This window comes from Podarcis liolepis, assembly GCF_965112155.1.
Source record: "Podarcis liolepis genome assembly, chromosome: 5".
Lineage (NCBI taxonomy): Eukaryota > Metazoa > Chordata > Lepidosauria > Squamata > Lacertidae > Podarcis > Podarcis liolepis.
Window position 1 is genome coordinate 79161041 of NC_139556.1, and position 477298 is coordinate 79638338.

At 43.2% G+C, this 477298-nt stretch overlaps 16 protein-coding genes across 31 annotated transcripts; 5 read left to right on the top strand and 11 right to left on the bottom strand.

Moving 5' to 3' along the window:
• Nucleotides 1-35695: 35695 nt before the first annotated feature.
• On the top strand, nt 35696-73878 carry TSC22D2 (TSC22 domain family member 2). Of its 2 annotated transcripts, XM_083504084.1 has the most exons (4): nt 35696-38725; nt 54167-54238; nt 69150-69201; nt 72215-73878. In XM_083504084.1, exons 1-4 carry the CDS (start codon nt 36771-36773, stop codon nt 72464-72466), a joined length of 2331 nt encoding a protein of 776 aa, XP_083360210.1. In that variant the 5' UTR covers nt 35696-36770; the 3' UTR covers nt 72467-73878. The 2 variants fall into 2 exon arrangements, with proteins under 2 accessions (XP_083360210.1, XP_083360211.1); XM_083504085.1 differs by lacking the exon at nt 54167-54238 and having other exon boundaries at nt 35734-38725.
• Nucleotides 73879-92355: 18477 nt separating this feature from the next.
• Nucleotides 92356-96155, bottom strand: SERP1 (stress associated endoplasmic reticulum protein 1). Its single transcript, XM_083505164.1, has 3 exons — nt 96021-96155; nt 95564-95639; nt 92356-93731 (listed from the first exon to the last, which is right to left on the bottom strand). Exons 1-3 carry the CDS (start codon nt 96102-96104, stop codon nt 93691-93693), a joined length of 201 nt encoding a protein of 66 aa, XP_083361290.1. The 5' UTR covers nt 96105-96155; the 3' UTR covers nt 92356-93690.
• Nucleotides 96156-96392: 237 nt separating this feature from the next.
• Nucleotides 96393-117501, top strand: EIF2A (eukaryotic translation initiation factor 2A). The gene is made up of 14 exons (XM_083505162.1): nt 96393-96625; nt 100340-100409; nt 100837-100911; nt 101973-102091; nt 103901-104000; nt 104473-104555; nt 106138-106211; nt 106352-106496; nt 107893-108009; nt 109229-109797; nt 114272-114382; nt 114590-114718; nt 115843-115908; nt 117114-117501. The coding sequence occupies exons 1-14, from the start codon at nt 96598-96600 to the stop codon at nt 117177-117179; spliced, it is 1752 nt and encodes a 583-aa protein (XP_083361288.1). The 5' UTR covers nt 96393-96597; the 3' UTR covers nt 117180-117501.
• Nucleotides 117502-125451: 7950 nt separating this feature from the next.
• Nucleotides 125452-136454, top strand: SELENOT (selenoprotein T). The gene is made up of 6 exons (XM_083505163.1): nt 125452-125834; nt 131804-131914; nt 132822-132948; nt 134109-134196; nt 134791-134943; nt 135538-136454. Exons 1-5 carry the CDS (start codon nt 125698-125700, stop codon nt 134913-134915), a joined length of 588 nt encoding a protein of 195 aa, XP_083361289.1. The 5' UTR covers nt 125452-125697; the 3' UTR covers nt 134916-134943; nt 135538-136454.
• A 6042-nt stretch (nt 136455-142496) lies between these two features.
• On the top strand, nt 142497-145934 carry LOC310707376 (glucose-dependent insulinotropic receptor-like). The gene has a single exon (XM_083504517.1). The coding sequence runs from the start codon at nt 143687-143689 to the stop codon at nt 144719-144721; it is 1035 nt and encodes a 344-aa protein (XP_083360643.1). The 5' UTR covers nt 142497-143686; the 3' UTR covers nt 144722-145934.
• A 13-nt stretch (nt 145935-145947) lies between these two features.
• ERICH6 (glutamate rich 6) lies at nt 145948-174791 on the bottom strand. The gene is made up of 18 exons (XM_083504170.1): nt 174628-174791; nt 172243-172297; nt 169318-169406; nt 167172-167226; nt 165740-165861; nt 164445-164514; nt 163658-163755; nt 163231-163263; nt 160589-160647; nt 160271-160387; nt 155401-155499; nt 155155-155312; nt 154432-154526; nt 153112-153275; nt 151843-151928; nt 149797-149955; nt 148105-148336; nt 145948-146214 (listed from the first exon to the last, which is right to left on the bottom strand). Exons 1-18 carry the CDS (start codon nt 174686-174688, stop codon nt 145954-145956), a joined length of 2013 nt encoding a protein of 670 aa, XP_083360296.1. The 5' UTR covers nt 174689-174791; the 3' UTR covers nt 145948-145953.
• Nucleotides 174792-180579: 5788 nt separating this feature from the next.
• Nucleotides 180580-204078, bottom strand: SIAH2 (siah E3 ubiquitin protein ligase 2). The gene is made up of 2 exons (XM_083504533.1): nt 202856-204078; nt 180580-182550 (listed from the first exon to the last, which is right to left on the bottom strand). The coding sequence occupies exons 1-2, from the start codon at nt 203279-203281 to the stop codon at nt 181993-181995; spliced, it is 984 nt and encodes a 327-aa protein (XP_083360659.1). The 5' UTR covers nt 203282-204078; the 3' UTR covers nt 180580-181992.
• A 13711-nt stretch (nt 204079-217789) lies between these two features.
• On the bottom strand, nt 217790-245686 carry MINDY4B (MINDY family member 4B). Its single transcript, XM_083504382.1, has 13 exons — nt 245423-245686; nt 244384-244411; nt 240616-240789; nt 238999-239118; nt 237102-237196; nt 234817-234982; nt 232095-232160; nt 229964-230034; nt 223543-223615; nt 221567-221740; nt 220965-221145; nt 218116-219434; nt 217790-218026 (listed from the first exon to the last, which is right to left on the bottom strand). The coding sequence occupies exons 1-12, from the start codon at nt 245533-245535 to the stop codon at nt 219292-219294; spliced, it is 1404 nt and encodes a 467-aa protein (XP_083360508.1). The 5' UTR covers nt 245536-245686; the 3' UTR covers nt 217790-218026; nt 218116-219291.
• A 9577-nt stretch (nt 245687-255263) lies between these two features.
• CLRN1 (clarin 1) lies at nt 255264-264899 on the bottom strand. The gene is made up of 3 exons (XM_083504602.1): nt 264515-264899; nt 258007-258183; nt 255264-256831 (listed from the first exon to the last, which is right to left on the bottom strand). The coding sequence occupies exons 1-3, from the start codon at nt 264765-264767 to the stop codon at nt 256566-256568; spliced, it is 696 nt and encodes a 231-aa protein (XP_083360728.1). The 5' UTR covers nt 264768-264899; the 3' UTR covers nt 255264-256565.
• Nucleotides 264900-274245: 9346 nt separating this feature from the next.
• Nucleotides 274246-441597, top strand: MED12L (mediator complex subunit 12L). Of its 4 annotated transcripts, none has more exons than XM_083503743.1 (44): nt 274246-276056; nt 287981-288085; nt 289781-289972; nt 290306-290465; nt 293390-293559; nt 294400-294510; nt 296363-296632; nt 298804-298953; nt 301109-301208; nt 301797-301933; nt 316525-316656; nt 317112-317238; nt 319242-319456; nt 321818-321922; nt 322662-322844; nt 380087-380234; nt 380685-380836; nt 382688-382831; nt 385243-385406; nt 387153-387284; nt 393309-393536; nt 394357-394498; nt 396826-396946; nt 399939-400034; nt 402319-402432; nt 404065-404267; nt 405586-405774; nt 406719-406793; nt 406922-407112; nt 407678-407839; nt 410152-410263; nt 412762-412851; nt 414222-414331; nt 414804-414939; nt 415999-416160; nt 418208-418576; nt 419456-419612; nt 420584-420813; nt 423721-423810; nt 424591-424811; nt 428983-429139; nt 430791-430862; nt 439498-439579; nt 440989-441597. In XM_083503743.1, exons 1-44 carry the CDS (start codon nt 275958-275960, stop codon nt 441039-441041), a joined length of 6558 nt encoding a protein of 2185 aa, XP_083359869.1. In that variant the 5' UTR covers nt 274246-275957; the 3' UTR covers nt 441042-441597. The 4 variants fall into 4 exon arrangements, with proteins under 4 accessions (XP_083359869.1, XP_083359870.1, XP_083359871.1 ...); XM_083503744.1 differs by having other exon boundaries at nt 380718-380836; XM_083503745.1 differs by lacking the exon at nt 321818-321922 and having other exon boundaries at nt 274247-276056.
• GPR171 (G protein-coupled receptor 171) lies at nt 322898-328743 on the bottom strand. The gene is made up of 2 exons (XM_083504536.1): nt 328284-328743; nt 322898-324924 (listed from the first exon to the last, which is right to left on the bottom strand). Exon 2 carries the CDS (start codon nt 324867-324869, stop codon nt 323904-323906), a length of 966 nt encoding a protein of 321 aa, XP_083360662.1. The 5' UTR covers nt 324870-324924; nt 328284-328743; the 3' UTR covers nt 322898-323903.
• On the bottom strand, nt 331983-359115 carry P2RY14 (purinergic receptor P2Y14). 4 transcript variants are annotated; one of them, XM_083504524.1, is made up of 3 exons: nt 358975-359115; nt 335768-335866; nt 331983-333801 (listed from the first exon to the last, which is right to left on the bottom strand). In XM_083504524.1, exon 3 carries the CDS (start codon nt 333779-333781, stop codon nt 332768-332770), a length of 1014 nt encoding a protein of 337 aa, XP_083360650.1. In that variant the 5' UTR covers nt 333782-333801; nt 335768-335866; nt 358975-359115; the 3' UTR covers nt 331983-332767. The 4 variants fall into 4 exon arrangements, with proteins under 4 accessions (XP_083360650.1, XP_083360651.1, XP_083360652.1 ...); XM_083504525.1 differs by lacking the exon at nt 358975-359115 and adding an exon at nt 357239-357356; XM_083504526.1 differs by lacking the exon at nt 358975-359115 and adding an exon at nt 338311-338928.
• GPR87 (G protein-coupled receptor 87) lies at nt 342584-359115 on the bottom strand. 4 transcript variants are annotated; one of them, XM_083504410.1, is made up of 3 exons: nt 358975-359115; nt 345487-345613; nt 342584-343721 (listed from the first exon to the last, which is right to left on the bottom strand). In XM_083504410.1, exons 2-3 carry the CDS (start codon nt 345590-345592, stop codon nt 342679-342681), a joined length of 1149 nt encoding a protein of 382 aa, XP_083360536.1. In that variant the 5' UTR covers nt 345593-345613; nt 358975-359115; the 3' UTR covers nt 342584-342678. The 4 variants fall into 4 exon arrangements, with proteins under 4 accessions (XP_083360536.1, XP_083360534.1, XP_083360537.1 ...); XM_083504408.1 differs by lacking the exon at nt 358975-359115 and adding an exon at nt 357239-357376; XM_083504411.1 differs by lacking the exon at nt 358975-359115 and adding an exon at nt 349260-349366.
• On the bottom strand, nt 364598-367280 carry P2RY13 (purinergic receptor P2Y13). Its single transcript, XM_083504529.1, has 2 exons — nt 367125-367280; nt 364598-365701 (listed from the first exon to the last, which is right to left on the bottom strand). Exon 2 carries the CDS (start codon nt 365684-365686, stop codon nt 364676-364678), a length of 1011 nt encoding a protein of 336 aa, XP_083360655.1. The 5' UTR covers nt 365687-365701; nt 367125-367280; the 3' UTR covers nt 364598-364675.
• Nucleotides 372409-395245, bottom strand: P2RY12 (purinergic receptor P2Y12). Of its 4 annotated transcripts, XM_083504486.1 has the most exons (4): nt 389692-389751; nt 386199-386298; nt 377710-378208; nt 372409-373704 (listed from the first exon to the last, which is right to left on the bottom strand). In XM_083504486.1, exons 3-4 carry the CDS (start codon nt 377833-377835, stop codon nt 372685-372687), a joined length of 1146 nt encoding a protein of 381 aa, XP_083360612.1. In that variant the 5' UTR covers nt 377836-378208; nt 386199-386298; nt 389692-389751; the 3' UTR covers nt 372409-372684. The 4 variants fall into 4 exon arrangements, with proteins under 4 accessions (XP_083360612.1, XP_083360614.1, XP_083360611.1 ...); XM_083504488.1 differs by lacking the exons at nt 386199-386298; nt 389692-389751 and adding an exon at nt 395230-395245; XM_083504485.1 differs by lacking the exon at nt 386199-386298 and having other exon boundaries at nt 389692-389752.
• A 10124-nt stretch (nt 441598-451721) lies between the features above and the next one.
• On the bottom strand, nt 451722-472167 carry IGSF10 (immunoglobulin superfamily member 10). 3 transcript variants are annotated; one of them, XM_083503738.1, is made up of 7 exons: nt 471607-472167; nt 469333-469571; nt 467353-467482; nt 466696-467086; nt 459588-463970; nt 457312-458212; nt 451722-454938 (listed from the first exon to the last, which is right to left on the bottom strand). In XM_083503738.1, the coding sequence occupies exons 1-7, from the start codon at nt 471679-471681 to the stop codon at nt 453030-453032; spliced, it is 8028 nt and encodes a 2675-aa protein (XP_083359864.1). In that variant the 5' UTR covers nt 471682-472167; the 3' UTR covers nt 451722-453029. The 3 variants fall into 3 exon arrangements, with proteins under 3 accessions (XP_083359864.1, XP_083359866.1, XP_083359865.1); XM_083503740.1 differs by having other exon boundaries at nt 467353-467525; XM_083503739.1 differs by lacking the exon at nt 471607-472167 and adding an exon at nt 471368-471589.
• Between the last annotated feature and the right edge of the window lie 5131 nt (nt 472168-477298).

The following is a 477298-nucleotide window of genomic DNA, read 5'->3' on the forward strand; positions in this document are numbered from 1 at the left end:
AAAATTGCATTACACATCTTTAAACTCCATGTCCCTGGTTGTTACTGAAGCTCTGCTCTTGCTGAATGGATGGGTGCGAAGGAGGACACGTTCTTTCAAGATTACTCAGAGCCAAGATGTCTGAGCTTGTAGAACAAGTTCCCTCTCAGTGATGGGAAAGTGGCAATATGTGGTGGAGCTTATGCTCTCCTTAGGAGAATTCACCGTCTGCCGCAAGCAGCGTATTATACAAATAAGTTCAGTGGGACTGGGTCGCATTCAAGGCCTCCTCCTTCTCCACCACCATGCCCAGATAATAAAGATTTTATGCCACGCTTTTCCACCGGCAAACCAACACTAATGAAACAGAAGCCGCTCTCCAAAAATGAACTAATCAAATTTGTGATTTGAGGACTCAGTAAATGATCAGACTGCTCCTCACATTTCATCCAATCTTACTGGAATAACTGAACATCCTGTGTTTGGGATGATTCTCATTTCCTTATTTTTTTAAAAAATTAATTGTTAGCAGCCATTGTTAACCTCTGCATTATGAGGCTAAGATATTTTAAACCCATGCTATTCTGAATGGCAGAAGTACAGTATATCCCACCTTTCTTTCAAGTAGTTCAAGGTGGCATACAAGGTAGCTTTCTTCCTCCTCATTTTATCCACACAACAACCCTGTGAGGTGGATTAGGCTGAGAGACAGTGACTGGCCCAAGGTCACCCAGTGAGTTTTCAGGGCTGAGCAAGGATTTGAACCCTGGTCTCCCAGGTATCAATTAATGCCGTCACCTATAATTTGAACTTATATAACACATACATGGCACATTCCACAGGGGTAGCTATATTAGTCTGTTACAACCATCTTTTGTCACTTTATCCTCTTGCACAATGGGTCTTGCTAGATAAGCCAAAAGGAACACCCATGGACTAACGTCTCAGCCACTGAATCACTGTGGCACCCTGAGTAATTGGTTTTGAAGTTGACTCAGTTTAACCCTCTGTAAAATCGGTATTATTTTTGACTATGATTATTTAAAAGTATATACAGTGCTTAGAGAAAAAGGTGCCAGAACTCACCACGAACGCCTTCCTTGTTCTCTTATAATGGCAATGGTGCCCATCTGGGAGGTGCCAGAATTGAGTTCCTGCCAGTTCCAGCTGAAAAAAAAAAGCCCTGGGTATATTCTTCCCCCCAAGAGAGCCCAGGTCGGCAAACACACAGAAAAGAAGACAATGAAATATTGTTAAAGCAATTCCAGTACAGATTCAGATTGGGAATGATCTCTAGCTAAAAGATTTGTTGAAGGAGGGAGGTCTTCAGTGGGCATCTAAAAGACAGTAGAGGTGGTGTCTGTCTAATACAGGGGTCAGCAACCTTTTTCAGCCATGGGCCGGTCCACCGTCCCTCAGACCATGTGGTGGGCTGGACTATATTGTGGGGCGGGGGGAAATGAACGAATTCCTATGCCCCACAAATAACCCAGAGATGCATTTTATATAAAAGGACACATTCTACTCATGTAAAAACATGCTGATTCCCGGACTGTCCGTGGGCCGGATTGAGAAGGTGATTGGGCTGCATCCGGCCCACGGGCCTTAGGTTGCCTACCCCTGGTCTAATATTTAAGGAAAGGGTAGGTGTCCTGTTTTCTAAATTCTGCAGCACTGACTTCCCGATAAGATGGTATCTGCAGGAAGCCCTCACCTGCAGAGCACAGTGATTGGCTGTGTTTACAATGGGTAAGATACTTGTGGCATCCGTCTGTCTCGGAAAACAATAAAGGAGTGTGTCAAAATGTCGGAGTGTTGCAGTGCCTGCTGTGGCTATAGAGACCGATACAGGAGAGACATGTTTTGCTGCAGGTGAGGCAGATTAAAGCACTGAGTTTTGTTACTGCAGATGCACCATGGAGTTTCTTCTCTCTGCGCTCCCCCCCCCCCCCCGTGGTCATTCCTCCTCTGGTCACTGCTGTGGATACACTACTTGACTGTCTGTCCTACAGGCATTGTGGTGGCCTGCAAGGATGGGCAAGCACTTTGGTGAGGCAGCTGTAGAAATGGCTTGCCTCTCCAAAAGGGTATGGTAGAATGTGATGCTAAGATATTGCAAAGAAAGTGATGGCTATGGGTCCAATTTATCCAATTTCCCCCAGGAAAGTTCAATCCAGATATTAAAACATTGATGGTGGTGGTTGGGGATGCGGGCTGCCATTAAGGTGCCAACATTGTCATGCAAGGTTACAGGGAACCAGGGAGAGGGCCCTCCCACCAAATATCAAGGAAATAAGCAACTATCTGACTTTTAGAAGACATCTGAAGGCAGCCCTGTTTAGGGAAGTTGTTAATGTTTGATGTTTTATCGTGTTTTCAGCTGCCCAGAGTGACTGGGGTCAGATGGGCGGGGTATAAGTAATAAATTAATAATAATTATTGTTATTACTAGTGGTAGTAGTACCCAAAACATGCATTCAGGAGGAGTACCAATCTCACAATAAACACCTATCTGGAAGCACCTTAAATTACAATGTAATGCACACACATGCTAGGTTGCCTCTTGATAAATTGATATCTATTCCATTGTTTGTTAAGGTTGCTGGGAATTGTAGCTCTGTGAGGGGTGGGGTAAACTATACTTCCCAGGATTCTTTTGAGGGTTAATGTGGTTTAAATGAATGGTATGTATGCAGCCAGTCAGCCATTCCTTTTCTTTTTTTAGAAGTATCAAAGAGCTTCTCTTTTTTTAAAAAAAAAAAAACGGCAAGAAAGATTCTAGACATACTATTGCTCTCTTACACACACTTATCATAATTCAAGTGGCAATTTCCAGTGCTAGAGGGCTAGCAACTCAGGAAGTCTATATCCCCCCCTTTCTTCATTTAACCTTCTTTTGGTATGATTATGTCATCTATAAATTATGCAATCTGAATTGGTGCTGAAGACAAGCCAAAAATTCCTGTAATACAGAGCTCACAGTGAAACTGCTTATGAGATAAATTAGTCATAATGTACATTTCAGATAACACGGCATATTCGCGAACGTATGAGTAACTGCCAATGCAAACATACTATTGTCTGATTATGAAGACCGTATACTTCCTCTGTAGACCTTTAAAAATAAAAATCTAATCCTAGCTAGTCCTCTATCAGAGTGATATAGATTGTCCTGTCCTTCTGCAAACATATAAAAAGTAAAATAAAAAGTAAAAACGCAGGGGCCTAGAGCACCATGGAGTCGGCTGCAAACTTCTTGTTTATTTTTAAGAGGCATTTTGTTTCTGACTATTTCTCTGTACCTATAGGGCTGGCCTTACCATGGAACAAGATGGGGTTTTCTTTTGCTACACAGAACTATAGCCCTTAATGATGGGGTTTCAAAATGCAAACATCAAGTTGTAAGCAGTTGTCAACTTTCAAGTAACAGATTTCAGAAGGGGCTCGTTCTCTGACCTCCACCCTCCAACCTGCTTGACCAATTGGATCCATGTAGAATTAAGCATTATTTTGTTATAAGTTTGGGGGGGAGCATCCTAGACCCTATACATTAATAAATGGTAGGATTTTGCTTATTTGAGACATGAATGGAAATATGAGCTGTAGAACTGTGCCAGACAAGGAATCCCTGGGCTGGCTTATGTAGGGCTGCCATATGCCCAGAATTTCCTGGACATAGCCAGGATTCGTCCTTCGAAAATGGTGACCAGGCGGAATTTCTGTAAAGTGGCAAAAATGTCTGGGGAAACCCGGGAATATGGCAGCCAGCCCATATCAGAATTGTGGGTATTTGGGTGATGTTCATTAAAAATAGGTAAAAAAGCTCATCAGCTTTTGTGTTCAAATTTTCACTTTTTGAAATATAGCCGTACCTTGGTTCTCAAACGCCTTGGTTCCCGAACAAATTGGCTCCTGAACGATCAAAACCCGGAAGTGAGTGTTCTGGTTTTCGAACGATTTTCAGAAGCCAAATGTCCAGTGTGGCGTCCACGGCATCCGATTGGCTACAGGAGCTTCCTGCAGTCAATCAGAAGCTGCACTTTGGTTTCCAAACGTTTTGGAAGTCAAATGGACTTCCGGAACGGATTCTGTTCGACTTCCAAGGTATGACTGTATGGCAACCCTACTGTAGCTTATGCAAACCAGCCTGGCCAGGCTAGTGATGAGCAAAGGTGTTAACATGACAAAAGGGGTTAATGACCTATCTAAGAGGAATCCTTGGGCCTGGGCAGAGGTTGCCAAGGTGATGGGGTTTGTGTGAGAGGTGACAGGGAAAGAGTGGTTTTTGAGCAATGTGTGCTGGGAAGAAGAAAAAAAAACCCATAGAGATCCATCTTGGGCAGGCTGGCTGAAGGCAGCCTGGAAGAGATGCCTTGGACAGCAGTGCTGCACTGCTGTGGGGAACAAGCTCCTTTGAGATGACCATGCTGTAAGATCTGGACTCTCTTGATCTAAATTCAGGTGTAAACGTGTGAATAAATCACATTTCTGAAAGCTAAGACAGCCTCTGCCACATCTTCAGTTCTCCAAAGGAGCAGAGACCCTGGTTGAGGGCCAAGACCCCTTGAATCCTATGTGGCAGGGACTGGGGTGGTCTGTAACAATATAGTCTGATCCCATATATATATTTACTTGAAAGTAAATTCCTGCAGGAGGCAGTGGAAGACAGGAGTGCCTGGCACGCTGTGGTCCATGGGGTCACGAAGAGTCGGACACGACTAAACGACTAAACAACAACGAAATAATTCCAATGAGTTTTAAAATGGATTTACACACAAGTAAATGTGCATATGACCAAAGTTTTTAACATCCATTTCAGTGGAAGCGTCAAGTATGTGCTTTTCAAGCCCAATTGAGTAAACAGCGGAATCTGAAATAGCAAAAGCTCCCTCTCCTTACCTGTTTTGTACCTCTGGAGCCAACACAGCAACAAGCGTCAGTACCAAACAGATCATTTAAAATATTCTGTGTATTTAGCTACGCATGAAGAAGTCATATGGCGTTCTTTCTGATTCAATGGCTGGCTGAATCACTAGGAAAATAACATTCTCTTATCTGCTCCTTGCGTGTACGCTGAGATTTGTATTTGCTTTTCCTGACTTAAGATACACGGCAGGAGGAGGGGTTACTTCCCTTCTACACCCTTTGTCGCCACACACAATAGAAAGCAAGCAGGATTTCTTGCAACTTGCAGTATTAAAGGGGGCAGTTAACTATAGTCCTGCTGTGTAGATGTATTGTTATGACTTACAAATACTGAGCAAACTGTGAGAGAAAATACACAAGGCCCTCCTATTATGGAGGAAGCAGTGGCGAAGACCAATTTGGCCTGTTATAAAAGGTGGCTGATATATAAACAGAAACACTATGTGGCTGGTTTCTAACACGGCTGTTTTAAGCAAGGTTGTGTGTGCTACGTAGTAACTCACATTTCTGAAAAGGCAAAATGGAAATTGTGGGTTCATGTGACCACTCAAGATACTGTACACACACACACACACACACACACACACACACACACACACACACACACACACACATCGCTCTTGCAACATTTCTAAGAGTTTCTCCTCTGCAACCTTAGAATTTTTCACAGTTCAGCTGCAATCCTATCTGCACTTCTAAACCCATTTAACTCAATGGGACTTCAAAGGAAAAAACACATAGGGTCATCCTGTTTATTACGTATAAAACCATGCTCATTACATTTCCCAACATGGAACTTCCAGAGCACCTGAACTACATACAGTGGAACCTCTACTTACAAACATAATTTGTTCTGGAAGTCCGCCCGCTGGTCGAAACGGGACGCTAGAAGAGGTGTTTTGTGTGCGTGCACATTCGGCGGTAGCAAGCTTCTGCACATGCACAAATGGCGGCAGCCGCTTCTGCGCACGCGCAGATGGCAGAAGCTGCTTCCGCACAAGTGCAAATGGCAGCAAACCCGGTTTGCCGCGGACGCAACTTGGAACATCTGCGAGATGAGGCGTATGTAAGTCAAGGTTCCACTGCATTGCATATTAATATAGGGGCACTTCCTATATGTTCCCCAAGAAAACAGCTACCATTGCTTTACGTTAACTGGTATGGTTTTATACCAGCGCATTGCAGGGAGCAAATAGAAGTTCATGGCGTCAAGCCCTCCAAAGAGATGGCTCATGAAACCAGAGGTCATCTCCTGCAACTCACACTCGCTTTCAGAGACTAGGCTTCCCACCCACCAGTTCTCTACAGATCGGCCTCCGCAACTGAAACTGCAGCATGTGCCAAAAGCTGAGTAAACATGCAGAAGGACTTGAGACTTGAAAGAAGCAAATCATTCCAAGTTATTCAAACAAGAGAGTCATATATTTCCCTACAACCTGATTCCATTCTCCCAGAGGCTCTGAATATAGGGGCAGCCAGACCATCAAATGGACAGTACTAATGAGTAATGAGAGGAGGTACAGATTATTAGGCAACAGATATGGAGAAGGGGCATGGAGCCGTGGCTGAGATGCTAGAGGACAGAGCTGCGTGATCCATGGGGCAGGAATGGGGGGATAGGATCCAGTTCGTGGGCTTTTCTCTTTTCCATGCCACGTGGGCTGTTTTGACAAGTGGGAAGGGCTTCCCAACAGCTTCTATTTACAAGAAAGGAGATTCTGACTAAACACCTGGAAGAACTTTCTGACAGACTTCCCCAGAAAGCAGTGGACTCCTCTCCCTTGGAGGTTTCTAAGCTGAGGTTGGGTGGCCGTCTGTCATGGATGCTTTACTTGAGATTCCTGCACTGGAGGAGGTTGGACTAGATGACCCTTGGCGTCCCTTCCAACTCTTCAGTTCTATTATTATTTGCCAATTCTTTACTTTCTTCCCTGCCAAGATGAATTTGCTGTCTGTTGCAACCAGTAGGGCTGCCCGGCTGCCCTATAGCCCTGATCTTTGGCCCCTGGATTAGGCCCTTTCTCTCTGTGCTGTCCCAGGGACTGCGCACCCCGCCCTAGATGTTCCCAGGCTTTTTCAATGGTGTTCCAAACATATATGATTTATATGTGGGGTGCCTTGGAATGTAATCCTCATGTAAATAGGGAGTTGCACGTATACAAAATATGTACAGATTCAACAGAATACAGTGGATGCTTGGGTTGCAAACATGATCCATGTGGGAAGTACGTTCACAATCTGCACGTTCGTAACCCGCAGTGGTGTGTCTGTACATGCACATGTTGCGTTTGGCACTTCTGCGCATGCACAAAGTGTGATTTAGCGCATTTGCACATGCGCGACCACCGAAACCCGAGGTACTTCCAGGTCCGTAACCCGAAAAAATGCAAACTGAAGCGTCTGTAACCTGAGGTATGACTGTAGTAGAAACCCAGAAAAGGGCATTCTCTGTGGAAGTCCCTAAATTGTGGGGTTTCCCAACTCAAAGAGGTGTGTCTGACACCTTCGTTATATTGTTTTTGTTGCCTGCTGAAGACACACCTCTTCACTGCTGTAATTGGCTTCAAACTGTTTTCAATCCTAGTGGTGTAGTGATAAAACCACTAGCACATTCGCAAAGTTAAGCAGGGTCTGGTATGGTTTCGAATTGGATGGGCAACCACATGTTAAGATACTTACATTACGGGGCTTGGACTGGATGAACCTTGGGGTCACTTCTGAGTCTATGAGAAAACAGTAACTGGTTCCCAAGAGGGAGAGCAGAAATATAGCTGGAGGGCATGGAATTGGCATTCCCTGTTGCCCCCGCTTGCCTTCTGCCACATATGGTGGCTACTTTTGTTCTGATACAAGCAGCTGGAAGTCATAATGGTACATGCCTTTCATGAGTTTGGCACCACATTCTGATTTCCTTCCTCCTCCGGCCCCTTCCCCTGCTTAACACTTCTGTGTCCTGCCTGCATTGCTGTCGCACTTACGACTTCCTTTTGAGGAGGTTTGAATGCATTTCCTCCTCTAGGTTTCAGTTTGTCTGAAGTTGATTTTACATGCTTATCAGTCAGAAAACGAGGTTAAAGATTGTATTAGGTGTATAATGGAAGAAGAAAAATTGCTTGAGGGGATGATTTAGTTGGGGCGGGGGGGGGGCAGCTGGCATGTAAAAGTGAAGCAGAACCTCCTCTCAGATTTCCCTACTTCCTACTTCATGAAGACATCGTCCAGCAGCTGCTGTTCATTAAAAGATACCTTCTTGTTGGCATTTTACAAAACAACAACATGGATAACGTGAAAATACAGAAAAATAGAGTTGGTTTATGTTGATGCAATCCAAGTGTTCTTGGCTATTTATGGCAGCGTAACTGCACTGTCTAGTTAAGTGTGGTGTATGGTGATGGATGGCAGGAAACTGGAAACCCATAAATGATGATACAGTAGAAGCTCAGAGATGCAAACTGACCTGTCAGTCATAGCCTCATTTCCTCAGAGGACCGAAAGCAAAGGAAGCCATGAGGAGTCATTCTTCAGCTGGTCTGTTCAGAGCTTGTCTCCTGGGGGTAGGAAATAAAGGACTGTGTTGGTAATACGGGCTCGGGAAACATGAGAGGGAAACCAAGAATTTCTGATCCACAAACAACAGTTGCCGTTGCTAAAACATTTGAGGCTGCAATGTTGGGCTGAAAACAAAATCAGTGCTGGATCCAATATTTGGGGACCCCAACCTGGAAGAGGAAGGACATCTAAATTCAGAATTCCAGTAGGAGGAACCTGACCTTCTTGGGTACTCTAGGCCAGGAATATTTGACCTTTGTAGACGCAGGACCCACTTTTAACCTTTTGTTTTTTGTTTTTGTTGCGACCTATCTTGGATCAGGCCACAACCCATTAGTGGGTCTCTTGAAGACCAGTGCTCTAGGCAAACTGGAAATGATAGCATGGTTACTGCACTGGGCTCTTTGCTGGTCTTGGGCCCTGGAAAATGCCCAGCCAAACCACCCTCTAGAAACAGTCCCAGTGGACCTGATGTCAACACATTCAGTGTTTGCTGCCACTTGGGTCCCCAGCTGCCAGTCACCCCTCTCACCACACACTTATGTGTAGGCTTACCCAGCAGTGGCCTGTCATGGGCTGGGAGCCTACAGAACCTAAATCAGCACATGCAAATTATTTGCAAATCTATGGGAAACATAACTATGCATGAGTGCAAGTTAATGCATGAAGGGGTTAAGACCACAGAGCTGTGTTCCTAGACTCAATTAGGTCACAACCCTCACCTCCAGTGCTATGTAGCACTTGCTTTCCTCATTCCGACCAGGTAGGACGTGTCTGAGCTTGCTCCAAGCTCAGACTGCATGTGTGAAACTACAGTCTGTATTTTGTACTCAATAGTATTGTACCTGTGCTCTCCTTAATAAACTGCAGCTCCCAGAACTATAATGTTGCAATCCGCTGAATGAAATGGGAATTGCTTCTGAGTAGACACCATACTTCCTTGGGAGTAAATAAGCCCTACTGAAGCCAGCAAGATTTGCTTCTAAGCCAACATGGATAAGATCAGGCTGCACATTGTGTCCTCAGCATGTGTTGGCAAACTTAAAAGAATAGGGATTGTTTTAAGGGGCCCAAAATGAAAGAGGATTTAGGGCAGTGAGGAAAGAATTACTAGTGCATGATGCCCCTAGCACAATATTTATAGAGGTCAGGGCAAATTATTCAGCCTCACAGTCTGAGGCAAGGGTCTCCGTTTCCACATCTTCCGCCACCTGGGAAGACTTGGAAACATTTCCAAAGAAAATTGGTGCTTTTAAGTTCCAGCTCCCAAGTCCTGTTTCTCCGGTAAAGAGTCTGGATAGCAATCACAGCACACTTGTCTAATCCCCCTTGCAGCCTCCGTTGTAACAGAATTTAATAACGACGGCAGGAAGCTGAGTGCTTCATGCTGGCTGGATTGTCTCGGGAGGCTTCCATGAGGGCTTAATTTGGAAATGGGTCATTGAGATACCACAAGTGGGATGTTGGCCAAAGGTTGCTGGTTGTTGTTGTTTTTTCAATACAATATTTTATTGGTTTTTCCCATTTTACATCATAATATAAATAAACCAAAGCCATCACCACATCCTCCACACCCCCCCATATATCCATCAATCAAACCTGATATTCTTTTGTCCCTCCCCCCGCTTCCCTCCGCCCCCACTCGATTTCCTCTACATTCTGAGATTACATTTATCTTTGCATTTTACAATCTTCTCAAATCTTCTATATATTCTTATTATCTTTCCTTACTAATTTACCTTCCCTCAGATACTTTACATTTTAATCTAGGCATATTAGCATATATTTTTTGAGCAGTATTTTACCATATATTCATCAAAACATTCCCACTCCTTTTTTATTTTTTGATTCAATTGGTTTCTTACAACAGCTGTTAGTTTTGCCAGAGTTAAGTATTCATTTAGTTTACAAAACCATTCCTCCCTTAAGGGTAGAGTTTGTGACTTCCACTTAGCAGCAATCACTACTCTAGCTGCTGTACTTGCATATAAGAAGATTATCGCCCCCCCGCCCGCCGGTAGTATCTCTTCCCCCATCAATCCAAGGAGATATAGCTCTGATTTTTTAATTACTGATATTTTCAACATCTTCTTTAATTCTTCATGTATTACTGTCCAAAATTTCTTAATTTCCTCACACCTCCACCACTTATGTATTGTTGTTCCTATTTCTTTGCCACATCTCCAACAAAGGTTGGATTTCAATTTATATATCCTTGCCATGGTTGCTGTTGTTTTAAACCTCCTGGTTTTCCGCTAGAAGGAGTAAATCTGGCTTAAATGGTAGAGAAACACGGGCTCTGGCATTTTGATGCCAAAAATGTCAGGTAGATGTAATTTTCCATTGAAGAGAGTTTCTTGCATTCAGGAACATTTTTTTAAAAAATGACATCATTCACCTGCAATATTATTATCATCATCATCATCATCATCATCATCATTATTTATCATCATCTTTGCCAGGCTGATGGTGAGGCTGAACTCCACGCAGCCAAGCACAAGTGAGTTGCACAAGCTGTTTTCCGAAGCGCTTCTTAAATTAATTTTAAAAAATAAAATAGGAAGTTTGGAGGTTTGAAACAGAAAAGAAGTAGCAGGAAAATGAGCAAAGGTGCTGAGAAATGAGTAATGGAAAGTACCATGGCTGGTGTTATAACTGCAAAGGACTTCCCACCGCCCTCGCTCTCAACTCTAGAAACTTGCCAGTGACACAAGCATGGGATACAGCTGCCGCTCTTAGCTTCTTGGGGTATCTGCCAGAGCTCTGATGCCATTTGTTCAGCTAAAGCATGGGGGGATTAGACAAGCCCATTTGCCGGTCTGGGACAGGGTGTTCGTTTTCCAGGTCAAATTCAGGCATCATGATGATATTGCAAGATCCGCCTCTGGGACACAGCAAAGGAAAGAATCCTACTGCCTGTGCATCTGCTGATGCAGCTGCCTTGCGTAGCTAGGCAGCCATGCATAGGCTGTCACATCTGAACGAGACCAACATTCTTGAGCCTTCAGTTTGCTCGTAGTTGCTACAACTTGATATTTCTGATCTGTAATCCACATGCTGCCCTGACCCCGTTGTTTCCACCCCTCCCATCATGTTATCGTTGGGTAGAAAGGAGACGAACATGTTATGTGTGGTCAAACAAGCTAAAATGGCTAGGTGTACTGTTTTGCTTGAACAACATTGTGCCAGACCATTCTGTTTCAACTTAGGAAGACATACTGTACAGTGGTACCTCGGGTTAAGTACTTAATTCGTTCTGGAGGTCTGTTCTTAACCTGAAACTGTTCTTAACCTGAAGCACCACTTTAGCTAATGGGGCCTCCTGCTGCTGCTGCGCCACCGGAGCACAATTTCTGTTCTCATCCTGAAGCAAAGTTCTTAACCTGAAGCACTATTTCTGGGTTAGCGGAGTCTGTAACCTGAAGCGTATGTAACCCGAGGTACCACTGTACAAGGAATTGCTGATGACGCTGCAATTCCTTCTTTTATTTGGGCACTTATGCCTCTGCAGTATAAAGTGGTATATCTGCACTATATCTGCACTACAAAGTGGTATAATAGTGGTTTATATGTAAACAGTCATGGCTTCCCCCAAAGAATCGTGGGAACTGTAGTTTGCTAAGGGCACACTGTTAAGAGTTGGTGGAGACCTCTATTCCCCTCACAGAGCTATAGTCACCTGAGTGGTTTAATAATCAATCCATCTTCCCAGCGAACTCTGAGGGTTGTAGCACTGTGAGGGGAATAGGGGTCTCCCAATGACTCTCAGCACCCTGAACAAACTACAGCTCCCAGGAGTCTCTGGGAGAAGCGGTGGCTGTTAAAACGGTATGATACTGCTTTAAATGTACAGTGTAGATGGAGCTTCAGCCAAGTGATGAATGAATTTAACAGCATATGTGGCAAGACTGGCTTACTGTATCCAGGAGATAAGATGATGACTTGCATCAGCTCGGGACCCTTCCTCAGATCATATATTTCACTGCTGCTGACTACTACACTATAGAAAATATACAAATTCCACACCCTGTCTTGGTGGCAACCTTTGGGGTGGAAGCAAAAGATCAAGAGCAAATTGGTCACCACCCCAAGGCCTCATATTCATGAGTGGTTACAGCTCCTATTGGTATAGTACTGGTGCATAGCTAACTTGCTAGAGAGTAAGCCTAACTCCCCAGTCATAGTATCAGCACTAGCTGCAACTGCTGTGATGCAGGCTGAACCTTTTTGTATCAGTCGTGTTGAAGAGATAATGCCACATGCATCATCAAATATTACTTGCGTTATACTGTCTCTGGTTTTAATGACCTGGCAGGCAACAGCTGGTGGAGAAGATATGCACCAATGTTATCTGAGTGTTGTAACACTTTGCCAATCACCCTGGAATGGACATGGAATCCAGGCTGATTCCATGCAGGTTTATTTAGATGCAGGTCCCACTTATAATATTAGGGAGCTGCCTTATACCTAGACCAGGCAACTGGTCCATTTAGCTCCGTGCAATTTATGTTCTGGCAGTGACTGTGTTTCAGACAGGAGTCTTCCTGGCCCTGTTTGGAGATGGCAGGGATTGAACCTGGGACCTTTTGCATACAGATCATGTGCTCTACCACTGAGCTATGGCCCTTCCTTAATTTTGGTTCTCTCCCAAATACCTGTCCATAACATTTCAGCCTGAAGTAAACAAAACTCCTATCTACAAACCATCCCTCTGCTTATCAACAGTGATGCTTATTTTGTGATTGCCCAGGAATCTCTTACATACTTTCCATCTGTGTTCCTGCTAAATCATGTTCTCTGTTTTGCCTTTTGGGAAATCCTTAAAAAAAAAATATGTTAAGGTAAACTTGCTTCCATTTCACAGTGTTAGTGAACTGACCGTGTCATGTTTTAACACATCTGTTTCCCAAAAAAAAGGGCAGGACAGGCTTTTGCAAGTGTTACCCCCTTGTTATTGGACTACAAGTCCCATCTGCCCCAGCAAGCATGACCAATGGTCTAGCATGATGGGAATTGTAGTTCAGAAAAATCTGGAGGTTACCATGTTCACTTCCCCAGGGCTATAGCAGAGCATATGATTGTCAGCTTTTCAGAATCTACTTACAGTTGTGCCTTTAAAGAGCTGATTGAGCTTGAGCAGGTGATAATGTCTATTTCACTATGCCTTGCAAAGTGTTTATTGGCTGCAGATCAAGCTGCTCCTGAAAGTAATAGTAGCAAGGCTTGGTTGAACAGCTGGCAGCCCTAGAGGAGGAGTCTTCTTCAGACATTTGTAATAAGTGCTATGAGGTTGGGGGTGGGGAGGCTGTATACTTGAACCACCTTTTAATTCTTGGATCCAGCATGGATTCAGTTCCTGGAATAGTCAGGCTAGCTTCCTGGTGAGGTAATGGTCCTCTATGTATGGGCGACTAAGGTAACAAAGGAAGTGGCTCTGTGCCAGACTGAAAATGGCCCCTCCCTCAACTCACTTGTAGTTAGAAAGACAAAGGCCAGAGTGGAGAGTTGAGTTACCGGTATGTGAGTGAGAAGGTAAAGCAAAAGCTGCAGTCTGGGAAGCCAGTGATAGAGAGCCTCGCCTGATGAATCCAAGGCTGTGGCAAGACCTTGTGAATGCCAAATGATCACTGGGTGGGGTTAAGAAGACAGGCAATGCAAGCTCAATTTACTTGCATTTCTGGGTCCTCTACCTAATCTTCCAGCATCCCTTGTAAAAGAAAGCAGAAGGAAATTGTTTCTGTCTTGATCTCCTTGCTGCGTCATCTTGTATCCCTGAGCTTCCTCGTCTCTGATTTTTCCTAACCTTGTTATTCGGAGTCTTCTCTGTGTTTGACTGCTCCTTCCTTATCCTGTATTCCCTAGCCAAGCCGGGCCAAAAATAATCCCCACATCCCCTGATTCATCTATTATGCTAACCATCTGAAAGCATGTGGGCAATCAGTTATATATCCCCACAGGTTTGCTAGATCCTGCCTAGATCTTTAAAAGTTCTGAGCAACAGTAGGGGCTGCAGCTGTAGCTGTAGCTTTTCCTGCTCTGTATCTTTAAAAAAGTGGTCTCTCACCCCAATTCCCCACATTGTCTATGGTGAGGACTGAGGACTGCAGTTTTGCTACAAAGAAGATAGGAAAGAGCACATGCGCTGGTGGAGACCTAGAACATATTCAGAGCAGAAGTGATGACATCATTGGCTGGAGCAGCAGAATAATTGACAGGCTCTCCTCTCTCGGGTGAGTGAACGAAGTAATAAAGAGCCTTTCAAGTTTGTTTGAGGCTGATTAGCATAGAGGAAGTCAGAAAAGAATTGAGCAGAAACTGGATACTTTTCTCATTTTCTTTGATAGGGTTTCCCTGCTTCGTTTTTTGATTGCCGTTTGAATGGTAGCACTTCTTTGCAAGATGGTCGGCGTTTCTAATTTAAAAGCCTCGGGTTGTGTTTCAGAAGGCTGGAGATCCTTTGTTAAAGCTCAGTGCGTTTTGCAAGTTTGAAACTATGCAGTCGGAAGCAAGCCCCACCACTGAATTCAATGGAGCTTACTCCCAGAAAAACTATGCATGGGATTGCAATCTTGCTAATCCTGATGAATTGCGTATTATCTTATGTACTGCATGTGTATGAAAAGGATCAACCCAATGGCCTGGATCTTTGGAATCTCCTTGCGGATGCAGCCATGGACTCTCTTTGTGGGCGTGGCTATGGGGGCTGTGATGCTAAGCTTTTGCACTTCAAAATTTATATAGGAAACAGGCCTTTGGTGCTGTGGTTCCTACCCTATGGAATTCAGCTCCCTAAATATTAGACAGGCGCCATCTCTGTTGTCTTTTTGGTGCCTGCTAAAGTCCTTCCTCTTCCAACCAGCCTTGTATGCTGAGATCTTTTCCAGTCTGCATCTGTATTGGAATTGTTTTAGGATAATTTAAAGACATTTTAAATTGTTCTATCCGTGTTTGCCACTCTGGTCTTCTTTGAGAAGGGTAGAATATTAATTTAATAAATAAATGAATAACATTCACCACTATCATCATCATCATCATCATCTGTTATTTATACCCCGCCCATCTGGCTGGGTTTTCCCAGCCACTCTGGGCGGCTCCCAACAGAATATTATTAATAAAAAAGTGATAAAACATCAAACATTTAAAACTTCCCTAAACAGGGATGCCTTCATATGTCTTCTAAAAGTCAGATAGTTTTTTATTTCCTTGACATCTGATGGGAAGGCGTTCCACAGAGTGGACACCACTACCGAGAAGGCACTGAAAACAGCCGTATCCTCTTCCACTGCCTTAGAACCTATGCCCAAGATTTCTGGGCACCCAGAACACAACAACACAGTCTACCCCCCCCCCCCAAAAAAACAACTTATTCCCTTAGAAGGTGCATGCCTGAGTACTGCATTCTGTGGTGTATATGGGCTTCAAGAAAAAAAGCACACTCCCAGTTTCCTCACAGACGAAATCCCATGGGTAAGGAATTTGTTTTGAAATCTAGAATACTCCTGAAAAAATTCTCTCTTCAATCTTACGAAAGTCTCCATTTCACCCAGAACCAAACTGAGACACTTCCAGTCGAGCATGAGAGTTTCCACTGCTTATCTCTGCATTCTTACAAGCGTTAAATTCTTCAGTGTGCTGCACCCTCGTTCAGATAATAGTAACCTTGACCAGATACCTCTCTCAAATCAGATGTCCCGGCTCAGTTTTCCTAACATTGTTAGGCTGCCATGGAAACATGAATACACACTTTCTCAAGTTTGCATCGCACTTCATTGGGATGAGCAGCACTTGCAGGCTGAAGGTTAAGTATTAATATTCCCTTTCTTAATGTCACACGGCTGAAAGTAAGCAGGTTCCATAGACCTCCTGAATAGATTGCCTCCTCCTAAACTTTCAGTTCTAATGGCATTCAGCCCCACATTTAGACTCCCAGTTGTGTGAAAGGATGGAGAGCTGAAGATGCAATGTAACATAAATTGAAAGGCAGCTGAGAAATCATCCCTTGGACCTGAGGTGGAAGCCACAGAAATTACTGGAATAGATGTTGACTATTCACTGAGCCAGGCTTCCTCAACCTCGGCCCTCCAGATGTTTTGAGACTACAATTCCCATCATCCCTGACCCCTGGTCCTGCTAGCTAAGGATCATGGGAGTTATAGGCTAAAAAAACATCTGGAGGGCCGGGGTTGAGGAAGCCTGGATTAGAGCAAGGATGTAGAAACTGTGGCTGCCCATATCTTGTTGGACTCCAACTCCTATAAGCCCTGGCTAGCACAGATAGTGGTCAGGGATGATGGAAGCTGTAGTCCAGCGGTTCTCAACCTGTGGGTCCCCAGATGTCGTTGGACTACAACTCCCATCGTCCCTGAGCTCTGGCCTTGCTAGCTGGGGGTGATGGGAGTTGTAGTCCAAGAACATCTGGGGACCCATAGGTTGAGAAAGGCTGCTGTAGTCTAACAAGACTGGCCATGTTTGCTGGGAGTTGTAATTCAACAACGTCTTGGAAGGCAAAAGGTTATCCAACCCCTGTTCTAATCTGTACTGAGCTATGATGCTTTCATTGAGATTCCTGCATTTCAGGGAGTTGGAGTAGATTGCTCTTGGGGTCTCTTCCAACTCTACAATTCTATGAAGCTCACTGGGTATCCTCGGGTCAATTGCTGCCTCTCAGCTAAAGCTACTCCACAGAGCTGCTGTCAGGATAAAATGAAGCAGGACTATCTGTAGGAAGGGGAAGATAAAAAATGGCTTTTTATAGACATAAAATACTCTATGGTTTCTACATTCAGGAGACTGCGGAAGCTAAGCTGAGCAACTTCTCTCCTCCATTCCAGACAAGCACAATTCTATATAATTTATTATTAAATGTTAATTTACATTTCAAAATATTCATTTAAACAACCTTAAATCAATGACTTCCCTTCTTCTCTTTCTGTGGTTCAATACCAAACATCCCTGCACATCTTACATGAACTAAACCATTCAGTAAACCATTGTTACATTCATCAAAACTTATTTACACTGTTGAATTTATATCAGTGCTGCCAGCGTTTTTAAGTGATCACAATTTTCGCCCATATACAGTATTCAGTAAACATTTCCAGTCTTCTTTAAACGTATATTCTTCTTGTTTTCTTAATCTATATATTAAATCTGCAAGTTGCGCATATCCCATCCAGACAAGCACAATTCTAAGCTGTTATGTCATTGGAATTAAATATGGTTTATCCTGCAGGCCTTCTACGTATGTTCACACTGAAGTAAGTCCCAAGGAGCTCAAGTGAGTTTGTTGTTGTTGTTGTTGTTTAGTTGTTTAGTCGTGCCCGACTCTTTGTGACCCCATGGACCAGAGCACGCCAGGCACTTCTGTCTTCCACTGCCTCCCGCAGTTTGGTCAAACTCATGTTTGTAGCTTTGAGAACACTGTCCAACCATCTTGTCCTCTGTTGTCCTCTTCTCCTTGTGCCTTCCATCTTTCCCAACATCAAGGTCTTTTCCAGGGAGTCTTCTCTTCTCATGAGGTGGCCAAAGTATTGGAGCCTCAGCTTCAGGACAGATCCTGTCCTTCCAGTGAGCACTCAGGGCTGATTTCCTTAAGAATGGATAGGTTTGATCTTCTTGCAGTCCATGGGACTCTCAAGAGTCTCCTCCAGCACCATAATTCAAAAGCATCAATTCTTCGGTGATCAGCCTTCTTTATGGTCTAGCTCTCACTTCCATACATACATACAGGAGAGTTTACTCCCACTTAAATGTGCGTAGGGTTGCAGCATTAATTAATTTGCTAACCATTGGTTTATTTTACTACATTTAATAATCCTTGACTGCTCTAACATCACTGGCTACAACAGTATGCAAATCATAGAATCATTGAGTTGTGGAGTTCTAAGGGCCCCCATTAGGGACGCGGGTGGCACTGTAGATTAAACCACAGAGCCTAGGACTTGCCGATCAGAAGGTCAGCAGTTCAAATCCCCGCAACAGGGTGAGCTCCCGTTACTCGGTGCCTTCTCCTGCCAACCTAGCCGTTCGAAAGCACGTCAAAGTGCAAGTAGATAAATAGGTACCGCTCCGGCGGGAAGGTAAATGGCATTTCCGTGCACTGCTCTGGTTCTCCAGAGGCGGCTTAGTCATGCTGGCCACATGACCCGGAAGCTGTATGCCGGCTCCCTCGGCCAATAAAGTGACATGAGCGCCGCAACCCCAGAGTCGTCCGTGACTGGACCTAACAGTCAGGAGTCCCTTTACCTTTACCTAAGGGACCCCGTTATGGCTAAGATTCCTATGCACATTTAACTGGAAGTAAGCCCCATTGGCGGTGCTAGAACGTACTTCAACATGCATAGGATTTGGTCTGCATCGTGTGACATTCCTGGGGGTTCCAACAACTCCTCTTAATCTGACATCGTCTCAGGTGGGCAGTAGGTAAGAGAAATTAAATGGGTATCTAAATGTTCCAGTTCTGCCCTTGGGGCTAAACCTAGAGGAAAAGATATCCCAATGAATTACTAACTGCCGCTGTCACCACTTACTGAATTAAGAAAGCAGTAGGATTCTAAAGTGATAAGGAAAGAAAGTTCTAAATGGGGTACCAGATGACCAGTTCCCAAACTCTGGTCTCCAAGTTTTCTAAAAGGTTTAGCATATACTATTCATTACCTTGGCTAATAAGACCATGGAATGAGCTATCCTTCTATAAGCATGTAGAATGTGGTTTTCTGTGTGCACCATGTATAGGAATATATACACTATACTCAAATGGAATTACACTTTCGTTGACTGTAGAAATTGTTGGTTGATTTTGTTTGACATAATTAACTCAATTTCCTCTCCAGTTAATGAACAAGGTGGTTTGTTTTTTTAAGTTTCACTGAAATCATAGCCATCAAAGTTGAAGTATATGTATGCTTAAGCAGATAGGAAAATACTGCACCCGCAGAAACACCCATAAACACAGAACAATAAATGTCATCGCATTTGTAAAATTTATTGTTCTGCAAAAATAAATAACTAATGGGATCGGATACGGGTGGCTGGCATTGGTATCCCGTGGTTTATATAGTGAGTTTCAGAGTTGGATGTGTGGAAAAAAAGGGAGATGAAGTTTCTTAAGAAGAGGGATTACTCCTGTATACGGCAAGAAAAATATACTTTAAGAAAAAGACAGGAAAGTGAAGGGAACATATTATTTGCTGAATAATGTACAGTAAGTGGGAACTGGACCGTATGCAAGCTAAACAGTGATGTGTATGAGATAGCAGCCATAGAACTGTCAGAGCTGTACGTAAACCTGTTATAAATATGCTCTCCCACACACACCTTTATTTATTTAAGCTCTCATTCTTTGCTCTCGAATGCATCCTTATCAACAAACAGGGAGGAAGGAAAGACACTGTGTGTGAACGAAAAAAAAGTGAAAGAGAAGTGTAGTAAAAGCCTACCTTTGAACCTGAAAGTCAGATACATTGAGAACAATGTGCAATGCAAGTCCACTGATGCTTCAGGGCCTCTTTTTCAATGAAGGCATCAGCTCCTGGGTGGCCCAGAAATATCACTGCTCTAAAACACGTGCTTGAGGAAAGAAAGCCTTCTATAATTTTTGTATCTTAGATATGTGTGGTGGGTCAAATGAGCGTCCAGATGGTCTCCTCAAGCCTGTCCATTCTGCATTTTTTGCATGGCCTGAAGGCAAACGAGACCATCATCTTGCTGAAGGTTAGCAGGTCTGGATGGGTGGCTGCCTGTGAGCCACGTTTATGTCTCCTTTGGTTCCATGATGGAAGACAGGCAGGGTATAAATGCAAGAAAATAAATAACATTAAAATGCTGGACCATCGATGTGATTTTCCAATGTTAGGCGCTAACATTGCAAGCGGTGCAAGGACCAAAGTTTTTTTTTACCATGGTAGAAGTTTCCACCTGGAAGCTGAACTGAAGAACTGGTATTGCATGACAGAACAGTAATGTGTTGATAATGAATGTGTAAGCTGAAGTAGATACTGGCATTTGCTATCAAATGAGAGCAACTGCTGTATATGAGATTATCCAGATTAAGGGCCTGAGCCAACCTGGAAATAATTAAAAATTGTAGGCCCAGTTCAAAGGTTGTGCTGACCCGCAAAGCTCTTGCACCTCTCCTCTCTTGTGCATGGGGTCTGGTTTCAGGCCTGGGTTTGGCACCGAAACAGCCTTGATTGGCCATGACTGATTACCGTTATCAGAAGAAGACAGGGGTGTGAATGTGTGTGTGACCCTCTTGGTTCTCCTTGACCTCTCATTGGCTTTTGACACTATTGACTATGGTGGTTCTTCAGAACAACTCAAGGAGATGGGCATGGGAGCTATTGTACTACAGTGGTTTCGTTCCTACCTGCAGGGTCACCACCAGAAAGAAATACCAGGACGGGGGTCAGCAAACTTTTTCAGCAGGGGGCCAGCCCACTGTCCCTCAGACTATTTTTTTTTGGGGGGGGAACGAATTCCTATGCCCCACAAATAACCCAGAGATGCATTTTAAATAAAAGGGCACATTCTACTCATGTAAAAATGTGGGAATGTTCTGGGGTGCAGGAGAGGCTATATTGACTAATTATATCCTTATCCAACTTGTGCTAACAAGTTCCCAAAATATCAGCAGAGTTTATAAACATTCCCCTTTAAGTTCACAACGGTAACATGTGTACAGGTTCGCTAGAACCTCTATAATAATTACTCTGGTAATTTCCCCTTTTGTTCCCTCTTAAAATACAAGACACGACACAGTCTTTATAAAAGTATAAAAGAGTTTACTCACGTTCTGTTCACAATATGATCCCAGAAGGCAGACAGCTTAAAAAGGTTACATACATTCAGAATCTATCTTGTAGCAAGATAGACCTTATCTCCTCTCTTGGCTGGGAGCCAAGAAAGCATCCTTAGATGTTTCCTCATCGAAGGAAAATAGCAGAGAGAGAGAGTGGCTGCCTGCCCTGTGCTTTTGTCATTACCTGCACAGGTGAGGCCACACCCACCTCTGGTCACATGCGGAGGAAGTCCGTCCCCAGGAAGTTTACCTGCTTGCTGGACAGACATCCCTCCCCATGTTCTAACATGTACACTCTAGGAATGTTGTCATTGACTGCTCCTGTGTTTACATCCTACAAAAAACACGCTGATTCCCGGACTGTCCACGAGCTGGATTTAGAAGGCGATTGGGCCGGCTCCAGTCCCCAGGCCTTAGTTTGCCTACCCATGTACAAGGAGGCAGTTGCTCAGCCCCATGGCTTTTGAATAGTCCCACTAGGGTCTATTCAGTGTCCTAGGCTGTTCAACATCTGTATGAAGCCATTGGGAGCTGTCTTCTGGGGATTTGGAGCTCAGTTGGTTAGAGTGTGGCACTGATAATGCCAAGGTAGCAGGTTTGATCCCCGTAAAGGATAGCTGCATATTCCTGCATTGAAGGGGGTTCGACTATGATGCTCAACATCCCTTCCAATTCTATGATTCTGTGATATGCTGATGACACAATTCAGGAGAGGCTGTGAAGATATTGGAACAGTATCTGGAAGCAGTGATGGATGGGGGCTAATAAACTAAGACTGCATCCTGGTCATATGGAAGTGCTGTGGGTGGGTGTTTTCTAGGTCTGGGAATTAGAGGGGTTATATTTCCACTGAACACGGGTTGGCGGGTGTGGCGCTGACGCGGGTGGCAGTGTCGGTTAAACCACAGAGCCTAGGACTTGCCGATCAGAAGGTCGGCGGTTCGAATCCCCGCGATGGGGTGAGCTCCCGCTGCTCGGTCCCTGCTCCTGCCAACCTAGCAGTTCGCAAGCACGTCAAAGTGCAAGTAGATAAATAGGTACCGCTCCGGCGGGAAGGTAAACGGCGTTTCCGTGCGCTGCTCTGGTTCGCCAGAAGTGGCTTAGTCATGCTGGCCACATGACCCGGAAGCTGTACGCTGGCTTCCTCAGCCAATAAAGTGAGATGAGTGCCACAACCCCAGAGTCTGGACCTAATGGTCAGGGGTCCCTTTACCTTTGCTTCCACTGAAGGATCAGGTTCATAGTCTGGGAATACTCCTGGATTCCAGTTTCTCACTGGAGTCTCTAGTGACACCTGTAGCTGGAGGGGCTTATGCCCATCTTAGGCTAGTTTGCCAGCTATGGCTATTCCTGGATCGGGGTAGCCTGACCACAGTTGTCCATGCTCTGGTGGTGACCTCCTGCCTAGACTACCGCAATGTGTTTAAGTCCATTGATTTCAATAGGCATCCTCTGAGCAGGACTAACTTTGGATAACTCGTTATAAAATTGACCCATGAAAAGAATAATGCTGATTAGGAAAAGCTAGTATTTACAAAGAGGATGGATGAAAGGAGCATTTTCTTTTTCTAAGAATCATGGATGATAAAAATCCTTTCATGAATCAGGGACAGCCTTCATAACGAGTATATTTTTTTGCCATAATACAGGTTCTTGCAAAGTCTAGCAGAAATAATTGGATTTTCTCAGCTCTTGCCAACACTAAAATAGTTACATGAGATGAAATTGCTGCTGGTTTGTATCTGAGATATCTGAAAATATTCCTAATGCTCTTTTAACTTGGGCTAAATTTAACTTGATCCGGGAGTCTATTTGATCAGAAGACTGGAATGCTGAATATGCTCTAAGCTAAAATAGGTATGAATCTCAAGGAATAAGAAGGGGGGGAAATCCCATAAACTTAATAGTGCTTCAGAACTCCGTTCTTCTCCTGCTTCCTTTGGAAAGAGGTTTGTCTTAACGGGTTTTTGCATCATGGCAAAGGCCTTTAACAACAACAACAACAGCAGCAGCAGCAGCAGCTTGCCTATTTTATCACATCTGAAAAGCCACAAGAAAGAGGACCATTCTCACCACATCATTCTCAAACATATCCTTCTCATATGCTATCATAAATGTTTGACTTAGCATGTGGTTAGGCCATTTTTTAGCATGAAAAAGGAATCTGGAGAGGGAGAATTGTCTCCCACTCCAGGCAGTTTTTCATAAAAGTACTAGAAAATGCTGATGGGCTGATAAAGGCTTGTTAAGCTTTATAATGGGTTCCTTTCCTTTCCACCTCCCTTTAATAGCTTTGTGGCATCTTGAAAACCCAGAGTTCAGTTCCAAAACCAATATGAATGCCCAGCTTCAGTGCTAAAACATGCAAAACGGTAATAATTAAGAGCGCTAATAATTAAGTGCCTCTGAGCATGCGTAGAAAGCTCTTCCCTCTCTCATTCGGGTTGCCAACTTTCTCCAGCAAGGCTCTTGTAATTTTAGGAGTTAGTTTTGACATTATTCAGCAAGTTCAAAAGGTGAGAGAACAGCAACAGGTCAAACCAATGTGGGAAGAACATTTTGAAAGCATAGGATATTTTCATATGCAAAGAGTTTCAATGACTCTAAGCCAAAAATATATAGGGATCTTGCATTGTTTTATTCTTTGTTTTAAATTTTCTGCTACCCTTCAGCCAAAGAAGGTTCCCAGAGCAGCTCACAAAAGAAGGTCTGTGCCCTCATACTTGATCAAAACATGTTTGTTTATCTCTTTGATTTCACTTGGAGATGATAACTAATCCAAATGACATATGACTGAATTTTTCTTCCCCCTCAGACTGGCTCTGCACGCGCTAGCAGCTCAAAACACAGTGAGGTCATCCCCCACCCGCTGTATTTCAAGTTGCCTTCTTGCATCGCTGTACACACCAGAGGTCAGGGATGTTGCCAACTTATGTGCATGGCTTGATATGTTTCCCCATGCTGAATTCCAGTACACTGAAGCTGTCATTGGCGCATGTGCTGTCATGTGTGGCTATGCAATGCCCTTTCCTTCGCTTCAGCTTAACCATGGCTTACGTTTTCTAGTTGGATGGGAGCTAGTTTGAGGGAAACTGCATCAAACAGGAGCATTTCTCAAGAGCCTACTGGATACGGAAGGGCTGCAGCTAGCATCCCACGTTGTTGTTGTTCTTGTTTAGTCATTTAGTCGCGTCCGACTCTTCGTGACCCCATGGACCAGAGCACGCCAGGCACTCCTGTCTTCCTGCCTTCCCACGTAAGGTAAAGGGACCCCTGACCATTAGGTCCAGTCGTGACCGACTCTGGGGTTGCGGCGCTCATCTCGCTTTATTGGCCGAGGGAGATGGCGTACAGCTTCTGGGTCATGTGGCCAGCATGACTAAGCCGCTTCTGGCGAACCAGAGCAGCACACGGAAATGCCGTTTACCTTCCCGCCGGAGCAGTACCTATTTATCTACTTGCACTTTGATGTGCTTTTGAACTGCTAGGTTGGCAGGAGCAGGGACTGAGCAACGGGAGCTCACCCCGTCGCGGGGATTCAAACCGCTGACCTTCTGATTGGCAAGTCCAAGGCTCAGTGGTTTAACCCACTGCGCCACCCACGTCCTGTCTTCCCATGTACATGGCAGCAAACACCAACATTGGGAGCATGCTGGAACTGCAGTAAGCTGTAGTGCAGCGGTCAGCAAACTTTTTCAGCAGGGTGCCAGTCCACTGTCCCTCAGACCTTGTGGGGGCCCAGACTATATTTTATTTGGGGGGGGTGTTCAAATTCCTATGCCCCACAATTAACCCAGAGATGCATTTTAAATAAAAGCACACATTCTACTCATGTAAAAACACGCTGATTCCTGGACTGTCCGCGGGCCGGATTTAGAAGACAATTGGGCCAAATGCGGCCCCCAGGCCTTAGTTTGCCTACCCATGCTGTAGTGTGTGCACACCTGTGACTTGCAGGCTGTCTTGGTGGTTTCCCTTAAGGAATTAACTCCTGTCCAAGTGCAAATTGCCTGCTTAACATGAACACCCCAGAAATCCAAACCAACTGGCCTCTTCCAATTTTTCTTAAGTGCCGAGAAGCCAACTGCACTAGCTGTTTATTAAGCATTCATCCTTATTGGTTTACAGCAAAGTTTTTAAACATTTTTTGGTTCCTGGCTCCCTTGACCCAGCTACATTATTTATGCAGCACCCCTGTGAGGCTCAGGAGCCCAGTTATGTCACCCCTTGCCTGCAGAGCTGGCAACCCCTCACCTTTTGCAGCTACAGCTGCCGCCCTTGTCTCTGAGCTGCTCCCCCCTGCCCCAACGAGAGGTGCCTCCACACACTGCCCCACAGGGGCCTGGGAAGACCCCCTTGCCAGCCCCCAGACGCACCATTTGCCTGGGGAGCTTGTAGCCAGGGCTGCTGCAACAAACAGCTGTGCAAGCCTCTGGAAGGCAGAGACGAGAGGGTATTACAGGAGGGAGGTAAGGAAAGAGAGATAGATGCCAGTGTTGTGCCCCTGATCATCATTCAAGGCACCCTAGCTGAAAGGAGAGATTAGATGGTGCTGGCTATTTAATGAGGATTTATTCTGATTTGATGAGGTTAGATGATGTATCAAAGCAAGTTTTATCCGACACTCACCCATGCAATTTTCCTTTCCTTATCACTGTAAAGGTAAAGGGACCCCTGACCATTAGGTCCAGTCGTGACCGACTCTGGGGTTGCGGCGCTCATCTCGCTTTATTGGCTGATGGAGCCGCCGTACAGCTTCAGGGTCATGTGGCCAGCATGAATAAGCCGCATCTGGCGAACCAGAGCAGCGCACGGAAACGCCTTTTACCTTCCTGCCAGAGTGGTACCTATTTATCTACTTGCACTTTGACGTGCTTTCGAACTGATAGGTTGGCAGGAGCAGGGACCGAGCAACGGGAGCTCACACCGTTGCGGATATTCGAACCACCGACCTTCTGATCGGTAAGTTCTAGGCTCTGTGGTTTAGCCCACAGCGCCACCCGCACCCCTCCTTATCACTGTAGCTTACCTCTATTGCAAACTCAGTTCCAGAGAGGGGCTATTGCCAGTGAAACCAGACCCAGCCTGGCAGAGGGAAGACAACCTTTCAAAAAGAGTTTGTTGTTTTTTTGGCCACTGTGACTTTCACTGGGTTAAAAAGGTAAAGGTAAAGGGACCCCTGACCATTAGGTCCAGTCGTGGCCGACTCTGGGGTTGCACTGCTTATCTCACTTTATTGGCCGAGGGAGCAGGTGTACAGCTTCTGGGTCATGTGGCCAGCATGACTAAGCCACTTCTGGCGAACCAGAACAGCACACGGAAATGCCGTTTACCTACCCGCCGCAGCGGTACCTATTTATCTACTTGCACTGGTGTGATTTCGAACTGCTAGGTTGGCAGGAGCAGGGACAGAGGAACGGGAGCTCACCCCGTTGTGGGGATTCGAACCGCCGACCTTCTGATCGGCAAGTTCTAGGCTCTGTGGTTTAACCCCCAGTGCCACCCGCGTCCCTTTCACAGGGTTACTAGGTCACAATACTGAGCTCGATCGAATTTGGAATAGGGGTAGGTTCCCCCCCCCCTGCTCCATCCCATACTCGCCAAGCCCCTTGCGTAGCCCCAGAATGCCTCTTTCCCCAGATTTACCTTGGCCTTGACTGAGCCAGGATAGAGGGCCTACCCTTGTGTATCTGTGGCTGAACCAGAGACCTGCTTATTCCAAACCCCTCCTCATCCCAGCGTATTTTGGGACTGGGAGGACTCCTATTGCATGACCGAACACTTGTCTGTTGATCGTTATTGTGTAAACTGAAGTAGATGGTAATATTTGCTTCCTAATGAAAGCAACTGTGAATGAGATCAGCCGGGCAAGGGGCTCAGCCAATTTAAGAAATGGTTTTTTAAAAAACAGTTGCCCCAGTTAAACAGCTGCTCTGACCTTTAAAGGTCTTGCACCTTTCTCAACACGTAAAATCACACCTCAAACAGACTAGTAAGGCTGCAGTTCCTACCCTGCTTTGCTTGGAAGTAAGCCTTGCTGAATTCAAGGGGACGTGCCGGGTAGCCATGGTTAGAATTCAACCATTAGAGATAAATCCCAAATGTTTGTTATGCCTTTTGTTTTATTTCTCAGCCTAGAGGGTGTTCTTCACCTTTCCAGGTCCATTATTTTTTGTATTTAAAATTCAGATTGAGAAACAGTTCTTCGTGTAATGTGCAGAACGGCATGGTAATCAGTCTTGCCCAAGCTTCCCATTTATGGAGACTAACAAGGAGAATTCTAAAAGTACAAAACATTGCCAGGGCTTTTCAGTCTTGTACATATATATATATATTCCCCTTCTAGAAGTAAAAATAGTTTGATTGTGATTGTTTGCTTTACCTTTTGAATAAACTGACTCTAAGGAAGGGCATTTGCTTAGAATACCAAACAATGACACGGAGCTGAGTTCATTTTGTTTAATCTCAACTTTACTGTGAATGTTTTAGCAGTTGGTTAGTTTGTTTGTTGCATTTATATGTCACCGTTTTCTCCAAGGAGCCCATGGCTCTCCCCTTCCCCATTTAATTCACACAACACTCTATGAATGACTGGCCCAAGGTCAGCCAGTGAGCTTTGTGGCAGAGTGAGAATTTGAACCCTGGTGAATTTGAACCCTGGTCACCCAGGTCCTAGTTGAACACACACTGGCTCATATTCATTGTCAAAGACAAAATCCAGGTTCATGATGAATTTGGCATATTGGTTCACCTATGTGGTTGGCATCGAATGAACAGATGAATGGGAAAGCTCAGTTAACCTTTGATAAATATGTTCCTGAAAACGATCTTTTCCTAACTAGTTAAGGAACCTTCTAGTTAAGGTTCTTTAACCGCCCTGACACCTCCAGGTATAGGGCAGTATATTATTATTATTATTATTATTATTATTATTATTATTAATAATAATAAATATGAATTTTCATAGAATTGTAGAGTTGCAAGGGACCCCAAGGGTCATCTAGTCCAACCCCCTGCAATGCAATTCTAATGTATGCAATTTCAATCTAAACATGACAAAAATAAGTTAATATTTATAATGAGTAGTAATTGTGGCAGTGGACAAACACAATACTTTTGAATCACATGCCAGTCAATGTTATCCCCGAATGAGCCAAGTTACCAGTCTAGTATGAATCAGGCAAACCATTTCCTGTTGTCTGTGGTACACAAAGGCACCTCAAAACTTCCTTTGACTTGCCTTACTCACAGCAGAATCCAAGGCTTGTTTACACTGAAGTAAGTCACACCAAGTCTGTGCACACTATACCTTTAAAGCACATTCAAAGCACATTTCCCCCCTCAAAGAATTCTGGGTACTGTAGTCTGTTAAGGGTTGCTGGGAATTATAACTATATGAGGGGTAAACTGAAGTGCCCACAATTCTTTGAGGCGGGGAAATGTGCTTTAAAGGTATATTGCACCCTACTTTTCACCACATATAGGTCTCAAAACGGCTTACAAAAATGAGAAACAAAGGTAAATGAGGCTTACTCCCAAATGAGTGGGTACCCTTAATTAAAATTGGATGGGCTACTGGCAGCCATCCAATGAATGCATAGCCTTTACGATGAAATGTTATGCCACCATTCATTGTGCACCACATATCTGGATTCATATGCTGAAAGTAATAATTATTTCACTAATAGTAGTAAATAAAGATTAGCATAACAGAAGAACTGATTGGCCCGAGAATAGGCTTGTTCCTACTTTTTGACAGGGCTACTGTACCTCTGACATCCGCGACAGAAACAAATTAATTGCCAGCTTTTTCTGATACTGAAGTGTGGGGCTGCTTTGTAGCATTTATGCCCGTCACACACGCTGCAGATTTGATACTGAGGCTATATACACATTACTCTAGCTCCAGTGTGCTCCCACAGCAGGTATTTGAAGCCAGGAACATGCGACACTACCCACAATCCAAATCTGTTCTATAGTTTCTTCAGAGAGATACTTCTGGTCTGATGCATTTTTTCTCAAACCAGCTTCCACCCAATCGAAAACATAAACTGCAGTTAAGCTGTGGTGTGTCCATTTAGGAAAGCTGTTGCACATGTGCAGATCACAGGGCATGTTCAGAGGATGGCTTCATTGGCATTTGGGAGGTGGTCACAGGCACAGGGAATAGTAGTAGTAGTAGTAATTAAAAATAATAATTTTTATTTGTACCCCGCCCTCCCTGTCCAGAGTCGAGCTCAGAGCAGCTAACATCATATAAATAACACAGTATACATAAAAACAGACATCAATTAATTAAAATACATCTTAAAATTAATTCAGACAAATTAAAATCACTGGTCATATAAGGACCTGTGAATAGGCTGAGAGGCCTCCTTCATGCTTGCTCCTTATACAAAGGAAAATAGGTTAGACTGCACCCTGGCCAAAGGCCAGGCGGAACAGCTCCGTCTTGCAGGCCTTGTGGAAAGATGCCACATCCTGCAGGGCCCTAGTCTCTTGTGGGAGAGCGTTCCACCAGGGCGGGGCCACAGCTGAAAAGGCCCTGGCTCTGGTCGAGGCCAAACAAGTAATGTGCTTCTGGTAAAGACATTCTCCCCCCACTCCGGTGTGTACAGCAATATGCAAATGCTACGTGAAACACAGCGGGGGGGCGGGGGGGCAATCTTGCTCAGGTTTTAAGTTGCTAATGTGATGTTGGGCTGCTTTGTAGCAAATCTGCTATATCAGAAACCATGTTTTTTTAAAAAAAAATCAATTAAAAGCTGTGCGCTCACAAGTAAATAAAAACCTGCATGCTTACCCACAACAAACTTCAGTTTCCTGGCTTGGAGTGAAACACGCATTTGTTAAAAATTCTTTTTGACTGCCCTTATGTGCAAAACTTACTTTTTTAAAAATAAAAAAATTAAAGATGCATGCTCAGATAAACAAATACCTGTGCGCATGCTGACAACAAACCACAGGTTTCTGGAACTTATGGTGAACAGGGAAGTACTAGTTGAGGGAAGGGAACAACACACAGTATTAGTACATCCCAGCAAGCACTGCCCACTATTGTGGATGGGATACATCGAGATGGATTACAGAGGTATAAAACTAAAAGTGTTCATGGGCATAGGTAACCACTTCAATAGTTAGTTTTAGAAAAGAGGTGTTAAACGTTAAATCTTAATGGCTCAAAATATGAGGCAGCATTTGGAGTTTCGTCAAAAGATCCTGCAATGGGTATACAAAGTTTGGCAAACTGGGACTGTGTTAAGGAATTCTTTAAAAAAGAGATAGGGAACTTGGGTCCTCCAGATGTTATCTGCGCTAGGTGGCCCAGGCAATGCTCAGGGATGCTGAGAGTTTGGGTTGCATCCAGTTATGTTTTGCTCAGAATAAACCCACGAAAATTAATTAGCCTAAGTTAGCCATAGCCATCCGTTTCAGTGGGTCTGCTCAATCTAGTGTTGGATACAATCTTTGGAATCCAATAATGTCCTGAGAGACACCCTTGTTTTAAGATCACTGGTCCATCATAGTTAGCCAAATGTGAGTTGTCTTACCTGGGATTTTCTGCTCACTAAACAGCAGTAGTAGTCCATGCCAAGAACAAAAAGGAATACATGCATGCTTGACACTGAATAACAGTACCGGCAGGCTTGTTTCCAGCATACCAGAGCATAATTCAACAATAGCTGTCTAACTTTTCAAAAATATTATCCCTGTCATGCTGCCAAGGCCATTGTATGGGTTATTTGTGAACCTTTCAGCCAACTTACCCAGGGGCTGTAACTACATAGATATTTGACTTTTCATAAACCTTTCCGTTTTGCTAATGAATCAGTGTGTCTTGTTCATTCTGGTTCTTCGCCTTCCCTACCACTCTCTGCCCACCCCCTCCATTCTTCCATCTCTTGTCAAGTTCCATTCCCCCTTCCTTGGGTCATGCCAGATTTCAGCCAAATAATCCATGTTGATGAACACTCATTAACTATAGCCTGCTTGAAAAGGGCCTCATTACAGGGCTGTTTCAAGTTACACCAAAATCCTTGTGCAAACAATGCTCTTGAATGGAGCATTTAGTGATTAACTCTTTCAAGCTAGGATTTGGAATGTCCTAATATTAAGTGTCAAATGACAATGCATTTTGCACAATGCCAATGTGGGGTGTTGGATCAGGATGTTTTGCATTGTGGACCAGTGAGTATAAAAGGATGGTGGGAATACTTTAGGCAGGATTTCGTGTCACAACTATTGTCCCTCCAGAAGTGATTGGTTCAGTATATAATTCCTGGAGCCTTAGTCTGAAATATTTATGATGGTACAGGAGCAGATTGATTTCTTCCAGTCTAAACACACATACTGTTTATTGGGATATGTGACTATTAACATGTTTGGTGTTGAGAAACAGCTTACAGTACCAAGGGAGGGCTTAACTGGGAATCAGGTCCCTGGTTCCAAAACAAAGAGACATACAATGGTTTGGCCCTGGATCAGTTTATTATCTGTACTCTGGACAAGACTAGTGTCCTGACCTGACCACAGAGTAGCAGAAATTTCCAGCCCAAGAGGTTTGGCTCCATTATAACCAGGAGCTAAGGTACTTTAATATTGCTAACTCACAACTCACACCTTTAACTTGTGCACATCCAGTTTTACATGCTTGGCAATCAGGAAGGAAGGAAGGAAGGAAGGGAACAGGTGTCTGGGGGGGGGGGGAGACTTTGGCAATCCCATCCACCACTGACCCCAATGTGTTTTGACTATGTACTGTATATGTGATTTTTTTTGCTTTATACACTAGCCCCAGAAAGTAACACCAGCGTAAGTTGAGAGTCGCCTGTACAGTTTTGTTTGCACAAAGGAATCTTGATAATTACTTATACATGCACGCAAAGAACAAAACCTTGGCTGCAGTTGCTTCCTGAATTATCATCCTGTGAGTTTGGATGTTGTAGAGCAGTTTGTGCCATTGAGATTCCCAGAGGACCATGTTTAATGAAATGCTTACTTTGCTTGTTGAACTGAGAGCTTTCTTTGATGGTTTCTTCCTGGGAGGAAACATCCTCAGAGATCCTAGTGGCCATTAAGGCCAATTGAGAAAGGTGATTCATAGCAGCAGTCTTCAGGACGTAGCTGTTTATCCATTCTGAGGTGGACTATGAGGTTCAGGTAAGAGGCCGAGGCCAACATGGTGAAGACAAGTAAACCAGCAGGTCCATCTATCCTGCCAACTTGCCACGTCTATGCCAGCCCCGGTTTTCCGATTCTTAGTGCCTTGAGATAAGCAATTTGGGATTTACTTACATTTTCTGAGCTACAAAGCAGAAAATGCAAATACAATGTTACCTTTTATTTTCATGAGCACCATGGGTAGGCAAACTAAGGCCCAGGGGCCGCATCCGGCCTAATCGCCTTCTAAATCCTGCCCGCAGAAAGTCCGGGAATCAGTGTGTTTTTACATGAGTAGAATGTGTCCTTTTATTTCAAATGCATCTCTGGGTTATTTGAGGGTCCTGCCTGGTGTTTTTACATGAGTAGAATGTGTGCTTTTATTTAAAATGCATCTCTGGGTTATTTGTGGGGCATAGGAATTCGTTCATTCCCCCTCCCCCCCCCCAAATATAGTCTGGCCCCCCACAAGGTCTGAGGGACAGTGGACCGGCCCCCTGCTGAAAAAGTTTGCTGACCCCTAAACATAGCTGTCAACTTTTACCTTTTCTAGCGAGGAATCCTATTCGGAATAAGGGAATTTCCCTTAAAAAAAGGGAAACGTTGACAGCTATGCCCCTGAAGCACTTTAGTTAAATATTGGTTTTCCTTTTCAATGTGGACAGTGGGAAGATTGAAATACTTAAAACCATGCAAACTAGTCAAACCAAGTATAAACAGAATGCACTTTGTTGATGCAAATATTGCTTGTGGATGCAAATATATATATTTTCATTTAATGAGGGATGTATACAGCATGTAACATTTTCTCTTGCAATGTGTTTTCTCCATGGGTCCCTGATATATGAATTTCTATTGCTGCCTAATAACCTCCAGTGACTATAAGACTTGTTCACACTTCCACTTGTTCCATGCTTAGAAAACATGGGTCCAAGGGGCTTTCCAATGGTGCTTTCTAGACACAGTTTCTAGCACTTTCCCCCTTGCCCTGCTCCTTTCCCAAGGAAATCTCCCTCTTTAAGTGTTAAATCGGAGCAGACGTCAATCCAGAGAAAACTGAATTGTTGTTTCTGTTAATTGAAATCAATAGATTTAAATATATGGATGGCCAGCCTTAGATATTACCCATGTTCCAGTGGTGGGCTAATATAAACCGCTTGACATTTCCCCTTGTAAACAAAAGTCATGTCTTGTATTAGACTTTGCAATCTTAATGTGCATTCTCATGAAACTCAAGAGACATAGAAGTTTGTATTCCTAACTCAGTCTGCAAGCTTTGTGAGCTACACAAAATAGTTGAGACTTACTTAGCTTGTTGGCTATAACACAGTCAACTGGGATTTGCCATACCCACTTGTTTTATGGACAAAATGCAATTGTGCTGATTCATTAGAGGGGGGAACTCAGAAGCCACAAAAGAGTAATATAATTTATTGCAAGGCTGGAAGAACCAGTTGTTGTCCAGATGTTTCTGCCAACAACTCCCATCATCCCTAACAATGGACCAATTCTGCTGGGGCTGCTGCTATCAGATTGAATCAAAAAAACATCTGAAGGGTTGAGGTTCCACACCTTGTGTTTATTAGGACCAACTGTAACACCACAAAGTAGTGAGGAAGCTTTTGAATTCATGGCTTTTATCTTTTCAAAGGACGAGTGGTCATTCCTTCTCTGTCCCAGTAGGCTAGCCAAGAAAAGAAAAGAAACTGCTTTGCATCTAAAGTGGTTTAACAGAATGTGCAGGACCAATCTTCCACATGTCCATGCAGGAGTATTTGTGTCCAGTGGGAGGCCTTACTCACTTAGGTGTGTTTAGGATTGCAGCTTTACCTGCCTGTCTAACTCTTCCCACATTCCAGCTTGTTGCCAACTTCAAAGGTTTCACTTTGCCATCATGCCTTGACGCCTCTTTTGCTCTCCATCTCCCTTTGCTGTTTTCACTGAGCGTTGTAGTACAAAGCATTACAGGAGCTGAAAAGCTTGCTGCTTACTCTTGTGATGTTTTAGTTGATCCTATAACTTTGACTGGTGCTGTTCATATACAAAATTAGTATATGAAAATTTTCTTGCACGTGTGAGCGAAGGCCGTTACCTTTGGGCAATTATTATTTTTTTTTTAGTGGCGCGAGGGTCCTGTGATGCTGAGGTGTTTCTCTCCCTGGGCTCCCCACGAGGCGGGTCCTTGTGCGGAGGAGTTACCCTGACAACACTTTTAATTGCTCTTTTGTGCTCACAGGCAGCATGGTTGAAGTGTTGTAAAAGACACACCCACACTCTCCATGCCTGTTTATGGGCAAGTGCCATTTAAAACCAGTTTCGTTAGACGGGCCTCAATCAGCTGGACCTTGTACAGCTTCAGCTAACCCAGTGTTATTAAAAAGTTGAATAAATTAAGGGCCACTCTGAGGGTGCTCGAACCTAGGTGTAAAAACAGCATCAAGCTCCTTCGGTAGGGGCATGGCATACTTTCAAGCAAAAACGCACAAGAGGATTTGGGATGCAAGTTGTTCATTTGGCCATCAAATCAGCTTTATTTTATGCGTGGCCAGCGCCAGTCCACCTGGACTACTCAGTTCTGAGGCGTGTTTTAGTGCACCGCTTTAATACTGTCGACAAGTTTTTGTAGGAAACGAAGCGACCTTAATCCGAATCTTGTGGCGACCGTGTGCAAAATGAACTAGTCGTGAATTCGGATTAAAGACGGCGAAACGCAACGGCGTGGCCTTTCTGTAGGGGCGGGGCAAAGGGAGGAGGGGCGAAGCCCTTCAGAAAACCCTTCAGGGACCAAAAGGTTTCTAGTAATAGGGCGCGTCGTGCCTCTCAGCGTAAAATATATATATATATAAATAATCCTGTTCCTGTCATTGGCACATTGACGTTCTCGTAACGCGAAAGGTACGGCAGCCGCCGTTGAGCCTCCCTTTCTCGGCCTCACACGGAGAAAGACTGAGCAAAGTACCACCTCAGCCTCCTCGCCAAAATGGAGCGAGTTGAGGCGGGGGGAGGATGTCACGCCGCCATTGCCTCCCCCACCCTCTCCTTCGACGGAAGGTACCAAGCCCGCAGTGAAGAAAGAAGAGGAGGGGGGCTGCTACGGGGCGAGTGGAACATTCCAAACGGTTGAAATGACGATCTCAGGGGGGAGGGGTTTTTTTCTTTTCCCCTCGGCGGTGACCCCGCCCCTTTCCTCTCCTTGGCCGCCTCGTCTCCTCCGCCCGCCCTCTTTCCGTGGCCAGGACAGAACCTCTTCATCCTGGGGGAGGGCGGGGGGAAGGATGGGAGGCGCGCCCGGGCGGCGGTGACGTCAGCGCGCCTGTGCGTAAGAGGCGGTCTCCCCGTGTCGGCTGCCGCAGTAGCAGCGGCTTAAGCTCCAGTTCCCAGGTTGCCTCGCGGCTCCATTTGAGCCCCATCTTGAGCGAGGGGAGTGAGCAGTTTGAATTTCAGCTCCTTCGGCACAGCGCTGGAGAGCGCAGCGCGCACGGACTTTAAAGAAGGGGGAGGGGGGAGAGAAAGAAGAGAGTGTGAGGCGGAGGGGAAAGGGCCCGGCCGGCTCCTCCGTCGTCGGCGCAGAGAGAGCCGAGGGAGCCGCGTCTAGGAGGCCCGCCCGCCTGAGGGGGCCGCTGTGAGCCGGGCTGGTTCCTCCCCCCTTTTCCTTCCCTCCTCCCGAGAAGATGCGTCTGGTGCTGATCTCCAGGTAGACAGCGGAGGCAGGGCGGCCTGCGCCTCACTTGCCGGCCGCCGCCGCCCCTCTTCCCCGAGACCCGACGGACGGACAGCGGACGGACTAGCGGCCTTGGGCCCGCCTCGGGGACCGCGGGTCTCGCCGGAAACCCCCGCGGAGAGCGCCACCCCGGCGCTGGAAGCCCACAGCCGGCTGTGTGAAGAGAGCCGCGGCTGCGAAAGGGGGACGGCGGGGCGCTGCTGAGGGAAGAAGGAGAAGAAGAGGAGGAGGAGGTGGTGGCGCCGCCCGCCCGCCGAGGGGCCCGCAGCCTTACTCGGGGGGAGGAAGAGGAGGAGCTCGGCCGCCGCCCCCCTTCCATTCTCCTCTGCCTCGCTCTCCCTTTCCCCCCATCGCCAACCCCAGGCCTGGTGGTGGCCGCCTGCTGAGCCGGGGCTGCGTCGCGAGGGCCGGAGGAATGTGCGATACCGCCGGCGACTGCGCTGTAGACAGAACGTGATCCTCCCCTCCGCTGCGCCAGGGCCGGCTCGGACTTCTGCCTTCTCCGCCGAGCCTTTTCATTTTTTGGCTCTCTGCTTTTCTCTTCTCCTCCGGCGAGGGCAGGTGGGCGGAACCCCCCATCCTCATTCTCCCCCCCGACGACGACTTATCCTCTTTTATTCTCCCGGGGGAAGCACCATGTCCAAGATGCCGGCCAAGAAGAAGAGCTGCTTCCAGATCACCAGCGTGACGACGGCCCAGGTGGCCAGCAGCATCACCGAGGACACCGAGAGCCTGGACGACCCGGATGAATCCCGCACCGAGGACGTTTCCTCCGAGATCTTCGACGTGTCCCGCGCCACCGACTACGGACCCGAAGACGTCTGCGAGCGCAGCTCCTCCGAGGAGACCCTCAACAACGTGGGCGACGCGGAGACCCCGGGGACAGTCTCTCCCAACCTGCTCCTGGATGGGCAAGTGGCTGCTGCCGCCGTCGCCGCCGCGGCCTCCGGAGGGATCCAGCCGCCGCCGCCTTCCCCTGCTGTGCCGACCGCCAACGGAGGAGCTGTTCCCAGGAGCTCCGCGGTGCTCCCAGCGGCTGCCGCCCCGGCCTCTTCAGCGGCAGCAGGAGGCAGCACTGCGCAGGCAGCTGCTGGCTCTGGAGCCATGCCTCTAACGGCTGCCGCCGCATGCAGTTCCCGCTTCAGGGTGATTAAGCTGGACCACGGTACAGGAGAGCCCTATAGACGGGGGCGATGGACGTGTATGGAATACTATGACCGGGACTCCGAGGGCGGGGCCGTTTTAGCCAGGACTGGGGATTGCATTAGACACAACAGTACTTTTGAACAAGCTGTTCAAGATAGGGATAGTGGCCTAGGTGCTACTGGTGGCTCTTTGATAGTTTCGGGGGTTGCAACTTCGGCACATGGCCCGGACTCCCTAGCTGACAGCTCTCTTGCTGCTGTGTCACAGCTACTCCAGCCAGAGAAAATAAACCAACCCTCTCCACAGCAACCCAATTTTGTCATTGGGCAGCAGCCCATAGGCGGGGCTGTGCCTCACAGTAATGCTCAGCCAATCTATTCAGGGGCTACAGCAGCGAGCCAGCAAATGATGGGGCCTCCGCTGCAGACCCAGGCACAGGTAAATGCACAGAACATGGGACAGGCTGGACCTAATGGGAAAGGCATGCCACCTTCGAATGTAGCGATAGCCCAGACAGGTTTGCCTATGCCACAACAGCAGGTACAGCAAGCTAATGTACCTGTGGCTCAGACTCAGCAATTTGCTTATTCTCAGTCGCAGATTCCACCAGTGCATCTGGTGCCAGCCCAAACTCCTGCCCAGCCGGAATACATTCAACATATGACAGTAATGCAGTCTCAAGGAGCTACTCAACAGGCCATCTCAGGTTCTGTCCCGAGCACTGGAGCGTCCAGTCTTCCAGCGGCACAAATAGCTGGTCCAAATCCCTCACCCATAGCACCAGTGATGGGAGTTTCTTCGCAAACTGGTGAAACTGTAGGACAGGTATCTGGGCTATTGCAGGGTGGCCTGACAACTCCAATTCAGACTGTCATTCCTCAGCCAGGAGGTGTGGTGCAGCAAGGCATTGGCCATGCGGGGGTTGTGCAACAGAAATCTATGACTCAGCAGCAAATGGGTGGAAGCAGTCAAGTGGCTGGTGCTCCTCACAGTATAGTTTCTGGAGTTCAGAATGTGCCTGCAGCTGTACCGGGTACTAGTGTGCCCAGTGTGTCTACAACTTCTGTTACTATGCCAAATGCCCCTGTTACTTTAGTCCAGTCCCAGCTGACCAGCCATACATCTGTCAGTAGGAGCTCCAGTGTTGTCCAGCAACATGTTGGCCTTCCGCTAATGCAAGGCACAACCAATGTACCTGCAAATCTGCCACAATCTAACATTGGACAATTTCCAAATCAACCTTTAGGCCAGATTGATGATACTAGAAGAAAATCTGAACCCCTACCTCAACCACAACTTTCTCTTGCTGAAAATAAACTTCTTGTGAAGCCACCTATTCCGGACACTTTAGCAAACCCTCTTAATTTACCTGCAACTACTCCTATGAACAGTCTTGCCAGCTCTGTCTTTGGCATATCTATTCCTGTTGATGGTGATGAAGACAGGTATTTATCTTCTATCTTTTTTTTATGCAGGTGTCTAGTTGCAGACACTCTTACAGCATTTATTTATCAAGTTTAAGTGTCTTAATCTCTTCCAAAGATGTGACATACGATGTGACAAAGGGGATTCACTACTAAACTACTTGTGTAGCAAAAATGTGTAAACCACCGTAAGGAAGAACTTAAGGAAATGAGACTATGAATATTAAGCTGAATACAAAAAGCAAATCACTGTTTCCGTAGTCTTGAAAAAACAGTTACAAGGACTTTCAAGCCCATCACAATTGATAACTTGAAGTAAGGTTACTCTCTTCCATTGTTTAAAGCACAAGTTGGATATATAGTTAGTCTTTATGCTATACACTTGTTTAACTTGAGCTATGTTAGCTGAATAAATCCAGACCTATTCTCTGTTAATGTTGAATACATATACATGACAGCAATGGAAACATAGTTATCAATGGGTGTGTGTAATTCAGTGGGCAGATTTGTAACATGTTTTCTTCAGCAGTTTCAGTGTAATGGCTGCAAGAGCTTACTAACAAAATGTGCTTCATAGGAAAAAGTAAGCAAGTTAACCATAGCATCACATTACTTGTTTTTAAATAGAACCCTTGCTTTATCATTGTTAGGTGTGTGGTTATTATAAAGGGACCAAGCTTTGAGAGATTGGTGAATAACAGTATTAACTTGGGATATTTGTTCAGAGACAAGTCCTATAAAATCAGTGAGGCTTGTTTTATGATGTGTATTTAGGATTGTAGCTTTAGCATGCTTAAACTGAAAAGAAGCGAGTTATAAAGCAACTTGTTTGGGTGTAAGTTGCAAGTTTGCATGTATAGAATTGCATCGTAAAGGGCTTCAGGATTTTCAAGGAAAGTTCTGCTGTTCCACAATTCTTGTTAACAACTGCTGCTGTGGACAGAAGGAAATACAGGGCTTTTCCTCTCTTTAGGGAAAGTTGTGTGGGTAACACACTTCATATGGGCTCTGTTTCTTTGGGTAAAGTACCAAATTTGGAAATGTAGCCCTTAAATATTCTATAAATAATTGGTAACTTTAAAAAAAAATCACTTCATTAAGAATCTTACTCTATGTGAAAATGTTTATTTGTACAAGCACAGTAGAAGAAAATAAGCAAAACAGTACTGTAGCACAATGAGAGGGGCTGAAGATGCAAACACTTTCCTTGGGAAATGACTGAATTTCCTTCGTAGAAGTGAGAGGACTGTCCTATTAACCTCTGGCCTAGCTCTGTAAGAGTTCCTCTTTGTAAATTTAGTAGCATAGGGATGGAAATCCTTAGTCATCTCTTGCCACAATCATCTTATACCTTTTTATCTGAGACTATGCCCCAATTCAGGGTTAATTCTGAGTAGATGTGTATAGGATTGCACTGTTGGTGCTAATTTAAAGTGTAGAGTAACTTTCCCTAAAATGTGCTTATTTCTTGAAGTCTTTCAAATAGCATATGAAATTGCCTTGTGCATCAGAGTATTCCATTACATTTGAGTTGTTAGCATCAAGTAGAAATTCTGTACTTGAGGAAATTGTAACTCAGTATAGGTATGATCTCTACTTGTCAACAAATCTACTTATGATTAAATACAGAAGAGAACAGGCACCTGCCGCTTTGCAGAAATTGATAGCATAGCATTAGCAATTGGGTATTACATCTAACTTGATTTTGCTATGGTTTACTGAAGTTGAAACCACCACTAATGGAGGTATATATCGTATTTTGTCTTATTAAATAAACATCCTCGCTTCAACTTCAAGATAAAGGAAATGGTAGGGGGGAAAGGGATAGCTTTGGTATTAAGCCTGATGCTAATATCGAGTTGTAGTGCGAGTGAAAAGGGACTTGTGCAATTCATCTTTCTCTTCTCCCCCTCCCCCTGAGAAACCTCTGGAGAGTTGCCTCTCTCAGACAGTGGATCTGTGTTGCATACTATGCAGTGTGAGGAGGAACTAGCCTGAAATTGTGCAGAGGGATCTGGGGAGTTGCTCTGGTGCACAGTTCTTCCTGATTTTAGGCAATACTCTCTGTTGCACCGCTGCCCCATACAACAGAGTTCCCTCTGAACAGGGATTTTGGAGAGTACAAGAGTTGCAGGGGCGAGGAAGGGAAGCGAGAGAGTGCTTGCATGGTCTGCCTTCCACTTGTGCAACCATTGAATGCAACCCACTGACATAATATTTTTTAAGTGGGTGTGCTAATTTGGTTGGATCTGATGTATTGATAAGAAATTTTAATGTATGTATAGTGCAATCCTAATCACATTTATTGAGAATATTTTTAGTCTTAGTATGCTTGCTTCAAATTGTAGGTTTTGTTCTTCAGTTGATGGTACTGATTAAAGGCTGTATGCAAGTTATGTTTATTATGGTATTGTGGAATAATGTGTGTAAATAATATTACTTGAACCAAAACTTTTTTGAGCTGACACACATACATGGATTATTTTGTCAATGACCAGTACAGTATAGCAGAATACCTTGGGCTACACCGAATGCAAATAAACTAGTTCTGTGGGACATTGTGTACAACTAGAAATGTCTGTGGGACACTTCAGCTGTCTTATGACAGGCCTCTTCCAAGAAACAACAGTATGCTTAAGAGGGTGTTCACATACTGTTCAAATATTCCCCCCTTTTATTTCTTCAGCAACAGAAGAGTGGCTTGCTGGGCCCCTTCGGCCAGCTTCTTGTGTGTTGATAATTGAGATAAAATATACAGGAGAAATGTTAGGCAGAAACATTTTGCAGAAAGTTATAAAAAGGGGGAGTTGGCTTGTGTTTGGATTTCAAATTACTTACTGTATGGGTACCAGAGATTAACTCTGGATTTGGCCTCCACGAGGATTCTATCAACATGGAATGTGCAAGAGAAACCCATTATCTCAATGTGAGGCCTCTTTTATTGATGTTCTTGTAGTCATATTAAATTACTTAGCTGTCAGTTCAGTTAACCTCTGTATGAGTCATAAAAGGTGTTACATTGAAGTAGCGCTTGTAATGACAATACAGAACATATCAGCAACTTAATATTGGTGAAGACAGTATCAAGTTTTCAAACTGTGCTGTTAATGCATGGTGGAGGCTCTTGCTTGTATTAATATTTTTTAAAATTGTCCAGGAGAACAGATTGTTTCCTTGCTCCAGCACCAGTTCAAGAACTGCTTCTAGGTACTTCTATATAGTAAGCTAATGTATATTGGGATGGATCAGGAATGTGGTGCAGCTAGGACCTTCAAAAAGTGAATAGTAGTCTTTAACTTGGGAATTGGTATGAAACAGCCCAAGGCCTTGGTCCTGCTGGGAATATTGCTAGATTATGTGACTTGGTAAGTGTTATTGGATGTTCTCTTTAAATTACTTATTTCTAGCACGTCTCCAATCAAAGTTTTCAAAAGCTACATTTGGAGATGCTGTAATTTGGTGCCTCTGTATTTTAGTTCTCCTTTTTATTCCAGAAATAATTCATAATTAGCTGGTGCCTGTGTAGTATATAAGTTGCTGGGACAGAGCAACTGGAGCTCACCACCATCGTGCTGATTCGAACTGCCAACTTTACAATTGGCAAGGCCAAGAGGCCCAGTGGTTTAGACCACAGTGCCACCTGCATCCCTATGACTCAGCCCTTGCCAGCCTAGCAGTTCGAAAGCACACCAGTGCAAGTATATAAATAGGTACCACTGCAGTGGGGAGGTAAACGGCGTTTCCGTGCGTTCTGGTTTCTGTCACGGTGTCCTGTTGCACCAGAAGCAATTAAGTCATGCTGGCCACATGACCTGGAAAGCTGTCCGTGGACAAACGCCGGCTCCCTCGGCTTGAAGTCGCCTTTGACTGGACTTAGCTGTCCAGGGGTCCTTTACTGTATCTAGTATAAAAGTAAGAGTTCCAAATTGCTAATATAGAAAATATTCTGGCAATATTGTACATCCAGAAAAGCAGACTGTTTTTTAAGCTGCAGGGCTGTCACAATATATAGAATCTGTTCTCCATGTGGACTCAGAAACTAATAAGCAATGAATGTGAACTGCTAGATGATGCCATATTAATAGAATATATACTGTAGTTACCATTTTGAGTTTATTTTAGTAAATACTTAATGCATTTCAGATGACAAAATCCTCAGATGTGTTTTAATAACTGGCATAAATTAAACTGGTAAAAATGAAACCTTAGATCTTTTAATCCTGTTAAATCCAAACATTCACTAGACTTCTAAAAACATAACTAGCTGATTACTATACTTTTGGCTCTTGAGAAATATGTTGCCACTCTTGAAAGAATACATCACTGGGAAAGCTTGTTTAAGCCTCCTACATGTTTGGCAGATACCCGGTGCAAATATTACCAGACTGGTTAGAAAAGGGATAGATAACTGACCAGTGTGAACTGTGCAGGCTGTAGTCCAGCACTCTAATGAATAGCTGCAATTGTGAAGTCTCCACAGCAGCCGCTGGATTGTTGAAAACCTGATTGTAAGGATTTCTTCATAGAGTATCTCTCTCTGTTCTATGAAAAAGCTTACTTGTATAGCGTGCTAATTGTTGCTGATAAAGTATTATAAATGGTAAAACTGAGCTCTTGAGGCCTCTTTCATAATAGAACAAAACCTTGCATTAGCATCAACATTGATAAGGGTCTCTTTATGCATTGCTCTTATATGCTTGAAGGGAGGGGGAATAAAAGGATTATGCAAATTGAAAACAGTAGGTACTGCTCATATCCTGCTGTTACTGAATTTCATCCTTTAAAGTTGTGTTCTTGAGCATGCTCAGAACAGCTACAGGCTTTCATAATTTCAGCCTCTAAAATAGCAGTTTGCCATGTTGAAGTGATTTGTGGATGTGGACCAGAAACAAATGCAAGTGGGAATCCTGCATAGGCCCGAAGCATTCCCACAGGATGCAGTGCTGCTTCATTCTTCTTTCACATCTAAAAGTATAGATGTAAAATAGAAACAAAGGTAATAAAATCTGTAGTGGATGACAAATTCTTAATTTTACTATGTAAATTCAGTTCTATAGCAGTTCATGACTGCTTCCTTTAAAATCACCTTCTGATCCGTGAGTGCAATTATTATGAATGCACACTGTGAGCAATGCAATCCTTTAAAAGTCTCACTATTAAAATGGGTGGTCTGAAATATTAGTATCAGAGGTTCTAGTTCTCAGTTCTGGGGCCTATGTGGAGGGAGTGATTGAAGGGAGTGCAATGGAATCAAATAGAAGGGTGCAGAATGCTTGCAAGCGTTGAAGTAATCTGGTATAAAATAAAAGTTTAAATTATGATATTCTTATCTTGTAATGCCAACTTTCTAGAAGCTTTTTCGCTTTTCTACTTTACAGACTTTAGTGGGCTAATTCTGCATTGAAATGAAACTTGCAAGCAGCAAAACAAGGGAAGTCTTGTAGTATTATGGTTCCTTTGCTAAAGCTGTGTCAGATTTCTTTTTGGCAGGGAGAAATATTATCTTCAGGTTATTAGAATAACATCATCTTGTGCAGCTCAGATGCACACATTGAGCCTTTTATTTTAAGAACATCTAATAACATTTAGTACCAGTGCCACAACTATGTAGCTATTTTCTCCCAGCCATCTATGTCCTAACATAAAGACATAACTAGTGTTTCAATATCTGACAATAGTTAAGACTGTTCTCAGTTTTTTTTGAACAAGGGAATATTGTAGTATATTTCAAATACTTTATTTGACTTGGCAGACCAATTTTTCTATCTATATTCATTTTAAAAATGGATCTTGGGTGTCAACATGCATACTTTAAATGAAGCAGGATCTTTTGAAGCAGCATTTTAAAAACTAGTTTCAGGGAAAGCTTTTCTGTTAACTGCTGAGAGCCTACTGCATGTTTGCTATGAAACCAGAGTACATTGTAAAAAAATAATCTGGGGCATATTTTACAGCTCCTAGTTGGTTTTTGTGAGGCGTGAGGCAGGCCTTGTTATGCCTTGTCGCTGCCCCACTTGAGTTGAGCGTGCCCTAGTAAGGAGGCAGCAGTCTGGCAGCTGCACATTGCAGTGGAAGGTTAGCAATATTGATGGGCCATTGTATTATAGCTATATTTCAAAGCTACTGCTGCTCTTGAAGCATTTTTGAAAAGCTTCCGAGCCAACTCCAGGGTCCCCCCAAAACAGTTTGAGTATCTCTGGCTTAGTGCTGACCAACATGAGAGCTGTTGTACTTGTGACTAGGAGTGTTATTCACACACTAAGGTGTTGTGTATGCCTTCCGGAGTGGAACATTTGGAAAACCAGTCTAGTTTATGAAAGGCAAGCTAGAACGCAAAAGTGTTTGCAGAAAATGCAGAGCCATATAAACAGCTGAAGGAGGAAATGAAACAGTAACAGCAGCAAAAAGAAATAGGCCTGCTTTCAGACCTTATTCTGTGTGATTAGTTTAGCAGCAAAAAAGGTCCCCAAGACATCCAGGTTTGCTGAATAAATGCTTTGTGGGTGGGTTTGAGCCTGTATGCCTTGGCAAGTAGGCAGTTTGTGTGGATTGCATTTATAACCATTCTGTTGTTGATGTGAAGAAAGCAAAATACTGGGGCATGCTTAACATGGGGCAGGTCCCATTAGATGCCATGGGATTTTGCTATACATGAGGTTAAAGATCTGTATAGCAGAATGGCTTCAACCCTTTACTAGAACCCTTCGCTCAAATTGCTGTTGTATGCTTTTCATGTGTCTCTTTGATTTATGCCAAAGAGCATCATCACCAAATAGATACAAGTGAGACTTGCAACAAAAGATTGCAATGATTCATTACTTCACAATAGGAGTCTGCAGTGTCTGTCTCCGGCAGGCCTTTAAGACATGTCCTAAGCTTGTGAGGATATTGTACTTAGGAGCAAGTCACAAGTAAAGACTAATTTCACATTTTCTAGGCCTCCTGTCCCCCTAGTACTATTAACAAACTAGTAATTGGTATTTTACTTTACCCTCTCTTGATCCTTTGACCTTTTCCTTAATAGATGGGTACCACTTATACATGTATGTTCTAGAATGTTAGTACAGCCAGTAGCCTGCTGTGTGTCCTGTCTCTTTGGGAGTTGGCAGCAATTCTACAATATTCTGTACTGGCCAATTCTTGGGGGGCACACTACATCTGTGGGGTTATAGGAAAGGCCTAAGGCCATGCCATGTGCTCGTATCAGTCATGTGTGAAATCAGTTTTAGTGGAGCCAGTAGTATTTTAAAATCTGTGTGACCGGTAGCTGATTTCAAGGTTTTGGCCTACATGTCTTTGTTTCCCTGATTTCAGATGAAGCGCTTCTTAAAGTTCCATCTGTAAGTGTGTTAAGTATCCACAAAGGAGAGGGCCTTCTTTGTGGTGACACCCTGGCTTTGGGATATAAGACCAACATTAATAGCTTTCCAGTGCCAGGTTAAGACTGTTTATTTCACCAGACTTGTAATATTTATTGCATTGTTTTAGTAGCTGGTTGAATGACTGTTATTTTATATTCCACTAGGTTTTAATTTTTATTGTCTTTAACATTGTATTAATACTTATATTTTGTGTACACCACCTTGAAATCTATGTGTAGTTGAAGTTATGGTTAGACTTTGTAAAAACCAAATAATTCTGCAAATTCAGGTTCCCCTAAGCATGCTGATACCCTCCCTATTATTTCTCTGTGGCCAATTCAGCGGGTGCTCACCACCTGAGTTTGCTATTAAAGGGAGCAATATGTGTTCTCTCCCACCCACCCCATTGGGAAGGGAAAAAAAGGTCAGACCTGAAAAGTCTCCTCCAGACTAACAAAACAGCTATTGCAGCAGACATGTAGAAAAAGGTGATTGTATTTCTGTTTGGTTTATATATTATTTTTACCTAAGCCACCCTGAGGGCTCATGTCAGGTAACTAGTTCCTTTTTGAAAGCCTCAAGACCAAATGTTTACTTTTGCCACCCTTCTGCAGGTTTAGCTCCTGCTACCACAATACAGCCCAAAGAAGGGAGATCCCGGCCCTGGTTTTCCCAAGTCTTATAGGTACAGAAATCTCATAACTTGAGGCAGCAACCAATTAGGATTTCCATGCCCTCCCCTCAGTTGGAGAGAAATAATTAGGACCTATTCAGGAGTTCTATTACCAAATTATTTATGACTTCAAAAGTCAAAACCAGGACCTTGGGTTCTGTGCCATAAGCACATTATAGCTTATTGAGGGACTCTTACATTATTAGGCCTTCTAAAGCAGTAGCTCACTGCCCTTCTTATTCTATGAAACACAGCTTAGACAACAACAGTATCAGGCAATGGAAAGTATTTTGGCATGGGAATTTAAAAAGTAAAATAGAACAAAAACTGGTGTGTTAGTGAGATTGATGAGAGAACACTTAATTTAGTGTAGTAATACCATCTCTACTTGAAGTGTTCTGCTGACTGCTTACGGAAGTGCAACAAGAAGGAATATGCATAGGTTTTTGTTCCTCTGATAAATATTGGGTGTGAAACCAAAAGCACAAATAGAATACAAATATGAACAGCCCTTTTCATTTTAAATTGAGAATGCACACTGAAACACCATTTTAAGTTTCTATGAAAAAGCAGTGAGATACAGGTTATCTGGATAGAAACTAAACTTAGTTTGTACTCATACTCGGTTTAGCCATTTCCCATGAATCCCGTGATTTTTCTGCTGGAAGGTTAAATGGTCTCTTCCTCTGCTATTTTGGTGAGTAGTTCCCCAGCATTTTCAGTAATCACTGTTAGTAGAATTATTTATGGGGTAAATCCCCCTCCCCAAATCAAGAGATGACAACTATGAACATCTGGCTTCTTGAGTTATGCTTTCATAAAAACAATAGAACAGTCAGCCAGCTGGAAAAGAGACTGCTTTTCCTGATTACAGACACTGGTTGCAGGAAATGAGACATGGACAGAGTACTCACTATCCACCCATAATTAGACTGTAGGATGCTTTGAGCATTTTTTGAAAGAATAAAGCCATACAATTCAGACTGTCAGTGGAAAAACAGATGGATATGAATGTCTTTGTTCAGATGTAACACTAAACTATGGTTTAGCACAGCATTGTGGAGTTTCTTGCCCAAAGGCTTAGTTTGGCTCGGTAGGAGCCCTAGCTTGGGTCTATGAAGCCTTTTCCCCCCAAACTATGCCATCAACTGTGGGGCTGTATGGGAACAATCAGGAATCTTAAAATTGTTCATTGCCAAGTGGGACATGTAGTCCGTGCCTATTGAACTAGGTGACAGTTGCAAGCCCTGCTGGGATCTTTCTTCACTCAGGAGCTCCCAGCCGGACCCAGTCCCTGCCAAAATGGTGCTTGAAGTTAGTGCAGATTGGGGCTTGAACCCCTTCCTGGGATCTTCCTTTACATCATGGCTTGAACTCAAGGTGCTTGATGGAAACGTGAGATTGATTAACTTGCATTTTTTCAGCTATGTGCATAGACATTCAATTAGTATTTATACATAATGAGTACCAACAGAATTTAAAGATAATACTGCTATTACAGTGTCAGAAAAAAACCATTAGAAAGGCATAATTGAAAATCTGGTTCTGTATTATAATGTTAACCAAGGGTTTTGTGTTGATGTTGATTGACTCTGATTTTCTGTAAGCTTTAATAGTCACCCAGGAGGTTTGGAACATAAGGCATCCAACTTTCAAGTATGTTATTTTATGGGAAATGCTATAATATTGCCCTCTTTCCCAAACCCAGATGGCCTGTATTTGGAAATATACATTATAGAGTATAGTGAGCTGTTCATATACAGTGGACCCTCTGGATACGGATTTAATTCATTCTGGGGGGTCCATGCGCATCCCAAAAAATCTGTAACCAGAGGCGCAGCTTCTGCACACACAGAGAGTGCAATAGAACGCTTCCGTGCATGCGCACAAAGCGCTTCTGCGCATGTGCGAGGGGTGAAACCCGGGAAAATACTTCTGGGTTTGCCGCTTTCACAATCCAAAGATTACATATCCAGAGAGGTACGTAACCCGAGGGTCCATTGTACTGCCTTTCTGCCAAGGCACCCCAAAATGTGTTTTACAAGTTAAAACTCTAGATCAAAATAAGGTATGATAAAAAGAGCAAAACAATAACCTTATTAGTAAAACTGTTAAAAAGTCATTTAAAAAAGTCAAATAATAAATAAAATCAGCAATAAGCTAAGCACAGTAAACATACTACATATCTGGGTAGGCATTGTATGCGAAAAAGATGGCAGCCAACAAGTCTCATGTGTTGTTAAAACCTCCACAGTAGCTAAGGTTTTCTCTCTCCCAAACTTAGCATAGTAAAAGCATACTTTTGTCCTGAACATAAGTTTCCAGGTATGTTGCTAACTCAGCTATCTAATGAAGGAGTCAAAGAATTGCTTTGTATTCTCTCCAACCAGCAGTTCAATATATCCACAGCTTACCCACATGTATGATCTAAAAAATAATTATATGTAGAACAGATAATATTTAAACAGTACCTGGAGTACTTTCCTTGAGTGCTTGGTGAACACATTAACCCCACTCCCACTGTTTCTAATCTCTTCTCAACTTGCTCTTCAGTTCATTATAGTTCATTAATAGAAAAATGTGAATGAACACCAGTGGTATTGCTTACTTTCAGAATTTGGATTCAAAGAAACTGTAGTCATATTTAAGGTAGAATGTCACATCAACCAGTAGTCTTATCAATATGATGCCTTAACTACCATCTCCACAAATGGCTATTTGCTTTATGCATGACACTTTGTAGTTCAGCATGGGCAGAACATATCACATAAGAAGGCAGCAGCCAGTGTTTTGCCTGGCACAGACTGATAATCCTTCTTTGAATACCATCTGCATCACAGGGGAAACTTTACATGTACAAGGGAGAGGTCTTTCCCCATTGTGGTACCCAAGCTATGTGATTCCCTTCCCAGGGAGGTGTATGCCTGTTTGCTATCTTTTAGACGCCAAGCAAAATCCTTTTATTTGCCCAGGCATTTTGAAATGTTGTTGAAACAACTAAATTAATTTAAAACTTTAAAAATCTTGACTATTATCCATTGCTTTCTTTGTATTGTTTTTCTTGTTTTTAATTTAAAACCCCTTTAAATCATAGGTACAAAGTGTTTATATTAAATGTGATCTATCCAGAGAGGTAGCGATAGATCGAAAGTGCTAGCCACTCAAGGCATTCAGAGGAAAATGAAAAGAGAAAAAGCACAGAGGTGGGGAGGAGACGTATAAAACAAGGAAATGGTGTGAAAAGAGGAGACTGAAGCAGGTAAGTTGGTCCAAAGATGGGGGAGGCAAGAAGAAAGGGAAAACAAAGCTGGCTTTAGTCCCAACCGGTTGAACATTGACAGTATTGTTTTCTTTTTTTAAAGGATTGTCAGTAGCAGGTAGCCAGCTGTTCAGGGGCATACTTGCACTGCTTTCTGGCTTGTATTCTGAATAAGTTTTTACTAAAACTGTATTAGGAACATGGTATGCCACACCTGTTTTCTAGAATACTTTAAAAAGTAAATATGCTAGTTGACCCAGGCCCTTCCTTTAGCCTAATTGCTAGTGTGATATACTTCAGCTGCCTCTTTCATATTTTAAAACTGCCAGCCTTGAAGCACTGAATACTGTATCTTGTTAAAAATGCAGGCCTCACAGTTTGAAAAGATCATATTAGGATCCAGGGTCAAAATATTATTAAAAATGTATAACTACTTGAGTGGGATACAATGGAGGAAATGGTTAAACCTTCAATGATAAATTGGGCCAGGGACGTGGGACGCAATATTGATTTTGCACTATGGGAGCAGCTGGGCAAAGTAAATATAAAGTTTACAGCATGCTAAACACTAAGAGAAACATTTATTAAGATGCTGCATAGGTGGTACTTGAAACCAAATAGAGTAGTAAAAATGTACTTGAAACCAAATAGAGTAGTAAAAATTTCAAAATCAACAAAGGGCAATTGCTGGAAATGTAAGACAGTAGAGGGATCCTTTTACCATATGAACTAAAAAAATGTTTTAAAAATCCTCTGAAAACTTAGAACCATTGACAAAAAAGAGAGAGAAACTTGTTCCTCTATGCAACAACAGCTGCACCATAATATGTTTTTGCATATTTTAATCAAAGTGATCCAAAATGCTTCCTGAGCTATATTCAAGGTTTGGGCATGCAGTGGCGTTTCCAACTTAAATATGGAGCAACCTGTGGTTTGGGTTTAAATTTTTTCCACTTCTAGAATTGCATCTGTCCAGAAAAAAAATTAATATCAAAATGAATGAACATTGTGCAACATAAAATTGGACAAATGACATAATACTAAGCAAATCTTAAAGTCATATTTTTTTCAAGTGACTATCCCTATGATTTTTTCACACAGCTTTTCAGTAGTGCCAAAGTTTTCAGTGCTTTTATATTTTGTCTTACTCCTAAATTAAGTTTAGATTCCAAAATGAGGTGTATGCTATTAAGGCTCCATTCCTTAAAATCTGTACAAGTTGTTTTTTAAAAGAAAAAGCAAGTAAACATTTGTTTGAATGTGATGTTTAAACTGCTTTATCAATCTTCTCCCTGAAAAATTTCTATTCAACTATTTCTGGAAAAACTCATTTATGCTGCACATAAAATTTGCATGGCATTCTTTGCCTTTTACAAGTGTAAGTCAAACACGTTGATCTTTGTGGCAGTAGAAAAAGTTCCCTTTCAGAATTTTCTGGAGCAACCAAACAATTGCATAAATCTGTGCCATATTGCAAACTGTTTTTGTAAGTTTATTTCGGCTCCAAAAGCAGTTTACTACATTTCTTGGAGAGCTCCTGTCCAAAAGTTTCATGTCAGGAGGGCTTTGGGCTTGTACAGCTGCTTGTACATTTCTCTGAGTTGCAGCCATTCTGAAATGCTCTTTAGAGAAAACCCTAATTTAGTTTCTGTGGTTAATATTTTGTTTTTGGATTACTTCATTAGGATAACAGCCCTTCACCTTTCATACATAATAAAAATAATCACATATGCGTAGCTGAAGAAAAATTGGCAGTTGTAGCTGGTGTCGAGAAAACAAAAGTTTTATTTTCTGCTTCTGCTGTTAGTTGGCAGGAATTTTGGAATGAATCTGAATGTGGATAGTGGACTAGCTGAATTATTAGTAACTCATGAAAACAATTGTCAATTTTGTAGACTAAGAATCAAAAGTTCAATGACTGATAATTAATGTTGAGTAATTATTGATATACATTTAGACATTTCTGCACACTAGTGTGCTAACTGAACATTGTACACTCTCTCTTATCCCAACTCTGCATACCATCCCTTCCGCACCCAAGCCTCATAAAATATTGGGGAAAGTGGTTAACAACTATTTTGTTACAAGCTAACTCTTCCTGAGAAAATGTCAGTCTTGTTACAGACGTGACACGAGAGAGTATTTTTGCTTTATTTCAGGAGCTATATGTTTGCTTTCTGTTTTGGATTTGCCTTGTAGCGTGATTACATTTAATCTTTAACCTTGTGTATGTGTGAATTTAGTACTTGACTCTCTCCCAAGCTATTGCTAAGTCGTTGCATTAGTGGAAGCAAGCACATCAAGCCCTGCTAGCATAAGCCCCCCAAGATCTGCTTTTTTGGGGGGGGCTGAAGAATCCCCCCCAAACAGCATTCAGGGGGAGGAGAGGGGAGGTTGTGCCACCTGGCAAGCTGATGTAACAGTCACCTTTGTATGATATTTAATCCCACTTCTAACGTTCAATTTTGAGATAACAACTGCATTTTTATATATACCATGATTTAGTCTCAATGGACTTGCATGCACCCTTCCCTCTCCTCTCTCAGTATGGCTGCAAGAAAAGGAGCTCAGTGCTATCATTTTAGTTTAATTACTGTACAGTGGTACCTTGGGATGCGAACGGGATCTGTTCCGGAGCCCCGTTCGCATCCCGAAGCGAACGTAACCCGTGTCTGTGCCGCGGAGCAACCCGAATTTACCTAACCCGAAGCGTATTCATCCCGAGGTATGTCTGTATACTGTGCCACCCAATGCCTAAACTGTGGTTGATATTAACTGTGGCTAGTGGAAACAAGCTAGCTTCATAAAATCTGGTGTGAAATTGACTCGCTTCCTCTAACCATAGTTACAGTGAGCATCTGTTTGTGTTGACACTGTAGTTAATTTTAAACAGAAGCAAGTGCTTTTGAACTTTCACAGTCACTTGTTCTCATAATGCTATTACAGTTGCCTCCCCACTTATGCAGGGGTTATGTTCCCGAGTACCACTTGTATAGGTGAAATCACATACAGTGGGGAACACAAAATAGAAAAGCCAGACTCTGCCACAAATCCGCAAAACTCCACCATATGTGCTCCCTCCAAACCTCCTTTCTCAAACTCCAACTCTCCACAGGCCTCAAAGGTTGGTGCAAAGGATCCTGAGATTGCTGGCCATTTCCCCACTTTTGTGGGCCATTTTTGCCCTTTTAATGCCTTTTTGCAGTTTAAATCAGTTTATTTAATTATTTCCTCGTGCTGCTCAAATATGCAGTCGCTCTTAAGTTGAACGTGTGTTAAGTGGAGAGACGTTTGTATATGACTTTGTCTGGAACAGCCCACTGAAAATTGGGATATGGCGAAAAGGTTGCCTTGTTGAATTCAGGTGTATCAAAAGTTATGAGTATTTTGTAGGCTTTATGTCAAGATTAGAGAGATTCTTTATGGAACACTGAAACTCAAATGAAGAATTTCTTGGCTTGACTCTTTTAGAAAGATGGTTACACAGTATACCTGACTTCTAGGATCTCCTTTCTCTTGCTATTTTGTGAAATGACTTGTGAAATGTGCAAGTGTGTCTTTGCCGTTTAAGACTATAAATATTCTTGGTCAAAAATATTTGACCAATGTGACAGACTTGTTTGTTTCCAAATGAGCAAATATGAATCCTTCAGTTTATGGTTTCGTATTTCACTGCTTGAATTTCCATTGTGTATGTCATCTTAACTTTATAAATTAAAAGTTGTAAAAAGACACGCTTATATAAGAAAGCATATTAGGAGGAAAGCCTGCTGTTTGTGAGCTTGAGTATGTTCTATGTGAAAGCTAGAAGGAAGTCACCATGTATGGAGGTTGTATCTTCTTAAACATTAGATGCTAGGTAAAAACAGGAAATGCTATCACTGTGTCCTGCTGTGAATGCCCACAGGCACCTAGCTAGCCACATTTGGAAATGGGCTTGCTGGCTGATCCAGCAAGGCAGTTCTTTTCCTATCTATGGAACTTATATTTTTACACACTTTCTGCTACATGTGTTAGTGAACTCTCTATTTTGTACTACTCTATACTCTACAAGCTGTTGCAGATCTTTGTGTGGGGAGCTCTACATGTTGAAACCTAAAAACTTAATATTTTCCTTCAAGCAAATTGTTATCTGTTCTCAATCTTGTTTCATTTCCTGGCTTTCATAGGAATCCTTCAGCTACTTTCTACCAAGTGTTCCATTCGAACAAGTTACGGGAATCAAAGAACCTCTGGGATAGGTATGAATACTTAAGTATGGAAAAAAAGCATACATGCTGAAGTATGCATGAATGGCTTTGCACTGTGCAGGTTTCTCGTCATCAAGTAGTATGTTCACTTCAACATACCTATTCTGCCTACGTCCTTCACTTAGCTGCTGTGACTTGACTAGAGCAGCCATAGTATTCAAAAATGTCAGTCAAATGGTTATTCGCTTCTGGGCCATGTGGATTCTGGCCCTGTTCCATGCATCACGTTCTTTTTCTTCTGTAGTTGGCAGAATAGTCGTAGTAATTGATTTGTTTGTTATATTTGTATGCCACCCAGTAAAAAGAATGGCATACAATAATTAAGTATAAAAATTATTTAACTGCAAGATAAAACATAAAAGCAAAAGTAGCTTAAAACACAATTTGAAAATAAAACTTGCTGCAACCCCAAAGTTAAAATGCAGATTTAAAATTTGAAAGGACCAGTATGAATAGAAGACCAGGATGAATAGAAAAGTCTTTACCCAGCACCAAAAAGCCTAAGAAATGTTGTTGATCAGCAGCACCAACCTGGCTTTTGAAGACTATCAGTGGAAAGTATTTTTGGAAACTGGTCACTTAAATTGCAGAATGAAAACGCAGCATATGTGGGGAATACTTTGATAGAAAACCATTACAATTGTGCAGCTATAAATTGGAATATAGATAGGGAAAACCTTTGTAAGGATTTGGGCAAAGCTAGACATGTGGCGAGAAACTGCAACAAATTCCAACTTGGAGGACATCACTTGTAAAAGTTGCATTACTAATTCAACATCTGCAGTTTGGCATTCTCACAATATTAATATTATAGATAGAAAGCTTGGTGGCTTTTCTGGCTTACAGCAAGTTTTCTACTGCTATAGCTTTCTATAGTGTGTTCAGACATTTGTATTTGAACATGAAACGCCATCATTTGTTTGCATTTGCCTTACTGAAGCAAAGAAAACATAATGGCTTCTCTAAAGCTTGCTTTTTCACATGCCTGCTCACTTCAGAAGGAACGCATTCTAGTTTGAAGAATTACAGGATTTAAAATCACAATAGTAGTCTGAAATGCTGTCATCTTCTGAATTAAGAATAGAAGATCTCTTAACATTTAAGGGTTTAAGTGCTATATCTAAACATGCCACTTAAAGAGGGGATTCAGGAACAGCAAGAGTTCATTTCTGTATATCTTTTCTATAACATATCTAGAGTTATGGAGTTTGGTTCAGTGGGGCGGGGGAGTTTGGACAGGGGAACCCACAATGTGTAGTGTGCTGTTGTTGGGGAATTGAAATGAAGATTAGTGAAAATAGCCTTTTCCAGCAGGAGCCTCTGCTGAAATTCCACAAATAGAAAAAGCCTCTCTGTTTGTAAAAGAGCAGCTTTGAATTCAGCCTGTAGACTTCTGGTTAAGTTTACCATCTTAACTAGAAAATGTTTAGTATTTCAGTAGTATTAGAGCTTCAAATATATGAATATTTTATGAAAGGTAATGTTAAGGAATATTTTTAAAACACCCTGCATTTAATTCAATGTAGCCATGATCCCAACATTTCCAACGTTTAGGTGTGAGTGATGCTGCTTATTTATCCAAAATGGCACCACCCATGCCCACCCAAGAGAGAGAGAGTGAGATCAGCAGGCCCAGGAAAACACAAGGTTTGCAGAAGTACAGAAAAAATCTGGTGAGGGGAAAAAATAAAGTGAGAGAATCCTCAAAACAGACTAGTAAGGACTGACCCCTCCTTAGTAGCCATAGGGTGCTGATGGGACAAGGAATGTAATGGAATATCCTGCAGGAGGGAATGACTGGCCTAACTGGAACAGTAAATCTGTGACACTTTTGCAATATTATTTTCAATACCTTTAGATACCTGTTGACCAACATTTATAAGGAACTCTAGAGAGGGCTTTGCCTTGGAAGCAGAGTTTAGGTATTTTCATAACAAAGCTATCTGTAGATTCAAGTACACTTTTATGAGTTTATGCACATTATTGGCAATCAAGAGCATGTTCTACAGTTATAAAGAAAAATAGGTTGCATCCTATGTTCATTTATAGCCATTCAGTAACTTTTGCAGTGTAGGTAGATTCCAGCCTTGTATCTTTTGCACCAAGATGTTATCATGTATGAAAGTTGCCCCATTGGCCAAATCTGTTCTTAGAGCAGTATTGAGCGGAGCTCAGGAACGTGAAAACAGGATGATGTGTTTTGATTGTTCACTTTTACTGCCTTGCATGACTTGGAAAGCAATAACTGAATGCATGGCAGAACTGAGTGGTGTATAAGCCTCCTAATACTGAAGTTGAATGACTGCAACCTGCCAAGGTTCTCAGTTGATCTTATATTTTGTTTCAGTCATCCAATTTGATCTCTTCTGGAATAAATGGATAACTTTTCTACATAAGTTTAAATGTTAAGAGTGACCTATATATTTGGGATATATTCAAACAAGTTTCTATTTCACAATAACAGCAGGGGACTATTCATATAACAGAAAGCTTCTTACCTTGTAACTTCAACTGAAAAGAGGTCACTAGCAGTAGTTCGTAAATTAAAACAGGCTACTGCTAGACAATGCACCCTGTTAAATCACTAATGAAGGCAAGTTGCCATCGGAGGCAGGACCTGGAACACAATATTCTACAATACAATTTGTTCCCGGTTTGAGGCAAGCTAATTCTTAATTCATCTCTGGTGGGCTAAATGGGAGTTGCCCTAAAAACTTGCATCTTGCCTTGAGGATCTGTTTGGTTACAAGGTTGTTTCACTCCAGATTGGCCCCCTGGACAATAAGAGATGCCTGCAGGAAAACAGTTTCATCTCATGCAAAAATTCCCTGAATTTTAGGGGGAAGGGTATGATGTTTGCTTTCCCACTCTTTAACAGTTCCTTCGCTGCTTGCCAGACGTTTTGTAGCTGAAACATTATCACTACTTTCCTGAAGCTGTGGTGGTGTGCAGGGGCTAGAGTTGTCCAATTCTTACAACTATTCTGACATTATAGCATGATAGTATTCTAGAATCTCCCAATTTCCACTATTTTTATGGATGTCGAAAGCCACACAGCATAGGGAACAGTAGAAACAGGCCATCTTTGGTTTGGTAGATTAGGTGGTAACTTTCACAATCTGGTCTCTGCCTAATCGCAGACCTCTATAATAGAACTTTTTCTTTTAGCCTTCCTTTTGAAAAGAGATTTACTGCGGTTGTATTGATGGTTTCCATGAGGGTGTCATTTGAAACTGCTGCTAGAGCTATTTTTCAGGTCTTACAGGTCAGTGGAGTAGTACTGAACTTCTTTAAACATGCAAAGTACATTTTCAGTAAAAATGATTGTGCTGCAGTGCAAAGCTTGACGTGTTTATACTTTTAGATGGTCGGAGTCACAAAGCAAACTGCCCTGCAGCTACACTTACTCAATGGATAAGGTCTATTCTCTTGTGTCTGGCAATTTTCTGGGGAGTGTTTTGAAACCCACAAAATTACAAATAGTTATTTGCAAGAGACTGAAACACCATGTAGCAGAATGAGCATTTTTGAAGAAACCTGTGTTTTCTTTAGACTTTTTATATTAATATTTGCAAGAATACCTTTGATAGCTACATAGTTCAAATCTTTTTAAAATTGAAGATGATGACTACCGAGGCGTCCTTTGGGAAGCCTCCATGTTTTCTCCGGCTCGCCACTTGAACGCTTGTTGCTAGGTGCACTAGTCTCAGGAGGCTTCCCCGTCTTAAATAACTCAAAATAGATCGGGGAGGGGCATAGAGTAGGTGATTTGAAAGCAGACTTCTTGAACAGTATTTTTTTCAAGTTGTATTAAAACCAAGTTTTTAATTTGGTTACTGGCACTAAAAATCCTGGAGGCTACTTGTGCAATGAGGCAGCAGCTTTGGGCCATTGACAGCCCTATATAGAGGCCAAAAATAAGTTTAACTAATTAAAAAATTGAAAATTAATCACCACATTGATATTAGTTAGATTTTATTAATAATTTGTCAGAATCTTTGCCAAACTGCTTTTACAAATGTAGTTTGGAAGACCAACTTAAAGCAGCTCTCTGAAGACAGCTTTCTGATTTTACCGTATTTTTCGCCCCATAAGACGCACCGGCCCATAAGACGCACCTAGATTTTTGGGGGGGAAATAAAGGAAAAAAATTTTATTTCCCCCCCAGGTGCGCTGCGCTACACCAGGAGCTTGGGGCGTGTGGAGCTCAGCGCGCCCCAAGCTTCTGCGTGCAGGCAAGGTCTCCGCTAGCGTGGGAGAGCCGGGCGCCTCTCCCAGGGCTAGCGGACTCCTGCGCTAATCCAGAAGCTTGGGGCAAGCTGAGGTCAGCGCGCCCCAAGCTTCTGCGTTCCGGCAAGCAGTCCGCTAGCCCTGGGAGAGCCGCGGGGCTCTCCCAGGGCTAGCGGATCGCTGCGCTATACCAGGAGCTTGGGGCGTGCTGAGCTCAGTGCGCCCCAAGCTTCTAGGTGCGCGCAAGCAGTCCGCTGCCGCCCCAAGCCTGGCGCACCCGGCAGGAGGTCCCACCGGGTGCGCCAGGCTTGGGGCGGCATCGGACTGCTTGCGCGCACCTAGAAGCTAGCAGTCCGCTGCCGCCCCAAGCCTGGCGCACCCGGTGGGACCTCCTGCCGGGTGCGCCAGGCTTGGGGCAGCAGCGGACTGCTAGCTTCTAGGTGCGCGCAAGCAGTCCGCTGCCGCCCCAAGCCTGGCGCACCTGGCAGGAGGTCCCACCGGGTGCGCCAGGCTTGGGGCGGCATCGGACTGCTTGCGCGCACCTAGAAGCTAGCAGTCCGCTGCCGCCCCAAGCCTGGCGCACCCGGTGGGACCTCCTGCGGGTGCGCCAGGCTTGGGGCGGCAGCGGACTGCTAGCTTCTAGGTGCGCGCAAGCAGTCCGCTGCCGCCCCAAGCCTCGCGCACCCCCTGCCGGGTGCGCCAGGCTTGGGGCGGCATCGGACTGCTTGCGCGCACCTAGAAGCTAGCAGTCCGCTGCCGCCCCAAGCCTGGCGCACCCGGTGGGACCTCCTGCCGGGTGCGCCAGGCTTGGGGCAGCAGCGGACTGCTAGCTTCTAGGTGCGCGCAAGCAGTCCGCTGCCGCCCCAAGCCTGGCGCACCTGGCAGGAGGTCCCACCGGGTGCGCCAGGCTTGGGGCGGCATCGGACTGCTTGCGCGCACCTAGAAGCTAGCAGTCCGCTGCCGCCCCAAGCCTGGCGCACCCGGTGGGACCTCCTGCGGGTGCGCCAGGCTTGGGGCGGCAGCGGACTGCTAGCTTCTAGGTGCGCGCAAGCAGTCCGCTGCCGCCCCAAGCCTCGCGCACCCCCTGCCGGGTGCGCGAGGCTTGGGGCGGCAGCGGACTGCTTGCGCGCACCTAGAAGCTAGAAGTCCGCTGCCGCCCCAAGCCTCGCGCACCCGGTGGGACCTCCTGCCGGGTGCGCGAGGCTTGCAGACACTCGCCCAAAGCAGGGGGAGCCCTCCCGAGGGCTCCCCGTGCTTCGGGCGACAGGCTGCCGCCCCAAGCCTCGCGCACCCGGTGGGACCTCCTGCCGAGGGCGCGAGGCTTGCAGGCATTCGCCCCATAAGACGCACCCCCGATTTCCTCTTCATTTTTGGAGAGGAAAAAGTGCGTCTTATGGGGCGAAAAATACGGTAGTTTGTCCCCATATTAAATAAGGACGTTGCTGCTGTTCTTAGTTCCTGCAGGAAATTTCAACTACAAAAAGAATGCGCAGCAAACGGTGCTACTGAAGCTTCTGGAATAGTCCGCAGTTACAAAAGGTACAGACTGAAGTCTTATAGGTACTGCGTGACTTAAAATTGTTTTTGGTTTAAGAAATCCCTACATCAATTACAAGCCTTGCATTTGAGATACCTACATGTAACTGAAATGCGTTTGGGCTCACTAGCATTGCTTTGTATGAAAAATTACACTCGCATTCAGCTATCGAATTTCAATCTATTTTGTTTCATGAATGGGTGCAACTCTTTTGTTAACACATTCTTAATTAGATCAAACATTGAGAAAAGAGTTGACTTAAATTGTCAGCACACTGCATACTTGCATGTTGAAAACTCAGTTTTGTGAGTTGCCTAAGATACCTGTCACTAAAGTAGCTTACTCTAGTGACTGTGGAGTGTCTTATTAGGCAATTAGTATGGAATTTAGTACACTTTTCCCAAAGTGATATTTTGTGATACTTAATGCATTTTTATGCCACCCCTTTAACAAAGTGATTTACATGCAGTAGGGAAAACATTACTATTATAAACTGCAGTTAAAGCATTTTCAGTGGTGAATGAGAATATGAACTGCCCATTCTTGTTTTCCACTTCTTGTGCTTTTTCATTGCTCTTGATTATTGCAGTATATTCAGAAACCTTTCAGAGTTATTCACAAAATTTAACTTTCAAGTTGGGGGCAGTAAACTGATATGAAGAATAAAATCTTAAATAGTGATTCATATCATCATTTATCTTCCCAGAAATTGGAGTGCATTGGTGTGGGCACTCAGGTCTAAGAGAAGTGTTTCTGGTAGCTGATCAAAGCGGAAGGTGGCTAATCTTTACTAGGCCAGCATAAAGCAAAGTCCTCATACTTCCTACAGATAACGTCACAAATGTTAAAACAAATGCGTGCATTTTGGTGCGTGTGTGCAGAGTAAGCTGACTAGGTATTGTAGGAGAACGGCAGCTGCTTGGGGTCAAGGAGGAGCACAACTGGAGCCCTCTTAATCTCCCCCAGAGCCTGGGGTGAAAGGCAAAGCTTGTTCTCGCTGTGTTTTCTGCATCCAGGTACAACTGGTTTGGGGCTCTTAACTTCTAGCAGCTGCTGCAGCAGAAGAAAACTGGTGGGCAGCAAATGGCTTCCTTCCCCCAGAGCTCATGTTTTCTGCACTGAAAAATACATTATGCACTTAGGCATAAGAAAAGCATTATTCCCCTGAATTTGCATAATTCTGACATTTTTGGTGTTTTGCGTAATGTATTCCACCTTTACCAGTCATGGTGGAGAAATAATCCTGCAGTCCTGCTCCCAGCGCTGTTTTTTTTAAGGCATTTCTTCTTATTTATTCAATTTAAAAAGAAAGATAATACAATAAATTGCTTAAAAATGAAACACACAAAAGATACAATTTTGGGCTTCTGCCTTCACAATCTCTGGGAACAATGAGCATTGTTTATTGGAGGGTAATAACATGTCCACCTTTTTGTTGATAAAAATCAGGATATTGTCCTCTGCATCTTACAATATTTTCACATGAAGCTGAAAAGTTACTAAGTATTCCAAATAGTAGCATATTTCACAGGGGGCATTTGAAAATCGTTTTCATAATTTATATATAAAATAAACTTTTGCGAGGTAGTTAAAAAATGAATCTTTTTGTTTTGTTTTGTTTTGTTTTGTTTTGTTTATCCCCCAGTATACCTTAATTTTCCAGCAATAGTTATAGACCAGATTTGACTGTAACCACAAATCCTTATCTAACTATTCTAAATATTTCAATTGTCTTAAAATAGCCATCCTCACAGCTAACAAAAAATATAATTTCAATTCTTTATCAGATTCTTTATCAAAATCATCTTCATCTGGCATATTCTATATCCCCAATAATGCCATTGAGGGAGTTGGTGTCATTTCTTATTTTGTTGTCAAATTAACTTCCCCAAAGCTGCCACTGAATGACACTCCCACCATAAGTGGAAATAGGCAGTGCTCTGGTTTGTAGGATTTCAGGAGACAGTAAACACACACACACTTTCAAGAATATATTCACTCGGTAAAGCTAAATACTTGCTTTGGAAAGCTGTGGGAGGAGAGAGCTGAATTCAGTTCCTGCTATCACTTTCTGCAGAATTATGACGCATGCAGCCCTCCTCATGACCTTCCTGTCACATCAACTCGTAACACATTAGAGCAGCATAGTAGTATAAAGGTGTAGTATAAATGATGATAAATAATATTTGAAAAAGAGGTTCATGGTGCTATAAAATTGGTACCAGTCCTGAGTATAATTTTTGAGCTTTACTATCTGATCCTATATCTTATGGAATGGTGGAGTAGGGTACAACTTCAGCATCACAAGTTTATAGTGGAGTACAAATCAAAGCTAAATAATTCACTTTTAACTTGTTATTTAGGTTCAGATTTTCCTCCCAAGAGCTGGATATGGTTTGAAATACATTTGTCCAATTCAGTATTGCTTTGTCTTCTACGAAAATGACTTCTTTATAGGGCACTCCATCCCGTTCCTCAACCAAACAATTTTTCTGTTCCCCCTGCCAGCAGGTAGCCATAATATGTGACCATTGAGCATTGGACTGTTTTGGATCCATTGCTTGAGATCCCCCCCCTTCGTATTTCCTCCCTTTTTTGTATTTCTGCAAATATTCGGGTTCCACTGAAGTTGCTGGTGCCTATATCTTGTACATAGATTGTTTTATGTCAGCTGGTCTATATGCTTGTTGACACTCTCAAAGAACAAAATTTAGTGAGGCGAGGCTTATCCTTGCAGAAGCCATGCTTGTGCTGCTTCAGCAAGGTTTGTTGTTCTTGTTTCTAATTGCATCATTGACTCTGCAAATTAACCATGCTGGCATCTTCTTCATCCCTGTGGTACGTTTCCTGATCTCCATTAGGGCTGGGCGATAACTGGGTTTCAATCGCGATATGTTGCCAGCTAAACATCATGATATATCAATATATCACGATATCTGAAATAACAAAGGAACTATGCAGAGGCAAACAGGAGAATGTCCTGGCAACTGCTACTACTTAGGGGTCTAAAATGGATAAATGACAATATTTTCAATCACCGCACACTCAGTTTCATCAGCAGGCAAGTCAAAATGCAGCCCATCAGGACTTTTGGTTTTGGGCTTGGCTACCCAATGGTGGTATTCAGGACAATCCAAAGTACAGTGATGAGTCACAGTGAGTACAAATAATCTGAGACTGCCAGCAGGCCTGCTAGTAGGCAGAAGTGGCAGCAGCCTGGCAGCAAGGGCACAATAATCAACAGCCTGCAGCAGAAGCATTGCCACGGCAGTGGGCGGCTATGGCAGAAGCGGCAACAGCCTACGAGGCCTTGTGGTGGCGGCAGGGGACAGTGGCAGAAGCAGAGGTGGCCTGCAAGGCCTCGCTGGAGCAGGCTGCCATAGCTTCTATCACCGCCTCCCACTACCGTAAGGGGCACTTGCAGGCCACAGCCACTTCTTGCCATCACGGCAAGGCCTTGCAAGTCCCATTGCTTGTGTCACCACAAGGCCTCACAGGCTGCCACTACTATTGCCATCTTCCGTCGCTAGTGCAAGGCCTCACAGGATGCCGCTACTGCTGCCATCACCTCCTGTCAGTGACGCGAGTCCCCGCAGGCCACCACTGCCTCTGCTACCAAATCCTGGCATCTCAGGCCAATGCTGTTACTGCTGCCACTTCCCATCGCCACTGTGAGGCCTCGCAGTCCACTGCCACTTTCTGTCAGTGCCGTGAGGCCTTACAGACTGCCACCGCTACTGCCTCCACCTGCCGTCATTGTGTGGTCTCGCAGGCCACTGCTGCTATTGCTGCTGCGAGTCCTCGCAGGCTGCTGTCGCCACTCCCTGTCATCACTCGCAGACCACCACTGTTCGTGCCACTGCTACTGCTGCCCCCTCCAGTTGCCACCACAAGGATGCGCAGGCCGCCACTGTGCTGCCACCACCAGGCTGTCGCCGCTACTGCCGACACGTCTCGTGGTGATGGCAAGCTGTTTCTGCCACTGCTGCTTCTGCCTCCTAGCAGGCCATTTTGACTTGCCTGCTGATGAAACGTGAGTGTGTGGCGATTGATAATATTGTCATTTATCCATTTTAGACCCCTAAGTGGTAGCAGTTGCGAGGATGTTGTCCTGTTTGCATATGTATAATTCCATTCTTATTTTAGTCATTGTTGTAGATTGCAATGTTTCAGTGGTGATATTGTGATGTTTAGTTGGTGATGTGAGGTTTAGCTGGTAAGTTATCGAGATGTTGAAACCCAGATATCGCTTAGCCCTTACACACATTGTGATTTGTGATATATTGCCAGCTCAAATATTATGAAACAGTTATCACGATGTGTACTTAAAACCGGTGTTGGACGATATATTGATATATCGCCCAGCCCTAATCTCCATATGTGCTCCAGTTGAGCTTCTAATGCTGTGTTTCTGAATAACTCCCAAGCAATTTGGAAAGATTCAATCTTAATGACTTTGCCTTCCTTTTATTTGGGGAAGTTTCCTTTTTTGAAATGTGACCATGTTGGATTTTGGGGACAATTAGCTGTTTACATGTGTATTTAATTTAATAGCAGTATGGTCACTTATTCCCAGCTGATTCAATAACACTTATATCTCATACCAGGTTCTGGGCACCACCTAAGTCAAGGGTCACCATCCTTTTGGTCAGTTCCTTGACCAACTGTTCTAAGGCACATTCATTTGGGATATCTAGATATACTTATTTATTTAGGTTGTTGTTGTTACTATTAATTATTATAAATTTATTACCTACTCTTCACCCTAAGGTCTCAGGTTGCTTTATACTTGTTTCTAAACTGGACTCTCCTTCCTTGGAGATTTCTAAGCAGAGGTTGGATGGCTACCTGTCATTGATGCTTTAAGCATGGGTTTGGACTAGATGACCCTTTCAAATCTACAATTCTATGTTCATAATGTTCATAAGTTTAAGTCTCTGAGTTTCATTTAAAAATAATAGAATAGAAATTTTATGCTTATGCCTTTTTTTTGTAACTGGAACATGTGTAGTCAGTTTGTCTGAGGATAGTTGAAGTCGGCCATTAGTACAATAATTCCTTTTTTGGGTGCTTCCTTGATTTCATTCTTCATTGCAATATCTTCATGAACATTTTGATCAGGGAGCTGTTAACATGCCCGCAGAATTATATTATTCTTGGTATCACCACCTATAGTAATTATGTGGAGGGTTCTGCCCTTTTGAGAGTTCTTTTTCTTGAACTCAGTGCCTTCTTCAACATGAAGAGCAACACCATCTCCATTAAGTCCCCTTCTGTCCTTCCTATAGGGTCCATATCCAGTGATAACAGGGTCCCACTGGTTATCCATTGCACCAGCTGTATTAACACTGTCCTCTAAGACCAGGCATTCCAGTTTGCCCACCTAGGCTCAGAGGCTTCCAGCACTAGTGTGTAAACACTTACAGTTTCCCTTGTCAAGGGTGTGTGGGACTCTGGAAAAATAAAACACATTTTCAGTATTAAAGCTCCCATTTCTTACAGTACCTATTAAGTGTGCCAACTATTTTTAAAACAAAAAAACCAACAAAAAACAAGAATGTAAGGGCCATAGAAGATCTGAGGAATGTTCTCTTGATACGCAAGGTGTGTGAAGACTATTTGAAAATGTAAACATGCAAAATATTAAAAGGCTGCTTTTTTAATAGGGTATGAAACCTCTCAAACATAAAAGCCAATTTCCTTTCTTTTCTGCTTTTGAAGGAGGTAAAACTTAGTTTTGCTTCCAAATTCAAATTAGCCCCCTAAATCAGCCTCCTAAATATAGAATTCCATATTTGAACATGGATATTTAAACAGTATGCTCTTCAGCAATATTTGAGTGTTTATATTACTGAAAAGTTTATTTTAGACATGTTCAGAATAATTGTAACAACTCAAAGGGAAGGACATAGTTATTGGTTCTTCAAGAATCACATCTTTTGTGATGAAAACATAGGACTTTTAAGTAAAACTATTCCATCCACTGAAATGGGTTATTTGTTTCCTATATGCGCTTTGCATATCTGTGAACACTGCTCCATGACAATACAAAATTGATTTTTGTTTTGTCTTTCAACATAAGTAAACATTGCACGCTAATTCTAAAATCATACAGGTGATCTTTTAAATTGGCTCATTTTTGAATATCCAAGGAAGACTACTTTCAGTGTTTCTCTCATTTATTCGTATAAACATTTAAATGTTTCAAGAAAACATTACATAGAAAAGGTGAAATTAATTTCTGCTGTACACTTATTTTTCACTTTTGAGGTAAGTTGGAACAAGGAAACCAGCTATTCATATACTGTAATTGTGTTTCACCTTGAAAGGTTGGCCAGGATCAAAGAACCACACAACTAGTTATTTGTGTTTCAGACTTGCATGTCTTGTACGCTGTTCTGTCCCAGTGCAGAAGGCAGACTACTTTTGAAATAGTTGGGAATGTTAAGAGCAGCTTTTTCAGATGGCACTCTTATTGGAAATGTGCATTTCTTTGGTTTGCTATCTAGTTAAGCTCTCAAATAGTACAAAATGGCTGGTATTGGTTCCTGCATTCACTGAAAACCATTTACTGCTAGCTGACGCTGGCATTTCTAGTTGGAATAACCACTTTTAATAGGCTTCGCTTAATCTTTAAGAATGGCCAAACTGGGGGAAAAAACTATTTTCAAATGATAGAGCTTGATTGGAGTGCTGTGACTGGAAGACAGATAGGTTTAGAATAGTTCTTATGTTGCTTCTTGTAAGGGCTAGTCCAAAGGGTAGAGGCTTTGAGCATAGTCAAACTTTTCTCAAACAGTATTCTAGCATAAGGGGTGAAACAGCCCCGCATGAATAGCAGGTGTGTCTCCATGTAGAAGTGCATTTTTTAGAATAGGCCATAGAACACACATAAACCTTTAAAACTTAAAGAGTCCTTGCTTCTTTTCTCAGAGTTGGACTCTAGTTACCCCTGTTTAATTACTTCCTTTTAAACATTTTATGAAGGTTGTTTAGTAAGACTTTGTGAGTAGCAACCTGTCTTGTCTTGTTGCTCTCCCCCCCCCCCTTTTATTTGAAATACATTAAGTGTACATTAATGAAATGGTCAAGAAACTGGCGTTAGAAGTTGTGTGGTACAATACAAATCAATATATTAAGTAGTCATTACTTAAATGGAGTAAATTTGCTCTTCTTGCAATACACAAAATGAGTATTTCTACATAACATATTAAATATGTCCTGAACTAAGCAGTATTGCACATTTGAGGTTGACCTCTGGTGCTGCAGCGGCATCATTTGAAAAGAGAAACAAGTTCTCAATGTTGGGGCAGGGTTCGTAATAACATATAATCCAATTATGAGCATTTAAATTTGTCTTCTGCTTGAATGCTGGATTATGAAAAAGGAATAATCACATGAAAACTTTTTCAGCAGGGAAAAGTAGGGTGGGTGTCAGAAATGACAAGTAGATAAAACTTGTTTGAGTTGTCTGCTGCTGAATACAAAATGCCACATTTTAAAATATGGCAAAATGTATTTCTCTCCATGGTAAACCTGAGCTTTAAAATTTAAAATCGGCAGTTATTGAATTGCAAATCTCCTTACTGAACTCTTAAGATAAAAATTTCTTAGTTAGCAAGTAGAAACACTTCTCCTCTTGCAAGGAAAGGCACCCAGTTTCACTGATCTCCCCATCCAATCTTCACTGGTCTTTCATGGCAGCTCTCTGCACCACATCCCATAATGCTCAAGAGGACCCTCCTGCCCCTAGGAGCAGCTGGGCGGGGGACTGCAGAGGTCAGGGGAAATCCGTGATACCTAGCAGTTCTTCCACTTGCCTAATGCATACATGTAGCCTACTTTATTTATGTAGCATTTAGAAAGTATAAATACTAATTTAAAATAGTAAGTTGCAAATTCTCTTCTAATTACAGAAAAGTGCTTTCATTTGTTTTGATTATTAAGATACAGGATGATATGCCTCTAATTTAACACTTGTAGACTTAGTCACAATGTTATAAGCCATTTTGTTTGGTCTTTGTCCAGAACAGTGGCATAGAATTATTTATTTTTTAAACTTAAAAAAATAAATAAATGTGAGCACAGGGTCTCTGACCAATTAAATTCATGTTGTGCTGTTGTTGGTATGACATCTCCTGCTTACAAAACTAGGCCACATTGGGCTTTTGAAGAAAGCTCCTCATCGGGCCAACACACTGAGCGTCTTGAAATGGATTCAAGAGTCCTCTATTCAAGATGATCTCTAATCTCTTGGGAACTACTTGTTTTTAAGTTTTATCACATGCTCCAGGGCAACAGTTGTGCCCCATTCGGTGTTATACTGAAAAAAGTTGAAATGCAAACATCCAGTAGCTTTTAAAAAAAAAAAAGCCCAACAAAATTGGTCTCATTATTCTGTGTGCCGCATGTTGGCAGTGTCCAAATTACAGTACATCCTGCTTATAGTATCGTTTGAATTGAGACATAAATGTTGGCTTTCCGTCATACTGGATAATATCTAGGTATATACTGGCTGTCACAGTAGACAAAACAAACTTGCATCCAAATGCCACTTCAACATACACAAAAGCACCAAAGCGGTTGACTTGGTTATAATTGTGAACTATTAAGTTACACAAAAAGGGTGCTCAGGGTACCAAACCATGACAACCAATAGGATAATGACATCACTATCTCATTGTACTCTCTTGAGAGGCCTGTTCACTGCTTAAACAAGGGCCACAGTTTGCGTAGATACACCTTGGGCCCATTCTGGCAAGAACTAGCCATGTCTAAGTCCCATTGAAAGCACTTAAATGCTTAACACCCATTGATTTTGATGGGACTTAAATATGTCTAACTTTCTCTGGAATTGAATCTTTATGATCTGAGGATATAATTCTTTTCCATCTTGTTCCTGAGTATATGGAGATCCGACTGACCATCCTTAAAGGTTTGTAATTATTGCTGAGATACATAAGAAGCAGTTTGAGCACTGAAAAGCATTATATATAAATGCTGCATTTTTGGTTGTTGTGGGAAACCATAATAAAATACACAAGGAGCAATTTGCCTTTCATTCAGTTTTGCTGAACAACATTCCAGAGGTCACTGGAGTTCATGTACATGTGTTTTGTCTTTTCTCTTAAACAGTGCATCTGGTGCGAGTGTTGTAGCCATTGACAACAAAATAGAACAGGCGATGGTAAGTAGAGAACTGAACTGTTTAATTCTTAAAGAGCGCTGGGTTTGTAGCCTGCTGTCGTCACTTTTGCATAACCTACATTGATGGATTGTAAGGCCACATCAGGAAGAGATGTTAAAGGTAGAAAATCATAAAGCAGACACAAGCAATTGTTTGTCTGTTGAGGACTCCATATAGGTGGAAAACAGCAGTTTACATGATAATACAGTATCATGTATAGCATGAACATGTTAGGCTTCAACCTGCTGCTTGCCGGCACTGTGCCCTTGTGCCATGCCATTTATGCAATTATGAACAAAGAAGCACCAATTGTAAAGTCATCTGGAAGTTCATGTAGTGCCATTCCAAATGTGTTCATGCACTTTCGGGGGGTGGGTGGGAGAATCCATGTGTAAACCAATATATTACTACAGTGAAGTTAATGTACGGTGGTACCTCGGGTTACATACGCTTCAGGTTACAGACTCCGCTAACCCAGAAATAATACCTCGGGTTAAGAACTTTGCTTCAGGATGAGAACAGAAATCGCACGGCGGTGGCAGCAGCAGGAGGCCCCGTTAGCTAAAGTGGTGCTTCAGGTTAAGAACAGTTTCAGGTTAAGAACAGTTTCAGGTTAAGAACAGACCTCCAGAACGAATTAAGTATGTAACCAGAGGTACCACTGTACATCATACCCAGGTCCAAAAGTTTTAGCTTACACCAAGACAATGCTAATTCTCTAGTAGGACTGCCATTACTTTAGCACGTCATTGTTTGGTATGATCAAAAGCATTGCTTTGCTATCCAAAATCTTGGATGTGTTGGCCATTGCTTCAGTACCAGGCCTGTGTAGACCTTGTCTCAGGCCCGGGAGTCTTGTTAGAATAAAGTTTTATGCTCAGATAAAAAGGCAGCTGGCTCCTAGCCGGGCTCCCCAATTGGATTAGCCCTCTGAGGCCCAGGGCAAGTGTACTTGGCTGCCACTCTCCCCTTCCGTGGGCCTGTTCAGTACTGCATCCAGACATTTTAAAAAATAGCACGTGTAAGGATTTTAGTTTACAAAAGGCTTGGGAGCTAGAGGAAGAGCTATTACATCTGCATGCTTTCCAGCCATCCAGTTTTGGAGGGAAAAAATGAAGGGAGAACAAATTCTACTGAAAAAAATAGTAGGGCAAACCATGGACAGAAAACAGTGTTTCTTTCTGCCCTGAGTCTAAGCGAATATTGGTCCGAATGCATTATTCTATTCAATGAAATGCCAAAGTCAGTAGTCTACTTTAATGTTCCAAACTAATGTGCTGTTTCCTGTTGTGTTGGCTCCCACCAGTTATGCGAAGATACTTTTGGGCTCCGGAAACAGCTTCATTTCCAAGTTGCTTGAAATTCTTTATTGAAAACATTTTATAACCTGCCTTCCCTCATAAATGTACATCAGATCACTATAGGAATGGTAAAACTGGTTTGTTTTTACTAGCTTAGTCATGATGAAAAAGTAAAAAAGCAGCTGCTGCAAAAAGCCCAGGAAATGGAGTGCCTTCCTCTAATATGTGAAAGGCAGAAAAATAGATGCTAAGTGGTCTGCTCTCAGGAGAGTGTTGCAAAGACTGAGCCCTGCCAGTGAAAAATGCCCTGTGATCAGTTGCCACCTACTTAATCTCTAAAGGCAGGAACAGGCTCTCTGAAGATAGAACTGAATGGTCAGGTTCATCCAGGGGAATGTGATCCTCCAGTCTTTCCATGGGTTTTCTGATAAGAAAAGTGTTGCCACTCAAAACGCGTCAGTTCAAGTTGGGCAAGGCTAGCAAGCCCCATATTTTTAATCAGTATTTATGGTCATGTGATGGAGAGCTGGTGGGGATCCCTGTGGTGCAAGTGGATTAGTTTCCAGAGTACCAGCTCTGTTAGCCCCAGTGTCACTGCTGCAAACAAGAGCAGACAAAGATTTTGTTTGTACGTAATCATAAAGAATGTACAGAATTCAAAGCTAAGCAATATGGCAAAATTGGGGGTTACTTCAGAAGCACACAAAATCAATCTAATCATACATACAATATAGGTTCTGTAAAAATAACTTGCCTGTGGTTGTGATCCTCAGATTTAAAAGAGCAGAACTTTTAAAAATTAGCCAAAATAGGAAGCTTGGGTCACAGCGTTTGTTTTCTTACATTTGCCCATGAGAAAAGAGACCATTTTCATCCAGTTTACAACAGTTTACTTGTCACAGACAAGTTCTGTCCCTGTTTAGCCAGGATGCTGACTTGATGGGCAATAGCAACTATGATTTACTTCATAGGGGTGTTGAAGCTTAAATATAATTATCTGAGCTCCTTGAGGTGTGAGATATTAATGTAGAGCCTAGGGCTTGCTGATCAGAAGGTCAGCGGTTCGAATCCCTGCGACGGGGTGAGCTCCCGTTGCTCAGTCCCAGCTCCAGTTCGAAAGCACGTCAAAGTGCAAGTAGATAAATAGGTACCACTCTGGTGGGAAGGTAAACAGCGTTTCCATGTGCTGCTCTGGTTGGCCAGAAGCGGCTTAGTCATGCTGCCCACATGACCCAGAAGCTGTCTGCATACAAATGCCTATAGAGCGAGATGAGCGCTCAACCCCCGAGTTGTCTGTGACTAGACCTAATGGTCAGGGGTACCTTTACCTTTTTAATGTTTATGGGTTTTCAGCCACCATTTTGGAGAGCTCTCTGAACTAGAGCATTGCTTATTATCTATTACTGTCAACAAAAATATTATGAAGCTTTTTGAGAGTAAGAAATCCCTGTATTTAGGTTACCTTCCTGAAAGCAACATATAGACATTGTAGCATTGGTGTTTTTTGAGTGCTTTGGAAGTTGGCCATAATACAGCAAGTGAATTCAATGCTGGGGAGTTAATCCTGTGTATTTTGATTTCTAGATATTTCTATTTAACCTGTGGTGCTAGGATCCAAATTTAACTGTTAATGAAGTTACACCCAAGAATTTGGTGCAAAGTAAAAGTCTGTTTATAGAAATTCAATCTAACGATTAATTTGCCGTTTGCAGGATCTGGTGAAAAGCCATTTGATGTACGCAGTCAGAGAAGAAGTGGAAGTACTGAAGGAACAAATAAAAGAATTAGTCGAAAGAAACTCTTTACTTGAACGGGAAAATGCACTGTTAAAATCTCTCTCAAACAACGATCAGTTATCCCAGCTCTCAACCCAACAGGCCAACCCCAGTAGCACTTCTCAACAGCAAACAGTGATAGTACAGCCAACGCAACCTCCGCAGCAGCCGAATGTCTCCTCAGCATAAAGCTTTCTTGCCTCATTAAGAAACTGAAAGCAATCTGTCCTTGTGTGCCACTGGTGTTCTTTCCACTTTATATGAAAGCGAGTAGCCATGCTTCAGTTGTGTGTTTTGGCCTTTTCAGTATTAGACAATCATTCTACAAGAGCTTTCCCTCACTGAGATGTCATGCAGCACAGTTGGTGTTCAATTATGCCATCAGTGCAAAAGGGAAATGATAGAAGGAGTTATAATGCAAAAGTCTGCATTTATTTGGTGCACATGAGTGGGGTCTTTAAGAGCTTTGGTGAGGCTCTTCAAGGTTTCCATTACTCATGGATTACTTTGAGCCTTGCTTTTTCACATAGCAACAAACTCATCTTTAGAGCCACTGTTCTTTCAATTATAAGTAACATTTGCCTACATTAGTTTCATTTATTTGTGTTTTTATTTATTACAGGGCTGCTATTCATAATGTACATGAACAATGTCACAGAACTTTTAATTTTTTTAAAAAAATAAATGTAAGTATCAGTAAAAATTGATATAGGCAGGATTGAGTTTAATAGATAAAATGTTTAGGCAATAATTGAACAAAAGAATCCTGGCATATTTCTAACACTAATGGCAATTTACCTTTTGGTATTTATTTTCAGTAGTTAAGACCCAGCTTGAATGTAAATTTTTGTATATTGTAAGTATGAAGACCATAGTGCGTCTGTACAGGTAGTCGCCAGTCATTGTGAGATAATTGATGGGCTATTTTGATGAAGAAAACTTTGCTCATTTCTGTTTCTACTTTCTAATAGAGAAATTGCCATGATTCCTCTGCTTTTTGACATTTCGTATGATTATTATTATTTTTTGGGTGGGAATAAAAAGCTGTGAAATTGTTCAACCTACTTTGTAACCAAAGAAGCAAAGCTGTGTAATTGAGTTTTTATTTTATAATGCACATTCTTTATGTATTTTTATTTAGTGTTCTCATTCACATTTTTCTTTGCTGTCTAGCATGATCTGCATGACCTATAATCTTTGAACCACTTTCGTACCTCATGTTTTATCCAGCACTCTTATTGTGATATGTAATAGTCTGTGAACAATGTCAAATAAAAAAAAAAAAGAACAGCTAGTGTTGGTGGAGCTGAGCTGGTGTGTTACGCACTAGTTTAAAAAATGAAGTGAGCCATCTTTTGTTCATTTAAAATGGTGTTTTGAATTTCGTATGCAGAAAACGTTTTGTTACATTGCAGATTTTAATGTATTTAATAAATGCAACATGCAGATTAAGTGCAGTGTATACTGAGTATTTAAATTAAAATGTACATTTCATAAATACAGTTTCAAGAGACCATTTGTGTATACTAACGTAGTATGTCAGAAGTTGATGTACAGTATATTTTAACACTTTCTGAAATTAAACTGCAGTTTTGTTGAAAGATTTGCCTCTGCATGTGTTCAGAATGTGACAAGGGTTTAGGTCAGTGATTAGAGTTAGCTTGAAAAGAGCAAATGAAGAACACCAAGGCTGCAATCCTAGACATGCTTATATGGGAGTAAATCCCTTGAATGTAGTGGATTTATTTCTGAATGAACACACATAGGATTGTGCTGCCTGTTTTCTTAGCCCTTTTGGCTGAGGACCAACTTTTCCTCAGCAAAGTAACTGGAATTAGTGTTTCTGTCTTTCATAGTTTATGATTTTATGCCTGGTTCACACAAGCTGAAACCTCATTTTAGAGAGAAAGTATGCTATGGATAACCATCACCCACACCTTTCCCCCAATGTGGTCCTAAATACTTCCCCTGCTAAGATGCAGGATATCAAAGTGAGTTTAGGAACATACAAAGCGTCACTTAAACCAAAGCCAATTACCACTGCACGATTCTGAAACATTATGGAGCGGGTGGTTTGAAGTTTAGTGTGAATCTAGTCATAAGCTAATTTTTTATTTTAAGGGATATAGAAGAGAGTCACATATACGGCCACATAGGCTTTTAAGGTAATTAGTGTAGAATGGGTGGAATCCAATGGATGTCTCCACTGACAGAAGGCAGCTGTCAACAGAATGGAAGGGGAGGCAATTTTTGGCAACCTCTCCCCAGAGCAGATTTTTATTTGGGGGGCGGGCAGCTGCAGGGGGCAGAAGGAATTTTCAAAAGTTGCCTCCCTGTCCCATTGCAGATGCCTTCTGTCAGTGGAATGATACTCGCTGGATTCCACCCAACTTCACACTCTTTTTAGTTTTCATGCAAGAACAAGGTTTCGTTCTGCAAAGTAAACCAAGACTGCTTTGCAACGTAACGTTGTCTTTCACTTTACTAGCTCTTGGGGGTATAAAATGGAATCTTTGTTATGCATTTTACACCACCATGCTGTTGCAAACGCTCCTGTTAAAAGTGTTTTGATGTGGATCATCACCAGCAAACGTCCCGATGCACTTCTGTGGTACAACATTGCCCTTGTTTATAATACCAAAGACCACCCAGGCACACTCTGGTTTTAGTAGGACACAGACGTCTCATAAAATAGCACCAATAAACTCCCTGTAGTCTGCTGCATTTCATAGGGAAAAGAATATGGCAATTATGTGTCTCTTGCAGTGTATTACTTAAATTGGCCTTGCAGAACTGGCAAGCGTTATTCCCAGTTGACCACAACACAAAGTGATGATGTTGCACCGTGTTGCCACCCAGTGATCTATGTGACCAAGCCCTGGAGAATGTACTATTTTTCCCCTCTTAAACGTTATTTCAGGCACCATTTCAGTAAACAGATATACTTAAAATGTATTGGTGAAAGAGGAAGTCTCTTGAAAAGCCCACACTTCATTCCTGTAAGCAACAGTGGTGATTATAATGTTTTAACAAGCCAACTAAGCCCACGGCCTAGAAAATATATCACTATGACTTTGCTTAATCCTTCAGTGGTCTAGTCCCCTAACAAGGGCCCATAGCTGTGGTAGTGTATAGAGTGGTATATATAGAGCCTTAGGATCTGAACTATAATGACTTCTGCCATTCTGGACAGCATCAAATGACCACACTGAAGCAACTTTATAATTTTATGTGTGAGTTACTTAGTTCTGGATAGGCAACAAGACACATGGCCAAGTCTGGCTTGCCAAAGGATTTTGTGTGTGTGTGTGTGTCAGAAATTACAATTCTTGTGAATTCAGGGACAAATTACAGGAAGCCTCAATGGCTTAACTATATTCGGTCTGTGTGCTATGTATTGCCAGCTGACATTCATATCAAAGCCATCATAGTAGCAATTGACAACCTTAACCTCTATGAATAATTATGGCAATCTGGAGTGTTTGATAGGGTTAAACCTGCTGGACAGCTTAGTGTATGAAGAATTGGTGTACCTATCCCTGGATGAGAATACTGTGGAGGGGAAGGACTTTAGGGGTAAGTATATGGGAAGGTTAAGCCATGTAGAGGAATAGGAGTTATTGGCAAGGCTCCTCTCCTCTCCTGCCTATTGCTAAGAGCACATTGAACAAAAAAGAACTGAAATCCTGGAAAATCAAACAGCAATACATAGTAGTATTTCTTCCTGGTGGAACTTTTGAAAGGTAACTCATCTTTATAGTGTTTAACTCATTATTATTTAGTGGATTTAAAAAAACCAGATCCTCAAAAGTTCATTTTAGATTAAAGATGACCTCCCAAGTTTCACAGAAAACTTCCTGCACATTAGAATTGTTAACATGTATTGTATGTTGCATAGCAGATTTTAACAGCAGGAAGAATGTGTGTGTGTGGACATAACCCATTTTAGGGACAATAATTTTTAGCCCATCTGTATAATGGAAGATTCAGAAAGGAAATGAGGATAGCAGAACAGCTTCTGTAGGTCAAAGGCATTGCTGAGATCACCCGGGAAAAGGAACACATTGAAAACAAGCAGGATGGCATGAAATGGCAGATGATAACATTTAAAATACTCCCGTCATTTTGTTTTCACAGTTGGGTGAAACTCTTTGACAGATCTGGCAAGTAGTTTAGCTTGTCATGCTGCAATATGACAATTAGCTGGAATTGCCAGTTTTCTCCTGCCAAAACCCAAGGGTTGCATCCAGCCAGGTTCTACTCGGAGTACGACTAATTTAGACCCATTCATTTCAATGGGTCTTCTCTGAGTAGAACTATCATTGGCTACAACTCAAAGTGGGCAACATCTGACTGATTTAGTGAGACTCCAAAGATGTTTAGGAAAATTGATCATAAAAATTGAAAATACACATTTTGATTGGTCTGTACCGTGCAGTTCCTCCTCAAATTCTTCAGGTTGCCACAAACATTTATTCCCTGGAGTTTCCATGGTGTTTAGGAATCTAGGAAGTTGCCTTGTACCAAATCAGAATTGGTCAGTCTTGGCTAGTTTTGTTGACACTGACCAACAGCATTTCTTCAGGGGCTTCGTATGGGATATTCCCAGCCTGAGGATTCCTAGGGTTGAACCTGGAATCTTTTGAAAACATTGCAGGTACTCTACAACTGAGCTACAGTCTTCCCCCAAACGTAGTCTTTCCATTGTTTTGCTCTATTTCTTCGGCAGCTCGTAAAGCCATTTATTATAGCAAGTGACTGAAGAATAGGGCTTGGTCCATCACAACGAGGAGTTCAAGCTGGGTTTGGATTGTGGAACATTCACATTTCACGGCCAACCGATTATGATGGCCAACTTAATCCCTCCAGATGTTGTGCATTTGAGTCCCACTTGTTCTCAGGCCAGCTGCTGCCTTTTCATCCAGCAGCAGATAGAAGATAGGTGTTTCCAATAAGTTTGAAGAACTTAGGCAGCTGGTGACATCAGCGGCTCAGACTACAGACACTGGGGCTTCTGAATCTGGAATTGTATCTTAAAACCCTCCCCTGTGCTCTTGGATCATCGGATGGGACTGTGGTCCAAGAGTGCTGCAACCATCTGAGATCCAGCTGGTGGCAACAAAGAGAAGCACATTTTCCGTTTTGGCACTCATTCTGGAATGCCTTCCTTTCTAGAGGCCTGCATGGTCCACGTTCTGTAAGCGTTTTTGAAAGCCTCTTTTTTGTGTGTGTGAGATGCTGCAGGGGTCCATTTTGTGGCTGAACGGCTGATGGAAATACAAACAATGAAGTTGTCACTGAGTTGCCGGGACTTTGTAGGAATTGCCTGTGTCCCCTCCCCCCTCCCCTTGCTCTTTTCCTGTCCTCATTTTTTTTTAAAAAAAAAAATGTTTGAGGGGTTTGTTTCTGCCATGCTACTGCAACTCCTTAAGATCAGGCTGAAATTGCTTCTGAGTTCTTGTCGTCAGCCCAGCGAAAGGGGAGGTGGGAGCCAGGAATAAGAGAAATAAAAAAATTGAAGATTTACATTGCAGGCCGGGAATGTTTGCAAAGTTTCTTTGCTTGGGTCTGTCGGTGAGAGTGGAGTTAGGGGACGGGGGGCCAAACACACCATTGTTTGTTTATATGTGCTGTTGCTAGTCTTTACAGGCTATATCAGCCAGCAGCTCCCTATCCTATCCTGCAAAGCCTCCTCTTTGTTTTCTGTGTGACAGCACCAGCTTAGTCAATCAACTGCTGCAGTCCGTGTTTGCATCACATGATAGCAGCTAACAAAGAAAACAAAACCTTTTGAACATGGGGGTGGAGGAGGGTTTTCAACGCTATGAATGCTTGCAGAGGAGCCATGCCAGCTGCTCCCTGCTTATTGGGTCTGCCTGCCAGTTGGGTCTTTTTTTAGCACTATTCAGCAATACCACATAGGTGCCTGCACATGCAAGAAAGGAGCCAAACCAAACCAAAAGGGAGGAGTGAGGGGGGGGGGAGAGAGAGAGAGCACTAGGATTAGGCAGATAGGCCCCATGCCAGGCAAATGCATGAAGAAACATATTAGGGGGTTCTGTTTCACTGCTATTTCCCTGCTTCTTCCTGAATTTTTGCCCCAATTCAAATTTTGATGATTCTTCGAAAGCTCAAAGGTGGGGGAGCCTAGGATCCTCCACTGGAATTGAATGGTCAAGCATTTAATAAAAGCAAAAGTGCTTTGAATCAACTGCAGAAACTTTTTAGACATGGGCGAAGGATAAATTAAACTTGCTTCTCAAGTTAATGTACCATGTAGGCCTTTAAAAGGCCCCTTCAGTATTGTGTTAGAATCTGAACGAATCTCACTGCTTACATATCACATGTATGTTGCCCCACCTTGAGCTCAGAGCATCAATTTAGTCTCCTATAAGGAGTAAGGTAGGGATGCGGGTGGAGCTGTGGTCTAAAGCACTGAGCCTAAGGCTTGCCGATTGGAAGGTCGCGGTTCGAATCCCCGCAAAAGGGTGAGCTCCCGTTGCTCGGTCCCAGCTCCTGCCCACCTAGCAGTTCAAAAGCACGTCAAAGTGCAAGTAGATAAATAGGTGGGAAGGTAAACAGTGTTTCCGTGCACTGCTCTGGTTTCATCAGAAAGCAGCTTAGTCATGCTGGCCACATGACCCGGAAGCTGTCTGCGGACAAACGTCGGCTCCCTCGGCCAATAAAGCGAGATGAGTGCCGCAACCCCAGAGTCGTCCACGACTGGACCTAACGGTCAGGGGTCCCTTTACGTTTAAGGAGTAAGGTGGGTGGAGAGTGACTTGCTTTTTCACGGTCAAGCAGGAATTTGAACTTGAGTTTCCCCCACATCCGCTGCTATAATACATCTAATTCACCCAGCTCACCAAAACAGTGGAAAAGTTCAGCAGCCTTGTAAAAAAATCAATGTGAAAATAGAAGAATAGTTTATTAAACATACTGATGAACGTTTGCAATTGTCAACAATGAAACCCGTTTTTCCACCAATGTCAACAGATGAAGCCCTAGCATAATAAAACTGATAAATCAACAGATGCCATGATCTGATACAAGATTGCCCCAGGGAGTGGAGAATGCTGCTGGAATAGTGTTTAGGCCCACGTAGTCCAGGGATGGGGAAACCAGTGATCAGAGATGTTCAGAGTCTTGACAAAATCTAGAACACAGCTCCCCTTTCCCAATTTAGTTCATCCTGTTTTTCAGTAACCCACCAGATGCTTCTGGGACGCCTACAAACAGGGCACAGAGTCAATAGTCCTCTCCTCCTGCTGCTTCCCAGCAACTGTGATTTAGCAGCATAAATGCCTTTGGACACAGCATTTCCATATAGCCACCATGGCTAATAGCCATTAATAGCCCCGCAACACCCCAGTTGTTAAGTACAGCAGCGATTTCCAGAACTTAGAGATCTGAGTCATATAGATGTTGTTGCTGTTTCCTATAGACCTTTCTTTTTTTTCCTTTTTTTAATGGTACAAAATGCACAAATCTAATTCCGGAGCCTTGCAGCATACCCAGTAATGGGTTCTTGTGAAACTTTTCCTTTCTGAGAATGATTAACTTGGGAATGCTGCCTTGTGCTGTATCTCCACCTGCTGGCCAGAAGGGTTTAAAACAAGCAGGTTTTTTTAACACGTCATTATGGCATCTATTACCTTCGCCTTGAATGGTGAGCAGGATAAAACTGTTGGGCTAGGATGAGAGTGTCGCAAAGTCAAATCCCCACTACGTCATGGATCTTACTGGCAGGGTTTAAAAAACCAAAATCTTCTTAATGTATAGAGGAGCTGCATGTTAAAAATGAGGTAAGGCAGTGTCCCAAGTTCCTTCAAAGGAAATGCAAAGTACAAGGGCAGTAGCTAACAAAGTACCGTATTTTTTGCACTATAACACTCACTTTTTTCCTCCTAGAAAGTAAGGGGAAATATCTGTGCGTGTTATGGAGCGAATGCCTGCGGGTGGCAGGGGGGATCTGCTGCAGTCGTGAGCAGAGGATCCATGGTTCCCTTTCCTTCCCTCCTCTGTGGTTACAAAGCATGGATCCACATGGATCCTCAGGATTTTTGCATTGGGCTACTCCAAACTCACTGTCAGATCACATGTCTGTGGCCACAGCATGAACCACAAAAATCATATATCCACTATTTCGTTTAGAATATTTTTTTTCTTGTTTTCCTCCTCTAAAAACTACGTGCGTGTTATGGTCTGGTGCGTGTTATAGAGCGAAAAATACGGTAAGTGCTTTAAAGGTACTTGCACAGTGGTACTCTCATCGCCTCCCATGTCCTCTCCAAATTTGCTCTGGAGAGTTGGGGGAAACCCCTGAACAGATTTAGGAGCTATGAGGACACAGCCCAAATTTCTTATGCTAACAGAACAACTTTGTGGGATATTACTTGATGGGATTAACCAAATGCTTGCCTTAGGCCTAGAACAACCTTTTAATGTGTAAGACAGGCAGGCCTCCCCCATTCTTTCCCCCTGTTGTCTCTGTTCAGAACACAAGTGAAAAGGTATGTCTGGTATGTCTCCTCACGAGTTTCTTGAACTGGATCCGCCTCATTAGAAAAAAGTAGCAAATGTTCTTTACTTCCATGCCATTCAAAAAAAAAAAACCAACCTCGAATGATCTTCATTTGATGCTGCCTTCCACGCCTGCGGGTTCTTGCATCAATTTTCTGAGAAACCGTATTTGCACTTCCTCTGTACTTCCCCACACTCTTAATTTAAATTTAGCTGCAACATGATCTAGTAATGCGCAGGTTCGTTGGGTTAAGATGATTCTTGAACGCTCCCTCTTGTGTAATCAGTCCTCCTCCTCCTCCTCTCTCAGTGCCAAGATCTTCAGTTACTTAGTCAGAGCTGCTGGTTGAGAGAAACCTGGTGAAATTCAGGCTCTAAAATGACCCATTGGGTCATGTTCTGTACTCACAGAACGAGCACCTGCAAATATCTACTTAGCTGGAGGGGTTGCGTCCCAGCCTCCCGTCTCCCAGTCTCAAATTCCCTCTCCTAGAATTTACCTCCCTGTGGCATCTTCCCTCTCCCTGCCTCAATTTCCCTCCCAAGACCACATGTTCCAGCTTCCTCAGCTTCCAAAAGGGTAACAATATCTCCTCCCTCCCTCCCCTGACAGAAAAAGACTCCCTTGGTGTCGGGGTGAAAGGGGAAAAAAAGGGAGGGGAGTTTCTCTCCTGCAAGTCATGGTGGTGCCTCCCACTTCAGAGATGACTCATTCAGGCTCTGGGCTATGTTTCTGGCTCAGTCTGCGTGCCTCTTGCACCTCCTAGTGGCTCAGACTGTCATGACGGTTTGCTAGCAGACCAGTATAAATATTATAGAGAGGCACTTTCTTGATTACTTAATACATAAATAAAACATTTCTCTATAACCAGACCTTTGGCTGATTAACATCCTAGGGCCTTTTAAATGTCTTTGCGGGAGCAGAGTTATTGGCTTGTTTTTGTTTTAGTCTGTATTTTGTGGTGTACATACACACACACAAACATATAATTTTATTAGTTTTTTTAACATATCATTTTCAACAGTAATTAAGCATACTTTTTATACTACTTATTATTCAAAATTTTGACTTCCATCAATCCTATCTGAAAATTTTCCAACCTAATCTCTCAGTATGCATTTCTAATAATAATAATAATAATAATAATAATAATAATAATAATAATTTGTTATTTATATCCCGCCCATCTGGCTGGGTTTCCCCAGCCACTCTGGGCAGCTTCCAACTGAATATTAAAAACAATACAGGATCAGACATTAAAAACTGCCCTAAAGAGGGCTGCCTTCAGTTGTCTTTTAAAAGTAAAATAGTTGTTTATTGCCTTGACATGTGCTGGGAGGGCGTTCCACAGGGCAGGCGCCACTACCGAGAAGGCCCTCTGCCTGGTTCCCTGTAACCTTACTTCTCACAATGAGGGAACCGCCAGAAGGCCCTCGGCGCTGGATCTCAGTGTCTTATCTTCCCTATTACATTTCAAACTCATAACCAATACCTCTATCTTTTTCTACTTTGTAACACTTCGTATATTTCTCCTTACAAAACCTCTTGTAGTCCTACTAGCGTAATTTGTTGATTACAGTTGCTCTTCAAATAATTCATATACTTCTTCCAATCTTCTGTAAATCTCTGGTCCCGCAGGTTTCGAATCCTTCCTGTCATTTAGTCCAATTCTGCAATTCTTGTATTTTGTGTTTTTATGTTGTGATCTTTGGAGGAAGGGCAGTATACCAATTGAAATAAATAAATAAACAAAATGAGTTTTAAGTCAATTAACCAACTGATCAACTGAACACCGCACTGCTAACCGGTACCTGTTTTTGAGGTGCTCTTTTTGGTGCTTTCAAAACCTGGAAGAAGAATGCAAACTAGCCCGATCTACTTACTATTGGACATAGGCACATGATGTGACCGAAGTGACAAGTGTTTCATCTCTGCCCAACCCAGTGAATTGTCAGTGCAGTGCAATAAGTCCATAGAGTTCCCTAGGGAGAGAGATTCAGGTCTTATTTAAGCTCAAATGCTACACACATCCCCCACCCCAAAGGGAACAGTGACGGACATGGGCACTATGGCACCCTGTGCCAGGCCAAAATTTGGTGCTCCTCTCCCAGCCTTCCCCAAGGCAGGTAGGGAGGCGCCGGGCTTTGGGAAGGAGGGGCAAGGGCTCTAGTGGAGTTGTAAAGCTCTCCTAAAGGTAAAGGGACCCCTGACCATTAGGTCCAGTCGTGACCGACTCTGGGGTTGCGGCGCTCATCTTGCTTTATTGGCCGAGGGAGCCGGCGTACAGCTTCTGGGTCATGTGGCCAGCATGACTAAGTCGCTTCTGGCGAACCAGAGTAGCGCACGGAAACGGCGTTTACCTTCCCGCCGGAGTGGTACCTATTTATCTACTTGCACTTTGACGTGCTTTCGAACTGCTAGGTTGGCAGGAGCAGGGACCGAGCAGCGGGAGCTCACCCCGTCGCGGGAATTTGAACCGCGACCTTCTGATCGGCAAGGCTCTGTGGTTTAACCCACAGCGCCACCCACATCCCACCTACCTCCTTCCAAAAGCCGGGAAAGCATTCACTAGGCTATGTGAAACAGGCAGGAGGACTCCAGAACCCCATCAGAGCCCAACACCTCACTTACTGGGTTTTGAGATGGCGCCCCCTTGTGTGAACCATCCCCACAGCCCCAAATCCACCCCAAGGGATACATTCCATGGGTGGGCTCTACGTTACACACGAGCAATGCAGCTGCAATTCTATGCCGTCAAACTTAAACACAAGCATTATTTTCATTGTCTGAAATTTTAGCTGTTCTAGCTAATGCTTTGCCAGAGCTTGACGGTAGCAATATTTATCTACCTGTTTCAACTCCCCAAGCACCAGAGACAAATCTGTAAGCATCAGTTGTGCAAAGAGCTGAAAATGTTGCAGCAGTTAAGATTTGTTCAGCCTTAGATATTTATTCTTCCGATTATGCTGCATGATGATTTGTGTCCCCATTATGTAGCTGATCTAGCCAGCAGGGGGCAGTGTTGGTCAACATAAATTTTGTTCAGAGTCTGCGTTACTGTGGATCCTACATAGAGTTTGAGATTTTGTTGTACAGCTCCCAGACTGCACCCTGGTGGATATTAAAAATGATTAAACACTAGTCCCTATCAGGATTTCAGTGTAATTTTAGGGGCTCGTATCAACCGAGTCACGAGTCTTTATCTGAGTCTAATAATTAGGTTCAAGTGGATGTGAGGGTGATCTGACTGTAACATCTGCCACCCCACTGATCACCAGGGTAGATTCAGCTGATCTGACTGGCTAGGCGGGTGCCACCCATCCCTCCCAAACCTGCACACTCAGTGGAAGAGGCCGATCATGCCAGATAGAAGGACTGTACCGTTCTTCAGTCAAGATAGCTGCACTCCCTATAGAACCTCCAAACTAGCTCAAGGTCCATTATTAGGTTCAAGTAGTGAATCAGAATCCACCATGATGGGAGTGCCCAAGCTGGTCCACAAGCTTCATTCAGGTGGTCCACCACATTTCTGTGGATTTCTCATTGATTTTTGATTGCATTTTGATTGCTTCTTTTATTTCTTATATTGTATTTTATTTTATTGCATTGCCATTTGAATTCTATGGAACCTTAACCAGTTGATTATATACGTGTCTACACATAAGTAAACCTCACCAAGTTCAATGGGACTTACTCTCAGGTAAATGCTTCAGGAAAAACATCTTATTCAAACCAAGCCTTGGTTCTTGCTTTGTTGTTTAGCAAATGTGTGTAATGCTTTTGAATTATGGTGCTGGAGGAGACTCTTGAGAGTCCCATGGACTGCAAGAAGATCAAACCTATCCATTCTTAAGGAAATCAGCCCTGAGTGCTCACTGGAAGGACAGATCCTGAAGCTGAGGCTCCAATACTTTGGCCACCTCATGAGAAGAGAAGACTCCCTGGAAAAGACCCTGATGTTGGGAAAGATGGAGGACACAAGGAGAAGGGGACGACAGAGGACGAGATGGTTGGACAGTGTTCTCGAAGCTACCAGCATGAGTTTGACCAAACTGCGGGAGGCATGCTCTGGTCCATGGGGTCACGAAACGTCGGACACGACTAAACAACAACAACAACAACGTGTGTGTGTGTGTGTGTGAGAGAGAGAGAGAATAACCTGTTTGAACGATTTCTCCTTGCGCTGGTAAGCATTTATAGGAGAGGTTAGAAAAGCAAACAACCAGGAACACACACACCCGTCTCCCTTTGTGGCAAAATTTAATTTAAATAATTTAAATAAACATGCACATGGGGAAAATAAAGTAAGAGAGGGATCGAATTAAGGGCATCAGATTCTCTTTGCCTGACTTGCCACTGTCTTCACTCCCAAAGTAAACAAGGGTAGAATACACCCATTTCTTCTCAGTTACTATTTCTTCTCACTCTGCCATCCTGCTGGTCTCGTTTCTTATCCTGATCCTCCTAGAGGGAAGAAACCACCCACATCTTCCTCCTCTCACTGCTAAAGACAAGCACTGCCTGAGGGTTTTTTTCAAGAAGCAGGAGCCGCTAGCAAGGAAAATTCTAGTGAGCAGGCTGGGGCTTCGAATGCGAACGGGAAGCATTTGGCTGTTATGTGCTGTGGCCATTTCCACTCACAAATTACCTAACACGCTATGACCAGAGTGGACACTGGATGCTGAATAATTGGATGGTGGGCAGCCCAAATATGAGAACTGGAAAGTGAACTACTGGGGTTGGGGAGGGCTTGTTCCATTGTCTTCAAGTGCCCACAACCTGCTTGTAGTCTCCCTCATCCCTGATGCCAGCAGGAGCGAAGTAGGGGTCTAAGGCACTCTGTCAAATGTCTCATAATACTAGAAATCAGGAGCATTCAGTGAAGATTCGGACAAAGAAAGTACTCCTTCACATTAGGGCTGGGGAATATATTGATATATCATCCAAAACCAGTTTGAAGTCCATATCATGTATCAGCTTCATAGTTTTGGACCCGGCAATATATTGCGAATCATGATGTGTGTGTGTGTGCATGCTATGCAAAAATCACAATGTGGGGAACACTGTGAAGCCAGGCAAAATCCATCCTTATTTTAGACATTGTGATATTATCAGTATATCGCAGCATTTAGCTGGTGATATATCACAGTGTTGGATTTCCCAGCCATACTACACACAGCATTGTTAAACTATGGAATCTGCATCACAAGAAGCAGTAATGGCCAAGAACCTTAATGACTATAAAAGAAAACTCAAGGCCTCCATGGAGAATAAGGCGCCTATTGGTTCCTAACCCTGCTGGCTCATGTCAAGGTAGTATGCTTCTGAATACCAGTTACTGGAAACCACATGAGAATCACGCTAATTCATTACAAAGCATTCAATGGCATTTTTGACTTTGAAACTTAACAGGTGCATACGTGCAAAGCTGTTTGCATCTTTTCAGGATAGATTGTACTTTGCTTCGCTGCTTATTGGTTTATCTAATTAGTTATGATTGAGGCTTTTAAATGGTATTAGGAATTTCCACCTGAAGGCAAGGTCATGTACTTGCCAGGCTACCTAATAAACGTAAAAATCAATATTGGGCATGAAATTTAACGGCTACCCTCAATAAATTTAGGATTTTAAAAATACTCGTTCTATATTGATGTGAAAAGAGTTTAATATTTCAACAGAAGTAAAAGGCAAAGATTTATATAGTGTGGGACATATTTCTGCCAATTCAGCACTGAACGACAATATAAAATGCTCTACCTATTTAATCAAAATATGTTTCTGATTTATTAACCATCAGGGTATATCTTGGTATTAACTGATGCAGTTAAGTTACTATCCCTTAATACTTGCATGTCATGCATTTGATACTGACAATGTTTGACCCTGTATGGAACAGAAATTTAACCGTGCCTTCTCAGTTGAGAAGGAACGCTGGAGAAGCTTGCTTAAAATATTTCATCTCACTTGGAAAGGGCAAGTTTCAACAAATATTACTTTAAATGTTTAGAGGGGGTGACATTGTCCAATCAAAATAGTTCTAGCTCAACTGGTTTGCTTATCAGGTTGGAGCCATTGCTGGCTAGCGTAACTGCATGTTTTTTCCTAAATAATATTTTGTTTGCTGGGGTGTGGGAGAATATGATTGAGTTTATTTTTTAAAAAATTGATTACTGGGATGTAGAAGAAAACCAGCAGAATATGATTTACACTTGAACCCTCTTCCTTCAAGGCGTTCAGAGTAGCTTAAATAGTCTCTTGTCCAAGGCTCATAAAACCTGTATCTGATCATATACAGTTGTACCTTGGTTTTTGAACGCCTTGCAACTCACGTTTTGGCTCCTGAATGCCGCAAACCCCGGAGTGTTTCAGTTTGCGAACTTTTTTGGAAGCCGAATGTCTGACATGGCTTCCGATGGAGTGCAGGAAGCCCCTGCAGCCAATCGGAAGCTGTCCCTTGGTTTTCGAATGCTTTCGGAAGTCGAACAGAGTTCTGGAACAGATTCAAGGTACGACTATACTTTGAAGACTATTCATTGACTGTGGGCAATCTCAATAACAAAATTCCCCCTATCATTCAACAGACATAGCAGAAAACTAAAATAGGACTTCATCTTAAGTGAACTTGCTTTACTGAGATCAGACATAAAACCAACAGACCCTTCGGTTTCTGGTTGTAATTTCTTCTCCTTCTGTGTTTGAATATGGTCCAAGATCACAATGCCAATACTCCTACAGACAGATGAGGCACTCACTTTTAGGATTTCACAAGCCTTAATGCTCACATTTGTTACATGCTGAAGGCATGCAATAAATCTTTTGGGACAAGGTGCTTATTACGCCCTAGCATATTACTGAGCACAATTCAAAGTATTCCTGTTAAGCCCTAAATGGCCCTATTGTTCAGCCCAAGTACCGAGGCCCAGCTCTGAGGGCCTTCTGGTGGTTCCCTCATTGCAAAATGTGACGTTACAGGGAACCAAGCAAAGGGCCTTCTCAGTAGTGGCGCCTGTCCTGTGGGACGTCCTCCCATCCGATGTCTAAGGGCTAAACAACTATCTGACCTTCTGTAGACATCTGAAGACAGCCCTGTATCAGGAAGTTTTTAATATCTGATGTTTCACTGTTTTTTATGAGCTGCTCAGAGTGGCTGGGGCAACCTAGCCAGATGGGTGGAGTACCAGTAATAAAAATTTCCAGAGACACAGTTGATGGAATCTTTTGAGGAACTGGAGATGGCGTTTATAAATGGTCCTGTTTCATAAGCATATAGTAAGGTTGGTAGTACAATAGCTTTGTAAACAAGCATTTTGGCTTCCCTGAGAATGTCCCAGTCCTCAAACACTCTGCACTTCAATCAGGAGAAAGCCACACTCGCAGAGCTGAGACGATGCTGGATTTCAGCATCAGTGTGGCACTTGTGGAAAGATAACTGCCCATACTGGAAGAAGCAAAGATCACCAGTGTCGAAGCAATGAGTCTTCAACATCAACTTTGTTGAACTGGTCATGTTGTGCGGATGTCTGATTATCGTCTTCCAAAGCAACTACCGTATTTTTCGCCCTATAGGACGCACCTAGTTTTCAGGGGGGGAAATCAAGGGAAAAAATATGAATTCCCCCACCTCCCGCAAAAGCCCACAGGAGACCCACGTGACTCCTGCGGGCTTTTTGACCAGGAGGGAGAAGGGACTGAAACGGCCAGTCAGTCCCTTCTCCCTCCTCGGGGAAAAGCCCCCAAGAGCGGCGTGCTCTTTAAAGGGTGTGCGGCTCCTGCGGGCTTTTCTAGGAGGTGGGGGAATTCCCCCACCTCCTAGAAAAGCACGCAGAAGCCGCAGAGCCCCTTTAAAGAGTGCACGGCTTTTGCCTGCTTTTGTGGGAGGTGGGGGAATTCCAAACTTAAAAATGGAAGGTGCAATGCTGGTGGTCAACAAAAGAGGTTTAAAGACTCTTTCAAGGCAAATCTGAAAAAAATGTAGTATAAACACCAACAACTGGGAAACACTGGCCTGCGAGCGCTCCAACTGGAGAACAGCCTTTACCAAAGGTGTCATGGGCTTTGAAGATGCTTGAACTCAGGACTAAAAGAAAAAATGTGCTAAGAGGAAGGCATGCTTGGCACCGTGATAAAACTCCCTCCCAGAAACCTATGTCCCCACTGTGGGAGGATGTGTGGATCCAGAATTGGTCTCCACAGTCACTTACGGACTCACTGCCAAAACCATGTTCATGGAAGACAATCTTACTCGGATACGAGTGATCTCCAAAGAAGACAACGACTAGTAATTAATAACTAGAGAAGACTAGTAATTATTTATTATTTTTATTATTATTATTACTATTCCATAGGCACATTGATACAATGGCACATTTCCATGTACTTATTGGCAAAACTATGTGACTTATTTTGCAGTTGCACCAGATCCAGTAGAACTTATTTCCAAGTAACTGCAGGGTAACATAGCATTCCTGTGACCTTAGCTACACCAGTATAATTTAGCCAGGATCCCATATGTACTTCCAACACCGGAGGAAGGGGAAGAGTTAGAACTATAAAAACCTGATGGACTAGATGGAATGGATAGAAAGGACTGACATAACCCGAGACCTGGAAGTAGAGACGTTGGCTGAAGATTGGAAGAAAGTTTTAAAAAAAATATTTTGGGAATTAGTGTAAAATTAATGAGTGTTAGGGAAAATGTTGGAATGAAACTATTTGGCTTTAGTAGAAATGATATAAGGAGTTATGTACAAATAAGTATTAAGTTTTAAGGCTTTTTATGGTATGATAAGGTTAAAATAAATTAAGGTAAATTTAATGACAGAATACAGTGAAAGATGGAAAGGATTTGCTGAGTTAATTAATAGGTTAGACTGTTATACAACAAAAATTGAGAAAGATGGAAAGAATTTGCTGAAATAATTAATTAAACTAGAATACAAAAAGGGAGGTGTGAGGAGGTCAATGAAACAAGTAAATGAAAGATAATGATATGGAATATTGGATGTGTGTTTTAATGTTATTGTTCTTTTTTGCTATATTGTTGTATTGTTTTTTATGTTTTTCTTTTTATATATTACGTCCTGTTAATTTTTTTGTTGTTTTCTTTTCTTCTTTTTTCTGTAATTTTTAAACTTCTAATAAATATCATTAAAAAAAAAAGAACTATAAAAACCATAGCTACAATGCTACCCATTCCCCCAGCGCCCAAGGCAACACCACTGGCACAAACCAATCACAGAGTAGCATGCCAACAATGCCTTGATAGCCATGCATAGACTGACCCATTCCACACACAGCAATAGGGAAACATCTCCAAGACCTCACCCCCGAGCCATACACAACAGGCAACCCACCAATCACTACTGAAAGAGCCCCTAGGGCAAGCAGCAATTCAGCAATAAGGAACGTCTGGAAATCCCTCTACAAATAGGTGTTCAAATTGACCTGTATCACACAACTATTGCTAATACAGTCGTACATTGGAAGTTGAACGGTATCTGTTCCAGAAGTCCGTTCGACTTCCAAAACGTTTGAAAACCAAAGCGCAGCTTCCGATTGGCTGCAGGAAGCTCCTGCAACCAATTGGAAGCCCCATCAGAAGTTTGGCTTCCAAAACAGTTTGCAAACCGGAACAGTCACTTCTGGGTTTGCGACGTTCAGGAGCCAAAACATTCAGGAACTAAGCTGCTCAACTTCCAAGGTATGACTGTAACCAGGCTTTTGACTGCACAACAGGGAGATGCCTCAAATAGGGACACATCTGAGGAGTGTCAGAGAGGTAGCAGCGCAGTCAGACGGACAGCTCACAGGACACATGCTCCTTTGATTATTGCCCCAAATTTTGTCATCTGTTCTCCCTCCCTCCCTCAACTAAATGCTTCGTTCATTGCAGCAGCAGCAACTCAGGAGAACCTGCCAGCTTAACAGAGGACAGTTACCCTAAGTTATGGTAGGTTAAGACCCCATCCTTCCCAGAATCATATCTCAAGGTAAGAGAAGGCAAGAAAGAACTTTGGTGGATAGAAGTGATCTCTCTCTGCTTATCCTCACTAACAAAGTGGACAGCATCATTTTAGCAGGTTCTGAAAGACACATGGCATAAGAGTTGTCACCATTCTTAGCTTAGGATTCCTGTGATCTTGAAAGTTTCACGGCAGCTCAGATGTCATTTACCCTATTGTGCCACACTGCATTCACAACTGCCGAGCAAGCAACTTGCAAAGATGCATGAGCCCACTAGAATATCAAGTTGGCAACGCCACAGAGGAACAGCTGGAATCATACTGGTTACTACTGCTGGTACACTTCTTTTGCTCACTGCACGGCAACAGGAATAAGAGGTATGTTGCTTGTTGCACCTGCCTGAAAGCTGCCCAGGAAGAGGCGAAAAGGCAGCAAAGATGACAGCAGTTGACAGGAAGGTCTTGGACCTAGATGTCCAGTATGCGTTTGTGAGAGTGCTGCCACCTAGCTGCTCCTCAGAGGAACACTCTTCTCCCAGCTAGGGAACTGCAATGTGTAGTGACTGACTGACCTCCACGTGGCCGGGCTGCAATTCTGCAGAGTGAAGGGTGTTATGATAGCTTAGTCAATAGTAAGGATGGTTTGAGAGGAGTGCCCTTCAATCACTAGAGAGCTTACCTGAATTTGATGGTTCACAGACCCCAATGCCCCTCCTTCTACACAGTGCCTTCTAACCATGTGATGGTGTCACCAGCTGCTGAGGAAGGATTAGCCAATACACCGCTGAACACTGTAAAGGACAGAGGGTGGAAAGTGGGAGAGAGACATGGGAGACATCTGTAGCAGCCATACTTTAAAGCTTAAGTCAAGCTCCCCCCATCTACTTACCTGCGGAGTGGTACAAAAGTTCTTGCTGGGTGTCCTGAGGGTCTTCACAAGTTTTATTCTTAAGCATTTCTCCACAGTTCTCAACATCAACATTCCCTTTGGTGTGCAGGGCTTAAGACCAGAGATAAGAGCTGCATGTGCTGGCATCTGAGAAATGGACTCCGTGTTAAGGATTTTCTACACTATTCTATGCATGCTGTGATTGGCATCACTGCAGTGATGTGAGCAGAGTGGCAGGAAGACTTTTCTGACTCTCCATAGGAATTTTTTTGATTTACACGATCTCCTTTGTTGGTTACAGATAGGTAGCCGTGTTGGTCTGCCATAGTCAAAATAAAAAAATTCCTTCCAGTAGCACATTAAAGACCAACTAAGTTGGTCTCCTTTGTTGGTGTAACTTAAATCGTCGGTACTCAAGGGTAGAATCTGAAGGACCTGTTCGATTCACACTAAGCCTGCTCTTCCCCCAGTGACACTCACCTTTGACAGCTGTGCCAACAATGTTGAGTCAACATCAGCAAAACCTTGATGCTGACATTATATCACTAGCATGGGCTATGCAGAAAATCCTAGAGGGCTCAAAAGTTGTCATAAATTGAGCATGGTGCTGTGCCCTTAATATAACCGTTTTCCCGTAAGAATCGCAGGGTTATTATTACCTAAATAAAGACTTAAGTTAAGGACTTAAAGAAATTAACGCACCTCAGATTTTAAAGTAATTTATTGGAAATAGTTCTTAGATTACAAACAAGCATTTCTCATTTACAGAATGTGCTGACAGCTAATGGTAAGAAATGTAGCCTTCCAGTCACCTGCCCATCAGCAATGCAACCCTGCAAAATTACAGAGTAATTTACCTAGTTAACTTTCCCCTCACGTAGCCCTTTAAGTAGTTTATTTGTGGTCCAATTACCTGTTTGTGAAGGCATTCCCTGGAAGAGTGCCCAGCCTTGTATTTACCTCACTATGTTCTGCAACAAGATGGATACTTCTGTTGTGTCTACTAGCCTGTGAAAATACAACCCACTTACTCTTACATTGTTTTGATTTCTATGAAATGAAAATGCTGTAGGATTCTTTTAAAAAAAGATTTAAGTCACAGCAATATAAAACTCTGGATTGGTTAACTTATTCAGCTGAACTGGGGAACTATTCAGGATGCAGGCATGTTAGTGCTCTTTGGGTGGGCTATCAAGAACATTATAGTATCGTGGAACAAGTCAGCATGTGATGTTTTACACTTAAGTTTCAGTTGCTCCCAAGAGGATTAACCACCCCAAAGAAAGGAATGATGACATGAGAAACATTGACACTCAAGTACAGCATAACAACAATTAAGCATTTTGTAAAACTTCTGGTGCTTTTTAAGACTGAAGAGGTTTGTTCATTTATGTATATGGTCAATTAAACCATTGGTTTTAACTACATTGTTTTATTAAAACAATATTCCAAGAAGCATAGGGTAAGATCTTCTATCAGAACAATTTGAGACTTATTAAGTTGCCACATGCTAAGGTCAAGCTAAGCTACCACATACAGATGTTCTTTTTAGATAAGCAAAAACCACAGCACACATCCATTGACCGAGTTGCTTGAGTGTGTTTTGAACTAGTCATACAATCACTGTTTGATAAGCTTAACTTCTCCATTTTAAATAAAACAACTTCCATTTATACAGAAGAAACATAAGAAAGATCGGTGTTTACATATAATGCAGTCACTAAGTATCTACACTGCTTACACTTTAATATACTAACATAAAGCATGGGTTTGATTCACAGAATAAGTAGGTCCACGATTGTAAGTTAACAATAACTCTTTATTGCTTTATACATGTGGTGCTTTTTCAAGGCACTGTGGCATGGACTAAAAAACTTGGAATGACTTGTGAAGGAACCTGGAATGACATATGGTCAACATGGAAAGTTCTTCAGAAGCAAGACGACAGCTAATTTAAATTCCAAGTTATCAAACATCAGGAATGAGAGTTCATAGTTCACAGGAGAAATATAACAATCTTGTTTAAGGATCAGCTCCTTCACATGCCCATTCTGATACTCTGAATAATCTGGAAGATAGCTGCAAAAGGAAACAGGTTTAGATGTTGCTATGTTAGAATATATCAAATGACGCACATTTTAAAGAGTTATGTACATTGGCATTGTATTATACACCAAGTAAAACAGATTTCAGAAAACCTTTGAACAAGTTCCACTTGATTTTACTAAGCTGTGTAAGACAGAACATTTTACTACTCCCAATTTTATATAAGTATCTTCCAAGAAAGCCACATTAGAAAGACCAAGTGAAGTGTGAAACTATACCATATGGCACAAAATTTTGCCTGTTTTCTCAGCTGAAATCAACCTATTTTAATTAGCAGTTTTGATTTCAGCAATATGACTTCCCACTCAGTCCTACACATAATAACTCAGAAGTGAACTGATCCATGTACAGTAGTACATACTCTCAGGTAAGTGTGGCTAGGAAGGCTGTTTTAAAAGAAAGCAATGGTTGACAATGTAAATCTTCCTGTTTTCAGCATAGTGTATAAAATTGCTATTGGCAGCACATTTGTAACCTATTAGTTTAGATCACTGCTTGCTACCTCAACAACTAAGTAGCCACAATAAGGGGTATAAGCATGACATTTAAAAACAGCTATGAACCCACAATAAAATACCAGTCTCCTCCATTTGTGAAGTAGGCAAAGTTCATGTGAATAAAGCCCCTCATTTAAGTAATAATAACTATTACTCTCCTTATCTTATTTGTAACCATCAACACAACTCCTAAGGATATAAAAAATGGAGCCGATAAGCTTATAGAAGTAGGTGAACCATCACATATTATTAACAGTGTTCCCTGACGGTGTTCAGGAAATCTGTTTTGCATACCCTTTCTTTCTTTTTGTGAAGCTCTGTCCTGAGCCACCTGGTGTACCGGAAAAATTACCTTACTTGCAATTTAGCTATTTAAATGGGTAAGTCTCAAATACCAACTTCCAAAAGGCCAGCTATATTAGTCTGCTGTGCAAACCTGAACACAGGTATATTAGACAGACAATACCACTGGGATTTGTGGGTCACTTCTGGGAAAACAAACTTAAAAGACAGCATTGAGAAACTAAAATTCTAAGGATGCCTTTATCTTTTGCAAGTCCTTATTGCTACAGATGTACATAAAGATCAGTGGGGGTTATTCAGAAAAAGTGGGCAAATATCACTAGCCCAATCAAGTTAGGCAACATGTGTGTATGTGTAGAGGGATTCCAATATATTGTCTAGTAATTTTAAGCAGGTTTTTTTAAAACACAAACCAGCATAGCTATGATGAAAAAGTACCAATGTGAGAACCTAAGAGCTAAATTGGTAACTCCCGGTAACTGAATAAGGTCCAATGGTAGAGTTGCCCATATGGCAGAGTTGCCCATATGGCACTCAACGCCAGCAGCAGCCATAGGGGTCCACCTTGCCCAGCAAATCCGCTACACCTCTCCAGATGTTTCGGAACACCTGCTCCCCATCTCACCACTTGCGAGAAGCAGTGCTGCCCCCCTTTTAGGCAAAAACACCTTCCACCACTCAAAAAGAAAAAGCCTCTTCTAAGAGAACAGTTTCCTTCTCCCTGATCACGTCTTGGCAAATATAACCAACAATTTGAGGACCACAAACTGCTGGACACCCGAGAAGCACAGGGGAACATCTGTGGGAAGCAAACAAGTGTCACCGCCATCCAAAAAAACTTCTTGAGAGGAAAGCAGCTTGTTTACCTTTGCTAACCCAAGACCTTTCAGGCGGGAAGGGGTTCCCCACCTGAAAACCAACCCCCACCCCACTAAAAAAAAATCCAATTCCCTTGATGGAGATGGTGGACAAGGGGCCCGATCCCGCCCAGCTGCCAGCGCTTACCCGATCCGCACACCACGAAGATGAACAAGGCCAGCAGCCAGGGCCCCACCGACGCCTTCTCTTCGGGGGCGTTTCTCTGTGGGAAGAGCCAGCGCGTCAGGACGGCTCGGGTGAGGAAGAAGAAGAGGAGGAAGAAGGAAGAGGAGGAGGAGGGGGGGTTCTTTCGGGGGCAGCCGTCCCTCAGCGGCCGGGGGAAGGGAGGCCACAACCCCCCCCCAGTCTCCCCCCATCCTCCTCTTCCTCCTCAGCCCCTCAGGAACCGGTTAAAGGCGAAGCCCCCCCCCCTCCCACACAGCCTCCCATCTTCCTCGCGCGTTTCCCCCTTCAGAGGCTGCTTCCCGCGCGAGGGGCAAACCGGCAGGGGGAGACGGGCCCCTGCCCTCCCCGGTCGCAGGAGGGCGCTGAGGGGAAAGGGGAGAAGAGGCTTCCGAGGCCTCCTCCGCGAAGGAGCCCCTACCGAGGTCTTGGCCACGTTCCCGCGCTGCGTGATGTTCTTGCTGTGCTTCTCGTTGGCCATCCGGATCCGCTGCTTCGCCACCATCTTGGCCGCCGCCGAAGCTGCTGCTGCCTGACAGACAGACGCCGCGACTGAGCTGTGGCCGCGCTGCTTGTGTGAGGAAGAGGATGAAGCGCGCGAGGGGAGGGCAGCGTGAAGGGAAGGGAGGGGGGAAGAGACTGAACCGCCTGACGCGCTCCCTCCGGCCGAGCCGCCGCGTAAGCAGCAAACTGCCCCTCGCGCAGGCCCCGCCCTCCGGAAGCGGGGAGGCGGAGCCGCCGCCGCCAACCCGGAAGCGACCGCCTCTCCCCTCAGGTTTTTCTCTTCTTCGTTTCGCCGTCTAACGCTAAAGGTGGCCGGCAGAAATGGGCGGTGGCCGCGTGACGTGGGAAACTCTCCGCCCCGCCCCTCTCTAGAGGTTGCTACACGTCACCCCGGAAAAAGGCGTCCGCTCTTGAGCTGGCGGAGGAGAGACGTGTACTGTCCTGAGCCGTGACCCCCGCGACCCGGAAGGAGAAAAGGTTGGGCCTGGCTCAAGATGGCGCCACCCACGCCGCTTCTGGCAGGTGGGTTGAGGCGGGCGAATCCATAAGTTGCCTGTTTTTTTAACAAATCTTTTTTATATTTTTCGATGTAGCGCCGCGTGCATTATGGCGGGTGCTCTGGGGCGCTGCGTGTTGTCCCCGTGTCCGTTTCAGCTGCATCCTCGTGCCGGAGTTGCGCGAGGGAAGTCCTGCGCGTCGCGCAGGGCGATCCTAAAGGTCTCCCGGGGAAGCGCCGTTCCTCAGTAGCGGAGCGCATTCATACTCAAGCGGGCGGCTGCTGCTCCTTGAGGAATAGGCAGGCGGGGCAAGACTTCGGGACGGAAGTCCAGGGCCCCCCTAAGCTAAGCAGAAAGAGCGCGCAAGACTCCCAAGGCGACAGCGCTAGCTTACTGCACTTTGAAGCAAGTTAAGCATGACACGTTGTCAGCTAAAGGAATTTGTGTGTCTCCCCCCCGCCCCCCTAAAATCGTTGTCCAGAGCCGTGAGAGTCCCTAACTTCATCACTGAAGACAGTAACTGAGCTTGATGGACTAATGGCATGGCTTGGTCTAAAGCAGATTCTTATTAATTTACCGTATTTTTCGCCCCATAGGACGCACCGGCCCATAGGACGCATCGAGTTTTTTGGGGGGGAAATAAAGGGGGAAAAAATTCCCCCCCCAGGCGCTTGTGGGGCCGGCAGCGGGGAGAAGCGCTCTTCTCCCCGCAGCCCGCCTTCAGATCAGGTCCGGGGACAGCGAGGAGACGCGCTGCACCTCCCAGCTGTCCCCGGAGCTTGCGGGGCAGGCAGCGGGGAGAAGCGCTCTTCTCCCCGCCGCCCACCTTCAGATCAGGTCCGGGGAGAGCGGGAAGTTGCGCTGCGCCTTCCCACTGTCCCCGGAGCTTGCGGGGCTGGCAGCAGGGTCTCCCCGCCGTCAGCCTCCAAACCACTGCGGGATGGCGGCGTTCCGCCTCCCTCTGTCCCCCGACCCTGTGGGGCTGGCGCTGGGGCTCTCCTGAAGCCTGGAGAGCGAGAGGGGTCGGTGCGCACCGACCCCTCTCACACTCCAGGCTTCAGTGAAAGCCTGCATTCGCCCCATAGGACATTTCCCCTTCATTTTTGGAGGGGAAAAAGTGCGTCCTATAGGGTGAAAAATACGGTACTTAGATGCAAAGACCTAAAAAGCTTATTGGGGCTTCTTCAAATGCAAGCGTGTATGAGTTCTATCGCCTTACTCGGAGGTAAAGGGCAAGGCACCCAGTGTGGCTTCCTCCTACTCAGTATTCCTAGGATCACACTCTTAGATGTTTTACCTGGGACTGAGGGCCACTGAGTTTAATAGGGCTTCTCTACCAACGAGTAAAGCTGCAGTCTTATCCATTTAGTCTGTGGAGCAAATCCTAAGCGATTTTTCTAATGAGGAAATATGCATAGGATCAGGCTTTACAGCAATGATATGGACAGTTGCACTTGCTTATGTGCATGCACACGCAAAATACACCCCCCATCTCCCTTTTGAATCTCATCTGTGGATGTCAGTTTCAGACTCTATTGCCTCTCCTAAGTTAGAAGGGCCATAGCTCAGTGATTGAGCAACTGCATTGCATGCAGAAAGTCCCATGTTCAGTCACTGGCATTTGCATGAAGGACTAGGAGAGACTCCTTCCTGAAACCCTAGAGCAGGGGTCTGCAACCCGCGGCTCCGGAGCCGCATGTGGCTCTTTTACACCTTTGCCACGGCTCCGGGGTGGATACTAGCGAGGGGAGGAGGCGCATTGTGCGCCCCGACACTCCCCACTGTGGCGGGCGCTGTACTGGCTGTGACGTCGCATGGGGGCGGTGCATGCGTTAGTCACGCACCGTCCGGACGTCACCTTCCCGCCCGCTGTCAGATCGCGGCTCCGGAGATATATTTGTTTTAAATGTCGCAGTGGTTTTGCGGCTCCCAGGTTTTTTTCCCTTCGGAAACGGGTCCAAGTGGCTCTTTTTGTCTTAAAGGTTGCAGACCCCTGCCCTAGAGAGCTGGCAGTTAAGTACAGTACTGAGTTAGATGGACCAATAGCTGACTCGGCAAAAGGTAGTTTCTTATGTTTCTATGTAGAAGTGGGTTCAACAATGCAGTAATTGCGCTATTGGGATTCAGTATTTGATGTAAAAATTCCCAGTAGATAACATTTTTAAGTCATTAATGTGACCTGATCTCAAAATTATTATATTTAAGCCTAGAGTATCTGAAAGCAACATAGGACAGAGTTCCTATACTTTTTATAATTTTAATGATTTTGGAGGGTAATGTATGTCATGCCATAAGCCTGCAAGAGGTGAGAAACTTTGTGCCTTCTTAAACTACAAAATTAAAGGTGCGGGAGCCCTATGTGTCATACTGTGGTTGCCAGGTTACAACTGAGACAGGTTTTGAAAGTTAGGCTGAAGGAGATAGTGCCATCTTTGCAATTTTTTTCTGTCCCAATTTTCTATTGAGTTCTTTATTTGCAGTTCCCCCTTCTTTTTTATAGCAAGCAGAACTCATAAGTTTTAAAGGAAAACGTAGGTGCTCTGGTGATAGGGTTCAGCTTGTATTATATAGGGTAGTACTCCTTTTGAAAAATCAGGCATGTAGTCTTGGGGTACTCCTGGACCCAGCTTTGTTCATGTCTAGACAGGCGGTGGCAGCTGTGGGGGGTGGGGGTGCTTTTTACCAAGCTTACATTGGTGTGGCAAGTGCACGCATTTCTAGGAAGCTCAGACCTGCTTTAGTTATGTATATAATGAGTAATTACAGCAAAGTCAATGGGCTAGTTTGCACATAACACTAAACTATGGTTCATTAAACCATAGCTTAGTGTTATATATGGACCCTGCTCATCAGCTTAACTATGCCTTGATTGCGGACAACAAATCATAATCTGAAGCCATGCTTCGCTGTTGGCTTACAAATCTTGGTTTGTTTTAACTATGGCTTGGAGATGTGTATTTGTTTGATGACCTACTCCGGTTGCTCACCCAAAGAACCAGTAGCAAATGAGACAAGAGCAGCATGAAACAATTTTTGGAGAAATTTTTATTTGTATGATCATTTGTGTGAGAACTTGTGGTTAACCTGCGGTTTGTTAAATAAAACATGGCTTGGTATTGTGTCAACCAGGCTTATGTGAGACCGCCTCTGAAAAATCTCTGGAAACTTCATCTGGTCCAGAATGCAACAGTAAGGTTATTGATAGGTGCCCATCCCAGTGAATGTGTGACTGCCATTTATTTATATTCAATCAACAATTCTAATTCTCAGTATAAACTTGGCCATTCCCCTGCAAAGATACAAGTATTCAAGCCTCAAACTTTGACTGTATTCAGACAGTCATTTTTCTGCTTAATAGGCCTAGATATGTGTGAAACACTTCCCTATGCTCACAGCGACTTCACTTATTCCTTTCTAGCATGAATAATCAAATCAGGAAGCCTCTTATTTCACCATCATTTCCCTTTTGTCCAAACTAGGAAACTGGCTACCAACTTCAGAAAAAGCACAGTTTGAAGTTGAGTTTATGACTGTTGCTTGTTCTGAAGCTGCCAAACTATAAAGCTGATTCAGATGAAGTGGGAAATTGTTATTTGAAGGCTTGAGGAGCAAAGGGGCACCTACTAATATTAATATTTCAGCTTATTAATGTGAGGTATGATCATTAAAATAGGCTTTTGTTATGTAAACATTGAGTGCTAATTCTATTAGTGTGAAATAAATGCTTTTTTTTTGCTAGTGCGAGGATCTGAAGGACTCTATATGGTGAATGGGCCTCCTCTTTTCACAGAGAATACAGCATTTCAAAGGTACTTCACTTTTCTCTATTGTTAAGTGCTATTTTTAATTGGAATTTTATTTATTTATTGAAAGCATTTCTAAAACATTGTAAGCAAAAGCATAACACAAAGACAATAAAACAGTGTCATAAAAACAAAGATACAACATAGAAAACAGTGAAACAGTATAAAAACAAAAAATCAGTAATAATAGGATCCAATGTTATGAGTCAGACAGCCTGCTCAAGGAGATCTCTTTACGAGGTGGTGGCAACTGATGCTTCACATAAATGATCAAAACTATATCTAATTGATTAAATTCAGATGTTAATAACAAGTAAGAATTGGTATACTTATATACTGCTAGGGATATTTATCGAACACAGTCTATTAATATTTTTCTATGCATTTTGTGTCATATACTTTAATTGTGATAGAAATGTATTTGTTTTTCCAGGGAGTCTGGGAAAAACAGCAAAGTTTTTGCTTTCAGCAAGGATGGTTCCCTTTTTGCTTGGTGCAATGGAGAACAGTCAGTATAACTCCTTCTTTTTTAAACATTTGTTAAGAAGTTTGGGGGCCTATATTAAATTGTGCAAAGTGTGTTAAAAAATTGCTTGAGGAAGGAAAATTGCTACAAATACATGTATTTGTAGGTATGTTCATTCAAAACCAAACTCAGTCAGTTCTCAATTGGACTTCCAAGAAGAGTGGACAGGATTAAAGCTTTACCAACACATACAATTCTGTCCAATTTATGCATTGCTTTCCAGATGGTAGGATTAGATTGGTAGAATTGACAGCCTAAAATGCTTGAATCATGGATGCAGTTGGGCAGGCTTAGCTTACTGAAATGCATTGACCTAAGCATGTGTAGGATTGTAGTTTCTGAAACTGAATATCCTCCCCTTTCCATTTTGAATTAGTACATTTCCAGAGATGTTAGTTCTGTTTTGTCGTTCTTGGAGTATTGTATTGCACATGTGTGCCATTCTCAGCAGTTTAGATATCACTTAACATATAGCAGATGGGACTGTTACTGTTTAACCTGAGGCCAGCTCCCCAATCTTACTTTGTGCCAATTGGGACGAAGTAGTGTGTGAATAGGCCAAAAATAGAAAGGTTCTCTTATCACAGTCATTTGCAATGTGACTCTTGCATGACTTCAGTCTCAAGGGCATGGTAGTGAAACGTGTGCACACGAGTCTTTGAAGGTTTGGAGTTTGGTGGTTACACACTGAGGAAACTTAAGCAGCAGGCAACCTGCAGCCCTCAGCCTAATATGTGATTGTCTGGGAGGGAACAAAATGGTGGAAAGAGGTGGCAGAGAGAGAAGGGTTTCCCTATCTACCTTTGGCCTTGGATCTGCCTGTTGCTGTCATACTATTGCTAAATTACCCACCAAAGGAATGCAACCTTGATAGGAAAAAAAATTATATTAGTGAAATATTGAACAGTATGGTAAGTGGAAATATAGTTCTATATTCTATTAAGTGGTTCAAAAGAAAGCAAATTTGGCACTGAACAAATAAAGCCTGCTATAAATTAACCACCCTAATCAAGCTTTGTTGAAGTTACCTCTTTTGCTTCCAGAGTAAACATCGTGAATGTCACCAGCCATGAGGTGCTGCGTTCTTTTGATCAGCCAAAGACAGTTTGCCTTGAATTCTCTCCAAAGAGCAATGTCCTGGTAACATGGCAGCCCTACACAAGTGAGTACTTCAGGTGTCTGCTCCAGCTTCCTTCAGTGTACACATGGCTGCAGTCGTGCATGTTGTAAACATTGGAAGGTTCATAAATACGGCAACCTTTTGTATGCTAGGATTGTAAGAATACAGAAGAAAAATCAAAAAGCTTCCTTCTGAAGTGTCATAGTAATAAGTTGTGTATGGTACCTTTGACTTTCCTTTTTCCAATTTCCCATTGCTATGCCCTTCAATATGGACTGCAAGCTCTTCAGGAGAGGGACTTGCATTTTCTTCCTTAGGATCCCCCCTCCCCACCACTTATTCTCTGTTGTTAGTGTCAGCCAGCCTTCCCCAATCTTGTGCCCATCAGAGGCTTTTGACTCCAGCTCCCATTAGTTGTAGCTAGCATAGCCAATGAGGGCTTATATATTTGTAAAATTTATTACCTGCTTTTCACCAGAGGCAGGTTGCAACAATTATAAAATAGATAAGAATCACTACTATAAAAAATGCAATTTTAAAATAGATAAAAATCACTTCATTTTTGAAGCACATAAAACCATTGTGCACGGTGATAAGAGCTGTAGCCTAGAGCAGCAGGTTAGGGAAGGCTACAGTAAGTTAATAATAATAATGGAAAGAATCATACTGATGGAAAGCACCAAAAAGTCATTATGTCTGATTCATCATCCAACACAGTTCAAGGCCTTCCAGACATGCCCCCAACTAAAACCAGTGCATACTCAATTAGATGTCATGCTATTTTCTTTCTCTAAAGGCAGGAGTGAGTGTGTGTCTGTGTCTGTATGTGTTTGGGGAGGGAGTTAGGGGTTTAGATCAGAGCCATAGCACAGGGAATGGATTAAAACACACCCTGCAGTTTTTTCTGCTTAAATTCTCCCCCTAAAACTGCTGTTAGCTGTGAGGTAGGGGAAGAGAGATATTGCTTGTCTACCCACCCCAGACAGTGGTTTCTAGTGACAGGGGTTCGGGTAGGCAGAGAGCAAGCATCTAAACCAGAGAATGGGTTAAAAAAAAATCATCCAGCACTGCAGCAGCCCTGATTCCATTTCCCCTGTGGCTGCTCTTAGGTAAAAGGAAATGGCATTGGCAGATCTGCAGTTGAATCTCCCATGTCGCATCTCGTTTGGCCCGCAAATGGAGAGTAAATGTATTACTGTCTGGCACAACTAGTTCCAGATGAACTCAAGCAAAGAATAGAGTGACTCTTGCCAAAAAAATGCATCTACAAAGGATTTTGACATCAGAGGGTAAATTTATCTGATAGGATAAGCCCGGGCTTTTGCTGACCCTCTAAGATTAGACCCTGTTTTATGTGATTGAATCTTCTGAATATCTGTTGTAATCCCTTTTTACATACTTTTATGTGTTTCTATATTGCTCTTTTACTGGTTTTAGGTTGTCTTTTTGTTTTAAAGTTTTAACTAGGTATTTTTTTAGACTTCACACTACTTTTGAACCATTTATGAACTATTAAGAGGTTTATAAAGGATTTTAAATAAACTTGCATATTGCATCTCTAAAGAGTGTCAGGGACTGAGAATTTTTATTTCGGAAAAAACCTGTTGTGTCTAGGTTTGTTTAAGAAGGAAAATATTTTTTCACACTTACAGATACGGGGTCCGTGAAAGCAAATGCTAAAGAAAACATCCTGTTTTCTTGTCCTTGTGTGCTAGCCTCTGGTATAGCATTCCCTATAAGGCATTAACAAAACGCATCAACAGAACCCATGGTCAGGATGTTGTAGATTAGGGAAGGAGATCTAGTGCTTATTTTGAAGGTCACCACTGCAATATATGTTGTTTGTTGTAGCTTCTAAAGATGGAGGAGCAGGAGTGCCCAACCTTCAACTTTTTGATGTGAATACTGGAAAGTTCTTAAAATCGTTCATCCAGAAAAAGATGCAGAACTGGTAAGTAGCATTCAGGATAATTTATTATTCACAAAAGCGACTTGAAAACTTTTGTACTTGAAGTTGCAGTATCTGGTTTTGTTCTGCAGTTCATAACATGGTATATTTCATTTCAAGCAACCCTGTAGATGGTGAGCAATATTTGACATCACAGAAGAAGACTTCTACTCATGCAGTAGGACTTCCCCCAACACAAATCTGCTCCAAAAGGACCCCTAAACTCCCAGAGCAGATTTTTGGGGCATGTAGGGGGTTGCAGAGTAAAGAGAGGAAGTATGCGCTTCACTGCACAAGGGACATCTGTTCTGTTGGTGAGGCGATATCAGCCTGTCTTAGCAGACCAGAATGAAAGCAGTGGGATAATTGAAAAATAGCACCAGTAACCATTTCAATACTTTTTTCCTAATTGAATAATTCTTAAACATTTTCAAACCACGTTTCTAAATCACTTGCCCCCCTCTCTAACCATTAGGTGCCCTTGCTGGTCAGATGATGAAAGCATATGCGCCAGGAGTGTTAACAATGAACTGCACTTCTTTGAAAACAACAACTTCAGTATGCAAGCCCTTTCTTGTTCTCTAGATAAGCTTTCCCTTTTAGTTTGCCTTTATTTCTCTTGTGTTTTGAGCGCCTGCATTTATCACAGTTGACCCATTCTGGGGAACCATAGCGTTTATTGAGGGCCTTGATACAGTTCTGACGCTCCCTTCTATAGTACAAAATCCACATTGGCCTAATACCTAAGGAATATTTGAATGGATGAAAATCAGAAATAGTTCTGAAAAATGTTTTTAGAAAGTGGTCCTTACAGAGGGGGCAGCAATGCCAGGTAGGTCTGTGAATTAATTGCTCCTGTGGTTCAGCCAGAGATGCATGGAAGATAATGAGAGACAAACTCTTAAGAGAGCAACCTTGTGTAAGTTCACTCGGAAGTAAGTCCCACTGTGGTCAATGGAACTTTCTCCAAGGCAAGTGTAAATGGTTGCTACTTGAATGTGGTGATGGAGGCAGATATGAGGTTGAGTAGCAACAACATCACACTGGCAGTGCAGACACACCCATTCACATTGAGGGCAAATGAGTCCTGGTAAGCCGCAGCCAAACCTGGGCTCCAGGTGGACAGTCTTGCACAGGTAACTTTTCTGAACCTGTTGCAGATGCTCTAACTAATCATGAGCAGTGCCTTACACTTGGAATTTGCCAAGGCATCAGCAGTTGGGACTCATGACCAATGCCTAGTTTAAGCATTAAGGGAGGAAGCTGCTTGCCCTTTGGGAAATGTAATGGTGTTTGGAGGCAGACTCTCAGATACATAAAAGAGATAGGAGCACTTGATTCAAAAGTGTGAAGACAGCCTGAAGCAAAGTAGCTAACTTACTCAAGAAAAGCCCAAGGACCAAGCTCTCTCATAGGGGAACCTTTTGCAGGGATGCGTACCAGAGATGGGCAAGGGCCAGAGGCAAAAAGTGTGTGATACTTTTGTACAGGCTGCATTCCAGCCATGCAAAAGTCAGAAGTTTCTACTCGCACCCACACATTGCTGCATCCTCCATACAGGCAAGCAGGAGATTATTACACATTTCATGGTATTTTACATCAATACAAGGATGGTACAGAGTAGGTCTGGTGAGGGGTATGGTGTTGGGGGATTTCTGAGAGCCTGGCAGAGGCCTGGAGGGCCATATGCAATTCTTAGGTCTAAGGTTCCTCACCTCTACTCAAGAACATAGCTAAGAGAAGAGGTTGGACCACACTTAAGCTGAGGAGCTGCTTTGAGCTGTGCCTGAATGCATGTATAAACTTACTTTTTGAACGCACCCCTTAAAATATAGACAGTTTAGCTGAAAAAGCTTTAAGAGTTGTAGAAAATGTGGTTTGTTGCTCCGATAGATAGATAGATAGATAGATAGATAGATAGATAGATAGATAGATGATAGATAGATGTGCATCATGCTGTGAGAATATATAGCTTTAGTGTAAACCAATTTTGAAGGGGTTATTCTACTACATAAAGAAGACCTTTACCATTTTGTGTGTGTTTGCTTTTTACTTGCCACTAGCATAGGCTCATCAGCAGCACAATCTAACAATTATTTAGGTAACTTTTATTAACCTGAGTAAAATTATGATTTTGCAGGTACAATTGCAAATAAACTTCATTTGCAAAAAGTCACCGATTTTGTGATATCGCCAGGGGATCAGCCAACTAAGGTGCCTCCTTTTGATTTTTATTTCTTCGACCATTTTAATTTCGTAGGAATCCTGAAAAGGTTTATGAATTATTCCGCTTCTGTCTTTTGTGCTGCTCTTAAGAATTGTATTACCAAGCTGATTAAATGTTATTGACACAGGTTGCTGTCTATGTTCCTGGAAGCAAAGGAGCTCCATCTTTCGTAAGGCTCTATCAGTACCCAAACTTTGGAGGCCCGCAATCTGCATTGGCCAACAAGAGTTTCTTTAAAGCTGATAAGGTGACGATGCTGTGGAATAGTAAAGGTATAAGAAATTTCAAATTTCCCCTGTCTTTATCTGTCAAGAAGTGAATGTATTGATTCTCTGTGTTCTTCTGTGTAGGTAACTAGTGCAAGTGTTTTGTAATTCTAAGTGCTAATTGCAGTTTTCTTCTATGACATTTAAACTATACTTGCAGCTACTCTTCCAGACCAGTCCCATCCCCTGTAACTCCCAGCATGCAGCAGTCATAGGCACCCTTCTTTGGGAGTACAATCAGACTTGCTTCTGAGTAACAGGCATTACTCAAAAGCCATTGAGACAGACTAAACTGACAAACAACATGAATTGTGCAAATCTTCCATTCATTCTAAATGGAGCTTCTATTCAGGTTCCAGATATATTGCCTGTCTTTAAAAACGTCACAAGGGATACTGTAATAGATGGATGCTTGTGATTCTTTGAGCGGTAATGCAGTCTTCGAAGCTTTGCCAAGAAAATACAACTTCATGGCACATTTTATAGTTCTCCAACAGTATCACATTAATGTGCAGAGTGCCTTTTGCACATGCAAAGGAATCTTTTGCTTTGTTTCTGTGAGTTAACTCCAGTCCTTGCACGCTAGGGTTGCTGGTATTCCAGTGAGTTGTATATAGTACAATTTTACCTTGGGTTACATACGCTTCAGGTTACATACACTTCAGGTTACAGACTCCGCTAACCCAGAAATAGTACCTCGGGTTAAGAACTATGCTTCAGGATGAGAACAGAAATCGTGCAGCGACGGCGCAGTGACAGCGGGAGGCCCCATTAGCTAAAGTGGTGCTTCAGATTAAGAACAGTTTCAGGTTAAGAACGGACCTCCGGAACGAATTAAGTACTTAACCCGAGGTACCACTGTATACTGGTCAGGAAGCAAACACGTTGGGTGGAGGTGGGTTGTGGCATTACTATAGCAAGCACAGTGGCCATAAACGGTCTTTGGGACGTTTATATAAACTCGGTGCGAATACAGCTCTGATGGCTGATCTGTGCACCGTGGCACATGAGCTCTCTTTCAAAAACAAATTAGGCAGATTTGTAAGTTGGATTTATCTTGCTAAATGATGATTCTTCAGCTATGGTGGAACAGTCCTTTGCTGCAGCAAGTAAAGCAGAAAATGGTACCAGGCTGCTGGTTTTCCCACAGTCTGTACAAATTGGTCAGTGAGAAGAAGGGGGTTCAACATGTAAGAACCTCAGAGCCCTGCTGGATCTGTCTCCCCAGCATCCTGTCTTCCACAGTGCCTGCAAGAAACTGTTGCTCTCTCTGTTGTTGTTCCACCGCCAGCAGCTGCTGCCCCTGCCATGCATTCCAGTTTCATTTTATTGAACCTTAAATTAATATCATTGGGTAGTTTGCTTTCTGAAACATTTAATTATTGTTTTTATGTCCAAATAGCTACTGCTGTGCTTGTAATTGCTAGTACAGAAGTTGATAAAACGGGAGCTTCATATTACGGGGAACAAAATCTGCATTACATCGCAACGAATGGGGAAAGTGCTGTCGTACAACTACGTAAGTGACTCTCCTAGTAATTGTATAATGAACTGAAAAATCGTCCTCCATATATGCTAAAAGATCTGTAATGTTCTTTGGAAATAAACTTCAGTCTCCTGTGTTTGCTCTAATGACCAACCTTGTACAGATTAAATTCCTTTGGACTGTTTTCGTTTTGACTTTTGCTATCTGAAGTTCTATTCATTCAGAAGAAGTGAGGAAGTGCGGATTATAGAGAGGAGATGGGGACAGGATGGAGCGCCTAATTCCGTTAAGGAGCCCCTGATTCTTGAATTGGGAAAAGAAAGTGGTTAAAACTAGGACTCCAAATCAGTTTTAAAGCCCCAACCCCCAATTGTTGAATTGCTTTTAATCTGTCGCACTTATTATAATTCAACGTATGTATAGATTACAAAGCTTAAACAGATCATCCATCTTGAGCACGTGATAGTTGGGGCGTGACAACTTAAGTAAGAAAGGGGTACCTGTTCATTTTAAGAAAGTAAAGCCCTCTTAACAGTGTCTGGACCAATTGCAATACTTTCAAATACCCCGATATCCAGAGTGTTTACTACTAATGAGACTACTCTTTAAATCTGTAAAACATGTAGACCGTTTTAACCAATTAAGGTTTTTAATTGCAATGAGTTAACTAAACAAAGGAAAATGTGCAGCCCTTGTGGAATAGCCTTTCAGGGCTAATCCTGCTGAAAGAAACTTGGGCAGTGTTCTGGCCACTGAATATGGAGGTGTTTCTCTCATCACGTGGCCAGGCTACTCGCTGGCTGCTGCTCCTCAGTAGTGGCAGGAGAGATGCGGTTATCCGGCTGTGGTTGAATAATGACAGTCTAATGTAGGCCTGAGTAACTTATATACTTCCAAGCCTACTGTAGCACAGCAGGCATACAGTGTGGTGTCTAGATGCTTGACAATCCACACACAAATACACACCTTCAGTGTGTGTGTGTGTGCACTCACACATGCAATCCGAAAGAGGCAGCAAAAAAAAGATTATTGAATCACTCTGCTAAGGAACAATAAGGCTGTTTTCAGCTTCACAGGTTACAAGTTGTGGTGGCCTGTTCTAGTATCTTGCAGTTTTAAGGAGGCTAACGTTATACCTATGCTTGTTAAGAGAAACTAACATGACTTGTAACTGTTCTTCAAAATCAATTCCTTCTTCAGGCACATGTAGATAACAGTTTTAAAAAAATTCAACTGTTTCCTTTTTCTCTAGCAAAAAATGGTCCTATTTATGATGCAACCTGGAGCCCCAATTCCACAGAGTTTTGTGTTGTCTATGGTTTTATGCCTGCCAAGGCTACAATCTTCAATCTGAAATGCGACCCCGTGTTTGACTTTGGAACCGGCCCACACAATGCTGCCTACTACAGCCCTCAAGGACACATCTTAGTCTTAGCTGGATTTGGGAATCTCAATGGGCAACTGGACGTTTGGGACGTTAAAAACTACAAACTCATTTCCAAACCACAGGCCTCGGATTCCACGTACTTTGCCTGGTGCCCTGATGGGGAACATATTGTAACAGCTACATGTTCTCCAAGGCTGCGGGTTGGGAATGGGTACAAGATCTGGCATTACACAGGCCCTGTCCTATACAAGTATGAAGTCCAGCAGAACGCAGAACTTTGGCAAGTTGCCTGGCAACCCTTTTTGGATGGCGTCTTTCCAGCGAAGGCGGTAACGTATGCTGTTCCGAGCAAAGCGCCGAACGACGAGCCCAAGGCTGCCCAAGCTTACAGGCCCCCAGCTCTGAGAAACAAACCTGTGACTAGCTCTAAACTTGTAAGTAACTGCTGCCTCTTTTGTAAAATGTCTTGCTGAAAAATGTCTTCCCAGCTCTGGGAAAGGGTAGGGGGCACGATATCCTTTGTTCTTCCGCTTCAACTGGTAATTAGCACTATTGAAGGCCATTTAACTAGGACTTTGCAAATGCCAAGATTGGATTCCCCTACCCACTTGCCCCACCCAACTATAATCATGTATTGTTTATAAAAGCCGCTGAGGTACACATAATATAGGAAAGGTATATGTAAGCACTGGTTTGCACAAGTGTTTTTCTGCTGTCAGATCAGTACATGGTTGTTTTTTTCAGTCTGTGGGAGTAAAGGCAGGGTAATCTTAAATACTCATTTCTTTTCAAACAGGCTGTGCAATAGAAGTACAGTAACTTCTTCCCCCAACTTTATTTTTAATATAAAGGCCTTCAGTCACCTAAAAAAGTGGCACATTAAAACGTTATAATTTTAACATATAGTTCATATTTCCAAAACAAATAAATATATTTCTGTGAAAATGCTCCTGTTTTTGAATAAATTTTGGCTCTTTTGGGCAAATCAGGCTGTAAACCTTCATAAAGTAAACCAACTACTATTGTAGGAGGCCTTGCTGGCACATCACCAGGATAGACACTTGGTATAGCTCAACAATGGCAGAGAAGTTTCAAACCATGCAGCCTTTTTATTTTTAAAAGAATGAATATGGTTGGGATTTAATCCCACAAATTCATTACCAGATGCTTTGAATTTGTTGGTACATTATCTGCAGCACTTCCTCTGAATTCTTCTTTACCAGTTCCTCATCCCTGTAATCATAGAATTGTAAGAGTTGGAAGGGACCTCAAAGGTCATCTAGTTGAATCCCCTGCAATATAGGAATCTCAGCTAAAGCATCCCTGACAGGTGGCCATCCATGCTGTGCTTAAAAACCTGCAATGAAGCAGAGTCCACAATCTCCCGAGGGAGTCCCTTCCATTGTTGATCAGCTCTTACCATCAGAAAGTTCTTCCTGATCTTTGGTCAGAATTTCTTTTCTTGTAACTTGAAGCCATTGGTTCGTGTCCTGCCCTCCGGAGCGGAAGAAAACAAGCTTGCTCCATCATTCGTCCTGCCTATTACTGCATCATGGGAGCCTATTCCATGATCAAGCAGTATCCCTGTTGTGTTGCAGGGAAAGAGGGGCTCACAGGGGATGCCATTTGCACAAGGAGATTCTGGTAATTGGCCTCCCTTTCCCATGAGGATTAAACAGTTATGACCATATCCCTGATGGGTTCTGACACTAATGGGGGTTTATTAAGCAAGCATCCCGTGGATTGCTCACATCTCAATAGTGGAGAAGGGGAAAGCACCTCCCAACAACATTTTAAAGACTTGAGATGACAGAGCGAAAGGAAAGTTAAAGAAAAGTGGCAGTAACTAAGCTTGATGGCAAATTAGGTTTTATCCTTTTATAGTAGTACGAAGAATTAATTCCTCAGGGCTTACTTCTGAACAGATTGTTAGCAGTCACTAAAAATATTATACAAGAGCAGTACTATTCACTACGGTGAAATATCATTTTCTTCCTAACATAATAACCTCTCAAAACTTGTTTGGGACATGCATGCAAATGGGTACCATGTATACAGCCTGCAGGGCTTTCCCACAGCTGCCAGCATGCAGAGTTCTGGCTTTGACTCCAGAGTCCTTCATTCATTTGTTGGATTCTTGCCTCTCTGGAAGATGTTTAAGGCACTGATAGCCTACCAGAATATGAGAACCCTAGGTTACGACGTCAAAGATACCATGGAGCTAGTATAAATGGGAAACTATAATGTCATGCAAGAACACAGACTCAAAGGCACGATACATTTCAAGCAGAATCTGATTTGCAGTAACTGAATCGCAGTAGCCATCTAAATAATAATATGGTGCGCTTTTCTTTTTTTTATCTGTTTGGGTACTGCCGATAGCTCTTATCTCTCTAGCCCAGCTGCATCCTCAGTTATAGGGCTGAAGCTCAGCTGTTAGAGCATGAGACTTTTAATCTCAGGGTCGTGGGTTCAAGCCCAATGTTGGGCTAAAGATTCCTGCATTTCAGAGGGTTGGAGTAGATTGCCCTTGTGGCCTCATCCAGCTCTGCAATTCTATGATTCTGTGATTTACGAATTTAACGCTTCCTGTGTCAGTTCACATACAGAGTCACTACTATGCCTTCATCTCAAATGTAAGGTCTTGTCGCTTTTCCTGCCCAGGCATTACGGGTTTTCCCCCCCTACATTTATTTGCGCAAAATGACCCTTGGGTATTTTTTCCCTTCCTTGCTTTTCATGTGAGGTGCCAATGCATTCCTTAACCGCAGTTGAGATAGGAGAGGAGAATTTGTTCCAGGAAGGTAGTCCCATAGTTCTTCATCTCCTAGCTATAAGGAATGGGAAACCTATATTAATCTGCTTTTGCCTTTTATGTAGAGAGTCATTAATCTCCTATTTTCCTTTTTCAGTATTCAAAAACAGGTTTGAGAACATAGCTCTTTACTTCCTCTTTCTTATTTTCTTTTTGAAAGAGCGTAACCTGAGTCTACCAGCACTGAAAGGAGTGTTGGTTTCTCCCACACTGCTGGTCATTGCAAGTGACTTATTTCTTACTAACTTCATAAGCACAGTTAATAAGAGGTTTGTTACGAAAGAAGGCTGATGTAATCCTAATTGCATGTGATAGAGGAACAAAACTGGTCATTGAGAAACATATTAAGCTTCTTTGAATTTTTTAAGGTGTGTAGTTGGTTAAAGTTGCTCATAGCACAGTCTAATACAGGCATGTCCAACAGGTAGATTGTGATCTACTGGTAGATCGTGGGGACTTCCTGGTAGATCCCGGTAGATCTCTGGCCCCTCAGTGATCCCCTTCTCCCCCTTCCCAACGACAATGGGTAGATCACTGCCAGTTTTTTTATACTGTGAGTAGACTGCAGTACATTGGGAGTTGGACGTCCCTGGTAATACATGTTCACTCAGAATTAAGTTCATTGGGGGTCTTCCCATAGTTACGTGGGTGTTACTTAGGGGACTGCAGGCTAGGAATCAAGTAACATTAGGGGATTTAACCTACATGATATATTAAAAAATTAAGCTGCACAATGAAGAGGGGGAAAGCTCTTGTCTTTATTATTTTATGAAGGTTTAAAGGTGTACCTGAAATACCCGTAGTGCAGTTTTTAATCCCTCACTTGGTTACCACAGGCAAGTCTGGAATTCCCTCTAGGTGAGCAAGCAGGCTTGTGAAGGAGAAACCGAGCCCTCTCTTTCGCTTTTGCCAGCCGCTTGGATTCTGTACTGGTTGTGGAAGTAACGAAGCCCTTTCCTCGAAGGGCAGTGTGGAAACAGCAGGCTGGTAAAGAAGAGATTTGGCATCCTCTTCCTCCTTCCTGCAATTACTGCACTTACTGACTGCAGATTTTTATACCAGCCTCGGTTTTTTTACTCATAAGATGGTTGTCTCTTGCAAGCCAAAGATGACTGGTAAAAATGTTTGGATGGTTAGTAATAAGGCTGCAGTAGTGGAAATGAAACAAGCATCCCCTGAAACACAAAAGCAAAAACGAAGAGAACTGTTCCTCCCCTCCCCTCCCAGCTGTCTTTATTGAAATGGATGCTTCAAATGTTTTCACTTCCCATGCACAGAAGCAACACTTGCGCAATAAATTCTGTGGAATCCTTGTGCATAATATAGATTGAGAATGACCAGCTGGTTGTCTATAGGCCACGGGTGGCCCATAAAAGGATTGATCTGTCCCTTGGCAAGCCGACCAACTTTTTAATCAAGATGGAATTTTTAAAAATTGGACATATAAGGAATAATTGCTTTCAAAATGTGTGTGTGTGTGAGAGAGAGAGGGGGGGGGACAGAGAGAGAGAGAGAGAGAGAGAGAGAGGAAACAGATAGAATGACAGACATTTCACACTTCAGTGTTGTCTCTCTCTGTTACATGTCATTCTCATCCACAAAAGTTGCTTTCTGTGACATAAGCTCACCTCCAGCCCCTTAACAGCTTTATAGTGGATAGAATTATCCTGGGAGTACCCAGGATACTTTGTGAACCCTGAAACAGATAATCATAATTGAGTAATGCACACGCACAGACACTGTAATAAGTGACAATCTACATGGGTTTCACACAATTTCTTAACATGGAATCGAGTCCTCTTGTGTAGGGCTGAGATGGAGAACATGAGACCCTCCAGATGTTGGGACTACAACTCCCATCATAATTGGTGACGTTGGCTATGGCTGATGGGAGTTGGAGTTTGACCACATCTGGTAGGGCCACAGGTTTCCCATCCCTAGTGTAGGGGTTGTGTAGTTGTGGCATTGCTATAAGACATGTGGCGTAAGTGAACATAAAAAACAACACCACAAGCCCCTCTTATCAGGCAGCAGATAATTATGTGTGGGTTTTCTTATGGTAATTTTGTCCCCCCCCCCTTGCTTTCTCTTAGCATGAGGATGAACCACCGCAGAACATGAGATCCAAAAATGGCGATAAACCTTTATCTAAAACAGCACTCAAAAATCAAAGGAAGCACGAGGCAAAGAAAGTTGCCAAACAGGTATAGCTGCTGCTTCAGTTCTCTTGAGCAAACTGTTGCATTCACATTTTCTAAACCTGCTTACCTATACCCTGAACAGAGCCAAAACGTGCTGAATTCCAACATTCTGGGGAGCTTAACATGTATACCATTCGTGTAAATGTGCCACGGGGTTGTATACAAAAGACATTGTTCCAGATGTTGATTTAATTTGTTGTTTTTTTACAGGAGGCCAGAGCTGAAGGGAGCCAGGAAGTTACTCCGGCCTCACCAGTACAGAATGCATCGCAGAATGCGACTCCCTCCATAACATCAGGAGATCCTGAGGTTGATAAGAAGATAAAGAACCTGAAGAAGGTGGGGAGCTTTTCTAATGAAGAAGCTTGTCTGTTCTGGCAAAAGGTCTTCTCTCCAACCCCAAACCCCAGTACCTGACAGCTGTCACTTCTCTCACCATCTAACTTTTTTATTATTATTATTATTATTATTATTATTATTATTATTATTATTATTATTATTTTAGTATAATGCAAAGGTGCACAATAAGGGTTATTAGGTACAGAGCCAATGTTCCCCAAGGCAGCCAAAGTCCTCCAGTCTCTTCCCTATTGTATCAGAAATAGCGTGGCAGCTGCTAGACAGGCTAGATGAGATGTCCTGTGAGTGCCAAAAGTAGGGAAAATGCAGCAGACACATATGCAAGTATTATTAGTATTTTTTTAAAAAAAGGATGGGAACCTGTAAAGTTGAGAGCAGTAGTGCAGAGGGGTGATCAGCTCTTCCTTGCTGTCCCCCCCCCCCAAAAAAATCAAAATGGTCTGCCAGCTCCTCTTCTTTCTGAAGCAGAAAAGTTATAGGATGGGAAGCATCTGGAAGAGCAATTTTAAGTGAGGATAGGCACAATGTTCTTATCTAGATATGCTCTCTGATCTTGCAATAAACCAGGCACAGGCAAACTCGGCCTTCCAGATGTTTTGGGACTGCAGCTCCCATCATCCCTGACCACTGGTCCTGTTAGCTAGGGATGCTGGGAGTTGTAGTCCCAAAACATCTGGAGGGCCGAGTTTGCCTATGCCTGCAATAAACTAATGTGGCACAAAATCCTTTACATTCAGCAGCCACCACTCCAGGGTGAAGAGCAGCAATCTATATGACGGCTATTGCTCTCAATAGAGTTCTTGAACCTACCATTATCTCCTTTAGGTAAGCAAGAAATCAATGTGTATTGTAATCACTCAGCTGCCCGCTTGCCAATCTGTGGTTTGGGCTGCACAGCTCAGGCTCTCTCTGTGCTGTTTACACTTTTCCGCAGGGAAAAATATATTTCAAAGGAGCATGGAGGCATCCATGACCTTGAAGACAATGCTTAGGGAACAGTAAAGGGCACTTCCTCTCTCTCCTCCCCCCCCCCCAAAAAAAATTCTTACAGCATAAATATTCAAATGTTGTCTTAAAACGTGTTCTTTTTTTCACCACCACAGAAAATAAAAGCAATTGAACAGCTGAAGGATCAGGCTGCTACAGGCAAACAGCTAGAGAAAAACCAGGTATGCCTATTCATAGATTATTCTGTTATTAGGGATGGCTTGTACAGCACGTTAAAAGTACTAAAATGTACAATCAGTACATTGTAAATGTAAAAAAGCACTATTCTGTTTTCTTCTGAAAACAATAAAAAGTTGCCAGAACCGAGATTCGATTTCTGTTTTTTCTTGCAATCGAAACAAAGGCTCTGAACTTATTTGAATGCGCTCCTGTTAAAGTTGCAATGGGGGACTAAAGACAGAAGTCATGACCTAGAACCTCTTGAATGCAGGGGACTCTCCTTCCCACACATGGCAGGCAGACGTCTTGAAATGAATAGTGTTTGTAAGCACATGAGATGAACCCTGCTAGATTGGACCAAAGCACCATCTATCCTATGTATGGGAACCCTCAGGCCCTCCAGATGTTGCTGGACTACAACTTGGGGCCACCACTGAAGGGGAGAAATCAAAGGGGGCCATCCCTTTGGGGGTGGAACGAAGGGGTGGGCCAGCCCCTTGTGCTATAATTACTGTTCTAACGGGGATGGGGTTTTAACTTGAGTGGGCGCTGTTTATTTTGTTGGGTGTGGTGGTTTAAAATTGTTTTTAAATATTCTATGTTAATTTGTATTTTGCATTTGTGGGCTTGGGTATTGGTTAGGGGCCTTTGTTGGGGAGTGCATTTTTTTTCTCTTAGCTTGTATACATTAGTATAGTTAATAGTTTAAATAATTTTCGTTACGTATTTTGTGCTTTTTGTGTTGTACCTTTAAGTTGTGATCTGCCCTGAGACCTAAGGGTTTAGGGCGGTATACAAATTTAATAAATAGCAACAACAATTCCCATCGCGCCAGCAAGCATGGTCAGGGGCCAGGGATGATGTCAGTTGTGGTTAGAGGGCCCAAGAGTCCTCACACCTGTTCTAGCCCAACAGCCTGTTTTTAATTAGTGGCCAGAGAGATGCTTCCAGGAAGCTCATTGGCAGGCCATGAAAGTAAGTTTTCTAACCCAGTTCCTGTGGAGTCCTAAAGCATCTAAACATGGACGTTCCGTTTGGCTGCTGCGACTGAGAGCCATTGATACCCACCAAGAATCTCCCATCTGGATTTAAGTTAAGAAATGGTTCTCAGAAATAGATAGCTTTTATCGAACATGACTGTTCTTTGTACTCAAGTTTAATTTTTCCTTTGCCTATGCTGATGGTGTCTTCTGTGTATATGTCCTAGCTGGAGAAAATTCAGAAAGAGGCTGCCCTCCTAAAGGAGCTGGAAGAGTTGGAGCTGGGTGTTTAGAAAGAAGACAAATGAAACTCACGGGTTCGTTCTGTAGAATCATTTAATAATAAAAGACTGGAAATGCTCATTTAAAAACACTATACACAGCTACATTTTTATTTCCTTGTCCCTAATATATGGATACATGTAAAATTTTTGAGCAGAAGTATTGTAAATCAAAATGAGGCAAATAACTTGCTGTGATTCCAAAATGGTATTACTGAACTAAATAAAGTACAGTGGGTCCCTCTATTTACTCTTTGGCCAGATACAATAGAAGTGACCCTTATGCAATAAGAAGACTGTAGAATATAATAAAAAGCATTTTCCATTTAATAAAGATTTTGGTGTTTTCTTTATAGGTCTTGCATGTTTCTAACCTGCTGTATTTCTGTTTCAGTGTGACTTTTTGTGGATTGAGACACATTTTCCTAGATACTGGGATTTCAATTTCTCTCTCATAGTACAAGAATGTCACAATTGAGAAAAGGGATTGAGTATAAAGGAGAAAGGACATGTCCCTCCTCTGAAATGGAGACAGGAGGGATTCATGAACTCCCTGATGAAAAGGGAGTAAGTTTTGCCTTCCTGGAAACCCCAGTTCCAAATCAATTAGAAGTAAATGTCTGAACTTATTAGTGTTTTCACGGTGTGCTAGAAGTGAAAGGAGGAATATTAGGTAACTGGTCAATATTCACAAGAGGATCCATCTGTTACACCCTTGTTGTTGTTGTTGTTGTTGTTGTTTAGTCGTGTCCAACTCTTCGTGACCCCATGGACCAGAGCACGCCAGGCACTCCTGTCTTCCACTGCCTCCCGCAGTTTGGTCAGACTCATGTTTGTAGCTTTGAGAACACTGTCCAACCATCTCGTCCTCTGTCGTCCCCTTCTCCTTGTGCCCTCAATCTTTCCCAACATCAGGGTCTTTTCCAGCGAGTCTTCTCTTCTCATGGGGTGGCCAAAGTATTGGAGCCTCAGCTTCACGATCTGTCCTTCCAGTGAGCACTCAGGGCTAATTTCCTTAAGAATGGATGCGTTTGATCTTCTTGCAGTCCATGGGACTCTCAAGAGTCTCCTCCAGCACCATAATTCAAAAGCATCAATTCTTCAGCGATCAGCCTTCTTTATGGTCCAGCTCTTTATGGTCCAGTTACACACTGACCTGGTGTCTAAATTAGGAAATGTCAGTGTAGATTAAATGGGGTGTGGGTGGGAATGATATGGAAAATAGCCTTTTCAGAATAGCTCCTTCCCTGCCCATATAACTATGCATTCCAGAGGGTTAGACTAGATAACCCTTGGAAGTGCCTTCCAACAGTACAATTCTATGATTCTGTGTTGTTATTAAATCAACCTATCCTCCCATTCTTCCACAATGGGAACAAGATGGCAGGCAACACCAGAAACACCAATAAAATCACAGTGAACTGTTAAAAAGTGGCTGGCTCCTTCTGCCTCAACTCCCTTTCTGTGTGGTCCATGATGCAATCATTTTAAATGCAGCTGAAAGAAACTTTCGAAGTAACCAAGTCGACCTAGAGCTAGAAAAAACCCTAGTGTACTTATGTCACATGGGATTTTCTTCCTAGGTCAGGACACGAGTGTCCAAATGAATGCCTGAGATGCCCTCTAGTGGAATAGCCACGCAATGTCTGCATTGTTTGAAAGCAATTGATGTCAAAACGTACAAAGCAGAAATGGTTGGCCTGTGACCCTCCAAATGTTGTTAGCCAGCATGGAATATGGCCAACGATTGTGTGAGCTGTAATCATCAACATCTGGAGGGGCCACAGGTTAGCCCTCCGTGTTTGAAAGTGTCCAAACTGGATTTGCACTTTCAATTTGCCAGAGTGGAGTGGAAGACATTCAATGACACATGCACTCATTTTTTCACTGTGAGGAAAAATGTTTCTTACTCTACCACTGCCCACTGCAATTCTGTTGCTCACTCCTGAAACTCTGGTTTTTTTGTGTTTGCTAACTATCCCTCACCTCAGGAGGGGCTTTCCCTATTTGCTGTCAGCCCACAGTGTCTCTGCCTTTCTAATGGGCCATCACCCATTTCTTTGTGGTCTTTTAATGGTCCATCTCTCAAGGCAATTGCTTCATCAGGAAGCCAGCCCATCTCAGTTTTTAAATTTTGTTTTTAACATGGCTTATATTTTAACATGCTAATTTCAATGTATGGCAACCCATAATTAGAACAGGAGTCTAGATATCCCACACAAAAAATATAACAGTATATTACGGTAGTTTCTAGGATGGCAGGGGGAAAAACCTATACCCACCATTATGTATTTAGTTATTTCATATAATTTATACACTGATTGTTTTTTGTTTGTTTTTTTAAAAAAGCCACATCAAAGCTGTTTACAAAAAGGTAAGACAGTAAAATCTAGAAAAAATCACATCCCTGCATACGAAAGTTAAAATACTAAAACACATTAAAATTACCTCAGCTTTCTTTCATTTTTTTTGAAACAATTTTTATTTGATTTAACAAGTATAAAGATATAACAATACAACCATGTTGTTGTTGTTGTTTAGTCATGTCCGACTCTTCGTGACCCCATGGACCAGAGCATGCCAGGCACTCCTGTCTTCCACTGCCTCCCACAGTTTGGTCAAACTCATGCTGGTAGCTTCGAGAACACCATCCAGCCATCTCGTCCTCTGTTGTCCCCTTCTCCTTGTGCCCTCCATCTTACCCAACATCAGGGTCTTTTCCAGGGAGTCTTCTCTTCTCATGAGGTGGCCAAAGTATTGGAGCCTCAGCTTCAGGATCTGTCCTTCCAGTGAGCACTCAGGGCTGATTTCCTTAAGAATGGATAGGTTTGATCTTGCAGTCCATGGGACTCTCAAGAGTCTCCTCCAGCACCATAATTCAAAAGCATCAATTCTTCGGCGATCAGCCTTCTTTATGGTCCAGCTCTCACTTCCATACATCACTACTGGGAAAACCATGGCTTTAACTATACGGACCTTTGTTGGCAAGGTGATGTCTCTGCTTTTTAAGATGCTGTATACAACCATACACATACACATTTAAAGATTCCTTTGAATCTCTGGACTTCCCACCTTCTCTTCCATGGGTCCTATTGTTAACCTTTTCTACTGCATATTTTTCAACAGTCCATATTTTATATCACTCCATTTTCTCCATAATATTTGCTACATTACAAGTGTTATTGCAATCATGCTAATTTCATCTGCTCACAGTGGTCTCCAAGATAAATTATATTTTTTCCCCATTCTTTGTTAAAGTTTTGGTCTTCTTGGTTCCTGAGCTTTCCGGCCATTATGCCATAGTCCAACAGTTTAATTTGCCATTCTTCTCTGTTAGGGACTTTATCTTCTTTCCATCTCTGGGCTAGTAGCATCTGTGTGGCTGTCGTCGCGTACATAAGTCTTCTGCTCCCTTGGAATATCAGCACTAAAATTACCTCAACTTTCCAAGCACCTGAGGTGGCTTGTCTAAACAGGAATGTTTTTAGCAGGCGCTTTGTGCAGCGAAGGGGCTTGCTTGATTTCACAGGCAAGGAGTTCTAAAGTACAGGTGCTGCCACACTAAACGATCACATTCTTACAAGTCCAGAACAGATATTACCTGTCGGCAATTGTGCCACAAAACACCACCACCACAAACTGGCTTATAAGTATAAAACCAAATTTACTAGAATAATAACTAGAATAGAGATAGACTTGCAACCATTCAAGCAACAAACATACTAAGGTGCCATGCACAAAACAAAGTGTTTATTGCACATGTAACTTGTTAAGATACAGTTGTACATTTTTCCACTCCATGTTTACAGTATCTCCAGGCTTTGTTTTGCACATATTAAATTGTGCTGGAGATAAGGTAGCTGCCACAGCATAGCTGCCAAGTGGCCAGAAGGCACGGTCCTGAAGGTCGGATTGGAACCACTGTAATAAAGTGCCCCCAATCCCCATTTCTCAGAGCTGGTCCAGGAGGACACCATGGTCAATGGTTTCAAATGCCAATGAGAGATCAAGCAGGCACAAGGTCATACTCCCCCGTCCTGCTCTCTTCAAGGATCAGCTGAGGCTGACTCCATCCATGGCCAGGCCTAAATCCATATCAGAATGGATCTAAATAAATTGTGTCCTCCAAGAATGCCTGCAGGGGCCCCACCAACGTCCTTTCCGCCACCTTCCCTAAAAGGGGTTGGTGATTTTTCTTGTAACTGGCCAGTTGCTGTTCAAATCCAAGTGATCCAGAGCCGATTTCTTTAAGAGAGGTCGCACCACTGTTTCTTTCAATGCAGCAAGGACCACCCCCTCACACAGTGAAGCATTAACCATAATCTGGACCCAACCAGTCAGTCCCCTTCAGATGCATTGCTGCCAGCAACTTGTCCACATCAACTGATTGCAGAGGGTGACATTCATCCCACAAAACATCCTCAATATCTTCAGTCCTGAATTGGTTGTGCTATCATCAGCATGAAAAGTTGAATAATCATAATAAAAAAATTCCTTCCAGTAGCACCTTAAAGACCAACTAAGTTAGTTCTTGGTATGAGCTTTCGTGTGCATGCACACTTCTTCAGATACAGTATCTGAAGAAGTGTGCATGCACACGAAAGCTCATACCAAGAACTAACTTAGTTGGTCTTTAAGGTGCTACTGGAAGGAATTTTTTTATTTTGACTATGGCAGACCAACACGGCTACCTATCTACTACTTGAATAATCATGCCATTTCTGATGGGTCAATGTCCTTCCCAGGAGAAGAGTTTTCCCCCCATTCAGTTTCTATTCTGGTTAGTTGCTATTTACTCCCAAGAGCTTAGGGGGTCTCCCCTATTCTAACATGGCCTGCTCTGAAGGGGGACATCTGTGTGCGAGGACTCATCTCTATGGCCTTTTACAGTGTGTCGAATTTCACACAAAACAGCCACAGGTGCCACACACTCCTAACTTCTCAGGCATCATTTTCATTGCTATTTCTTTTGGGCCATCCACACCTGGGGTGGGGTGGGGGAGCTTGACAGGAAGTATTCAGGTGGTATTTTTTTCCTGTCTCAACCCCTCCACTAAATATTTCACCACCAACCCTCCCTCAAAAAATGATAACCTTTCTGAAAGTTTTTCCTCAACCATGAGGACATAACATTTTCAGCTGTTGGTTGGGTGACTTCCATTGGCTTTAATTGAGTTTTGTGTTACTAAAGTGAATAATAGCTCGTTGTTGCTCTGAGGTACATAATCATTACTGCATAGTTTTGCTGATCTATAGCCAAGGGCAACCCTTCCCCTACAAGCTGTGCTATCATGGCGCATCAATATTGTTTGTGAGCTGTCCTTTTGGACTTTAGCAGCAATTCTGTTTGTGATTAGGCTGATTAAATGTCATTGACTTCTGTGAAAGGGAGGTTTTCAAACAGGTTGGATGGCCATCTGTTAGGGATTCCTTAGCTGAGATTCCTAGAATGAAACAGGTTGGACTATGAGACCCTTTGGATCCCTTCCAACTCTACAGTCCTATGATTCTAAGTAGATTAACTTTCCACATATTTGCAGACATTGTCTTTGATCTTCATAGTGCTCAGGATCTTTAAAACCACCACCATTACCACCATACATGAATGCCATTTCTGGAGAAAACATGCATATGTAGAATGTGGCCGCATCTGCAAATTACTGGAAAATTTAATCTTTCATTATTACAAAAGAGCATGGTGAAGAAGCTAAACCAAGTGAGAGTTGCCAATGGGTCTCAAACTGCTGTACCACAAAAATGTATCTTAGTGGTTTACAATAGTGCCTGAGTCTGAAGGCTTGAGATCAACTGACAGAGAGTTCCAAAATGCAGGTGCTGCCACACTAACTGTTGGGTTCATACAAAAGCAGAACAGGTTTTACGTGGAACCTGGAGTAGTAATAATAATAATAATAATTTATTATTTATACCCTGCCCATCTTACTGGGTCTCCCCAGCCACTCTGGGCGGCTTCCAACCAAATATCAAAAACAATACAGTGTCCGACATTAAAAACTTCCCTAAACAGGGTGTCTTCAGGTGTCTTTTAAAAGTAAAATAGTTGTTTATTGCCTTGACATCTGCTGGGAGGGCGTTCCACAGGGCGGGTGCCACTACCGAGAAGGCCCTCTGGTTCCCTGTAACCTCACTTCTTGCAGCGAGGGAACCACCAGAAGGCCCTCAGTGCTGGGTCTCAGTGTCCGGGCTGGATGATGGGGGTGGAGACGCTCCTTCAGGTATACAGGACTGAGGCCATTTAGGGCTTTAAAGGTCAGCACCAACACTTTGAATTGTGCTCGGAAACGTACTGGGAGCCAATGAAAATCTTTCAGGACCAGTGTTATATGGTGTCGGCGGCCACTCCCAGTCACCAGTCTAGCTACCGCATTCTGGATTAATTGCAGTTTTCGAGTCACCTTCAAAGGTAGCCCCACGTAGAGTGCATTGTAGTAGTCCAAGCGGGAGATAACCAGAGCATGCACCACTCTGGCAAGACAGTCTGCGGGCACGTAGGGTCTCAGCCTGCGTACCAGATGGAGCTGGTAAACAGCTGCCCTGGACACAGAATTAACCTGCGCCTCCATGGACAGCTGTGAGTCCAAAATGACTCCCAGGCTGCACACCTGGTCCTTCAGGGGCACAGTTACTCCATTCAGGATCAGGGAGTCCTCCACACGAGCCCACCCCCGGTCCCCCAAGAACAGTACTTCTGTCTTGTCAGGATTCAACCTCAATCCATTAGCCGCCATCCACCCTCCAACCACCTCCAGGTAGTGTCAAATTCCGCCAATTGAAGTGGTTGGGTATGCACATGTGGGGGGTAAGGTGATCTCGTAGGTAAACTGCTCCCAGGTTATTAAGGCCTTTGTATACTAATAGCAACCAGTGCTGATCTCTGGCAAGAGCTCAGACCTGTCAGGAATCACGCTGCAGCATTCTGAACTGACTTCAGATCAAACCAACAAACCGAATTTCAATACGCACAAATGTTAGGTTCCGCACTTGAAGGAAGAACCAGCTACACAAATATAAGATGGGGGACATCTGGCTTACCAATAGTCCACGTGAAAAGGATCTTGGGGCCTTAGTAGACCACAAGCTTTAACATGAGTCAGCAGTGTGTTGTTGTTGTTTAGTCGTTTAGTCGAGTCCGACTCTTTGTGACCCCATGGACCAAAGCACGCCAGGCACTCCTGTCTTCCACTGCCTCCAGCAGTTTGGTCAAACTCTTGCTGGTAGCTTTGAGAACACTGTCCAACCATCTCGTCCTCTGTCATCCCCTTCTCTTTGCGCCCTCCATCTTTCCCAACATCAGGGTCTTTTCCAGGGAGTCTTCTCTTCTCATGACAGAATAAAAAAAAAAGCCAATGCTGTTCCAGAAGTATAGTGTCCCAATCAGGGGAAGTAATATTCCTGCTCTGTTCTGCCTTGGTCAGACCATACCTGGAACACTGTGTCCAGTTCTGGGCAGCACAATTTAGAAAGGATATTGACAAGCTGGAACGTGTGCAGAGGTGGGTGAACAAGGTGTTCAAGAGACTGGAAACAACGTATTATGAGGACTGGTTGAAGAAGCTGAGTATGTTTAGCTTGCAAAAAAGGAGATTGAGAGGAGATAGGATAGCCATGTTCCAATATCTAAAGGGCTGTCACATGGAAGAGGGAGCAAGCTTGTTTACTCCTGCTCTGGAGGCTAGGACTCGAAGCAATGACTTCAAGTTACAAGAAAGGAGCTTCCGACTAAACACCAGGAAAAACGTTATGGTGGTAAGAGCTATTTGACAGTGGAATGGTCTCCCTCGGGAGATTGTGGACTCGGTTTTTAAGTAGAGGTTGGATGGCCATCTGTCATGGACGTTTTAGTGGAGATTCCCGCATTGCAGGGGGTTGGACTAGATGACCCGCAAGGTCCCTTGCCAACAACTCCAAACTTTTATGACCCAAAGCACCCTGAATAAAACTTGCTTCATTATTATCAGTGTTTTTTTCTGAGGGGACGCGTACCCCTAAACATTTTGTGAATCTAAGTTTGGCCTCATTGAGAGAAAGTATTTCAATATGAGTAGGAAAATAAGAGTACCCCTAAACATTTTTTTTAAAAAAACCCACTGATGATGATGATAATTTTATTAGAATGTAAGCCTGTAGGGAGAGACAGCTTTGTTTCAACTGCTTTTAATGCCGCACGTAAGCCACTCTGGGGATGGTTAGGTTCTCCCATTTTGGCAGAGCAAGAGAAGTCCCCCTGCTGTTCAGCCGGGCGCGAGTAGCCCGTATGTACAACACCCGTGAGGCAAACTCGTCGACTGGTGGAGGGTGGGGGTGGGCGCCATTCTTTCCGCGGCCGGGGATAGGTGGAAGCTGGCGCAGGCGCGCTGCGGGCGCCCTCTCTCACGTGACCCTCGCCCGCTAGCGGCAGAACGCGAGGCGGTGTGCGTGCGGAGGTGGGAGGGGGGGTAGAGGGAAACGGAGCGAGGAGCGTTTATAAAGCCGGCCGTGGTCGCGCGGAGGAGGAGAAGAAGAAGACGAGATGAGGCCGGCGCTGGCGTTGCTGTTCCTGCTGGCGGCGGGGCTGGGCGGCTCTGGCGCTCAGCCGGACGGGTTGCCGCCCGGGAAGAAGCTGCGCATGGCCTACGCGACGGGACCGCTGCTCAAGTTCCAGATCTGGTGAGCCCGGCGGCGGGGGGGGGGGAGGCCTCCTGCTGCTGCTCCATCTCCTCCTCAGACCTTCCTCCGTCGGGGGTGGGAGGGCGAAGCCCACGGCCGACCGCGCGCCGTCGCTCTGGCCTCCCTTCCCCGGCGAAGCCTCGCCCTGCGGAGGCCGGAAAGGGAAGGGAGGCGAAGGGCGAGCGAGGAGGGGGCGAAGGGAAAGGCTGACAACGCGGGGCGTCTGGGGTGGGGGGGGGGAGAGAGAATTAGGGGGCCCCTGGGGAGGTGTTGGGGGGCGAAGGGCGGCATGTCCGCCCATGAAGGTGCGGAGAAGCCCCTTAAGGCCTCGGGGAAAGTAGAGGACAGGCTACGTCGGAATTTAGATAAGAGTTGTTTTCCCAGGGCAGGAATCGTCTCTGCCTCTTATTACTATTTATTAAATTTATATACCGCCCTATACCCCCTATATCCGGAGGTCTCAGGGCGGTTCTTATCTATCTCCCCCCCCCCCCGCCCCCGATTTCAATCGCTTTAGCCTTTAGACCCACCTTTAACCTCAAATAAACATGCATCTGGGGATCCTATTTCTTCTTATCATCTCTCCCCTCCCCCCCCAACACACATCCACCCCCAAATATCTGTATGGCGCTAGTGCAGCTGTTTTGGCCCACCTCGGATCAGGCCATGGCCCACCAGTAGAAGACGACTGGCTTAGGGTACTGTGGCCCTTGCTGGAAGACATTAGGGTTGCTACGATAATGTTGGCTTTCTGATAGGCAGGAGGCATGAAGCTGAAATGAGAGGAGGGAGGGTTGGGCAATGCTGTCCTTTCGGTGCTGTGCTGAGCTCACCTTGAATATATATATTGTGAAATATAGGGCTTGAGGTGGATAGGTGTTCAATAGGATGGGGAAAGACAAGGAGGCCCTGAGCAATTAATAGATTGAGGCCACGTTGGCGTTGGCAATTAGGTTGGGATTTGAGGATGAGAAGTGGTTTGAGTAGCAGGGCGGATTGGTGGGACTATGTTGACTTGGGGGGGGAAGTTGGGGGTGCCTGGTGATAAAAAAGGTGTTTATGTAAGGGCTTTCAGAAACGGTGCGGTGGTGCAAGAAGGTGCGGTGGTGCAAGAAGTTGAGGGGGCCGTATAGGCACTTGGATGCTGCAGGTGAGGCAGAGTTTGAAATTAGCCAAGTGGCTTTTCTATCACTTGCAACCAAAGGAAGAGGCCTAGGCACCAGGATGGCACCTGACACCTCTACCATCTAGAAGTGCATGCCTTGGGATCATTGGATTTGGTCAGTTTTCATATATTAATACCCCATCCTGTAGAATTCTATCAGTTATATTTTATCTGTGCGATAGGAATAAATTTCTGGAACCAAAATGCTTTTTCTGTGCAGCCTGAGCAGGAGCAGTCGACCATTAAGAAAAAGAGGTTGGAATAGGACAATATACAGTGGTGCCTCGCAAGACGAAAATAATTCGTTCCGCGAGTCTTTTCGTCTTGCGAAGCACGGTCCGTCGCAACTGCGCTTCTTCAAGCGGCTTTAAAAAAAAAGCGCAAGACGTTTTCGTCTTGCAAAGCAAGCCCATTGGGAAATTCGTCTAGTGAAGCAACGCAAAACCGAAAAACCCTTTCGTCTAGCGAGTTTTTCGCCTTGCGAGGCATTCGTCTTGCGGGGCACCACTGTATGTGTGGACTGTCCCTGGATCAAGTTGCTTTTCTTCTTTAAGTTCTCAAAGCTCTTAACCCAACTCAAGGTTGTCATCTGAACTAGCTAGATGTTTAACTGAGAATCAATCATAGTCAGTCCATCATTGAAAAATAAGACTTTAGAGCCGTCTTGCCCCACAATGTTTTGGCGACTGTAACCCTGGTTTAAGGAGCTGTTTGGTGCCTAGCTTATATATCTGAGTTTCTAACGCTGGGAGGACATGGTTTGTCCACACTCCAGTATGTGTGAGGATTCTATACTGAGGGAAGCAGTTTATAACATGAAAGGAACCTTCATTCTTGTTTAGGACCTAAAGGTATACATAATGTGTTGACCTGTAAAAGGGGAGCTGCCAAATGGTACTTCTCTAAACCGTATTCTTTTCCTTTGGATACTCAGGTCTGTCATAAGGTTTGTGATCCATTAAGGGGAATAGTCTGTACTTTTGTATTTATATTGATGAAAGCCAAATACATGCAACACAAATGCTGTCATGTTTACCCAAAAGTCAGTCCCACCATGTTCATTGAACTGAAGTCCTAGATCTGTGTACATTGGGTCGATGCTTTGGGTTCCAATCCAGAGTAAGCTTATACTGTATAAAAGACTGTCCTAATGAAAATAAAAAAATTCCTTCCAGTGGCACCTTAAAGACCAACTAAGTTGCTGAGGCTCGTATCTGAGCAAACATGCTTAGAATTGCACAATGTTTTATATAAAGGAACTTCTAAACAGCAATTTGTAGTTAGTGATGGGTTTCAGTAAGGCTTTTTGTAGCTAAAGTTGTAAAACTTAGACAAGTCACAAACAACATTTTACAGTATTAACAAAGTTGCTAATAATATATTTATATGCAAACTGCTGTTTGGATATGAGACTTCAGTCTGAGTATGAATAATGGATTTGGAATTAGCAAAAATAGGAAAGTCAATTAAAGTGTGAGCCTAAAATGTTAGTACTTTCCTCTAAAAATAACTATTTAATGGAGTAATGGTTAGAATTCTGAATTTCAAGCAGTTTTTCAGCATTTGCCCATATCTAGCAATCCAGTTTTCTTTCTGTAACGTGTTCTTTCCTCAGGCTTTCTTTATCAGCTTCAGCATTGTTCATTCTTGTGTTGGAAACATTCTTCATTTTTAAAGTTTCACCATCTATTTATTGCAATTTTTTTCAGGCATTGTTACTCCTTGTGTTAGCAGTGTTACATCAGCATAGCAACGCACCACAGTTGGGACCAAAGGGAAAGAAAAGCAGAGTCATTTAAAAAACATTTCACATTAGTCTTCTGGGTTCCCAGTTCTATTACTGAATGTTTTGAGTAATATTTGTGAATTGTGTATATTCCTCAGTAGCTTTTTTTTAAATCAAGAAGCCCTGTTATAAATGTGAAAATCCCAGTTTTCCTTTTCTTTAAAATAACAAACAAACCTAAAACAAATCTCCCTTGTCTTTGAAGAGGACAACCATGAGGCTCTCAAAACTGTGGCTCTCAAAATAAAACTCAGAAGAGAATCAAACTGGGAGGCAAGTAAAGGAAACTCAAGGCTAGAATCATAAACATCATCTGGAAATTTTGTTCTTCTGGTGTACAGTATCCCTATGACCTGATCACCATTATGTATAAATTTCATGGAAGGAAATTGTGGATTATTTGTGCTAGTGTTTGAAACATTTTAGAGACTAGTTTGCTTCAAAACAGTTTTCTTAAAAACCTCCTCCTAACAACAAATGGACACGGCAAGGGGATGGAATCCACAATATACTAAACACTGCTCCAAAATCCCACAAACCCCCTTAACATAGGCAATAAACAATGAGAGGATGACATAGGCTATGAGGTTAACCCCACACAATGGACTAGAATGTGGTCTAAACTTCCCTTTAAATCAATGTTGGTTAAAAGGAAAAAACTCACCCTGAAACTCAGATTGTACCTAACACCACCAAAATGCTGGAGAAGCTGCACCTCCACGGGCACATACCTTCACATGTGATGGGAATGTCCCAAAATCCAACTCTTCTGGACATCAGTCATACAAGAAATGCTCAAAATAACTAAGCAAGTATTAGAAGTCACCCCAGAACTGGCCCTACTGAACATCTTCCAAGATAATAATGCCCACTAACATTATAAAGAGCTCATAACCCACCTACTCTCAGCAGCCAGAGGCCTCAGCCAGACACTGGAGAGACCATTCAGGAGTAAACATGGTCCAGTGCTATCAAATAATACGGGAAACAGCCTTACTATAAAAACTAACCAATCAGCTGAAACTGACACAGGGACAAATAGAAGAAGATGCCTTCACCTCAGTATGGTTCTCCTTTATCACATACATAGCTCAAAAAGACAACAGCAAGAGTCCACTGATAGCCTACAAATCAGTATGGCTAACCTGATCCAAAAATCCACATCCTCACACGCACGTAAACAAATCTCACTACAGCCAACCCAAAACAATCAACCACACCCTAGGCCACCCCCAACCTCTCTCATCACCAAGGAAATATAACAAGCGAATAGTAAGAGCCTATACAAGTGACGCTGACACAAAAGCCCACATATACACTCAAAAGAAGAATAGAAGCATCACCTCACAACCACTCTCTATCTCCACCCCTCTTTTCTTCTCAACCTAATATTGCATGCAACACTAATGTCTCACAACAAATGAAACTGAGATGCAGAAAGGACAACTTGAAAAAAGAGACAATGCAAATCTTTTTGTAAACTAAGAAATCTTTAATTTAAAAAACCAGTTTTCTTTAGAGGGCCATTACTAGTGATTTTTGTAGTGATTGCTTAATGTAATAGTTTTTACTAAGGCATAGCTGTACAGTGAGCTACACAAGAGAAGTCAATTACTAAAGTCCTTGGGCTCTTTATAAATGTATGATGTGGAACAGAAGAGATAATACCCAGAGCTGTAGTGGGAACACCAAAAACTTAGAGTTTTGATACAACAATCAAGTTTCCAGGTGGTATTGTGACATGAGGAGAAAGTGTGTTTTAATTTTCTGTCATTTTCTTCTTGGAGAGTTCTCGGCTGTATTCCATTTTCTTACTGTTTTTTGCGGATACGTTCAAGGAAAACAAACCGTTGACTCATTAAGTTTCAACATTGGAATTAATTATTACCTACAGACATGTTTTGGAAGCTCTCATACAGTTCGGATTTCGCCTTCTAGGTGGCTTGGTTAATATTTTCATATCATACTGAAGGCTCTTGCTGCCATCCAAGCTATTGCATGACTTTAGATAAAATATTTAGTTGATTCCCCAGAACCAGAGGTAGGGGAAATGGGACACACACACTGAGATCAGTGTTAGAAACTCAGATATATAATCTAATCTACAAATGGCACCTTAAACCTGGGTTGCACTTGCCACAATGGGATATCTAGGCACCTTTTATGGTATTATTTATTTATTTATTTATTTATTTCATTTCATTTCTGTACCACTTTATATTTTAAAGAACAAATCTCAAAGCAGTTTATAACACATTAAAATATCAAATAAAACAATCCAGAATAAAACAAATCCAAGCTTCAAGGAAAATATTTCACATCCTTCTTTAAGTGACATTTTGCCTTCCCTAGTCTACAACCTGGCACCTAGAGATCTCCACCTGGCTGCAATTGAACCCATGCTAGTCGCAAAATGCACTTGGCTAATTTCTAGCACTGACAGAGATGGACTTGAAGCAGGCTTTTATCCTTGGGATAAAATGTCCCAAAAGCTACCTGTGAAAGTGTTTATACATCAGTGTACGTAGCACCACACCAAACTATAGGTAAAACTAAACAGGCCTTATTCCTTAGGGAACTTACTGTTTAAAGTAGATCATGTTTAGAGCTTAATGTGTAAAAATGCAGTTGCCTGCATTTCAAAGTTGGTTATTTGACGGGTAATCCAAAATGCCACATAAAAGACTAGATTAAATATTAATTTACATGATACGTTTACATTTACAGAATTGTGTTCAAAGTAATTTGCAGTGCATTAAAATGTAGATTTTGAGGAAAGACTTTAAGGGGGGGGGGAGAGAGAGGTGTCACCACTGTTCAGAGGGGGAAAAGTCGGTGGGAGTTGTGATGGAGACGAAGAAACATTTGGGCAGATGAAGATGGTGAAGTTGAGGGAGTAGATTGTTTTTTGGGAAATCCGGAAGCATGCTAATTCCAATTGATTACCTACAAATAAATAATCTTTATGTTTATGCTTAACAACACACCAACTAATTATAATAAAATATTTCTGTTCAGTGTTTCCTGAGGATACAGACGGGTGTTTGAGGAGTACATGCAGGTTATTAGCCAGCGGTACCCAGACATCCGCATTGAAGGGGAAAATTATCTCCCTCAGCCTCTTTATAGGTAAGTTTATTATGAATTAAAATATGACAGAGACATGAGTTTAGACCTATTATTCCTCTTGTTTATCTAATTTGGTACCTATGGCACGAGTTCAGTTTCATGAGGCTAGCTAAACTAATCAACCCACACTTCCAAACTAGTAATGATAGATTGCTTTTGGTGTGGTTAGAATGTTTACACTAATGATGATGCAGAAGAGAGAGCATAAAGAAGTGGTGAGTTTTTTGCATTATGACAACCTGAAGAACTAAGATCTCAGCCCAGAATTGCATTCATTAATTGGAATACAGACGACTCCCCAGTTACAAGGGAGCTTATGCTCCTGGGTACTGCATGTGTATTTGAAATCACATATAGTGGGGAACACGCATCTGAAAAGCCTGTAAACGTCCTTTTAAGCCTCTGGAAACCCTTGAAAAACCAGCACCACTTACCAGACTGGCACAAATGGTGGCATTAGTGGCTCTTAGTCTTCCTCATCACTGGAGGATGATGTGGAAACAATGACAAGTTCGGTAGACTGGTACCCCAAGGTGCTTGGCTGTGGGTCAGATTCTTTTGCTGCTGGTGATGCTGCTCTCCCAATTTCAACTGTCCACAGGCCTCAAAGGGCAGTGCAAAGGCTCATGGGACTGCTGTTTCCCTGCTCTTTCCACACCTTTTTGCAGTTTAAATTGAATTATTTCTTTCCCAGCACCATGCACAAGTTGAACGCACGTGGGGAGTTACATGTAGTCTTGCATTTTAAATGCAACGTTTTCAAATACGTAATATTGATAAGATGAAATATCACTAAAGTTACTGGAAATAGTGACATGCAGCTGGGTATGGCATAATCTTTGTCGGTTTTGATAAGATAAGTTTAGGAATAGCCTTTGGCGACTAACATATCTCTTTCTTCTCCCAGACATATAGCATCTTTCCTGTCAGTCTTCAAACTAGTGTTAATAGGCTTCATTATTGTTGGCAAGGATCCTTTTGCTTTCTTTGGCATGCAAGCTCCAAGCGTCTGGCAGTGGGGCCAAGAAAATAAGGTAAAGAGACTACTTTTTCCTCTTACAACATCACTTGTGGAGATTGATTTCATGGTGTTCACACAACCAAATGCTCCCACAAACATGCACTTTGATAATAGCTTGAAGGGGAAATTGCTTCAGAACACACACAACCTCTCCCCGCCCCCTCCCCATTCGTACCTTGGTTGTTGAACGCCCTGGAACTCGTATGTTTTGGCTCCTGAACGCTGCAAACCTGGAATTGATTGTTCTGGTTTGCGAACGTTCTTTTGGAACCTGAACATCTGACGGAGCTTCTGCAGCTTCTGATTGGCTGCAGGAGCTTCCTGCAGCCACTCAGAAGCTTCGATTCAGTTTTGGAAGTTGAACAGACTTCTGGAATGAATTCCATTCGACTTCCAAGGTATGATTGTATGTCTTTAAGAGGGCTGGAAAAAATAATTTTCTACTGGTTATAATCAGCTTTTTGAGCTGCAAATAAGAATATGTCACCATTAGTTATGGTTTATTCTTTGGTGGCTGGTGCAGAAGACCTAGAAGAGCAGAAAACAGCAGCACTACTTTTCAGATGAGGCAAGGATTCTGGTCTAAGTAGTATCTTTAGTATTAGAAATTCTGAAAAATAACTAAACTTATGAAGTAACGGGTTAAATATATAACCACATGATCTTGGATAATCCATGTACAAGAAGCTGCAATCTTAATGTGAGCTGAAACATAAATCTTTCACTATGAGATCTTTTTATGCCCTGTTGCTGAAGATTGCATCATTTTATCCTTTGGGTATAGCGCCAAAAGCACATTTAACATTCTGGAGTAAAGGGAACGATGCCTCTAGGGTTTGAAACAGAATAGTAGTAAGACAACTTATGTAGAGCATATGTGTATTTGCTTACTTGCTTTATAAAAAGGGGTTTTATTTTAGAAATGATAACCGTCCTGATTTTATTCTAGCAATTGGTGTGTCATACTGGTTATCACTTGGTATTTATCTTACTTAAGTGTTATAAATGAACCCTCTGAATTCAAGACAGGGAAGGAAAATGAACAAATTTTGAGTCACAAAGAAAGGAGATTACTGTCACCAAATATTAGTATCAGCTGAATATAGAACTAAACTGATAAATATGTTGCATCATTTAAAGACTAGCATTTAGATTAATGTGTTTAATTTTTAGGTCTATGCTTGTATGATGGTTTTCTTCCTGAGCAGCATGACTGAGAACATTTGTATGTCAACAGGTGCATTTGAAATAACTTTAAATGGTGAGTTCTGAACAGCTTTTGTGTATTCTCGTTAGCTTAAGAGGGATTTTGTGCTAATTGTACCCATTGTTAAGTATTTATGAAGCTACTAGCTGCATTTGGTTCAGAAGACTGAAATAAAGGGTCTATTTGAGATGACCCTTTGTCAAAATTGTGACTAGTGTGAGTGATCCCTAAATTTTCACAAATAACTAAAGCTATAGTATTAACAGTTCTGAAGTAATGTGCCATTTAAAAGACCTCTCCAGTGTAAGTTGATTGAAGATTGACAGAGTAATCTGTTTGTCAAGAAAGAACTTTGCACACAAATTCTTCATGCAAGCCTTGTAAACAGAAGTATATATATTTTTAATCTAGTTTCTTCAGAAGCTTGGTAATACTTCATTGCATGTACATTGGCGAGAAACTGGTATTTGTGGGATGAAGACGGGAGTGAGAGTGAACCTATACTGTATTCAAAAGCTTGTATCAGTTGTTTTTCTCTGGGTATCCTGGCAAGCATAAAATAAGAGCAGCAACTTGCAGTTCCTACACTGTACAATAAGTAGTTTAATATGCTAATCATGTTCTTTACGTCCTACACTTCTTATTTAGATGTTCCAGTGTGGTCTAAGCTACAGTCTGGGCACCTGCCTTCCATGCAACAACTTGTTCAAATCCTTGATAATGAAATGAAACTCAACGTGCACATGGAGCAAATGCCACACCATAGATCATAGCCCCATCCATCAGTACTGAAAACCTCTTGTAAGTTTGTTTTGAAGATTACTCAGCTAGGTATTTGATTTGCAAGATAAAATGGTAATAAATAATCCTTGTATTTAATCACTCACCTGATAGCTTTTGGCTGGCAAGGGATTTTATGCAGGCAAGTAAGTGGGCTGGTGGATCAGGGACAGATAATTCCATCCCTGTTTTCCAGACTGTTGTTTTTCTGTGCTGGCTGTGGAGGAAGGAGCTTCTCTTCCTCTGGAAAAATAGACTATTGGCCTCTTTGCAGGCTAGCAAAAACATATTGCAACTAACTTTCATGCAGTTAATGTTTCATACACATATTCAACATAGGCTTAACATGGAACTTCTGGAACTTGGTGACTGTCAGTGTTAGCTCTTTCATTTGCTAGATATCTTCTACATTTGTTGTCTCATGTAGTAGTAGCCTGGTGGCATGTATATTAAATATCAATTCATTATTTCTGTTTGCCGAGCTTCTAGTGTGTTGTTGTTCTAATTGAATATAGTACGTTTTCCATGGCGACATTGGATATAGAATGGCTTTGGGTATAGTTATTTGATCTATTTTTGTAGCACAACCTGCTATGTTTTTGCTATGTTTTTCAGACATTAAGCGACACTTTCAAAAGACAACATGAACGAAATAAATGACGGCCTGTACTGAAGACAGAATACTTGTTGGTACAGACTGGATGCTCTCCTCGTTTTCATGTTGTTCCTGAATATCTTAATGCAAGACCCCTTTCAGTGCTGGTATATTTCAAAGTACTGCACATTCAAGGAGTGCAATAATACTATATAGTTGTTTTTTTAAAAGTTAATTCAACCACTCTAGAGCTAGACAATGCAGACATTAACCGATAACAATGTTTGGGTTGGATCCATAGTTAATTGCACTTAGTTCCAATTGAAATCAATGTAGTTTAAGTGCATCTAACTTAGGGCTACACCAGCTAAGTTCTACTTGAACTAGACCCACTGAAATTAACAGAACAGTTCATTATTTACTGGGTCTGCTCCAAGTATGACCAATGTTGGATACAACCCATAGCCTAGATCCAACACTTTTATTTTCATTTCTAAGAAGATGACAAAATGCTTTAATAACCTTATTTTTTTTTTCATTGGAAAAGTTGTCTGATCTACTGTGCGTGAAATTTATGTTCCATTTGTAGTTAAAATTGATCTCTTAGGAGTACTGGTTATCCTTTAAACTGGTCTGGATAAAAATTGGTGGCTGTCAAACATTGCAGATTTGGTTATGTAAGTTTTGTATATTTTCAGAGTATATTGCTGAGTGAATGGTGCATTGTATAATAAATTATAGAAACAAAACTATATGCAGAGCAAGTACCTAAGTGTCATGACTTCAAAGAAGACCAAGTGCTGTTTGAATTCCCTCAGCAATTTTGAAGTCTGTTTCTGGGCCACTCTAAATGATCAAATAGCTTGGCCTTTATTCTGTCCTAAATATGAGCTAAGCAAACTAATTTAAATAAAGAAATTTCATCTACTGTGTGAAAGACCTTGAATCATTTTATGAATTTGTCTGTTTGGCGACTGTGCTTGAAGAAGAAGAAGGAAAACACAAGACAATGTTTAATGTTTATGGAGGCTTTCTTGTTTGAAACTTTAACTTCTGCAATTCACAACACATCAAGTTACAGTTAGAGACTTAGGTTTGGAAAGTACCAAATACATTGCCTGTGATAGAATACTTTTAGCCTAGTAACAGCCGTTTCCCCTCCTCTGGCTTCTTAGATAGAAAGGAAATTAAACATTCTAATTACTGAGCTGGAAGAATGTATTGGAAGTCTATGAGAAACCACAACTATTTATATTTAAGTCGTGCAGAAAAGACTGTTTGGTTGGATCCAGTGCAGCTGTTCTATTTACAGAAGGGATAGTAAACCATCAGAGGATTCCACAAGCTCAAGCGTATTTTGCAAATTCCTTATACAGCAACCAATGGTGCTTTTCTGTGATTGCAAGGAGAATTGGGGGTGGGGGGAACCACCTACCTTTTGCCTCCATTTGTGAGAGTGTTCTGTGACCAAAACTGCACTCTCAGTTCTAACACAGTAACTTACTTGGAAGCAGCTGGAGGTGGCGGAAACATCCTTTTGTTTAGACCTGAATTGTGGGTAAAAAAATTAGAATGAGCAAAACAAAAATAGAATGTAATTTGTGACACACACACTGTGTTTCTATATCACATGTTTAATGATATATCTGTGAAGAATTAAACTGAAACAAGGTAACATTTTGAAGCCTTGAATTACATACAGGCATACATACACAAATGAACAGTGGTTTTTCCCCTCCATAGCCAGACTAGGGACCCCAGGTAAATGCGGAGGGGAGCTCAGTTTTTCTAACGTATTTTTTAAAAAATTGGTTTCTTGTGTCTGTTGTAGCCAAATTGTAGAAAAGTCATGGGTTTCATTTTAAAAAGAAAGAAATACCTAAAATGTTTTCTGCAAGTAGATTGCTAGCACTATATGCAAGTCTGAAGTTCATAAAATGTTGATGCTCACGAGAAAACATTTGATGTACAGTATCTTTTCCTCAGCATTTGGCAAGCATATGCAAATAAACAATCATTATTGTGACGCACTAACTGAAAGGTGGAACTTGGGCAACAATAATCAGAATGAGTAAGAAGTCTCCACATACAGGAAACCTGTGCAGGAGTAGTCAAATAAGTGATTTGTCTCCTGTAGCAGACATTGTACTTTTTAACAGGAACTGCAGTAAATTTATTCTGTAGTGTATTGCATTTTCATCTAAGTAAGTAGTTTTATGCCACTATGATGTTGGAAAAGCTGTATATTTTTAGGGAAGTTTAGGGTTATGTTTAGGGAAGTTTTTAATGTCTGAGATTTTAATGTATTTTTAATCTTTGTTGGAAGCCGCCCAGAGTTGCTGGGGAAACAAGTAAATTATTATTATTTTATTTATTTTATCACTGTTGGTCTAGTGAGTTAGCGAAGGAAAAGCTATTTAGTCAGTAGGCAGTAACTAAAACGCCTGCAATTTTCATCCATATGTAGCTAACTTTAATACGAGCTTTTAATGCTCGTTCACCTGTTTTGTTTCTAATTTGAGTATCTTGTGACGTGATTTTTCTTTGAAGTTTTCAGTATGTATCTGAGTGAAACAGATACTTAATGGATATGAGTTACATGTGCAATATTGGCTTTAACACAGCTTGAGTTGTAAATTACAGACCATCAAATGTTACTGACAAATCTGCTGATCAGCTCCTGAGCCTTTTGAATAACCAGTGAAATGCACCCCAACTCTCAGCATTCAGTATATTCCTCCCCTCACCCTGAATGTATCTTGTGAAGGAAGGATTTTCTTTTCCCATGAATAATGTACCTCCATGTGAACAAACAGTTTTAGTATCAAGCAAGCAGAGTGCACCTGTGTTTGTGGTTGCTCAGGTGTGTTGCTGGGTTGTTAATTTCCATAAACTGTAGCCGTACAGAACATCAACACTATTTTTGAACCTTCCTGCTTTGAGAGTGCATGGTTTTAAAACTAGCTTTATGGCATTGCAACAGGGCTGTGTAAAAAGCACAATGTGCAGCATCTCTTGCCACTTAGGAAGTTTGTGTATTGAAGCTTCTGGCCATGCAGTGAGCCCACTGTTGCCCCACTTGGAAATCTGGGGTAAAACAGAGATGAGTCAATGAAGTAGTTACTCTGAGAATGAACCAGAATTTTAATCAACTTGCAGTTTAACACTCATGTAGGGAAAGAGCCAGATTTAGGTTTGATGAGGCCCTAAGCTACTGAAGGTAATGGGGCCCTTTCTATGTTCAGCTGTCCTTTGTCAACAGCAAATTGTCGCTGTTTTTTGTGTTAAATATATGCTATATGGTAATTTATGGACCTAATGGGTATCTAAAGCCATTTGCACATAACAAAATAGGTAAATTATCAAAGTAATTGCTGAACTTACCTTATATTTTGGAAATATTGTTGTTGTTTAGTCGTGTCCGACTCTTCGTGACCTCATGGACCAGAGCACGACAGGCACTCCTGTCTTCCACTGCCTCCCGCAGTTTGGTCAAACTCATGCTGGTAGCTTCGAGAACACTATCCAACCATCTCGTTCTCTGTCGTCCCCTTCTCCTTGTGCCCTCCATCTTTCCCAACATCAGGGTCTTTTCCAGGGAGTCTTCTCTTCTCATGAGGTGGCCAAAGTATTGGAGCTTCAGGATCTGTCCTTCCAGTGAGCACTCAGGGCTAATTTCCTTGAGATTGGATAGGTTTGATCTTCTTGCAGTCCATCGGACTCTCAAGAGTCTCCTCCAGCACCATAATTCAAAAGCATCAATTCTTTGGCGATCAGCCTTCTTTATGGTCCAGCTCTCACTTCCATACATCACCATTTGGAAATGTACATCCAGGTTTTTTCCCCTTTAAATTTTTTTGGGGCCCCCAAGAGAGTCCTAAGCTATAGCTTATACGTAAATCTGGCACTGCGTAGGGGGTGTTCAAGAGAAGACTCCTAAAACCAGGGACGAGTTGCATTTGAGGCAGAGACTGACTGGTGGTTGTGGTCCTTTAGCCTCTCCTTCATACTTTTATTTTGCTACATGCAGCTGGGTTCCTCCCAGGCTGCCTCCTGTCCACATTCATGTCAAGCCTTCCACTCACAGGCATTAACCTGCTACAAAGTTAATAGCTGCTGGTTCCTACCCTTCTTAACAGGTTTGGTATGATGTCTTGGAGGAAATCAGCCCTGAGTGCTCACTAGAAGGACAGATCCTGAAGCTGAGGCTCCAGTACTTTGGCCACCTCATGAGAAGAGAAGACTCCCTGGAAAAGACCCTGATGTTGGGAAAGATTGAGGGCACAAGAAGAAGGGGACGACAGAGGACGAGATGGTTGGACAGTGTTCTCAAAGCTACAAACATGAGTCTGACCAAACTGCGGGAGGCAGTGGAGGACAGAAGTGCCTGGCGTGCTCTGGTCCATGGGGTCATGAAGAGTCGGACATGACTAAATGACTAAACAACAACATGATGTCTTGGAAGCAGTGTTTGTATTCAAGTAAACAAAAGGGAAACCTTCCTTTGTTATGGATACAAATCCTGTGATTGCCTCCGTTCTTCACATTCTAGCACCAGCATAATTTATGCTTGTTCCCGTAATTTATACTAGATCATTCCAAAGCCCTTTTACTTGTAGCATTCGTTTATTTTAATAACAGAGTTACTTTTAATTTCAGTTATTTAGGGCAGAGGGTAGGGTGGGGGACCTGTGCCAGAAGACCAAGTTGGGTCTGTGAGACTGTTTACCTGAAACAATGCCCACCTCTCCCACACCTGATGTCATGTGATGTCAGGCATGGGGCAAAGAGTCATGACTCCATAAAGATCTGGTTGCCCTTGGAGAATGCACTTGTGTGGCCAATCCCTGCAAAAGGTATGGTTGAAGTCACTGCCCATCAGCTCATAGGGCATGACTTCAAATCTGCTGATCAGCATTGGTTCAAAACACCACACAGAGTTCTTTGCAAGCCTGGTGACATCACTGTGACATCAGGCAATTTTCTGGTGGGTAACCTTGCCCACCAAATTCAGCCCACAAGGGGTAGGAGTTAAAAGAATAGCCTGATGGCCAAATCAGGTTCTATACTTCTGATCTGCAACATGGATGGCTAACGAGAGACCTTCCAAATATTGTCCATCGTCTCTGACCACTGGCCAAGCTGGCTGAGGACTAATTGGAATTGTAGTTCAATACTTGAAAGGCCACAGGTTAGCCACCCTGACTCACAGTATTTTTAAAACAACAAAATGAGAGTTTAAACAAGAAATAATGTTTTGTATACTGTCAGTCTACGTATATGTGTGGGTGTTTGACATCCTGTGGCCCTCCAGTTATTGCTGGACTACACGTCCCTGACAATTGGCTGTGCTAGCTGGCACTGATAAAGTTGAACTAAAAATAAGTCTGGAAGGCTGAAGACTTCCTACCCTTGCAATATGGGAAACATCACTTCTTTAATCCTTCATAACTGGTCTTCAGTAAGCCAAAAGTACGTGACTCTCACAAATCTTGAATGAGAACACCATAGGGTTTGGCCCTGGAAAAAGTAAAGTCCCACTGAAATCACACACAATTTTATTGAGCACCCAAAGTCATATACTTGTTTTTCCTCAATATTCTTTTGGGCTTCTAATCAAAGTGATTAAATAATACTTTGGTGCTCAAATTATAAAATTGATTGTTTCCCACTTCATAGGACCTTAAATTCTGTTGCCTTGCCTTTCCTGTTTTCAAGGTGCTGCAGTTTTGAAACCATACAAAAATACTTCAGGTAATGCCTTTGAAAAGAGATTATTTCTGTCTCTCTCCCCACCCCTGTTTTCTTTTTCATTTTTCCAGTCGAAACTTCTTGGAGGACACTATCAATAGGCAGTACATCATCAATTCCGCAGGATGGTCCTATGAGCTTTACCCTGTTGGGTCCCTATTTCTCATAGCTGTAACTAGCCAGTGTTTTACAGACCTAGGATTAGAAGCTTGCAGGCCCTAAAAGCTTGGCAGATGTTCTGTGTGAATTGCTTAGGAACAGCCACAAGGTACAATCTCTCCAAAGCAGTGTTTGCGGAGCTATTACTGAAACTCTTCTGGTGGCCATTAACAAGTAGTCGCTAGTGATGCCTATCTTGGAATGGTTGACAATAAAACTGGAAACTGCAGTAAATGTGAACTTAATGAAAATACTGTTTGGACAGAGGATAAATTGACAACATATTAGAGTCCTGAGTTGAACCAGTTCCTTGCAGTTGTCTAAATATAGCACAGTTGGGTATACCTTTGTCCGTACACTATAAAATCCTCTTTCCTCTCAAACCTTAACAGAGCACAGTTCTATTTGTTGCAACTATTTATGGACTGCTTATTCTTTCCAGCACCCAATTTTCCATAATTTATCTGTTCTTGTCCCTCTCTATTTGGGGCCCTGCTCTGGTTACTCTCAGAAATATAAGCAACAGATTTAGTTTCTATAACTGCCAGGAAGCTGGGTTTGGCTTTGGGGGGATGATGGAGATTTACTAATTTGTTCTGCCCCTTCTTGTACCACCCCTCCTCTTACTCTTCGTCCTCTACTGTCACTTTTATATTGCAATGTCATTGCAAAACATTGATTTCTGGAGGGTGGGAACCTGCGAATGTTCTGTGTAGAACAGATGCTGTTGAACTGTCAGTCAACCTTGACCATGCTGTCTGGGGCTGACGGGAGTTACAGACCAAAATGCCTCGAAGACACCACATTGTTTTTTACCCCTGTCCTAAATCACAACTCTCAAACGCATACCCTTGAACTTAGAAGGAAAATGCAAGATTTCTTGGCAACCTAAAACATGCAAGTGTTAGGAAGCTCCCTTACACAGAGTCAGAATACAGTGGTACCTCAGGTTACATACGCTTCAGGTTACAGACTCCGCTAACCCAGAAACTGCTTCAGGTTAAGAACTTTGCTTCAGGATGAGAACAGAAATTGTGCTCCGGCGGCACAGCAGCAACAGGAGGCCCCATTAGCTAAAGTGATGCTTCAGGTTAAGAACAGTTTCAGGTTAAGTACGGACCTCCGGAACGAATTAAGTACTTAACCTGAGGTACCACTGTATTAATCTAGCTAGTTCAGCATTTTTTCTACACTGACTGGCAACAGTTTTCAAGGAGAGGGCTATCTTAGCCTTACATGGAGTTGCCAGGGATTGAATTTAGAACTTGTTGCAGGCAGTGCAGGTGATATACCTCCAAGCCTTCCCTGCTCTGAAAGACAGCTAGAGGATGCGGAATAATTGATTTTTAAAAAGTGTTTAGTCAAATTAACAGTGTGATCCTATTCTTGTCTTATTAGAGATTTGAGTTCAATGGGACTTAATAATCCAAGTAAGGAAATACACCAAGACTGCATTCCTAAATAAAATGTAGGAAGTACTAAGCCCCCATTTTACTTTTGGATTAACAAAGCCAACCAGTATTGGAAAGCGTGGATTCTGGTGAGCTTTTACCAGTTCACATCCTAGCCTTGTATTTACATCCAATATCCACTAAACTGGAAACAATGACCTTTTTCTGGCCGTAGTAACTGAAGTACGTTTTCTACCCGAGATCAAATAATTTGACTCCCTTGACATTAATAGCATAAACACGCAGGAATATTTTCCTGCATGTATACAGAGCATGCTTTTTAAACTGCACGAGCTCCTTTTAGCTGCCTAATGGTGGTGGTGGGGGAGCTCACAATGTTTCTCCACTCTGTTTGTCAAACGCCTTCCTTATCTTTCTGCGTCAAAGACAGTTTCAGGAACTGATTGAACAAGGCTGCACTGCCCGCCCCAGGTGTTTTCCTCCTCCTCCTCAAGCCAACGAGTTCACTGTGCCCGAAGCCTTCATGCATCTTCAGACACACCTCTGCCAGGTGAAAAAGAAAAACCTATATTCACACAGGGAAAAGAACTCGGAAGCTACAGTGATGCTGGCAATCTCTCTCAATGGCAAACATTTCCCAGCGGTTTGAAAAGAACCATCTGACCAGAAGAGCCGAGCCAATGGAGTCTAGACACTGGATCATCACTTCTTGCTGCTGTTACTTCTACCAGTTTCTCAACGGTAGTATGTTTCCTCCTAGCCTGATGTCGCCTCTGGATTGATTGTAAGTTGCGTATGCAACACATATGTTAAACCCAGTAGTTCCCACTGCTGCTTCCCAAGGAAGATGCCGGATACCTTGTGTACAGTGCTACATGCCTTCTTAAGCGTCTTCATCCCATCATCCAACCTCTTGGTGATCATAGTCATCTGTCAGCTGAGAAAGAAGAAACCAAGCAGAAACTATGTCTTCATCCTTAACTTGGCATCTGCTGATCTGCTGGTTGGTGTGATGTGCATTGGGGAAGCTTTGGATGATGCGACAGATGCACTATTTGACCGAAATCTGTATATTTGTCTCTTGCGGATCTGCATGAGCATCACTCCTTGCATTGGGTCCATTCTCACCTTGCTTTTGGTTTCTCTGGACAGGTACTTGGCAGTGAAGCTGCCTCTTCATTACCCTACACTGATGAGCAAGAAACCTATAGTCTTCTCTCTTGTTGTCCTGTGGACGGTTTCCTTCTTGGTGGGACACATGCCACTTATTTTCTCACAACTTCAACAGAGTGAACTCTCGGGTAGCTGTGGGGTCCTGGCAGCAGCCAAGAGTGACTACCTGTACATAATCTGCTTTGGCATCTATATCCCTGCCTTGCTGACCTTGGTCTGTTTACATATCTCAGTGGGGAGGATTGCTTATCTTCATCAGAAGCAGATCCAGCGTGTCTGCTTGCACCCAGATACCCCTACTGCTCCTCTCCGCCATTTCAAAGCTCTGAGGACAGTCCTCATTGTGATTATCTGTTTTGTCCTCTTCTGGAGCCCTTATTATGTAGCTGCCATTGTGAAAGCTACTTGTACCTCCTGCATCCTGAGCTCACAGCTGAAGGATTTGTTATACATTTTAGGAGAAGCCAATTCTTTGATAAATCCTTTTATCTATTCGCTATACAGCAAGGATATAAGAACCCAGTTGGTCAAAATGTTGAAGTGTAAGGGAAAGGGACAAATAAAGCCCCACAGGTCTAACAGGTTGGCAGTGACCCATTTCAACATCATAAACCAAAGTGACTTACCCTGCGGAGGAAATTCATCTGGGGATCAACCGCCTAAATCTCCTCCCTTCAACAGTTTCAGAGGAGTACTCACCATTTCTTGATGCAAGGCGGAAGAGAGGAAACCCACCATAAAGCAGGTGGAAAGCTTATTGTGCGCTGATCATCAGTAAAAAAAGGTAATGCAGAAAAAGTCCAAATGCGCAACCAAGTTTTCTGAACTAAGGTTTGGGCTTCCTATTCTATCTATTCCACTACTGGGCAGTTAACCATAATTTGGTGACACAGAGATCAACAGTGAGCTAAGAAAACAGTGCTGCATATATTTCCCCTCTTAGTGTTCTTTTTAATAAGTGCCTTTTGGGAATAAATGTGCAAATAATTTTACCCTAACGCAGAATTTTGTACGTTGTGTTATGCAGTCTACCTTCCCTTTGTAAGATATATGTTCCTTTTTGCCTGGTTATCTGGTTCCACATGTGGCGAGATAAATGGGCTAGAAGGGAAAATGTGTTGGGTCTAGTTTAAGTACCTATTTCTTTCTATGCAGTTAATTTAATCCAAGCATCGATAAACAAACTTAAATAAAAACCCAAATCTATCTCCAGCCTTTATGTTCTTCTCCCACCCTTATTGCTGTATTACATTGTTATTTATTAAATTGTTAAACTTAACCGCCGCCGCCCCCCGCCCTGTTCTTGGGAGGACGTCCCATATAGCTGTTGCTTCCACTGAGTTGCCGCCTGTTTTCTAACAAGACGGAGAACAGAAATTAGTGGCCGTGCAGGGCTATTCAGGGAAACTTGACAGGCATGGCACATAAGCAATTGGTTTCTAGTATTGCTACACCCTTCAATTGCTTGTGAAAGGCCACAGTACAAAGTCATATATGATAGGAATCGACTCATGCTGCAGATCAGATGTGAGGAAGTTTTGGCTCCTTTGTGAGTTGTAAACCTCACAAAGATCCAAGCCATGCTGCCAGGACCATTACAGTTGCATCTGTCTGTCTCGGGAGACAATGGATGAGTCCACCTGTCTAAGCTCAATTCCTCAATTAGAGTCTGGACTCTATAACAGCACCATAACAGCACCAAAATCATAGTTGGGTGGTACTAAAATGCCAATCTAATTTAACTTTCTGCCTAAAGTAGGCTCAGTGTCCCCTTTTTTTGCTGTATAACATAAGAAGGTACTGCGTGTTATGTGACCAGCATAAATGGAACTGTTATTAAATGAATCCTGAGATCTGATTTCTGATACCTCTAGAATTGAACATAATGGTAAATACTCCTTTGAACAACGAAACAAGTGTCTTCATATAACATAATCATGATCAGGCTGGTGAATTTAATGTTTCCATGATTAAGGTGTCCAGAGCAGAACTTATTTCACATTCCTTACAAAGGTTCATTAACTTCAAAGCCTTAGTGAAAAGAAACGAAGGCAGCTGGAGCTTAGCCCACCAGTCGTTGTTAGGAAAATCTAAACACCCTTGCAGTTTAGCAAAGATGCGGAGAATCTTTATCCGGCAGGCAAACAGGAAGAGGTCATCTTCAGACACAAACTTTGGCCACGGGTGATGCTCAGCGAGCGGCTTTTAAGGAAGCAAAAAAGCAAGGAGTTAATGTAGTTCCCAAGTCACATGGCAGTTCTCGCTTGCAGAAAGTCAGAAAGGTCACACAGGGAAGGAAACCTAACTGAGTATTGTTTTAAATCAAGGGAAATTAAATCAGTATTACTGTGAGACTGACCAACGTTGCAGTCTTATTTCTCTCTGAGTCTGAAGAGAGGCAAGGACCAGATTCCCTCTTCTTACCTGGAATTTACTGATGGTCAGACCTTGTTGATGTTAAAGGTAAAGGGACCCCTGAAAAGTAGGTCCAGTCATGACCGACTCTGGGGTTGCGGCGCTCATCTCGCTTTATCGGCCGAGGGAGCTGGCATACAGCTTCCGGGTCATGTGGCCAGAGCAGCACACGGAAACGCCGCTTACCTTCCCGCTGGAGCGGTACCTATTTATCTACTTGCACTTTGACGTGCTTTCGAACTGCTAGGTTGGCAGGAACAGGGACTGAGCAACGGGAGCTCACCCCATCGTGGGGATTCAAACCGCCAACCTTCTGATTGGTAAGTCCTAGGCTCTGTGGTTTAACCCACAGTGCCACCCGCGTCCCTTGATGTTGGCAAGGCTAAAAAGAAGGTGGTTTGGAGAACTTCCCCATTCCCTGGCATGCCCTCAGACCAGGGGTTAACTATGCCAGCCCTGAAGTTGGCATTGTTGGTTCACTTTAATTTCCCTCTCATGCTTCCCAGTGGGAGGGGAAATAATGTAAAAAAAAAAAAAAAAAACAAGCCAAAAAAAATTGGAAAAGGAATGAGGAGTTCAAAGAGCACTAATTTCTACCCTCTTGAGAACATGGGATTAAGTGGATGAGCCACCTCCAGTTTTCCCTTCCCAAAGCCTTTCTTTAAAAAGTTGCTTTCAAAAAACCAAACACCAACCCTATTTTTATTCAACCTCATTAAAACTGCAGAAATAGCAAAAGGCATAAAACCAACTCAGGTCAGGTGAGTATTTCAGAAACCTCCCTCTTTGCATGCACATGGGCACCACATTTGCTGAAACCTCAAGAAGGGATTCTCTAACATTTGCTAATATGTCCAATATTATTCCTACTCATAGTAGACCCATTGAAATTAATGGGAATGGCTAACTTAGGTCCATTAATTTCAATGGATCTACTCTGAATAGAACTTAGATGGATCCATCCCAATGTCCTTTTATTCTCTTAAAACTGCTATTTCCTGCACTCCCTGTTAAAAGAAAAAAAAAAGCATGCCGTTCCTGCTCTCATTTTCAAATTTGCTGAAATTTAATGTATGGAACTATATTGCTAAGCAATGTGCGCTTGAGAGACGTTCAAGAACAGTTATGGGCGCCCTGATAATCTGCATGGATCAGATAACAAAAGCAATTTTTAAACTTCATGGCTCAAGAGTGTTCTACCTACTAGATTTTTAATTTAAAAGTTTTATATAATATTCTTCCTTGGCCTGTTCTCAGTCTGCTTTTTTCTTAACTTACCCTATAAGCCACATCATTTGAGTCTTGGCCTGAATTCTTGGTTATACAAATTCATCTCTGTAAATGCTTTCATAAATCTTTTTGAGGTTATAATTTGTTTCCCTCTTTTTGTTCACTAGATCAGGGGAACCCCAACTTCCATATGACTGACATTTTGGTTTATTTGGTCAAGTGATGCTGAACTACAGGCATTGTCTTATACAAACCAGATAAACTATGGGTCAGTCTTTGGCCGATTTAACTTCGTTTTTCAAGTAGCTCTGTAAGTTCGAAGCAAACTGCTCCATTCCCTTTTTCGAAAACGTTTTCTATATTTACCCCCCAAACAATCCCACCCTCTCTTGTTAAGAACATGTAAACTCATCCACTCTCCCCCATATTAACTCTGAAATAAAGTACCTTTACTTTTGCTCCTATGTTGATTTTTGCCTGTTTGCCCCTTGCAAGGAAAGAAATGGCTACTCTGTCTTGCTCAACTATCCTGACACCAACGTTCTGGTTCAAGGATAGAAAGACTGGCTTAAACGGTGCTCTCGAGACGCACTTCTGCAAATTGTTGGGCCAGATCCACGTTTTCACTTTGTTGCCAGCTTCGTCCGAATAATGTCCTCCTCGAATCGTAACATTTATCCTAGATGTGGAAAATAACAACTTGAGAGGACGGGAAGTTGGGGAAACCTGGCTGTACAGACCAAGCCCTTGTCTGAAAATATCTTCACATCCAGATACAGTGGTACCTCGGGTTAAGAACTTAATTCGTTCTGGAGGTCTGTTCTTAACCTGAAACTGTTCTTAACCTGAGGTACCACTTTAGCTAATGAGGCCTCCCGCTGCCGCTGCGCGATTTCTGTTCTCATCCTGAAGCAAAGTTCTTAACCTGAGGTACTATTTCTGGGTTAGCGGAGTCTGTAACCTGAAGCGTCTGTAACCTGAGGTACCACTGTACTGCCAAATCAAATAGGGGGGAAATGACGAAGGTACCAGGGCAAGCTCCAAGTTCGGATCAACAAAAACTGAATACTGGCTTGTCTCCACACCAGGGTCACTTGCCTCATCAAAGATCAGCCTGCCTGCTAACAGAGTTGCTGTGGCATAGGCATTCGTCAATGCGAAAACAAGGAACATGTCTTCTTTTTTAAAAAAAGGTTGAAGAAGAAGAAGAGTTTGGATTTGATATCCCGCTTTATCACTACCCGAAGGAGTCTCAAAGTGGCTAACATTCTCCTTTCCCTTCCTCCCCCACAACAAACACTCTGTGAGGTGAGTGGGGCTGAGAGACTTCAGAGAAGTGTGACTAGCCCAAGGTCACCCAGCAGCTGCATGTGGAGGAGCAGGGAAGCGAACCCGGTTCACCAGATTGCAAGTATACCGCTCTTAACCACTACACCACACTGTCACTGGTTGATTTTACTTACTGGAAAATTTAAAAGTATTTAATGAGCTGACCGATTGATTAAAACCCATACAATTTCTCACCTAGCACCTCTTTCATCAGGAGGCAGAACCACAAATTTGGCTTCTGGGGTTTTTAATACTCAGCAAGTTCAGAGGATGCCGTTTCTCCTAGCGCAGTGTTGTTGCGATGGGACAAATCTCATGTGCTGAACATCTTCCTGTCAGGCTGTTCTTGCAGCCAGCTTACTTCTCTGTCCCTGACTGGCATTCAGCCATGATCCCTTGCTCAGACGCTAACCTCTTCCTCTTGCTGCTAATTCTGCCAGCCTGCCTCTGCTGGAAGGTAGCCACGGCACAGCAGCTAAAACGCCATTCTGTCTTATAACTTCCCTTTCGCACAGCAGGGCTGAAACACGTGATTATTCTGGGAACAAACGTGAACCTTTCGAAATGGCTCTCAAATTCTTGTGGTTTTCTCGGTGGGAAATCCATTTTAAAAGTTCAGTTGGAATTTTTACGTTCACCAGTAACCTCCAGTATTCTTTATCTGCCATTTGGTTAACAAAGGACACTGCATGTTTTTGAATTAGAAAACGAGGTCCTGACCACCCTTCAAATTACAAGTACAAAACACTGGTATACATTTTACAACCTAAACGTAAAACAACAAGACCAAACTGATTGAACTGAACGTACCACACATTGCCATTTGAATGATAGCATGTCCCATTGCCACAGGAATCAAACACTGCTTGGATTTCTGCATTCTCAGGCTTGTCGTCTTGTACTATGGCAACGTAGCCTGTGCCCTCATTCCTTCGTACAATGATAATCGCCAGATTTCCAGAGGGATAGCTGTATGTAGATAAGGTTCCAATGGGCCCATTAACATGCTTAGGAACGTTGTTGCGTTAACAAGGTGTGTGCATGGCTTCAACTGATTAGTTCTTTGTGTGCGTGTGTGTTCTTGGATACCACTTCTGAACGATTCAGTCCTACTTTCTGCTATGCTTTTGTACCCATATCACAACAAACACTAGAAACACTATGTGTACTTCTGTAACCCAATAAAATATTCAATAAAAACAAGCAAACAAACCCAAACAAACACTGTTACTACCCCTTCCAGGGTTGTGTGATAGCAAAACAGAGTGGCTAAGATTGCAGCAAAAACCCACCACCTTCAACAGATAAAGTGAAATAGTAGCTCCTAGGAAAATCCTTCAACTGGTCCAAAATTTGGCTGCCAGGCTTGGAGTTGGAACATGCTACTTTTTATCTAGTTCCATCTTCACCTTTATCTAGTAGCATGGTCACCCATTTCCCCCCAGACTCAGTTATGAGCCATTAATAGCCTTTAAAGCCTTTGCAGTGCAACACTATACACACCTACTGAGAAGTTATATTCCACTGAATTCGGTGTGGCTTACTCCTAGTGCAGAGTTCTCCAACTTTTTTCTCTGGGCAACACTTTCAGAATAAAAATTAGCTCGCTGCTTTTCTAACTGATAAGAAATACATTGCATAACAAATAGAAACGACTCTTTGTGGCACCTGATTTATAACATAGAACACAACTTTATAATATGATCATGGGACGTCCAGAAAGTATAAAAGGATGCAGCTACATAAGAACATGGGTTGTTCCCCAAATATAATCATAAGCAAGCCTTTTACATTAAGTAGGTATACAAACTCAATGAGAAGTGTGAGCTTGCTTCTTAGGCCTAATCTGAGACAAACTCTCATCTCATCAACACAAAGTCTTTCTTTTTTCTGATCTTTCATATTAGTTGAAAATCCTTGTTGAAAATAGATTCTGGAGAACTGTAGAAGACTAACCAGTGCTCTTGAATATCTATCCATATTCTGGAAATAAAAACATTATTTTGATACTATCCTATACTGCACGGCACTGAAATATTTAAATGTTTCTTTGTTTGTCCTTGAATCTTCCTGCCACACCAGTGCCAGGGGCGCACCACACCCTTTAAGAACCACTGCCCTTGATGGCTTTAGGATTGCATAGTTAATAGCTTACTAATAACCTGTACTAGCTGCTCTTTTCCAAGTCCCAGCATGTTGACACTTGGGACCCCTCCAGACTGGTGATTTTCCGCAGGTGCATTCTGCAACGCGTCACTGATATAGTAATAGCGGTGGATTTATACTGGAACATCCACATATTCTGTTTTATTAGTTTTGTAATATTTCTCCAATGGTATTGCATTACTGCCATCAGCAGGGGCGTTACTCTTGCACTACAGCCCAAGTAAAGCAGGACAAAAACACCCCGTAACTTTTGTGGTATAAAAAGTTACAGGGTTTCAGGGGGAAGTTATGGGACATGCACTGATTGGAAACAAAACAGTATAGCAGCCCTGATATTTGCAAGAACAAAGATCACTTCCTTATAGCTTTGTAAAGCACTAATTCCTTGGTCCAACATTCACAATATTACTAAGGAGGATGGGAATCTGCTCCTCTTGTATAAGCATAGATAGAAATAGGAAAAAACCATCCTCTTTACCACAATATTGACTGTGACCATGACAGGGTGGTTAAAAGGTGAGGTAAAGTTACATGCATAGTTGAATTTGAGTTGAGTTCTTAACCTTTTCCCAATGAAATTGATGGGACTTAAAATGTGCTTAGCTTTGGCTGAATTATACCCTTAATACCGCAAAGATGCGCCTCAGATATCGCCACAAGTCAAAAAAACCAAAACCACAAAAAGGATACAATATTTGTGCACTGCCATCTGGAAACATGGTAAGAAACTTCACACCGTTTTTGTAGTATTGCTGGAAGAACTGGTTTTTCAGCAACTGCACATGAAGGGAAAACAAGACACGTACTTTAAAACAATATTTTGTTTTCAGGAGAATTAGTATACAAAAGGCAAGAAGAAGAAAAGGGTCGCTATGCAAAAAGGGTGGTGGGATTAGGTAACAAAAAGCTATGCTGCCCGACTGAATTGTCCCTTCCCAGTTTTCTCCTTCTATGATTTGAGGAGTTTCTAGTCACACCTGCTGCCTCCCAGCTCTGTGATCCTGTAGCCAAGTGACGGTTAATAGTTGACAGTTCTGGGAATGGGGGCACCAGAGTGCAAGATCTCAGTCAAGCGGTCGCAGGCCTGTCCTCCGCGGCAACCAATGTTGGATGTTACATAGGCAATCATTCAAGCCTGCATTCTGCCAGCAGCTAAAGTCCATTCCAAAACCAATCACTGCCCATACAAAAGGTGGAACCCTAGAGTTGGAAAGTGGCTTCAAACCCAGCCCTCTGCCAGTGCATAAAGTCTGCTGCTCCAGCATCCCTGATAGAACTACAAATCCCAGAATTCCATAGGAAGAGGGACTGGTGGTTAAATCACTTTGGGAATTGTCACTCTGGGAGGGAAACAGGGGTCTTCTAAGAACTCTCATCATCTTTAACAAATGACAGTCTCCAGGATGTGGGGGTGGGGAGCCATGACTGTTAAAGTGGTATTAAAGGTAAAGGTAAAGGGGACCCCTGACCATTAGGTCCAGTCAGGACCGACTCTGGGGTTGCGGAGCTCATCTTGCTTTATTGGCCGCAGGAGCTAGTGGACAGCTTCCAGGTCATGTGGCCAGCATGACTAAGCCGCTTCTGGTGAACCAGAGCAGTGCACGGAAACGCCGTTTACCTTCCCGCTGGACTAATTATCTACTTGCACTTTGACATGCTTTCGAACTGCTAGGTTGGCAGGAGCAGGGACCGAGCAACAGGAGCTCACCCCGTTGCAGGGATTCGAACCGCGACCTTCTGATCTGCAAGTCCTAGGCTCAGTGGTTTAACCCACAGTGCCACCCGCATCCCTAGCGCCACCCGCGTCCCTAAAAAAAGTGGTATTATGGTGCTTTAAATGTGTGGTGCAGCTGTTGCCATAGTCAAATGCAGAATGCTCTGTCCTATGAATGTTTTTATCCTGGAAGAAGAAGCAGGTCCATTAATGGGGTTCCAGCGCAGGAAAATCCAGGTGCTTACCTTTCCACCTGCAATAGTGAAATCACAGCTAGAGATGCTGTAGCTAGCGTCTTGGCTTGTGGGACTTCGGAATTTAATTCCCTGGAGAGGCATCTTTGTCCAGCCCGTTATAGAAGGTCTATATTGGGACAGGCAGTAGGAGATGGTGCTGAGTTGCCGAGTATCTAGGGAACATGAAGAAGCACAGAATGTTGTTCAATAAAGGTTATTCAATAAACTTGAACTAAGTAGAACAAAAACCAATTTCAATTTAGTTCAGATTTATTTTGTTTCATTTGGGTTTTTAATAGCTTGCTCTTCAATACAAATTATTAGCGCGGCTCCGAATATGAAATTAAAAACCACTATAATGGAGTTAAAAACGAATAAAGAAATTATAGCAAAACACAGCAGCAACACAAATTGGATTAGCAGCCAAGGTAAAAATTACAACATATGTTTATATTAAGAGTCTTAAATGAACCTGTTTACTAACCTGAAACAATAAAACAGAGAGTTAAAAAAAAATACAATGCACATCTCTTATCTAGGTGTGTTGGTGACCCGGAAACTACAACTAATCCAGAATGCGGCAGCTAGACTGGTGACTGGGAGTGGCCGCCGAGACCATATAACATTGGTCTTGAAAGACCTACACTGGCTCCCAGTACATTTCCAAGCACAATTCATAGTGTTGGTGCTGACCTTTAAAGCCCTAAACTGCCTCAGTCCAGTATACCTGAAGGAGCGTCTCCACCTCCATTGTTCTGCCTGGACACTGAGATCCAGCGCCGGGGGCCTTCTGGCGGTTCCCTCATTGCGAGAAGCCAAGTTACAGGGAACCAGGCAGAGGGCCTTCTTGGTAGTGGCACCCGCCCTGTGGAACGCCCTCCCACCAGGTGTGAAAGAGAAAAATAACTACCCAACTTTCAGAAGACATCTGAAGGCAGCCCTGTTCAGGGAAGTTTTTAATGTTTAATAGGTTATTGTATTTTAGTGTTTTGTTGGAAGCTTCCCAGAGTGGCTGGGGAAACCCAGCCAGATGGGCGTGGTATAAATAAATTATTATTATTATTATTACTATTATTATTATTATTATTATTATTATTAGGAACATGCTAGATCTGATCCAAGAGACCATTTAATCCAGGGATGGGTAACTCTGACCCTCCAGATGTTGTTGAACTACAAGTGCCATCATCTGGCTGGGGACAGGGCAAGATTCTAGTGTAAGAGTGAATATGTGCCAGTTTTCAATCTCTGCTATATAAGAGCCATTCTCACGGTTTCACCCACTAATGAGTACTGTCCATAATAACTTGCAGAAAAATTAGAACTCACAGTCAAAGACATGAGTTGGAGATACATCCTTTTCTCTCTCTGCTTTCTCTCTTGGGAGGTAGACAGCCTGTTGGGCCATTTGTTTCTCCTTCAACCTGCAAAATCAAAACGTATGTGGCATGAACCCCGAATTTCTTAAACGTTGAATTCCAGATGCTCTCGGAGGGCTGGCAAGGTGACTAGCTGATCTTTTAGCCACTGAAACAGAAAAGATGCTCCTCTGCTGAAGAACACCCTGGTCTTGCTCAGCGATGTATTTTTCTATAACAGAAAGTTTGGCTGCACATGTTTGTGCATAACAATTGGCTAAAGCCTATGAATCAGGGCCAGACCTCCTGAAACAGCAGGAAAGCTCAAAACTCAATATACAGTGGTACCTTTGTTCTTGAACTTAATCCATTCTGGGAGTCCGTTCGACTCCTGAAACCGTTCGAAAACCAAGGTGCAGCTTCTGATTGGCTGCTTCCTGCACTCAATCGGAAGCCGCGGGAGCCATGTCGGACATTCGGCTTCTGAAAAACGTCCGCAAACCGGAACACTTACTTCCGGGTTTGCAGTGTTCAGGAGCCGATTTGTTTGGGAGCCAAGCTATTCGAGAACTAAGGTACCACTGCAATAATTACCCTGCTCTTTCTTGCAAAACACTTCAGAAATGCTGCCTTGCCCCAAATGATACCAAAATTGTTCCTGAAAATAGCATGTACACCAACCGGCTGACAATACCTTTGGCGAGCTCTTTCTCTGGCTTTTTTCCTCTCTTCCGCAGTTCCTTCGACCTGCTTAGTGGTGATATCAATCAGCTGAACTCCTTCCTTCGCATAGCGCTTTTTCTCATTGACAATGAACTCGTGAAGATCTCTGCATTGCTGGCAACAGAAAAGCTGGAAGGCAAGATCCTACAGTTATCTCACGGCCACATCGCCCTTGACTTTGTAGCGATGCCATTAGGATGATTTCTCCATTACTTACGTTTCCATATTCTGCTATTTGTTCTAGACTTTCAAATGACGGATAATTTCTCAGTGGGCTGCCGCAGAACTCACAGATTTCTCCATAGTGTTTTTCCAACTGCAGAGAGGAAACAGAACATTTTGAAGACATTAGTGATGACAATCACCTTGAGGGAAAGTTCAATATTAGGCTTGTAATTTTTAAATCTTTTTTAGGACTGAAAAGTAGCTAGGCTGAAAAGGGATCTAGCCTATGTTAATAAAGAAAGCTGAAAAGTGCTCTAGCCCATGGTAAAGGCGGCTGAAATGTCTCCAAGCCTTTTCCGGTGTGTGTGTTTTTTTTTGGGGGGGGGGGAAGGATGTCACCCCAAATGTCACCATTTTAGATTTGCTTAATGGAGAAATGCTCCCATTCTTGTAATCTTATTTTGCAGCTATTTCATTCCTGTTGTCTGTTTTACTGCATCTGATCCATGGTCATTCCATGGACAAAAGGGCTCTTTCCATTCATGTAAGGCACCGAGATCCTGTGGAGGTAATTAATAATAATAATAATAATAATAATAATTGAGAGCCAGTGTGGTGTAGTGGTTAAGAGCGGTAGTCTCATAATCTGGGGAACCGGTTCGCGTCTCCGCTCCTCCACATGCAGCTGCTGGGTGACCTTGGGCCAGTCACACTTCTCTGAAGTCTCTCAGCCCCACTCACCTCACAGAGTTTTTGTTGTGGGGGAGGAAGGGAAAGGAGAATGTTAGCCGCTTTGAGACTCCTTAAAGGGAGTGAAAGGCGGGATATCAAATCCAAACTCTTCTTCTTATTCTTCTAATAATAATATATTATTTATACCCCACCCATTTGGCTGGGTTTCCCCAGCTACTCTGGGCAGCTCCCAACAGAATATTAAAAACACTATAAAACATCAAACATTAAAAACTTCCCCACTGGAGAAGGGATGGGGGAGCTGTTTTAGCCAATTTCTCTTTCCCTGTGCAGCCCCCTGTGTTACCTGGCAAGATGCTCCAAAGGGTTGAAGGTTATGTCCCCACCCCAAGCAGCATGAGGGGCAAGCGGGGGGGGGGGGGGACAATCAACAATCCTATCTTCTTCCTCCAGAGCAAGCAGAACTCTGCTGAGAGTAACTCTGGATCAGAGGTGCCATCTTGCACCCAATATTGGGGGGGGGGGGTGTTCCTGGTGCACAGCGTTCACATGTGATGTCATGGGCCCAGCATGTGTTGCACACGTGTGACATCATGCACGCAATGCACGTGCAACATTGCATCATCGGGAGCAGGCCAAGCGCAGAGCCCAGCCCTGTGCCAGCATATTTTGAGGGGGCTGAATTCACCCCACTCCTAGGAGTTGGTACACCCGCTCTAGATCCAGCTTACGGCATGCTATGTTTACATTTGCAACAGATTCTTTTGCAACTGTTTTTAGCCATTTTGCCAACTTTGAGGCGAGTGAGGTATGCTGGTGCTGGTCATTACAAACCTATGATTTTGTCATAGTCAAGCCTCAGGTGCACAAATCGCAGTGCATCTGGTAAAACACAAATCCTGCCCCTGTATCTTCTTAACACAAAAGTTAAAGCAAAATAAATACGTGTAGCTTATTCCAGAGTTCCAAGTCCCAGTAACTACAGTGCCTAGAATTTTTTGAGGGAAAGGATGAGCTTCAAAGGTGTTTTAAAGGTGCAAGCATGTACTGAAAATGGAATAACAGCAACAACAACGTGCAAGACTCTGCTCTCAGTCAGAATTAAGTATTTTTTTAGCCTCTCAGAGTGTAAATAAGTGAAACTGAAGCCCTGCAAGTCACCTGACCATTCACTTTCATCCAAAACTAAGTAGATGAGGAAAATGGAGGGGAGGGGAGGCTCCTGTGTTAAGGACTGCAAGGTTTTTTTTTATATTACCTGGGCATAAATTCTCCCCAAAGGCATGCTAAAAGGCCACAGCAAGCAATCTGAACAGGCTTATTTTAAGCCTCCTACTGTAAACGGCATAAGAAAACAAGCAGCTCCTTGGCTTTCCAAAGCTCCAGGGAAAGAATAAACAGCAGCAGAAATAATTCAATGCAGCGCTACAGCGAATGAGCAGCAGGGGGCAATGTTAAAGTTGTCGGGAATGCCATCCCTAATAAAATAGAGGCCACGCATCCAAATCGAAAATTAAAATTACTGCATTGCATTTGCTCATAACACGCAGTGACCAGCACTGAGGGCTGCATCTACTGAACAAAGGAACAGGGCTGCTCATTCGAAGGAAAGGCTGTAGGGCTAGACAAGGGTGGAAACTGGGGTGCAGTCCTCTCCTGTTTTGGTTGCTTGTCCCCAGAATCGTGAAAAGTTTCTGAAGTGGAAAAAAGCATTATGAAAAAGTTTATCTAAAATGATAGGGTTGATGGGCGTTGTAGTCCAGAAAATCTGGAGGGTGCCAGTTTGTCGAAGAAGGATATGACCTAGTTATCATACTAAGCAAATAATCCCTACTTCCCAGCTTTTTCTCAGATCTCTATCCCCATAATGCAGAGGTTCTCAGGCTGCTGTCTGCAAGTCTCATTCAGGTGCTGTGAAAAGACTGCAGAGCAGGTGGGAATATCTTCCCTTGGCCCTGCAGTATATTCATATATATTTTTTTGACAGTGGAGAGCAAGTCATTTTGACCACAGCCACCCTCAAGTTCAAATGCAGAAACAGGATGAACACTGAACATGCAAATTCTCAGGCTACAGCTGACAAACTCTGATGGCTTTAAAAGAATGCCCCTTCCTGTTATTCCCACAACGCTTCCTTTTAAGGCATTTAAATAAAATATTGCAAATACATATTTTGGCTACAACCCAGAGGCTACATTTTTTGCATTTAGCTGGCAGATATTATTTTAGTGAGCAGCTCGGCATGACCATTAATAACTCCTAAAAGTCCCATTACTTTGAAGGGAGAGTTGAAATCTGTGCTTAGCTCACTCTCATGGAAATCAGTGAGATTTATAAGTATTTAACTTTCACAGGAAATGCCTCCTAAATGCCCATAACATGCAACATCTCACTCTGCAAAATGCAAAAAGAGAGTTGAGATTCCGGTAGACAATATCAAGGTTGTGAGATTCATCTCCTGACTGAAGTCAGGCAGAACTTTGTGTGCCTAAATTAAGCAGAGCTGGAACTTGGCAAGTTCCATCAGTATCACTTCAAAATTTGGTACATACCAGCAACTGTGCCCTTTTAATAAGAACCCGTGGAACAAACTTTATGCAAACAAAATGCCAGAACCAGTCACTTCTGCATATAGGAATAACATAGCTGCTTCTTTCTTATAGATGATAATTATGACTAATTCATCTCTCCAACAAAGTAATGAAAACAAAGTAATGAAAACACTAAATGATTATAATTTCCCCACTCCTGGGGAAAATCTCAAACCCTTGGATTTCAGAATATTGCTTTTCTTAAATGAATTCTCAATCGATCACCTTAGAAGAGGTCATGCAAGGAGGTCATTCAACCCTGGTAGTTTTTGGCTTCTGCAATAATACTGACTATTATTCTCCCTACCAATCCCATATCCTGTAAAGTGGAAACAGCGATGTTTCTGCAATGGATTTTCATCAGAATTTACTACAGTGTTCAGGCAATTCATGTTGATGCTCTTTTAAAAATAAATTTAAAAATGACTAATGTAAAATTTGGCTAGCAAAATGTTGAATGGAGAGAGGGAAAGTAACATAAGGTTTAAAGAACGGGTGCCTTTTCCCAATCCAATAATCTAATTTCCGCTATCACTTCAACAGAGCTTGCTTCCTCAAGTCTCTGCACATTTCTAAAAAAAGACCCACGCACCTCTCCAACTTGCCTGCAGCTCTCATTTTTTACTGGAACAGGTGGTGTCAAACAGTAACACACCAAGACCACTGAACTATATCACATGTTGTTACTTTCCTGGTCTCCTCTCCCAAATCCAGACTTGTTAATCTTGATTAACATCAAGGATGGCTTGGAGAGTCTTGTTTCCCTTTCCCTTTCTCAAGGGATTACAGGCAACTGTAAATGATCCAATTTCTTTAAGGATCTTAGAGCCATCTGTTTCCTGGAAAGCGTGACAAACGCAATATAGACACAGGATGAGGCTTCCCTGCATATGTTTCTGGAGTACACCTGCCTCTAGACACCAAATAGTTTCAACTCTTCCACTTCTGAATGCTCCTTACCGTTTTATTTTGTCTTTATGCGGCGTTCTTCTTAGGCTACTTACCTAAGCAAATCAGTTCTACCCGGACACTGAGCTCCAGCTCCGAGGGCCTTCTGGCGGTTCCCTCACTGCGAGAAGCCAAGTTACAGGGAACCAGGCAGAGGGCCTTCTCAGTAGTGGCGCCCTCCCTGTGGAACGCCCTCCCACCAGATGTCAAAGAGAACAACAACTACCAGACTTTTAGAAGACATCTGAAGGTAGCCCTGTTTAGGGAAGCTTTTAATGTTTTAATGATGTATTACAGTATTTTAATATTTTTTTAGAAGCCGCCCAGAGTGGCTGGGGAAGCCCAGCCAGATGGGCGGGGTATAAATAATAAATTATTATTATTATTTAAAAATATGTGGTATAGCCCCTTCTGAGATGCAGGTGCTGGTGGCAGGGGTTTGGGGTCAGGTGTTGAAATATGCATACAGAAAGTTAGTACATCAGAGAGAAAAGTGTGTGTGTTTAGAGGAAATGGGACATTCAGTCACACAAACACATGCATTCTTAAGTGGTGACACTTCAAAAGCACTACACTGTAGGTTTGCACAAAAGTGTGCAATGCACCACACATTTCCCTGTGTGTTATTTTACACACACATCTCCCTGCTTATCCTACATGCACAAACCACAGAATGGATAGAGACACCACCTCAAAATGAATGTCTTCTCTTGATGATTCTGGCCTATAGGCTAGTATAGTTGGTGGACCAACGCTGGACAGGGTGCGTAGAGATTCCTGAAACAGCTTTAAGAAGTCTTCTTGAAACTTAAAAGAAAAAGAAAACAATACAATGTACAATACAAGAGATTAATTCAATTTCAAATCTAGAACCCCGTTGCCCAGAATGTTCCCAAAGATGAATGGCATCAGCCTTGATTTGGCTGAAAGGGAAAGGGATGGAGGTGGGGACACTGAGTTGGGAGGATGCTTTGACCAAAATCTGCAGAGACCACAAGTAACGAATACCTCCGTGTCGCACAAAATGTCTAAGCAGCTGAGGTCCTCGTACCAGACGGCGTAGATATCTAAACATACACAAGGAGAATGGGTTAGGAAATTGGTTCGTTCTTGTTTTTAAGGTCTGAATCAAAGGACACACCCACATCGCTTATTTAGGACTGGGGATGCAGAAGTAGCAATAGGCCAGCGACAGCCAATTGTAGCACTCAATTGTGATACCCTGAACATGTTTCAGACTACAGCTCCCATCATACCCAGCCAGTGTGGCCAATGATGAGGGATGATGGGAGTCGCAGTTCAAAGCAGTTCAAAGGACACCATGTTGGCTACTCCTGGCATGTGCAAATCCTTCCCAGTACACAAAGAGCAGGGTGCCGCAGATTGTGCCCATCCATATGCCCAGTGGACATGGGCTGATGGCAGGGCCAGCTGTGCAGCTCGAGATGTTCTGGAGTGGGGGGAATACGCCTTTCCCAGAGACACTGCACATGTTCCATTGTGTTTGTGCATGATGTCATTAGACCATCAATACCCAAACCATCTCTCTTGGAAGTGCCCTTAGAAGACTGGTCCTCCAGTTCCACATGTCGGTGAATGTACACTGGCAAGCAAAGCTAGTTCAGTCATTAGGCAAGGTGAGGATGCTGCTTCAGGCCCACGGGTGTCCTGCTTGCACCACTGCCTCTGCCAGCAGCACCGATTTTGGGCAAGAGCGTCTCCATTTTGGGTGAATTCTTGCCCGACATCATGCCAGATCTTGCAGAGCAAGGCATCACTTAAAATTGGCATGAGTTTAGAAATACCAACAGTTGAAGAATGGCAGGTGAAGATGTTGGACTTTTTGGAACTGGCTGACCTGACTGGAAGAATCCGCGATTAGAAAGAAGAGGAACATCAAGGAGAATGGATGAAATTTAAGGACTATTTAGCTAGATATTCGAATATCATATAAGTAGAATCACTTGTAAATACCAAATTGGCCTAGGATTAAGATATGTTGAATTCTATAACAGTATGGACTGAAAATATTATGAAAAGGAAGATAGAAATTTGAATAAGTAAATTTTATTGAAAAGTAGATATTGGAAAACTGATACAATGAGATTTATTGAAATTCAGTTAGGAGAGATTTGAGGAAGTCACTTAACAATGTAAATTAAATTGGGCCTTTAACAGTTAGGTGTTTATATGTTTGTTTGTTTCTATTTCTAATATTGTAATGTATTTTCTTTTTGTGTGTTTGTTTTAAATTTGGAAAATCAATTAAAAAAAATTGGGGAAAAAATAAATAAAATTGACAAGATTTTGCCCCAAATTGGTGCCAATGGTTGTGTCACTTCTCCCCCAGCGGTGGACGCGGCAAGGTTCATGATGGGACCAGGAGCAGGTAAGTGGTGGTGGTGGGAATGGCAACAGAGTCAGGCCAAAATGGCACGTCCTGTTTTGCCTCAAGCTGGCAAAGAACTGTCTTAAGACTGGTTATCAGCAGATATTCCCATGAGCTCAGTGGCTCTTACTTTCAAGGAGACATACTGTGCTATCAAGCCTGCTGTAGGCCTCTTTGCATGGCCGTTCAGGTGCCCTTTGAGCTCCCCCCCAAAAAGCCTTGCCTTAGTTACTTCCATGGATTTGCATGTGTTATCTAGATCGGCCTGCTGCCATGCCGTTATTGCTTTTGTCTGCTTACTGTGGGCTGCCCAAAGACAAGCCTGATTTTGTTTTTATGCAGAATGCCGCTGTGCCTTAGCAGTGCAGTGGGGGAGCTCACAGCCTCACAGCGTTGAAAATATAGTGGTCAGAATAGAATAAAAGCCACAACGTGGTGAGGGAGGCTCAAAGGAACGGCCAGCGCCTGTCCATGTGGTTCCATTGCTGAAGGAAGAGTGGAATAGTAAACTGTGAAAAATTGGGCAGAGGAGCCGCCTGCGGATTCTACCCAGCAAATAAGCAGCAATGGAACATTGCTAGAGGTTAAAAGAAGAAGAGCTTGCTAGTTTAAACCATTGGTTGGGGTTGCCATTTAAAATGGGAAACTTGGAAACAGATGCCTCAGAGCGCAGGCCAGAGTAGCTGCTGCAAGTATTTGGGTGCGGATATTCACAAGGGAAAACCAGAAATCCACAAAAAAAAAAAAAGCTATCGAAGAATATCTTGGAACAACAAGATGCTGAAGAAACAGGACAGGAAGTGCTGACATAAATCCAGCCTGAGGCTGGAGACAGACAGTGAGAGTAGCATCATTTCCTGTGATGCAAATTTTTCTTTCTTTCCTTTTTTGACCCGCCACCACTCTTTGGATCAGTTTTGCAAGCTTTCAAAGCAATAAAAAGCCTGCAAAACCTGTTTGCCATAGGCAACAGTAGGATTGCACACAAGTCTGCCTCCACCTTCAGTGTGTCACAATACACATTTCATTGATCATCACCTTGCAATGTAAAGTAGGTTGTTAACATTCCCATTTTACAGACCATGATTTAAGACTGAGGAATAGCAAGGTGCCCACATTCTCTCGAGTTTACGGCTGAGCTGGGGTTATACTGCCTAGATTTCACACCCAATCCCGTCCGTGGAGTCGCACAAGACTAAAAAAACAAAACAAGGCAGGGCTCAAAATGAAGGAGAAATTGATGTGCTGAGGACCAATTTACCATTCTCAGGTCGAAGCTTTTCTTCCTTTGGATCTGCAAAGAAAACCAAAAAAGCATAACATCTGGCCTAACTATAGAACAGCCTTTGCCAAACGCAACCTAACCTATAACACATTGCAGCAGAATAATCACATGTTTTGCAAGCAAAAGGCTCTGGTTTCAATCCCTAACACCTCTGATTTAAAGGAGATGAGGGGAAGACCCCTTTCTGAGACCCTGGAGAGGCACTGCCAGTCAGAGCGGACAACCTAGGTTTACACGGGCAAATAATCAGATCAGGCTTGGGGCGGTTTCTTATGTAGCTAAATGGTTAATTCTATGCATGGAGATTACAGTGGATATTTTTTCGCTGCTATTCTGTGTGTGTCTGGGTACGTGTGTGAGAGATAGATAGATAGACAGACAGCACAAGAAGCCTGTTACTTACGCCTTTTCTTGTAGCGGTCATAAAGCCAGCTCTTATCTGTCTGCATTGAGACTGATCTTCCCAAAAGTTTTCCGGATTGATCAGCATCCGACGCCTCCCTTTACAGTAGACACAACATAAGATGTGTAAGCAAGCTGAATAATTAATTTATGTCTCAAAGCAAACTCCAAGCTCCTTTGTTGTCTTTGAGGCTCAAGAGTTATCTTTGTCACTCGCAGCTTCTAAGCAGCGGAAAAGCAAAATGGCAGAAGGAACTGACCAGCGGCCAATGTAGGGAACTGTGATTTAGACCCATTATAAGAATCCCACTCATGATGCCACCTGTGCAAACATATTATTACCCTAATCTTTGAACTGACTACAAAATCCATCCATTTGTTGTTATGCTAGCCCTGGAAAAGAGAGCAAATGCATATAAGCAACCTTAAGGAAACAGTCACGAAAAAATGGGAAATAGCTCTACCCCCAAAGCAAAAGCACAACAAAAGGAATTTCAGCCTTGAGCATAATATTGTGAAGACAATTTGGCTTAAAATACAGAAGACTGCCCTGCCCTTCAGTCCTTGTTTCATGGCACCTCTGCAATTCACACCCTCTTATACCTAAATTTTAAACCAAACTTTAATTTAATGCTGAAGAATAAAAGAAGGAAGCGTGATTTTTTCTTGTCATCTTCACGATCATCTGGAAGAAAAGCACACTGCTCGGGGTTTGGGCTGTTGTTACTCAACAGCAACATGATCAAATTCAACAGAAACATGAAAAGGAACACACTTCAATTGCTCACCTCCTTAAGTGGTACCCAACAGAGCTCTCTCTTCTGATTCCTCCCAGTATTGCAGGGTGGCCCTTGGATCCTGCTGAGCACAAGCCGAACTAGGTATGCGTACAGTTGACCAAAACTCCATTGCATACGAGCTACAGACCATCAAGATTAATAATCTGTCCTTCATGAATGGGACATCTCAGTCTTGGGGCCACTCTGATGACCCCAAAACATCTACACCCCCAGATATCTCCCTCAGAGCCAGATCTCTGGTTCCTTTGCTGGACAGGGAGTGGGGCAGACACTTGAGGGTGACATTGATTTGGCAATGAATGCAGAGACAAGCAGAAGTCGCTTGTCAGGTGAGGCAGAGCCACCAAGGTGGGTCACTGTTGCTTACTGGAAGACGCAAGGTGGTGCAAACACATTGGCAGGAGTACATGAATTCATGAGGTGACCTTAGGCAACCCACTGTCTCTCAGCCTCAGTTCCTCAAATTGCAATAACGGGAAATAAGAATCATCTTACCTTGCAGGGCTGTTGCAATGATTACGACTAGATGATGCATATGAAGTGCTTGAAAGTGCTATGCAAATGTTCCTATTGTTATAATATATATATCTAATTTCCCTCTTCTTGTTCAAGCACTTAAACTGTAAGTGTGTTTGGCTCCACATTTCCTCTCTCTCGCTTAAGCTGTCCCCTCGTAAAAAAGTCCCGTCCCCCCCGGAAAACATTGCTGCAGCCTTGCAGTAAGAAGTTCCCAGGTTCAATCCAGGTTCAGAAGGTGTGCTGCCTAAAATACTGGAGAGCCAATCAGTGCAGACAATTCTGAACTAGGTAGACCAATAGCCTGTCTTGGTATAAGGCAACTTCCTATGTTCCACTTTAACGTGCAGAGGAAGGTTGGAGCACCGATTTGGAAAGGGCCATAGCTGAGTGTGAGAGAAGGTCCTAGGTTACTACTATTATTTATTAAATTTATATACCACCCTTCATCCAAAGATCACAGGGCGGTTTACAACATAAAAACACAAAACACGTAGCATAATAGCAGGAAACCAGACAAAAATGCCCACCTCAACAGACACATTTAAAAGGCCATAGATTGCTTAATCAGCCAAAGGCCTTGTTGAAGAGGAACATTTTTGCCTGGGGCCTTAAAAGATATGTAATGAAGGCACCAGGCGAGTCTCCCTGGGGAGAGCATTCCACAAATTTCAGCATCTCCAGGTGGAGCTGGGAAACACGCCGCCCCCCCCCCCCGGAGTTACAGTCCTTCTCTCTTGGCGCATGCGAAAGTTAAAACACAGTACCTTTGCTTGAGGATAAGGAGCCAGTGGTTTCTGGGGAGGAGAGCTCTGCTGATCTTTCAAAGGGGGCAATATCTAATCCTGGCTTTTGACTGCTGTCAGCCGTTCCCTCTGGGCTCTCTGACCTTGGCAGATGAAAAAAGGATGTATTAGTGCTTGAGGGAAAGGGCAAGCAATGGAATTAGAGGAAGCCCCACGCTTTTTATGTCAGCATCTGCGCAAACACAGACAATTACATCGTTGAGCCCCATAACAACACAGGCAAGCCCCGGAGCTTTCTATCCACAGCACAAATAGTACGTCGGTAATTACTACTGCCAGTTCCTGAGGAATTCTGATTCTGACCACAGCACAGCCTGCCAGAAATAAACATGTTTTCCATGCAGTTGCGATGCATGCCGCTGCTTCTAAGAGCAAACTCGAGCGGTGACAACAAGTGTCAACAGGACTGGAGCGAAACTTGGGCCACGGAGCTGGGGTCGGGGGGAAGGAGGAAAGATCAGCATACATGGGGCAGCCCCAAAGGCAGTGGAAGTGTAAAATATCTACATCTTTCAAACAAACACCTAAGGAGCACTAAAAAAATAATAATTTAAAATTAAAAAATGCTACATTTTTTAAAAAACCAGAAGCATTTTTACTTGGTATTATAGGTCAGGACATTAATAGACAAGATGTTAAATTGGTTTTATAAGCAACAACTGAGGCAAGAGTATTGTTAGCCCAGAAATGGAAACAAGAAGAAATTCCGACGAAAGAAGAATGGCAGACAAAATTAATAGACTATGCAGAATTGGACAAAATGACAGGAAGGATTTGAAATCTGGGGGACCAGAGATTTACAGAAGATTGGAAGAAGTATATGAATTATTTGAAGAGCAACTGTAATCAACAAATTACGCTAGTAGGACTATAAGAAGTTTTGCAAGGAGAAATATACGAAGTGTTACAAGGTAGAAAAAGATAGAGATATTGGTTATGAGTTTAAAATGTAATAGGGAAGATAAGAAATGCATACTGAGAGATTAGATTGGAAAATTTTCAGACAGGATTGATGGAAGTCAAAAATTTGAATAAAATGTAAAAGTATGTTTAATTACTGTCGAAAATGCTATGTTAAAAAAAACCTAATAAAATTATATTTAAAAAAATAAAAATAAAAAATGCTACATTTTTATTTCTAAAAGGTGAAGCAGGCTTTCCCATGAGACCCAGAAATCTAGCTGTGGTATCTTCTACAGTCTGGAAATCTGTAGTCCACCTTCCATGACACATCGCGGACTAGTTTGAACAAGATGCAATAAGTTAGAGGGAAAGCTCATAAATAATGTCGGAAGAGTGAGCAGAAATTTCATTCCACCACCCGCTTGTAATAAGGTACATCCCATTAATAACCATTTTGACTAATGCAAGGACTTGCTGTTGTTGTTGTTACCTAGCTGGAGAAGTGGATGATCCACTTTTATCTCTTCCTGGATGATCTTCAGGACCTGTTCATATAAACAGCATTATGATGGCACTTACATACTTAGAGAAACACAAAACATCTATCCTGAGCTTTTCTGGGAAACCAAATGGTATTTTTAATATAGGCATCTTTTAAATGAATCCACACTAAAAATACATCAGTTTGCCTTATGCTGAAAATAGTACCATAATATCAAGGGATTTACTGGGGAGGGGGGCACATCTCTTCTGTAATGAGAATTTAAGTCAACTGTTTTCTAGTGTGTGAAAAATTACACACTGATCTAAAAATTTCTCCCAGCCACTATTCCTATGCACTAAATAGCACAGCACAGCACAGGGTGTAAGGTAGAATTTATAGAGGGCTGGGCTTTTGCTGCAATACCAAATGAACGAGACTTTTTCTAGCGTTCCCTGTGTGTGTATTGTTCTATGACAGAAAGGGGAGGTGTAAGCTCTGTAGGCCTTTCTACAGTCAAGGCAATGATGTGTGCAGAACAGTCCCTACTGGGCAACCAGCTGAGGCAATTACTCCCTTCTTCCAAGCATCTGGGCTCATATCCACCTCCAAGGCTAAAACCAGTTTTGCCTGATCTGAGAGGCTGCTTCTGGTATGCAAAGAGTTGATCTGGATTTGAAGAGGCTGATCCGGAATTGCTGCCAGCCTGGAACTGTCTGAGCGCTTCCTTCTGCATCTGTCTCATCCCTGCTCAACCAGCATAGCAGGGATGCTGTGGCCCTTCAGGTGATGCTGGACAATAGGTGTTGTTGGACTACAAATTCCATCGTCCTGATCACCAGCCATGCTGGTTGGGGTTGATGGGAACCAGTGGCAGAGCTTCATGCTCCTGCACCGTGGGGTGGAGAGCAGGTGGGAGCAGGGCTGGCGCGTGTCCCAGGGGCATGGCGTGCATCCTGGGGGCGTGGCATGCTGCCTGTGGTGCCGTGGTGCCCAGCGCGGGCAGGAGGGCAGCTGCCATGGCACCCCACCGGGATTGTGCTGCCCCCACACTCCTCTTCCTCCGCCAGTGATGGGCACCTTGGCAGACTTTGGGGTATCAAATTTGGCACCGAAGCTAAAATTTGGCACCCCCACTCTGCGTCTCATGCCCGACGCTAAAATTTGGCACCCCCACTCTGCGTCTCATGCTCCAGTCTAAAGCATTGGTGTGGTACTTCCTGCAGCATGGCTCCCACAGTTACCTGCACTGGTAGTGACACCCTAAAACCCAATGGCATCAGTGGCCATTGTACGCTAGGCATATCACTTATTCACTCAACTGTTACTTGTTAAGGAGACGTCTAACTGCATTCAGCTGAATGTAGTTAGAAGCCACCATGTGATTTGGAACTGCATAATCAGGGATGATGTTGATGATGATTAAGCCACTGGTCACATTAATGTCCCGAAGAGACTCATGATACAACTACAAATATGAAAACAAATTAAAAACAAGTCCCATAACAGCCACACGAAGCTTGGGCAGCACATTAGTAACAAAACAACATCATCTTGGTCCATCAAAAGCTGGGCAGGGAGAGAAGCTAAGTCTTCATCTGGCACTGGAAAGATGTCAAAAACGGCGTTAGGCAGGCCTCACTGAGGACAGCATTCCACCGATGGAAAGCCATAACTGAAAAGGCCCTTGCCCTTGCCACCACCCTCTGAGCCTTCCTCAGAGCAGGGACCTGGAGAAGGGCCTCAGAAGAAGATTTAAGGGTCCTGGTGGGTTCACATTGGGAAGAGTTCCAGTCTTGGATTCCCAATCTTCAGGTAGTGTCTAGTCCCTTTCAGGTGAATGAGGTTAGACCTTCTCGCTCAACATGCAAGGGAATGACAGGCATGTGAGAACAACAAAGGTGGGTCTTGAGTGTGCACCTCTTGCCTTCTTTTAACCCCTGCATGCTTTGGAAAACACCTGGAGACAGCTCTAGTTGGATGAGCAATAGCACTAGGAAAGCAAGCGAACAGTAACTGGCTGGTGTGTATGTTTTGGCATTTGATAGCAACCCTGCAGCAAGTTTGTGAGCCGCAATGTACTGACTTCCTTCCCTCTGCCTACTCCAGATGTTATGCTTTCTTAAACCACTCCACAGCAGCAACAATACAATACCTGTGCCTATCTCTCTCCTCTCTTCGGTCTCCTCTGGCTCCATCTCACTGTTGTAAAACTCTGAAACTGTCACAACAATTTCAGATGCCCTATGTAAAAAATAAATGACACATTTAGCTCATGAAGAAAAGATTGCCTCTGCAACACTAAGGACCAATGCACACAGTAAAGTAATTTTATTTGAAATTGAGAGCCATTTAATATACTTTTTATACCAAAAGAAAAGTAACAACCTTCACAAGCTCTTCAGTGGCCCTCTGGGCTTCAAGTTGGACTCCAACTCTCCCCAGCCCCAGCCAGCATGACCAATGGCCAAGGATAATGGGAGCTGTAGTCCAGACTTCTGAGTAATAATGGACTTAAAAGTTAAATGGCAGCAAACCTTTTAGGCAATCAAGGTTGACCTCTTCGTGTGCTACAGTAGAACCTTGGTTCTCGAACGGCTTAGTTGATGAACAAATCAGCTCCCAAACGCCAAAAACCCAGAAGTGTTCCAGTTTTCAAACCTTTTTCAGAAGCCGAACGTCCGATGCAGCTGTCGGCTATTGTTTCTGGGGTGCCTGAGCCAATTGGAAGCCGTGCCTTGGTTTTCGAATGTTTTGGAAGTCGAATAGACTTCCGGAAGAGATTATGTTTGAGAACCAAGGTACCACTGTATTTATTTTTGTATTTATAAATGTTTCAAAAAGCATACAGCACAACTATGGATGCAATAAAGGTAAAGGACATCTGACAGTTAAATACTTTGTATCAAATACAATAAAGCCATTGTTTAAATTTTCAATACATAATTATCCTCCATTCAGGATCTGATATTGTTTGCTCACCCTTTGATACCATCAAAAGCATTTCTGGAAGGGAAAATACCTACAGCAATATTATTAAGGCTGAATGCCCTGTGAATTCATACAACAAATCAACTTTGCATGGTGCCTGATGCTTCCTGTCTGCAGGTTTCCCTTCCAGGGCGTTACTTGAAATGCACCACTATTATTTATTTATAAAACTCTGTCAAGAAATACAGGGAAGCATGGAAAGCCTCAACCTCTGTCTGTGACAACAGACAAGTTATGAAAGTTTCAGGCAGGCAGCCTGAGGATAATCTAATCCCACAATGCATCACAGCTACATGACTCCATCCTGCCATTGCATTTTGTCAGTGTGAAATTCCACAGGCAGCACTTAACAAGGGTTGCCTTCCTTATGGCGGAAAGATTGCTGAAGACTTACAACCTTTTTGAAATAATGGGCTTCTCTGCAGCAGAAAGCAGGCTGAAGCAATCTGCAGCTAGGCCTGGAAGGACCAGCACACATGTTAAATCATGGGTAGGCAAACTAAGGCCCGGGTTCCAGATCCGACACAATCACCTTCTCAATTCGGCCCGCGGATGGTCCAGGAATCAGCGTGTTTTTACATGAGTAGAATGTGTGCTTTTATTTATAATGCTTCTGTGGATTATTTGTGGGGCATAGTAATTTGTTCACACACCCCCACTATAGTCTGGCCCCCCACAAGGTCTGAGGGACAGTGGACTGGCCCCCTGCTGAAAAAGTTTGCTGACCCCTGTCTAACCAACATCAGGTCCTCTAACTTACTCAAATCAACTCTATTGTTAACACACCCACACAAACACCCACCCACCCACCCTTCTATCAGCTCCACCCCGAATTGTGTGTGCCTGTGTGTCACCTTTTCAAATACATGGCCATCACATTCTAAGCATTCCAGCAAGGCTCTCTGTACATCTCCCACAAAGGACACGCCCTTAGCTATTACCAAACAATTTGGCTGACAAAAGGCAATACCACTATGCAATTTGTAATTTAGCAAAGTGCCACTTTCCATGTTCCAGAATTCAGGAGAGAAGATAAAATGGCTCAAAAATAAGCGAGACCCTTGCATCGCTGCCTGAAATGTTTAGCTCCCCAATACATAACTGCCTTGTTGGAGATCTTTACGTTCATATAGCTAGACAACTCTGGGAAGACCCCCATAAGCAGGATACGGCATAAGCTTTCAGTCTGCTTCATCAGATGCATGAAGTGCTATGTTCCCTTCCACATGTGGGTATAGGAGGGAGTCATGATAAGTTTGCTAAGTCTTTCAGGTTCCACAAGGCTCTTCAGTATTTTCACTCCAAGAAACTGAAGGTAAAGGTAAAGGGACCCCTGACCATTAGGTCCAGTCGTGACCAACTCTGGGGTTGCGGCGCTCATCTTACTTTATTGGCTGAGGGAGCCGGCGTACAGCTTCTGGGTCATGTAGCCAGCATGACTAAGCCGCTTCTGGCAAACCAGAGCAGCGCACGGAAACGCCGTTTACCTTCCCGCTGGAGTGGTACCTATTTATCTATTTGCACTTTGACGTGCTTTCAAACTGCTAGGTTGGCAGGAGCAGGGACCAAGGAATGGGAGCTCACCCCGTCGCGGGGATTTGAACCGCTGACCTTCCAATCGGCAAGTCCTAGGCTCTGTGGTTTAACCCACCAGTGCCACCTGCGTCCCTTCATCCAAGAGACTACCGCTCTGGAATTTTTGACAACTGAGGAGTGCTATAGGTCAGGGATCAGCCACCTTTTTTTCAGCTGAGGACTGTGTTGCTTTGGGGGACAATCTGTCAGAGGCTGCCTATTGGCAGTGGGTGGAGCCACACAATCTTTCTCCCCACCCTCTGGGGTGTTGGGAGAGGGACAGTTCACTCTCACAAGAGGTAGTCTAAACTGATTGCTTGCAGAGGGGCACTAAAATTAGGCTTAGGGGGCCACAGTCACTCAATTCTAGCATAGAGAACTATTCTTTTTTGTTTCACTCTAGAATTTAGTGATGACCAGCGTGTTGCCACGCTTCATTTTTAGCCGCTTCAGCAAATTTTCTATTGACAGACCCTTTTCCCATGCGTTTGTATCAATCTTTTAACTTACTTACCTCCCTGATTGAACAGCTTCTGTGGGCAACTGTTCTCTTCCAATGTCGTTGCTGTCTGTTTAACATAAACATATATAGGTGAATTGTTGGTATGCAATATTATCCTAATGACAGTTTCCAGTACGTGGATGTTTAAGGTCAACAGTTTTGCAGAAAATGGACCCCATTCCAGGTCATGGCTTACCACTCCAATTGAATTCAGTAGTAATTAATTACAAATAAATCTGCAAAGGATCAGTTATCATTTTCGATTGGAATCAAATACATATCTACTCAGAAATAAGCACCACTTACTCCCATGCAAGGGTGTTTAGGTTTAAGGACTGCAGCTTTAATCATGACAGTCTGGTTGAATCTGGAAGTATTTCCTTTTATTGAACATTTCCATAGTAAATGAAAATGACATTAGTGGGAACAATATTTTAATAATGCATAGAAGCTATAAATATTAGATCTATCTCATTTCTGCAGGCCTCCACAACAGTTGCTGTATGTTCGTTGGGAAGGTAGAGGCACTATCTTAACAACTCTACCAATTTTTCAATAAGGTTTAGTAGTAGTGGTTGTTTCTTTTAAAAAATTATATCAACCTGCCGGTACATATGGGAACGGCTGTAGCATAGTGATACAGCTTCTGCTTTGCCCGCAGAAGGTCCTAGATTCAATCTCTGGCATCTCCAGGTGCAACTGGGAAAAACACCTGTCTGAAATCCTGCAGGATTGCTGTCAATCAACATAATGACTGGCAGCAAGTCAGGCAACCCTGAGCAATGGTCAGACTCAGTACAGTGGTACCTCTGGTTGCGAACGGGATCCGTTCCAGAGCCCCGTTCGCATCCTGAAGCAAATGTAACCCGCGTCTGCGTGCGCGCGGGTCGCAATTCGCCACTTCCGTGCATGCGCGTGACATCATTTTGAGCGTCTGCGCATGTGTGAGCGGCGAAATCTGGAAGTAACATGTTCTGTTACTTTCGGGTCACCACAGAGCATAACTTGAAAACGCTCAACCTGAAGCATATTTAACCTGAGGTATGACTGTATAATGCAGTTTCCAGTGTCCCTATTTTAAAATGACTTAAAGTAAACAACATTTCGATATTTTTTAAAAAATACAAGGATAATATGCTACTAACTCTTCTTCCCCTCCTATTATATAATTATTATTTATTTGATTTACAAACACGCCATAAAAACAGCTAAAAGCAGTTTTAAAAACAGTACAAGAAACAACTGTATTGTTTTAAAAGCTACGAGGCAGAGACCTTTTCTTCCTGCTGGAAAAGCTCGTCCGTTTTCCATGTAACATAGGATGCCAAAAACTGTAGCATCTTAAGGAAGGATTCTGACATGGTGAGGAACTGACTCTGTGAGTTTCCTTTCACATTCCCTCCTTCCGTATGTACTTTTACACTTGACGCCACCCGGTTCCCTAAGCCATATTATGAGTTGCATTCAAAACTTTTACTCAGAGCACACCCACTCAAATGAATGGGCCAAAAGTCAGCTATGGCCATTAATTTCAATGGTGCTGCTCTGAGAAAAAGTTCACTGACTACAACCCTGTGCCTCTGTGGATACTGGATACTGCACAAGGAAAGTAACACAAGGGACTTATAGGACACTGATGCAAACTGCCTTGAGTCTATTTGCTGGGAGAGGTCTATAAATAGAACCAATGTACAAACTTGTGGTGTTTATTTGTTTGTGTCTGTGCTTCACTCATGAAATTTGTCTCAGCTCCATCTTTGCAGAAGCTCCCTTGATCATAGCAGCCAACTCCTAGGGGCCAAGGGGTCTTTGCCCCTCCCAAATATTTGGGGCCGCCCCCCCTCAATGGATGCGCCATTCCAATTGTGCCTGTGCACCGCATCATGTGATACAGGACGGGGCTCACCTGCCTGCCCCCAATACAGTGCTAAAGTTGGCACTCCTGCCATTGACCCAGATGAAAGAAGGGGCATTGTTCCAACCTTTTCCACCTGTTAGGACTGAGGCACAAGAAGGCAGCATGAGGTTGGGGTGCTGCCTTGGTGGGAGACACAACCGTCGCTTTAAAACGTGGCAGGACTAGTGGCAAGTAGTTCCGCTGCCTACCGGCCCAAGAGAGGGTGCCCAGATTTGCATCTTTTGAAAAGAGGTCCGTTTGAGAGCTGCTACTTCAGCGTGGTCCAGGTCCTGCGCCCCGGACTCCACGGACGTCTCCTCTGCTCCACAGGGCATTCGGCTCCCGCACACCCTCCCCTCTTTAGCCCAAGCCTCTGCGGGGTGGGAGCATCGATCTTTCTATCATCCAACCCGCTCCCCCGCCCAATCCTTTTTATTTTTATTTTTTGCCCCCTCCCATGGCATCTACGCTCCAGAGCACTGCCTCTCTCGAGCAAGCACCTGGATCTTCTCGGGCTTCCTGGCCATCCTTCTCCGACTTCCCAGAAGCCCCGTCCATCATGCAAAGTGCAACCCAATCGCTTCCTTTGCAACCGCAACGGCGCAGGGGCCGCGGCCCCTTTAAGGCTCCAGGGAGAAGCGGCGTTCTTCGCCCTCTATGACGCGCAGTGTTTTGCGTTCCAGTTGCCAGGGGGACTCCGGCGGGACATCAAAGGGGCGGGATCTGCGTCTCATTCTCACGTCTGTGCCGAATATTCCCCCTCTTTTTGCAGCCTCATTTAAATTGTGTTTGTGTTTAGCTCGCCGTTCTCCACACCCGCATCTATTTCATTTCCATGTCTTGGGACAAACACTTTTCAGACACAAAAAAAACACTATTTGGCTTTTATTATTACACTGGTACCTTGGGTTACATACGCTTCAGGTTACATACGCTTCACGTTACAGACTCCGCTAACCCAGAAATAGTTTGCTTCAGGATGAGAACAGAAATCGTGATCCGGCGACATGGCGGCAGCAGGAGGCCCCATTAGCTAAAGTAGTGCTTCAGGTTAAGAACAGTTTCAGGTTAAGAACGGACCTCCGGAACGAATTAAGTACTTAACCCGAGGTACCACTGTATTACATTTGCATCTCACTTTTCCTCCAAGGAGCGCACATGGTTCTTCCCTTCCCCATTTGATCATCACAACAACCCTAACAGGTAGATTAAGACTAAACCACTGAGCCTCTTGGGCTTGCTGATCGGAAGGTCGGTGGTTCAAATCTGTGCAACGGGGTGAGCTCTTGTTGCTCTGTCCCAGCTTCTGCCTGCCTAACAGTTCAAAAGCACACCAGTGCAACTAGATAAATAGGTACCGCTGCAGCAGGAAGGTAAACGGCGTTTCCGTGCGCTTTGGCACTCCTCACGGTCCTCCGTGCATTAGTAGCGGTTTAGTCATGCTGGCCACATGACCCGGAAAACTGTCTGTGGACAAACGCTGGCTCCCTCGGCCTGAAAGCGAGATGAGCGCCGTAACGCCACAGTCACCTTGGATTGGAGTTAACCATCCAGGGGTCCTTTACCTTACCTGGATTAGCCCTGTGAACTTCCAGGCAGAGTGAGGATCTGACCTCAGGTCTTCCTGCTCCTAGGCCAACACCTCAGCCCCCCACCTCCCACACACACTGAGGGCAGGGGTTATAGTATTGTGATCAACCCCCGCCCAGAAACCAATGTCCCCACTGTGGAAGGACGTGTGGATCCAGAATTGGCCTCCACAGTCACTTACGGACTCATTGTTAAAACCGTGCTTATGGAAGACAATCTTACTCGGCTACAAGTGATCGCCAAAGAAGAAGAAGAAGATTGTGGTAAACACATCACGGAACGGTAGTGGGTGTTTTTCCATCTACTTCAATTCTGTTGGTTCCTCTTTTTTTTTTTTTACATAAGGATAGAGTAATCACTGCCGGCAGACTACATCTTTCATTGCACCACAGCAGCCTCAGGGGATGCAAGGACATATATATATCTCCGTTTTTTCCTTGTCTCTTCCCACACACCAAGTTAGAGCAGAAAGAATTCCGCCAAGGATCTATCTTTAGCAGTTAGTTCTCAAACTTTTCTTTCCCCACAGATCACTTGAAAATATCTGGAGCTCTCAATAGATTACTTAACTTTTTGTTCTGCAAATCAAAGTATGCCCATCACTCGCTTCTTAAAAGCCATTTTTTCCCCTTCAGTGCCACTGCCAGCATCCTTGTCAAATACAGTGACATAGGGAAATCACCCCCCTCACAAGCCTAGGCTTTTGAAAAGCTCCCCCCCCCAAAAAAAACTGGCACAATTTTAGGGAAAAAATACTTTCTTGTCCTGATTAAGCTTCAGTTTGTTCACCCTCGTCCAGTCCGTTACTGATGACAAACACCAGTTTAGAACAGAGACATTTTCCTTGGATTTGTGTGAAAGGAGAAATAGAGCTGGGTGTTATCTGCATGACACTGGCATACCCCAAAACTCTCGACAACCACTCCCACCTGTTTCATGTAAATGTTAAATAGCATGGGCCTTGGGGGACAGAATAGAACCCTAAGGTACCCGGCAGGCCAATGGCCAAGTCATTGCTCCCCTCCAGGAAGGAACAGAGCCACTGTCAAACAGGATCTCTTAAGTCCCATCCCAGCAAGGTGATTCAGAAGGATACCATGGCCGATTGTGTTGAAAGCCACTGAGAGGTCCTGCAGAACCAACAGGGGCGCACTCTCCCCCTGTCCAACTCCCAGATAAAGCCACAACTATATACCGGTAATTCATCAAAGCGGGGGAGGGGGAGGGAGACCATGTTACAGAACCTGCCAGACGCTTTAACAAGTCGTTTTCAAAATGTGCATGCATGTTAGCTACCAAAGCTGCAGAAACTTCACCATCTGAATGGAAAAATCAGTTTCTGTTCTATTCAGTGGACCAACATTTTCCTGCTAATTAGAAGCTGTTCGACTTGGAAACATTTCTAAAGTTTCCAAGCCGTTCTTTACTAAGCTGCAAAGTTTTTTGTTTTTGCTATACAAAGAAGAGAGTGTACTCATTGTAACAAGATTAAGCATGTGAATAAAGGGAGGAAGATTGAAGGCGAAACATATATTATTATTATTATTATTATTATTATTATTATTACAGAATGAATGGTGTCAATCTACTTCTCCTAGGTCCAAAGAACCACCGGATTCAGCACACACCTGAGGAGTCGCAATGGAATAAAATAGGTGGTTGCAATTAAAAATAAATAAATTCAGGTTAGCAACTTCCATTGAGAAGGCTTGGTTGAATGGATAAGATGCACATCCTCAGGTTTCTTTGGAGATGACGTGGAAAAGGCTATCGTGACCTAGAAAACGAGAGGCCTATTGCAAAGGTTTTTATATTCTCCTAGAAAATGCTGACCATGAACAGAGCAGTGATACCAACTTGAATAAAATATGGGGGGGGGGGTGCAGGTAAGCCCCACCCCTCATAATTGATCACAAGACACGGTGCATGCACACCATTTGAATGGTAATGAATGACCATTATTTGGGGGGGGGGGAGGGGCTGGAACTTGTTTTTCCTCCTGACTTGGCCATTTCGGCTGGGGCTGATGGGAATTGGAGTCCAACATCATCTGTAGCCCCAACCTTCGTTTAGCGAACAATTTGCTGCAACATCTCTCCCAACATTTTATTATATGTCAGCATAAAAATTATCAATATTTCTTATTCTTATATTCACAAAGTTGGCAAAACTTAATAGACTGCCTGGGGTAGGGGGCTAAGTTGGGGGACTCTTCGCAATTGCGTTTATGCACTTCTTAAAAAATATGAATATTTTATAAAGTATAGTGATTCTCAAGGAAGAGAGCTTTTCCTGCCTTTTAAAAGAAACATTTTGCATTCTCAATATTTATGTAATCATATCAATACATTCACTTGATTCTTTCTTTGTTGCCTCTGAACGGTGCTAGGATTGAGATATTGCATGCAAATCTTTAGCCTGATACAGCATTAGTCATTTCCAGAATTCAGCGTTAAAAAGTCAGCAATAACATATGTTCAGATTCAATTTGTATGTAAAGAATTTTTTTGGCAATGTGTTAGTTAATGATGGGCGACCCCCTTCCTCAGCCAGCCAGTCAGCTTTGTTCATAATACCATTTCCTGTTCTCGATACGATCTGCCAACTTCCCTGCTTGCTCAGACTGTCCTGGTCTGTGGACACTGCCTAGGAAGTTATTGGCGTTCTTTTCTCATGCCGTAGGATGTGCTCAGATATGTAAGTGAGGAACTCTACATGGGTATGTCGAGAAGGCGATATAATCCACAGACACCTCCATGTTCATCCTTCTGGACCCCTGAGCAGAGAGGAATACAAAAACACCATCCTAGGAAATGACAGCTGGAACCATTGCTGTGCTAGCAAGAGTCTGCTTTCAATATCCTGGTGAGATCACTTTCGGAATGTACAGTAGCTATTCTAGGGACACTTGTGTCATAATTTAAAGGTTCCCGTGTCAACAGAGTTCTAGGAATCAAGGTCTTGCAATGCCAGCGATCCAGCAACTCTCCTCTTGGGAAATCTCTTCCTCTCGGGCACAGAGAGTGGTATATTAAAATGCAGGCCCTAAAAGGTCTCTTTCCCCCACCCTCACACCCAGCATGGGCATCAACGCTGCCATTTAATCTTGGCTCTTTGAATGGCGTGAACATTCTGAACAGTTCACAAGTGCAAACCACCTCTCTTAAGTTTGTTAAGTATAGACATTCCGCTGCTGGGCAGAGCAGATGCTCAATGCGGCCACTTACCAAATGCTCTGCAGACGACCCAGACTTACATTTTAGTGCAAAATTAGGCTTTGGTTGATGGAGGCAATAGTCTCAAGTCACGGACTGAACTGGGTTGGTGAATGCTATTGCGATGAGGACAGGTTTAGAAATTGCATCGAGGCTGATGGTCAGAGCAGAGATGGACAAACATGTAGATCCCAAGAAGCAGAGGAAAGACATTGTAACACCATGACCGTAAAGCCCTTTTCATAACAGAGTACCTTCTCCCAAAGCTTTCTACTCCACCAATGATGCACCAAAACGGTTGCATACTAGTGATCTGAAGCATTTTTCGGAGACACCGTAGCTCAGAGGCAGAGCACACACTCCACATTCATATGAGCCTGGGTTCATCCCTGGCATCTCCAGTTTTCAAAGACGTATGAGTAGCAGAGTTGGGGGGGATCCTCCTTTCGGCCTTGGAGAGCTGCTATTCAGGAAAGTACACAATACTGATTTAAATTAGCCAGTATTCTGACTCTATGGCAGCACCGTATTTTCAGTAGACACACACTGATGGTCTGGAACTATGGCACTCAGTGCATCTAGTGACAACAGTTATTGTGGAAAGAAGAAAAGGTACAGGGCCCTGTTCTAGGTTATTAGAGGAAACTCAATTAGTGTTGGGGGAGGGGATGAAAACTCACAGGCACCCATGAGAGGTGGAACAGTGCGCTGCCCAACACACATGCACTGTTCTGAGCAACCATACAACTCTTTAAGTGTACAACACAGGCACAAGTTCAGTACTGGGTCTAGTGCAAGTTAGTTAATATGCATTCCCTGTAGTATGAAAGGTCAGAAATATACTGAAAATACGGTGCTGCCTTAGAGTCAGAATACTGGCTAATTTAAATCAGTATTGTGTACTTTCCCGGATAGCAGCTCTGCAAGGCTGAAAGGAGGATTTCCCTCAACTCTGCTACTCATATGTCTTTGAAAACTGGAGATACCAGGGATGAACCCAGGCTCATACGAATGTGGAGTGTGTACTCTGCCCCTAAGCTACGGTGTCTCCGGAAAATTTTTCAAATCACTTGGGAAGACAGGCAAACTAATGCCAGTGTACTGGAAGAAGCAAAGATCACCAGTGTTGAAGCAATGATTCTTCAACATCAACTTTGTTGGACTGGTCATGTTGTGTGCATACCTGATTATTGTCTTCCAAAGCAACTACTCTATTCCAAACTTAAAAATGGAAAGCATAATGCTGGTGGTCAACAAAACAGGTTTAAAGACTGTCTCAAGGCAAATCTAAAAAAATGTAGTATAAACACCGACAACTGGGAAACACTGGCCTGCGAGCACTCCAGTTGGAGAACAGCCTTTACCAAAGGTATCATGGGCTTTGAAGACGCTCGAACTCAGGACGAAAGGGAGAAGAAACCTGCTAAGAGGAAGGCACGCTTGGCAAACCCTTACTGTGATCAACTCCTGCCCGGAAACTTATGTCCCCACTCTGGAAGGACGTGTGGATCCAGAATCGGCCTCCACAGTCACTTACACACTCAGTGTTAAAACCGTGTTTATGGAAGACAATCTTACTTGGCTACGAGGGATCGCCGAAGAAGATATGACGGATGCGCAAATGCTTTTCCAGACAGCCCATGGACATTATTTTTGCAAAATATTTATTTAAAAAACTAGAGTAAATATGGCAACAACAGGAAACTTAGATAGCAAAGAACATAAACAAGACGAATCGGCACATCGCTTTTCCTTGTGTTATTTGAAAATAGCTTTTACAATGTTAATGTCAAGTACGCCAAACATCCTGGGTATATTTATAGGTGGGACCTATTTTTAAAACTGCTCAAAACACATCTTGTTTTTTGCCACCACGTTAAGTTAGCAGCTTCCACAGAATGTTGAGCCTCTTCAGCTCTTGCTGAACTGGATGGATGAAGAGGGTCAAACATTTTGCAGGTGTATGGAAACTCTTTCTTTTTTCTTTTTTGGAGGGCACGGGGAACAAACTGTTGGGAAGAAAAAGGACAAAACAGCAAGACCAACCAGATGGCAGCGGTACCCCCTGTTCAGTGTGTGAAACTGCAAAAGAACACGTCTGAGACATGTTGCCTAACCGCTAAGGCTTCAGCAACTTCCTGCATCGCTAAGAAGTGATACTGCCGTACTCCAATTTTTCTCTCTTTTGTTCTGTTACAAGGCCAATCACTGAGATCATCAAGAGAAGCAGATTTGTGCGGCTACACACACAAATGCAGCAGAACAAGCTGGTAACATTTCAGGTTGCAGGTGATAAACCACGTTTCTAAAAGGTCCCACACTCTGACATTAAAAAGTCCTGGCAAATGAGAACACTACTATAACAGGGAGATGCTGTGCTAGAACAGGACGTTATAAGGGTTGTTGTTGTTGTTTTTAACTGCCCCTCTTGCCGTCTGAAGGAGTACAATGCACTCGAACACCTAAGGAGTCCACCTCCCACATTCTGCATGTGCAAACTGCCTCTTTAAGTCCATTTCGCTGCTTCTCTTCTGATTCCAGGTTTTGCTTGTCAAGAAAAGGGATTCGCCTTCACCTTTTAAAACCTTAAATAATGCTATTTCTTTAAAAAACGAATCTCCTCCCTTCCTTTCAGATTAACAGGATAAAATCATCTTAACTGTCCTGTTAACTGTGCTTTAAAAAACTCTGTGGTACAGGCAGGTGGTGGCAGCAGTGAAGGAGAGAATGAGGATAGAAAACGGCCGGTTAAGAAAGAACCCTAAAGTCCCCTTCGGGCATCCCCCACTCACACGATTAACAATTACACAGGTCCCACATCATCGGGGAGCCTGCGCACGTGGAGTTGCCTCCCTGGCACGAACATGTGGATGGTGGTGCCGCGATGACCGGGGTACGTGTGTGCCAGGGAGCTGGGGCCCTGTTCTCCCCTCATGCAACTGTTAATAGGGTGTGAGGGAACACCTGAAGAGGGCTACAGTGGAACACCATAAAAATAAAAATAAAAACAGTCAGTGAAACGAAAGACAACAACATGGTCTCAATAATTACATAGAAATATCACGGACAACACGTAGAAATAGTCACATTGATCCCAAGGTTCCCATTGTCTGCAAAAAGGTGTGCTATGGCAGTGTCGAAAACAAGGCAGTCGCAGTTCATAATGGCCGCCGCCACCCCGTCGTGGATGGAGCGTGGGGTCGCCTCCCAAGTCAGCCTCCGCCGGTTGCCGTTCAGTTCGAGTCTGTACGCAAAGTTCTCCGCCTGTTTGCGGGTGCCGATGAGGAGGACGATGGCGAAGAACTGCTGGTGGCCCTCGTACTTCTCCTGCTTCTCCAGAACCAGCATGAAGTGGTGGCCGAAGCAGGACTGCATCATCACCCAGTCCACGGCCCCCGGCAAGTTAATGTCCGTGGCGAGGAAGACGATGTCCTCCCCTTGTAGGGTGGTGATGCTTTTGTGGGCGTGCATGAGGTGCGACATGACGGCTTCCAGCGAGCCCTGCCACTTGCACGAGGCGCCGGGGCACGGGCAGGAGTAAGGGCGGTATTCGCAAATGTCTTCATGCTCCGGTTTTTCTGTATGGTGGAGTGTCAGGGAGCAGCCTGTCGTGGCGTACTGGAAGGAGACAAAAAATAAAATAAAATAAAGGGTGGGCGGGTGGGAAGCACGGCTATAAAGCAGAATCGGCGGCTTGCTGCTTGATTTTGGTTTTCAGGGATGAAATCGAATGGACTGAAATACCCTGAAACTAGAGCTTGCCTTATAATACACAAACCAAACATTTACGTTTTTTGAACGTAATGGCTGGTCTAAACCATGGCTATCCTCCACCAAATGCCAAGATTACAGGGAACCAGACAGAGGGCCTTCTCGGTAGTGGCACCTGCCCTGTGGAATGCCCTCCCTTCAGATATGAAGGAAATAAGCAGCTATCTTATCTTTAAAAGACATCTGAAGGCAGCCCTGTTTAGGGAAGTTTTTAATATTTAATGCTGTATTGTTTTTAACACTCGATTGGGAGCCGCCCAGAGTGGCTGGGGAAACTCAGCCAGATGGGTGGGGTATAAATAAATTATTATTATTATTATTATTATTATTATTATTATTATTATTATTATTATTATTTCTGGATGCCATGTTGAAGACTTGTAACAAAGGTGAGGCTGTGAATTATTATTTCAACCGCATTGCTTTCTTCTGACCTTTTGAGTTTCCTCACCACCTGCCCTCTGATCCTTTTTCACTGGATGTGCTAGAGGTTCGACTTGTGGCCTTCTGTCTCCAATGTATGCGCTTTGAAACCAATCTGTGGCACCCTCCACAAGTCTAAAAGCGTGCAACAGAGGAAGGGAATGCCACACAAGGCTTGTTGGTTTGCGGGGCAGGAGCCTCGTGCCATGAATGACTTTAGGATTTTAATTCACAAGCGGAGACCGCTTGCTAACGAAGGTTGCAATATTGGTGGGTGTGTGATTACATGAAATTACAACCGTTTTTAATTCAAAGTAAGTGGCAGTTTAAAGACTCCATTTGTTTTTATGGCAAACATTTAACAGAGCAACAGGCTCGACCGATTTCTCAGGCGAAAGCAACTGCCAAAAATTTAGCTCCTCCAGCGACTCCCGTCGCAGCCATCAACTTCACACAAGCGCCGCAGAGCGCAATTAATTTTTAACAACTACTCTGAAATGTTTCACAAGGTCCAGCTCACAGCACCCAATAGTCAACTTTTCAAAAATAAAAACCACATTTGGCCTAAATTCAGATTTAAAAGCCTCACTTGCTGAATGGCATAATACATAAATCACTCTCAGATATAGATATATTAAGGAAACGTCAGTGATGGGGTCTGTTACTGAACTTGTTGGTCTGAGAGTTATTTGGAGACCCCCATTCACCTCCCAGAGCTATAATGCCCAGAGTGGTTTAACCATCAATCCCTCTTCCCATAAAACTCTGGGAATTGTAGAGGGATTAGAGGCCTCCTAACAACTCTCCACACCCTTAACAAACTACAGTTCCCAGGATTGGCCACCAACCCGCTTCCAGGCGCAATTTAAGACAACAACAACAACAACAATTTATTATTTGTACCCCGCCCATCTGGCTGGGCTTCCCCAGCCACTCTGGGCAGTTTCCAACAAAGATCAAATATACATTAAAATGTCACACATTAAAAACTTCCCTGAACAGGGCTGTCTTCTAAATGTCACGTAGTTGTTTATCTCTTTGACATCTGATGGAGGAGCCACTACCGAGAAGGCCCTCTGCCTGGTTCCCTGTAGCTTTGCTTCTCGCAGTGAGGGAACCGCCAGAAGGCCCTCGGCACTGGACCTCAGTGTCCGGGCAGAACGATGGAGGTGGAGCTGCTCCTTCAGGTATACTGGGCTGAGGTCGTTTAGGGCTTTAAAGGTCAACACCAACACTTTGATGCTCATGCTAGCGTTTAAAACCCTAAAAAACTTAGGCCCCAAATAAGTGGAAGGTTGCATCCTTCCCTACAGATCATCCAGAGTGTTGAGATCAGCAGGGGGTGGCCTTCTGGGTAGTTCCACCTTCCTCAGAAGCTCAGTGCATTGGGGGTGGCCCAGAAGAGAGCATTCTTTGTGGTAGCCGCCAAATTCCCTCTCCTCAGATGTAAGCCTGGCTTTTGGTAAGTGCTGAAGATGTACTTCTATACGCTGGTCTCTGACACTTGAGATGTGTGTTTTCAGGGCCCAGCCTATTCTTGTGACTCTAATCTGTGTTAACTTTTTAATTCTGAATTTGAAGGAAGTCAGTTTTCTTACCTAGGCATCTACCTGCAATATGGGGATAATAATGCTGACCTATCTTGCAGGGTTGTTGTAAAGATGACTCTGTGTGTGTTTGTGTGCAGTGGCTTGAGCACCTGAGATAAACTCATTATTGTTGTTGTTCTCATTTCTATACCATGTTTTATTATGTCCAGTTCTTTCTAACCTAGTAGTTCTCATTCCATCTCACATTCAGATGCACCATAATTGCACCCCAGCATTTCCCACTGAGCTTTGTCAGCTAAACAGCAATAGTAATTGTGCCATATATGAAAATCACATTAGCTTTGCTGATGTTACTAAGGATAATATTACAAAACTCAACACTAAAACCTACACCTATGTTAACAAAAAGGTGAAAGGCATTATTATTATTAATTTGCTTCTTGACAATTTCCTGAGATGTCCACTCCTTTGTGTACAACATGCTACATCTCAGTTTGGAACAAGGTGAGCAGATGGCATTTTTTGATCCTGCAAACTCTATGGCAAAGCACAGAAAGGACCGGCCAGTAGGTGAGAACATGCCACTCAGCTCTTGTGTAGTGTTTGCTCGCTGCACAGAAAATCCCCCAAACCCAACAGCTTTAAAGGCACACACAGACCCATAAGAAGTTGTGGTGAGTTTGTAAATGTATAAAAATATTACACAAGGTAAAAGGTAAAGGGACCCCTGACCATTAGGTCTTGTCGTGGCGGACTCTGGGGTTGCGGCGCTCATCTCAATTTATTGGCCGAGAGAGCTTCCGGGTCATGTGGCCAGCATGACTAAGCCGCTTCTGGTGAACCAGAGCAGCGCATGGAAACGCCGTTTACCTTCCCGACGGAGTGGTACCTATTTATCTACTTGCACTTTGACGTGCTTTCAAACGGCTAGGTTGGCAGGAGCAGGGACTGAGCAAACAGGAGCTCACCCCGTCATGGGGATTCGAACTGCTGACCTTCTGATCGGCAAGTCCTAGACTCTGTGGTTTAACCCACAGCGCCACCCGCATCGCATTACACAAGGTACAAAAGGTTAAAAGCACGGAAACAGAAGACTTGTGTGAACCATGAGACTTGGGGAATTCTTTTGGGGGAACTCCTATGGGGCCAAATTATCATTGCCAAGACAGACAACTTTTCAAGTTTCTAGACCTCGTGGTTGCAATGGAAAAAAATTATTTAGCATTTAGATGACAGATGAGAAACAGGCTTTCCCACCTCCAGACGCTTTCAACCCATTCTCTTTCTTACCCAGCTCTTTTATAGATTTCCCCTCCGCCCTCATTTCATTATTACTAAATGGTAAAGCGACAGGGGGAAATCCAAACGATGCAAATTAAGTGTTTTAAGAATATCCACTTGTGAATAATGTATTGTAGGCATAACGTTTCAATTTCCGTGGAATACAATTCTTTTGGCCCAAGACACACACACACACAGCCTAGATTACAAATCTTATCCTACCCCATTTATTAACAGTTTTAAGAGATTCTTTTACAGCCTGGTCAGTGAGCTTTGGAAGCACAAACTGTAAAGTCCCCCTGCAGAGAGAGGGAGGCACATGCTGCTACAGAGAACCTGGCGGGTATCACATACGATATATGTGCAAAAATGAAAGCACAGCAAACTGCAGCAGCCTGCCTGGCCCGCCAGATGGTACCACAGACAGGAACCTTCTGTATTGCAGCAATGTGCTATTGCTAATAATGCACAACTGAAACGACCTGCTTTGATGTCACACCCTTCATCAATTCATTATTGCAGCGGGTAATTGTGGTAGTGATTGTGACGTGACTCATCTGCATAGAAGACTTGATCTAGATAAAGATGTCTAGACAGCTCAGCCCAGGAGAAAAGACCTTTTAGGTTAGAGACCAAACAAACCAAGGGGCCCATTAAGAGTTTGTGGGCTGTGGTTTTCTTGGGAGAATCTGGCATCCGGGTGATGAGAGAATCGCAGCATCTCCATATAACTTGGGGGACGAGGGCGGGAGAAATATGAAGCAGAAATGAGCAGGTCCGTGTGCTTGGGACATGGACACGACTTACCTCTGAGGGCGCATTTACATTTCTGGGGGCGGGCAAAATTTTTGCGCATTCTTGCATCTGCCACAGCCAGACAGCAAAGCAAGCAGCATTTGAAATGATGCCAAGCCTCTTACACAGAGGTGGGAAGCATTCGAGCAGCAGAAGCCGAGAACCCAGCACATTAGTTCTACGGTACCCAGGGACATGTTCATTCTTGCCCCATTTATGCCTGGCTGCCTCTAAAATATGCATAACAGCCAATGTTTTATTGTGGAAGTCTCTCGTTTCTTTTGGGTACGTCCACAACACATCTCTAAAAAGCTGTGCGCTGGAAACTTTACTTTGAGCTGCCTTATAACATAACATATAGGGACGCGGGTGGCGCTGTGGGTTAAACCACAGAGCCTAGGACTTGCCAGTCAGAAGGTCGCCAGTTTGAATCCCCGCGACGGGGTGAGCTCCCGTTGCTTGGTCCCTGCTCCTGCCAACCTAGCAGTTTGAAAGCATGTCAAAGTGCAAGTAGATAAATAGGTACCGCTCCGACGGGAAGGTAAACAGTGTTTCCGTGCGCAGCTCTGGTTCGCCAGAAGCAGCTTAGTCATGCTGGCCACATGACCCGGAAGCTGTACGCCGGCTCCCTCGGCCAGTAAAGCGAGATGAGCGCCACAATCCCAGAGTTGGTCACGACTGGGCCTAATGGTCAGGGGTCCATTTACCTTTACTATAACATAACCTGTAAACATTACCAGTGGTTTTTTTTCTGGGCAGAGAAAAGAGTGGGAAGATTGTGATTATATCACCCACAACTGGCCTATTTGCACAAGCCACGCAGGAGCCCACATTTAGAGATACAGTGTTTTAGGGGCATAAGTGAGGCGCCTTAATCACAGTCAGTGTCATTGAGGACGCTGGGGCATAAACACACCCCACCCCCAGATACCGCTAACTATTCTGGGGTGCAGCTCTCGGATTGCAAGGCAAAATCGCTCGGAGGTGGGCAAATGACTTGACCTAGGGCCAGATCTCACTGGAAAATGCCAAGGGCGGGTAATAAGTACAAGACAGGACATTGCATTTCACATGAAGCCCCCCAAAGCTGAAGGTGGAAAGTTTTAGATCCTGTTAACATCTATGATCTATTTCACCAACTTGGCTCTTTTCAATTATTCCAAGTTTCCCTCCGAGATGCATCGTAAGCCGCGCCGCGCCACCCCCGGCAATCACCGTTAACTGCAGTCTCAGCAGCTGTATAGGTCAGTACATGCTGAGCTGGGCACATAGCTAATTGCGTGCTTATATTATTAGTTTTGCATTTGTGAAATACTGTTCCCTTACACTACAATTTTGCTATCGGTTCTAAAATGCAGAAGTTGTCTTCGACAGTTAACTCACTCAGGTCTGAGCACACGGCAGGACTGCATCCTGCAAGCAAAGATTTTCCATTTGGTTGCAGAATCCGGTTACCGTAAGCATTTTGACCAAAGAGAATTTCCAGGTTCTCATCACAGCTACAAAGGGCCAGATGCTTACTAAGTGTCAGCAAAAATGGCTGGTGAAATATCGGAAACCAGAGGAAAACTGAACTTCTGGAAGCAGAACTGTGCAAAGTGAGCACATGTATATACGCTTTTTGAGCAAGTCTAGTAAGGTTAAGGGACGCAGGTGGCGCTGTGGTCTAAACCAGTGTTCCCCAACCTTGGGCCTCCAGCTGTTTTTGGACTACAATTCCCATCATCCTTGACCACTGGTCTTGCTAGCGAGGGATGATGGGAGTTGTAGTCCAAAAACAGCTGGAGGCCCAAGGTTGGGGAACACTGGTCTAAACCACTGAGCCTAGGGCTTGCCGATCGGAAGGTCGGTGGTTTGAATCCCCACAATAGGGTGAGCTCCCATTGCTCGGTCCCAGCTCCTGCCAACGGCGTTTCCGTGCGCTGCTCTGGTTTCGCCAGAAGCAGCTTAGTCATGCTGGCCACATGACCCAGAAAAACTGTCTGCAGACAAACATCGGCTCCCTCAGCCGGTAAAGTGAGATAAGCGCCGCAACCCCAGAGTCGTTCATGACTGGACTTAACTGTCAGGGGTCCTTTACCTTTACCTAGTAAGGTTAACAGGGAGCTGCTTTAAAGAAGGACTGCAAACTGTAGTTTGTAGTTGGTCAGCACTAACCAAAGTTTGCATGAATTTGGAACTGAAGCCAAAGTATGTTTAGAACAGCCTTCCCCAACCTTGTGCCCTTCACAGAGCTGTCTTTGGTGGGGCTGAAAAGAGCTGCATTCCAATACATCTGGAAGGAACCAGGTTCAGGAACGCTGATTGAGAACACGTCCGGAAATGGATGAGGGAATCTGCATTTGTGAGAAATAATGGGGACGTGTGTAAGCCCCCAGTATATGCCTGATCCTCCAAATTGTGTTGGTAGCATTGGAATTTGCAATCAAGCAAAGGCACCATTTCCTTAAAAAGAAAAAAGAAACACTATTTTCGGAGCAGATACAACTAACATCGCATAAATGTTTAGATTTAAATTATTAAAAGGGTTTCTCTGAGCAATGCAATCTGATTTTAATTTTTAAGATGTTTCATTTTGGTTGGTGGGAAATTAAGCACGATCGCTGCTAGGCTTTTCTAAGTTTCTGCTTTTGCCAACTTACACCGTGTTACAATACTGTGGTTTTGTATTCTGCATTGCAGTTTAAAAGTCAGTTCTTCAAAAAAAGGAAAGGAGGAAAAAACACACACACCAAAGAAACAAGTCCCAGCCATTCATAATCTTCTAGTTAGTTCCCCCTCTCACTAAAGAAAACTTTCAGTTACAGCTAACAATAGATTGGAACAATCTGCACCTGGCGAACAATACCGATAATCAGCAGATCTGGACAAGCCCAAGCCGCTACGAGACCGAGTGGATGAAGAACAGAAAAGATCAAAGAGGAGGGGGAAGAGTATCAGGACTCAAGAGTCAGTGGCAAGTTCAGAATCAGAACTAAGGCGAAGGTCCTGCACAGCCATCAACAATCTAAGCAAAGATCCAATGGAGGAGTCATAAACTGGGGCCGCAAGTGCAATGGGTACCCTCCATATATTCTTGGACTCCCAACTCCCATCAGCCTTACCCAGCTTGGCCAATGGCCAGGAATTATGGGAGAGCACTAAACTGGCTACCCTAAGATACAGTATTCAAGCCACATGGTAAACTCCAGCCTCAGAGGAAGTGATAAGAAGTAGATGGGCAAATGCCAGATCAAAGGCAGCATCACGAATAAGCAGTGGCCAACAATAAAAAAGAGGACCAAAATCAATTGCAGCCAAAGCCAAAATGGAATAGCATAGGCACAGGAAGGCTGTGACCACTGTATCTTTTTCAAGCAGCTAAAAGTCCTGGCGGCTTCTGCAGAAGTCTAGATATATAGGCATATATGTATAAGGGGAGTAAGTATTCAGGTTGCACCTGGACAATGGGAGTGTCTGTAGTCCAATCTGAACACTCATTTACCATCAACAAGAGTCTTGGGTCTTGCAGAGCACTCTCTGCTCCTCCCTCCACCTTGCTGATAACGTCATCTATGACATGGGTGCTCCATGCAATTCTCTCGCATGAAGGCCAGGTGTAGATAGATGACAGCTGCGTTTGCTTGAACGGTGGAAATTCAGGTATTTCCACTATGATCTGCTACACTATATTCCAGTCTTGTTCCTAAGAGGGACCCACATTGTGTGGCAGATTAGGATAAAAGATCCAGTGCGCTTCAGAGTTGTGCAGGGACACAACTGTAAAGCCTAATAAATCATAGAATCATAGAATCATAGAGTTGGAAGAGACCACAAGGGCCATCGAGTCCAACCCCCTGCCAAGCAGGAAACACCATCAGAGCACTCCTGACATATGGTTGTCAAGCCTCTGCTTAAAGACCTCCAAAGTAGGAGACTCCACCACACTCCTTGGCAGCAAATTCCACTGTCGAACAGTCGAACTAATAAATAATATTTATTAGTGTAGAACTATAAATAATAAATACCTCTTTGGCTGATTGACATCAATGCCCTTTAAAAATGTGTTGTGAAAGGGGATTATTGGGTTGTTTTTATTATGTAGTTTCTGTTTTTTATACTGTGATTTTATGTAGTGAACTGCCCTGAGATCTATGGGTATAGGATGGTATGCAAATTTTAACAACAACAACTGTAGCTTTATAAAGACTCTGTCCACCGAACTATGAAGATCACCACCCAAGATCAGGTGAGCAAATCTGAACTAAAGTGGAAGTCTATATAGGCAAATATAATTTATATGGATTGTGGAAACAAAGAAAAAAGTTGGTGTGATTGCAATCCCATCTTTCCTGCGAGGTGTTTTTTGCTAGCGTAAATTCTTCCACATTTTGTCGTCACAACAACCCTCCCTGTAAGATATGTTAGGCAGAGAAATGGTGACTGGCTCAAGGTCACACAATGGGCTTCGTGGGATCTGAACCCGGGTCCTAGCCTGACACCCGACACTGCAAGGTGGCGATATCCCCCCTCCAAGCCAAGTACACAAAAGGAGTAACAACAAAGGTCCCCAACCCCAAATGAAGACGAAGAATGAGTCACTTTGGCTTCCGAGGAGCCGTTGCAGTCAGCACATGCTGGGATATATATATCGCCCAGGACCGGTATGAGGAGCAGACCGTGGTGTCAGCTTCACTCAGTGGTATATCGCTGGTGAACCCACCACCGCTCCCGGGTCCCTCTGTTAGCGGCGTCCACTCGAGGAGCGGTGGCAGTCTCACCAGCGACATATCCCTGAGTGAACCACCATCGCACTCTACCCTCATACGATGCAGAGGGAGAACAACCTGGGGGCCAATACAGTGGTACCTCGGGTTAAGTACTTAATTCGTTCTGGAGGTCTGTTCTTAACCTGAAGCACCACTTTAGCTAATGCGGCCTCCCGCTGCCGCCACACCGCCGGAGCACAATTTCTGTTCTCATCCTGAAGCAAAGTTCTTAACCCAAGGTAATATTTCTGGGTTAGCGGAGTCTGTAACCTGAAGCGTCTGTAACCTGAAGCGTATGTAACCCAAGGTACCACTGTACAGCTTGTTCCTCCTTCTGCATCTTTAAACTGCTTGACTGAGTACAGTACTACCTCTGGTTATGTACTTAATTCGTTCTGGAGGTCCGTTCTTAACCTGAAACTGTTCCTAACCTGAGGTACCACTTTAGCTTATGGGGTTTCCCACTGCTGCCGTGCGGCCGCCGCACACTTTCTGTTCTCATCTTGAAGCAAAGTTCTTAACCTGAGGTACTATTTCTGGGTTAGTGGAGTCTGTAACCTAAAGCATATGTAACCTGAAGCGTATGTAACCCGAGGTATCACTGTATGCAGCTGCCCTTACCTCAGTTGAGCAGTTAAAGGAGCCCCCCAGCCTGGCAGCGGCCTCCGTGAAACTGCTCAGCTGAGGGGAGTGTGGTTGGCGCTCCCACAGCCAGCAGCGATGCCCTGCCTGCTTGTCCGTGAGCAGGGGGAGTTCTGAGGCTGTCTCAGCTGGGGAGGGGAAGCCAAAGAAGCTGCGTTGTCCCACCCCGCAGGAGCCTGGGTGAAACGGCCTCAGTTCCTGAGGTGAGAGCTGGGGAAGTTTCACCAGGAGCCTCATGGGCAGAGGCCAATGCAGCGTGCTTTTTCAATGTCGTGGTACATCATCAAACTGTGATGTTTGGCTGGCAGCACACCGCAATGTTGAAAAGCTGATATTGCCCAGCCCTAGCTGGGACAATCAGTGCCGACTACTGGCGCTGTGGGTTAAACCACAGAGCCTAGGACTTGCCGATCAGAAGGTCGGTGGTTCGAATCCCTGCAATGGGGTGAGCTCCCATTGCTCGGTCCCTGCTCCTGCCAACCTAGCAGTTCAAAAGCACGTCAAAGTGGAAGTAGATAAATAGGTACCGCTCCAGCGGGAAGGTAAATGGCGTTTCCGTGCGCTGCTCTGGTTCGCCAGAAGCAGCTTAGTCATGCTGGCCACATGACCCGGAAGCTGTACGCCGGCTCTCTCGGCCAGTAAAGCGAGATGAGCGCACAATTCCAGACTCAGTCATGACTGGACCTAACGGTCAGGGTCCCCTTTACCTTTACCTTACTATTTCATTTGTATTCTCTGCTGCTCTTAAGCAACACCACCTGATTCATGCAAAAGCAGTGCAATTCCTTACCAACATGGTCTGCTGCAATCTGTGGTCTCGCTCCAAATCCTACCTAGCAAACTCCATTCTAAAGAACCCAAACCCCAGCCTTGTAATTAACAGCCCCAGGCTTGTTCCCAACTCATTCATTAAAATCAATCAAAGAACTAAAAATAGAACTGGTTCCCTTCCCTCCCCATCATATTTGTCATCAGCGATTCTAGAAAACAAACCTTGATCCTGCCTCTTATCCTACCTTTTAAGTCTTATTGGATCATTATAAAACAGGCGCAAGCATCTATTAATGCAGCCAGACAATGGCTAGTCAGAGGCAGGGAAGCAGCAAGCTTTTGATTCATTTTGATATTATTTTGAGAGGAACAAAAGGTGAACTAGCTTTGCATCACTGAGACCAACAAAGTAAAATAGTATGCTCGGAGAAAGGAAAGGGAAAAAATTTAAGGAAGCGAGGCTACTAGTGACTGGGATTAAAAGCACACACAGCATGTGCATTTCTGCTATTTAAAGAATTGGCCACCGTCAGGTCTCTCATGACCTCAGCTCCTAACAAGACAACAGCCAAATGCTAGTAAATGTCTACTTGCTATAAACCATGCAAATGTCCTCTCTAAATATCTAAAGCTGCCTAATACATTGTCCCCAGGCCAGTCACCTTTGAACCAGTTCTTAGGAGAAGCTGACATCTTTCCCCTTCCCTTCCTATTCTCCAAAGGCAGAATTTAGAGATTACAGAGCAATGTTAATAATGGCCAACTAACTGTCAGGAAGCTTAGTATGAGACACCATCACGCTCATGAAGAGCAATGATATACCCATTTTACAGACAATACCACTAAGTATCAGGCGTCAGTGGTTTGCCACAATATGAAGGCATTGCAGAGAGGATAATCAAAGCCTTCTGTTCCATACTCTCTGGCAACATGAAAGCTGTCACTCTAGGAAGGGAGAAAGGAGCCCACTTTTGCCCAAGTACAGTCATACCTCTTACATTAGGTTCATGTTGCGGATTTTTGGGTTGCAAATGCGACAAACCCGGAAGTGTATAATTCCGGGTTTTGCTGCGTGCGCAGAAGTGTTCTATGCGCTTTGTGCAGGAGCGCTCTATTGCGTCACGCACATGCGCAGAAGCGGCGCACTACTTACAGACTTTTCGTGGTACAAACGGCACCCCGGAACAGAACGCATCCGTAAGTAGAGGTACCACTGTAGCAGGAGTGGAAAAGCTGCGGAGTGGGACAAATTGAAAAGCATGGGAGAGAAAGCAAAGTGGCCAATTCCATCCCTAACTTAGCCAGAAGTCAAATAACACTGGCTATACCAATTTTGCACATTCCTCTAGGTCAGAGGAACCGGGCGGGTAACAATTCTGGCCAATCCAGTCGTTAACCCAGATCTTCGGTGAATGAATAATCTGGTAACTGCCCTCTTCTCAGCACTGTGCAAGCAACTCTGCAGAAACCCCTTAGACACTGGGGGGGAAAAATCCAGCAAAGGCACTGTTTGTGCGAAAAGAGGATTAATCAAGCACAGGGGTCAGCAACCTTTTTCAGCTGTAGGCCGGTCCACTGTCCCTCAGACCATGTGGTGGGCCGGACTATATTTTGAAAAGAAAAAATGAACGCATTCCTATGCCCCACAAATAACCCAGAGATGCATTTAAAATAAAAGGACACCTTCTACTCATGTTAAAACACGCTGACTGAGAAGGTGATTGGGCTGGATCCGGCCCCCGGGTCTTAGGTTGCCTACCCCTGGTTAAGCAGGTTAGTTTTGCACTTCCACGAAGTTACTTAGGCTGCCACCCTAACCCACTCTACCTGGGAGTAAGCCCCACTGAAGTCACCAGGGCTTACTTCTGAGTAACACTTGAACTGTTACTGGAAAACTTTTCTTTTTCATGCCCTCTATTCCTCCCTCTCACCCTAGCTATCACCCATGCCACCCATTCTTGGAACAAAACCAAGACACTACTGTACAGCCCATTAAAATCAATAGCAGCTTTGCCATCGATTTCAGTGGGAAATGGACTGCGCCCATTTGTTTACATGTTGGAGGGGTGGGGGAAAGAGAAATCCATTAAGCAATTTCCCCTTCCAGCTGCCAAACAAACCTGCGGTTGCTTGTTTTGGATTAGCAAAGCGTCCCCATCATCACAGATGATAATATTCCCCTATCATATGAGCAATGACAATCAAATTGCAAAGGCAACCCTTACAGTACAGTTCAAACACAATTAAGGTAGCATCCTGAAAATCAATTGATTGGTATCTTTAATTGTTTTAAAGTTTCTTCCCGCACCCTTTGTGGTGCTGTTGATTCTTGGGACGGCACTTCTATAGAGCTGGCCCAGGCAGAAGATGGGGTAAGAGAGGATGCTTATCTCGAACATGGGTGCCTCCCATAGCATGCTAAATGCTAATTACTATGCTAAATAGAGATGGGCCCATACCCTGTCCTTGTGCTCAGGTAGGCTGAAGGCAGACAATACACTCAGACAGCTGAAGGTGGCAACAATGAAGACACCACTATGAATGTTCTTGTTTATTTCCTCCCACTGCCATCTCTGGCCAAACAGGTTTTGCAAAAGATGCAAAAAACCAAAGCATTTGTTTATTATTATTTTTCGCAAACCTTCCAGCAGATGGCAGTGATCTCGGTAAGAGTGGAAGATGCAAGGAATGAGGCTTCTATCCTATGCCAGCTTTGACTCTCTCAAAAAGCCACTGTCGTGCTGAAAAAGTGGGGAGGAACCACAGCTGAGTGACATTGCACATGCTATACTGATAATTGTCCCAGGTTTGGTACCTATCACTGTCTGTTAAAAGGATCAGGAAGGATCCCCAACTGCTACCTTGGACAGCTACTGCCAGTCATGAGTAGACAATGCCAGCCAGCCCACAAGGACAAACAGCCAGACCTGGTATAAGCAGCTTCCTATGGATCTGAAACCGTATAGCTAGTTGCTCCATTTCTTAATGTTTCTGGTGCATATGGAGCACAGCTCAGTGAGAGAACGTGCCCTTTCCAGACAGCATCTCTATGTGGCATTGTCTTGGTAAAGGTAAAGGGACCCCTGAGCATTAGGTCCAGTCATGACCGACTCTGGGGTTGCGGTGCTCATCTCACTTTATTGGCCGAGGGAGCCGGCGTACAGCTTCCGGGTCATGTGGCCAGCATGACTAAGCCACTTCTGGCGAACCAGAGAAGCACACAGAAACACCGTTTACCTTCCCACCGGAGTAGTACCTATTTATCTACTTGCACTTTGACGTGCTTTCGAACTGCTAGGTTGGCAGGAGCTGGGACCGAGCAACGGGAGCTTACACTGTCGCAGGGATTCGAACCACCAACCTTCCGATCGGCAAGTCCTAGGCTCTGCGGTTTAACCCACAGTGCCACCCGCGTCCCTTGTAGCATTGTCTACCTGTGTCTAAAATCCTGCAGTGTAGACCAGTCATGGGGAATCTTGCGAAGTGCTGTGCCTTTGCACTCATGGGGATACCTAACATCACAGCCCTCCATTCAGGCAAAAGGAATTCTCAGAGTTCATGGGCACATTCCAGGCAGGCAAAGGAGGATGCAGAGCAGGGCTGGTGTGGCTCGGTATGTGTATGTGGCCTGTGAAGGGCCCCAAGGGCCAGATAGAGAACCCATAAAAGCCTGGAGGGCCGCATTGCCCCAAAGTCCTGAAACTGCCCATCTCCAGACTAGATGATTAAACACAATTTTGTCATCAGATGACAACCCACATTGCAATATTTCCCAGTCACCTATCGTTTCCATGGTAATTCTCCTAGAACAGGAAAAGCCTGCATTAAATGTACTTCTGTTGACCTTTAACAGCAACCGGCTAGAAAGGTCAGGCCACTGACTAGTCATGTGCTAAGATACTCTTTTTCTGTTTGAAGGTTGTTGACTTGCTAGACCTGGATGATGTTGACATGACTTTAGTGCCTTGATTTTTATTCTATTTTTTTCTTTCTTATTGGTGCCATGACGTCCACTGGGTGGCCTTGGGCAAATCACTTCCACTTAACCTGCTGTACAGTCTGACAATTTCCACACAGCCCCACATACAGCCACGACAGTAATCTAGACAGAAGGTGATGGGGGCATGGACAACTGAGACCAGGCTATCCCCATCTAGGAATGGCCATAGCTAGTGAATTCGCTGAAGTGGGATATAAGCACTTCCAGCCACAGAAGCCATTTGAGGCTGGAATCCAGGCTGGATTCCCAGACTATGAACTTGTTCCTTCAGAGGGAGTGGAACCCCTCCCAAAACAGGTTCTACACATAATTCCCAGACATGGGAACCACCTTCCCCCCAGCCACCCACAGTACTTACATCTTATCAGAATTCATCCTGAGTTTATTAGCTCCCACCCAGCCCTTCACTGCCTCCAGACACCGGTCCAACACCTTCAGAGTTTCTCCTGACTCAGATGGCACCATGCTCCAAATCCCAAGATCCCATGAATTTCAGATAGACCTTTTCTGAGACCCCCACAGCCACGTTGCTGAACAACAATCTCCTTGTGCTGCTTTCTGGAAGCAACCTTGCGGATAGCAGTGCAACCACTGAAACATAATACCTTCAACTACCACCTCCCTGGGTCGCTGCAGAAGAACTCCACGGTCAACCTTCTCAAAAGCCAATGAAAGCATAACCAACAAGGCTGTACTTCTCTCATCTCTTCCCAGATAGAGGTCGTCACTTGGGGCAACCAAGGCTGTTCTGGTGCGAAGCGAAGGACAAACCTATGAAATACCTTGCCAACTTCACTGTTGCTAAAGGCATCACACAAACACTTCTTCATTAAGTCAGGCATTTTAGAACATTTTTATTGTTTTACTCTCTGACTTCAAGCACGCTCTTGTCTGCTGGTTGCTTTGTATGCCTGTGCCATTGTTTTACTTATTTAGTGTTTAAAAACCATCCTGAAACCACCGATGGAAAGGCAGAGTGATCTGAACTAAAGGAAGCCGGAATAATGGATGATGGAGTAAATTAGGCTGGTGTAACTTACCCCTATTCCAATCTTTGATTTTGGGCTCCAAAATTTCAGGAGCACCCTGTGCGATGCTAAAATCTGACACAAACACCCCGCCTGCCTCTCACGCTCCGTTCTGCATAATTGTTGTGGTGCTTCCTGCAGTGTGGCACCGGTCATGCTACCCTAAAGCTGCCTCTGCTGCCAGTTGAGCTGGCCAGAGCCTGGCAGAGGGAAAACAAGCCTTTAAAACAGTTTGACTTGTGCCACCAGTGTTAACTTCTGATGGGTTGCTAGGTCATGTTTGGAACAGAAGTCTCCCCTGCCCCGTCAAGACGACCCCCCAAACCTCTAGAATGGCCCCTTTTCAGGACTTAACCCAGCCTCAGCTCAGACAGCTATGACTGAGCCCCAAGATAAGGTAGGATGGTAGTGCTTTGATTTTTATTCTATTTCCCCCCATTTTTGATGGCATATCTTCAGCCGAGCCAGGATGCGAGACTCAGTTCCAACTGAACCCAGGCTCAGCCTGAGACCTGCCTATTCCCAACTCTCCTCACCCCGGTGGACCATGGGCTTGGATTGCTCCCTTCAACAAAATATAGATAAAACAAAATATGTACTCTAGGATGTCTCACAATGCTGCATTTGTAGGGTGCGCAAATCAACTGTACAATGTATGAAGTGTCCCCAGGTTATGCCAATCGACCCTGTATGACACCTAACTTTCAGCGCAGCCCTATGCATTTTGACTCAGAAGTAAGTCCTGTTGTGTCCCATGGGGCTTACCCCTAGGTAAGTGGGCACAGGACTATAGCTCCAGGCTCTAACTCCCAGGTGTCCAGGTTCCACTATGTACTGCATACATTTCTACTGCTACAACGGATCCTCTTCTGGTGACCTTTGGTCTAAGTTTTGGAAATGAAAAAAGAAAAGAAGGATTCATGCACCTGCTGCCCTTACGAGCTGACCCCACTTTTGTGGTCAATCTTTCCGCTTGCCCCTTGAAACAACTGTGACATATGCACTCTCCTACCCAAACTAGGGCAATTCTAGTTTTGAGGCAGCATTTATATGTGTGCTTACCAGGCAGTAAACTTTTCTAAACAGAGCAGGTCTCACTTCCATGTAAACACATAGCATTGCTCTGCAAATTTCAAGAACACACCCATTTTACATGCTAACTATATTATGAACTATGCATTTAATGCTGCCAAAGCTGTAAAAGGTTTGGGTTAGAAAAGAAAATAAGTACTGCAAAGGTTTTCATTTCCATTCCCCTGCCCACAGAAAAAGAAGTTTTTCCCTTTCAAACTTTCTGGGAATTTTACATCCTATCTATGTAATATTTGGGAATCATTATGTATATAGCATGGCTTCATTGCAGGCAGATAGGTGGCTTATGATGATGTGGAGATTCTCCATGCAATATGTTGATTCTGAAGAAAGCACATTTCAAACCTGCAGGTTTTAGTGACTTCCACAGGGAAGCCTATCATGTTTTAATCGAATACTGGTCTTCAACTACAGTTTCGTGATTACCATTTGTTTCTCTGTGTAGAATCTAAATTCAAAACTCTGAACTGCAAGCACTTGTTCTGAGCAACTTGCGACCCGCTAAACCAAACGTAGCCTACAAGACGGTGGTCCAATAGGAACGCAATAAATCTCCGGATTTTGCCACTGACCTGTTACTGCTAAGCAGCAGAGTTGTTGGGACACTTGGCAGGTCACACCAGATGCCCGATGGGATATGTTTGGCTTGGTAGGTCACACACTAATGAGGAAGGCCCCAAATTCAGTGGCAGAGGACATGCTTAATGTGGGAAAAATCTGAGATTCAAGATCCCTGCCATTTCTGGATAGGGCGAGTGGAAGTCCCCTGTTGGAAACTGGAATGCCAAAGCCACAGAGTGCAGAAGAGCCTAACTCAAGAGGACACAACTTTATATGTACCAACCTCCGCATTGCTTTACCCCATCTCCCATCCTTGTTACACCTAGCTCAATACTGTCACCAGCCTCCCACAAGCTGTATCCCCCCACGATGCTTCCGATTACAACTCCCATCAGCCCCAGTCAGGATGACAAACATTCAGGGATGATGAAAGTCGTAGTACAACATCTGGAGTGTCCCAGGATGAGGAAGGCCGATGCAGTGAACTAAATGAACCAACAGTCTGACTTGGTATCAAGTTGGCATCCTGCAATGTTCAGGCCTGGAATGAAGATGCTGCCAGCTACTCCGTCAGAGCATTTGGCCCCTCTTTGTCCAGGACGGACTCCTCTTGACTGGCGGCAAGTCTCCAGGGTGGGTTTTATCCCGGCCCTGCTACCTGAAATCCCAGGACTGGACCTGGTGCCTTCTGTAAGCACACTCTATGACAGCGTACCTTAAATCTAAGAACTATGTGCTCTTTTGCAGCACCATTCCCAAAACTATAAGAAAGGAGCTGTCTTCCCTAAACGCCCCCTTCCCCTAAAAAAACAAACTCTGGTTGAATTATAGTCAAACCGACTCCCACAGGAGATGGTGGACTCTCCTTCCTTCCAGGCTTTTAAGCAGTGGTTGGATGGCCATCTGTCATGGATGCTTTAGTTCAGATTTCTGCATTGCAAGGGGTTGGACTGGATGACCCTTGGGGTCCCTTCCAACTCTCTATGATAGTATCAGTGGTTCAATGCAGCAACTCTCTATTTCCGCAAGTTTAATTTTTGCTTTTGCCACTGGAGCTCTTCCGATTGAGACTGTTAACGCGGGCGACATGGTCGCTTCCAGCCTTGCCTTTCATCAACACAACCTTAAGATCTGTGTCAATGTCATTTTAGAATGGTTTAGAGTGCATATTGATCAGCCTAAACCTGCGTCTTGGGAGCGAAACCGACACCGGTATATCTAGTTTAAGGGAGACAAGGGCCTAAAGATTGGCACTGATAGAAAGCTTGGGTGGAAACAGCTCTTCTCTCTGCCAGCTGCCACCTCGGTTTTTATCTTAGTTAGGGTGCTTCCAAACAGCCTCTCCCCCCTAAAAACTCACACTGATTGAGAAAAGGGGGTGGGAGCATTTAAAAGAAAAAGGTTGTAAATGGCATCACCACCAGAGATGGGATGTCGGTGCTGTTGCTTCTTTGTGCAACCCACGCTCATTTTTCTAAGTCCTTATGGACTAGCAATTAGCTATACTCATTCCAATCGTGAACTTGGGTGGTCAAGGGCCGATGGTTTAGGAGTGAAAGGGGGTCACCCCATAAGCCCTGAACAGGAGCATTCCTCTTGGAGGGTAGGGATATGTTGCAACCATTTTTACTAATAATAAGCACAAAGGATAGGCACCGTCCCAGTATAGGTTGCAGGTGCCCTTAAGCTCCAATCCTGTCCCCTTCCACAACAGCAAAAGACGTCATCAACAGAACCCCCAGCCTCTGACTGGATGCAGAGGAGCTCTGTGGCTTTGGACATGGGAAGTTCCTGAGCTCCCGGCTCAATATTTTAGGGGATGCAAACATGTTTCATCAGCAAAAGTATATCTTGGGGGGGGGGGGAATGTCTCTGCAGAGGTAACGTGCGAAGTTGGATTGTAAAGGAGAATCAGGTGTGTACAGCTTTCTGCACCCACCAATTTTCCTTTGCACACACTTCCATTCCCCAGCTGCCTGCAACCGAATCATGCAGGATAAAAAAAAAAAGTGGAAAACTTGTTGATGGGGAGAATCACCCCTCCCCACATCCCCCTGGCCTGCCCCTTCTCCCCTGCACGTATCCCTGCCAACTAACACACCAGAACCCAACTTGTCTCTCGCTCTGTCAAGTTCTGCCTTTCAGGTTGAGTCAGAAATGTGAAAGCAGGAGGAGGGAAAGGTACCACATTTCATGGGCCTTTGCACACATCTCTGCCATGTTTAGACCAATGCCCCAATTCCCTTAGCGCACAGCGCAGACTAACAGGGAGTGCATTAGCACCAATGTGTTTCAATTAACCGAGACACTTGGCAAGGCTCCCTACATGTTGTCAAGAATCTACTGACTGACTGAGCTATCCATCTCTGGCCTCCCCGTTTTAAAAAAAACCTCCTGTTTTACTAATCCAGCTACTGCTAAAGAGTTTCCAAATCATTTCCAAACTTTTATGCTCCCTTAGATCTCCACTCCTCAGTGGCCACTATTTTTGAATTATACATTAACTCTCAGGTGTAACATAGCATACGCTGTCAAGTGTAAGCAGGGATGAGGTATAACTATGACATGAGCCAATAATAATAATAATGAGAGATTTTAAAGTCTGTGTGTTCTTTCAAGTGCTCCAAGCTCTTCACATACAACTAAAGTAGGTTAATACTCCATATTGCAAGATATTAGGGAGCAAAACTGAGAAAGACTGGCTTGGGTACAGCCCTGGCACAGGTCAGGTGCAAAAGCCAGGAGCTCTCTGGCCCCAGTCTCTTGACAACAATGCACCAGAACAAATAACAACAGAGCAAAGATCTGCATTCTTGACAGGACCATGGACACAGTTTACTGTTGTGGATGTGAGCAAGACCCCGCACTTCTTCTGTAGCTTGAAGAGTAAAGGGGTTATATCTAAAGGCTGCTTGGAATAGTGGTTTGGAAGGTGGCGGAGGCAGAATTGCAGGCGCAGGTGCATCTTACATTAAAATGAAAACAGTCTCTGAGAATCAGCTCTCCAGAAGAAAAGGGCACTTCGTATTTGTTTCTCATGAGGAGTTAGTGGGAGGCGGGGGTGTGCTCACGGGGTTCGCCCCAATACTTCCCAGTAGGGTATGGAGAATTTCAGAGAGCTAGCTTTTAAAATAACACCTGGACCACCACAAGCTCAAGGGCAGGCGCTGAGCCCCGCTGCTTCCCTCGACCCAGCCCCCTCTCCCCGCCCACCTTTCCGGCGGCTGTGCCGGTTGCTGCCTGCGACCTGCCCTTCCTTACCTTGCAAGGGAAAAGGACGGCCGAGGCCACTTTTTCCATGGCCAGGTTCCTGATGCTGGGGGTCAAGGATCCCCGGCACGTGGGGCAGCAGCTCAGCTTCTGCCGGCATTGGTTGCACACCAGGTGCCCGGCCTGGCACTGCAGGATCGGGGGCAGCACATAGTCGAAGCAAACCGGGCACTCGAAAAGCGAGGTCAGCTCGTGGTGCTGAGGCGAGACCGGCCCGCCGCTGCCTTCGCCTCCTCCAGGGCTCGAGATCACAGCGGCCGCGGCGGAGACCGCGGAGGAACCGGCCCCGGCGGCGGAGATGGTGGCGACGGCGGCGTTGGCGGCAGCGGCAGGGGCAGCAGCCGGCGACGGGGTGTGCTGCTGCTGCTTGCCGCAGGGTTTGCTAGCGCTGGGTCCGGCGGAGGACGGGCGGCTCATCTCGGTCGGGACAAACCATCGAACGGCGGGCACCGAGCTGATTCGCTCACCGAAACCCCGCAGGCCCCCGCCAACGAGACTCCAAACAACAGCGCCCGGTTCCCTGGAGCCGCTGCTGCTGCTGCTCCTCGGAGAGCCCGGCCGGGCCTCGCCTCCGCGCCGCGGGAGAGCGCGAGCGTTCCAAAGTGTGTGCGAGCGTTCCAAAAGAGAAGCCCCGACGTTCCACCGGGCCAGCTCAGCGTTCTAAGCCGCTCCTCCGCCCCCGGCGGCCCTTCCGCTCCTCCCCCGGGCAAAGCGCGCGTGGTTCCTTCTCAAACCGCCCCCCCCCCACGCACGCCGTCCCTCCCCGGAACATTAATCTGACGCAAGAAAGAGAGGCAGGGGGTGGTGTAGAGTCGCAGCCTGCTCCCGAAGCCGATGCTGGCTCCTACTGAGCATGCCCTTGGTCTTTGCTGATGGCAAGGCGGAGACTTCGGGGGCAGGGGGTGGGGGTGGAGAGAGAGAGAGAGATAGATAGATAGAGAGAGAATGGGCGGGAGCGAGGAAGAAATCGGTGCCCTCTTTCTCTCCTTTACCCCGCCACAATCTGCTCCTGGAGATTCTCGCGGAGGCACCGCCCCCCCCTCTAAAATTAAAATAAAAAAAAACAGCGGCCGCTGAAGGCGAGAGAAAAAAGGGGGAGTGGAGATGGGCACGCGCGCACATGGAAGCTTCTTCACTCTATTGTTCAATGGCGCACCAGAGCCAGGATAGGCGCTCCGGCCCGCCATCTGCTGGGCATGGAACTCACTTCTTCGCCCGAGCCAATAATAGGTCCACAACAGAGCGCGCTGCTTCTCTTTGGAGGGAACCCATCGCTGTGTTGTACCTCCAAGAAGCTGGAGGAAGCAATGCTTTTGAATACCAGTTGCTGGGAAACCTCGCTGGATTAGGTGGGCCGCCGGCCTGACCAGCAGGGCAATTATTCTTGTCTTCTGAAGGAGGCTTTCCAAAGAAAATGTGATAAGGAGCGCACGGATCCGTGCAGGATCCCCACTGGACACAATGGGATTTACTTCCAAGATAATATGCGCATAGACCTGCACTGGACCTGCTGTTTCTACTGATCTTACCCAGCAGTTGACTTGGCTGTCTCTTCCACAGCACAGACATTAGTAGCAGTCTATAAAGTAAATATTTACCTATTTATTTATTAAATTTATATTCCGCCTGTCATCCGAAGATCAAGATACATAAACAAACCCCAATAACCCACCATACAATCACATTTAAAAGGCCATTGATTGTTTAATTAGCCCACAGCTTAATTAAAGGTATTCCACAAGCAGGGAGCCACCGCCCATAAATACTGAAGCACAACTCAGAATGTCCAGTTCATCAGTTCATTCTGGACATTTTAATCTACCTGTTCAAGCTGTTTTAAGATATAAGAATTTCCAATCCTGGGGGAAATGCAAACACTCCCCCCCCCCACTCCATCTTGTGCTGAATTTCCAGTGGCAGGGGAAAAATGTTTCTAATGTTTCAAGAATCAAGTCCAACAAATCTATAAGCAACTATATCGCTGTCAGTGGGCCAGATTCATTCTTGTTGGCACAATATTGTGCCAATGAAACATGCATGTTAACTAAAAATATATATACCAGATTTTCCTATGCAGAGTACAGGATATCACACACAAACACTCTTGCGTCCCAGTTTGGAGCAAGAGGAAGGAATCAGTTCTGCATTGGCAGAACTGGTAAACACAGCCAAGGCGGCAGGTTTTCAAACTGCTCTGTGGGGTGGGATTCAGTTTACATTCAGCCCCCAACTAAAATGGAGGGGAAAGCCTTTGTTTTAGCAGCAGGTCGTAAGGGGTTTGCATTGGACTTCCAGGTGACGATGGCGACAAGCATGGCTTCTTGTTCTTGAGTTCCATGGTCTGTTCTAGTTTTCATTAAAAACCCACACACAAAAAACCCACAACTTGAATAGTTTTTAAATTGCAAAGGCAGTTGGCTCAGCAGTTAACTTTAATTGCCCCATACAGGCAAGGAGCATACCTGTTTGTTTGTTTTATTTCTATATGGGCTTAAAAACCATATATTTTAATTGGAGGAGAGGAGCGGAAAGAGTGGCTGTTTTGGCTGGGCGTTTTTAACTGATATGCAACTGATAAGAAACGCTTAGAAGAACATCTCGATCAAAGGACACTCGGCATTTTTAATATGGTTATTACATGAGCACAGACCTGCAGTGCTTCCGTTACGACATCCAAAACTTTATTGCCAAATTTAGTCCAGAAATCTATGCAGTACTCCTGTGTCTCAGCAAAGGGAGGAAGAGGTGCTTCAAAGATACAGTGGTACTTTAGGTTAAGAATTTAATTCGTTCTGGAGGTCCGTTGTTAACCTGAAACTATTCTTAACCTGAGGTACCACTTTAGCTAATGGGGCCTCCCGCTGCCGCCGCAGAGCCAGCGCACGATTTCTGTTTTCATCCTGCAGCAAAGATCTTAACCCGAGGTATTATTTCTGGGTTAGTGGAGTCTGTAACCTGAAGCATCAGTAACCTGAAGCGCCTGTAACCTGAGGTACCACTGTATCTTACATTAAGATATCTTACATGGATAGCCTGGGTCTTTCACATTGTAAGTAGAATCATAGAATCATAGAGTTGGAAGAGACCACAAGGGCCATCGAGTCCAAGTATGCAAGTAAAGAAGGCTGATCGCCGAAGAATTGATGCTTTTGAATTATGTTGCTGGAGGAGACTCTTGAGAGTCCCATGGACTGCAAGAAGATCAAACCTCTCCATTCTGAAGGAAATCAGCCCTGAGTGCTCACTGGAAGGGCAGATCCTGAAGCTGAGGCTCCAACACTTTGGCCACCTCATGAGAAGAGAAGACTCCCTGGAAAAGACCCTGATGTTGGGAAAGATGGAGGGCACAAGGAGAAGGGGACAACAGAGGAAGAGAGGGTTGGATAGTGTTCTCGAAGCTACAAACATGAGTCTGACCATACTGCGGGAGGCAGTGGAAGACAGGAGTGCCTGGCGTGCTCTGGTCCATGGGGTGACGAAGAGTCGGAAACGACTAAACAACAACAACAACAAATGCAAGTAATGAGGCCGGAGAAGCCTTGTTCTAAGAGGTTTTGCTACATATTCCTCTAATGAAAGCTTAGCTAACTGGTATATTTGCTCCCAGGCAACCTCTGCTTCCTCCATATAATGAAACCTCAACTAGGTGTAATAACAATCTTGGTACAGTGGTGCCTCGCAAGACGAAAAGAATCCGTTCTGTGATTCTCTTCATCTAGCGGTTTTTTTGTCTTGCGAAGCAAGCCCATTGACGGATTAGCGCTATTAGCGGCTTTTAGCGGCTTATCTGCTAATCGGATCAGCTGATAAGCGGCTTAGCAGCTTAGAAAAAGGTGGGGAAAGGAAAAAAAACCAGCAGGAACTTGCAAGACATTGTCGTCTTGCGAAGCAAGCCCATAGGAAATTCGTTTTGCTAAGCACCTCCAAAACGGAAAACTCTTTCGTCTAGCGAGTTTTCCGTCTTGCGAGGCATTCGTCTTGCGGGGCACCACTGTATTTGGATCTAGGCTGTTCGGAGTTGGAATCCAACTCGTACTGGCGGGAGGGGGGGACGACACACAGATACCCCATTTCTGAGGTAGGGAGCAGCTGTATCATGTGCTTTGTGCTGCTGTTTTTTTTTTATAATTTGTGCTCCAACGTTTAATTTGTTGCTTTTGTGATTGTGATTTAAGCAACTCCCTTGTGAAGCAGAACAGCAGATCCGAATTTCTTGAATGAATAAATGTGGATTTCAACATCGAACTGTAAAATGACAATTTGCAGGAAGAGTGTGACAAATGGCAAAAGTTAAAACAGTGAATGTATTGATGCGAAAAGCGCATATATTCCATTGTCATTTTCCCCCCCGGAAGAGGAAAACTTCGATGGTATAAGGAAAATGTGTTATTTGTTCATGCACCTGTTTTCAGTTGGCTGTCTGTTTTGGCTATTCTCTTATTCATGAATCACCATGTAGCAAAAGCACCGGTAAGGATTGCCTGGGAGTAAGTCCCATTGAACTGAATAGGACTTATTTCTGAGCAGACATGCTCACATTTGGGGGGGAAGTGTGTTGTCGTTCAGTTATGACTAATGCTGTGTCTTATGCAAATCTAATATTTCAATATTAAATTTCAGAGGCTGGAAACACTGAACTATTTCCTCTGACTGATGTCGAAATCACTACAATCAGCATAACAGCAGAAATGCCAGTTAGTCATCAAGAAGTACTATAACCAGAAACTGCCTTCCAAGGTCATCACAATTAATTGGTTTTAGAGACAGGGAAACTGTACTCAGCTCTTCATCCAGCCAGGGGGAGTAAATTGAAAAGAGATAGTCATTAAATTTATGTATGTCAAAATAAATGAAGCTATAGCAAGAAACCTCCTTCACCCTTCTTCAGGTATTGCTACTCCACCTGCAGCACACTGGCCAATTTAGCAATGCTTCCTTGTCACATGTAACTGTATGACTCACCTGTGATTCTATCCAAGAGCCAGTTTTTTATATTATTCAGTGGGTATTTGATTGTGTTTTGCACCCCCTGCATGGAATTTGCCGGGAGTGCTCTTAGGTGAGTACAGTCACGACCTTACCCATCCTCGAAATTGAGTGCTGATCACAAATAAGCCAGCCTTTGCCTGCCTGTTGCCATCCAGATGTTTTGGGCTATAACTCCCTTCAGCCCTGGCCAGTTGGAAACATCTGGAGGGCACTAGGTTGGCGAAAGCTGGGCATGCATATCTGTGGTATGATAAGGTTAAAGCACATAAAGCGTTTAAAAACCATATTGTCAGAAAAGCACTGTTTAATGTCTGGATAAGATATAAGGACTTGCTAGAAAATAAAACCCCAAGATGGTTGTCACCAATGGAAGCAAAGGCTCAGAAAAAACTCAATATGGAGGCCAAATAGCCGAAGTATTGGGAAATTCTGGAACAAGAGGGAGACAGATTAAAACTGCAGAGTTTTGAAGAATTAAAAAACAGAGTGTGAGACTGGCTCCATTATTATCAAATAATGGAGGCATATAATTTGGACAAAAAACTTGGCTTCCAGGTGGAAAAATCAAAATTGGAAACAGAATTGTTAGACCCCAAAGTTAAGAATTTGTCAGGAATGTATAACTTGCTGTTGAAATGGAATACTCAGGATGAAACGGTGAAATCTGCTATGATTAAATGGGCACAAGATGTTGGACATAACATTATGATAGCTGACTGGGAGCAGTTATGGACCACAGGTATGAAGTTTACGGCATGCAATGCCTTAAAAGAGAATCTAATGAAAATGATTTACAGGTGGTACATAACACCAGTCAAGCTTGCAAAAATCTACCATTTGCCCGATAATAAATGCTGGAAATGTAATGAGACTGAAGGTACATTGTTTCACCTTTGGTGGACATGCCCAAGGATTAAGACTTTCTGGGAGATGATTTATAATGAAATGAAAAAGGTATTTAAATATACCTTCCTGAAGAAACCAGAGGCCTTTCTCCTGGGCATGGTCGGCCAATTGGTGCCAAAGAAGGATAGAATTTTCTTTATGTATGCTACAACAGCAGCAAGAATACTTATCGCAAAGCATTGGAAGACACAAGATCTACCCACCCGGGAAGAATGGCAGATGAAGCTGATGGACTACATGGAATTGGCGGAAATGACTGGCAGAATCCGAGACCAGGGAGAAGAGTCGGTGGAAGAAGATTGGAAAAAATTTAAAGTATATTTACAGAAATATTGCAAAATTAATGAATGTTAGAAGGATGCTGGAATGAAGTTATATGGCTTTAGCAGAAATGTTATAAAGAATTAAGTAAAAACAGATTGTTAATGGGCCAAAGTGGAAAATTTAAGGTTAGATTGTGTTAAGATAAATTATAGAACAAAAATTGAGAAAGATGGAAAGGATTTGCTGAAATAGCTAATTGAACTAGAATACAAAAAAGGGAGGTGTGGGGAGGTCGATGAAACAGGTAAATGAAAGATAAAGATATGGAAATATTGGATGTGTTTTTAAATGTTTTTGTTTTTCTTGTTGTTTTGCTGTATTGTTTTTTGTTTTTCTTTTTTTGATGTCTTGTAAGGTATTGCTTTGTTTTGTTTAACTTTTCATTGTTTCTTTCTTCTTTTTTCTGTAATCTTTAAACCTCTAATAAATATTATTTAAAAAATATATAATAGGTTGGCGAAAGCTGCAGTAAGGTAAGTGAGCGGATCGGCTCTTCCGTGCAAGAACAACCTGAAGTGATACGGATCTGAGGGTTGAATTATGCAAACATATTAGCCTAAATTAAGGGGTCAAGCTAGTTTGTTCACTTGGGTCCCATAAGGACTGATTTATTTATTATTTTATGCCATAAAATTCATACATAACTTGACTATAAAAACAAACAGGCAGTAAAATCAAGAAAATTACTTACATATGAAAGTTAAAAAAAACTGAAACAGATTTGAACGACCTCAACTTTATTATTCATTCATTCATTCATTCATTTATTAAATTTGTTTACCGCCCTGCATCCATTGATCTCAGGGCACTCCACAACTTTCTAAGCCTTCCCTTGCGATTGAGGGGGCCTGGGGCCACACGCCGTCAACTGAGATGGCTCCTCTAAATCCAGGACTATCCCTGGAAAACAGGGACTCTTAGAGGGTCTGCAGCTTCTACGTGATTTGGAGGAAAGATATGGGAAAGTATGCCTGTAAGGCTTCAAGGAATCCAATCCCGCCCACAGTGGCGGCCAAGAAGTAGATAACCAAGAAGAGTTCTTGCCAAGTCTTTTATTCAATATTCACAGAGAGAGACGTAGAAATGCTGTCTCTCTTAGATAATAGCGTTGCTCTGAGTAAAGTCCCACCTCTTCCGTCTCTCTTATTATACGTCATCCCTGCGTCAGCTGATCTGTGCTTTCTGCCTCTGAGCTTTCTGTTCTACTTTCAATGCACGCCTGGTCCTGGGAGAGGGGGCGGCGGTCAGGAATGCTTTCCAAGGACACTGAGTCTGTCAGTCGTCTCTCTTCTGGTGCTGCTTCTTCCTCCTGCTCCTCTCCCAATATTTCCCAGCTTCTCCCCTCTGCAGCCTCTGAGCTATGACCTTCTGCAAACCACTGTTCTAAATCTATACTGTCCTCTTCTCAGGAAGGTGCAGGAGGAGGGGGGACGGTCCCCACCATTCCTCCTCAATCCAGTCCCTGACAATGCCTGACTTGCATCTTTTTTTGGGGGGGGGGGTTGGTTGGTGTGACGTTAACATATGGAGGTGAAATAGTTAAACAAGTTACCCAATCAGAACCCAGGGGGGGGTGGAGTCAGAGGGACTATAAAACCAGCTCTGGGAGGGGCGAAGGGGGAATTTGTTGGGAGTTGGGTGGTTGGTTGGAGTGGAAGTGAATTGGGATAGAGTCTGTGGGTAGGTTGAGTTAGTGTAGCGAAATAAACTGAGTCAGGAACAGTTAGGAGCTAGGAAGACAAATAACTGAGAGGTGGTTTAGTGAGTGAGAGCAGCTAGCGGAAGTTATAGGTCTGGACAGGCACCCCATGATTGTAATTGACCGATACCGTTTATGAAACCACAAGCTTGTTAAACTGCAATAAATAAACAGAAGTTTATGTTCCAATTTAACCTGACTGGACTCAGTATTATACCAGGTAGGGCCTGGGTGGTGGCAGTGAGAAATAAAGTGGTGGCACAGGGATCAATAGACGGTGAAACGTCCGGGGACCCTGTGTGATTGCCACAGTTGGTAACCAATGCAATATTAGAAAAATAAGGGGAGGATGTTCAAGTTCTTACCATATTCAGGGTTTCTGCATGTCCCTTTTTGAAATGTTACACCTCCAGTGTTTAGGCAGTCTGGCTTGCAACCCATATACCTGCTAACCCTAGGAGCAAAAGTAATGAGCCCCAGTGAACTCAGCGGCAGCAGTTGTGTCTAGAATTGCACTGCCTTGTCATTCATGTTGCCTTTCCTTCTGCACCCAGGCAATGTGCCTTCAATCTGAGTTGCTAAAGGAAAGTTGCCATGCATAGGAAATAAGCTCCGGTGCTGTGAAAATGAAGTCTGAGGCTTAAGTATGGAGTCAGCTCCCGCATTTGAATTTCCTCCGATGAGTGAACATAGGCCTCTAGCTGAAAACAGGAGCTAGAGGGGAGCCTTAGCACCTTAACAGCTCAACAGACTGGCTGAGAATAGGAACCATTCCGTAAAATAAAAGGGCTCCTTGTGTAGTTAGTATGTCAGCTTTCAATCACGCCCAGGCGTTAAATCAGAAGGGGTTTTAAGAGGTTTTGTTGCTCAGGTGTGCTGTCTCTAATTGATAAAGATTAATGGGCTAATGTATCAGTCATCAGACAGGATTTGCACACTGCAAAACCGAGAGCAGCTTGAGAAGGAAATGGTGTTAAGAGTCAATAGTTTTAAAAGTCGGCTTACATTTATCGGTGTGCAATTCCCCGGGGACCCTTATTAAAGAAGAGCAATTTAGAGGTGGTGTTTGCATCTTAAATTAGATCTCATCCACACTGCGGATGTAACTGGGGCCGGGAAATCAGTGCCAGTGTGGTTTGGGGGATGGGGGAGGCAGCATAATTGTTTCTGACATGAAAGCAGATTTTATGGCGTCTTCCTTTATGGCTACAGCATTGCACTTGCGAAAGAAGCATGCCTTCATGTGCAGCTGCTAAGGCTACGTGGGGCATTTCCTAGAGCACCACCCCATTGTTTTGCCATTTTACATTGTGCAGTACACACTTAAGAACAAATGGGCTGTTCCTTTCCTTGAGCTCTACCATAGCCCCTTGGGACATGTAGAGAGGAAAAGGCATTTTTTAATCCGACTCCCTTGTGGCAGATTCTTAGTCTGGAACCAGAAAGAGTCTCTTCAAGGAAGGTTCTCTAGAATATCATGTTGCATTCAAAAGCATTATTTTTTTCCTCTTAAAAGGTTTCATTCTCCTGTCTCTGACGTGTTGTGCCCAAGGCGCCTTCTAGTCAGTAGAATAACGATGTAAAACAACGTGTGTTTTTTTAAATTGTTTTTTGAAAAATAATAATTTATTTCCATATGAGATGTGCAAGGCAGCTTTTCATAAACACTGCACAGCATTAAAAATAACGGAGGGCAGGTAAAATAAAGTACTTTTCACACAGAATATAAAGGGCAGGATTCGATCCCAACTTGGATGGCTTTAAAAGAAATGTGGACAGTTTTATGGAAGAGAGGTTGTTCTGCAGAAGAAGGCTAGAGAGTGGAACCATGAGTGTTTTTTTGTGTGTGGGAGGGCTGTGAGCTCAGTTCTGGTGCTGAAAATAAGTTTTCCCTTAATTCTGTGCCCAAGCCACATATGTTCTGTGCCAGGATTTTTGCACGTGGCTCTGGTGGGTGGGCCCTAGCATTCAAGGCATAGGTGTGCCCACCCCCAATCTAAAGCAGCAGTCTTCACCTTTTCAGACCCAGAGACCCACTTTTAGCCCAGGCATGCATTTGGGGAACCGCTTCTTAAAGTTTTGCCATTTCTATGTCTGCCAGGGTGGATAAGAGTTTCTTGGGTAAATTCAGTAGCCTCTGAGTATAGCCGGATCATGAGAAAAGGTAGCCTTTTTATTAGCTCCAGAAATGTCCAAAGCAGTCGTCATCTGACCAGATAATCTGTGAAACATTGTACTGTAGTGAAATCAATAAGGCAGGCCTGGTATAGGATTGCAGCCTTGTATGGTTACGTGATATGAATGCTTTCAGAACTTTAGCATTCATTATACTGTACTCACTAGCAAAGCTGTGCCATCCGGTTGTGCAGACAGCCTTTTGTCCATGCAAGTACATCATGCAGATTTAAATTAACCTAACGTGTACATTTGGTATGTATCAGCTACCTTGGCACATAGCGAAACTATTAATATTGCATATATTTATTCAGAGTTTTGTAGTGTAGAGAAGTATGTAGAAGAGGCTTTAGAGAGAAAGCAGGGATTCACTGCCTATTATTGCAGTAAATCCCTGCTCTCTCCCTCCCCAGCACATTATGCTGTCTTCCTCTCAGCTGGAGGATCTAGTGTGATGCCAACTCATTTTCTGCTGCAGCTTCTCCTGCCCCTTTGTGCCAATGTAAACATAGATGATGTCATAAGTGGCAGGATTTAGGAATGTGTTGATACCATCACCCAACCCCTCTGCAGATAGGAGAATTCTGGAAGCTCAGAGCGTGGGGAGGAATGCCATTTTCTTTTCCTAAAAATTATTGAAAAATTGTACATTCTGAACAGAGGTGACCAGTTGCACAGCGGAGGTGATCTGTCGGGAGCGCAGAAATCTCACGGCGATTACAATGGCCTGTAATTCTCATGGAGCATTTGCGTAACAAACAGAAAAGAAAACGGATTCTACATAACCAGGGTGGGGAACTTGCAGTTCGTGGGCCAAATCAGGCCTCTGCATTTGTCCTGTGAAGCCCTTTCCACAAAACGATATCACAGCAACATAAAATTGTCGAGTTGGAAGGGACCACGAGGATCGAATAGTCCAACCCACTGCAATGCAGGGATCTTTTGCCCAGTGTGGGGAGTGAACCCACGATCATGAGATTAAGAGGTAGAGACACAGCTGAATTATTGGACTGAAAAGCAGGGTTGAGGTCCCCACATGTCAGTTAGTGGGTGGGGAGTTCACTCCGGCTTGGTTCAGGTGCCTGAGTGCGTTCCCTGCAGGACAACTGCTTCAACTGGACATACAATCTGGTTCCTCATAGGAGATCCGCTAGCACACCTGAACCCTGCAGAAAGCAGGATTCAACTCCCTGAGTATCAGCCTATGCCCAGGGAGTTTATTCCTGCTTGGTCACTATCACCCCACCCCTACAGGCTACATTGGACAGGTGGGTGGGACCACTCACCTGTCCATCATCTGACATCATAATGCCATCAGGTGATAGACAGGTGGGTGGTCCTACTTACCTGTCAAAATTGGCCTATGGCACGGAAGGAGACACAAATCTGTCCTGCTAGGCCAAAAAGGTTCGGTTCCCTACCCCTGCTGTAGAAGATGAATCTGGGAAGGACTGTACCTCAGAGATAGCTCAGTGGGTAGAGCATGCAATTCTTAATCTCAAGGCCATGGGTTCGACTCCCTCGTTGGGTGAAATATTCCTGCATTGCAGGGGGTTGGACTAAATTATTATCGTGGTCCCTTCCAAGTCTACGTTAAAGGTAAAGGTAAAGGGACCCCTGACCATTAGGTCCAGTCGTGGCCGACTCTGGGGTTGCTGTGCTCATCTCGCTTTATTGGCTGAGGGAGCCGGTGTACAGCTTCCGGGTCATGTGGCCAGCATGACTAAGCCGCTTCTGGCGAACCAGAGCAGCGCACGGAAACACTGTTTACCTTCGCATTTACCTATTTATCTACTTGCACTTTGATGTGCTTTCAAACCGCTAGGTTAGCAGGAACAGGGACCGAGCAATGGGAGCTCATTCCGTCGCGGGGATTCGAACCGCCGACCTTCTGATCGGCAAGTCGTAGGCTCTGTGGTTTAACCCACAGTGCCACCTGCGTCCCTTCCAAGTCTATGTTACTGTGGTTTTATGATTCACTGGCAGAGCACTTGCTTTGCATGCAGAAGGTCTGAGATACAATCCATGGCGTTTCCAGGGAGAGCTGGGATGGACTCCTGCCTGAAACTTTGGGCAGCTGCTATGTCAGTGAAGACAAGATTGAGCTACATCGACCAAAGGTCTGGTTCAGTATAAGGTAGGAGGACTCTGTGTAGCTAATTGTATTATTGCATATACAGGATCCAGTGATGGAAAAGCGGCAACTTGCAAAATCTGCACCTGCTTCTGTTTATCTCTTCTTGCCACACCGTGGTCTTCGGGGAATACAGAGTGCCTTTCGACATGCCACCTGGGAATTCACATGTGGGCAATTACGCACAGCTGGCAAACTGTGACCTGAATGATCCGCAGAACATTTTAAAAGTGTGCACGAAAAGGAAAGGGAAGATGTTGCTGAAAGGTGTTCCGTTTGGCCACATAGTTAATGTGACACCCCCACCCAACACTTCACAATAAATAATAGTTTGGAGGATGCTGCAGCTTTGTAATATTCATTCTTTTGTCTATTAAAGTTTGCTCTGTTATCTTTAAAGGTAAAGGGTAAAGGGACCCCTGATCATTAGGTCCAATCGCGGATGACTCTGGGGTTGCGGCGCTCATCTCACTTTATTGGCCGAGGGAGCCGGTATACAGCTTCCCGGTCATGTGGCCAGCATGACTAAGCCGCTTCTGGCGAACCAGAGCAGTGCACGGAAACGCCATTTACCTTCCCATTTACCTATTTATCTACTTGCACTTTGATGTGCTTTCGAACTGCTAGGTTGGCAGGAACTGGGACCAAGCAACGGGAGCTCACCCCATCACGGGGATTCGAACCGCCGACCTTCTGATTAGCAAGCCCTAGGCTCTCTGGTTTAACCCACAGCGCCACCCGCGTCCTTCTGTTATCTTTACTACATCTAAATTACCATAACAATCCAATAGTCCGCAATCTTTATGATTTTTGGGGGGAGGGTGTATGTGTCATAGATGCTTCCTACGCAGAACATCCCACATTCAGGGTCTGACACCTCCGGCTAAAATTTTTGGGTAGGTGCTGACAAGAAAGCCCATTATCTGAGACCCTAGAGAACCTCTGCTGGTCAGAATGGACAATATTGGTTTAGATGGATAAATTGTTGTTGACATCTGTCTCGAGCGAATGTGCCTCCCGGGGTATAAGTTACAGTGGGTTACAGCAATGGTGCTGATAATAATGCCAAGGTTGCAGGTTCAAACCCCATAAAGGACAGCTGTATATTCCTGTATTGCAGCAGGTTGGACTCGATCCTCAGGGTCCCTTCCAACTCTACAGTTCTATGCTTCTAATATTCACCATCCAGACTGAGCTTTCCCTCTGATTTTCTTGAACACAGCATATGGCATTTTCCCATCTCTGCCGTATTAAGCAGTTGGTCCCTTACCTTTCCCGCCCCGACCTGGCCACAGTGATCCATGCGACGGTCACCTCCAGGCTTGATAATTGTAACTCGCTCTACACGGGGCTGCTCTTGAAGCCGACCCAGAAACTCCAGAGGGTGCAGAATGCTGTGGCGAGGCTCCTTATGGGGTCCTTGCCGTGGGATCACATTCATCCAGTGCTTTACCATCTGCAGTGGCTCCCGGTGGAGTACAGGGTCAGGTTTAAGGTGCTGGTTTTGACCTTTAAAGCTCTATGCGGCCTAGTACCCACGTACCTACAGGACCAACTCTCCTGGTATGCCCCGCGGAGGACCTTAAGGTCCACAAATGACAACATTTTGGAGGTCCCAAGTCACAAGGTGGTTAGGTTGGTCTCAACTAGGGCCAAGACCTTTTCAGTACTGGCCCCAACTTGGTGGAACGTTCTGTCACAAGAGACTAGGGCCCTGCGGGACTTGACATCTTTCCGCAGGGCCTGCAAGACAGAGCTGTTCCGCCTGGCCTTTGGTTTGGACTCTGTCTGACCATTATGTTTCCCTCTTCTTATGGTTTTGACTTTTAAAATGAGGCTGCATTTTAAATTGCATTTTACCTGTATTTTAAATTGTTTCTTTTTCTTTTTTCTTATTATGTTTTTACTGAAATTTTATTGGTGTTAGCCACCCCAAGCGGCTCATCTCAGCTATCTGCCAATCTCCCATTCCCACCACCCTTCTGAGTAATACCCCTCCCCATCTTCTCACTATATAGAAGGATCTGGCAACTTCTGTTTCAGTGTATCTGAAGAAGTGTGCATGCACACGAAAGCTCATACCAAGAACTAACTTAGTTGTTCTTTAAGGTGCTACTGGAAGGAATTTTATTATTATTATTATTATTAAACCATGCCATGCTCCCAGAAAAATGCCACACCAAAAACAGTTGGGAGTGGATCGCTTCCTGTATGGATTAAGCAGAATCAACAACACCTGAGCACCCTTGGTTTTTGTTTTTTTTTTGTTTTTTTTGCTAAATTTCTCCCGGATATTTATTGCGCGCATTAAAAAGACAAATCAGGCAGCAGGCCCCATATTACAAAGATCTCTCTCGTCCTCCTCGAGAAACGCGGATCGGACAGTTCTGAGCGCCACCTTGTGGGTGACTTGCCGCTGTGTAACACCGTACATTATGTAGTTTGCTTGAATCGTATTTGCCTTGCAAGCAACTCAATAGGGCGCACCTGCTCTCCGGTTGTGGCGGTGTAGATTTCATAGATGGAGGGAGGAGAGGAAGACAACTGGGTGGCAGGATTCTATATTGCATCTTTCCCTCTGTTTCGAGCAGACATATTCAACATTATTTTATCAATACAACTAAGCTGGAAAAAGAAGAAGCAGCAAACCGAAAGCTTGGCAATGATATAATTATGTGCTATAAAGAATGACCAGTTTTCAACAAATTAGGTTATCTACCGTTTCTTACACATCCGTAAGTCATCAAGTTTTACATACTTATTAATTAATCATGCTTTAGTTGCATACAACTTTGTCTAGAGTTAGGTTACATTTATTTCAGCTGCCGTGATCAAGCAAAGTACAAACGCCACCTCGGTCTTTTCAGTTAATTTTCTTAGGCACCCAGTAATGCCAAATTTTCCATTATTATTTCCTAATAGCAGATTACCAATACTTTATTTTTACATTCAGTTAGGTAGCCGTGTTGGTCTGACACAGTCGAAATATATTAAAAATTAAAAAAAAATTAAATATATTTCGACATTTATTTTTACAGTGCCCTTGTTATATATTGAGGTCAAAAGGGGGAAAACATATCTAGCGATTTTCAAAGCCACTACTGATTTTCTGCCCTAGTCTACAAAACATTTTAAGTTCTTTTTATGTCTTTAAAAGGTTTGCTATCCAGTTTCCTCCACGTGTGCAAATTGTTTTAAATACTGCTTAGACACACCCTTAATTTGTATTATGTTTCTCTTGCAAGTTTCTCACAAAGCCTTTTTCTTTTTTAAAAAAACATTTGTATCCAAGCTTTTAGCTACTTGGATTTTATTTGATGTAGGAAAAAGGACACCTCTATCTTTTTTGCCTAAATTATCCTATCCATTTTTCCTTCTGTGTCCAACCCACTGAATCACCTCCCTCTCCTCCAAAAGTTTTAAAAAAGTAATCTCCCCCCCTTTAAAAGCACATGTTGAACTACTAGACTCACATGATCTGTTAAACCTCATCACTCTATGTCGATTCACGTATTTGTCATGTTTAAAGTGCCCTTTCACCCATGCTCAGCCACAGTAATTGCCACTTAATTAAACTGAATTCCAAATGTATATGCTTCTTAGGAATGGACTGCAGACATTCTGACTCAAAGAACTCTGGGCTCGGACTTCTGTACACTACAGACTGTGCCTCCTGGCAGCAGAAAAATTCAACAAGTAATAATTTTCAACAAAAGGGAGAAATCATCATGAAGATATGAAACGGCGGGGTCATGACTTCATTCTGTCACTTCCAACATTCCTAATTGACTTTAGGTCCTCAGTCATTTCACACCAATTATATTTCCATGACAGGCAGCACCCTTCCATGAGGCCCGGTTGGTGGGAGAAGCAAAAGTTCACAGCAGTGTGTGTGTGTGTGTGTGTGTGTGTGTGTGTGTGTGTGTGTGTAAAACTGTCTTGCTATACTCCGATTTGATCTCAGTTCTGTGTTTAGCTTGCAGCGTTCTCTCTCTGTGTGTGCACATGTAGCACAGTTTGTCTTTTACTTATCCCATAAGCACACCTAATTTATTTACCGAATGCAGATTGGAAGTCCAAACTGGCAGGCCCATTAAGCTGTCCATTGGTAGCAGTTTCCTTTCTTTCTCCTCCAGGCCTGGGCTGCAGGATCCGTGCAAGAGATCCTGTGGACCAGCTCTGTGCCCGCACCTGCTAACTTCAGAAGAAGGGGACCACGCCGTTCCAATTGATAGCAGCACCCTCCCACTTTGTTCGGATGGCCATCTCCACAGAAGGGAATCGCTTTTCTGCATCGCCGTCCTCCTCACGGTGATTTTCCTCCCAGTGATGAGAATGAGTGTCTGAAAGAAAAAGAAGCTTGTGTGCGTGCTGTTTCATGTAAAATGGAAACTTCTGGCATTGGTGTTTCTCATGCCTCTCAACCTCTCCTGTGCTTCAGCTGCCTGCCTTTAGGTCAGTTGGCAGAGCACATGCACTGCATGCAAATTCTGCATGCAATTCCTGGAGTCCGTACACAGGGCTGGAAAAGACTCCTGCCTGAAACCCTGAGACCCACTGCCAGTCAGTGTAGACATTAAAAAAGGTAAAGGACCCCTGACAGTTAAGTCCAGTTGTGGATGACTCTGGGGTTGCGGTGCTCATCTCGTTTTACGGGCCGAGGGAGCCGATGTTTGTCCGCAGACAGTTTTTCCAGGTCATGTGGCTAGCATGACTAAGCCGCTTCTGGTGAAATCAGAGCAGTGCACAGAAACGCCGTTTACCTTCCAGCTGGAATGGTACCTGTTTATCTACTTGCACTTTGAGGTGCTTTCGAACTGCTAGGTTGGCAGGAGCAGGGACCGAGTAACGGGAGCTCACCCTGTCGCGGGGATTCGAACCGCCGACCTTTCGATCGGCAAGCCCTAGGCTCTGTGGTTTAGACCACAGCGTCACCTGCGTCCCAGTGTAGACATTACTGATATATTATATGACAGCGTCCTGTGGATCAGGCCCCATACGCTCCTGTATCTTTCTTTCTAGGACACAATGGGGTTAAAAACACAGCCTCAAAATAAGGGCAAATTGCCCAAAGATGGCTTTGGGGAGGGGGCTTTTGTGGGGGGAAAGATGCAGGAGGAAAGGGTTATACCCCACTTTCCCTGTTCCACAGACCCAATCTGGATCAGGGCCTGCAGCTTAAAAACACACACACAAACCCTACATACCAGGTCCTAGCTTGACTCTCTAACCACTACACCACACTGGGACTCAAAACATATCCTTATGTGTTATAGCCCTCCCTTCCTCCCAAAGGAGCCCAGGGTGGCAAACCACAAGTGATAAAACATCTTAAAAACATAGAGGCTTTCTTGACATTCAATGGTCACTGAGTGCTTAGTAAAAAAGAAGAAGAAGAACTGGGCTCTTAATGGATTATGTAGCTTAAAAAACGATTGGGGGTATTTTCTCCCTTACTGAGAATGCTTTCAGAATTTCCCCCAGGGACTGTACTTCTCCTCTCTCCTAATTGCTGGAGTCTCCTTTCAGATCTGCTCTCAGAGTTGCCCCCTCTCTCTTATTGTGCTGTTTACTGTTGCTTGTATGGGTGTTTTCATAAGGTCTGCTTATCTAAAGAACATTTTAGTTTAGAATGTAGCACAGGATGCAAATGTATGCCAGTTTAAAACTCAGAAGGTGCAGGCAAGGCCACAGAACTTTTTTTTTGTTAAATATAGATACAGATATAGATATATATTTGATCCATGCAAAGCACACCAAAATGGATTTAAGTATCACTTGTGGAAAAAAGGGCATTGATGGACATATAAAATTGAAGGGATGTCAGGAGTGTTCATTTGAAAAGTTCTCTTTCAGTAAAGGTAAGTGCCTACCTACTGTTAGATGCACTGTTGTCTTCTGCGAGGGCTGTCCATTATAAAAATACAAATCAAAGAGGTGTTCCATTTTCCAGTCGGACAAGAGCAGCCTGTTAGTGCTGAAAAGGACACTGTATGTTCCACTGATGTTGCACAACCAAACAGGCAATTTAGGAGTTTTCAGCATGCTGCCAACCTAGGGAGGGGAGGGCATAGTTCATTCACAGTCTCATGGTGCAGTAAGGCATTAAAAAGAAAACACAGAGCCCCCAAACAAAACCAACATCTTCATCTTTTTCAAAAAAACTTCCTCCCATGTAAGCATCAAATAAAAATAAGAGCATGATCCAGCTGATAACTGAAAACGACTGGCTGCTAGGAATTTGCAACACACAAAACCCCTACATACCAGGTCCTAGCTTGACTCTCTAACCACTACACCACACTGGGACTCAAACATATCCTTATGTGTTATATCCCTCCCTTCCTCCCAAAGGAGCCCGGGTAAAACATGCTCCTTCAAACACATTGCTAATGTTACGTGTAGTTTGGCCCTGTAGCTCAAATGCTTACCTGCACTGAAAAGACCTGTGCACTGATTTGCATGTTTACCTTACCTGTGGGAATCTGTAATGTTCCACCTCTTCCTTGCTCCAATGTAAATAGCCCACCTCGCTGCGGGACGAGACACCATGCAGCTGCTTTTGCACATTGCCTTCGGCCTCAAGTTTCTGGAACCCATTAAACACGTGTGGACAAGCTCTGCCTGTTAAGATGATGTTCAGAATGGCCTAAAGGAGAAAACGACCCAAATCATGCTTTCAGGTGGGGAATCAGAAGCTGACCTCAAAAGCGGCTTGTTCCTCAGCGTTCAGCAATCATAGAATTGCAGAGTTGGAAGGGACCATGAGGGTCATCTGGTCCAAGCTCATGCCATGCAGGAATCTTTTTGCCCAACATGGGATTTGAACTCACGACCCTAAGGTTAGGAATCTCATGCTCTACCAACTGAGCCATTCTGGGAAGGAGAGGCAGCGGGAGACACTCTTGGGATAGAATAGAATGGTAGAGCTGGAAGGGACCCCACTCCAATGGTCGTCTAGCCAAACTCCCTGCAATTCAGAAATCTCAGCTAAAGCATCCATGACAGGTGGCCATCCAACCTCTGCTTAAAAAGCTCCAAGGAAGGAGAGCCCACAAACTCCTGAGGGGGACGGTTCCACTGTGGAACAGCTCTTACTGTCAGAAAGTTCTTCCCGATGTTTAGTCAGAATGTTTTGCACTCCCTCCATTGAAGGTGTAAGCAGGTATACAATAAACCATATATCTTAAAGCAGGCATCCCCAACCGTCGGCCCTCCAGATGTTTTGGACTACAGTTCCCATCATCCCTGACCACTGGTCCTGTTAGCTAGGGATCATGGGAGTTGTAGGCCAAAACTTCTGGAGGGCTGCAGGTTGGGGATGCCTGTCTTAAAGACACTAGCTTCCATTGTGCTTTGATTTTCCCAACAGAAACAGAACCCTGGAACCCCCTGGAATATTGCTACTGATAGACAGAGGCAGAGCAAGGTGGGTGCGGTGGGTGCAGCGTGCCCCGGGTGTCATTCCTGAGGGGGGGTGACATCGCCACCTCCCCCGGATGCTCACCGTGGGCAATGCACCCCTGGGATGCTTGCCCCACCCCCTGGGACACTAGCCCTGCCTTCAGGTCACGCTGCTCCAGGTGCCAGAGCAGCTAGCTCCACCTCTGCTGCTAGTCAGAGACTGGGGGTGGCGCGCAGCCTTCACAACATTACTTAAAGAAAATAAAGTCCAATAGTGATGCCTCGTGCAAGGAGATGCAGCCCGTGGTGTTCCCACAGTGACAGTGGCAAGGTTAGCAGAGCCAGAATAATAGTGGCAAGAAATTGGAAGAATGAAATCTTACCAACGATTACAGAGTGGCAAATTCTTATGATAGAATACCTGCAACTAGCAAAGTTGGCTGGAAAAATTAGAGGAGTGTCAAACCAGAAGGTTTATATGGAATGGAAAATATTCAAAGAATATTTAAAAACGTATTGTACGAACAATAAGATACTTGCAGAAATAGAGTGATACTGTTAACCAAGAATTACATGAAATATAATAGTGCATTATACATAGATAGATAGATACAAAAAAATAATATGAATCTGTGCAAGGAATACAGATAATATAAGTAGTATAATGAGAATTATTGGAAGTTATACATTTTAATCTGTCATGTAAGTGTAGTATATTGTATTTGTTTATGTTTGTTTCTTTATCTTTCCTTATTTCATCGTTTCTATTCATTTGTATCATTTTCTGTTTTATATGTTATGTAACTTGTGTATATTTGTCTATGTGAAAATTAATAAAGATTTTCTAAAAAAAAAGCAAAAAGCAGAGCCCTGGGTTAGCAGCAGTGGCAATCTTGCAGGGCCGCTGCCACCCTGACTGCCCCACCACAGCCTCCCTCTGATCCCATCTCCATCCCAACAAGCACAACGGCACTGCTGGGAGAACACGGCAGTTTACACCCACCCACCCCCACGAGCCACAGCTGCCCCCCCCTCCGATACACCTACTTGTCTGCAGATGAAGCTTCCAAGCCTGCATTGCAACAGATGAGTTGTGGTACAGTCAAGGTCTTTTTGCAGCCTACCCAACCAAAGGACAAAGACAAAATTAGCGTTCCCTATTGTTGCTCGGTGCCGTGAGTCACTCTTCACTGTCAACCTGCTTGCCAGAGTTTTGCTAACAGAACACCAGACTCCGATTTCAGGTGGATCCCCCTCTCCCTTTGCAGCCCCAAAGTTTTATAGGTTCCCCTGAAAATCTGGAGAGGCTTTTTGAGGTGGGGGTGGCAGAGATACCCTGCATGAGTTTTCCACCCGTTTGGACAGCTTTGGATACAACCTTACAGTCTCAGGGATGGAAGAGCAGGGATCATAGAATGACAGAATTGTAGAGTTGGAAGGGGCTACAAGGGGTCATCTAGTCCAACCCCCTGTAATGCAGAAATCTTTCACCCAACATGGAGCACGAACCTCCAGAGATTAAGAGCCTCATGCTCTACCAACTGAACTATCCCAGGATGACTACAGGGATGCATTTGAATATGCTATACCCAGCTGTTGTGGGAGGGCAGGGAAGCAATGGATGATGTTCTCATAGTGTTCCCACAGCACAGGGTGGGTTCGACAATCAGTGTGGTGTAGTGGTTAGAGCAGGGGCCACAAATCTTTTTGGGGGCCCATAGGCCAATTTGGACTTTCAATTAAATGGTGTGGGCAGCACCAGCCTGTCTGTTTGCTAGTCTCCACCCTGCCTGACAGAAGAAAACAAGAAAGGAGGCACACAGGCACACTTTGCTTTTCCAAGAGTTGAGGTCAACATCATATCCAGTACTATTAAAGCAGATCCTCTTGAGTATGTATGATTTTATACGCGGTCCCCCCAAAAGCACTGCCAAATGAAAGCTTGCATGGGTATGCTGCACAGTAAGAATGACAGATCCAATGCTTGTGAGTCACACAGAAATATCAATTGTAGAATTGTAGAGTTGGAAGGGACTCAAAGACTCATTTAGTCCAACCCCCTGCAGTAGATTGAACATGCCTGGTCACAAAATGAACGAGCTTCTCTCAGTTCCATCAGTCTTCCATCCATTGTGTCCCAATCCTATTAACTTCTAATATCTCCTCCAGAAATAAGGCTTTGTGCAAATGTTCACTTTGTAGCTTTGAACCACCCCGTGCTTTCTCCTTAAGTTTTGAGCCTTATACCAACTTCGTTCTAAAACTTTATGCTCTGGTTGTTGTTGTTTAGTCGTTTAGTCATGTCCGACTCTTTGTGACCCCATGGACCAGGGCACGCCGGCCACTCCTGTCTTCCACTGCCTCCTGCAGCTTGGTCAAACTCATGTTGATAGCTTCGAGAACACTGTCCAACCATCTCGTCCTCTGTTGTCCCCTTCTCCTTGTGCCCTCCATCTTTCCTAACATCAGGGTCTTTTCCAGGGAGTCTTCTCTTCTCATGAGGTGGCCAAAGTATTGGAGCCTCAGCTTCAGGATCTGTCCTTCCAGTGAGCGCTCAGGGCTGATTTCCTTCAGAATGGATAGGCTTGATCTTCTTGCAGTCCATGGAACTCTCAAGAGTCTCTTCCAGCACCAGTATTCAAAAGCATCAATTCTTCGGCGATCAGCCTTCTTTATGGTCCAGCTCTCACTGCTTTTAAGATGCTGCTTTTAAGATGCTGATGATGTCTCTGCTTTTAAGATGCTGTCTAAGTTTGTCATTGCTTTTCTCCCAAGAAGCAGGCGTCTTTTAATTTCGTGACTGCTGTCACCATCTGTAGTGATCATAGAACCCAAGAAAGTAAAATCTCTCACTGCCTCCATTTCTTCCCCTTCTATTTGTCAGGAGGTGATGGGACCAGTGGCCATGACCTTAGTTTTTTTGATGTTGAGCTTCAGACCATATTTTGCGCTCTCTTCTTTCACCCTCATTAAAAGGTTCTTTAATTCCTCCTCACTTTCTGCCATCAAGGTTGTGTCATCAGCATATCTGAGGTTGTTGATATTTCTTCCGGCAATCTTAATTCCTGCTTGGGATTCATCCAATCCAGCATTGTAAGGGTCCAGCTGCCCTGCCGCTGGTGACAAAATATTTTTTTTTAAAGTAACACTACAAAGATGGCAACTACAATACAGCAGCGGTGAGAAAACCTCTTTAAATTTTTAAGTTGCTACCTACATAAGCTAAACAAGCTAATAATTAGTTGAACTGAAGACTGTAACTGCAGAATAATCCAGAGGGGGGAGCTTACACTCAGTCTATACTCAGACTTACAGCTGTCCAAAGTTTAGGCCTCCCTGGCCTTGGCTGTCAAGAGGAATTTATTCAGCATTCTTTGACACACCCCAGCCACCCAAGCAGCTTTAGCTTCAACTACTAATGCTGATAAGACATTTCAGTCCACTCAAACACAACAGTAATGTTGCAAGACAAACCCTATGCTTTATTAAGCTGGGTGCTCTGTAATTTCCAGTCACCCTCTCTTCTTCTTCTTCTTCTTCTTCTTCTTCTTCTTCTTCTTCTTCTTCTTCTGTGTTCACTCATAGCTGAGTAAGATTGTCTCCCATAAACACGGTTTTAACAGTGAGTCTGTGACTGTGGAGGCAATTCTGGGTCTACACATCCTTCCACAGTGGGGACATAGGTTTTTGGACGGGAGTTGATCATGGTGAGGGTTTGCCAAGCATTCCTTCCTCTTAGCATGTTTCTCCCTTTTTGTCCTGACTTTGCGTGTCTTCGAAGCCCATGACACCTTTGGTAAAGGCTGTTCTCCAACTGGAGCGCTTGCAGGCCAGTGTTTCCCAGTTGTTGGAGCTTATACTACATTTTTTTAGATTTGCCTTGAGAGAGTCTTTAAACCTCTTTTGTTGACCACCAGCATTACGCTTTCCATTTTTAAGTTTGGAATAGAGTAGTTGCTTTAGGTTGCTTTAGAAGACGATAATCAGGCATCTGAACAACATGACCAGTCCAACAAGGTTAATGTTGAAGAATCATTGTTTCAACACTGGTGATCTTTGCTTCTTCCAGTACACTGGCATTAGTTTGCCTGTCTTCCCAAGTGATGTGTAAAAATTTTTGGAGACACTGTTGATGAAATATTTTGAGGAGTTGGAGATGGCATTTATAAGTGGTTCCCATTTCACAGCAATCAGTCTCACCCTCTGTTATACCAGTCTGGTGCACTAACTGGTGGGAAGGATCCTCATGGGGCCAAGCAAACATTTTAGAGAAATTGAGGACTACTCACCCCCAGCAGCTAAACAGTCTGCACAAGTCCCCCTTCATAACCACTTTGCGGTGCAAGCTGAAGTACATGAAGATCCAATTAGCATTATTGGGGAGCCCAACAGCAATTGTAATGAGGCAAATTCAGAACCCCAGAAGGGTGAGACGAGCCCAGAGAACGTGGCTGAGCTGATTTTAATGACAGCTAAAACAACTGATTTTATTTGTCAAATGCTGAATTTACTACATTCCAAAATGGATATTTTGATCGGAAAGGTCATGAGGACACTCAGCAGGGAGATCCGACTCAAGAAGTCACAGGATTTCAAAGGTACCTATTCTATCTAACTACCCATGAGCTAAAAAGATAAACCAAAAAATGAGTCCCAAACCTTGAGAGAACTCAAGCCAGAAGTCTGGCAGTGAAATGAAAGAGCAGCTACATTTAGTACTGCAAGTGAACAAAGTCAGCCTTATAACATGCACCTATAAAGACAGATTCCTGCCTTGGTCCACATTTCAATCAGCTAAAAGACACACAAGGTCTTCATTAGGGGAGCAAGCCGGTTATATAGACCTGGTTAATGTGGAGTCCCTGATCTGCCCCAAACAAGCACAGAAAGTTTTACTATCTTTCAGGAGTCCCAGAATTACAACAATGTTCCAACATGCCAAGCCTATGTTGACTGCTAAGGGAGTTTTTCCAACACGAGTTTTTAAAAATTTGACTATATTGCCATTATTAGCTAGCCCTAAAGCAACCGGCCATCACATCAACAGGACACCAATAAGGAGAATTCAAAATAGCTTAACCCTCCTCAGAGGATTTGATCAGCTGACTGGAATCAGAAGGTTTAACCAAATACAACTGTGGCCAGGAGGAGAATCTGAAAGGCTCTTTTAAAGGCCACCCAATGGAAGAGGAACAAGGGATTACCGAAAGGCTTGAACATTTCGAATTTAGTCTTTTAAAGATTTCTGCAGAGTTCAAAATTCCAACAACATACCCAATTGATTTTCATTCCAAGGAGTCTTCACGAGAACCCATTATCCTCAGTGCCACCCCACATGAGGAACTATCCATCAAAATATGAAACAACACAAGCACAGTCCAGTCCCCTTTGGCAAGCAACATCTCTGATTCGGTGGGGGGCACATTACAATGAAGCAGGTATGGTCACAACATCAGCCTGGCTTTCGATGAGGAAGCCTGATGACTGGGAATTGGATTCGCCACGTAGGGCAATAGAATCACTGCTCGCTTGAGACCTCATTTTGCAGCATATGCTGCACTGATTCACCCAGAAACTTCTATGCCGAGTCACGGCAGGAGCTGAAGGACTTAGCAGCGAATGTAACAGCACATCTGCCTGCAGAGGAGATGCAGCAACTGCGTATAGTACAGTGGAACCTCAGTTTCCGAACGTCTTGGAAGTTGAATGTTTCGGTTTTCGAACGCCCCAAACCCAGAAATAACTGCTTCAGTTTTCAAACGCTTTTCGGAACCCGAACGTGCCACATGGCTTCCGTTTTGAGTTTTCTGTAAGTAAATGCTTCCAGAAATGCATGTTTCGGTTTTCGAACGTTTCAGAAGTCAAACGATCTTCTGGAATGGATTACGTTCGAAAACCAAGGTTCCACTTAATAGCGGGACACTTAATAGCTGCATGGATCAGGCAGTGGCAGAGCAAGCCAATTGGGCACCTGGGGTGGCGCACGCACCCTGCACCCAAGGGCAGGACCAACCACCTGTGGGGGCAGGGCCAGCTGCCTGTGGGGCGGGGCGAGCCAGGGCACGACGCTCCACAGGGCCTCCGAGGAGTCTGCCTGCCTCCTCCCACTCAGACACCCTACAGCTGAGGGGGATGTGGTGGGCAGACTGTTTGGGGCAGCGCGGAGCCTGTGGGCACCCAAGCCACCACGTCACTCCCAGGAGAAACGTGTGGCTCAGGCGCGCTGCAGGCCCCGCGGTGAGTGCTCCCCGCCATTTTGTCACCCCTCTCAGTGGTGACACCTGGGGCAGCTCGCCCCCACCACCCCCTTCCTCCACCCCTGGGATCAGGGACTTAGGAACTGTAGATCCTTAGCACAGGAAATCTTAGAAACTAGTGTCCAAGAAGCTGCTTTGCTGACATCGCCTGCACAGCGAGGGCAGTTGCCTGCTGGTATCTGCCCTAATGATAATAACTTTATAGAACAACTTAATGGGGAGATTATTAATAACCACATACAAAAAATAATAGTAGAAGAAAATAAGGCAATGAAAGGATTAATATCATCCCTGTATATTTCAACTATAGAGGCATATTTCCCTCCCCAGAATAATATAATGGTGGGAATCAAATTGGGATTTAGAAATTGAGGAAGAGGCATGGAATGGGCTGTGGATCAAAGCCCTGTATAAATTATTTCAGCAATGACAAGAGAAAGAGCCCTCGAGATCGCAAATTGTTGGTATTTAACACCTAGAAGTCTAACTTATATAAAACCCAACAGCTCCCCTATGTGTTGGAGAGGGTGTCCCACTATTGGGACAAACAGACATACGTGGTGGGAGCGTTCAAAAACAGAAAAAATTATAGGAAAATGTCTTTGCAGAGATATCTTTGATTACAAGGCAGACAGTTCCTATGTCCCCAGGACTGACATTGCTTAATTTGTACAGTCAGGACTCGCCAAGAATTAGAAATAAAGATCTTATAACCCAGTTATTTACTGCGGCGAGAACGACCATAGTCAGAACATGAAAAACATTGCAACTGTTGACCATGGATAAGTCATATGAAGCAGTCTGGCAGTCAGCTTTGTTAGAAGAGCTAACATGGAAATTGCAGGTAGCAAGAGACCAAAAGAAAAACGATAACTTCTACGCAGTACGGGGCAATTTTATTGAACACACAGTTAGTGAGGCACATGGGGGAGTAGTGTTTGGGGTAGGTAGCATAGTTTGGAATACGTGAAGTATACATTTGAACCTTTCAAATTGTTGCAGATATAATGTATCCCTTCTTTTTAATGAGGTTGGAGCACATGACTTGTTATTTTATGGTTTTTAAGATTATGAGAATGCTTGAAATATATGCTGTGGCAAATAAACTATTCTTAAATTTAAAAAAGATAAGAAGAAAGAAAGGATGACGCAGTGACTTATTGCTTAATTTAAATCTAGGTATTGATAAAGCAGGGGAACATTTTGGTTACCTTTCAAATGTCCTTGAGAAAAGCAAGCTGTACAGAAATAGAATCACTCCATGACTTCCTTCACAGTTCAGCTGATTAGAAGAGAAGGATGAATGTTACTCAGGTCAGCATCAGATTCAGGGCAGTGCAGGTAGTTTCCTCACACAGGGCACCAAGCCGAGGGTGTGCATAACAACAACAACAACAACAACAACAACAACAACACCCTATTTATACAGGTAGCTACTGAGAAGATCCATAAAAAACAACTGTACCCTAATGAATTATTATGGAAATAAGAACTGGGGGGGGGGGGGATTTTGTCTTTGCTCAAGCCCTATATTACCAAAGTCCACCACTGCTCAGGTTCATGTTGACACACATCTTCAGAGCCTCCCCTTGATTTCTGGTGTTCAGGCTGTGAGTTCAGGCTGTTGCTTATTTAGCCAGAATGGCACTACCCACCCACACAAGAAAGACATCAGCTGGGAAGGGGCCATAGCTCAGTGGGAGAGCACCTGTGTTGCATGCAGAAGGTCCTGGGTTCAAACCCCGGGATCTCCAGGCAGGTCTGGAGAAAAGACTCCTGCTTGGAACCCTGGAGGGCTGCTGCCAATCAGTGTGGACAATACTGAGTTAGAGAGCAATGGTCTGATGCAGGATAAGGCAGCTTTCTAGGTTTCTGTGTCTGGGGAACCCCCAAGGATTTTCAGTGCAGAAAATACGTACAGGCAAAGGGGGGGGACCCAAGTGCAGAACCCCAGTCCAGATAATATGTACAGGCAAAGGGGGGAAAAGCCCAAGCCCAGTAAGCACTGAGCATGCTCAATGGCCACGGAATGCTGACTGGCAATTGTGGGGAAGAGAACAGAAAACAGGGGAAATAGAAGGGAGGGACTGTTGTTATTTTCACCCCTCCCATTGACAGAATCTCCTGATCTGATGTTTTGAGAAAGGAGGGGGCGGAAACTGCTCTTCTGCTCCTGACTGATTGCCTGACTCTGTGTGTGGAGACAGTCTTATCTATGTAGTGACTAGATGGCTGAGTGGGAGACTCATGCAAGCCAGTAGTTCATTAGTTTGTAGCAGCTATTAGAAATAAAAGGAGTTATGCTTCACAGCTAGCTTCCACGTTGTTTGTACTCTGCATGGTGCTCACAATGCACAGTTGGGGTCCAGAGCACTGGGACCTGTTTTCCAGGATTGGAAGGTCTCTGAAAGTGCTCCAGTCGCCTAGCCCAGTTGGGGCAGAACCAGTTATCGAGCCCAGTCACTGCACATTGGTTGAAAGGCGTACTGACATCGACTGGCTTCCTAAACAGCAGCACTCCACAGTGTAACGGTTTGTTGCAGGTCCCACCTGCTGTACCTATCTGTGATGACTGAGATGAGGAAAAGAACATTGTGCTAAATGCACGAGGCAATTCAAAATGCAGTCGAGGTTTATTAGCCAAAAGCTGGATCAGAACAAAAGATAGATCCGTTTTACAACATTGTATAATAAGACAAGACTGCAGCCCCATTTACAGTCATCTGAGAGTACATCTACTGAAGAATGAGATTCAGAACAATTTTTGAATCTTTGGATCTAGAACTGTGAGGGGAGAGACTTCATCAGGCAAGGCCTTCTTCCACCTGCCTTGCCTCACCCTCCAGTCTCTGCTTCTCGATTTGTATTGTATTATTTTATGCACTGCGACTTGCCGTTGTTTTATTGATTACAGTTTGGAAATTATTTATTATAATTGTTAAGAGTGGATTTGTTTAATTTTTATATGCTGATATTTAATATTATTCTATGCTATTCTAATGGATTGTTGAATATTACTTTATTTTATACAAGTTGCTTATTTTAAAGTTATGTTTTATTACCACATTTTTGTATTGGATTAGATTGTTATAAGGTGTACATTCTTTGTTTCTTCAGCTTGTAAACCGCCTTGGGTGTTGTGAAAGAGAAAGACGGTATACAAATTAAAAGTGAAATGAAAAAAAGGAAATGAAATAATCCCCACTGAACACAGTGGTGCACTAAGGTATGAGCAAACAGGCATGTGTGCAGTTCCACCTGTAGGTACTGTTAAAAGCCACATAAAACTTGGCCACAAGTACACATTTGTAAAGACGCTGCATACCACCCCCCCAAACTTACACAGTGTATGTGATCGCAGAGGAACTGCTGAGCTGTTTCCTTCTCAAAAAAGTCAAACAGCTGAACCTGCAAAATGATCATTAAGAATTCCATCAACACAGGAATAAAATTTTGGAAAACTGGTCAGGTGGCGCAGTAATCACATCATTCATCTCTATTACACACGAGCACAGTTTAGCCTAAATTAAATTTTGTCCTGAACAGACTTTTCCATATACATGAGCTCTGCGAAGATGACTCTGACTGCTTCGCTTTCAGCCTAGGCTCTGTGCTCTCCAGCTCCCTTACTGCACAGAGATAATGAAGCATTAGAACATGGGTAGGCAAACTAAGGCCTGGGGGCTGGATCCGGCCCAATCGCCTTCTAAATCCGGCCTGCGGATGGTCTGGGAATCAGTGTGTTTTTACATGAGTAGAATGTGTCCTTTTATTTAAAATGCATCTCTGGGTTATTTGTGGAGCATAGGAATTCATTCATCCCCCCCAAAAAAATATAGTCTGGCCCCCTGTAAGGTCTGAGGGACAGTGGACCGGCCCCCTGCTGAAAATTTTTGCTGCCCCCTGCATTAGAACCGGGCAGTACCTGTGTGTATCTGCACCTGAGTTTTCTTGGACCTTCTAGTGCCATCCAGAGATAGAGCGGGGTGCAGGGATGGATGGATGGCGGAATAAGGGTCAAGGCAGCCATATTCAAAGCTGGCAAATATTAAACATACCAATGTGGCAGGAGACAAGGCAGTCCTCACTTCTCCTGCCAGTCCCCTCCCAGGTCCTGTCATCTCTTCTCCTCCCCTGACTGCCTTGGAGCTCCAAATAATTACAGCAAGTTGGGAAGGAGGGGTGGATGACAGAAGGAGAGCCCTGGTGTTCCAAATGGATGTTCTTCACATCTGGTAGCGAATTTGGTGCCAGTACGTCCTTTTGTCTCTGCTGAATCTCCCACTGTTCAGCTTCATTGGATGACTCCAGGGTCTGGTATCTTGAGAGAGGGAGCTTTCCCCCTTTTTACTTTCTCTATTCTTACTCATGCCCTAGCCATCACACTTCCTCAAAGAGTTGCTTCAGTCCCCTAATAATGTTGGCTTCCCCTAGTGGACGTTGGTCTAGTAAGGCAAATGGTGCACTGACCCTCCATCTTCAGCTTGCTCTTAGCCAGCCTGCATCTCTCTGCCTCCATACTAGTAGCCAGTCCAGACACTTCCTATCAGCTTTGTTATGTACTGAGTTGAATAGGATCCAAAATGCAGCAGTCTGATTGGTTCTAGAACAATAGGATTCAGAATGTAGCAGTCTGATTGGTCCACAGGAGCCACCCAATCCAGCTCCAGGTAGAAGTGAATCTGCAACCTGATTGGCCTACAGGAGAATTCCGGAATTAGCCAATCACGTGGGGCCCATTGTGTAAATAATGTATATAAAGCAGACATTCTGGGGGAACTTCCATTCCTCCTCACCACTATGAGCTGAATAAAGAGCATGAAATCCACTCTCGACTCCGAGTATATTTCAAGCTTCTTCCTCCTTAATCAACAGGGAGGAGGATGGGGACAAAACCAATAATCAGCTGTTTGCACCTGTCATCGGGTCTGCTTTTACCTGTTGCTGGGTGCCCTGCCCTCCGACCTACCAGTCCCAATGGGTACCAGCTGGTCTCCCCTTCCTCCACTCTTGCAGACCCACAATATTCTCTTTAGGATGCGGCAACCAGAACCGTACACAGGATTTTGATTGTGGTAGGTCCATAGATTTCTAGAAAGGCATGACAATGCTGGTAGTTGCATTAAAAAAAAAAATCCTTTCCTAATTTGCCTTTTCTACAGTTGCCACATTCTAGGTGTGCCATATTATAGGAGGGATTCGGGTGCATTCTGGGAAATTTAGATTTTCACAATAGAAGTGCTCTGTTGCCCAAGCACAATGAAAAAAAAATTCTTTTCGTGGTTAGGAAAGTAACAGGGAAATGCACTGAGAAGTTTGGAATGAATAAATAATAAACAGGAAGACATATGAAGACCCTGAAGCCAAGTCAGGGTGAAAGCAGGAGGAATTCTCATTGTTGTATAATCTCCCTGCAAACAAATACTAACAAATGCTCAGTAAAGACTGAGTAGAATTTCAGCTGCATAAGCTTTGTGTAAGCAAATCTGGGTGAATGCTCAATAAATAGGTCCTCTGGATGAGCCCAGAGCCAACATTTTCATTGAGCTATACATCAAAACCTGTTTTACCTTGTGCCTGCTTGGGAGATTTGAATATGAAAATCTTCGTCCCAGAGATTCCACACACAGACAAATGTGTTACAGGCCAGTTTGATCACATTACATGTGGCACCCATCCCAAATACTACTCTATTGATCTACTTTCACTGAAACATCTGGTCAGGCCCAAGATATTTAACTGCACACATAGGATAGCTCAATAAACTATGCTAAATTTAACTTATTTTCTCTGTTTTCGGAGTTCCTTGGTTCTCTTTATGGCGTCTAATAAAAGAAAGAATTATAGCACCTCGATTCACACAATGCTTTTGGTTTTTCTTGGCCAGCACATCTTAGCCAGTCTCTGGCTGCGAAGTGGATCTTTATGTGCTTGTTGTTTGTACCACAACATACAACAGTCCTCGTGTTTCTGGGGTTTTTCTGTTTCTTAGTTTTTAGAATCAAAACCAACAATTCCCCCTTGCAAATATTGTGTCTTTTAAAGCATAGCTTCTCTTACTTACTCTTTCAGTAAAGTGATCCGCTTTGTAGTCTATACTGGGAGTAAAATAAGTATCACTGGTGACAAGGCAGACAGTAGCTTTCTGACCTTCTCCTGCTACCCACAGAATATCAGCCAAGGCTGCTGCAAGAGCCTTTTCTTGTTCTTTTTGGCTTATTTCACATAAACTGCAAAGACAGATAGAAAAAGAGACTGTGTGAGAGAGAGACGCTAGCAATCCATAGTCCAGGAACAGGAAAACTGCCAGCCCCAAGACATTGTTGACAATGGTGCAGCTAGGGCTGGACCACAGGGCTAAACCCAGGCCATTGCAGTGCAGGATTCCACCCCAATGACCACCCAGCGAGTGCCAGGTGACAAATGCAGTAGCAAACAGTCCAAGGCATTTACACCTGGGCACAGCCATGCTACATAGCTGTCAACTTACAGATTTGAAAATAAGGGACCAGCAGCCTCGAAAATAAGGGATCAGCAGCCAAAATAAGGGATCAACAATTACTTTGATAAAATACATATTTTGTTGCGTGCAAATGGCTTTAGATACCTATTAGGTCCATAAATTACCATATAGCATATATTCAACACACACAAAAACCAGCAACAATTTGTTGTTGACAAAGGACAGCTGGACATAGAAAGGGCCCCATTACCTTCAGTAGCTTATTTAAGGGACATAATCAATAAGGGACAGCAGCGGGACATGGCGCTGGGATAAGGGACTGTCCTGCCAAATAAGGGATGCTTGACAGCTATGCCATGCTAGGGCCCACCAGGGCTGACACTCATCACTGTAGCATCCTTACTTTTTGTAGGTCAGCAGTGGGGCAGCCAGGCATTTACACAGCTATAGATTTACATGGGCAAACTCTGGCCCTCCAGATGTTTGGGACTGTAATTCCCATCATCCCTGACCACTGGTCCTGTTAGTTAGGGATGATGGGAATTGTAGTCCCAAACATCTGGAGGGCCAGAGTTTGCTGACGCCTGCTATAGATGCTCATTTTATTTATTTTTACTTTGAACGTATATTATCCTTTTCTACAAGACAAGGCTGCTTAATCCTAAGTAAATGTGCTTACCATCAGGGCAGCAAAAGCAGACCCCATTTGATTGAGCAAAATATACATCAGGAGGCTTAATTTGGTCAGAATCGAGTATTCACTTCCAGAGTTAACACTGAATACATTACATCTGGTAAATGATCCACCATATAACCACTAGAGGGATGTGAAAATTTGTGTCCTGGGCTTTTTCAACTCGTCTACCCGTGTACTATCTGAAATCCAATGGGTGCATTGGTTGCCAGGTGTGAAATATATTTGCATTATTTTCAGCTTTCCTTTCCCACTATTGGGAACGCAGAGGCATTCTGCGTCTCTCCATTCTCCAGTGCTTCTTTTGGATTTCTCATCCAACCCATGTCTCCCTCTTGGAGCTTCTGTTTCACATCTGCACACTGAGAAGAGAAGTATGCTCTCCAGTTTAATGCTAATTATTGGTGGAGCCTCCTGCAACGACTCACAGAGGTGCGGCACCATTGTTGTTTTACAGTGGTACCTCGGGTTACATACGCTTCAGGTTACAGACTCCGCTAACCCAGATATAGTGCTTCAGATTAAGAACTTTGCTTCAGGATGAGAACAGAAATTGTGCTCCGGTGGCACGGCAGCAGCAGGAGGCCCCATTAGCTAAAGTGGTGCTTCAGGTTAAGAACAGTTTCAGGTTAAGTACAGACCTCCGGAACAAATTAAGTACTTAACCTGAGGTACCACTGTGTTTTTATGTAGGGCTTCACAGCCGACGTAATACACGTGACCATCTAGAGCAGGCTTCCTCAACCTCGGCCCTCCAGATGTTTTTGGCCTACAACTCCCATGATCCCTAGCTAGCAGGACCAGTGGTCGCGGATGATGGTAACTGTAGTCTCAAAACATCTGGAGGGCCAAGGTTGAGGAAGCCTGATCTAGAGACCCCTTACCCTGTAAGGGTATAAGTCCATGGAATAAAAAATTCCCAGCTGCACCGCTGAGTACAGCTGCCATGATCCCTGAGCATTGACCATGTTGGCTGGGGCTGACAGGGGTTGGAATCCAACACCAGCTTGCGTTCCACAGTATCTCCCCGTTAAAGACTACAAAACAGCTCCTTGGCTTTCAAACGTTGGGAGGCACTGTGAATCTACCGCTAGATTCACTGGGCCACATATGGGAGGTGGTCTGGGAACCCACATTCTGGAGCCCCAAACCCCATGCAGCTTAAGCAAATATCTCTCCCGCCCATCGTTACCTTTGTAGGCGCATATTTTCTTCTTTATTTTGTACAAACAACAAGTATTTAATGATGTTCACTTGAACAGCCATCTGAACAGCTACTGCTCCTCCCTGAAAGAAAGCATTTACACAGCATAAGCGGGTGGTGCTGTGGGTTAAACCACAGAGCCTAGGACTTGCCGATCAGAAGGTTGGCAGTTCGAATCCCCGCGACGGGGTGAGCTCCCGTTGCTCGGTCCCTGCTCCTGCCCACCTAGCAGTTCGAAAGCAGGACAAAGTGCAAGTAGATAAATAGGTACCGCTCCAGCGGGAAGGAAAATGGCGTTTCCATGCACTGCTCTGGTTCGCCAGAAGCGGCTTAGTCATGCTGGCCACATGACCCGGAAGCTGTCTGCGGACAAATGCTGGCTCCCTCGGCCTATAGAGCAAGATGAGCGCCGCAACCCCAGAGTCGTCTGTGACTGGATCTAATGGTCAGGGATACCTTTACCTTTTAAGCTCTGTGTAAATTACGTCATACATTTACTCATGCCAATAGTGACACGTGTGATCAGGTGACCCTCCCGACGCCTGTATCACTGCTGTTTATCTGGACGGGACGGAGGCAGAGCAATGGCAAGATCAGGGCCAGGGGTCCTCAAACTTTTTCAGCAGAGGGCTGGTCCACTGTCCTTCAGACATTGTTGGGGGCCAGACTATATTTTTTTTGGGGGGGGAATAAACGAGGGACGATGAGCAGTGCATGAAAGGGTTCTTAAGAGGGCCTGCTTTAAATGGTGGCCACTTGAGAGGGGCGCCCAGCCAACCGTGGCTCCTGTGTTTTGCGAGCAGCAGGGGCTAGCAGCAACGGTGGAGGGATAATAATAATAATAATAATAATAATAATAATAATAATAATAAATTTATTTATACCCCGCCCTCCCCAGCCAAAACTGGGCTCAGGGTGGCTAACACCCGATATAAAAACAATTGATTGAAATACAACTTAAAAATCAAGATTAAAATACAATATTAAAATGCAGCCTGACAAAGGTGAGTGGCACACAAAAGGGCTCTGGGGAAGGGCTGGCACCAACAAAGCCCAGCCCCCTTCCTCCTCTAGGCAGGGTGGGGAGAAGTCAGGAGGAGGAAGGGAGGAGGAGGCGCTTCTGCCGTATGTGGGAGAGGGAGGGAGAGGGAAAGAACGTGCGCACTGGCAATCCATGTACTGACGACCCACGCGGCAACTCCCGGACCATTCGCGGGCTGGATTTATAAGGCAATTGGGCCTGATCCAGCCCGCGGACCTTAGTTTGCCGACCCATGGTCAGGGCCATGTGATGTACCGATGGGAGTGCCAGATCAGTCGTGGCAGTCCTATCCACACCACCCTAACCTTGCCAGCACCTTGGCTCAGCCCTGTCCAGGTAAGCAGCAACAACGCTGCTGTCGGAAGGGCAGCCCCACACACAGGCTGCTACTGATTGTTGTGGTATAATTCAAGTATGTTGTGTGATTTAAATGTGTCGGGCATCCCTCCCCCTTTCCTGCAATGCCTACAAGAGACCAAGGACTGGGCTTAATACAGCAGGGCAGCTGTATTAAGGCTAGGTTGGGGCCCTCTATGTTTTAGGCAATTGGAAGCTTCTGTACATATGGGGGGGGGTGCAAGTCATATGCTGCTGTGTAAACCAGCTCTGTGTAATTTCTGTTTGGTATAACTCCCTTGATAAGGAAAGGGGTTTACAATCCACTTACATTATCACCATCCTGCAAAGGAGGCAACGCCAATAGCCACTTTAGACAGGGGTCAACTGAAGCAGATAGATTGTGATTTTGCCCTTGAACATCCAGGGAGTACATGACTGGGCTGGGATTGGTCTGATCCATGCTGCACGATTACCAGTATAAAAATGGCTGCCAGGGATTATTACCTTATCTGTCTCCAGTGCGTAGGCCAAATCAGTATAAGGCTCGTGGAATCTGAAATATGCTCTTTTCCATTCATAGCTGAAGACTTGATATGTGCTTCCAAATAACATCCTCCGTAGTCCCTTGAAATGGTAAGAATTAAACAGCAACAAAAATATGGTCTTTATTAAAAGAAAGCTAATATCCCTGGTTTCCTCTGAACGAAACAGGCATTTACCACAATGATCAGGGAACTGGAGCACTTTCCAAATGATAAACAGTTAAGGCGGCTGTTCTTAAATGCCACCCCTTTCTCCATGGATGACATGAAAATCACTGTGGTTCTTGGCAGATCACTTGAAATTGTACTTGTACAAATCAGAGCACATACATAAACTCATATTCTGAAACCATCTTTACAGTTTCATTGTCAAAGCCAGTGGTGCAATATGAGAATCATAGCCTCCAGGCAGGGTCTTGTTAACTTTCTCGATAATCTGGCCCTCATCAAAATGTCCTCAGTCTCCATCATCAGTGGCGAGGAAAGAAATATGAATCAAGTGCATGGTAAGTAGTACAAATATACTTGCATGTCCTGCAAGCTTTTCACAAATTATCTCACTGCAGCTCATGAACCTCCAATACACAGTTGAAACATTGCTAATGTTAATGTATTTGGGACATTTCAGTTTACAGAAAGGACAACTATGGAGGGATATGAACTATAAACATACTATAATTTGAACCATAAGCATACTATTATTTTTTTATATGACTTTTCTTTCTTTTTTCTTTTATGGTATAATGTATTGGTGTTTATGTTTTTAAATGCAAGTCACTTGGTAACCAACAACTGCTAAGGGCAATAAATAAGTAAATAGAATAATAATGACACCCACACCCATTTTGCACAAAAGATGGCTGCATAAATGGTTCCCAATGTGCTTTGAGGAAAACATAATCAAGGGGAATGTTTAGTGCTTCTTAATAAAAATTTGCTTGGGACAGGTTTTCTACTACAGCTCACCTAAGCAGTTGTGAAGAAAGTGATGACTTCCGATAAAACCAGAACTCTAGGTCACCCGACTAATTTAACTGGCAGCAGTTTTGGGGCAGCTCAAAGAAAGTACTTCTTCACGTAAAACAAAATTAATTAATGGGATTTGCTGCCACAAGAGGCAGCGATGGCAAGCAGCTTGGATGGCTTTAAGAAAGAATTAGATAAATTTGTGGAAAGTTGTCTGTCAGGAAGTCTATTGATCAATGGCTATTCACAAATAGAGCCATTTTCAGAGGCAGCGTTTGACTGGCTCTCTGACACTGTTGTTTAGGGCTTGAATTTCTCCTCTGGATACAACACAGTGAGCCACCAGTAGAATTGGAACAAGGAAGTTAAATATCACATCATATCTGTATTGCTTAATACCTAGTGCAGGATCTGTTGTGTACATTCAGGGGCCAGTAGCAGCCTTGAAAACCATTCCAAACAGCCAATCCCCACTATATCCCTTTTAAATTATTTCTGACAGCAGCCAACTGCAGCCTTGATTCCAACAGTGCTCCTGGATAAGATTTCTGTGTCTCTTTAATTCTGGCGAGATTAAGTTTCATCTCATACTTAATTGACAAGGTCCGCTTACCACTGCCATTTCCAGTGAGATGGGCCGCCCTCCGAGGTTCGATGAGACGATGAGAGCTTTGGGAATCGAATAAAGAATATTGGATGGGAAACGACTTTGTTTTAGGGGGTTTGTCATTTGCGACGCTGCAGCTGCGTCCTCTTTGTCGTCCTCCAATTTGTGGTCTTGGCACTTCTAGATAAACAATATAAACAAACAGAAACCAAGCTATATGGCATATCCCTAAATACGTTCGTATCAGGCTCCACCTTTTCTGACTTTTTTCTTTTTGTAGCAAACGTTCTCTTAAAACGAAGGAACTGCACAAAACCCCATCCCATAACATGGTTTGTATCTGCAAGGAGACGAAAGGTTTCAATATTGTTTCAAACCAGCGTGTCAAGAATATAATTCTCTTTTCAGTGCACATAAATTAATACATCATTTAAAAACAGTGCAATGTGTTTAAAGGGAACAAGTGCCAGTAGGTTTGCAGAGACTACAGCTTACAAAGTTAGCCATTTGATACCTGTTGTGTTAGTAAGCATATTTTCTTATACGTGAATTCCACTGAAACCAGTGGAACTTACCTGGTACTTCCAGGTAAATGCAGGGAGGTGTCCTGGACTGAGATGTTGATGTTACTTCAGAGTCACCCTCAATGCAATTTTTTTTCCCAAAGCATTGCTTTTGTCGTCCATGGTGCATGACACAGCCCAAAACAATTCAAACTCCCAGCAAGAAAGGATTTTCTTTTGGCAAAAAAATCAAGCAAATATTTTTCGTACTTACTAGTTGACTCTTCTTAACTTCTTCCTGCAATATTTCTATGTAACTCAACTTGGAATCTACCCATCTTTTGACCTGCTGCAGTGCTGTTCTGTTTTCCATAGCTTCCAATAGACCGAAAGTAGTCACAGGCAAAATTACCTAGTGATAGTGACACTTGGAAAGGAGAACTGCCTTGGCTCAGTTTCCTGGATTACCAAAGAACAGGAGCTCTCCTTCTGGTTTAGAAATTAAATGGCTCTTGTCCAAATTACAGCACTAGGAAAGGTTTTGGAAATAAAGGCATGAACCCTGCCTTGGTAAAAGAAATATTGAAGTGAATAGTTGTTCTATTTTTATTCTCCCTTTCATTGTCCCACTAGGGTGGGACAAAACTGTCAGTGTCAGATTCTCTCAATTTCTCATTTTTCGGATTGCATTTTTTTAAATAAAAAAAGCTGGTTTAGTGCAAATTTCTTCTAACGTTTGTATGCAGTTTTGCTGTGCATATATATCTGCAAATCAATTTAACCGAATATAATGCATTTTTATGCATACTCTACATTAGTGTAAGCATTTGTGTACACATTACTTGGCTGGAGAACTGCATTGTAAAATTCAGAAAAGTGTGAATGTTGAAGGATTGCATTATACCGGTTCCCATGCAAAGTTCGCCTCTAAATGTGAACTTAGTGGAATTCCTCCCCCCCCCCCCAGTAGACGGGGGCTGTTTTTCATGCAAATAACTTACATGAATGAGTTTTTGAAATTTGTGGAGATGGTTGGAGAGTTATATGAAATGAGCTGCTTGTTCATTTTGGGTTTACTTAAAGGAACATCAATTTACGTTTTGCCTTTTTAATATATCTGTCAAGATCTACTCCAATTCCAGGAATATATGCTGAGAGTGGCATGCAAGGGACTGACACCCATATGTGATGGATATGTGAGATGATGGGATTCCTCTGGAAATACATTGTTTCATAGTAGTATGAATTCAATGGGACTTACATATATTGGATTGCACGGTTAATGAATGATTGCCATTTAATTGTTAACAACTGGGATTTGGGTAAAAATGTGTAAGGACAATATGGGGTGGCAACAGATGGCCTGGAAAGTTAAATGTGCTAATCGTTACAAATATTGGAAGAAAACTAGAAAAAATATACATTTCGTAGTTAATTTTAATTTGAGCCATAATAATAATAATAATAATAATAATAATAATAATAATAATAATAATTTATTATTTATACCCCGCCCATCTGGCTGGGCCTCCCCAGCCACTCTGGGCGGCTTCCATAAAAACCAAAAATACAGTAAAATATCACACGTTAAAAACTTCCCTGAACAGGGCTGCCTTAAGATGTCTTCTGAATGTCAGGTAGTTGTTTATCGCTTTGACTTCTGCTGGAAGGGCGTTCCACAGGGCGGGCGCCACTACTGAGAATGCCCTCTGCCTGGTTCCCTGTAGCTTTGCTTCTCGCAATGAGGGAACTGCCAGAAGGCCCTCGGTGCTGGACCTCAGCGTCCGGGCAGAATGATGGGGGTGGAGACGCTCCTTCGGGTATACTGGACCGAGGCCATTTAAATTCATGTGTGCCAGCCATAGGAGCCAACTCCTAGGGGCTGAGGTCCCTTTGCCCCCCATAAAATATTTGACGGGGCCACCCCTCCACCGCCAAGTGGATGGACATTGCCAGTCAAATTATGTGTGTGCACCGTGTCTTGTGGTCATGTGGAGCGGGGCTTACCTGCCCCCTCCCCCAAATACTTTATTAAGGTTGGCACCCCTGGTGCCAGCAGGGGAGCACTTTGCCCTAAATCTGCCTCTGGTGTCAGCCCATGGCAAAGACACGTGACCAAAGTGTCTGGGTGTGCGTGCGTGCAAAATGGCAAACCTAAATGGGAAAATCAAAGGACAAGGGAGGACTGCAAAGACTGCATAAAGGGCATGCAAAAGTTATATAGAAACAAATATATTGATGTTATGTTTTAATACAGGTTTGACATGTTTTTATCTCCACTGCTGGGGCAGTATGTCTCTGAATACCAGTTGCGGCAGAGTGCTGTTGCACTCATGTTTCGTTTGCAGGCTTCCTGTAGGCATTGGGTTAAAAGCACTGTGGGAACAGGATGCTGGAGTGAAGGAAACATTGGCCTGGTCCAGCAGGGCTCTTCTTGTGTTTGAAAATTGATAAATAAAAGCTTGATTTTGATAGATAGATAGATGATAGATAGATAGATAGATAGATAGATAGATAGATAGATGATAGATAGATAGATGATAGATAGATAGATAGATAGATAGATAGATAGATAGATAGATAGATAGAACGAACCTAGGAACTTAAGAAACTGCCTTATACTGAGACAACCTATCAGTCCACTTAGCTACATATTGCTAACACTGACTGGCAGTGGCTCTCCAGGATTTCAGACAGGGGTCCCATCTCCCCCAGACCTACCTAGAGATGCCAGGGATTGAATTTGGCACTTCCTGCATGCAGAGCAGCGCTTCTGCAGTATACTGTCGGTATTCTATGTCACAGGGAATCCAATCATGAACGTTTCTCTAAAATTCGTTTGGAAGTACAGTGGTACCTCGGGTTACAGATGCTTCAGGTTACATACGCTTCAGGTTATAGACTCCGCTAATCCAGAAATAGTGCTTCAGGTTAAGAACTTTGCTTCAGGATGAGAACAGAAATTGTGCTCCGGCGGCGCGGCGGCAGCAGGAGGCCCCATTAGCTAAAGTGGCGCTTCAGGTTAAGAACAATTTCAGGTTAAGTCGGACCTCCAGAACGAATTAAGTACTTAACCCGAGGTACCACTGTAGTTAAGCTGAGTTAAACCTGTGTAGGAAGACACTTCCAGAAATGTCTTCTCTACAGTTTGCTGGATTCGTTTTAGACGTGTCATCACCTGCATTTCTTTCATACAGCAGCAATCTTTTTAAAAGCAGTTGCTGCTGCTGGCAAGATCACAACACTGGGAAATAAGATGGGAGGAAGTTACCTGATGGGTGGCGTGGCTGATTTCCAATCTGGAAAAAAACAAACAAACAAGATTTGCTAAAAGTGCAAATCTAGCAAAGACTCTACCAACAAACCCTAGTGTGTGCCACCAACACTTCTGTCACACAAGCATATCCTAGGCATTCCATTTCTATGTATGTTTACTCAAAAGTAGGGATGGGGGAGAAATTAGACATGGTTCACATTTAAAGTCAAATCTATTAAATTAGAAGCAATATGAGAACTGCACCACAGTCATCCTCTGAAATTCTCACTTTTTTGAATTTTGCAATCTCTTACACATGTTTACAAAAATGCATACATTAAGGGAATTAGGGAGTGGGTGGCGTTGTGGTCTAAACCACTGAGCCTCTTGGGCTTGCTGATTGGAAGGTCAGCGGTTTGAATCCCCACAACGGGGTGTGCTCCCGTTGCTCTGTCCCCGCTTCTGCTAACCTAGCAGTTCAAAAGCACACCAGTGCAAGTAGATAAATAGGTGCTGCTGCGGCGGGAAGGTAAACGGCATTTTCGTGCACTCTGGACAAACGCCGGCTCCCTTGGCCTGAAAAACAAGATGAGCGCCACACCCCATAGTCGCCTTTGACTGGATTTAGCCGTCCAGGGGTCCTTTACCTTTACATTAGTGGAATTAATAGATGCATAAAAATGAATATTAGTGAAAGTAGCATACAAAAATGTAGCATGTTGGGGCAATCGCTTGCCAAAATGTGTACATTAGACAAAGCTTCAAGCAAATATATGTTTATCAGGAAAAATGTCTGATAACAGGCTGATCCATTTTCATGGGGAATTTTTTTTTAAAGGAAAAATCTAGAAATTGCTGCAGAAATGTGGAGAACTGAATTCAAAATAGGAAAAATGGGAAATCAAGGGAACGAAGATGGACAGAGCCTTCCATCCCTACTCAAAAGTAAGCCCCACCAAATTCCACGGAATGTGATTTCATAGGATTGCAACCTTAAAAATGACCTACCAAGAGGCACATGCAAGAATTAAGTAGGAATTAAAAAAAAACTTACCCATGACAACTAAAGATCTTTCTCCACTTGTCTAGATCAGATATTTTGCTGGATATCTCTTCTAGATCCATGTTTTCCAGGCTATGTAGATCACTGGATGCCTTCTTGTCCATCTGTTCATGGCACAGAACGATGCGATAGCTTTATAAACCAGCTCTCCAGCACATAAGAGCAGCTCATCCTTCTTCCACACAAGTGCTGATATGAACTGTCCTGATCTTGGGGTTTAAATGGCAGGAAGGAAGCTCCCTCCCTTTTCTATCTCCACTCTGCACTTAATTGTAAACTCAATACTGTCTCTTAGCAATTAAACTTTCATTAGAGTTGGACAAGGCCTCTGTGTTTTTCTGTCCATTGTATATACAGCATGAATGTTTAATTTAAGACACAGATTTATATAAAAACAGGCTGCAATTACATATCTATTTCAGGGAAATCAGAATTATTTAATAATTGAAGGCATGGGCCTTGATGCAGCGCCGGAAGACTGACAGGTTGCTTTCAAGTCACCGGACGGAATGGTGATGCGTTTTAAGGCTCATGCTTGATTCCGCTGAAGATGATAGCAGGATGCCTAGTGGAGCAGAATGAGAACGAGATCTTGTTCTTAAATGAAATGGCCAAAGGACAAATACTTTTCATGAAGATCTCCTTTCTGTAAACTCTCATATAACTTTGTAAAGGTAAGGCCGTGTTACGCTCCGTAAGCGAGACACTTACACTGAAGAAAGGCACTTGATCTTTGATGGACACCAGTTTATTGGCACCTAGTGCTGCTTGTTGATAGCAGTGGGCGACTATGTCTTCTACATGGTATACACACTAAACTGTGGTCAGCACAGCCGTTTCGGTTTCAGGAATTAGCTTATTCTTTCTCATTTATTCTTTAGCTTAGCTTTGGTGTGTTAAGACTGGCTCTGTCTGTGTGGATTGCTGAACACTGCAGGATTGCAGCTGCAGTTTCAGCACGCTTGGCATCGCAGTTCTCTTTATTGGGGATGGGTGGGAACATGCATGCTTGAATATGGCACATTTGAAAGGACAAATGGTCCCTCCAGGTGTCAGGAATGAGCCAGCTTCCAGTGAAGGTTTGCAGCCAACTGAAGAAAGCAGCCAGGAGCAGAGAGGGTTAACTGGCATGCAGGATGAACATTGGCTTGTGCCAACTGCCCTGTCCCTTGGAATGCTGGTTGATAAGGGAATGACTGAGAGTGGGTGGGAAACCAGACAAATCTCTTGGGGAGTTCAAACAGAGAAGGAAGGAGTCTGTCAGAACGGGAAGAGATTGGAGCTGATCCAATCCCTCCTAACAGTCGCTAAGGGGAGGGCTGTTAGACTGGAAACAAAGCAACAGATGCAAGGTGTGAAAGTTTAATATCTTCTGTAGAAACTGGAAGGAGTCTTCAGAAGGGTCATCTTGATTGATGATGCCGGAGGCTGTATTAGAGCCTTCTGGAGCTATCTGTTTGTTTTGACAATAAATAATCCTTTTTAATTAACTACGCTTACTGTGTGATCAAGCCAGGGACTGGACTCCTGACACCAGGCTTCCTTTTTACTGTACTTTGTGGTTAATGGGTTGGAAGAGTTATATGCAATCTTGCTTTTGCACCTGCAGAAGCTTGGGGGCAGATATACTGCTTCATTTCCAGGCAGTGCATATCCTGCAGCTTCCTATTGAAAGCCTATTGCTTTTCATACCACAAATGTATACCCTCCAACATCCTGCAGAGGAAAACCAGGATGCCCATTTTGGGGAGCTGTGCTCTCGCAAGAGTCATGTGATTCACATGAGAGCACAGCCCCTCCCAAATGGCTGCCTTTTGGTGCCACACTCTCATGAGAGCCAAAACAGAACATCCCGGGATCCCATCAAAAGCCAGGGTAGGTTCTGTAATTCCAGAATGTCCTGCTCAAAGTGGGACAGTTGAAGGGTATGCTAAAGTTCTGGGATGCTTTGTTTCACCTTGGATGCACTGTAGCACAGAAGTGTCCCTCCAGATGGAAATAATGCAGCAACACCAAGGAAGCATCGTGGAACAACTAACAAAGCAGTATGATGTGCAGACCGTCCAGGGTAAGCCCACCACTCATGCAGTATTACTGCACCAATGACATTTTGCAGAATATATCCACACCCAGAACCAACAGTGTGGAGGGCTCTGGAAAGTATATATAACCTGGTCTCCAAAATAAGGAGCAGCAAACTATCTCATTATTTATTTCTAAGATTTTCAGCAAACAGAGCTCTTTTGTGTGTGTATGTTTACACACATATATTAAAAAGGCACTAATATATACACACATAAGGTAAAGGTAAAGGGACCCCTGACTGTTAAGTCCAGTCGCAGACGACTCTGGGGTTGTGCGCTCATCTCGCTTTACTGGCCGAGGGAGCCAGGGTTTGTCCACAGACAGCTTCCAGGCCATGTGGCCAGCATGACTAAGCTGCTTCTGGCAAACCATAGCAGCAAACGGAAATGCCGTTTACCTTCCCGCCAGAGATGTACCTATTTATCTACTTGCACTTGACGTGCTTTTGAACTGCTAGGTTGGCAGGAGCTGGGACTGAACAACGGGAGCTCACCCCGTCACAGGGATTTGAACCACTGACCTTCTGATCAGCAAGCTCTAAGCTCTGTGGTTCATACCACAGCGCCACCCGCATCCCTATATACACACATGTATTATATTTAACACACACACACATATATTAAAAAGGAGATAAAAAGGCCTAGCTGATTTTCTAGGCTCTGATACTTTAATTATAATTTTGTAAATACGTTTCTCACTTGGCTCTTTATAAAAAGGGCATCCAAACAGATGATGCAACACAATCTCCATTTAGGGTGAGCATGAATGCATCACCATAAAAGAGGAAACACGTCACAAAAAAGTGAGAGCACTGGAAAGAACGGTTGCTTAACTTCTTCCACATCTTGCAAGTGTCCTATGGTTCTAGTGGACTTACTTGTGGTTTCAGAGCCTGGCTTCAGGAGAAGTTATTAATATGGCCTTAGAGACATCCTGCATACAGAGCCACTTCTTCACACAATGCATATTTAACCTATATAGAATTTGCTGCTGCAAGATGTAGCGACAGCCCCCAACTTGGATGGTTTTAAATGAGGTTTAGACAAATTCATGGGAGATGAGTGAGGAGACTGCTGTTGTGTCCAGGTCCTGGTTTTGGGCTTCCTCACAGGCTTCTGGTTGGCCACTGTGAGAACAAGATGGTGGACTAGATGGGCCATTGGCCTGACTGAACAGGCCTCTTCTTATATTCTTATGTCACCAGCAAAAGAGAACCAGGGAGGGAAAGCCTTCCTGCTGACTGATTCTCCCCTGAACTTGCTCCCATCCTTGCATTGGGCCTCATAAGCAGCACCAAGCAACTTCAAAACAAACTAAAGTGCTTTTATTTATTAATTGGCCTGTAATTGCCCTTGAAAGAATAGCTCACAGCATTCTCTGCAGGAACAGCACATTTAAGAACAGTTGCTGCAGTGAGCAATGACATAAACTGTTAACTGCTGCGGACTATAATGAGATTTCATGGGAACTGGAGTGATAAAAGAACACTTCTGGGACTTGGGAGTCGAGAGTCGAGCGTGACATGCAAAAGAGAGGGGTTTGGACTGTGAAAGAGAGCAGGCCGATATTTGAGCAAACTGTGAAAGGAGCCCAAAATAGCTTTCTTTGAATTAATTTTAAAGCGGGAATTTGTCATTCACCGAGGTTCTCTGGAAAGCTCTTTCATGAAATATGGAGCAGTTTCGTGTGACATAACTTCATTTTTTCCTTATAACTTTACATCGGTGAAGCAGAGGTGATCAGAGGTTATTATTTAGAGGTGAGTATTTAACATCCCAACTACATATAGAGTGACCAGATGCAAAGAAGGATAGGTCTCATTTTACTCATCTAGTTGGCCACTGTGAGAACAGGGTGCTGGACTAGATGGTCTGTGGGCCTGATCCACCAGGCTATTTTTTATGTTCTTGTGTTACATAATTATGAATGTCAGAATAAAGCTATCCTTTCTTCTTTTTCTCACCCTAGGTGAACATGGAACACTGAGCTGAATTTTATTTATATCTACAATAATTCAATTTAGAGATCTTAATTTGAACTGTGCATCTGAAAAGTTTGGCTACTTTCAGCTCTGTTTAGGAGCCAATATATCACAGAAGGCTGACGACTCATTAACTGTGACTTTAAAGATGAATGGGAACCCTTTACAAAGTATTTGAAGACGCAACAAAGCAAACTGGACTCCTTGGCTGGCTTTGAATAAACATTCACAAACTTTTTATTGATAATAATCAGCTAAATAGTTTGAGGATCTATACAACTGTGTAACATGCAGAAAACTGCATTTTTAGAGAAATCAAAGACTGGAACTGAGGGAAGTTGGGGGGTGGGGGTGGGTGGGTTTTGTGGGGGGAGGGAGGGGGAGGGAGGAAAAATGGGGAAAAAATAAGAATGATATGTTTCTGGATAATATGTTTTGTTTTAATTTTGAATAAAAAAAGTTGTTTTTTTTTTAAAAAAAGAACGGTGGACTCGTAATCTGGTGAACTCAGCCTCACTCACTTCACAGAGTGTTTGTTGTGGGGGAGGAAGGGAAAGAAGATTGTTAGCTGCTTGGGACTCCTTAAGGGGAGTGAAAGGCAGGATATCAAGTCCAAACTCCTCCTCCTCCTCCTCCTCCTCCTCTTCTTCTTCTTCTTCTTCTTCTTCTTCTTCTTCTTCTTCTTCTTCACCTGACAAATACTGCTCCTTTTACTTTCATTATGAAGAGACGTATTGGCTGTGTTCCCACATTTTGGTAAACTGTGGCCTGGATTCAGCCAGCCCGGTGCACTAGTAGAAGCCAGAGCAAGGGCTCCCTCTTGCACAGCAGGGCTCTCCCCCCTCTCCTCTCTCTGTGAGTCCCCTGCGCCTCCCCCAAATCTGCTCTGGAGGGTGAGCAGAATCCCTGGAACACAGTGGGAAGAGAGTGGGGGGGTCATTCTGTCTGGCAAGCAGAAATGCTTGTGCTGACAGAATGATCAGAAGCGTGCAACATTGAATTCCTCTGCATGGTTAATGGACTGATCTCAGGTCAGGCCTTCGCAGCTTTCTAGATGGCTTCAGCACTTTACTAATGCAACATCTCTCACACTTGGGGCAGAGCTACAGCCAGAAGAGCACAGTGGGAGCTTTCCATGGTCCTGATAAAGTATGCCATGAACCTGGACATATCTTGGCTATGTCAAGCTACTTTCTTCTGAACCTGACTTTACTTTAGCAAAAGAGACTGTTGCCTGATGTGACCATACCTAAATAACTTTGCTATCACTTCCCCTGCCAACTCTAAGCCCCAGAAGAACAATATATTCAGTCAGAAGTTAGTTATTGTTAGTGGAATAACCAGAGATTCTTTGTCAGATGTTCGTAATTGGGTATAAAATCACTGGATGTGGAAAAGAGTGCAGTGGTATGTGTTTAATAATTATGGAAGAGTTTCCCAAACTAAAATGTGGATTGAAGACAGATCTATATTGATTCACAAAGGGAATTCTGCTAGCAAAGTAGTGTTCTTGGTACCCACCCACCGTGTCTTCAGCACAGAGTTTAGAGCATAAATTATGTCTCTGTGTAAAACAGAAGTTTGGAAAGGTCTGTTCTTGGTGTGAACAGAAGGTCCTTGTAATTTTTACTTTGGTGGACTACAACTCCCATCACATCCCATGTCTTGAACCCAAGGCTTGGGGAATAAATTTTGTGTGTGTGTGTTTCTGTTGAGCAGAGACTGGGAAGGTTAATCTCCTTTGTGCTAGTACCCCCTCTGACTTCTGCCATTGTCTTATGTGACAGATATTTGATCTTGTACGTTGATGTCAATGTTATGTATTCCTATGAACATCTTAAATGCCTTTTCTTTTTTCTGAACAAACAAGAATGTCTTGTGGCACCTTAAAATGTAACAAATTGTCTAATGGCATACGTGTTGGTGAGAGGGGTGGCCCTGTAGACAGTGAGGTCAGAAGGAAATTAAATGCGTACATTACTGACTGGCAATTATATCATTAACACCAGCCGTTAGCAAAAACACTTCACCACAAGCGCAGGTTGCAAGGTCCTTTGTTCTTCCTTTCTAGGTGCTGCACTGTGGTTAATGCTTAATGTTCTGTGCTTAATGATATCACCAGGACCAGCTCCTAGGCCTCAGGTTTGGGCCTTAAAATCTCAGGGCCTGGGAGGCGCCTGACTGGCAACCCTAGTCAGAAGGAATGGTCAGTGAAGACCAGGCATAGTCTAAGCACCATGTAATCTTTGTGTAAGTAAACCAGGATGAACGCTGAATAAAAATATCATCTGGAGGGGCCCAGAAATCCTCTAAACAAAGAAATTAACTTCTTGGGGACAGCTAAGTTCCTCTGCTCCCTATTTCCTGTGAAGCCTGTTATGCTCCTTCAGGAGTGCAAGGTGGTGATTTTTTTATTTTATTTTTTGAGACTGGTACATAATATGCCCACTCTTTTGTTATGGTACATAGGCTTAAGTTTCTCAGACAGCCCAATGAACCAAAAACTCAGTACTGATGAACATAGACTCTTATTTAATCATCAAAACTGCAATGTATAATAGTAATAATAATAATAATAGTAATAATAATAATAATAATAATAATAATAATAATAATAATAATATCATCACAGGGGGAAGGTGTATTTTAAGCTATCAATAATAAATTCTGTGTCAGGCCCCATTTGCACTACACAGTGGTACCTCGGGTTACATACGCTTCGGGTGACATATGCTTTGGGTTACAGACTCCGCTAACCCAGAAATAGTGCTTCAGGTTAAGAACTTTGCTTCAGAATGAGAACAGAAATCGTGCTCCGGTGGCGCAGCAGCAGCAGGCCCCATTAGCTAAAGTGGTGCTTCAGGTTAAGAACAGTTTCAGGTTAAGTACGGACCTCCGGAACGAATTAAGTACTTAACCCGAGGTACTACTGTACATTTAAAGCAGTATCTTACCACTTTAAACAGTCATGGCTTCCCCCAAAGAATCCTGGGGAATGTAGTTAGAAGTGCTGAGAGTTGTTAGGAGACCCCAATTCCCTTCAGAGTGCTTTGATTCTCAGATTTCCCTGGTCTGAATGTACTGTATTATATTCCTCCACACCCTTTCTCATGAATTAGCTTGTCCTATGTCCCTCTGGAGCGGTTTCCATACAACAGCTATGCAAACTTCCTGTATTGCTAGACTTGCTCTCCTTTTTTATCCCTTTTGTTTTGCTCCTTTTTCTTACCATTTTATGTCATAGAAGGTCCTCAGAATCTCCTGTCTCCGAGCAATTTTCTGTCAGAAGTTGGATTTGTAGCTTCATGGCAGGCCAGAACCAAGGGTGCCTACTAGCTCAGTCTCTGCTAGAAAGTTAGCTAGAAAGTCATTCGTGGAATTAGTGCCTTCCCCTCGGTTTCTGTGGAAATGTCAACACTTTCCCTGTCGAGCTCACACCAAGCTATGCAGTAATAAGTAAACAATTGTTTCAAATAGGTACTATCAATTTACATTTATGTAGCATCTTCCGCCTGAACAAGTTTCAACGGGACTGCCGTTTCAAACTTCAGCTCAGATTTTTGTGGTGGAATAATCTTTTGCAGAATACAACCTGCATCTGCTGAAGCGGTCAAAGTTGGCTCCAGCTTTGAGTGCCCAAGAGTGCTTTATTCCTGCTTCACCTGGTGCATCAGCTACAGCCATGCCTTGACAGGGATAGCTTGGCCACTGTGGTGCAGGCCTCAGTAACTTTAAACTGGACTATAGGGAACTATAGTGTGCATTGCAATAGTCCAGCCTAAAGTTACAGAGGGAACTAAGAGATGTGGGTGGCGCTGTGGTCTAAACCACAGAGCCTAGGGCTTGCTGATCAGAAGGTCGGCGGTTCGAATCCCCACAATGGGGTGAGCTCCCGTTGCTCGGTCCCAGCTCCTGCCTACCTAGCAGTTCGAAAGCATGTCAAGTGCAAGTAGATAAATAGGTACCACTCTGGCAGGAAGGTAAACGGCATTTCTGTGCGCTGCTCTGGTTCGCAAGAAGCGGCTTAGTCATGCTGGCCACATAACCCGGAAGTTGTCTGCAGACAAACTCCGGCTCCCTCGGCCTATAGAGCGAGATGAGCACCGCAACTTCAGAGTCGTCTGCGACTGGACCTAACGGTCAGGGGTACCTTTGCCTTTACCTATAGGGAACTACCCCTGAACTTGGCTCATCCCACTCCACTGCCTGAGGCAAAACAATAAGGTACTGCCCTGTGTGCACACTGGCCACCCCCAATGAAGCCTCACTTACCAGGGTCATGGGGCTACGGCTTCCAGGTTTTGGCAAGATCTCACAGGAGCCCCATGAGATCTCACGGAGGTGTCCAGAGGCTCCGCAAAATCTCGTGGTGGTCTCGCAACATTTTGCAGGGCTCTCATAAGGTCTCGCCAGAACCCGGAATCTGCCATAATAACTTCTCCTCACTTCTCTGGTGGTACTGGCGGGGGAGGGGGAGAAATGATGACCACAGAGGCACCCCTTGCATTCTGCTGTTAGTGGGAAGGCAGTTCTCACAACTGCCTCACTGGGGCAAGACCAGCTGGGAAGAGTTGCTGTGATCAGTAGGCCTGAGCCGTTTGGTTTCTTTGAACTATCTGTTAACTTCACTGACACTTGGTGAGTTATTGCTGACTTGCTCTCGACTCCTGCCTTGACGTGTCCGAAGAAAAGGATGCTATGATATGGGAATATGTGGCTGTGCATATATTTTGCTACCTATACACATACTGGGAGCAATGCCAATTGCAGGTGAAATTAAAAAAAATAAGGTCTTTTATATATAATAAATGTACCAACCAAGCACATACATGTGGACCACATGTCTGGAGTAGCACAGGAAGACCACCTTGAAACCATTTTGACTCCCAAACTGACCAAACTGTTTTCTCTGCAAGGAGGGAGGGGGTGAGGGAACCTTCCCATTGTCTCAGGAATTGGGAAATCACCATTTCAAAGGAATGGCCAGACTACCAGGAAAGGCAATCAGATAAGGCATTATCAGATAACCTGACAGACAGGAAAAACAACATTCAAATTTCTGTTGTAGATCGCCTTTTCTGTGATGTAGGTATGATGTTTGTGGGGGGTTGTCTTGGGTTATGTATGATGTATGAAGGGGTGGCACACCTTGGTCCTGGGTCTTCCTCCTTTCCTGCGTGTGAGGGGAGCACCCTGTTGCAATAGCTTTAATAAAGATCAGGCTTACTAGCTGCTTTGCTTCTCAATATTCTCTGGTTGGCCTCTGTTATTTTCTCCTACCAATGGAGAACCTACAAAGGACTCTATAAGGGCTCTTGTGTCCCCCAAAAGGGAATAAGTGTAGATTTTGTTTATTACACAGGAAATAGAAGAAACAGAAGAGGCGAAGTATCTGGCTAGACACTGCGAGAAGAGAATGCTAGACTAGAAGTACCATTAGCTTGATCAAGCGGGCTATTCTTATGTTTACATTCCCATGATGTTATGGGCAGAATGTTTTGTTACTCAGAAATACCAAATGTAGCGATAAAGTACTGAATAAACCAGTCATTCTCACCCTTTTGCCTACTAAATGCTTTGACTACAACTCTTATCACTCTAATCATGACCCTGTTGGCTGGGGCTGTAGTTTAAAACAGCTGCAGAGCAGCAGGCTGCGGAAGGCTGGAGTAAGTTATAAGAAATTCCTGCACAGATTAGTTTTCTTCTTCTCTTTCTCTTCATGCCATGTCTCCCCTTGACAATCACTTGAAAGTGCTATGGAAGAACGAGGGGAAGAATGTATTTATTGTCTGAAGTACCACTTTGCACACCAGGAGGATCAGACCTCTATTTCTAAAACTGAAGCTTATAAAAGTGAAAAACAAAACAAAAGCATTACAAAACGAGAACAAAAACGCCACAATGTTAGATTAGATTTTAGGTGCTACGTTTGGAATCAGCTCTTCAAATACTTGATATTAAACACACTGAGCAGCATCTTTGGTAAAGTTTGCAAACCAGGAATTTGCATCTAAATCCACTCCATATAAGTAAAAAATATAGGCTGGCACCCAACCTTTCCACTCTGTGAATGGAAGGAGCTTCCATTCGTGGAACATGAGGTGAGCTCGTAGAAGGGGTCCTCCTGTGAATACAACTCTTTTTCTGTGACTAAAATTTAACTTGGTTGCTGCCAATACAGTTTCTTTTAAAGTTAGTGCCTTTTCATGAAGGAGCCCTTATTCCAATTTTCTAGGGGAGAAGTCAAGTTCTTATTCTTGTCCCGATACACAGATTTTTAAGAATAATACTTCTAGAACACCATCTTCTTTGCATGAGAGGAAAGCACATGCTGTCCTCTTCTACTGAAATGGCTGTCTAAGTTTTGAGTTTTTGCTTTTATCGCACTATTTCAGCAACATTACATTCCTCTAGGGTTCTAGATCTTGGAAGAAAACAATGGGATGGTTTGGACATAATGCCAAACAATGGTTTGCCATGATGTCCAAACAAATGCCATTGGGCAAACCATTGTTTGTGAGTGGCCGGCAAACTAGGATCTGATAACAGGGTCTGCAAGCCATGGTTTAGAGACAGCTTGCACATCTCAGTTTGTGCAAACCAGCTTGGCATTGCATCCGAACCAACAAATCATGGTTTGAGATGATGCTCAACCTTTGAGGTTGTTTGGGAAAGCACCCAGGGATTATCAGGAAAGGTGAGAGAAAAGGAATCCCACACGAGTTATCTCTGTATCTGGAACACACAACTTCATTAGGAATCTAAACTACAGTTATCACAAACCCTTGTTTGACATTACATCTAAACCAACTCAATACCTTCTTAGTGACAAGTTATCACCTACTGCAAGCCACATAACTTATTGATATTATTTAATTCCTTTTTTGTGCTGGTATATCTCTGTAAATGTCTCTGGCTCACAATATACAAATACATGTTTGTTTGTTTGTTTGTTTGTTTGTTTGTTTGTTTTTTAAAAAACAGCCTTTAAACCCATTTACATTTGGTGTCTTGGGGGAAAAGGTCATGATGAACCATTTTCATTAAACATGGTTCAAAACCTGTCTAGTACATTAGATCGACTGCTCCATTTGCTGTCTCTGAATCTTTCGACTTTGAAAAAGGAAACTCAAATCCAGCAAGGCGTATTAGCAAAATGTTCAGAATGTGTACCAATGAGCACACCAGAATGATCCAGAATGAATTTGCAAATTGCTCACTGTGAGTTTTAAAAATAAAGCTCCCTTCTTTATAATTAGCTATTTTCTCTGAGAGGTGGTGGATTTTCACTTCTGATGAAAAGAGTATCATGATGAGGCAGCCACAAGAAACTGAAAAAGAAGAAAATCCAAAATTAGCATTTTGACAGTTTTCTAACGGACCTTTGCACAACGGGGCAGTATTTCTGTTTTCTTTGCATTTCAGTAGTTACAAAGCAGCACCCCACTTTGTATATCTCTTCTGTGGGGTGCACCGTGGTTTACTCCAATAACTAACGTGGTAAAAAAGGGAAAGGTACCCCTGACCGTTAGGTCCAGACACAGACGACTCTGGGGTTGTGCGCTTATCTTGCTCTATAGGCCGAGGGAGTCGGCGTTTGTCCACAGACAGCTTCCGGGTCATGTGGCTAGCACGACTAAGCCACTTCTGGTGAACCAGAGCAGCACACGGAAATGCCGTTTACCTTTCCGCTGGAACGGTACCTATTTATTTACTTGCACTTGACTTGCTTTCGAACCGCTAGGTGGGCAGGAGCTGGGACTGAACAATGGGAGCTCACCCTGTCGCAGGGATTCGAACCACCGACCTTCTGATCGGCAAGGCCAAGGCTCTGTGGTTTAGACCACAGTGCTACCCACTAATACCTAATGTGGTAGGTAACCAGATTGCCTCAAATGGGAGTGCAATGAGAAGAAATCACATCAAAATGATGGGAGGAAATTTCCCTAGTTGGGTTTATATTTCAGTGTTAAGAGGTGAAAACAGGCAAAATGCAAGGCAGGGGCAGGGAACCTCCAGACTATGGGCCAATTTAAACCCAGCACGTGTCCCAATTTGACCCATGAGGACGTTCTACCAAACCACACCCACCTGCCCCACACCTGACATCACAGGTGATATCAAATGTGAGGCACATAGAGACATGGCTGAATCAGCTGCACAACTGGGTTTTTCATGGGCAATGCAACTGAGCAGAAGACCCCTGCAGAGAGTAGCTTTGCCAACCCTCTGCTGAACATATGCTGGCAAATCTCCTTGCACTATTGTTCCCAATCACCCAGCAGCCAGCTGGCGGTTAGGCACTTGGGAAGCACTGTGCAAGGGACTTTGACAGGTGCCAGTCATCTGGGGTTGTGATGCCAGATGATTGACAGATGGGTTGTCCCGCCCTTCAGTCAAAGCTGGCCCACAAGAGCCCACAAAATGTAAGGGATACTTTGCTTAACCACTCTTTCATCCCAGGCTCTGACAAACATAACCACGGCATTACATTTGGAACACTTACATGAGATGAAGCTCCACAGGTATAGCCCTAGCGGACCATGCAGTGTTTCGGGTTTGCCGAATGCGTTGTACATGAAGAACCCAGTCTCAATCAGAGCAAACACTAACAACGCCAAAGAGAAGAGGATAACACTCACATGGATACTCGCAGGGATAACTTTGAACAAATCTGGAAAAACTAAAAAAACAAACACACACACAAAAGAACAAAAGACAGAGAATGGAATTACTGCGGAAATCAGGCAAAGTTGTCATCTCTGAAAAACAGGACCCCGATGCCATGAAACATACTTATCATTGGGAGATGGAAGAAACTGATAAGGTGAGAAGAACTGTTCAAAAACACTTAACAAAGAAATAATAGCAAGACCCAATGTCTACATTTATGGCCCAATACATAAGAATTTTCTGAGAAGCAAAAGTATCAGAATGATCCTTGCAAGTTAGGTTTACGGTGATATTCTGGAAGGCAGGGTAGTTAAATAAGGGCTCATAAAACATCCAGTTTCAATATTGGGTCAAGACCAAGAAATTCTTGCCTGGGTTTAGGAATAGACTTGAGTCGGTGTGGTAACAGGCCGAGTGCAACAAGCAAGTTTGACTAAGGCTTGGATGGCCAAGGATTGGCCTTCCAGGGTCAGCTGACACACACCTGATCAAAATGAAGGAAATGTGCCCTTTCTAGGAAGCGAAAGGTGGTGAATGTTTCATAGGAATCATTGGTGTGGTGGTGGTTTATACTTCCCAGCTCCCAAAGCGTGTCTCTGTTTTGGCCCAGCCCCATTAAATATGGTAACCTATTCTATACATAAATGTTTAAAGTATTCAGAGTAGATTGCGAACTAGGCTTGCTACCACAGGGCGATTTTCAAATATTTCTACACAGTTTAGTGACAGCAGATACCGTATATCAGAATGAATCATTGAATGCAGAGTAAATGCTCCCACTCCATGGGGGTATGATTAAGCCAGTGCTAATACTCCTTTGAACTGCCTTGCTGTGGTTAGAACATGCTGAGAAAAAGCTCTGTAGGCACTTCAAATAAATTTTATCTACCATGTAAAATGTAAATTGCTAGCAAGTGGGTTTGTGGCAGGCAATGCAGTCGGCATATCAGAGCCATCCAACATTGCTTGATTCAATCCAATTCAATTCGTTGATTATTTGTAATATGACCATTGCTTCCTTCTTGCTCAGTGGTTGCAATTAGTCAATGGGAAATTGAAAGACTATGTACTGTACATTAATTACAAACATAAAAAAAAAATATTTCAAAAAGAGACTCTCAGGTTGTGTTGTTTTTTAATTCTTTGAGACAGGAGTTGGTTCTAGCAGACAGTAGAAAAGCACAGATAATTTCAACTTTTGGTTTTTGTTTTGTAGGTTTTCATATTTGTAAAATAAGAAATGTTGATGACGATGACAGCAAAGTTCATTAAAATACGGTAAGCTTGTAAAAAAACATGTCACTGGGCCAAGTTCAAAGTGTTAGTATAAAGGCTCAAATGGCTTAGACCCAGGTATTTGAAGGGGCATCTCAGGTATAATCCTATATAAGGTCAGCTGCAGTAGATTATGAGATCTGTTGTTTGTCAGTGGGACTTCTAAGCAATAACACCTCAGTGGTCATGGCACACTCTACCCTCTGAGGTTTGGCTGGGAACAACTTTGATTACTTTTTGGCCCCAGCTAAAAGCTTTCCTTTTCCACCAGGCCTAGACAAATTAAATTAAAACAAACAAATAAATAAAATTCTGAAAGAGCCATTATGTACCTGATAAATACTTGGCTATGTACTTTAGAGTTGGAGATAGTTGTAATTTAAAATATAGGATTATATCCAACCCTGCTGTTCCACTAGTGCAACAGACGTGAGTGATGGAACTTCGCCCTCCTCGCGCTCCCTGCTGCAGCCCCACATACACCTTCAAAAGTGAAGGACCCTCCGAAGCAGATTTTGGGGTTGCACAGGGAGAGGAGAGGATGGGGAAATGTTGCATGGGCACGACTCCCTTCATCCAGTACTGGATATGACCCTTAATGTATTGTTGTTTTTACTGTGCATTGTATTTTGCATTGTTGTGTCCTGCTGCAAGTTCATAGGCTCCCAGTACCTTTCCAGGCACAATTCAAAGTGTTGGTGCTGACCTTTAAAGCCCTGAATGGCCTTGGCCCAGTATACATGAAGGAGTGTCTCCACCCCTATCATTCTGCCTGGACACTGAGGTTCAATGCCGAGGGCCTTCTGGCGGTTCCCTCACTGCAAGAAGCGAAGTTATAGGGCCTATATGCAGAGGGCCTTCTCGGTAGTGGTGCCCGCCCTATGGAATGCCCTCCCACCAGATGTCAAATAAATAAACAACTATCTGACTTTTAGAATACAGCTGAAAGTAGCCCTTTTTAGGGAAGCTTTTAATATTTGATGAATTATTGTATTTTAATATTTTGCTGGAAGCTGCAGAGAGTGGCTGGGGAAACCCAGACAGATGGGTGGGATATAAATAATTTATTATTATTATTATTATTATTATTATTATTATTATTATTATTACTCATGTATGATGAGAGGTGGGATGTAAATCCTGCCGACAAACAACTTGAGAAAGGACACTATTCTCTTACATAGCTTGTTTCCTCTGTTCGTCACTAGTACGTGGTCGCAACGTGGCTTATTTCTGAGTAGACGTGCATAGGATTGCATGGTAAGGTTGCAGTCCTAAACACACCTACTAGGAAGTAAGCATCATAAAACACAATGGTGCTCACTTGTGAGTAGGCACATGCAAGGGCACATTGTGCAAAAACGTGAACTGTTTACACAGCTTGCAAATTTCATTTTTCCTTGATGCAAGATTGAGTTTGTTTCTTTCCAGCACAGATTTGGTTTTATATACAGTGGTACCTCGAGTTACAGACACTTCAGGTTACAGATGCTTCAGGTTACAGAGTCCACTAACCCAGAAATAGTACCTTGGGTTAAGAACTTTGCTTCAGGATGAGAACAGAAATCATGCGGTGCTGGCACGGCGGCAGTGGGAGGTCCCATTAGCTAAAGTGGTACCTCAGGTTAAGAACAGTTTCAGGTTAAGAACGAACCTCCAGAAAAAATTAAGTTCTTAACCCGAGGTACCACTGTGTATCAGAAGCAGCTTTTGTCATGCTTATTGCCATGCCACACACAACACTGGGTCGTGCAGGCTGTTTCCCTCAATAGCGACATTCAGAACTTTTTACATATCATTAAACTTTTATAGGTGACTACCAGATAAAATTAATGCAGCAGCAATGTTGCCCTGGAAGAGAAGACAGACCTTCATTATAAGCATTGAATCTGCATGCCAGTGGCCTTTAGAAAATGAACCGCTGACCCAGAAACAGACAAGAGCCAGAGTAAATGAAGCAGAAGGCTTTCCTGAGCCTGAATGGGTTTTACAGGCAGAGCAAATTCATTTTACAATTAAAAGAGATATAGCGGCCAACAGGGAGAGCATTTAATGGGCGCAAACGCAGGACTAAAACAAGGCAGATGATTTAATCCTTTCTTCTTAGCCTTGCCATGCTGTGCATCAATGCATTAAAATGCAAACACATCTACTGTAAATGGTAACATTTCCTAAGACATTTATAGCCATTTAGGGAGAGAGTTTCCTTGTGGATTGCAGCAAAGGCAGTGAACAACAGCCAATGTTCCCTAGTAATTACACAGCAGACTGAATCTTGTATTGGAAGCAGCTGCCTTTAAGCTACTGGACATTATATAACATTAATAAATTCCATCTAGGTGTATGTTCATCCAGTAAAAAAATAATAAAAAAGTTCATTCAAAGTAAATATGATTATTATTTCAGACTGACATTACTTTTCTCTGTCCCCGGATTAATCACAGAGCTCTGCTCTGGTGCCAAATAGATAATTGCAAACTCCTTTTTCCATCATAAAAGGCAGATGACACAAGTACTGTACAATCGATATGGGGCGAGTGGGCAGAATTGAGTCGTGCTTCTGACTCGCCACTGATTTCTGTGTGTTGATCAAGTCATCTTTATGTGTGGAACTTGAATGTATCTGCTCTCTGTGCAGGTAAACTGATCAATGTGTAGAGTGTTTGAGTGGACCAGTGGGAATGACCCCATACCCGCCCTCCTTTTTGCTTTGATTGTGGGTGGATATGTTATCTAAACAAGGCTGCAAACAATTGCCCGGGGAGGTCTATTCGCATTACTCTCGTGGTGTGCCAGGAAGTAGACTGATGCAACCCAGCTTCCTCATGGTTTTTCACCTGGCATTCATCACACATGTTCCCAGGTGAGAACATGCATGAAGTGGGGACATGCGGGACAGGGCAGGACAGTTACGGCATGCCAACTGCACCAGATCAACTTACCTCCCTTTGCAAAACCCTCACATGGAATGGATATTTCATAGCATTTGGGGGTGGGGGTGGGAATAAGAATATGTTCCAACAATATATTTTCAATGAAGAATAGCTTCCACAGTGTTCAAATGTTCAAGCTCTCGACTGCCATCTGTTTAGATCAGGGGTCAGCAAACCTACTGCGTCTCGGACCGGTGTCTCCAGTGCCAATCACGAGGTGGGCTGGAGGGCAGGGGAGCACGTGCCCATACGTGTGCGCACACGCTATTTCCGGCACACTTCTGGGTCGGAGGAGCACCGGAAATAGCTCGTGCGCATGTGCACGGGCCTCCTCCGACCAGGATGTGCACCGCAAATAATGCTTGTGCATGTGCAAATAATGCTTGCGCATGTGCAAATAATGCTTGCGCATGCGCACAAGCTATTTCCGGTGCTCCTCCGACCCGGAAGTGGGCAGCCACGCAGCGCTTGTAAGAGCGGGCAGTGAGAGCTGGTGGCGAGGATTGCTGCGGGCCGGATAAACGAGTCCCTTGGGCCTTATCTGGCCCGAAGGGCTTTAGTTTGGGGACCCCTGGTTTAGATTGTGGGTTGAGTTCCCCCCTCTGATTTAGGTGTTAGGGGAAATTCAGAAGCTTTTCTTTCGAAACTGCATTACCTGCACCTGGTAAACTGTCTTCTAACTTAACTGCGGTTAGTGGAATCGAGCCAATTTCAAGCTATGTTTTATGATGCCAACTTCTTACCATTAACTATTAAGATTAGGCACAATATAGGGTTCAGACGATGTGCCAACATATGATTAATTTGGAATGGAAGCGAAAGCTTCTGAGCAACTTGCAATCATGCCAGAGGAAGGAAGAGGGTACATGAGGAGTCCAAGCCTCCATACAGACTGTTCTCATAATACTATGTGCACTAACTCATGGGAATGGACTATGTCTTAAGCATTCTTCCAGCTCCACCATCTTAATAAACAAAGTTTGGTTAGTGCTTCCTAGATTCTTTAGCAAGTCATTCTGAGAATTCCTACAGGGTGACAGGAGCGGGAAGCAGTGATAAGCAGGATTTTCAGAGAGGTCTCAAGAACTGCTAAAGCCTACTATAGAATGCAATTAGATGAAGCAATTCTCAATAATATCCAAAATGAATTTGGTCTACTTCCTCTGCACAGTCAATCATTTTCATGTCTGCAGTTCAGGACGTACACCAGAAATGACTCACACAAGCCACAATGTTTCTCTGCAGATTACTTGCAAATTGTTTCTGGTAAGAAAATAAATGTTAGGTGGCATATTATGAACTCTTCTCCAGATAACCATTATTTCTTTTTAATGTGGTGCTATGCATAAATCAAGTGCATGACTGACCATTTTAACATTATTTACTCCTGGAAGGTAAACAGATGAACTGCAAAACTCTCATCCTATGCAACTCTGCAGTTGCCAATCCTGGATAATAATGATTTGTCGAGCAAGTGAGGCTGTATTCCTATGCACGCTTACTTAGAAGTAAGCTCATTGGATTTCGACTGGACTTGCTTCTGAGTACACCTGTATAAGATTGGACTCTGGCATTTAGATTTTTAGCTGCTGAATAAGTCCCAGTAGACTCAATTGACTTACTTTTGAGTAAACATGCAGAGGATTGGACTGTTGATTTCTCACAGTCTGCATATCCAGAACATAAACAAGTATTTACAATAGTTCTCGTTCCTTCCCGCTCATTTCATTAATATTAAAATGACAATATTAAAATGACAATAATTCAATAAGAATTAATAACGTAACAACAATAATTAAAAGAGACACCAAAGCACAGTATTGGAAAAGAGTTTGAAAAATTAAGGCTGTGATGCCATGCAAGCTTTCTTGAAAGGAAATCCTACAGAACTCTGTGGGCCTTACTCCCAAGAAGACATGCACAGGATCTGACTGCTCCTTCAACTAGCAAGCTATTATAACAGTAAATACATGTTGATAGAAGAAGCACATGATGTATATTACGATGACATAATTTCACATCTCCCACTAGCGCATCTTTTGCAAGAAACAGGAGAATGCTCATGTACGTATCTGTCGGACCACGATAGCATGGACTAAAGCATTAAATAATTCAGATGTCATTGTTACTTACATGAAAACCGAAAAGGTCTCCCTCCGAGCCCGCATTGTCTAACCCTCTCCCCATAGAAAAGTCCATACTGAATTTCACCAATAAACTTCTCTAATTCTTGGCCGGTAGCATTGACAAGCAGCGCTCCAGTTTTGCAGAGTATTCTTCCTCTGAGCCACAGCTGAGTTCCGATGGCTGCTGCAATACTGAGAGCACAAGCAAAACTTAGCACGCCAGCAACACAGAATAACACTTTCTTCTGTTGGGCTGGCATATATAATCCTGGATGGCATACAAACAACCTGGAAAATGCAGCCTCAAATAAAACCTTTAGCAAAGTGTGTTTTGCACCATCTCCTCTCTGTGTCACTTGAGAACAAAGGTTTAAGATAACAGATGGAACCCTCAGTGTAATTTGATGAATGCCTCCCCCCCCTTTTTTTCTAAACAGCCCTTTGTCTGATTGGGTGAGCTGAAAATTCCAGAAACAGACATGGCTCTCCAATTAAGTTACCAACTTTGCAAAGAAGTTGTGCAAGGTTTCATTTGGGAGATATCAGTACAGATATAGATTATCTATCTATCATCTATCTATCATCTATCTATCTATCATCTATCTATCATCTATCTACCTACCTACCTATCTATCTATTATCATCTATCAATATCTATCTATCATCTATCTATCTATCTATCTATCTATCTATCTATCTATCTATCTAATCTATCTATCATCTACAGTGGTACCTCAGGTTAAGTACTTAATTTGTTCCGGAGGTCTGTACTTAACCTGAAACTGTTCTTAACCTGAAGCACCACTTTAGCTAATGGGGCCTCCTGCTGCTGCCGCGCCGCCGGAGCACGATTTCTGTTCTCATCCTGAAGCACAGTGCTTAACCTGATGCACTATTTCTGGGTTAGCAGAGTCTGTAACCTGAAGCGTATGTAACCTGAAGTGTATGTAACCTGAAGCGTATGTAACCTGAAGCGTATGTAACCCGAGGTACCACTGTATTGTATGTTATTGTATATAACTCAGGAAATCTATAACTGAAAAAGCCCCCCCCCCAAAAAAACCCCTCAATCAGTGTGCACACTTCATCGTGGCTGAAATGTAGCTGGTGTATTTAGACAGGGCAGATGAGACAATCACTATACTGCTAAACAGCGTTTCCATGCGCTGCTCTGGTTTCGCCAGAAGCGGCTTAGTCATGCTGTCCACATGACCCGGAGAAACTGCCTGCGGACCAACGCCAGCTCCCTTGACCTCTAAAGCGAGATGAGTGCCGCAACCCCAGAGTCGTTCGCAACTGGACTTAACTGTCAGGGGTCCTTTACCTTTACTTGCCACAAAGCACTTACTGGTAAATCATTCTCATCGGTGTTTTGCTTCCAAATACTGTACTTTGGTTCTGTTGAAGTCCATGTAAATTCAGGTATTTGTGAATTTGACTGTTGTCGGGTTTTGGTTTGTTTTGGGTTTTTTAAAAGCACATGGCTTCATTAAATATGTTCAGATGTTGGCTGTGGTTAGAAAGTGGCTTTAAGCGGGCTGAAAATGGTGTCGTTCACAGTTTGTGTGTTTTCTAGATCCGGTCCATAGTTCTATCATTGTAAGTATCTTGTTACAACTGAGAATGGGGTATGCTGATTAGACTATTAGACTAAGACTGGGGAGAGCCAGGTTCAAATTTCCACCATAAGGAAGCCTCTCTCTTTGTCTCAGTCTAACCTGCCTTGCAGGGCTATTGTGAAGAACAAATGGGTTGGGGGCAGGAGAGAATTTTGTGTGCTGTCATGTGCTCCATGGAGGAAAGATGGGGTATAGGTCTGATTTTTTTTTAAGTGCTACAGGATCTTTGCAACAGGGGCACCCACCTGTTTAATGCATGCATGTTCCAAATCAAATTAATTTCCGAACAGCATATTTCTTAGTTACACGTTGCTACACGAAGGACATGAATGCTTAAGTGCACAATCAACTATGCTAGCACAATGTGACAAAGCATTATATTATTCCAGCATCTTAGCAAGCTTGTATCAGCCTCCCTGAAAGGCTACTGTTTCATATTGTAAGGATGAGAGGTGGTTGATGATGGCAGGGCCAAGGAATCTCAGCCTGCTACATATAAACCTGGCATCAATAAATTATAAATCATTATTTTAAATTTAATTGAAATTAAATTAGCCTTTTAATTAAATAGTGCAGATGCACCACTAACTCATTCTTGTAGCAGAACTATTTCTGCCAGTGGGCAAAGAATTATTCCTATTGTGTATTCTTCTCTTATGTTTTATGCTGAAAATAAAACCTTGCACCGTGGCTTGCACTTACAGGGTATAACCAAAAGGTGGCACACCACTGTGCCTTAAGAAGACATTGAAATGGATTTATGCCAAGCAAGGTATCACTACAGAACAATTTTCAGAATTCCAAGAGGACAAAACAGTTCTGAAGCTTAAAGTATACTACTTCCATACAAAAGGTGCAGATAAAGTCATAGGTGATGGTTGTGATTGGTGGTGTGGCTTCCCCCCAATAAATCCATAATCAACAATGACACTATTAATTTATGCATATGGAGATATGTGATAATACACATTGGTGTCCATGTGTAAAGGGACCCCTGACCATTAGGACCAGTCGTGACCGACTCTGGGGTTGCGGCGCTCATCTCGCTTTATTGGCCGAGGGAGCCAGCGTACTGCTTCCCGGTCATGTGGCCAGCATGACTAAGCTGCTTCTGGCAAACCAGAGCAGCGCACGGAAACACCGTTTACCTATCCGCTGGAGCGGTACCTACTTATCTACTTGCACTCTGATGTGCTTTCGAACTGCTAGGTTGGCAGGAGCAGGGACCAAGCAACGGGAACTCACCCCGTCGAAGGGATTCGAACCGCCGACCTTCTGATTGGCAAGCCCAAGAAGCTCTGTGGTTTAACCCACAGCGCCACCCGTGTCCCTAGGTGTCCATGTGTAGCGTATTTAATATCTGAGCACGGTATAACAGTGAACCAGAAAAGGACCAAATTTACACTATATGTGGACAAATATATCAGATTCATCTTCAGATATGGAGGCATGTGGCATTGCATACAGGTGCAGGTGTGAATGTCCTTGACAGGTGTGAAATGCATCATACCAAGGTATGGTGTGGGATCTCTATATAGCAGACTCTCAGAAGAGGTATAACCAGGGCAAAACAGGGAAAATGGGAATACCGCAGCATCTGAACTAGGAAAATGAAAGGATTTCCTTCATCAGACAGTGAAGAAGGACATGTTTGAAGAAATCAAGATTCCCATTGTTTCCTGCAGCCACGGGGTGGTTACCTGTCTGCTCATTATGCTTTTAATTACCATTGGAAGCATTCAACAGTCAGTGCCCAATGAGGCTTACATGATGCCTACATTAAGATACTTTTGGCACCAGTTAATACTTTTTAAAAAAATCTCCCAGACCTTGGTACAATTTGTTTCTGCTGTGTTTTAAATACTGTTATGCTGCTTGTCTCAATTTGTAGACAACAAACTGAACTGATTCATTTGTAATGTTTGAAATGCTACCGTTATCATCATCATCATTTTCTCTAATATTTCATTATTTTAATTGTTTGAATTCTGTATTAGCTGCCCAGAGGACTTTGACATGAAGAGCTATGAACTATGGCGCCACACTAAGAAGCAAGGGATGTTGTTGGTCGTCTAACATTCAGCTACATAGGATGGTCCAGAGTTCTAGTGTCATGAGAAAGAAGTTTTTCTTCCTATTCATTTTATTCACACCATGTAAACTGTTACTCGCTTCTATCATGTCTCGCTTGGTTTTTACCATGGAGGATAAATGGAACTAACAAAATAAGAGTTAGCTAAAGATAATGGGATTATTTAATTGCCTTAAACTGGGTTCTATTGAAACATCAACTGTCTGCAGCCCCTATTACAGAATTATTCCACCCAGCATCCATGTGACTGAAACTTTGTACAGGCACAGTAGGCAGCCCATTCAGGCCTTTAATGTGCTAATTAAAAAGCTAAATTAATATTTATGTAATCTGTCAGGTGCTGAGATTTCACGGCGCTCTAAATCCAAAAGCTACAATTTTATGAACAATAGTGGCTCTCCTAAATTAGGTTTCTGCATTGCAGCGTTGCTCAAGGTTTGACAGGAAACTCAAACACGTGACGTTACTTTTCTGTGTTATTCAGAAATAAAATCCATGGTCAAGGGCAGCCTTTAAGCTTATATAACAATTTTTACTCTGATGTATTGCCCTTCATTATGAAGGTTTTGGAAATCATTTTAAAAAGGAAATCACATAACCTGCAATCCATGTAGTGTATGGTCGAAAGGGGAACACAGCCTGAGTCTTCAAGGTTTATATATATAAAATAATATTGAGAACATAGGAAATCTCTGCTGGATCAGACCAAAGGGACACCTAGTCCAGTTCTCTTGATGGCCAAGCAGATGCCTATATCCACTGGTACCCAAATGCTGTGATTATTGTTCTGTGACCATCTGTATTTAAGGTTTTAGATCATGCACAACATTCGTTTTGCCACATTATCAGGCCTCATTGAAAGCAGATTAGATGCTTTCCACTGAACTATTTATGGTAGAGTTTATGAAATAAGTATGGCCAGAGAAAATTTCTAACAAGTGCCTGAGTCAAAAGTTGCCCTTTGCCCTAGCATTCCTCTATATCAGGCATGTCCAGCTTCCAAGAGACTGCTATCTACTCCTACTATAAAAAAAATCTGGCAGTGATCTACCAAAGTTGTGGAGCTTTTTTAAGGAGCCTTCTGGGAGTCAGGAGGCTGCTGGACATCCCTGTTCTATTTTAATGGGATGGCATTTAAAAATCACTTAGGGAAGCATGCAGTTTTCTGGTTCACCACATGGAAAACAAAACCTCACACGTCTCTTAGCTCGAGTCCTGGAAACTGGCATTCATGTAGGCCTTTCTGCTGCTTGATCAGAGCAAACTGATCACCAGTATATTAATAGATTACAAACAGTCTTTCTGCTATGCTTCTCCAGTCTAGCCTAATTTTTATTATTATTAAGTAACAGTTCTCTATTCATCTCAGTCTAACCCTATGATGAAAAGGGGATAGAGACTCGCTCTAGTGGCACATCAGCACAGATTTCTGAATGGAATAAAATGTTAGCCCCTTTTGTATGTTAGTACCTTGGCTGAGGGATGCAGGTGGCGCTATGGGTTAAACCACAGAGCCTAGGATTTGCCGATCAGAAGGTCGGCAGTTCGAATCCCTGTGTGGGGTGAGCTCCCGTTGCTCGGTCCCTGCTCCTGCCAACCTACCAGTTCGAAAGCACGTCAAAGTGCAAGTACAGTGGTACCTCGGGTTAAGTACTTAATTCGTTCCAGAGGTCCGTTCTTAACCTGAAAATGTTCTTAACCTGAAGCACCACTTTAGCTAATGGGGCCTCCTGCTGCTGCCGCACTACGGAGTAAGTAACCTGAAGCATCTGTAACCTGAAGCATATGTAACCCGAGGTATCACTGTAGATAAATAGGTACCGCTCTGGCGGGAAGGTAAACGGCATTTCCATGCGCTGCTCTGGTTCACCAGAAGTGGCTTAGTCATGCTGGCCACATGACCCGGAAGCTGTACGCTGGCTCCCTCGGCCAATAAAGCGAGATGAGCACCGCAACCCCAGAGTCGGCCATGACTGGACCTAATGGTCAGGGGTCCCTTTACCTTTACCTTGGCTGAAAGGCAGTGTGGAAATACAATAAGTAAATAAGTAAGTAAGTCAGTAAGTAAAGAGTGTGTGTGAAATCACCAAGATGTGTTTTGGGGTTGCTGAACTTCTGATGATATTAGTGATATCCAGAAACTTACAAATCACGTTGTATTGTTTCTGTTTGGTTTGCTGCATTATCACTGTGAGTTCCCATAGTAAAAGTGAGCAATATTTCCAGGGTCTAGCCCCTAGTAACTGGCAAGGGTAAATTTGGGGGCAAATTATATTACTTGCAGTGCTTCTTGACATATATTCTAGCATGGAATTGTCTCAGGCACTCGAGATGTGTGGGAATGTTGGGCACTTACTGACCCAGAACTGTAAACTCATTCCCCTGTGATATAGCTTTCCATTTTTTGGCTCAGTGTTTGATTTGCATGAAGACTAAATGGGTTATTGCTCAGCCGTACAGGATACAAATCTCTGTGCACTGATTGGCTGAAGGATGTTATTAGATGAGCATAGGGATTTATAGCAAAGAAGCCAGGCAAGGATTGAGGGGTGTGCTTCAGCATAATAAGTAATGCGACTTTTCTGATTCTGGTAGGAGTGGAAATGTTTCCCAATGCTAACAAAAGCATTTGTAAATGTCAGGGTCCCATTAATATGTTCTCCTGCGTATGTTCTAGATACATTTTTACCCTGATCCAACAAGAGTGATACATGCATGGATCTGGTTTTTCAGGCATGGATCTGGTTTCTGAATCAGCCCCTATATGCTTAAAAGGGTACTCTCTCTCTCTCTCTCTCTCTGTGTGTGTGTGTGTGTGTGTGTGTGAGAGAGAGAGAGAGAGAGAGAGAGAGAGAGAGAGAAGACTGAATTTATTAAGCAGGGATGTGTGCAGATTATTCCCTCCTTTTACACACACACACACACACACACGAATTGGCCCTTTAATGTGGTAGCAACGACCCTTTGGTATTCCCTGTTAGAAAGTCACAGTCTCTGTTGTATTATAGGTACCTAAGGAAGACCTTTCTCTTTTCAACAAGTCTTTCAAGTGGAGATCTTTATCCTCACCTGCATCTGTATTGGAACTACTTTTTAACTCTTTTTATATGCGGAATTGTTTTTTTAAAAAAACGGTTATTCTGTTTTCAATATGTGAAATTGTTTTTGATTGTTTTTATTTAAAAAAATACACTTGTTTTATAGCTGCAACTACAGTGGTACCTCGAGTTAAGTACTTAATTCGTTCCGGAGGTCCGTTCTTAACCTGAAACTGTTCTTTACCTGAAGCACCACTTTAGCTAATGGGGCCTCCTGCTGCTGCCGTGCCGCCAGAGCACAATTTCTGTTCTCATCCCGAAGCAAAGTTCTTAATCCGAGGTACTATTTCTGGGTTAGCAGAGTCTGTAACCTGAAGCGTATGTAACCTGAAGCTTATGTAACCCGAGGTACCACTGTAGTTGTAACCCACCCTGTGACCTTGTGGTTAGTGGCGTGCAAGGAAATGAAAAGAAAAAAAAAAAAGATGGGGCAGAGTGGGACGGGGGGAATGGCATGTGTGAATGCACACAAAAATCCCGTAATCGTATCTTCTTGTGCTGCCTCATTTCATTTCCTCAAATATACCTCACCAGATTCTTCGTTACCAGTTCCACATGCATTCAGAACTCCCACGACTTCAGCAGGTCTAGGAATATCAGACACCAGGTGCTGGTTGAGTTAATTAATGCTTTGCCTTTGGAACCATGGAGACAACATTGCTATCAACATCCACCACAGGTGTTGGGAGAAGCTGTGTAGCTACTGCATTCTATAAAACAAGGGAGGGGACATCCAGCTGTTAATGAACTGGTTTTTGCAGTGGTGTCCACAAGGGCTCCTGCCTTTTGTACATGCATGTAGGCTCTATCGCAGGGGTCAGCAAACTTTTTCAGCAGGGGGCCGGTCCACTGTCCCTCAGACCTTGTGGGGGGCTGGACTATATTTTGAAAATAAATAAATAAAATGAACGAATTCCTATGCCCCACAAATAACCCAGAGATGCATTTTAAATAAAAGGGCATATTCTACTCATGTAAAAACGCGCTGATTCCCGGACCGTCCACAGACCGGATTTAGAAGGCAATTGGGCCGGATCTGGCCCCCGGGCCTTAGTTTGCCTACCCATGCTCTATCGGGACACATTGCCTTGCATCTGCAGACTCAGTAACTCTGAGCATCATTTTGTTGCAGGACCACATACTCTACAGAAGTTGCACTGAGGGTCTACAGATATATTTGCTGAGAGCCAGAGGTGTATGTAGCTCTGATGTGTACATGGAGTGCCACAATAATTTATGTGGCATTTGAAGCCTGCACATGTACAATGAAACTACAGTAGTACCTCGGGTTACATACGCTTCAGGTTACATACACTTCAGGTTACAGACTCCGCTAACCCAGAAATAGTACCTCAGGTTAAGAACTTTGCTTCAGGATGAGAACAGAAATCGTGCTCTGGCGGCGTGGCAACAGTGGGACGCCCCATTAGCTAAAGTGGTGCTTTAGGTTAAGAACAGTTTCAGGTTGAGTACAGACCTCCAGAACGAATTAAGTACTTAATCTGAGGTACCACTGTACTGGAATGAAGTTTCTAGATGTCCTTAAAAACAACATATTGCATATAACAACTATGTATCTATAGTAGTTATATAACAACTATATAGCCATGAATACCAATTCTACACATACGTGGTATTCTGCAAAGATTATAATACATTTAAAATAGTCTCTATAAAGGCATATAAGTTATTATGTTTCTGTATTGGCTGCTTCCCAAGTCGTGTGGTTTGAGGCTGTCTTAGTGTAGTTCCACTTTTTAGATACACTTCATTTATTAAACAAACACTATTCTTGCACTGCTAGGACCTTGTGGTGATGCCATACAATAGGGATGAGAACAAGAAGTACAAGGTCACTGAATACTTAACATTTAGCTCAGGGACAACTTCCTCAACAGAATAAATCAGATCGTATGTTTTAATCAAGTGCACATGCTTGTTATATTTTATTATCTCCACTCCTCACCCCCCAACAGTCTCTGGTTAGAACAAACTTTATTTGCCTGCAGAATAATTAATGTTGACACACATCTTTGTTGAGGCTGCGATCATTCATATCAGCAAATGTCAGAATGGAAATAATTAAATATTACATTTTGGGTAGACATTTTTAGTGGAAATAAAGTTGATCCTTTCTCCTGTATTTTGGTGACTTTTATTTTCACCTCAGACAAGCTGCATTTATATATTGGGCAACGTGAGAAACATTTACAGATTTTTATGGACCTCTAAAATGTTCATAAAGTGGGACCTAAGTGTATTTTATACAGCTTTTTTTTTTAAGTTACCGAATTCAACATTGTTTTTCTTTCTTGTTGTGAGAGAGCCAGTAGGTACTTTAAGTAAATAATGCACAAGGGAAAAAGCCTCTGACGGTTTATTCCCAAAAGCCAAAATGCTAACATTTCGTGTCAGTTAATTCTTATTAAAGTTGGACACATGAACTTGGCCTGGTAGCAAGGAGCAACCAATGCAGATCAGACGTGTTATATGCTGTTACGGTCTCACTTCTTCATGGTCATAACAGAGGTAGCTTGCAGGGTGGAGGTAGAAGTAATGTGTAATACTTTTATTCCTTAAAAATGTGATGCGTCAGCCCTCTTGTTGCATTTGGGAGCCCTCCTGTTCATTTTGCTGAACAGGGTCATTGCCCCTAAATCCGGCCCGGCTTCCTGTGCACACTTACTTGGAAGTAAGCTCCATTTAACTCTTTGTTATTGCACTCTTATAAATTTCTGCTCAGAAGTAAAGAGGTCAATGGGGCCTTTCCCCAGAAGAAGAGAAGAGGAGTTTGGATTTGATATCCTGCTTTATCACTACCCTAAGGAATCTCAAAGCAGCTAACAATCTCCTTTCCCTTCCTCCCCCATAACAAACACTCTGTGAGGTGAGTGGGGCTGAGAGACTTCAAAGAAGTGTGACTGGGCCAAGGTCACCCAGCAGCTGCATGTGGAGGAGCAGAGACGTGAACCCGGTTCCCCAGATTACGAGACTACCGCTCTTAACCACTACACCACACTGGCTCTCTCCCAGGGTATACATAGAACTCCAAGTCCTTATGCATAGGACTGGACTGCAGGAATACATACCCAAGAGCAAAAACACCTAGGAAATATATTTTGGCTAACCTTTTTTGTTCTCAGAAGTAGCTGCAGAGATGTTACCTCAATCTTGCAAAAGAAATCTTCCGATGATTCTAATCTGTGTTGTATTATATTGTTGGCATCCGCCTGCCTTGAGAGACAATGGAGTGTGCCTTAAGGGTGAAGCCATGAAGGCAAAACGCTGCATTAGCAGCACCAAAGTGACTTCCCTGGGGTGCAAGCCTGGACAGTGTGTATGGAGGTCCTGGGCTGCCCAGATGACAAGACCCTCTTCTTGGCCTCGCTGATGTGACCCAAAGGTAAGAAGAGCAATGTGTTTGGCACCAGTTTGGCTGCAGAAGCTGCTGGAAGGAGGTGTTCAAAGCAGCATCCAACCATCTTAGGGACTCCACTCTCGATTTGTGTAGGGCTTACTTCTTAGCCTTTTCTTCTCCCAAAGATGTCCCACAAGGCAGCAGAAGTTTAGGATCAGTTTTCTTTCTCCTAGGTAAGTTACCTTCCCAGGTTGATGAATTCCATCTGCTCCTGTGTTGCAAGCACACCACTATTAAAGTCCCAGGGCAGGTTACAAGAATTTCAATCACACCATTAAAAACAGTTGGAAAAAAACCCTTAAAATTACAGGAAAAAATGCAATCACAAAAAATAGAGTGGTTCTAGATATAGGTGGCACAGTTTTTCTGAACTGACATGGATGTCAAGGAAGTGGAGCACAGCAATATGAATGTGTGCTTTGAAACCACCCCCACAGAACAATTCCCATAGTACTATAGGCACTTAATTAAGGTCAGTAATTGATGTGACTTAGTTATCCCTTAACCACCTTATTACATTCGCGATCAGGTGCATTTCCATGGTCAATCCAACGCTCCTTGGATTCATTCTAGGCCACGCTAGCAATGATGGGTGTGGAAATGGGTGGGACAGTTCCGACTTCAGATTGATTGATTGATGCGCTCTGATCGCGTGTATGTGTAGAACATCCCTCCCGCCCCTGTTGACCTTCTCAGTGGCGACTGAAAATCCTCAATAACCTGAGCTATTGGGAGGAGGAGAAAGGGGGTGGTGGGAAGAGAGAAAAACGAAGCGTGGTGCCAATGGAACTACATCCCTGGTGGAAAAAAATCTTCCGGTGACATTTGTTCTAGCCTGAGACTTTGCAGCAGCCGGGGAAGAAACAGCATCACGTTAAGCTCAGCAGGGGTGGCTGTTTCTTTTGTGTCTCTGGGCACCGAGTCGCTTGCATTCCCGAGTTGCTCGCTGCCTCCCTCCCGTAGTTACCGGGCCCTTGGGTGATTGAGGGGGTGGCCCCCTCTCTCTCGCCTCTGTGCGTTGGCTCGCATTTGTGCAGCAGCAGCAGCAGCAGCCTCCCCGCCGCCCCTCTCTCTCCCCTGTCGGAGAAGAGCCAGGCCCAGAGGGGGAGCCCGTCTGCCAGCCAAGTGCTGCTCCCTGGCGCTCAGAGGCTGCTCCATCTCCAACTCACTCCCTCGCGCGCTCTCTCCCTCTCATTCATTTCGCCGGCTAAACATGAGAGATCATGGCCGCCTTCGGGCTCCTCAGCTATGAGCAGAGACCTCTCAAGCGCTCCCGCTTGGGGCCGCCCGACGTCTACCCTCAAGACCCCAAGCAGAAGGAGGTAACGGGGAGGGACGGGGGGGTAAAAGAAAGCCTGCGCTTTCGCCCGTTCCCCGCCAGCGCGCGCTTGGCGAGGGGGAGAAGTTTGCCCGGTGGCTACTTGAGAAGGAAGGGGGGAGGGGAGAATGAGGGGGGGGGATGAGGGAAGAGGACATGCAGCAGTCGGGGCTGCGGCCCCATTCTGAGGGGATTCCGCCGAAGGACTCGGCTTCTCCGGAGGGCGGAAGGGGCGCACCGGGTCTCTCTGTGCGCGCGCGCACGCTCCTGTCTGCCTGGGCCTGACGCACTCCGGGCTCCCGGTGGCTGTGGCGGCTCCCCGCCCCCCTCTCTCCTCCCCCGTGTTCCCGGCTCGCTTGTCCCTTCAGCGCACCTCCCTAAACTTTTGAAAAATGTCGGCTCCTGAAAGGGAAGCCGCCCTTTCCCCTACCCACCCCCCACCCCCCTCCGCCCGCGCGCACACAAACCCTGACTCGCGTTTGGAACACCTGGGCAAGAGCCCCTGGCACCTCGCAAAGGGCTCTCTCAGGTATGTGTAGTGAAGGGCACCCTTCTTCCAACATGTGGAGAACTGATTTCTGTTCAACGCCCCCTCCCCCCCCCGACTTCTTGGGACTTCTTGGGTGAGGGGATGGAGGGCCATGCTGAACTAGTCAGTGTGTTTTCCCACTGGAAAAAAGGTGCCTAGGTATCAGGGGTGTCAACTTGTGTGTGTGTGGGGGGGGGGAGGTAAGCCCCGCCCCACATAATTGCTCACATGACATGGTGCATACACATCATGTGAATGTCAGTGCCCATCAACTGCAGGGGGTGTGTGACCCCCTCAAATACTTTATTTTGGGGAGGGGGCAAAGACCCCTCCCCCAGCTCCTGGGAGTCAGCTCCTGTGCTAGGCATGGTGGCAGACAGGTATTTCCCATGGGCTAGTGCACTTGACTCAGGAGTCAGTAAAGCTCCTCCTCCTTCACTTTCAAAACACACACAGCCACAATCATGAGACTTTAAGGCACCTGCTTTTAACAATTAATTGCAACAGCCAGTGGCACTGAATAGTAACTTGTGATGCTATCTAGATATGCTGCTCTGCAATTAACGCATAATTATTTCAAGGTGAGGAGGAAAGGCCTATTATAATGGTTACCTGCAAGTTGCTGAGGGATTTGCTTGTTTCCTTCACTCACCTGCTACCCAGCTGTAACTAACCTCTTCCCTTCTAAAGGTTCAAGACCACAAGTCACCAGCAAACTGTTTCTAGATGGCTAATTTCCAGGTGTTACTACTGCCTTTGTGTGGCTGCAGGAGTAATGCGATGTTACTGCAGTGTTTCCAAGCCTCTTTCCATGTGGGTAGGCCCTATCCTTCAATTCAGGGAGAAAAATGTTGTCAGGAAGGTATATGGTATCTCTCTATGGAACTGGACCAACCCACATGGTAAATGGCTTACAAATAATATCCCACCCCCAAAGCCACTACTTCGATATGAAATTATTGTGCCATCTCTGTACATTATGGTGTTTTATAGTAAGCATGCCTGATAAATCTCTGTCCTCAAGGGGCTCATAAGTGTAAGGGAAACTGGGAAATAGAGCTGGGAGTAAGCACATCTGATTATTTGTTACCTTGCCGTATCCAAAATACAGGTGGTGGTTCTGAAGGCTTTGTCGAAAATTTGTGTCACTCAGAACTTTATTGTGTAGCTGTAATTTGAGAATTGGCCTTTAGATCTATTTATTTTTTTACTGTGGACTTATTCAAATTATGTTGCGGTTCGTATAATATGCATTGTACATTGGACGGGGAAGTTTTACCATGTGTTAAAAAAGGAGGAATTGTTTCTTATCCAACCCAAACTTTCAACTTGATAGTTTTGAGTTGCTTTATACCACAACAGTAAATGTGATAAACGGGTGAATGTTGCCACTTGATGATAATTCACAGTTTAGGTTTGTCAGTGCGAAATGTAAGAAGACTTTGATATTGGACTAGGGAACCAAATTTCGTTTTCCTTTCTGACACTTGTCAAAGTCAGGTTGGGAAGTGTCTGGAGCAGTTGAAGAAATTTTAATTTCTTTTTGTACTTCAGATTTTCTAAAATGCCTTGTAATACTTGACGGAAGGTTTTTATTTCTCTACTCAAAAGTTTCTATTTAGAGTAACCATATGGAATGCTAAAAAAAAAAAGGTTGAGATATTCTTCCAATGTTAATAATAAACGTTAACTGCCATGCTTTATTTGGGAAGAATGCTGACTATTAATAACGCTGCTTAGCTTACAGAATAGTTAAATATTACATATTTGAACAACAATATAATACAAACACATTGGCCTGTTGTGCAACAGTATAATATAAACACATTGGCCTATTGTTTGCTACCGTTTTGTTATGCTGTGACCAAACTTGAGAGCTGATATGAGTGCACAGCAGGGGTAGCCAATGTGCCCTCCAGATATTGGACTCAAGCTCCCATTAGCCCTAGCTAACATAGGCTGTGGCAAGGGATGATGGGAGTTGTAGTCCAGCAACATCTGGAAGGCACCACATTGGCGTTCCCAGGCATATAGAATGCAGTTTAATGGTCTTCATATTAGCATGACATAACTGACAGCTGGATTCTAGCTTGGAATCCCAATCTTGTCACATAGGCCATCTTTACTGTTGTACCACATTGCTTGGCTTGACTTAATTATCAAAAACTGGGTGATGTCTGAGATAGTAATCTCTGTAATTATTTTTGATCTCATCCCCACACCCATATCAAAGCCATCTATGGGTTTATAGTCTCTTGACTCTTGTTCGATCTGCTTTCCAAGAGTTGAAGACATGTGGCCACAGCCAGAGTCTCCCAAGTCTTCTAGAGTACAAGATTTGGTATATGCAAGAGCTGGTAAATTCAAATCAGTTTGTTTCTCACCTTGTGGAGGCTTGCTGTAAAGAAAAATGTTTAGCGACTCCCCAATTTACAGAACCAGGTTTTTTATTATTATTATTTAAAAAACACACATTTCTTTTATAGGTTTCTGTGATTTCTTGGGGTATTTATGTGTGTTTTAGCCTCATTTTCAATCAAAACAATTTCAAAGTGGGTAGATAAGTGGGATGCTTACATTCATTTTTCCATAATCATTTTGACAAGAGTAAAAAACAACAACACCAAATCAATGCACACCTGATGACCTGTGCAAGACTGTGTCATCTTTGGAATGTGATATAATTAGTGACTTTAATTTTAATTTTAATTTCTGTTTGCAGTAGCAGCAACTTCCCAAACAACAAGGGCCCATATGGTTAATAATTAAAATGTGTTCCATTTCCTATATACATTGAACCACATATTTTTAAGAATGGTATATGCTTATCACATGTTGTAATCAATGTTGTGGTCGCGAATATTTATATGTTCCACTGCTAATAGAAATGGAACTGGTTCAGGTGTGTATAACTTGTGAAACAAACTGAACTTTTGTTGCTTGCTGCTGAAATCAGGCAAATAATGCTAATGACCTGACATTCTGTACATAGCTTTTGTTAAAACATCCTTGTTATAAGTACATATAAGTTATAAATAACATTATAGCAACTGAAGCATCTTCTGAATGTAAAAATGTGTTCAGTTTGTGGACAGTCACTGCCGATGGAGGGGTTATGGTAGTATGTGTGAAACTAATTTGAAGAATCATGGGAGTCTGCTGAGAAAGCTGCTGCTCCAACACATGAAGTCATCCCCCGCAGGGTTCACTGTGGAGCTGCCCCCGGATCTTAGAATATCTCTGCTCAGTATTTTCCCATGTGATGGAATAAATCAGTACAAAGTCAAGATTTGCAACTATAAAATAACCACTTCCTTAGAAAACTGGCTGCAGTTCCAAACCTCTTACCAATGAGTAAGTCCCTTTGAATTCAGTAGCGCTTACTGTGAGTAAATACACCTTGGATTGGGCTACATATGTGGAATACTGAATTCAGACTTGCTCTAGTTGTCTGCCAATACTTCTGTGCTAAATTAAATAGGTTGTTTAATGTGAAACCCTGTAGGAGGGAGGAAAAACTCCCCAGCACCTCTATCTCTATAAACTGACATGGTTCAGGCTATGCCATGTCAGTCCTCTTCCATGCAACAGTGCTTCGAGGAAGTGTTCCTATCCAGATGCTTTGCTACGCTATGTCACTCAAGACATCACTGAAGCAGCACAGAAAGGAGTGAAAAACCATTTTTTAAGCCTCTTGTAAATTGTGAGCTAGGAAAAAACACCAGTGTGGATTCAGATGCTAGGCTAAGTGGGAGCCCTGGCTAGTCCTAAGAACAGCCCACATCACCACTAGTGCCATGGTTAGATGAAGGGAGTCTGCAACATAGCAGCCCACTCCCAGTTACTTAACAGTAGCTAAGCAGTTGGTAGTGTTTCATTTCTATAAAGACATAGTGGTGGGCATACATGCACTTTAGGAGAAGTACTTTGGAGCATTAACCCAGTCAACAAGGTAGGTCCTCAAAATAATGGGAATACAGAACATCCAAATACTGAAGCAGTAGAGTGTCATGGTTGGGACTATGTTACCACTCAGAAGACAATGTCTTCTTCTTAGTAAACTTCTGGAAAATTTAGTCTGGTAATGAGTCTCACTCACCTCACAGAGTGTTTGTTGTGGGGGAGGAAGGGAAAGGAGATTGTTAGCCACTTTGAGACTCCTTCGGGTAGTGATAAAGCGGGATATCAAATCCAAACTCTTTTAATTATCCTTTAAAATCATTCTGTTCAAAACTTAAAAGAGTGAATTGCTTCCTAAGTTTCAAATATCTGACTTAAATGTGGAATGTCCTGTTTGGCTGATGTAAATTGGCAATGGGTGTTGTTATTAGGTGACAGCTTTATATTGAGGAAGAGGTCCTTGATTGTATATCGATTGTGGTTGAGTCAGAAAGTTGGTAGAGAAAAGTTTCTTCTCCCTCTGTCATAACATAAGAACTCATGGACATCCAATGACGCTGGACATTGGAGGATTGCAAACAGCTGAAAGAAAAAGTATTTCTTTGTTTAGTGAGTAGTTAAGCTATGGAACTCGCTTACACAGGGGACAGTGATGGCCATCAACCTAGGTGGTTTTAAAAGAGGATTAGACAAATTCATGGAGGACAAGTGTGGTGTAGTGGTTAAGAGTGGTGGACTCGTAATCTGGTGAACCGGGTTCGTGTCCCCACTCCTCCACATGCAGCTGCTGGGTGACCTTGGGCTAGTCACACTTCTCTGAAGTCTCTCAGCCCCGCTCACCTCACAGAGTGTTTGTTGTGGGGGAGGAAGGGAAAGGAGAATGTTAGCCGCTTTGAGACTCCTTCGGGTAGTGATAAAGCGGGATATCAAATCCAAACTCTCAAGTTAACCCTGATGGCTATGTTCTGCCTACGCATTGGGAGGCAGCAATGCCTCTGAATACCGGTTGCTGGAAACCACAGGACAGGAAGGTGCTTTGGTGCTCAAATACTGTTTGCAGGTTCCCCACCAACATCTGGTTAGCCACCGTGAGAACAGGATGCTGGAGAAGGTGGGGCCATTGGTCTGATCCAGCAGGCTCTTCTTACATTCTTTTGTTCTTAGTGTTGGAATACAATACAACGAATTCTTGCTAGAGTTTGTTGCACGGCTTGAATCCTCAGTGTGCCCCTCCAATCAGTCAACTTTTGTTGCCTGTTGAATTTTTCTCTTAAGTTGGGGATGCTCCCTATAGGATATTCCCAGGGCCTGCTTGAGAGGATAAGCGTTTCCTACAATTGATTTTAGGACATTTAAAAATACACTGGAGGGATTTTAGCTTGGAGCTATAGATGACTACACCAGTTATCTTTCATCTTCCCTGCTGGATATGGTATTGCTGTACTGTATCTTTTCCTGAGTACCAGTGTGGCCTTGTCAGTCTCTTTTCACCTCTCTACAGATTCAGGAATACCTGTTATATTTTCTTTGATGGATCACATTGTCTCCAATTGCCTCCCAAAGGACACAATGTCATGGTCGCTGATGGCATACAGTGCTGGCTAAATTGTTCTGCCATATAGAAGTAAATTTCCCAGAGGCTGGGAATCGGATATAAATCCCCTTCAAATAGGCTGTAGCAAAGATCCTAAAAATTACACATCAGTTAGTATTTTGGATGTCTGTTCTTAAAATCTATAACTGCTTTCTTCTTGAGCAGGAAAATTGGGCAGAGCAAAACCAGGTTGTGGAGAATCTGTTCACAGAAGGTCCCTCGTTCAGTCCCCAGCTTAGGCCTGGGACTCCCCCAGGACAGACACTGGACAGACACTGCAACTTAGGGTAGATAGTAATGAGCTAAATGGAACTATGGGCTGACTCAGTATAAGGAAGCTTCTTATGTTGACATAGAAGAATCATCAACATTTCGAAAAGGGGAAAATGGCCTTGGCCAGTGTTCTCTGCTGTACCATTTGATATCAAAATATGTTAAAACTAGAAAACAGATGCCTCATCAACCTTTCCCTAGTGGATAGAGATTTGCCCTAGTGGAACAAAATTTGCCACATTTGCTAACGTCAATATTTGACCTTTGAATTTGGGGAAAAAACAAATGCTGTTTTGAGTTAGGGTAAGTTAATGCTTTTAATTTGACAAATGGAAACTCCATGTTCACAGAGGTTAAGACAGGGATGTTTGCTGGCACCCTTTTATTTCTATTCGTATATAGGGAGCGTTTCTGAAGAACCACAAAGCCTTATTTATTTTCCACCCTGTCTTCTGATTCAGAAGATTAGGATTCCTGGCTATGCAGGGAGCCTCCATGGGCACATATGGCTCCTGGCTGCAGAAGTTTTCTGGCAACATGTGCAATGTCTGGAGGGTCTCACAGATCTGGGTGGAAGCATCCATCTTCGGGTTATAGTGCCTAAAGAGGGCTTAGCTCTCAAGTTTAAAACAGGAAACATCATTTGCTCAGAGATTTTTTCATGTTATTATTCAGGCCTGGCAAACTGTTTTTCTTCTCTTTAATATGTGAAAATGTCAAATTAGTTATAGTATGGCAGCACCTAAACCTTGGAACTCCCTGCCTGTTGACATCAGGCAAGCGCTACCTTGTACTCTGCTACAGACAAAGGCATGACCCAAAACGGTTGTGTATGGGGATATCCCCCTTCCCTTGTGGATCTGGCCTTTGGGTGCATTTTTTAAAAATCATGTATTTTATCCTAATTTGCAGCAGGAGGATTCATATCCAAAACCACAAAGCCTCGGTTTCACCAGCATCCTTTGGAATGAAATCCATGTCATGTTTTGTCTTTTGCACATCTTACCGTATTTTTCGCCCCATAAGACGCACCGGCCCATAAGACGCACCTAGATTTTAGGGGGGGAAATAAAGGAAAAAATTTTTATTTCCCCCCCGGGTGCGCAAGGCTTGGGGCGGCAGCGAACTGCTTGCGCGCACCTAGAAGCTTGGGGCGTGCTGAGGTCAGCGCGCCCCAAGCTTCTGCATGCCGGCAAGCAGTCCGCTGCCGCCCCAAGCCTCCCGCACCCGGCAGGAGGTCCCGCCGGGTGCGGGAGGCTTGGGGCGGCAGCGGACTGCTTGCCGGCATGCAGAAGCTTGGGGCGTGCTGAGGTCAGCACACCCCAAGCTTCTAGGTGCGCGCAAGCAGTCCGCTGCCGCCCCAAGCCTCGCGCACCCGGTGGGACCTCCTGCCGGGTGCGCGAGGCTTGCAGACACTCGCACGAAGCAGGGGGAGCCCTCCAGAGGGCTCCCCGTGCTTCGGGCGACAGGCTGCCGCCCCAAGCCTCGCGCACCCGGTGGGACCTCCTGCCGGGCGCGCGAGGCTTGCAGGCATTCGCCCCATAAGACGCACCCCGATTTCCCCTTCATTTTTGGAGGGGAAAAAGTGCGTCTTATGGGGCGAAAAATACGGTATATCTCACCCATGCACATTCAGGTACACTTTTAAGAGGCGAAACTTATTATTTTCAATTCCAAAATGATTTGTCTTTCAAACCAAGATAAGTATGTTACTTACGACAGCATTATTTGCAACAGGGACTTGCACCCAGAAAATAAGGCAAGCACAACTGCTTGACCATATCTAGGCCATAATTTGACACAAGATTGAACTAGATTTGTGCCTTTATCTAGCATGTGGCAATATTCCGTAATGTTTGGCATTTTAAATGATCTTTTTGTTTTCATGAGAGATGCTTTGTGATGACCAATGGTTTTAAGCAAATAAACTGAGATGGTACAAAGTGGCTTTTGTATTGACCTAGCATGACAGCACTATGTAGTCTAAAAAGCTGGCTTGTGTGGTGCTGGTTTAGGAGTCATTGGAGTCCTGTGGCTGGATCTATAGGGAAAGACAAATGCTTATTTAAATGGTCCATAAAAGAATACAGCCCTTAGACTGGAAAAGGTTCCCCACCCTGATAAAGATTATAGAGTTGAAAATATTCTGCAGCAAGTGAAGAAATACTTCTTTTGTCCCAGGTTCCTTATTTGGTTTAATAATGTAATGGAAGTATTTTTCAAGGAGTTGTTAATACAGAATATTACCCAGCAGTAAAAATGCAAAAGGAGCAGGTTTTGAGTCTGACGAAATCAAACAAATCCCTTTTGCATTGTGTCTCAGTGTTTGAAACTCCCATTGTCCTAGGCGCATTTTGCGACAGGGAATTCCATTAGCGCAAGCAGCTTCTGAGCTCTGGGCACAGTACTGCGCCTAAGATTTCAGATTAAAACTGCAGAGTGGAAGGAAAGGAGGACCTTTTTCTGCCTCCCCACTTCCAGCTACTCTCTGAAGACTGGAGAAGAGACCCTCTTAAGAATATTAGGGGGTGGGCAGGGGAAGGACTAGACCATGTGAAAAACGAACATAATATTTTAGCTGCAGTTCATTCATTTTCAACTTTGTATTCCTGTTATAAAAACGTGTGCCTAGACATTCCGTTGTTGTGCCCATAACCTAGGTTTAAGGTGCCATTTAGCTCCAGCTTTCATATCTCAGTTTCTAACACTGGTCTCAATAATGTAATTAATTATATGAGGGCATGCCCAACAACTTGGTTCATCTTCTGAGACCCTTGTCCAGCTCCCCCAACCATCAGAAATGTGGAATGTGGATCCTGGGATCGTTTAGTTGTTTAGTCGTGTCCGACTCTTTGTGACCCCATGGACCAGAGCACGCCAGGCACTCCTGTCTTCCACTGCCTCCCGCAATTTGGTCAAACTCATGTTTGTAACTTCGAGAACACTGTCCAACCATCTCATCCTCTGTCATCCCCTTCTCCTTGTGCCCTCCATCTTTCCCAACATCTTTTCCAGGGAATCTTCTCTTCTCATGAGGTGGCCAAAGTATTGGAGCCTCAGCTTCAGGATCTGTCCTTCCAGTGAGCACTCAGGGCTAATTTCCTTAAGAATGGATGCATTTGATCTTCTTGCAGTCCATGGGACTCTCATGGGATCATTAGCAGACTCCAAAAGAAAAAAACCACATTTTCTTCCCTAGGGAAGAAATCCATACCTTGGGATTAGTTTTATGTGGCCGTTGCCTTTTTACTCTTCTTTTCCTTAAGATACTGTTTGTTTTTATCATTGCGTATTTATCATTGTGTATTTATCATTGTGTATCATTGTCGTGAGCTGCTTTGAGTTTCTCCATCCCTGTCTTAGATAAAATGTGGTTCCCAGGTTGACACTTTGGGTAAAATTTGTTTCCCAAAGCTGGGAAACATTAATGGTTCTCTCAATAGACTAAATACCGTATTTTTTGCACCATAACACTCACTTTTTTCCTCCTAGAAAGTAAGGGGAAATGTCTGTGCGTGTTATGGAGGGAATGCCTATGGGTGGCATGCCTACGGATTTTCCTCCTCTAAAAACTACGTGCGTGTTATGGTTGGGTGCGTGTTATAGAGCGAAAAATACGGTAAGCATTCATCAGTGTGTGCAGTTTAAAAGAAGTGTAGTCATATAAAGTTGCAATGTTGTGAGCACTTCAATTTGAAAGTGGCAAGATTGTTACACAGTCCCTTTAGATTTCCAAACAAATTATAAAGTCACAACAAGCATGTATCTTTACTATTACTTGTTCTATATCTTTACTATTACTAGCTATACTGTGTTTAAAAACCCAATAGTACGCAGGTGCTGAAGTGCTGCCATAAAGCACGCACACATACACAAATCTACAACGTGATTAGGCTTTAGCGGCCCCAGTTGACACTTTGAAAAGCTAACCTGATAACCTGGCAAAACCCAGTGTAGTATGTCACATGCAGTGCTTTGCTTTGAAAGCGACAATTCCATTCAGTCACCCTGTGTGTCTTCAGTAGGAGAGTGCTTGGAAGTCAAGTCAAATGACAGCGTGCTCAACTTTATACTTCATTTAACTGAGCTTGACATTATATAAACTACTTGCCTGTCAGTTTCCATGGTAGGGTGCTTGTTAGAATCTGAGTCATGCTGTAGGAATTGGGATGGGGGTGAAAGGAAGCTTAAACCATTTGAAATAAACTTAATGGGAGCATTTCCCCACTGATGCAGGCTTCACAGTTACACCTCAGTATTCCAATGATTCTTGCTAGGTTGCCCATGGGTCACAGATATCTCTTTATCTGTGATATCTGTGATATCTCCAGTACATTGCAGGCTGATACTATCCTCTGCTGTGCTGTCACTCACTCCCCCCCCCCCGTCTTTTTGGAGAGAGAGTTGATGTTACGGTGGCTGTCTGTCACACTTGTATTTGGCTGGGTCACATACAGGTGGGACCAAGTTGTTCTTACTGCTTAAGCACTGCACTGCAGTTGTGCAAATACAAGTGTGTAATTTTATACACCCCTATCATATCCCCCCCCTTACCATTTTTGCAAACTAAAAATCTCCCAAGGTTGCAACCTTTCCTCATCGGTGAGCTGCTCTAGCCCCTTGATCATTTTTTGGTTGCCATTTTGTGAATATTTTTCCATCTCTTCAGAATCCTTGCCCTGGTTTGGCAACCAGAAGTCTGTACAGTTTTCGAAGTGCACTAATAATAATAATAATAATAATAATAATAATAATAATAATAATAATTTATTATGGTCCAAGACTAGTTCAAGAAGCACAACTGAGACTGTTTTCACAAGAGTGAAATAGACATTTAAAACAATATACAACAACAGCTTATGGATTAAAATTAAAATAGTTGCATGCACACAAAAAGACCTAAGGTTAAACTAACATGCAGATTGACACCCAGGAGGCTGGCTATGGCAGTTATCCTAGTGATCTACTCGTTGAAAGATTCTCTAGGTTTAGGTCAGAGTCTTTGCAAGTGCTGCATGTCAACAATGTATGGTTCAGGTGGCAGCTATGTGTAGTGGTCTAGGGGGCTGGGATAAGATGAATTTTAAATGTTACAGTAGCCATGTGTATACAGGGGGCATCGTAGCTAATCCGACACTTAGTGACGTTGTTGTGCCTTTGTGTTTGTGTGTGAGGTAGAGAAAGAGGGACTAGCATCTTGTACCTAATTTAGGAAACAGCCGTTAAGCCTATTCCACTTCCAACCCTGAAAGCCTTTAAGGTATCCAAAATCTATTGGCTGACATACATAGACGTGTGTAAGATGGTGGCAGAACATTAAAAAGTCAGTGTTTGTCTCTGTGTATCCTGGAAAATGCTATCCTTTGATGATGAAAGTGAATGTGTAGGAGATTAAGCCTTGATAACATTCGGCCTGGTAAGCAACTTCCTGCAGATAAAAGACTAGTGTTATCCCAAAATACACTGATGTGAAAGACTGGCATATACAGGGAACGCATTACTGTTTCAGCATGACATTTTGTGGTATATAAAATGCATGAGGAATTTTAATTTCTTCAAAAAGGCATTGAGCAAAGTAATTAAAACTTCAACCTACAGCTTGAATAACTTAACAAAAACTCTCTCTTTGTAGGATGAACTTACAGCTGTGAATGTAAAGCAAGGTTTCAGTAACCAGCCAGCCTTCTCTGGAGATGAGCATGGCTCTGCTAGGAATATTGTCATTAACCCTTCAAAGGTAAGGTCGGGATTGAGGTTTGTTGCAAAAGTACTTTCCTTTATGACAGTGTAGTAATTTCATCTGTTTTCCTTCACAGTCACTCCTATGATCACATTCAGACATAAGGCAAAATTTTTTGTTTTGCATTGCCAGGCATTTGAATGTGTACATTATTGCTCTTGGGAATGGCTTCAGTGTGTAGATTTATTTCTGGTGATCATGCCATGGTTGTGTGAGAAGATATTTGTAGATTAGGGTATGCTTTTGTTCATGTGTTTACTGGATTGGACAATAAATCTTAGGCATTTTATGTGATTTTTGCATTTATTATGTGCTGATGGCAAATATATACATTGTTAATAGTCTTGAGATGTCTTCTTATAAGGTGATTCATAAATTGAATTAATATTAGTAGTAATAATGTGTGGTGTAGTGGTTAAGAGTGGTAGTTTCGTAATCTGGGGAACCAGGTTTGCATTTCCGCTCCTCCACATGCAGCTGCTGGGTGACCTTGGGCTAGTTGCACTTCTCTGAAGTCTCTCAGCCCCACTCACCTCACAGAGTGTTTGTTGTGGGGGAGGAAGGGAAAGGAATGTTAGCCACTTTGAGACTCCTTCGGGTAGTGATAAAGTGGGATGTCAAATCCAAACTCTTCTTCTTAATTAGGTAGTTGTGGGTATTCATTATTTCAGTAGACAGATGTTCCGTGTAACTTGTAAGTTTACAGATTTGTAAGTAAATATGTGCTATTCCAGCAAAAGAAACTACCTTTCCTCTTGATTTTGTATCTCTTAATTCTTTGGGGTTAACACAGTGGTAACTGCAAAGTTGGGGTTTCTGGGTATGTTGATGGGACTTTGTGCAGCTCACCCTATGTGCTAATTATGACTCCGATTTAGCAGTGAATTTAAATATGTAAAGCATTCAAATGAAGCCAGATGTCATATGCTTCAAGTTAAGCAGTCACGTTAAATGTGTACATATTTAACGTACATATTTAAGTCTTTTGCTGGACAGGAGCCTAACCTGGAGACAACGTACCCACAGAGGGACACTGATGCTCAAGTGTGTCTCTAATATGTTTCAAAAGTTGGACAATGCTTTCATTAGGGCTAGCCAGAATCACACAATGCTGAGGAACCTTTCAAGTTCCCCAGAATTCTCCACTAGTTTGGAATATCTAGTGGCTAGAGACCAATAACTCCTGAAAAGTCCCTTCTTCAGCTGGTAGAGAATCCTGTCCCTCTCTTTGTAGATCTGGCTTCTGAATAGCTAAAGGTGGTATTCTGCAAAATGCAGAAAAATCAAAGGAAGTCACATTGGCACAGCTGCGAGGAAATAATAGCCCTAATAAAGATACTGCCAAACTGTGAATTTTGGATGTTGCTTATGATTCAACAGGACTTTCTTCCTTTTTATGTATCTGCTACGTATTGGGGTCTACCTTGATAGACGCTTCACACATTCTTAGTTAATAGCTTTTTGTTTTATAGGCACAGAGCATTTACCTTTAAAAGATAATGGGCTATCACTTTAGCCCTTTGCAGTATGAAAACTGACTTGCAGCACCAGGGAATTTAGAATACACTCTTACTAAGCTGATAGCTTAAACAACATTGATTCTAGATCTCCTCAGATGGGGATATTGTATGTGGCAGTGTTTAATAGATACTTAACTGTGTATGTTTCTTTTATTCCCTCCCTCTCTATCAGATTGGAGCTTATTTTAGCAGCATATTAGAAGAGAAGTTAAAACTTAATACTTTCCAGGATACAGGAAAGAAGAAACCGCAAGTAAATGCCAAAGACAATTACTGGCTAGTTACTGCTCGTTCCCAGAGTGCAATTCACAATTGGTTTGCAGATTTAGCAGGAAACAAACCACTGACTATACTGGCAAAAAAGGTACATATTAGTATTTTGAGGGCTTCATAAATTTGAGACAGGGGAGGCAATTAAATTAAAAGTGACTTAAGACTGTGCCAACCATATTGGGAACAGGTCATATTGTATAGATTTTGAAAAAAAGTGGTTGGGAGAAGTGGGAATTCCCTCTGTTTTTCTTTACTCTGTTAGGAGTTGCTCAGTGGCTGCAGTGCAAATGTACCCACTGAGCTCTCACATCACTGTCATGAATACAGGAGGTCCATCTTTTAGTGTGAAGTTTTCTAACTTTTCATCTAACTTTGCCTCAATTACACTGCTAACTCTTTTTTTTTTAACCTCTTGTCAACCCAGGTCCCAATTCTCAGTAAAAAGGAAGATGTTTTTGCTTACTTAGCAAAATATTCTGTGCCGTTGCTGCGAGCAGCATGGCTGATCAAGATGACATGCGCATACTATTCTGCCGTTTGTGAAGCTAAAATAAAAAAACGCCAGGCTGCTGATCCAAATCTTGGTAAATATATGAATTCATTGGAAATTGTAATGGATTTGTACCATAAATTGTTGTGGCGTGTTCTTGTGGTGAGCCTGGTGCTATCAATGCGTGTTCCATAGATGTATTTCAGTTATTTTAGTCAAATTCTACGGTTGGTATTCAGTGAACCATTCACACTAGTGCAAAGTTTAGTGCTAGCACAGGGAGATTCCCCCTTTCTCCTCCCCCCACTTTATCCTGTACCCATATCTGGTGTTGCATTGGGGGAACAGATTTGTGTTATATATTGGTGTTATGTGTGTTCTATTGTGCAAGGAAAAATCCTGCTGCTGATGAAACCGTCACCTCCTTAGCGCTATGTTGAATGCAGCTCTATAGCTATGTCTTTGCAGTTTAGAAACAATTCTGTTGCATTTTTTAAAACGTATACATGCAAACTTCCATTTTTGCCAACAAAAAGGTGTTAAAAACTCACTACAGCAGCAGCATTAAAGAAGAATATAAACTTTTTGGGTGGCCTGTGAAGATATATGTGAATATATAATATCTGTATGAATATATGTGAATTTGTTTTCCTACACCCCATTACATAATAGCTGAAAAACTGCTGTATGCATTCTTCGCAATGGGTGATATGGCTGCCTGCTGCTTTAGCTACATCTTTTATTAATATTTTTTATTGATTTTTTAAAAAAGAAAAATGAGAAAGGTAGATTGACATTGCAAAATGCTCTTCACAATTTATTTACATTTAAACAATGTGGGTCCCTGACTCTGAAATTCATTACCAGCTGATCTCTGTAAAGTTGCCACTCTTCAGGTCTGCAGAAAGGCCTTGAAGACCCATCCATTCTCAGGGGCATGTTCATTAGTGATGTCTTATGCTATTCTTAAGATTGAGGGAGTTGGGAAACCTGAATTTTTCTTCTTGGGTTGCATGTGTACGTTTGCTGGTTTTATTAACATGGAAGGTTTTTATTTGAACTTTCATATTGCATTTTGGTTTAGTGTTGTCAGACATTATTTGTTGTGTGTGATGCTGCATGTGTGTGTATGTATATCTATATATTTTTATAATACTTCTGTGTGGCAATATCTAAGCGGGGCATCCTATTTGTGCCACAGCCATTCTGCGAATGGGAGCCTCGATCTTAGGGTAGCGTAACAGCCAAAATAAATGTATGTCTTCTGCTTGTGGAAGATGTTGCACAATTCTTAGGGTACCTGTTGTTGTCGCTGTTGTGGTTGTGATTGTTGTTATTATTATCCTCAGTGACAGCTATGCTTGTGTGCTTCCACTTATGCTACTGTTTGCTTAGCTATGTCAGCGGTCTAACTTCTTGCATTAATATTATTTTGGATGCCATCCAACATAATATTCACAAGAATGGTAGTAGCTGTTACTTTGCTGGAGACTTCATGACAGTAACCTAAATACATTCATGTACACTGGGCATTCATTTCTTTAAACTGTTTGTACTTGACGTTCAAGAGAGTTATGTTGTTAATTTTCAATTATTGTCTAACAGCACAGTGTGTTGCGTATTAAGATGCACATGATGGGAGTTTCAGGTGACCTTTAACCACAGAATGATGTGCATTTTCAGAGCTTCACTGAGGAATAGTAAAGCTGGACTATAGTATTGGGAGATGACAGTTCTCTTTGGGCTCACATTACTGTGGCTTGTTCCAGTTCTTCTGATAATGCCCTTCCCTTTTCTTATGCTCCAATTATAATGGAACCAGCAGAGACTCTGAAAGAGAAAACTCAGTTGGCTGGTTCTTCTAATGCTCTCCCATTGTACAAGCTGAACTGGAGATTGTCGTATAGAAGTTATATTCCTATTAAAGGATGGAGATTGTACTTCTTTGAAAAGGGGGGAAGAGGTTATCCCAACTCCTTTTACGTTGATAACCTTTGCCAGAAATAATCCTTCGAGGTACAAGGAGCGTAATGTGTGTGTACTGATTCAGACCACTGACATGAGAAATGAAAAGTTTGTGTGTTAACTAACTTCCAACGTTAATGTGATAAATTAACTTTGCTTTCCCGTTTGTATCTTTTGGAGGCAATGAAACACAGAGCAGGGCCTCAAAAGGTACATCAATTTCCCCCAACTTCCAAATGTTTTGGACTGCAACTCCCATCAGCTTCAGCAAGAACCCATAATCCTCCAGGCGTCACTGAACAACAACCCCCACCAGTACATGGCCATTGGCCATCCCTGCAAGGGCTGATGGGCGTTGTAGTTAAGCAACATCTTGAAGACCAACTCCTAACATGAACACATATGCTTATAGGCTGTACTGTATAGTGTTGGCAAATTCAACAGCTCTTATAATACGATGTGAGGGAAATCCTTTAAAACTTGAGGTAACACCTCTTGTGTATCTGTTTTATTTCCCACCAGAGATAGCCGTTCACAGCCATATAATTACACTGCTTGTAAATATTGCTATATGTCTCTTGTGCATTTCTCTCTCTCATTAATACAAAATAGAAACTGTCACAATCTTAACAATTTTTCATATCTGTTGTGCAGCAGTTTACTACACAGGCCTGAATTAGTAAACCTTCCGAGCTCAGTCATAAATATTTCACAAGAACAGAAATCTCTGTGAGGTGTTGAAACTCGCAGAACACAGTTAGGTCCACCAATAACAGTTGTAATCTGCAAAGAAGCAAGATTTGTAAGAACGTAATGCAGAGCATGCAATCATTTAGCAAAAATGCTTTGAAGATACTGCAGAGGACAGAATGCCATGCTAGGAGCCATTTGAACAGGCTCTGTGTTAAAGACCTGCTGTTTATTGTCTTGAAAATGTACTTTGATAGTCTAGCTAATTATCATGTTAATTGTTCATGTTGTGTATCTCCTCATGTTGTCAGCTGATGAGGGGGGGAGGAATCGTGAGAACTCATCTAATTTCTGTCTTCATAGAATGGACTCAGATTTCAACCAGATACCTCCGAGAACAGCTGGCAAAGATTGCAGAATTTTATCACATGACCACAAGTCAAGGCAGCAGCTCTGCAGCTGTGTCCCCTGAGGTGGAACAAGCCCTGAAGCAGTGGGAATATAATGAAAAGCTAGCTTTCTATATGTTCCAGGTAACCTTTTCCAATAATGTGCTAAGATGTTCTCCGGGGCAAAATAACAACGCAGCTGATTTGTTTTAAATCGCCTCTGCTCCGTGTCCACTGTACCATCAAACAACAACAATATGATTTCTTATCTGCTGGATAGAAGGGGACAACAATGAAAGCTAGGAATGCTGAATGAGGAAACTTGAAATCTAGGGAGCAGAAAAACTTGTAGACTTATCCAAGAATCTTGTCTGAGTTTGTCTTCCTTTCTCTCTCCCAAAAAGAGATACAGAAGGGAAGACCTTGTTTAGGAATGTTCAGGAGACAGTCTCTGTATTTCAGTCTCAGTCTTTGCCACAGAAATCAAGTATATTTAGGCTGTTCAGTCCCTTGTAGAATCTTTTCAGATACTTGAATGACTGGCTTATGTATCAGCCTTTTTTTTTTTTTTTTAAAAAAATGATTGTTTCAAATCATTCTATTGTTTGTCTAAAATGGTTTGAATGATTGGGATGCTACTTTAATGTTGTTGGGTTGTGTTTTTTAGTTTTAATTGGTAACTTGAGTAATGGAACACTGGGACATAGTACCAATTGCACTCTTTACTCTATCTATATCTATCTATATCTATCTATCTATCTATCTATCTATCTATCTATCTATCTATCATCATCTATCTATCTATCTATCTATCTATCTATCATCTATCTATCTATCTATCTATCTATCTATCTATCTATCTATCTATCTATCATCTATCTTTCTATCTATCTATCTATCTATCTATCATCTATTTTTCTATCTATCTATCTATCTATCTATCTATCATCTATCTATCTGTGATCTTTCTAAACTTCATTGCAGGAAGGACTGTTCGAAAGACACGAATATTTAACATGGATATTGGATGTCTTGGAAAAAATAAGGCCTGCTGATGATGAACTTCTAAAACTCCTACTACCACTAATATTGCAGGTACAGAGCATCATACAATTTTGCCACAGTTCAAAAACCAGCTTCCAGACATGGAGTAGTAGAGCACTAAAGGTATGATTGGTTCACATATCCAAGGAGCACGCAGCGAGAAGGGAGAGATTTTCTCAGGCCTTCCTGCATGATCACAGCAGGCAGCTGGCTTAGGACATGGGAGCGTTGACATCCTCGTCAATGAACCTCACCACCCCAGACATCAATAGTTTTGGTTAATTTAGTTGAATAATTCTGATTGGCAATTCCTATAGTTGCTGTATTGTAATAACCGTAACCTGTTACCTATATTTATTGTCTCGAGTCTTTTTGGGTGTGTTGGCAATATAATTTTGCCATAGTTCAAAAACCAGCTTCTAGACACAGAGTAATAGAACATTAGGGACCTAGGTGGCGCTGTGGGTTAAACCACAGAGCCTAGGACTTGCCGATGAGAAGGTCGATGGTTCGAATCCCTGCAACAGGGTGAGCTCCCGTTGCTTGGTCCCTTCTCCTGCCAACCTAGCAGTTCAAAAGCATGTCAAAGTGCAAGTAGATAAATAGGTACCGCTCCGGCGGGAAGGTAAACGGCGTTTCCGTGCGCTGCTCTGGTTCGCCAGAAGTGGCTTAGTCATGCTGGCCACATGACCCGGAAGCTGTACGCCGGCTCCCTCGTCCAATAAAGTGAGATGAGCGTGCAAGCCCAGAGTCGGCCACGACTGAACCTAATGGTCAGGGGTCCCTTTACCTTTACTTTGTAGAACATTAAGGGTGAGATCCAATGGCAGCAGCCCACTTGCAGTGCAGGACTTCCAGTTTCTCTTTTCCAGCCTTCCCTGGCGCTCCCAAAATTTGTTCCAGAAGGTGCATGCAGAGAAAATTGGCTTCATTCACTCAGTTGTGTGAGTGAACATCCATGTTGGATATCACCATATACTTCAGCAGTGTTAGAAACAGAGATGTGAATGTTAGGAGCTAGATGGCACCTCAAACCTAGGTTATGGACACAACAACCGAATGTCTAGGCATTTTTCACATGATCTAGTCCTTCCCTTGCTCACCCCACTAATATTCTTAAGAGGGTCTATTCTCCAGCCTTCAGAGAGTAGCTGGAAGTGGGGAGGAAGAAAAAGGTCCTCCTTTCCTTCCATTCTGCAGTTTTAATCTGAAACCTTAGGCGCAGTACTGCACCCAGAGCTCAGAAACTGATGGAATTCCCTGTCGCAAAATGCGCCTGGAACAATGGGAGTTTCGAACACTGTACTTCAGCTAAGCATTTTGTGAGTTGGTCGTGTTCTACAGTGTTCATAATAGGAGTTATTGCAATGGGGGCATATTGTGGTACATGTTTGGGTCTAATGCACTATTGATTAATCCATTGAGTTACATCCGTACCGGCATATGTGGGCTACGTGTTTAAAAATAAAATATGAGGTCTTTATTAGTATGATTAATGTAAGTAGGTTTAAGATGTGGCTATGAAACTCGCACTGCATAAAACAAATCTCAGATTGTTTGTTCCTTTGATTTGATTATGTTCATATTTGTAAGGCCCCAGGTTCAGTCCCCAGCATCAGGGTCACATGTAGCAGAGAACCATTCTCTGCCTAAGAAGCTGGAGAGCTGCTGCCAGTCAGAGTAGACTAGCCTTCCCCAGCCTGACGCCCTGCTGCCATGCTAGCTGGTGCTGGTGGGAGTTGTAGTCCTAAGCATCTGGAGGGCATTGGGTTGCAGAAGGCTGGAGTAGACAATCCTAACCTGGACTGACCACTCGCCTGCATTGGTACAAAACGGTTTTTGAAATGTTGGTTGGAATTTTATGGTTTAGGATGAATGACTTATTTCTAAAAATGTTTTTCAGTATTCCGAAGAGTTCGTTCAGTCGGCCTACCTGTCACGCCGACTAGCTTTCTTCTGTGCCAGACGCCTCTCTTTGTTAATAAGTGACAGTCCTAACCTCATAGCTGCCCACTCACCTCATATGATGATTGGACCAAATAACCCACCTCTAGCGGTTCCAAGCCCTACTACAGCCGGGCCTGTGGTCAACCCTGCACAGCTAGTATGTTCGGATTTCCTTTCTTGCCCACAACATCGTCCACTGGTTTATGGACTCAGTTGTATGCTGCAGGTGAGGGATTCTCCATCTTCTTCTAATGCTCTGTTTGTACACCAGGGAACTGCTGGGTTTCAAAAGAAGAAGCATTTGGTACCAGTTGTTTTAAAATTTTAGTAATAGTGCTCTCTGTGTTTTTTTGTTTTTTTAACTTAAATGTTTCAGCTATGCTAGAAGAGATTAAAATTCATACCTGATGCTGATAGCAATCATTGGGAGAATAGAGCTGAATCAGATGCACAATCTTCCTGAAGAGGTCTTGGTTCACTTCTCTCCCAGGCATGCAGAGTTCTCTAAGAACAGCCACGATGGCTAGAATTCAAAAAAATATATTAAATTTTCTTCTTTGTACTATGAGATCAGTACTGCTCTTGATGGTGAAGTGTGCTAATTTTGACTTTCTTTCATAGGACAGGGTGGGGTTCTTTTTGTATTATATGGGTAAATTGTTTGGGTGTCTGTGGTTTTAAATTTTGTATATATATTTTTTGTGAGTGGCCTTGAGTAAAAAAAAAAAAAGTACCTATGAAATATATACCGTATTTACTCAAGTCTAATGCACCATCGAATCTAATGCGTACCTTAATTTTCACAACGTAATTTGGCCCAAAAAGGTGTGCATTAGATTCAAGTAAATATGGTACATAATATCAGCGTGTCGTTCCAGTGTGTGTTCTCTTAGTTGGCCAAGAGCAATAGGCCATCAATCATACACACACACACACACACACACACACACACACACTTTCAGGGAGAAAGCCCCGCTGAATTCGGCTTAATTTCTAGTCGATATGTGTATGACTGTTCTGTTAGACTGACTGTCTTACCTATATGACACACTTCCAATCTTCAAAGAAGCGCTGATATTTTTATAATAAATAACAACGCTTCTCCTTGTGCTTATATTATAAATAATTCTTTCTTTGAACTCCAAGGTATGTATTAACCAGCAAGTAGTTTTAATTTTTTTTTGTTTTGAACTTCAACTCCATTCCAGTCCTATAGGCAGAAAGTCTGAGAAAATGGTTTTAGGGTTCTGTGTTTTAACAATATACCGTATTTTTTGCCCTATAGGACGCACTTTTCCCCCTCCAAAAATGAAGGGGAAATCTGGGTGCGTCCTATGGGGCGAATGCAGGCTTTCGCTGAAGCTTGGAGAGCGAGAGGGGTCGGTGCACACCGACCCCTCTCGCTCTCCAGGCTTCAGGAAGATACCCGCAGCCTAGGCAGCCCTGCGGGAGGTCCCGCAGGGCTGTCTAGGCTGCGGATAGTAGCTTGATTCCCGCAGCGCCGGGCGCTCTGAAAGCAGAGCGCCTGGCGCTTAGGGAACACATCCGCAGCCTAGGCAACCCTGTGGGAGTTCCCGCAGGGCTGTCTAGGCTGCGGATAGCAGCCTGCCGCCCGGCGCGAGGGGCGCCCTAAAGCAGAGCGTCCCTCGCGCCGGGCAGACATCCGCAGCGTGGGGAGCCCTGCAGGAGTTCCCTGCAGGGCTCCCCACGGTGCGTATAGCAGCCTGCCGCCCGGCGTGCGAGGCACCCTGAAGCAGAGCGCCCCGTGCGCCGGGCAGACATCGGCCAGCCCCACAAGCTTGGGGGACAGCAGGGAGGCGCAGCACCGCCATCCCGCTGTTCCTCGACCTGGTTCGGTTTCCCCAACCTGGTTTTGGGGGGGGAAATAAAGTAATTTCCCCCCCTTTATTCCCCCTCCCAAAAACTAGGTCCGTCCTATGGGACGAAAAATACGGTAGCTGTCTTCCAAATTGCAATAGCTTCACGATGCATTTTGATGGATTTGGATTTGGATTGTTTGGATTTCAGTCTGTTAATTTTTTAGAAAGAAGCTTTGAATCCTCTGTAAACTGAGCCCCAAAATAGCACACATATACTCAGCGGGGTTCTCCCCCCCCCCCGTCTCTAGGCATGTACTGGTGTGTCTTCTCTCTGATCAGATTGAGATTGGCATGAAAGAGATACAAATGTAAATTGAGCCGATCCATATTAAAATGCAACTTCTAATTAAATATGTTAAAGGACATTTTAATTGGATTTTTTTTAAAAGTAAACAATTTCTGATACTACTTTCATTGCAGTTTTGTACTGGTATTTTTTGGCCATCTACCTGCATAATCTGAATTGAATTGAATTATCTTATTAAATGAAATTATTTCTATATTCTTCCCTTTGCAGACAATAACTCTCTGTTGCCCAAGTGCCTTGGTGTGGAATTATTCCACAAATGAAAGTAAAAACATCAATCCTGGTTCACCTTTGGATTTACTTCAAGTTGCTCCATCTAGTTTTCCTATGCCTGGAGGAAATTCTGCATTTAATCAGCAGGTATATTCATTTTAAAATGTACACAATGCATGTAATGTGCTGAGAAATTATGTATCCTAGGCTAGAGTCATTTAAATGACTGTGTTTATAAAGTGTGTTCATGTGAGAGATTTTCCTCATTTCTCCTTTGGAGGGAGCTATCTTTACGTATGAGTGTGTATCACTGTGATTCCTTAGCAGAATAGGAGGGGAAAAAGCAAGAATAGAGTTTTGTCGTTGGATTCGACTTTCTGAGAATCTATTAGCCATTATTTATTGTTTTATTCATCCCCCCCCAGCCCTAGCTCCTAATAATCATAATAAAAAATAATATCATTAAAACTTTCTAAAAACTCTGTAAGACAGAGTTGTTCTGCCTGGCCTTTGGCTTAGAATCAATTTGATTCCCCCCCTCTCTTTCTTTTTTTCCTTTTTCCTCCTGTGAAGAGACTGCATTTTAATGTTTTAATGTTGTATTTTAATCTTGTTTATTAAGTTGTATTTCAATCAACCTGTTTTTATCATTGGTTCTTAGCTGCCCTGAGTCCAGTCTTGGATGGGGAGGGCGGGGTATAAATAAAATTTATTATTATTATTAAAAACAGTTCAAAAACATTTTTTCATCCAATGATTTCAGAATTGCCAGGAAAAGTATCTTCCACTATCAAATGGGAATGTTTTATCAGTTCCTCCTGAAAGTCATGGATGTGGGATACAGATGCACCTTGTCAGGAAAGACGTTCAGCAAACAGGGAACTGCCTTTGAGAAAGCCCTGGCAGATTTGATGAAGGATTTTACCCCAGGAAATAAACTGCCACAGGGGCCGGATTAAACTGACCGGCGGGCCAGATTACGCCCCCAAAACAGACTTCGGACATGCCTGGTTTATGCCAACTGGGCAGTCCCTAATGATGGCATCACTACCTGGCCTAGGAGGGCAGGGCCCTGACTAACTCCAGCTACAAAAGCTGAGGCTGCTGAACAGACGCTTTGGCTGGAGTACTGTTGGGTTTTTGTTTTGTTATTATTGTAAGTAAAGGTAAAGGGACCCCTGACCATTAGGTCCAGTCGCGACCGACTCTGGGCTTGCGCGCTCATCTCGCTTTATTGGCCGAGGGAGCCGGCGTACAGCTTCCGGGTCATGTGGCCAGCATGACTAAGCCGCTTCTGGTGAACCAGAGCAGTGCACGGAAACGCCGTTTACCTTCCCGCTGGAGCGGTACCTATTTATCTACTTGCACTTTGACGTGCTTTCGAACTGCTAGGTTGGCAGGAGCAGGGACCGAGCAACAGGAGCTCACCCCGTTGCGGGGATTCGAACCGCCGACCTTCTGATCAGCAAGTCCTAGGCTCTGTGGTTTAACCCACAGTGTCACCCGCGCCACCCGTCACAGCGCCACCCGTTATTATTGTACTCATTGTTTAAATTATTTTAAACTGCATTCTAACTTGTGTGTTTTTTAATTTTGGGTTTGTTTGTTTTTAATTACGGGAAGAAAGATGTGCCTCAGAAGAGAGAAGCTGGGCAGAGCGGGGGGTGGCCCCAATCATATTGGTTCTGGACAAGGAGAAGGGTGTGGGGTGTGGAGGGGTGAGGCAGGCCAGGTAAGGGGCACATGGCACAGGTAGTTAGCAACTGTGCTGTGTGCTAGTGCCTCCTGCAACCTGGGAAATTATGCTTGTTGCTGAATGCCAGGTCGGCTCTGAGTAAGACCTCCCTCATCCATGATTTGTTTAAGGATAAGGAGGCTGATCTCTTCTGTATCACTGAGAAATGGCTGGGTGAGCAGGGTGGAGTTGGTCTGCTTGCCTTACCTGAAAATGGATATTGTTGAGTTGGAAAGATTCAGAAAATGACAACCGAAAAGTTCAAGGGGATGAGAGCAGCCCTTTGTGCTGCCACTCTGGAGTTTTATTTATTTTTTAGTTTAAGATTTTGGAATGTTTTCTGAAGCAAGCCGTTTTAGAAAAGTGGTCCCATTTTAGCCTGTAAGATAGTAAACGGGAGAATACCATACTGCTTCTTTGTCTGACGTGGTTTATCCAAAGCTGCTATTACTTTATGTCTGTTTAGTAGTTGTCCTCTGCCCTCAAGAAACTGGATAAGCCTAGGAGAAATCTGACATGTGTTTGAGATGTGATTTTCGCAAACACTAGCCAATTACTCCTTTTCAGGTACGGGGAAAGATTTATGAAGTAGAACAGCAGATAAAGCAAAGAGGCCGTGCTGTGGAAGTGCGATGGTCTTTTGACAAATGCCAAGAAACAACTGCAGGTAAAAAGTGTGTGTGTGGGGGGGGGGATCAAGTTTAAAGATATATATCGGGTACTGTAAGCCCTTACTGGCCTATATTCCTCTTGGATTTCAGTGTGATACATTAGAAGGAGGCTAAAATGCCTCCAGTTTTGATGATTGATCCATCCTAAATTATTGGAATCATCTATTTTGAAAGATGCGACTAGGCAGGTTAAAGCCAGAAGGAAAGCAGTAGAGACTTGAAGAAAAACACTGAAAAGGGTGGATGGTATTATCAAATACTTAAGACAAGTTCCTACCATTCTTTAAGGTGAGAATCAAAAACAAGGCAGTGCTGTTGTAGAAACTTTTTTAAAAAAAAAATCTACAATTTTTTTTAATTGATAAATACAATACTCACAAACGCAAAACGAAACACGAAATGAACTTATTACACATACATACATACATACAACTCCTTAATTCCTACAAAAGAAAACAATTGTAGAAACTTTTATTTGTTCTGTTTTTTGTTTTCTGTTTTATAAGACGACAGTTAATACTATATAAAGAATTTCTCGGATTTCACAATGTAAATATACTCTTTTCTGTTTCTCTGTCTTCTAGGAGTGACTATCAGCCGCGTTTTGCACACATTGGAGGTTCTGGATAGACACTGCTTTGATCGATCAGATTCTAGCAATTCAATGGAAAGTCTTTATCACAAGATTTTCTGGCCAAACCAGAACAAGGATAGCCAGGAGGTAACTGCATTTCCCTTCCTTCTAAGTTTATAAATGGTTAAAGACTCATTTTCTCGTTCTCTTCTTCACCAACATGATTGATTGACATATGAAGCATCATAATACTGCGTGAATTCAAAATATTTGCATCCTGTCTACTGGCCAGTAGCTTTCAATAAGGCAGTTAATGCTACTTCCTGTTTTGATCATTCTCTTGAGTGGCACACTACTTTGTTTCTAACGTGCTGTGACACAAGATTGCCCAGAAGTCGTGTCTTTTATGGTTGTGAGAGATGTGTACCTGCAAATTCCTAGCAGTGTTTGTTAGATGCTCTTTCTTACATTCACAGTAAATTTTAGGGCTGAGCCAAAACCAGGAAGGAGGTTATCCCAGAAGGGCCAAAAGATAAAAAAGAGTGAAATAGTTTATGCACTTCGGTTAATAGGAAATGCTGCACGTTCTACTGCATATAAATTCCCATCTTTTCAGTAATTTGGCATTGTTTTACACGACGTTCTAGTTAAATTACGTTTCTAGAACTGTTGCCGCAATAACTATTTTACATTAACAGGTATTTAGAAAGGTGCAATTATACACACACACACACACACACACACACATTTTTATATAGGTGCAGGAGAGAGGAAGAGATAAATGCAAGGATTTATAAGTTCCTTTATGTATTTACAGCTAAACATTAAAAAAAAAAAATCCACCAACACTAATATCAGCACAATGTGTAAAAAATATCCATTCAGAATCATTTGATTAGCCAGTTGACATATTATGGCATTGTTTTTAAATTTATAATGTGGTATAGCTGATCAATAAAGCTAATATTACCAAAGCAAAATTTGGATGGGTACACTGGTACAAAATAACTAACAAACCAGAGATTCAGGTAGGTAGCCGTGTTGGTCTGACACAGTCGAAATAAATTTTTTAAAAAATTGTCCAGTAGCACCTTAGAGACTAACTAAGTTTGTTCTGGGTATACAAACTTAGTTGGTCTCTAAGGTGCTACTAAACCAGAGATTGTTATTGACAAGTAAATCTAAGTAAATATTAAGTTGTGTATTAACTTCTGCTTTTACAACTAGCAGTTCATGTAAATTTATGTTTGCTTCCCACTACCTGTAGGAAGTTTAAACAAACTCCTGTCTTATACTTTTCTCCTTTCTCTTTTTCTGTGGGTGGTTGTGTGTCTTTCATGTGCTTTCCCAAAACCATTAATTTTGGAAGGTGAAAAGTGCTGGGGTCCAGTCTGCCTTTCCGCTCCTTTTCTTATAGTGCCCTATAAGTCTCTGTATTCTTGTTTGCTTGCTTTTGGGTTTTAGAGTTACACTCCACCATTACAGTGTGCTTATATGCTGAGAAAGATAGGAAGTGATTGGTTTCTGTTCCATGTTCTCTGCAGCTGCTGGTTTTCTGTGTCCACTGACTTGCATCTGTCACAGCAAATGCTATCTTAACTTGCCTGATCTGTGAAGGTTGCTGAAAAACTGTATTAATTTAATGTGTTTGGCTTGCAGCTGACAGAACAAATGCTGTATTGGTAGATCTGCTTATGTTGGCTCTGGTGACCACAATCTACTGTGCTGTCAGACCAACTCAGCTGCAGAGGAAGTAACAATTTTAGAATGTTTCAAAGGAACTATGCCACAGCTGATTGTCTGAAAACTGAACCATTGTTGGCTTTGGTGTGTCTATGTGTGTGTGTGTGTGTGTGTGTGTGTATGTATGTGTATGGGGATGTGGGGGAAACAACAGCTCTCTTGAATCATTAAATGATAAATGGTCAGGAGGAAAGTTGCGAACTTCCTAGTGAATAACTCTAAATGAGATTTCATAATCGTTCATTTATAAGAATATAGGAAAATCCCCACTAAACCAGGCCTCAAAGCCCATGTATTCCATTGTCCTGTAGTACAGTGACCAACCACATGCCTGTTGGAAGCCCCACAAGCAAGACCTGATCCTAACACATTCTCCTCACTTGTGGTTCCCCCCTACTTGTATTCAGAGTTGCGTGTCGAGGTCCCCAAGCCACACACATCAATTTTGGTTTGGGTTTTCAGCACAATTTTGGCCACAACTTTATTTAAATACATCTAGGTGAGTGGTTGCTTAGGCATTGGTTCAGACTGTCTGTCCTTGCCCAGGGGATAGAACTGACTTCCGGATTCCAGCGAAAGCTAGTGCAGGAAACAAATTTTGGGGAGAAAATGAAGCTGGGCCTCAGTCCCTCACTTCTCACCCTCATGCTCCTGGTGGCTTGCACGGCCCAAGTCCGATGCCAGGGACAAGGACGAAAAGAATGGCAAGCCCCTGGATTCCTTTAATGGAATTCCCTTTCCGCACCACCATTGGAGGGGTAGGCACTTACCCCTCCACCAACCAATTTTAACCAATTCCTAACCGTCAACTTTACAAGTTGTGACGATTTGCTACGCAGTAAGCAAAACCAAATGGCACCAGCCAATCAGCCAAATGGACAAATTCGTACCAGGCCCCTGCCACAAAGCAGACGACCCCATGACAGGCATAGCAAGGTCAAGTGAACAACCCCCCCAATATAGGGAGGGTGGGCGGGTGATCCGGTACAAAGTTGGGTGACCAGTATTTAAAACCTCTGACCCCTCCTTCAAAATTGGCAACAAGCAGTTCTCCCCAGTGACCCGATTAACCAGTACACTGCCTGGGTCCCTCCACAAATCCGCCCAGCAACAATGGGGTGGCTTGTATCCCCCACCGCAACACGCGCTCTCTGCTAGGGAGAACACGTTTTACTGTATTTTTGCTCTATAGGACGCACCGGACCATTGGACGCACTTTGTTTTAGAGGGGGAGAACAAGAAAAAAAAAATCCCCCTCTCTGCCCAGTGCCCCTTCAGTGAAGCGGCAGGAGGCGCTGCGCAGAGAGGGGGAGAATTCCCCCTTGTTCTCCCCCTCTAAAACAAGGTGCCGTTCAAGGTGCGTTCAGTCGCCTTCAGGCGGCTACCTTGGAAGCCTGGAGAGCGAGAGGGGTCGGTGTGCACCGACCCCTCTCGCTCTCCAGGCTTCAGGTTCCTTTCGACCTGCTCTTTGGGGGTGGTGGGGGGAAGCCCACCGCCAGCCCCAAAGAACAGGTCGGGGAGCAGCGGAAAGGTGCGCAGCCTTCCGCAGCTCCCCGAGCTTGTGGGGCTGGTGGTGGTGGGAAGCGCTGCTTTCCCCCACCGCCAGCCCCAAAGAGCAGGTCAGGGGGCAGCGGAAAGGCGCGAAGCCTTCCCACTGCTCCACGAGCTTCTCGGGGCTGCCGGGGAATCCCGGGGCTATGGCTTCTTTAGCCCCGCGCACCCTCTTCTGGTTGGAGAGGTGGCGCGTGGCTAAAGAGGCTGCTGTCATAGCCGTGCGCAACCTCTCCAGCCGGGAGAGGCTGAACGGGGCTATGGCTTCTTTAGCCCCGCGCAACCTCTCCGGCAGGGAGAGGCTGAACGCGGCTATGGCAATACCCCCACCTCCCGCAAAAGCCCACAGGAGCCGCGCACCCTTTAAGGAGCGCGCGGCTCCTATGGGCTTTTCTACGAGGAGGGAGAAGGGACTGACTGGCCGCACCAGTCCCTTCTCCCTTCTGAGGAAAAGCCCGCAAGAGCCTCGTGGAGCTTTTGTGCGGCTTTTGAGGGCTTTTCCTGCCTGCCTCCCCCCCTACATTCGCTCCATAGCTCCATAGGACGCACACACATTTCCCCTTCATTTTTGGAGGGGAAAAAGTGCGCCCTATAGAGCGAAAAATACGGTACATTGCCTCTGACATTGAAGAGCATATCTGTCATGGCCAGAAGACATTGGTAGCCTTATCTTACATGAAATCATGTAAGATAAGCGGTGGGAGAGCCAGTGTGGTGTAGCGGTTAAGAGTGGTGGACTTGTAATCTGGTGAACTGGGTTCGCTTCCCCGCTCCTCCACATGCAGCTGCTGGGTGACCTTGGGCTAGTCACACTTCTCTGAAGTCTCTCAGCCTCACTCACCTCACAAAGTGTTTGTTGTGGGGGAGGAATGGAAAGGAGAATGTTAGTCGCTTTGAGACTCCTTCGGGTAGTGATAAAGCGGGATATCAAATCCAAACTCTTCTTCTTCATTTAAGGCCTTTCAGGTTGGTTTCCATCACTACATCTTATTGCAACGAAGTCTTGTAGGAAACATTACAAAACTGTGAAGTGCTGCGTTTTTAGGAATAAGTGTAGCCTTGTATAAGAACACACTGCAGAACTTTCCATTTCGAAAAGCCAAATAGACTTGCAGTGCAATGCCTATGGAGTTCAATGTAAGTTCCAGGTAACTGTGCACAGCACAGTGTCCTATTATATAATCATCTGGTTTTAGTTCTTTCGATCTTGTCAGATGTAAAAGGCTGGTATCACACCTGCCTTCGCTGCGTGACATCCCATGTCATGTGAATGGCTCTCTCCTTCCTCTTGTCCTATCTGCTGCTCCTGCAACCCCCAAAAATCTTCTATGGAGGATGTGGAATAATCCAGAGCATATCTGAGGGTAGTATGTGAGCTATAGGTGGGAGGAGAGGAAAAAGAAGTTGTGTTGTACAAGTGGAAATCTGTTGACACAGGTATCACTGCATGTCACCTACAGTCTTTTGCAAGCTTCTGGGGAGTAGCTGCATGTTTTGTTCATGCAAACATATATTGATGATGGGCCAGATATTCACTTTGCTACTATTTTGAATATATCTAATATTTGAAAATCCCCGCGGTTCGAATCCCCGCGACGGGTTGAGCTCCCGTCGTTCGGTCCCAGTTCCTGCCCACCTAGCAGTTCGAAAGCACCCTTAAGTGCAAGTAGATAAATAGGTACCGCTTTATAGCGGGAAGGTAAACGGCGTTTCCGTGTGCTGCTCTGGTGCCGGTTCGCCGAAGCAGCTTCGTCATGCTGGCCACGTGACCCGGAAGTGTCTGCGGACAGCGCTGGCTCCGGGCCTCTAGAGTGAGATGAGCGCACAACCCTAGAGTCTGTCAAGACTGGCACGTACGGGCAGGGGTACCTTTACCTTTACTAATATTTGAAAAAAATATTATTTGAGCCACTAGATGGCAGCCTTTTTAAAACTAAAGAAAAGCTTCGGCGTCATCTGGAATAGTTTTTTTCAAGTTGTGTTTATTTTATCCTATAAAAACTTGAATATGGTTTCATGTGCAAGCTGTACATAGCCATTATGGATAGTAGCCATTGATAGAAACACCAAACATTAAAAGCTTCCCTATACAGGGCTACCTTCAGATGTCTTCTAGAAAGACATCTAACATATTGTTGTAGCATTACCTCTTTTTTATGCCTCTTTGATTTCATTCTCCACCTCAAACTCAGCATTTTGGTTGGAACTATAGCATGAAATGAATCTTGTGGCCTGGTATTACTACCCACAATAATTCTGTGAAGAAGTCTGCCTCTCTGGGGATTTCTAGCTTGTTGGATTTATTTCCTCTTTGATGTACAGTGATGCCACCACTAGAACACCCCTCCCTGTCCTTCCTAAAGAGAGTTCCCGTTCAAAGATAACCATGTCCCATTCGTTCTCTCCATTCCACCAGGTTTCCATTATGCCCACTCTTTATCTAAGAACAAGAACTCCAGTTTCACCATCTTAGCTCAGACGTTTGGAGCATTAGTGTAAAAATACTTATATACAGTGTTCTCTCTCCAGATGTCTCTGGCACCTGTTTTATGCTACGATATTTTGGCCTCTTTTAATTCCTATCATGTGCTTCTGAACTCTCAATGCCTAGTTCTACGCCTTCCTCACTTGAATGATCACCATCATTTTACGCTGCATCCCTGGGAGATGATTTGTTCCAAACTGCTGGACGCTCCTTGATCTCTGTTGGCCTTCTCCCTTGTTGTTAGTTTAAAAGCTTGTTCTGCCATCTTTTTGATTTAAGTGCCAACTGTCTGGTTCCCTCCTAGTTCAAGTGGAGCCTGTCCCTTTTGTACAGGCCAGCTTTGTTCAGAAATATTCATCGGTGCCTAACAAATCCAAAATCCTACCCCTGACGCTACTGACCCATTCACTCATTGAGACCCTATAGCTTTGCCTGCCTAGCTGACCTCATGCATGGGACTGGTAGCATATCAGAGGAAGCCACTTTGAAGGTTCTTCCTTTCAACAATGTTACAGTCATTACCCATCCTTTGCCACAAGGTCCTGGCGGGTAAAATACAGCACTAAAACAGTTCTAAACAAAATGCTGTAATAGCCAGAGTGGTCCTAAAATGTATGCATTTCAAGTGTCAAAAGAGATGTGTCTTCAGCATACAACAAAAACTGTAAAATGAAGGTGCTAGATGCAACTCTTTGGGGAAGGATTTCCACAGTGTAGAGGCTGCCACAGAGAATGTTCTCTACCAGGTCTTTCTTCCTTTCTCCCTTTCTTCCTCTCTCTCTTATTCAGTCAGTCAGTTACAAACACACAAACACACACACATACAAAAACTCAAGAGGGCACTGCAACTGTCAAGAGGCCACATCTACTGATCCAAGATGGCTGCAGCCATGTTTAATAATAACACAGTGGTACCTCAGGTTACATATGCTTCAGGTTACATACGCTTCAGGTTACAGACTCCACTAACCCAGTACCTCGGGTTAAGAACTTTGCTTCAGGATGAGAACAGAAATCGTGCTCTGGCAGCACGGCAGCAGCTGGAGGCCCCATTAGCTACAGTGCTGCTTCAGGTTAAGAACACTTTCAGGTTAAGAACGGACCTCTGGAACGAATTAAGTACTTAACCTGAGGTACCACTGTAATAATATAGTAAAGGTAAAGGGACCCCTGACCATTAGGTTCAGTCGTGACCGACTCTGGGGTTGCGGCGCTCATCTTGCTTTATTGGGCGAGGGAGCCGGCGTACAGCTTCCGGGTCATGTGGCCAGCATGACTAAGCCGCTTCTGGCAAACCAGAGCAGCGCACGGAAACGCCGTTTACCTTCCTGCCAGAGTGGTACCTATTAATCTACTTGCACTTTGATGTACTTTCGAACTGCTAGGTTGGCAGGAGCAGGGACCGAGCAACGGGAGCTCACCCCGTCACGGGGATTCGAACCACTGACCTTCTGATTGGCAAGTCCTAGGCTCTGTGGTTTAACCCACAGCGCCACCCGCGTCCCTATCTCACCCTAAACAGCAGGCCTCAGGGCGGTTACAACATAAAATCACAATATAATAACACACCATACATAAAACAAAGCAAAACAACCCAATAACCTCCCCCAACACATTTTTAATAGGGCATTGGATGTCAATCAGCCAAAGGCTTGGTTAAAGAGGAACATTTTTGCCTGCTTAAACACTAAAGTTTGCTTCCAGGACCAACATGCGCTACTATCTCTGACTCCTCCACAGCACTGTCTACCTGGCTACCCGGATAACGTGCAACATCTACAACCTTTGAGATAGGCAGGTCACTGTGCAGCCACATACCTGTCATACACCCAGTTTCCCATGTTCCTAATGATCAAATGACCCCCTAACAGGATTCCCCAAGAAGATTATTGTTGGCATTACAGGATAAGGGCTCATCTCCCGCAGAATAGGTCCCTTCTAAGGTATCATTTCCCTCTTTCTCAGAGTGATGCTTTCCTTCATGCCCCCTTGAATTCTCAAGGGAACATCAGAGGAATAGCCAAACGGTTTTAAAGTAATGTATATGCATTCAAACTAAACATTAGACGCAGTTTGTGACGTGCATCCTTAGCTCATGTTAAGCTATTTAATATTGTGGGAGAGTAGGTTTTGAAAGTTTTAACCATCAGCTGTTTTTAGTCTCTTGGGTAAAAAAGCCAAGTTATTCATATCATCAACCTTTCCCCTTATCCTGCTGTGTATTTACTAGAACAAGCTTTTGAAGTTTTCCAGTTCAGTCCTTGGTTAAAAATATCCTGTACTGCATTGACTGCACAGAACATGTCACTACTCAGGAATGAGTCAATTTTTCAATTTCACGTAGCCTCACAAAGCCACCCTCTTTCCTTGCCCACAGTTCTCCTGTATTCTGCCCTTCACCTTCAGCGCTGCCATTTTAAATTTGTTGATCAGTTGCTATTCATAGAAGGTTGCATAATTTCCCCGTGAGTAAGTCCAGTATTGAGAGAAGTATTCGATTTGTGCAAAGCTGTTCCCATAGAGACTATTCAGACAGTGGGGGAGTTTTACTTTTTTGGAAACTACCAGCTGATAAACATGTGGCTCTGTAAACTGTTTCTAGCCGTTTCCGTTGGTTGGGAAGCAGCTGATAATATATACCTATATATGGTTACTTGATAATGGCTTGCTGCAGCTTTTCTTGAAGCTGCCTTATTTGTGTTTCTTAATACCTATTCACCTCAGGTTAGGAGGTCCACTGTGCCAGCCTTGTTCCTTAAGCTGACTTGCATGCCACCCACAATCACATTTATCCAGAAGTAAGACTTTGGTTATTTCATTGGATGCATATCTGGTTGTAACTAATATTTTCATTTGCTTTCTTTATTATTTTCTCTTGAGATAGTTTTTATGAATTCTGCAAATAAAACATGAGTCAGCAGTGTGATGCAGCAGCAAAAAAAGCTAATGCTATTCCAGGCAGCATCAATGGAAGTTTAGTGTCCAGATAATGTAGAGTTGCCATACATCCGGAATTTCCCAGACATAAATGATATTCGGCCCTCGGAAACAGGGCCTGGGTGGAAATTGCTTAAATGTCTGGGGAAATCCAAACATATGGCAGCCCATGTCAAATTTCATGAAAAATAGCTCAAAAGCTCAACAAATTTGGGTAAAACTAAAAAAAACCCAACAACCCTCACTTTTGTGTCCGGATTTTTACTTTTTGAAATATGGCAACTCTTTAAGATCAGGGGAAGTAATATTCTTTCTTGGTCAGACCACACTTGGAATACTGTGTCCAATTCTGGGCACCACAATTTAGGAAATATGTTGACAAGCTGCAACGTGTGCAGAGAAGGGCAAGCAAGATGATGAAGGGTCTGGAAGCTAAGCCTTATGAAGAACAGTTGAAGGAGCTGGGTTATGTTTAGCCTGGAAAAGAGGAGACTGAGAGGAGCTATTATAGACATCTTCAGATATCTAAAGGGATGTCACATGGAAGATGGAGCAAGCTTGTTTTCTCCTGCTCTGGAGGGTAGGACGTGAACCAATGGCTTCAAGATATAGCTGCATGCACATAAGGATGGATCCTGCTCCATATTCTTAATGTGGGATTCAACAGATGAGATTATTAGCTGATTGGTACACTTTTCAGCTATAATGCGCTGGTGTTTTTTTTATAGTAGGTACTGCTTGCATCTGCTTTTTGTTGGACCCACCCAAACCTCTTCCTGTTACAGGAGGTGGTTTGATGATGCAGACTTGGTTAGAACAGGGAGAAGTTGTATTTTTGACCCGGTTTGGCTCAAGATAAGGAAGATGTGACTGCAAGCCCAAAGTGCTAACAATGGAAATGTCTACATTTAAATGGCATTGAGGGGAATCCCATAACTGGTTCCTAGGATTCTCCATGCTGATTCTGTTAAATGTTGTATGCAGGAGAATTTTGTCTGGAGTTATGGAATGCAAAAGATCACATGCAAAGTTAGGGGGGGGGTAGAGGCAAGGGATAGATGCAGTGTCCCTGAGCCTTTAGTAACTGGGCAGAAGAGGGATTTTCAGCAGGGTTTTTTGAATTCCTATATGCGGAGCTGAAGCTGCCTAAGGGTTGGGAGTGCCTTTCCCCTTTGCAACTAAGGAAAGGTATTAAATAAAAAAGGTGGCGTGAAATGGTGCAGCCATCATCAACTATACAGTGGCGTAGCGTGGGGGTGCAGGGGGGGCCGGCCGCACCGGGCGCAACATCTGGGGGTTAGGGGGCGCAAATCCACGGGTTAGGGGGCGCAAATTACTTGCCTTGCCCCGGGTGCTGACAACCCACGCTACGCCACTGCAACTATATCAGCAGTTCAATTTTAGAGGGCGGTATATTCTGATTGCCATAATTAATATAGCAATAATTAGCTATTAGGAAGTTGAAGATACAATGGAAACATTATCATCGCAGGGAGGTTTACGAACAGTATGGAGAGACATTAGAAGCATATTGAAAACAATGATGTTGGAGGACGCTGGAGGCCTGGGAACAGAATAAAACAAACACCCAAACTAGACAGATTTGAAGTTCAAACAATGACTCCTATCATATTGTTTGGGTGAGCTGTTTTGTGATAGAGGGTCATAATTGTCATAATTACATAAAAGTCATAATTGCGGAGGAAATTGTTACAGAGAACATTCTCTTGGAATAGTGACTTGATTTTACCCAATAACATTTAGGCTGTTCAAACAGTCCCCCCCCCCCCAATTTTATGACCATATTGCTTGTCTGTTTAGGTTACAGCCACTTAGATAAGATTATTCTTGACTGGTCTTACCCATCAGACTTTTGAGGGGCATCCAATTAGGGGTGCTTAGAAAAAGCAGCTAGTTATCAACTACTTAATTTTATTATAGATTTTTGTTTAATCATAAGGAGGCCTTTTGGAGTCAATGTGCCTTGGATGAACACTCTCAATCTATGAATCAAATTTGAGGTTTGAGATCAGTGGAATATATAAATAACTTCATAGAGAAGATGTTGCATGCATTGATCAAGGTGTAAAATACTATTTATGCCCCATCCCCAGCACTTGTGTTTACAACAAACAAATATGAGCTAATATGGCAGCTCATATTAGGTTGATACTATTGCAAGGGAGGTGAAGAAAGGCTCCATGTTGTTACTGGGAACAGAATGGCAACAAAGGTACCATATGATGTTGACTGTAGATACACCTTCATAACAGTCTCTTCTCCTAAGTTACTTGGTGCCTTCATGACAGATGCAGAGCCTTGCACTGTTCTTCCCAGGTTCTAACTCTTAATAAGTGGATACTTTATTATTATGTTTATGTAAAAAGTGTACATCATTCTTGGGGCATGATTATATACTAGTCTGAAAGTTCAGAAACATGAAACTTTTTGGCTTCATTTTAAATGCAAATTATGTTTCCAAGTTAATGGAATGCATTGACATTAGGGCAATGGTTATATAAATATGACCCCCCCCTTATATTTTAGAAGCATTTGGAGGTTGACTTGTATTTTAAAATTTCTGTTTGATTTTGAATTGTTTTATTGCTGCTCCTATTAATTTGCTTTTTTGTGGTTCTAGTTTTGATTAAATTGCTATGTTTGTATTGCTGTGTTTCTAAGTCGCCTTGGAGTATTTGGTTGAAAGTTGACAGGGACTTGTATAAATCATGAACGCAGCCTCCAACCCTAGACAACCATGTTTATGGCTGAGGGAGAAACGTGCATTGGGACGTCTTTATACTAGCAAGTCAATCTACTCTTCCATTTAAAATTGGCTTGTGTGTTCAGCTGGGTTACTGTGGCTGCAAACATTCAAAGTGCAAACTTTGAAAAAAAACCTACTGACTCAGTGTTCTCCCCCTGCCCCCAGTGCTTATAGCATTCTAGGCTTGTGGACTTAGTGGTGCATTTTCTGCTGGCAGTTCAGAGGTCTGAAGTTTGCTTCACTCTCTCCTGTTTATATGTACGATTGGGATTGAGTGTTGTAGTCAAACTGGCAGCTGCACAACCTTAAAACAAGTCTGACTCATTTAGAAACAGAACCAGCTGTTTGTCCTTTTTCAGTTTCACACAGCATATATTCTGTTCTTGATTAATGTTGCACAATGAAAGGTCAGAAGGGAGGTATTGAAAAAACTTCTGTATATGGAGGAATTGGATGCTTCTAAAGACAACTAAGCAATTATTCCATTTGAAAAATTAAGTTAAAAGTGTCAAATGGCTTCACTTCAGTCATCAGCGCACTGGAAAATAAAGTGATGTGTTGTTCTGAGAAATGTATCACTATTAATTTATTGCCAAGAATTCCAGTGCTAACTTGTGTTCCTTTTTAAATAAAATAATCCAATTTCTATAAACATTCACATATCCAATGCAAAAAGTCACAGCTGCTGTTAAGAGTAGCTTCAGATTTTTTAGCTTTCATAAAGGAGGGCCATCTGGCTTTGTTTTGTTTGTGCTGTTGCCCAAAGTTAATTTCCCAGCCCTTTCACAAACAAGGCAGGGATCTTTACTGTGTGCTGCGTGTGGATGAGGGGAAGAAGCAGAAAGGCTGGGCCTTGTGCTATGAGAATTGAGCCCAAGGCAACCTTTTCGGGATGGGACTTCTCAAGACCCTGTTCTGCAAGGGGCAAGCATTGCTTAGTTACCCAATGCTTTTGGCTTGAGATCTTGTTTGTGGAAAGGGGGAATGGGATTATGCACCTTGCTTTTGTATTTCTGCAACATATTCAGCGTTAGGTAAAGGTATAGGGACCCCTGACCATTAGGTCCAGTCGTGGCCGACTCTGGGGTTGCAGCGCTCATCTCGCTTTATTGGCCGAGGGAGCCGGCGTACAGCTTCCGGGTCATGTGGCCAGCATGACTGAGCCGCTTCTGGCGAACCAGAGCAGCACACGGAAACACCGCTTTCGAACTGTTAGGTTGGCAGGAGTATTCAGGGTTAGGCCTGTGGCAATTTGCTGTTTGAGGCAAAGGAAAATTTGGTACCTCCCCATTCCACGTTGGCTTCATTAACTACTGAATCTTCATTAACTACTGAATCTGCACCTTCAACATTGGCAATGGGATGGTTTCCTCCACTGCAATTACAGGCATGAGCGTAGTTTAGGAAGTGCAGACAGTTCTGTCAGGGTGGCACACTTTGCTCTGTTCTGCAATGGAAATAGAAGAATGTCTTCTGCAAAGTAGGACACATGACTGCCCTATTATTCACAATTACCGTTTATGGAGGGTCGGGTGTCCCCCCCCAATCCTATGTGTGCTACATACGTTAATAATTTTCCTTCTTCGTTTTCTCAACACCCACAACTTTGTAAACTTTTATTGATCTCCCTTCCCTCTAGGTTTCTTTTTTGAATGGAAAAGTGTGTGGCTTCCTTAACATTTTGTGGTTGCAGATGAATTAAAAGGGATGTGAATCCCTTTTTTTTTTTTTTAGCTTTCCAGGATGATCTGGGCCAGGCCCGTGCAGAGCTTGTCTGCGGAGTGTGCCTTGCTAGAATAAAGCTTCTAAACTCAGACAAAGCAGCTGGTCTCTGACAGGCCTCCTGCCGTGGCTGACTTAGCCCTCCGAGGCCCCGGGGCAAGTATACCCGGTTGCCCTTGCCTCTGCATGGGCCTGATCCAGGCTCCCATTACTGGAGATGGTGTGCTAGACTAGGCAAGCTTCTGGTGATATCTAGCAAAGCCGTTATTAATAGTGTGATGGAAAGAAGCAGCAGATAATCACCTCCTATATATCTTGTTGTGTATCTAAGCAAATGCTTTGAACAAGATAAAGTTGCAACAGGAGGAGGATGTGGGAGGCCGTTGCTCTGCTTATGTTTGCTGTTGCTAGTAGAAAAGGATGTGCTTAGGACCTTTCCAGACACTGTATATTAAGAATATGCATCTAATTGCTAAGAGGAAAGCCTTAAATGGCGTTGCCTCCCCCTTCTTTCTGTCATTACATTCCGATCACAAATATGTCTGCAATCTTAGTTTCTCAGGCTGTACCAGCTACCAGCTACCACCAGCCACAAGTCTCCTGCGCTTTCAATCGTCTCCACCCTTTTTCCTTTGTTGGTTTGCTTGGAAGTGTGTCCCAGAACATCTCTCCTCAAATCTGTTTTCTACACCAAATTTTAAAAAATGAAATGGTTGGCTTTACCACCTAGTTTCCTCGCTCTGTTGTAACTAAGCCTAAGAATGTGAAATTGGAACAATCACACATTCCTCCCCATGTTTAACTTGGTGTCTCCTTCCTTCCTGTTCCTTTTCCTCTGTTTTCCCCATGTTAAATTTTAGATTGTAAGCTCCTTGGGGCAGGGAACTGTACTATTGCATTCTGTAAAGTGCTGAAGTGCCTATGCACATGGATTGCGTTATGTATAAATTATAATTAATAGCAGTAGTGTGTAGTAATAACGATACAGAAAGTTTGTTTTTTGATGTTCACATACAGAAACTGGTTAAACCATTGATTGGATGATTGAAGATGAATGTTGGATTTTACTGTTAGAGGATTCACATTTCTGAATTATAAGAAAACGAGTAGTTTACTATGTTCATAAAGGATCCTTACTTTGAAAAGAGCAGCTTTTGAACTGATAAATGTAGCCAGAAGTGTAGTAAATGTAAATAAGACTAAAACCTAAGTGATAGCAAAAGCCTGTTTTAGTATATAGCACATGAATTGCATTTTGAGAACAGTTTCAAACTAGCTCATCATGCTCTTCAACACACATCTACTATGCTTCTGTTCCATGCATTCATTCCCTGTCTAGCCACACATACCTCTTAGAAGAGAAACTCTGTTTTGAACTTTTAGACAAACTTACATCCTAGGGATAAAAGGGGTAGGAAATTGAACAGGAAACTTAATGTTGCCATTGGTCGGCATCGTATGCCTGTCTTTGTAGTCAGCATTTTAATCAACTTAAACAAGAGACCGACCTTTCGTTTTGTTTTTATTTAACAGGTTGCAACTAATGACGAAGCTGTCGTAACGTTGCTTTGTGAATGGGCCGTGAGCAGCAAAAGAGCTGGCAAGCACAGGGCAATGGCTGTGGCTAAATTATTGGAGAAGAGGCAAGCTGAAATTGAAGTGGAAGTAAGTTGTCTTTGCAGTTTGACAGCTGTGTGCAGGGAGAGAAAAATACAGTTCATATTTAAGTGAGAACTAGCTTTGACAATGAACTACAGCCTTATAATCCAGGTTAGCGCAGTTTATCCATCTTGGTTCATAGTGGAAGGTTCAGGCCCTGTAACAAGCATTGGAAGTCTTTAATCTCTCATGCAGAGGGAACATAGGATGCTGAGAATGCCAGTCTTTATTCCATTCTTATGTGTCATCTGGCCACATCTCAGATGACTCTAGATTAATTTGTTTGTTTTTCCTCGCACACAAGCAGAGACCAACAGGTTGAACAACAGGTTATTTCCCCCCTCCCCTTTTTGCTTGTGTGCCCCTAAGTAATAGGGGAGGGGAGGGCAAGTGCAATTGCATTCATAGCTGTTTCGTTGCAGTTCTACGCTGATTGCTTTTATCCTGTCTTATTTCTGCAGCGATGTGGTGAGGCAGAAGTCTTGGACGAAAAGGAATCCATTTCTTCGGCATCACTTGCTGGATCCAGCCTTCCCGTTTTCCAGAATGTCCTCCTTAGGTTTTTAGACACCCAGGCCCCTTCATTATGTAAGCATCAAATCCTCTCTGTTCCAGAGCAGGATGAAACTCTGTGACCTTTTGTCCAGCTACTGGATATTCACTATTATTATTGGTGACTGTATCATTTTTTCCCCTCCCTCATTTCTGCCTGACCTACAGATTTTTATTTTTTTTCCCTAGAAGGCTTTAACTTTCCAAAACATTGTGTTTTGGGAACTGAAGTATTTGTGAGCTTTGTTTTTGCCTTGAGGCAATTAATGTAGCTTTTTCTTTTAGAGCTTTTTTTTTGGGGGGGGGGGATGTCCTGCCTGCCTTACCTTGGACCGGTTGCTTTACAATCTAAACTTAGACTATACAATCTAACATTTGGCACTAGGGAAAACATAAACTAAAACTCTGACATTATCATTCTGTACATGCTTATTCAGAAGTAAGGCTCACAGTTTATAGTGGGATTTGCTCCTATTAAATATGCACAGGATTGTAGCGCAAATGTGTCAGATCTGAGCTTCAAGGCACCAGCGCATCAGTTTATTACCAGATGAAACACAGTTGTCCTCCAGTGCTTATCAGAGTAGTTTAGACTTTTTTATACCTCCCTTTGCAATTTGTTCCTGGTTTCTCCTCATAGGTGAGCCAATAGTGGTCCCACATGCCCTTGCTGCGTGTCCACAAAGGTGGAGCTGATAGTCTGCACCTGCCATATTGTGACAGAAATGCTGTTCTCAGAACTGGGGCAGCCACACTGAAAGCCCTGCTCTGAGTTACTGTGGAGCGGGCTTCTGATATCTTTGGAACCTGAAGGATAACCTTCTGATATGCTTAACCATATGCTGAACCTGTATATGTTGCTTTCTGACACTTGTGTGTGTGTTTGTAGTAGTTAGAAAAAGAGAGCAAAACTCTGTAAGGGTTTAAGGAGTGGGAATGTCGGTGCATTCAGCTGCTGTGGGTTCTAATAACCGGGTTTCCTCCACGTCATTTAACCTATATTGGTTCAATAGTGCAAATATATTGTCTTGAAGCTGTCCAATTCATGGTACATTATTCTTATAACTTCCAGAAAGCCTCAATGTGGTCAAATAAATTTGTTAAGCTGCATACAAATACACCAATCTGAGTATTTTTCAGAAGTGTTGTAGGACCTTCTTATATGGGCTGACTTTTTGAAGCCTGGATTAACCACATGAGGATGGTTTGGGCTGCAATTCATAGTCATGGAGTCAGAAGGGACCATGAGGGTCATCTGGTCCAACCCCTTGCAATGCAGGAATCTTTTGCCCAATGTGGGACAGGAACCGATGAGCCTGAGATTAAGCCTCTGATTGAGCTATAAGGAGTGGGGTTAACTAACCTGTCCTGCTAGCAGAAGCCTGTGTGAGGTCTCCTACTAGCACAATGGACCTTCCCCTAAATCTCTGGAGGGATGGAAGAACAATTTGTGGGAGCAGAGGGGATACCAATCTGTTGGACAAGCAAGCTGATGTAACTTATCTCCTTAGGGCCATGTTGAATTCTACCCTTTGTGTCTGAAATATTTAAGTAGCTATTTGTGTAACCTTAATTTTAAGGTTGTGGGATGCGGGTGGCGCTGTGGGTTAAACCACAGAGCCTAGGACTTGCCGATCAGAAGGTCGGCGGTTCGAATCCCCGCGACGGGGTGAGCTCCTGTTGCTCAGTCCCTGCTCCTGCCAACCTAGCAGTTCGAATGCACGTCAAAGTGCAAGTAGATAAATAGGTACCGCTCCGGCGGGAAGGTAAACGGCGTTTCCATGCGCTGCTCTGGTTCACCAGAAGCGGCTTAGTCATGCTGGCCACATGACCCGGAAGCTGTACGCCGGCTCCCTCGGCCAATAAAGCGAGATGAGCACCGCAACCCCAGAGTCGGTCATGACTAGACCTAATGGTCAGGGGTTCCTTTAGCTTTACCTTAATTTTAAGGTAGGCTTACTTTTTTCTTCTTCTTTTCAAACAAAAGCTGCTTGAGCCGAATGGTAATTAATAAAATCTAACCTTTTCTCTATTGGTAGCTGACCCAAACAGTGAACATGAGAAGATGGAATTTGTGAATCTGGTGCTGCTTTTCTGTGAATTCATACGGCATGATGTTTTCTCCCACGATGCTTACATGTGCACTTTAATATCACGTGGAGACTTATCCATCACTGCAGCCTCTATGTCTCGCTCGCCAACTGGGGAAAATATGGATGAACGGTATTCTAGGGAACAAGATGTGAAACTGGAGGTATGGAGTGCATTGTAGTTTGCTTCTCAGCTTCACTAGGTCAAAAATGACAACCTGGTGCTGTTTTCTCCCTACCCCACTTTATCCTAAGAGCAATAAAAAAAATATAATTGTGAATATATTTTGCACAATATAATTGTTCAAAATATATAAAATAATAATAATTGTGCTGCCAAGAAAGCTTTATTGGTGTTGTTCATCAGATTCTCAGTGCCAACCTTTAATGTAGCCCCTTTTAGCCAGTATAATGTGAGCAGTCTGCGCTGCTGCTGCTGCTGCTGCTACTCCCCAGTTTCTGGAGGGATTCTCTTGGCATAAAAAGGAATAGCAGTTTATGGTCTTCTCATGTGACGTGGGATTTTGCACGAGTGTGCACGTGTTTTATCCTGATGATGCAGGACGAGAGTGGCACTGTGCAGAAGCTTCCATGCCAACAGTGCAATATTGAGATCTCAAGATCTCAACATTACCCTGCTCTCAGGATAAGGCCCTATTGGCTGTGCCATAGCCTGCAGAAATATATCTGGCACCATCCAGGTAGAGGCCCTGCCTGGTTAACAAGTTTATGGAACGGTTTCTCGCTTGAAATAAAGCAGGTGCCAACCTTGCTGAGTTTTCCTCTGGGGGTCATTGATACCTGACCTTGAGAACTTTTCACGTTGCTGGATTTATTGTTATATTGTAATTTATACTGGTTGTAATGCTTTTGCTTTTTGTTTTTTTACTGGTTTTGTTTGTTCTTTCAAAGTTTTAAACTGCCTTGGGATTGGAATGGAAGACAGTATATGAGATTATATAAGTTTCATTCCCTCTGAAGGAACAGACATGTAGTTTGGGGGTTCTCCTAGATTAATCTGTCAGTGGAGGCCCTGGTTACTTCTCTGGTGATGGGTGCTTACTACCAACTTGTGTTGGTGTGTCGACGATACCCATTCCTGGATAGGGATACCTTGGCCACCATGATTCCATGTACTGGTAACCTCAGGATTGGACTACTGTAACAAATCAGGACTGGGTTACCTGAAGGACTGCTTGCCCCTTTATAGACCTGCAAGATCACTTCGAACACCTGGGATATTTTTGCTCAGACCAGCACACTCTACAGAATATCATATAGTGGTAATGTTAAAACAGGCAATTTCCTCCTTTCCCCCTTCACTCTGGAATGTCCTTACCTCTGCCTTATGATGTGAAGCACCATCAATTATTTGCTTCAGATGTCTTTATGAAAATGTGCAGGCTTTCCCTAACCCGTAAGATTGGAACCTGTATCACTGATTTTCTGGGTTTGCTTCTGTGATATTATTTTACTGTTTTTAATGTTGATTGGTGTTGTTTCCATGGTACGTAGACATTTTTTAAACACGAAGAGTTCTGTTCGTTGATGCCATTCTGCTTGCACATCAAAGTTTTGCTTGCACAATGAAACCTCCCTCTCCTCTCCCTGCACAACCTCAAAATCTGCTCTGGAGAGTTGGGGGATTCTCTAGAGCAGAATTTGGGGGCACGAGGGGAGAGGAGAGGAAGGCAATATAACCCTTAGTGGTTTAGAAATATTTATTAAATAAAATAAAAATATTATGCAGATGAATGAGATAATAGCTTTGACACATTATACTTAAAGGTAGTTCATGGCTAAATACAGAGCTGCCATGATGACGAAATGCCTGTTGCAGAAATGAAATGTGATATTTTGCACCTATTGGGCTCTGATGGATCAAGATCTCTTTATATATTAAAGGTGCCGATAGAATTAGTTACATTTGCATTGTTTTATATGTCCATGATTGGAATTGGAAGGAAAGGGTGTCCTTCTAAGGTTTGAGCCCATTTTTTTTTTTTAACTTTAATGGTTGTTAGGTTCTTTCCTCAAAACCAATCCATTGGACCTGCAAGAATCATGACTTCAGACTTTTATTTCTGCAAGGTTTCATCTCAGCAGCAGCACAATCTCTTGTGAACAGTGGTCCTTTATACAAATTGCACTGTTCTTGGGGAATACGCATCCCTCTAGAGAAGTATTGATGGTTTAGCTGTAGCCTTTCTCTAATCTGATCCCATAGCAAAGCAGACATTTCCCAGGAGATTACTCATTCATTGTAAACAAAACATTCGGGCTATCGCCCTTGAGTGCAGTTTCCCCGAGCTTGTTATTATTATTTTTGAAGTATGACTTCAAAAAGAGACCATTTTGAGTGTTATATATGTTGGGGGCAGAAATGTCTTCTGTCTTGTTTAATCTAAGAATTTTAGTATTGTGCTTTTTAAAACTGAGTGATTTTTTAAATCTTTTGTGGCCAGTCACCCATGCTTTACATCATTCTCTGACTGGTGTTTCTTTTTCTCTTCGGTGATCATTAGGACCATAGTATTATGGAACATATGTACATTGACTCGGGAACTGCTAATATTTTTGATGACATAGACAAGAATGACTTTAAGACAGACTTTGGTTCGGAATTTCCAGTAGGTCTAACTTCGGATTTTTTCAATTAAAAAAACCCATTCTTCACTTTGCTACGTGTGTCAGCATGATCTGAGACATGGAACACACAAACTCTTACCAGCATTTTCTGCATTTCTTCTGATATTCTCAAAATATCTTGCCCCTTTCCCCCATACTCATCCTTTCCTTCTTTTAAACAGCATCATGGTCTTAGGTTTACAAAAGATGCCTCACCTATTTCCACTGTGGTAACCTTGATACCACTTCCACTGTGTTTAAACTGCCACCATCATGAACATGTCACGAGCAGTGAAACATTAACTCATATCATTTATACTTACTGAAACCATTTTTTAAAAAATAAAACAAAAACATTTTGCCATTCTTCACTCACAGTATTGAGTGCTAACATTGGCCCCCTTATTAGCTGCTATTTGAAAACTGAATCAAAATGGTTTTAGTTACTGTATACTTCAATGCAATTGAATGTTGTTTTCATTGGCATGCATCAGCAGTAGCCAATGTGGTGCCCTTCAGATGTTATTAGACTACAGTTCCCATCATCCTTGACCATTGGCCATGCTGGCTGTGACTGATGATAGTTGTGGACCAACATCTGGGAGTTGCCACATTGGCTGTCTCAGACATACATCATAAGTTACCTATTCTGAGGTAAAATGAAGCTGCATTTTTTGGCCATACCATAAGTTCAACGGATATTTCTGTTTACAGTATTAAATGTTTGTTTACATGTCTTAGATATTTTCTCCAATGCCTGGGGAGTCTTGTGAGAATCTGACTTCCGTATCAATGATAGACAGAAGAATTTCAACAATGAGTGAAAAGTCTATGAAGAGGGAAAAACTGAGGGAGCTGATTTTTCCATCAAACTACAACCTCCTTCGCCATTTGCAATATGCAACACATTTTCCTATACCTCTGGTAAGTAACTTCTTTCTGTCTTTGAAGAGGAAGTCTATACACATGCAAGCAAAACTGCTTAGAGGTTTTATTTACAATTAAGTGGGATGCAAATTCTGTTAAATAAATAAATTGCTTACTGGCTTAATTCAAACTAATGACAATTCATTTGGCCAGGTTGTGCCTCGTTGTTTTGTTATACTCATCATACAAAGTGTCACTGAAACAGGTGAGTGTTAAATTAGTTGACTCAACTCATTTCCTTATATCCAGTTAGACTTAGCCATGACTAGTTTTACCTGGATTTGGGTTCCTATATGAATATTTTATCCAAGTACATTTTGAAAACTGTACATTGTCTGTCAAGCATATCATGGTCTTCAAGCAGATTAACATGAAAATAGAATCATAAACCATTCGTAAGCATGGGGCTTGTTCCTGTGACACCATTTTTTATTGTTACATCTGAACCAACCCCGCTGTGTGTACTCCCTTAGATGAATTACATGCTTCTTATATACATAACTCTAAATGTCAGTGTTACGAAAGCAAAAAGGCTCACAAAGTATTCAGTCATGCCACTTCAAGATATCTGAATGTCAAATTACAGGTATGCAAGGGGAGAATTCATAGAATTGTTGAGTTGGAAGGGATCCTGAGGGTCATCTCGTTCATCCCTCTGCAATGCAGGAATCTCAGCTAAATCATTTGCCATGGGGCACTTTGAGAAATACCCAGCCAAGTCATACACAGAGTAGACTATTGAAAGCAATGACTAATCTGAGTACGACTATCATTGTATTTCACCCTTCAGAAACAAAATGTGACAACTGCTTGTGACACATTGTGCAACCAAATTCTACAGAGCAATAGCTACTAGCAATGAATATGGTACCTTGGGGTGGGGATATTGCTTCTTTCCCTTAGCAATTTCTCAGAAAATGCAGTGCCCTTGCAACTGAAGCTCTACCTGAAGGAAAGATGGAGAGATTGTGTGCTCTAGCTGGGGTGGGGGCGGGGTCAATTCATTTTTAATGTGCAATAAATTGTCTGGAATGGTCTGCAGTCTCCACTGAAACATCAAAGTGCTGTCTCTGTTAATGCATTTTCTGGGAGAGTATTATTTTCTTTACGCGACCCGAAAGCCTTTGTCACGTTCAGTCTAAATGTCTTTGAAAGGTAAAAATACAAAATTGGGTCAAAACAGAGATTTGACACACCAAGTAGCAGGGTGGATTCTTTTGCTTTGAAGAGCGTTCGCCTGAGAGAGCAGTCTGTGGTTATAGCTTTGCTTTGACTCAGAGTATACGGGATCCGGACAATATGGTAAGGAACAAAGCATATTATGTAGCTTGCAGTGACTAAGAGTATGTTCACCAGGGCTTTCTTCACATTGTCGTAGCTCACGTTGTATCTGTTTCGATAGAGTAATCTGATCACAAGGAAGTTAGAAATAAGCACTATGGCGGAAAAATTGAGAAATATGGCAGAACAAATGAAATTAGTGAAAACATGCCAATCTCTTCCCACCGTTGTTTTGAAATCAATACAGCCCACATTGGCCGTTTCTTTGATATCTTTGATTGGAATTGCCATGTTTGGCACCATGATAAATAGAACCATTGCCCAGACTACTGCTGATATCATCTTAGCAAAGCCAGGCTCCTGGATGCGATAGATCTTGCAGCTGTGTATTAACTGAAGGCAACGGTCCATGCTTACAAATCCCAAGAATATGATGGATAAGTACATGTTGATATAGATGAGGCAAGCTGTGACTTGGCAGTGGAATATTTTCAGTTTCCAGGGAGCAACTCCTAAATCAACTGCGATTTTCACCGGCAAGGCAAGGGTTAGCAAAAAGTCTGCTGTTAGCAGGTTAATTAAGTAGACGCTCATGCATTTGCGATGTTGCTCTGCCTTCAGGAAGGTCCACAGGGCAAAGCAGCTCCCAATGAACCCAATAAGAAAGATCAAGTAATAAAAATAAGGAAATGGCTCCATGGCAGAATAAACATTGCAACCTGAGGAATTGGTTATGCGCATCTTAAATGATTCACAGGAGAGGCAAAGTATGTGCACCTTTTCTGAGAGACAAAACCTGGAGTTGGGAGAGAGAGAGAGAGAGAGAGAGAGAAATAAACAAACAAATAAACTGTCTTTCGGTAAGCAATAGTGTCGCACAATACCTAACCAAATCTGTGACTGTTGTTAAGAACAGGCACCCCCAAACTCGGCCCTCCAGATGTTTTGGGATTACAATTCCCATCATCCCAGACCACTGGTCCTGCTAGCTAGGGGTGGTGGGAGTTGTAGTCCCTAAACATCTGGAGGACCGAGTTTGGGGATGCCTGCTTAAGAAGCTCAGGAGCCACTTTCCCCATTCTGGTGCCCGCCAGATGTTTTGGGCTATAGCTTCCATTGGGCCCAGCCAATGGTACACATATATTTTTTAAAATGTTTAAAGCAACTTTTTGACAAATCTGTTCAGTGTGATGCTGCATTCATATGAGAAATCCATTTACTCCAAAGCATTTCCTTTTCAGGTAGCAGGGCTGATTGCAGACTTAATCGTCCCAGAAATGGAACAAATAAGTGTGAACACTGCTTCTCTTTTTGTTTTATTTGGTATTCTCAGACATCCCTAGGCATAGGAGGTTTTACTTGAGATGCAAGAAAACCATATTTGCCAATAACATTTCCATAGTTTGATGGTCTGATTTTTTGCAGCAGGATCTGTTTTGTAGATGTACTGGTAGAAATCATTGCTAGAGCCATGCACACTGAAGAGGAAGTGGCTATTTTTAACATTTCTAAGAAATGAAATGCAGTAATGATTTCCAGATGAAGAACAGTGAACCTTCACCTTCCATTTGATGCACCTCATAGATGTTTGCCCTCTCCAGTTGTTGTGGAGCTGTTGGTGTACAAACAGAACTGTAGGTTAAACGCTGGAATCGTTAATGTTGGCAGTTTTACAAAAATAAAATGTGTGTGTGTCAATTTACATTTTTTTCAAGAGCTTTGGCTGTAAATGGAATTGATTTTTTGTGCAGTTTTTTGAAGTGCACAAATATACCACAGGTATGCCATCATTTTCAGAGATAGTTAGCAATGGAACCTAGTTTATATAACTAGCCAATAAAACTACAGTGGTACCTCGGTTTAAGAACAGCCCTGTTTACGAATTATTCTGTATACGAACTCCGCAAAAGCGGAAGTAATGTTCCGGTTAGCGAACTTCACCTTAGTCTACAAAGGGAAGCCGGTGGAAGGGCACCGGCGGCGGGAGGCCTCATTAGGGAAAGTGCACCTCGGTTTAAGAACGGTTTTGGTTTAAGAATGTACTTCCAGAATGGATTAAGTTCGTAAACCGAGGTACCGCTGCAATGCAGAAGGTAGTGTGACTGCACAGCAGGGGACTAGTGTGGCCAACCTGCTCAGAAGCTCCCAGCACAATTTGGATTGCCTGGAGCACAAATGCCAAACTCAACGCACTCACCTTATGAGTAAATTTGTAGCAATGGGTCAGAATTTACATCAGAATGAAATAAAATCAGTTGGTTGGGCAAGGGATAGTCTGAAACACGTCAAAGCCAGGCAAAAGGAGAATCCATCAGAGAGGAGGCAAGTGATAGTGAGGCGTGAGGCGTTGGAGGTTTGTATAATACACTCTTGTTGGTTATAAAAGTTATAAATGGAAATCAAATTACAAACATCCTCATTTAGCCAAGCGTCGGACAACTCTGTGGCAGTAAGTCAGCTTTTAAATGACTTTTGAAAACTGTTCATTCTGTCAGGAAATTATCTTTCCCCAATAGTTTTCTGATTTCTATTATATTTTGTTTTGTTTTGTTTTAATTTTATGGTTTTATCTATTGTTCTGAACTGATTTTATTTTTTTAATGAGGTAGTGGTATATAAATATTTTTATAAATAAAAATAAATGAGGATGAGGGCCCAGTTTGTATGTACCTCTCTACAGACAACAAAATTGTCCATTTATCCAAACCTTTGTAATGACTTGATTACTCTAAAGTAGCATCTACTCTAATCAACTTGGCAAGGCAACTTTTAGATGTATCTGCACCTTTCAATGGGTTTCACTTCTCCTAGAACTCTGTAAGCTAAAGATTTGCAGATGGTTTGCTTATTCAAGTGTGTATTAGCTATGGGGATGTATTTTTTCAAGGGCTTTCTGACCACAGCCCATTGCTACCTCATTTTTCACAACTCACGAGACATCTATAGCCAGCTAACTATTTCACATCTTGTTTTTATATCCTGCCTTTCCTCCGACCACAGGAGCACAAGGTAGCTAACAACATAAACTAGGCAGAAATCAGACATCAGTAGCAGAATTAAAACCTCAGAATCAAGCTAATCAACAGCAGCAGCAAGTAACTGTAGCACTACTAAAACAAAATCTGTTATTAGCCAAATCAAAGTAACCAAGGGCTTGTTGGAATAAGGTGGCTTTTGTTTGCTTACAGAATGCCTGAAATGTTGAAATCTGGTGGGCTTCTCTTCAGGTCATTAGGTTCATGCCAGCAGCTATTTACTAATAGTCAGCAAGGGGGCCTGGTCAGGTTGATAAGCATTGCACCCTTAGGCTGGTGTCGTGTGTTATGACAGTGGTGTGGCAAGTGTTAAAATACGCCTGTAATGTGTGCAGTTAACTGACCATGTGGATCAGACTGCTAATCAGCCAAGTTCCCAGTCGGCAAGGGATGTGTGGTGCCTGAGGGTTGATAAGTGTGGAAAGTCAGTTATTTTCCCAGGGTCTGAAGGCACATTGCTGAAGCTAAGCAGGTCTGGGTCTCTGCATACTATCAACACCATGTGGAAGTATGCCATTGGTCAACTTTGGTATATCCTACGTCCATTTTATTAGTAGCTTACACAGATGATTCCTTTTAAATCTTGGGAGTCTAAAGAATTTAACCAGAACACAGTGCTAGAAAGATCTGAGAGAGTTTGGGAGCAACCACTATGAAGGGATGAAACGCATAGGAATGCAGAAAGCTGCCTTATACAGAGTCAAATCACTGGTCCTCCTAGCTCAGCATAGTCTGTAGCAGCAGATCTCAAGGGTTTAAGAACGAGTTCTATCCCAGCCATTCCTGGAGAGGGCAAGGTTTGAACCAGGGACCATCTGCATATAAAACAGAGGTGTTCTTCCACTGAGTTTAAATATCATAATCTTCCTTCTGAGAAATGACAGTCACTTTGAATCAATTACAAAGGAAATTGCACTGTGGTCCTGAGATAGCGAATGCTTGATTCTGTCAGCTCCTTCAACAGAAAAAGTCCTTGCAGTTTTTGTGACTATGAAGTTTCAGCATGGAGTATCCATACTGAGTTTGTCCCTAATTGCAAACACCAGCAGTTTACATAGCCTGCGTTTTGTATTTGCGTCAATGATAATAATGACTGGGTAAAGTATTTTAAGGTACATACCTGTTTTAGAGTCCAAAAAGCATTGAAGAAGTTTTTTTAAATGTCCTGTTTAGTATTGGCAGGCGACCTGCTTTTTGCCTTGTGGCCAGCTACTTTTCCTTTTGCTCTTTATATAGTTCGAATCTTAAAAGAGATTTTCCTGTGGCTTTCAAACACATCAGTTGACGTCTATGAAACCAAAAGCCATCTGAAGGTGTGTGCGTGTACGCACACTCCTAAGAGTGCAGAATTATTCACTGTTGCAAAATAATACTTCATCCTCCTCTTGTGATTGGGTGGGAAAGCAAAGTTGCTGTAATGACTTGAGACCATTATCCTTTTAATTTTTGCCAGTGGAATGCCAGAACAGTTGAGATAGTAGCAGAATAATGCACCTTGCTTTCTCAGGGAGCAAACTGGAGTGTGAGGTTCAGCAGAGCATAAATATGTATGTAATTTTAAAGGTTTTAATTAAAGCAGTCCTTCACTGATCCTATCTAGGTGGTGCACAGTCCAGCAAAATCAATTGCAGCAAGTTTTAAATAGAGGTAAAGTATTAAAGTATTTTAAAGTATTAAAGGTAGAGGTAAAGGACCGCTGGATGGTTAAGTCCAGTCATAGAGAACTATGGGGTGTGGCGTTCATTTCACTTTCAGGCCGAGGAGCCAGCATTTGTCCACAGACAGCTTTCCGGGTCATGTGGCCAGCGTGACTAAACTGCTTCTGGAGCAACGGAATTACAATGTTATGACTAAAATAAATAAAACATTGTTATAAAAGCATAATTTAGACAAACAGGCAAAAACAAAACAAAACAAAACATTGAATTGACTTTTGCTAATCTCAAGAGATTTTAGTGTAGGTTGAATTCTTCCACTGAAAGCATTGGAACTTGAACTACCGTATTTTTCGCTCTATTAGGCGCACCAGACGATAAAGCACACCTAGTTTTTAGAGGGGAAAAAAGTATTCTTTAAAGGGAGCACTGAGCAGAGTGCGCTCTGTCCCTTCCCCCCACCTCCCGCAAAAGCCAGGGATAGCCGGACGAAACCTCCACAGGGCAGTGGGATTAAGGCTCCCCGTGCCCTGCAGAGGCTGTGTGCGGTTAAACAAGAAGCCAGGACAGCCAGCGGGATCACAGCAATCCCGCTGCCTATCTTGGCTCATGGGATAACCACGCGCAGCCTCTCCCGGGCAAGGGGAGCCTTCATCCCCTGCCCGAGAGAGGCTGCGTGCGGCTAAGGCTCCCCCAAGAAGGGCAGCCCTTCTCCCTCCTCGGGGAAAAGCCCCGAAAAGCTGCACACACACTCCACACAGCTCTTTAAAGGGAGCGCTGAGCAGAGCCTCCTGCCTGCATTCGCTCCATCAGACGCACACACACATTTCCCCTTACTTTTTAGGAGGGGAAAAGTGCGTCTTATAGAGCGAAAAATACAGTATATCGGGATCATTTCATAACGTTCCTGTGTGTCTGTGTTAAGGAATCCTTTAGTATCAGCTACAGTGCGGCTACCATTTTGTTGTTGCTTATGTTAATTGTTGCAACAGAGAGATGCACCTATCTGTTTCTTGGAACTTAATTTGGAGTGATACAATTACATAGATTAATAATAGTGCCATCATCTCTGAAATGGCTTTATTCTGAGAAGCATTCATAGCAATTTTTTGCAATATCTACAGACTATGGTTGTTGTTGTCTTATAAAATCTACTGATAAAAATGTATTATTAAAAAGACTGTGGTCTAACCGTCTTCTTAAATTCATTTCCCTCCCCATGCACATGAATCCAGAAGCAGGTTTGTGTCCTGTGTTCAGTAGACAACCACCGAATGAATGAAAAGGACCTCACATAAATATGTTTTCTATGCAAAAAGGACCCCGGTATTCTCAGCTTTCTTCATTGGGTCCAATGAAAAGAAAGTTTTTAAACCCCCCCAAATAAACAAAATCATATCAAACAACATAAATTTTAAACTTAGACATTCCAGATAGTGATACAGTCCCTGAAATACTTGATATTCTATCTTCAAACTTATTGTGAAGCCTTGGGCGTGACCCTCATATCCCTCTAGTTTGTAATTCTTTCTAACAGGATCCCGAGGGAAGCTTATGAACAGGGCATGAAGCAACAGCATTCTCATGCTTGTCGCTATCATTTAGTATTTATAGGTATACAGCCTGAGACGACGGATGTTCAATTCAGCAATCATGGGTAGTGGTGGAGCAAACTTGAGGAACTTTGGTTCATTGGAGCTGAGGAAATGAGTGCTGAGCATGGCACCCTTACATTTTTGGAGGCATCTGATGTGATTGCGAACAATGAAACATTAAACAGGAACTGAGAAGCAGAAGAAAATTGGGACTGCTTCCAACAATGCTGACCCTAAATCTCAAATCTTGCTAGAAGGAACAAGACTTCCATCCCTCAAATAATCACATTTCCATCGAATCTAGCTCCCTAATGCTACAGAGGTTTCTCCAGTTCAAAATGAACAGTTTCCAACACCATATTGTGGCATCTAATAAGGGGGAACTGTTCTCATGGCCTACTCAACTCGGAGCACCAGAGCTGTGTATTACAGAAGGCCTCAAAGCGTCTGACTAGCTCTCAGTTGCGGAACTGACAAGAGAGTTGCAACCTTTTGCTGTTCTGAGTCAGACTTGAATCATACCTGCAGCTTTTGTTTGAGAAGCCATGTCCTCCCAAACCACTGATCTGCCTATATACTCCAATTGGCCTTGTTTCCTGTTGTTCCCTCCTTCTGTTGAGAAGGGAGCAAATATCACCATTGCCAAGAGCGTGCACCAGTGAGGGAAAGCAGATCTCTGAACTAATATTCATACAATACACCTGGGAACTGTTGATAGGAAATTACCCCCCCCCCCAATTGACTTAATGTAGATTGCCACTGGGATGCCTGATGCTATTGTTGGGTTAAAGTTATGAGAGTACTGTTTTAGTTGAAGAGGCTGTGTTTGCAAAAGAGAAGGGATGAAGATTTTCACTGGAGAAATTCAAGAATACAGTTGTACCTTGGTTCTCAAATGCCTTGGTACTCAGACACTTCGGTTCTCAAACTCTGAAAACCCAGAAGTAAGTGTTCCTGTTTTCAAACATTTTTCAGAAGCCGAACGTCCAATGCAGCTGTCGGCTATTATTTCCAGGGCGCCTGCACCAATCAGAAGCTGCGCCTTGGTTTTTGAACATTTCGGAAGTAAAATGGACTTCCAGAACTGATTAAGTTTGGTGCTTTTGTTTTTGCTATTTTTTGTTTTTGAGGCTTTTTCAATTAATTTGTTTTTGTGACTGTGTGGAACCCAGTTCAGCTACTGATTGATTGATTGATTGTGTGACTGTGGAAATAGATAAAAGCCCCCACCCCCAATCCAAACAATGACTATCATCAGTGCAGGTAAGAAAAAAAATAATTTTAATTTTTATCATTGTTAGATAGTAAAATTCATGTTAAATTGCTTTTTTAGGGGTTGTTTTTAAAAGTCTGGAACGGATTAATTCGTTTTGCATTACTTTCTATGGGAAAGCACGCCTTGGTTTTGGAACACTTTGGTTTTGAAACGGACTTCCGGAACAGATTAAGTTTGAGAACCAAGGTACCACTGTATAACTCTTCCGATAAGGGATTCTTTCTAGCAATACAGCATTTATAAAATTAGATAGATGATAGATAGATAGATGATAGATATTAAATAGGCATTGCTGAAATCCACATTATTTTATTTTTATACCAATTCAAGCACAAAATGCACATAGCACTCATGTTTGTATGACTTTTGCATACAAATATAATAATAAAAAATCGAGGAGCCAAGTGAAACAATCAGTTCATTCACGATAGTGATACAGTTGTCTTTAAAGTCAGCTACAGCTGTCCATATTGTTTAGATTCAGTTGAGGTGTGAGACAGTCAAAGTCACCTTCTTACTGGTTGCAAGAAAGAAGGCAGTGAAGTGAGGGCTAGCTAAGGGCAGGCTCAGCTTGGTGAGGCAGTGCCCCATTTGCACTCAAGGACCAGCTTCCCATTGGGTCCATCTTAGCATATTGTAAATAGCTTGCTCTCACAGAATCAAAGAATTGTAGAGTTGGCATGCATTCTGATGGTCAACTTGCCCAACCTTCTGCAATGCAGACAACTAAAGTATCCATGTCAGATGGCCATCCAACCTCTGCTTAAAAACCTGCAATGAGGCAAAGTCCACCACCTTCCAGCGGAGTCACTTCCACTATCGAACTGCTCTTAACTGTCAGAAAGTTCTTTCTGATGTTTAGTCGGAATCTTCTTTCTTGTAACTTGAAGCCATTGTTTCGAGTCCTACCCTCCAGAGCAGGAGAAAACAAGTTTCCCCCCTCTTCTATGTGACAGTCCTTGAGATATTTGAAGATGGCTTTCATAGCTCTTGTCAGTCTCCTCTTTTCCAGGCTAAACATACCCAGTTCTCTCAACTGTTCCCGATAAGGCTTGGTTTCCAGACACTTGATTGGAATTTATGGAATAACTACTGTTTCACAAATCACATTTGACTTTTTAGATCTAGAGTTTTCTAATTCCTCAGACACCTTCAACTTGAGGTGCAATTTTTGGTACAACCTTTCCTTGAAGGGTTGGCAAAGAAATACATAAATAATAGGATCAAGGCAAACATTTGCAGCACACAGGAGCAGAGAAAGCTCCTTTAGGTAAAACAACACCTCTTTTGTTAGGCAGTTATAATGATGTGAAGCAGTTTGACTTAATGTGTATGGGATTCTTACAACATGGTATGGAACAAAGCAAATGATAAATACAAGCATGATGGTGAAAATATTCCGATTGGTTTTTTTCCTTGACCGTTTGGAGTTTTTCCTGAATTTTTGGTGGGATAGATATATTTTCCTTGCTATAGAACTGTAAAAGGCTATTAGGAGTAAAAAGACAGTCCAAAAAATTCCTAAGCAGATGTAGTTCGAAGCCTTGTGCCATTGGACTCCAAGTTCATTTTTGAGGTTCACACAGTTCTTCGAAAGATTTTTGGTAGGATGTTGATTGGTTAAAATTGTATTGGGAAGTGATATCACTATATGAAGTGCCCACACGGCTACACAGATACATCTGCTACATCGAACAGTATGGAAAGATGTGATGAACTGAGGCTTCACAACTTTGTAGCATCGGTCGAAGCCTATGAGACCAAACAGTGTTATGCTGATATACATATTTAGGTAAAATATGACTGCTGAAAAACGGCAGACGAAAACACTGAGCCGCCAAGATCCAATTTCTGAATCGGCGAAAACTTTAAATGGGAAAGTTAAGCTCATGATGAGGTCAGCAACCACAATGTTCTTGAGATAGACGATAAAACTTGTCTTGCTGGGAATGTACAGAAAGACCCAGGCTGCCACCCCATTCAACAGGATTCCTCCTAGAAAGATCAGACCATAGGCAACTGGAAGAACTTGTTTTCTTATTATCTCATTGAAGCTGCAGGAGTTTCCTAGAGGAGTGCTTGAATTAGGCATCTCTACAGCATTTTCAGTTCCTGTGAGCAGAGAAAGGAAGAGTTATCCACAAGAAGAATCACCTGCAGCAGAATCCCCCCATGTATCTTCCTATATGGCACATGAAGACCACATTCAGGAACATTTTTGCATGGAGCTAAATCAAACATGTTTCCGCAAGAGCAGGAATAGGGAGCCTTTTTCAGCCATTCTTGGGAACTTTCCAGGGGTGGCATTTGCCTGCTGTGGGTATGACCAGAGGCAAAAATGCACAGATCAATGTTTGTTCAGTATGCTGAAATATAATGTACTTTGCAGCCAGTGTAGGTTTCACATCTACAGGTGCAAACTTTCTGGGCTTTTTTTGGGAGCCTAAGCACGAATATTGTCTTGATATTTGCTACTATGAAGAAGTTTGAGTACTATTGCTATATAAGGGAGGGATAAGAGAACACACAGAATAACATAACCAGTGAAGCTGAGCAGCTGTTGGCAAATGTTTGATGGGTGTACTAAATTGGACCATGGGTCCAATGCAAGACCAAACCATCATCTCTTCTACCAGCAGATGGCAAATGATGATAATAATAAGACTATAATTTATTTTTTATACCCTGCCCATCTGGCTGGGTTTCCCCAGCCATTCTGGGCAGCTCCAAACAATATTAAAAACACAAGAAAACATCAGACATTAAAAACTTGCCTATACAGGGTTGCCTTCAGATGTCTTCTAAAAGTCAGATAGTTATTTATTTCCTTGACATCTGATGGGAGGACACTCCACAGGGTGAGTGCCACTACTTAGAAGGCCTTCTGCCTGGTTCCCTGTAACCTCACTTATCACAGTGAGGGAACCACCAGAAGGTTCTTGGAGCTGGACCTCAGTGTCCGGGTTGAATGATGGTGGTGGAGACGCTCCTTCAGGTTTACCTATTTAGGTCTTTAAAGGTTAGCATCAGCACTTTGAATTGTGCTCGGAAATGAGCAATAAGATACCATGAGAGGGCTAGCTAAGGTGACAACCTCCCAGATGTTACAACTTCCATCAGCTTTGGCTAGCATGTCCACTGTTCAGGGATTATGGGAGCTGTAGTCCAACAAAACCATTTCCCGTCCCTGGGGAGATGATGTTGTGGGCTGGGAGCAAGCCCTCCCCACGCACATGGGGCAGGATAGCCCCAGCGCCATTGGTTGGTCCTCGGCCGCGTCAACCCAAGGCTGTCCAATCCGGATGCTCTGGGGGTGTGGCGCGGGCTATTTAAACAGCCTACAGCAGAGGACATGTTCCTTTTCTCCCTGCTTGGACAGTTCTCCCCCCCCCCTCCCTTAGGTTAGGCTCTTTATCTCCCGACCTTCCTATGGACTTCGGTTGGTCGCCTGTTTTTTAACAGGGGCTTGGTAGGAATTTTTTCCACTTGGCAAATTGGCATTGGCCATTTGGTTTTTCGCCTACCTTGTAGCAATTCATCACAACTTTGTAAGGTTAGGCGGTTAGGCATTGGAGTATTAGGTTGAAGGTGAGGGGAGGTACTGGCCATCACCTATCCCTCCTATTTCAAGGGTACTCCATTAAAGAAATCTGAGGGGCATGGCCTCTGTCCGAAGCCCCAGACTGGGGGGGGGGGGGCTAGGGCCATGGCACAACCCCTAGCAGTGATCCTGGGAAAGTTCCTAGTTGATGTGCATCAGCAGGGCTCCCCCTTCTGGTGGTTAACCCTTCCTTCCAAGACTCCTGCAGACAGGCAGGAGTCAGATATAGCCAAACCAATAGCACTCACATTCTGTAACCAATAAAGTTGTGGCCTTTTTCGTCCATTAACCTAAAATGTCTTTATTCCACTTCCTGGGAGGGTTTGGGACCTTGCCACGCAACATTAACTATCCCTTGTGTAAGAGATTATAAAAGGAATTCTTGCTGGAGTGAGTGTAAATTGCTTTCCTGGAGGGACCACCAAACCTGGAACTGCAGAGTGAAATCTTCAGCGTTGCTGAAATAGCCTTGCTTACCTTATTTTCTTGGATCTTGTATGTTGTCTTGTATATTCACTTGACTGGGGAGGCTTTCCGTTCTAAGGAACACACGGAGTCTGCCATTCTTGGGTAGGTCTGTATGAATAAGAGGGGTGAAAATTTAGCTGTCAGGTAAAAACTGGGATCTTAAATGTGAGAAAAAGATAGTATTTCCTCTTATTTGACATGGCTGGGAAAGTTAAAATACCTTGAGATACACTAAATTTATAGTATGAAGACTTTTACTGCAAATGTATGTTTCCCTCCCTCCCTTGTAAGTGCCATGCGATCTCCCCAATTTGCGAACCCTGGTTGAATATACAGTTCTTGGTTCTGTTGGTACAGCTCTCCCAAAAAATAAGCACTATTGGATCCTGTTGATTTCAAATGGGGTAAATTAAGTGCTTCAGTGGGGTTAACTTTAGCAATTGTATATAACCTCTATTTCCAGCTTTTACTGAAAGGCAGGGTTCTGCTGCACAGGGTCCTCTTCTGCAGACATTGCTAGACTCTTACTAGAACTTGATTACCCTGTCCATTGATTTTAAACTGCAAAATCAACATTGCCAATTACACAGCCCTCAAGGTGGTAAGAATTGATTTGAAAACGCAACGGGAAGCATTTCCAGTATGGTTCTCAGTACAAAATAAGGTGCCTGCCCTTCATAAAGGAGCTATAGCAAGACAGAAAAATCCCTGAGTTTATTTGCTTGAGGTTCCTTTTGCTCCCTTTTTTGTCTGCCTTTCTGCTTTCCAGCCTAGCAAACATAGGGTTGGACCCATGATTTATATCCTTTATTTGGACTCCTTCAGGAGGAGATTTTCATCAATTCCCTCTGTCTCTGCAACCCCTTGAAAATGGGCCTTTGAGGGTTGGCGCACCCTCCAGAATAGCATGGGAAAAGGTGGCCAGGGGCTGCTGGGAGAGGCAGACATCAGCAAAATCCCACCCCCCTTTTCTACCAGTAGGTAATGTCCTGAGTGTAACTTAATCCAGGAAAAACTAGGACTAGTGGGAGCAGGCTGTGGGATTCAACCCATTGCTGTATTCTTACTTTCAGCTCATGGGAAATGAATTGATAATGGATTTTCAGAAAAGAAACAGAACAGGATTATTATTTTTGCAACATGTATAACCGAAACATATTCTTATTTGTAAACATTCTGCCATTGCCCTTATTTATGAGGTATGGTAACTGTTTTCTGGTCTCTCCTTTTGAAGATATCTTTAAAAAGCACACATTTTTACATTCACATTATAACTGCCTACCCAAACAGCAAAGTATCCTGAATGTGTTGGAGCTACAGCTATTCTGTATCAAAATGCAACCAGATTAACTTTTCAAATTCTTTTTGAAAAATCCTTAAATTTAAAAACTTTAAATCCTTTGAGAACCCCAAAACACAGAATAAATTGACATAATAATAAAAGAAGCCTTTTCTAACTTCCTCAGAAGCTCATGTGGTGCTAGTTAATACAGGGTGAAATTAGTACAGCATGCAGAGAAGCGTCTTCAGCCCTATGTAAGTTAGGTGAACCTTAGTAAACAGAATAAGCTATTATAAGTACTGAATAGTCCCCTGTTATTCATCTGTGAAATATTGGAGGATGTGACGGAACAATACATTTCATTACTAGAAGCCGCACACTTAAAAAAGTTTTATTGGCTTTCTGCTTCCAATTTTTAAGCAGAGAAAATGACTTGCATTAGGATAAAGCGTTTCCATATGAAGGAGTCTTTAAAAAACAAGCTTATGCTTATTAGAATGCTTCAGTTGCATTTACTTACCAATTTGGAGAGTCTGGTATCCTTTCAAGCTATTAAGTAACTAAAAAATATGTTTCCGAATTCATGCAGGAATAATGCTCCCTGCTATTCCTGCCCTGCCTGGTTTAAAAACCCTGGAACTTCTTGAACTCCAAAATTGGACTTGAAAAAAGCCATTGTTAGTAATGTTTCTTGTTGGTGCCAAGTATGGGTTAAGTGTCAAATGCTGCAGCTGGCCAGCTCTCCTATACTTCCACGAAGGGCAGATTTGAACTATTTAAGTGACAAACCGCAGACTTTGGCAAAAAAAAGAGGAAATGCTGTGAAAGCTGAAATCTTACTTGCTAGCATATAGCCCCTGTAGATTTTTTTTGCCTCACTCTTAGAAGCATTCTATAGAACAGTTAAAAAGAGTTTGCTTCAGTGCTCTGGGAGATGCTGTGCATTTATCTCTGGAAACTGTTCAGTGCAGTTCCACTCTGGGTTGCTGAACTACAGCTCCCATCATTCCTGACCATTTGTCATACTGGCTGGAGCTAATGAGAGTTGGAGTCCAACAACAAATGGAGGGCCACAGGCTACCATCACCCAGATGATTATTTTTACTAGATTTCTATTCCACCCTTCCTCCCGAAGGAACCAAGAGTAGCAAACATCAAAATTTGAAAGCAGTCCAGTAAAACACAATTTAAACATTTCAAAACAACTCAAAACACCCTAAAACATTTAAACACTCACAGCTTCTGAAAACACTAAAAAGCAGTCACATACCTGCATAATTATTAATTCCGTGTTTGCCATGGCCAGTGTCTATAACCCATCAATTGCCTGGGTAAACAGGAATGATTCTAAATCTGTCCTGGAATTCAGTAGTGAGGGAGACGGGTACCCTAACCAGGATGGGCATTCCACAAACGGGGCCACTCCAGAGAAGGCCCTGCCATGGACAAAAGGGTTTGCTGCACTCCAGCTTCCTTTTAGTATAATGCAGTGACTGGTGGTTTTGTAGCCGTGCAAGGGAACTTGTGCTCAATTCCTGACTCATTCATACGGTACTTGGAGAAGAAGCCATAACCTTAATAACAGAGTGCTTTCCTTACGTATGAAATTGGAAGTAACTCGGCATTCTTTTTAAAGACAAGAATGAGATCACAATTGGCACAAGATAGTAAACCTTCAAATGAGAATTTCTTCTAGGGAAAGCAGTTTGATTTCTCTTCAACTATACCCGTTCTTTTAGTCAACGGGGAAAACCACCATCTGTTGTGAGCCACTTTGGACAGTGTGGGAAAGAACTTGTGTTTCTGATAAGTTGTGATTGCTGGCATCTTTATAATGACCTTTAAAAAATGTTTTCTAGGGCATTGAAAAACACACAGAGTATAAATGCAGTTACTAGAAATTCAACTATCATAATTCTTTGCTTCTTTGAATCATTTACGTAGCTCTGCTTTTGGATTCTGAAAGAGAACTGTTCTAAGGACATAAAGTAGCCACTGCCTCTACGTATATATATTTCTCATGCCAGCTGTTTACATGTGTGAACAACCAGCTTTTGCAAGAATCGCCTGCTTTGTATCCTGTGAACATGCTGTGATTTTTTAAGTTTATGAAAGGGAAGTGGCTTGGGTATTTCACTGCTGATCTAGCCACTTGAACTTCGAAGAAGCCATGGTGGCATATGACCTGAACAAACTCTGAATGGCAAAAAAGAGGGAGTACCTGTATTGTGTCAAGGCAAGGACTTTCTCCGTGTGCCTTCCCTATGCTTAGGAAAAAGGAAGATGTTTCCTATTTTGTTAAGACTTATGAGACTTATGATCCTGTGCTGTTTCGTTCTGGTCTGCTTTTTACCTGGAACTATTGGATCAAAATCTTTTTTTAAAAAAGAAAGTTTTTATTCTGTACACAATCAGGTTTCCACTGTGGACTGAACTCAGCACTTTTCTGACCTGATACATTTTATTTTAGCCTCTACACACAATGCATTTCATAAGGCGTACTGGAGAAAGCTCAAGAACTCTGAAGGAAGAGAGCGAGCTTTCACAACCCTTGGCATACAAGTCAAGTCCAGTGGACTAACCAATTTAAGGCAGCTGCATGAACGCATTGTTCCCTGCAGACTAATGATGATTATTTTCCAAAGAAGCCCACATAACCAAATGCAAGGTGTGGTGCCACTGCACAAACAACATTTCCCCAAGAAACCATTATTCTTATCTGTGACTGAAACATAACCTTGATATGCAAAACCCGCCTTTATCCACAACTGGCACAAGCCTTGTCAGCATTGGCTGCAATGTTTTTATTCACCCTTGTTATGACTCTGCTGGCTGAAGCTTATGGGAGTTGCGGTCCAGAGGGCACCAGGTTTAGGGTAGGCTGCCCTATGCTGTCAAAAGCATGTAAGCTATGATTACCAGATTTTTTTCAATGAATCCGGGGACACTTTTTTTTTTTTTTTTGAAGTTGGGTAGCAACAGGGAGTCAGTAGTGGGGAAGGTGAGGCAAAAGACCCTTGGCCCAAGCATACATGCATATTATATAAAGGTGTAAACCCCTTCTTTTGCACCCTGTGAAACATAAATGCGCAGAGTATTTTTTAAAAAAACTGGGCAACGGTGTGCCGCCCGCCCGTAACTCCCGAGCGTTCCCTGATCTCCTTCCCCCCTCCCCCTTTGTTTTGATAGATCAGGGAAGGCTTGGGAGTCACGGCCCGGGAGGGGTGAGCCTGGTAGTGGCAGCCTCAGCAGCTCAGAGCCAGCCTATTAGTGCAGTTGGCTCTGGCTGGCTTCAGGAGCTGCTGGCTGCCGTGCCACAGAAAAAATGGCGGGCGCCACGGCAGCGAGCAGCTCCAGAAGCCAGCCAGAGCCAACTGCACTAACAGGCTGGCTCCGGGCTGCTGAGGCTGCTGCCGCCACCACATTTCCCAGGGACAGATTTGCAAATCTGGGGACATTCCAGGGGCAGATTTGCAAATCCGGGTACTCTCCCCGGGAACTGGGGACGTTTGGTAACCCTAATGTAAGCTCCTCAGGGAGAGCAGTTTCCCTCTTAAATACATAGCATTGGAACTAGAACATACAAGACTCATGTAGCTGCCTGCAAAAGCTGCAGCCTCTCTCCCTTCTCCCACAGTTCCCAGTAATCTCATATTGCATTATGTGGCACTGACAGTGCTCAGAGTTTCCCTGGCCTGCCAGGTAATGAAGTGCAGTGGGAAAACTAGCAGTACAGGGTTGTCACATTAATTTTGCATCACTAGACTTTGCGGTGGGGAAAGGAATAGGAGGCTACTGATTTTATCAGCAGTCACTCTGCTTCCCCTGTCAAATCAGAATGTTGTATAAGGAGCAGACATCGTCTGACCTCTGCATAAGCAATTCAGGATGAATGCTCAGTAAATGGGTTGCCTCAAAGACCTGTTCAACAACACCTGGGGGCCACCAGATTGGGGAAGGACATCAACTGATAAGTCTATGGTTACACACAGAACTATACATAGCCACAGACTCTCACACACCACAATGACCAGTGCACAGCAGCTGTGAAACATGCACATACCATGTTAGGGATAACCAGAAAAGGATTTTTTTTAAAAGAAACAGGTACTTGCTTCTTTTTACAAATCTATGGTGCAATCCCACTTGGAGTACTGTCTTCAGTTCTAGAAGCTACATCTCAAAAAAAAATTAGAAAGGCAAGTAAGGGGAAACATAATTGGAATGTATAAAAATGAATCAGCATGAATCAACAATAGTTTCTTCCCACCTTCTGGTTGTGCAACATAACTACAATACATGAGGTTTAATTTTAAATTGATCATGTTTGGCAGCACCCAGAATTCCATGTGCTAATCTACTGCATTAGATTCTATCACATTAGAGTGTGATAGTTATTAATACTCCTCAGTCAAAACATACTATAAATAAGATTAAGGAGAATGCATCATCCAAATACTATATGGATTTAATTATAGGTTTTTCCTTCAGAAAGAAAGTGAGGCAATTAAAACATAGCTGTCAACTTTTGCCTTTTCTTGCGAGGAATCCTATTTGGAATAAGAGAATTTCCCTTAAAAAAAGGAAAAAGTTGGCAGCTATAAATTAAAAATGCATCACAGTCACATCTCTTCTGTAGAAACATGTTTACTGTAGTGCAGGAGTGGGCAGAAGATAGAAGAGGATCCGCTAATAGATCTCTGGCTGATATGAAGTAGATTGGCAATGATTTTTTGCTCCCATTTGTTTAACAATGAATCCATTGTTTATGTTGCTGGTCTATATCATAAAGAAGAACATAAGTAACCTACATTCTATCTGTTAACACCTGCAAGAATGTTAATGACTCAATACTGGCAAGTTACACTACTCCTTTCTTGCAAATAATGGCTTGATCAAGTTCGGGATTTGGCTATAATAGCAATAGGAGCATCTTATCTAAGAGTGAGAATTGCATGAAAATATAGAAACAAAATCTGGGTAAACTGGTTGCTCCTCATATAATATTATGAAGAAAACAATGACCTCCCATGAAAGTGAATTCAAGTAGTTTCTGAGGGTTTGTTATTAAACAATAAATATTGCAATTACACACACACACACACACACACACACACACACTATTATGTTCTGAAGTATTTTCTTTCTTTCTGGAACCCTTTTGTTGATTATTGATAATAATTGTCATAGAATCATAGAACTGTAGTTGGAAAGGACCGCAAGGATCATCTAGTCCAACCCTCTGCAATGCAGGAATCTTTTGCCCAATGTGAGGCTGTAACCCACAACACTGAGATTAAGAGTCTCAAGCTTTACCGACTTAACAGATGTGATTCAGACAGCATTGTTTCAGAAGCAATTTTGATTCTGAATATTTACGTAACTTCCTAGTATTGTAACAGAAGCATGTTTTCCTCCACTAGATGGCACAGTACAACATTTGTAATAGTCTAGCCTAGATTACGGTAAGTCAAAGGTTTGGTTACTCTGCTATATTCTGCATGGCTCCCTTGTGCGCAGAACAACATGAAAAACAGTGGACATTTGTTATAATCAATCAAAAATACTTTATTATTTACAAATAACAAATATACGGATACAAATACGGGACGGAATGTCCATCTCATTGTCTTCAGCGTCACAGATCAACGTATTCATGATATATTCGCACCTCTGATCTTCTAACACTCTGAAGCGATCTAATGCTTTCGCTCCTCGTTCGCATGTTTGATTTCCTAAACATCCTTCTTGAAAATGATCTACACATGAAAAAGTAGATGATTGGATCTAGGCACACGTTGCACGCAGAAAGGAAAAGTGTCACTTCCTTGCAGTAGTACAGGATTTTGTGTGCCGATTCATCCAAAAGTTTATCTAGGTGGCCAAAAATAAAAGGTATTCTGCACAAATGATATGGCAAGAAACACGTGAAAAACACTGCTACGACCACCCTTATGCTTTGGTTGTGCTTCCGTTTGCGACTTGAAGGACTGGTAAATTGTTTGCTTGATTTGTAGATATACTTTGATATTTCAATGTAACATCCTATCAATACTATCAGTACAACGGCAAACATGCCGTTGTTGATGTAAATGACAGCTCTGTGCCATTTGACTCCCAGGGAACTCTTTAGCTTTAAGCAGTCGCCTACGTTTTTCCTAGTCGCATGACCATTTGTAAGGATCACATTTGGCAAGGCTAAAAATGCCATGACGACCCAAACGCACGCAGACAGAATCTTGGTGAACCTGATGCTGTACATCCTGGAATCCCCAAAGGGTTTCACCACTTTCAGATAACGATCGATGCTAATGAGCCCAAGGAACACAATCGTAGTGTACATGTTGGCGTAGAACAAAACGGTCGAATACCGGCACAGGAAAAAATGGAAGTACCATGGCCCCAGTCTTGAGTCCTGGATGATTTTAAATGGAAATGTCAGGGTCATCATCAAGTCCGCAACCACAATGTTTTTGAGGTAAAAGATAAAGCTGGTCTTGTTTCTGATGTGGAAGAAAATCCATACAGCCAAGCTGTTCAGTAAGATGCTAGCCAGGAATATGACGAGGTAAAGCACAGGTAAGACAATGGTTGTGAATTCATTACTGGTAGAATTCCCAGGTAGATTTTGTGAACAGTTGGCTAAAATACTGTTGCCTTGACCCAGATGTTGATGATGATCTATGGGAATGATGGAAAGAAATGGTCTAAGTTGGTTTAACAATTCATATGGAACTATAACAACAATAACTCAATAGTTAGCCCCATAATCAAGAGTCACATCCCCCTAATTTATGTGAACAGAAGGAATCCAGAAACTGTTTCTGGATGCACACTCATCTATCACATTTGAGTAACTGTGGAGCATGTAGAAAGGGTGCAATTAGACATGATGGGCTACTATTCTACTGAATAGCAGTTGTTTGGGATTAACAACTAGAGGTGGCTATTGCTTTTTGTCTCCGCTTGTGAAGCACCTGGTTGGGCTCTGCTGGAAATGTAGTGCTGGAATGCATAAATATTTGGTCTGATTCAGCAGGGTGGTTCTTAGGAGGTCAGCAGAGTGAGGTTCTACACCTGGTACAGCCAGGGGAGTTGCCCTCCTCTTTCAAGAAAATGTTTTTATTACACTGCTATGTTTGCACGCTACAGAAAAGGGCTTCAGACCACAGCTCCAGCAATGAGGTGGCAGGGCGTGCGTGGTTTTAAACTCCGAATAGCAGCCAGCTGCACAAGTATGCTTAGTGATGCCAGTGACTAAGATCCTGTCTGCATGCAAAGGCTTGTTGGGATGAGCCCTCGGAGTCTTATTCAAGGACACAAAAGGGTATTGAAAGGGAGGGGGAAGACGGAACATAAATATATGCTGTGTTCATAACTCTTAAGACCAGTTCAGCAGCAGAATGAGCTGCCTAAGGAAACTGTAAATTCTCCATTTATTGAAGGTTTGGAAGCAATGAGGCTGCAAGTCGAGTTCAGAGATAGTGCAGGGTAGTGCTAAATCTGTAACAACACGAGAACCACAGATCACCCTGCTCCTGTCTAGCCAAACCTTGGGTCCTGCTTTTTATGCCATTTGTGGTGCAACGCTGCAAGAGAGCCTCCCTTGCTTTAGGAACTCTTTACCCATCAGTTTAGACTGCATCAGGCTTCTAAGTCCTGTGAATCATAGGGTATTTTTGTGGCATGCTGATCATGTAGTGAGGACCACCAGGTGCTTGATTAAATTCCTAATTGCCAGTCTCTAGACTCACGAATGCAGTAGCAGGCTGTAGGTGAGTATCTGCTTGCATACATACCTGCCAATCAGATCATTGTGCTATTGGCATTGATAGCACTGCTATATTTGTTTGCTTGCTTTTTTTAAAGAGGAGGAGAATATGGAGTCTTCAATCTAGGGTTGCCCCAAACCTGACACCATAGGCAGTCTCTACTCTTTGGCACTGCCCATGCATTCCAAGCCCAGCAGCAGGAACTGTGTTGAGAGCTCCAAATGCTGGCTGCAGCTGTGTAGCAAGTGGAACTGCATGCATAGTGGTTTTCTGAAAGTGAATGGCATGCGAGCAAAGGTTATCTTCACTAGATTGCGGTGTATATACAGGTATGATTATCTTTTTTCAAATATATTGATAATGAGGAGCTTCATTAGGGGTACTTGTGAATTTTGATTATTAAAGAAAGGATGTGTGTGTGAACCAGGGGTAGTCTGTTTATTAGATGGTTCGAGGTTTAAAGACAATGACCTCATGAGCTTGGTTAGAATGCTAAGCAGGAATGGAAATAACCAATGGTTGTTTTGGGGAAGTCTTCTAAATGAACTGCTGTTATGTGAAACTCAACTAACAACGTGGTACTAAAAAGGAGGTACAACTGTATAAATTATTAACTCCTCTCTAAAACAACTGTATCAGGAATTCCTGATTTATTTATTTTTAAAGTCATTTACCTGGAAGCTTCACATATGACATGTTAGACCCCATTATTATTGTTGATTTGCAGGTCAAATGCTTTTCAGGAGACACACTGGTGGCAATTGATCTGGGACACATCATGGGTTGTACAAGTTCTAACGTCTGAAAAATATAGGAAGTGAAAATATTTACAATAGGCAAATACCTCAGTGTCAACAGCAGCATCTTTTAGTTTCTGGCTGAGCACAGAATGATGGCAGCTGTGCTGCAGGCCTCGGCTTATTGGACAAAATTATGAACTCAGCTGCATCTTGGCCCTTAAGAGACAACTCAGACATGGCTTTTCTTCCATGGAGTTCAACTTCAAGTAAAGAGGAGATAGGTGTGCACCATCATCTATGAAATGTGTGCATTTGCTTCCTGATGTGTCTTGTGGAAAATGCACTACATGGAAAGGATAGTCTAGCAGGCATGTCCAAAGTCCGTTTCTGGGGCCTAATCTGGCCCGCTGGTCGGTTTAATCCGGCCCCTGTGGCAGTTAATTTTCTGGGGTAAAATCCCTCAACAACTTCAATCCTAAAAAAAAGGTTAACAACTTTGGTTGGTCATTTGGTCGGCCCTCACGGCCCTTCACTTCATCAAATCTGGCCCTCGTTGAAAAAAGTTTGGACACCGTTCCTCCCTCATACACACAGAGATTTGTCACTGTGAATGAAAAAGCTAGGACCAGCCCCAATTCTGGAAAAGGCTGCTACAATATCACTGCTCTCTTGGGCAATGCAGCTCTCTGTATAGCTTCTACATGCTCGTGCATTAATTACCAGCTCACTCTGCCACTAGCTTATAGTAGCTGTTGCATTGTAACATGGACTCCCAAAGTAGTAATTATCTGGAGACAGACAGACAATATTTTAAACGACTCCTATGGGTAAATTGTGAGCAACAATGAATGTAGCAACAAGGGCAGGCTATCTTGTGGGCAGGTGGTTGCATGTGAGAGAAACGAAGGTCAATACAGTGGTGCCTAGCAAGACGAAATTAATTTGTTCCGCGAGTTTTTTCGACTTGTGAATTTTTCGTCTTGCGAAGCACGGTGTGGGAAAAGTTTTGGAAAAGCTTCAAAAATCACCTCAAAAAAGGCTACCACACCGCGTTCTATGAGTTGCTCCTTGAAGTCAAGTCACAACTGTATTAATGGTGTTAAGAAAAAGGAAACAAACTTGCAAGACGTTTTCGTCTTGCAAAGCAAGCCCATAGGGAAATTGATCTTGCGAAGCAGCTCAAAAACCGCAAAACCCTTTCGTCTAGCGAGTTTTTCGTCTTGCGAGGCATTCGTCTTGCGGGGCACCACTGTACATTCCAAGCTAATACAAGTATATATTTTTCCATTTTAACTACATTTGTACTGCTGCCTGTAGTTTATTAATGCTTTAGCTAAAAGCCTGGGCTTATCATGGATCCTTCAGCATCATCAATGGGATTCAATATAACTGTGTCCTGGTTGCAGACAATTAGCTCTCTATTAAATAAAAGTGATGCCTACCATTCTTGAGTTTTTCACTTTGATCCACCAAAGACCAATTTACTTGATTAGATTTCTTGGGTAATAATCTCTGGATTCCCTTCAGCTTTTGATTGCTTTGCCCTTTCAAGGCAGACAATCAGCAACAAATGACAAGCTGAATGACTAATTTTGACTCACATAATCTTCATCCCCGAGTAAATTAGGTAAAGGTACCCCTGCCCGTATGGGCCAGTCGTGTCCGACTCTAGGGTTGCGCGCTCATCTCACTCAAGAGGCCGGGAGCCAGCGCTGTCTGGAGACACTTCCGGGTCACGTGGCCAGCGTGACTTAAGCGGCATCTGGCGAGCCAGCACCAGCGCCGCACACGGAAATGCCGTTTACCTTCCCGCTATAAAGCGGTACCTATTTATCTACTTGCACTTGGGGGTGCTTTCGAACTGCTAGGTAGGCAGGAGCTGGGACTGAACGACGGGAGCTCACCCCGCCACGGGGATTCGAACCGCCGACCTTGCGATCAGCAAGTCCTAGGCACTGAGGTTCTACCCACAGCGCCACCCGCGTCCCTTAAGAGTAAATTAGTATGTAAATAATATTGGGGTTGTTAACTCTGGTGGATGGATTAATGCAAAACACAGTGAAGAGTGAGCAATGTGAGAAAATTAGGCTAGGGAGTGTCATTCAAAATCATCAGAGATAGTTAAATTCAGGAAAATATCCCTGAGAACTTAACTTCTGGATTCTGGCTATGTTAATAAGCTTTTTCTATGTCCATTACCCATGTTTCTTATTATACTATAAACCCTGAGAAGTTCTGTAACGGTTTAGGATTGTGATAACATGTAAACCAATTATAAATAGGGCTTTATTCCTAGCCTCTATCCTTCTTATTTCCGATGTTCCCTCAATCTGTACAATTTATGACCTACCAACCAAATATTGTACAGGAACTATGGTTTATCTGCCTACCCAGAGTTCAGTAAATCTAGTTTTGCTGTTACCTTTCTGGGAATATTGAGCAACTGCAATACTGCCATAAATTGTGGGGAGCTGCACTCATTCGAGTCCCATGGTGGGTTAGCCTGCCCCATTATATAACTGTTTAAATATTTTGGGAGCGTTACAAATAAATTGCATTTCATTTTGTACATGGGTTTGTTATGTTTCCTGTAAATAATAAATTAAGATCGCAGATGATTAAAAGTTAGCAACGCCAAGATTTATAAATTTTACACCATATGTAATTATGAACAGAAAATAACCATTTCTAGTCCCAGTGCTAAAATGTGATATACATTTACATTTAATTAACACAAGTAAATGGAGGTCTGCAGCCTAATTTGAACAGGTGCTTCACTTGCCAAACAATATGATAAAATGGCTTCTAAACACAAAAACCTTAAATGGCCTGTTGCAGATAAACAACACTTCCAGTTGCCAGTTTTGTTTCAACCATGTAGTTTTCTTCACATTGACTGTCTCAGAGTGGATCCAGAGTGCACAGCATCTCAGACTTCTCATACCACTTTGAAAAATTCCTTCAGTGAACTGTTTTAAGAGGTCTAAGTAAGAAATCTAGTAAATATGTCCAAGCAACCAGTGGGCATCACTGAAATATCTACTCATCAACCAGTCAGGTGGGAAATACATTTCCTATCCATTTGTCTCTGTAGGACATAAGAACATAGGACAAGCCTGTTGGATCAGGCCAATGGCCCAGCTATTCCAGTGGCCAACCAGTTGCCTGTGGGAAGTATGCAAGCTGCCCACCTGTGGTTCCCTGTAACTGGGAGGCAAAATATACACATCTTGACTGGTAGCCATTGATAGCTTTGTCCTCCATGAATTTGTCTAATCTTTTCAGCCCCTGAAGTTTGTGGCCATCACTGCATCTTGTAGGAGCAAGTTCCATAGTGCTGTGTAAATAATTACTTTCTTTTATTGGTCCAGAATCTTCCATCATTCTGCATCATTGAATGTCCACGAGTTCTAGTGTTATGAAAGAAAGAGACAAAAACGTTTCTCTATCCGATTTCTTTGTGCCTTTATGCCTTGCAGAATTTTATCGTGCAACCTCTTAACTTTTTTTGTAAACCAAAAAGTCCCAAATGCTGTAACCTTTCTTCTTGGTTTAATTGACTCCACTTTCTACATCTCTCGATTTGGAGGACTGTCCATTGACTCCTCCTGTATGCTTCCTGCTACTTAACCAATTTCTGATCCATAAGAGGGCTTCGCCTCTCATTCCATGACTGTAAAGCTTGCTCAGGAGCCTTTGTGCGGTACCTTGTCAATGAGATGCAGCAATTCAGGCTTCACTTGTGAAAGTGGAGGACCTTGGTTGGACTTCCGTAGGAAACACTTGACTTCATATGCTGTGGTCTATGATGACTCTAAACAAGGAGAAAGCCCCATGATCTCAGCTTGCTGACACAGCTTTTACAGGTAGCAACTTCCTATGTTTCGGCTTCCTCTCTTTCCAAACGCCTCCCCTTTCTGCCCTTCCTTTCTCAACAGAGAGATTTCAAGATGCCTGGAACAATTTCAATATTGGTTTTACCAGCAGCGTGTGCTTATGAAGTCAGAAGACAGTGGTTTACCAAAGCCACTGAAAAAGGGACAAGTAGCAGTGACTTCAAGTTACAGCAAAGAATATAAAAGTTGGAACAGCAACTGAATCTGAACTGGAAACCCCCACAATGTCATCTGAAGCTATGTACACACTCATTGCACCAAGTGTAATTCTACTAGGAGCACAGGGATTGTAAAGCTTGGCTTCCTGTGTTGTGTGAATGCTTGACATTTTAGATTATTTATAGATACAGACAAAATACAGGATACTAAATGATGTACCCAACATGATGCCTTCCAAGGTGATGTTGGACTACAACTCCCATCATCCTTGACTGTTGGCCATGCTGGCTGGGGCTGGTGGGGGTTGTAATCAGGAAACTTCTGAAAGGTCCCAGGTTCCCCATTGCTGTACTATACAATGAGCTGGGACGATTGTGTCTTGGATAGACTTAAAACATTTTAAAAAAGCATCCCTTAAAAACAGCACTTCTCCCCAAAAATGACATTATGCAATCTATAGGTTTTTAAGCCACCTCTGCCAACTCCTAGCAATAACCTTGCTCAATGAGGAGACCTGTGTGAGGCCTTTAACATGTTGGGAGTACTGGGCAGTTGTTCAAGCATGCCCTTGGATTGATCTTCCACTAATGAGCTTTGTCATCTTAAAGCTGTGCTTTCTCATTTGCTCTTTTCGTTAACTGCCAGCGTCCATGGCAGCCGTGGCACTAATTGGGCAATAGCTTCTTCAGTAATGCAAGCAGCACAGTGCTTCCCTTCATGCCCTTGTAGTGAACTCCTGTGAGCCTTAAAGGCATTCATGTCTACTGCATATGATCAGATGGGGACTTCAAAGCATTTCTTAACAGAAGCAAAGTCAGTTTCACTAGCATGGTATTGTCTTTGTGAAGACTTCCTCTACTCCTCTTTATTAGACTACTACTACTACTAGTAAGCTGTTAAACTGAAGTTAAACCCTACAACCCACAAACTGTATATGCTTGTTTTTCATTTAACCTTGTGAGAATTATTTTTGAGAGGCAAGAAAATATAATCCAGGTTGAGATGGAATTTTATGTGGAAAGAGAGACCAAAGGCTCATCTAAACTAGTTGCCTTCCCAAAGATGACAGCCAGTGTATGCCTTACGTATGAGTATGTTTTATCTTGTTTGAATCTTGCCTTTCTTCCAAGGAGTTCAGCATGGCCAACATGGAGCTATTCTATTCTATTTTCAAATCAGGGCTCTAAAGTGGGGGTTCCTAAAGTGCTCTGGGGACCACCAATAGTGCATGAACTTCAACCATGAGGAGGCTCATGCTGGTGACTCTGCATAGTGGTGTTGAATCTGTGTGTGTGTGTGAAGAATGGTGGGCACAGTAGCTGTGCACGTGTGAAGAACAGCTGGCATAGTGGCTACTTCATGATTCTTAGAATTTGGTGGTCTGCCTGGAAGGTGAGCAGGATGGAACAGAAGTGATTGGGGAGGAGGCTTTTCCTTAGAGAAATAAAGCCGTGGCTGGTGGCAAGACAGGGGAAGCAAAACAGGGGAAGGTCTGGAGTTAAGTGATCTGCCAAGACCTGAAGCAATTTTCAAGTGGTCCAGGGGAAACCATGTTTGGTAACTACTGCTCTAAAGAGTACATATGATGTAGAAGGTGAATTGCCAAAAGCTAGCTCCAAGTTCAATAAAATAATTGTAGCATCTTACATTGACTTTTAATCCTTTCTTCTTCTAATCCAAGTAATCCTGACCAGGTGTGAACAGACACCTACCCTTAAAAAAACACAACCAATATATTTTCATGCTATTGTAAATGTTTTCCTCCTTGCAATTAGGGATGTCGACAGAAGCTTAATGTGGTATTTGTTAACGCTAGAGAGAAAGAGAGAAAAAGCCTGCAATGCTGATCCAGTAAGAACCTCAGTGCAGAGGAATATTTTAAGCCTCATATGTTTTATAGGTTGTGTTGCTACATATTTAGCGTCATTAAAGTACAGCCTCCGCAGTAAATATGTGTAAAGTACACACTGCTGCATATATGGTGCAATTTGTTGTTGTTAATGCTGATGGACTGGTTTGTGTATCTGAGCGACATAGCTAAATTATAGGTTACAGGATACACTGAAATTATGATGAGTTAATAGCATCTAAATTGCTTATGGTGTTGGATCATTTGACCTATATAAAAAAAGCCATCACGGTGACGAAAAACCCTGTATGGAAGCCATACAATGCCCAGTTTGGTTTCTCTTTCCCAGATTGTGTATGACTTTGTTTTCAAGCATCTGACTACATTTAGGTTGTGTTTTACTATTTTAAAAAGGTGCTAAAATGTTGCCATGCTTGAGCCTCGGTACAAATTTCACCACTAAAGATGAATGCAGTTTAGCTTTCTTTCTTTTTTAAACTCTGAAAAAATGGCATTGGGATATCCTAAGGCAGGCATAGGCAAACTCAACCCTCCAGATGTTTCGGGACTACAACTCCCATCATCCTTAGCTAACAGGACCAGTGGTGAGGGATGATGGGAGTTGTAGTGCCAAAAAACATCTGGAGGGCCGAGTTTGCCTATGCCTGTCCTAAGGACTTTTCCTGTGTTTCAGCCATTTTGCCAGGTGTGAGGTAAAGAGATGTATGTAATGAGAAAATCATTATGCTGCTTCCTTAGCAAAGTCTGCCTATCCCATTCAGGCAAAATGACATACACCCTGACAGTCACTCTTTACCAAGAACAGTTTCTATCTTCTGGTTCTTATTCATAAAACCATTGACTTGGATACTAATTAGGCATCCATGAATAGAAGGTCTCATTGATAGAACCAAGATTCTGGCAGACAATTCTACCAGCAAAGGTGGGGGTGGAAGAGGAGGCTGCAATTTTTGTTGAGTCCCCTCTTTATCCTGTAGTCCACAGCATCACTCATCATGCAGCTCTGGAGGGTCCCCAACCCTCTAGCACAACTGTTAGGGGGCAGACAGGACTTCAGGAGGAAGAGGGATCCAACAAAAGTAATATCTGTCCCCTCTTCCACTTGCATGATTGGAGTCTCTGATAATTGGACCTTCAGGCAGGGTCCCCCCCTCCTTCCAGTGGTTCCAAACTCAGAATCCTAGCCATGGTCCCCATTCTTGCCTGTTTGTGATGCCTTGATGATTTTTTTTTGTTGCTGCTAGTTTTGTCATTCCTCACAGTTTTATGTTTCCGAAGTCTCTAGAAGTTAAAACTCTGAGTGGGTGGATGCATTATCTGTAAAGAAGGACATCATGGCAAGGTGAAGAATAGCCTAGCCACATCCACCAGCCAGAGAAGGAGCACCTTCAGAGAGTTTACATTGTCCCCTCATTTTTTGAAAGAACTCTCTGTTCCAACCCTCAGTTGTCTGGGCAATGGAGAGGAGAATGGAAATGTATAATGGCCCTGTCCATCAGCCAGGGGACTGAGGGCTATTGTGTTGTGGGTGTTACAATGGGTTTTGAGATTTGTTTTGTTTTAAATTAACCTGTTTACTTTCCGGCTGCCTTTAGAACCATTCAGAAACAACATTGCACAAGAATCTAGATGCATACCAAATAGACTTGGATCTATTCCCCCCCACACACCCTGCTCCAACAGTAGGAAAGTTGCCTGAGAAGAGTTCCTGCTCAGGGGATGCTTTCACTAGTGAAAGGTGGAGAGTGGTGGAGAGAGAGGGAGAGAAAGCAACTTTTACAGGTCCTCACCACAGTCCCTTGCACCCTCCAGCAATCTGCAAGCCTCTAAACAATGTCCTGTACCTCTATGTACTAGTTTGGTTTTCTGATACTCATTTGTGTGTCATTTTTGTTACTTGATGCCCTGGCCTCTTATGAGAGGAAGGCCAGGATAATTTTTTTTTTATTTTAGAAAGAAACACTTAAGTTTAAATTAATAATTATTAATATTTTTAAAGAAATATTAAAGTTATCATTAATTAATGTACTAGATGACCCTCAGGGCCCCTTCCAATTAAATTAGTAAATTTAATACATAGAATCCTAGAATTGTAAATTTACTAATTTAAATACTAAATTATTTAAATGATTATAAAAGAAAATCTGTCTTGGAGTTCTGAACATTATAGGTGGTGATGCTGGGGGCTACAGGGGGAGTTGGCAAAAGTCTTGCTGCCACCTTCTGCCAGTGGAATTCCTCTACTTGATCAAATGCCTTCCAAGGATAGAAGGAGCCCATATACCCCCTTATTTCATGGGAATGTCTGTAGCTCAGTGGTAGAGCATCTGCTTTGCATGCAGAAGATCCCACTTTCAATCCCCAGGGTCTCCAGAATGGGCTGGAAATGTCCCTTGCCTGAAACCCTGGAGAGCCAGTGTCAGTCAGTGAAAATACTGAGCTGAATGGGCCAACAGTGTGACTCAGTGTAAGTCAGCTTCCTATTTTCCTATCCGGTTCCCTTATACAACAAGGGACTTTCCATTTCATGGCCTGCAGTTACTGTGGCATATTCTGAACTGATAAACGTAACTGTCCAATACAACACCTGTGCTATCCGTAGCCTTAACAGAAAGAACCACCACCCCCTTGGCTTCTAAATGAGCGGAAGACAGCTGTTCAGCTGTTCAGTAAATAGTACTTTAATAATGTATAAGAGTAGTGGCAGGGGAGATTGTGAAGACTCTTTGTAAGAGTACAGGGGAGTCCTAAGCATGTCTTTTGCTTTCATCTGTGTGACCTGCAGCTAGAGGCTATGGAATTATTGGGTTGGTCTCAAGTGTCAAGTTAGATTGGAGATGCAAGGGGAAGGAGTGTAGGTCTCTGAATAATAAAAGTTGAGGTTCCTAGGTAGGAGCCCACTGTGAAGGAGCATAGTGAATCCGGAGACGGGAAAGAGAGGTTGCAGATGTAGGTCACGTCTGCCAAGTTAGGAAAGGGGACGTATTGTTAAAATAGGTGTGGACGTTGCTCAGCATTGCATTGTGGGGTGGAGCACAAGACCTGACTAAGGGTGATGGATTCCTAAAATTAACTCTGCAATTAAGAGAAGGAATTCTAGACTTTTTGTTATTTTAATGCACACCTAGCTATTGTTCCAAATGGTCTTTTAATTTTAGTGATTTTCTGTTGGTAGTACAATGAACACAAAGTTGTTTAGCAGGTGAGTTCTTAAGTGTGCGCCTTATGTGCATGTTACCATTTCTAAACAGAGGAATGAAGCAGCTTCTCCTTTCTTCCTACAGACTTCATTTCTGCCTATGTAAACTACCAGGCATGTTTCTCTGATATATTAGAGAGATACTTTCTATTCCTTTATTACCCAACCACATTCCTTGTTCCATTAAAAAAATCCTCTCTACTCCATCTGCCCCATTGTCAGAACAGGTACCATTTTAATGCAAAAATAGCACTTGCCCACAACTCTCATTGGTTCTGCTGTGCCTTCTTTGAGTGCGTTTGACTAGCTGGAATGTGTCCTTGAACTGTCCAAGTCTCCTGCAGCCTGGATGGAGTGGGGGGCATAGAAACCTTTGACCTTTGGATGGCTGGAATATCAGCCACTGTATGTAAGAGTTACAGCTGCAGCTCTGCTGACTTTTGCCCTTGGCACCACCATTTTCGGGCTGAAAGTGTTTCTTCACCCCAGGTTACATGAACAGGATTAACTAAAGCACTAATTTAATTAAGCTCCAGCATACAGACTGTCCACTCAGCCACTAGGAAGCATGAAGTTGCATGTTTTTTGTGTGTGTTAACACATGCCTTTTGCTTTCCTAACATTTTTATATTGCCCTTTCTCTAAGTTGCTCAGGGCACTTCATGTTTCTTCCCCACCCCCAATCCCCCCAAATATGGTCATATTTGAGACATAAATCTGAAGAGTTGACTTGACTGGAGTACAACCCAGTAGCTGTCCTTTGGATAGATTGCCTGGGTGTGCTATTTAAGTGCTTCCGGTCCCCCACTATATACATGAGCATGGGCTTTATAACATGAACAAATCACTCCAGTGATGAATGCTGGAGCTGAAATGCCACACCGAGAATCTGGGAAGCTGCCAAGTGATCTGCCCTTAGACATTTGCTTTCAGGCTTAAATAACCGAGCTGCAGGAGCTACAGAAATCTTTGTTTTAAGTCTCCCGCTGGACAGAGACTCCACGATCCCCAGATGATTACTTAGATGGCATTGCAGCATGGCTGGGTAGCTCTGTTAATCAGTGGCTTCTGCAGCTTTGCTTTTGACTTGCAGCTGACATCAGTGGTCGGGAAGGGGGAGAGAATTAACTTCCTGTGTCTAGGGCTCTGTAACAGTCACCCTCAAACGTCTGCGCATCGGAAGCTATCACTGGGACAGCTTTCTGCTTGATGCCATTTCAGTCAAGCTAGATGTGACCTTGCCAACAAAGGTCCGTATAGTTAAAGCCATGGTTTTCCCAGTATGGAAAGTGAGAGCTGGACCATAAAGAAGGCTGATCGCCAAAGAATTGATGCTTTTGAATTATGGTGCTGGAGGAGACTCTTGAGAGTCCCATGGACTGCAAGAAGATCAAACCTATCCATTCTGAAGGAAATCAGCCCTGAGTGCTCACTGGAAGGACAGACCGTGAAGCTGAGGCTCCAATACTTTGGCCACCTCATGAGAAGAGAAGACTCCCTGGAAAAGACCCTGATGTTGGGAAAGATGGAGGGCACAAGGCGAAGGGGACGACAGAGGACAAGATGGTTGGATAGTGTTCTCGAAGCTACCAGCATGAGTTTGACCAAACTGCAGGAGGCAGTGGAAGACAGGACAGGCGTGCTTTGATCCATGGGGTCACGAAGAGTCGGACACAACTAAACGACTAAACAACAACAGATGTGATGGGAGTCCCATCCTTATGAAGCAGGGATACCAGGGCACTTTACAGGAAAATGAGTACATGAGGAAGGGGAGAGAAACAACCCACTAACCCTCACTTACTTCACTGTGCTCTCCTGCATTAAGACATTTTCTTAGTTCATGTTCAGTCTTGGAGCCAGGCTAGGGGAGAATGCTGCTTAAAGCAATGGGACGCATGCAGCAAAGTCAGGCAGGGGACAAGAAATGGGCTTCTTTTCCATCCTGTGGGCACTCCTTTTCATGCAAAGAGTAAACCCTCCACACATGCGGACTGAGCAGCCGTGTGGATAAAACTACATGTGACTACACTTAGCCTGTTTGGCTATAAGTAGTTTTGGTTCTGGACAGGGAGGAGCTTTGAACCCCTAATGATGGTTTTAAAAAATTCTAACACTATTTTTTTCTTTAACTTGCAGAAATAGGTAGCACTGGGTAGAGTGCAATACACAGAAACATTTTTTAATTTAAATATTTAGAAGTTTTTGTATCATAACATTTAGCAGTTGCTTTGCTACTAAAAGGTCTTTCCAGAAACCTGGCCTGGATTCTAGAATGGCATTTTGCTGTTCTGCTACCGTTGTAAACTTTACACTTTGTTCACCTGACAAGCTGTGTGTGTGTGTGTGTGTGTGTGTGTGTGTGTGTGTGTGAAGAAATGAAAGATTTTCTCTCCAAAGAATCTCCTCTACTTGTCATTCTGCACATTTATCATAAAAGAGTTTTTGCATATTGAATAACTACTAGAATCAGATACTTACTCTCCTGTGATGCTAATTATACTAAAAATAAAAGCAAGTTAGAATTTCAGGAAAAAAACAACAAATAAAAAAAGAACTTGCCTCCTCTTCCCATTCTGACATTCTGTAGTGTTCTCTGCACTCCATCGGTCCAGAACAGTTTGTAGTATCATGTTGGATGGACTGGCTCCTCTGTGAACTGAGTAGCATAACATTGCACGGTGCATTTCAGAATGCCAGGGCTTCTTGGGCACCTTGGGAATCGGAGCAACCCAGACAGTGTTGCATGCTACTACACGTACAGAGGACTGTGTGGCTGGTGAATTAACTCTGCCTAGAGTTCTTTTAGGGTGGGGAGTGGAAGAAAGGCACTTGTGGTTAGGGAACGAAGACTGGTGTGCGTGTGTAACAAGAGGGTTAAACTAAAGGATAAAAAGAGGCTGAAATGAGATGGGAAAGAGAGGCAAAGAAGAAAACCCTCAGAAAGCAGAACCTCTTAACACTCTGTTTGGTTCTCCTTCCACAAACTGTGAGAAATGGGTGCTTTCAAGTGACCCGTTTACTGAGCATCCTGAAACATTTGCAGGGAAATTAGATGTTGGTTATTTAACAAGCATTCCGATTTGTTTAATGTTACATGGCATTGCTTCAGAGCAAGTGTTATCTCACACTTCACACTGTATTTCCCTGTCACCTTCCTTACCACAAAATAAATCCAGTCTTTTGGAGAAGTGGACCCAAGAGCTCCATGTAAACTTTAATTGCACAAACTGAATCTGTCAGTATGTGACAGAATCCCAACAGTGACAGCCTGGAAGCACCCAGTGGCATCTTTCATGCATGCCCACTTCTCTTTCCTCCACCATACAGGCGTCCTTAGCTATTTCTCTGCAGCTGCTGCACAAACATTTATGCTCCATACAAGAGCAAAACCAGGCCCATGAAGACTAGTTAGAACTTCAGGATTAGCAGTGGAAGACAGATGAATGACCAAAAAAGAAAGAAAAAAGAAAAACCCACAAACAAACAAACAAATGAAACCATTTTTGTTACGATTTTGAACGAGTAGCAGTGGGGGCAGTTGAAAAAGCATACATTGTCTGATGTACCAAAAAAGCACGCCTGGATTTTGTAAAAGCACTCAGGTATCCTTGTTTCTTTCCAAACAAAGCAATGCATATACCGCAGTATAATCTTAGAAACGTCTCAAGATTTAAAATACGTATAATAAAAGTGATATCAGTTCACATATCTGAAAGGCTGAAAACAGGTTGTGTATAAGCTAAGTAGAAAAACTTTAATCTGTTGGCTGCTCTGCATTTATCAGAAATTTAGCTGAACACTCAAATCAATTACTCCAGTTCATGGTGTACTGAGCTGAGGGGCTTTTAATGCCCTTGTTTCTGGTGTTTTCCAGAGATTCCTTGCCTGGCATGTTCTAGCATGAACTTCTTATGCCTCATTAGAGCAATTAAAGAGAATATAAACCCAATGCTACGTTTGCTGAGCAAGACCCAGCAGATCTAAGAAAAACCTTTCAAGTCATTTTAAAAAAAGTTATAGGTTCCTAATTTCATAATTGCCTGTTATACAACATGAGAGTTTAGCCTAGCAACTTTTTTTGTGTACTGCACAGAAATGTTTTTGTTTTTCAACTTTTGGAACTAGACAAATAAAATCAATCTAGACTAGAGATACAAACCAATGGAAGCCTAAACGTACAAACACCTTGTTTTGACTTCATGCATTTCGTCAAGAACGATTAGAAAATTTGAGGTATCGTTAAAGTACAAGCCTTCTATTTTGCACTCTTTTGAGATAAATATAAAATAAATTACCTGTCATCTGTGTTGCTCTTCATTTGGCTTTTTGTTGTCAATGCTTGTAGCAATGTCTCCAGGGTGCATTATATTCTTCCAAAACATTAAAGTCTTGTTTGCTTTCTCCAGGACAAGAAAAAACACACGTTTTGAACTAAGTATCCGAAGATTCTAAGTAAGGTGGATTTATAAGTTAGACGTAGGGGTAAATCAGGCCCACAATTAAAGCGTGCTGGCTTCCAAGTTCTTTACTCCTGGTCTGAATGGTCTGAGCCAGGAAGAACTTGAGTGACAAGCTGTTTCAGCCTTGGAGGTGACTCATGAGCTAGCGTAGGTGAGATTTGAAAACTTGGGGCTCACTTCCTGGCTCTGCAGTAAAATTAAAGTGACAGACTGTGATTCAGTTGTGATGGCACTGTAAAGGGTTGGAAAACATGTTTTACAGGATGCTTACAGAAGTCATATTTCATACTCTTTAATAAAAAAAATAAAATTTCCGAAAACCAGCAATAATAACAGAACTGCTTCCCCCAACGGCAGATGTTTTGTGATATTGAAAGCAATGGGGAAATTGCGCTGGGAAGTATGGAACAGTATTTGCTTCATGGAATGAGGTCTAACCCCACCCTGCAAATAGATAGGAATGAATCCTCAATAAATAGCCAGCATCAACTAACCTCCCCACAATCTTTGTGGTGGAAAACATTCAAGATGACCGTTCCGTAAAAAGATGGCGTTGAAGTGACCATAGTCCCTCAGTTGCTAAAAGCATCAATTGTGGACCTTGGCCTCGGTCCTGTATAGCTGAAGGAGCGTCTCCACCCCCATCGTTTAGCCCGGACACTGAGATCCAGTGCCAAGGGCCTTCTGGCGGTTCCCTCATTGCGAGAAGTGAGGTTACAGGGAACCAGACAGAGGGCCTTCTTGGTAGTGGCACCCGCCCTGTGGAACACCCTCCCATCAGATGTCAAGGAAATAAGCAGCTATCTTATCATTAAAAGACTTCTGAAGGCAGCCCTGTTTAGGGAAGTTTTTAATATTTAATGCTGTATTGTTTTTAACACTCGATTGGGAGCAGCTCAGAGTGGCTGGGGAAACTCAGCCAGATGGGTGGGGTATAAATAATAAATTATTATTATTATTGTAGATAACTATAAGTAGACAATTTACTCCAGCAAGGAACTGAGGGTTTCTTTTAAACCTTTCTTGGGCCATACTACCCCTGCCAGGCCTTGTCTCTTTCCTAAAGAGTGGAGAGTTTAAAAGGTCTGGAACCCATGTAACATCTTAAATGTCCAGTCCCACCCTGTCTGTTGTCTGTGTTGGTGAGCAGGTATAGGGAAATGTGAGGTCCCTTACAGTGGTGCCTTGCAAGACGAAATTAATCCGTTCCGCGAGTCTCTTCGTCTTGCAGTTTTTTCGTCTTGCGAAGCACGGCTATTAGCGGCTTAGCGGCTATTAACGGCTTAGCGGCTTTAAGAAAAAGGAAACAAACTCGCAAGAACTTGCAAGACGTTTCGTCTTGCGAAGCAAGCCCATAGGGAAATTCGTCTTGTGGAACGACTCAAAAAATGGAAAACTCTTTCGTCTTGCGCATTTTCCGTCTTGCGAGGCATTCGTCTTGCGAGGTACCACTGTCTTTAGAAAAGAAAACATTCTTCTTCAGGGGAATCTGGCTCAGGAGTTGTGCTCCTGGGTGTCTCTAATTCAAGGGGGTCCTCAGTGACTTGGGTTTGGACTTGGGTTCAGCCCCTCTGCAGCTGGTCCTCTTAATATGACTGGTTCATCCTCCTCTCATTCTGAGCTCCTGCATGAGGTGGGTTGTAACACTGTACGGCAAATGCATTTTTTCTCTCTGTTCCGCTTCATCTCTGAAAACATGTCAACTCTTCCTTGCAAAAAAATTTTTGCCAGCGCAATCACTGCAAGGTGGAGCTACCACACACTTACACATCACCAAAAAAGGAGGCAATGCATCACTGAAAAAGAGGACACAGACCTACATATGTTAATTAAGACTGCAGTCTTGTGGACACTCATGGAACGCAGTGAGCTCCACTTCTTTGAAAACATGCATAGGACTGCACTGTTATATGTATAGATGAGTATGTTATAATAATTGTAATAGATTTATAATACATCTCGCCACCGTGACTAGATGGGCTGCTGCCTGGGTGCTATCTGCTGATGGGCAACCACTATGTTATGGGAGAATTTGGGATCTTTAAAATTAGACTGTTCTGGGTGGTCAGATGCAGTCAGGTCATACACAACCTGTACCACTGGCCAGAAATGGGTATGAAGACAAATTTACTCCCCTCCCCACCCCCGCAAACCTCTACATTTCCGTGTTTTGTTAAGAAGGCCGGATACTTAATATCCAATGAAATGGATAGATTAAGTTGCATGCTTTTTTGATCTCCCCGTAGAATGCATAACTGCATAGGCAGACACACTGGGGATTCATGAATAGGTGTTTCCATGGGTGTAGCTATGGCAGTTCTGTTAATATACTAATGAAATTTATAGTAGTCTATAAACAGTTAAAATTGAGCCCTGTGTTGCTTCTAATCTGGGCGCATAGTTTGCCGACTCGCAAGCTGAGGCTTGTTAAAGCCTAGTCAGCATATAATGGAACGCACCATGTGGTTGGTAACATACATGCTGCCAATTGCAAAGTTAATGAGAAGAGGAGGGAGAACCCTGCAAAAGAACCTATGATGACTTTCAAGTTGACAGTATGGTGCTTTGTTTTCTTCTTAGCAGCAATACAGCAGCAGCTGTGGTCTTTTAGATATTGATAGATGGACATAGGGTATCAGGTATGAGGCAGGTAGGCATGGTTTGGTCAAAATGAGCTCGTGTGTCAAATGTGGAGGCTTGGCAGGCCCATGACCTTGAGGTTCATCACCCCATTCTACTCCCAGGCATTTGATTCTTAGCTTATTTTTTCTTGCGAAGTTTATTTTTTCTTGTGCAAGAACACTGTTTTTAATGGTCATCATGTTAATGCAGTTGGTAAAGGGAGGTGGTTCACTTGTTGGGACTTAATGTGTGATCATTTTATTTTATTTTTTACTTCTGTGCATTTGTTGAAAGTTGCCCTTGCAACCTTTGTAGATCAAGCAACAAAAGAATATGACAACAATGGCATAATTAATTAATTGCATAGATGGAGCCCTGTTCAGTCACGAGCTGCAGTCTGAGGACTGCACAGCCCACATAGATGTAAAGCACAGTTCCTACTGAAGTGGTAAACAAAATGTTTTGTTTCCCTTGAAATTCCCCACCTGCATAATAATAGTTGTGTGAGATATTTATGATGGATTCAAGTAGGGAACAAACTGTACTTGCTTTAATAGGCATAAAAGCTACTGCCCCCCCCCCCGCCCAAGAAACATGTGACAAGTAAACAAGTATGTTGTGCTTTATTTTGGCTGGTTATATTATGGACTTTTTGATGCAAGCATCTCTTCCCTATCTCTCTGCCTCACTGCCGACATTACAGAAACTGAAGGCCTTTCTACTGCTGACTATCAATGGGTAGGCTCCCCTTATCTTGTCTCACTTCTAGCTCATTTTTTTATTTTTCCTTGCAAGCTCTTTAAAAAACACTTTCAAGCCTTTTCAAGAACTTGCAAGGAAATATTGCAAAAAAGTGAATAGATTGACTGACACTCTTTACTTATTTCCCTTCCATTCTCCCAAACTTTCCTGGCAGTGGACAACAGCACCGAATGTCTTTGTCTGACACTCTTCCTTCTCTTGGAATGCCTAGAATTCTGCAATGATTTCCCAAGGTTCTTGTGTCTGGGATGCTGTTTTTGCAGTCTTCTAGGCACCTCAGTGGAAGTAAGGCAGGGAGAGAAATAATTTGCTCATAACATTGCTATTGACCCTTGTCTACTCCCAGTAAAGTGTCTGTAATGGGAGAGGGGTCAGGCTGCTGTTGGTAGTACAAACAACAATTCAAGCTCAGGCCCAACATTCAGAAAAGTCTGGACTCAATTTCTGTTGGAGTAAGGCATTCTGAACTGGGAGAATTTGCATTCTGAACCACCCCCATCTGCTGGGTTAGAATTGACTATACAGAAATGCATAAGCAGAATTCTGCTTTATCTTCACTTTGTTCCAAATACTTTCTCTATCAAGAGTGGCCACTCAGGGCTTCTTGGCTGTAAATTTGGCCAAGAAATATAAGAAAGCAAACTGCTTGAGGATATTTTTTATCCTACTGTAAGGCTAGTGTTTCTCATTTCACCACTCCAGTAGGAACTAGAAGCAATCAAACAATTCTTTTTTCCAGAAAAAGTTAAAAGTTGATATACTTAATTTAACCTTTCATCTTGCCCTTCCTTACTATAAAAAAATAATACTTGGCATCCCTTGCTAAAAGTTGAAAGAAGTTGAAAAGCAGCTGATTCAAGCATTTCACATGCCTTTGGCGCACCCTTGTTTTAAGGAGCAACTGTGTTTTATATCATGGTTACACCCATCGTTAAGTTTAGGCCCCTTACTGTTGTGCAGCATGTCCTGCCAGCACATATTTACCCACTATATTAAGTAGGTAATTATCTATTGCCTATAACATATAGGAGAAAATAGTTGTTGGCATCTGTCTGTCTCGAGACACAGTGGAGTGAGCCTCCAGGGGCGAAGTCAAACCGCTGTGTTAGCAGCACTAAGTAACCTCCCTGAGGTGCGGGCCTGGGCAGCGCATATGAAGGTCCCGGCCTGCCCAGATGACAAGACCCCCCTCTCAGCCTCACAGATGTGGTCCAAAGGAAAGCAGAGCCATATGCTTGGCATCAGCTTGGCTGCCGGAGTTGCTGGAAGGAGGCGTACAAGACGCCATCTGACTGTCTTAGGGACTCCTAAGGATTTCCTCCTTAGCCTTTTCTTCTCCTGAAGATATCCCGCAAGGTAGTAAATGTTTAGGATCAGCGTTTTCCTTTTCATAGATGGACTAACTTCCCAAGTAGATGAGCTCCATCTGCCCCTCGCTTCCCTCTACAGCATGTGCAGAAACCACCTTCTTGACCATTGGACCCACATTTGGTCTCTACAGCATGCATGCCATGTAGATCAGCCTCTGGCCTCACTATCTCTTCTATCCACTTCTCAGAGCCCTACCAGTCCCTGACAGTAACAGACTACTTTCCATAGGATGCAATCTCTAGAGCTCATTATCACATAAGTATGTGATGGTGACCATTAGCATATCTGTCTGTCTGTCTCATTTAGTTTCAGTGTCTGGGTATTAGGAATAGCTGTGCCCTCTTTACAGAAGAATACAATGGGTTAAGAACGTAATTCGTTCTGGAGGTCCATTCGTAACCTGAAAATGTTCTTAACCTGAGGTACCACTTTAGCTAATGGGGCCTCCCGCTGCTGCCGCGCCGCCACCGCATGATTTCTGTTCTCATCCTGAAGCAAAGTTCTTAACCCGAGGTACTATTTCTGGGTTAACAGAGTCTGTAACCTGAAGCGTCTGTAACCTGAAGCGTCTGTAACCTGAGGTACCACTGTACATTCAATTAAAATGAATAGCTGTTAGTGTCCATTCACTCTAATTAAGTCACTCCTTTGCTGGCTAAAATTTCAATCATTCAGAATGGAATCACATCAAACAACAACCCACTTGAAACTAAAATGCATTTTAATTTGACAACAATGTAGTGCAAATGTTAGAATAAGAAGTTGCCACCAACCAAGATGTCTATGTAGATATTCCAGTGTCCAGTGCAATAGTTTGATTTTCTTGAGTTGTATACCTAGATTTTCGTGATTTAACACAAAAAGCCTTTTCAACAAATTGTCGGCACAAGAATATGTATATCAGTGGGTCCATACATATGTTTGCAGTTGCTAACCAGAGGGTACTTTCTTTAGCAATGTATAGTTGGTTCTGCAGACTGCAGTCAATATTTTTGCCAATCTGGCTAAGAGTGTAAGGTACTCGGGCGAAATGAAAAGGGCCAAAGCAGATGAAGAAAACAGCTACAATTATGAATACCTTGCTCTTTGCCCTTTGTTTGATCTTGCACTCTTTTGTCTGGGTTTTTACATAAGAGCTATAGATCTTTTTAGCAATAATTATATAAAACAGGAGCATTAAGATTAGCACAGTCCAGAAGATGAGCTGGCATATGTAGTTGACAGCTTCATGCCACTTCAGTCCCAACTGGTTCTTCAGGGAAGCACACTTCCTTACAGAGAGACGTGTGGCTTCGCGGTTTGACAAGATCATGTTTGGCAAGGAGAGGGTGAAAAAGAAGAACCACACAGAGCCAGAAAGAATTTTTGCTGAAGTGACATTATGCAACCAAAACTTCCCAAATGGCCGAACGATCTTAAGGAACCTGTCTAGTGAAATCAGTCCAAGGAGCACTATGCTTATGTACATTGTCTCGTAGAATATTACAGCCGAGAAACGGCAGACGAAAGCTTTAAGTTGCCACAGCCCAAGTTCTGAATCTGTCAGAATCTTCAGCGGCAGCATCAGTGTCATTACGAAATCAGAAAGCAATATATTCTTAAGGTACACGTGGAAACTCGATGTGGTCCGAATCTGGAAGAAAGCCAACAGAGCCAAACTGTTCAGCAGAAATCCAGCAAGGAAAAGAATGCCGTACAGGACTGGGAATACCACATGCGCTATCCTGGTGTCTCGGTGGCATTGTCCAGCCAAGGATGATGTCCCATTGGAGATGCTGAGACTTCCATTCATGGCTTGAAAGAGAGACTGAGGAAGAATTATTTAACAGAAGGTTAGAACAGCGGCACAGAATGCTTCTAGGTTTTGGAGAAGAGGAGTGGTGGCTTAACTCCGTTCTGCTATCACTTCCCCTGCATTGTTCAAGAGACATGTTTGCAAAGATAAAACACCTTAGTGTGTGTATGGAGGAAGTTGTGGTGGGAAAGTGGCAGCCAGGTTAGGAAAGTGGTAAAATTCCCCCATTTCACTGCTGCCGCTCCACACTAAAGTGTCTTTTCTCTTAAAATCCTAAGGATCCTATGTGAATGCTAACACTTATTGGCCCCCACCCCAGTTGCATGCATAGTTCCTCAGGCAATAAGGACATTTGTAAACAATTTATAAGGAATTTATGAACAAGTATATTTTCAGGTGCTAGGTGCACCCGAGTCCCTCAAACCATACAGAGTTTGCGTCACTTAACCACAGGATTAGCAGGGCCGACATGGGTAGTGAGGGTCTGTCCTACATTATTAATGACTTTTAAAAGTAACTGCATTCCAGAAAACCCCAAGGCTCCACCTCATGTTTGGAGCTACTTGTTTCTGCCTCTGAATCATGGCCACTGAATTCAGAAAATAACTCAGAAGACTCTGTATTGTACCCCCAGCTGGGACAATACCACCCCCCCTGCCCGAGGCCATGCTGTAAATAGGCTCCAACAGAACTGAGTAGAATAGAAAGCTCATTCTAAACATGATTGCAGTGGGGCAAGAGTGTTTTCAGAGGGGCTCACAGTTGTCATCCACCTTGCTGAAAATGCCCCCCAATGCATTCTGACTTGTGGGGGGAAAGGGTCTTCTTTTGGCTAATCCTCTCTTGCCGACTACAGTTTCCAGGAAGATCTTCTCCAACCCTGCTCCAGCAATTAGAAAAGCTAAAACACTCTTTTTGTCAAGCCTAATCACTGGAGGAGTGGGAGAGTGAGTATTTGTATGCATGCATCTGTGTATACGAGAATGTGTGTGCTCTCTCTGTGTGTCCTCACACCCATCTCTGGCATACAGCTGCTGTTAGGTTGTCAATCAAGAGGGAATGTGTCCATGGGCTGAAAATGTGTCTCCATCAGTCATGAAAAACCAACCTTGACTCCTTGGAAGGAGGGCAGGATAAGTTTATCTGATTTAGCAAGTCGGTGTTAAATCTAAACAGTGCTGCTTCTCTAGATACCTTCTTGTGTTCGGTAGTAAAGCATTCCATTTCATTGTGCTAACTAACTACAGCCTTGTTACTCTAGACAACAAAGGAGATTAGCTCTCATCCTTACCAGTGTAATTAATATACTGACTATACTGGCAGACTTAAAAAAATTTTTTTTTCTTTAAAAAGTAATAATTCTGTGAATCAACATTTCCAGAAGTAGCTTGTTAATAAAGATCTTTAAGACAAGCAGATGACTAAAATAGCTTACCTCTTCTTGTAGGAAGACGGGGCGACTAATCCAGGACTATGCAAGTATACTAACGTTAGAGAAATTTAGTTTCACAAGCAGTCTTGCATCGTCTTATACTTACATTTCTTCTTCCTCATTTTTTTTAACCACTCAGGTCCCCCCCCCCCCCAGCCACAAGCCTCAATGAAGGTTTTCAAACATCAGTTGGCTGGTCTCATCTTATTCAGTGTGTTTTTGTTTGTTGAAACATTGTTAATGCCTATGTCTTTTAATTAATATATTTATACAGGCTAAGATCAATTTCAGTTCATCAGCAGTCTTATCAAGCTGACTCTAATGTTATACAATGTTTAGTGTGCATGCATATGCACCACCTAGAGCAGGAATAGTCAATGTAGTGTGCTCCAGAGGTTGTTTGGCTCAACTCCCATCAACTTCACTCAGCAAGGCCAACAGTTGGGAATGATGGGCACTGCAGTCCTTTATATAGCCTGTGTGGTCCATTTTCCACACTCACTTGCAGAGGTTCTCCTGGGTTTCATATAAAGGTCTTTCCCAGCCTTATCTTAATGTGGTTTTGTGATTTGAATTTGCTAACCTTTGCATGCCTCTACCACTGGCTTACTGCCCTTCCCGCCCTTTTCTGTTTCACAACAAACTATAGTTTGGTTTTTATATTTAACTATAGTCTTTGCTTTCTCTCCAAACCATGATTGCCTTCAAGGCAGTCAGCTCATGGAACAGGCCCAAACATCTGATCTTAGGCTGATAAGTCAATGAGTGTGTGGGAAGTGTTCTCCCAACCAACCTTGCTTCCTAAGCAATGGAGCACAGGTCTTCAGGTCAGGATTCACAGGTGGGTCATGAGACCATCCCAGGTGGGTTGCAGCAAAGCTTTTGCTGCCATATTTGGCTCCAGGTAAGGCTGACCAAACCAAAGGAGCACTACCTGTGTTGTCTGGACTAGAACACATTTTTCCAATGAGACACTTGTTTTACCCTTTTCCATGGAGTGCTGCAAAGTGCTAGGAGAAAGTCAAGAGCCTTTTTCAATAATGCTTAAAGCAAGGGTACTCTCTATGGAACAGGGACACTAAGTTCCATTTCTATTCTGTTTCTGTGGCTTTCTAGATTTTCCCCAGAATATTAACTATGCTGGACACTAGAACACAGAAGTGTCCACTGTGGTAGATAGAATGCAGAAGTGTCTGTTGCGGTGGGTAGCTTGGCTGCCCAGCGGTTGCCATCATGGCAATCGCTGGGGGCCCAGGAAGTGATGTCTGGCTACAGGAAGTGAGATCTAGAAGGAACAAGGATGCCAAACCATCCTCACTCCACTCCTTGCAACTTGGGCTGGTTGGGAGGAAAGTTCTTTGCTGGGCATAGAGGGTAATCCAGTTACAGATCTCTCTGTACAGTTGCCAGGTTCTTAATTGCTTGAGTGGGCCTGCTTTCATTTCCGTCCTCCCTGAATCACATACTCCTTTCTCCCATTTCAGACCACTTGCCTGCTACACTGGTTTATTTAGCAGTAATGCTAAGGAAACACTATGTCTCTTACTCTGTGAATTGCCATTTTGGGTTTAATAATGTGCATTATTAGCACCATTTTAAAATCAAAAGTGCACATGTGAAAGTGGGCTCTATGTTACGAGTTCGGAGCCATAGGTGGGTCTCAGGTCTGGATCAATTGAAGTCCACTGTGAAAGTAAGTGGTAGTATTTTGCTGGAATTGCAAAGACTTTGCTGTGGATCAATCACTCCTTCCTTCTTTCTTTCAGTAGCTCATTATGAAGCTCTTTAGTCACCAAAGCAATAAATGCTTTGGAATATAATTAAGAACATACCAGCCTGGTTGTACCAGGCCAAAGGCCCACCCAGTTCAACATTTTGCTTCACATGGTGGCAAACAAACAAGGCATGAAAGCCCTTTCCTGCTGTTGTTCCCTAGATATTGAGTGGCACACTGCCGTGGTGGAGAACCTCCATCCCTTGGCCTTAAATAGCCTTGGCAGGGGGTTCCAGTTAGGCCTTTCACCCAAGCTGTGGCCACCTGCCCTACACCTGACATCATCCCTGACATGGCTGGGATTGACTGCACTGCAGTTGGCAGAGTTCTCTGCCAGCACCAGTCAGCTGACGGGCACTGAGACGGAGCCCCTTTGAAGGTGCACTGACATACTGCCTCTGAATGTGTGACTTGTGTAGCAGGTGGAGTGCACTTGTGTGACCTTGCCTATTTCATATAGCAGTCGATGTTTCCAGATTTTCTCTGTGCTCTTTTTAACTTTATGGCACACATACTTCTCCTCCTAAAGCTGCATGTGATGTAGCAGTCATTTGTGCACGGTTAACAGAGTTAACTTCAGCACGGAGACTCAAAGTCTCCTAGAACAAATTTCCCTTACAGCTGCAGTATTTACAAGAATAGGCAGTGGCCTATTTCTGTTCCTTTGGTCACATGAAATCCTGTTTGTGGTCCCCTCTTGAGGAAGCACAGAGGGGAGCGAATTGCACATCAGGGAAACTATCGCTTCCATTGGCCAATCTGCAAACTTCTGGTGTGAGAAATGGTTGGCACGAAAAAAAAAGAAATAGAACTGAGAATAAAATTTTAGTCGAGGTTATCATGTGTGGGATAATGCGTTATTTAAGTTTAATCCTATGAAACATCTTCAAATTGTAATTATAGGAGACAGTTGATACCGAAAATTCTAATAAACATGGTGTGATACTATGAGGTACTTTTGTCTTTTTAATAGCTAAACTTAGCTGTCGTTTAAAGGTCTATGGGGCAGTGTCCTGGAACATGGGACCATGCTCCTGTTGCTGCTGTGCTGCCAGAAGCTAAGGGAGCAATCTTAACACGGTGAGGCCATTGTTGCATCTGCAGCCCTGCCATGTACGACAGCCAGGGCAGCAGCAGGAGGCAGGCAAGAAGATCTCTGCACCAGCCTGGTGCATTTGGGCTGCATTGGGTCAGATGCTTTCACACGGCAGCAGGCTCAGTGTGCATTTGGGGGTTTTCTACTTGTGTCTGCTAATGGGGAACCACACTGGTAGTACAGTGGTACCTCAGGTTAAGAACTTAATTCATTCTGGGGGTCTATTCTTAACCTGAAACTGTTCTTAACCTGAAGCACCACATTAGCTAATGGGGCCTCCTGCTGCCGCTGCGCCGCCGCTGCACGATTTCTGTTCTCATCCTGAAGCAAAGTTCTTAACCCGAGGTACTATTTCTGGGTTAGCGGAGTCTGTAACCTGAAGCGTATGTAACCTGAAACGTATGTAACCCAAGGTACCACTGTACTTCTACTCACATGTTCAATGGGTGGAAGCGGTCCACACCACTAGACTGAAGCTGGTCATCTGTGTTGATGGTTAATACCGTAGTTTCTGCTGGCTCTGCTTATATTTCATTTTGTTTCGTTTGCAAAAGCATTACAGAAAATTAGAATATATGTATATCTGCCTTCCTGCCTGCCTGTCATCTATCTACTATACTTCCTCCCTCCCTCCCTCTCTGTGAACTTAAGGACACTGTCATTGCAAAACCTTTCACCGGAAGAAAAATTGAGACTTTTTTTTTTTTTAAGCCATCCAATGCAGTATAGAGTCAGAATATATATATATTTAAAAGGTAGTCTCATGATCTTTAGCCTCTTACTTTGTGGGTAGATTACAAATTTTAATAATTGTTGCTATTCACTGGATCTTTCTATACACTTTTGGAGAATTCTTGCCAGGTTTCTCTAGTGCAAACACACACACTTTTGTATTTCTCATTTTGATTTCAGTTAAGTGTTTTCGTTTCTCAGCCATATATTATATTCATTTTAAATTTTTATATTGTGAACTGCTCTGCGATCTTTGGATGAAGGGTAGTATACAAATTTAATTAAACAACAACAACTGGATATTTAATTTTGCACTGTGAAAATAAAGGAAAGTTCTGTGTGAAAATCATCAGCACTGTCGGAGAAGTTTTTTCACAGTAGTATGTTATTAGGTAATAATATTAACCAGGACATTTTGAAATTGTGTCATTTCCTACAAAAAAAGTGTTGCTTCCTATTTTCGGGATCTTCAGTGCAGCTTTCTTATTTTAATAAGGTGAGGTTATAGTTAGTGCCCTAACATCAGCCTAAAACTGCCTTGTGGTTGAGAAATGACAGTTCTTTCTAGGCATGCTTAGCAGCTAGGCTAAGATCACAGTGGAACATTTTTTCAGCTGAAGGGATGCATTCCTTCTTGGTTAACTTTCTGGGCATGCCAGCAGTAGGTGGGACCAAAAGTGAAATAAGTGGGTAGGGCCACTACACAACCTTAGTTACTAGTTTAGCCTAAAGAAAATACATTTGTCAATGCATTCCATGGGTAGGCAGGTCTTCATTCCTCCACAGACCTTGCATTTACTTTTGTGTGAGTCTTGCAAGAAGCAGCGAACTTCTTTATAACAGAAACAAGCTGCGGTCCTGACAGAATAACTTTTATTCCCTAAATGCCTCTGTCTGATAAAGCTCAAGCATTACTCATTTTAAAGTGAACTTTTGACACATTTGCAAGTCCTAGTTGGTTTACAACAAGCTGTTTGTTAATGTGCAAGCATGCAACAAGAGAATGATGGCTCTGATGTGATTCAGAAAAAAAGAAACAATTTCTGTACATTCACCATTGTTAAATCATTGTGACAGCTACATCCTAGAACCAAAGTACAATGCTTAGGTTTTTTTAAAAAACAAACAAACAAACAAACAAACCAACCAACCAACCTGGGAGACAGAAAGATATATAGGGTTGTATCCAATGCTACTCAAGAGTAGACCCATTGAAATTAATGGGCACGACTAACTTAGGTCCATTAATTTCAGTGGATCTACTCTAAAAAGCCCAAATGTGTGTTAAGCTAAAAGGCCCTTTAATTTTAATAATAATAATAATAATAATTTTTTATTTATACCCTGCCCTCCCCAGCCAAGGCCGGGCTCAGAGCGGCTTACAAGCAATAATAAAAACAAGATGAGTGATTACAACTTAAAAACAAAAATAAAATACAACATTAAAATAATGGAACATTAAAATATTAAAATGAAGCCTCATTGCAGGAGAAGGAAAAGAAAAAAGAAAAAGAAAAAGACATATTTATGTAATTTTAGTGACTTTGGGTGCAATCAACAATTGCCCTTCCCACTTTGCCATTGCAGGCTGCTGAATCCCCATAAAACCTTGGGCACTGGATATGAAGCAGCCCATTGAATGTGCAACTACTAATGACATTACCAGACTTCGGAGAGCATGCAACTGTGTTTTTATGAATATCAATTTATTTTGTGCACTTTTAGTATTAGAAACACTTCTTCCAACTCATCCAGTTGTTGTTTTTCCAGTGTCCCGTAGCTATATTAAACAGGAAAAGGCAGGAGATGTTCTCATTCAGCAGCTTGTTGTTAGTATCACAGACTACACGTGATTCATGTTTTCAGTATAAGCACAAACACAGATTCACTTCTAAAGCTAATGTGTGTATTGAAGAGGGTGCTAAACAGCCTTGGCTGTATTATATGAAATTATTGTTGGTCTACATTGGTGTCGTTTCATCGTCAGTAGTTTCTGTACTTTGATCTCCTCTTGTTTTGGTTGCACATTTCCACAGTACATTTAGGAGAGACTTTCTGAAGGATTTACAGAGGGCAAAATATATGAATGGATCCAGGCATGCATTCAGGGAAGTCAGCCATAAGGTGCTCTCTTTTATGTAATACAGTGTGTTCTGGGTGGAGCACCGAAAAACATCTCTTGTTTGGCTTAAAGTATAAGGAATTCTGGCAAAATGGAATGGCACAAAGCAAATGAAAAACACACCAATTATGATGAAAACTTTGATATTTACAGTCTTTTTGTTTGCTTGCCCGGTGCGTCTTGTCCTTTGATAGGATTTGTAGAGTTCTTTCGTTATCAGTGTGTAGCATACGACAATGATGACTAAATTAACCCAGAAGATAAACTGGCAGACATAGTTAACAATTTCATGCCACAGTAGCCCAAAGTCAGACTTCAGGTCAGCGCATTTCTTCACGTTCTCGCGTGTTGGCTCCTTGTCTGTCAGAATCATGTTTGGAAGCGACAGAGAGAACATAAATATCCAGATAACTGCTGAGAGAATCTTAGCTCCTGATAAATTCCTGGTGCTTGATGATTTGAAGGGCCTGGCAGTTTTCAAATAGCGATCAATGGTTATAAGGCCCAAGAAAATAATGCTGATGTACATGGTAAAGTAAAATATTACCTGCGTCACCTTGCAAACAAACCCTCTTAATTCCCAGGACACCAGGTTTGCATCGCTGAGAATTTTGAACGGAAATGTTAGGATCATAAGGATGTCAGAAATGACTGTGTTCTTGAGAAAGATGATAAAATTTGACTTGCTGGATATTTGGAAAAAGACTCCCATGGCCAGTCCGTTCATAATGATGCCCACAAGGAAGATAAAAGTGTACAACAAGGGAAAAAGAACTTGATTCATCCTGTTGGTGGTGCTGCAGTTGCTGAAGTTTCCAGGAGAGCTGTACTCTGGTTTCATTTGGGCTTTATATTCTTCCTACCAAAGCAAAAGGAGCAGATAAGTCACATTATTTCAGCAAATGTTATTTTCTTCAGTGGAACTTAATAAATGTGGACAACCTTTTAAGCATAAAAAAGCCCTGTTATGAGGTAGAGAGCACCGACAACCTGCATGCTTAAGTAAACATAACAGAGAAACTTCATATCTGTTATGTATAAACATGGCAGATACCTACTAGCTTTTTCACATTACTTGTTTTCACGTTTCCAAAACTGGTCTCAGCAACCCAAGCATCAAGGTGGAGTCTATTCTTTCAGGAAGATTCACTAGCCTACGTGCATGCCAGCTTTCCACTGTAGCAAAGCAGGCTAAGTCCCTGCTTGCTGATAGGTCCCGCACTCCAAATAGCACACTATTTTGAGCCATGGGAGACTGTGTACCTTCTCACGTGCATCTAAACGATACAAGATGTGCTAATGTTAAGTTCCTTTATAATAAGGTGATGACTTCCCCACATTCAATTGTGGAAGTGTAGACTTTAAGTAGGAACTCGGTCCAGGATGAGGTGAAGACTTTGCCATTAGTTCCTGATGTGTCTTAGGAACTGGGCTAAAACTGGTGCAAATCCTCAAGGAGTCAGAAGCAAAATGGATGAAAATCATGTGGTGATGTAAGCCACACAAGGTGATGTTAAGCTAGACCTTTCCCCTCCGACTTTCACTTTTTCTTGTGTAAGTCTTCGTTGAAAGTAATCACATTTTTCTGTCTATAAGACGCCCCCATGTATAAGACACCCCCTAATTTTTGACATTATTTTTAAGGGGGAAAACGCGGTCTTATACACAGAAAAATATGGTATATTTCCAAGAGTACTGTGTTGTCACTGGCCAGCTTTTCTGTATACTGCTGGGGCCACCTTGTGGTTGATGCTAAATAAGAACACATGTATCTCTTACTGGAATGACAGATCTGGTTCACACATTGGTGTATTTATTTCCAAATGAAGGTTTAGTCTTGAATTCCCCTCCTTGGCTTTATATTATTGGACTTTCTACTGAATGGATTGGAGGAGAGCAATATTTGTTTACTAGGCCACACAACATATGTCCTTTGGGTGATTCATTAGAAATAAAATAATAAAACATTTAAATACAATACAGTGGTACCTCGGGTTAAGAACTTAATTCGTTCTGGAGGTCTGTTCTTAACCTGAAACTGTTCTTAACCTGAAGCACCACTTTATCTAATGGGACCTCCTGCTGCTGCTGCGCCAGCACCGCATGATTTCTGTTCTCATTCTGAAGCAAAGTTCTTAGCCTGAGGTATTATTTCTGGGTTAGCGGAGTCTGTAACCTGAAGCGTATGTAACCCGAGGTACCACTGTAATTTGTAAACAAATGGTAGCATAAAATTTGTTAACCTGCAGTCAAAGAGGTAAAACCAGTCACACATCAGACTTAAAAGCTCAGATTTTAAGTCACAAACAATTTTAAAAGCCTTGTCAATTCTATACATAGGTCTGTGGGAGTAACTCCTATAGAACTTGGTGTCACCGACTTCTGAGCAGGCATGTGTACATTGTGCTGCCAGTGAACCATGTTACTTGGATAAGGAAGATGAAACCTTATATTAGACTCCTGAAATTATGGCAGAAATACATTAATGGTTTCAGAATGTCTTAGTGTTTATATTATTTTACACTAATATTCCTATTGACTTTTTAATTTGAAAAAATGATTTGCATAATTGGTATAGAACATGAATTTTCTGACATTCCTCTTTGTTTTTAACCTAAAATAAAATGCCAAGACAAAGAAATGTAGTTTGGAGTAATATAAGCCACTGTCTCTGGTTCAGACATAATGCTATTTTTATTCCAAGTTCCAATTAGTAAACTGAGAACAAACCTTGAATTCACATAAAAACAGTAGAAGAGACTGCTGGTTTAAGCAAATGACCCATTTAGCTCAGCATCCTGTTCTTATGGGGTCAGCAGATGCCTATGGAAAGCCTCTAAGCATGTTCTGAGCTCAGTAACACTTTCTCCCCTTGCAGTTTCCAGGAACTGGAATTCAGAAGCATAATGCCTCCAAAGAGTACAGTCATTGTGTATTTTGTTTGCAGTGAAACAAACCTCAACCTCTAGTTTGGACATAATGCTAAGCCAGGGATTATGGCATGGTTTGTTGCCTCGACTCGAACCAAAATAGGAGCAAAAAATAAACTATTAGATATGATTCATGGCTCATGGAGTTGGGAGTGCTCCACTCAACTGAGTCTTCCATGTGCATCCACTGGACACATTTTTGAACGACTAAGGGTGCCTCCAGACTGTCAGCATTTTGTGGGGTGGGGCCTGGGGTCCAGATCATACTGTAAATTTAGGTTCACTCAGTTAAAGCACTATTGTCCTAGCATAGCAGATCCATTTTTTAAAAAACCACACACACCCTGACTTCTTGTTTGGAAACTGACTGGGAAGTGCCTTGAAAAGTGTAGGAATGATGAACGATTAATAAGACGACATGTAAGCAAACTCAGGAAAAATGCAAGATGAATGCTCGTAGGCTTACAACCGCCTCACAACAAATAATAAAAGTACAATCTAAGAATTACAAGAAAATAAGAATGAATGTTAAATCAATGAATAGGGTTTTTTTCCCCGAGGAGCCTTAAGCATTAAGGAGATACAGCATGTATCTATCAGAGGGTGTCCTCTACTTGAAGGCGAACAAGGTGTCGAGTCAAGGTGACGAACAAGGAAGAGAAGGGGCCTTGAAGTTGCCCAGCCACTGTTACCACCTGGATTGTGAAAGCACTCTGGTTGCAGTCTTCTCCACTGTGATGAGCTCCGTTGTATTTCTGTTATATGAATTCTTTCTAAGTTTTCATCTAATGAATATGAATCAGCACATGCAAATTTTGTGTGGATCTGTTTCACCTTTTGCCCTCTCTGTTGGTGATGCATTTCCTCTCGCTCTCTTTTTTGGCCACTCATAAATGTCTACTGTACTCATAGAAGAGTTTATTCCTAGGCTTTCTGATTTGTACTTTTATGTGTATTCAGAGGATGGTTCCCATCGGGGGAAGCATTTGCTTCTGAACTGTATAGGGAGAGCATAGAAAAAACATATATTTCTGCAGAAGGGCAGACCTGATTTGCAGCAACCAGCTTGTGCAGCCAGGAGTGGGTGAATAAAAAACAATACTTACCTGGAGATGTCAAAATACTTATGAGGAGATTAGCTCCATGCAGCTTCACTCCTCATCTTACAGTAGCTTTCTGCTCAGCACACATTTTCAAGCAGAAAACATTAGAAACTATAGAAGTGCCCAAGCTAATTTAATATTATGTGGAATTTTTCAAGAACAGGCGAGCAGAGAAGTGGCAGTATGCATGCTTTTAGAATGTCTAGGTAAAGGGACCCCTGACCATTAGGCCCAGTCATGGACGACTCTGGGGTTGCGGTGCTCATCTCGCTTTACTGGCCGAGGGAGCCGGCGTACAGCTTCCGGGTTATGTGGCCAACATGACTAAGCCGCTTCTAGCGAACCAGAGCAGCGCATGGAAACGCCATTTACCTTCCCGCTGGAGCGGTTGCTATTTTTCTATTTGCACTTTGGTGTGCTTTCGAACTAGAATGTCTACAACTATGTAAAATATAGCTTATGTTTGTGTTTTCCCCCCTTTTCTGCATTATCTATATAGCCTTAATAGATTACTGTTTGAAACAGGAATGTTTCATGTTCGCTTTCCGCTATAAGTGCAGGTGATAGTCAAATTAAATATATTTGACCTCTATAAATGATAGTTGCATACTTGGCCCTCTGTAAATTCTATGACTGATAGTTGCCTAGCATTTTACACCAAAACATGGCACACAAGCATTGTAGCTTTCGTGCCTTTTTAGACACTGCAGGACTTAAAAATATATATATAGCACAATAAAGTTTGCATGAAACATAGCAGGAAAACAAGTAACTGGCTGATGTACAGAATGCAGGGGCAAATAAAAATTACAGTAGAAATTATAAAGTTACCTTGATCAGCTGCAGAAAAAAGAGGACTTGGGCTTTCTTGTTTTGGATGGTTGCATTTGCTGGAAGTGAAAGTGTGCTGTTCTCAGTTGTCTTCTCTTTTTGTCTAGGTGTGTGACTGATTCTCATGAGGCAATATTCACTTAGTAGACTTCATCAGCAAAAAAAATAATCCGTCCCATGCAGAAGCAGCCCAAGCGAGTGAATCAGAACAGGCAAAGAGGAAGTACTGGGCTTAAGTCCTTAGGATGCTCTCTGATTTTAAGCAGCTGGAATAGAGGCAGTTTCAAATTCCAAATGACAGCTTCAGTTTCTTTCTCCCGAAAGGAAATATTTATTTATTTTTTAGTTAAGAAAAAAAAATATATATGTTGCAAAGTACAATCCCATTATTCCAAGGTAGACACACTGAAGTCTGTGGTGCTCACCTAGAACAGTTCTGAGATCAGCTTTAGTAGATTCTGGCATTCGCCCTCCAATGTAAATCAGCTAAGTAACAGTTCTGCAAAACAAAAAGCACACACCATAATGTAATTTAAAAGCTTTTTGGCAGGAACTAGGTTGTGCAACTTAACCACATTAACATAATAAATGTCCTTCTGATTCGTGGAAGATAAGATTACATCCCTTTCAGAATAGATGCAGTGCCATGCTTTTTTAAAATGAGTATTGTTTGCCTAGGCAACAGTTGCTAGGGCAATTTAAAGAGATGGTATTTCTGTAGAACTCATCCGTCCTTGTACAAACTGAACAAGATTACTATTGATCTGCACTATGCAGAAACTAACCTCCTTAACACTTTAAAATCCTCAAGAGAAATTTACAACAGAACAGAAGTCTGGAAATGGAGAAAACCGGACACCTCTTCAGAGCCAGGGCTACCATTATTCCTCATACTTGTATCCTGCATTTCCTCCCAGTAGGGGCACAGGGTGGCTAATAATTCAATTTAGAAAGAAAATGTTAAGAGCATCATAACATCATAAACCAGTATGGCATAGAGTGGTTAGAGTGTTGGAGACATATACAAATAAATAAAATAAATAAATAAATATACAAAATTGCAGTAAAATCAAGAAAGTAAATCACGTTCCAAGGGGCTGGCTGTGTGGTTTTTGTTTTTGTTTATAGTTAATGCTTAAATGAGGCTAACATGGAGGTGGGGGAAAACCAAATGTCCTTTGAGAGAGAGTTCCACAGTTGTGGCGAGGGGCCACCACCGAGAATGCCCTGTCTTGTGTCATTGCCTACCCAACAGAAGTTATAGTCAGAATAATAAGTAGGCCATTCTCAGCAGAATTTAATAGATAGGCGGGGCAGTAGCTGGAGAAGGCAATGTCTGGGGTGTACTTGGGTTCCATGTTGTTTAGAGCTTTATGTACTAGGTCCAGAAGTTCGCAAGAAATCTGGAGTTGTGATTGGAGATCAGGCAGTGGCATTCTGCAGTAGCTGCAGTCTCACGAAGACCAGTAACCTGTCCAGGAACATAAGACCATAAGATGAGCCTGCTGGCCCATCTATTTCCAGCTTCTTTTCCCCACAGTGGCCTTTTATCTTTTAGCTTCCCTGCAAATAATCCACTCATTTTTGAGAATGTCCTCTTTTGGAAATGAGATGTAACCAAGTTGGGCTTTCTTGGCAATCCTCCTGCTACAAATAGGTGCCTGATTGACATGTGACCACGCACATGCTCATCACTGCTGAACCAGAAGTGGCCTGAAAATGGCGCAGCGTGGGCTTATGCGTGCTCTGCCGATGTGCAAGGGGCTCAGGAACGGAACCCCCGTTCAAAATGACCTCCTCCCCTGTGGTTAATTTCATGTATTGAATAGATAAAAAGAGAAGTGACTTATGAAAGGAATAGAATTCAGTTAAAGTAATGAAATGTGAAAACAATGTGTGCATTCTGTTTGTATATGCACCTCTTTTTTATATACAAGTTTGTGTGCAGCAGTGGTGTGGTCGTTAGACCAGGATTCAAATCCCTACTCAGCTATGAGCCTCACTGGCTGACCTTGGACTCACTGGGAGACCACTGTCTCATTCTAACCTATATCACAGGTTTGCTGAGAGGATTAAATGGGGAGGAGGTCAACCCATTTGCTACCTTCAGCTGCTTGGAGGACAGGCAGGATATAAATGTAATAAACAAATAAACAATATTTACACTAGGTTAAGATTTGTTTTCTCTTTATGTAAGTCTCTGAGATACACTTTTCAACATTTTAAGTAAAGCTCCGATTTGTTTTTTCAATAGCTTTTCATCCAACGTTACCTCGTCCTACTACATTATTCTCACAATTCCTTGCTAAGATATCACTGTTTTCTGTTTCCTATCCAGCTTGTTCTTGATTTATTGTATTTTCTCTTTGATTAAAAGGATGAATCTTCAAGTCATGAATGTAACCAGCGCATGATTCTTCTTTATGGTGTTGGCAAGGAACGTGAAGAGGCAAGGCATCAGTTAAAGAAGATTACCAAAGATATCTTGAAAATCCTAAATAAGAAAAGCACTACAGAAACAAGCGGTAATACCCGAATGCCCATTGCTGAGCTTTCATTGTCCTTTTAAAACCAGGATAGAGGGAGTTATAAGAAGCACCCTTATGAACTCTGCAGAATCATCATGTCTGAATTATCCTGTTCAAGGCAGCCAAATATTTTCTGTTGTTTTTCATGTAGCATGACACATAAACCAATTAAACTATATTTATGGCTGTCTTTCATGACACATTAAACAATTTAAGTATGTATCGGTGTTAATAGCCTTCTTGATAAGAACTTGCACTCTCATGCTCAAGCTTTAGAACCAAATTAATTTGTTTGCTTTTTTAAAAAAAAATATTTAGTTTAGTTCAGTCTTCTAAAGAAAACAATGACGTTCTAAATATAGAATGTGTTTGCAGTTTTCCCCTGCCAATGTTGCATGCAATGAAAATTTATGTTTTTTATTCTCAAATAAATCTTTGTTGGATTAGACTTTGCCGTAAACTGTGCAAAAAATGTTTTAGCTGGAGAAGAAGGGCAGAAAGTCAGAAAGAACAAACAGGAAACCTTTCCGACATTAGAGACTGTGTTTACAAAACTGCAACAGCTTTCATACTTCGATCAGCATCAAGTGACATGTCAGGTATTTTCCACTGTAGAAATTGCAATCTTTTCCATTTCTGTGTTGAAGTTTCAGTCGTAATATAAAGTGTGCATGAACTGGAGAAAAGTGGGGGGGGGGGAGGAGGAAGATGGAAGAGTAGAGATTTGGGGCTCATCCATATTGTTGTTTAATGTGGATGGTAAGTTTCCTGTACCTGCATTAATTATCCATTGTCCATATAAGGTTCTCCTCCAACTCATCACTTTCCCACATTTTGCTGTCCCTCAGTCTAGATTTTCTCATAGTTGTTGGAGTGTCCATAGTATGAGAAAAATTGGATTGAGGGAGAGGAAGGTGGGTGGTGATTTGGAGGGGAACATCAAATGGACAAGAATTAATGGAGGTACGGGAAGCTTGGTATACACATAGTATGAATCGGCCCTTTGTGTGCTTACAGAAAATGCATTCCTAAAGGAATGTGTTGCAAAGAGATTCTTCAGTCTGGCTTTGGAAGGGTGGGTGGGAGGGAGGAAGAAGGGAGAAGAAGTTCCAGGCTTACAGAGCAGCCTGACTAGTATCTCGCTAAATCTGTAGAGAATTCAGTCTGCAATCACATATGGTTTATTTTGCCCCAGGAATGCCTTATAGAGCCTTTTAATGACAATTCATATAATCACTATGTAAACTGTGGCTAATGGCCTCCACCACATGTCTCTTTAAGTCAGATTCCACAGCTGCTATGTTTTTAAGAATGTGTTGATACATATGTTGGTCACGTGAAAAAACAGCCAGAACCAGATTTCAAAATTCCAAAGGCTCTCGCAGGCAGTCAGTAAAAGCTGGAGGTTCTTGCCTGCATGTCAAATGAATTGGTAAAGAGCTTGCATATTTGCAAGCTTTTATCAGTAGTTCTTCCACTATGTTTTGGCAATCAGTGTATAAATCAGAAATCTAGGCAGGCAATCTTTTATTTCAGGATCAACTGTGTTAGTCTTTCTTGGAGCAGTGGTTTTCTTTGGGAAGCATTGCACATTAATAACTTCCTTATGTGCACTTTGAGGCAAGAAAGACTGGAACAATTCTAGGATTTCATGAGGAAGACCATTAGCACTATCCTTAGCCAGCTCAAAAGTGACCTTTAGATTTTAATTAGAAATACAAACAGTCATGCAAAGAAGTGTTCCCATTTAAGCAGATAGCATGAAGTAGGAACCCTATTAATGAAAAGGAAAGAAGTATCCAGCCTCTTCTGGGTTGATTTCCTCGTTCTCTTACTTCCTCTGTGCTAATCTGTCACAAATTTGCAATCTTCATTAACACTGCATTCACTAGTCAGAACAAGCTGGATCCATCAATTACCCCGATGCTCTGGCAGATTATTGCTCCTGCTGTGGGGGAAAAAAAAGTCCTGGAGCAGCATTCATCTGCATTCCCTCTTCACTACATCCCCAGGTAGCCCCATTAGACTGTTTTGGCAAAAACAGCAAAGGGTCTTCTGACACCTTGGATTTGGTTATGGCATAGGTTTTCGTGAACTAGATGCATGAGCTGCTACTCTCAGTTGGCAGGTGTATGGATGGCAAATGTATGTAAAATTTCAGGTCCGTATCCAGTGGCTGTAGCTTCACTGGTGCATGCAATGGAGTTTCCTCTCCCATTCCTGTTCCTTCTACCCTCCAAAAGGTGGTGAGATCCTCTGGAGTAGATTTTGGGGACTCATAGGGGAGGACAGGGTACAGAAGACTTGTTGTTGCGCTTGTTGTTTGTGGCTTTAGGAAAATGTTCCAAAACAACAAATCAAATGAATGTGATTGTAGGCATGATGGTACGTCAGCTGGTGCAGTGCTTTAATTTACTGGCAGTTCCATTTTTATTTATTTTTTTAAACAGATCTCCAACAATGTTCTGGAACAGATTACTAGTTTTGCTTCAGGGACATCATATCATCTTCCATTGGCTCACCACATACAGCTTATCTTTGATCTAATGGAGCCTGCTTTAAATATCAATGGGCTTATTGACTTTGCTGTTCAGGTAATGGGACTTATTTCTTCATTTAAATTATTTCCATCCCAGCTTTAAGAGCAGCTTCGAAGTTCGTTCACAAATAAAACAATAAAAAATACAGTAATGTTCTTTAGAATTTTAGCGCAAAAAAAGCCTAATCGGTTCCCCCCACCCCCACAATTGGCACCAATAATAGTAAGTGCTTTGCAGTATGTAACAAAGGTAAGGTTACCAGATTTTTTTTCAATGAATCCGGGGACACTTTTCAACTTCAATGGATCTTGTTAGGGGACTGATTTGTAAATTTTGTTAGGGGATTGATTTGTAAATCAATGAATCCAGGGATACTTTTCAACTTCAATGGATTTTGTTAGGGGACTGATTTGTAAATCTAGGGACTGTCCCTGGGAAATGGGGGCATCTGGTAACCTTAAACTAAGGCTGTGATGTTAAACACTCTTACTGGGAAGGAAAGTCCATTGAACTTAGGTCAAAGTAAACATGCTCAAAGCATAGTAATTTGGTTTGCAAAAACTTCAGCAACAGACTACTTAGAGTATCATTCTGTACGGTCCACACTGAAATATTAGGAATGAACTAAGGCTGCCCGAGGCAGAGAAGAAAAGTTCATACCAAACTTCTCTTGGTCAGGTTCAAACACTACCAGTGCTTTTCTTCTAGAAAAAAAAAGTTGCCCATACAGCATACTCTTGAGTACCCCCAGAAAAAAAGCACTGAACACTACAGCAATAAACCCAGTAGTTCCAGCACTAATTCACCTGCAAACAGCCAGTGTGAATGCACCTAACCAGTGCCGGATTAATGTATAAGCTAAACAAGCTGTAGCTTAGGGGATGTACATCCCGCATGTACATTTCCAAAATATAAGATAAAAAACAAATAAAATAAAACCTACATACAGCAACAGTGTTTTGTTTTGTGTAGGCTCCTATGATGTAAGTAATGGACCCCGCCTGCTAGCCTGCTCCCTAAAATATCACTGGTTTGCTCATTTCTACATCAATTACTTTGATAAAATACATATTTTGTTATGTGCAAATGGCTTTAGGTACTTGTTAGGTCCACAAATTACCATATAGCATATATTCAACACAAAAAAACAGTGACAATTTGTTGTTGACAAAGGACAGCTGGACATATAAAGGGGTCCCATTACCTTCAGTAGTTTAGGGCCTCATCAAACCTAAATCCAGCCCTGCACCTAACATAACATGATATCAGTTTCCCCCTTTATGCAAAAAGTACGAGAGTCAAATATGTTCGGAAATGTCAAGTGCACATACCTGATACCAAGTAAGCCACAGAGGGGTCAGTCTGCATCCCTGGCTGGCAATTGTGTGGTTTGACGGAGCAGTGTAGCCATTGCTGCTTCAATAGCCCCTCTGCTTGTGCTGGCCAGGGTGGAGGTGTGTCAGGCAAGAACACTCATTCACTGTTTCAGCACTCAGGGCTCGTCCACAATTGCAAAGCCCTGTGCACAGAAAGCTTTCCGCTTGTCCCATGCTTTCTAGGCTTGGGTCCAAGTGGTTTTCTGTTTGCTTCACCGCTTTGCCTAGGAAAATCCACTCTTACGTGCTAAATCAGAGCAAACATCAAATCCATGGAAAACCCAAGGTTTGCTCCGATTCGGCAGTAAAGAACAGGTTTTCCTGGGCAAGTGGAAGTCTTGTTGCTGTCACAGCATAGTGGCATGGTTGGCACATGATCTAGCACATGATCCTGTGCTTGCCCATCCCCATTCCCCAAATGCCACCAGTGGTAGCTTCTTCTCATCCACAATTTGGGTGGGTCTGCTGTGGGACTTTTCACTGGAAGGGCCTCCTTGTTGATGGGAGAGCTCCTCCAGTGTCAAAAGCTGGGACACTTCTGCCTTATCCAACCCTGTCCATCGTGGTGGACCAGCGATTTGGATTGCTCTGCCCATGACTTGAGTAGCAATTGCAGAGCCAAACCAGTTCTTACAGTGCTTGAGCTAAGTTGTACCACCACTTTAAGGTACTTCACACTAAAACCCTTTGTGAAGAAGCTGCTATATCAAACAGCTTTCATTTATATTTTTAAAGAACTGCTTCAGATGCTATGCTTTTCTTCCATGGAGATGGAAGAAGCCAAGGGTTTTCCCAGGGCAACAAAACAAAATCTCCTGCACTTCTACAGTAACTTATTTGAAGGCTGCTTACATTTCATTTCCTATGTTTAGGAACCTGAACCCAGGTCTAGACATAATGATTTTTATCATGATGAAAAACAGTGTTGTGCTTTTTCTATCTCCTTTCCATGTCTCTACTCCTTTACAGCAGGAAGGAGGCATTGCATCCTTATATCTGCTTTTAATACTTTTTTCCTTTTATGTTTATTTTTTGGGGCCTGGGAGGCTTATGTAACCAAGACATATATATGTATATATTTAATTTCAGCTGCTGAATGAGCTGAGTGTGGTGGAAGCTGAGCTTCTTTTGAAGTCCTCCAGCTTGGCAGGAAGTTACACAACAGGATTGTGTGTTTGCATCGTTGCTGTCCTGAGACATTACCATGCTTGCCTCATTCTGAATCCAGACCAAACTGCTCAGGTTTTTGAAGGGTTTGTAGTGGTAATATTTTTCTAAGACTTCACAATGTTAATAGCTTTCTTGCATGCTAGAAGTAGTGCATTCTCGGTTTGCAAACAGTGTTTAGTATTGCTTGAAAAGTCTGTGGTAAACACAAAACTTTTGTATAGCCAGGAATGCAAATGTACATTGCTGTTGCCATTATAGTAAAGAATGGGAATATACCTGATGCACCTTTCTCTCTCAGGCTGCATATACATGACATTTTGTTATAGAATCAGTGAAGACTGGGGAAATTGCTTTTTCAGCAGGGTATAAATAAAAAAATATTATTATTATTATACCTCGGGTTACATACGAAACAAAATGAAATATAAGCAGAGCCAGCAGAAACTATTAACCATAAACACAGATGACCAGCTTCAGTCTAGTGGTGTGGACCCCTTCCACCCAGTGAACATGTGAGTAGAAGTACAGTGGTACCTTGGGTTACATACGCTTCAGGTTACATACGCTTCAGGTTACAGACTCTGCTAACCCAGAAATAGTACCTCAGGTTAAGAACTTTGCTTCAGGATGAGAACAGAAATCGCACTCTGGTGGTGCGGCGGCAGCAGGAGGCCCCATTAGCTAGAGTGGTGCTTCAGGTTAAGAACAGTTTCAGGTTAAGAACAGACCTCCAGAGCGAATTAAGTTCTTAACCCGAGGTACCACTGTATTCTACATAGTCCAAACACAACCTTGATCGAGGTTGTTCCTGCAAATCTAATTTCATTCAAAAAAATTAATAAATACAAGCGCGTTTCAGATTGGTTATACATTACCCTGCAGTGTGTTCAGGTGAAAACAGATTTGGCAGTCCCAGCAATGGGTGGGCCACCGGACTAATGTGTATATGCTGTTGCCGCTTCCTTCTTCATTCACCTGAGGCATGTGCAGGGAGGAAAAGGAGTAGATAACCTAATCAAGGGGAAAGTTTCCAAGCATGTATCAAGTAACCCCACCTAGCCTTATGTTGACAGGATCTAGAATCAATCTAGGTTGAACACAGCATGTTGAGGATAAGCAGGGATGATTCTGGATTGAGAAAATTTACATTTTTGTGGTTCAGATCGGTTAGTGTGCATGTAGCCTCACCTTCCCTGAGGAGCTGGCCGTGTGCCTGCTCTGAACTCCTTTCTGTGAATGCTCTGAACTCTTTCAGGAATTCAAATGTAATTAGTAAAGGGACTTATACTGGGATTTGTTGGATGAATTCATGCCATTAGGAAATTTTTGATTACTGGCATTTAGATAATGGTGCTTCAGTTTATTTTCCTTAAAACTACACATCTTCTACTTATTTTTGGAGCTCGTTTAATACTAATAGATTCCTCTGAAGGAATCTTGAGAATTGTTGTTTTCTGTGAGGTTGATGAGAATTGTGTGTTAGGCATGCTCATCACCTTCCACTTAAGTACCACAATTATTAGGCTCTAAAGAGGATCAAATTAATTAAAGCCCCACGCCAGTAGGTAGGAAAGTCCATGGTGCATTTTTTCTCTTTACTAAATAATCTGAAGGACTCCCAAGTGCATTGGGAAAAAAGTGATGGTTAGATAAAAGGGAAAGTAAGCTCTTTATATAGGATGAGATGTAAACAGCATCCTCCTTTAGCTTGGTACCTCAGAATGGTGATTTAGAAACACACAGTGTTAAACTTCTCAGCTCTGAAATATATGAAGGGACTATACCACTCTCTGTCATCAGCCCTGCATGATTTTCTTCTCTTTTTACAGATTATGTGGTGTTGTCAAACACGTTGTTAATCCATCAGAATGCTCTTCCCCAGAAAGATGTATTTTAGCCTATCTCTATGATCTCTACATGTCCTGTAGCCATCTCAGAAGCAAATTTGGAGACCTTTTCAGGTTGGTAGCCACAAGCTCTTCTTTTCAAAATTTGATCTAAAAAGTTGGTGTGTATTCATACATTAACATACATTGATATATTAATTGCTCCTTGTATTCATTATCTGCCTTGTATATATTCTCTGCCTTCGCCTGTTTTTATTTCTGTTCCTACAAAGCAGGTTCTAGTTTGAAAACTCGAAAACTTGTTTCTACCCCTGGTTTCATCTAAGCAGTTATTTTTGGTGGGGCTTACTTGTAAGACATGTTTGTGTGTTACAGTCTGGGGAGAACTTTTGTCCCCAAGCCACCCATTCATTTCCCTATTGATGTAAATTAATGTGTTTGTTTGAATGCAGTACAGTGGTACCTTGGTTCTCAAACGCCTTGGTACTCAAACAACTTGGAACCCAAGCCCTGTAAACCTGGAAGTAAGTGTTCCGGTTTGCGAACTTTTTTCGGAAGCTGAATGTTTTGGGTGCTACACTTCTGTTTTGAGTGCCACTTCCATTTTGAGTGTTACTCTGAGGTCTGTCTGTTTTTGCTTTTTTTTTTTTTGCTTTTTTTTGCAGCTCTTTTTGTTTTGCTTTTGTGACTGTGTGGAACCCAGTTCAGCTACTGATTGATTGATTGTGTGACTGCAGTACATTGTTTATTGCTTTCATTTTATGGATCAATGGTCTTGTTAGTTAGTAAAATTCATGTTAAATTGCTGTTTTAGGGGTTGTTTTTAAAAGTCTGGAATGGATTAATCCATTTTGCATTACTTTCTAATAGCCAGTGTGGTGTAGTGGTTAGGAGCGGTAGTCTTGTAATCTGGTGAACCGGGTTCGCGTCTCCGCTCCTCCACATGCAGCTGCTGGGTGACCTTGGGCCAGTCACACTTCTCTGAAGTCTCTCAGCCCCACTCACCTCACAGACAGTTTGTTGTGGGGGAGGAAGGGAAAGGAGAATGTTAGCCGCTTTGAGACTCCTTAGGGTAGTGATAAAGTGGGATATCAAATCCAAACTCTTCTCTCTCTTCTATGGGAAAGCGTGCCTTGGTTTTGGAACTCTTTGGTTTTGGAATGGACTTCCTGAACAGATTAAGTTTGAGAACCAAGGTACCACTGTATCTTGCTCACTGCCCCATGGACTCATACAAGCCCACCCAGTCCTGAGAAAATCTGAGGCTTTTTCTCCACTTACCACCCCCAATAGAAATTGGAGGGTGGCAACAAGAGAAATGGTAGACTCCCCATTTAAAAAACACTGGAACATATTTTTAGAACACAAGATCCTTGGGGAAATGAAAAAGGTCTTCATCTGGTGGCCCTAAAGGCCACAATGTAGTTGTCAGGGGAGCATCTCAGTGGAGCATGCTTTGTAACAGGGGCACCATCACTGAAAAGACCCTCTCCATGGTAGCTGCCCACCTTCCCTCATTTGGCTGGTGCACATGAAGGAGGGAGATGCACCCCCCCTTCTCTTTCAGGTGCACTAAAATTGAAGACTTCCAGGATTGATTAACCAGTGTTTCCCATTTCATCCAAGCAGGGGAACTATGATTACGGGGATTAGAACAAAATCACACCTTAAACCATAGTTTGAAGTTGATTTGAGTGTTTGGGCACAAGGCTCATCCCTATCTTGTCTTAATAAGCCAAGATGTATGCATCCAAACCAGACCAAAACACTGTATAATGCAGTGTTATTAAATTACTACAATCTTAGAAAATTATAATTTAATAATTTAGACAGATTTCCCCCAGAACCCAGGATTGTAAAATGCCCCAACCTCTTCCTAGAAACCAGGATTGGTACACTTTTAAATTTTTATATTACTATAATGAATTTCAGTCTCAAATTTTTATTCTCTTGAATGATTTCTGTGTTTTATGCCTATTTAATCTACAGAGTTGGTGTCTTCAGAAAGTGTGCCCATACTTAAATAGGTAGAAGTCCTGGTCTCCAAATGGTGATATTCCATAAATAGAAGAATTTATTTAGTAAAGCAAAGGCACAGAATAATTTGAGAAGTGCTTTATTTTTTGTTATCCTATATCTATTGCCTATTGCAATCCACTACTTGAAATAGAAGGCTTAATCCATCTTTACACTTCAAACAGCAAAAAACCTAGTGCTTTTATACTGAAGACATTTAATCTTACTGTATTTTAACTCACGTAAGAGTTAATTCACTTGACTTAATTGTATGAATTTTGGCTTTGCTGCTTTGAGGAGCTGTGCCTTTAAGTTTCCAGTCAAATCATTAGAAAACTCCCGTATTATCTCTGATGAGCAATTGCAGTAGATTTGTAAGCAGAAGTGTCCAATGTCATTCTCCCTGCTATATTAATATAGCTTTCTAATAAGCCCATGGCTTTCCACACAGAGTAAAACATTGAATATCTTAACATTTGAAATTTATTTGAAGTTTGAGTCTTACCTATATCTTACTTCAGGCTTTTAGCCTTTCCCCTGTACAAAATGTCCCATGCAGTTCGCATGTAAAAAGCCTGTGACTTCCTATTTAAGCGTTGCAATTTTAACTAAACTTCCCCTTTTAAAGAATAAACTGTCTCATTTTCTGTATGAATTGTATCTTCAAAATATTCCAGAACTTGTCATGAAAAAAGCCCATTGTGATCCAGCAGCGTTTAGTGGCTTGCTTTTTTTTAAAAAAAGTACTGTTGCAACGCTCTAAATTTTCCAGTATAAACAAGTTGTCTTTAAGGAGCATTCGAAGTGTTTCATAAAATCTGTGACTGAGAAAGCATGAGGGCTGTTTGGCAAGGCAGAAGCTAACAAATTTGCTATCCCTATTTAAGAAAGAATAAGACTTGGCTGATGGAATTTGGAGTCCAGTATCTGGAAGGTCACGGAGTTCTCTATTCCTGATTTTTAAAAAGTGTTGTTGTTAAAGTTTTTACATCAAAGTGTGGGACAATCAAATTTTAATCAATGACAAATAGGTTCCATTCCTGATTTAGACAGACACCAATTCCTGCCTTCATCTACCCACTCTCTTCTGTGCCCCACAATGTAGAGAAAACATTGCTTTCAGACTTGGCTCTATCTCATCTTCCTCTTTCCTTATAATTTGCATCACTATGGCTTCTACTGCTTGTTACTTTATCTTATCTCTTCCATCCATGGAACAACTTGCTTCCACGCTGTTCTGGCCATGGGCTGGCACCTGTGGCACATATGGCTTCTGTCCAGGGCTTGACCCAGGATATTTTGCCACATCAGGCAGGACCCCCTGTGCCTCCTCACTCTGCCCCCCCTCTGACGTTTGGAGACAGCCAGGTGAAGCCCCCGCACACTGCCTCACTGTGCCTCTTTGGCCCTGATTCTGTCCATTCAGCGCACTAAAAGCACATCGTGATTTCAGGTCTCGCTTGAACCAATGGTGTATCAGTAATGATATTTTAGAGGAAACTGCATATAAGCTGCTCTGAGAGACTAATCTCTGTGGAATTGGCATATATTGGTTGGAGCAAAACTCAAGTTAATTGCACCTAGGTCCTGTTGAAATAGATGGGACAAGTTAACCATGATTTCATACTTCTTTCGATGTGTCCAAAGTGTGACTAACAGTCTGAGTCTCTGGACAATGGAAGAAAGCAACAAGGGCATCATGTACCTGGGAGCATTGTTGTTTGGTCTGTGAATATTAGTGGTCACCCAGTTGCTGCTGCTGTGGTTAGTCAAATCACTTGGATAGAGCAGTTTCATTACTGTAGTTTCATTACTACTCCAAACCAGTAATGCCAGAACTCCCTAGATCAGGCTTCCTCAAACTCGGCCCTCCAGATGTTTTGAGACTACAATTCCCATCATCCCTGACCACTGGTCCTGCTAGCTAGGGATCATGGGACTTGTAGGCCAAAAACATCTGGAGGGCTGAGTTTGAGGAAGCCTGCCTAGATCCTATCAACAAATATGATATTGTTAAGGACTCAGCTAGACGGGTAAAGAAAAAGCGATTTATATGCGTGTATGTGCAATATACCTTTGTGCCACCGGATGGTGATGTGGAATCCCATTTCCCCCCACCTGTTTTCCCTGTTTAAATTTACAACGCTTTAAACTGATACACTTCTTTGATGTGTCTAGATTCAGCCCTAGTATTACTTTCCCCCACATCTTTTGGAGCTGTTATGCAGTATTGGTACATTGTGGGGGTTGGGATTCTTTTTGCAAATGTACCACCAGTACTGTTTTCTCCTGTTATCAGTTTTGGAACTGGATGTTTCTGTAGTATTGGAATGCTGCTTTAGTTCAAAATCCAGTATCATAGCACTGGCATTTTTGGAATCTCAGTAATTCTTAATCTGCCTGCTTCATTTCACAAAACATTTCATATAACTTAAAGAAGGAAAAGAGCCTTGATATGTGTTTATTATGAGCATGAGGTTGGTGTCCTTCCAAGCTGAATACACCCTGAACTACCCAGTTGCAACCAACCTTTTGAATAAACACTGGACAGAGTATGTTTGTAGATTTGTCAGCTGTTAATTATTGCAGGGGCAGGTGGTAGTGATCAGGATTTTTCAAGACTGGGAGGTCCAGAGGCTGAAGATTAATTTGAAACCTTGCTTCATTCTCTTCTTATTCCCCCCATGCCCATCCCCCAGAGGGCTTGAAGGAAGTCTGTAAATGAGTTTCTGGGCACTGTTTTTTTAATTTTAAAAAAATCTGAAATCTTGGCCAAAACCTTTCTTTTGTACATTATGTGAAGTGACATTGCACATAGAATAGGGCTGTAGACTTCCAGCCCTTCACACTCAGTAGAAGAGTAGCTTCCTGTCTAGGGGTCCTTCCTTGAGGTACATCCTCCATCTTGTTTTTTTTATATATATATTATTCTGGCAGAACATCCTCACATCCAGATCTTCTTGCATACTGAAAACATTATCAGATTCTCTCCTAGTTGTGCTACTGTGTACATCTGACAACAACCAGGAAGAAGGCCTTTTCTGTGGTGGCACCAACACTCTAGAATGGTCTCACCTGAGAGGACCAACTTTGTTACAGTGTCAGCATGTTAAAAACTTCCTTGTTCAGCATGGCCTTGTTGGCTATTAATACTAGCCACTGTAGAATTTTAAGTATTTTTCACTGATGGTTTGATTAAGTTTTAATTTTAATTTGTATATTTTTGGCATTATATTTTATATTACTGTACACTGTCTTGGAATGCCTGCTCAACAGGCAGTACATAAAACATTTGATTAAATATAAAGCTAAAAGGGTAAGCACTGCTGTTGTTTTTCCTGTTACTACTAATACAAAAGTGTTTTAGATGAGTTTTGTGGTTAATTTAGACATAATTGTATGATTTATTGCACTGATTAAAACTGAGATCCAGCTTGAGAACTATGAAGTTGTGTGAGTGATGAACTACCAAGCATATCGAGCATCTAATCCAAGCCGAAAGATTTTGCGGTGCCCAGATTTTGCAGTTGCACTGCTGACTTCAGAATTTTGCTAATCAATTTTTCTTCCAATGTAGGTATATATCTGACTTCTTTGACAAGCCCATTCAGGTGCTTAAAATTTGAAAGCCAGTGTGCTTAGTAACCTGAGAAATACACAAAATATTGGGTAGCTATTTAACTCATACAGTGGTGCCTCGCAAGACAAAAATAATCCGTTCCGTGAGTCTCTGTCTAGCGGTTTTTTCGTCTTGCGAAGCAACCCTATTAGCGGCTTAGCGGATTAGCGCTATTAGCGGTTTAGCGGTTTAGCGGCTATTAAAGGCTTAGCGGCTAAAAGGCTATTAGCGGCTTAGCGGCTTAGAAAAAGGGGGAAAGCGAAAAAAATCGCAAGACTCGCAAGACGTTTTCGTCTTGCAAAGCAAGCCCATAGGGAAATTCGTCTTGTGAAGCGCATCGAAAAATGGAAAACCCTTTCGTCTAGCGGGTTTTTCGTCTTGCGAGGCATTCGTCTTGCGGGGCACCACTGTATTTCAATAAACATTTGATAGGCCAAAGACACCTGAATTCTGCAAAGTGTTTGTACTTTACTCCCCAACTCTTCCCTTTTCCTTTATTTTAGTAGTGCCTGCTCAAAAGTGAAGCAAACCATCTATAGCAATGTTCAGCCCTCAAACTCCAACTTGTTATGGGATCCAGAGTTCATGTTGGATTTTATTGAGAATCCCTCAATCCACAGCCTCAATTATTCAATGTTGGGCAAGATCTTGAATGACAATCCACCTAGTCGCTATAGTTTTGTGTGTAATGCACTGATGAATGTATGCATGGGCCACCAAGATACAGGCAGGTAAGGTGACATTGCAGAGACCAAGCTGCCTCTTTGAACATTAAATTCCCCTCCCTCCCTCTCTCTCTCCCTCCCTTCTCTTAAAAATGTTAGTGAAAAGGGAAAAAACCTTGAGCTCTGCTCGCTCATGTTATGGGTTGTCTTGACTCACTAGTTGCAGACTAGTTTGGGTTAAGGAGCATAAAGGTAAAGGTAAAGGGACCCCTGACCATTAGGTCCAGGCGTGGCCAACTCTGGGGTTGTGGCGCTCATCTCACTTTACTGGCTGAGGGAGCCGGCGTACAGCTTCCGGGTCATGTGGCCAGCATGACTAAGCCGCTTCTGGCAAACCAGAGCAGCGCACGGAAATGCGGTTTCCCTTCCCGCTGGAGCGGTACCTATTTATCTACTTGCATTTGGACATGCTTTTGAACTGCTAGGTTGGCAGGAGCAGGGACCGAGCAACTGGAGCTCACCCCGTTGCGGGGATTCGAACCGCTGACCTTCTGATCAGCAAGTCCTAGGCTCTGTGGTTTAGACCACAGCGCCACCCGCGTCCCTTGTTAAGGAGCATACTGGTGGTCTCAATAGCTCAGTAGGTTAAAGTGTGCTCATGTAACACCAAGGTTGCAGGTCCGATCCCTGTATACAACAGTTGCATATTCCTGCCTTGCAGGGGGGTTGGACTAGATAATCCTCAGGATCCCTTCCAACTCTACAATTCTACGATTCTATGACTACTGAAATATCTCTCATCTAGCTATCTAGCTATCTAGCTATCTAGCTATCTATCTTGTTGTCAGTCAGTTAGCATTAATTTATCTTTTCTGTTTTCTTCTAGAATCAACGACATTGCCAATTTGTGTGCAGAGTTAACCGCTTGCTGCACAGTGCTAAGCTCGGAATGGCTAGGGGTCTTGAAAGCCCTTTGCTGTTCATCAAACCATGTCTGGGGGTTTAATGACCTTCTGTGCAGTGTGGATGTAAGTGCAGAAAATGCTTCTATCAGTAGATAAGTACCTATATCTTTGCTATGGCTGGCCATCTGGAATTATCACATAACCAAGCCTTGCTTTTCTTATTTTGTATAGCAGATGTTTTGGTAATTTTATATTGGAAGCAAAGTAGAAATAATTCCAAGAAATAAAGGGGGGAAATATTTTGAAGAGTTATAAACTTAGTTTATAACTTAGTTATGAACAACTCATTGTATTTCCACCTTTGTGACATTTTCACTAATGTTCATTAGAGATTCATGAATGGATCTAATAGAATGTATGCTGGCTTCCTGCAACCTGCCTGCAACTAGGCCTCAGATTATGCAGACCAGTGGAATTTTACTATTTGAAATAAAGGGGATGACAGTCACTTTTGTCCTCTATGTGACTAACACCCACCTACATAAGATATTTTCTGCTCTCATAATGTAACCCCCAAGGAGGCTCAGAAATAATATTTGGCCCCATGGTTTCGCCCCATCACTAACATACGCAGTCCTGACAGCCAATGCTAAAGTGAAGCTTTAAATAAACAATGGACTTCTTCTGGTATAATGGGCTTCTACATGCATACCCTTGTGTCTGCTTTTAATGCAATTTCTCACTGCATCACTGATTAGTTTAAGAACTATGGTTTAAGAATTAGTTCAGGGATGGTTAGCCTGTTCCCCACCCTACCCCCCACCTTCCACCCCCCACCCCCAAAACACCCTTACCTGCAACCTTCTATTGGAGAGAGACTTCCTCAGATGTCCTCCTCCTCCTTTACGAAGATAACTGGGGCAGTAGGCCATGGTTCCCTGTCTTGCTACAACATGCGGCAATGAAGCTGTTTCAGTGCAGCAATGCAAGGAACATTTCTCACTGCAGTGACAACTGCATGGACTTTCTTTGTCTCACTATGCTGTGCTGTGGTTGCCTTAACTGTTGGGACATGTTGTTTCCTTCCTCCCTTTTCTTAGGTAAGGACAATACTCTTTCATTTGTTCTCAGGGCCAGCACCATGCTGCCTAATCTGATTTCACTATCTAGCGATGTCATCAGCCTTGCTTATCTGACTAGCTGGGTTCATACAGTGGAGAAAGTACAAAATAGCACAGAAGAAACAACTCAGGATGTGTACACACCATATGCGTAAAGTTTTAAAGCACATGACAACCCCCCCCAAAGAATCCTGGGAACTGTAGTTTGTTAAGGGTGCTTGGAATTGTAGCTTGGTAAAGGGGAAACTGCTGTTCCCTGAATCCTTTGGGGTGAGCCATGTGCTTTACATGTATAGTAAATTAGTTTCCCTTGAATAACTTAATGCCATCTGGAATTCCATCTGTTACAGCCAACAAACTATGGCTTGCAATTCTGATTTGGAGGGCATGTTTGCTTGGACAGAAGTAACTATATCCAATCCAAAGTTTATTGGTCAACCAAGTTCAGGTTATAGCCAAAAAATAAATAAAATTAAATTAATTTTTTAAAAAATTGAGGAAAGAAACAGCAAACAGATTTTAACAGACAAGTGAAGGTAATAAAAATAGCATAATAAAGCCCGTGCAATGAAGCACATATAATACACAGAACATGCAAAGGTAAAATCATGCACATGAACAACTAACTATAAATGATGGTTTGGTATGAAAGGGGAAGTATGGAAATTGCTGAAACTCACTGAAAGAAAAGAAAAGGCAATATGTGCCATTTCCAGGTAGGGTTGGTAAAAATCTTTGTCTGAAACCCTGGAGAGCACCTGTCAGGAATTGCATTAGACACAGCTGATAAAATAGAGCGACGGCCTGACTCAGTATAAGGCAACTTTCTGTGTTCTATGTGAGAGGAAGATATCCACACTCCTAGGGCTCACTCACGTAATTCTAAATCATGGTTTCTTGTTGTGTCTGAACCAGTCCCCAGCCTTTGCCACAGACACACACACTGTCTTTTATGCATAGTCTTTTTTGTTTTATTTTCCAAAAAAGAAACGAAAACAAATACAGCCAAACAGTACAAACTACAATCATAATAAATCAAGGCAACATGTTTTGTACATACAAATGAAGGAAAGGGGATGGGATGTCTGATGATCGAGATTCCAGAATAACCTGGTGCTCAGACATTCAAGCAAACAGATCTGTATAAAGGGTCCAGATATCAGGTAATTCCTCCATCTTTCTTGAGCTTGTGGGAGGTCACCTTCTCATTTGCTGCCAGCTGAGTCATATGATTGTGGGAGTGGATTTCTCCTTTCAGTATAGAAGACACAAACTGATTAATTAGAACTGCTTAATTAGCAACATTTTTATCCTTTTTTGCCCTTTAAGGTGAGTGACCTGTCGTTCCATGATTCATTGGCTACCTTTGTTGCAATCCTCATAGCCCGGCAATGTTTCTTCCTAGAGGATGTTGTTCAGCACGTTGCACTTCCTTCTTTACTTACAGCAGGTGAGTGACATCTTGAAAACCACACTTTGCTCTTCGAACTGGAAGGCAAAAATGGTTCCGTGTATGGATGGTAAATCATATAAAACCATTTTCTGGAATCTAGGGATTTTTCTTTCTTTTTTTAAAGCATAGATAAGCAGGGTGCTATAAATGTGTTTGGCTGATTAAGTGTAGTGGTCATGGATTTACATAGCTGGGACTCAACTGCAGAACTACATGGCTGGACTGAATTATGTAGGACTGAAAGACTCTGTACATGCTAATCTTATTTCACATCTTAGATTATCCATTCTTCTCTATTTCTGCAGTCTTCATCTTTTCCCCACCCCACACTCCTTCCTTCTTTCTATCTTCCCTTCTTTCTTAGACAGCAAGCTACACACATTTACTGGGGAGCAAGTCCTCTTCAACTTTGCTGGACTTACTTCTGAGTAGACATGCCTAGGATTGCACTCAAGGCGTCAAAAGCCAAGTGTGAAACCAACAACCACCACCTTTCCCTGGATATCAAAAGGTGCTGCTTTGCCCTGGTAGATTAGGCAAAGTGGATGATAACGTAACCGAAAAGCAAATCTGGAGGCCAGGAGTCTCTTCTGAGCAAAAGTTGTTTTACTCACTCTTCAGTCGAAGAGCTCACCAGTAGTATGATTTTGTATAGACACTGTGAGAACAGAATGCTGGACTGAATGGCCATTGACTTGATCCAGTGGGTTCTTCTTATGTTCAGTACTGGAGTAGTGGTAGTTTAAGATATTAAAAACCAAGCAGACAGCCACCCAAAAGCCCCACAACTTCCTGGTTGTGGTGAGGGTGGAAGGACAGAAACATCTGGGGTGGTTGAAACGGAAATGGGGAGCAATGGAACTACGCCAGTAAGCCGCTTCCTGTTCTGTCTCTATAGCTTGGTGCTATTTTGTTTTTAAAGCACTTTGTTTCTTCATTGCTTGCTTGCACTATAAATCCACATTATGACTCCAAGCCTCAGTTTTGGGGAACAATGGGTAGCACTTCTGTTGTCTTTTGCTGCTTCTGTGAACACACCGCAAGCTGAGTTGAAGGCAAATTCAGCTTTATTCTTATGAGGCCTGGGAGCCACACAAAGCAGCAACTGACTCCTCCAGGCAGGGCACACCTCTGACTCAGCTGTCCAGGTTTCTAACAGTTTCTCTTAAAGGGGCCACATGTTGGGTATTTGTTTGGTGATGCATACCTTACAAATAGCCTAGGGTTCAGTTTGGGGAAGAGCCAAAGTTCATTTGGGTGGGCCTGAGAGTGAGGGGCTTTGGGACCTCAAATGTTTGTTCCAAAGTCCATGGGAATGGGGTCAATGTCGTCCTTACTTCAGTAATCAAGCAATTTTTGCCAGTTTGCTACCAGGCAGGTACAAGGTGTCAGCATCGCCCTAGAGCCAGTGTACCAACTGGACTCATGTACCTCAACCCCGACTGGGCTAGGCGAGCTGGGTAGCACCGCCAGAGACCTCCTTTCTCACAGGAACAGGTCACAGTGCTGTGGACTCACAGCTTAGAGCTGAGAGCACCGGATTCACTGTCTCAATAATACAGTCATTGCGCAGCAGAGTTTTGCAGAGTCTTGAAGAGTATAAACCACTCGGAGAGCAGCTCTGTAGAATATCTTCCTTTTATTCTATAACTACAACTATGGTACAAAACTATATACAGAGCTGAATATTCTAAGCATAAATCAATGCTACACTGAGAGTCTTCAGCTGCTCTTAGCAGCAATCTTATCTCTAGGATCTCTAACACTCTCACTCTCTCCGATACACTGACTGACTGACTCTCTCTCACACAGAGATATGTTGCTGGGCAGAATAAGTAGATAGGCAGGACACGCCTCCTTCTCTCTGGAGAGTCAGCAGAGACAATCAGGAGATGATCAGGAGATTCTTGGGTATGGGAGGGGTGAAATCTCCTCACAAGGTTCTTGTGTTAATTCACAAAGCCCTAACGAACTTGGCCCAAAGTACTTGAAGAACCTTCTGATCCCTTATTGTCCACCTCAATTATTTATATTCTCTGATGGAGCACTTCTGATGGTTCACCAAGCCCCTGAGGTTTGGCCAGCTTTTGTTAGGGACCAAGGCTTGAGTGTGGCAGTCCCTGTACTGTGGCACTTCCTGCCGCTATAGGAATAATCCTAGTCGCCTTTTACACATTGCCTATAAACAGTGTTGTTTAGACAGACCTTTGAAATTTGAATTTTCTTTTATCCAAACAGTATTTATGGATGTTTTTACTAATGTGTTATTTTAAGTTTTTCTGGTTGTTGCAATTTTTGCATGGTGTACACTGTACTGTATTTTTATGACAGTTTTACAAATATTTAAAATAAGTAAGTAAATTATTTCTGCTGGTTTTGGTTTTCTGCCAGCATGTTGCAAAATTATGAGCTGTAGTCATCTTCCCACACTCTGATGGCATTACATTATGATGTTTCTGGAATTTTTGGCTTTTTCTCAGCTTTGACATTATTTGTGCTCGTCATCCAGACAAGCTTTTTTTGTTTACACTTTTTTCCTGACACTTCTTATTTTCCCACAAGTAAATCTTGATAACATTCTCTTCTTTTACCCAGTTAAGCTGCAGAAAAATCTCATGCTCACATTTTTCATATTTCTCATTTTCTTTCACAAGCCGCCTTGTCAATACGCACCTGCTAAGCAAACCCAACATTTGTGTGTGTGTGTGTGTGTGTGTGTGTGTGTTTCAAATAAAACAATTGTTAGATAGAAAAAGTTAAGAGAGCAATGCGGTATTGACTAAAATAACATTTAAATGAAAAATTGTTTGGATCATTGTTTTGCAGAGCATTAATATTTTTCTCAGTATTGCTGTTCAAGCTCTTACTTTCTATGTTTGCTTGATAAAAGTGTTGTGAATTAGATTCAAACTTCTGCTCAGATAAAATATTAGGAATCAAATGCTAGTTTCCAGTAGTGTAATGATTGGTTCGCATCCTTTTCCCACAGCTTGTGGAGATCCAGATGCTGAGCCTGGGGCAAGGATGACGTGCAGGCTTCTGTTCCACCTCTTTCAAACACCTGAGGTTTCCCTGCTGCCTACTGGTAAATACTTCAAACCTATTTCCAGACCTTCTGTCTTGCCATTTGTTCCAGTTTCTCAGAGGAATTTTATAATCCTGACTCCAAAGGTTCACTTGGCAAAGGAGAATGGGAGGCTATTTTTGTTTCTTTGTTTTTGTTTTGATTATGTATTTTGTGTTTTTTTTTAATTGTAATTCTGTGCTGTGAACCGCCCTGTAAAGGACAGGTGGCGCTGTGGTCTAAACCACTGAGCCTCTTGGGCTTGCCGATCAGAAGGTAGGCGGTTCGAATCCCTGCTATGGGGTGAGCTCCCTTTACTCTGTCTCAGCTCCTGCCAACCCAGCAGTTCGAAAGCACAACAGTGCAAGTAGATAAATAGGTACCACTGCAGCAGGAAGGTAAATTGTGTTTCCATGTGCTCTGGCTTCCATCATGGTTTTCCATGGGCCATAAGCAGTTTAGTCATGCTGGCCACATGACGTGGAAAGCTGTCTGTGGACAAACACCGACTTCCTCGGCCTGAAAGCGAGATGAAAACTGCAACCCCATAGTTGCCTTTTACTGGATCTAACCGTCCAAGGGGTCCCATACCTTTACCTTTTTACAAATTTAACAACATCATCAACAACAACATTCTATTTGGAGTAGGGCCTGCTGAAATTAATGAACCTAGGTCTGAGTATACACAATACGCCTAAAGCTCATTCCTTCCATCAAAGAATTCTGGGCACTGTTGCTTATCTGTTTTTTTGGAGAGGTATGTGTGCTTTGAATGTGTTTATATGTGTAGAGTGTATACAGAATAAATTAGTCATGTTTATTCACTTCGGGGGGGGGTGTTAATGAGAGTTGGAATAGCAGTGGATAAAATCCAATTTAAATTGACATTGCTGAGACACAGACCTATAGCCTTAAACAGCCATTTCGTTCAAAGGACCACCTGGTATGTTGTTTTGGAAGCATATTTCTGCTTTTTCTTTATAACTCTCTGATGTGTAGCCCCTTTTAGCCCTTAAGTCCTTTTATAGGGACGTTCTGAAAAGATGGTGAGAGAGTTCTGAGGTGAGTTGGTTGAAGAGATTCAAGAAGAGTGTTAGGCCATGTAGACACGTAGGATTTGAAACAACCAGGCCTTGTTTCTTCACAAAGCACTTTTTTACATAGTTCTTAATATACTTACCTTCGCACGATAGCATTGCCAAAAGGGAGAGTTGCTATGCATGCTGTTTTTACATACAGGTGGCTGTGTTTATGAAGCAGTATGCATTGATGTACTCCACTCAGTCAGTCTATTCATGCACGCTAAGCACTGGCAGAACATCACTAGGTGCTCCCCAATAGGATGCAGCACAAAACAGACAAAAAACTGTTCTTGTAGAATGTGCTTTTAGATCAACCCACAGTATGGGACAGGGATGAAATGGCGGCCATGTTGTGTGTACATCACCCCAAAAATGTGCCCGCATCCCACATGGAATGCACATTATTACACTGTGTGTACACGCCCTTAAAGATTTGAGAGAGGAAAAAGAGACTGCGAAGATGACAGTGATTGTGAATGAAAATAACAGCAGAGCAGACAGCAGAGCAGTATTTTTAGCCTTCACACAGCCTGTGAGTGACAGACCAGGACTCTGTGGCAGCAGCCAGGCCTCTAATTGATCACCTCAAGGATAGCTAATTTATTTGATTTCATCCCGCCCTATTTGTTGTTTAGACACTAATTTTGAACAGTATACTTAGCTGAATTGTTGTTGCTTCCTTCCCTTCTCCTTCCTCCTTGTTAAATAAATCATAGTTTGTACTATTATCAGTTAAGTTGCCCACTGCCTTCTCCCTTGCATCCATTCGGGGAAAACTGGATGAAATGTTTGCACTGCAGTTTAAATCCGAGCCCCACTGCCCTCTAGAAAATAAGGGGGAGGGGGAGCGCGTGCACACACTTAACTTAATTAATTTTAATTAATTAAAAACTGCATAATATCACAAAATCATGCTGCATGAACCACACACTGGGTATTTCAGACTGCATACTGAAACTAAATTGATACTTTCCATTGACAGTGTTTGAATATTGAATATGCACTTGCTTCTATAGTGTGTGATGTGGCCTTGGGCAGGCACGTGTGTACATTGGGCCAATTGTTTTAAAACTTGTAGTATTGATAGTATTGACATCCTTGCACTTGCACCACAAGATAGGTCCACCACAGTGTTTAGAAGCCTAGTAAAATTAGGTGGGGAGAATAAAGCCAAGTTCACTAAAAACAATGACAATGAAAAAATGCTTGTTCTTTTTCTGCAGGGAAATCTTTCCCAGGAATTCGATCATCTTGTGATCGTCACCTCTTAACTGCTGCTCACAACAGCATAGAAGTGGGTGCTGTGTTTGCTGTGCTGAAAGCAATACTGATGCTTGGTAAGATCACATTTAATGTTCTTCATTTCATGGTTAAGGCTGCAGCCCCTTACCAAGTCTCCTAGGAGAAAGTTCCATTGAATTTGGGGGACTCTTACTTGTCAGTAGACATGCTTAGGCTTGCCCTGTGAGGCTGAAGTCTTACACACACACACACACACACACACACACACACACACACTCTTACATGGGAGTAAGTTTCATCAAATTCAGTGGGATTTACTTCTGAATAGGCAAGCATAGGACGCGGGTGGCGCTGTGGGTTAAACCACAGAGCCTAGGGCTTGCCGATCAGAAGATTGGCGGTTCGAATCCCCGTGAGGGTGAGCTCCCATTGCTCGGTCCCTGCTCCTGCCAACCTAGCAGTTCGAAAGCACGAAGTTCAAGTAGATAAATAGGTACCACTCCAGCGGGAAGGGAAACAGCGTTTCTGTGCACAGCTCTGGTTCGCTAGAAGCGGCTTAGTCATGCTGGTCACATAAAGCGAGATGAGCGCCAATAAAGCGCCAATAAAGCGAGATGAGCGCCGCAACCTCAGAGTTGTCCGTGACTAGACCTAATGGTCAGGGGTCCCTTTACCCTTTGCCTTTAGGCAAGCATAGGATCCTACTAAATTTTGATTTTGATTTTGACTGGATACATTGTCTAGAGCATGGGTCCGTCCGTTCTCCCCAGATGTTGAACTCGCACCAGCCCCACCCAACATGACCAGTGATCAGGGAATATAAGGGACCAGAAGTGCCGCATCCCTGAGCTTCAGTTATATCTTAAAATCTGATGTTTTAAGGATTAATCCTACAATAGATGAGGCGTTTGTATTAAATTCTTCTATTTCCTGCTACCCAGTAGGTGTAAAAATTCAGCTTCAGCAGGATTGCTTAGAATCATAGAATCATCGAAGTTGGAATAGACCCCAGGGTCATCTAATATCCTCTCCCCAGCCCCAGTCCAACCCCCCCCTTAAAACCATGGGTAAATGAAGGGAATGCCTTCTCAGGGTCTGTCAAGGCAGGCTAGTGCAGGACTCTGAAGCTTTGATGGTATTAATTAATATCATTAGTATTGTATTACAGTAGCTCATTATTTTTAATGTTAAGCCTACAGTAATGGTTAATGATGCTGCAAAGTACACTAATAATGCAGGTATCTCAACTAAAGGATCCATGACAGGTGGCCATCCAATTTCTTCTTAAAAACTGCCAAAGGAAGGAGAGTCCATCACCTCTGTGGGAGTCTGTTCCACTGCCAAACAGCTCTGACTTTCAGAAAGTTTTTCCCCTGAATGTTTAGTCGGAATCTCCTTTCTTGTATCTTGAAGCCGTTGCCTCGAGTCCCACCCTCCAGAGCAGAGAAAACAAGCATGCTCCCTTTCCCATGTGACAGCCCTTAAGATTTTTGAAGGTGGCTATCCTATCTCCTTTCGGTCTCCTCTTTTCCAGGCTAAACACACCCAGCTCCTTCCAGCACTCCTCACAAGGCTTAGTTTCCAGACCCTTGATCATCTTGGTTGCCCTCCTCTGCACACGTTCCAGCTTGTCAACATCCTTCTTAAATTGTTGTGCTTGCCCAGGTTGTTTTTGATAGTTAAACAGTAATAATAATCTTCATATTTGTGCTGCTTCTACTCCATAGGTGATGCGGAAATTGGAAGCAATAGCATGCCCTCCTTGAAGAAGTCAGATTATTCAGTGCGAAGATTACTAGGTGACCTTAATGAAGATGAGATATGGGATGCCTCCTCACATTCTTTGAAATCATGTGGAAAACCTTTCTCCATAGAAACTGCTAGTCTCAGTGAATATGCTAGATATGTGCTAAGAAGTATATGCCAGCAGGTAGCATAACCCTTTGTTTTTCTCTGTTTATTTGTATATATGAATTTATTTTTCCAGAGTAATCATTGTTGCCATTCCAGGGATGCAAAGACAGTCATGACATGCTTTCATAAATATAGGTGGATGATGGGGGTAGAGGAAGGTAGCTGGGGAAGCCATTCAACCCTGAAGATGACCTGGGCCAGCCACAACACCTTAGCTTAATCTTCACAGGGTTTTCATGAGTATAAAAAAGGGAGAGGGAATGAATAAGCCACCTTGAGCTTCTTGGAGGAAAAGTTGGAGCGTGAATGTAATAAAAAAAAAGTAATATGGATTTGGTTGTCAGGGCTTCCAGGTCATTTCCTCCTATAAACTTGTATACACTGTTGGCAACTATGGCATCAAGTGATGACTCGTGTGTGAATGAGCTGTCATAGATTGATCTGTCCAGACTGACTTTGATATTGCCAGATACCTATCCAAGGTTCCCATATTTTGGCTGAGTAATCAAGGGATGAAGATTGAGTCATGTACACACTTGTGAGAACAAGTCCACACTCTGGCCATGCGAAGCCTCTTGGGGTACACTGGAACGCACAATCTTACCCTAGTTAAACAAAAACGAAACGAAACCCATGTTTTCTTAGGGGCAGTGGAAGCTGTGACCTGTGACAGGTTTACCCAGCCCCCCAGCCTCATTGATTAAACCCGGAAAGAACAAGCCTCTAACTGTGCAGCTGATAGCCTATGCTATATTCAGGAATTAGTTGCGCAATTCAGGTCTAGGCACGTTAGATTTTATGGTTGTGGCTCCCATGTAAACTTTGTGCCCATGCTTGAACTTCTCAACAGATAGGAAAGCTGTGCAGGTGTGGTTGTGATCCCACCATTCTTGTCCTCCTTGTGCCATGAAGTTTTTCCCAAACATACAATGAGTATAGTTGTGATTACAGCTGGAATTCGTTTGAGAGTGTAGCTTAACATTGTGATTTCCTTTTTAAAGAGGAAGTATTCAGTCAGTGGCATGTAAATGCTCTTGACGGAATACCTGAGAAGTAGAACCAGAGAAAAAGATTGTTTGTCTTAAAAGGGGAAAAAATTATATTTAACTAAATTCTTCCTTGTTAAATATTTTGCATAATGGACTTGGATTTAATGTAAAGTATAGCTTTTTCACGGGCAGGGGTACCTTTACCTTTTTAAATAGCTTTTTCACAGTGCTAGCATGAATCTGACTCATCCTGAACAATGTTGATTTTTTGTTATGCGTTACAAGCAAAACAAACAAACATTGTCTTTGCTGTGATTAATGTTCAATTCAACTTTTTGCTGATAGGAGTGGGTGGGAGAACACTGCTTGAAAGAACCCGAAAGACTGTGTACCGACAAAGATCTTATCCTGGACCCAGTCCTTTCAAACAAGCAAGCACAAAAATTGTTGCAGCTTATCTGTTATCCTCATGGTGTTAAAGAATGTGCAGAGGGTGACAATCCTCAGAGACAACACATCAAGCGCATTCTTCAGGTAAGCAGACCGAATAAAGGCTTTGTATTTGATGTTCTTTCCTCTTGCTCCCACCACATGTTAGACCCTTTTGTCCCTGTGTACATACCGCCCCTTGTAAAGGGATAAAATTAAGGGAGAGGGGAATTAAGTCTTTCCTGCCAGCCACAAACCCTTCTGCTACTGAAGCATACGCTAGCCAGAAATGTGAAGAAACTCTGTATGTGTGCAGCTCGTGTATGGAGGGAGGCTCCATACAAGATTTCTGCCTGCCTGCCTACATCGGTATGGCTTCTTCTCATAGTCACTGAATGTAGGGACGCAGGTGGCACTGTGGTCTAAACCACTGAGCTTCTTGGGCTTGCCGAACAGAATGTTGGCGGTTCGAATCCCCGCGACGAAGTGAGCTCCCATTGCTCTGTCCCAGCTCCTGCCAACCTAGCAGTTCGAAAGCACACCAGTGTGAGTAGATAGATAGGTACTGCTGCAGTGAGAAGGTAAATGGCATTTCCATGCGCTCTGGATATTGTCACAGTGGTCCGTTGCACCAGAAGCGGTTTAGTCATGCTGGCCACATGACCCAGAAAGCTGTCTGTGGACAAATGTCGGCTACCTCTGCCTGAAAGCGAGATGAGTGCCACAACCCCATAGTCGCCTTTGACTGGACTTAACTATCCAGGGGTCCTTTACCTTTTTTTTTTTTAACCTTTACCTATAACGTGTAGCTCTGCCCTTAGTCAAGATCAGCTAAAAGCTATGTTTTGAGGTGGGGGTGAAATCAGGAACAGTCTCTTCCCCAAGGCAAGGCCCCCATCCCTTTCCCACTGATTCCATCTGTAGGCAGGAAGAATGAACAAAATGAGCCGCATCCCACATGCATGTAGAAAAGACAATGATATGCAGGCAAGAACAAAATTGCATGCCATGTTTAATGGTGACACAACTATTTGTCATTCTTTGCACAGAATTTGGATCAGTGGACTCTCCGCCAATCGTGGTTGGAGCTTCAGCTGACGATCAAACAGTGTATGAAGGAGCCTGTGAGTATTGCCTTGCATACATGTTTCATTCGATAAAGTTTTCCTTTTAAAAAAAACACAAAATAAAATAACCTAGTGTGTGAGCAAAGATATCATGAATGTGCTAGTTTACTTATGTTTCACTGTAGGGTTCTGGGTCTGTGGCTGAAATGAACAGCTTGTTGGATAATATTGCAAAGGCGACGATAGAGGTGTTTCAGCAATCCGCTGATCTAAACAATAACTCTTCTAACTCTGGTATAGGCCTCTTCAGTCCAAACTCTGTTGGAAACGCTGACACACATATTACGAGGCAGAAAAGTAAAAAGACATTTCTAAGGTAATGTTCTCTGCCTGGATGGATAAAGATGGAATTAATCTGCTTTTTTAAAAAAACAGGAATACTTGAGAGGGTTGTGAGCGTGGAGGGTTGCATTTAATAATAATTGTGGTGTTGATTTCAAGAATCCAAAAGGCAGTAGTCATAGCCCAGAAAAGTCTCCCCAAATTTGTTCTGGGCTCAGAAGTTCCAGTGCATGTTCAGAGTTTCTCTGCATGTGAGAATTTCTCACACACAGTTTGGTTGATCATGCACTGTAAGCACACCAGCAGGTATAAACATTAGTTCTTCAGCTGCAATGAATGGGAATTTCTGCATGCTCAGGTCCTCCATGTACGCATCAAAAAGCACACAAAAAGACTTTGGGACTGGGATGTGGAACTTCAGCTCACAACTTGCTTAAAATTATATTGAACTGTATTGGCTTAAATCTACCCGCCTGCCTTGTTTTAAGTAGTTTGCAAAACCTGTATCTCACACACATGCATATAGTGCTTTGAAGGAAAAAACCTGAGAATACTGAGTAATATTCTGTTGAAATGTCTTGTATGTTTCATGCTTCTAGTTCTTCTGAGAGGCGAGGCGCTTGGCTAGTGTCTCCCCTGATCGCGAAGCTGCCTACCTCTGTTCAAGGCAGAGTCTTGAAAGCAGCTGGAGAAGAGCTGGAGAAAGGCCAGCATTTGGGATCGTCTTCAAAGAAGGAGAGAGACAGGCAGAAGCAAAAGAGGTAGAAATGATTCGGGGGGAGAAATGCTGCAACTTTTTACTGGGAATATCTGATGCAGAGACTGGCTAGGGAGAGTTTGTGCTTTTATTACAAGTATTCCAATCCTGCTATTGTAAATCGGACATGTTTGTGCACTCAGTCAAGGTTTGTTTTATGAAATAAGCCTGCAACATTCTCTCTCCCCCCCCAATACAGTTATTATGGGAAAGGTAGGTTGCAGTTTGGTTGCATTTAGGAAAAAATGTAGCACATAAGCAAGACCATGTTTTCCTTCTTAATGCCCCAATTGTTGCTCTGGAAACAGCACAGTTAAAAAAAAAAGAAGGACCAATAATGTGTTAAAATTTACTGAAAGTAGCACCACAGCTGGATTGATTCTATTCATCATTTCCAAAAGAAAAAAACTATTTTTAAAATGATACTTCTTGTCCTCAAATAAAAAGATCTCTTTCCACAAATAGATGTTTACTTCTCATATGGGATTCTGATTAGGTGTCAAGAAATGACATGCTCAGATGTGTGCATGAATACATATGTTATTAGATGTTTCACAATAAACTATAGTATTCAAATTCTCTGCATGAAATTACTTGTCTATATTTAAAAGCCTATATAAAAAACAAACATTTCCCCTTTCTTTCTTTCCTTTCTTTTTTCCCTGCATTCCCCACTTCATGGCTGAAAATTCAGATCATACATTCATTTTAACTGTGTTGATCTTAATCTGCCTTAAACTGGTTCTTAGTTGTCCAAATACCTTTACTTTGCTTAATTAGCAATACTGAACGATACTTCCTGATAAGCATTGTGGCACTCCATTAAAAGTGCAATGCCTTAGGCTTCCTGCAAACCTGAATAGGATAAGAATACTGCACATTCCTCTGGCTTTCATTAAAGGCTGCTTTGGAAGTGCCACACCAAAAGGAGGGTGATGGAGAGAGCAGAGAGTGCCAGTGTATTGCATTCTTCTGCATTGTCCGAAGGACAACTTTCACATCTTCTTTTTATAGATAGCCATGGAAGATATGGAGACAGCTCCCCCCCCCCCCCCGAAAGGATAAGGGGATGTGAGAGTTCTGTTTCTGATGAGACAGGAAGTGAGCCATGAACTTCTTCATCCTCCTCCAAAAGAAGCTGCCAGCTTAAAAACCATCACACATTTTACACGAGTGTGTTGGCCTCTATTTATACCGTGGTCATAATGCAGTGACTTTCAAATTCCCTACCCTCTCAGAACACTTTCGGCACTGATCTGCACACCACGTACCACCTGCATATTGCAGAAGAGACTTAGGTGTGTCCTGTGGTGCACTTTTGTTTAGCTAGGGCACCTATGCAACATTTGCAGAGTTCCATATTATGGAAGAATATAAGTAATGTTCTTTTGAAGAGACGCTTGCTTGTCATAAGGAAGGTCCCTGTGGCATCAGACCCATGGTCCACTTAATCCAGTATCCTGTTTCCTATAGTGACCAACCAGATACCTCTGGGAAGCTCACAAGCATGGAAGCAGCACTCATTCTCCTGCTGTTGCTCCCCAGTTGCTGGTATAGAGGCATACTGACTCTGACACCTAGAGTTTGAAGGTAGTTATCCTGACTATACCTTATAGTAGCTCATATACCTTATGAGCGGGTGGCACTGTGGGTTAAACCACTGAGCCTCGGACTTGCTGATCAGAAGGTTGGCGGTTCGAATCCCTGCGACTTGGTGAGCTCCTGTTGCTCGGTCCCTGTTCCTGCCAACCTAGCAGTTCGAAAGCATGTCAAAGTGCAAGTAGATAAATAGGTACCAGTCCGGCGGGAAGGTAAACGGCTTTTCCGTGCGCTGCTCTGGTTTGCAGAAGTGGCTTGGTCATGCTGGCCACATGACCTGGAAGCTGTACGCTGGCTCCCTCAGCCAGTAAAGCGAGATGAGGGCCGCAACCCCAGAGTTGGTCACGACTGGACCTAATGGTTAGGGGTCCCTTTACCTTTACCTTATCCTGACTGTCTAAATAATAGACTTACCCTCCATGGATTTGCCCAGCCCTCACCTTCAATGCCATCTCACCACATCTGTGGCAGCTGTTACCAATATCCCTACTGATGAACTCCTTGGGAGCTTCCAGGGAAATCCATGGTTTGAAGAACCTCTGTCCTAATGTTTGGCTTTCAGCGCGTGAGTGATTTTTAGCTTGCTAAAACAGCGTTAACTGTGCACATGAAGAAAACCCTGCTAAGGAAAGAGTAGACAAAGGGAAGGAAGGGATTGGAGACAGGAAATATCAAAGTAACACTACTAATTGAATCTTGTCTCTGCCTCTTTTAAAGCATGTCTCTTTTGAGTCAGCAACCTTTCCTTTCTTTGGTACTTACTTGCCTTAAGGGACAGGATGAGCAGCGAGAAGGGCTTCTAACATCTCTACAAAATCAAGTTAATCAGGTAAAAATAAGCAGATAATTCTGTGCTCTGCATCAGATGAAAATGAATTATACTAATGGACTCAGGCACACGGGAAACCACATTTGAAAGGCCATCCGTGTGAGTTTCAGGAACATAAATGGAGAGAAATGACAGAAGGTTTAGCTGATATTTTATTTAAAAAAACAACAACACAAAATCATCTGCATTTTAAAAAAAGAAAAATGGCAAACTTTCTCAGATACCTAAGCAGGGATAGAAGTAATTGCTGTTGGCAAAGAGACCCATTACATTGAGCTTGCCTTGTTGTTTTGTATTGCATCTGCAACATCTTCACTTTAAATACTAAGACTATGCACACATTACTGTTTACTCTGGCTCCAGTGCTATCCCACTGCTGATGTCTGAAACCAAGTTACCCACAATCTATATGTATCATATAGTTTCTTGAGAAGCACTGCTGTTAGATGTGTTTTCCCTCAAATCAGGCCAATTTGATCTGAAAAGACAAGCAGTGAACACTTCAGATATTTGCTGCGCACTTGCAGTCTTCACTGAATAGGAGTTGTGGGGAAAGTGCAGGTACAGGGAAACAAATTGGCTAGTTTGCATCGAGTGAATACATCTCAGCTCCCTCTCTGGTGTGTATAGCAATGTAAAAACATGACTTGAAATGGAGCAGGGAAAAATGACCTTACTGCATTTTAAGGTCCCTAATGTGCACAATGTCTAATACCAGACTACAAAATGCTACTTTAAGTGAGATCAGTGACTTGTGTGGGACTTTTTATTTCTATTTCTTGGAGCACTAGTCTATCATGCTATATAGCATAGGTCTGCTCTTGAAACTTCCCACAGTTCCCGTAATGATTTGCCGCATGGCACTGCAAATTTGGAGTTCTGGGAATCCGAAATCCAGAACCCACTGACTCACAAAACAGGTTCTAGAATTCTTTGGATTCTGGCCTAAAGCACATCAAGGCATTGCTTACACATGGAGGTCAATGAGATGGTCATATTCTGATAGAACGGATTGTACTATTTCAGACTGAAGTTGAGGAACATCAATTTTGATCGCTCTCCCATGTAAAAAATAAATTATCTGCAGTTGAGAGTGGGAGAAAGCCTCTAGCCCAGCCTTATTCCTTTTCACTGACTTTTTACTTGTAGGGAGTGTTGTTTATGTGTAGATTTTTTTAAAAGACTTCCACAACCTGCAGTCCCTGTGGGTGTGGTCCAAATAGGTACATTTTAGTCTAATACCTCATTCTGCTGGATGAATAGACTAGGCCTAATGTGGGGCATGTTGCCACTTCAGTTGTTAATACAGTAGTTTGTAAGATAGATTAGAAGGTGATAGAACCCAGCATTCGACCCTTGATTCCAGTGCTTGATTCCTATGCTGCTATCATGACAGGTGAGCCACTTAGTTTTGCCCCCATAACCAACCTAGTACAGTCGGACCTAGAATCCCAAATGCCTTGGTACTCGGACGTTTTGGCTCCCGAATGTCACAAACCTGGACATGAGTTTTCCGGTTTGCAAACATTCTTTGGAACACGAACGTCTGACAGGGCTTCCGCGGCTTCCAATTGGCTGCAGGAGCCAATCAGAAGGCGCAATTTGGTTTCTGGACGTTTTGGAAGTCAAACAGACCTTCCGGAATGGACTCCATCTGACTTCCAAGGTACAACTGTAATGACTAGGTAGAAGAGCTATGTACACAGAGCATAGGACTCTTACTGTTGTGGACAGATACCTTATTGCTTGCCCCACTCCTCCATCTGTGTGTAACTACAGTACTACAAGAACAGCTCCCAGGCCACTGTAAAACACACAGTTAGCATGTAACAAAATTCATTTTAGATATCGTTTCCAACTATTCCATTTTCTGACACTTCCCTCCTCCATTTCTGTTTCGGCTGCCTTCAATCCTTCCTCCTTCCTCCCAGTACTTCTGGTACCTCCCAGTACTTTAATCTGGATCTGAGATATTTATTCCTTTACCATCCTTGCAACTCTGCTTGCAATCTGTAGAAAGTATTAACAGCCACTGAGAGAAGCTATCTGTAGTGTGTCATTCAGAGGCTTCCCTTTCTCACCTATCAAATGAAAGGAATTTGTGTGCTCAGTGGAAAATGATGACTTCTCACAGGCAACTTTTGGGGAGCCCATGCATGTGTGGAATTTCACCCGGAGGAGAACGTATTTGCAAGTGGCTCTTCTTTTACCTGACTAGATAAGAGGACAACTCTTCCTTTGAACGGCTCCACAGATGGGACTTCATAAGTAGAAATAATGTAAAGTAAAAATAATGGAAAGTATCAGTTAAATTGGGCAAGAGAAGATACAAGGTAATAAATTATAGCAGGCAGAAATTTCACAACAAGCAAAATTTGTGAGAAGTATTTCATAGAAGTGGGTGAAAAGAGTTATATATATATAAAATGTTGACCAGGAATGAGTAATGTTAAGGTTTAAAGTAAACATGCTTCAGTTAATCAGATTTTTGTCCCTAGATATTAAGCAACTGGAGGGAAGAGAGATACCAGAATGATGTTAAAGCTAGACAGATGATGCATGACGCTCTGCAACTTCGTCTTAATTTGGTGAGAAAAAGGCACAATTATCTGTTTAGACTATTTCTATGTCATTCCTCAGTAAAACTGCTCCTAGGGTTGCCATATTTTGAAGAGCAAAAAAGAGGACACATTTGCCGACTTCTACTTTTAACTATGGATCTCTATGACGACTCTCATTTTACATAACTATGAAAAAGAGGATGTGTCCTGGAAAAAGAGGCCATATGGCAAGCCTAATGGTTCTGTGCTGAAACTTGCCCTCCAATTTCTTTACCTGTTACTTGGCCTCTTTTGCAGCCTGCTTTAGAATTTCAGTTTCCATTGTCGCAGGACTGAGTGTACTTTTATTGTTGCCAGGTAGCCACGGGTGGTATGCATGTACTTTTGCTTCCCATTAAACATTTATTCAGTGCTCTGCAGCCTCCCTGGCTGCCTGTGCTTCCTGATCTGGAAAAAAAAACACCCTATGGGAGAAGTTCCCACGGAATTTGGAAGATACCGCAAGGGTCATCTAGTCCAAAACCCTGCAAGTTATTTTCCTGAAATGTGATATTCATATAAATATAAAAAAAACCTGCATATTGAAACTGGAAAATGAAGAACGTGTAAAACAGTTACACATTTGTGTGTGCAAGCACTTAATGTGAGAGAAACTCCGAGGCTGTTATCTAGCACTGATGCAGGCAGAGAGATTAGAGTGCAGCAAGACCCTTACGGAACCTCACTGTGTTCTTTATGTCTAGCATAGCACTTTGTAACCAACACGGTGCTGCGCTAGACACAATGCAACATGGCAGCTCACCAGTCATTTGAATCTCACGTTACATTCTGATTTTGCCCATGCCCTCTGTACAGACCCACTCCCACATCTAATAAAGCGCAGGGGGGGCTGCCGGGTTGTTGTTTTTTAAGCTGAAGTGCGGGACAGACCTTCCAAGGGACTGGCCACTAAATGGCAGCATATTCACAGTATGATTCTATGACACAGGAGGGACATGTCAATGGAAGGATGGCTACTCCAGAGCCACATATCAAGAGCTGTTTGGCATCTCCAAGGAACGTACCAATACAGACATATTAGGAATCAATGTAATTAGGCCATAAGCATAAATAAAGCAGAACACAAAAGGCTTGAATTCCTTATGTAGAAGTTGATATGAACATATTTTTATTTATTTATTATTTTTTGAAATGTGTTATCTATCTTTCTATTTTTATTCTTTGTTCTGTTTCTTTTTTCTTTTTATATTCTCTATTTTTCATTTTACTTTTATTTATGTACATTTGTATTTATGTGTTTGCAATTAATAAAAATAATAAAAATAATTAAGCAGAGCACAATGTATTTAGTCCATCATGTTTATCTTCAATTTTTTTCCATGTGGTTCTCATTTTAGGTGGGTGGAATGTTTGACACGGTGCAGAGAAGTACACAGTGGACCACAGAATGGGCACTTCTGCTCCTTCAAATAATAACATCAGGAACCGTTGACATGCAAACAAACAAGTACGTCTGCACCATTAATAATAACGCAACATTATTCCCCCCCGTGAAGTACCAAAGTCGCTAAAAGGGTCTGTGATAGCTCCCGCCATATTATTTTCAAGAGGAATCTTCTGGAACTTTGACTTGATGAGGTCAAGTTCAAAGATACTAGGGCCGTCTCAGATACAGCCAAGAAAACAAGTGTTTGTTGGCTGGAGGTGTCTTATTCCTGCTGCAGTTGGAGGAAACCAGAGCGCATCTTGAGATAAGGGCCATGCATTTATTCAGACTTGAGAAATCATGGAAAGTACCACAGTGAAGCAAACTAGCAGGTGGGGTAGGACGTCCTTTCAGAGACTCACACAATCCAGTTTAGATCGGATTATGACATCCCAGAGAGGAATAGTAAACATTTGGCTAAACGGAAGAACATTATTTCTTTATTTATTGCTCTCTGTGGTGTAATTCACTTCTTTTTTCTTAATGCTCCTAGTGAATTGTTCACAACTGTACTTGACATGCTGAGTGTGTTGATCAATGGGACCTTAGCTTCTGACCTATCAAATGCAACCCAGGTGGGGTCGGAAGAGAACAAAAGAGCATACATGAATTTGGTGAAAAAGCTGAAAGTAAGTCTCCCGTCTGACTGCTGAAATATGCTTTTGTTAAACGAATCCTGCTTGTTTCCTGCTTGGCAGGGGGTTGGACTCGATGGCCCTTGTGGTCTATTCCAACTCTATGATTCTATGAATCACTGTTCTAGCAGTTCCCCCCACTTTTTTGTGTAAAGGAGGGGTATGTAGATATAAGGAAATAAGGGAATCATCTACTAATGAATAAGAATTAAGAAACAGGACAAAGGCTTGGTGCACAAGTCATTTGCTAGCCTGGTTAAGAGATCAGGAACAAGCACACAAGAGAGGAGGCAGGAGGAGAAATTGCATGTGCCTGTAGCCATTTCCCAGTCTTTTGACATCTGCAGTGTTGCTTGTATATTAGCCAAAGGGATCTAGAATAATTAATAGATGACACTGACACACCCAATTCTAAATGGATTACTTCAACAAACAAAAATCACTCCAGTTCGTTTCCACAGAACATGTGGAAATGAAGCAGCCATGCCTGATGTGGAAAAGTCTACTGTGTGTGCAAATATTTTTGTAACTGGGATTCCTCCAAATAGGAGCGTATGCCCCTTTGCCTGTTAGGCACTCTTTATCACAGATGCAATATTTGGTTGACAACAATAGCTCATGCCTTGCAAGGAAATCATCCCAGGTTCAATGCCCAAAGAATATGTAGAATCACAGCAAGTCAGAGTAGGCAATTCTGGGTTAGCTAGACAAATGTCTTGACTTGGTAGACATGATAGCTTTCTGTCCATGGTACTCTGGCTTGGCCCAATATGATATGCTAAAACTGCAGATGATTCCCCGCCCCCCGACACCATTGCTCATCTGTTCTTTAGGCTTCTACATCAACATTAAATGCAGATTTCTATAGTTAGATTTTTTTGGGAGGGGGTCCCATCAGATGAGCAGAAATAGCTTATAAAGCACATTTTAAGGCACAGTGAAGACTGTGGAATAAAAATAGTAAAAGTACAGGGAAATGACTCATAATGAAACATTTCTGGTCTGCAATTTTGAAATGCTTCCTTAACATTTGTCCTTTTTACCCCCTTGCAGAAAGAACTGGGAGATAAGTGTTCAGAAAGTATTGACAAAGTTCGTCAACTTCTTCCCTTGCCTAAGCAGATGTGCGACATAATTGCTTGTGAGCCTATGGGATCACTAATTGATACCAAGGGAAACAAAATTGCTGGATTTGACTCCATTGATAAGAAACAGGCAAGAATTAACTTTACTTTTAAGGCGTGCCAACTTTCTCATGCATATGACAGCCAAAAGATAACTTGGTGGCCCTTTAATCAGATCCATTCAACTCATTTATTCACAGAAGGCCGTGAATGTTTTTCTTTTATGATGTTATTACAGCTTCTACCATATTCTGCCAAGCAAAGAAACAATTCTCTGCCCTTTCTATTAGGCAACATTCCACTTAGTAATAATACTTGTAAAAATGCATAGTGTTTCCAAATATTCAGAGAACTCTGCATGCATTACCTAGTTAGAAATTCTTAGAAGAACTCTATAACATGCATTAATATTATCAGCCCCTCTAATATAGATGGGAAGAGTGAAGCTTATTGAGTGACTTATGAAGACCACCAAGTGAATCCATGTTAGAGGCAAGATTTGGACCGGAGCTTTACTTATTTGTAGCTGAGTGGATTTTGGTGCCCCATGGTGAATCTTCTATGCTCAAAGGCAAATCTAAACCAATTCTATTTGGATGGAAAGCCTACTGAATTAAATAGGGGTTGCTCCCAGATAAGAGGGGCTAGGAATGCAGTCTAAGATGTTGTTGGCATCTGTCTGTCTCAAGAAATAAGGAAGTACACCTCCGGGGGTGAAATCAAACCACTGTGTTAGCAGCACTGAGGTGACCTCCCTGGAGCACAAGCCTGGCAGTGTATACAGGGGCGTAGGAAGGGGTGTGTGGAGGAGGCGGGCCGCCCCGTGTGCCAATCAGGGGTGTGTGACAATATGGCCCCTGCCTCCCCCCAGCTGTAGAGCGGCTGAGGGCATGCACATTCTGTATGGGCTGCTGCTCTCGCATGCCGTCCATACAAGCGGCAGCCCATACGTACTGCACATGTGCGGCAGCCCGTACGGTCACCGCACATGCGCAGTCCATATGGGATGCCGTTTGCATGGCGCCCGTACGGCAGGCCACACATGCGCACTCCGTACGGGATGCTGTTTGTGAGCGGCAGCCCATATGGAATGTGCATGTGTGGCATTCTGTGCAGAGTGCGCGCACGCGTGGGATGCCGCACATGTGCACTCCGTACGGACTGCCCCGCCCCGGGTGCTGGAGAGGGTTCCTCCGCCACTGAGTTTATATGGAGGTCCTGGGCTGCCCGGACAACAACACTCCACCATCTTGGCCTCTCTGGTGTGGTCCAAAGGAAAGCAGAGCAATATGTCTGGCACCAGCTTGGCTGCAGGAGGAGCTCACTCTGTCTGTTGCCTGAAATAATTTAAAGCCACTTTTGCATGACAGATTCTAAAACCACCAACTAAATGCAGACAATACTGCCAGCTAGTGGCAAATTGCAGTGGTCAAGCTGCCTATCACAAGAGCTCAAGATAGCAGGTGCTGCATCAGGTTTGAGTCTTAACTGGATATTAATCACATTCAACAATTTAAATTTTATTTGGAATCTGTTGTGGGATTGTGAGATTGACAAGGCCGGGGTTGGTTTTTTTAAGATGAGAGATATGGGCAATGCCCCAAATATGATTAAACTTTCTAATTAGCATTTGCTGCAGACATTTCACTCTTTGCTTATGTGATATTTACAAAGGAGTAAACCAGGGGCATCAAACATTTGTGATTTAGGTGGACACTGTAAACATTATAAGGGGAAGTCAGATAGAATATATGAGTTTTATTTCTAAAAGATTGTGCTGCATGGCATAGATTTTTTGGAATGCCTTGAATAACGTACTACAACAACTATTTTATCTAGTTTTCAATTCTGGAGAGTTTTTATTTTATTTATAAAAATATTTGTACAGTATACTGCTATATCATAAAAAACATCAAAGCATTTAACAGCAACAAAAGCATAAAATCTATTGAGGTGTGATTGACATTTAAAACGGGTGACATCTTTATTTTACATTACTGATAAACCATAATGTTCTTTTGTCTGTTCTGTGCATAACTTTCAATAGTTCACATTACCATGTGTGCTGCAACTTTATTTTAGGCTACATGAAGTTTAGGTAAGAAATGACAAAACTATCCCTTTACATTTTCAAACAGGGGCTTCAGGTCTCAACTAAGCAGAAAGTATCCCCGTGGGATTTATTTGAGGGCAATAGAAATCCCGCTCCGCTATCCTGGGCTTGGTTTGGAACTGTCCGTATCGACAGGAAAGTAATAAAATACGAGGAGCAGCAGCACCTTCTCCTCTACCACGCCCACTCTAAACCCAAGCCCCGAAGTTACTACCTCGAGCCTTTACCCCTCCCTCCTGAAGAAGAGGAGGAGGAGGAAGAGCCATCTACCCCTGCGTCTCAGGAACCGGAAAGGAAGTCAGCAGAGCTGTCAGATCAGGGCAAACCTTTAGCAGATGAAGAGAAGAAGGCAAAAGGCAAGAAGCGAAAGACAAAACCAACTTCCAAACCTGATGTAAGCGATTAAAACTTGCAGCGTGAAATGGAGATTTTACCTCTTGAGTGGGAAGGGGGCATCCAGACTTGGGTTTGACTCCTATTGCTACCTAGGAGAGGCAGGAACAGCTCCCCCCCCCCCCGGTACCTCAGGTTAAGAACTTAATTCATTCCGGAGGTCTGTTTTTAACCTGAAACTGTTCTTAACCTGAAGCACCACTTTAGCTAATGAGGCCTCCTGCTACCGCCGCGCCACTAGAGCACGATTTCTGTTCTCATCCTGAAGCAAAGTTCTTAACCCGAGGTACTATTTCTGGGTTAGCGGAGTCTGTAACCTGAAGCGTCTGTAATCTGAAGCATCTGTAACCTGAGATACCACTGTATCTGTCTTTCGCGTTGATTAAGTCCACCTTAGAACATGCCCCTGGTGATACAGAGGGATCATATGGCAGACGAGCGAAAGCAAAAAGTATTTCCTGAAGATAGAAAATTTTGAAACCGCTTCATGTACTTAGATATATGGTGGAATAATCCTTCGCACGAGAGATTCCTTAGAACAGCTAACTTAATTTCTTCCCCATAATTTCGTTCTCTGAAGCTTGAATGCACAGTGTGAATTTGTCGTTAAGTTGCCCACACAGCAGAGCTTTGATAACATTATGACCTGACATGTTGTATAGCATGCAGAAAAAGTATAAAATGAAGCACTGTCGGACAGCCAAGAAGATGTCATATTTAGTTTATCTCTGCCGGGTCTATGACTGAATCGGTTTTGTATTGTAAACCACAAAAGGACTTGTCATAAATTCTTTAATAGTTCAGTAGGAAAATTGGCATTGTTTATGAATTAATACGGTATGGATGCAAATAACGTTTAACTTTTCGTGTTTTGCTTAAGGATTACCCTCAGAACAATGTATATAGAGTCCCTCCCAACTATTCACCACTTCCATCTCAAATGATGCACCACCCCCAGTCTGCTTTGTGGGGCTATAATGTTATGGGGCAGCCCCAGCAAGCTGCTTTCTTTGTCCAGAACCAGCCTCTTCCACCAGGTAGGTCTCCCAATTCTGCTATCTTCAGAAGGCAGTCATAGTTATGCAAAAGGCAGAAAGAAACAGAAAACAACAGTTAACTGTTGTTAATTATGGTTAAAAGCTGCTCAACTTCAGTTTTGTTTTGTTTTTACTTTGATATTTAAAAAAGCTCACCTTCCATTGCAAGCAAGGTTTAAATGGCTTGGTAGGATGACGGAGCTCTAAGCATTTGGATGCTATAGAATTAGTAGTTAAAAGTCATTTTACTCTCTAGTGTGTCTTTTGGATAACAACAGTAATTTTTGTTGTTGTTAAAATAAAAAAAATTCCTTCCAGTAGCACCTTAAAGACCAACTAAGTTAGTTCTTGGTATGAGCTTTCGTGTGCATGCACACTTCTTCAGATACACTGAAACAGAAGTTGCCAGATCCTTCTATATAGTGGGAAGGTGGGGAGGGGTGTTACTCAGAAGGGTGGTGGGAATGGGAGAATTTTGGGATTTTGGGAATTTGGGAATTTTGGGAATGGGAGAATGGGTGGTGGGAATGGGAGAATGGGAATTTTGTTGTTGTTGTTTACAAATCTTGTTTCACATACTCTAAGGGGAAGCAAAGTGAAACCTAGGTTTTAAAGGCTACGTATTTCTGCACTTTGGCAAAGTACACAAGAAAAAAAAATATTATTATGCATTATATAGTCATTAGGATTGCAAACAACCCCCACCTCATATCTATCTATCTATCTATCTATCTATCTATCTATCTATCTATGGACTCAGCTACATGTTTTGAATTCATTATAAACATGTAACACCAGATGGCCCCACAGAGCAAAGAAATTTTTAATGTGATTTTTACATAGTGTTTTTTCCTTTTTGTTATAACGATTTAATTACTGACTTATTTATAGCGTTTTCTTCCTGTGTGTTGATCTACCCTCTGTCTGTCTGTCTGTCTGTCTATCTATCATCTATCCCATTGCATTCACAGGTGGCTCCAGATTGGACCCTCCCAACTCCTTTGTCCCAAGCAACACAAAACAAGTGCTGTCTAACATGCTGCAGAGGCGTTCTGGTACCATGATGCAGCCACCATCAATTCACGCAATTGCTTCACAGCAGCAGCAGCAGCAACTGCTCCAGATGAAGCTACTTCAGCAGCAGCAGCAACAACAGCAGCAGCAGCAACAGCAGCAGCGGCTTCTAAGGCAGCAAGCCCAGGCAAGGCCTCAACAGCTGCTTTCTTCGTCTTACATTTTAGGAATGCGCTGATCCAGCCGAGCCTCTACTTGATTTAGGATTGTAGGCACATAAAACCATACCCAGAACCCAAGTTAGGCTTCATGCACAACATGCAACAAAACTGTAGAATCCTGAGGTGGTAGTGTGAGCTGTAACATTTCACTCTGTGGATTGGGGTGCCTATTTCATTCCCCAAGCAATATATTCCCTGCAATTCTCCCTGCAACTGTACCCCCCCCAAAAAACTGGCATATTAGAAAGGAGTTTCTGCTCTGCCTGCTATGCAAGTTTGCCGCTCGCTGGAAGGTAGATTAAGAGCCCCTTAGAAAGGACTCTCATTCCAAATGTTTGAAAACACTGCTGCAATCTGTTTTTTTGCTAAGGTAGTCTTATTTGTTTATTTATATACTTTGTGCCTGACTGTGGGTTTTGTGTTTGCTTATGAGACCACATACATCAATGTCTAAGTCCCCTTTCCTAATGACACACAACATATTTGTCTGCTGGGCATTGCGTCACATTTCTTTTTTGTTTATAAAATGTGTGGATTAATTTTTATAGAATCTTAGAATTTTAGAGTAGGAAGGGACCCCAGGGGCCATGTAGTCCAGTTCCCTGCTATATAGACCTTTCAACTAAAACATCGATGGCAGATGACCAGCCAACCTCTGCTTAAAAATCTCCAATGAAGGCAAGACCACCTCCTTCCAAGGGAGTCAGTTTCACTGTCTAGCAGCTCTTACTGTCAGAAATTCCTTCCTGATGTTTAATTGGAACCTCCTTCCTTGTAACTTAAATCCATTGAATCGGGTCCATTCTTTTGTTTATTGTGCTATAGCCAGTTTGGGCACTGCTTTCCTTTTAGGCAAAGGCAAAGCAGGTGTTGAGCTGTTCCGCCTTCTCTCTGTTACCCAACAGCATTTCTCTGTCTTCTCCATGCAAGGAACCTACTAATTGCTTGTTCTTCCTCTTGTTTGAACATAGCCAAAGAAACCTTTTCCAAAACTTATCTCTGACTTCTATTGCAATCACGAGTTCATTCTGAGCTTTGGCCCGCCTGACCTTCCCCTTGCAACTTGTGAATACTCTTCCTTCATGATTTCCCTTTTCTTCCATTTCTTATACATACCTTTCTTACATCTCAGTTCTCCTGTTATCTGCAGGCACACTGGTTTCTTTAGATACCTCCCACTTTTCTCACTCGTTGGAATTGCCTGCATCTGTGCCTTCAATATTTCTCCTCTTAATAAATTCCCATCCACCTTGAACTCCTTTTTCTTTCAGTATTCCTGACTATGGGTCTTCCTTCACCCAGTAGTTCCTTAAGCTTTTTGAAATCAACCTAATTCAAGTCTAGAGCGCCCAACTATACTCAGCATTCCCTTGCCTGGGTATAATGAAAGCCAAGAGGCCATGACCACTTCTGCCCAAGGCTCCCTGTACGCTCACTTTATTGATCACTTCCTCCCTGTAGGAAGTCACTTTCCACAACCACATGTCTCTTCCCTCTCTGGAGAGTGGAAGGAATTGTTCTGTACACTGTGCCTTCCACCGCCACCTTGGAGAGTTCTGAGGTCTGCAACCGCTGTAGTTGCTCCTCTGGCTCAGAATCAGTGTCCATGGTGAGGGCATGGAATCAGTTTTGTAGCTCCAGAGGCTCAGCATGGCTCCTGACAGTCCTACTCGTGTCCAGGGGTTCATGTCTTGCACTAGGCGATCTTCTCCCTGGGATCTTCTCCCTGCTTGCATCTGTGTTCTTGGACAGTCCACTCCAGTAACACCAAATCTTCTGGCTCCAAGTTAGTAAGTTGATGTAATTCAAAAAAATACCACGGCAAAGAAGCCAAACTCTTGCAGCTAATGGTACATGGCCCACAAATCCACAGAGGGAAGATGTGAACATAAAAATCCAAACCCACATGAAGTTATTTCCCCTCCTGCCACTAGGTGGCACTGCTCCTCTGTTCTCACTGTCTCTTGTGTGTTTTCAAAATGCGCCTGCCACTGGTGTCAGTTTTTCTTGCCAGATATTCCTCTTAATCTAAACTATTTAGGGTTTGTTACTCAGGATTTCAAGGTGGAGTGGGACTCCCTTAATATTGCTCTCATTTGTTCCTGAGATCTTTTAGACTTGCCCTCACAGTATCTTTTGTCTTTTCTCTCACACACTTTCCTAAAATCACCACCTCAGCTTCAAATGATTAATCCCCAGGTCAAATCAAATAAAAACGACCGAAGGCTCAGCAGCGTGTTTCCTCAGCCAGTTCTCTCCGCGCTGCTGATGTGTGTTTTTGTGTTGCATCTCACTTGTGTCATTCCTTCAGAGCTCCATAGGGACTGCTCTCGTCCTCTGAAGACTCCCTGCTTCTTCCTGCTTCCTGATGGAATATGTTTGGAAGAGTCAGCAGGGCTAGGACTCGCAGGCTTCTTCTCCACTGCACAAGTCTGTTGGGACCCACCTCACCCCAGCCTTGCCCAAAGTCATTCAACCAGGCCAGTGTCTGTAAACAAACCACCTTCAGCTCTGCATTGGTGCGCTGAATAGCTGTTTTGCCAAGATTAAACACTCCAGGGAAATGTTCCAGGAGGAAAGCATGAAAGCACCTCAGTAACTGGGTTGAAAGAAGAAAAGGTCAATGGGACATCCAATTCCTTTTTTTAAAAAAAATGCAGTTAAGAAATTCAGCTATGTACATAATGTATAACTCGGCATCACTTACCTTCAGAAAGAAAAATATTGGAAACATACCAACGTCTGTTCTTAGGTTGTATTTTAAAATGCCTTGAATGCCTGAACTGTTCGCACTGGTGTCCCTAAACATGTAATCTTTAAATTTACAATAAGTAATATATTTTTTTAATTTGTAATTTTTATTTTTTTTGCAGGGTCCAACTATCGACCAGGCTGCTCTTTTTGCTCAACAAATCCGGCCAGCTTCTCAGCTTCCGCAATATCCAGGGATACAACAGACACAGGTAAATAAGAATTGGTCTGTGTAGGGAAAGGATGTGCTAAGGCCTTGCCTATGCCTTACATTGAGATCCAGTCGTGTTCAGTGTTCATTGTACTCAGAGTAGACCCATTGAAATTTATGGGCATGACTAAACTAGCTCTACTAATTTCAGTGTGGGTCAACTCTTGAGTAGAACTTGGTTGCATACGACCCTGCAGGTTTTTTGAGGGGTCTACTCTGAGTACAACAAACACTGTTTAGTAAAGTTTAGTAAATATGGGCTAGCACTGATGGCATTTTGCATGCAAGAAGATTGGAAACTCGTGTCCTTACCTCCATGTCCTTGTGACCAGGAGACATTATTTGCGTGAATTTATGCTTTTACACAAAAGTTGTGATTTGTGCAGAAGTGAAGCAGCTGGACTGGTGCTGCCACAATCATGCCAGTCCATCCTCTGTGTGGAAACCACCCTGCATAAAAGCAGCAGTTTGGAGGTTTCATTTATCGTATATTGCCCAGCCTTTGCTGTGCTGAAAAGGTAGAATAATACGAAACCTGCAAGCATGTATGGCTGCCATTTGAGCCTAGCAAATTGAAAATAAGCATAATTAAACTATGGGGATTTTTTTTAAGTGTCTGGTTGCTATTTCAAGTAACAGCACAGTATACATTCCTTGTCATCCTGGTGTGCTGCTTGCTTGTTTGTTTTAAAAAATAAATAAACAATCATAATAATGGCAAGCTTCCTTTAGAAGCATCGAAATCAAAGCAACTTGTGCCTTGGACTGTTTCTTTGTGCAGACTATTCCTCATGGCTACACAATGTATAGCACTCAGATGCCATTGCAATCACAGCAGGCCGGAGGCATCGTTCTTTCGCCTACCTACAACTCCAGGGCCTATCAAGCAGCTCATTTGAACCCTGCTCTGATGGAAAGGCTACGGCAGACACAACAACAGCCGAGTGGGTACATTCATCAGCAAGCAGCTGCCTATCCTCAGCCTCTAACAGGCAACCAGCGGTAAGATGTTTATCAGGACCTTTGATATCTTGATGTATATAACCTTTGGAAAGAGAGTTTTGAAAATAGGTCTGAGAAATGCTGAAAGAAGGTATATGCAGTTGACCAATCTGTAAGGGCAGACAAGCTGTGGATTTTGCCTAACCTCTGATGCTGGGTGACAAATCACCCAGAGCCTGATTGGTTCCAAATAATTAGTATATAGCCCCAGCTGAGATTTCGGTAGATCTTGCTGCTTCTTGCCTCTTGCCCATCTTTACTATTTGCAACATGTTGCGTAGCTCCTTTACTTTTCATTCTCATGCTGCGTGGGATTAGGCCTCTGGTGAATGCCTTTGAAAATTCCCACCCACTGAAAATCCCTACAAATCCTTAAAGCTTGGGCCTCAGATTTGTACTGCGAGAAGTAAAGCTACAGGAAGCCAGTCAGAGGGCCTTCTTGGTAGTGGCGCCTGCCCTCTGGAACACCCTCCCATCAGATGTCAAGGAAATAAACAACTGACTTTTAGAAGACATCTGAAGGCAGCCCTGTTTAGGGAAGCTTTTAATGTTGTGTCACTTTTTTATATATTCTGTTGGGAGCTGTCCAGAGTGACTGGGGAAACCCAGCCAGATGGGCAGGGTATAAATAAATAATAATAATTTTTACTACTACTACTACTATTACTACTACTTGGGTAGATTTGAATAAATTTACTAAAACCTTCTGTGGTGCAATTTCTAACACATTTGTGGGTATGTTGGAGATGATTGGTTGTTCTTTTTATATGTCAGAACTTCAGCTAATAAAATTGGTTAAATAAATTATCCCTTAGAATTACCCTTTGGTTCCTATAAAGAGAGTTAGAATACATATTAGTGACCTTTGTAATAAAATGTTTCAAAATGCAGAGCTCGACAGAGCATTTTTCCAAAACCGTAATAGCTATTAAAAGTCTTTGTGCAAACTTCCAGTGCTTCCTTGAAAGCATCCCTGAGGCTATGGGGCCAGCTGTGGGGACACTTTTGGCTTTCTTTATGCTACAGATGTTTCATTTTGTTGTTGTTGAAGAAGAAAGTAGTCTTGTTTCTTAGGAAAGTATAAAATGCCAAGACTAAGCCAATGGATTACTAGTGAGCGATGATGACATAATTCCCTGCATTCTTGCAAGGATGGAAATCGTGGGATAATGGTTGACTTTTCCTCCTCTGATTATTAATCTCAAGATGGATAAGTGATATAATTGCATGTTGATATTACTCAAGAACTGAAAAATTCTATGGATTTCAATGTTGATTAGCCATCTTAATTGCCGCAGTTCAAGACTCCCATTGTGGCTGAATACTAGACCTCAGTCTACATACATAAAGCTTGCAAACGCTTTCAGTTTTTCACCTATACCTGGACTTCTATCAAAGCATTCATGGAGTCCTTTTTCAAAACACTAATATACTCTCTTACCATGAGGAATTCAGCAGTAGGAGGAGCAGTAGTGGCTGGTGAGGTGGCAAAGGGGGGGTACTTTACTCTCCTGGCTGACCAGCACAGCAGATTGCTGGGCTGACTCAGAGGGTGAGGGGAGACACGAGGTGCAGGGAGCTTGACCCTGTGTGGCACATGGTAGTGGAGCCAAACTGTCACTCTTGCTGTGATGTGCTGCACTGGGCCCAGCTCCTTTTCCTTCCCCTCCCCTCTACCTCTCAGTGATTGCCAGTGACTCACTGTGTTGGGAAGCTGGGACAGCCATGGTGTGTAACTGGCCACTACTGAAGGGAAGACTGCAACCAGAGCTTTAGTGTATATGTAGCTCCTACATGATTTGGGATGACGGCATGTTATAGAAAAGATGGTCTGTATTGTTAACAGTTAATCATAATCTGCTGTATCTCAGTTGCAGCAAATAACAGTTTTGTCCGGTTATTTTTCTGTGATTTCTTCGAAAATTACTTTAACCTTCTGATCGATAGACAGCAGTAAGATCTTGCAATGTCATTGCCATTTTCAACTTGGCATTCCTTTTTAAAAAACAAACAAACCCAATAACCCTATTTTATCAAATCAAACCATTGCCTTCTAAACCACTGAGACTAGGGCTTGCCGATCAGAAGGTCAGCAGTTCGAATCCCTGCGACGGGGTGAGCTCCTGTTGTTCGGTCCCAGCTCCTGCCAACCTAGCAGTTTGAAAGCATGTCAAAGTGCAAGTAGTTAAATAGGTACCACTCTGGTGGGAAGGTAAACGGTGTTTCCGTGCACTGCTCTGGTTCGCCAGAAGCGGTTTAGTCATGCTGGCCACATGACCCGGAAAAACTGCCTGCGGACAAACGCCATTTCCCTCGGCCAGTAAAGCGAGATGAGCGCCACAACTCCAGAGTCGTTCGCAACTGGACTTAACTGTCAGGGGTCCTTTACCTTTACCTTTTTAAAGCAAACATTGCACATCCTTCACTTAGCGTTCCATTCTTTAATTGCTTCTACACATATTCAATAAATATTAATTTATCCAGGCAGTTGCAAAATGTACACGCAATCTTGAAAAGATTTTCATTCGCAAATTCTATCCTGCAAAGCTTATAATTGCATTTAAGTATAATAGCATTTAAATTGAAAGTAAATCCCTAATGTGCCTATTTTGTATCTCTGCATTTGCTCAACCCTGATTGCATTTCCACAGAGGTATATGATCAAAGCATTTTGCAACGTCTTGGTGGAGATGCAGCAGTTCTTCACACAGCAATATAATCCAGAGATTAAAAGCATCAGTTTTTAATCTAGCACACCCTTGTCATTGCAGACTGATGAAGTCTCATGCAGTCTCTTGATTCTGTGTAATCCCCCTGCTATATAGAATCATAGAATTGTAGAGTTGGAAGGGACCCTGAGGTCTAGTCCCAACCCCTAGCTATGCAGGAATCTCAATTAAAGCATCCATGGCAAATGGTCACCCCACCTCTGTTTAAAAACCTACAATAAAGGAGAGTCCACCACCTTCTGAGGGAGTCTGTTCCACAGTCAAACCTTACTTTCAGAAAGATCTTCCTGATGTTTAGGTGGTTTTTCCAGTAACTTGAATCCATTGGTTCAGGTCTACCATCTGGAGCGGGACAAAAGAAGCTTGCTCTAACTTCCATGTGAGAGCCCTTTAGATGTTTGGCTCTCCCCTCAGGTTCCTCTTATCCAGGTTAAATACACCCAACTCCTTCAACTGTTCCTCATAAGGCTTGGTTTCCAGACCCATGATAATCCTTGTTGCCCTCCTCTGCACACGTTCCACCCTGTCAGCATCCTTCTTAAATTGTGGTGCCCAGAACTGGACATGGTATTCCAGGTGTGGTCTGACTAATGCAGAATGAAGCAGTACTGTGACTTCCCTCATTCTGGACACTATACTTCTGTTGATGCATCCTAGAATAGCATTCACTTTTTTTGCCGCTGCATCACACTGTTGACTCATGTTAAACTTCTGGTCTGCTGAGACCCACAGATCCTTTTCACATGCTCTACGGGCAAGCCAAGTGTATCCCAACTTATGTTTCTGCAGCTGGTTCTTCCTGCCTGCATATAGAACCTTACATTTGTCCCTATTGGAATCCATGTTTTTAGTTTTGGTCCAGTTTTCCTATTTGTTAAGGTCCTATTGAATCATGATTCTGTCTTGTGCTGCGTTAGGTACCCCTCTCAGTTTGGTGAGTGTCAGCAGGTTAAATTGAGTCCTAATCTTTACCTAAAAAAGGGATATTGCAGAGTTGGAAGAGGTTCAGAAAAGGGCAACCAAAATGCTCCCCTATGAAGAAAGGCTGCAGCTTTTCTGACTTTTTAGTTTAGATAAAAGACAACATTATTTGGATTTCATTCCATTTCTGAAAGTTCACATTGTGACTGTTTCTAGTGTATAGTTTTTCAATAATTAGAACTATTTAAAAAATCAGTAAAGATTGCAGTAGATAAGAATATAAAAATCAAAATGTTAATAAGATGCTTATATATTTTGGCTTAGATGAGAAGCTTTATTTTGCATTTTTCTTCATTTTATCTATCTTTATTACTTTCAGCAACCTTCAGTCATATTTCATTTGGCTGCTGATACCCTGCTGGAGTTTCAATTTAACGTGCAAGTCTAGAAAATTAAAACTGGCAGGCTCTCATTTTATTTTCACAACTGTAAATGATGTGCGGTCAATTCTTTTTGCTCAGATTGAGTCATCAGCCTTTGCAGCAGAATCCCTTGGTTGGAGGGCCACTCGATGCCATGCCAGCCACAGCTTCCCACCCAAACCTTAACTCAGTTCAGATGCCTCAGGAACAGATGAGACAGAGACAACAACAAATTCGACAACAGAGACTCCTTCAGGTTTGAAAATTGTCGCCTTTGTGTCACTGTGTGTTTATGCGGGGGGCACTAGTCCATGAAATTTTAAGCACTAAGATACTGGATGTATCCACACATCATAGTATGCCCTAGTTAACAGCTTATTGTGAACACACAAATCACTTTCCTTGGTGTTACGCCTTTGTTTCACTCAAGACAAACTGCCACCTGAAGCCACATTTTGTTCCTGACTTCCTGTAGCTTAAGTGAAGGAAACTGTGATGCCCAGTTCAGACAAAACACTAAGCCGAGGTTTGTTGCTCCTGCTCACGAGTAAGGAAGGAGCAAAACGAGAGTGCTCTGCTCATTCCTGGTAATTCATAAGCCATGGTTCACTGTGATGTGTGAATGTAACCACGGCGTTAGTCCTATCCAGCCCCGAATTGTGTAGTCTGAATGCTAGTGGCTTTCCAGAAGTCTCAGACAGAAGCCTTCCTTAGTTGTTCTTCCTGAAATTATTTATGTAGAAATGCCAAGGACTGGATCCAACACTTTATGCATACAAAGCCCATGCACTAGACTACAGTCGTACCTTGGTTTTTGAACAGCTTAGTTCCCAAACATTTTGGCTTCTGAACGCCGCAAACCCGGAAGTGACTATTCCGGTTTGCGAACTATTTTTGCAAGCTGAACATTCGATGGGGCTTCCGTGGCTTCTGATTGGCTGCAAGAGCTTCCTGCAGCCAATCAGAAGCCGCTCTTTGGTTTCCAAATGTTTTGGAAGTTGAACAGACTTCCGGAATGGATTCTGTTCGACTTCCATGGTATGACTGTATTTAGCTACGCACCTATTCATATTTGTGTGTCTGCATTGCTTTCTTAGGACCTGTCTTCTTCTCTCAAATTTACGTTTTACTGCTCTTAATTTTATAAGCCTCTTAGATAGAAAAGAAGGGTCAAAATAATAAGTAAGCTCAAGTCTCACCCCTATTCCCAAAAAATGATTTTGTTTAAATTGTTGCTAGATGTGTAGCTGACCTTTTCCAAAGGGCTTCAGCAATTTTCTATAAAAGTGAGTGTTGTGAAAACATGTATATAGTTGAATTAAAATAACAGGACAAGGGCTGTAGTTAAGGAAGCATTAAATATTTATCTGCTGGGAGTAAATGGTTTTGAAAGTTTGTCTAGTTGCACTAGGTTTTAGAAATTCAAAGTATAACATGCAGTTGGTGAAGGGAACCTTAAAATATCTTATCACAGTTCATGAACACAGCTTAGTGTGGTGTAGTGGTTAAGAGCAGTGGACTCGTAATCTGGTGAACCGGGTTCGATTCCCCGCTCCTCCACATGCAGCTGCTGGGTGACCTTGGGCCAGTCACACTTCTCTGAAGTCTCTCAGCCCCACTCACCTCACAGAGTGTTTGTTGTGGGGGAGGAAGGGAAAGGAGAATGTTAGCCGCTTTGAGACTCCTTCGGGTAGTGATAAAGCGGGATATCAAATCCAAACTACTACTACTACTACTACTTCTACTATTCTTCTTCTTCTTCTTCTTCTTCTTCTTCTTCTTCTTCTTCTTCTTCTTCTTCTTCTATTGAAAGCAACATCCCTTTGTTCTTAAAGGCAACTTTGTTATTGTCTTTCTATGACAGCATCATAGGTAGTATTATACTCACATTGGCCATATTTTTGCAGTTGCAGCAGCAGCAGCAGCAGGGACAGCAGCAGGTGCTTAGTCTCCAAGCAATGCACCCTCAGCAACCTTTGGTAAGTGGACGTGTTAATAATAGGCTTTGTTCTGGGAGCTCTGTACTGTTGAACAACATGGGAAAACAGGGTGATGTAGCTAAGTAGCTTTCCTTATCCCTACCATCTATTTCTGGGTTCTTGGAGAGCAAGTGCAGGGTTGATAAGGGAAGTTGTGCTCAGTAAGTATCAAAAATGATCAGGTATGATGACCTTGAATTTCCATCTCTGGTTTGCAGGAAGGCAGAGTGAATCACCTAGTGGAAATTGTGGAATTTATATTTATTAATATAGCATTAGTATAAGTAGCAAGACAACTGTTTTCAATAGTATGCACCTAGCTTTAGGGTGCATGATTCTTCAACACCCTGGTGTGCATTGATTGATGGTCAGGGGTGCCGTGGGCAACACTGGCCTCTGTCCCTCTTTCCTTCCCTCCCTCCTCTGATGCCCACTCAAGTCTCTGCCTCCCAAAGGCTTGCACCGCTGTTTGTTGCAGCAGCCCTGGCTACAAGCTGCGCAGCACCTCTCTTTGTGTGTGTGTGGGGGGGAGTGTTCAGCTCAGAGACCAGGGAGAGTAGCAGGAGCTGCCTGGAGGACTCCCAAGGAGAGGGGAGAGAAGAGGAGGCTGAGGGAACCCTCCACAAGGGAGGGTGTTTGAAAAAGAGGGAGAGGCTGCCAGCTCCGCAGGCAAGGGGTGACATAACTGGGCTCCTGAGCTGCACAGGGGTGCCGCAGAAAGAATGTAGTTGGTCAAGGGAGCCATGGACTCAAAAATGTTGAAAACCTCTGCCTTACAGTACAAAGCAAAGGCTTTCTAATACTACTAGCCTGTTTTGTGTAATACTTGCATAAAGACTCCCTCTGGTGGATAGTATAGCTGTGAACTCTGCTACAGCTTTTACCTGGCTTAACTAGGCTGTTTAAAATCAGATTACCTGTGATAGTACAAAGAAATTAGATTTGCAATCTGTTGAACATGTTTCTCATCTTAATTAGTACCAGTCGGTATAGGCACTTCAGTAAAAGATACGTTGCAAGTTTTTAAATATGCAAGGACTGCCTCAGTATAATCACAGGACATTTCCCAACGTTAGCATAACACAGAGATTACCTAACAGTCTAATTGCATATGATGTATTTGGTAACTTCCAGTCCTTCAAGACTATCAAAACAGTTTTATGAGTACGTTATTATTAACATTGTGTTGCATAGTGACTGTGTACAGTCCCAAGTTTAATGGAAAACAGCTAGTTAGTATTGCGACAAAAAAAACTTACACGAAACTGAATTGTAGTGATTCTGTGGATTGAAGTAGAACATGAAGGAAAATGAAGCTGGTGAACAGGAGAATTTACTTATTTTTAATTAGAAGAAACTATAAACAACTTAATCAAAGAATCTCTAAGCAATGTACACAGAGCAATTTAAAATGAGTATCGCTCTACATTTAAAAAAAAGAAAGACAACAGATATGCATAACTTGTTTACATGTCCAGATTGGCTTGCTGAAACAGGCATCTAAAGCAGTGAGGGCTCCTGCCTAAAGTTAATAAATAGGGAATTCCAGTGCCGCCATACTGAAAACTCAAGCCCTTGCCCACATTTAGCAGCAGTTCTGTAGATGGAAGTGGTCAGGTTGCCACAAAGGGCACAAGGCAATTCCTCAAGTAAACTAGTCCCAAGCTATCTCATGTACACATCGTCTGTAAGAATTTTCAATTATTTTTACTGTATGTACACATCTGTAAACAGTTGTGAATGCTGAGGAACAACAGAAAAGTAAATCTCCGGTTAAATGTTGCAACCACTACTCATAAAGACTAGCGGTTTAGACTGGAGAGCGAAATAACTGCCACAGCCCTGAATTCCGTGTATTAAAAAAGAGCATAATAAATTCCAAGCACTGTCATATAATGCAAACTTGAACGTTCACAAAGTATGAGGAGGAGCTGGCTAGAATAAATTAGACACTCTGGAACACTCACAGATCTGTCCAGGAAGAAGTGATAAGTCCCAGGACAAACCCAGGGTGGGGAGAGAAGGAAACCTTCAAAACAATTGTCTGGGAAATTACTGACATGGCTCATTAGCAAGTTCTCAAACCCAGCAACAGGTAATTAGAAAAAACAGGAATACAGGCATCTGGAAGGAAGAAGTGGAGAACAGTATCAGCAGCTTTCTCTGGTCTAACTGGAGGTAAAAATCCTAGAGGTTGAGGAATAGGGAGCATTCTGGGCCCTAGCTATTATTTTTATTTTTACTTTTACAAAAAGCAGTATATCCAGTACAGTATAAGTGGTTTATTGGGAAACTGTCATCCCCTTTCAATTGCCTAAAGTTTGCTCATGCTTTTTGGAGGCTTTGCACGGTAGCTTGCTGGATTCCTATAGGTGGTGGGGCCCAGTGTAGTGGCCCAGTGGTCAGAGGTCCTCTCCCAAATCTCCTCTGAATTCTGAATTTTCACATCTTCTATCTACTGAATATATATTCAGGGTGACAGATTTTCCGTGCCATTTCATCAGTAGCGGAGAGCTTCTAAATTTCACATTGAGTTATGAGATATCACATGTGCTTCCAGAGCACAAAGGAAGATTCATCCTGCTCAGGCACACACAACATCTATCATCCTCATCCTACTAGTGTGAATGCCAGCTGTCACAGCATTATTTTGCTCTTTGCCTTGTCCAGACTCACTAAATGCCTGCCAACACTAATTGCTTGCACGTTTCCATCACTAGACCAGTTTAAAGTATTATTTAAACTAACTTCGGATAATCCTATGTGATAAATACTGCACAGAATGAAATCCCTCTACGAGGCAAGAGTCCTCGAACCTTCAAAGTTTTGCAGCTTTGTGCTCCTAAACCTACAGCAGAAGCAAAGGAGGCTCAACTGGAACTTTTCAATTAGTTGTTATATTGGTTTAGTTTCCTCCTGAGGATAATATATTCTTTCAAGCACATAGAATTGCATCACCAGTTGGGAAACAAGAACCAAGCTTGTGCAAACAGAGCTAAATTAAATACAGTGGTACCTCTACTTATGGACACGATCTGTTCTGGGGTGCCGTCCGCACCCCGAAAAGTCTGTAAGTAGAGCGCCGCTTCTGCGCGTGACGAGATAGAGCGCTCCTGCCCATGCGCGAAGCGGGAAGTATACACTTCTGGGTTTGCTGCGTTCGTAACCAGAAAAAATGCAATATGAAGCAAACGCAACTCGAGGTATGACTGTAGTAGAGAAGACCCTTTGCTGAATTTAAGACTAGAGGCCCCACCTTTCTCTGCCTCCATGCCCACGGTCACTGCACTATTTCAGAGACAGCATTATTTGTCTGTATTGAAAGGATAAATTATGTTCTCATTGGCATCTTTCTTTGTAGGTGTTTTTCTGTTGTCTGTTTGATAGCTTTGTTTTGATTGTTCTATCAATCTGTTTTACAAAGCTATAAAGCACTAATCCAATTTAAGTAGGTAGGTTTGGGCATCTGTAACCATTTCATCTGCTCCTCTATGTCCTGCTTTCCCAACAGAAGTGTACATATTTTAATGTATAATTTTGGAACAAGTTATTAACCATTAGATTATTATTATTTTTTACATGGTTAAAGTATTTCCGATGCCAAAATGACCTTATCAATTGCAGTTGGTTAAATGTAATGATAGCCGAGGTAAGGCAAATAAGCAAAATTGCAGAGTGACCTATCTGATCTAAAGGTTTTTTTGGTATTCGTTGACCTACCAGAAGCCCTTTAGGATACCATTTGCTGCCTTCTCTTCTCTCCTGGGAGTAGGTCTTGGCTGTCCTGTTCTAATATCCCACCTAGCTCACATAGGTTTGTTAAACAACCCAACCCACTTCTGGACTCTTCCATTTTTATTTTTTATTCAAAGCTGAGCTGCAGTTTTTACATAGATTAGTGTAGAAGGTAACTTTCTGCTGAATATAAAATTGGAGTTTAAGGAATGCAGGGGTTTCCCTGTCCTGCTTATCTATGGGAACGGTTCTGGCTTACATTGAAAGATTTGGGGTTCCGTTTGGTAATCCTTAATTCCTTATCTTCAGTTTTACTTGTGTATTGTTTGTAGGAGCTTATACTGTGAAAAGGACCCCTTGTTTACTCTGGCATATCTGTGGTGGGAAAAGGGGCATGCAGATACCGGACAATGTCAGTACTGTCAGGAGTTTGGCCTACTCTCGAGTAGGACCCTGGCAGAGACACATGCCCTAAGCTTTCTTCAGCCCGAACATCACAGCGACTGATGCCAACCGACACTGGCACACTTAGGGATCCACAGAGTTTGCGCAACTTGCGCGTGACAGACCTCAGCAACTCAGCATTTTGGCCAATCTACTTTATTTACATATAAACACACACAGAGCACTGCAACATGGCTCCCTCTCTCTCTAGCATCAGACAGCAAAGAGAGAAAAAACAAAGGACAATAGTCCACACAGTAACACAAACATCCTGTCTCCATCACTTCCCCCTCTGTAGAGTCAAAACTTATACCGTCATGTGAAAGACAACAATCCTATGACTACAGTCATAGAGCAGGAATTCTAACAAGTACAGCATCACAATAAAACCTGGGACACAGGGATGAAATGTCTCATATGAGTTCCACCAAGTGGAGCTGTGTTCCCTCAGGTAGAGTAGCCACTTAACTTGTTGCCAGAGACAAGGAAGTACCGCACCCAAAAACTGGGCAGAAAAATGGCACGTGGGGTTGGATATTTTGTTGTTAATCCTACATATAGGATTGGATTCCAGCTGGTATCATCCAACATGGCCAGTGTTCAGGCATGATGGGCAATGTAGTCCAAGAATAACCAGAGGGCCCCCTGGCAACCCCTGATTTATAGCATTAGTTCAAGCATTAAAACTGAGCCCACTCTCCCTACTCATTTGCTTGAAAAGCCTCTGGAAAGAGTTTGTGGAGGCAGTTCAAAGCCCTTGAAATATCTGACTTTAAATTTCAGGACGTGAATTTATTCATCCTGAAAACTTAACACATCTATGGCAACTGCCTAAACATAGGCAGTAAATCAAACCAAAAGAGCACATTAGGCACATGTTGTAGTTTTAAGATACAAATGTTCTTTGCACTTTTTATTTATTTTTGGCCTGCTGTAAAATAGTAAAAATACTTTTTTTCCATTAAGTTGTCATGCTGGCCTCCCTACTGATCTGCACCCAATAATGAAAAATGCAATTCTGAAGATGTCCAGAGAAAACTGTAATTCTCAAGAATGATAAAGCAAATCTGTATATTAGACTTACGGGGATAACATATGGTAAACAGGCATTAGACAGAGTTTCCATTTATTTGTCAGGGAAGCCAAACTCTTTTTAAAGCATTTGGCAGGTTACTTGCAACGAACAAGTTTCAAATCTAATTTATGTCTCGGTCAAACTTTTATTGTTAAACTGTTATCTTAATAAATCTTCACCAATTGTATAGCCAAAATATGCACTTTCAGGTTTTACTTTGGGGTTTCAGGAAAGGTATAATGCAGCAAGAATTACATATCCCAGAAATAATATAACTGGGATTGGGGGTGTTTCCCTGATAGTTGGACATAACAGAACTGTGTTCTTATCCACATGTATGTTGTGTTAAATGAGGAGGAAAAGGACAGCAAGTACATTTTATAGAAACGGTTCCTTCAATCAGAATTTCATGAAATTCATATTCTGAGTGCAAAGGCCACAGATTTCTATGGAAGGGGTTTTCTGGCCCTTCAGAATCAGGTTAGCCTGCTTTGCTCAACAACACTACAACGTCCATGGCTCAGTGAGACTGTGAGTGAAGAATGCTTGAGAGCTTCAGCAGTTTGCATAACATTAATCATAAAGGCTACTGACTCTCATGCATGCACACATTTCATACAGAGTTGGGTTGCATGGTAGAGTTTGACATGCAAAAGGATCAAACATGCTCTAATGAAAGAGAGATGTATGTATACTAGCCAACCTTTCCGCCTGAGAACCCTTTGCACTGTCTTATATTAGCTTTATTTTTACAGAAATGTCTCTGTTTTCTTTTCAAACTCAGCTTGCATTTCCCCTTTAAAGTTCATTTGCATACATGATACCTGATATAGAGTGGGTTTTATTTTCATTATCGGCTTCATAATATGTACACATGCCTCCAGCAGCTGAACATTTCCTCTGCATAACTGAAGGAATATGAATGTATAATTTATTATTTGGATGTATGGAAAATATTATTAGCTAGATGAGAATGTAGGCTTCTAAACGTCCAACAAAATACTGGGAACAAAGCTCCAGTTGCTGAACCCTCCAACAACTTGAAAGAACAATTCCAGAGGGATCCATTACCTTCTGAATGAACATAGGAAAAAGATGCTAAAGCTTGAACTTTCTAATTTTCTTTCTTAGAAAACAAAATAGAAAAGAGTACAAAGTGATCCCTTATTCCAGCACTCCAAAATACATGTGCGGTTTCATGCTAGGGTCATTCAGATTGTTGGCTAAACATCTAAGGCACAGAGCATCAAATGTTATATTGTTGTCAGTATTGCATGTGTGACGTTTTATCACCGCCACCATCATACTTTACATAGGATATAATGTCTGAAGGACCTGAAGGTTTGTCCATAGAAATCTGTGGATCTGTGAATTCTTACTAGGAGGGGAGCAGAATTTTGTTGTATGTACATTTATTGTTCACCCTTGGAGTATGTGGGGGCCGATAAGCATTCTTTAAATGGTTTAAGAGATGATCCCTTGTCAGGAATCATGACCATCTGTTGATGAAAAGGGCAATTCACCCCAGCTGGTTAAAGCCAGTCTAGCTGCAGGGTTTTTTTTACCTAACAGCTCTGTGGTGCTTTTTAAGGAGCCCACTGTGTGTTACTGTTAACTTAGCATATTATCTGTACAATGCTGAACAAACTGGGCTGGAGTCAGCTCCCCAAGTCCAATACTCTGGAGAAAACATGGGTTTTTCAAGGTTTTCTGATTCATGGTGGCATCGCAACATCTTGGCATAATCTTTCTCTTTCCTCCAGTCATCCTGAGTTGTCAGTCCTATTCCCCCCCCCCTTCCCTGTCTCCCCTTCTAGGTTCTTGGACTTGTTTGGAGAAACTAATGGGGGTGGTGTTCATGCAGTGTCCAAGATAATTCTTTGCAACTTGTTGTTGTTGTTTAGTCATTTAGTCATGTCCGACTCTTTGTGACCCCATGGACCAGAGCACGCCAGGCACTCCTGTCTTCCACTGCCTCCCGCAGTTTGGTCAAACTCATGCTGGTAGCTTCGAGAACACTATCCAACCATCTTGTCATCTGTCGTCCCCTTCTCCTTGTGCCCTCCATCTTTCCCAACATCAGGGTCTTTTCCAGGGAGTCTTCTCTTCTCATGAGGTGGCCAAAGTATTGGAGCCTCAGCTTCAGGAGCTGTCCTTCCAGTGAGCACTCAGGGCTGATTTCCTTAAGAATGGAGAGGTTTGATCTTCTTGCAGTCCATGGGACTCTCAAGAGTCTTCTCCAGCACCATAATTCAAAAACATCAATTCTTCGGTGACCAGCCTTCTTTATGGTCCAGCTCTCACTTCCATACATCACTACTGCATCTACCTGTCTCTAAATCCAGTGTCTCTAAATCTAGTGTAGGCTTGTCGTTAGGGCAAATGAGGCACTACCCCATCAACCTCAGTTTGCCCTCAGCCAGCCCCTACCTGCCTGGCTTCTTACTTAAGACCATCACTTTCTGCTTCCAGCCGAGAATGTGAGAAGTTTTGCAGTTGTGTGACAGAGATGGCAAGAGACTGTACCACTTCCCTCTCAGGTACATAGCTGGAGCCAGCAATGGCAGACTTGAACAGCATTGGATTTACTGATGACTTTATCGGATATATAGTTGTAAAGGTGGGGCTGACTTTTGAGCCCTCTCTTTACAGACCCTCCCAAGTGTCCCTATTTTTCAGGGACACCCCCGATTTAGTTAAGCCGTCCCAGTTTCTGATTTGATCCCCAAATGTCCCACTATTCCTTAGGATGTTCCTATTTTCATGGGAGAAATATGGAGTTATCCGATCCTTAAGCCGTCTGAAGGCAATCCTGTTTAGGGAAGTTTTATTAATGTTTAATGTTTTATTATGTTTTTATATATGCTGGAAGCTGCCCAGAGTGGCTGGGGCAACCCCGTAAAATGTGTGGAGTATAAATAGTAAAATCATCATTATGGAATGGGACATCCCTATTTTCATCGGAGAAATGTTGGAGGGTATGTTTTTCTATTGCATCTTCCTGTGAGTAAAAGAGGGCTGCCTCTTCACTCACATGATTCTTACACCCAAGCTGTTCTACACAGCAATATCTTCACCAAAACAAGTGTGACCCAGTATCCTTGCACTAATGCACTGATCAACCAGAATTGAACTGAGATTGGAAGCCTGGTCTACCAGGCCAAGCCGATTGTTTCACATGGATTCCTCCAAGGGGATAAGAAGAGAAGTTTGGTTTCAGTCACAGATTTAATGTGCAAGCTAGATTAGAATGAAAGGGTTATTTCTCATTACTCTCATAAGTGGCATCTTTCTTCTCAGGTTGGCAAGAATACATTGCAGGCATTGTAGGTATACCTGCTAGTGTGTTGCTGATTTTTTTTCTGGTGTTGAATATTGCAGTTTCCAAGACAAGGCTTGCAGCAGACACAACAGCAACAACAGACGGCTGCCCTTGTCAGACAACTCCAAAAACAGCTGTCAAGTAAGTATGCAGCACTGGATAAAGTATTTTGTGTTTCTACAGCTGGGAAGTACATTTTCTGCCAGTTAACTTTCCGCAAGTAATAAATATCGATGTAGTCAGTTCTGGTTTAAAGTAGTTTAGTTTGTGATAAGGCCTATAACCTGAAAATTGCCACGTGCATGGATGCTGTTGATCAGTAGGGGTAGGTCTGGGTACTGGATATGATCTGCCACGGGTGTACATCTAAGTTGTATAGCTCACACCCAGAATACTCAAAATAGTTGGTCAAACTTTTAAAACCGGTTTAACTGGCAAGTGTTTGTGAGAGAAGCAACTGAGTAACTTGCCCTTCTCCAGGGCTACAGTTCCCAAAGGAGAGGAATTGGTACAGGCAATCCTAGTTTTGCGGAGGGGCTTCCGTTCCAGACCTCTACATGTGTTAGCAGAGCACACAAAAGCCCACTCTGCCCAGCTCCGCCCCATTCCACCTCTACCTGGCTCCTCCTGTCCCCCTTTTCATGACGACATGGGCTTACTTCCAAATTTGGTGCCATGGGTGTAGGTGCAATTGTGCATCATTTGGATGTGCCTAAACTGGGAGTTGCCTGTACTTTATAAGGAGGGAAGCCAGGGCAGTGAAACCAGACACTTGCAAGCCACGAAATGTGCTGATTTTTTTGTTCTAAATCACACAACCTCTACAGATCAAGCCACTACCAGCCATATGTAGCAGTCCTTGGTTTTGCTACCTGTTTGGCACTGCAAAAAATCAAATCAGGGTGAGGTTGTCAAGCACATGACAAACCACAACCACATGGGTGATGGCCGGTGTCGTGGGCTACATGTTCAACTGCCCTGCTTTATGTTTATCATAATTCTGTCGCAGCAACTCTGTGACACAGCATCCTCGGGTGCCATTTTTTTGCAACAGGGCTTTGATGGTCGGACCTTACACTTGATGAAGATTTTTGTTAGCAATAAGACATCCCGAGCACCGATCCACACACATTCATGGGAAATATGGTCCACTGAAATGTTCGTTTGTAGGATCACCACTAGGTGTGATTCTAGGTGGCTGTTGAAGCTAAGGCACTTTCACACCATAGGTTTCAAATGCCTTGATACCACTTTAAACAGTCAGGGCTTCCCCCCCCCCCCAAAGATTTCTGGGAACTGGAGTTTAAGGATGCTGAGAGTTGTTCAGTGACCTCTACTCCCCATTAAATAACCAAAAACGCAGAGTTGTAATGTACTTGATTTGGGTACCGTTTGCCACCAGTTTATCTATACTTGCCAATATGTTCTTTTTGAAATCAGTGGGGATCCTCCGCACATTAACCCGGCATTAAATCTCATTGACTTCAGTAACTTGGCACAGGATTTTAACATTTGGGCATGTTCTCCCCCCCTCCACCCCCATTTCCTAGGTAACCAGCCACAGCAAGGTGTGAATCCATATGGCCATCCTTCAAACTTCTGAATCTGGAAGATGGGAATAAGACAAAGTGTTTGCACTGAAGAATAGGGAAACAGAATTTGTTGCACTAATTATCTCCCCCCCCCCCAATTTTTTGTGCTGCAACTGATGTGAATATATAAGAAATAGGTGATTTTTTTGTTTTGTTTTTGCACTTAACTAATTATAAATGTATGGATTATGTGGGATTATATGAAGAACATTTGTTGCTGAAGAATATATGGATTTGGTGCTTTTAGGGTATAAACACTCCCTGCTCCCCTCTACAGGATTAAAAATCCTTCCTTTCTTTTTGTGGAAAACAAGTTTTGTTTTTCTTAAGAACTGCACTGGACCAAACTACTTACGAAAAAGGCACTTCCATTTTTTTTTTATTTAATGCACAAGGTGGTCCCCCCCCCCTTGTTTTCGATAAAATGTGTATTGATTTCGGTTTTTTAAATTAATTTTGATCATGTTTGTAGATTTCATAAGCACTTTATAAAAGAATTTGTTTGCAAAGTTCCTGATTTTTTGTTGCTTTTATTGTGGTAATAAAGTTCCTGAAGGAGGATCCTTACTTGTATTCATTAAGTTTCTATTTAAAAATCCAGTAGTTTGACAATAATAAGCCTACTAGACTTCAGTACAAATCTCCGTAGTAAGATCTCCTACCTGCAGATGATCAAAATGAGTACCCAAAACCTAAATAATCACATGTTCAGTCATGCTCAGGGTTGCAGCCTATAACTGCAGTTTGAGACTAGAATAATTAAATGCATAGGTTTTCATTCTGTTTCCTGTAATTCCACTGGAGATATGCTAACATGGGTGTCAGAGGCTGCCTCAGGTCTCAGCTCACAAAAGACCAACGCCAAGCTCTTCTTATATACAGGGATGTTTATTGCAGTTCATTATAGATTCCACAACCGAGGCGTGCAGCCCCGTGTCTTTAACGTCAGACGTTTGAAGTCCCCTCTGACTCGCTCCCGCCCCTGCACCAACTTAAGAGGCTTGTGCTAGACCACCTCTTCCTGTCTTTCCTTTTCCGCAGGGTCTTTCTGCCCCCCTGGGTTCCTTCCCTCCTGCTCTCTCCTGAAGCGGATTCCTGAGATGCCTGTTCCCCCCTCCTTCGTGCTTTGGGGCTGGGCTCCTCCTCCGGGCTTTCTTCATTTCCGCGCGCCTCCACATTTGAACTTGGCGCGCGCTCGCTACCCCTGACCTTCCTTTTGACACTGACACTACTCCCTGTACTACTCTCCCCCTCTTCCGGCAGGACGTTCTCCCCAGATCTCCTTCCCCTGTCTCTTTCCTGCTCCGCTCCGTGTGTCACACTGGGAACCCCCCTCTCTTCCCTTCGTTCCTGCTGGGAAGCCGGCCCCGATCTCCCACTCCCGCTCGGGGTTTCCCTGCTGCTTCCCTGCTCCTGGCAGGTCCCCCCTGTGACCCCCCTTGTCCTGACTAGGGGCGCCCCCTCCTGAGAATCCTCCGATTCACTTGAGAGACTCATGGAAGATCTCAAGTCATTGTCATCCTCTTCCTCACTGTCCTGGGATTCTTCCTCGTCGCTCTCCGTCTCCTCCCTCACCTGTGTCTCTGTCTCTGAACCCCTGACATCCATCCCCCCCTCGAAGCCCCCCCTTCCCCCCTCCCGCTGCTCGGGCGCAGGTTCCGGGGGCTCCGTCGTTGCGGAGGTCGCTGCCGGACACAGGTCGTCGACGTCGATCTCCTCTGCTTCCAGTTCATTGTTTGTGTACTCGAACCCATTGTCCTCTCCCAACATGTTCACGTCCTCCCCTCCCCCTGTTGCCTGGGTGGGGTCTGCTTGCCAAGGACCCACCCGCCACCTCATGCGCCAGTCCTCTTCTGGTTGATCGTCCCACCAGTAAGAAGGGTCGGTGTCCACCCCCGAACACGATCCCCTTGGAGGGCTCGACTCTGGCGTCGTCTCCTCTGCGGAGGAGAACCCTCGGAAGGTGCTGGCGGAAAGTGTGGGCGTAAAAAGCCAATCGTCGAAAAACTGTGCTGGCATGGGCCTGTGTGGGAAAAGGGCATGGAACTCGTCCTTGAGGAGGGGTTCGTCCAAAGCGTAGTCTGGCACCCAACTGTTGGTGCTGGCCGGGGCGCCCTCCCTGGCGAGAAAATATTCTACTCCCTCTTCCCCCCATCTCGAGTCCAGAATCTCTGTGACCTCGTTGACTGGTTCGTCCTTAGGTGACCTCCCCCTCTTGGGCGACTCCCTGCTTGGTTCTGGTGCCGTCCCTGACTCCTGAAATCTGTGTGGGGCCTTGTAGGGGGTGAGCATCGACCTATGAAAGACCGGGTGCATTCTGGAACCCTCGGGGAGGGTCAATCGAAACGCTACGGGATTGATCCTGGCCTCAACTTGGTACGGCCCTAGTTGCCTGTGTCCTAGCTTCTTTTTAGCTAACGACTTGGCCGGCACCGCTTGGGCCGCTAACCATACCCAGTCTCCCACCTGGATGTCTTCCCCCTCCCTCCTGTGTTTGTCCGCCTGCACCTTATAGGCTTGTTTAGCCAGCTCTAAATGTCTCCGTAGCTCGTCGTGCACCTCTTGCAATTCTGCTGCGAAATGGTCGGCTTCCTGTGGCTCCCCCTCCCCCGTCGTTACGAGCCCCGGGAAGGTTCTGGGATGCCTTCCATTGTTAGCAAAGAACGGCGTCACCCCCGTAGACGCGTGCTTCGTGTTGTTGTAGGCAAACTCAGCCATCGGCAGGTAATCCACCCAAGCCGCGGGTCGCTGATTGGCGTAACATCTCAGGTACTGCTGCATGATCGCGTTGACCCTCTCTGCTTGGCCGTTGGTCTGCGGATGTCTCGCCGACGACAGGTTGATTTTGACGTGCAGGATCCCTAGGAGCTTCCGCCAGAAACTGGACACAAACTGGCGCCCCCTGTCAGACAGAATGGACCGTGGCAAGCCATGCACCTTGAACACGTGGTCGATGAACAGTTTGGCTGTCTGCTCCGCTGTCGCCACCTTCGCACAAGGAATGAAATGCGCCATCTTGGTGAACAGGTCTACAACCACAAGCACCGCCGTCTTGCCTCGCGAACTGGGCAGATCAGTGACAAAGTCCAGCGCCACCCTCTCCCACGGTTGCAGTGGCGTTTCCAGTGGTTCCAGCAGTCCCGCTGGCTTCTGGTGCACTGGCTTGGACCTTTGGCACGTGTCACACCTGGCGACGTACTCCGCGACCTCCCCTCGCATCTGGGGCCACCAAAAGTCTCTGGCCACTAATTCTGTCGTCTTTTCCTTGCCGAAGTGGCCAGCGCTGGGTGCGTCGTGCAACTGCTGCAGAACTTTCGTGCGGAGATCGTCTCCCGGAATGTAGAGAGCACCTTTACGGGTCAGCAGGCCGTCGTGTATCTGGAACTCGTCGTCCTTCGCTGTGCCCCTCCGCACCTCTTCCATCTTGGACTGTGCGAATGGATCCGCCTGCAACGCGTGACGCACCGCCTCCAGGTCCACGGCGGCTGAAGCGCACGCCCACGCCTGCGGTGCAAAAATGTGCTTGGCTGCCACCGGTGCCGCTGCCTCGAGATACTGCGGTTTCCTGGAGAGCGCATCTGCTATGACATTGTTGTCGCCTGGGATGTACTCTATCCTGAAATCGAAATCCGCAAAGAACTCTGCCCAGCGTATGTGCCTCTGGCTCTGTAGCTTCGCCGTGCGCCAGTACTCTAGGTTCTTGTGGTCCGTGCGGACCTGCACGGTGTGCTTGGCTCCGATGAGAAAGTGCCTCCACGCCTTGAAAGCTGCGTGGATGGCCAGCAACTCCCTGTCCCAAATGGTGTAGTTCTGCTCCGACTTGCTGAGCTTCCGGGAGTAGAAAGCACAGGGCCTCCAGTTTCCCTGCGGGTCTTCCTGTAAGAGGACGGCCCCCACCGCTCTGTCAGATGCGTCAGTCTCCACCCTCATGGGCCTGCCAGGATTCACGTGTAGCAGCTGTTCTTCGGACGCGAAGAGACTCTTAAGTCTCCTGAAGGACTGCTCCGCTTGGTCCGTCCAGGTGAACTTCTTCTTCTTGGAGCTGAGAGTGTCCGTGATAGCTGCCGTCTCCTTGGCGAAACCCTTGATGAACTTGCGGTAAAAGTTGGCGAAGCCGACGAACCTCTGGACCTCTTTCCGATTTCGCGGGCTCTTCCAGTCCAACACCGCGCGGACCTTGGCACTGTCCATGGCTAGTCCCCTGTCGGACAGCCTATAGCCCAGAAAATCCACCTCCGTCACGTCGAATTGGCACTTCTCCAACTTGGCGTAGAGCCTGTGCTCCCGTAGCCTCTGCAGGACCTCCTTCACGTCGCTCTCGTGAGCCTCCGGCGATTCTGAGAAGATCAGAATGTCGTCGAGGAAACATACGCACTTCTTGTAGAGGAGTCCCGCCAGCACATGATGCATAAAAGCTTGGAAAAAGTGGGAGCCATTTTGGAGACCAAACGGCATAACTCTGTATTCGTAGGTGCCCAACGGCGTGAACATGGCCGTCTTCCACTCATCACCCTCTCGCACACGTATGAGATTGTAAGCTCCGCGGAGATCCAACTTGGTGAAGATCTTCCCTTTCCGCACCGTCGCGAGCAGGTCGTCGATCTTGGGCATGGGAAAGGCCGCGGGCTTTGTTTTTGAGTTTATGAATCTGAAGTCTACGATGAGCCTCTTTTGGGGCGTGTCCTTCTTCTTCACAAAAAACACAGGACTGCCCCCTACAGCCTTCGATTCTCGGATGAATCCCCGCTGCAGATTGTGGTCTATGAATTCCCGGAGCTCCTGCAGCTCCTCCTCGGACATGGAATACAGCTTCACAGGCGGCAGCGTTGTCCCTGGCAAGAGGTCAATAGCGCAATCGTAGGGCCGGTGAGGTGGCAATTGGTCAGCCTCCTTTTCGCAGAAAACCTCCAAAAACCCCTTGTACTTGAGGGGTACTGCTTGCGCCATGCTGAGACGTAGCTGCTGCCCCTCCTCTTGGCCCTCCTCCTCCTGACCGGTCTGGATGCAATGCTGCGCGCAATAGGACGAGCCGAAGGTGAGCTGCCGCTGGTACCACGCCATGGTCGGGCTGTGCCTATCCAGCCAACTCATGCCTAACACTATAGGCGTGTCTGACAGGCGGGTGACGTTGAAACTGATGACTTCTCGGTGATTGCCAATCTGCATCACCATGGGCGGCGTCTGTTGTACCACTTGCCCCCCCAGCAGTTTCCTGCCATCCACTGTGACGACGTTCAATGGCAGCGTGGCTGGCAGAAGCTCTATGCGATGCTGCTTGACGAACTGCACCCCCACGAAGTCTGCGTTGCTCCCACTGTCAATTGTGATGGGGACCTCCAGGGTGCGTCCATTAGGTAGCTGGAGGGTTGCAGTGAGCTGCACTACAGGTTTGGGTGGCAGGGGGTCTGTAGGCTGCAAAAGCGCTGGGGACTGCTCTACTGACTTGCCTGGCTGTGCCCCAACATTGCTGATTCCAGCCAGGCATTGTCGTTTCCCTGAAACAGCTCTTCATGCTGTGCTGCTGCATTTACTGTTGCCAAGGCTGCAGTGTGCTGCCGGAGCCTCTGGGGACACTCTTTCGCCATGTGCGTTGCACAGTCACAGATGTAACACTTCCTGTTCCCTCTAGGAGGCTTCTTCTTGACTGTTCCGGACGCTGGGGCTCCGGCCACTGACTGAGCCTTAGCACTCCCCAGTTCCATAGGCTCCTCCCCTGGCTGCAGCTGAGGGGAGAGACGCGGACGTCCTGGATCTCTGGGAAAGAAAGGAGGCACTCTGGGCGGTGCGTGAAGCTGGCTACCCCCCTCATTGCGCCAAGGGCGTTCTTCCTGGCGCACTCCAATGGCAAGCGCTCGCTGCACCACGTCTGCCAGGGTTTTAGGTCTGTCCCCCCTAGCCAGCTCGTCCTTCACAGGGCCAGATAGCCCCTCCCAAAATAAGTCTCTGACAGCCAAAGAATCCTTCTCCCAGCGCAGCACATTCAGCAAGGCGAAGAAGCGAGCATGATACTGACGTACGGAAGCCTTGCCTTGCCTTAAACCATGGATCTGATGGCGTGCCACATCCACATCCACACTAGACTGGAAGCAAGCGTCCATGCATTTGATAAATTCATCAGAGTCCCTTCGAGCAGGACAATCCTCACGCCACAGATTGCGCAACCAAGCCCTCGCTTCCCCATGCAAGTGGGACACAATGAACCCCACTTTCTCTTCCTCATCTTTAAAGTCGTCGCGAAGCAAGTGCAACGCATATTCTACGTCTGCTTTAAAACTGGGGTATTGCTGCAGGTTCCCATCGAAGTGGGCTACCAAGTTGCCCCCTCTTCTGCCCAGTGCTACTCCAGCCGCTCTGGTCCCCGGGAACCCCACCTGGCATGCATGATCCCACCTGGCTTGCAGATCTTGGCACCGCTTTTCTGCCTCTTCCCCCTTCTTCTGGGAGACCACTACCTCAGTGGTAAGCCGGGAGACTGCGTTGCGTAGCTCAGCTATCTGCTGCTCCATACTCAGGGCTGCCAAACTTCGTGAGCTTTGCAAAAAAAAATTTTGCGTAGTTTTGGAGGGGACTTACTGTCAGAGGCTGCCTCAGGTCTCAGCTCACAAAAGACCAACGCCAAGCTCTTCTTATATACAGGGATGTTTATTGCAGTTCATTATAGATTCCACAACCGAGGCGTGCAGCCCCGTGTCTTTAACGTCAGACGTTTGAAGTCCCCTCTGACTCGCTCCCGCCCCTGCACCAACTTAAGAGGCTTGTGCTAGACCACCTCTTCCTGTCTTTCCTTTTCCGCAGGGTCTTTCTGCCCCCCTGGGTTCCTTCCCTCCTGCTCTCTCCTGAAGCGGATTCCTGAGATGCCTGTTCCCCCCTCCTTCGTGCTTTGGGGCTGGGCTCCTCCTCCGGGCTTTCTTCATTTCCGCGCGCCTCCACATTTGAACTTGGCGCGCGCTCGCTACCCCTGACCTTCCTTTTGACACTGACAATGGGTTTCCACAGCATGCACCGGAAATTAAGATAACCATTTTCTATTTCTCAGTGTGGGTATTTCAGAATAATTTCAGGGAAGTTGTTTAACCTTCTAATTCTTCTTTTTTACACATGTTTCCAGGTATTCTAAACAGTTTTCCAAAAGATTTCATAATACAGTTGAAATGTAAGGAAATAGCTGTTTTCTGAAATGCTGTAGAACTATTACTTTCCTATGGTTTTTCCATATATATTAAATAAAATCACTTCATCCACTCAACTGGGTCTACACTCCCCATGAAAAAATGTTCCTTTACACAAACTGTCATGTCTAGAACATGGGTAGTTTTATTTTTGTATGACTTTATTCAGTCATGAAATCCCAGCTTCAGTCTAAAGTGGTACATTTCTGACAAAGGTTTACCACCTCATCTGCTGTTTGTGAGAACTAGGCCTTAGTTTTCTAGTCACAGAAATAGTTACTTATTATTTTGTACGGTGGGTGTTCAAAAATTTGGTTATTTTTAGTTGTGTAAATAAATTCAGCTGTATTTATTTATAAATTTGCTGCCAAAGCACAAGTAAATTATCATCAGATTTATTACTATAAAAACAGAAACTATTTTAATCTTGTGGAAGTGACATTTGCCCATATTCGAGTAAAGAATAATCAAAAGAAACTACTGTTTTGTGAATTTTTAGTATTCTGTAATAACCTTTTAGAATTAGATGCACAAATTTTGAATGTGACTCATGTAGGGCATTTTAAAAAATACTTGAGACTATTTGACTATGTTTTCTGTATGAACTGTTCATTTGCCTTGTGATAAGCCGATCGTAAGGCTTACTGTGAATAAACAATCTCTACTGAGCAAATTAGTCAGATTATGTCAAATGAAATCTGCATTGCTATACCCGGCTGATGCATTTCTACCTTCCCACAGGATGTCCGAATCTTTAGTGTAATAAATACTTTTTGAACTGTTGTGTTTGTTGTGAAAACATCTGCATAATGATCCACTTGCACCCAGTATCTGCCTACTTATGCAATGAAGATATGCCTATGCAATATGACTTTTGATTCTTCTTTTCCCTCTTCCTGTTCTGCCTCCCCATATGTCCTCAAAGTCCGCTTCAGAGGGTCCCCAATTCCTCTGGGAACAGATTTTGAGGACACCAGGGGCCAGAAAGGGGCAAGAGGAAAAAGCTCTGTTTCAGCAGTAGACTTATGCTATGCTAATTCCAGATTTCATTACATTGGGAGTTACTCCTCAAAATATGAAGGCATAGTTCCCTTAATATTGTAGGTTTTCTTATGTTATTAAGAGCTGAAAATATATTTTAATGTATCTGTCGGAATCTCTGTTCAACCCAGCTGATAAGGCTCATCTTCGGAATCGCCTCCCGACGATTAATTGACGACCTGATCCTTTGATAAGGCCTCAGGCACGTCGTCCCAGCAGAGCATCAAAACAGCACGTGGAAGGATGAGATAGTATGAGCTACATTGCTATGCTTTATTTTCTAGCTACGCAGAGAGCAAAGAAATATACATCCCCTCCCTGCGAGAGCAGAGAGCAACTGAACAAAGGAACAAAGGAAACAGGAAACCACTAACGTCACATCCCGCCTCCCTTTCCCGTGAGACTGGAAGGTCTCTGGAATGTAAACAGAGTGCTGTGACTCCCAGCAGCTGCTCAGGGATAAGAACAGAAACTAACAGTATCTTGTGTGTCAAAAAGTTGCAGGTGTGTGTTGACCTCTGCTGCCACTGTGTATATTATGTTAGAGGTAGAATAGCACTCACTTGCATGCTCTGTTACACCTGTTCAGCCTGTGTGAACTTCAGGGGTTTTTGTCCCAATGTCATTTGGCCTTTAGTTATGCGGAAGCTCATCTATCATTTTTCTGACAGTCCCCAATGTTTGGATGGGTTCTTTTGTTGATAATCTTCTTGGGATTTTACCATCCTGGTTTAAACATGACATCAAATTGTTTAAAGAGCACACCTGAATTAATGGTTGTCGAAACTATTTTACTCACGCTTTGGGGACATTTTCTCTCCATGAACCCTGTTCATGCACATGACTTTTAGAATGGAGTTTAAATAAGTACGCAAGAATGACCTTAATGGGTCAGACAGGGCTGTCTTAAGCATATGCAGTGCTGGGGTGCAAAGATCTGCCCGGCGCTCTCCCCCAGTTGCGCAGGAGGGTGGAGCCAGTTGCCCACCTCAGCATCTCACTGGCTCAGTTGCCCCCAAACTCACAGCGCAGAGCCGCCCACAGCAGAAGAGCCCACTCCGACCGACTGATGGGCTCTTCCCCAGACTCAACTCTTGGGCCCTGGACTCTCGACCTGGGGCCCGTGAGAGCCCGGGTGCCCTACACCCCTAGCGCCTATAGGTAAGACAGCCCTGTGGTCAGATCAGTATTCTGTTTCCCACACAGCCACATCCAAATGCATCTGGAACCGTCTTTACCAACTTAGTAATGCACATAAGTTGCGGGCTTACTGTACACACATGGCTAGCAAAGCCTAATTTTCTCTTTACGTGGATCAAGAAAAAGATGAACCTTCCATTAGAGCAATATAAAAATTATGGATGCTGCTCTCCAAATGTTTTTGGACTATAGCTTCCTGGCCGTTTGCCATGCTGGCTGGTGCTGATGGGGATTGGAGCCCAACAACATCTAGAGAGTCACAGGTTCTCAACCTTGGTTGACGCAGCTCTTTCATTCTTACAGATTTGGAACTTGACTGCAGAGGCTAAGGACAGGTTGTGATTGCTCTAGACCAGTAGCCGCCCAGCTGTTGTTGGACGACATCTCTAGCCAATCCTGACCACTGGCCATGGTGGCTGGGGGTGATAAGAGCTCAACAACAGCTGGAGGGCCATAGGTTCCCTACCAGTGCTCTATACCCTTAAAAACATCACACCAGAACATTCTGTTTTCACATGATTGGGTAATATTATTACATTGTGCTGCTCACAATTGTGGAACTCTTTTTCTCTTGGATATTGTGAAAGTTTTGCATCCAAACAGATCCTCCACTGCAGAACAAAGGAAAATACTGTCAAGGTGTTCCTGTTATCTGCTCAGGTTCTGGATGTCCTCGACCCAGCAAAGACCAAATCTGGGAATACAGCATACAGTGGTACCTCGGGTTAACTACTTAATTCATTCCGGAGGTCCATTCTTAACCTGAAACTGTTCTTAACCTGAAGCACCACTTTAGCTAATGGGGCCTCCTGCTGCCGCCGTGCCGCTGGAGCACTATTTCTGTTATCATCCTGAAGCAAAGTTCTTTACCTGAAGCACTATTTCTGGGTTAGCAGAGTCTGTAACCTGAAGCGCCTGTAACCTGAAGCGTATGTAACCCGAGGTACCACTGTATTTCCATCAGGAGAAAGGCTGTTCCTGCTATAGTTTTGCCCATAGTCAACTGGCATGATAGTGGTTGTAATATTTGCAGGAGGCAGTGTGATGGAGTTGCCATCATCTCTTGGCATTGGCAGAGAGGCAAGATAAGATAAGTGAAACATGCATTCAGATCCAGGAGTGGAGCAGGTAAACTATATCTAAGTCTGCTACTTTATGATCCTTATGTGTGTGTTTTTAACCAGCCAGTAAGAATAAACCACAATTTCCTATAGTTCAGACATACCAGGAAAAGGTATGCCATTTTCAGATTTTCAGTTAAATGCACATTTCCTAAAAGAGTTTAGAAGTATGAATTTTATTTAGGTCCCAATAAAGTAGCTAGCATCTTAAGCATGTAGAAAAAGGTTGCTAATTCTTGCTTTCCCTCTTGGAGGTACAGCGTCACACAACAGTTGTGGGCTTAGGCTGGTGGATCAAGATTTGTGCCATGTTAGCTGCATATTCACCTGTTCTGCAACAAGCTAGATGCGGAGAATCATGTATGGTCAGCAGTCTATAATGCAGTGGGAGTTCTGTGCCTGAAGGGTCTTGGCATAGCCTGTGGTCTGGGATCCAGAGTTCTCCTACTCTGACAGAGCACAGCCTTATATCACTAGAGTCAAAGTTCTATCCTATGTGGCACGTATAAACAGATGTCTTTTGTGGCTGCCCTAAGAATATACCTTAATTGACAGGCAATATAAAAATATTTACAATAAATAAATAAGGTACCCGGCGCAATTTCTTGGAGACAGCTGTATTCTGTTGGAGTAGAGCAAAGGTTCTTTCTTTGCATCAATTTTTCAGCCAAAGTGCCTCCAGGTGCCCAGAACAAGCAAGAAGAAAAGTACACTGTCCTACTGCTTCCTCCTCAGTCTCTGCTCATGCATTGCATACTTATTAAACTTAAAGGCACTTTATATTCTTTTTTATGTAAAATGTTTAGCAGTTGAATGGCAATTATACATCTGCACTTCTTTATATGCAGATCTGATTGCTTTTTTATTTTACAAAAATAATCCATATTGTCTTTAAAAAACCAACACACAACCCTATTAAACTATTTTCTACTGGTTCTTCCATTGCCCCACAAAAAAGGACTCCTGCGTGAAAGAACTAAATTTCAGTATTACAAAACTGGCAGCACCTTTTTGTTTTAAAAAAACAACAATTGTTAGATAGATACAAAATATTCATATTTGTCCACAAGGTAACGAACAGCCATCCCATTTCTTCTTTTTTCTTTACGTATCTTATATTTCATACTTCTTGTACTACTACCAAATGGGAAGTAAGAAACAACTTTTTAACAAACCCATCCTTGCACTAAATATTTCAAGTTATATTGCGATGCATTTGACTGTCTGTAGTCAAGATGTAAGTGCCTTAAGTTCTCAATGTCACTTTAAAAATACCTCTAATATATTCATATCGGAACATGATACAATTTTTCTCCAAATCTTTCAGTCTGTTACTGTGTCTACTGTAAACTGAGAATTGCAATTTTAACGCATCTGACATGACTGCTTTTGATTAAACATCTTCGAAAGCCAAACTTTGGCTCCTGATTACCCTTTGTTATCAATTGTTCAGGCTGCATTTCTCATCTCAGATAACTTGAACGTATGTTACTGTGGAATCGCTGCCAAGCTGGTTCTTAGCCATGCACTTATAGATGCCAGCATCTGACAGCTTTGGATTCTGAATTACTAATGTTCCTTGTGGATGGAGAAGTTCGCTTCCAGATGGCCGGCCTTTGCTGCCTGTGGAAAGTAACGAGTGGTCAGGCAGCTCCCATGTAATTTCTGGATTTGGTATTCCCAGTGCCATGCAGTGAAGCTGAACTGGTACCCCAGCCACTGTGCGGATATTCCTTGGCGGTCTGTTTGTAATCCGTGGCGGGTGTGCCACAATAATTACAAAAACAACTACCGTTGAATCACCAGCGTAGTTCTGAGCTTTGCATGCATAACTTCCTCTGTCGTGGATGGTGGTTTCTCTGATAATGAGGGTGCCATTTTCCAGTAACATATATCTCCCATTAATCTGAGGCCGGTCTAGGACATCACCATTGGGGACTGTCCATATTATGCTTGGCTTGGGGCTTCCGCCAGCAAGACAGTGAAGGGATAATGGTTCCCCACTTATGCTTTTTATTGTTCCTCTTGGGTGGATAAAGATGGTGGGTTTCTGGCCAACTTCCAATATGATCAACTTTTCAATGTAGCCAACTTTATTTTTAGCAGCACACCGGTACTTGCCTGCATCTGCTTTGGAAGGACTGTAGATGACAAGGGTGCCATTGTCCCCCAAGAAGTAATGGAGTGTTCTAAAACCACTGGAAACCCTTGTTCCATTGGGTAGCATCCAGATTATCTCAGGAGGCGGGTTTCCATCTACAGAGCAGTTCAAAAAGGCAGTTTTCCCAGCCTTTGCTATTACTTTCTCGTTAAATGGATTTCTGAACATTGGTCTCCTAAGCATTTCTAACACCTCCAGCTGGACCACCAATATGCTTTCTCCGCCATCGTTACGTGCCACACAGACAAACTCTGCCGTATCTGAAGACCTTACGTTACGAATTTCAAGAGTCCCATTTTTGTGTACTGTTATTCTACTCCCATAGTATGGGGCTGTTAGGAAAATATTGTCAGGCATAATCCACATGATTTGGGGCAAGGGCGTCCCTTCAGCTCTGCAGTCTATTTGTTTCTTTGAGTGTTTTATGGCTGTTGTTTTAATGATAGTCTTGTTTGTATACAACCCATTGATGAGAGGCGGTTTAGAGATTACTTCAAGTTTATAAAGCCTTGTATCATCTCCACCAGAGTTGCGAGCAACACATATGTATTCTCCAGCATCTATGAGCCTCACCTTTGTGACGGACAAGGATCCATTAACATGAAGAAAATACCTGTGATTGGAAGCTGAAATCATGTCGTTGGAAGGCAACAACCAGAAAATGTTCGGCTTAGGTTGACCAGTGGTTTCACAGTTGAAAACTGCAGTGTCTCCTGCTCTGACTTTTGCATAGGTCTTGGAATTCTGCTTGATCCGTGGCGCCGCTGCTAGCACTGTTATGTGCACTTTCATTTCGTCTTTCCCAAGTGTGTTTTGAGCATAACACGTGTAGTCGCCCTCTTCAGCAATTCCCACCTTGTTGAAATACAGTGTCCCGTTGTCAAACAGTGTGTACCTACGAGACCTGTGCCCACTGTCATCTGCTTGCATCACGTTGTTGATCATTGTGCCGTCTGGCAAACTCCAAGATATCTCCGGTTCAGGGGACCCGGAAGCTTTGCAGTCCACTTTCAAGTCCTTCCCGTAAGGCACCAGTTTCTTAAAATACTGCTTTTGATCAATTTTTGCAGGCTTCATTGTCACGCTGACTTTCATTAGGATCAAGTCGTCTCCCATTTTATTCCTAGCCACGCATATATAGTCACCAGCATCCTTTTCTGTGACTCTTTCAACAGCCAAGGATCCATTGGGATGCACATTGATTCGACTCCCCATTCTAAAAAGCAATGGAAGAAAGGAAAGGTATTTAGTCCAGTATACTTAAGAACAGGCATAGGCAAACTCGGCCCTCCAGATGTTTTGGGACTACAATTCCCATCATCCCTAGCTAACAGGACCAGCGGTCAGGGATGATGGGAATTGTCTCAAAACATCTGGAGGGCCGAGTTTGCCTATGCCTGCTTAAGAACATAAGAAGAGCCCTTCTGGGAGAAGCCAAAGGCCCATCTAGTCCAGAATTCTGTTTTGACAGCGGTCAACCACATGCCTATGGGAAGCCCACAACCAGAATATTATATGCCAAAAAATACGGAGACCATAACTGTAAAACTGCTGATTCTCAATGACATTAAAGACAAGCTAAGATATGAGTGCATTGAGTAGAAGCATTTGGAAGTTCCTTTGAGTCCTCTTCGGAGTCATGAGTGGAGAGTACGGCTGCATCAAGCAACTCCTCCCATGGCAACTGTGCATATTGTGTGAACTTCTGCGCAAAGGTGGGGGGGGGGCTACACACATAGATGTATGTGCAAAAGCTTCCATGTTGGCTTATATCAGAATTGTGCAGGATTCCAGGTTGTGTGGAAGCCTTTGGAAGCCCCTCTCCCTCCATCTATAGGTACAGCTTGACTTGGTGGGAAATTTCCTTTGTCAAATGTAAGAGCGAACTGCAAGCCTACTTGTTCTTTATATGACATGCACTAGTTTTGGATCAGGAAAGTGCAAACATATCACTCCTCTGCTCATTCTGTTTGGAAGCCTTGCAGAGAGCTGGCAGATGTTAATTATGTGGACCAGACTCCAGGGATCTGCAATCTGTTTGGATTTAGATGCTTTGTTTAGGTCAGTCTAGAGATCACAAGATTTGTTACTGCCAAGCTCTAATATGGAAACCACTGGCTTCACTTAAGAACTCAATTGATGGTTAGTGGCCAAAATGTTGGGCAGAACTGTATTACTATGAGTTAAAGCAAACTCGTCCAAAATAAAATAAAATACTATGATATTGATGCTGTGGAGCTGCAACCACCCAACCTAGGAATGAGGTTTTAATGGAAATAATACATTTACAAACAAGAGCTCATAGGAGCCTTGCTTGTCCCTGAAGTGGCTGTGGTGAAGACAGCCCTAACTGGACTGGAACAAAATAAAAAAATTCCTTCCAGTAGCACCTTAAAGAACAATTAAGTTAGTTCTTGGTATGAGCTTTTGTGTGCATGCACACTTCTTCAGATACACTGAAACAGAAGTTGCCAGATCCTTCTATATAGTGAGAAGGTGGGGAGGGGTATTACTCAGAAGGGTGGTGGGAATCTCATTATACATGACTAAGCCATTTTTCACCTTCTCACCCCTTGCCTTTTCCTGTAAGACCTATTGCAGTCGTTAAGAGTCGTCAACAGGCTCATCTCAGCTATCTGCCAATCTCCCATTCCCACCACCCTTCTGAGTAATACCCCTCCCCACCTTCTCACTATATAGAAGGATCTGGCAACTTCTGTTTCAGTGTATCTGAAGAAGTGTGCATGCACACAAAAGCTCATACCAAGAACTAACTTAGTTGGTCTTTAAGGTGCTACTGGAAGGAATTTTTTTATTTTGACTATGGCAGACCAACATGGCTACCTATCTGTAACTGGACTGGAACAGTATGGTAAAATGTGCTTCAACCCTTATATCGTCAGTCTCATTCTTAAATACTGTAGCACTGTACTGCTCTGGCATCTAAAGGTGCAGTCCAAAGCATCCACACCTGTTAGTGGAGTTTAAAGGAATGCCAAGACCACAACTGCATCTGCAGTCGTGCCTCTCACAGCATCTGGGTAGAAAGGTCAGGGCAATGGCTGGCGGCTGGCAAGAGAGCTGACTTAGCCAGCAGAGTTGGCTGAGAAACACTTCCATCAAATTCAACCACTACCACTCCACAGCCTGGTGTAAGGAGGGTTTGGATTGTTCTGCAAGTCACTCAGCAAATGACAGCTCGACACCCTTCATACCAAAGTACCAGAGCAGCTCAGCAAAGGGTGTCAAGAAATTCATTTGTTTGATTCAGCCCTCTTTGACACAAAGGCAGAACAGTTCATTTGTCCAAGAAGCTTTATCGTTCTCCTCCAGCACAACACTATCCAATGTGAAATCCAATGGTTACAATATACCATACTTTTCCGTGTATAGGACTAGGGTTTTTTTTATTTAAAAATTATATTCAAAATTGTGGGTTGCCTTATACATGGATACAATCTCCCCCCATTTTCTCAATTTGGAGCCCCCCAAAATAGGGGGCGTCTTATACATGGGGGGGTGTTATACATGGAAAAATATGGTGGCTAATCAAGCAAATAAGTAATGCTGCGATTTTCATGAGACCTACCTGTGCCACTGATCAACAACAGCTTTTGAAGGTAATCTCCATATTATCTTGGGTCTTGGCTCCCCTGTAGCTGAGCAGTTCAGAAGCAACCTGTCCCCAAAATTCAGCTGAGTCAGTCTTTGAGATGAAACTGTGATTCTGGGGACTGTATCGCTATGTTCTACCTGGATGATGACCACTCTCCTCTCTGAGCCAGTGGAGCTGGTGGCTATGCATTCATAATTCCCACTGTCAGAAGGGCTGATATTCCTGATGTAAAGGGTTCCATTAGGGAAAAGGAAAAATTTGCCATTTATATACTGCAAAGGCTTCACCTCTGTTCCATCGAAGAGAACCCAGTGAACGTAGGGCTGTGGGTTTCCTTTGGCAGTGCAGGGCAGCTTCAAGCTTCCCCCAATATTCTCCAACATACGTTGCTTCTTCTCTTCCAATATAATGGGTGGCGCAGCAATAACTTGCAGCCTCACCGTCATTGTATCTGAACCAGCTGCATTGCTTGCTGTGCATGTGTAAATCCCTCTGTCGTAAACACTGACTTTCTTTATCACCAGCGTGCCATCTGCTTGCACAGAAACAGCCTCATTTCCCATAGAAGATTCTGAGATGTAAGTTTTGTTTGCGAGGATCCATGATACGGTAGGAATGGGACGGCCTTCGGCTGTGCATTTCAGGGCTACTGGCTTGTCAGAGTGAACGGTAATAATTTTGGACCTTCCCTCCAGGATTCGAGGTGGATAAGTCACCACCGACAATGTGATAAGAAGCCTGTCAGAGCCATGTTGATTGGCAGCCACACAGAGGTACTGTCCACGGTCCTGGATGTTGACGTTCTGGATGGAGAGAGTCCCGTTGGGAAGAACCTCAAATCTGTTATCACGCTTGTGTTTTGACGCATCAACCCCTAGTTAAAAGAGATGGAAATAAAATTAGCCTAATCTCTGTATGAAAATCTTCCTTTTTTTATTTGCTTGGCAAATCAAATGGTTTTTATTTTGGTTTTTTTACTCCATTTCTTTTGTTTTTGTGCTTCATCCCTTTTCTAAATTTTTCATCCTAAAAAACCTACTTTAACAAACTACCGTATTTACTCGAATCTAATGCTCACCTTCTTTGGTCAAATTGTGTTGCAGAAATTAAGGTGCACGTTAGATTCGATGCCACATTTACATTCACCAGCAAATTTTTTGTTTTGTTTCAAGGTTCTGAAAATTGAGGTGCACGTTAGATTTGATGGTGCATTTGACGAGTAAATATGGTATTTTCATATATATTAGGGAACAAAAAAAAATCAGCTGTAAACTCAAATTATCCTTTCATATGTAGAGTTATATAGTAAGTAGAAGTAAAATGCAGGTAAGTCATCAAAGTTGTAGCCCTGCATCAAAATAAGAACATGGGGAGCTGCCTTATACAGAGTCAGACCATTGGCTCATCTAACTCAGTGACTGGCAGTGGCTCTCCAGGCAGCAGCCTCTCCCAGGTGTATCTGGAGATCACAGAGATTGACCCTGGGACCTTCCACATGCAAGGCACATACCCTACTGCTAAGTAGGGCTGGGCGATATCTGGTTTTCAACATTGTGATATATCCCCAGCAAAATATTGTGATATATCAGTCTGAAATAAGGATGGAGCTATGTACAGCCACTGGCTGGCTTCACAGTTTCTCTTGTATCTTCATTTTTGCATAGCACGCGCGCGCTTGCATAGCGCGCGCACACACACACACAAACACACAGAGATAACGATTTGTGAAATATTGCCAGGTCAAAAATTATAAAACCGATCTCACAATACGGACTTCAAACTGGTTTTGGGTGATATATTGATATATCGCCCAGCCCTACTGCTGAGTTATGACCCCTCCCCAATACTGCTTTTCAAGTCCCACGGAAGAAGAAAGGATTTCTACAACTGTGTTTAAAGGCACGATTGTATTTATAAAACCACATTTCCTCTAAGATGCTCAGGGCAATACATGTGGTTCTTTTCCCCCGCTCTCCATTTTGTCCTCACAATTGCCTGGTAGAGAAGGCAGCTATTGCAGAGAGTATGGCTGCCCCAGGGCCACACACTTTTGAACCAGAGTCCCCCCAATCCTAGCCCAACACACGAATCACTATAACACAATGGCTCTCATTGCACCCTCAAAACCCAACCCTAGGGCTATAAGCATTCTTAAGATATTAATACTGCCCACACTACATCCTAGCTTGTATCTTGTGTATATATAATAAAAGAAAAAGAGAGATTCCATGTAAACTTGAGAAACGTACCTGATGATACCTTGGTCCAGTGTATTATTGGCCGAGGGTTCCCACTGGCTTCGCAAGGGATGAAAGCATCTGAATTAGCCAAGACCGTAAACGCTGCCAGTTTCCCTCCAATTATCCTGGGTCTTGCCCCCCTGCGTTGGTGGAACAAATCTAAGGTTATCTGATTGGTGGTAGTGACTTCCTGGTCTATGGTCTTCTCAGCCCAATTCTTCACCTGATTGTTCTTATCCTTCCTCCACAAAGGAGTATATTGAGTGGAGCTCTGTGGGGACTTAAATCTGCCCAATGTGCTGACCGTGAAAGTTTTGCCACTTTCTGTAGCCTCCTGCCAAGACAGTTCCCCCTGCCTGGGAGATGCAGTGGTTTGTGTGATAGCTGGCATGAGCATTGTTTGGGGTGCTAATGGGCTAGGAGACTGTGTGCTGGGGTATCTGGCATTAGTAGGAGTTTGGGTACTTATCTCAGTTTTAAGAGAAAAAGCTGCTTTTGTTGTTTGGCCTTTTTTGGTAGATTCCCATCCTACAGTCTGTTCTGATTCCTTATCAGCACCCACTGTAGTAGCCAGAGTTAGTCTGCTGGACTCTGGTGCCTGTGTTATGAAGGATGTGCCTGGTATCACTGAGATTGTGCTGGCTGTGTCCAAGAACGATACAGTGAGCGGGACCACAGTCGTAGGTTTTTCAGAAGACGAGTTACCCACTGCTATCTCAGTAGTGACCATCTTTTCGGTAGGGATATTCCTTATCTGAGTAGCTGGTGTGGATTTATTCTCTGCAACTGTGTCAGTTGTGCCAAGACTGGGTGTCCGTGGTGTAGTTCTAATAGCATCCATACTAGTGGATTTTGAAAACAGTTCATCTGTTAGGGGGCTGGCAGCTTCCCTTATGCTTTCAGCTGTTGTTAAAGAAGGAGAAGCCGTGGGTTTTTTGGACACTGTAGCAGAACTTTTGCTGAGAATGATGTTTCTGTATGAAGACACGGGATTTTTCAGAGGCCTTCTCCTCCTCTGACCCCTCCTTCTGCCTGGTCTTAGTGCTCTGAATCTGGCAACGTTAGTTTTAACACGGACAGTAGTAGCTGGAAAGAGAATTGGTAGGATGCTGGTGGCGGCATCTGTTTCTTTTCCTAGAACAGTTGTAAGATTGGAGGCAAAGGCTGAAGATGGCAGTTCTGCAGTATCAGGCGATAGCAGGGGGACTAGTTTTACTAGCATCATGTTGTCACTGGTGGGTTGAATTAGGGGATCATCAGTTTGGTTCTCAGTCTTTGAAACAGCACTTTTATATGTGGGTGATGTTGTGTATGCTGGCATTGGAACTGTAGTTTGGAGAGGCAAAACAGATACTCTAGGTAAGGGTTCGCTGCTTGTTTGCATATTGGGTTCCTCCTCCAGTAGCTGCTTTTGTGCATCATTGCTTCCAAAGAAATTATGCAAAGGAATTTCCCCTCTTGGAACAACAGAAGAGGCCTTAGTTCCAAGAGCGGAAAGGGTAGATTTCATAACCAAAGGTGACATGGCAGATGTGGTTTCCATGCCAGTCCTGGGGCTATGGATAGTCGCCATTGGGAGTCTGATGCTAAATGATGGGTTTGCGTCGGTGATTCCTTGTAATGCTGCACTAGATTTTACTTCTCTGTGCGATACAACTTGCGTGCTTTCAGGATAGAAGGGGATTGTTGTTGAAGTTGTATGCTCTTCAGCTGCAACCAGTTTGTTTCTTGAGAATGCCCCAAACTGATTTACAGTGGTTGCTTCTGGGTGATGAGTTTTAAATGAAGTGGAAACAGGAGCTTGAGAGACAGTCTGTTCAAGAGATTTGTTGGGAGGGGATAAGGCAGGTGTGCTCACTTCTACAGGAGGAGGTAGAGTTGTACTTGCTTGAGCAAACCGTGATTTAACAAAAGCAAATTTACGACTTGCAATGTTGGAAATACGGCCAGGTCTAATTATTCGTCTTCTATTAGAGATTTTTCTTCGTCTGCTATACTGCCTGGGGGGGAGTGGCGGGTTGTGAGTTGTAGCACCCCCAACTACCTTAATCTGCTGGTGAGTGACAATGGTTGAGCTTGAAGGTAACCGAGGCACTATTTTTTGTGTACTGTAAGCATACATATGCCTAAATACATCATCATCAGGAACATTGGTTGTCACTAGAGATACCTGGTGATTGGATTTCTTTGATACTTTCTCAGTAGCCTCTGTAAATAAATCAGGTTTTTCAGTATTTTTGTGGGTAGCTGCAGACAGGGTATTCTTGATAATATTCATTGCTGGTGTGATTGTTGGTGTGGCTTTTAGTTGCAAATTGTTTCTCCCAGATGATATCGAGCTCTGAAAAGTACTTAAAGCTTCTGTAGAAGTACTTAGTGGACTATAAGATGGTGTTGTTAATGGCTCCATGTTGGTAGATAGTGTGTGAGATGCTTCGAGAGACATTTTTTCAAGTTTAAGTTCTGCAAGTAACTTCTGGTTCTTGGGCGTCTTGTAATTCATAACCACTGGGCTGGTTACTGGAGTTGTGGTTTCTGTAACCATGCTGGATGTTGCCAAAGAACGGAAATCATTTGACATGCTTCCAAATTCTGCTGTCACTACATTTCCAGAGGCTTCTCTCAGAGTGGATATCGCAGGTCTTTTAGTTGCTAGTAGAATAAATCCTTCCTCTGGAAATATATCATCTCCAGATGTCTCTTCCAGATTTTCAGAAGTCTTTAAGGACAACAGAACCTTTACTGTTGGTTTTGCTGTGGCATTTTCTTGCTTTCTTGGAAAAGTGGCCTTTTTCTTCGTTTTTTCCAAAAATGCTGCCCAGCGCAATGGATCAATTCTCCTAGTGGAAGGATCAAATTGCCTCAGGCGCCCTCTAAACCGTTTGTTCGTCTTGTCCTTGTTGCGCCTGTAAATTTCTTTGCGATTGGCACTGGCTTTGTTCTGTGTGGGCTGATTTATATATGAATCTTTAGTGGGTTCCTCGCTGGTTACTTGGGTTTGCCTGGCAGATGAAGGATTTTGAGGTTTGGTGGTAACTTTATACTCTTCATTGCCAGATCCATCTGCTGCTTCATCCTCTAGCTGAATATCGAGTTTTTGTGACCTGTTCAAATTCCTTTCAACTACTACTTGGTAAACCAAAATATCAACGCCATATTTATTAGCAGCGACACACATGAAGTAACCACCATCCCGGTCTGTTGTCCGTTGTATTTTTAATGTGCCATTGTGAAAAAGAAGCTTGTTTTTTGAAGAGTGGTGAAGAACCATGTGCTCAGGTAAGATCCAGGTAACAGGGGCATCTGGGGCACCTGTAGACGGGCATGGAAGGTGAAGTGTGTCACCTAAAAATATGGAAAACTGAGGGCCGTTTAAATGGCTGTGTTCTATATAAGGATCTATCACAGTAATCCTAACAGTCAGGACATCAGCATCAACATAATTGGTTCCTATACAGTGATAAACTCCACTGTCAAAATTATCTGCTGCATGCAACATGAGTTTTCCAGATTTTTTTATCACGATTCGCCCATCTTCACTAATATATGGCGCTCTAATCTTGCTCCCATCTGCTAATACCCACTCAATTGCAGGGGTAGGGTCTCCAAGCACTTGGCAGTCCAGTTCCACAGACTCCCCTACTAAAACGGTGTATTCAGTTATTGTGGTGTTTTCTCGTAAGATCATGGCCCAGTTTTGCCGTTCTGGTTTTGGGAGATTGACCGGGAGGGCAATCTGAGCATTTGTGAAATACTGGATGTGCAGAGTGTTGAGAGTTGTTGATGTCCTGTCCAGTTGCAATGAAACTTGTCCCTGCATCAACCAGTAAGGCTCAGCTCTCAGTTCAGCTTCTACATCAGTGAATAGCTCGTCATTTTTGGAATCTGTTTGCTTGTACTTATAACTGATGTAAGGCACTTCTGTCAATAACAGTTCCCTCTCCAGTTTTAACGGAGAATCGCTGTAAAGGGCCAGGATGCTCCACAACTGCTGAATATACTCGTGGTCAATGCTACACACAAGGAATGTTGACAAGGATACTTCAAGAACTGTGATGTTGTCGATTTTGTTTAGTGTAACTGGAGACATCTTTGCAGGCTTTTGCACATTGCAGATCAGGTTTGCTCGATTTCCAGCTTGGTCTGTCATGTTGAATACCATGGATCCTATGGGAGCCATAAAATCTCTGGGAGAAACTGACGTAAAGCCACCATCCTCAGGAGCAGTGATGTTTTTCAGTTTCAAGGCTGGATCTATAGTTGGCTTAACACAATTAAAATCTGATGGTTGCATGCCACTTAACCGCTTGCCTTTAAAAATTCCAGGATTGGCACACAATGGGCATTGCAGAACACCAGAAACACCTCTGTCTTTTTTGCACTTGACAACATCTGGAAAGGAGATAGAAACAGTAAAAATTATTTTTGCCTGACTGATTCACGCATAAAAGCAACAGGTCCTGTTATGCCGATAGAGATTTCTGGTGTCCATGAAATATGACAGACCTCAGTCAGCAATCATTTGGATCTGTTTAGGAGCCAGCCAGTGCAGTAATTGATGATTAGCCATGGTTACTACAGAATAGAAAAGAAAGGAACCAGAAATGAACTAGAACAAGGACAAAGGCCTCGGACTCAACCCTCAGAACGAGCACAAGGGCAAGAGGATGCTAGATGTAGACATTAGAAAAATTACACAAGAACAGAGAAGACAGATTTGGGTAAGGCCACACGTTTAATGCCCATTGCCCAAAGTTTATGTTGAAATCTGAACTTTGGCCCTGTGTTATGTCTAGTCCCCAGCTTGCTTCAATGCGCATGTTTTTGGCCATAGACTTTCCCCCCACTTTCTAATGGGCATGCAAATGCATAATTACATTCAGAAAACTGTTCGTTCCTTGCCCACCACCGGTCTAGCAACAAAATAGTTCCCAACGATAGAAAATATCTACTCTCCCACCCCACTAGTTAGGAATGCTTCCACCATGGGTTTCAAATTATTTCCAACAAGAGTTGAACATATAATTTTTAAGAGGTATTCCATTTTTCTACTTGGTATTGTAATTGGAAATATATTAGAACACGTTGTTGTTTTATCTGTTACTCATTTATACAACTTTTTGCAATAAAAACATATGGTGTAGGATCAGAACAGTAACCTATCTGTGGCTATATCTTTAAACGGCGGCAAATACATATTTGGGAGAGGAATTTTGCCAGACACAGTTTTATTTGAGATTGTTCTATTTTATTCATTTAAAGTTTTTGGCAGGTCCATAATGTGAAGTTTGTAACACAAGCTTCTTGCCACATACCAGAGAAGAGGGAGGAAGTTGCATTTTTCTCTTATAACTATGGGATAATATAAACAAGAGAGGAACAAAGGCTAGATTCCTGTGGAAGTTCTATGCAAGAGCTGTCAAATCTCTAGATCATTTTGGTGAAAATTCTCATTTCTGTATTATCTCTCCAGGGAATCATTTGTCAAACACATCTTTTGGTGAAGCAGTCCAGGGGGAAAATCCCTTCTGTTTACAATTAGTTATGAAAACAATGGATTCAAATATAGCAAACTCTACTGTTCCATTAACAAAGAAAATGTGACTGACTCTGCAGACTTGAAAGTGCCCTAATGTAAAATGAAATACATCAAAATATTCTGTATTTATGATCAAGAAGGCTGCAACATTTTCTTTAATAAAAAGGACACCCCAATTAATCTGGCATCAGATTTTTTAGTGAATACAAGTACTGTTGACCGTAAAACTGTACAAAAACTAGGTTTCAGGCACACTTTAGGGAAAGCTTCATCTAATGTGCCAGGCATGATGTACTCAAGCACAATCTTAAAACAAAATCCATGTGCTTTTTCAGAACCACCAGCCTTGCGTCTGATCAACGTAAGATTTATTTAATCAGGGGATAGCCCTAGTGGATTAGATTTTATTGGAAGGAGGATGTGGTCTCTCAGATTTTCTTTTCTTTAAGGTATACGATGCTATGCTGAAAATCCTAACAATTATTGCGGTGCTGTAATTCCTGGGCACTGAAAATTGACGTGCTGGCGAAAATTAGAATAGCTTAAAGGAGACCACCGGCAGTTTGAGGTATTTTCTTACACATGTTCTGTGGGGAAATAGCTGGTTAAGTAGCACTGCCAACAGAACCAATGGCCCTTTTGAGGAAGAGTGGGACACGGGTGGCGCTGTGGGTTAAACCACAGAGCCTAGGGCTTGCCGATCAGAAGGTCGGCGGTTCGAATCCGTGCAACGGGGTGAGCTCCCGTTGCTCAGTCCCAGCTCCTGCCAACCTAGCAGTTCGAAAGCACATCAAAGTGCAAGTAGATAAATAGGTACCACTCTGGTGGGAAGGTAAACGGCGTTTCCGTGTGCTGCTCTGGTTCGCCAGAAGCGGCTTAGTCATGCTTGCCACATGACCCGGAAGCTCGGCCAATAAAGCGAGATGAGCGCCGCAACCCCAGAGTCGGTCACGACTGGACCTAATGGTCAGGGGTCCCCTTTACCTTTACCCTCTCAATACGAAGTAGAGAGTGTGGCTATTGGGGGAAAAGGAATTATTATTGGTGGTCCCCTTGTTGCAGGACAAGCTATCTGGGTGGGGTGGGGTCTCACCTGTCACCTACATTAATGCATTTTCAACAGCAAATACTTTTTTGTTGTTCTCCCAAGCCTTTTAACATAATTGTATCTGCTTTTAACACCATTTAAACATTGATAGCAATATTTCAGTTTCTGCTATTATGGTGGTGGATTGTTTTTAGCCCGTAATAATAGTGCTTAGACTATTGGACAATGGCTAGCATGATGTTTTATTCTTTGTCGGTGGTTCTGCATTTTTGTGATTTCTGATATCAATGGTATAATATGTTCTTAAATTGCTTTATTGCTATTACATTATGGGATAATTGGCACATAATACAATACACAGAGTAACCGCAAAGGCTTCAAATGGACTATTTAACAGCCACATGATCCTTCTACTATTTTTATTTTTTATTTTATGGAAACCATTTTGGAATCCTTGTCAGAGGAAGGTAAAAATGCTTCCAGAAATAAATGGAAGTTGAGTATATAAATAAAAAGAGAATATTTGATACCTGGCTGCCGTTCCGCCCACTCACCAAACCATTTCATTTCGCAGTCACAAGCCCAAGGGTTCCCGTGAAGGTAGAGGCTTTCTAACTCGGACATATATGTGAAAATGTCTCGAGGCAGAGAAGAAAGCAAGTTGTCAGACAAGTAGATATGCTTTATGGAGGATGTTTTGAACATCTGGAGGTAGCACAAGGTGACGAAGGTATCCGAGTGAAGCTGCTTGATCAAATTTCCTTCCAAGTGGACTAGTTTCAGTGATGTAAGGCCATAGAAAGCTTTGGGGTTTACAAATTCAATTTGGTTATGATCCATGTGCAACCGTACCAAACTCACGAGACCATGAAACATGCCTGCTTCAATAACTTTGACTTTGTTATAGCTCATCTTCAAGACCTGTTGACAGAATAATAATAATATTAAAAAATTGAGCAAAATAGGAACACCATCTGAAGAATAAAAAGCAACCCCGATTCAAATGTTACATTAAAGCAAGGGAGCAGCTGGTTCAGCAGTGAGAACAACTTTTAAAACTGAAGTTAGATAGGCTGTAAACCTGCACCCATAGTATGTATGCTATTCGTTTTTTAAAGGGCCGAAGGTAAAAGTTTGGTACAGCTCTATATAGAACCAATGATGGATAATTCCCAGTTCATTCTTACCTGCAACAGGTGCAAATCAGAGAATGTCCTGTCTTGAATTGTATGTATCTGATTACTGTGCAACATCAACAACTCCAACTTCTCCAGGCCAGAAAAATCTGTTTCAGTCAGTTTAACCAAACTGTTGTAACTGTAACAAACATTTCATTCCAGATCTGGGTTTAGTCAGTCAGCTATAGTTCAAAGGCAAAACAAACAAACAAAAACAGAGTCTCTCTTTTGCAAATAAGCAAATAAATTTTAGTTAAAACTTGCCATGTCAATTTCAGAATAGCTTTCTCAGTACAGTGGCAGATGGAAATTCGTAGGTATACGCACCCCTAGAATGAATGCCTATGACTTGTGATTATACAGGTTGCTTTATTTACTTAAAATAGATATATTCCACTTCCCTGCTGGAACTCCCAAAGCACAGCAAACCAACAACTTTCCAAACTATATAGTAGATACTCACGAATTCACAATGTAAACAATAAAATGCTATCAAGCTTTCCATGAAGCATACCTCCTAAGTCATCAGCAAAGACCCTGGAATAGTTTAGGCAGGGCTTATACCTTAAAGCCTAACCTCTTAGTGCTCTTTAGTATTCACAATAAGGGTTCATGTCCAGCTGTAGTTATCAGTCACAGTGACTCCTTGCTAGCTTGCAAATTTCAGTGGAAGTAGTATGAAGGTCCACTAGGCAGAGCCAAGGCCTCCCCTCACCAAAGTGCTGTTGAACATAACCTGCACAGTGAACAGAGTACTGAACCTACATTGACACAAATCATTTACAAATCATTTACTGAATCCAAATCAGGCACTGGTGCCTTCCCCTGCAATCATATTCTATGCCTATCCCTAAAGCTACCTATAGTGCAGATAGGTAAGGAGAGTTTGCATGAGTATGGAGGTCCTGCACTACAGGATACAGCAGCAAATGATCAGTGCAGACCAACCATTTTTGATGTCTCCATCCGCACTGGTCATTATTATTATTTTTTTAATAATAATATTTTTTATTGCTTTTTTTCCAAGGTCAGAATACATCGTCAGTAACACAACAAAAGCGATTTTACAAAAAGAAAGAAGAAATTATATAAAAGAAAATTCACTTTTCCGGGTCTTTTTTCGTAATCAACTGCACTGGTCATTAGAGACACCTGTAACTAAGAACTTTTACTCAGATCAGCTCATTTCCTTCTCCCTCCCTATCTAGTTTCCTTTGGTGCTGTCCATTTTTAGAGCGTAAATCTGAGGGCAGAAACATTTTTTTAAAAGAAATGATTTGTAAGCCACTTTGGGAACCTTTTTTGGCTGAAATGCAAGGGGAGGAAATCTTTAAATAAGTAACAGCATCCCCAGACCTTTCTTCAGTCATACCAAACCTATGGTATTCGATAGGATAACCCTGAGGCTTTCATCGGATTACTATACTTGGAGCAGCCAGGGCGACTAAGCATCATGGGACCTGCAATTCCCATGACACTGAGCTGCCAGGGATGTACTCTAGCTATTTAAAACAAAAACCTAGATACCATTGCTTCTGATAATCTTGTGGCTGCATCATAAGAGGAGAAGTGCATGAGCCTCAGGTCTGTTGTTGCTTCTGTATGAAATGCTAAAGCATTGTTTAGTATCACATCCAAAACAGGTACAAGGCTGCCAGTATGAAAAAACAACAAAACGGGATAGAGAGAAAACTCATGTGATGACAAACACACAGACGGTCCACCCTGTCATCATAGGCAAGTTCAAACTTGGTTAATGTCTCAGTCGATCAAATGAATCAGAGCTTAATTCAAGTGAAAGTTGATACACGGATTGGCAAGGAATGAAGCAAGGTCGTCTTTGATCTCTTCCAAGTCAATGAAATGGGGCTTCACGGCTAAGTGTGTGCCCCAGTTAAGTCTCCTATGGCACGTTAGTTGTAGCAGGTGGGGGCAACTGGTTCTCCTTACCGCACATTACAAATTCAAGCAATATTGTTGTAAACCTACCCTAAGTTGATGCGCTCCACGTTTGGGGAGATTTGTGCTGGGATGGTAGTGAAATACCGGAATGTGCAATGTACTTCAGTGGGTACATAGCAGGCGCAGTGCTTAGGACATGCACTGCTGCGAGGAAAAGCGGCCCAGCAGAACCCAAGCAGAAATCCTAGAAAACAGGGGTTGCGTCTTCCTGTTCCTTCCATCCTGCATGGAGACCTTGACGCAACAGCAAGCGTGGACAAACAAAACTGTAGGGAAGAGAACACAACACAAGTTATCGTGTCAAGATGAGACGTCACAAATTTGTATCTTTGACCTCAGGACTTGTTTAGAATAAAGCCTGCCTTAGAAACAGTACAGGAAAGGTCCTTCGTATTATTTTTAAAAAAACACACACACGCAACAACTCTGCAGGGGTTTCTTGTTTGTTTTTTAAGAAAATAACATTCCTTCGCAGCTTCTTTCTTTCAGTGAATGTGGGGAGGGGAGAGAGTTCGTGTTGACAGGTATTAAAAACTGAAATCTGACACGCTACTGAGTCTATTGTTCCAAATAAATAAGCCCACTCTTTCATTATTTAGAGTGTTCATAAATCTGTTTGTGGTTTGTCTTTGCCAAAAAACACGTTGGGTCCTTCTTTGCCAAGTAATTTAGGACTCAGAAAAAGGAAAAAAAAACACAAGAAGTTGAGAAGACGACTGTGGTGGTTAAGAAAGCTAATAAGCTATGACAGGACTGACAGCAGTTAAACTTTATCCCACTTTCTCCATGGTTTTTAGATTTTACAAGCAGTGCCCCCTTCCTCCTCCTCCTGTTTTGTTAATGCTGCAGAATCAGAGCAGAGTTCAACTGTAGATTAAAGGGGCACTGAATAGTCTTATATTTGAATAAACAGTGTTAGATAGATAGGTATGTATGGAAGTGAGAGCTGGACCATAAAGAAGGCTGATCGCTGAAGAATTGATGCTTTTGAATTATGGTGCTGGAGGAGACTCTTGAGAGTCCCATGGACTGCAAGAAGATCAAACCTATCCATTCTGAAGGGAATCAGCCCTGAGTGTCCACTGGAAGGTCAGATTCTGAAGCTAAGGCTCCAATACTTTGGCCACCTCATGAGAAGAGAAGACTCCCTGGAAAAGACCCTAATGTTGGGAAAGATTGAGGGCACAAGGAAAAGGGGACAACAGAGGATGAGATGGTTGGACAGTGTTCTCGAAGCTACCAGCATGAGTTTGACCAAACTGCAGGAGGCAGTGGAAGACAGGAGTGCCTGGTGTGCTCTGGTCCATAGGGTCACAAAGAGTCGGACACGACTAAATGACTAAACGACTAAACAAAAACAACAACAGAAATGATTGCTGTTTTTGATTCCAGCCCCTCTCCTCCCCAAATCTCTAATAAGGCATAGTGAGTTCATGGCAGAGCCCAGATCCTATCTCATTCCAGCCACAGTAGCTTCTGCAAGGTGATCAAGTTTCTCAACATTCACCTCACAGACAAGAGAAATTTGTCGCTGTCCTTTTGCAGACAGGGTTGCTGATCGTCATTACGCACGGACATTGTTGGGAGATCTGCTCTTAATTACTTGTTTTCTCCCTCTTCGTGCATGTAGTCTGCTGCATGAAAGAAGCCGGCGGCTGTATGCACAAAATAGCGATTGCGTAACTTGACCAAAGGGATGCTTGGCCGGGGAACAAGAAAAAGTCCGGCCGGCAGCCTTTAAATTGTCACCAAGGTTCGTCCTCCTTGGAGCAGACCCATTGTGTGCATAATAGACAGGGCTGACTTAGGTCCATTGATTTCAGTGCGTCTAGTCTAAGTAAAACCCTTTGAAAACAATGAATGACACCAATGGCATCCTTCCTTTTGCAGTTGCCACCCAACTTCTTTCAGTGATAAGCCAGGCTTCTGGAAAGCAATCCATAGCACCACACCATTTTTAAAAAATGCACCACAGAGATAAGAAGCAAATAAATTACAAATAAAGAGCATGCACCCCCCAAGTAAGTTCTCCAAAGCAGCCTCAGAAATAATCTGTACTCACTTGCAGGCTGCTGCAGCAGCAACCCAAAGTTCCCCACGGATTTAAACAAAAAAACCCACGTTTATTATGGCATAAGCTCTCTCGGACTAAAGTCCACTTTTATCAGATGCATTGAAGGGTTGTGCTCAGTTGACAGGTGGCCTTTTGCAGAGTCCTTTCGGAGGGGGTAAAGGATGGAGCCCACTGCCACGAACCTGAGTTAAAACCAGCAGAAAGAGAGTAGAAGGGACTGTCCTTACCTGCGCTGTATCCCCCTTTCTTTCTTCCTCAATAGCCCTCCATCTTCTCCTGCCGCCCACCGAGATCCTGCTCATAAATGGAGAGGCAAAAAGTTCACGAGCTTCCTAAGGCTTGCGAGGGAGGGAGAAGCCGCCGCAGAGGTGAGAGGATGGAAGTTTGCGAGGAACACCAGAAACACGCCCCCCGGCCCTGTTGTGGCGCGAGGGAGGGAGAGAGGGCTTGGCCGCCTCGCCAGGCGAAAAACGGAAAAGCCTTGGCGCGCTCCGCTCGCCGGAGCCTCGCCAAGCGTCTGGGCTTCCCCGAATCGCCTCAAAGAGAAATGTGGAGGGGTGGGGTGTCCACTGGCCGGCTCGCTCTCTCTGGGCTTGCTCACACGCCCCCTTCCTCCCAGCGAGGGGGGGTGGAAGGGAGCGCGGAGGCGTCGCCTGCAATGGGGGGCTCCTCGCGCGCTCCAAAGCCTTTACGCTTCGCACGTGGCGCCCAGCCGGGCTCTGGGTCTTTCCCCCGCCGCGGGCTCTGTTGCCCCTTTGCGCCCGCTAGCCTGTTCCCGAGAGCGGCCTCCCGCTCGGGTCGTCTTCCGTTCGCGCCCCTGCCCCACGCTCTCCTTCAGACTCTCCCGCTGTTTCCCGGGCGCTGCTTCGGTCAGCGCCGCTTTGACGCCCTCCTCACGGGTCCCTTTATCTCCTCAGTCCAAGCCCTTCAGAGCTCCTCGCTTGAGAAAGGACTTCAAAAAGCAGCAGCGTGTGAGAGGGCGTAAAAAAAGCAAGCGCAGAAAATCTAAAGTGTGGTGAGGGGACACCCCGGCTAACCTATTATCAGAAGGGTATCCCCTATGATGGACCAGTTATCTCAGCCTCCTCATCTCAACCCTTTAATTTTCCCTCCTCTCAACTGGTTCCCTCAGAGATGGGGGACCTTCATGGGACAAAGGGCATGAGTGTAGCCAAGGGGGTGGCTAGAAATATTATTGAAAAGCATTGGAAGTACTCAATTATCTGAGGTTCTGCTCCCGCCCCAGCAGAAGCCTGCCCCCTCCCCCTGCAATATCCCAATTTATGGGACATTTTTATCTGTGATTTCCCAAGAGAAGCTCAACAACTTTGCCCCCCTCCTAACAAAAAATCCCTGCTGTGCCTGCCCTCATGCCCCTTTTTCAGGGCTTACAGCCACAGGGTATTTCAGCCAGAGATGTGCTGGATTCTAACCCTGTTTATCCCAGTAGATCTTGCTATAGTAGTGGTGTCCAAACCTTTTTCAAAGAGGGCCAGATTTGATGAAGTGAAGAGCCATGAGGGCCGATCAAAGGGCCGACCAAAGATGTTGACCTTTTTTAGGATTGAATTTGTCGAGGGTTTTTTTAGGATTTCACCCCAGGAAAGAAACTGCTGCAGGGGCCGGATTAGACCAACTAGCTGGCCGGATTAGCCCCCCCCCCCCCCAGAATGGACTTTGGACATGCCTGTGCTATAGGATTGCCCTGAGGGCAGACTTTGGTAATCTTTCGTAATATGGCACCCTGTTTGAAGTCATAATTTGGCTCCCCAAAAAAGGATCTTCTCAATATTGTGCCCACTGGGCTCTGTGCCCTGTGGGGGGGGGGGACCACTCGCAGCAGCACCCTAAATCCAGTGCCGCTTGCTCCCTTATTAAGTTTTCCCATTTGAATCATTGGGCCTTACTTTTGAGTAAACATACTTGAGAACATCATCACACTGTTAGTTTTCCCAGTTCAACATTCTCCCCTTTATATAATCTGACTATTCATGTGCCAACAAATTTAAATGTCTTTGAAAAAGCAATCTCTTCCCACTCAGCAAATATTGAAACTTTCTGTTATGGCAAGCCAGGGCTGGCATTTAGCATTAGGCAGATTAAATCAGTTGCCATGGGCCACAGATTTTAGAGGCCAATGATTTTAGCAAACTTCCACCAATTAAATTGTGTCCTATTTTTGTTTGCTGCTGGGATGATGCTATTTTGCCTTTTCTGCTTCATGTGCCAAAATATATTTGGCTGGCTCTCTTACATCCTTGCTTTCCTGCCTGCACTAGAGCACTAAAACTCTTGTCTTCACGAGAACATGTTATTATGAGGTCCCCATTTGCTTGCTTATTTACTTTCTAAGTACTCTAGCCAATATTTGTTTTAACAATGGAAAGGACATTTTATCAATGAAGAATCAAGTTACTTTTTGGGTTCATGTTTGTAATGATCCATCCAATGCATTTTTTAAAAGGATTCTGGTACCCTCTGGTTGAACCTTATAGATGTTTACCCATTTATTTTCCCCTCTTAATCACCGGTATTTGTTAACATTTTGGATATTACTCTTATCACTTTATAGCCTTGCTTTTAAGAACTGCATGTACAAATTTCAATGCAAGCAAACCTTGAGTCTAAAACTGTTGTTACACCTAAAAAGCAGAAAGTTGCTCATGCGTATTGTGTTAAAAAAAGTTTGTTTTCCTAGCAGTTCTAGGAACTTTTTACATCCATATGCACAGTACAGCATTTTAAAAGGGTGGTAGTATTTCATTTCTTTGGATGAAACTTTTAAGAACAAATGTAAACCCACAGTAATTCCTAGGGAGTAGAATGAATGGGGTAGAAAAAAGCCCTTCCTTTTTACACATCCACACCCCCTAAGTTTCTGTCAGACAGAATTGGTGTCAAATACTATTGAGACTTGGCAGTTGACCCCACAACATCAACCATCCAATTCAAGCTGGTGTGTTCCCAGTATGCTTTAGAAACTCCACTTGGCCCAATTTAGAAAGACTTCTGTAGAAATGGCTCCCGACAGGGCCGGCTTTAGGTTTGCTGAGGCCCTAAACTACTGAAGGTAATGGGGCCCTTTATATGTCCAGCTGTCCTTTGTCAACAACAAATTGCCACTGTTTTTTGTGCTTAATATATGCTATATGGTAATTTATAATAATAATAATAATAATAATAATAATAATAATAATAATAATAATAATAATTTATTATTTATACCCCGCCCATCTGGCTGGGCCTCCCCAGCCACTCTGGGCGGCTTCCATAAAACAAAAAATACAGTAAAATCACACGTTAAAAACTTCCCTGAACAGGGCTGCCTTAAGATGTCTTCTGAATGTCAGGTAGTTGTTTATCGCTTTGACATCTGCTGGAAGGGCATTCCACAGGGCGGGCACCACTACTGAGAAGGCCCTCTGCCTGGTTCCCTGTAGCTTTGCTTCTCGCAATGAGGGAACCGCCAGAAGGCCCTCGGCGCTGGACCTCAGCGTCCGGGCAGAATGATGGGGGTGGAGACGCTCCTTCAGGTATACTGGACCGAGGCCGTTTAGGGCTTTAAAGGTCAGCACCAACACTTTGAATTGTGCTCGGAAACGTACTGGGAGCCAATGTAGGTCTTTCAAGACCGGTGTTATATGGTCTCGGCGGCCGCCCCCAGTCACCAGTCTAGCTGCCGCATTCTGGATTAGTTGTAGTTTCCGAGTCACCTTCAAAGGTAGCCCCACGTAGAGTGCATTGCAGTAGTCCAAGCGGGAGATAACCAGAGCATGCACCACTCTGGCGAGACAGTCCGCAGGCAGATAGGGTCTCAGCCTACGTACCAGATGGAGCTGGTAAACAGCTGCCCTGGACACAGATTTGACCTGTGCCTCCATGGACAGCTGTGAGTCCAAAATGACTCCCAGGCTGCGCACCTGGTCCTTCAGGGGCACAGTTACCCCATTCAGGACCAGGGAATCCTCCACACCTGCCCGCCTCCTGTCCCCCAAAAACAGTACTTCTGTCTTGTCAGGATTCAACCTCAATCTGTTAGCCGCCATCCATCCTCCAACCGCCTCCAGACACTCACGCAGGACCTTCACCGCCTTCACTGGTTCTGATTTAAAAGAGAGGTAGAGCTGGGTATCATCGGCATACTGATGAACACCCAGCCCAAACCTCCTGATGATCTCTCCCAGCGGCTGCATGTAAATGTTGAAAAGCATGGGGGAGAGGAAAGAACCCTGAGGCACCCCACAAGTGAGAGCCCAGGGGTCTGAACACTCCTCCCCCACCACCACTTTCTGAACACGGCCCAGGAGGAAGGAGCGGAACCACTGTATGACAGTGCCCCCAGCTCCCAGCCCCTCAAGACGGTCCAGAAGGATGCTATGGTCGATGGTATCAAACGCTGCTGAGAGATCCAGCAGAACTAGGAAACAGCTCTCACCTTTGTCCCTAGCCCGCCGGAGATCATCAACCAGTGCGACCAAGGCAGTTTCAGTCCCATGATGAGGCCTGAATCCTGACTGGAAGGGATCCAAATGGTCCGCTTCTTCCAGGCGTGCCTAGAGTTGTTCGGCAACCGCTCGCTCAATCACCTTGCCCAGGAATGGAAGATTTGAGACTGGGCGATAATTGGCCATCGTGGCCGCATCTAAAGATGGTTTTTTAAGAAGCGGTTTAATAACCGCCTCTTTCAGCGGGTCTGGGAAGGCTCCCTCACGGAGGGAAGCATTCACCACCCCACGAAGCCCATCGCCCAGTCCTTCCCGGCTAGCTTTTATAAGCCAGGATGGGCAAGGATCCAGGAGACAGGTGGTTGGTTTCACTCGTCCAAGCAGCCTGTCCACATCCTCGGAGGTAACAGATTGGAATTGATCCCACTCAACTTGACTAGACAGAACTCTAGCACTCTCCTGCCCCGGCCCTGCTCCCACGGTGGAGTCTACTTCTTCCCGAATCTGAGCGATTTTATCTGCAAAAAACTTTGCAAAATCATTGCAGGAGAACATGTGGCCCGTACTGGGCCCCGATGTTGCAGGTGGTTCCGCTAAATTGTGAACCACCTGAAAAAGTCTCCTGCTGCTGTTTTCTGCAGATGCAATAGAGGCAGTGAAGAAATTCTTCTTCGCCGTCGCTATCGCCACTTGGTAGGCTCGACGTTGAGCTCTAACCTGTGTCCGGTCAGATTTGGAATGAGTTATCCGCCACCGGCGCTCTAGCCGTCTCAACGATTGTTTCATTGCCCTCAGATCTGTGGAAAACCACGGGGCTGTCCGGGCTCCATGCAATTGGAGAGGGCGCTTCGGAGCCAAACAGTCAATAGCCCTGGTTAACTCCACATTCCAGCGGGCCACCAGGGAATCGGCTGAAAGGCCATCAACATGGGATAAAGCATCCCCTACCACTCTCTGGAAACCATTTGGATCCATTAGGTGGCGGGGGTGGACCATCCGAATTGGTCCCACCTCCCTGCAGAGGGGATGGGTCGCAGAGCAATCCAGTTGCACCAGGAAGTGATCTGACCATGGCACTTCTTTCGTTTCGCTTTTACTTAGTGTCAGATCACCAACATCCATAAAGGTAAACACCAGGTCCAAGGCATGTCCACGGCTATGGGTTGGGCCAGACTTATTCAGGGACAGCCCCATGGAGGCCATGCTTTCCACGAAGTCCCGAGCGGCCCCTTGTAAGGTCGTGTCGGCATGGATGTTAAAATCCCCTAGGACGACCAAGCTAGGTGTCTCCAGAAGAACATCCGCCACGACCTGAAGCAGCTCAGGCAGGGAATCCTTGGTGCAGCGGGGAGGTCGATTTCTATAGTGATTTTATTTGTTTTTTTAATCATATTTTGGAAATGTGCATCCAGTTTTTTCCTTTATATTTTTTGGGGGGCCCTCAAGAGAGTGTGGCCCTAAGCTATAGCTTGTT

Excerpts from the sequence above, each read along its gene's own strand:
- MINDY4B (XM_083504382.1), bottom strand. The coding sequence starts at position 245,535 with ATGGACAAGAAGGCATCCAGTGATCTACATAGCCTGGAAAACATGGAT. Across the intron at positions 240,790-244,383 it reads TCAGCCACGCCACCCATCAG|AAGTGCCAAGACCACAAATT; the intron begins GTAACTTCCTCC and ends TTGTTTATCTAG. Across the intron at positions 221,741-223,542 it reads GAAGCTTCATCTGCAGACAA|GCCATTCTGAACATCATCTT; the intron begins GTAGGTGTATCG and ends TTTCTCCTTTAG.
- GPR171 (XM_083504536.1), bottom strand. The coding sequence starts at position 324,869 with ATGCGCATAACCAATTCCTCAGGTTGCAATGTTTATTCTGCCATGGAG.
- MED12L (XM_083503743.1), top strand. The coding sequence starts at position 275,958 with ATGGCCGCCTTCGGGCTCCTCAGCTATGAGCAGAGACCTCTCAAGCGC. Across the intron at positions 393,537-394,356 it reads GGCCACCAAGATACAGGCAG|AATCAACGACATTGCCAATT; the intron begins GTAAGGTGACAT and ends GTTTTCTTCTAG. Across the intron at positions 429,140-430,790 it reads GACAACAGAGACTCCTTCAG|TTGCAGCAGCAGCAGCAGCA; the intron begins GTTTGAAAATTG and ends ATATTTTTGCAG.
- GPR87 (XM_083504408.1), bottom strand. The coding sequence starts at position 357,346 with ATGCTACTCAGTTCACAGAGGAGCCAGTCCATCCAACATGATACTACA. Across the intron at positions 345,614-357,238 it reads TGTCAGAATGGGAAGAGGAG|ACGTTAGAACTTGTACAACC; the intron begins GCAAGTTCTTTT and ends TATATTTTTCAG. Across the intron at positions 343,722-345,486 it reads GTCATATGTGAAGCTTCCAG|ATCATCATCAACATCTGGGT; the intron begins GTAAATGACTTT and ends TCATTCCCATAG.
- SIAH2 (XM_083504533.1), bottom strand. The coding sequence starts at position 203,281 with ATGAGCCGCCCGTCCTCCGCCGGACCCAGCGCTAGCAAACCCTGCGGC. Across the intron at positions 182,551-202,855 it reads CCGTCCTTTTCCCTTGCAAG|TACGCCACGACAGGCTGCTC; the intron begins GTAAGGAAGGGC and ends GTCTCCTTCCAG.
- LOC310707376 (XM_083504517.1), top strand. The coding sequence starts at position 143,687 with ATGCCGGATACCTTGTGTACAGTGCTACATGCCTTCTTAAGCGTCTTC.
- P2RY12 (XM_083504488.1), bottom strand. The coding sequence starts at position 377,835 with ATGAGAATCAGTCACACACCTAGACAAAAAGAGAAGACAACTGAGAAC. Across the intron at positions 373,705-377,709 it reads TTTTTCTGCAGCTGATCAAG|GAAGAATATAAAGCCCAAAT; the intron begins GTAACTTTATAA and ends TTGCTTTGGTAG.
- EIF2A (XM_083505162.1), top strand. The coding sequence starts at position 96,598 with ATGGCGCCACCCACGCCGCTTCTGGCAG. Across the intron at positions 96,626-100,339 it reads ACCCACGCCGCTTCTGGCAG|TGCGAGGATCTGAAGGACTC; the intron begins GTGGGTTGAGGC and ends TTTTTTTGCTAG. Across the intron at positions 102,092-103,900 it reads AACATGGCAGCCCTACACAA|CTTCTAAAGATGGAGGAGCA; the intron begins GTGAGTACTTCA and ends TGTTTGTTGTAG.
- P2RY13 (XM_083504529.1), bottom strand. The coding sequence starts at position 365,686 with ATGAATGGAAGTCTCAGCATCTCCAATGGGACATCATCCTTGGCTGGA.
- ERICH6 (XM_083504170.1), bottom strand. The coding sequence starts at position 174,688 with ATGATGGACGGGGCTTCTGGGAAGTCGGAGAAGGATGGCCAGGAAGCC. Across the intron at positions 151,929-153,111 it reads TCACTATTGCAGGTGGAAAG|TTGCTGAAAAACCAGTTCTT; the intron begins GTAAGCACCTGG and ends CTTCATGTGCAG. Across the intron at positions 148,337-149,796 it reads CATTCAAATGGCAATGTGTG|GATAAATGTTACGATTCGAG; the intron begins GTACGTTCAGTT and ends TTCCACATCTAG.
- P2RY14 (XM_083504524.1), bottom strand. The coding sequence starts at position 333,781 with ATGCCTAATTCAAGCACTCCTCTAGGAAACTCCTGCAGCTTCAATGAG.
- SERP1 (XM_083505164.1), bottom strand. The coding sequence starts at position 96,104 with ATGGTGGCGAAGCAGCGGATCCGGATGGCCAACGAGAAGCACAGCAAG. Across the intron at positions 95,640-96,020 it reads GGAACGTGGCCAAGACCTCG|AGAAACGCCCCCGAAGAGAA; the intron begins GTAGGGGCTCCT and ends CTCTTCCCACAG. Across the intron at positions 93,732-95,563 it reads CTTCGTGGTGTGCGGATCGG|CTATCTTCCAGATTATTCAG; the intron begins GTAAGCGCTGGC and ends TTCCTTTTGCAG.
- IGSF10 (XM_083503738.1), bottom strand. The coding sequence starts at position 471,681 with ATGAGCAGGATCTCGGTGGGCGGCAGGAGAAGATGGAGGGCTATTGAG. Across the intron at positions 467,087-467,352 it reads CTGATTTGCACCTGTTGCAG|GTCTTGAAGATGAGCTATAA; the intron begins GTAAGAATGAAC and ends TTCTGTCAACAG. Across the intron at positions 454,939-457,311 it reads GTTGTTGATCAGTGGCACAG|AATGGGGAGTCGAATCAATG; the intron begins GTAGGTCTCATG and ends ATTGCTTTTTAG.
- CLRN1 (XM_083504602.1), bottom strand. The coding sequence starts at position 264,767 with ATGCCAGCCCAACAGAAGAAAGTGTTATTCTGTGTTGCTGGCGTGCTA. Across the intron at positions 258,184-264,514 it reads GAGACCTTTTCGGTTTTCAT|TTTTTCCAGATTTGTTCAAA; the intron begins GTAAGTAACAAT and ends TTGTTTTTTTAG. Across the intron at positions 256,832-258,006 it reads CCTGTGGAGCTTCATCTCAT|TTTCTTGTGGCTGCCTCATC; the intron begins GTAAGTGTTCCA and ends CTTCTTTTTCAG.
- TSC22D2 (XM_083504084.1), top strand. The coding sequence starts at position 36,771 with ATGTCCAAGATGCCGGCCAAGAAGAAGAGCTGCTTCCAGATCACCAGC. Across the intron at positions 54,239-69,149 it reads TCAAAGAACCTCTGGGATAG|TGCATCTGGTGCGAGTGTTG; the intron begins GTATGAATACTT and ends TCTCTTAAACAG. Across the intron at positions 69,202-72,214 it reads ACAAAATAGAACAGGCGATG|GATCTGGTGAAAAGCCATTT; the intron begins GTAAGTAGAGAA and ends TGCCGTTTGCAG.